At 45.9% G+C, this 576,716-nt stretch overlaps 1 protein-coding gene across 1 annotated transcript; it reads right to left on the reverse strand.

The window, feature by feature from the left end:
* Window positions 1-92,115: 92,115 nt before the first annotated feature.
* CHRNA6 (cholinergic receptor nicotinic alpha 6 subunit) lies at window positions 92,116-389,425 on the reverse strand. Its single transcript, XM_069236624.1, has 6 exons — window positions 389,034-389,425; window positions 224,841-224,980; window positions 202,594-202,638; window positions 121,834-121,943; window positions 120,694-121,672; window positions 92,116-106,134 (listed from the first exon to the last, which is right to left on the reverse strand). Exons 1-6 carry the CDS (start codon window positions 389,110-389,112, stop codon window positions 106,018-106,020), a joined length of 1,470 nt encoding a protein of 489 aa, XP_069092725.1. The 5' UTR covers window positions 389,113-389,425; the 3' UTR covers window positions 92,116-106,017.
* Window positions 389,426-576,716: the final 187,291 nt, after the last annotated feature.

Raw genomic sequence — 576,716 nt, forward strand, 5'->3', positions numbered from 1 at the left:
AAATATGCCCCTATGGCTGTGCTCAATTTGTGCTTGTTGTTTGCGGTGCAGAGCACCCGCACTTATTTTTGAGGGCTGGTGCTTATTTTTCTGCCTCAAGCATTTACTGCGAGAAAAAGACACATATGGGAAAGACAGAGGAAGAGAAAAACAAAAAAGTGCCACAGTGGGAAAAAGCAGAAATCTGCAAGAGTGAGCTGAACGGTCAGGGAGTGCCTGTAAATGGATTCATGAAGCCTGAGATGGCTTTAGGATTATGCTGCCTATGTCTTCCGTGTTCACACATTTAATTGCAGCAGCCGCGTGTTTAAGAGGAGGGCCTTTGGGCACCGGCACCTTTTTATTTACAAATTAAACACTGCCCTATAGGGCATATTTGAAAAAAGTGGCGCAGCACACAGTGCTGCACCACTTTTCTTGCTTCCTCTAGCGACCCCCCAATGCCACCATGTGTGCATCATATTTAAAATATGGCGCACCATGGCGGTAGTTAGGGGACTAGCATCAGAATTTTTTATGCTTGTCCGGCCCTAGCGTCAAAAATGTAGATGCTAATCCTGCAAAGCACCCAGAGGCCCATTGTAAGTAACCAACAGAATCCTCCTTTTAATGCCTGCTCTGAGCAGGCGTTAAAAGTGCTGGAAAAAAGTGACGCAAAGAAATCTGTCGAATTTCTTGTCGCCATTTTTTTTCCTTCCCCCCCCCCCAGTGAGGGAATGCCACCTTTGCATACATTATGCCTGGCACAGGCACAATGTCGCGCAAAGGGATACAAAGTGGCGCAATGCATGCATTGCACCACTTTGTAAATATGGGACAACGTTTTTGGCCTTCTAACGCAACATTAGCATTAAAAAATGACGCTAATGTGGTGTTAGAATAGCGCTAGGGGCTCTTACATATGACCCTATATTTTATGTGGCTAGCTGAGTGGATTAGTAAAACCAGCCTTTACAAGTGCTTTATAAAACATAAACGTATGTGAAAGGGGGACGATGGAGAGATGAGGGGGACAGTTCGCGGGTGGTAGTGAGTGAAAACGAGGAGGTCATGGGATGGGGGCACCACAAAAAACTGTTGCACAGGGCGCCACCCGTCCTAACGCCGGCCCTGTTTTTAGGATAAGTAACTGAGACATCGCAGGCAGAAATGCTGAGGCAGTAACTGGTCATTGTCTCTATCCCTAAATAGTAAGCAAAAACACAGGGCTGATGAAGACATCTTCCCTCTCAACTTGCATAGTTAGTGCTGCAGGTTGATGGATCTCTCTGCAGGATGAGAATGAAAGAGCACGAATGAGGAGGAGACCTAGTTGAGTGGGCGGTCTTTGTCTCACACTCTGCGCTGTGACCTGGTTTAGTGGGGATCTTCGTCTTATAAGCTATGGTGATGGATTCCTGTGCAGGATGCAATGTGTACAAGGTCTTTGGAGCCTGTTTGTGAAGGCATTTTAGAGTACCAGAAGTGATGTTCTTGTAGTATTTTTGTAAGTAATCTTACTTACCTTTATGAATTCACCCCAAAACATCTACTGTGTGAATAAAATGAAAAAAAAATCAAAAATACAGTTAGTAGCAATAGAATAGACTGTGCTCTATTTGCACTTTTACTAATAGGGATTTGGATGTTTCTGGACAATTCACAAAGTAAATAAGAATATGTAAAAGAGTACTCCTGTAAAACTACTTCTCACACTTATAAATGCTTTTATGGATCGACCCCCAGATTCTTCAGATATTTGGAGCTGGGTATGAAGCAAACTGGAAGGCGAGCTGAGGCCGATGAAAAATTGTATGATATTGAAAAAACATTGCAACCATATTTGTTTAAGGTATTTTTGTGTCGAGGATCCGTGCAACTGGTGATATTATTACAAATTTTAATCTGTCTGAATATTATGAACCTAGTAAATTTAGATATTTTGGTTGTAAATTGGGTTAATCTGATTTGTATATGATGTGTTCAGTGCTCAGATTCCCTCAGGGAGGTATTATGTGTTCTGTACATGTGTAAATACGAATATTGCTGGCAATATATCTGCTGATCCGTGATACAGGTTATTGTAGTGGTTGCAAGCCTTTTCCTCGGTGTGAACTTTCCTTTCTTTGGGTTTGTCAAAACAGCACTTGGTTCAAATAACCCTGAGCGCTCGCGAGCACAAACAACATCTTACTAAGAACATAAAAATAGATGCTTCTCAGCCACAATTCAATCAATATTGAATTCATACTCACTGTTCATAATATCCTTTGTTGGCGAAACGAAAACTGACTCAAAGGCAAAATGACTAAGCAGTTAAAAAGTCGGTAAAGCATTTTGCTTTTATTCAATTAATAAACATATACTTGCTTTAAAACCAATAGACCATTCACTTAGCCAGTTTTGCTTTTTTCTCCAAATAAAATCTAAGTAATTGCAATTCGATGTTTATATAAAAGTGAACCAGAGACAACAGAAAAATCCAACAATCGAGTAAATTTAAGAAGATATAAAAGAAAATAAAGCCCTCAGCTCCTGCTTAGTACTGCTCATATAGCTCATGCAGCAATATAGAGGTGGGCGTAACTCACATAACTCCATGTATCGTAATTGCCTAATATTTCAGCGCAATTACATGGAATTACACAAGAAAAGTACTTCTGAATTTACCTCTAATTTCTAGGACCAAAAATGCCCCTTTGTGGGCAAAATAAATGTGAGGATGCATTTTGCTTCAACAAATAATGCTAAATGCAACCGAATATGATTAGCAGCGCAAACAGGGGCTCACTCTTGCAAAATGTGCTCTTGCTGTAGGATTTTCCCCCAATTTATGTCATTCAGCGCTATGTTCTTAGCCCACAATGCGCCCTTGCATCCAAAAAGATGCACTAAATACAAACCAAGCAGTACAAGCAGCCGTTTGCGTGGCTAAATGTGTTGTTTCAGTGCTAATTCCTCCCACAGTTATTATTAATCATGCAAGCAGGTATAATCACGTAATTATAATTAGCAGTAATCCAACATCAAAGCGTAATGCGGAATTACCGAAATGACTTCGGCATAATTAAAATTGCTCCCAGGCCCACAGGGATACGGTGACGGATTGAAGCGGTCAGGTAAAAGTGAGTAAAGGAAGAACTGAGTGAGCGGAAAAGGAAAGAAACATATGCTGCTATAATAATCCAATTACTTTATGCCTTCCATTGAGGTAACTGGAACTTATAAGTATGTCGTTCACTGGTGCTTAGTTTAGAAGAAACTGCTTTGTACGAGCGGGGTAGGGCTGGAGTACTGACTATACCCTAAATAAATACAGCTGAAGTCCATTTTCATGTTTTCGAACTGAAGTATATATATTGCCACTCCAGTGCAGTGCGATCAGCATGTTTGTGCCTGGGAGTGGTTGGAGGGAAGGGAAGCATTAACAGCATCTGTACTCCTGGCCCAGAAATGTCGAGATCTATAAGGCTCAAAAGGCCATGCAGTCAAGCGCGCATGATGTTTTTGCAGATCAGTAACTCTTCAAGCACTGGATGTCCTTGTGAGCACCCACTTCTTTTGCTGCTTTAAACTCTACGCTGCCCGATGAGACACAATGTATTGTTCATTGTTAGTAAGGAGTACTGACTGTAGACGTTTAGGTGAAGAGTCATGAAAGCTCTGTTGTTTTCACTGTGGCAAAGACAGGGGCCGATCCATTAAAACATTTATGAGTGCAGGATTTACGTAAACGAACATGCCTTTGTGAATCAGACGGAAATGTCCTACTCCATACTAGTAAAAGTGCAATGAGGGCACAGTCCCTCCTATTTTTACTATTGGGGTTTGAATATGTCCTAAATATTCCCACTTTTACATGTTTTCGGGCCAATCTGCAAAGGCATATGAGTATGTAAAAGATTACTAAAAAACGTACTGCTTTACCACTCTAAAATGCCTTTGCCAATAGGCACCATAGTTAGGTCGAGTGTTTCCAAGGTGTTGTTATCTATTTGTGGGCTTTAATCACACCCACTTCACACCCATCACTTTCAGCGCTTGCTTTTCAATAAACCCTTGTTGTTGGTAAATGCCTTATGTATGTCCCGCCTTAAGGCTGGTTTATTACCGCCTTGGAGACTGACCCTGGAACACAGATAGTTGCACGATTGTTTTACTGTGAGTGAACTACTTTTCAGGGTCGGGCCTGAGTCGCATGTGCTTGCGCATGAGTATTGCTTGCGAGGCGCTTTAGTAGTTAGAAAAGGGCTCGGAGCCCCATCCATGTCACATCAGTGTCTTTCATTAGTTCGTGGGCTTGCCTTTTAAAATCTGCTTGCTTTAATTAGTGGAAAGCATGCATACGTCCTGCCTTTTCCAGTGGTTAGCCTTCCTCGAGCGCAGCAACCAAGTACTGAAAACATGCGTGGCTCGCTGTTTTCCGACCGGTTTGTGGACTACTTTTTATCTTTTTTCGCAGCTCAATCTCACATAGCAGAAGCATGACATCGACCCTGTTACATAGTTAATTGCACTCTTGCCGGTTACGTAGATAGTTGCACTTTTGCCGATAGGTTTCGCTATGAGTGAACTGTAGCAGCGTGATCTCGCTCTTTTTTTCCATTTAATGTGGCAAGAAAAGTCCGGTTGGGAGTTTACAACTGCTAATAGCTCTAACTCAGAGAAATGCGAGACCGGTTGCATTGCAAATACCTTTTTACTTCTTTCTCTCCCCTTTACAGCCGGGCCATGGCAGTTTCAAGTACAACACCATCTTCCCTTCGTGTCACGCTCCATGCCTGCACTGATCCTCCTATCTTTGGTTCTGTTTCAATCACAGTCGCCTCACAAGTCCAAAACCATTTTCTAATTCAGGGCGTGCAATTACATCGGAATCAAGAGCTACACACTGGGTCATCCGCAAATTGCGGCAGCTGGCATGGAAAGGGGGTAGTCGTACAATCTTTTAAAAAACCCTCCCAGAGCTGTTCTTTTATATGCAAAGCTTCCTTGACAAAATACAGTGATGGTGGCAATTATAATGCAGTCCTTTTACTACATTTACATTGCCGTTATCAGGACATAGACTCTGACACCCGCTGACTAGTGTAAAATGCCATTTATTAGGACAGGCTTGCTCATCATGATAGTATATCAACATAACTGGAACTTTAAATAAACAACTTTCCATCTTTAACCTTTGGAACTCTCTGTCTTCCATTCTCACTTCAATCCCCCACTTATCCTTCGCTCACCCAGCCTCCACTTCCATTCTCCCACACATCGCCCTTTTCCTTTTGTCTGACTCGGGCATCCCCCAGTCTGTCATCCTTCATCTGCTTCTTTTCCCCCCTGGAAGGGTGGCCAGGCCCGCATCTGACTCTCCACCCTCCCCATCTACTGCCCGCCATGAGCAACCTGCCCTAAAACTGGCCACAAAAACCCCACTCCCCCTGAAACCCCTCATACATTCTCTCCTACACGGCGCATCTGCCTTTTCCTTCATGTAGTGTCGGACGGGTGGCCGGCCAACCTCAGCGCAGCTTGACAAGCTGGCGCAGAAGAGGCGGATCCCTAATCCAGCCCCCTCATATAATCCTCCCACTAAACCCTCTTTTTATACACCCCCCCAGCCTATCCCAATCCCAGCCGTCTACATCCGGACTGAATGCTCCCGTTGAGAGACTGGACTGCGTCCTGCTCTCCACAGGGCCCTATCGGGACATAGACTCCGACACCCATTGACTAGTGTAAGAGGCCATTTATTAAGATAGGCTTGTTCATCATAAAACATCAACATAACTAGAACTTTAAATGAACAACTTTCCATCTTTAACCTTTGGAACTCCCCGTCTTCCATTCTCACTTCAATCCCCCACTTATCCTTCGTTCATCCAGCCTCCACCTCCATTCTTCCACACATCTCCCTTTTCCTTTTGTCCCCTGTCTGACTCGGGCACCCCCCAGACTGTCATACTTCACCTGCTCCTTTCCCCCCCCCCCAGAAGGGTGAACAGGCCCGCATCTGACTCTCCACCCTCCCCCATCTACTGCCACCCAGCACAAACCCTTTTGGCATTTTTCTGCCCCACCAGCGAGCCCACAACACCTCATGACCTTCCAACAGGCTCACCCCGCCAAAGTTGCTCTCCCCATAAATTGGTCTGCAAGAAACACAACTTCAACATGTTATGTGCATTCTCCATCTCTGAGAGATGCACACCGTCATCCCTGAAAAGCACCTGCCCATCTTTTCGTATCCGATAGTGTGTCAGTACTTTAATGTCATGTGCCCAGCAGAAAACGCGCATAGCCCTATTGAGTTTCCTCTGATCCCTTTCAATAGCCCCGTTTTTCAGTGCTCCTTTCCATTTCCTCCTGGGCAGAAATTCTGTCTACACCAAACAAGTCCCATGCATGTTGCGCTACAGCAATGCCAGATCCCGTTGCATGTGTTGTAGTAGGGTGAGCCCAGAGAGATTGACCAGATCATTCTCCCCCAGGTGTAGTACCAATACATCAGGACATCCCCGTGTCGGCATAATCAATGTGATAAAAGGAAGCAAATTACCCCACCTCATTCTGCTCTTTCTTCACCACAACACCTCGTGCCTGCTACTCGGAAGTCCCAGAGATCGTCCGTAGACCTGCTTCTCTGCATATTTAGCCACCCAATGAATGAAAGAGTGTCCGACCAGCCATGTGACCGTCTTATCTTTCTCTGGGCCACGCACGCAACCTGGAAGGAGAAACAAGTGTAAGCGTGCAACAATAATCCCCCCCACCCATCTCCAAAACCCCACACCTGAAAAATGAACCGTTACCCAACTTTGGCAATTACCACCTCCTTAGCACCTCAAGTCAGGCCCTTACATATCTCTCGCAACATTTGGACCGCCACCTCCCAATACGCCTGATTTGATCCTAATCCAACCCCAAACAAGCTACTTCAGTTGCTGTGCCAATTCTGAAGGACTGAGTACCAAAATTACCCGCCTGCCTCCCCAGGCGTCTCAGAACCATTCTAAAAACGGACAACAACTGGAAAGCTGTAAGCTTTGTACCATTCTCGTGACAAAAAACAGTCTCCTGTCTACTCACCCTGTGCTTGTTGAAAATGTTCCATGCTCACACCGGGCAAGCTCACAACACTCCCCCCTTATCCAACCATATCCACTTTTCCTTACCCAGTTGATCTGTCTTTGATTGCTGCAACCAGATCCGTAAGCGCTCACCCTTTTGTGCACATCACTCACCCTTACACCACAAGCTTTCCCCACACCCAGTAGTTCAGACACATGAAATGCCCCATAAAACATCCATATCATACACAAACGAAAAAGAGCCACCTCGTGGGCATTCAAACAACAAACGGGCAGGACATGCAAAACATTCAAAAGCAACTCAAACGTAATAGCTTCAAGCACCACAACACCTGACCCTGAGCGCACTCTCCCCCAACCTTTCAGCATTTATCCCAAAATGTTATTCCTCGCCAGGTCCCAGCCAAAAAACAATTTTCCATAAAAGGACACCCCTGCCAACTTGCCCTTAATCGTGGCTGGCGATAAACCCCTCTGAATCAAAAATATAACAAAACGCAGCACCCAAGCCTCAAGCATTCCTTGCTCCTGCCTCCAAAACTGCCCCCGAAAACTCCAAAATCCTGAAATTCCAACCATGCTAGGTGATAACTCCTGCGGGTTGATTCTGCTAGCGACATCTCCGCCAGTCTCATGACCATCACACCCCCCACTCCCAAATGTCTGCCGGGACCACTGTCTTGTGCTCCTCTGCGCCGGGCGCCAATTGGCGGAAACGCTGCCACTGCAAACAAAACAGGGAATCTGCAATGGAATTGTTGATCCCTGGAATATGCACAGCCTTAAATATGATATTCCATGTTAAGCAATGCAACATAAACCTCCTCAGCAACCCTAGGACTACGTGCCATTTCCCACTCCTCCTCCTTAGAACCTTCCTTCGCCCGAATATCCCTGTGAAGAAGTTTGAAAACGTCAACATACTCGTGTTTCCATATCCTTGCTTTAGTACTATCTGCTACATGTGTCCCCAAAGGCATAGCGAGTCCCATATTTGGGAGTCTCTTCTTGTGTCTTGCCCCCTCCTTGGCATCGTCCTCCTTTTCCCCGCTTGTTGCTGTATCCCCGTCCGCACCTTGCGCCAGCAGCACTTTTTCTCCCACCTGGTCCTTACTGCCTACAAGTACTGCACCTGCACTAGGCGTCATGTGTATCAAGTCTTACCCCACACCAATAGACTTGTATTGAGCCGTGCCAGCCCTGCCCCTCCGATCACCCCATGGGGCCCACCAGTCTCCCTTACCTTGGACACTGCGACCAGGAGTGCCAGCATCCAACAGTGACTTGCGCCTGCCGCCTTCCTTGTGGGAGACCTCATGCCCACGCATACTAGATGTTGAAGCCTGCAAAACAGTAACAGAAGAGGGTGTTGTGCCGCTCCTGCGCCCTTTCCCCTTCCCTTGTACCCCGCTCACCTCTTTTACTTGAATCTCCCCTTCCTCCCAGTCGTCGAGGTCCTCATCATAATCCAACTCAAACACATCCTCTTCATTCACACCCATTACTTCATCAGCACCCGCTGCATCCACCATGTCGTATTTGTCATCCAACCTGAGTCCCCTGTGGTGTAAGCCAGGAGTGTACTTCATGCGTTCCCATGGTGTAGAGAAGGACGCCAAAGACCCCTCTATGGCTTCCGACCAACGTCCTGGGGCCGCGTTGCACCCCGATGACTTCAGCACCTTTCTGCCAATCTCTGTCGCTGGCATTGACTCCCCGTGCCGCTCCTTGGCCGTGTGCGCCAAGTGCTGCCGACATGCTGACCAGCCGCACCAGCCTCCTGATCTGTCCCCTGCTCCTCATAAGGGACCCACACCCAGCTGCCCCGCCTGAACCCTGCCCTTCTTTTTGGCCCTGCTAACCCCCACTGACTTCCTCTTCGCCTTCTTGGACCTCCCCTCTGCCTCCCACCTCTCATTGCATAGCTTGGCCCACCTTTTCTCTGTCTCTGCCACTAGCTTCCTCTGCTCCTGAATCCTGCTCCTGAATCCTGGCCTCAATGTCCACTGCCGCCCAGTCAGTGGAGGGGTGCTGCTGTGTCTCTACCGCCCCCTGTCTTTGACCGCCCGCCTCCATCAGCACCCCAGCACATCTAAAGGCTGCCTCCCCATTGCTGCCAGCCATGGGTCCCCCTGGGGCCCCACAAGCAGCAGTGCTGCCTCCCTTCCCCTTGCTGCCCCAACCCCTGTCCCATGCCTTTCTCGTGTATTTGGACTGGCAAACCAGCCATAGTGAGGTCAAGGGGCTGCTCCAGTCCAATAAGCCCACAAGGCTCCTGCTTTGCTTGCTGAGCTGGCCTATCCTGTGGCAGGACCTGCTCAAAGGAGCCTTCTGGACCTCAGTCGGCCATTCCCTCATGGGCTCTGCCCCCCACCCTGCATCACTTTGGGGCACCTCCTGTGTTCCCTCAGCCATTCTATTAGAAGGGGGTGGTCGCGCTGAGTCCCCGCCCCCTTTTTGTCTTCTTACCTGCCCCCTTTGACAGGGACCGGCAGGCGGCAATCGCCGCCGCCACTCTGTGTGCCGCCACACGCAGCGCACGTGTCATCCCTACCCAGGCCTGGTCTAGGATGTCAGGCCTAAGCTGGTCACTATGGACAGCTTTGCGCGAAGCGCGGCCCGTACTGCCTCCATGTGATGGCCCACTGCCATGCTTATACTACAAAGACCCACCTGCCACTCCCTGCATGGATCGGCCAGCCTCAGCGCAACGCAACAAGCTGGCGCAGAAAAGGCCAATCCCTAATCCAGCCCCCTCAAATAACCCTCCCACTAGACCCTACCTTGAACACCCCTCAGCCTATCCCAATCACGGCTGTCTACATCGGGCCCGAATGCTCCCGTGGAGAGACTGGACTGCACCCTGCTCTCCATGGGGCCCTATTGTGCATAGTTCTTTGGTTTCCAGGACAGTTTCTCTTTCCCTACTACTCTGTAGCGATTCAAGATGACCACCACCACAGAGAAACACTCTATTTACCCTGTTTTAGTGTTTATATTATTATTGCCGACTAAAGCATTCTGCGTCTTATAGATTTGTCGTTGCAGTGACCATAGACACGAAGAGTGCCCCAGTTCTTGCTGGTAGGAATAGCGCAGCTTGTTGACCAACCCCTTCACCGGGTTGATGTTGGTCATTTCCATGTGTCTATACCTGAGGGTGGAACTTTGCTCATTGTTGTCAATGGCCGAAGCACAGTGGTCTGCCTGCCATAACTGCAAAATGTGCAGCCCACTGGAGAAGCCACAGATCATCTGCCACATCCAGAAGTCGCTTAACTATACTGTCTTGGATTGCAAGTGGCTGCCGCATAGAGCGCATTTTGTTTGTTTGGGCAACCACCACCGGGGCACCGGCGTACTACAGATCTACGAAATCCAGCTCCAAGAGGTGCAGCTAGGGTGGCCACCCGTCTGTAATTTTCACGGACTGCTTGTAATTTCGCCCTGCCGTCCGTTGTCTGTGATGAATGGCTTAACGGACAGCATTTGTCTGTAATTTTAGCCTTACACCTAAAGGACAAAATGGGCAGATCAGTTTCCCCAGCTGGATTGAAAGGCAGGGAGTCTCCTGTGCTCTGAAGCAGGGAGGGGCAGACTGATAAGAAAATGCCTTCTTGCCAGGGTGTCTCCTTTCCTAAAGAAATGCAAATGTGCACAACTGGTAAATCTGTAAATGTAAAGGGGCTTGGAAACCTGCATTGACTTTAATCAAAGGAGTCACTTGAAGCTTTCTGATGACAAAGATATTTTCTTTTAAAGAGGTACTGTAAGGAGGTTCCAAGGTGAGCTGTGGAGTGCGTGGGTTTATTGGACTTTTATAAAAAAAATTTAGTACTAGGTGTAAACTGTACATTATTAAAATCTGTATTTTAGAAGACTTGTTTTTATTTAACCAAAATGTATTTGCGCATTTTGTAGCAGCCTGTATTATGATGTGTGTAATGCATGTTTAAAATAAGGACTTACACATCTGCAGTTCTTTCAGGGACCTCGGTACCTTATAGTACTAACAAACATTGGCAAAGCCAATAGATCTCGTCTACGCAAGAGTTATTGTCTTTTCCAATGTGTTTTAGCCATGTTATACACCAGAGTGGCTGCTGTTAGTTTCATAGTGGTGTAGAGTGGAGTAGAGTGGTATTGGAGCAGTGGCATAGAGCACAGTGGTGCAAAGTAGAGTGCAGTGGGGTAGAGTGCAGTGGGGTACAGTGCGGTTGTTTAGAGGTCATTGGTTTAGAGTGCAGTGGTTTAGATTACAGTGGCATGGAGTGGCTTGAGGCAGAATAGAGTGGCATAAAGTGCAGTGGAGTAGAGGGGCATACACAAGTGGCAGAGAGTGCAGTAGAGTGGTGCAGTGGCATAGACTGCAGAGTAGACTCGCGTGGCATAGAGTGCAGTGGTGTAGAGTAGTGCAGAGTGGTATAGAATATAGTGCTACAGAGTGCAGTGGTGTAGAGTGGAGTGATGTAGAGTGGCGTAGAGTGGAGTGGCATAGAGTGTAGTGGCGTAGAATGCAGTAGTACAGAGTAAAGTGGTGTAGAGTACAGTGGTGGAGAGTGCAATCTTACAGAGTAGGGTGTCGGTGCAGTGGTGTAGAGTGGTACAGAAACCAGTGGCATGGAGTACATTGGTGCAGGGTAGAGGGCAGTGGCGTACAGTGTAGTTTAGAGTGCATTGGTGGAGAGTGCAGTGGCACAGACTAGAATGGGGCAGAGTAGAGAGGCATAGAGTGCAGTGGAGTAGGGTGTCATACAATAGAGTGCAGAGAGTGCCTTAGTGCAGAGTGATGCAGTGGCATAGAGTGCAGAATAGACTTGCATGGCATAGAGTGCAGTGGCGTAGAGTGGTGCAGAGCGGAGTAGTGTAGAGCGGTGCAGAGTAGAGTATAGTGTTATAAAGTGCAGTCTTATAGAGTTCAGTAGTACCGAGTAGAGTGGAGTAGCAGTGGTGGAGAGTGCAATATTTCACAGTAGAATGTCAGTGCAGTGGTGTAGAGTGGCGTAGAGTAGTACAGAGAGCAGTTGGGTAGAGTACAATGGTGCAGAGTAGAGGGCAGTAGTGTACAGTCCAGCTGTTTAGAGTGCATTGGCGTAGAATGCGGAGGCATAGAGTGGCATGGGGCAGAGTCGAGTGGCATAGAGTGCAGTGGAGTAGAGTGGCATACAATAGAATGGCAGAGAGTGCAGTAGTGTAGAGTGGTGCAGTGGCATAGAGTGCAGAGTAGGCTCGAGTGGCATAGAGTGCAGTCATGTAGAGTGGTTCAGAGTGGAATAGTGTAGCATGGTGCTGTGCAGATCAGGGTATAGTGCTGTGAAGTGCAGTGATGTAGAGTGGAGTTATGTAGAGTAGAGTGGTATAGAGTGTAGCGGAATAGAGTGTATTGGTGTAGAATGCAGTAGTACAGAGTAGAGTGGTGCAGATTATAGTGGTTGATCAGTGTAGTAGTAGGGAAAGATGCGGAAGACATTGTAACGCGAAGGGTTAATTAGCTTGAACAGTGTAGATGAGCGTGATGCCTGCCGAAGCCAGAACAACGTGAAAGAAATTCACGATGCTGGCTTTCAAGCTTGTTGTCTTTTGACATTCCGTAGATAAACTTATTTGCAGCTGCATGTGTGAGAAACAGGCTGTAAAGGAGAGTCAGTCTCAACCTTGAGAACGAGACCACAGTAAAAGATGGAATGAAAACAATGGCCAGGGAATGGCAAGGCAGCCAAGAGACATGTACTGATAACATAGCTAGAAAATACTGGAAGGGGGTAGAATTCAAGCTTCAGGTTATTTAAACACTGAAAGGTGGGTGAGGGAATTTTGAAGCTCGCAGATGGAGTTATGAAAGTGTCATCTTCAGACCCACAGCTGCCTCCCTGTTTTGCTGTTCCAAGACCGTGACGCTCGAGGGGGAGAGAGGTTCAAGCGGGCGGTAGAGGGCTTCCCAGCACTCGTGGACTAAGTGACTAAGTTAAGTTCGACCCAGGGATGAAAGGCTTTTCGTTTCTCTGCTTTAATATTATGATTGATTATTATATTTGCACTGTGTTTATAATCTGAGAAATTCAGCTCGTTTATAGTTTTTTCCTGCTTTACTGAACATCGTAGTGTAAGTCTGCCACAGTAATTGAAATGTGCATTTTAGTGTGCAGTAAATCAAAGCTTATCTGAAGTATTCAACTCGTTAATATTCTGCTCCCTGAACATCATAGTGTATCGCATGTTGGTATACAGTTATTCCAAGTTTATATCTGTCAATGAACTCTTTACTCAGATGTATGCATAGATGCTCTTTGTAGTGTACTTATATATAAACATTTATATAGATATTTTTTTACTATTCTTACTCTGTCAATGAACTCTTTGCTCATTCGTATACATAGATACTATCTGTAGTGTACATATATATGAATAGATGCTTTTCATTGCCATTCTTATTTCACTATTGTTAATGTGCTAAATGCCTGCATTTATCTGAAATTATAGTAAAGCTAAATTTATTCATAATTGGCGTGTGGTCCTTCATTGAGCGTCCTTATTGACTTATACCGAACAGGTGTCAACCAGCCACCTGGATAGAACATTGGTGGCCAATGCAGTGTTGCAGAATAGAGTGTCAGAGTGCAGTGGCATATAGCGCAGTTGTTTATAGTTCATTGGCATAGTGTGCATTGAAGTACAGTGCAGTGGTTTAGAGTGCAGTGGGGCAGAGTGACATAGAGTGCAGTGCCGTAGAATAGATTGTTTCAGAGTAGAGTGCAGTGGCATGGAGTGGAGAGGTGTAGGGTAGAGTGCAGTGGCATAGAATGCAGTGGCGCAGAGTCTAGTGGTATACAGTAGATTGTTTCACAGTAGAGTGAAGTGGCGTAGAGTGGAGAGGTGTAAGGTAGAGTGAAGTTGCACAGAGTGGCATTGAGTGTGATGGCATAGAGTAAAGTGGTGTAGAGTGCTGTGGCATAGAGTAGATTAGAGGGACGTACTGTGTATTGATGTGGAGTGCAGGGGCACAGAGTTTAATGTTACAGACTAAAGTGCACTAGCATAGAGTGTATTAACATAGAGTGCAGTGGCACACAGTGCAGTGTTGCAGAGTGTCAGAGTGGAGTTGTGCGGACTAGATTGGTGTTGCCTAGACTGGAATGGTATAGCATGCAGAGGCGCAGAGCGCAGTGGTGTAGAGAAGCATAAAGTGCATTGGCATAGAGTAGAGTGGCACAGAGTAGAGAGGCATAGTGTGAGGTAGCATAGAGTGCAATGCCATAGAGTGGAGTGGAGAAGAGTGCAGTGTCCCACAGTGCAGTGGCATGGAGTGGTGCAAAGTTGAGTGTTGCAGAGTAAGGTTCAGTGGTGTCGAGTGATGCAGAGCGGAGTGGAGAATGCATGGTGTGGTTACACACTGCCATTACAGACAACACGTTTTTGATTGAAATCACGATTATTTTGCACAGACATACAGTTTTTTAAATAAAACTATACAGTGGACATACGATGATGTGTGGAAATTGCATCACCATTTACAATGATTGGTTTTAATCATTTAAAGGTATTTGTTTTCAACAAAGTTCAGAATTAACAAAAATGTGCTTCATTTGTTCTCCAAATTCTGATATTTTCTGAAGTTTATTTAAATGTAGTCATGTGATAGAAAAAACTCTTTCCTAACCCCAGTATCCAGCAAGAATGTTGCATAAATCCTCTCACTTTGAAGACAGAGAAAGAAAAGCAAACACTAAGTTCCCACCTAAGACAGAGCCTGACATTTGACCTTGTTCTTTGAATGCACAGCAAATGTCATGAGATAAGAACAAGATTTACAGGCCTGTTTACAGAAAGGGAGCATTTGGAAGGATACTGTAAATAAGATTTAGGCAAGGGAAGGGACAAACTCAAGCTGCATAGCCTAAAACAAATAAAGCCAGGAAATTGAAAGCAACAAAATGTGAGATACAAACCACAAAGCCAATGGCAATTAATGGGAGCAATGCATTCCCAATGAAAAGCTCTATGAATGTACTTAAAGAGATAGCCGTGGGATACTTTATGGGGAAAGTCCAGTATTTTAGTTAAGTCCGTATCTTGCAGAGGTTTGGCCACATCAATCGCCCAGGTAGTATGATGGGAAGACCTGGCATGGTCTCAATGTTGCAGGAAAGGTCTGGACACCCATTCTATCAATTTGCCACCAGTCCCTATAGACTAGAGCTTCTGGCACACCTCATGTAGGGTTAGTGCAAGGTGGCAGACATGAAATAGAGCATTTAATGATTGTTTAAGGTGGTTGTAAGTAAGGAGTTGACCGGGGTGAAGATAGTAGTCTGCCACAAGGGTTTGGAAATTTAGTAGCTCGTCATCCCGAAACAAATCCACCAATCTTAAGACACATGCAGTATGCCACTGATGAAGTTCCTTTGGGGGGTTGGGGTGAACCAGATGTTTTTGTTCAATTTGTTTAAACTAGCATAAGATTATTACCTTAATGTTTCCCAAACTGTTTGCCAGAGGTTTTAAAATGTTCAGTAACATAATCAAAATGATTTGTTACTTTCCCTTTAAGAAAGATAGGATAGATTTGGGTAGGGGTGACACAGTGCTAAAGGACATTAATTTACTACTGAACACGGATGGAATGTGACACCGGAATGTAGCATACCAGGAGGCAATCACAAAAAGATCACAATGAACAAATGTTAAAAAAGAGTAAATAAATGCACTGATAACTTAGTGGGGTATGGCCTCTTTTGGGTGTGTCTGTAAAACTGACGTTTGTTCTTGAATTTTTGTCCTGAATTTTGGGCATTCGTTCCTGAATTTCTGTCCTGAACTTTGACCCTTTGTCCTGAGTTTATTACAGTCCTGTCCAGAATTTGCCTCAATGCCAGGTGGTCACCCTAGGTGCAGCTACTGAGAAAGGTCAGAACCATGGGCCGGGGAGGCAGGGCACTGTGTTGCATAGCTATCATCTGACCCTCTGTTAAGATGGGGACTTTATGCTTTTTTTTTATACTGCTAACCAGTGTTCTACTGGAACTCAGTTCATAAGCCCATCAGGTCCAGCAGAAGCCCCCGCTTCACCTCCTAGAGTGGGGTGGGTTATGACACCACTGACCATAAAACCAGCGCAGGCAGAATTCTACCTCTAATAAAACCACTAGTTATTACATTACAACATACATGTACATATCTTTTTTATTCAAATTTGTTCCTTGTTTAGAAATACTGCTGCCAGTGTGGGCCTCAAACTGGCCACAGGCAAACATTTTTATTCCAGTGAGCTAACTTACTTAAAAACATGTTTAGGATTGGGAGGCAGTGGTGAACTGTGCCATCTGCATTTATGCATCTAAAACTAGAGAGGCCATACCGTACACTCAACTCACCTTAGCTTTATTTTTTGATTTACCCAGCCAGCAACTCTGATGGTGGGGTGGTGAAATTGGTAGTCTATTGGAATTCTTAAAACACAAAAAGAGAGTATCGGGAGTGGTTCACCCCCACACTTGCTCCTGAATGGATTCCAGAATCATCAAAACACTAGAGGTGTGGTGGGGGGTTTATTGTGTAACTGGACTATTGTGTCCAGCACACAAAGTGCTAATTAAGCACGTCTTTATCAGATTGAGAGGGAAGTGTAGGAAGTGGCTGTGTCTTTAGGAGGAAGTTCCCTTTACGGACTAGGTGGTCTCAAACACATTATAGTGTCATGCTTCATCATTTGACCACCTAGCCCCACCCAGGTAAGATGATACTAAAAAAGCAAAAACTAGAAGTAGGTCAAGGCAGTCAAAGAGATAAAAAGGACTTATGTACATCACACAAGTATAAGACAGAAATATATATTCTCAGGGGAAATATGAGGGTGTCACATAGAGTACAGTAGGCTTAAACGTCAGAGAATTGACGGTGGTGAAATCTTGTTGCAAAAGTTGCAATTGTAACGTGACCAAAGTCAAAGGAGGCCCCCACTTGTCAGGGTGCAAGAGTTTGCAAGACTTACCACTCCAAAGATTTACCCGGTATAACCACCTGTGGTCCGTCACCCAGCCGCTCGAGTGGTGCTATGAGCGAGAGCTGGGGTACGGCTGGTGCTAATTGGCGCATCGTTAATTCTTTAATGAAGCACAGCTGAAGCCGTGTAATCACGGCTGCAGCTGAGTAGTGCGGCTCCGGATGGGGCCTCGCAAGAGCCATTCTGCAATGCGTCTCGCCGCACCTCAGGCAGCTGGGAAAAGTAGTCTCTGGCTGCCGAGGGTCGAGTGTCTGTGTGGTTGCTGAGGCAACCGAAGTTGATGCGCAGAGCCGCTGAAAGACAGCAGAGTCGCGTGCACCGTGTTCCTGAATGTGCAGGACACAGATTATATTAGACAAAAGGGGGAGGGGTCCGGAAGAGAAACGGGGGGTGAAGGGGAGGGTGAAGGGGAAAGGGGAAGAGAAAAAAAAAATTTGCATTAGAGAAAGTATACCCGTACTCAAAAGAGGATTATGTTGCCAAACCTTCCTTACTATCTGACTCCTCCTCAGGGGGGTATACGAGCTCTGATTCAGAGACAGACCCCATTCAATCCGCACGCCCGAGGCGGGGACGACGGGGCACCCCTAGGAACAGATGGTTCTCACCACACGCAGACTCCCAGGCTACCCAGGTAAATATGCCTCCCTGGGGATGGCCCTCTCACTATGGGCCTCCCAATCAATTCCAACCCCCACTCTACCCGGCACCACTGGTATCCTGGGCCTACCTTAATGTGCCTTTTTTAGGAAGAGGTCCAGGAAGGATGAGGGGAAGAGAAAGGGAGTAAGCTGGAAACCAAGAGAGGAACAATCAGACAGCGAGACACCCAGTACGAGCTAAATATAACAGTTAGACCAACTACGGTGATTAACCTAAGTCAAAAGACATTGAACTAAAAGCCCTGGAGAAGGGCCTAGGCTTTGTTCCTACACCAAAACTTGATCTCTTCAAGCTGAGAATCGAAATAGCTGAATTCTTCCAGAAGGTAAGACTTAAGACTTTTTTCCTAGACCATCCTGTATCTAATACAGAACAAGATAGGTATACAGGACTGCTACTAAAATCAAGATTTACTCCCCCAAGTCAACAAATGCCGCCGAAAGTGTTGGATTTCGAAAAATCAGTAAGCCGCAAAATAGATACCTTACGACAGAATCACACTGAGGTCTTCCACAATATCAGTACACAAGAAAAAGCAGCCCTTTTAAACCTCACTAACGACACCACGATAACTATCAAACCAGCAGACAAGGGAGGTGACATAGTAATTTTGCCAACAGCCATGTACGATAAAGTATGCCTACGCCTACTAGAGAATACCCAGCACTATAAGAAACTGCCTAGAGACCAGGCACCAGAAATCAAAGAAGAAATAGCCATCTTAGTAGGTAAGGGATTGGACAATGGATGGATCACCAAGCATGAGGCAGCTTTTTTTAATCAAGTAAATCCCAAAACACCTTACTTTTACATTCTTCAAAAATACACAAGAATAAGCACTCACCTCCAGGGAGGCCTATAGTATCCAGAATCGGATCCATCCTGGAACCTCTCTCGCAATTTTGCAATTGGTTTTTGCAACCATTTGTAGGACAAATACCAACATATCTTAAAGACACGAAAGATGTTCTTGTCTTACTAGATGGTTTCGAATTTGACAAAGAATGTGAACATCTGATAACTCTAGACGTCGAGTCCCTATATACAAAAATCCCACAGGAAGCTACCTTTGAAGTTATCAGCACACTGTTGAATAATAGTGTATGGGACTCTATAACATCTTCAGAATTTGTCCTAGATCTTGCACATACATCACTTACAAGAAACTTTTTTGAGATAAAAAAAAGCTTCTACCTCCAGGTACAAGGTACCTCGATGGGCAATACCTTTGCCCCAAGTCTAGCCTGTTAGTACGTAGATCACTTTGAGAGAGAATCCGTTCTGACTGAAGAAAAGCCATATTATGACAAGATTAAGATAATGAAGTGCTACATTGATGACATTTTCCTGATTTGGAAAGGCACAAAAGATGAAGGAACCACCTTCTTGACCTGGCTTAACGCCTTAAATCCTTTTCTGCCATAGGCAACCCAGAAATTTCCTTTCTTGACCTTCTCATCACAGAAAAAGATGGCTTCCTGAAGACAGAAGTCTATTACAAACCAACTGACAGGAATAATCTGTTACAATTCCAAAGTTTCCATCCACGCTCCCTAAAGGAGAACTTACCAGTAGGCCAATTCTTATGCCTACGACGTAACTGTACAGAAATTAGAGATTACAACAAACATGACAAAAAAGTCACCAATAAACTACGGGCGAAAGGATACCCCACACATCTTATGAGAAGAGCCGAAAAGTGAGCTTGCTCAAGTAACAAGGATACGCTGTTGCTACCCACTACAAGGACCGACAATAATGACAATATAATCTGTGTGACAACTTTCAATCCTGTATCTAACACAGTAAAAAAGATAATTAAAGGGGATTGGAAAATCCTAACCTCAGACTGCCTCCTGTTCCAGCCTCCCCTCAATGCCTTCAAGAAAGCCAAAAGCATTTGCGATATGATCATCCATACCCGACCACAGGATAAGCCCCCAAGCGGCAGACAAGGGACCTTGTGGGACCTACCACCACCGAAAAGCCATTTCCCATGCGGAAATTGTAGTGTCTGTCAATTCACAAAAAAGACCCTGAAGGTAGAACTGGGTCTGCAGACACCTTGGGAGTTGATGAACCTCACTAATTGTAACAGCAAAAATGTTATTTACATGATAAATTGCCCGTGTGGGCTCATGTACATTGGTATGACCACTAGAAGAGTAGGTACTCACATCTGCGAACACCGGAGTACTATCAGATGCAAACGGGATGCCACTCGGCTGACAGAACACTACATTACCAACAATCACAGTCCCAACGACATGGAGTGGTGTGTCATTGATACACTAAACCATCAAACCATGAACTTGAAGCAGAAACTTCTGTTTTATGAACAGAGATGGGTATGGAGGCTGCATACCGACACCATGGGATTGAACAATAATATTCAATGGTCAACCCTGGGATAATATGATGACTCCTACCATGCTTGTTACCCTCATGTTTTACCTTCACTCTCCCCCTCCCTCCATTTTGTATTTTTTCCTTTTCTCTTCTTCCTCTTACCCCTTTTTTCCCTTTCTCCTTTTTCTCTTCTTTCTATTTCTTCTTCCCCTTTTTTTCTTCTTTTTTTTCTTCTTCTTTTTACTTTTTGTTTCCCCTTCTTCCTTTTTTCTTCCTTTTTTCCTCTTCTCCTTTTCTTCTTCTTTTTCCCCTCCTCCCCACCTTTTTTCCCACTCCACACCAAAAGAACCCCCACTACCTCCCCCCCGCCTTTTCTTTCCCTTTCTTCTTCCCCCAAACTACCCCACCCCGCTGTTTCTCGCTCTCCTCTCGTTCTTTCTTTTTTTCTTTGTTCCCCTTTTTAGTTTTTTTTCTCTTTTTTTTCTTTCCCTTTCCCCTTCTCCCCCCCCCTTGTTTCTCTTCCGGACCCCTCACCCTTTTGTCTAATATAAGCCATGTCCTGCACATTCAGGAACACGGTGAGCACGACTCCGCTGTCTTTCAGCGGCTCCGCGCATCAACTTCGGTTGCCTTAGCAACCACAAAGACACTCAACCCTCGGCTGCCTGAGGTGCGGCAAGACGCGTTGCGCCATCCACAGAACGGCACTTGCTGTTGCAAGGCCCCACCCGGAGCTGCGCTACTCAGCTGCAGCTGTGATTGCACGGCTTCAGCTGCGCTCCATTAAAGAATTAACGATGCGCCAATTAGCACCAGCCGTGCCCCAGAGCTCGCTCATAGCACCACTCGAGCGGCTGGGTGACAGACCATAGGTGTTTATACCGGGTAAACCTTTGGAGTGGTAAGTCTTGCAAACTCTTTCACCCCGACCAGTGGGTGCCCCCTTTGACTTTGGTCACGTTACATCTGCAACTTTTGCAACAAGATTTCACCACTGTCAATTCTCTGATGTTGAAGCCTACTGTACTACTGTGACACCTTCATATTTCCCCTGAGAATATATATTTCTGTCTTATACTTGTGTGTTGTACATAAGTCCTTTTTATCTCTTTGACTGCCATGACCTACTTCTAGTTTTTGCTTTTTTAGTCTTTGTGCTTGTCTTCTCTAACAGAGTGTGACTATAAGGGGTACCCACGCCTCCGTTACTTCCCAGACCAGAAGCAATTCGCCTTGTCTCGCAGGGTAAGTCCACCTAATTGGGCTCCCCTACTGCTGCTTTATTGCATGAGAATGTGTGTGTGACATTCACAGCATGATTTTTCGTCACCTTTGTGTGCAGTGTTTATGTTTGATTGCAGTGGCACTTCTTACTCACCACTGTCTTTTATCTTCCCCTTAGGCCGCCCATAGAACAAAATGTTCAGGTAGGCCATCCATCTACTCACCTTATTTTTCTAGGCATGCTTCCATGCTCCTTTGCTGACAGGGATCCTTGACCCTGACGAATACCCCAGACCTTCCAGCTCAATGTGTGGGCAGAAACATGTTGGTCCCTCATTTTTAGACTCTATGAGTCATCGTTCTCAACTGAGTCCTTACCATAGTTTTTACTCTTACCTACAAACACCTTTATTAAACTACGTATACTTGAAATAGGTGATTTGTAAGGTAATTTTATTTAATTTCTTATCTGGATCCCTGTAATATCCAGTCAGATTTAATCTCAGCAGTCCTTCTGCAGTTCTTTTAACAACGAGGTTGAGACCGCCAAGGTAGTATCATCTTACCTGGGTGGGGCTAGGTGGTCAAATGATGAAGCATGACACTATAATGTATTTGAGACCACCTAGTCCGTAAAGGGAACTCCCTCCTAAAGACACAGCCACTTCCTACACTTCTCTCAATCTGATAAAGACATGCTTAATTAGTGCCTTGTGTGCTGGACACAATAGTCCAGTCCCCTCCAGTTACACAATTAAAAAAAAACACACCTCTAATGTTTCGATGAGTCTAATGGAATTAGCATTGCAGATTTAAATTAGGATGCTAAATGTCAAAATTTTCATTTTTTGCAGCAGATAGAGGAAGAAGGTAAATAGAAGTGATTTAGTTATATGCAGGACCACTGGAATTATGTGGCAGGAAGCGACCAAATTATGAGGCAGGGTTGACCACTTTATGTGGCAAAAAGTCCAATTAGGTATTTACAATGCCAATAGCTTTAACTCTCGTAAATGCAAGACCGACTACATTCCAAATGCATGTTTTTACCCGGAGGACCAGGCAATATCATTTGACTGTGCACTGTTATCTCTGTATTCATCTAAGTGAGGCATGTTTATTGACCAATATTGACTGCTGTTTTAAAATCATTGACAAATTATTCAAATGTGTTTCGTATTCATATTCACATGGGCTCATGTATGCACTGTAATAAGGCTTGACAACATACCTTGTTTGAGAATTTTGAAATTATTATCCAATTTAGTTCACAGCAGATTGCTTAACGCTGATGATCATAATTGACACATATTGAATTAGATTGCATGCAAGTTATCATCTTTGATAAGAATGTGTTACAATGGAAAAAAGACACAGATGGAAAGAGCTCTTTTGTTCTGGTGAAGTATTCAATGGAAACCGGGTTGTTCTTCAGTTGACCGGATTATTAAAAACATATATCAACTGAATAAATGGAAAATGGAAACAGTGACATTTAAATACTGAATTAATAGCACTAGGGTAAACCAAGTTCACCCAACTCAATTGTGCTCCGATATTCATCTTAGAAAACTGAAAGAAAGGATTTAAAAGTCTGATCATGTTGGCAGCAGACAGAGTAGTAGAAGGAGCACAAAGGGGTCTTGGGGGAGCAGCGGACCACCAGGAGGTCTTCCCCCAGGAGGATTGAGGCAGTGGGACAGTCTGCGCGACATTGGGTGCTGTGGGCTCCCTTTGGGCTACATAGTAGCCCTAGGGTATTTATCTGGCCATTTTAGGTCACCAGCCAACATTTTAGAAGTGTTAACAGGGCTTAGTCAGAAAAGGGGCTTAGTAATGGGCTTAGTCGGATACGTCTTCTCCTATGGCATAACGGTTAAAGTTTCAGGCTGAGGGTTCTCGTTCGGGTATATGTGTAGTCATATTCCTAAATTAGGTATATAAAGAAGTGTGACTTACCGCAGGATGGATGACAAGGTCACGATGACGGTGAGGCTGCTTCGGGAGGCCGGTCGCCTCGACCTCCTGCCAGACAAGGCGGTATTGCAGATGAGGCCCATCCAGCGAGGCTCTAAAGGGGTGGTGGTGGCAGGACTTGTCTGAGTCCGAGTTCAGTCAGCAACAGGTGCTCTAATAAGTGTGAAGGGCTGCCGCGGGCAGGGAGTGGGGTAGTGAGCACAAAATCAGACACTGCAGCCTCGGGTGCGATATGTGACACACTTCGTCCAGTTTGCAGCAGTAGGGGTTGGAGGCAGGTAGTGGTAGCGACGTCTCAGGGAAAGTCCCAGCCAAGCCATTGAGTGATCGCTGAAAACTGGAGTGCTGCTGGAGAAGGCTGTGATGAGGCGCTTGTAAATGCACGGGCAGCAGCTAGGAAGGACTAGGGGAAGGGTGCAGCCTCTCATGGACAAGGATGTAGTGGGGCATGGGGGTGGCACCTGCACACCAGACCTTTTCTTTCTTTTTCAGGATAGAGCAGCACAGGCGAGGGATGATTCGGGGGAGCTTGCACAGCTCGGAGACACCGAAGGGAAGAGAAGGCAGGGCCCGGGAAGGCTAGCAGATCACCAGTAGATGGAGGTCGCATGCACAGCAGAAGGGCAGCCATGGAAGCCCACTCAGGGTTGCAAGATGGCCAGGTTAGTACACCCGCTGACGTCACGACCGAGGTAAGGCAATGTCCTTGTGCCGAAGCAGCAGAACGCAAGAGGGAGGCAACAAGTGGTCCGTAATCCCAGGACAGAGTGTGGGTTGGTAAGGAAGGAACAGGTAGAGCTAGTGCTGGGCCAGGGGAGTTTGGGAGGCACGCATAGGAGAAGTTGGACTTTGATGAGGAGAGCATGGTAGAGGGGGAGATCAGAGAAGAAAGTGGAGTAAAGGGGCAATGGTGGGAGGAGAAGGGGTGGGGTGGTGGGGTTGACTCATCAAATTGTTCCTCAGTCGTTGCAGGTAGCAAGTGTGGCAGGGAGGCCTGTCAAACACTGGGGCGTTCCGCAGCGGAAGCAAGTGGGACGGCGGAAGGTTCCGGAACGGACATCTACCTTGCAGCCAGGTAAGCTGGAGTTGCAACACAAGGGACATATGGTGTCAGTGGCAGTGGAGGCCAAAGATCCCAGTCACTAGCGGGAAGGCCCTCTTACAAAAAGGCATTTATGTGATGGATACAGGTTTGGGGACAGAGGTTACACTGTTGCAAAGGATCGAGATGAAAGGGGTCAGCGACGGGGCTGTAGCCACAGGAAGCACAAAAGGGTTGCAGGAGAAAGAAGCAGAAAGGGTTAACAGAGTGCAACAAGGGGAGACGGGACAGAACGGACAGACTACAGACAGTGAAATGGGCAAAAAAGAGAGTAAGGAGTTAAAAATCTAAATGCTCCCCTACATGGGAACAGCATAGCTGTTAGGGTCACGCTTAATGCTGTCTACCAAAGAGAAAATATGGAAGGGGGAATACGTAGAGATGCTGAAGCTCCACCAGAGGGAACTTTGGTTGAAGTAAGGTTCAAAAGAGAAGGAGTACGAGTTGGCCAACAGTGCCAGTCGACATTGAGAATTGGGCGCCAACATTTCGAATATTTGCAAGTGTATGCTGGACATTATTAGAAAAGCACAGATTAGTTACGGTGGGTACACATGGGTATAATATGATGAGGAGTTTAGGGTGTGGATGGCGTTAGACCCAGAAGTTCAGTGGGGGGAGATAGACTCTGACCTGTGGCAACACACATTTGGGCCAGCGAAACTTGAGAAAACTATTTTCACGGCCAGTGGCCTCCCAATAGTGTACCACCCCTTTCAGGGATGTCGCACCAGGGTCGGGTTGAAGCAGCAGGGGGGATCTAGCAACCGCAAGTGGGAGTAATACAAGCCAGGCCTGAGCGTGCTGGGACTTCAATAAAGGGGTTTGCACTAGAGGGTACAGTAAGTTCTGGCACAACTGGTCCAAGTGGGGGGGAACACCCACTGGTTAACTGCTTCGGCTCTGGAAATGGAGCGGGGAGCGAAGTACAAGGGAGCACCTCACAGTCGGGTGGGGGCCAGCAGCAGGGTAACCTGCAGCCACCATTCAGAGGCAGTAGGGGAGGACACAGATCTGGGGGGAAGGGCTCCTACTCCAATTAAGCTGGCGCAATTGCGGTATCGGTTAGGACAATATGACAAGACTGATGTTGCGACAATGTTGATGGATGGGTTTACATATGGCTACCACCTGGGATACCAAATCTTAAATCGGCGGGGACACACACACACAGGTGGTGCAGGCTAAGTTGGACAAAGATGTGTGGGCCCATTTAAGGATTGACCAGTGCTGAACCTTATCATTTCCCCAATTGGAGTGGCTCCAAAGAAAGAGAGAGGACAGTTCAGGCTTATCCAACACCTCTCATGACCATAGGGGCTTTCAGCCAATGACTTTATCCCAGAAGACATGGCATTGGTGTCATATGCATTGGTAGAAGTAGCATTGGCGCTCGTTGAAGAAGACAGAGGCACTGATGGTGAAGAGTGACATCAAGTCTGCCTTTCGCTACTGCCTGTACAGCCTGTGGACTTTGGCCTTTCGGGTATTCTATTTGATGAAAAATGGTATGTGGACAAGGTGCTTCAAATGGGGTGCTCCATATCATGTGCGCTGTTCAAATCATTCAGCAGCATTCTACAGTGGGTTTTTACGAAGCACACAGGGCATATTCAGAACACAATTCATTCAGATGAATTCCTTCTAGTTGGGATGCCAGGTTCGCAGCAATGCCTAGAACTGTTACCGCGAATTTCAGGTCATCATGGAAGACTTAGGTGTGCCTTTTGCGTCTGAAAAGCCGGTTGGTCCAAGTACAGTGCTGGTGTTTTTGGGCTTTGAAATTGACTCAAAGGCAATGATGGTTTGCCTCCCACAGGACAAGAAAATTGACATGGGTTTGCTGTTGGATGACATGTAGTGTAAAAAGGTGATGCACATACTGCAACTACTGCGAGTCTTCGTTTTAGAAAGTTTGTGGAATGGCATTGCTTTTCGAACCAGGCACGTACCGGGTGTGGACAATGGCAATGCGGATGCTTTGTCTCGTTCACAGTGAGAGAGGTTCCGTGGACTGGCCATGGACATGGAGCCACACAAGAAGCAGATGCCCTGAGATCTATGGAACATAGGCGAGACAGGATGCTTCAATTGGTGCTACAGTCCTCAGCAGTTTCTACAAGGAATGCATATACAAAGGCCTGGCAGGAATTTTTGCAGTACAGGGCAAGCAGGTGGGAAGTAGAATGGGAAAGGGTGGTAGACCTGGTGCAGTATATCTTGGCATTGGTGGCCAGGGGTCAGTCGAGGATGACAATATCGGGTTAGCTAGTGGGTATTGCCTTCATGGGCAAACTATATTGGGGTTACACATCATTGGCAGGTGAGCTAGGCCGTAGGATGCTAAAAGAGTGGTCAAGGGAAGACGGTGTAGGGTCAGAGAAGAGAGAACCACTTACACTTAGTCTGGTGGAGCAGCTTCTACAGTCACTGCCAGAAATTTGCATTGGCAATCATGAAACTCTGTTGTTTAACACACTAATGTCGTGGATGATTTTGGGGCCTTTTGAGTGTCAGAGCTGCTGGGGGCAAAAGGAAAGGTGGGGGTGCAGTGGCAGGATGTACATTTTCATGAAAGGGAAGTGGGTATCTAGTTAGCAGGGTCTAAAACAGATCTGGTTAAGAAAGGGTCAGCAATATGTTTAAAAAAGTACCCAGAGTAGAGCTATGTCCCATGAGTTTGGGACGCCAATTTCGGCTTTCCAGTTATTGGCCATTTTGCGCAAAGGTTTGCGACGCTTGGGGGTGCGGGCTGACGCATTCAGCATGCACTCTTTTTGAATAGTTATGGCGACAGAGGGTGGTCCAGGGGTCGGATAATGCGGGTGGGTAGGTGGAAGTTGGAATGCAACACCCAATATGTGAGACTGGGGTGGTGGATGAGGACAGGGAAGCTCCTGATATTGTGCTTTGTTTTTTGCAGGTGTGGTATTGGGCCAGGATTTGCCAGGGATTTCTAAATGGTTGGTGGGACACTCGTTCGTATAGTGGGCCTGGAGACATCAAGCAAACAGCAGTTATGGGTTGAACCGTGGCTTGGATGAGTCTATCTACAGGTTCCGATGGGAGGGAAAAGGGGGGATGCTTTGGGGCGAATTGCTCCCAGGCTTGCATGGTTAAGGGACAGTGTCCGGATGTGTTAGTAATACACCTTGGGGAGAATGGCCTAGTGGTACAGAAGTGTCTAGAGGTTATGAAAGCCAATAAAAAGGACCTTCAAGAGATTATAAGTCAATGGCATGGTTGTCATGTTGTGTGGACGGCGTTCATTCTGTGACAGGTTTGGCAGGCGGCTCATAGGCCGGGTGCTATTGAGTGGACGGGACGGAAAGTCACCAAGGTTTTTTGTAAGAATAAGGGCATTGCCGTATTGGAACACCGGGATTTGAGATGTGAGGACAAATAATTTTTGGGGACATGGGGTGATAGAGTTCACCTGTCCTTCTTGGGCATGGAACTGTATATATTTTCCAGATAAAGGATACGCTGTAAAGTTTGTTCCATATAGATTATACTAGCTCAAACATGGGGGGGGGGGGGGGCAGAAAAGTCTCAGGTCTTTTCTGGGTGACAGAGGCATGGCAAGTTGCCGGAGTTACAGGAATTTAGGATTGGTTAGTGGCAGTCCATGTGCTTAACAAACTGTTGACAACAGGCATGGGCGAGCCACAAAGATAAATGTTTGTTAAGAATGTAGCTTAGTTACAGGTTTACTGTTGTGACATGTATAAGGCAGTAGAAAGGAAGAAACAGTTGAAACCCTATAAGAAGTACAGTATTTCAGATTCACGGATGGAGGGAGGAGGGCAGAGGAGGGGAGAACGGTGATTATCTGTATAGTGAGGCTGTTAGGTTTGTTCGGCAAAGGTCAAGGTTTTTATATGTAAGCACATCTGTTGCCAATAAAGTGGCCTTTTCACAGTAAAGCCTGTGTCTGTGGTTGGTATGTCCCTCTCTCCCCAGTGGGGACTTAGGGGGGTAGCCAAACCCGGATGGTCTCCCCACAGGGGGATTTGGGTAGTGGGACAGTCCGCGGTGACATGGCGATGTGGGCTCCCTTTGGGCTACATACTAGCCCTCGGGTATTTATATGGCCATCATAGCTCACTAGCAACCATTTTAGAGGAGGTGACACTATGGCTGGTGACGGCTTAGTCGGAAAAGTCTTCCCCTTCCTGCTCCCCTTAGATCTTAGTTCTTCAAGGTTTCACTAAAGCCGGTGTCTGTAGTCGGTATGTCCTTGTCTTCCCCAATAATCCAATATGCAATCTGTGAATGGAAAGAGAGTTATTCAAAAGGAAACCTACATTGTCTGTTAGCAGGCATCGGCAATGCAGGTGCTCAGCTGAGGGGACCCCGAGTAGCAGTGACATCATAGTCACTGAGAGAAAATGCCAAAATGAAAAACATTGATTTGTTTACACTTATCTATCTACAATTTTAGGTTGCGTGTGGTGTTTTTGTAAAGCAGAACAAAACATTTTTTTTCTGAGGCAGTCTGTGATCCTGCTGTTTCTGGACTGAGTTCAACCAGTTATGATAAACGGGCAAGCTGCTATTACTGTCATGCAGATGTCTTGTAGTTTATCTGGGGTCCAGAAGGATATAGATAAGTAAAACCTTCTTTTGAGCAAATTTGGTCGTAATTTTGGCTTTCAACTGCAGCTTTATCATGTAGAGTAATTGCGGACAATGCTAACATGATGTAATGTCGGTTATGTTTGCCTTGGGTCTGCATGTTTGTATTAAAAAGATAAAGTAATCTGAACTAAAAAGAGGTGAGTGTGCACAGAAGAAGAGAGGAAACATGTGAGTGTGCTACAAGCAGCAGGTGGCTTTGTGTGCTAATGGCACATTTTGCCAGTGCACACAGTCTTAATCTCAACATTTCATTTCTTATAGCTGACCAGGCACAAGTTTTTGGGTCCTACACAAATCTCTCGCTCCCCAGGAATGGGATCATTAAAGCTGGTTTCGAGCTCCACCTGCTTATATGGCTCCCGCTCCAGTTAGAATGTTCTGATCTTATGCCAGTCCAACAAGCAAACAGAATGCCTATTTCATTTTGCAGTTTTCAGACAAACATGTCCCATTTACTTCAATAAAGTTTAGTCCAAGCTTGACTTAAAAAGCTTGTGCATCATAAAATTGTTTGTGAGGCTAAGTTTCTTCTTTATTCATCAACAAAATGTTTATAATGCTGCATTTTATAAATGCATCCATTTGGTGCCACAATCCTATGGGGATCTGGTCCACGATTGTGAGGTCATTCACGTACAATGGAGTCCCTTTATTATGGTTTTGAACCTTAGGAAAGAAACTACAAGCCTTATTTAGGTACTGCTAAAAATCATATAAAATACAAAAAAGAGCTGGAGCAAGTACACAGCCGTGTGTAAGCCATTTAACTCAATTTAACTCAATTATCTTTATTCAGTTTAAAAGTTTAAAAATCAAACCATAAAAGAAATTAACAATCCATTGTCAATTAAATACACCATCAAGACAGCATCATGTCAAGGTGACGTAACACACTGACGATGAATACTAAAAATGACACAATTCATGAAATACACTTTAAAGTAAAATCATCAAGAAATAAAGTGCATAAAAATGATAGTGCAATGTCTGCAATAACAGTGTTACTTTAGCAGATTTGTTATAAAGTGCTATTGCAATTCTATACATTAATATGAATCCTATTGGGCACGATGTTAATATGCGCACTTCACATACAGGAGTGGCCCATTCAAATAAAATGGGAAGGAATTAGGTGAAATACAAATTTGATATAGGCAAAAGAGGGAAGAATGTATGGAAACAAATTTACCTCCATATTCTATATACCAAAAATCTCTAGTTAGGGATGCTCTGGTGATATAAAATAAAATGATTGGTCCTGAGTGTGAGTATTCTAAGGGGAAATTGATGCATATAATTTTAATGTTTCCTAATGTGAATAGCTTCCTAGATAAAAGTGACAACTCTAAAACACATATTTGAGTCCTCCAGAGAACGTAAGTATAAAAAGCTTAATTGTAATTCCTAATTTATTTAGCTAGAAATAATGTTTTTAGGTACAACTTTAGTACAGAGACTGCAGACTAACTTAAAGTGCATTGTGCCTTGGGATGATCTGTTGTAACATGGGCATTTTTCTGCCATGTTTGGCCACTGCATCATCTTTAGGAAAGTCACCAATTTGTGGGCTGTAGTAAGAAGTAGAAGTGTCCGAACATAACAATGTTGAATTTTGGATGTCCTCAAAAGATACCTCTGCAAACCCTAATTTTGGGCTGCAGACATGTCTCTTGGAACTGAGTACTTGAAATTGATTGTGGCACTTTTAGCTTCTACCTTTTAATTGAGAAGTGAGAGCTTCAGTTCTCTCTTTCTAGAGTACAGTATGCTGTCTGGTCCCTCTAACAATGAGGGACCATTGAGCTGGGCCATCTCACTGCTGATATACGAGAGCCATGGGATTCTCATCACCATGTCTCATCTCAAGCAACCCCTTAATGATTACATTAGTAAGCTTGATCTCCTCATTGGTTAATGTGGAGTGAAGAATCAGTACATCTCCATTTCTGACAAAAGCCGCCTTGTTCCCATAGAATAATCCTTTTATTTACTGGTTGCCTCATAGGTTCTTGATACCAATGTGAAAAAATGTTAGCAATAAAGTCTTACACTAATATTAACCACACAAATGCTGGGTCAGACGAGCTATCCCTCCAATAAAAGGAGTATATTACTGTACATTTCTAGAAGTTGTCCTTTATCTGTTATCAAGGTGAAAAGTGGTTTCAGACACGGAGACTACCATACTAGGTTCAAGACAGGTATTCCGTTAAGGCCAGACTTTATACCTTCATTACTTCTTTTATGTTAGGTTTTGTAACCAACTACAAAAGTTATTTATGAACAGTAATTTTCCTTAGCCACTCTTCCACTGATCCCTTAGGCAGGACAAAGAGTGAGGCTACGTAGTCCTCCTCAACACTACTCCCACCGAAAGTGTGGCATGTGGCCCCTGGGATCAAACTTGGTGGCTAAAATCTTCTCATGTCTTCTGATTTGACTACCTGGTCCATTTGGCACTGATATTCAATATTATAAAATGTTATCTTACCTGCCGTCAGTTTTCTTTATTTCCCTTTCATTTGCTTATTTTAAGAACATATTGACCACTCCTATATAACATAGGAATTGTCTGAGTATCTGTGAGAAATTGATTTTTGTTGGTTGCAGCCACAGTCCCTGTAAGGGTGAACCACAAAAAAATTAGTCACTAAATTAACCTGTGCGTAATCCTCTGGTAGCTTGGCACAAAAGTAGTCAGGCTTAAATTAGAGGCAATGAGTAAAGTATTTATGTAGCACACCAGCAGTAATAAAGTGAGAACACAGCACAAGAAAAATCCCATGCCTATAAAAGACAGAGTAACATTTAATAAATAATTTGACACAAAAACAACAAAAATCCAGTTTGTAGAACTGGAGGTACACAATTTTGTTTTGTAGAAATCAAGCGCTAAGAAGCAAAAAGAACCAGTCATGGTTATCTGGTTACAGTAGACTGGGTCCAAGTCACAAGCTCAAGCCAACCGCAATGGAGCTCAGTGGGATACAGAACTGAGTTCAGTCCACTGAAAAGTGCCTTGAGGTTTGGGTTTCGAAATGTGAAGCTGCACTGGCTGACGTCAAGGAATCATTAACAGTGAGCTGCGTTGTAAGGCCCAGGTTTGAGATGCGTCGCTCAGTGGCAGAGTTGATGACTGTTGATTAAGAGCTGCAAGGCACGGTCCTGCGTTGCTGTTGAGGTAGGCCATGGGGCATGCAGAGACTTGCGCTGCTGTGCTTTGGCGCAGGGGACGAGATGCGTTGCTCTGGGCTGGTGTCGGCATCGAGCTGCATCAGCATCAAAGAAGCTGCCAGGGCTTGTGAGGACTTATGCTGAGATGTGTCAGTGTCAAGGACGAGCTGTGCCGCGCTTGGCTGGGGTCGGTGGCAGCTGCGCCATGCTGCATCAAGATGTGTGGAGATGCATCATCATTGAAGAAACCTATTATGTCCCTGTGGCTTGAACAGGGGACCAGCCGACTGACCCTTGGATATTTCCTGGTGTTCAGGGTCTGCAGCAGTAAAGGAGTCGTGGTGCAGCAACAGCAGACCTTGGCAGCAAAGCAATACTTGGTCATAAGAGGAGTGTTTGGGTAGCAGGGCAGACTTCACAGCTGGGCAGCCGTTCTTCCTGGCAAAGCCCACATGTCCAGAAGTGATCTGAAGAGTTTAGTCTGAGGGTCTACTATTTATAACTGGTTCCCACTTTGAGGTGTGGGAAGCTTCTAGACTCCTTTGCCTCCCTCAGAGGTGTCTGGAATTTCCTGCCTCTGTGCCCTGGTCCCAGCTTGTCTGGGTTCACAAAAGACTAGTGTGAAATCCTTTGTGAGTGTGCTGAGGCAGAGTGTTTGTGATGTGCAGGTGTGGTAGGGGACAGCTCCAACCCCCCTGTCAGTTCACAGATGCCCATCCTGCCAACATCTTTTCACCATATGCCTCATTGTCTGGAAGTAATACACAAAGACCAACCACTAGGTACACCTAGTCACGCAATCCAGGATACAGGTTGCAGGCACCAAATGGCTAGCACAAGAAAATGCCAACTTTCTAAACATGGCATTTTCTGAATTGTGACTTAAAATCCAAATTTAGCATTACAAAGGGTTTTTAATTACAATGCTTTAGAGACCAAACCCTCTTACCTGCTCCCAATTGAAAGGTATCACTTATTAAATTTATCACTTACTACATGAAATAAGGTAACCCAATGTTATCATATGAATGAATTTAGTTGTTTTCCACTTTCAGAACATACAAAAAGTTAAAAGTACATGTTCCACTTTTTAAATACACAGCACACTGCCGTTTGGGCTGTTTAGGGCCTACACTCTGGGTGACTTTATGTATTAAAAAAGAAGGTTTAGACCTGCAAAGGGTTCATTTGGCCAGGTCAAAATGGCAATTTCCAACTGCATTCACAGGCTGGAATTGTAGGCCGGAGATATGTTTTAAAGGCTACTTAGGAGGGTAGTACAATGTGCGCTGCAGGTCCACTAGTAGCATTCAATTACAGGCCTTGTGTACATGTAGTACCTCTTTACTTGGGACTTACAAGTACGTCAAGTACGCTGATTGGATTTAAGACAATTTCCCCATGTTTAAAGGAGAGAGCACAAGCACTTTAGCACTGGTTAGCAAAGGGAAAGTGTGCAGAGTCCTAAGACCAACAAAAGCACATTCAGCAAAATCAAGGGGAGTAAGCAAAAGTCTAGGGGAAGACCACTCTAAGGTTGACAGGTGTAACAGCACTGTTTTCTCAGCAGCTCTTAATTATGTTAGCTTTTTGTCTTTTACTAGGCCCCTTAACTAAGAGCAAAGTTAATGTTTATATCAATATAATTCATGATTTGCATACCACATGCAGTGCATTTAAATGGTTGCTTCAATTCCCAGTGCACAATCACTGATCATTTCCATGAGATATAACACCTTACTAAATAATATTGATTTAAGCTTTATTCTGATCATAAAATGACTAGGTTGCTGTTAATTGTGGGCTTATATGGCCCTCCGTAGCATGGCCACACTTAACTTTCAGCATTGTCCTTTCTACTCCGATCTTCTGCTATCATGGAGGTACCATACTGAAACCTGTAAGACACCTCTAGAGCATTCATAGGTCATATCCTTTGAAGGAAGCTCTCAAATTGTGAGAAGACTTGTAATGCTTTCCTGTTTCCTTGGATGTTACTACGAACTTAATCCACCAAGACAGAGCAGTTAGGATGCCAAATAAACTTTCCAGTACCATTTGCATGGACCTATATAAATCACAGCACTCCAGTCATCTTTGTTCGGGCACAAGGGCTGCGTACAAAGTCTAGATTCACAAACCAGGGACCAAAGTTCATTTTATTCAGACCTTGCAATAAGAATTCCTCCTGGACCGAATCAAAAGCCTCTTCTTAATCCAGTAAAACAGAAGCCAGTGGACTATCAATCGCCTGGCACCTTGCCTGTGCTATGTATAGGCATCTAATGCAGTGTTTGTTGCTCCATCCTGTCATAAAGTAATTCTGTCTTCATCCACCAATGATTGAAAAACCTTCATTAGCCTGTTGGCCAAGACTTTGGCAAGAATCTTGGTTTCAATATTTAGGAGTAAAATAGGCATGTAGGCAGAGCAAGAAGTGTGGGGTGCATGCATATGTTGATATCACTGTAATAGTAGCCTCTCACAAGTCACTGGGTAGTCCCTCCCCTGGACAGCCCCTTTAAACATATTTAGGAGATGTGGCCACCAAGCACCAAATCATGTGAAATATTTCACTGAGAACCCATTTGATCCTGGTCCTTAATACAAGTGTAGCACCCCGGTGTGTACCAATACCTTTTCTGTGATTGCCCGCTCCAGCTCCTGATCAGCAGACGGCAGCAGCCACTTCCTTGGGAGATTCATATTTAGAGGGCATTCTTGTTTAATCTCACTAGTGGGGAAATGTACATTCACGTCTCTGTAGTACGGTGCAAATACTTCCACATTGTCTTTTGCCTCTATTACCTACCAGTCCACCACACTGCCAGGATGAACTCTGGGTCTGTTCATTAGCTGCCAGCCAGTATAGCAGCTTACCGACCATGTCATGGGAATCGTAGAACTTCACAGAAGGCCAACTAAAGACTCTTAGCTGCTTCCTAGGAAATGCTATGCCATTAATTGTGTGCATCTGGCAAGAACAAAAACCGTTTCTCCTCCCATGTCACATAAGCCAGGGGTCCTACAATCCAACAGAGGATGCCCAGTCAGCAAGTGTGGATGATCTCCATGCAGAGGGATCATCAGGGCACCGCACATCTTGGTAAGGATCCAGGATCCCCTCCAATTATGAACTTTCCCTCCACTGACTCTGACAGATGTGTAGTCAGCTCAAACAGTATGTCCTCAAGCATCAGTGGGGGAACAGAGACAAAAGTGACCACAATTGTCCATGCAGTTTGGCACTGACTAAGACATGCTGATGCAGCTTACCTGCCACAAACCTGTGGATCACAGGGAAGGATTTGTGGAGGAGAATAGCCACTTCCCCACCCACCGGAGTCCAAGTGACGGGCTTCTATTAAAGTCATGTCTGCCTAAGAATGTAGTTATTTCCCAGTAAATGTGTTTTCTTTAGCATCAAGACGTGAGAGGCATGCTCTTTAACAAAGTGCGTACCCTCGCCTGTCTTGCTACAGTTATTTAACCTGTTCAAATTCCAAGATAGGATTCTGTACCCGACTTGGTTAACTTACACCCCCTTGATATATTATAAGTAGTGCCCACTCTGCCTTTCTAATGAATATGTGTGGACAAATTGCTTGCATTTCAAACTTAAACACATGAACTTTTCCCACAACTCTTTCCACCCCACCCTTCTCCCCTAAAGTATCTGTTCACCCTCCATAAATCAGGAACTAAAGAACAAAGGAAAAAGAGAGTAATCTCAACAAAACTTACTTAAATTGTATGATTGGGACTATCTTGAGCCTAGGCAGTAACACAAATGATAAACACTCATTAATACCATATATAATTGAAGGCATAAGCATGGGTTTTGTGTAGTATACAGAGGACCCAGTCAAACATTCATCAAATCTTGCCCATGTTGTTGCTGGATACATCTCCCTTGGACAATGCAATATTGAGCTATTCGAGAACACTTCTTCAAAGTGTTGTACCTTTTCCTCCAGCTGCAGCTGTCTCCAAGTTCCTGGGACCACCCTCCTATTGGATGTATCAAACAAAAGTGTATTATCTCTGTATAGGACATTGAGGTATGTGAGGAAGAGAAGCATATATTTTAAGTGTATTAAACACATAGGGGGTCATTACAACCCTGGCGGTCGGTGTTAATGCGGCAGTAAAACAGCCGACAGGCCAGCAGAAAAAAAAATTGAATTACGACCATGGAGGAAACCGCCAACATAGACAGCCATTTTAACACTCCGACCGCCAAGGCGGTACAAACAAACACCGCGGCGGTAACCGCCAACAGACAGGCGGAGGACAATGTACTGGCCACAGAATTACAACAGTCCAATCTGCCACCTTTTCCGGGGCGGATTCACCACAAACAAAAACACGGCGGAAACAGGACTTGGAAGGGGAAACGCTGACCTCTACACATCCCACGAGGAACCAGGACGCCATGGAACCCAAGCTCCAGATTCTTCCAGCCTTTATCTTCCTGCTCCTCTACCAGAAGCATGAACGCCAGCGGCGAAGCCCACGGTGAGTACTGCACCTATGACACAGGGGGGGTAAAAAACAGTGACACACACACTCAACATGCAACACCCCCACCCTCACCGACGACAACACACACACTAATACATCATGATACATTACAGTTACTTCCCAACCCCCCCTGGAAGAATGCAAGGACAAAAGGAAATGAGTCAAATGATTGTAATATATTCAAATACAGTAATCAAAAATGTATTCATATATAAAGATATGTACACTATAAACAAATATATACACCAAGAATACAAGTCCAAGATATTCCACTATCATAGTCCATGGACCACTGGGCCCAAAAGGCATAGGCGAGGCCCACACAAGATACCCGAACAAGACAGAGAGAACACTGCTGAGGCATCAGATAGAAAAAAGGGGGAAGGGAAGGGGGGCACCTGAGCCGGATGAGTGTGTGATGCCAGATCCACCAGGGGGCTCCATGCCCACTGTTCAATCCTGGGGAGTGCAAAGCCACAGCCTCTCAAGTCTCTACAGTGGGTGGTTTGCCCACTGCTTTATCCTGGGGAGTGCAAAGCCACAGTCTCTCAAGTCTCTACAGTGGGTGGTTTGCCCACTGTTCAATCCTGGGGAGTGCAAAGCCACAGTCTCTCAAGTCTCTACAGTGGGTGGTTTGCCCACTGCTTTATCCTGGGGAGTGCAAAGCCACAGTCTATCAAGTCTCTACAGTGGGTGGTTTGCCCACTGTTCAATCCTGGGGAGTGCAAAGCCACAGTCTCCCAAGTCTCTACAGTGGGTGGTTTGCCCACTGCTTTATCCAGGGGAGTGCAAAGCCACAGTCTCTCAAGTCTCTACAGTGGGTAGTTTGCCCACTGTTCAGTCCTGGGGAGTGCAAAGCCACAGTCTCTCAAGTCTCTACAGTGGGTGGTTTGCCCACTGCTTAATCCTGGGGAGTGCAAAGCCACAGTCTCTCAAGTGGATAACATTCTCCACTGGTTCTGGAGGGGGCTTTGTGCCCAGGGTGCTTCATCCTGCCAAGGACAGAGGTAGTGGATGCCTTACTCCACTGGTTCTGGAGGGGGCTTTGTGCCCAGAGTGCTTCATCCTGCCAAGGACTGAGGTAGTGGATGCCTTTCTCCACTGGTTCTGGAGGGGGCTTTGTGCCCAGAGTGCTTCATCCTGCTTGTGGCGGACTCAGTAGCGTCGGAATCTTTGGCACTCACTGGCCTGCGGTGCTTGTTGCAGTGGTGTCCTGGGCAGCGGTGCTTGTTGCGGCGGTGTCCTGGGCAGCGGTGCTGGTGGCGGCGGTGTCCTGGGCAGCGGTGCTGGTGGCGGCAGTGTCCTGGGCAGCAGGGCTGGTGGCGGCGGTGTACTGGGCAGCGGAGCTGGTGGCGGTCTTGTCCGCCGTGCAGATTTTCCCAGACTTGCCGGTTTTACTGTGCCCCTTCCCCACCTTGAATGGTGGCGCAGCTGTCTCCACACTCCCAACTGTACCCCTGGGAGCGGTTTTGGTGGCTGATTTCTTTCCTCTCTCCCGCCGGGCACTCGCCAACTTTTTGTGCTTTACAGGTGGGGGACTGTCCGTGCTCTGGCTCCTTGCCACACTGGCTGCCCTGCTGCCTAGCGCACTCCAGAAGTTGGTTACTACTGGCACCACTGGTCCTGCAGATGTTGTGGCTGAGGTGCTGGGTTGGGACCTGGAGAGGCGGGCCCTAGGAGACTGAAGGGGTGGGGGAGGTAGGGGAAGAGGTCAAGGTTGTACAGGAAACATTTTTTGGGAACACTGGGACGGGTAGATGGAGGGGGTTTGGGGGTGGAGGAAGAGGTAGTGGTTGTAGGAGGTGTACGTTTGGTGACTTTGGGTGAAGGTGCATGGGCTGGAGGCTGTTGTGAGGTGGATGGCTGTTGGGTGGGTGTGTGGCTGCGTTTGTGTACCTTGGGAGGTGGGCTCACAGACACACTGGTAGAGGACACAGGGGATGTGTGAATGGTAGTGGGGGTGGTGACTGCACGTGAGCGGGGTGTGGTGGTGGGTGTGGTGGTGATGGACGTTGTGGCTGAGGATGTAGTGCATGCAGGTGTGAGTGGAGATGAGACAGGGAGGGAGAAGGGAGACGAGGAGGAGGGGGATACAGTGGAGGCAGTGGATGTTGGTGTGTCTGCATGTGTATGATGCTTGCGTGAGTGCCTGTGGGATGTGTGGTGCTTATGTTTGCCAGAGCTTCCCTTGTGTGTTGAGGTGTATGTATGCTGGTCTGATGGTGTGCTTGGGATAGGCTGAGGTACAGGGGTTTGGATCTGGGTGGAGGAAGTTGGAGGGGGAGGCTAGAGACAGGGACAATGGCTGCCATCAGTGCTGAGGCCAGAGTCTGAAAAGCTTGCTGATGGGCTGCCTGACCAGAATGAATGCCCTCCAGGTATGCATTGGTTTGTTGCAACTGCCTCTCTACACCCTGGATGGCATTCAAAATGGTAGACTGCCCAACAGTGAGGGACCTGAGGAGGTCAATGGCCTTCTCACTGAGGGCAGCAGAGGTGACAGGGGCTGGGGCTGAGGTGCCTGGGGTGAAAGAGATGCCCACCCTCCCGGGTGAGCGGGCACGGGACACATGCTGAGGGGCTGCTGGGAGGGTGGTGCTGGTAGGTGGGTGGCGGATGTACCTGTAGATGCGGGGGGCACAGTTGGGCCCGCCACCACAAGGGAGCTCCCATCAGAGGAGGAGTCCGTATCGCTGGTCTCAGCTCCTGTCCCCGCCGTGGAGCTCCCCTCGCCCTCCATCCCACTGGTGAATTCAGACTCCGTTGTGTCACCCTCCAGGGCCATGTGGGATGCAGCTCCCTCCTGCTCCGGTGCCACTGTTCCTCCGCCTGATGATGCTAATGCACACAAGAACAGGGAGACTACAAAAAGTGGTAAGACAGAAGAAAGAAATGTTGAGTGCATGCAATACTGCTACCGTTGGCGGACACTACAGACACAGAAGCCTCCTGCACTACGCCGTGCACTTGGAGTCCCCTAATCAATCCCAGGGACATGGGTTACAAGGCTATGCCCGATTGCTGCACACATGGATGTCACAGGAGCCTGACTAGGTGTAGTTGGCACTGTACACAGATGGGGTGGGGTGCCACTCGGCCTGCCTTAAGGAGGGACCTTGCCTACTAAACTGGCCCTGGCGTAGGGGAACCCACAGCCCACCTCCCCCACCCAGACACCTCCACTGCGCACTGAATCATCAGAATGAGAGTGTACTTACCCCCTTGTGGCTGTTGTGATGCCCTCAAGCGCCCATCCAACTTCGGGTACGCCACCACCAGGATCCTGAACATCAGGGGGGTCATGGTGAGATGGGCACCCCTCCCACGTTGGGAGGCCATCCCCAGCTGGGCCTCTGCCGTCTTCTTGCTCCAGCGGCGAATGTCCTCCCATCTTTTCCAGCAGTGGGTGCTCCGTCTGTGGTAGACCCCCAGGGTCCGGACTTCCTTGGCGATGGCACGCCAAATGACCTTCTTCTGGTGGGCGCTGACCTACAGGAATAGTACATGGGAAAAGGAGAAGATATCACCATCCGCACCGTCACAGTCATTGGCCCGCATCCCTACTCTTGCCATGACGCACATGCACTCACCCTCGCTTCATGCACGCCTCATTCTCACCCCCCCTATCTTTCATCCACACCACTCCACACAGGCATTGCCCATACAGCATGCTCACAGTGTACTTACCTGTTTGTCTGGAGGACCGTAGAGTAGCGTGTACTGGGGGAGGACCCCATCCACTTGTTTCTCCAACTCCTCCGTGCTGAAGGCAGGGACCCTTTCCCCAGACACACGAGCCATTGTCTCTTCCAGACTGAGGTCACAGCAGCATTTGCAGTGTAGATCCTCTCCTTTCAAAGATCAGGTATCAAGTGATTGAACAGAGAGAAAATGGCGGTCACGTCCGCGGCGGTTCATACCGTCACCTCCGGCGTACATCATTATTGGCTCTTGGGACCCATAGGGTCCAATGTTAACCAATGCAGGATAGCGCCGCGGTCTTCGACTGCCTACCGCGACGGTGTACAAACAGGTACCCGCCATTTCATGGGCCCACATGGCATTATTTTGAACTGCGTAACACATATCTAGGCCTTGCTTAAACACTAATACAGGCATATGTCGATTTGCTAATATTTTCCGATTAAGCTGTGTTTACGTACCTCAGAGTTGGTTGACTCTCTGGTCGATGTTCTCCTCCATAGGCACCGTCCGCTGGGGCATGTGAGGAGATGGTGGCATCCTCTGGTGTACAGACCGCTGGTGGACCTGTCGACAATGGAGGAGCGACATGTGATCAGCACCTACAGACTTGATCGTGCCACAATCCTGGAACTGTGTGCCCAGTTGGAGCCAGACCTGATGTCAGCTATCCGCCATCCCACAGGAATCCCCCCCAAGTGCAGGTGCTGTCAGTACTCCATTTCTTAGCAAGTGGGTCTTTTCAAACTACAGTGGCCATAGCATCAGGGATGTCCCAGCCTATGTTTTCCAACGTGTTGTCCAGAGTGTTGTCTGCCCTGCTGAAACACATGCGGAGCTACATCGTTTTCCCTCAGGTGGAGGATTTGCCTACAGTGAAAGGTGATTTCTATGCCCTGGGACATATCCCCAACATCATAGGTGCCATTGATAGGACACAAGTGGCCTTGGTCCCCCCCCGCAGGAGTGAACAGGTGTACAGAAACCGGAAGAGTTACCATTCGATGAATGTGCAGATGGTGTGTTTGGCAGACCAGTACATCTCCCAAGTGAATGCCAAATTTCCTGGCTCAGTGCATGATGCTTATATTCTAGCAGCATCCCTTATGTGATGGGGCAACTCCAGAGGAATCGTGTGTGGCTATTAGGTGAGGACATGGACCCAATACAGTGTGACTAGGTGTCTGGGTCTGGGGATGTCCCTATGAGTAGTGTGTGTCTAACAGTTGTCCCTCGACATTTGCAGGTGACTCTGGTTACCCCAACCTGTCATGGCTACTGACCCCAGTGAGGAATCCCAGTACAAGGGCAGAGGAACGCCACAATAAGGCCCATGGGCGAACTAGGAGGATTATAGAGTGGAACTTCGGCCTCCTGAAGGCCAGGTTCCAGTGCCTCCATATGACAGGTGGTTCCCTATGCTACTCACCAAAGAAGGTGTGACAGATCGTGGCCTGCTGTATGCTTCACTATTTGGCTTTGCGACGACAGGTGCCTTTTCTGCAGGATGGTCCAGATGGAGGTGTTGTGGCAGCTGTGGAGCCTGTGGACAGTGAAGACGAGGAAGCAGAAGAGGAGGACATAGACAACAGGAACACGGGGATCCTGCAATACTTCCAGTGAGACACGGGTAAGAAGGCAACACTGCCTGCTACATCTAATTTAATTCTACTACCTCTCATCTGTCTGTCATTTTCACCCAGTGTATGGTCACTGAGTTGTCACTTTCCCTTACGATTTCCCAGATGTGGGTCCCACTGTGTGACATCTGCTTTGTTTCTGCATGGACTAGAGCTGTGTGACATAGGTATGTTGACATTACATTTGGTATAGCATTTTGCCACTGTTATTGCTAATACACATTTTTGAAAGCACAGACAGACTCCTGATTGTTTGGTGATTTAAGGGTGTTTATTTAAGGGCTCAATAGTGGAGGGGGTTGTAAAATGGTCAGGGGTGATGGTGGAGGAATGTCCATGGCAGAGTCCAGTCTATTAGTTTCACAGGTGCATTGTCCAAAGGGGCATAGGAAGTGGAGCTAGGGCAGTTTAAGTATGGACGGGGTGACAAAGTGGGACAGAAGGATGACAATCAAGGTGGTCTCATTTCTTGGTGGGGGTCTTGGCATTGGTCTCTGTCTTTGTCCTGGATCTCAGGGACCGCTTGCGGGGTGATTCTCCATCTGTAGGGGGTGCTGGTGTGGTAGTCCTGTGGCCGTGCCTCCTGTCCACTAGCGCCGGCGGAGGTGGTGGGCAGTTCATCGTCCAGGCTAGTGTCAGGGGCCCCTTGTTGTGCCACAGTGTCCCTCCTGGTGTTCACGAGTTCCTTCAGCACCCCTACAATGGTGCCCAGGGTGGAATTGATGGATTTGGGTTCCTCCCTGAAGCCCAAATACTGTTCCTCCCTCAGCCGCTGGGTCTCCTGAAACTTGGCCAGTACCGTTGCCATCGTCTCCTGGGAATGGTGGTAGGCTCCCATGATGTTGGAGAGGGCCTCGTGGAGAGTGGGTTCCCTGGGCCTCTCCTCCCCCTGTCGCACAGCAGCCCTCCCAGTTCCCCTGTGTTCCTGTGCCCCTGTCCTCTGAACCGTGTGCCCACTACCACTGCCCCCAGGTCCCTGGTGTTGTTAGGGTGGTGGGTTAGCCTGGGGTCCCTGTAGTGGTGGACACACTGCTGCTTGACGTGTCCTGGGGACAGAGGTATAGGCCCGCTGGGTGGGTGCTGTGCTGGTGTTTCCAGAGGGGGGAAGCTCTGTAGTGGCCTGTGCCAGTGTGAGGGGAACCGACTGTCCAGAGGTCCCAGATGGGCCGGGCTGGTCGTCTAGGTCCAGTTGGACAGAGCTGCTGTCATTACTGTGGGCCTCTTCTGTGGGTGGAGTGGACATATCTGGACCCTCCTGTCTGGTGACGTTGGGTAGGGGTCCTGCAGGGGTGTAAAGGCATGATTATTGCATCTGTGTGTGCCATGGTGTGCAATGGGTGGGTGACCGTGTACCCCAGTGCTTGCATTCCTGTGTAGGACCTTGTGTGATAATGGTTTAGCGGGGTGTATGGGTATGTGCAGTGGCCATGCTTTGGTGATGGGTGTCCATGCTTTGGTGTTACATGCAGGGCTTGGGTTTGGGATGTGTGGTTTGTGATATTGGGACATACATGAGGAGTTGGAGTGATGGGTGTGAGGGCGACGGTGGGGGTATGTGATAGCATGCAGATGGGTGGGGGATGAAGTAATTAAAGGTTTGACTTACCAGAGTCCATTCCTCCTGCCACTCCTGCGAGGCCCTCAGGATGCAGTATAGCCAAGACCTGCTCCTCCCATGTAGTGAGTTCTGGGGGAGGAGGTGGAGGTCCGCCGCCAGTCTTCTGAACCGCAAGGTGGTGTCTTGAGACCACGGAACGCACCTTCCCCCGTAGGTCGTTCCACCTCTTCCTGATGTCATCCTGTGTTCTTGGGTGCTGTCCCACTGCGTTGACCCTGTCCATGATTCTTCGCCATAGCTCCATCTTCCTAGCTTTGGTGGTGTGCTGCACCTTTGATCCGAATAGTTGTGGTTCTACCCGGATGATTTCCTCCACCATGACCCTGAGCTCCTCCTCAGAGAACCTGGGGTGTCTTTGCGGGGCCATGGGGTGGTGTGGGTGATGTGTGGGGTGGTGTGTGTTGTGATGTGTGGGGTGATATTTAGAGGTGTGTTGTGTGAGGTGCTTGGATGTTTTGTGAGTGATGGTGTTGAGTGCCTGTGAATGCTAGTTTGTAGATGGTGGTGTCTCTCTCTGGCCTTCAGTCGTCATTGTTGACGTAAGGGTTTGTGGGTGATGTGGGTGTGTGTTTTATATTGTATTGGGTGTGTGGGAGTGGTGTGTGTATGTGTATCAGGTGTGTGTATTTGGAATTCTCCAATGTGGTAGTGTTTTGTAAATGTGTGTGTATTTTGAGCCAATGGAATACCGCGGTTGAAAGACCACCGCATGGATTCGTGGGTCGTGATAGTGTGGGCGTATTCCTGTTGGCGTGATGGTGGAGGTTTTGTTATCGCCAGTTTATCACTGACCTTTGGTGTGGCGGACTTGTGTGGGTGTCTGGATTTTGGCGGATTCCGAGCTGCGAGTCATAATTACTGTGGCAGAATTCCGCGGCGGTGTGTTGGCGGTCTTCTGCACGGCGGTAAGCGGCTTTTACCACCAGGGTTGTAATGACCACCATAATCTGTTTCACCTTGAGACTAGAACAACCCTGCTGCTGGACTTTGGGGGTGTAGTATGAGATGACCATGACCTCAGATGTGCCATATACCAGTTTGCCTAACTTATGGGCTGCTCACAAAATGATATCCCCATCTGCCAAATTGGGGATCTGTGCTATTGAGTAACGAAAGCCATAGATCTCTGGGCTCATTCATCTATGCAGAGAGGAAGTTCGCCCATCAGGACCTATGTTTTCATCCATGTTGTGATGAACTGAATGGGAAATGCCCCCTCTGGAATGCCTACAATTAACATATTGCTGCGCCAAAAGCACCCTTTGGTTTCTTCTGCTTGGGTTTCCAACTGATAAACTTCTTTCTGCAGGCCTACAATTTTGGGCTGAATCACTGGTATAGTTATCAGCTTCTTAGATTCACCCCTCGCTTTAGCTACCAAATCAACATTGTTCCTTAAATCTTGTCTGAGCTGCAAGAGGTCCAGGCTTAGTTCCCCTAATCCCTCTATTCCCCTGTATGATAGTCCTGACTCCTGGATGGCCTGTAAGACTAAAGTTGTTGGGTTTGTGGGCAGGCCCTAAGATGAGGGGCCCACATGCCCTACAAAACAGATCTCTGAGCTCAAATCTCCCACAACGGATGGATCTCTGCACAGTCTCAGAACTGGGGGCAGGCACCATCAGGACTCCCCAGACATTGGGGTAAAGAGGAGAACAGCCCACCACATTCAAGCAGCACAGCTGCACGACTACCAGTATCACATTTCAGCCTCTGCCCTCAAGTAGATCTCCCACCTTCTCTAACATGCAGATATGACCAGCCTCATCCCCAGACCACCACCCTACTTTGCAGGACACAACATGGGCAGTGCTTAACCCAGCTGGCTCTTCAGCCTCTTGTTGGTCACACACTAGGCCAACGGGTTGTTCTGCAGGTGCGATTTGGGTCTCTGCAGCTTCTGCGCGGCCCCACTAATTTCATGCTCCATGGGCTGCATTAGTTGTTACCAGGCCAATTCTGACACACATCTCATTTAGCTGTTCCCACCCCACTTGCTGAAGGGATCCTGCATCAACAAAGTCTGTCTCATGGCTACCCACGTCTCTCAAGCTTGCTAGGCCATGAGTTTGTGAGGCCCCAATGTACTCACTACCTGCGTCACTCTGCTAGTTGTTCTGCCTATTCTTTGTAAGAGGGAGAAGAAGACACCTGGAGTCTCCTTTGTCCTGAACAAGGGTCGGCAAGATATTATCGCCTCGGACCCTGCCAGATATAATGGAGTGTTTGGGGAGCTCAGAAAAGAGCACCCGTCATCTTTGGCCACTTGGCCTCACCCCACTTACCAGTACTTTGATAGCAAGCATTCACTTTCCCACCACTGTCAATACCTTCATACCATGTTAGTCAAACGGAATATTTCAAGAAAGTTTGTACAAGTTGAGAATTCATCTTGTTCCTTTCTAAGAATAGCAAGTGCAATTAGGGTTCCCAGCTCTTGGAAAGATGACTCCAGAAAATATGGATGGATAAAGCTAAGCAGCGAGTCACACAGAGTGGAGGCACAATAGGAGAAAAAAAGACCTCCCAGTCTAGCACAGCTAGTTCAAGGTGTAGTGAAAGGAGTCAGAAAGATAAAAACACTAGAACCTTGTAGGAAAGAATTGTATTTTAGGAAAGTTACTCCCATTTTCTGCCTGTTGTCAGTGTGTTTGACTGTGTCTACTGGGATCCTACTAACCAGGACCCCAGTAGTTTTGCTCTCTCTTGTAAATTGTACCTTTTCCTTCCTACAATTGGCATACTGGTCCCCCATGTAAGTCCCTAGTATATGGTACCTCGATACTCAGGTCATTGGGGTTCCAGGGGATTCCTGTGGACTGCAGCAGTTATCCTGCCACCCTTAGGGAGCCCATGCAAAGGGTTCTGCAGGCCTGCCATTGCAGCCTGCGTCAAACGGTGCATGCACCCATTTTCACGACAGGTCACTACACCAGGTCACTATAAGTCACATCTATGGTAGGCCCTCTCAGCCCAGAGGGCAGGGTGCAGGTACCCGTGTGTGAGGGTACCCCTGCATTAGCAGAGGTGCCCCCAAAAACTCCAGATCCATTTTCCTGGACTTTGTGAGTCACATACTGGACATAGGTCACTACCTATGTCCAGCTACATAATGGTAACTCTGAACCTGGGCACATTTGGTATCAAACATGTCGGAATCATGACCCAATAATGTTGCAAGTATCAGAAGTATGATTCCATGCACTCTGGGGGCTCCTTAGAGGACCCCCTTATTGCTACCACCAGTCTTACAGTTTTTTCCCCGGCACTCCAGCTGCTGCCACCCCCTCGGACAGGTTTCTGCCTGTCCTGCTGCTTGATCTGATCAAGCCCAGGAAGGCAGAAGAAAGCATTTCCTTTGGGAGAAGGAGGCTTGACTGGCTTGGGAGGGGTAGCCTCCCCATGCCACTGGTTTGCTTTGAAGAGCACATTTGGTGCCCTCCATGCATGAACCAGTCCACACCAGTTCAGGGACCTCCAGTCCCTGCCCTGGCACGAAACTAGGCAATAGAAAGGGGAGTGTCCACTCCCCTGCCCATCACCACCCCAGGGGTGGTGCTCAGAGCTCCTCCAGAGGGTCCCTGGGTTCTACCATCTTGTTTCCAAGGTTGGCAGGGAACTCTTGGAGCATCTGAGTGGCCAGGCAGGTGATGCCAGAGTCCCATCCAGATGGGTGCTTACCTGGTTAGGTGACCAATCCCTCTTTCAGGGCTAATTAGGGTCTCTCTCTTGGGTAGGTCCTCAGATTTGGGTTGCAAGACTCCAGCAGGATTCCTCTGCAACCTCCACTTCGACTTCTGGCCACTGGAACTGCGACTGGACCCTCCAGGAAGCGATAATGCTGCAACCCAAGAAGAAGACTCTTCTTCAACTATGTTTCCACATCTCCTGTCAGCTTAGCAACATTTCACCAGCCGTGCATCCTTAGAAGACAGCAACTCTTCAGCCTGCGCAAGAAGAAGAAGGAATCTCCCTTGGAGTGAAGGAGTCACTCCCCTGCAACCGTAAGGCACCTACAGCAATCAACGATTGGCTGCGTATATCTCCCCTCATCTTGAGCTGCGTGGATCCTGCATCACAGGTGGTCCGGAGGTAAGCCTTTGCTTTCCTACACAGGACAGTACCCCTGTGCACCGCACTTCTTGCAGCTGCCAAGGCTTGTTTGCTTCTCCTCCAGGGGATCTTCAGGAAGCGCATAGCTCCAGCCCCCAGCACTCCTTCCTGCAAAGCACAACCTCCTGCGTGGTTCACCAGCGGCGTGGGATCCTCTTTTGTAGTGCTGCATGGGCTCCTTCAGCAACTCCTGTGTCCATGTTCTGTGGGACTCCTGCGGGTGCTGCCTCTGCTCCTGTGGACTCTCTGCAGCACTGAGGGTCCCCTTTGACTCCCCCTCCTGGTTTGAGTCCTCCTAGGCCTTGCTAGTCCCTGGCAGCACTGCTTTTCCACTAACCACAAGTTTGCTTTTGCCAAGGCTTGTTGGTTGAAGTCCTACACTACACCCATCTGCAATCTTCACTCCAACATGGGACATCATCTGCATTCATCAAGAACGCTTCTCGGGCTACAGGGCTGCAGTGCTGACCTGTTGTTCAACACCATTGACCAACTCCTGCAAATACAGCTGGGTGGGTAGCAACTCCTGCTCTTCCTGGACTCCACTGTGACTCTTGGACTAGGTCCACTCTATCCATAGGTCTTCTTTCTTCAGGAATCCTCTGCTGATTTTCTTGCAGTCTTGTCTAGGTGTCTTCTTTTTCTTCTTTTCCTCCTCTGGGGTGGTTTAGAGAAATTCAAGTGATTTACTCCTGCTTTCCTGGTCACTGGAGAGGTACTGTGTTACTTACCTCTGTGTTTTTCTAGTACTCCCAGCTCCTCTCTACACATTCCACTTACCTAGGTGGGTGTCCTGGGTTCGCATTTCATTTTTTTAGTATATGGTTTGTGCTATTTGCACTGTTTTCTAACCTTTTCTATGCCTATTTCTGATTGCTAGCGTGTATATTTAGGGTATTACTTACCTCCTAGTGGAGAGTTGCCCTTGTAGTAATTTGTGGTATTGTGTTGAAAAATAAAGTGACTTTAGTTTTGTACAACGTAGTGTTTTCTTTCATGTGTTTAAGTGCTGTATGACTACAGTGGCTTTGCATGAGCTTTGCATAACTGCTAGATAAGCCTTGGCTGCTCATCCAGAGCTACCGCTAGAGAGCCTGGCTTCTAGGCACTGCCTCCAGAGGGGATACCTGGACCTGGTATAAGGTGTAAGTGCCTTGGGTACCCACTACACATCAGGCCAGCTTCCTACAAACCTCTAGGAGTATAAATGCTAAACTTATCCCGAATTCAAATTGGTATTTGGCAATAATTGCAGGGTAAATCATATAGGTAGCTTTAATTTTATTTTGTTTCCACACTGGATGTCAGTGTAAATTGGCACACATGGAAAGATGCCAAGTCAGACCGCCTGAGGCCTAGAAGTAGACAGGCTGCAATAAATTGGACTGCTGTGAGTTTACTGGGCGAATATTTAGCTTGATGTAAAAACAAGGCAGTGCCTTCTTCCACTGACGACCAAACTATAGCTGTATTAATCAGGTGGAGATCTTTTGGGTGTGCATAGAAAGAATCTTGTGCAGGCAGTAAACAATATTAAGTAAGTTGAAGACGCGTTTTTATAGATCAAATCTGTTTATTAAGTTTTCAATTTTAGAACATCGCACATGTATATGTACTACATCACAATATTGCGAACAGGCACATAGTTAGCTTATTCCATGCGAAACAATGAAAGAAAAAGAATTATACAGTTAACACAACTATGTTTCCCCACCGCTAGTTGGAAATACATTAATCAAACGATCTCCGGCTCTATTACCATGTAGTTCTAGTCCAGAATTAACATCACCTCGTATATGACCTCCCAGGCAATCAAATCAAATTCAGAACCCTCAGATAGGTTGGGCATGTCAGCTCTGAAAACTCCCCAGATAGAATACGTAGAAACGGTTGCCAGAGTTCCCTAAAGTCCCCACCCAGCAAGTGTGAAGCCAAGGGGGAGAGCTTTTCCATGGCGAGGATAAACCATAGCTTGTGCAGCCAAGAGACTGTTGACGGGATCTGCTCTGTCCCCCACACTGATAACAAAAGCTGTACGGCAGCATTCAAGGCCAAGGCCATCTGCTGACCCCTCAAAGATCTTAGGGGAAAAGTGAGCGGGTTGGGGAGACCAAGCAAAATATACGCAGGAAATCTAGGGATCTGGGTATCAAAAGCCCTGTCCACAGTGTCTATTATATCCTTCCAATACCGGTGTAGCTTGGGGCAATGCCATGATAGGTGCACAAGCGTCCCCCCCCACACCTCCTCCAGCAGCTACTAGATTTGTCATGATTCCAAGCATGGATCCTGTTAGGGGTGTAATACCAGGAGGAGGCTACTTTATAAGCTGTCTCTGTACCTGGTGAGTTATAAGCTGTGTGGTGCATCCTATAAAAAACACTCTCCCACTCATCCTCCGATAGCTCCCTCTCAAGCTCCTTCTCCCATCTCAATTGACCCTTAGTCTTGATTGAACTGGTCTCTCCCCGCAGGAGGGCATAGAGTTCTGAAACCCCACGCTTATCGTCCTTTTTCATTAGAATCCATTTTTCAAATGGGGTTAACGGCCTATCGATTAATATCCTATTGGCCGGAAGCAGTACCCAGTGTCTTATTTGGTAGTACATCATCCTATCGGCCTCAGTCAGGCCATATTGCTCCCTCAATTGGTCAAAGGGGATAACCCCCTGCTCATCAAATAAGTATCCTACCCTTTTGCCTCCCTTCTCATACCACTGAAGCAATGCCTCCGGCTGTAAGCCAGGGCCAAAATCAGGATTCACGCCCAGTGGAGTCATTGGGGACAGGAAGGTCGTCAAACCCGCCCTGCCGGCCACCCAATCCCACACTCTCATCGTAAGCTCCGTAATGGGTGATATATACAACCCCTGCGCCCTGTGGGGGCGCCTAAGCCAGGGTTCCTTCCATATGTGAGAGCCCGCCACTGCTTGGTCCATGAAACACCAATGCTTCTCCGAAGATGGCCGGCTCCATTCCAAAAAGAAGCGCAGCTGTGCTGCCTGAAAGTATCGAAGGAGGCAGAGGACCGCCAGCCCCCCTCCCTCTTAGGGCGGCACAGAACCTTCTGTGATATCCGCCCCACCTTCCCTTCCCAAATAAATCTTAAGACCACCGTTTGGAGGGACGCTATTGTTCGCGGGGGAGGTCCCAGCGGGAGCACCTGGAACAGATAAAGTATACGTGATAGGATGGTCATCTTCACCGCCGCAACCCTGCCCAGCCAGGACAGTTTAAGCCTCCCCATGACTCCAATTCGCGCTGCACCTCTCACGTTAGTTTCGAATAGTTCAACTTCACTGTACTGGCGACCGTAGTGCCCAGCTCAATCCCCAAATATGGGAGCCCCGAAGAGGTCCATGTAAAATGGAAACGGGCCTTCAGGTCCCTTTCATGCTCCGCAGTGATAAACTTGCCCAGGGCCTGCGATTTAAGCATGTTCATTCGGAACCCCGAAACCTGCCCAAATTCCTCAGTAACACCCATTAGTGCCGGTAGTGAGTTCATGGGCTCCGCCAAAGTAAAAATGATGTCGTCCGCATATAGCGAAATGAGATGCTCATCCCCCCGAACGTAATGCCCGTGATCTGAGGGTTGTCCCGGAGCCTCTGCGCCAGTGGCTCCATGTAAAGCGCAAACAGGAGGGGCGAAAGAGGACACGCCTGCCTGGTGCCTCTTTGGACGACGAATGGCAAAGACAGCGTCCCTTTAACCTGGACCGCTGCCCGAGGCTCTTGATAAATGCATTGAATCCATGTTATAAAACCTGAACCCAATCCAAAGCGTTCGAGCACCCTGAACAGGTAAGGCCAGTGAACCCTATCAAAGGCTTTCTCAGCGTCAACAGACAGGAAGAGCGCCGCCCTACGGGAACGTTCAGTTTTATCCAAGAGATGGAGCAATCGCTTGGTATTATCGCTGCACTGTCTATGAAGTATAAATCCTGACTGGTCGGGGTCCACAAGCCCCGGCATATAATAGTTGAGACGGTGTGCCAAAATGCCAGTAAACAGTTTGGCATCGATATTCAGGAGGGAGATCGGCCTATACGAGGCGCATTCCTCGGGATCCTTCCCCGGTTTCGGGATAACAACGATAGTAGCGTCTAACATACTAGGCAAAAGCACACCCGTTTGACAAAAAGAGTTAAAGAGTCGCACAAGAACGGGAACGAGTTCCACACAGAAGGATTTATAAAAAAGCGCAGAAAAAACGTTGGGCCAGGTGACTTCCCGCTCTGCAAGCGAGCAATCGCAGATATAACCTCAGCCCTTATAGGTTGGTCTAACGAGGCTGAGTCTGTCACCGACATAGGCATGATTGCTATGTCCTCTAAGAAGGATTCTGGGGCTAAGCTATGAGTATAACGTAGTTTACTCTCCATTAACATAGCAAACATAGGAATGGAAATCTTAAATTCAAATATACAACATACAATATATTTCAATTTAGATATTTATTATAGCTAATTAAACATTCAGTTCGCACATAATATAATCAACATAGAATCAACCAAAAAAATTATAATACAACCCCCTACCCTAAATGAAACATACATATATGAAAACATAAATAACATACCAGTAAATACGCAAAAATAAACAAACAACACAGAACCAATAAAATCACAAAATAATATACATACAAATTTACAACCGCCAAATACATGAGAGGATATTTAAACCGCACAATAAAGTTACTGCTTTGATGCTACAATTATGCGTTGTAGTTTGGATTGTATAAATTTCAACATAATAACAGCCAATTCTAGGTTATAATTTCCTGATTCAAATTCTCGTGTTACAGGCCTGATGGTAGCCAATCCTGGTCAGGGCTTCAAATTTGCCAATTTCAAACACTTCATGCCAATGTTCAAGACATGCCAATTTACAAGCCGACGCGCGTTTCGGTGAGTGAAGAAAAATATAAATACACCTTCAGCAGGACTTTATGATTGAGTATAATTGGCATACGTACATCTTGTAATCTGCCTATCAAAGAAACATCAAAATTATTCATTACAATTCTTTGCATAGGGGGAAGGCTCGAATCATGTCAGATTTGCAACCAGACCAACTCAAGTGACTTAATTAAGAAAAAACACCGATAAAGTGCCCAAGATCAAAATCTATAAAACCAATGCTTAATAAAGGTAAATAAATCTAAAGATCCAAGGAAAGCACCATTAGTGTCCAGCAAAATACTAGATAAAGTGCAGAAATAGAATCACCTATAGCCTAAAAGTGTTGGATTACCACTGAGAGAATCTAGTCAAGAATAGTAAAAGACTAGTTTGTTTATATTGAAATAAGATAAAATACCTTAGATATGAAAGAACTTAGATATCCCTTACAGGCTGGATTAAACACTCTCCAACTTCAAATTTGTAGTCCAAAATGAAGGACTAACACATGGATATAGCTAAATGAAGCTATGCTTTCTCACTCTAAAAGCAAACATAATGAAATCATTAGCTTGCACAGGACAGAAAAGTCCACAGGATAGAAAAGAAAAAATCTGCTCATATGTACAATCGCTAACTACAGACTTACCTACAAGTTCACATGGTTTAAAAAACGTAATCCACAGGGGAAACCCACAAGGATACCAAACTGGTAGGGAACAACTTGCTAACTGCAAGGGAACAGGGGGGAGTCATGAGCCAGATAGAAATGACACAATCCAGACGGTATAAAATAATTCAATCCACAAAGGTTCAGCAAAGCTAGCCTACCAGTATCAGCAGGATCCAGGACATATGACCAGCACGATGATCTCTCGAGGAGCAATATCCCGTACTTCCCCAGCTGCCTCCTATTTAAACCAAATCACCACAGGTGATGCGATGAACATAGAAACAGGCCAGTGGGGGCCATCTAAGGAAATGGTCAAACATGCGCCATCTTAGAACCGTCAAAACAGCATGAAATATGCCAAAATCTACAGAGAATAAGAGGTACAATCAAACTGTAGAGTCATAGCCATATAGTAGTGGCAAAAGGAAATAACCAAAAATAAAAAATATAAAAAATAATGGCCAATTCTAAATCAAACCAAAGAGTAGATATCACTTACCAGCACGCCCAAAACAGTGGGAGCCATCTTGGAACGTCAAAGTACAGGGTACTCAATGTCCCAAGGGTAGGCACAAAATGGGTTAGTAAAATACAGTACGTATCGTGTATATAAAACAAATCGATAACATAAGGTTTTATAAGAAAGAACCGAAAACAGTTTTATCGTATAAAGTGAAGAATTCACTTCAAAGTAAGAAAAAGGGCCACTACAGGAGAGCACAAAGCAACCCTGTGGTAGGCACCTGGAAAATTATTGACCCCTCAGGCAATCCTGTACATAAGTACTCAGATGGCATTGCTCCAAGGGAGATCTTCGTTCAGGCCATTCTCATATGTGTTTAAAGAAAAAATCCAAAACACTTCTTTCTTTTTCCTTTGTTTTTCAGGGTCCACATCGTTTCTTGTCAGTACTTTCTCAAGAATAATCCACCTGATATCTACCTCCTTGTGGTTTAAAGATAACCAATGAGCAACTAGGGGGGCGTTGATCTTTTGTGTCCTAATCGCAGATTTATGTTCCGATAGCCTAGTTCTAAATTCCCTGGAGGTCTCACCTATATATCCCAGGTTGCAGGGGCAAATAATCAAGTAAATTACATTTTTAGATCTACAATTAGTCATGTCCATAAATGGGATAGTCTTGTCATTGAATGTAAACTCTTTTGCAACAATGGCTGAGTCACAAGCGTGGCATTGGCCACATTTGTAATTGCCCGTAACTGGATTAGATCCTGTTAGTGACTTTTGGCCAAAAGTAGATACAAAATTGGTAGCTGATTTCACCAAATGGTTCCGTAGGTTTTTGTTCCTCCTGAAAGCGAACAATGGTTTTTCAAGTTTATCCGCTTCAGTATTGGAATTCAAAATGTGCCATTCTTTGTTAATAATACCCCTGATTTGATTATTCAGGGTAGAATGGTGAATCACACAGGCTAGCCGGTCACTGGTCTTGCATCGTTGTTTTGAAAACAGGGCCTCACAGTTGTAAAACTTGGCTCTTTTTAAGGAATCTTTGATGGTTCTAATCGGATAACCTCTCTGCTCAAATTTGCACGTAAGATCTGCGGCATGTTTCAAAAAGTCTGCCATGCTGGTGCAATTTCTCCTGAGTCTCAGGAATTGTGAAAAAGGAATAGACTGCTTCTGGTTACGGGGATGGAAACTATCAAAGTGAAGCAGCGTGTTCCTAGCCGTGGGTTTAGTGTATAGGGTCATAAGCAAGTGCCCTTGATAGTGTTTGATATACACATCCAGGAATTCAACCAAATGATGGTCGTATTTAATCGTAAATCTGAGGTTGCTGTCACACAGATTGAGCCAACTGTAAAATTCTAGTAGTTGGTCTTCACTGCCTTTCCAAATGAAGAAAACATCATCAATAAATCTACTCCAGGCCTGCACATTCTCATAGAAAGGGGCCATTTCGTTGTAAATGAACTTGTCCTCGAATGCTCCCACATATAGGTTTGCCACACTAGGTGCACAGGCAGCACCCATACTGACTCCTTTGATTTGATGATACATTTTGCCATTAAAATCAAAGTAGTTATTAAATAGTACAGTTTCCAAACATTTCAGAATGAAACTCAATGCTGGATCATCTCCCTGTCTGTTTAGATATAGTGCTACAACATCAATGGCTTCTTGCTGGGGTATATTCGTATATAAAGACTCAAGGTCCATGGTCACCAGATATTCCCCATCAGGTCTATATTGCAGGCCCTCGATCTTAGAAATGAAGTGGCCTGTGTCTCTGATGTAAGATGGTAAAAGGGCTACCATCGGTTTCAGAAAGGTATCAACGTACTTTGACAATGGCTCAATGGCCGAGCCTATGGTGGATACAATCGGACGCATAGGTGGATTACTGGCGTCCTTGTGAATCTTAGGTAGACCATAGATAATCGGGATTCTAGTACGGACTGGAGTCAAAAAATCAAATTCTTTCTTACAAATAACTCCCGCTTCTAATGCTTCTAGATTCGTAGTTTTGATTGATCTCTTCAATTTGATTTCAGGGTGGCCTGGTATAGATTTATAAAAGACCGGACACTGCAACATGTTTTCCATATTGTCCATATACAAATTGGTGTCTAGAATAGCTATACCACCCCCTTTATCACATGGTTTAACAGTGATAGTCCTGGTATTTCTAAGACTTTTTAGTGCCATGCTTTCATCTTTGCTAAGATTGTACCTGGATCTTGGGGCATGTAGAAGCATTTTCTTAATTTTACTAGTCACTGTCCTCTCAAATATAGCTATTTCGGGACCCAAAGCTTCTAACGGGGGAGTAAACGTAGATGGCAATTTGAGTCCTGATCTGCTAACAGTGGTAGTAGGGGGAGACGATGAAAAAAACCTTTTTAGTCTCACTCGTCTGAAGAATGCCTGAAGGTTTCTCATCAATTCAAATTTATTTATGTCTGAATTCGGTACAAAGGACAAGCCTTTCGATAACAAGCTGATGCAATGGTCATCCAAGGTAATTTGACTCAGATTAAAGATCGGAATCTCCTTCAGTCCCTCCAATACTGATTGCGTCTTGTTTGTAATGTGTGGTGAGATTGTTCTGAGTTCGGGGGACGATTTCCCCGATTTTGTCTGAATCTTGATCTGTGATTGAATCTGCGGTGACCTAAAAAACGGGGATTCTGTTGGTACTGTTCCGAATGATTCAGTCTATTGCCATATTCATCGAATTGATATGAACTACCCTCCCCTTCAGATTCTGAAGTATCGGAAAACGTCACCACTTTCTTAGGAACCCACTCCTGTCTTTCCTGTGGTATGGAGGATTGTTTGTAGTACTGGTCAGCAAGATAAGGATATGTCCTCTCCCGGGTGAAATACCTGATATCTTTTTTCAATTTGTCTGATTTCCTCTTTATCAAATATATATTAAATGATTCCAAATCCGTATTTATCTCCTCTAGCTTTCTTTTGGCTTCCTCCACAGATACTGCCTGCCTGAGCTTGCTTTCAAGTTCCTGAATCTCAGAAAACAGAGAAGAAGCTACTTCTCTGGCTGTTTCTATAATCAACAGCATGAGATCACGAGAGCATCTATTAGAAATAAGCGACCACTTTTCGAGGAATTGTTTGATCTCAACAAAGAGGCCTGGAATGTTTCTTATTCTTAGGCCGTTTGGGATAGTACCAGCCTTAAGATATTCTAAAAGAAATTCAGCGTGTGCTTCAGTCCTGCGGGCTTTCTTTTTTAAATTGAGTAAATTAAGCCAGTCATTGTTCAGGCTGTTGGAAAATAAGGACTCTGAACTCGAATTGGTACTGGTGCCCACTATTCTTGAAAAATCCTCCTCGGTGAACCCAAAGGTTTTAATACTCTCCATCAAAGAAAACAGATTAAACTAACTCTAAAGAACTTATTGAAAGAGAGAAAAGAATATAAAATAAAACATAAAAATTGGCCCAAAAACAATATAATCCCAAATGAAAAAAAAAAAAAGAAAGAAGGTCTGGTGCACAGAAAGACCCAAGATAAATAAAGTAATCAAATGAGCAAACCCTGACAGCAGAGCTGTAAGTAAGCAAATCCTCGTATCTAAACAGGGTCCCTGAGCTAGATACAGAGAGTAACACACAGGGAAGCAATACTATGAGTATAACGTAGTTTACTCTCCATTAACATAGCAAACATAGGAATGGAAATCTTAAATTAAAATATACAACATACAATATATTTCAATTTAGATATTTATTATAGCTAATTAAACATTCAGTTCGCACATAATATAATCAACATAGAATCAACCAAAAAAATTATAATACAACCCCCTACCCTAAATGAAACATACATATATGAAAACATAAATAACATACCAGTAAATACGCAAAAATAAACAAATAACACAGAACCAACAAAATCACAAAATAATATACATACAAATTTACAACCGCCTAATACATGAGAGGATATTTAAACCGCACAATAAAGTTACTGCTTTGATGCTACAATTATGCGTTGTAGTTTGGATTGTATAAATTTCAACATATTAACAGCCAATTCTAGGTTATAATTTCCTGATTCAAATTCTCGTGTTACAGGCCTGATGGTAGCCAATCCTGGTCAGGGCTTCAAATTTGCCAATTTCAAACACTTCATGCCAATGTTCAAGACATGCCAATTTACAAGCCGACGCGCGTTTCGGTGAGTGAAGAAAAATATAAATACACCTTCATCAGGACTTTATGATTCAGTATAATTGGCATAAGTACATCTTGTAATCTGCCTATCAAAGAAACATCAAAATTATTCATTACAATTCTTTGCATAGGGGGAAGGCTCGAATCATGTCAGATTTGCAACCAGACCAACTCAAGTGACTTAATTAAGAAAAAACACTGATAAAGTGCCCAAGATCAAAATCTATAAAACCAATGCTTAATAAAGGAAAATAAATCTAAAGATCCAAGGAAAGCACCATTAGTGTCCAGCAAAATACTAGATAAAGTGCAGAAATAGAATCACCTATAGCCCAAAAGTGTTGGATTACCACCAAGAGAATCTAGTCAAGAATAGTAAAAGACTAGTTTGTTTGTATTAAAATAAGATAAAATACCTTAGATATAAAAGAACTTAGATATCCCTTACAGGCTGGATTAAACACTCTCCAACTTCAAATTTGTAGTCCAAAATGAAGGACTAACACATGGATATAGCTAAATGAAGCTATGCTTTCTCAATCTAAAAGCAAACATAATGATGGATGGATTCTGGGGCTAAGTCACCGAGCTTCTCGGCCATATACAGAGTTCGATAGAATTCTGCAAAAGCCTGCGCTATTTGGTCGCTCGTACGTGCCTCTGCCCCAGAAGGGAATCGTACCATTTTTATCAGTGACGCTGCGCGCTGTGCTCTCAACCTATGCACCAGTAGCTTGCCGCACTTATTGCTTTCTACATAATACTTTTGTTTGAGTCGGACTACTGCATACTCTGCCCTGTCCCAGTCCAACCTTCTCAGCTGCTTCCGGACCTTCTCGAGCTCTCGCCATATTCTAGGAGCACCAGTGCGTTTATGTGAGCGCTCTAACACCCTCACTCGCTGCTCCAAGTCCCCCCAGAGTTGAATCCTCGCCTTATTATCCCTAGAAGAAAGCAACATCACCTCACCCCTCAAGACAGCCTTCAGTGCCTCCCACAGTGTTGCAATGCTTGTTGTCCCATTGTCGTTAAAGCTAAGGTAATCTATTATTGCCCTTCGCATCGCCTCTACCCTTGCGCCATTCTGAAGCATCGAGTCTCTAAATCGCCATCCCGATGGACTAACCCTCTCCATGTCCGTATGAATCTCAACTGTTACCGGAGCATGATCCGACAAGGCCCGCGGCTCGAATGCCGGGTCTCTAACTCTGGGGAGAAGCTCCTGGGATACCAGAAACAGGTCTAATCTAGCATATGTTTTGGTTGCCGGTGAGTAGAAGGAGTAGTCCCTCAATGTGGGGTGCACGCTCCTCCACACATCCACCAGACCACACTCATTAAGCCACTGCCGCCCAGAATCCGACAAGGACCCAGTCTGACCATACCGTTGACCTGAGCGATCCAGGTCCCCATCCATCACCGAATTAAAATCACCCCCCAGCAATACAGCACCATCAGGGGACTGCAGAATCGGAGTCAGAGACTGTCTCAAGAAGGCTTCCTGTTGGGAATTGGGTGCATAAAGGGAAGCAATCTTGAGTGTGAAACCCCCCAATCGGATCCGCAAGGCCAAGAGCCTCCCCGGGACCTCATGCAATTTGGATATGAATTCCCCAGGGAATGTGCGTGATAGAAGTACCGCCACCCCTGCATGCTTTGACGGCAGGGAGGACCAGAACTGCCTGGGAAACCACTTAGATCGCATACAGGAGGTATCTTTAAGGACAAGGTGTGTCTCTTGCAGGAGACATACATGACTCCCGGATCTCTCTAAAGCTGAGAGGATGGCTAGCTTCTTAGTAGGGTTATTTAGCCCCCTAACATTTAAGCTTATACATTTGATGGTCATAGCCTATACTGAAGAAAGCAAGCAGGGGAGACAAAAGCAGAACCTAGGACGACCACCCACAGTATCATCTAGACCGCCTAGTGCAAGCAGGCTTGAGGATGTCTTCTCAAAAGACCAACATTGCGGGGAAAACCAACAACAAAAAAACAAAAAGCACAACAGGTGTATATGACACAAAAGTCCTCGATCGTTCATCCTCGCGAGGTAAAATCTCCACGGGGCAGTATATTCCGCCATGTCAGTAACTCGGTCCATTGCCCCCGCCGCCCCGACCCTCTGCAATAATCAACATATTATTACGACTGTGGCCTGCAGTAATCCCGGGTGCCCCCGGGTGCCCAGACTAGGCCGAAGTGCCGGCCGCCACGCTGTTCAAATCGGCTTCTCTCTCCGATCTCAGCTCCAAGGCCGTCGGGCGTTGCAACTTCCTTTTCTTCTCTTTTCTCCGCCACCGAGGAGGGCCCCCGCCGATAGAGCCGCCCCCTCACTCGCCTCCTGGCATGTATCCTCAAGGCCCAGGATGCAGCCAGCCTCCGTAACCGATTTCACCTGCCGAAGCTGATCCTCCCAGCGGAAGACCAGGCGGAACGGATGGTCCCAAGAGTAGGACACATTGTGTGCCCTCAGGTGATCCGTGATCGGTCTAAACTCTCTCCGTCTCTGCAAAGTCCGCACAGATAGATCATGAAAGAGCTGAAGTTCATGCCCTCGAAAGAGGACAGACTGGAGGTTGCGGGCCCGCTGTAGAATCTTTTCTTTGAGGACAAAATTGTGGAGACAGGCTAAAATGTCTGGGGGGCGGTCTCCAGGGGCCCCAGCGCGCCCAGCTCGATGCACCCGGTCCAAGACTACCTCCTGTGTCTCTTCTGTGCCAAGCAGGGAGCGAAACAAATCCACCACGAAGCCCCCAATGTCCCCTTTTTCCGCGCCCACCGGGGCCCCTCGTATACGAATATTTTGTCTCCTCGAGCGATTTTCCAAGTCCTCAACCGCCATCTGAAGGAGGTCCTTTTGCTCTCGGAGGCGGACTACCTCCTGTTGCAGGCCCGCGACCTCTTCACTGCGAGGGTTCTCACTGTCCTCTATCTGCGAAACACGTTCACCCAAGGAGGTAACCTCTCCTCGTATCTCCTTCACCTCCCGTGAGATATCCCTACGCAGCTCTTGGATATCACCCCGGAGCGACTCAAACAGGGAGGTCAGAAAGCCCTTCGTCACGGAAGAACTCTCCTCTGGCTCCATCTCAAATCGACTTTCCAAGACCCTCGTCTCAGGTAAGTCCTCCATCATAGGCCCAGGTGTAGAGCGCGCCCCTGCCAACATATCCCTCACTGAGCGCTCGCGTTTGGACTTTGATGTCGCCATGGCGCACCGGCCTGATCTCACCTCACCAGCTCAGCTCCGTGAGTCCTCCAAGATCACTTTTCCAAGGCTGGTCGGCGCGCACTGCTCTTTCCGGAACCGCGCGAGGGCACAGCTCCCAGCCGCCACCAGGTACTACGGTACGCTCCTTTCGCCCATTCGCAGGACTGCAGGCCAGGCTAGTTAAAGATTCAAGTGCTAGGGTGTGCCACCATGAAGCCAGGTAACCTGATCCCCGCTATCCACCAGGGCCCTGCGCCTCACCGACCTCGCTCCAAGGCGCCCGGGCAAGGAAGCTCCGCCAGTCGCCGGCGATTTAGCAGGGCACCCAGAAGCACCATTCACTCCTCAGGCGCCTCAACCACCAGGCGCCGGGCCCCGCAGCCCCCTCCAATTATCGGGGGCCCCAGGAAGGCCCCTCGGCCCTCAATCTCTGGCGCCCTGACTGCAAGGGGCGCCAAGGGGAAGGCCCGTCCTGCGGCCCAGGCTGTGCCTCGCCGCGGCCGCACCCCGACTGCCGGGCTGAGCCCTGCTCCTCCCGCAGGAGCGGCGCAACCCGGCTCTGACCGGTGCCGCTGCGCCCGGAACACCCGGGGGGAGGCGCTCGATGCGGAGAAAGCCTCCAGGCCTCCCCAGACTGACCACAGGTCGCTTTTTAGGGCCGAGGCGGAGGAGCGCAAACAGGAACGTCCTAGCGCTCCGCCATCTTGACCACGCCCCGAAGACGCGTTTTTAAAGCTGAGTGTCATTGAAGATGATCTCTAGGATGCACATCTTGCTGCCATGGAAAGGTCCTCCGCCTGATTCCATGGGCAAACAGGCTGTGGTCCAAGTTGATAAATGAGCTCCAAAAACAAGAACCTAGTTTTGTCTGCTTTTTGGCATAAGGAATTTATGGCCGCTAGTGTAAAACTGCTAGGAAACAAGATCAAAGTGGTCCGCTGCAGCGTATCGACCTGCGGATATCTCAAGAGCATGATACCGATTCCCAAAAAATCATGACAGAAAAGTTAATAATAGCCAATCTACTCTTATCTTGATTGAAATTTGATAGTCAATATTATGGTTACAATATATTTGTGTGTAAATGTTCTGAATGTGGTATTGTGATATACAACTCCATTGGGCTGAACACATTGAACGGACTGAATACAAGCCACTAAAATGGCTACAAAATAGCATTAGATTAATTTTCCCCACGTTCAATAAAATGCTTCCTTTCTCAATTGGCAAATCATTTTCTGCCAGCGTGGTGGAATCAGGGCCGGTCAAAGCGTAACATGCATCTGGTATTTCCACGGGATGCTCGAAGGGTGGGGTCCGGTTTTGTTACTGGGGTCCGGTATTGCAGCAGTGCTACATTATCGGCCCCTAGGAACAAAGGCAGCAGGCAAGTCTTTCTAGGCTCCCGGAGCCCGGCAGTGCTTCCCCACGGGCCAGGCAGCACTTCTCCCCCACTCACTTGCTAGTGCCTAGCCCTCAAAATGTAAACATGGTTTGCAAGAGTTTATCACTGTTTCTCTAATTGGTTCGAATATTCTTCTCTCTGAAGTCTCATAGATTTATTTTTAGCGTTGGATATTTATTTTTTCCTCCATAACAAACTATTTAAGGTTTTCGCATGCTATGAGAATACTTTCCACTGTGTTTTTTCATGAACCAGCATTATTTAATTTCTTCAATTAATGTGTCAGCAAATAATTCATCCTCCTACTAAATGTAATCTCTGTCTCCGTTATTATATTGTTTGAGATTGAGATGTGTTGAATGTTCCCAAAAATAAGCACATATTTCATTATATGATACCTGTCATATGACATATTGTTAACAACGCATCTTCATGAAACAATGCAGTAATACTGTACCAGAAAGTAAGGTTAATTTACTCCTTAAGTATATTGTCGCTGTTCATGTTGTAATAATTATCTCTGCTTCCAAATGAAGTTCAACTGTGTGGATACATTTCCATTAAAAACTGACATGTTGGGCTATATTTTGAGGCCGCAATTGTGATTGGCTTCATTAATGAGCAATTAGCTACCAAGGGCCTGATTACTACTTTGGAGGAGGTGTTAATCCGTCCCAAATGTGACGGATATACCACCAGCCGTATTACGAGTTCCATAGGATATAATGGACTCGTAATACGGCTGGTGCTTTATCCGTCACTTTACCGTCACTTTTGGGACGGATTAACACCTCCTCCAAAGTTGTAATCAGGCCCTAAGTAAGTGAAACTGAATTGTAAGGCTTTTGTGGAGACTATGGGCCAAATGTATCAAAGAGTTTTACCCATTCTGTGTCAATGGGAAAATGCTTTGGTACATATGGCCCTATATCTATTGAATATAGTTTAATCTAGTTTAGTTTACTGAATCTAAAATGTATTATTTGTTTCTAAATCTGATGTGTGTACTACCTTTGTTTGAGATATATCTTCATTTAATGTATCTGTAACAAACCCTATTTCAATGAAAGATGCAGTAATTACTCATGTTCTCAATTCTGCAAAGACAACCCTTTTTTTCAGATTATATATTAATCTCACTTTATGTATATGCGTTCTTTCTTTTAACCACTTCCCTGCCAGGCCTTTTCCCCCTCCTGTGCCGAGCCTTTTTTTGGCTATTTGGGGCAGTTCGCGCTTAGGCCCTCATAACTTTTTGTTCACATAAGCTACCCACGCCAAATTTGCGTCCTTTTTTTCCAACATCCTAGGGATTCTAGAGGTACCCAGACTTTGTGGGTTCCCCAGAAGGAGGCCAAGAAATTAGCCAAAATACAGTGAAAATTTCGTTTTTTTTTTAAAAATGGGGAAAAGGGGCTGCAGAAGGCTTGTGGTTTTTTCCCTGAAAATGGCATCAACAAAGGGTTTGCAGTGCTAAAATCATCAGCTTCCCAGGGTTCAGGAACAGGCAGACTTGAATCAGAAAACCCAATTTTTCAACACAATTTTGCCATTTTACTGGGACATACCCCATTTTTATGATTTTTTGTGCTTTCAGCCTCCTTCCAGTCAGTGACAGAAATGGGCATGAAACCAATGCTGGATCCCAGAAACCGAAACATTTCTGAAAAGTAGACAAAATTCTGAATTCAGCAAGGGGTACATTGCGTAGATCCTACAAGGGTTTCCTACAGAAAATAACAACTGAAAAAAAAAAATATTGAAATTGAGGTGAAAAAATCTGAAATTTTTCTCTACGTTTTACTCTGTAACTTTTTCCTGCGATGTCAGATTTTTTAAAGCAATATACCGTTACGTCTGCTGGACTCTTCTGGTTGCGGGGATATATAGGGCTTGTAGGTTCATCAAGAACTCTAGGTACCCAGAGCCAATAAATGACCTGCACCCTGCCTTGGGTTTTCATTCTATACCGGGTATACAGCAATTCATTTGCTGAAATATAAAGAGTAAAAAATAGCTATCAAGAAAACCTTTGTATTTCCAAAATGGGCACAAGATAAGGTGTTGAGGAGCAGTGGTTATTTGCACATCTCTGAATTCTGGGGTGCGCATACTAGCATGTGAATTACAGGGCATTTCTCAAATAGATGTCTTTTTTACACACTCTCTTATATTTGGAAGGAAAAAATGTAGAGAAAGACAAGGGGCAATAACACCTGTTTTGCTATTCTATGTTCCCCCAAGTCTCCCGATAAAAATGATACCTCACTTGTGTGGGTAGGCCTAGCGCCCGCGACAGGAAATGCCCCAAAACACAACGTGGACACATCCCATTTTTTGACAGAAAACAGAGGTGTTTTTTGCAAAGTGCCTACCTGTAGATTTTGGCCTCTAGCTCAGCCGGCACCTGGGGAAACCTAGCAAACCAGCACATTTCTGAAAACTAGACACCTAGGGGAATCCAAGATGGGGTGATTTGTGGGGCTCTGACCAGGTTCTGTTACCCAGAATCCTTTGCAAACCTCAAAATTTGGCCAAAGAAACACTTTTTCCTCTCATATCGGTGACAGAAAGTTCTGGAATATGAGAGGAGCCACAAATGTCCTTGCACTCAGCGTTCCCCCAAGTCTCCCGATAAAAATGGTATCTCACTTGTGTGGGTGGGCCTAGCGCCCACGAAAGGAAATGGCCCAAAACACAACGTGGACACATCACATTTTTTCACAGCAAACAGAGGTGTTTTTTGCAAAGTGCCTACCTGTGGATTTTGGCCTCAAGCTCAGCTGGCCCCAGGGGGGGCAGAAATTGGCTAAAATAAATTTGCCCCCCCACCCCCCCGCCCCGGGGAGTGACTCTTGCCTACGGGGTCGCTCCCCTTGCATGACGGCGTTAAAAAAAAGATCCCCAGTGCCTAGTGGTTTCTGCCCCCTTGGGGGCAGATTCACCTAAAATCGGCCGATTTGCCACCAAGGGGGGCAGAAATGGTCTAAATACAATTTTCCCCTCCAGGGGAGCGACCCTTGCCTAAGGGGTCGCTCCCCATCTCTAAATAACAAACAAACAAAAAAAAAACAAAATTTTTTTTTTAGCCCTGCCGCCTAGAGGTTTCTGCCCCCGGGGGGGCAGAAATGGCCTAAAATATATGTGCCCCCCCAGGGAGCGACCCTTGCCTACGGGGTTGCTCCCCTTGCCTGACGGCGCAAAAAAAAAGATCCCTGGTGCATAGTGGTTTCTGCCCCCCTTGGGGGCAGATTGACCTAAAATCAGCCGATCTGCCCCCAAAGCAGGCAGAAATGGCCTAAATACAATTTGCCCCTCCAGGGGAGCGACCCTTGCCTAAGGGGTCGCTCCCCATCTGTAAAACAACAACAACAAAAAAAATCCCTGGTGCCTCGTAGGCTGATCTGCCCCCCTGGGGGGCAGAAATGGCCTAAAATATTTCCCCCCCAGGGGAACGACCCTTGCCTAAGGGGTCGCTCCCTTTACGTGAAATTCACGGAAAAAAAAAAACTCCCTGGTGTCTAGTGGTTTCTGCCCCCCTTGGGGGCAGACTGGCCTCATAAAAATGGCCTAAATATAATTTGTCCCCTATGGGAGCGACCCTTGCCTAAGGGGTCGCTCCCCACACCTAAAACAAAAAACTAAACAAAAACAAAACAAAACAAAAAATTATCCCTGGTGCCTAGAGGTTTCTGCCCCCCCCCCCTGGGGGCAGAAAAGGCCTTAAAAAAAATGCCCTCCCTTATGCCAATTTCCTTTGTAAAAAACACATCCCTGGTGTCTAGTGGGCGTTTTGACAGCCGGATTGCTTTCAATCCGGCTGCCAAAATGCAGAGAGAGACTTCAAAGGGAAGGAAATAAATTTCCTTCCCTTTGAAGCCTCTCTCGGCCTCCCCCACGTGATTGGAAGAGAAATGCAAAGCATTTCTCTTCCGATCGCGCTGGAAGCTGAGCTTCCAGCGCGATGGGGGAGGCTCTGTGACAATCAGTGCGCGCTGATGTCACAGAGGGGGTCTGGGGGGTTGGGGGTGGAAGGGGAAGGGCTTCCCCTTCCATCCCTGACTTGGGGGATTGGGGGTGAACCCCACAGAGGGAGCGCTAGCGCTCCCTCTGGGCTGTGTGCCCAGGACGTAATGGTTACGTCCTGGGCACAGCAGCACTGTGCCGCAGGACGTAACCATTACGTCCGCGGCACAGAAGGGGTTAAGCAACAACTCATTGCCCTAAATTTGATTCATTACTCACAAATTGGGTGCAGTTCCAGTTGCTGTCTGTGTAGATCCAGAGGGTTCACCTGGTTTGCTCTTTCAATATGTGGAAATATTACCTCAGGCTGTAATATGGCCGAGGTTCAGTTCGAGGGAATGCTACAAAAAATATGTTGACGCTGGTGTACACTCATGCAGCCAGATGCAACTACTGGCAAGAGGAAGTGGGAAAAACTACAATTAAAATATAAATGTCCACACAATGAAGGTGCTGCAGGATGGTATCAGCTCGCCCCAAGGCAACTTGATCAAGGAGTCCATGTGGGGCTGAACTTCTTCCTTACGGCCCACTACAATCTGCTTTAATGCAGCTTGGTCATGTGAGTCATTCCATTTCAGACCACTGTTGGCTGTGAAGCCCCTCCCATGACTGGCCCCTCGCCTGTGTGTGCACTCCTAGTGCACTCCATCCGTGGACAGCACCAACTCATCCAAACCGCCTTCAAAGAATGCATTGACAACAACGCACACAGCTACAAGGAGCTCTTCAACATCGTGACGGAGCACTCCAACCCGGCTCCAACATCAACGACATCCCGCAATCACAAGACCTCTGGGACTCCCTAGCAACCTTCTTCAACCGCAAGATAGCAGACATCCATGACAGCTTCAATACTCAGACCCCCACGTCAACCGTCGACACCACAAACTCACCACCCACCAGCCTCCTGCTGTACAGGACCCTCATCAACAACACAAGAAATCATGAACACCATCCACTCCAACCCCTGCCCTCACCACATCTTCAACAAAGCAAGCTCTGTCATCGCACCCCAACTCCTGAAGATCATCAACAGTTCCTTTGATTCTGCCACCTTCCTGGAGAGCTGGAAACATGTAAAGATCAACGCCCTCCTGAAAAAACCCAAGGTGGACCCAAAGGACCTCAAGAACTTTCGGCCCATCTCCATGCTCCCCTTCCCGGCTAAAGTCATAGAGAAGATTGTCAACAAACAACTGACCCGTTTCCTAGAGGAGAACAACACTTTGAACCCGTCCCAATCCGGATTCCGCAGCAACCACAGCACCGAAACCACCCTCATCGCCGCCACCGATGATATCAGGACCATACTTGACAACAGAAAAACCACGGCCCTCATCCTCCTGGACCTCTCAGCCGCATTTGACACCATCTGCCACCACACCCTACGCACACGCCTCAAAGACGCAGAGATCTGCGACTGAGCCCTGGACTGGATCACCTCCTTCACCACCGGCAGAACTCAGAGAGTCTGCCTCCCTCCATTCTGCTCTGAAGCCACCAAAATCATCTGCGGCGTACCCCAGGGATCGTCCCGCAACCCAACTGTTAGAAATGGGGTCTTTGGTTGGAAGTCAGGTTACCCCCTGTTCAAGCAAGGACCCTCACTCTAGTCAGGGTAAGTCACACTCAATCCAAATTATCCTGTGCCCACCCTCTGGTAGCTTGGCACTGAGCAGTCAGATTTAACTTAGAAGGCAATGTGTAAAGTATTTGTGCAATAAATCATACAATACCACAATATAACACCACAAAAATACACCACACAGTGTTTAGAAAAATGTATAATATTTATCTGGATAAATGCAGGTCAAAACGATAAAAGATGAAATAAGCAAATGAAGGGTTATCACAGGAAGTGACATCAAGTGTCTTTAGAGTTAAAATATTACTGTAAAAGCAATAAAAAGTGTCTTAAGTTCTCCTAGAAACAACACATGTCTCTTGCAGGGCAAAGTACCTGGTTTGTGTTGAAAATTCCTCGCAAGGGACCGCAGAGGAGGAGGTGCGTGGAAAACGGTGAGTGTGCGTTGGTTTTGCCCCTTCGCACACGGACTTGCATTGTTATTTTCCAAGTTGGGAAGACGTTGGTCGATTTACGGCGTGCGGACTTGGATCCTCTTCGGGTTGTGGGGTTTTCAGACGCCACGGGGACGATGCATGAAATCCTGGGCTTGCAGAGCAAAGTCACAGGGGCTGTGTTGATTCTGGTAGGTGATGCGTGGAATTTTCTTCCGCATGGCAGGCGCTGCGTCAATCCCTCTCAGGATGTCGGGTGGCGTCGTTCTCAGTCGGCTTGCGTCAATCAAGTCAGGCTGTGCATCGAAGTTCCAGTCGCGTCGCTGGTGCTGCATCGATCATCTGTCGCGAAGTCAGGCTGTGTCGTTCCGGTCTCGCCGTGCAGTGAATTTTTCACACCGAGCAGGCTGTGCGTCATTATTGGTAGACGGTGCGTCGAAGTTTCATCGCACTGGGATTTCAGCTGCAGGAGAGAAGTCTTTTTGGTGATGAGACTTCAGGGAACAGGAGGCAAGCTCTATTCAAGCCCTTGGAGAGCACTTCTGCAGCACAGCAAGAGAGCAGCAAGACAGCAGGGCAACAGCAAGGCAGCAGTCCTCTTCAGAAAGCAGTCAGGTGAGTCCTTTGGGCAGCCAGGCAGTTCTTCTTCTCAGGTTGCAGGTTCTGGTTCAGGTTTCTTCTCCAGGAAGTGTCTGAGGTGGTAGGGCAGAAGCCCTGTTTTTATACCCAAATGTGCCTTTGAAGTGGGGGAGAGTTCAAAGAGTGGCTTAGAAGTGCACCAGGTCCCCTTTCAGTTCAATCCTGTCTGCCAGGGTCCCAGGAGGGGGTGTAGCAGTCCTTTGTGTGAGAGAAGGCCCTCCACCCTCCCAGCCCCAGGAAGACCCATTCAAAATGCAGATGTATGCAAGTGAAGCTGAGTATCCTGTGTTTGGGGTGTGTCTGAGTGAATGCACAAGGAGCTGTTAACTAAACCCAGCCAGACTTGGATTGTAAGGCACAGAAAGATGTAAGTGCAGAGAAATGCTCACTTTCTAAAAGTGGCATTTCTAAAATTGTAATATTAAATCCAGCTTCACCAGTCAGCAGGATTTTGTATTACCATTCTGGCCATACTAAATATGACCATCCTACTCCTTTCAGATCAGCAGCTACCACTCAAACAGTGTATGAGGGCAGCCCCAATGTTAGCCTATGAAGGGAGCAGGCCTCACAGTGGTGCAAAAACGAATTTATGAGTTTTACACTACCAGGACATGTAAACTACACAGGTACAGGTCCTGCCTTTTACCTACACAGCACCCTGCCCTAGGGGTTACCTAGGGTACACCTTAGGGGTGACTTATATTTAGATAAAGTGGCGTTTTAGGCTTGGCAAGTACTTTTAAATGCCAAGTCGAATTGGCAATGAAGCTGCACACACAGGCCTTGCAATGGCAGGCCTGTTACAAGGTTAAGAAGCTACTGAAGTGGGTGGCACAATCAGTGCTGCAGGCCCACTAGTAGCTTTTAATCTACAGGCCCTGGGCACATATAGTGCACTGTACTAGGGACTTATAAGTAAATTAAATAGCCCAATTGGGTGTGATCCAATGTTACCATGTTTAAAGGGAGAGAGCATATGCACTTTAGCACTGGTTAGCAGTGGTAACGTGCGCAGAGTCTAAAAACCAGCAAAAACAGTATCTCAAAAGTGGGGGGAGCCAGGCAAAAAGTTAGGGGTGACCACCCTAAGGCTGTCAGGTCTAACACCGACCCTCTTTAACGTCTACATGGCTCCGCTCTTAAACATCACCTGATCTCACAACCTCAACATTGTCTCATACGCCGATACACCCAGCTGATCCTCTACCTTACCAAGTACCCCGCCATCGCCAAAACCAACCTCCACGAAGGAATGAAGGCCATCGCCGAATGGATGAAGAACGGCTGCCTGAGACTGAATTCTGACAAAACTGAGGTCCTCATCCTCTGCTCCATCCCCTCCGCATGGGACAACTCCTGGTGGCCTGCCACACTGGGAACCGCACGAACACCCACCGACCATGCACACAACCTGGGATTCATCCTGGACTCATTACTATCAATGACCCAGCAAGTCAACACCATCTCTTCCTCCTGCTTCAATACCCTCTGCATGCTTCAGAAGATCTACAAATGGATCCCCACTGAAACCAGAAGGACGGTCACCCAAGCCCTCATAAGCAGCAAACTGGACTACGGCAATGCCCTCTACACAGGAACCACTGCCATGCTTCAGAAGAGACTGCAACGCATACAAAACGCCTCCGCACGCCTCATCCCGGACATCCCCCACCACTGCCACATCACAACCCACCTGAGAGACCTACACTGGCTCCCCATCAACAAGAGAATCACGTTCAAACTCCTCACCCACGCTCACAAGGCACTACAAAACACTGGACCAGAATACCTCAACAGATGGCTCTCCTTCTACATTCCGACCCGACAACTTCGCTCCGCAGACCTCGCCCTCGCCACCGACCCACGCATCCACAGAACGACCGCCGGTGGGAGATCGTTCTCCCAGCTCGCCGCCAAGACGTGGAACACTCTTCCCACCCACCTGCGCAGACACTGGACCTACTTTCCTTCAGGAGACACCTCAAGACATGGCTGTTCGAGCAGTAGCAGCTCTCCCCCTCCCATCAGCGCCTTGAGGCCCTCACGGGTGAGTAGTGCGCTTTACAAATGCTCTGATTGATTGATAGTGCCCATGTAAGGCTCATCCTACTCAGCTATGCTAACTGAGGGAGAATCCTCACCCAGACTCTTGCCTGCCCTGTCAGCCAAACATCCCCCCCGCAACGTGGTACTACTGTGTTTATCTCTGACATGTCAGACCAGTGGAGTAAGGTGGCAGATAAATGTTGGAAGGTTAATATATCCAACCAGCAGCTCATCTGCTGTCCTCTGTGTGTGAACAGACTCCTAGTCTCTGGATGAGTACTGGGGCTCTCCAGAGAGGCAGAAAGTTGTAAAAGGAGAATTATTGAGCCGCTTCCCACCGCACTTCTGCCAGCAGGAAGAAGAAGCTTAACGTCATCATGGTAGTGAGTCTAGGTGTACTTGCAGTTTAGCAAAGACCTCTCCTCTGCACGTATGTGGATGGGACATTCCAGTATACAGCTAGCACAATGGGGGCGCCTTCCACCTCAAGCAGTGTGAACTCTAGAGTATCTCCGTTTGGGACATCGCAGGTAACCCTCTGGGTGGGAAACCACCCTTCTTTCAGAACCTGAGTTTGTGTGGAAAATAGGAACACGTTCTCGATAGTTACCCTGTAGAACTAACCACTCTTAAAAAGGCACAATCTGTATCTTTTTAGATTGGCTTATAGTATACATTTAGAAAGTGAGTACAAGGGGCATACTCATTAACAGGTAAAGCCCAGCCACATTTGCAACTGGTCACATTTCTCATGATTGTTCTAGAAATCAGTCAAGGTTAGTGTATTTTAAAAGTGAGGCATTGGAACATGTTCCTATGTCTGAGCCCAACGTGTTCTTTCCGCATGGTCTTGTTGTTGATTCCTTTTCTATTTTTACAAGTATACCAGTTAGAAGGGGTTTGTTTGCTTTGCTTCAAGTAACTTGCCTTTATTCCGATCGACATTATATATATGTATGTTTCTTTGTTCTGTTTGGAAAACATGGTGTGCAAGCATATGCAAAAGAACTGTGTACACTTGCCAATCTTAGTACCATGCTACTGAACAATACCCACTTTATCGAAATCAGAATAATCGAATGTTTTGTTGTTTTTTTAATTTGAACCCACATGATGTCCACACATTCGTTTCAACGGCAAACATTTGTAACTGGCTGAGCTGAAGGGAGAACTACCACAGTAGGCTACAGCGCATTATATGAGCAAGAGGACACAGCGCCTTGTCAAAACCGAAGGTGCTCGTTTGGCCCGTCTCGGCTGACAGATGTCAGGTCAGGGTAGATGATCTGTAACTAACCAGCACTGAGTAAACGCAAGCCTAAGCAGGGCTCTCCCTGAGTCAGAGGAAACAGCGGCTGCAGTGCCTTGCCGTAGGTCCTCTACAAACACCCACATTAGCTGTGAAAAATCTGAGTGTCTGGCTAGACTGCAACTTAAAGTTAGACCGTCAGATAAAAGGTGTTTCCGCGTGCCGCTTTGTTCTCTTAAGATTCCTAGAGAAAATGTTATGGGTCCGTCCAAGTTCCACCTAAAAACTATAGCCCAGGCCTTTATAGCATCTTGCCTGGACTATGGCAATGTTTTGTATCAGAGTATTACGCAGGCATCATTAAAGAGACCAATCGGTATCATTTCACGTACGAAATCTACACTGACTGCCCATGAACAAGTGTATACAGTTCAAAAAACCTCTGCTTCACAAGGGCTTTGCTAACGCTGGGCTGTGTTATCTGAAGTGCTTTGTTCAGCAAATTCTCTGTACAAGTCCTAAAAACCATCTAGCTTGAAGATTGTTCAGGATTAATGAAGCCAGCCGGGAGGTCGCGCTTTCAGATTTTTGGCACCTAAACTTTGGAACACCTACCCACTGCATCTAGGGTGACCACCTGGCATTGAGGCAAATTCTGGACAGGACTGTAAAAAATTCAGGACGAAGGGTCAAAATTCAGGACAAAAATTCAAGAACAAATGTCCGTTTTACAGACACACCCAAGAAATTGTATACCCCATTACGTTATCAGTGCATTTATTTACTGTTTTTTTAACATAGCACCATTTATTCATTGTGGTCTTTTTGTGATTGCCTACTGGTATGCTACATTCAGGTGTCACATTAGGTCCTTGTTCAGTAGTAAATTAATGCCCTTCAGCACTGTGTCAAGGCCTTCAGGTGTCACATTAGGTCCTTGTTCAGTAGTAAATTAATGCCCTTCAGCACTGTGTCAAGGCCATCACCCCTACCCAAATCTACCCAGTCTTTCTTAAAGGGAAAGTGACAACAACATTTGGATATGTTTCTGAACATTTAAAAACCTCTGGCAAACAGTTTGGAGAGCATTAAGGTAATTAGCCTTATGCTAGTTTAAGAAATTGAACAAAAACATCTGGCTCACCCCAACCGCCCATGGACTTTCAACCTAAAAAAAACTTCATGCTGCAGGGCAGATGGTTTGGACGACAGTCTCACACCTAATGTCAGGATATGAGGTACCTACAACTTGTCTATAATCTCACAGCACTAGAGTATATGTCTGGGACTCTACATTTATTTCAGAACTGGGAGCCCATACTACAAATCAAAGATAATAAAAGAGGAGGATGAAATTGAGATCAAAAGGGAGTTTGTTGCTAAGAACCAGATAAATATGGAAGAGAAGAAAAAGGTGGGACAATTCCAAAAATTAGACAAGATGGGTCCACCAAGACTATCGGAAGGTATTGGGTACCTGGGCAGTTGTCTCTGCAGACAGGAGAGAAACAGAAGAGGCACTGTCAAGTGGTTAAACAAGCAGCACCCACCCACCTTGACAAACTCTTCTGGTGCAATGGTCCGCTGTTTGTGCTTGTGAAGGGTGAGCAGGGGCCAGACCCCTTGCAAGGTTGTGCAAGGCAATTGCCTCTTTTGTCCATGTCTCAAAATGGTTTTGAAATTGAGCAAAAGCCATACTAGTGATCTAGGTTACTCCTAAGTGTCAAGTACACATAGAATCTTCTAAATATTTGGGATGTAAATTGTGCAAACAAAATGTACACATTTTAAAATGTAATTAGTGTTTCCTTAACATGTGGCACTGTTTTCCCCTTTATATACAATTAGACATCAGATTGAACTGGGAGCCAGTTACCTTTCAATACCTAGTGATTAATGTCTACCATTCTCCCACTGATTTGCAGGACGGAAATCTCAGCAGAGCATCATGGTCCTTCCGAGTCCAGTTTGCTTTTTTTCTTCTCTTCTGCTTTCTGTAGTGGGCCACGCGGCACTAGTGAAGATGGTGTGCTACCCTGATGATAGTATTATTTTGCAAACCTTCCCCTGCTCATCCTTCTTTCCTTCTTCAGACATGCCACACATCTGATTTGTTCGCTGGGGCGCCATCGGGTAGTTCTTTCTACTCTAAAGCTACCTGTGACTATAGGTGGAGTAGGCCTTCTGAACTTAGAACGCTAGTATTCAGCTGCACAGGTACAATGGGTGGTTCGCTGGCTTTCTGCCCACCCCCCTGCATAAGTTGGGGTTTATCCGTGAAGACTTTTAAGGACGGCTTACTGCACTGCTCATTGTTTCCTATTGACCATTTTACGGATCATCTTCTGGGGTTATCATGCACAGCTTTCTCTTTCCTTGCTAGAATCTGTAAACTCACTTGCACAAAGAAACCCCGTGGTCCTGCACTACCTTTTCTAAGCTTTCCCACTCGCACAGGACGGCTGTGCTCAGAGCAACACCATCAGTGGCATGCTGCAGGTGTCTTACAATTGGGGGATTTTTTTCTGGACGGCAAGCTACTAAATTTCCAAACCCATGTGAGAGACTACCATCTTCACCCAGGTCAACTCCTTACTTACAACCACCTTAAATAATCATTAAATGCCCTATTTCATGTGTGTCACCTCACACTAACCCTACAAGAGGTGTGCCAGAAGCTCTACACCATAGGGACTAGTGGCAAATTGTCTGCGATTGTTTTATGACCGCATTCACCGTCACAAAACAATCATACATTGCACTGCGACTCGCAATTAGGAAGGGAATGCCCCTTCCTAATTGCGACTCGCAAACATTTGTGGGATTCTGTCAATAGATTACCGAATCACAACATTTGGCCTGAGTGCAGAACAGGTACAGCATGATAAATCTAATCTTCTCCTCTCTTTTGTTATTAAAATGAGGACTCAAAAAAAACACATTGTATATCACTCTAATCTACTCTATGCCACAGCACTCTACACCACTTTACTCTATGCCATCACACTGTACGCCAACCTATGCAACCCCACTCTACCCTGCACCTCTCCACTCTAAGCCACTTCACTCTACTGTGAAACATTCTACTTTATGCAACTGCACTCTGCACCACTGCAATTTATGCCACTGCACTCTACCCTACACCTCTCCACTCTATGCCACTGCACTGTACTCTGAAACAATCTATTCCACGCCACTGCATTCTACGCCACTCTGCCCCACTGTACTCTAAACCACTGCACCGTACTTCAATGCACTCTACACCAATGCACTCTAAACAACTGCACTATACCTCACTGCTCTCTGACACTCTCTGCTGCAACACAGCCCTGGCTTCCACTATACTCAACACCACTCTACTCTTTACTACTGCATTCTGCACCAATATACTCTATTCCACTGCATTCTATACCATTCTACTCAGCATAACTCCACTCTACGTCACTGCACTTTACAGCACTATACTCTGCTCTGCACTGCACCATGCTACACTATTCCACTCTGCACCACTCTACGTGACTGCACTCTAGGAAACTTGAGCCCACTCTGCACTCTATGCCACGTCACCACTCTACACTACTGCACTCTATGCCACTCTATTGTATACCACTCTACTCCACTGCACTCTATGCCACTCTACTCTGCCCCACGCCATTCTATGCCACTGCACTCTACGCCAATGCACTCTAAACAACTGCACTGTACGCCACTGCCCTTTTCTCTGCATCACTGTACTCTACGCCACTGCTCTCTGTACCACTCTACACCACTGCACTGACACTCTATTCTGAAACATTGCACTTTACACCACTGTACTCTACACCACTCTACTCTGTACTACTGCATTCTATGCCAGGGCTGGCTTTAGGGCAACGTAACCGGTGCGGCCGCACCAGGTGCTGGCATGGATGGGGGGCGCTGACCTGAGGGGGGCGCTGTGTTTAGCAATAATTCACAAAACAGGCAATTTAAAAGCACCTGCTGCTGAGTTTCTTGTGCTTTCAGCCTTCAGGAAGCAATAAAAATGTCAAGGTAACTCTTGTGAGTAGTGTTCCTGCAAGAGAGAGCAATGGAGTTTTGTCTAGTGGCAGCTTTGACTCGCCATAAAGTAGCAAAGACAATTAATTTGCCTGCTGCAAAGAACAGATCTGTATTTTGATGTAGAAAGCTCAGTGGATTAGTACAACCAGCCTTCACCGGCGCTTTAAAACAAATGAAATGCACGATTGAAGGGGCTATGGAGAGATGAGTGGCACTTTTGATGGGTAGTAGTGAGGGAATCCGAGGAGGTGCTCATGGGGTCGGCGCCAAAAAAGATCGTCGCACAGGGCGCCACCAGTGCAAAAGCTGGCCCTGGCCACTGTACTCTACAGCACTATACTCTACTCTGCACTGCACCACTCTACACTACTCCAATCTGCACCACTCTATGCCACTGCACCACTCTGCACTACTTCACTCTATAGCACTTTGTTGTATGACACTGTACGCCACTGCACTCTATGCCACTCTACTCTGCCCCATGCCACTGCACTCTATGCCTATGCACTTTAAACTTCACTGTACACCACTGCCCTCTACTCTGCACTACTGTACTCCATACCACTGCTCTCAGTGCCACTCTATACCACTGAACTGACACTCTACTTTACAACATTACACTCTCCACCACTGTACTCTGCACCACTTTACTCTGTACTTCTGCATTCTACACCACTGCACTCTATGCCACTGCACTCTATTCCACGCTACTCTGCATCATTCCACTCTACGTCACATAATTCTACAGCACTATATCTACTTTGCACCACTCCACACTACTCCACTCTGTACCACTCTACGCCACTGCACTCTATGCCACGCAAGTCTACTCTGCACTCTATTCCACGGCACCACTCTACACTACTGCACTCTCTGCCACTCTAGTGTATGCCACTCTACTCCCCTGCACTCTATGTCACTCTACTCTGCCCCTCACCACTCCATGCCACTGCACTCTACACCAATGCACTCTAAATAACTGCACTGTACCCCACTGCACTGCACTCTGCACCACTATGCTCTACGCCACTTCTCCTATGGCACTTTACTCCACTTTACACCACTGTGCCACTAACTTTTACCCACGCTGAACAGCAGCCACTCTGGTGTATAACATGGCTAAAACACATTGGCAAAGCTGATAACTCTTACGTAGACAAGACCTATAGACTTTGCCAATGTTTGTTAGTACTATGAGGTACTGAGGTCCTTGAAAGAACTGTGAATGTGTAAAACCGTATTTTAAACATGCATTACATTAATATAGGCTGCTACATAATGCACAAATACATTTCAGTTAAATTAAAAAAGTCCTTCTAAAATACAGATTTGAATAATATACAGTTTATACCTAGTACTAACATTTTTTTTATAACAGTCCAATAAACCCACACACTCCACAGCTCACCTTGGAACCCTTACATTACCTCTCTAAAAGAAAATATATTTGTCATCAGAAAGCTTCAAGTGACTCCTTTGATTAAAGTAAAAGCAGGTTTCCAAGCCCCTTTACATTTACAGATTTACCAGTTGCGCACACTTGCATTTCTTTAGGGAAGGAGACACCCTGGCAAGAAGGCCTTTTCTTATCTGTCTGCCTCCTCCCTCCTTCAGAGGACAGGAGACTCCCTGCCTTTCAATCCAGCTGGAGAAACTGATCTGCCCTAATTACATTTGTCCTTTAGGTGAAAGGCTAAAATTATGGACAAATGCTGTCCATTGAGCCTTTCATCACAGACAATGGACAGCAGGGCGAAATTACGGGCAGTCCATGAAAATTATGGACGGTTGGTCACCCTAACTGCATCCATGCCAAAGAGCAAGAAAATAGATTTTCCAGAAGCAGCTTACGACCCGGCTCTTCTAACCGTGCGGTCCTGTTTGTCAATTTCTGCAGTAGACGAACTCTTGAGTGCTGGCAAACCTTGTTGGTGGAGACATGCACTTTAGAAATTCTGATAACACAACATTACATGGGAGCCAGGCAGCTGGAGGGCACAAAGTTCACAATATATAATTTTCAGGCATGACTCGCCTCTGGTGTTCCTCAAATTCAGTCCAACAGCAGCGAACAGAACCAGTGTGAGGCAAAAAGCCCCCCAAGCCTGCTGTAAGGGTGAGACTGGAGCCAGGCTGACCAATTAAGATCAGGGGTGGATCCTCTGCTATGGCAGAGGAGCATTGCCCCCCCGCCAGCAGCTGCAAAACTTTCACTATAAAATGATAATAAACTTTGTTTATTATCATTTTATAGTAAAAGGGGTGGGGCCATGGGGCTGTGACAGGGAGGATGTTTGGTTGGCCGTCTTGGGCCGGCCAAACACACATGCGCACTGGGTTCTCTCTAACTCAGCAACACAAGCACCATGTTGCTGGGATGGTGACACTATGCAGAGACTTCCACTCTGCTTTGGAGCACTCTGGCTTGGCACTCCGTCCAATCCTAATTCTGCTTTCATGTTGCCAGCAGCATGAAAGCAGCGTTAGGACTGGATGCAGGGCAGGCTTGTAGCCTCTGCCTGCAGTCCAGTCGAGGAGCGGATCCGAGCAGTGAGACTAGGCGTGGCATGGCACAAAAGGCATGTTTTTTTAATTATTAATTTATTTTTTTAATCGTGTCCCCCCACCACGCACCGCACCACCCAGCCCCTTTTCCCTCCCGCAAGCCACGATTAAGATTACAGTCCGCTTCATTTCCAAACTGCCTCATATGACGTAGAGGCCTGTCTGCCAAGTTTCCCTGTACCTGCACTTTCAATAGCCCTCTCTTCGGACCTGGCCTAGTCCAGCTCTCATCCAGTGCCAATTCTACAAGCAACCAAGAGGTAGGAAATGAGAACAGATAACTTGGCTGTGCCATAATGCACTGCAATAGTGTAATACGAAGTGTAATCAGCAAACATATATTGTGTGCATTAATATTACTAATGTTGAGTGATGAATCAAAATCATAATATTCAAGATGCATTCACAAGTAGTATTAATATAACCCATATATGCATTTATATTTATGTATTTGGATTGCAGTGTTATAATTAGGAGTTATATAATTACAGTTATTCATAATTACATCTATGAAGAGAAATGTATGTATTTTTATGTATCTCGAATGTGCATCAAATTGCTTATTAAATTAGCTTGTGTCAATGACTGAAATGTTGTTTTCCTATGCTTAACTTTCAACATGGAAATTTACTTGTGTTGTATTCTTATATTGCAGGTGTGTCTGCATGAGTCTACAGTTTATGAAAGGCATGTTGTGTATTTGAGAGAGTTGGGTACTGGAAGATATGTTGGCAAGGACAAATAGCACTAACAAACTCGGAAAAGAAAGACTACCCACTGCGCACCAGGATCTGGGTGACACTTCTGTGAGACACCCAAGGAGGTCGTCTCAATGTTTGTTTCATGGGATGAAAGACTGAAGGGAGTTGCAAATTCCAACTGATCGTGGAAGACGGAATACTAATGCTGTAGATGAAGTGGATTCTCAAAGGTTCTAGAGCAGTGGTTCCCAACCTGTGGTCAGGGACCCCCGGGGGACCGCAAAGCCTCCTCAGGGGGTCTGTGACTGCTTAGAAAATTAAATAATATTAACAGATTAGGTCACCCGCTTTCAGTAGTGATTCAGAAGGGGGTCCCCAGATTCCAATAAAGATTCAGTGGGGGTCCCCAGGCTCCAATAATGATAAAGTGGGGGTCCACTGAAGTCAAAAGGTTGGGAACCACTGTTCTACAGGGTCTAAATTGGTATTGAGTTAGTTAGATGGCAGCAGTTTCCTTTTGCCATTTGACTAGAGAAAACTCCCCTGAGACTCGGGGGGGTAAAGACCTCTCTATTCTTAATCTGTATGAGTGACTTTATGCAACGCACACCCTTCTTTCAGAAGTCCTACTGAGGTCTTTGTTATGTGGACCCTTTCTGATTATTTTCATTTTCTTCTGTATTTCCTGTGAGATAATTAGAATTTCCCCTGTAGCTTAAACAGGATATTTAGATTGAATTATCTTTCAAATGATTAGACAAGAAGAACGTGGCTTTTATACTGACCATCAGATTCTGTTCCTCATCTTTTGTATTGTTGCTACTGAGATTCTTGTATGCCTTATGCTTCTAGGATTTAATCTGTTTCAGCGCTTTACTTAACCTTTGGTGATTCTGTATTTATTTTGTCTGTTTTTGAGACTCATTTACATACGTTTGGCCTTAAATTTGTAATAGAACTTTGAAATTTTATTTCTGACTCTGAGTTTCAATGTGTGACCAAATAGGTTACACTTTTAATGCATTTACCCCTCGAGACTCCTGAAAAGATCCATCAAGAGAAGAGAAATAGGAAAGTGGAGCGAAATCTTTCTCAGACATTAAAAGAAGATGGTTGAGATCCCGAAGTAGGGGGAACTGGAACCCTCTATTCTAGATTAGTTAGTCTCCAGAGCCCAGCCTCTAATTTCCATGTCCAGTCTTTTGAGGATCAGCGGAATTTCGGAGATTCGGGAGAGAGTTGTATCAGCAATGGAGGCATGAGTATCAATAGGGTCATAAATTGCAGTGGTTCATGTTTAAGTTTGCCGTGTTTGTGAATTTTGGATGATGTTTTGTGGTGACATTTTGAATTTTGTGTGAGTGTGGTGTTAGTAAAAGAAGTTGACGTTTTTATCGGGTCCAATGTGACCTAAGATCCTGGGATAGTACTCAAAGGTGTGGAAGACACAATAATGTAATTGTCTGTACGTTTGGCGATACTTGTCGTGAGATGACATCGAGGGCACAATTGAGATAGGGATTTATCTTTGTGTGAATGTGAGGAGATTGGTATAGTGGATCTTAATGCGCAGGGTGAACCTATACTAAACTTGATGATACTCCGTGGGTTGAGGTTTCATTCAAAGTATTTAATACTCTTATGTGACTGGATACTGTGAATTATTTAGTGAAGCAGACAAAGGTTAGTGTATTGTATTTTGTTATATGTGTGTGATGTTGAGGAGAGTGCATGCGTGCAGATAGTAAAGGAGGGTGAGCCGCTGCAAAGAGCGAGATTGATGTCACAGCATGCTGCGCTGGTATTGGTTGGTGTAGTGCCAGACTGGTACTCATTGAGGACATCACAAGAGGATGCACTGTGATTAGTTGTCACTACTGATCAAGAAATTGTGAGTAAAGAGTTATTTTCTGGTCCGGAACAAATTTCCTGTTTGCGATTATTGATATTTGGTTGAAAAATGAATTGTTTTAAGGCCATACAACGTTTTTTTAGAGGAAATGTGCATATGCCTACTAGAGGGGGGAAGATACCTCCTGAAGATACCCAAGGTCATTATAGGGCAATGTATGTAGGGTTTCATAAATGTATTTGGCATGGTTAATGGCACAGGAACACTGAGAGAGAAGGTTCATTGAGGTTCCCAAGATATGGCACATTTAATTTAAGAAGAACCCAATTCTTGATTTGCACAATAGACCCACACAATATGAGGTATTGTATATCTATTTTAGACATATTTATACACGTTGTTTTAGCAAACTAGGTCTGCCATTGTGCAATTTAGCCCTGTTACATTTTATTCAGCAGTGCTTTATTTTTTCTAGTAATAGCCACATTTGCAGTGTTGTTTTATTTTCTCCATCTACTTGTTCCTTTGCCTAGGAAAGGAATATGTTGTTAGCATTGCACTCTGTGCTTTCCGCTGTGTCTGTGTCTCAGAAAAATACACATCTTTCCATGGGGACATTTTATCAGAATATCAGCTGTTTTATTATAAAAACACTTCTCTGTCCTATACACGTTAGAGGGAGATTCCAGCCAGATGACCACGACTGCATGCTGATTGCTGAACGTGTTCGCTACAGTTGCTTGCTTAGACTGCCGAACCCCTGGTCTACATGGGGACAGTGTCTCTTTAGATAACAGGCTTCTTTGCTCAGGTATGGGGGATGATGTCTTCCCGGGGGGAAACCAGAAGGGCAGATTAGACCTATCATGCTGTGCTCTAACATAGCTTAGGTAGGAAAGATATTATAACACTGCTGGTGACAGTACGGTAGGACTGTTTTTGTGCTTCACTCTCCTTGTCACAATTTTGTTTCTATTGTGTTTTATCTTCCTAGTTATTGCAATACATGCTATTTTATCTAAGATGCAGTTACTTCGATAAACCCTTATTGAACTGTACTCTGCCCTCTGTTGTCTTTGCCTGTGTGAGACAAATGTAACAGAAAAAAAGGGATGAGATCTGATCGACCACAATTCTCCTGGGGTCTTTCTTGTGATGCGCCCGGTTGCCACAATCATCCCTGCTCTTGGGCAGAGATGAGGCACTTCTAGTTAGCCGGAAAACCTGGATTAGGCCGACAGGCGGCACATGGTGTGGACTTGTAGCCAGCACCCCAAAATTCAGGTGATTCTGCCACCCAAATCCAGTAGCCTCATTAGGATAATAAGAACCTAAGGGCCATTGCACCGCCAACGCTTGGTCAGGCACCAATTTTCGGATCCTCCTAAGTATCTTTGTCTCACTAAAGGCTAAAGACACCTCAATACTATATAAAGAGACGTTCGTGGTATTAAGAATTTCCTACTAAACTAAGTAGGTTGCACTTAACTAACCCTGTAGGTTGTTCAAGCTTGAATCTTAAAGGGATTAAGCCCCACTTGGTGTCCTTATCTCTGAATAAACACCTTTATCATAACCATGGCGAACCCACAACGGGTAATAATCGCAGTAATCATGCGACCACCCCTTACTGCACATTTACTGGCGACTGGCCTGAGAGGCCAGGGTGGTCAGTAACATCTGTAGTTGAGGCTCATCCAGCCTACAGAACAGAAACTTTTTATTCTTGGGTCACCTTTCCAGCACTTGATGGGAACATAAATACATCTCATCACTACACACATGCTAACATACCAGCACAATACAGAGCATATGCATATTTAGAAATACCACTATTTTATCAAGACCATAATAATTGGCTTGATGGCGCCCTACCACATAAAATATTACGTTAGGTTAGGTCCTCCGAGTAATGATAGCCCGACCTGGCCTTTATTGTCCACATATACACCACACCCTAATGCAGCAATCATGACGGTAGTTGAGATTCCCTGCTTGTATACAGAGCTCATGGAAATATGCAGGCTGTTAGTACATTTTGTAACACAAACATTAAATACAAACCCAGCACGTGCTGCCCCAGTGCAACAACATGCAGTTATTAACCTTGCAACTGTACATTCGATTCTGGGTAAAGTACTCGCCAAACAGGAGGAAATTCTGTTTGGTTAGCTTAAGAAATTAATGCACTGGAAGCAGTCTTTCCCCATAAGGGCCCTCAGGATAAACATAGAATCTTTACTATGTGCTTGCCATTTGGGATGGTTCTTACAGTAGATAACTGTAACACTTGGGGCACGGTATTTGCCACGCTCTATACTACCGCACACAGTACACCAGCACTTGCCAATCTTCCAAAAGTGTTGGAAAAAATTCAAGACAAATACAGGGCTGCCCTGGCCCTGGATTTAGGGATGCAATTAAGGGGCAAATGTGCCACAGTATCAACAATAATATAGAGTAATCTAAAAGGGAAGGCAGTTGCACTAGCAGTGCGTATGCAGCTCCGGGATGTTCCTGTACAGGATCAAGAACGTGAGCTTCCAAACATTATCGCTGAGACCTACTCTAGTATTGCTCGCAATAGTCTGGGGGACAGAGCCATTAAGCCACAATAACAGGGTGGATCTATTAAAGATTCTACTAAGCAAGCACCTGAAGGATCTAAAAAATGCTGGATAAAAAACAAGCACCTAAAAAGAAGTAGAGAATCTCTGCATTTGGAGACACTTCAAAATCTCAGTAATTTTAGGAATAGAGCTAATATAAAATCCCTGACAGATATCAATATACTGATACACGCCAATCTCGTTCCTTTCAGGACTCACCAGAAAAACGCAGTGAGAGAGGTGGGTGGTCAGAGCAACAAGCAGAGTACGTGACCTGAGAAAGGACTCACAACGCTTGTCTGAAGTTTCAGTTAAGAAAGAAGAGAAACTTCCCCAACAAAAACCCTAGTGTAAAAAGAAAAAAAGTGGCAAGAGTTGCAATACAACATGCCACTCAGGAAGAGGGCTTTGCTGAAGAACAGGAAGTGGGCACTAGCACTGCTAGACAGTGCAGCAGAGGTCACAATAGTTTGCTGGGATCTTCAAGAGCATCTGGAGTTGAAAGCAACTGATTACTTCTTAAAAGTTGAGACTTAGGACATGCATGTCTCCATGCCTGACAGGGTGTATAAAGTAACTATACTCAGAAGGAGACATTGAACTCACAATTGACGCTATCTTTTGGGACTGCGTTGTTACCATTTATGATATCTTACTGGCCAAAAAGGATTGGCCATCAGAATTCATCCATGATCTCCACTTGGAGAAGATTTATTATTGAAAAATCCTTCTCGCCCCTCGTTCCTTGAAAGCTCATAAAAATACACGCCATTGATTGGGCAGTGGCGCAGACACCTGCGTTATATCACAACCACGTAGGGTGGGATAAAGATTCACTTTAACAGGTAATACCAATTAAATCCCAACTTCACTTTTAACCCCAATATCCAATAAGGCATGAAGCTAAAGCACTGTGAGGGAAATCCTCACACAGTTACTAGGGCGTAATTAAACCTTGTGTCTCACCAAAGAACAATCCATTGTTCCCCGCAGCTAAACCTGACCAGTAATTCAGAATAGTGTTAGACTACAGACATTTAAAAAGCAATACACGCACATTTACTATACAAAATGCGCACAGTACTGCACTTATTAACAACGTAGTGCGCAAAAAATACAAAACGACCCTGGATATTTCCAATGGGTTTATGTCTGCCAAAATATACCGCCTGAAATTAGGGACTTAAGTTTCAGCGCCAAAGGTGAAAAAATTCTGTGGACAAACATGTTCGGTCTGAGGGGGGTCTGGAGAGTCCTGCAATTTACTCCGAAACAGGGGAGTTTTGTCCTGTAGTGGAAAATGAGTCGACTTCATATTCAGACCCCAATGAAGGACCTAGTACTGTGAGAAAGCAAGTGGAAGCTGGGGAACGATGGCTCAGAAGACAAAAAAAAGGAAAGTTGAATCTCCCAAAAGAACGTGTGCCTCAGATGATTCCTGAGGATACTGAAAATTCTGATGAAGCTAAAAGTGAGAAAGAAGCATTGTCATTGAGGAGGTCAAAAAGAACAAGAGTGCCTGTTGGATGTACTCTTCACCTGAATGGACATACTTTGCTGCAGATGACAGTGAGGGAAAGCTTTGGGAGTGATGGAATAACCCTGCAGATCCACCTGACCTCCTTGAACTGAACATTGTGTTTGAATTCTATTTTGAGGTTGCTGTGCTGTTGGGTAGACTGAGACATTTCTGGATGTGAGATCAGTAAATTTGACCTGTGCGTATTTAAGAGACTCAATTCCCTAACAATGTCAATGCACAGAGTAGAATACCTAGGCCCAAGTCTGAAGAAGAAGAGAGGGTTGTTGTTCAGAAGAACACGGAGTAGGGCTAAGAAAGTCTCATGAAGACTTTGTAAATATATTTGCTATTGTTCATTACTTTGGAGTTTGTTTTTCCACTTTGCACAGGTGGAACTAACGAAGAATATGCTGCTGCTGTTGTATTTCACCTTAAAGATCAGATTTTTGAGAAATTATGGAAACTAACCAGACCCGTAGTTGTTGATACATATTAGGTGCCTTGTTGCTTGGTTCCCTTGTAGTAATAGTTATTTTATTTAGAGGTGAATTCTCTCCTACCGCTTCTGTAACAAATTAGATATTGTTGAGTGTTCCCCCGCAAACACTAAGGGCCTGATTACGACCTTGGCGGAGGGAATTACTCGTATTACAAGTTCCATTATATCCAATGGAATTTGTAATACGGCAGACAGGATATCCGTCATGTTTGTAACTAAGTAATCCCCTCCTGCCATGGTCATAATCAGGCCCTAAGTCTTAGAGACAATGGCTTATATAGATTAGATGATAAGGCATTACACATAGATGATTCTAGAGGAACATATTCTGCAAACATATTTTAAATTGCTTTATGAATACATAGATACTATTGACACAAGGGATTGCTATCTTTGTACGCAATTGGCTTCTTCCGTTTCAGAGGGCATCACTTACCATCACATTCCTGTGATATATGGAGTTTCTTTTAGTCTCCTGTTGAGTATATTTTATAGGCATGGTAGTTTTCAATATTATTTTTCAAATTAAGATTTAGGGGATCATTCCGACCCTGGCGGTCATGGACCGCCAGGGCCGGGGACCGTGGAAGCACTGCCAACAGGCTGGCGGTGCTTCCTGGCCAATTCTGACCGCGGCGGTAAAGCCGCGGTCAGAAAAGGGGAACCGGCGGTTTCCTGCCGGTTTTCCCCTGGCCAAAGGAATCCTCCATGGCGGCGCTGCATGCAGCGACGCCATGGGGATTTCGACCCCCTTCCCGCCAGCCTGTTCCTGGCGGTTTACAACGCCAGGAAGAGGCTGGCGGGAACGGGTGTCATGGGGCCCCTGGGGGCCCCTGCACTGCCCATGCCACTGGCATGGGCAGTGCAGGGGCCCCCTAACAGGGCCCCATAAAGATTTTCAGTGTCTGCTTGGCAGACACTGAAAATCGCAACGGGTGCCACTGCACCCGTCGCACCGCAGCAAATCCGCCGGCTCCATTCGGAGCAGGCTTCATCTTTAGTGGGGCTTTCCCGTTGGGCCGGCGGGCGATCTTTTGCAGATCGCCCGCTGGCCCAGCGGGAAAGTCGGAATGTCCCCCGCGGTCATCTGACCGCGGGGCGGTGTTTGGGTGGTTTCTGCCCGGCGGGCGGCGCCCGCCGCCCGCCGGGGTCGGAATGACCCCCTTAGTTCTTTCAGAAGTTCCTATGTTCACACACCAGAATAAAAATGCTTATTTTAAAGGTGCAGAAATAGCAGGAAAGTATTTTGTACCTCTCAAGCCATTAGACACTGCATATGCACACATACATAATTTAATTTGTTCAATGACCAATTTGGAGAAGAAATTTCTGAATTTAGTGAGGGACAGAAGGAGAGATTTAGGGTCAGATTTACAAGGGAGCCTATCCCCACTAAGGAGACACTATGAATCATTTTACTCAATAGTGTCCCAATTGTGTTTTTAACCTTACCAACAAACACCACTATTAAAGGTCTAAGACACACTGGTGATTTGTTAGGTAATTTTAGCTTATATTTTCACTCAACTGGATCCCCACTTTATCCAGAAAGATTTAATGTTAGCACTCCCTCAGAGTTCTTTTAATGACGAGGCTGAGTCCGCCCAGATGGTACAATCCTATCTCAGTGTCGATAGGTGGTCAAATGATGAAGCATGACACTATAATGTGTGTGAGACCACCTATTCGGTAAGGGGACCCCCTCCCAGTAGAACACCGCTACCACTACCATACCTCACTCCTAAATTAGATCACTACATCTGTGATCTGATGACCAGCTGAACAGGTCTGACCAGTCTGTTTACTAAGTTCCCCATACTCTCTGTGTTGTTGGTTAAAATTAGGCTCCCATTGATTTCAATGGGTCTCTTAACACTATACTGGATTAGCATCATTTTTTTTGCACTAATCCAGTATAGCAATACAATAACGTAAAAAAATGACGCTTTTGCCCCTAACATGCGCCATGGTGAAGATAACTTTGGTGCGTTAATCCTACTTCTTGGAGCCATCTTGAATGATTTGAAGATTAGAAAGCTCTCTACAAAAGTGAATAAATTGGCAACTAGTACAGCAAATTCTTTATTGCTTGTGAACAAAGAGATGGTAAGAATAAAATCCATGGTTTTGCAAAACAGATTTGTGTTAGACCTTCTTGTGCAAAAGAAGGCGGAGTCTGCCAGATGCTAAAAGTTCAGCAATGCTGTACCTGCATCCTGGACCTGAGATACAGGTGCTTCTCCATCACAGCAGGAATGCACCTTGTTGCACTATGACCTGTATATTTTACACAGCAGCAAGACTATTATTGCGGTAGGACCCAGTCACGCTTTCTTTCTATTGTCCATATTGAAGAAGCTTTTCCTGCCCGATTGCAGTGACAAAGGATAGGCTGTGTATTCATCCTGAACTTTTATGACCCTAGCTGCACTCTGTATTTGTTGCCAGCGGCCCCGAAGCATCTGCAACCCTGTGTGTGGAAGAGACACTGCAGCTCAATATGGTCTTATGAGTGGCCCCTGACACTTGGGCTGTGCATTCTACTGTGTTACCAATTGGTACTCATACAGTTAATTTACTTTAACATAGTTTTGTGTTGTCAGGCATATACTGTTTAGTTCAGATGATGATCCACACATTTTCTATGGATCAAAACTTTGTTGACTCTAGCATTCTGACCCCTTTCTTAGGATATATGTAATGTAATGATGGGTGCAGTACGGTTGTTTCCTTAAAAGGAAATTGTGAATATGACTGTTATGGTTTTGTCACTTTTCTTTTTCCCACATATTTGTTTTATACCTGTAGAAATGTGCCCTTGTAAGGCTATTGCCCTGAAGCCTAAAAGATTGTTTGTATAAATATATTGATGCTTCTATATAGTTGACCTAATGTTTCCTGGGTTAGATTTGTTTTCCCAGTGTATTTGATACTACTTGTTTTTTGCTTAGGAACCCTTGTTCCTTATAATAATTACATCCCAGACAATAGTAAGGGCTCGGAGAAGTATATTCAGAACATTTCTTGGTTGACTGAGGATTTGAAGGACCTAGAAGCAACAGGTGCCTGGGAGGCTTTTGGAAATGGGCTTGCCGCTGTAGGCAGATGGTTTGGAAACCTAGGAAGTGGAGTTATAGGGTTTATTTTGAAGCCGCTGTTAATTATTGCCACAATCAATTATTATGATTGTGGGGTTGAAAATCTACCAGAGAATGAAGGTTGAACAGAAGAGAAAGGAAGTGGATGTTGAGCTGGAAAAGAATCATGATATGAAGTGTCTGGAGGAATCTGGACGGAAACTGATGAAAATGACAAGGTTTATATGGTCTCATCTGAGGGATTTAGCACAATGGTTATGACTTAATTCATCATCAGGGGGAGGTTGAGAATGCGCTGCAAGACTATCATTTGAAGTGTAAACAACAACCATATATCATGTGCTTTAATATTACTAATATTGAGTGATGCATCAAAATCATGTAATTCAAGGGGCATTCACAAGTACTAAGGTAACAATTATATATATATACTTTAATAATGACTTTAATCATTTGAAATATAAACTGTAAATGCATTTATATTAATGTATTTGGATTATGGTATTATAATTTGGAGGTGTGTAATCACAGTTATTCATAATTATGTTATATCTATAAAGAGAAGTGCACATATATCAAAGTACCTTGAATGTGCATTAACTCGTTTACTAAATTAACTCAAGTGAAGGGCTGAAATGTTTTTTATCTATGCTTAACCTTCAACGTGGAGTTTGATTGTGTTGTATTGCTCTTTATTTGCAGGTGTGTATGCACGGGTCGACAGTTAATGAAAGGCAGGTTGTGTATTTTAGAGATAGTTGGGTACAGGAAGATATGTTGGCAAGGACAAAGAGCACTAACAAACTGGGAAAAGAAATACTCACCTGTGCGCACCAGGACCTGGGAGACATCCAAGGTTGTCTTGATGCTTGTTCCAAGAACTGAAAGACTGATGAGAGTTACAAATTCCAATTGAGCATGGAAGATGGAATACTACTGGTGTTAACATGGATTCTCAAGGGTTCTGCAGAGTCTAAATTGGCATCCTATTAGTTATACAACAGCAGAACCTTTTGCCCTTTGATTAAAGTGGATTCCCCTGAGATTTTGACGGGGTACAGACCTCTCTATTCTTAATCTAGTTGAGTGGATTTATGCTCCGCACACCTCTCTTTGAGAACTTCTACTGAGGTTTCTGTTATGTTGAGACTTTCCAATTATTTCCATTTTCCTCCCTATTTCCCAAGATAAAGATTAAATAAGCTTTCAAATGACTAGACAAGAAAAGCATGACTTGTATACTGACCATCAGATTCTGTTCCTCATCTTTTGTATTGCATCTGCTGAGATTCTTGTATACTTTATGATTGCACGATTTAATCTGATTCAATGCTTTACTTCACATTTGGTGACTCTGTACTTATATAGTATGTTTTTGAGACTCGTTTACACAAGCTTGACCCTAAATTTGAAATACATTTTCAAGCTTGAATTTGCTACTCTGAGATTTAGTGGAGAGGTGTGGCACAATGGCTAGAGTGGCAAACCCTGATGCAGAGATCTGGCCCGGGACCAGGTTTCAATTCCTGCCTCGGGGGGTCTTGGGCTCAATTCACTTGGACCAGATAATTCTCACCTCAGTGCCTAAGTTAATTAATGGGTCCCACTCTGTAACTGCAATAGCTTGCTTAATCTCCACAACAGCCCTGACAGCGCTTGGATGCCTGGTTTCACCCTGAGGGTCGCCCAGGAGTGGGTGCCTCACAGGGAAAAGCCAGGAGGGGTTCCACAGCGGTATGCGTACAGTGCCTTGAGACCCTAATGGGTGAGTAGTATGCTATACAAGTGCAAAATTTACATTTTTCTTTTTACATTTAATGTTTGGCCAAATAGGTTATGCTGTTAATGTATCTGAAATGTTGATTTTAACTCCCTTTACCCCTTCAGACTCCTAAAAAGGTCCATCAAGAGAAGAGAAATAGGAAAGTGGAGTGGAAGCTTTCTCAGGACTTTCTAGGTCAAAAAACACAGTAAAGCATTCTTTAGAATAATAATGGCAAAGATGAGTAGCTTATCTAGCCCAGATTGCATGTTGAGATTTGTTGTCATGTTTAACCTACTATAAAACTACTATAAAACTAAAGTAATTTTAAAATGTAACAACATGAGATTGTGGCACATTGTGGGAAAATGTCTGCCTTTGGTATCTGAACAGTTGGCCACTTTGAGTTGTTTATAGTTATAGATGTTTTATTCACGTAGCTCTGGGTAACAACTTATTTTTTCATGAATTGGGGTTGAAGTAATCATATGTATCATGATCTATTATAGATTTTATGGCAGATTGTAAAATATGAATTGTTTGTATTGCCTTTTTGGAATTCCATCATACTATTAAATAAAACTTCAAACTTCAAAACTACTATAAAACTAGGACAACAAGTGCAATTAGAATAGAGCTTTAAAAGTGTTCATGAAGGTCATGTTTGCATTATTTGTGATTTGGAACATTGGACTGCATTTGTTCTACTACTGGTAGACATTGGACTCGTTTTGAGATTATAGTTGAACAGATTTTGATTCGGTAGGGGTTTCAGAATCTGGCAACACTACTGGTGGAATCAAATGACAGACTGCTGATGTTGTTGAATGTACATGTTTTATTCAGAATTTCAGACATTTCTCATGAATGAGGAAGATATCTGTGACTCTGTACAAAAAATGCCCTGATTTTAGAATCCGAAGCCCCTTCCATAATGTCCATGAAAAACATATGAGAGAAAACTGTTTTCTCTCAAATATGGCCCATCACTCCCAACAGAGAATCAGCATATTTTCAAAGGTTAAAACCACCTTGTAACTCACTACAATTCCTAAAAATGATATGATACAACCAACAAATGATTTATATTGTGAGTAAAATCCACTGGCACCCCTTTTATTTACTATCTCAAAGCCAGGCATTTGGTGCTAAACATTTTAATGGGACAAAAATGATTGTGTCTTATCACCAAAACAATCCATCAGGCATGCAACCTTCCACCTAAATAATCCCACAGAAAACTCAGTCTGACAAACAATCTTGTGAATTTCACCTGAAATTTTAAGTGTTTGATTTACAGTAGGAATATTCTCCAAGACAGTCACAGGTAATTATTGACTGGGGTGAATAGGACGCAAGGCCTTGCATTAGCCATTTTCCTCCACTCTGGTCAATAACTACCTGTTCCCTTTGAATAGTATTGCTTAACTATCCTGCCAAGACTTGTCTGAAATCCTTGTATAGAACTGGAGCATTGGAATGCTGGGAGCTCCATTCAAGATAATAGTGTCAAAGGGTCAATAGCAATATTGGCTGATAAATCCCTTCTCCACCAACATTCCAAGGCGGTCTTTCTGTTTCTCTTTTTATAAGTTAGAACACTGTACCCTTAGTAGGTAGTAGTATAGACTTTCTACCTTGGGATATACTAGTATTTAAAGGTCTTCGTTCTCATTATTGACCCTAGCATGGGGCTCGGACCTATAGCTTAGTTAGAGGTCTGTTAACAACTAACATAGACCTCAGCACTGCTATATCAGAAGATTGGAATATTGGGAGGTCTGTTGAAGACATCAGAGTGGCTCAATGTCAGTAATTAATAGTCTGTATCATCCACAACTGCGGGCAAAGAGGAAATAATAGCACACAGAAATGTTGAAAGTTCCATTGAAGACAATAGAGTATCAGTGGGCTATAAACACTAATATAAGCCCGTTGCAGTCAACTTTTGAATGTCAAAATCTACACCTCTGACTGTCCCTCTCACCTGCTTCTCCAGCAAGCGTGGCTTGCACAGGGGAACAGAGGCAGAAGCAGTGGAAGAGAAAAAACACTGAACCTTTCCTCAAGTCCCTCCTGTTGTGGATCCTAATGCCACTAGAGCCCAGGAAGGTGGGAATTTTCCTCAGCTCCAGTGTCCCTTCAAATAGGCCAACAGTTACTTCTGTGGCCCTGTACGCTAGAGTATCTGTTATACATGCACAGCAGAAAGTCTAAAGAAAAGCCTTAGAAACTTCAGAACTGTGGACGGGGGGGGGGGGAGGGTTGAAACTTCTGTATCTCCCAAGAGACTTTTGTTTTGAATTAACCTCATTATGAATAAGGGTGGGGTATAAAATATTTAGTGGCTTTATTGTTGTTTTCTCTTTAGTCAACAATACACAGTGATGTTTTATGTCATTTTCTCAGTAAAAGGTGTTCAAGGTTGCATCTGTTTAGAAAACAGATGTTATTTCCATGTATTTTTCTTTTTTATATGACTGCAGTAAGAAGACCACAAACTTCTTTCAAAATAACAGAACCAAAGAATAAAGAAGCAAGCACTTTAAAAATAAAAACCCACATTAATTCTTTTACACTTTGTATGGATTCGACCGCAGCAACACTCACCCATCATAGAGGTTGATCTGGTGCTGTTGAGCTTTTCTTACCTTACCGAGATTAATGAACATTTAGAAAAAATAACTTAACTGAGAGACACAATTTACAAACACATCTTAAAACTCAGTAGTAGGAAAATGTAGTAGAAAACACTGGCATAATTTTATTTATGTACGATTTAGTGTTGTGTGATATATATATACATATATATAATGCAAAGTAGAGAGTTGTAAAGTTGTATATAAACGTCAACACAGTGTTTGTAAAATGAAACTAGCCATTTACTTTTGCATTCTAGATTTCATTGTCTGATCGAATTTAGTACCAGAGTACATTGTGCTACAGAAATATCCCAAATTGAAGACCTTAAAGTATTGTCAGGGTAAGTATAGTTTTAATATACTTAATTCCACATGCATGTACTCAACAAGACCATGTGTCCATAGAAAATGCAGAAGTTTTGTTTAGAGTGGTCCAATTGACTTAAGTCTTCATTTTGTGAATTGAGGATTTTCATGTGATTATTAGCATTAAGTGTCAATACGAATTTTAAGTTTTCAGCTCTGAAGAAGTGACAAAGTCACAAAACATATGTTGGCTGCATTAACAATCAATGTCTAAAAGGAATTAAATTATATCCAGTGTTTTTCGGGGTGATCCATCAAGCAGGGGCTGAGAAAAAGGGGGTGTCAACAAAAGTGTATTTCCCATGTTAATTTAGACATGACTACAGCCCAAAATGCTGGACGAAATTACATCAAATTTGGCAGAAAAGTAGCTTGTGGTCCAGAAGGCACTCTTTTTGCTATTTTGTGTAAACCAATTCAGTAGTTTTTGAGAAATTAAAGGAAATCCAAATTTGTATATCTAGGGTTGAGATGAAATCACAAATACTGCAGATCTTGTGCAGAGATCTGATTGGCACTACAACCAGGAAGTGTTGGCAGCCATTTTGGGACTTGGATTCAGCTGAGTCCCAAACAAAAACATATAAAGAAAAGAGGGCAGGGTATAAATATCTTGACCCCCTAGTCTTGGTCCTGGGGTCGCCCTGGGAATCCACCAAAGCAAAAAAGAATAAAAAAAAATGTTGACACAAATTCATGGCAGGCTTCCACGCTTGTTTCCAGAGAAAGCCTCTGGGTGGGCCAGGTCCCGAAGGCATATACAAAAATAGTAAATAAAAGGAGGGGTGCACGGGTCCCCCCCCTCCTAAGGCTCTAAAGAGCCCCAGAGACCACCACATCCCAAGGCTTAATATTAATTTTGTAGGGGGCTGTGCAGACCCTCCTACATAGGCTCTAATGACCTGCGGGAACCACCACCTTCCTGGCTTTATTAAATTAATGGAGAGGGGCGCATGGACCCCACTCCTGGGGCTGTTTTAAGCCCCAGGGATCACCACCTCCCCAGGGCTAAATGAAACGTAAGTGCAGGGGGCCACACAGACCCCCACACCTCATGGACCACCGCCTCCCAGGGGAAATAAAAAAATAAAATTGAAGAGGGAGAGGACCATGTACGGCCCTGGGGAACACCCACTCCCCAGGTCCATTCCATGCAAAGGAGCCCCCCCTCCTGAGACAATAATTCATTTCAAAGGAGCTTTATTGCGGCTACAGGAGCCAAAAAAGCACAAGCAGTAATAAATACACAAAATGATAATTACAATAATAAATATAATGATAAAAGGGAGTAAGAGATAAGAAAAGATGGAATAAAAATGGAATAAAATGCGCTCGCACAGGACGATGGGACAGTCTTAGTTGGAGTCTTTATACAGAAGGGTTTTCCCTCTAACAAGCCAGCTAGCTCAGAGGAATTTGGCGACGGTGATCACTAGCGTTGGCCTAGTGTCTGATCTGAGGATTCGCAGGGCTAGCTCAGAGCTGCGGACTCCCAGTAGTCTGCATGCCGGGGCCAGCCATTTCCTGCGAGGGGCGGTGTACGCGGGGCAGGCAAAAAGGACGTGAGGGAGATTCTCGACGGGGGCTTTGCAAGCTGGGCATACGGTTGATTCATTGTGTGACCAGCTGCTGGTGAGAAGTCTTAATGGGAGTGTTCCAATGCGGAGTTGGAAGTACAGTTTCCTTTCCCTTGGGGCCGTGATTAGGTCCCAAAAAGCTTCATACTTGCATGACTCTTTTAGGTTGGCAAAGTCACAAGATAGTGTAGTGTGGAGTGCAGCCCTTGTGTCTTCGTAATTTGCCATTTGCCAATATAGTTTCTTTAGTTCGCTTTTCAAGGGGACGACGGACGTAGTTGGTGAGTTCCAGAGATCATCGAGCCCAAGTGAGTACAGTGAACCCTTGATGCGTCGTAGCCAGGGGATTCTGTGAAGATGGTCGGCTTTTAGAATGACCTGTAGAGCTTCAGTGAAGATGTCGAGCTCAGGGGTGGTCCAGAGACGCCGCCAGTACAGCAGAGGTCGCAGGCGGGCTTTGTGTCCAATGCGTTTGATACCGAGATCCTTAAAAAGGGGGAACAGTGGGGTGCTTTGCAGAAGGGACACAAGGTTTCTCTGGAAGTTATTTTCAGCGGTGGTTAAGTCTTGGGTTTTGGTATAGCCCCAGAGTTCAGCCCCGTAAAGCGCTGAGGAGACGGCCTGGGCTTCGTATAAGTGTAATGCTGGGCAAATTGGTTTTGTGTGTGAGAGGTGAAAGTTTTTTAGTAGTACCCCTGTTGTTTGTTTTAGTTTTAGAGCTTGTTTTCCTATGTGTGGTTTTCAAGACATGTTGTCAGTGAATGTTATGCCCAGGTAGCTGAAAATGCCCACCTTCTCAAGTGTGGAGCCCTCTAAAGTAAACTTCCCTTTAAAAGATCTATGGGGATTGAGGGTCATTAGTTTTGTTTTCGAGGCGTTCATTTTGAGTCCTGTGATGAGCAGAATTTCTCGAAGCACGTAAGGGGTTTCCTTAGAGTGCTAGGGGTCTTGGATATCAGAAGAGTGTCATCGGCAAAGAGTAGGACTGGGATTTTTTGTGTGCCAAGTGAAGGTGCGTCAGCCTGCAATCTGAGGAGGGAGGGGACAATTTCATTGATATACAGGGAAAAGAGGGTCGGGGCAAGGACGCACCCTTGCCGCACACCCCTGGAAACGTGGATTCTATCAGTTAGTTGGCCCTCGATGCCCCACCTGACTCGTGCGTAGTTGTCCTCGTGGAGTCGTATCAGTATGGCAAGAATGTGCTCCGGGATTCCCATCCGAGAGAGTGTCCCATAGTTTGTTGCGAGGTACTAGGACAAAAGCAGATTTGAGGTCCATGAAAGCTACATAAAGGCTGCCTTTGCCAATGAGCACTGTTTTCCAATATAATAATAGGAATCTGAGGGCTTGATCAGTGGTGGAAATTTTCTTCCGGAAACCGGCTTGGAGGGGGCTAAGGATATCATGTTCAGTCATCCATTCTTCGATCTTTCCTAGGAGGCAGTGGAGAAGACTTTTTGGACACAGTCAATTAAGCTAATAGGTCTATAGTTGCAAGGAAGTGATCTGTCGCCCCTTTTTAAAGATTGGAATAACAATAGCCGCTTTCCAGGACTCGGGGATTTGCGCACCAGATGCTATTGCGTTTGCTATAATGGTGAGGTATCTTGACCAGGATGCTAGGGCTGTTGAGAACAGGTCTGCTGGGACGCAGTCTGATCCAGGGGCCCTGCCGCGTTTTAAGGTGCTTAGGGAAAAGGTTATTTTTGTATTTATTTTTTTCGTCCTCATTTCGTCACACACGCTTTGGTTAAAAGGGAAAAGCACAGGTCACAGCGAACAGTAAGTATGTCTCCAGGTATGCGATCCATACCTCTATTGAGCCGTCCCACCTGTTCTACTTATTGCTCTTTTCCCAATCACATGCCATTGACCAAGTATTATTGTTTTCTTCGAGACCTGGTCATAACCAAAGTAGCACCCAAAAGGGTAAGGGGAGTTCTAATCATTGGACTTAAGTTTCAAGAGGAGGAGACCAAACAAAGAAACAATAAAACACAGATTTGATAAACTATTGATAAACATTTTCCCAGTTCACCCAAAAATTGTCTCTTCTAGAAAGGGGACCTCGTTGTTCCATTTTACACATTCGATTTACAGATGTTTGCCAATCCTGAACACAGGGGGGAAGAGGTTCAACCCATTTACGACATATTTCTCGTCTAGCTAAAAGCATTAATATAAACAACAAATGCTCCTGATGTACTGACAATCTCTGGTAATTTATACCCTGTTCACAAACCCCAAACACCACCATAGAAAGATTTAATTTTAAGTATACATTAAAGATTATCTTTAGTGTGTTTCCTATATCCTCCCAATATTCCAACAACCTTGAACATTGCCAAAACATGTGAATGTCATTTGCCTTGTCTTCCCCACACCTCGGACAGTTTTTCTGAATTTTCCCGATAGCTGTTAATCTAGCCGGTGTCCAATAAACCCTGTGGAGTGTGAACAAATGGTTTTTCTTCAACTCTGCCGGATTAATAGTAAACCACAATTCTGAACAGGACCTTTGCCACAATGCTGTAACATCTAGGGTTGGAAAAATCCCCCTCCACTTCAACAGAGGAAGGGATGCACCATCCTCTGCTGTTTCCAACAAAGCATGATACCACAGAGCAACTTCTTTATTAATGACTTTCTGGTTTAATTTCCCTTCCCATAAACTCCTCCCTATTTCTCCTGTTCGTTGAGATTTCACCCAACTAGATATCTGAAAATACTTGAATTTAGAAACTGTCCCTCCAGTACCCTCCTGGAATGCAGACCAGCTTAACAATTCCGATCCTTCTATTATCTGACCCCATCTTACCATCCCACTCATTCTTAAGGGAATTGATAATTTGTCGATAAGGCATTCAGGGGTACCAGGTGAGTCCCAGATGGGAGCAGAACTACAAAAATAAGGTATCTCTAGCGCCTTCCGAAAATACATCCAAACGTTACATGCATGTCTGGGGAGCTTCAACAGTACCTTCTTAAAGTACTTTGGGTGTCCAAATTTATGTAAGAAATGGTCTGCTCCTGCCTCAAGATGTGCCGTTAAAGCTTTCCAGACCGGATCATATTCTGACTTCTTATTCAATAAAATTCTGATATTTTTTAGTTGAAAAGCCAAATAATACCTAAAAAAATCCGGAGACGCAATATCCCCCCACTCTTTCTTTCTACTCATCTTTTTCCACGAGATCCTTACTCCCTTAGAGGCCCATACAAACGAGGATAAATCCCCCTGTAGTTTTTTAAACCAACTCCTCTTAAACTCTAGTGGAATAGTATTAAATAAAAAGGTGAATTTTGGGAGAATGCACATCTTCAAAATATTAGATCTTCCGATTATGGAAAGAGGAAGAGCAGCCCACGCCTTTAGCAGTTTTTTGGTTTCCCTATACGTTATGTCAAAATTTAATTTAGCTACCTCATTAAGATCAGTTGTTAATCGGATACCCAAGTATTTAATCTCTTGTTTAACTAAGGGAGAAGCATAAGTCAAATTCCAACACATTATTTCCGTCTTTTCTGTGTTTATACTGTAACCGGAAAATCTACCAAATTGTTCCATCAGAGTGTTGACCATAGGTAGAGTAGACCTAACATCACTCGTGTATAGCATAAGATAATCCGCATATAACGCTACTTTTTTTTCCCAGCCCCCAATTTGAAATGGGGTAATATCCTTACAAGACCGAAGTAAAAATGCCAAAGGTTCAATGTATAAATTGAAAAGCAAGGGAGATAAGGGACACCCCTGTCGCGTACCCCGCCAGATCCTGAATTCCTGCGATAGTTGGCCATTAACCAGGACTCTCGCTGAGGGGCATCTATACAGTTCCCTAACCGCCCTAACAAAAGAAATTCCCAAGCCCCCTTTTTCCAACACAGCCCTGAAGAAAGACCAATTAACACGATCAAAGGCCTTTGCTGCATCAAAAGTCAAGATCGCCAATGGAGCCTTTTCTTGTTCCGCCAGGTCTACTGCAGCAAATAACTCGTGAGTTACCTCATGGAGTTGCCTCCCCTTCATAAAACCCTTTTGATCCAAGTGAATCAGATTGCCTATGGCTCTCCCCAGTCTCCTAGCTAAAATCCCTGTATAGAGTTTGTAATCCGCATTCAACAAGGAGATGGGTCTATAGGATGAACAAGACATTGAGTCCTTACCTGGCTTTAACAATAAACAAATTATCGCCTCTTTCCAGGATTTAGGTATCTGTGCCCCTTCTACCAGCATAGAGTTGAATAGTTCTAATAGAAATGGAATAAGTTCATCCCCCAAAACCTTATATAATTCATTAGGTAGGTTATCTGGACCAACTGTCTTTCCTTTTTTCAAAGCCTTTATGCCTTCAAAAAGCTCAGCCTCATTTATCTTACAATTCAATGAGAGCATTTCAGATTCCTCTAAAACTGGGAGATGCGCTTTTTCTAAGAATTCTCTGACCGACTCCTCTGAATTAACCAAGCTTTCTGAATATATTTCTTGAAAAAAGATACAAATGCCCCCTCAATCGATTCTTGCTCCACACAGATCTGGTTCGTAAGATCAGATTTAACCAATAAAATATGCCTTTTAGAAAGGTCCGACTTAACCTTCCAAGCTAATAGTTTACTACAACCTTCTCCATATTCATAGTGTGCATATCGACTACTTTCCCACTTTAACCTACTGCGATTCTCCAAAAAAGCATCTAAGTTAATCCGAACCTTTTCCTCTTGGCGTGTCAACTCCTCTAATAGATCGTTCTTCCCTTCTAATCGTGCATTATGCATTGAAACTTGAAGAGTTTTTAGTGATGATTCCATATCTCCCAGCTTTTCCCTTCCTTCACGATGCTTATATATTGCCAGGCTCACAAGCCTCCCTCAAATATAGGCCTTAAACGCATCCCAAACACACCATAGACTTGCTGTTCCTTGGTTCAAGCGGAAAAAATCTCTTGTATCTTTTTTTAACACTTCTACTATTGAGTCGTCTAGGAGTAAAGCGTGATTAATTGTACTCCTAATACCTTTATTTACGACCCTGATGTCCAAGTGTAGTTTTACAGCTGAATGATCTGAAAGGTGTGCTGGGTTGTGGGCTACCTTTCTCCCCTCTGGGCATAAACTTTTATGTATTAAAAAAAAATCTATTCTAGATCTATGCCCATATTTTTTATTGTAAAATGTGTATCTATCTCCTTCGCCCCCTCTCCAGTGCCATATATCTACCAATCCTAAATCCTGCATGGCTTGTTTCACCTGTGCCCTCATTTTAGGTGAGTTAACCATACCCCAGGGGGTTGACTTATCATGAGCAGGATCTAACAGTATATTAAAATCCCCACCTAATACCACTGGGTACCTAGCTAGAAGTAAAATATTGAATAATTCTTGAAATGGCGTCGGATCATCTAGATTTGGCCCGTAATAACCCGCCACGGTGACCCAATAACCGCATACGCACAGTTCTACCACTATCCATCTCCCCCTAGAGTCAACTTGCACCACTCCTACCCAGTGCTTAGGGAATAGGTTATGTCACTTTGGGAGAACAACAGGGGTGCTGCGGTGGTGGGTGCTAATGAGGGATTTAGGTGGGGACCCATGCAAACAGGAATGGGGCTATGATGGTCAGGGGAGTACAGGCTACTAAAGTGAACTACCCAGTCTTTCGGGGCAATATTGGTTGCGATGTCCAAACCACTGGTTTCTGGGCCTCGCGCTGCCAGGGACCAGAACAGACTATGGTTCCTCTCGCGCACAGCGTCACTGAGTGCTGTCCACCATTTATTATCTTGGTCACGCTTGGCTTTGCGTATTGCAGATTTATAGGACTTCCTAGCTACGCGGATGGCGGTGGGGTCCTTGGATGGAATGGCTTGAACTAAGCGCTTGTTTAGGGACTGACACGTTTTGTTGAACCAGCGGTGCCTACCTATGGGTCGTTTGTTCTCATGGGCTGGGGGTACTGAAAAGTGGCCTGCGATATCCCTGAAACAGGAGGTGTGGATTAAGCTTATTTCCTGGTAGGGAATTGCAGGACCTGCCTCTAGGTCCATTAGTGTGGATTTTAGGGTGTTATTAGCAGCGTTGATGAGTGCGGGTCGAGCCACGACCTTGTCCCATTTTAAGTGTTGTTTATTGTTGGCCAGGCTAATACACTCGGGTGCTACTGCTGGGGAGTTAAACGTGGATGGGAGATTACCTAGAGCTAATGTGTGGGCAGAGAGAGGGTTCTGATCGCTTTCAGTCCTTTCAACGATCGTCATGTCGATGACTAGAGGCCATAGTCTTATGTCGAATAGACAGTAGTCGATTCTGCTGGTGTGATTGGTTTTGTTGAACGTATGACTGCCATTGGTGTCTGAGTTGGTTCTGCCATTTAACGCCCTGAGCCCGAACTCCATGGTCAGTGATTTGACCTGGACAGCAACCTGCGTCCATCTCTTGATGGGTGGGATTGACAGGGCGGGGATAGACTAGGCTTGATCCTCCTCGTTAGTGGACCTGAGATCGTCCCAGTCAAGGGGTTCGAATGTGACGTTGAAGTCCCCTGCCACAATGGTTTTATGATGGCGGGGATAGTTTTGTAAGAGGGCTACAAGGGCGCAGAGGGTTTTGGAGACTTGACCCCCCCTGACCCCTCGAGTGTAGATGTTAAAGATGTTCACCACAGAGTCAGGCCCAAAGGATAGACAAAGGCCTAACAGGTCGGGAGAGTCGGTAGGTAGCTGTGATATATGGCAGCTAAGTCATGTTTTGATCCAGATGGTCAGACCCCCTGAGGGCCTGCCTCTCGTATTGGCCACAGCGGGGTTTTGGAAGTTTGAATAGGCTGTTCGGAAAAGTGGGTCGAGTGACCATGTATCTTGGAGAATACATATGTCATGTTCATCAATAAAGGAGGAGAAGGATGGAAGGGGGAGAATAGATTTCAAACCTGCCACGTTCCACGAGACAAGTCGTACCCCAATCAGTGGCTGAACTATCCTGTCTAAAAGCCTGGGGTTTGTATGGTTGGCTGTCGGAGGTTAATCTGGCAGGTGTGGTTGAGTGGGAAGAAGTGGGTCAATACCAATGTTTACCCGTGGGGCCTGAGGTGATTGGTGATATTCCTCTATTGGAACTGACCTGGTCCTGATCCGGGAGGTGCTTGCAGGCCTAGCCAGCAGCACTTGGTTTGGTGGGCAATGCGCCTGCAAGATGAAAGGTGCATCGTTGTCATGTTTGCTCAGTGGACTGGCAGTGGTCTTAGTATCATGGGTAGGGGAGAGAATACATGGACAGACAGTGGTGGGGTTTAAGGCAGACCTGGGGGTGATAGATGTTAGAAGGTGCAAGGTTTGCCAGCATAGATTTTAGGTGAGGCTGTAAGTCAATCATTTTTACCAGGAGTGGATACATTTTCTGCTGGGTGGTAACTCGGGCACTCCTCGTAGTGCGTAGGTGGCCTGGGGTATTTAAACTGGATGCGTGAGTGTGCTGGTGGGCTTGTTCTTGCATCTAGGGCCACCAAATTGTTCACCATGGTGTAGTCCTTGAGTGTCAGTTTTAGGATGTCAAAATGTGTTCCCGGGTCTGGCCGTCGTACTACATTAATTAAGTCCTCGCGTATTATGGAGCGGCAGCCTCCAACATGGCGAATCCAATGGATTGCCTTGTTTTTGATAGAGTCTGCCCCTTCCTTGTGTGTCGATGTGGTTAACTTGGGAACATTAACCATTAGAACTATATTACCTGAATGGGACCGATCAGTGGCAGGCTGTGCAAAGTATTTTGAGGCAGTGTTGCTCATGGGTTTGGGGGTTTTGTGATGGACGTCTAGTGAATTTCCTATGCCTGAATTGTGGAAGAAGGGTGTCTGGTATGAGTTTGTGGTCTTATCTCCGATAGGGAGGGGCCGACATGGCTGGAAGCTGAGAAGTTGGGCAGGTTTGTTGTGATGCCTGATAGGGTTGGGTTTTGGGCAAGGTTCGTGGTGGCCGTGTTATTTGCGTGAGTTAGCTGTTTTACTATTGCAATTAAGGAGTTAACCATAAGCTTGAGTTCTATAACTTCCTTTTTTAGATCTTGTATGCATTCAATATGCTGTGGGGTTACGTGAGGAAAATGCATGTTTGTGGCTGCTGGCCCATCTGCCAGGGTGCCTGGATTGATATCATCTTGTGATTCAGGGGTGTTGATTAAGGGATTAAAGTGGTTACTGAGCTGGATGAAATCGTTGGTGCCCAGTGGTAGGTCTTCTACTAGAGAAGGGGCGGTATGGGTGATAACATTCCTGCTCTCGCCCTGCCCTGTAGTGTCAGTGACTTGTTGTCCACGTTTCACGAAAATCTCAGCGATTTTCATAGGACCATCCTTCCTGTTGATTGGTGAGGGCTCCCCCCCAGTTTCAATAGAATTATTTCCCTGGGGGCTAGTTAATATTCCATTACATTTACCCAGGAGAGAGTCGATTCTGTCCATGACGCTGGTGCTAGCAGCATGCTTATGTCTTTTTCACTTGGCTTTTAGCACAACCCCGGCCCCAGCCTCTATTGCTTTCCTTTTGCCCATCTGGAGTGGATGTTAGTGCAAGGTTGAACTATAGGGTGTCAGATTTAGTAGAGCAGCTTACTGGGGGCACAGTGTTGGCAATAGCAAATGGGGCTAAGTCCAATGAGGCCTACTTGGGTGGTAAATGCCAGGGGGGTGGCCCAGCCCAGCCTCTGTCAGCCGCTGACGGGCACAGGATGGGCCCGCCCTTGGCCCGGGCTTTGCCTGGGCGCCGCCCGCGTAGCGGGAGCGCTACGCAGTGTTTAAAGGGCTCCTGCCCAATGAAAAGAGTCTAGCGTGTCCCGAGCGGCGGGAGCGCTACGCAGTGTTTAAAGGGCTCCTGCCCAATGAAAAGAGTCTAGCGCGTCCCGAGTGGCGGGAGCGCTACGCAGTGTTTAAAGGGCTCCTGCCCAATGAAAAGAGTCTAGCGCCACCCTCCAAGGCCGGTTCCTGCTGTGACCAGAGGTGCCCCTCTCCAGAGATAGCTGTTTGCTTTTGCTTGGCAGAAGCTGTGACAGCTCCCATCAAGCAAAAGCAAACACTAACTCTTCCGATGTCAAATTTCTCTCGCTTGCTTGAAGCAGAATTGTCATCATGTCTGCAGGCAAGGAAGGAGGTGAAAGTATTGCTTCCACACACAGGGGGCTGCATTTCCAGCAGTTCCCTGAGTGCGGGAGCAATGCTGGCTCCAGCAGGATGCTTGGAGTTGGCTGGGACTGAAGGGGCCTTGAGGCTCCCCCGTGGCCCCCAAGATGTTTTAAAATAAAAGTTACCTTTTTTGGAAAAATACGCAGATCAGGATTTATTCTGACACAATGCTCATTTCATACAAAGTAAACAGAACTCAGAGGTGTTACGTTTGGAGCCACATAGATCCACAGATCTCCTGAACCCCCAAATTAAGGTTTTTTTTTTAATTTGACCCCTAGGGTGGTCCCTCTGGGATCACCCTACAAGGCCTACGGGTCAGGGTGTCCCTACCATGCCCTCATTTATGTAATTTTTCTATACTTTTTAGGAATGATGGACCAAGTCCCCAAGTCTTAAGATAGTGGCTACAACTTTTCCTTCACCTTGGTGACACCCAATCACAGCGCATGGTTGAGTGAGCAAATTCATGAATCTATCATGGATCCGCTGCGGATCCTCCATGGTGTGAAATATACAATTGTGTTGAGCCTTAATTGCTCAAAAACTACTGAACAGATTTACACCAAATCATCAAAAGCTCTCACTCTGGACCAAGATCTAGTTTTCCAAATTCAGTGTAAATCCATTCAGCCTTTTTGGCTTGCATCTAGAGTTTCTATGGAAAAATAAATGTGGAAAAATATGTTTTGGGAGCCACGCTTTTTCTCAGCTCTCGCTTGACGGAAGTTTAGGAATGCAGATTCCCCAGGTGCAATTACATGCTAGGAGCATCCAATGGTGTGCCCAAGGCTAAAACACATCTAAAAGAACATATGTCTTGTTAGTTATTCTTGCAGAACAGTGTAAGCTAACTAAACTAATCATGTGTGTACTTTAGGAAAGTGAAAATGCTGTTGCTGTTTGTTAAACATCTGTCAAACGGTGAGCTGTTGTGAGTGGTGGAACAGGGAAGGCATCACATACTCTTCTACTCCATTAAGGGCTGTAGGAACAAACCAGTTGTTCCCAACACACAGAGGATTATGAATACCCACAGGAATACCCGGTCAATCACCATGGCCACGTACTTCCAGTCATCTTCCACCTGTCAAAGAGATGGAACAAATTGTTAGTAACATAAAAGGTACAATGTAACATTACATTATTTGCCTGTGAGATTTTCTCTTTGAATTTGCCCCACTTTCACTCCCGCCACCAAGACATCTCTGGTCAGAGTTATACGTGTAAAGTTACTAATGGGCAAGGCTCAATGTACTTGAGCTCTGCAGATAACGGTGATATCTCAGCTTGGCACTGAGCGCTCAGCATTTCTTCAGGCAAATGCAAGACATTGTGCCCAACCTTAAAGAGGTAGAGGATAGCTTAATTATTCTTGGCTGGAAGGGCCTAGTATACTTTAATTTTCTAATGTATATAAAGGCAGACTGATGGTCATATCTTTACAAAGCAAAGTGACAGTAGAATTGAGCTAAGTGCCCAGAAATTAGCACAGTTATATCAAGACATTGCAGCAATCCTTAATGTGATAGGGGATAGTTTTACATTTTTAGCTCATAATGCTTGACATACTTTCATCTTCTAATACTTATAAAGGCAAACTGTGGGTGTTAGAAATGGGGTCTCTGGTTGGCAGTCAGTTTGCATTGCACTCTGTCCAAGAAGGGCTCCTCACTCCAGTTAGGGTAATGGAGATACACACTTAGGATAACCCTTGCTCACCCCCTTGGTAGCTTGGCAAGCAGTTAGGCTTACCTCAAAGGCAATGTGTAAAGTATTTGTACCAACACACACAGTAATACAGTGAAAACACTATAAAATGGACGACACACCAGTTTAGAAAAATAACCAACATTTATCTAATTCAAACAAGACTAAAACAACAAAAATCCAACATTCACAAGTAAAGTTATGAATGTTTAAAATAATAGAATCTTACTCCATAGAAGGAAACATCGTTGTTACACAAAGTACCTAGTTTGCGTCACAAATAAAGCCGCATGGGTGAGCATGCGTTGGGAAAGTCAGCAATGCGTCGATCCCTTACTCGCATGTGAGACCGTGCGTCGTTTTGTCTCTTGTTGGGTAGGCAATGCGTTGTTTTTCTCTCCCGCAAGAGAGCGATGCGTTGATTTCTGGACAGCACCTCGGGTCCGGGCAGGTTCACTTTCATTTTGACACCCATCAAAGCTGCGTGCAAAATCACGTTTGCGTGATTTCTTCAGCCGTGATGCAGGTGATGCGTCAATTTCCCAGGCGCAATGCAGGTGGTGCGTCAAAAATCTCAGCCACAATGCAGACGGCTCGTGGTTTTTACAGCTGCGTTGCAGGTGGTGCATCAAACTTTTCCCTGCACGGCTCCTGTGCATGGATTCCCAACTTGGTTCCACCAGCTTCACCTTTCAAGGGCCCAGGGACTGGATAGTGCACCCCTTGGCAGGGTAGGAGTCTCAGCAGAAAGTCCAGTTGCTGGCAGAGAAAGTCTTTGATGACCCTGAGACTTCAAAACAGGAGGGAAGCTCAGTTCAAGCCCTTGGAGACATGTCACAAGCAAGACTATACCACAAAGCTCAGTCTTTGTCCTCTTTCAGGAAGAAGCAGCAACTGCGGGCCAACCCAGTAAAGCGCAGTCATAGGCAAAGTGGCAGTACTCCTCCTCCAGCTCTTCAGCTCTTTTCCTTGACAGAGGTTCCTCTTGAGTCCAGAAGTAATCTAAAAATCTGGGGATTTGGGTCCACTACTTATACTCCTTTCTGCCTTTGAAGTAGGAAAACTTCAAAGGAAAGGCTCACACCAGGGGGTTGGAGACTGCATTGTGTGAGAGCAGGCACAGCCCATTCAGGTGTAAGTGTCAGCTCCTCCCTCCACTCTATCCCACATGACCCATCTCAATATGCAGGCTACACCCCAGCTCCCTTTGTGTCATTGTATAGTGGAGATTCACAAACAGCCCAACTGTCAGTCTGACCCAGACAGGGAATACACAAGCAGGCAGAGTCGCATAATGGTTTAAGCAAGAAAATGCTCACTTTCTAAAAGTGTCATTTTCAAACTGAAAATGTAAAAAACAACTTCACCAAAAGATGCATTTTTAAAATGTGAGTTCAGGGACCCCAAACTCCAAATCTCTATCTGCTCCCAAAGGGAAAACGTACTTAAAAGACATTTAAAGGCAGTCCCCATGTTATCCTATTAGAAAGATAGGCCTTGCAACAGTGAAAACCGAAATAGGCAATATTTCAATGTTAGGACATGTACAACACATCCATACATGTCCCACCTTTAACATACACTGCACCCTGCCTATGGGGCTATCTAGGGCCTACATTAGAGGTGCCTTGCATGTACAAAAAGGGAATGTTTGGGCCTGACAAGTGGGTATGCTTGACAGGTCGAATTGGCAGTTTAGAAAAACTGCACACACAGACACTCCAGTGGCAGGTCTTAGCCATGTTTACAGGGCTACTCGTGTGGGTGACACAATCTGGGCTGCATGCCCACGAGGAGCATTTGATTTACAAGCCTTGGACACCTCTAGTGCACTTTACTAGGGACCTACTAGTAAATCAAATATACCAATCATTGAAAAGCCAATTACACACACAATTTACACAGGAGGTACTTGCACTTTAGCACTTTTCAGCAGTGGTAAAGTGCCCAGATAACAAAAACCAGCAAAAACAAAGTCCAGCACACAGTCAAAACATAGGAAGCAGAGGCAAAAAGACAGTGGAGACCACACCAAGGAGACCAGGTCTAACAGTGGGTCATTTCTTTGCAATGGGAAAGGTAAGCAGGATTGGGTCAAGTGTACAGGAATCAACAAAGCAAGCCTGAGAAATGGTGGCCAGCCTTAACGTAGTAAAGAGTAACATGATTTTCACTAAACTGTGCCTACAGAGCCCAGGCCAGAGTTCTTGGATGACCAAGACAGGCAAAGGTTCTGCTCTTTCAGTATCTAGCAGATACAGTAAACTCACTTTGCTGACTGAAGCCGGCATTCAGATAGGTTGAGTTAGGAGTTATTTAGGACATGAACTGACAGATCGTGGCTACTGCTAGTTAGATTGAAGGCCTCTTGCTAGAGGTCACAGCAGAGTTAATAGAGAGACGTGGTACAGTAGGAAAGGACCAGGCAGAAGAGATAGGGAGAAAAGTTAACTTGTGGATACATATATAAAGAGGTGTTTTCCACAAGGCTCAAAGATCAGGTAAGAGATGGGCTAAGACTGAACAAACTGAGAACCACCAAATCTGTGCCATGCTGCTAACTAAAACAACGGAAACAGTGTAAGTTTGCTTTTAACACATTAGATCTTTTTCAACACAAAATGCCATTCAGTACTAATAATTTAAGAAGAAATAGTATGGGAGAAAGTTCTAGTAGGCCAGGCGGATGCCTCCTCATGTAAATTTGAAAGAGAGTAGTTTCTGAAATCCAGGAAGTGTATTGGGCTCGCATGGAGGGGTTTTAAGAGAAGGGTAATTGGAAGCAAGCTGAGCCACTCTTGCACTGTCAGGGCAGCTAAGTAACAAGTGTTTCATCTTTCGTCCTCTCAAATACAAGTTTTCCAGGCTCAGCTTAGAGCCACAATTGAATTAAAGCTTGTCTACCTTTGGAAGACATCAGGAGCTTGAGAAAGAGTTGGGTCCTCTGCTCAAACCTATGGCTTCGTTTGTCCTAACAGGAGAATGTTGGCACCGCGATTCTGGGCTTTTTAAAAATGTTGTTTTTTTCTGTTCAGGGTGACAACTTTCATTCCTCCCTCATTCATGGGGTACATTTGTTCAGCAGTAGGTGGTATCCCTGTCTTTAAAATAAGAATAATGAAAAAGGCCACGGCTTCTGCTCATGACACTAATTCCCATTCTTTACTTTTCTACCCATTTCACAGCATTTGTGACTGCTACACCTCACCATATGATTTTCTGGGCCTTCTCTGCACACAGCATCCCACTACCCCTATGGTTAAGTTGATGCATGAAGTTGCCTATATATTGTAGTCCTTATTACAATAATAATTTGCATGTCTCTTGTTCACATAACCTCACCTGTTACACCGCCAGGCGATGTGTCCCCTAACATGATAACCGCACCTAGGTGGTCATCATGAATGAAACAAATACAGCTCCTACATAGACTCACAAAACAACAACCCCCTTAAGCCCACGAATCTTAGAAGATTTAGCTTGCTAACCTTGTAAATAAGGGCTTCACTGTCCACATAGGAATAGTAACCACAATGCAAATTCTACAACACATTTTTTCACTAACACTCTCTCTTTAATGATTGACCCAGGTTCCATTTTCATAAAGTGGAGACTTTCTGAATGACGGTCAGATACATACTTTTACAATTTGTTGCCATGAACAAGAGTTTTACTTTGTTGTAGTTCTAAGCAGTGATTAAGCACTGGAAGTACACGTCTGAGGCCACACTGACTGTGCAACAGTGGGAATGACTTCATGCCATGTTCTCACCTTTGGCAGATAATTTATGACCAGTTTACTTTATTAAAACCATACTGAGTCACTGCCAGACAATCATTACCTGCCAGGTCCTCAAAGAATTAAGGTCTTCAACTACACCCAGTTGACCTTTGTCTCATTTGCGGAGTCCACAAATAAGGAGGCCATTAAATATGGCCAGGCTGATCTGAGTTCCCATTATGCTATATCACTAATTCAGAAAGTACAGGTGGATGTCAACCAATTACAGACATTTTCAGCGCTAGACCAACTAGTTTGTGATGGTGTACCCTGTCTGTCAAATTCTAAATTGGACTCGAAGTATCCTAAATGCACTTCATGGGCCAATGACAACAGAAAGTTCCTCTGTCCTGGGGAAAGCATTAGCCTCTTGTTAGCTCCTGGCTCAGGTTTCACAGATTCACTGTATACTAATTCATCCTTCCAGCCAGCGTAAAGCCTTCCAACTAGGTTCTTGCTGACCTGTTCCTGGGCTTCTTTGCAAAGTCCCACAAGTGTATGGCACTCAACATATGCCTAGCTGAATTTCTCCTGGGTAGCCCCTCCAGCAGCTAACACATCCTGCAGCAGTGGTAGTGATCCACTCCCCAACACCTGGCATGCCTCATCTTGCTCTGCAGCTGGAGAGGAGACGATGGGTTTCATGACCTGTGCCTTCCCAAAATCTGCCCAATTTCACTCACCACCCCTCTCTGGTCTTTGCAAATCTGGGATGGTCCCAGTCTCCTCCTGGGAAGGATGTGTAGCATGTGCTATGGTTAACATTGCTGATGTGGTCCACACCAGTGAGGCTTCTCACTGTGGTACTAAGCCAAGGGCAAATGAACCATTGCCCAAAAGACAATGAAATCTCTGTTCCTATCGTACCATTACATCAACAATGGCCTTCTTGCCATTGATTCCTACCTCACCTCTGGTAAGCGGATACTCTGTGTCATCGCCACTGGCTATCGAACCATGCAATAATTTCTTCACGTTTGAGATGTGTCCTCTCAATCATAGTTTTGTGGGCACCTTTCTCCATCAGGGCAGGGACCCCTTTCTTTTGATACCTGCTTCCAAAACAAAAACTATGGTATTTGGATGGATATGCGTCAGGGCATCTGGGTCCCTTTCCTACATTCTTTTCCTCCCCTCTTGGGGTTGACTGCCATCCATAGTCAATACACTGCCTATGATTGGAGCCACTGATAGAGGGTCTTTCTTCTGACAGTGTCTCCTGTAATGTCCCTCTATGTAGCACCTATAACAAGTAAGCACTTGGTGGAATCTTCCTCCTACTTCTCCCTTTAATTCCTGACTAAGAGACCAATTCCCTTTGTCACTTTTGTTCAACCCTGGACCTCTGGGTATTGACCTGGCCCTTACCCTATGGTGTGAGACTAACCTGCTGAGTGTTTCTTTTGCCCTTAGGCTCTCACTTATGTCACTTTAGCCCTTTGGTAAACATATTAGCTAACCACATGTCAACCAAAACTACAAAACATGATGAATCCATGTTTCATATGGAACATGATCCACTCTCTTGTTTAAACCTCTGACGGTACTGACAACGTTTCATTACAAACTGTTTAATGAGAGATTCCTTCATTTGCTCATAGTTCATCTTTTCAGCCACAAGCATTCTGTAAATGACTGCTGTACCTTCCATAGGCACGCAGCTAATTAAATCAGTTGTCTTAGACACATCATTCAAAGCCTGAACGCTTCAAGTAGTCTCAAAGCTCACAACCCATTTCAAAATAATCTGGCCTTCTACATACATGTGCATAAGCACCTTTGGAACCTTTACAGGTAGTCTGGCAGAGTTGGAGGAGGAATTATCTTCTGCAGATGTCGCTGTCTCTGCTGCCATTCTGATTTATTTTTTTCTTTGAGGCTATCCCCTCTCTATACTTATTTCCTTTTCTTTCTCTCACATTTCTTTTTTCCTTTCCCTCTCCTTCCTCTCCCTTTTTCTTTCCTAATGGGCTTATTCTTCCTGTTTCTCCACCTCCTTTCCTCTTGTTCTTGCTGACCTAATCTCACCATCTTCCTCTCAAATGCCCAGGTGTTCTCGTCAACTTCAGCCTTAGCCTTCTGAGGCGCCATATGCAAGTTTATGGTATCGGTCAGACTTAACCCACTTCAGGGAAAGACTCCTGGATTCAGTGACAGTTGTACCCTTGAAATCGAGGTGAAGGAAAGGCTAGTGAAAACAGTGGAAATAAAATTTGGGCTGTGTCTGGGAAAATATGTGCTATGAAGCTAAGGCAGCCGGATGCTACAGCACTCCTTCCCTGGGTTCCTACTGTGGTAACCTCCTCAGTGTCATCATAGTTTCTTCTTTACCTCCATTTCCCTTTAACTGGTCCTTAACAAATCCAACAAGTAGCACCTTATCCTAGTTTACGGGAGTCCTCCACATTCACTTCAACCACAGATCTCAGAGGCTTATTTACAAGCCCCTGTATACCTCAGGAACTTCACTTTTATGATCGTCTGTCGACACACACTGCAGATCTATATCTACAATGCCACATAAAGCCACCCTGCATGGCTTTTCATGGCCTTGTAGATATGGAGTGAGACAACACAGCGCAAGTTGCTGTGTTGCATCACACTGCGATAGGGATCAAATCAAATCAAATCAAAAACATTTATAAAGCGTGCTACTCACCCGTGAGGGTCTCAAGGCGCTAGGGGGAGGGGGTTACTGCTGCTCGAAGAGCCAGGTCTTGAGTTGCCTCCGGAATGCGAGGTGGTCCTGGGTGGTCCTGAGGTTGGTGGGGAGGGAATTCCATGTCTTGGCCGCAAGGTAGGAGAAGGATTTCCCACCTGCCGTGGTGCGGCGGATGCGAGGGACGGCGGCGAGTGCGAGGTTGGCGGAGCGAAGTTGACGGGTGGGCGTGTAGAAAATGAGGCGACGGTTGAGGTATTCGGGTCCCTTGTTGCGGAGGGCTTTGTGTGCGTGGGTGAGGAGCCGGAAGGTGATCCTTGTGTTGACAGGAAGCCAGAGCAGGTGTCTCAGGTGGGCGGAGGGAGGTGTGCCATTGGTGTTATCATAGGTGTTCCCATTTGACACCCATGGCATTTGACACATTTCCAACTTTACAAGGTTTCGTAAACCTGGGATTGTGTTAAAAGCCTATGCCTCTCCAGGGGAGGCGTAAGGGAGGCACAATGAGGAGAAATAACATTATTCCTCCTCATTCTTTCCTCTTTCTATGTGTGCTTCATTCTGCAACACACATAGAAGAGGAAAAAACATCCATTGATTGTTTTTGTGCAGGAAGGTGTCCCCTCCTGTACAAAAGCAATAATCTGTACAATGCAGACACACATGCACCATGGTGCAAGGGTGCCTGAGTTGGCGCATGGCAGCCCAGTGTGTGCCAGTGCAGGGGGAAAGGACAGGAATGCGCTGTATCTCATAGATACGGTCCATTCCTGACCTTTCCTTTTGACGCAGGGCAGCACAGCAAGATTCCTTTCACCACTGCCCTGCACCAAAACCTTGTAAATGAGGCCCTTAGTGTTCAGTTAATACTATGTTTAAGGTGAACTTATTGCTTCATTCAAGACAGTTGAAACTGGAATCTGCTGATACCACCACTTGCCAACAACTGTCAGTGCATGAACCATCCTCTCAGTCTCTCAGCATGAATTTGCTTTTTATCTGCCTGTGTGAATGTGACTTAGTAGCGATGGTAAATGGTGTGCTAATACCTTTAGTGGTTGGTTTTGCAGTTCATAACATGAAGAGAAGCTGTTTGCCTCCTTTCAGCCTTATTCACTGCCAGTCACAAGCCTAGACATAAGTTGGCTTCTTCTGGGTGTTTCATGAACTGGGACCAGATATGGGCTTCTCTTCCAGGGCACTGTCTCCCCATGAATGGCAAGGCATACGTCTTCCCTCTCTGAGCAGGCAGACAGGCTTTAAGGCACTATTCTAGTTCCCAGCTTATGCAGACTTCAGATGATGTCCTTTCACACCTGGGAGACTGGCTATCATGCATATATCAGCCCAGGATCACTGCCGCTCTTCACATTCTCTACAAAGCACATCCTTGCTGCTCAAGAAAAACATGAAACTGGAATAAATAGGAATGGTTTGAATCCAAATTTTAAATTGATTTTCCAGACAAAGGGTGTTGATTCAATGTCTAAAGCCCTGCAACTGAACTGTGGTGGTTCCTTTTCAAATGTCACTTTCTGGCTGCAGTGCAGGCACAACATTTCTTCAAGCTGATGGCTCTCACAGTAATGATGTTGCTGGTTCACTTTAGGAGTATTCCAGAAAATTGGCAAAATGAGAAGTGAAGACTCTGCTGTCATCAGCCTTCCTGAATTATCTAACAGGGAAAGGCAAAAGGGCAGTCTCTAGCTAGAAGCCTTTGGAGCTTCAACAGTAGAATATGTTGAGCCCACCGTCTCTTCTACCGTCCACCAGATGACAGTGCACAGGAAGGACTAATCAGCAATCTCCTGCTAAAACGTTGAATGTTTAAGGGTAACCCTGCCTCAATTCCCCTCACTTTGTTGTCCTCTTTTCAGCTCCAGGAATGCAGACAATTCCCTTCTACTGTCCTAGGAACCTGTATCCCAACCTCCATTGTGTGCTATGTTAAACCAGGGGTTATCCAAAGTCAATCTCATCGCTCCCAGCAAGCAGACTGTCACAACACAGAGACGTTCTACCACTTCTACATACAGGCACTCAACACACACATGGGTTGTCAGTGCAAGAGTCTGCATATTACATGGAAGCTTTACATGCAAGGGAGCGGTAGACTACACTCCACCTGAGGAATAATCAGTACCATCAACAATCCACAAAAATGTTGGGCATGGTGCCTTCACAGCTTAATGCCAAAACCACCGAATATTAGTCCAATGTTAGTAAAGAAGGGGCACTTGGACCAAATTGACATGGACAGGCCTCAGTACCTATGATAGATTAACATGTCATGTCAGCTGGGCCCACAATATCAGGATACTGATTTCACACGCAGGCAGGTCACACAAGGCACAGGTACATACCCATTTACTGTAGAGGATGGACTCCTGTCCCAACAATACCCAAATTAGGAACAAATGTAGAGACGATTATCCTTTATGTGTGCTTTGCCTCATCTTGTGGTATAATCTGTAGATTAAATTACATATTTTGACCATTTCTGTTATTGTTTAGAAATGATTTCAAATCTTTCTGAGGCCAAAATCACCTACTCTTGATTTAGATCATGGTATCCTGAAGTAGTGCGTTATGATTAAATGGAAAAGAAATTCAAATTAAAAAGTGAAATCGTTTGTGCCATCGAGGTTTTACAACTGCAATGAGACCCATTTGAGCCTCCCTAATATTAAACTGTCCAAACTGCAGCTGTCAGAACGCAACAGTGTTCTTACTGCATTTTGGATACAGATGATATGTAACGCCAGCCCTTTATTCTCATCATTAGTCACCATGGGACGCCACGCCATTTTAAAATAACTGTGGCAGGTAGATTATGTCAGGGTATTTGACTGCTTTTTTAAATTGACAAATTGCTCAAATATGTCCAAAGTCTGAGAAGTGCGTTCTCATGGTCTCTAAAATCTAGCTGGTCAGACTGGGTAGAAAACCCGCTTTGAATCCTAGAATGCCAGGCATGAAAGAGCTCTCCAGTCCTCAGAGCTCTAACGTCTTCTTTTGTTTAGCTTTTTGGAATTGATTTCAAAACAGCCCACAAAAGACAAAAAAGTAATAAACAGTAACAACAAAGAGCGAAATGAAAAAAAAAGAATGAGGAGTTCACTGTAAATGTACTCTGGGTGTGGCATAGTAAACAAGGCATATAATACAGTTGTCATATTAATCCACATAGGGGAACAGACAGTGATGGACAATGGGGAACCTTTAGGGAATCACAGAGGAAATGACAGTTATTATTTAGTTCTGGTGATCTGTGTTGCGCTATCTTTACTCAAATACAAAATTGCATTTCACTTCATCTGGGCTAGACAGACTCACCTAATATACCTAACACTGCTATTTGGGCATCATGTGCATCCCATTTTTAGAATTAAATTAACATTTGCAGCGATCTAGGTAACCCAGTGGCAAACATCTGAAAACGACACTGTCGGCCAAAATTGCAGACGTTTCTTGCCTGCCTTAAAGAAAACATGTTGAGCACAATCTGAGCTTGCAGAGCTCTTCTTCATACATCACTCTGTCAGCACCCGCTGGGCCTACGAACGTTCCCAAAAACATGGAAAAACAGAAACAACTGAATTTCAAAACCACACCTTGCAAACATGCATTGTGCAAGGGCTATTGAAACTCACCATCTGTAGGTTGTTTCCCTTCTCTAAAGGCCTCCTTCAGCATTGCTGAGCCTTTGGTAGTTTATTTAAATACAACCTTCAATCTCCTTCAATCCTACCTTGCAAGATTGATTTTTTAGAATGGAATTAAAGTCCCTGAGCAGCCCAAGTCCCCACCTCTGTCCGAGTGCATGTATTCATCCGTCAGCCTCACCTGTGCAGGATGTCTGGCTAAAGTCCCACATTTGAAACAATTTGTGATTTCTGAAGTAGGTTTCTAAATCTGGAGTTGAATCCACTGGTAAAATCTCTTGCACCTTAGGTGTAGTATAGTGGAGATAATGCCACCAGTGGTCCTCTTTCGGAGTTAGCACTTCGTTTTGAAATTAGGTGATCTATACAAATTCCTCACTCTAAATCAAAACGCTTAAGTCATACTGGTGAGTTTTTTAGCTTCTCTGTTGCCTTCTTTTATAAACGGCTGTTTCTGGTATTTTTTATGGAAGTGCTTCAAGTTACATTTGATCTTTTTATTCATAATTTCCACAATTTGGGCTTTAAGGTTAATCCATGTTTAAGATATTTCTTTGAAAAAATTGTTTACATCCTTATGTTCATTATCACTTAACCATCCATATTCTGTATTTTCTGAGCTTTTTTTTTTTTAGATGGAAATTAATGAGTGTTTAACAGCCCACATGAAAACACCAGTTTTGTTTTTTCTATGCGTATGTCAATTAAAAGATAACTACAAAATATATTTATAGCCTGATGTCGAGGTGCGAGATTTTGAGTAATAATCTTATTTCTAGAGGAAGTGCTAAATTTTGAGGATGGCTCATCAATGGAATTTCCTCAACTACAGGGACCTTTTGGAATCCTCCTTTATGTAACTGAACTGATTTTTTTCTTGAGTTTCCTTGAGAAAGCTGAATACTACTGAATTTAAGCAATAATCTACTGAGTTACACCAAAGGGTAACAAATAAGTGAATAGTAATACAATTGTAAAGCTAAATTCTAAGGCTCTCATTTACAAGGATTGAAGCATTGCTGCGTTGCGGCAGTGATACATCAACATCACTTGTGCTGCATGAAAACAGCTTATGACACCAGGGATGTGCAGTATTTACAATACGGTGCACCATGGTCTAGGGTCCCATGATGTGTCAGAAATACTGACATACCTGAGGGAAGGATGCCGCAACACATCCTCCCAAAAAGTGACACATTGCTGAAGTTGGGCTTAGAACTAGCGCAACTTCAGCAATGCATCAAAAACATATTGGCAATGCACCCGTGCTGAGTGATGCAAGTAGCCTTATGTGTGGGGACCAATGCAATAATGTGTGAAATGTTGGAAAACTCACCTTTTACTCTATTTCATTGGTCCTGGATGTACAGTATGTGTGACGTATTGAGTGACACTGTCATGTGAGTGGATGCAAATATGAAGTATAATATAAAGTGGCAAATAATGCATTACCTACCTTTTATGTGTACTTATCTGTTGTGCTTTTTGAAGTATACCTGGCGAGACTTGTGGAACCATTTCTATATTGAGATGTGACAATACTGGTCTGTCCGTTCCATGGAGTACACAGCGTCTCATTGCATTGCTGCAGTGGATATCTCATGTGCCATGGTCCCAGGTTGGTCAAGGGGTCCAACAACATCATTGTTACATGTGTAGGCCTACTACTGGTTGAACGGATGTGATTTGATTTGTTATTACTGTGTTTAAAGTGTCTTCAACTGGTCAGATTCCTACTAAAATGCCATTGTGTCATTTCCTACGCCTGTGTTAAGGAGGTGTAGGAATTTTGACGCATTTCAGGCTGAAATCTCAAAGATGAGTCACACACTGGAAAACTTGTAAATATCACAACGTCAACCCTAAGTGAGTTTTTATAAAGGAACTCCTACCCTGCATAAATTATAAACTTTGTGGTGCAGCCGGTTCCAGTGAAGTAATTTTTTTATGCAGACCCAATGCGTCATTTTGTAAATATGGGGCAACATGGAGCAGAGAATGTGCCACTGATGTGTCATAAAAATGCCGCAACAGCAGCACAAGCTCCTTGTAAATATGCCCTAAATGTGTAACTCCTCACTTGGGGTGCGTGAACTTGCATTGCCTTCCAACTCTCCTTTCATGTGCTCCATTGCTTTCCAGCTAAAATGGAGCAAGATGAATCCTAACATGTGCATACATCGATCTATCAATCCATACATACATAAATATACATGCTGTTTGGGATAAAAATTAAAATCACTATTGTAAATACTGCTCTTCTGTGACTAGCAAGGCTGAGTTAACCATTAGGCAAAACAAGCACATGCTTAGGGCATCAAGGGAAGGGGGCACCACAGAAATTTAAAATTGCCAGATTTACTGTGGAATATATGGTGCAAAACTTCAAATGGTGCAGCTGAACCAGGTTCCACAAAAAGGAGCTTCCACAATAAATTAAAAAATACATACATATGCATACAATATTAAAAATAATAAAATAGTAATAATTGAGGTTAATGATATACATGAATCTTGACAATACAACAACATTAGAATCTGGCAACTGTCATACGGTGTGAACATTCTTTGCTGACCAACTGTGCACTTCACAAGATGAATTTGTAAGATATGAAGCAGCTGCAAAGGAAATGCTACCAGGTGTTGATTACAATGTAACCCAAACTTGCAAATGCATCAGAAAGAAGCTACCCAATGGCGGAGATGCTGCACCTGAAGTATACGTGAATGACAGAGATTAGTTTGATATCACCACCTTTGACACAATTGTTGACAAACTTGAAACTGAGATGAGAAGAGGAGAGATATACAAAGAAATAGCAGAGAGATTTACTTTTCTAAGTAATGTGCCACATAATGTGACTTCATTATCTAGTGAAATTGAAAGAAATTCTCAGTGTTGTTGAAAGCTGATTGATACTTTCCCAGAAGACTTGAACACTAATTTCTCAGCTGAGCTTCAGCAGTTTCACTAATATGTACGTCAGGTGTTCAGTGCAACAAAAAATGTAATACCAGGATTCAGTCATGCTGAACTTTATAAAATAATTGTAGAAGACAATATTGAGTGTGCCTTTCCAAATGTAGGCATTTGCTATCATATATTTTTAACCTTAATGGTCACAAATTGCTCAGCTGAGCATTCATTTTCTCAAATGAAGTATATTAAAAATCCCAACAGAATAACTATGTAACAAGGCAGGCTGGATGCCTCATCTCTGCTAAGTATAGAAGCAATTGTGTCAAGGAAGATTAGTTTTGAGGATCTGATCAAAGACTTTGCATTTAGAATAAGTAGGAGAAAACCTTTCAAATATAAATAAAGTTTAACTATGCAAAAATAAACATTATTTTCCATCTTAATTTAAGTTTTATTTCAATTTGAAAAATAAAATGTTATTTTACGGTTTATTATTGTTTATATTTTGAATTATCTATATATAGGGGCACCAAAATCTTTTAAGTGCTTATGGCCTTTAAAGGTCTTAATCTGGCCCTGGTGACCAGGAACTGGCAACATATCCAACATTATGCTTTGATTAATTATCTGCCTGCCAAATTCTATATTGTAATAATTTATGTAGTGGTAAAGCTAAATATGGTCAGTGGTTCCCTAAATTAGGAGGCAAGTTGCATGGAAAAGTAATTCAGCTTGCTTAGATGTGGTCATGTTTGCAGAGTCACCTGTAACAAATTGTTAATCAAATTCACAGAGCAAGAAGATATGCCATAAAAAGCCTGTCTTGACTGCTCAGGTCAGCAGATACTCTTGAACGAATGTACACACTCATGATAACACATTTTATAGGGCAAACTGAAGGACGTACTTACCTCTTTTGTTTCATTTTGGACCTTCATGTTTTCTGCAATGTATAGCACACTATCGATGACTTGAATAAATTCTGGCGAGTGCTCTGCAAGGGACGAGCTCGACAATGCACTGCAGCACTGAGGGCTTCGCCTTCTTCTCTGACTAGATCCTTGCTCTACGGGTGTGTTGCAGAGGTAACATTGCTGTTGCTCTTTGAAAACAGCCACCTCTCGACACTCTGGATACCTTTGTCTCCCAAAATAACTTTTTTTCAAACTTGAAAACCTTTGCTTGTCTGATGGTCTCCGCATCATGAGGAATTTTGGTAGGAGCTTCAGAAAAACTGCTTTTACCCATTTAGGCATGGTATGTGTTTTTGGAGTCCGGTAGTGAATGTTGATTGCAAATACAGTAACAACGATTGACAGAGTTACAAATATCATTGTAAATAATAGATATTCTCCAACAAGTGGAATAACTAGTGAGGTGGAAGGTATTGTTTCCGTTATCACAAGCAAAAAGACAGTCAAGGAGAGCAGGACAGAAATGCAAAGAGTCACCTTTTCTCCACATTCGGATGGAAGATAAAAGACTAAAACAGTAAGGAATGAAATAAACAGGCATGGAATGATAAGATTAATGGTGTAAAACATGGGAAGCCTTCGGATATAAAATGAATATGTTATATCTGTGTAGATTTCTTCACAGCAGTTGTATTTGATGTCATGCTTATAGCCAGAAGCATCCACTACTTCCCATTCATTATTTTCCCAAAAGTCCTTCATATCTACTTTTGAACTAATGATTGCTAGTTCAATTTTGGCTTTATCATAGGACCAGGAACCAAACTTCAGTGAACAGTTCTGATGATCAAAAGGGAAAAATGTAATATCCATTGGACAGGAGCTCCGGAAAATAGCTGGTGGTGTCCAGGTTATCATCCCATCATATTTAAGAAGAGCCTTTGTCTTTCCTTCAACTTGGAAGGCACCAACAGCACTGAAATCAGAGAATGAAAACAAACAGTATTCAAACTGCAAAACATAATAGCAAAAAGAAAGACATGGATATACATATTGAGTCTGTGCACAGAAAGAAACATGGTATGATTAAGGTCATAATTTAAAGACCATTCAATGCACAGGCTTATAAGTACCTACTTGTTATACAACACAATATCTGGTCTCCAAATTTTTTCTGCTGGCACACGGAAAAATTCAATTCCATCATAGTCAGGGGGATTCCATTTTAATTTGTAGTCATTCCAAATCTAAGTAACAAGAACACAGTGTCATCAAAATCCTGTATTTTGTTGGTAAAAGATACATTTGTAACAGCAATGAATCTAAAGAGTTCTATATACAGACTGCTACTTTTATAATCTCATAACGCTGTAGATCTAAGACATATAGATCTGATGGAATTCAATACCTGTCATGCCAGGGAAATGAATTTAAAAGGTGTATCCTTGGAATTCCAGGATTATAAGAAATGGATATTAAAACTTTATAAGAACAAAAAGGCCATCTGATTTTTAATGGTGGGAAAGTGGGTCTCTTAATATTAAACATACTCCTGCAGTCTGCAAAATCTAAAAGCACATACAAACCTATATACATACACTATATAATCTTCTTGGCCACAAAAATCCACCAATTTCATATGCCAACAGTACAAATAAATAGTAACAAACACAATTATTGTTTAAAATCATCCTTTCATTCTCAAGGTGTCTCCAAAGCTGTCATAATAAAAGATGTGCATTGTTATGCTCTAAATCCTTTATCAAAATTAAAAATAGAAACAGTAATAGAAATAGAAGTACCAGATAAGAAATACATCAATGGTAAGAGTAGAAGGTAACAAGCTTTATATATTAAAGCACAATGCAGAAAAATAAAAAGAAGTAAATAAAATATAAAAATACAAACTGAGCTAATACATTTGAAGAGAAGTAATACAGTACTGAAGAAATTATAATATCATTACTAGCCATTTTCAAATAACATTCAGTATTAAGTAGATACACTAATATCAGGTATATTCCACTACAGACAATGAACTGAAACTTCTGAGGTTTACAAAAAGAAAAGCTGTAATTTATCCTAGCAAAAGTGACAAAAGTCCACCAGGTGTGATCAGGCAATATTTTTGCATCTTTAAAGTTAGAGATAATATTTATTGACATGTGACACAAGAAAACTAAAACATTTTAAGTGCTATAGGTAATGAGCATGTTAAAGGTAATTACCAAATAGTTAGTTTACACAAATGGATGTCTGACAGAATATTGGAACAACAAGTATTGAGACACACAAATATTGAGTCAAAATATCAGTTACAAAAAATATTGTCTACCTATACTTACAATGGTATGTACAAAAATATCCGAACAAAAATATAGTTTAATATTAAATAAATACAAAGTATTGATTTTTGTTATATAGATACATATTAATATAATATACTATAAATATATGAAATAATATGTATTCATATATATAAATAAATATATACCCATATGTATAATGTAAGACTATTAATACAAATATACACATATATATAAACAATTAAACAATTTACATGATTATTAAAAAAAAGTAATAATTAATTAATAAATTAGAAAATGATAAGTTATTATTAAATTAATATACTATACTCCCACAAACCTAGCAGCTCACACTTAAAATATAACTAAAATAAATAAGTAGGACACAATTAATACATTTACTAATCAATTAAATAATTATAAATCTATTAATAATTGATTGCAATTAAATAATTAATAATACATTAATAATTATTATTCAATTATTACTTAATTACCTACCTGTCCTATACCTCTCCAAACCCAACAACCTGCACCTAAAATATAACTTAAAAAATACAGTAATTGTTCCTGGGAGACCGAGCTTGCTGAGGAACTGCATATCCCACTATAACCTGCACCAAGATGTGCTGACCTAGCCCTCCCACCTCCTGTTGAAGCGCTACTAAGCACGCCTTGAACCCGCTGCATCAGACATTGTGATCGTACCTGGGGCACCAGGCTTGCTGGGGGAATGGCATATCCCACGATAAACCTGCGGCAGGAGGCATTGACGTAGTCCTCCAACTAAAGAGCTAATAAGCATGCCTTAAACCCTCCGTGAGGAAACACCTGGTGGACCCGGCTTGCTGGAGGGACTGCAAATGCTGCTATAACCTGTGCCAAAAGGTGCCAACGTAGCCCTTCCACCTCCCACTGAAGTGCTAATAAGTGCTCTTGAGCCGGCTGTGTAGGACACCATGATTGTGCCTTGGGGACTGGGCTTGCTGGAGAGACTGCATATCCCACTATAACCTATGCCTGCAAGCACCAACATATCCATCCCACCTCCCACTGAAGTGTTATTAAGAATGCCTTGAACCCGCTATGCGGGACATGCACAGCCTGGGCAAAGCCTGGGCTAAGATCAGACCCATCCTTGAGCGTCACCCCCCTCTCCTTCAGTTTCTCACTGGACATCCTTTCCTATGCCGGTAAGCCTCTGCTGTTGCTTGTAAACTTCCTTGTGGCTCTTAGTCTTCTTGTTTTCCCACATTTGCTTTTGCATGGATTTTGTTCTGTAAAAGTATATAACCTACATAATTAAGAGTCGATTGGTAAAGTGGTAACCCAGAACACTAACTCTACCTTTGTATTACATATGATTGACCCCTATTGAAGTAATTATAGTCATCTATGACTAGCACCCCTGTTAACGCTTGGTCACCTAATTTAGCTTGCCATTTCTATATCTGGTTAATTTAGGGTGACAAGTTTTAAACAATATGCTGCTTTCCTTTGTTAGTTATAAGAACTCCGCAAAGAGGTCCCCTAATAAAACAGTTTCACTAGTTACTAGGGTGAAACGAAAACCCAACGATAAGTCAGCTGACACAGGGAAAGCAAAAAAAAACAACCAAGAGAAGCAGCTGAGAACTGTACCCTAGATGAAATAAATGTATTATTAGAAAAGGTTGAGGGCCTTTTAGCTACCAAGGCCAGTAAGGCAAAAGGGAAACAACTGGAGAATGGCTCAAAAGGTGACATCAAATCATTCTTTAAAAAAACAGGAAGTAATGAAACACTGGCCCACAACGTTGTAGATAATAACACTAGCACCCCTCTAATGCTTCCAGTTGGGCAGCATAGCCCAATAAAAACCCAGCCGCCTCATTCATTTACTGTAACACTTATAATAACAATTGAATGTAGAAACCGTTTCAAAGCTTTAGGGACTATGGAAGAACCAAACAGAAATAACACACAGACATAATAAGTCATAATATTACTTCTCCTGCTGGGAGAGACGTTTTAAATTCATAGTTAATTTAAATACAGAAAGAGATAACTACGCTATGACATTATATGGGAAGGCGGTCTACGGCCCTTAATGATACGGTGGACAAACTGACGGCCCTGGTATTGAAAGATGGCCCCACTCGTCCTAGTCATGATACTACTTTGGGAAGCACTTTGATAAATGGCCCCAAAACATGCCTAACAAACTGGCATCACATAACAAAAACCCTGGGTACTACTAGAGTGACTGGAGGGATGTCAATGCTCCTTCCAATCCAAGGATGTAATTCTATTACACCTTAGGGTTGTGATCTGAGGCCTATGGAAGTCCGTACTGGTAATGATACAACTGGATGCCATGGCATGAGGAAGGCTCCATTATCACCAAACTCCAAAAGATATAGAAAGACCTGCAAGAGCCAACACCGAGTGATGTGACATATTTATGATCACTGTCCCAAAAATCCTTCCAGGCACCAGAGAAACCCAAGATTCAATAAACAATAAAGGCATTCATTGGCTCCGAAACGTGAAAGGCTGTAGATCTGTCACAAGAGAGTATTTAAAAAATGCCACTAGGTTCAGCAGCGTTCACCAAACTTTTGATTATATTGGTTTGAAGCTAATAATCCACAAGCTGGTTGAAGGACTGATAGCGATAGAGCATATTTCGAGACCTCCTTTAGGGTCAAGTATTAGACTCAAGGTGAATGCCCCATACCTAGCATCGACCCCAAGCAATGCTTGTAATTTAAATTTACTGGCCACCAGTCACCACCCCTCCCAGCTGCCCACTTGGGCAACCTGTCTGAAATGGAGTATACAGCTAAGTCACACACTACCTTCGACAGAACCCTCATCTAAACCTTATAGGGGAACATGTACTAACGAACACCCTTAATCCTGTAGCAACAGTTGAGAGGGAGAGCACTAATATGCTATCCCAATATGCTGCTGCAAACCCACGCCAGTTTGACACCAAATAATTCTTGTCCTGGAACGTAGTGGGGTTAGAGCTCAGAAAGTGAATCCTGAATGGCTTGCCTTTATAGACCAAAACCAATTCATATTACTGCAGGAAACATGGGCGTTAGAGATGGTGTTTAGATTGGGGTACATTATGTTTGCTACTAACGCAGTACCATCACCTGCGGGGAGACTTTCTGGTGGCTTGTTGATTTGGCACAGCGTGGACCTGGTCCCTAAAACAAAAAGAATTCCACTAAAGGGTAGAGATCTACTGGGCTCTGTTCTGGGAGACATACATATTTTGCTGTCATAAATGTTTACATTTGCTCTCTTCCAGTAGACCTTCACTCGGGGCGATGACCCAACTAGCACATATGATTGATTCCATATTTCACATTCACTTCAAAATCATTGCAGTAGACTGTAACACAAAATTGCCAACTGGATCAGGTAGAACAAATGCAAAAGTGTAGGATAATGTCTGATAGTGACACTGAACAGGTGGTTAAGGACTTTAGGACCTTCGGTCAATTTGTTGACTTGATTGTGACTCATGGTTGTGAATGGCTCTACTAAGTATGACCTCCTAGCTTGCCCAACCTTTAAGAGTGGCTTGTGTGTGAGTAATATAGTCTATGGGCCTGATTATGAGTTTGGCGGGCCGACTGTTCAGCCCGCCAAACCCGTGGGGAGGAGACTTCTGCAGAGCTGGCAGTCTCCCCCCAGTTCAATTACGATGTTTCCAGTGGGCTGACCGGCGGAAACCTCTGTATTAGGAGGTTTCCGCCTGTCAGCCCATGGAAACAGTGCGGCAGCATTGACCTTGGCTCCTCAGGGAGCCAAGGCCAATGCTGTTGCACAGAGGGTGCCCTCAGCATCCTTGGAATGAGCACTGTCTCCCATAACAGACAGTGCGCATTCTAAGGGCATTGGGCAGGAGGGCTCCTGCACTGTCCATGACATGGTCGTGGGCAGTGCAGGGGCCCCCCCTGTGGCCCACAGCACCGCCATGAAAAGTCTGGCGGAAAGGGAAGTTGTGATCAGCATGGCGGCGCTGAACTCAGTGCTGCCGTGGCTGACCACAAATTCGACCACCACCAACCTATCAGGATCCACCAGGGTCATAATCTGCCAGTCGGACCTCCAGGACTTCGGAGGTCCGACCGCCAAACCTGTATTTAGGCCCTATATTGTTCTGAACAGATCACTACGGCCATACTTAGTTAATATGGATGTAGTCTCCAGAAATGATAAAGATCACAAAGCAGTAAGCACCCATTTTTTTGATAGAACCTTCCAGAACTTAAGTAAATCGGGTAACATCATCATAAGCAGGGTTGAACCCTGCAATAACAGAAGGAATGTGAAATGGGCAGCAATAGCAGATCACGCCACAGTACAAATGCAAATTTACAGTCTCTTTGTGGAGAGAAGGGCTCCTCTTGAATCAGTTGATCTAGCCACGATAAACTTTGTACATAATCATTGTGAACTTATGGGGCTACTGAGACATCTTTTTACCAAAGAGAGGCAGAGGGGGTCAATGGTCAATCAGTCTCCTGGCTGGTATTCATGTGACTGGAGACATGCCAAACATTACTAATTGAAGCTGTAAAAAAAGGTGACCGTAGGGAGATCACTGACACTAGAACAGCTTATTAGGCACTCCTGATTGCAGCAAAAAAATGGTGGGAGGCAGAACAATGGGAAGAACTTACTGAATTCCTTCACATTAGGAATATCAAGGTCTTTTGCAAACTCATAGCGTCTGGGACCTACACCATAAAAAATCATCTTGACGCAGTGGTCCAACCCGCGATAATGGTAGACCATTATAGTGAGCTATTCAGGGTGTGGACTAAGGACAAAGTCCCACGTATTGAAGATGGCAAGGTGGTAAGGAGAAGGCAGGGGAGAAGTACAGGAGGACAAGGTGAAAAAAGCAAGAGGAAGGTAAAATATGGGAGAAGGAGGGGAGGGTCCACAAGAGTAGGGTAGAGAAGTTGGGGCATGGAGAAAATGAGAGGCGATGGAGAGGAGGAAGCAGGAGGGGGCTCGGTTAAAGCTTGGGGGGACAGGGGCGAGGAAGAAAGTGAGTTAGAGGAAGTATAGAAAAAGGTAAACAGAAGGTGGTGGGGTTGAGATGTGGTCTAGGTTGAAGAGGTGAGGGCAGAGTGGTAGGTGATGGGAGGAGGAGATGGGTGAGAAAGGAAGGCTAGGCAAAGTTCATTGAAGAGGATGACTTTTTTGCAGCAATTCAGGTAACAATTAAAGAGGAAGGTTTTTCTTTATGTTTTCAATTTGATTTCCTGTGCAATATGTGGTATGAAGCTGTTCACTCTCGTAACTTATGGATCAGCGGAAGGTAAGGTGTATAGAGAAAGAGTAGGGAGGTCTGAGACCTGCTCATATAGACTGTGTCACAGTAACGCTTTGTGTAAATTGCCATTATTAAATGCCAAGTAAGGAGATTTGGCAAGTCACTGTATTATAACCCTCCTTTTGCCAATTATAGTGTAATTATTGTTGGGGCTCAGAGTATTTGACTAGTTGAGGACAGCAGGGCGGATTATGTTAGAGTCCTCCGAGAACCAGCATTTTGTAGAAGATCTCCTTTGTCTTGACAGGCTTGTGTGGTTAGTATTGAGTGGTTTGGTAGGTGGATTGGTATAACCCGTACCTATGCCCTTCAGTTGTCAACAGGGTTCCACATAAACCTTCATACAATACATGCCTGTCCTCTTCAAGAGTATGAGATCAGGTAGCAAACTGTCTATAATTTCATATGGTGAGCCTGATTATATCAGAATGAAACTGGAGGCTGTCAGAGAGAGTACAGTTATTGTCTTCCCTCTTGTGGTTAGAGGTAAGAGGTAGGGGAGACATTGTTTACTGTCTCCGTGATGTGTAGGGCTGTGGTTAGAGTCCTACATTTCATTAGGCACAGTGTGGGTCTTCAACTGCTTAGTGGTAGCAATAACTTTAATATTATGTTGAGATACATATCCTATGGTTGGAATTGTGTTTTTTCATATAAATATATATATCTCCTGGAAGAGCACTTACTACAGACAGGAAAGGGTTTGCCAAAAAGGAGATTGTGTGCAATACAATTGCTCCTTTATGTGGATGATGTAGTTTTAATTTCCAGAACAGCCAGTGATTTCGATTCCTTCAGAATGCTTTTAATATGTGTTTAATGTGTTTATGGGAAGTCTGGATTTTCACACAAGTCTTTGTAATTCTTTTGGCATGGAAATTGGCCCAACAAACTCTATGTCTAGGAAATTTCAATTAGGAGGGGGTAGAGATTTTAAATGTTTTACATTTTTCAGACTTGGGTTTCCCTTTAGTCACCAACTTAAATTGGAACTTTCTCTATTCCATAGCAATACACTACCAGAGTATTGCAGAGTAATTTCTTCCTTTGCACGTAGACTGTGACACAAACCAGTGAAGGAGATTTTGACTATCTATTATAGTAAGTGTGTCTCTGTGGTGGTCTACAGAGCAGGGGTATGGCACTATAAATGTGCAAACCAAATACGAAAGATAGAAAATTAATTTTTGAGCAAGTTGTTGGCTCTTCCTTATGCCTCACTCCTTTTTATGTGCCATTGAGCAGTACGGCCAGATCCAGCTGAAGATAGGATCAAATTAGGTCCCCTACTTCTCTGGCTCTGGGAAAATCATGATGCTGATTTCTCAAGAGAAATTTTGTTTGGTTGAGTTTCCCTGGAAAATGCTGTGACATTCTCATAGATAAATTATTTAAAAAACTGCTTTGTTGATACGGGTCTGCCAGAGCTCAGGTTAGAGAATTATTCCTGCAGAATCAAGCTAGAATTCACTTGGAGCCCCTTCAGATAGCAAGTTTCATGTTTTTTACTACAGTTTAATTAAACAGCCAGTTAGATGAGTTTTGTCTCTTGAATATTTTATGTTGTAAGTATAGATTTTATCTTACAAGATTTGTTTTAATATAACACATTTTCAGACGCATTCGCTTGTCAAGGCATCTTTACAGCTATTGTTCAGCATTGTCCTTGTGACAAGATTTCAATTTAATATACATTGCACTTTATGTTCTTTTTTAAGCTTTATTCATGGGCATGAAATTCTTTTTTAGTTTCAGTGGTGTGGGAAACAAGGATTAGACTGTACAAGATTGCTGTTCTTTTTCTGCAACAGTTAAGTAGTATGTGTTGCATCCTCCCCAGAGCCGTGATACCCAACAACGGCTCTGCCACACATGGAGGTGAATATTACACGTCTTTATTCTTCTGTGTGAAACTGCAAACTTAACATTCTAAACCAAGCTTTCATTGCATTCTGCTCTAGCAACTACATTACACTTCTACAGTGTCCGTTCGGAGCCAAAAGGGTTCCTTCATAAAACTCACGAGACACTACAGTATTGCAGTAATTCATTTTACCCCCTGTGGTTATTAGATTATAAGGTATGGAATGGAATAAAGAGCCCTTACTCTGCTTTTGATTATGAAGTACATGTGGATATTACGTACATATGGATGCTCTAAGGAATGGAAATAGATTGTTTTATTTGATTTTGTATGTAAGTGAATTGTTTTATTTATCTATGTAAACTTTTAAGGCTTTCTAGCCAAACAAAGTTTTCATGATGACGACTGAGCTAACTTTAAGATTATAAATACTATTCATTATTGGAAATGGAATCTATGAAGAAGGATTCCTAATAGCATGATAGCCAGTTAAGAACCAGCAAGGTTGATGAGCAGCTCAGAGAGAAGGGACAAACAGGACTTACAACATAAATAAATTGCATTAATAAAGAAGGCTAGCCTCAGATAATTCAATTATAGAAGGTCATCATCTTGAAAGTCCATTGACAAATGATTTTAATGATACAGATGCAACTTAAAAGGTGAAAAGAAGGCTTTAGTGATGTCTGCTTTCCAAATTATATTAACAGATAGGTCAAAAAGACCATAGGCCTAATTCCCAAAGGTAAACTCAATTTTTTTGTGTAAGTTTATGTTTTTTTGGAATTCACAAACTACGTGTTTTCTGGCCCGACTTAGAAGTCTCCACAGTCTTAAAATTACTATTAAATCATACTTTGTGAATGCCCAAAAACACAGTAAACTTGCACACAATTGTAAGTTTAACTATGGCAAGCAGGCCCCATATTTGTAGTCATTTTCTTTCACTCTGACTCTGAGGGCTGCACATTCTCTGCATACAGAAACCCTTTTTGAAAAATATTGTTGAATATGGATTTTGTTACCATCCACTATCAAAGATGGCATCTCTCTGGTACTTTTCTTATCATGCCCAGGTGATGGTGGCATACAGCTTTTGTATATGACTACCTAAGTTTGGACTGATTTTCAGGTTTAATGTGTGAACAAACTGAGGGGGCCATTACAACCCTGGCAGACGGTGTTAAAGGTGCGGTAATACCACAAACAGGCCGGCGGACAAAAAAAGGGAATTATGACCCTGGCGGAAACCGCCAACACAGACAGCCACTTTAACACTCCGCCCGCCACGGCGGTACAGACAAGCAGCACGGCGGACACCGGCAACAGACAGGCGGAAGCCAATGTACCGCCCACAGTATTACAACCTACCAATCCGCCACCTTTTCCGGGGCGGATTCACCGTGGATACTGCAATGGGAAAACGCTCACCTCAACACATCCCACGAGGAACGAGGACTCCATGGAGCCCGAATTACACATTCTACAGGCCCTTGTATTCCTACTCATCTACGAAGAATAACGCCGGCGTGGGCGAAGACAACGGTGAGTACTGCACCTACGACATAGGGGAGGGGGGAGGGAAAAGTTAGGGGGACACACACGAAACACCCCCACCCTCGCATATTTCAACACACACACCAATGCATTTACAAAAATCACAGTAACAACCCACAATCCCCCCGGAAGAATGCAAAGCCAAACAAAATCAGTTCAAACATTGTAATGTATCAATACACATGTTTAAAAAATATACAGATATATTATAAAATCAGCCAGAAATATATACATTACGAGAAGTAGTGCAGATATGCACATATCAATGTCCGTGCACCACTAGTCCAAAAATGCATGGGCGAGGCCCACAGGAGATACCTGTCCACAATCGGAGAGAACACTGCTGGGGCATCAGATAGAAATACTACAGGCACCTCAGGGGGAAGGGAAGGGGGGGCACCTTAGCCGGATGACTGCAAAGCCAGATCCACGATGGGGCTCCATGCCCATTGATGTATCCTGGGGAGTGCAAAGCCACAGTCTCTCAAGTCTCTACAGTGGGTGGTTTGCCCACTGTACCATCCTGGGGAGTGCAAAGCCACAGTCTCTCAAGTCTCTACAGTGGGTGGGTTGCCCACTATACCATCCAGGGGAGTGCAAAGCCACAGTCTCTCAAGTCTCTATAGTGGGTGGCTTGCCCACTGTACCATCCTGGGGAGTGCAAAGCCACAGTTTCGCAAGTAGATAACAGCCTCCACTGGCTCTGGAGGGGGACTGGTGCCCAGACTGGATTAGTCTCCCCGTGAAAGTTCCTGTCCCGTCACTGTCCCAGCTGCACATGGGCTAACAATGCTTGATGTGGCGGTCTTTTCATTCTTCCCCGGTGCATGCCCTGTTCAGCGGTGCTTTGCCATGGCGGTTCTAGACTGTTCAGCGGTGCTTTGCCATGGCGGTTCTGGACTGTTCAGCGGTGCTTTGCCATGGCGGTCTCTGGACTGTTCAGCGGTGCTTTGCCATGGCGGTTCTGGACTGTTCAGCGGTGCTTTGCCATGGCGGTCTCTGGACTGTTCAGCGGTGCTTTGCCATGGCGGTCTCTAGACTGTCCAGCGGTGCTTTGCCATGGCGGTTCTGGACTGTTCAGCTGTGCTTTGCCATGGCGGTTCTGGACTGTTCAGCAGTGCTTTGCCATGGCGATCTCTGGACTGTTCAGCGGTGCTTTGCCATGGCGGTTCTGGACTGTTCAACGGTGCTTTGCCATGGCGGTTCTGGACTGTTCAGCGGTGCTTTGCCATGGCGGTTCTGGACTGTTCAGCAGTGCTTTGCCATGGCGGTCTCTAGACTGTTCAGCGGTGCTTTGCCATGGCGGTTCTGGACTGTTCAGCGGTGCTTTGCCATGGCGGTTTCTGGACTGTTCAGCGGTACTTTGCCATGGCGGTTCTGGACTGTTCAGCGGTGCTTTGCCATGGCGGTTCTGGACTGTTCAGCGGTGCTTTGCCATGGCGGTCTCTAGACTGTTCAGCGGTGCTTTGCCATGGCGGTTCTGGACTGTTCAGCGGTGCTTTGCCATGGCGGTTCTGGACTGTTCAGCGGTGCTTTGCCATGGCGGTCTCTAGACTGTTCAGCGGTGCTTTGCCATGGCGGTTCTGGACTGTTCAGCGGTGCTTTGCCATGGCGGTCTCTGGACTGTTCAGCGGTACTTTGCCATGGCGGTTCTGGACTGTTCAGCGGTGCTTTGCCATGGCGGTTCTGGACTGTTCAGCGGTGCTTTGCCATGGCGGTCGCTAGACTGTTCAGCGGTGCTTTGCCATGGCGGTTCTGGACTGTTCAGCGGTGCTTTGCCATGGCGGTTCTGGAACGGGCATTGGTGTGTGGCATGACGTTCCCTGGACTGGGCACTGGTGTGTGGCATAACTTTCCCTGGACTGGGCATTGGTGTGTGGCATGACGTTCCCTGGACTGGGCATTGGTGTATGGCATGACGTTCCCTCATAGCTCAGCGGGGCTGTGGCAGCCGGGGCCCTCATGGGCAATGACCCCGGTGGTGGCGGTGGTCTCCTGACCAGTGACGAAACCTGGGCCCTCCTGGGCACTGACTCTGGCGGTGGTCTCCTGACCAGTGACGATACCTGGGCCCTCCTGGGCACTGACTCCGGCGGTGGTCTCCTGACCAGTGACGATACCTGGGCCCTCCTGGGCACTGACTCCGGCGGTGGTCTCCTGACCAGTGACGATACCTTGGCCCTCCTGGGCACTGACTCCGGCGGTGGTCTCCTGACCAGTGACGATACCTGGGCCCTCCTGGGCAATGACTCTGGCGGTGGTCACCTGCCCAGTGACGATACTTGGGCCCTCCTGGGCAATGACTCTGGCGGTGGTCTCCTGACCAGTGACGATACCTGGGCCCTCCTGGGCACTGACTCCGGCGGTGGCGGTGGTCTCCTGACCAGTGACGATACCTGGGCCCTCCTGGGCACTGACTCCGGCAGTGGCGGTGGTCTCCTGACCAGTGACGATACTTGGGCCCTCCTGGGCAATGACTCTGGCGGTGGTCTCCTGACCAGTGACGATACTTGGGCCCTCCTGGGCAATGACTCTGGCGGTGGTCACCTGACCAGTGATGATACTTGGGCCCTCCTGGGCAATGACTCCGGCGGTGGTCTCCTGACCAGTGACGATACCTGGGCCCTCCTGGGCACTGACTCCGGCGGTGGCGGTGGTCTCCTGAGCAGTGACGATACCTGGGCCCTCCTGGGCACTGACTCCGGTGGTGGTGGTGGTCTCCTGACCAGTGACGATACTTGGGCCCTCCTGGGCAATTACCCTGGCGGTGGTCTCCTGACCAGTGACGATACTTGGGCCCTCCTGGGCAATGACTCTGGCGGTGGTCACCTGACCAGTGACAATACTTGGGCCCTCCTGGGCAATGACTCTGGCGGTGGTCTCCTGACCAGTGACGATACTTGGGCCCTCCTGGGCAATGACTCTGGCGGTGGTCTCAGGACGTGTGATGACGGTGCTGGCGGTGGCGTCTCGACCGCCGGGAAGGATGCCGCCCTTCTCTGCCGTGATGCTCACAACAGGCTGTGCAGACTTCCTCTGGCCCTTCCCCACCTTTGGAGGAGTCACAGCTGACTCTGCAATCCCCTTGGGACCCCTGTGAGTTGTTTTGCCTCCAGGAGTCTTCACAGGGTCACGTCGGCCACTTTCCAATTTTAGAGTCTTTACAGTTGGTGGGCTGCCAGTGCCTTGGCTATGGGTCATACTGCCTGCTCTGGTGGCCGGTGCACTCCACACTCCTTGAACAGGCACCACTGGTATTGGAGGCTTTTTGGCTGAGGCGCTACGACGGGACTGATGAATTGGAGGGGGGGGGGGCAAAAAGGTAAACTTTACAGAGGGACAGTTTCTGACGAACACTGGGATGGATAGTTGGAGGGGGCCTGGGAGTGGAGGAAGAGGAGGTGGTTGTAGGAGGTGTCACTTTAGGTGTTTTGGGTGCAGGTACTGGAGGCTGTAGTGAGGTAGATGGATGTTGGGTGTGTGGGTGCTCGCGTTTGTGTACTTTTGTAGGGGGCGTCACAGACACACTGGGAGAGGACACAGGGAACGTGTAAATGGTAGTGGAGGTGGTGAGTGCAGGTGAGCTGGGTGTGGTGCTGGGTGTTCTGTTGCGAGTCCTGGTTCTTGTAGATGTAGTGCATGCAGGTGAGAGTGTAGATGACACTGGGAGGGAGGAGGGAGAAGAGGAGGAGGGGGACACAGTGGAGGCAGTGGATGTTGCTGTGTCTGTATGTGGGTGATGCTTGCGTGAGTGCCTGTGGGTTGTGTGGTACCTATGTTTGCTTGAGCTTCCCTTGTGTGTGTTGACGTGTGCATGCTGGTCTGTAGGTGTGCTTGGGATGGGCTGGGGTACAGGGGATTGGGTCTGGGTGGAGGAGGTTGTAGGGGGGAGGCTAGACACAGGGACAATGGCTGCCATCAGTGCTGAGGCCAGAGATTGCAGGGTTCGCTGAAGGGCAGCCTGACCAGAATGAATGCCCTCCAGGAATGCATTACTGTGTTGCAACTCTCTTTCTACACCCTGGATGGCATTCACAATGGTAGACTGCCCAACAGTGAGTGACCTGAGGAGGTCAATGGCCTCCTCACTGAGGGCAGCAGGAGTGACTGGGGCAGGGCCTGAGGTGCCTGGGGCGAAGGTGATGCCCATCCTCCTGGGTGAGCGGGTACGGGGCGAACACTGAGGGGCTGCTGGGAGGGCGGTGCTGGTAGGGGAGGTGGCGGCTGTACCTGTAGAAGTGGGGTGCACAGATGGTGCCGCCACCACAAGGGAGCTCCCATCGGCGGACAAGTCTGTGTCGCTGCTTGGTGATCCGGTGGCCGACGTGAAGCTCCCTTCGCCCTCCGTCCCACTGGTGCATTCTGAGTCTGTGGTGTGCCCCTCCATGGCCATGTGGGATGCAGCTCCCTCGTGCTCCGGTGCCACTGTACCTCCGCCTGACGATGCTGATGCACAAAAGAACAGGGAGAGCACAAAAAGGGGGGGGGGGACGACAGAAGAAAGACAGGTTGAGTGCATGGCTTACCGCTACCGTTGGCGGACAACACAGACACAGCAGGCCCCTGCACTACGCCTTGCTCCTGGCCTCTGCAGATGCAATTCCTGGGATATGGCCTACATGGCTATGGTGGACATCTGCTCACATGGATGACACGGGGCATATATACCTGTACTTGGCACTCTACTGCGGTGGTATTGAGTGCCACATGGGCTGCATTACAGAGGGGCCTAGTCTACGTATTTCTGGCTGGCCTACGTACACCCACAGGCCTCCTCCCCCACCCAGACCCCTCCACTGCGCGCAAAGTCCGCAGAATGAGGTTGTACTCACCCCCTTGTGTCTGCTGTGATGCCCTCAAGCGCCCATCCAACTCAGGGTAGGCCACCGCCAGGATCCGGAACAATTCATGGGGGTCATGGTGCGACGGGCACCCCTCCCACGTTGGGAGGCCATCCCCAGCTGAGCCTCCGCCGTCTTCTTGCTGCAGCGGCGAATGTCCTCCCATCTTTTCCGGCAGTGGGTGCCCCGTCTCTGGTGGGCCCCCAGGGTCCGGAAGTCCTTGGCGATGGCACGCCATGTATCCCTCTTTTGATGGGCACTGACCTACATGACATGCACATGGGAAGACGAAAAGTCATTACCAACTGCACCGTCGATGTGAGTGGCCCCCCTCCCTACTCTAGCCATGTGGCCCATTCATTCACATGCATTAATGTTCCCTGAATTCTGCCCCCTTCCCTCTTACAACCAGCCCTCTCCACCCAGGCCTAGCCCATACAACGTGCTCCCTGTGTACTAACCTGTTGGTCTGGAGGACCGTAGAGTAGCGTGTACTGGGGGAGGACCCCGTCTACCAGTTTCTCCAACTCCTGAGCAGTGAAGGCAGGGGCCCTTTCCCCAGACGCAGCAGCCATTCTCTCTTCCAGACCGAGGTCACAGCAGCACTTGCAGTGTAGGTCCTCTCCTGTCGAAGATCAGGTATCTAGTGATTGAACAGATAGAAAATGGCGGTGACGTCCGCGGCGGTGCGTATCATCACCGCCGGCGCACCTGTTCATTGGCTCCTGGGACCCATAGGGTCCTATGTCAACCACTGCAGCATTGCGCCGCGGTCTACGACCGCCTACCGCGACGGTGTGCCATGCCAACACAGTTACCCCACAATCCCATTGTCCCAGTTTTGAGGTCAGGCAGCCGTCATTTCAGGGGCCCACATGGCTTCATTTACTTCTGCGTCACACATAGCTAAGCCTACACTCAACACACATACAGGAAGGGTTTTGTGTTTGGTGTCGTCTTCTGTGTAACTGTGGGTACATACCTGGAAAAAAATTAACATGATCGTCGCTGTTGTCCTTCCTAGGCGCCGTCAGCTGGGACAGTTGAGAAGATGGCGGAATCCTCCGGTGTACCGACCGCTGGTGGACCTGTTGACAATGGAGGAGCGACATGTAATCGTCACCTACAGGTTTGACCGTGCCACAATCCAGGAAATATGTACCCAGTTGGAGCCAGACCTGATGTCACCAATCCGCCATCCCACTGGAATCTCCCCTGACGTGCAGGTGCTGTCAGTGCTCCATTTCCTTGCTAGTGGGTCTTTTCAGACAACAGTGGCCATGGCATCAGGGATGTCCCAGCCTATGTTTTCCAACGTGCTGTCCAGAGTGTTGTCTGCCCTGATGAAACACGTAAGGAGATACATCATTTTCCCTGAGGTGGAAGATTTGGCTACAGTTAAAGGTGACTTCTATGCCCTTGGACATATCCCCAACGTCATAGGTGCCATTGATGGGACCCATGTAGCTCTGGTCCCCCCCCACAGGAGTGAACAGGTGTACAGGAACAGGAAGAGTTATCATTCCATGAATGTACAGATGGTCTGTTTGGCAGACCAGTACATCTCCCAGGTTAATGCTATGTTCCCTGGCTCAGTGCATGACGCTTACATCCTGCGAAATAGCAGCATCCCTGATATGATGGGTCAACTCCAGAGGCATCGTGTGTGGCTATTAGGGGACTCTGGTTACCCCAACCTGTCCTGGCTATTGGCCCCAGTGAGGAATCCCAGGACCAGGGCAGAGGAACGGTACAATGAGGCCCATGGGCGGACTAGGAGGGTGATTGAACGCACCTTCGGCCTCCTTAAGGCCAGGTTCAGGTGCCTCCATATGACAGGTGGTTCCCTATTCTACTCACCGAAGAAGGTGTGCCAGATCATCATCGACTGCTCGATGCTTCACAATCTGCAGGAGGATGGTCCAGATGACGGTGTTGTGGCAGCTGTGGAGCCTGTGGACAGTGATGAGGAGGAAGCTGAGGAAGAAGACAACGACATCAGGGAGTCAGTCATACAGCAATATTTCCAGTGACACACAGGTGAGAACATTTTCATTTTTACCATTACATTCACTGTCACACGTCCTCTATCCTGTGTGTTATTTCATAGGATTATTTGGTAATTGAGTTGTTTCTTTCCATTACGGTTTCACAGGTGTGGTTACCAACGTGTGTCATCTACTTGCATCCTTCAAGGACTTGTGATGTGTGACATTGGTATGTTGCCTTTACATCTCACAACGCATTTTGACACTGTCAAAAATATTAAATTTTACCAAATCATAGACTGACTCCCGATTTTTTTGTGTTTCAAGGGTGTTTATTGAAGTGCTCAAAAATGGAAGGGGGTTGTAAAATGGTGCTGGGTGATGGCAGAGGAATGTCCATGGCAGAGTCCAGTCTATTAGTCTCACAGGTGCACTGCCCATATGGGCATAGGAAGTGGCGCTGGGGCAGTTCCAGTATGGACAGGGTAACAAAGTGGGACAGTGGGGGGACAATCAGGGTGGTCTCATTTCCTGGCAGGGGTCTTGCCATCTTGCTCTGTCCTGTTCCTGGCTCTCAGGGACCGCTTGCGTTGTGGTTGTCCGTCTGCAGGGGGTGGGGTGCTGGTGTGGTGGTCCTGTGGCGGGGCGTCCTGTCCACTAGCGCCGGCAGAGGTGGTGGGTAGTTCATCGTCCATGCTAGTGTCAGGGGCCCCTTGGAGTGCCACGGTGTCCCTCAGGGTCTGCTGTATGTCCTTCAGCACCCCTACGATGGTGCCCAAGGCGGAGCTGATGGTCCTGAGCTCCTCCCTGAACCCCAAATACTGGTCCTCCTGCAGGCGCTGGGTCTCCTGAAACTTGACCAGGACTGTCGCCATCGTCTCCTGGGAGTGGTGGTATGCTCCCATGATGGAGGATAGGGCCTCGTGGAGAGTGGGTTCCCTTGGCCTGTCCGCCCCCTGTCGCACAGCAGCCCTCCCAGTTCCCCTGTGTTCCTGTGCCTCCGTCCCCTGGACCGTGTGCCCACTACCACAGCCCTCAGGTCCCTGTTGTTGTTGGGGTGGTGGGTTACCCTGGGTTCCCTGTAGTGGTGGACACACCGCTGATTGACCTGTCCTGGGTACGGAGGTTTGGGCCTGCTGGGTGGGTGCTGTGCTGGTGTTACCAAAGGGTGGAAGGTCAGTGTTGGGCTGTGCCTGTGCAAGGGGAACCGACTGTCCAGAGGCCCACGATGGTCCGGGCTGGTCATCAGGCTCCAGTAGGGCAGAGCTGCTATCGTCACTGTGGGCCTCTTCTGTGGGTGGAGTGGAGTTGTCTGGACCCTCCGGTGTGGTGATGGTCCTTCGTGATCCTGCAGGGGCATAAGAGCATGATTATTGCATGTGTGTGTGTGATGGTGTGCAATGGGTGGGTGTTTGTGTACCCCAGTGCAAGCATTTCTGTGTGGGAGCTTGTGTGATGATGGTTAGGGGGTTGTTCCGGGTATGTGCAGTGGGCATGCTTAGGTGATGGGTGTCCATGCTTAGTTGTGTCATGCAGGGCTTGGTGTTGGGATGGGTGGTTTGTGTTATTAGTACATTAGTGAGGAGTTGGAGTGATAGGTGAGGGGGTGAGGGTGGGGGGGTGTGATAGCATGCAGGTAGGGTGGGGGATATGATAGTTAAGATTTGACTTTCCAGTGTCCATTCCTCCACCGACTCCTTCGAGGCCCTCAGGATGCATGATGGTCAAGACTTGCTCCTCCCATGTTGTTAGTTGTGGGGGAGGAGGTGGGGGTCCGCCGCCAGTCCGCTGAACCGCAATGTTGTGCCTGGAGACCGTTGAACGCACCTTCCCCCGTGGGTCGTTCCACCTCTTCCTGATGTCCTCCCGATTTCTTGGGTGCTGTCCCACAGCGTTGACACTGTCCACTATTCTTCGCCATAGCTCCATCTTCCTGGCTATGGATGTGTGCTGCACCTGTGAGCCAAATAGCTGTGGCTCTACCCGGACAATTTCCTCCACCATGACCCGGAGCTCCTCCTCGGAAAAGCGGGGGTGTCTTTGGCGTGCCATGGGGTGGTGTGTGTGATGTGTGGGGCGGTGTGAGTGTTGATGTGTGTGGTGATGTGTAGTGGTGTGTGGTGTTTTGTGCGTGGATGTTGTGTGGGTGATGGTGTTGTGTGCCTCTGTATGGTGGGGTTGTCTTTGCTGTGCTGTCTCTCTGGCCTTCGTTCGTGAATTCTGGTCGTAGGGGTTTGTGGGTGATGTGGGTGTGTGTTTTTAAATGTATTGGGTGTGTGGGAGTGGTGTTTGTATGTGTATCAGGTGTGTGTATTTGTAATTGTCCAATGTGGTGGTTTTTTGGAGATGTGTGTGTTTTTTGAGCGCGGCGGTGTGTACCGCCAATGGAATACCGCGGTTGAAAGACCGCCGCATGGATTCGTGGGTCATAATAGCATGGGCGTGTTTCTGTTGGCGTGGAGGTGGAGGTGGAGGTTTTGTTTTCGCCAGTTTAACACTGACCTTTGGTGTGGCGGAGTTGTGTGGGTGTCTGAGTTTCGGCGGATTCCGAGATGTGTGACATAATAGCTGTGGCGGAATTCCGCGGCCGCAGCGGTGTATTGGCGGTCTTCTGCACGGCGGTAAGTTGCTTTTACCGCCAATGTTGTAATGACCCCCTTAATGTTCTTCATCAGTTTCAAATTTCTTCAGGAATTTTCAGTTGAGCGTATTGGTGACATGTACCTCAAATATTCCTCTAAAAGACACTGCAATCTTGCCCTCGATACTTTACAGCAGATTTAAAATACGTAAAGTGTATTGCTTGTTCTGATTTTATAAATCTAATAAAAAAAATGTAATGGCATGAACCTAGTCCACAATGGGGGTGATGTGGTCTTTCATGGTTTTACTGTCTTAATTTAATAGCGTTTTACAGTGAAAATACACTGTAAAGGAGGCCTGTTCATTTAAGAAAGATTAGCAAGATTACCATAAATACAACTTTCCTCCTCTAAATCAGTCACATTTGAGTAAACAGAGGTTAGGATAAGAAACAACATTTAGGCCCATATTTATGGAAGCTTAGCGTCACCTTGGCGCCATTTTATAAAGTGGCGCTAACTTAACTCCATATTAATATTTTGGTGCTAGACCTGTCTAGCTCCAAAATATTGGAGCTAGCGCAATTTTTAGGATGCGCCAACCCACTTTGAGTCAGTGAGATGCAAGGTAGGCATTCCCTTCTTAAAATTGACGCTAGCCCCCCAGCGCCATATTTAACTTCAGATGCAGAAACAATGCACAACTGGGAGGCGGGCATATATAATGGCGCTAAGCCGGTTTAACGCCTGGTCAGTATAGGAGTTAAAGTGCAGGTAGTCCCATTTCCATGGGTAAACACCATGGAATGGGCACAAAGATGCCCACCCAACCCACAGCAACACCACCACCCACACCACAGGGACACTACAGGAGGCGGGAGACCATCCCAGGTAAGTAGCAGGTAAGTGTTTGTGTGTGGTGTGCCATTGGAGGCCCCTTACATGCGGCCCTCTGCCTGGCACTGGATATATAGGGCTTGCCCAGGGGACATTGGTCCCCTGTGGTGGGCACTGGACTAAGGGTAATGACTCCTGTCCAAACTTAGACAGGAGTCATGTTTTGGCTGTTTGTGCATCAAGAAATGACACTAGGCTGACTAGCTGCAGATATTTTGCCGCTAACCAGCCTAACATCATTTCTGACTCACTGGCGCCATTTCCCCTAACACCACCCCTTACAGGCTAGCGCCTTTTTTTGACACGCTAGACATTCCTTATCACCATCGTCTGTCATTTTATATCTATGGCGTTAGAGAAAGGCGTTAAAAAAATGGCACACAACTGCGTTAGTGCAGTTGTGCGCCATTTTTCATAAATATGGGCCTTAGTTTGTTATAGAGGCTACCCGTCCTGCAAGGAGCAGCGTCAAACCACTGATGCAGTGGAAATGGTGGCTACTAGGGCTTTAAACGAACAAGCCTTTCCAGAATAAGCACCACAGAAGTACTGGAGGCACAAAGGTCAGCCTTGCAAATTCAAAAAAAGCCCTAAATTCAGCATTAAAATGCCATCTGATGGTGGGTAAACTGAAGCTCACTGCATAGTGTCCATCCTGGTGTGCGTGATAATTGAAATTCCCCAAAACATACACTATATTATTTGTCATTTAAATTTATATTTCAGCAATTATAAACTAGGCACACCTAGCAGCACACACATAAATACTGCAAGTAGTTAGTAAGTGTGGACGGGATTGTTAAGATTTTTAAATATATTTTACAGCTGTGTATCAGCATTCAAATCAGTTTCTCATAGCTACTTACAGTTTGAATATGTATTTCTCAAAATGCAATCATAAAGCTCTACAAATCTTAGGAGGAAATCAATGATGGGGTAGATTTCCCACCTTGTGAAAAATCTTTGTCTATTGGCCTTAGGCGTGTAGTATGTTAGAGGCAGTACAAATCAGTGCCAGTGGCTGGAAAACAAATTAATACAAGAGAGTTAGTTGAATGTTGAGGAAAAGGTATTGCTTACTGAATGAAGTAATGGAAGGTACATCTTATGTTGAATGAAAGATTGCTGAAAGAGGCTTCTCTCAAGGAGGTAAGGAAAATATTAATGATTGTAGTATTTATCACACTGTGCCTCAATGCTGGTTGCATGGGTCTTTCCAAGGCATTGAGTCTTTAACTACTATGGGACTCATTATGAGATTAGTGATCCGACCGTCAAACCTCCAAATCTGCGGGGGTGAAGCTGCTGTCATACCAGCATCCTCACCTCCACCGTATTATGATGTTTCCACTGGGCTGACCGGCAGAAACATTGTATTACAACGTTTCTGCTGGTCAGTCCGGCGGAAACAGTAACGCCGTCGCACAACAGCACCCTCAGAATGCGCACTGTCTTCAGAGCAGGCAGTGCGCATTCTGAGGGCGCTGGTATGGGGGCCCCTGCACTGCCTTTGCCATTGACATGGGTAGTGCAGGGGCCTCCCTCTGGCCCCCAACACTGGCTTTCCATGATGGTGAAACTACTATGGAAAGACTGGCGGAAAGTGGACTTGTGATTTGCTTGGCAGTCCTGCCATGGACACCACTGTGGCTGACCACGTCTCCGACTGCCACCATTCCGTTAGGATCAGTGATCCTGACGGTGGCGGCGGTCTCCTGGTAGTCCGCCCGCCGGGGTTGTAATCTGGCGGTTGTACTGCCAGGAGTGCGGCAATCCAACCGCCACCGGGGGTTTGGTGGTCTTAAGACTGCTAAGGCCCTATATCCAATTCAAATGCAATAGCCATCCCCACAAAACAAATGGGGGGTCTAAGATGGCAAACTACACACATTTTCAAGATTAATTTTGATTATTTGCTAAACAAGACTTATTTGAGTAACCTATGGGTTAATTGAAAGTCTGTGCTAGCAGCCAGTCTACATTTTCAGAATGTAAGGGTGCACTCAAGGGTTTCTTTTTATATTGGAAAGGAATTATGACACTTAATAAACAAGAAAAGTGGGATATATAGCTGATCTGGGATGCACAAAGCCTATAATTCTTTTTCTTTGTTCTTATATTGCCTCTCTTCCTGTGCATGCACAATCAAGAAACAAATGCCTAGTAAGACATTGTAGCAAAGAGGGACAAGCCTTTAGGGACATCAAGTAATTCATTTGAGTGATGCATGGCACACTTTATTTTTTTTTGTGTTTGAGACTTTTTTATGGATAAAAATGGTAGTATGTAATGCCACATCAGCTGTTGTTAACAATATATTTGCATATATAGTGAATATAACTCTATTCCTAAAATGCCATTATATACTATATGAAAAGAAAGATATAACAAGCATTTGCAATGCAATAGGTCTCGCATTTGCTTGAGATAGAGCTATTGGCATTATAAATGCAAAACTCGACTTTTCTTGCCACATAAATTGATCAACCCTGTTGCTTATTTTGGTACTCTTAGCCACATGAGTCCAGTGGCCCTGCATATTGGATGTAAAATTATAAGGAAATGATTCATGCAAAATAAACATCAACATTGCAAAGCAATGTGGCACACTAACTAAATGTCCCCGTTGTAGTGAAAGAATCACTAGGTGCCCACATTGCAGTGACACACACTAAAATAAGTTCTCATTGTAGTGGTCTATTAAATAAAAGTCCCCATTGCAGTGACAGACACACTAAATAAATGTTCCCATTGCAGTGACATCGAACACAGTAAATGCAGGTCCCTATTGTAATGAAATGTGGCATGATAAATGCATGTATTTAAATATTATATTTATAGACTACTGCATTCACCCGAAGTCATCCTGGTGCTAGTCACAAAAGTTAAACAAGCTACACATAGTAGCAGCAAGATCATTAACCCACCAATCTATCTAAGCAACTATTTTGAATATCACAATTGATGAAACGATATTTCCCTGGGTCTAGGTTACACAAAATAAAGAATTTAAAAAAAACATGCTTCAAACAGTGGGCAACGTTTGTTCAGGCGGCAAAAGTTCAAAAATAAAGCTGAGGGATGCCTTTCTTTTTTCTTTTCTTTTGTGTGTTTATATTACACCTGGAGCATGTGAAGGACAATGCTAGGGACTCCATTTGCGAAGGGGTGAGGGGAACCTACGAAGAGTGACAGCAGATGCGAGAGGGATGCTGCTGAGAGGAGTCTAGTTTGGCCAAAGGAGCTGCATGGGTGTGAAGAAGCAGACATTTGTTAACGCTGATTTGCTCGCAACCGCACCATTAAACAAACCAATTTTACATTCCAGCAAATCAACGAAAATGACATGTCAACAAACAAGAGGCTGCTTCCGTTTGTGACAATGGTTAGGACGTGGTCATTTCCAAATCATTGTGTAACTGTATTTTTTTTTGTATTAAATTTAAGAATTCTGTTTCCTCGTCTGCACTGCAGTCAATATGCAAGTACGCTGCAAATGAAACCGTCTTCTGCAGTGAAATGCAGAGCCACTGCAGCAGAGAAGAAACGCAGGAGCAGGAGAATTAAAGGGCGATCAGTGGTGGTGGGAGAAAGCGGAAAACATGGCAGAAAAGAGGCAGATGGGGGACAGAAAGAGGCAGTCATTGAAAAAGAAAACATCCAGTTGATTTAAAAGCAAGCAGGGTGTGGCAGCCTTAAAGGGACTATGGACTATGGGAAGACATAAACATATGGAGCAGGAAAAGAAGGAAAGTTACTGGGTGGAAAACATAGAAAACGTGTGAAGAACATAAGGCAAACGAGTTAGAGCTATTAGCAGTTGTAAACTCCCAACCGGATTTTTCTTGCCACATTAAATGGAAAAAAAAGCGTGATTGCGCTGCTACAGTTCACTCGTAGTGAAACCTATCGGCAAAAGTGCAATTATCTACGTAATCGGCAAAAGAGCAATTAACTATGTAACAGGGTCGATGTCATTCAAAGCACTCGACTTCTGCCAAGCGAGATTGCGCTGCGAAAAAAGATAAAAAGTAGTCCAAAAACCAGATGGAAAGCAGCGAGCCTCGTATGTTTTCAGTACTTTGTCACTACACTCGAGGAGGACTAACCACCGGAAAAGGCATGATGTATGCATGCCTTTCACTGATGAAAGCAAGTAGATTTTAAAAGGCAAGCCCATGAGCCAATGAAAGACACTGACGTGACATGGACGGGACTCCGAGCCCTTTCCTAACTACTAAAGCGTCACGCAAGCGATAAGCATGCGCAAGCGCATGCGACGCAGGCTTGACCCTATAAAACTAAACAATGAAAGATAATTGAGGGAAGGAACGGAAAAGTAAAGAAAAGGTGTCAAAGCTAGAACAAAGTTATAGTAACTAAGGCAGAACTCAATCAAATTAAGACAAGTTGGAACAATGTAATGAAAAACATTATAAAAATGTCATGTAAGAAAATGGGATACATTAACAGCAAAAGAACAATCTTACCATCAATAACTAATCTGTCAAAGTGGACGATAAGGATCCACTTTAAATGGACCTTTGAACAAAGGATCAATTAATATTATGCACTTTATGACTAATACATACTCTGTTCCACCAAGAAATGTATGGTAATTTGGAATTATTCTTCCAGTTTAAATAAATTTATTGAAATCCTATTGCAGTAAAGATTTCCACTAATTTACCTTTTGAGGGGAAATCTTTCAAGTCTCAAATTGGCAGCCAAGTAAGTAAGTGTGTGTCATTAGTATTAAAAATAGAATATAACTTTTCCAATTTTTCCTAAAGGATTCAAAACACAAGTAATCAAAAATCATAGGTTTTAAATTTGCAGGTTACGATATATACGAAACTCTGAATGCATGACTAGATATGTCAACTTTTAAAGAGTACTTATAAATCAGATTAATGAATCCGTACATTTGCAACAGTACAGTTCTTGGTCTCTTGGAGCAAGTCTATAAGTGGGTTTCTTAAAACAGGTGGACTCTCAGTGATTAATGTCTTATGAAAAGTAAAAACTGGGTTCTGAAACAAGAAGATCCTACCAAGACCTACCAAGATCCTACCACATCTGAATTTCAGCTTTAAAGGGGAAAAGACATTAACCTCTCAACATGAATTCTTAGGTTCCAAGGTGGACAACAGAGGGAAGAGCTGTTAGCTAGGTAGAGATGGTCCAGTTTGTAAAGGTACTTAAGTATCCGACATCCAAGTCCTGAAAGGATTGAATCCTTCACAGGGAGACAATACATGGATCTTCTGGCCTGATTGACATTACGGCTCTTGTTGAGACCTGATATGAAATTAACTGAGCTATTGTAAACCGTTTTGAGCTACATCACATGAGAATCCGGGAGTCATACATGAAGACTCGCACGTGCACACACATTGCTGCATGGGGACTAGATGTTAGGTGTCTTTCATGGACATTGTAGCATCCTCCACAGCCTGGGAGCATTGAAAGGATCACACCACACATGGAGCTCTGTAGCAGACTTCTTCATTCCTCAGCACACACTCCCCTCTGATCGCATCATAATTGTTAATAACCAAACCCTAACACATCCCAGCAAGTTACACAATTCCTTTATTGAACTTGTCTAGAACCGCAAGGATCCTAGAGTACATAGGCTCACAAAATTACCTATCACCCCTTGTTAAATAAAAAGTATAAACAACAGTTACATGATATTTCTTCACTAAGTCGCCGAGGCGCACACATTGGTCAGCCAGATTGAGTGGTATGAGGTAGTTGAGAGGCACTCTGGTTGGGGACTGATGGCACCGGTTCTGATGCTTGATTTGGACCGTTAGGCGGGATGATTTAGTTCATGATTGTAGGAGCTGACGAACACAGAGGTAGGTACCTAAAATGTGACAGGTCCCGAGTGATGCACTGCCTGGGACTATGTACCATCACTATGTGTCTTTCACACGTCATCACCCTCAGAGGTTCGACAGCAAACAGGGTCTCTGTTTTCCACTTTCTTTTCTGTTTGACCAGGCCCCAGTCACCTTAATTGAAAACTATTCCTGAGCTCATCAGCACTAGTCGGCATATGTTTTCCTCTGGCACTTTCCAGAAGTGTCTGTGATATGAACCTTGTCAGCATGCAAAGGTCGGTCCACTGTGGAATTCCAATGGCTCTCCCAACTAGCAAGGTGGTAGGACTCTCACCAGTTGTGGAGTGAGGAGTTGAGCAATACACACGGATGGCTTGACAAAAGACCTGGTGTATCTTGATTCCCTCCATCAACACTCATTGAATTACCCTCTTGAGGGGACCCATGAATCATTCAACAACACCGTTGCCTTGTGGCCACAGAGGTGTTCGCTTTTGATGCTTGACATTTAGGGCCAGATTACGAATCTGATGCAGTGTCAGTCGGACTGCCACAGCTGTGGCGGTCAGACCGCCACATCACGAGGTTGGCTGGCAGACCTGCCAACCTACCGCCATTCCCAGCTGGATCGTAGATCCCGACGGGGTGATGGCGGTGCAGATTGTAATCAGCCAGGGCGGGGGGTTGGGAGCACACTGCCTCACATCCTAGCACAGTTCACCCATTTGCATCCTGGTAAATGCATTTCCCAGTTAGCCCTTACTTCAAAATTATCCATAGTATTTCACCAAAGTTGGTGTAGTCATTGCTGTATACCTCTAGATATGTGTTTCTGGGTTTAGCCCTTCATCAATAGAGAGTAGATAACAAAGAAATTCATCTGGGTTTGCTGGAAATGCTGCCAAAGTCATCTCAGGTCAAGTACTACTCACAGGCACACAGGTGCATCTCCAGAGCTCGTCAGCTCACTGGCTCAAGGGAGCTCAGAGCCGTCCTCCTGATTACAACCTTGTTCTCTGCCAGACCGCAATGAAAAGGCTGGCGAAGAACAAGTACAGGGGGCCACACGGGGCCCCTGCCTAGCACCCTTGAAATCCGCACTGTCTGCACCCCCATTTCTAGGGTGCCGGTGCCCCTGTGGATGGCAGCATTGCCACTGGCTCTATTTTGAGCCAGCGGCAATGCTGCTGCACCTTTCCCACTGGGCTGACCAGCAGAATCCTTGGTTTCTGCAGGTCAGCTCAGTGGGAAAGTTGTAATGGGGCCAGCAGTGAGGCAACCAGCACCATCCACCAACTCTTAATCTACCTCTTAATCTGAATAGAAACTCCTTGAATTCTTTGGTACTGAATGGCAGACCATTGTCAGATTTGAGAATGGCCGGGATACCCTATGCTGCAAAGATGTCATCCAGCCGCTCAATGACCTTGTCATACGTTGCTGATACTAGCTCATGTACTAAAGAAAAGTGTGAATACTCATCAATGACTACCATAAAATGATGTCTGTTCCCTACAGGTCCATACAATTCAATTGTAACACTTTCCCAAACCTGTACAGGAAGGTCAGACATTGTCACTGGATGCTGTATCACATGTGGGCAAAGGTGTTTGCAAAGATGGAACTCTTTTAGTTTAGTTTAGTTTAACTGGTGGCTATAATGCCATGATGTCCTTCAAGGACTAGTTCAATGACTTTCTGTCTGAGGCATGTTTTTATTGCCATTAGTATCAGCAATAATCTGTTTAACGGATAGGGCCGCAGGTGTACTGGACATCACAATGAAGTTAATGTACTCCTCAGCCATTTTGGAGGTTGCGCTGTGACACTGTAGTGGTACTTGTGAAAAGTAATCAGCAGGGTGCTGATCCTTTCCTGGCTTGTGTACAATTGCATAGTCATACTCTTGCATTTGCAACCCCCACCTCTCAATTTGAGGGGGTATATTGGCTTACCGAAAATACTGAGCAGCGCTTGGTGGTCTAATGATTGTGAAATGTTTTCTGTATAGAAACACATGAAAATGTTTGCGGCCCACAGTACAGCTGGACTCTCTTTTTCCGGCTGAGAATACACATTTTCTGTGTTAGACAGGCTCCAACACAATGGGGGTCATTCTGACCCTGGCGGTAAATACCGCCAGGGTGGTTGTTGGCGGTAGCACCGCCAACAGCCTGGCGGTGCTCCGCCGGGCATTCTGACCGCGGCGGTACAGCCGCGGCCAGAAGCGGAAAGCCGGCGGTGTACCGCCGACTTTCCGCTGCCCATGGGAATCCGCCATGGCGGCGCAGCTTGCTGCGCCGCCATGGGGATTCTGACACCCCATCCCGCCATCCTGTTCCTGGCGGGTCGCCCGCCAGGAACAGGATGGCGGTATGGGGTGTCGTGGGGCCCCCGTAAGAGGGCCCCACAAAGAATTTCAGTGTCTGCTTTGCAGACAATGAAATTCGCGACGGGTGCAAATGCACCCGTCGCACCTTCCCACTCCGCCGGCTCCATTCGGAGCCGGCTTCCTCGTGGGAAGGGTGTTTCCCACTGGGCTGGCGGGCGGACTTTTGGCGGTCGCCCGCCAGCCCAGTGGGAAACCCAGAATGACCGCCGCGGTCTTTTGACCGCGGAACGGTCTTCTGGCGGTTCCCACTTGGCGGGCGGCTCCCGCAGCCCGCCAAGCTTAGAATCAGGCCCAATGTGTCTCTGAGCATTCTGATGACCATTATGTTGAGCAAGGATTGCCCCTAGCCCCACCTGGCTCGTGTCTACAGTGATCTCTGTATGCAGCTTGGGTCAAAATGGGCTATCTCGGTTGCCTTCTCAATCGCATGTTTTATGCTTTTGAAGCTTTGATCACATTCAGCAGGCCACTGGAAAGGCACGTTTCATCTTGTCAAGTCTCTCAATGGCGCACTTACTGTGACAAAGTCACAAATGTACCTTGAGCAATAACTGGCCATGCACAAGATAGATTGTAGCATGGTGACATCTTTTGAGGGGCAAGTAGCTGACAGTGCTTGCACTTTATTTGGGTTGGGAGTCATTCCCCCATCAGAGAATATGTGCCTAAAGAATTTTAGTTTGGTTTCATGAAAATCACACTTTGCTGCATTCAGAGTGAGACCTGCATCAGCTAGTAACCGGCACACTGGCATAAGAACCTTGCCATGCTCTTATTGCTTTGCTCCAAAATACCAGTATTTCATCACTGTAATTAAAGCACGCGTGACAGGTTCTATTATTCACCGTATAACATCCTGAAATATTTCAGTAGCAGACAACACTCCAAAACTCAACCTTATGCACCTGAACAAACCAACATGAGTCGAAAAAGTAGTGATGTACCTGCAGTTCTCTTCCAACTCAAGTTGATGGGATCCCGTGTTCAGGTCAAGATGGGAGAAAACTTTTACACAGTTTAGTTGCATGATCATGTCTGCTATGTGTGGGCCATGATGTCGTTCTCTCTCAATTGCTTTGTTGGCCTGGCGCATAGCAACACAGATGTGCACTGCAAATCCACAGTTCTTTTTTGGCACCACTGCTATGGGTGAAACACATGGTGTAGGACTGGTGGTGCTCTCAATGATGTCATGCTTCAATAGTGTTTCTATTTCGTTCTCAACAGCTTTTTGCAAGTGAAAATTGACTCGACATTGCCGCTGAACAACAGGTCGAATGTTCTCATTAATGTGAAGTTGCAGTTTCATTGTCTTGAGCCTTCCTAGGCCATGAAACAACAATGGAAACTGTCTTACAATTTCAGATTGAGTGTGAAGGCTGTAATTGAGAGATATAAGTCCCTTGTCAGCAGCAGTGGCAAAACTGAGTAGGCATGCAGTAGATTAAGTTCCTTGAACAATGTGAATTGGCACTTGCACTGATACTGCTTTATGTTGCATTGTCGCTATGAATGACTCTGCAACAGTTTGGAGGCAGCACGTATGTATACCTTTGTGTTTGACGGTTGAGGCTTGGCACAGGAGACAGACTATTAAACTTCATGACTGGCATGATGTTAATTGAAGCACCACTGCCTCTGATAAAGGTTATGGGGCAACCATTGACTTTTATTTTAATCTTGGGGTGCTGTCCAAACGAATTCAGTTGTTTCATTTGATGGTTTGTCTTTTGTTCTCCTTGCACTCAACCAAACTAACACGTGCCTGCTGTTCTTTGGCTGACATCATGGCACATCCATATTCTTCACTGGTGCTTGATAATGATGTTGAAGAGCCTGTGTAGGATGAGTTTGACAATGATCGACTTTGTCAGGTTTCTACTTGTCGCAACTGGTGCTGTGGGCATAGGAGTGACCAGAATGCTTCTGGAACCTTCTGGCGTCCATTTTCTCTTCTCACTGTGACATACATTGTTTCTCTTTCGCTTTGCAAACAGCTATGAAGTGGTTTTCTTTCCTGCAACCTAGGCATGTCTGTCCCATGGCTGGACATTTACCTTCATGGGGAAAAGAAAAAACGCATCAAAATTACAACTTTGCTTTCTTTAAAGACATCAACTTTCTTGCATCTATCTTGTACTTGTGCTTGCTTTTCATGACCTACCCTGATTCATTTTTCATCATTACAGCTTCCATACCAGCAGCGTGTCGATCTGCTCTTTCATCGGCTCTTACAGCCATTAGTATTTTCTCTAATCTGACTGTCTCTCTCAACATGTGCCTTTTGAAAGATTCTGAAAGACAGCCATTGATGACTCTGAGGCACAAGGCTTCTTCGTCACTAAATTCACTAAACTGGTAGTGCTTGATATGCACATCAAGTCTTTCAACAAACTCATCTATCGTACCACCAGCTTGCTGTCTTGCTTGATTGAAAATGTACCTTTCATGGTCGAAATTGGATTGAGCTTAAAACCTAATGCTTCTTTGACGGTTCAATATTGCGTCAGGTTGTGAGACTTCCTTCAGCACTTCTGTACACCAGCATCGGCATGGTTCTTTAAGTTCTTAATGATTTTCTTGTCATCTGTTTTTTTCTAAGACATCTATGAAGTCATTGAAAGTCAGGCAGCCCATCCAGTGTAGGAAAGTACCATCTTGCCTGGCATGTTACCCCCATATTTCACTGTATATATATGTTGTTTTAGTTGTATGTGTCACTGGGACCCTGCCAGCCAGGGCCCCAGTGCTCATAAGTGTGCCCTGTATGTGTTACCTGTGTTATGACTAACTGTCTCACTGAGGCTCTGCTAATCAGAACCTCAGTGGTTATGCTCTCTCATTTCTTTCAAATTGTCACTAACAGGCTAGTGACCAATTTTTCCAATTTACATTGGCATACTCGAACACCCTTATAATTCCCTAGTATATGGTACTGAGGTACCCAGGGTATTGGGGTTCCAGGAGATCCCTATGGGCTGCAGCATTTCTTTTGCCACCCATAGGGAGCTCTGACAATTCTTACACAGGCCTGCCACTGCAGCCTGAGTGAAATAACGTCCACATTATTTCACAGCCATTTTACACTGCACTTAAGTAACTTATAAGTCACCTATATGTCTAACCTTTACCTGGTAAAGGTTGGGTGCTAAGTTACTTAGTGTGTGGGCACCCTGGCACTAGCCAAGGTACCCCCACATTGTTCAGGGCCAATTCCCCGGACTTTGTGAGTGCGGGGACACCATTACACGCGTGCACTACATATAGTTCACTACCTATGTGTAGCTTCACAATGGTAACTCCGAATATGGCCATGTAACATGTCTAAGATCATGGAATTGCCCCCTCTATGACATCCTGGCATTGTTGGCACAATCCCATGATCCCACGAGTCTCTAGCACAGACCCGGGTTCTGCCAAACTGCCTTTTCAGGGGTTCCACTGCAGCTGCTGCTGCTGCCAACCCCTCAGACAGGTTTCTGCCCTCCTGGGGTCCAGCCAGGCTTGGCCCAGGAAGGCAGAACAAAGGACTTCCTCAGAGAGAGGGTGTTACACCCTCTCCCTTTGGAAAATGGTGTTAAGGCAGGGGAGGAGTAGCCTCCCCCAGCCTCTGGAAATGCTTTCATGGGCACACATGGTGCCCATTTCTGCATAAGCCAGTCTACACCGGTTCAGGGATCCCCCAGCCCTGCTCTGGCGCGAAACTGGACAAAGGGAAGGGGAGTGACCACTCCCCTGACCTGCACCTCCCCTGGGAGGTGCCCAGAGCTCCTCCAGTGTGCTCCAGACCTCTGCCATCTTGGAAACAGAGGTGCTGCTGGCACACTGGACTGCTCTGAGTGGCCAGGGCCAGCAGGTGACGTCAGAGACTCCTTCTGATAGGCTCCTTCAGGTGTTGCTAGCCTATCTTCTCTCCTAAGTAGCCAAACCCCGCTTTTCTGGCTATTTAGGGTCTCTGCTCTGGGGAATTCTTCAGATAATGAATGTAAGAGCTCATCCGAGTTCCTCTGCATCTCTCTCTTCACCTTCTGCCAAGGAATCGACTGCTGACCGCGCTGGAAGCCTGCAAAACTGCAACAAAGTAGCGAAGACGACTACTGCAACTCTGTAACGCTGATCCTGCCGCCTTCTCGACTGCTTTCCTGGTGGTGCATGCTGTGGGGGTAGTCTGCCTCCTCTCTGCACTAAAAGCTCCGAAGAAATCTCCCGTGGGTCGTTCCCCTGCAACCGCAGGCACAAAAGAACTGCATCACTGGTCCCCTGGGTCTCCTCTCAGCATGACGAGCGAGGTCCCTTGAATCCAGCAACTCTGTCCAAGTGACTCCCACAGTCCAGTGACTCTTCAGTCCAAGTTTGGTGGAGGTAAGTCCTTGCCTCCCCACGCCAGACTGCATTGCTGGGAACCGCGTCTTTTGCAGCTACTCCGGCTCCTGTGCACTTTCCGAGGGAATCCTTTGTGCACAGCCAAGCTTGGGTCCACGGCACTCTAACCTGCATTGCACGACCTCCTGAGTTGTCCTCCGGCGGCGTGGGACTCCTTTGTGCAACTTCGGGTGAGCACTGTTTCACTCCACTTCGTAGTGCCTGTTCCAGCACTTCTGTGGGTGCTGCCTGCTTCTGAGAGGGCTCCTTATCTTGCTGGGCGCCCCCTCTGTCCCCTGACGCAATTGGCGACATCCTGATCCCTCCTGGGCCACAGCAGCATCCAAAAACCCTAACCGCATGACTTGCAGCTAGCAAGGCTTGATTGCGGTCTTTCTTCAGGAAAACACTTCTGCACGACTCTTCACGATGTGGGACATCCATCTTCCAAAGGGGAAGTTTCTAGCCCTTGTCATTCCTGCAGAATCCTCAGCTTCTACTTCCTAGTAGCAGCTTCTTTGCACTCACAGCTGGCATTTCCTGGGCATCTGCCCACTCTCGACTTGATCGTGACTTTTGGACTTGGTCCCCTTGTTCCACAGGTACTCCAGTCTGGAAATCCATCGTTGTTGCATTGCTGGTGTTGTTCTTTCCTGCAGAAATCCCCTATCACGACTTCTGTGCTCTTTGGGGAACTTTAGTGCACTTTGCACTCACTTTTCAGGGTCTTGGGGTGGGCTTTTTTTCTAACCCTCACTGTTTTCTTACAGTCCCAGCGACCCTCTACAAGGTCACATAGGTTTGGGGTCCATTCGTGGTTCGCATTCCACTTTTGGAGTATATGGTTTGTGTTGCCCCTATCCCTATGTGTCCCCATTGCATCCTATTGTAACTATACATTGTTTGCACTGTTTTCTAATACTATACTGCATATTTTTGGTATTGTGTACATATATTTTGTGTATATTTGCTATCCTCATACTGAGGGTACTCACTGAGATACTTTTGGCATATTGTCATAAAAATAAAGTACCTTTATTTTTAGTATATCTGTGTATTGTGTTTTCTTATGATATTGTGCATATGACATTAGTGGTACTGTAGGAGCTTCACTCGTCTCCTAGTTCAGCCTAAGCTGCTCTGCTAAGCTACCATTATCTATCAGTCTAAGCTGCTAGACACCCTATACACTAATAAGGGATACCTGGGCCTGGTGCAAGGTGTAAGTACCCCTTGGTACTCACTACAAGCCAGTCCAGCCTCCTACATTGGTTGTGCAGCGGTGGTATAAGTACTTTGTAACTACTTACCACTTTTGTCATTGTACTTTTCATAAGAGAAAAATATACAAAACAAGTTCAGTGTATGTACACCTAACCAAAAAGTTTTGCATTTCTTTTCTCACTTCTTTTCTAAAGTGCTGAAAAGTACCTCTAAACTTTCTAAAAAGTTCTTAAAAAGTTTTAAAAGTTTTTTTTCTGTCTTTCCAAAAGTTCTGAAAAACTTTTTTCTCACTTTTTCTATCCCTTAAACACTTTCTAAAATGTCTGGCACAATCCAAACTGTTGATCTGTCCAAACTTGCTTATGATCACCTTAGCTGGAAAGGAGCAAGGAGTTTCTGCATAGAAAGAGGTTTAAGTGTAAGGAAGAATCCCTCTAGAGAACTGTTGGTTAACATGCTTGTTGAACAAGATAAAGCCAGAGGTGGCACTTCTGGTGAGAAATTAGCTGATGGTTCCCAGTCTGATTCTGGGGCACCTCTAGCAAAAGATGTGGGAGGGAAGCTTTCCAGCCTGCCCCCTAGCAAGCCACCTAGCATAGCTGGTACTGATGTAGAGTCACACCATACTGATAGTGTTGTCTCACATCACAGTAAGAGTATTCCTTCTCATCATAGTAGAAGTGCTGTTTCTGTTAGCCAAGCTGTTAGAGTGCCATCTGTTAGGGACAGGTCTCCTTCTGTTCATTCTCACCTTACTTCTGTTTCAAGGAATGACCCACCCACCCACCCTGATGACAGAGTGTTAGAAAGGGAGCTCAATAGATTGAGAGTGGAACAAACCAGGCTGAAGCTCAAGAAGCAACAGCTGGATTGGGATAGGCAGTCCTTAGAAGTGGAAAGAGAAAGACAGAAATTGGGTTTAGAAACCCATGGTGGCAGCAGCAGTATTCCCCATAGTCATCCTGCAAAAGAGCATGATTCTAGTAATCTGCACAAGATAGTTCCCCCTTATAATGAGGGGGATGACATTAACAAGTGGTTTGCTGCACTTGAGAGGGCTTGTGTTGTACAGGATGTCCCTCAAAGGCAGTGGGCTGCTATCCTATGGCTATCATTTAGTGGAAAGGGTAGGGATAGGCTCCTTACTGTGAAAGAAAGTGAAGCCAATGATTTCAAAGTTCTTAAGAATGCACTCCTAGATGGTAATGGCTTAACCACTGAACAGTACAGATGAAGTTCAGAGAAACCAAAAAGGAGTCTTCACAAGACTGGGTAGACTTTGTTGACCATTCAGTGAAGGCTTTGGAGGGGTGGTTACATGGCAGTAAAGTTACTGATTATGAAAGCCTGTATAACTTAAGCCTGAGAGAGCATATTCTTAATAATTGTGTGTCTGATTTGTTGCACCAGTACCTGGTAGACTCTGATCTGACCTCTCCCCAAGAATTGGGAAAGAAGGCAGACAAATGGGTCAGAACAAGGGTGAACAGAAAAGTTCATACAGAGGGTGACAAAGATGGCAAGAAGAAGGATGGTAAGTCTTCTGACAAGGGTGGGGACAAATCTAAAAATGAGTCTTCATCAGGCCCACAAAAACACTCTAGTGGGGGTGGTGGGTCCAAATCCTCTTCAAATCAAAACAAAGAAAAGAAACCATGGTGCTATTTATGTAAAATAAAAGGCCATTGGACAACAGATCCCAGTTGTCCAAAGAAAAGCACCAAGCCTCCTACCACTACAACCCCTGCTGCTACACCTAGTGCCCCTAGTAATAGCAGTGGTGGTGGGAGCAAACCTACTAATAGCCAATCCAAGGGAGTAGCTGGGCTCACTTTTGGTAACTTAGTTGGGGTTGGTCTTGTTAGGGAGACCACAGAGGCTGTGTTAGTCTCTGAGGGGGCTATTGATTTAGCCACCTTAGTTGCTTGTCCCCTTAACATGGATTAGTTGCTTGTCCCCTTAACATGGATAAGTACAAGCAACTACCCCTAATAAATGGTGTTGAGGTTCATGCCTACAGGGACACAGGTGCCAGTGTTACAATGGCAATAGAGAAACTGGTCCACCCTGAACAACACCTACTTGGTCACCAATACCAAGTAACCGATGCTCACAACAACACACTTAGCAACCCCATGGCTGTTGTAAATCTCAACTGGGGGGAGGTTACTGGTCCAAAGAAAGTTGTGGTTGCCTCAGATTTACCTGTAGACTGTCTACTAGGGAATGATTTAGAGACATCAGCTTGGTCAGATGTGGAGTTGGAGGCCCATGCAGCAATGCTGGGCATTCCAGGGCATATTTTTGCTTTAACCAGGGCTCAGGCCAAAAAGCAAAAAGGACAGGGTGACTTGGATCCTGGAAGAATGGACCAAGTGCTCCCTAAAGCTAGGGCTAGTAGAAGTAAAGCACTACCTACTATCCCTCCCTCTACAGTGGATTCTACTTCTGAGGAAGAAGAATTTCCACCCTGTGCAGAACCTACACCAGAGGAGCTGGAAGCAGACACTGCTGAGCTTTTGGGTGAAGGGGGCCCTGCCAGGGAAGAGCTGAGTGTGGCACAGCATACCTGTCCCACACTAGAGGGTCTAAGGCAGCAAGCTGTCAAACAAGCAAATGGGGATGTCAGTGACTCTCACACAGTTTACTGGGAGGACAACCTCTTGTACACTGAAGCAAGGGAACCAAAACCTGGAACTGCCAGGAGATTGGAGATTCCTCAGGAGTACAGAAAGTTCCTCCTAACTCTAGCCCACGACATTCCCTTAGCTGGACATTTGGGGCAAATGAAAACTTGGGACAGGCTTGTTCCCTTGTTTCATTGGCCTAGAATGTCAGAGGACACAAAGGAATTTTGTAAGTCCTGTGAAACCTGTCAAGCCAGTGGCAAGACAGGTGGCACCCCAAAGGCACCCCTTATCCCACTACCTGTGGTTGGGGTTCCCTTTGAAAGGGTAGGGGTTGACATAGTTGGCCCCCTTGACCCTCCTACTGCTTCAGGCAATAGGTTTATCTTGGTGGTAGTGGACCATGCCACCAGATATCCTGAAGCAATTCCTCTAAGGACCACTACAGCTCCTGCAGTGGCAAAGGCCCTCCTGGGAATCTTTTTCAGGGTGGGCTTCCCAAAAGAGGTGGTATCAGACAGGGGAAGCAATTTCATGTCTGCTTACTTAAAGGCCATGTGGAAAGAGTGTGGTGTTACATACAAGTTCACCACACCCTATCATCCACAAACAAATGGACTGGTGGAGAGATTTAACAAAACTCTCAAAGGCATGATTATGGGACTCCCTGAAAAACTCCGCAGGAGATGGGATATCCTGTTACCTTGCCTTCTTTTTGCTTACAGGGAGGTACCCCAAAAAGGAGTGGGCTTCAGCCCCTTTGAACTCCTATTTGGACACCCTGTGAGAGGTCCTCTAACACTTGTTAAGGAGGGTTGGGAACAACCTTTAAAAGCTCCAAAGCAAGACATAGTGGACTATGTACTTGGCCTCAGATCTAGGATGGCTGAGTACATGAAAAAGGCCAGTAAAAACCTTCAGGCCAGCCAAGAGCTCCAAAAGCAATGGCATGACCAGAAGGCTGTTTTGGTTCATTACCAACCAGGGCAGAAAGTGTGGGTCTTGGAGTCTGTGGCCCCAAGAGCACTCCAAGATAAATGGAGTGGACCCCACATAATTGTTGAGAAGAAGGGTGAAGTCACCTACTTAGTTGACTTAGGCACTGCCAGGAGTCCTCTTAGGGTGCTCCATGTCAATCGCCTGAAACCCTACTATGACAGGGCTGATCTCACCCTGCTCATGGCAACAGATGAGGGACAGGAAGAAGAGAGTGACCCTCTCCCTGATCTCTTCTCTTCCACAGAACAAGATGCTCTAGTGGAAGGTGTAGTTTTGGCAGATTGTCTTACTGCTGAGCAGAAAGACCACTGCATAAATCTCCTTGGTCAGTTTTCTGAACTCTTCTCTACTGTGCCAGGCACCACTTCTTGGTGTGAGCACACTATAGATACTGGACACAGCTTGCCTGTCAAAAGTAAGATCTATAGGCAGCCTGACCATGTCAGAGACTGCATAAAGCAAGAAGTGCAGAAAATGCTTGAACTGGGAGTGGTTGAGCACTCTGAAAGTCCATGGGCCTCTCCTGTGGTACTTGTACCAAAACCTCATTCCAAGGATGGAAAGAAAGAAATGCGGTTTTGTGTAGACTATAGAGGTCTCAACCAAGTAACCAAAACTGATGCTCACCCTATACCCAGGGCAGATGAGCTCATAGATACACTGGCATTTGCCAAGTATCTAAGCACTTTTGATTTGACTGCAGAGTATTGGCAGATCAAATTATCAGAAGATGCAAAAGCAAAAACTGCATTTTCAACCATTGGAGGCCATTACCAATTCACAGTAATGCCTTTTGGATTGAAAAATGCACCTGCCACTTTTCAAAGGTTGGTGAATACAGTCCTGCAAGGGCTGGAAGCTTTTAGTGCAGCATATCTAGATGATATAGCTGTCTTTAGCTCCAGCTGGGATGATCACCTGGTCCACCTATGGAAAGTTTTAGAGGCCCTGCAAAAGGCAGGCCTCACTATCAAGGCTTCAAAGTGCCAGATAGGGCAGGGGAAGGTGGTTTATCTGGGACACCTGGTAGGTGGAGAACAGATTGCACCACTTCAGGGGAAAATCCAAACTATTATAGATTGGGTTCCCCCTACAACTCAGACCCAGGTGATAGCCTTCTTAGGCCTCACTGGGTATTACAGGAGGTTCATGAAGAACTATGGCTCCATTGCAGCCCCTCTTAATGACCTCACCTCTAAGAAAATGCCTAAAAAGGTATTGTGGACAGCTAGCTGTCAGAAAGCTTTTGAGGAGCTGAAGCAGGCCATGTGCTCTGCACCTGTCCTGAAAAGCCCCTGTTACTCCAAAAGATTAATTGTCCAAACTGATGCATCTGAATTAGGGGTAGGGGCAGTCTTATCACAACTTAATTCTGAGGGCCAGGATCAACCTGTTGCTTTTATCAGCAGGAGGTTGACCCCTAGAGAAAAGCGTTGGTCTGCCATAGAGAGGGAGGCATTTGCTGTGGTCTGGGCACTGAAGAAGTTGAGGCCATACCTGTTTGGCACTCACTTCATTGTTCAGACAGACCACAAACCTCTACTTTGGCTAAAACAAATGAAAGGTGAAAACCCTAAATTATTGAGGTGGTCCATATCCCTACAGGGAATGGATTATACAGTGGAACATAGACCTGGGAGTACCCACTCCAATGCAGATGGACTCTCCAGATATTTCCACTTAGACAATGAAGACTCATCAGGTCATGGCTAGTCTTATTGTCCTTCGTTTGGGGGGGGGGAAGGGGGGTTGTGCAGGAAAGTACCATCATGCCTGGCATGTTACCCCCATATTTCACTGTATATATGTTGTTTTAGTTGTATGTGTCACTGGGACCCTGCCAGCCAGGGCCCCAGTGCTCATAAGTGTGCCCTGTATGTGTTACCTGTGTTATGACTAACCGTCTCACTGAGGCTCTGCTAATCAGAACCTCAGTGGTTATGCTCTCTCATTTCTTTCAAATTGTCACTAACAGGCTAGTGACCAATTTTTCCAATTTACATTGGCATACTGGAACACCCTTATAATTCCCTAGTATATGGTACTGAGGTACCCAGGGTATTGGGGTTCCAGGAGATCCCTATGGGCTGCAGCATTTCTTTTGCCACCCATAGGGAGCTCTGACAATTCTTACACAGGCCTGCCACTGCAGCCTGAGTGAAATAACGTCCACGTTATTTCACAGCCATTTTACACTGCACTTAAGTAACTTATAAGTCACCTATATGTCTAACCTTTACCTGGTAAAGGTTAGGTGCAAAGTTACTTAGTGTGAGGGCACCCTGGCACTAGCCAAGGTGCCCCCACATTGTTCAGGGCCAATTCCCCGGACTTTGTGAGTGCGGGGACACCATTACACGCGTGCACTACATATAGGTCACTACCTATATGTAGCTTCACAATGGTAACTCCGAATATGGCCATGTAACATGTCTAAGATCATGGAATTGCCCCCTCTATGACATCCTGGCATTGTTGGCACAATCCCATGATCCCACGGGTCTCTAGCACAGACCCGGGTACTGCCAAACTGCCTTTTCAGGGGTTCCACTGCAGCTGCTGCTGCTGCCAACCCCTCAGACAGGTTTCTGCCCTCCTGGGGTCCAGCCAGGCTTGGCCCAGGAAGGCAGAAGAAAGGACTTCCTCAGAGAGAGGGTGTTACACCCTCTCCCTTTGGAAAATGGTGTTAAGGCAGGGGAGGAGTAGCCTCCACCAGCCTCTGGAAATGCTTTCATGGGCACACATGGTGCACATTTCTGCATAAGCCAGTCTACACCGGTTCAGGGATCCCCAAGCCCTGCTCTGGCGCGAAACTGGACAAAGGGAAGGGGAGTGACCACTCCCCTGACCTGCACCTCCCCTGGGAGGTGACCAGAGCTCCTCCAGTGTGCTCCAGACCTCTGCCATCTTGGAAACAGAGGTGCTGCTGGCACACTGGACTGCTCTGAGTGGCCAGGGCCAGCAGGTGACGTCAGAGACTCCTTCTGATAGGCTCCTTCAGGTGTTGCTAGCCTATCTTCTCTCCTAAGTAGCCAAACCATCTTTTCTGGCTATTTAGGGTCTCTGCTCTGGGGAATTCTTCAGATAATGAATGCAAGAGCTCATCCGAGTTCCTCTGCATCTCTCTCTTCACCTTCTGCCAAGGAATCGACTGCTGACCGCGCTGGAAGCCTGCAAAACTGCAACAAAGTAGCGAAGACGACTACTGCAACTCTGTAACGCTGATCCTGCCGCCTTCTCGACTGCTTTCCTGGTGGTGCATGCTGTGGGGGTAGTCTGCCTCCTCTCTGCACTAGAAGCTCCGAAGAAATCTCCCGTGGGTCGACGGAATCGTCCCCCTGCAACCGCAGGCACCAAAGAACTGCATCACCGGTCCCCTGGGTCTCCTCTCAGCACGACGAGTGAGGTCCCTTGAATCCAGCAACTCTGTCCAAGTGACTCCAACAGTCCAGTGACTCTTCAGTCCAAGTTTGGTGGAGGTAAGTCCTTGCCTCTCCACGCCAGACTGCATTGCTGGGAACCGCATCTTTTGCAGATACTCCGGCTCCTGTGCACTTTCCGAGGGAATCCTTTGTGCACAGCCAAGCTTGGGTCCACGGCACTCTAACCTGCATTGCACGACCTCCTGAGTTGTCCTCCGGCGGCGTGGGACTCCTTTGTGCAACTTCGGATGAGCACCGTTTCACTCCACTTCGTAGTGCCTGTTCCGGCAGTTCTGCGGGTGCTGCCTCCTTCTGAGAGGGCTCCTTGTCTTGCTGGGCGCCCCCTCTGTCACCTGACGCAATTGGCGACATCCTGATCCCTCCTGGGCCACAGCAGCATCCAAAAACCCTAACCGCACGACTTGCAGCTAGCAAGGCTTGTTTGCGGTCTTTCTTCAGGAAAACACTTCTGCACGACTCTTCACGACGTGAGACATCCATCCTCCAAAGGGGAAGTTTCTAGCCCTTGTCGTTCCTGCAGAATCCTCAGCTTCTACTTCCTAGTAGCAGCTTCTTTGCACCCACAGCTGGCATTTCCTGGGCATCTGCCCACTCTCGACTTGATCGTGACTTTTGGACTTGGTCCCCTTGTTCCACAGGTACTCCAGTCTGGAAATCCATCGTTGTTGCATTGCTGGTGTTGGTCTTTCCTGCAGAAATCCCCTATCACAACTTCTGTGCTCTTTGGGGAACTTTAGTGCACTTTGCACTCACTTTTCAGGGTCTTGGGGTGGGCTATTTTTCTAACCCTCACTGTTTTCTTACAGTCCCAGCGACCCTCTACAAGGTCACATAGGTTTGGGGTCCATTCGTGGTTCGCATTCCACTTTTGGAGTATATGGTTTGTGTTGCCCCTATCCCTATGTGTCCCCATTGCATCCTATTGTAATTATACATTGTTTGCACTGTTTTCTAATACTATACTGCATATTTTTGGTATTGTGTACATATATCTTGTGTATATTTGCTATCCTCATACTGAGGGTACTCACTGAGATACTTTTGGCATATTGTCATAAAAATAAATTACCTTTATTTTTAGTATATCTGTGGATTGTGTTTTCTTATTATATGGTGAATATGACACTAGTGGTACTGTAGGATCTTCACTCGTCTCCTAGTTCAGCCTAAGCTGCTCTGCTAAGCTACCATTATCTATCAGCCTAAGCTGCTAGACACCCTATACACTAATAAGAGATACCTGGGCCTGGTGCAATGGGTGTAATTACCCCTTGGTACTCACTACAAGCCAGTCCAGCCTCCTACATCCAGCACCAGTATTTTGCTTTTTGGCGGTGTCGAATGGTGGCGGTGGTTTCAGAAACACAGCTGCATCGTACTTCGTGCTCTTTTCTACCACAGTCAAGAGCACATGCTATTCAGATGGCTACCACTGTTCACTTGGACCTGTACCTTCTGTAAGCACCAGTTGTGTATTCTCACTTGGGTCATCACGCTTGAATTGAAATCATGTATTGTTGTCTTCTTTATCGGCGGTGGGTAGCTGTTCTGTTTCTCATACTTGATCATAATTGCATTTAGCTTTTTGTATTATACCTGATTGTAACTGTTGATGATGGCTCTGTTTTATGGCGTGGCACAGTATTTTTTCTTTCAGCCTCACTAACGGAATCTGGTGGGCTGTTCGAGTGCTCTCCTCCACAGCACTTTCCAATTCTTTGAGGGCCATAAGTAGGCTGCTGCGGGGCTTTGACTCTACAGATGCCAACTTCAAATTGCTTCTCATCGATTTGGGTGCATGCAGCATGCACAAGTAGTTTGCTGTGTCACTGCAATCGCCTACTCGCCACCAGCATTGTAGCGTCTTCCCATCCTGGGAGCATGAAAAGGACCACGTCACACACTGACCTCTGTAATAGACGTCTTTATTTCTGAGCATGCGATTGCACTTTCCCCTCGGATCACATTATAACTTTTAATAACCCCACCCTAACACCTCCCAACAAGTTACACTATTCCTTTATTGATTCTGCCTAGAACAGCAAGGGTCCTAGCGCACATAGGCTCACAACACTACACACATTACAGGTAAGCACATTAGTTGTAGGAAAAACACAAGCTTCTCCCACAAATACAGCTGCAAACACTTCCCTCAGACATACATAAATGGTATAACACCAGAAGCAGTGCAAGCTTTCCTACACAGAACTAATGCACCATATTCAGTAGAAGGGCAACTTTCACGTAGATACATAGGTCCTCGTTACCAGATCCCAGTTAAATCTTCAGAGAGATACTGAGATGGGAATTAGCAATTTCATCAAACAACAACAAATAGGAGGGGCACCTGCGGGAGGTTCGGAGAACAAACTTCTGGTCCTGTGTATATAACTCCCAATAGTAATCAAATCAAAAAGGTATACACAGTTCCAAAAAGGTATTTCTCTCAAAATTCTATTCAGGTTGCTGGAAAACCAATTAGTTTGAAGCAAAAGCCCTCACTCACCTTCCGGTGACATGCTTCATCATAGGGCTTTGCTCCTCGTGAGGCCGGCACTGCAATGCCTGACGGGCCCCACAAGGGGGGCTCTTTGCCGGAGATCTTTTGCAAATGATGAACAGCCGGTCAAAAAACACTAAGCTAGGATTGGTATAGAGGCAGTTAAAAATGACTAGAGGTAGAACGCAATTTATTAGGATCTTAGACCTCTGACATGATTAAAAACAACACAGGGGAGACAATAAAACGATGTCTAAACTCCCCAGCAAAGCAAAAATTTTAAATAGTAATCACTAAGGGCCTGATTACAACTTTGGAGGAGGTTTTAATCCGTCCCAAATGTGACGGATATACCACCAGCCGTATTACGAGTTCCATAGGATATAATGGACACGTAAAACAGCTGGTGATATATCCGTCACTTTTGGGACGGATTAACACCTTCCTCCAAAATTGTAATCAGGCCCATAGTCTCTCAATTGGGAGTATAGTGTAAGTAGACACAGGATCCCCTGTGTTACTTCAAATGATAGGTCAACATGTTTCTCGCTGATTAGTCAAAAATGATCTGGTGCGATTCATCAGGACCATGACACCTACCTAATCCTGGATGTTTGATACAAAAAATTCCTTTGATGACTGTTTCTTTCTCCTATATTTCAGGTTCCTGTCAATCAGATATTCCCTACTACGGGTCTCTAATTGCTTAAGGATCAAAGGGATCCTGTGTCTACTTACACTATACTCCCAATTGAGAGACTTAGTGATTACTATTTACAATTTTTGCTTTGCTGGGGAGTTTAGACATCGTTTTATTGTCTCCCCACGTGTTGTTTTTAATCATGTCAGAGGTCTAACATCCTAATAAATTGCGTTCTACCTCTAGTCATTTTTAACTGCCTCTATACTAATCCTAGATTAGTGTTTTTTGACCGGCTGTTCATCATTAGCAAAAGATCTCTGGCAAAGAGCCCCCTCGTGGGGCCCGTCAGGCATTGCAGTGAAGGCCTGACGAGGAGCATAGCCCTATGATGAAGCATGTCACCGGAACGTGAATTAGCAATTTCAGCCAGTGTCCCTTTATGAGTTAATGAGGATTATGAGTTTTTCCCAGGAACAGGGAATACCATGGTGACGCAGAAATACAGTTTCCAGTTCAGCATATAATTTACAAACATTTACCACCTACTTAAAGTAGATGGTAAATGGTTTGGGGCTGTTTTCTTGGCCATGTGGGACTGAGGAGAGGCTGAGGATGATGGGAGGGTAGAATACTTCTTACCTCAGCTGGGTTGAGACTTTCTCTGCCCCCCCGGGCTGCTGCATGTATTTGGATGGGGACAGGGCATAGTAACTGCCCACAGTTTCCTCAGTTATGCATTAGACACTAAGGCCCTCATTACGAGTTTGGCGGTCGTTTTGGAAGACCGCTGCAGTGGCTGCCACCAAAGGACTGCGAGTGTTGGTGGTATCCTGACCGCCGTATTACGAGTCACATACTGAAGACCGCCCAAAAACAGCCACAAATCTGTCATCGCCAGGCCGGCCGTGGGTAGGAGAGAGGCGGCCCCACCACCAGCACCGGCTCGCAGACAACATTCCTCCCACCAAATTATGACCCACAAATCAGCACAGCGGTTGTTCCACGTGGTAAACCACTGGTGGTGCAACCCGCTGCACTCAAAAATACACTTCCAAAAGAACCCATAGCCACATTGGACAGTACGAATACCCCACACCCGAGACACATACACACATCAGCCACACCCACACACACCACTATAAAACACACTCCCACACATCCCCCAATCCACTGCAAAAGGAACGATTCACACAGATCCGGAGATACTGCCATACCCAATATTTAGCACATATACACCATTGGCACACTCACACGCCACACCTAGCAGAACTGCACACAAACACCACAACCGAACACCACACCACCCGAACCACCACACACTCCATCAAGCACCAAACACGCCACCCATGCACACAACACCCCCCAAACCACTTCACCACCGCCATGTCCCCACAAAAGCACCCACGATTTGCAGACGAAGAGTTGAGGGTCATAATCGATTAAATCATCAGGGTAGTGCCACAACTGTTTGGAGCACAGGTCCAGCAAACATTCATATCCAGGAAAATGGAGTTATGGGGGAGGATCGTCAACAGGGTCAATGCAGTGGGAAACCATCCACATACAAGGGAGGATATCAGTAAGAGGTGCATTCCATGGCACACAACACAAGACTGGCAGTGGATCCCCACTTTCTCCGCCAGAGTTCACATTGTGGGAGGAGAAGGTCTTGGACATCCTGCATCCTGAGGGCCAGACTGGAATAATCGGAGGACTAGGTGACGGTAAGTCACTTACAACCCCTGCCACCAATGACCCCTGTACAGCATGCGTCCCCACCACACTATCACTCCCTAATTCAACACACCCAATCACTCAATGCCCCTCCCCTGCATGCCACACCACCCAACTGCCACCATCCCCACACAGTCCACCCCTATAGCCCAGATAGCACTCACAATGGCAAGCACTACAACACCCACAATGAATGACTCCCCACACATGAAAAGCCGCCAGCCCTACTTCAGAGCGGAACACCTTAAACCATTACACCAGCTACAATAACTGGATGCTTCGACTGCGTAACACTACATGGCAATGAGAGCAATGCTATCCACAATCCACCACCTTCCATGGAACATGGAACCAATTTCACAATCCGTCACCTACCAACAATGTGTGCATTGCTGCATCTGTCATTGCCATCAGGGGGAAACAAGTCAAGCCACTGTATGCATCAGACAATGATATGAACAAGTATGCCTACACAATGTAACTCTCTCCCTCTCCCTTCACAGGTACCCCTGCCACTGCCACCCTGCAGAGGAAGCCAGAGACAGACAGCCCTCTCCAGGATGAAGACCCCAGTGAGGATTACAGTTCTGGATGTCTGGACATTGATGACTTACATGTCCCATCTGGAACATCTGGTCACTCCCCCACACCAGCCTCACCCTGCCCACATCTGAGACCCCCACCCCTGTGGTAGCAACAATACAGGCAATACCTCGTCCCCAAACCTGTGTCCCAACGACTGTTCAATCAGAAGTGTGCCCCACAGTACAGGGACCTGAGTCTACCCCTCACACCCAAGACGAATGTCCTGGTGTACGTGGGCGTGGGCACACCGTGCCAGGGGCACAGGCACAGGGGGCCAGGGCCAGTGGGAGGGCACCTGTGGGCCAAGGGATGGGGCACCCTAGGGAAAGGACTGGCCAGGAGGCCATCTCCCAAGTCCTGGGAGCATATCAGCAATCCCAGGACAAGATGGGCCAGATACTCTTCACCGTGCAGGAGAACTAGAGGCTGCAGAGGTATTACCACCAGGAGGCCATGCAGCAGTGGCAGGCACACAATGCTGCCATGTCCTCCATTGCAGGGGTGCTAAAGGAACTCACATCCATCCTGCGTGCGTCCTCCTCCCACCACAAGCCCCTTTCACTAGCCACATACCATCTGTGCCATCTACTTCCGCCTCAGCTAGTGGAATGGAGGCCCTGCCAGAGGACCCACAGGCCACTAGCACCCCCCCCTCTGTAGCTGAGGAGTCCCCCGCAAGTGAGGCCGTCCATCCAGTCATCCTGAAGGAGCTGATGCCAAGACCACTGGCAGGAAGTGAGACTCTCCTGAACATTCCCTCTTGGGTGCCACTGAGACACCCTGTTGACTGTTCACTGTCACCTCTCCATTTTCCCATAGACCTTGAATATTGGACCTGTACTACCTACAGCTGGGCCAACTGCTCTGATGATTTAATCTGCCATGACCCCACTCATCACCCATAGAACATGTAAATCACAATAAACGCCATTGCGCACAGCTACTGCTTAGGTGTCTTTATTGTAACATTTATGAATTATCTGTTGTACAATATGTAAGCTTACTTAAACCATTGACCAGCAGCAAAAATCTGTAAGATGGACAGAAGGGGGAGACACGTGCAGCAAGTTTGGTAGTAGAACAGACTCTTCCTCAAATCCTGTGTCAAGGGAGCCAGCAATTAAGGCAGAAACCAAAGTAGGACCACCCAATTTACCTGTAAATACACCAAGACAGAGACAACCATCATGATAGGAGTCATTGTTGCCCAGTCAACACACATGCAGTACACTGTCATCCTCCCTAGAATGAATACCCAAGTGGCATCTGAACACAAAATACAATAGCAGATCCACATTTCCAAGACATCCATTCCCAAACGTCCATCCCTCACAGCTCACAGTACCCAATTAAGGGCAAGTTTGACTGTCAATATGAGTTAGCTACCATATCTGTCCATTTTGTACAGTGAGGATAAGTTTCTATACTGTTGACACAACCTTAGTTGCCATTCCTTTTGCAGTTGACCATGGATTATTGAGACCATACAACATGGCCAATCCCTTGCAGATGTGATGTCACCCAACTGCACACTAAACATAGTACTGACATATGAACAGTAACACCTCCACCGATGGGCACATTATAACTGCCACAAGCTCACACAGAAGGACAGCTACATTTAACACCTCCACTGATGGCACACACCTGGGTGATCTATGTCACAAGGCAGACAGGAGTACAGCTCACATACAAGACACTTTGCACATACCTGTAGATCATTGGAAGTATTGTTGGATCAGCTCTGTCCTAAAGTCAGCTACATCCTCATAATCTGCCTCCTCATCAGTGTCTATGTCTCCTTCATCAGCCACAGGTCCAACTGCCATCTCCTCAACATCCAGTAATGGTATGTGACGTCTCAGAGCCAGATTGTGTAGCATGCAGCAGGCAACTATAATCTGGCAGACCTTCATTAGTGTGTAGAGCAGCGCACCTCCTGGCCGTCACTTGTGAGATGTACTGGTCAGCGAGTCATACCAGCTGGATACTGATGGAGTAAAAGTCCTTTCTGTTCCTGTACACTTGTTCATTGACCCTGGGAGGAACCAAAGCAATGTGGGTGCCTTCTATGGCCCCTATCACATGAGGGACATGTGCCATGGCATAGAAGTCAGATTTGAAGGTGGCCAAATCTGCATGAGGGGGGAACCTGATGTAGCTGTCCAAGTGTCTCAGTAAGGCCCATAGTACTTTGTGCAACACTCTGTTGAACATAGGCTGTGACATCCCTGCTGCCAAGCCCACTGTCATCTTGAACGAGCCTGAGGCAAGTGAGTGTAGCACAGATAACACCTGTACTGTGGGAGGGATGGCATAGGGATTACGGATGGCTGGCAAGAGATCAGGTTCCAACTGGGTATACAGTTCCATGATGGTCTGACGGGTCAGACGATACGTCTGAATTATGTGTCTTTTTTCAAGGGTAGCAAGGTCGACTAGGGGCTGGTACACGGGTGCATGTCTCATTCTCCCCGTTGCACGGTATTTAGAAATGAGAGAGAGGAAAAGCCACACGTTGATGTTGACAGTTCACATGCCACCTAACACTATACATGCAGGTTGGTAACACACACATGTGGTTAGGCCGTCTACTAGGCAGCAAGTGACTACACAAGTTGTGTCATAGTTATCAGTACACTCACTTGACTATCCATGAATGTCACATGTGTGAACCTTGCTATGATGTGTGAACATGGTTAATCTATGCACAGGTCATACATGATGCACTTATCATTCACCTACAATACACTAACTACAAGCACAGAACAGATGGAAGTGACCTAATTCTGTTGGCGTTAGTTATCATGGCGATAGACGGTTGCAGCTGCTGTGCAACTTCCTATTGGATAACATTGTTGCCTGTGGGAGACTGGGGCCAATGATGATCACCGCCAAAGGTAGCAGTCACGTACGCGGCGGCGGTGACCGCCAGTTTGTGTTGCACAGCTCACTTGACTGCTGACACTAGTGGAAGCAACACCTCCACTGCGTGAGCTGCTGTATTCTGTCTCTGGGAGCCATTATGCCAAGTCCTGCAGGATAGAGGGCCCCTGCCTTCATCCAGGAGGAACTGGAAAAGCTTGTGGATGGGGTCCTACCCCTGTATGGACAGTTGTATGGGGCACCAGAGCAGCAGGTGAGTCCAATGTTCCTGTCCTGTCTGATGGTGATGTGTGTGGGGTTGAAAGGTGTGAGACGATGCACACGGAGTGGATGCATGCAGATGCCAAAGGAGTAGGTGTGGAAGCGCCATAAAGACACGTTTGTGTGGTCATGAGATGTGCCTGATGTGTGAAGTTCACTGCTGTTGGTGTGATGCCACTCTACATGACTTTCTCCTTCTGTCTATGTCACCCATGCAGGTCAGTGCCCATCAGAAGAAGGGGATTTGGCGTGCCATTGCGAAGCAAGTGCGGACCCTGGGGGTCCATGCCCGGTGGAACTCCGACTGCAGAAAGCAGTGGGAGGACCTGAGACACTGCACCCGGAAGACCACGGAGGCCCAGCTGGGGACGTCCTTCCAGCAAGGGAGGGGTGCCCGTCGGACCCTGGCCCCCTAATGGCTCGCATTTTGGCGATGGGCTACCCTGAGGTGGATGGGCGCTTGAGGGCAGCACAGCAGCCACAATGGGGTTAGTACAGACTCACACCTCCATAATGGTAGGCATGTATGGCTTTGGCTAGACTACTATTGTGTATATGTTGTGTAGATCATTAGCAGTTGCACATCGGCTACGGGTATGCGCCACCCTGGAAGGAATTGTATCGGTTATGTGTGCCAGTACCAGGCAGACAGTGACTCATGAGGGTAGGAAAATTATTTTTGGATATTGTCTCCTGACATTTGTCATCTTTTGGGTGAGCATCTCCTTCCATCAGCATCAGTACACCTGAGGTGTCAGGACATTGCCATCACTAATAGTCTGCCATTATGAGAGGTAATTGGTGTGATCTAAATCAGCTGCCTCAGACTTTAGGTGTAGATGGCTGCAGGGGACAAAATATTACTGGCCATATTGTTTATGGATTTGATGACATGCTACCTTGCCAGGCAGGAATCAGTAGAATAAGGAGAGCAGGGTAGGGCTATGTTTACAGCAATGGGAGTGTACCAAGTACTGTGCTACTGTGCACTGTAAGACCCTTCATGTAATCAAAAGTTCCAGTGTTCCCACATTATTTGTATTAGAGTGCATAGCTCCTGTTTCCCCTCTGATTTCCCAAAGTTGAGCATTTCAATGTATCGGCATGCAATGGCATGGCATATCAGCAGATAATTTTTGGTTGTCAGTCTGTGTGAATGATATGCAGGTATTGACCCATTGAACCCTTTCTTTCTGCCCCACCCTCTCTTCCTCTGTCTTTGTGTGCATCAGCATCATCAGGCAAAGGAGAAGGGGCACCGCAGAGTGGGGAAGCAGCAGCCCACGGGACCCAGGAGGCTGATACCAGTAGAGCTGAGGGGACCAGTGTGACGGAGGGCAAGGGGTCTGCCAGGGGGATGACCGGTTCTAAAACATCCTTTTCTGATTCCTCCTCCGATGGAAGCTCCCTGGCGGTGGCAGACCCATCTGGGCAAGCCCAGCACAATCCTTGTCCTCCACCCCCCTTACCAGCACCGCCCACCCTGTAGCTTGCCACCCAGTTGCCCGTGCCCGCTCACCCAGGAGAGTGGGCGTCTCCTTTGCCGCAGGCACCTCTGCCCCTACCCCAGTCAGCCCTGCTGCCCTCAATGAGGAGGCTACTGACCTGTACCCAATCTCATACCCCTCTCCCCACACCCATCCAAAGCACACAGTCAGACCGCCATTCATCTACCTCAACAGACACGGTTCACAAAGACAAAAACAGGCTCCACATATCCTACCACTGCCATGCACACAGACAACAGACACATGCAGACACAACATCCACTCCCTACACAGACTCCACCTCCTCCCTCACAGACCCTACAACACTTGGACCTGCTTTCACCACATCAACACTCCCAGATCCATCCACAAGTCCCCTCATGCCCACCGTCACCAGAATAGCAGACCCGCATACATCCACCCCATTCAGAACACGCACACACACCACTACTACCGAAACCCCCAAATGCAGCACATCCACCTTACCTGTAGGCACCACCCCAACAGGCACTCACACATCCACCCTGTCATCTCCCTGCATCTCTTCTGTTCCTCCTCCCAGGATACCCAAACACCCGCACTCACCCACCCAACTGACACCCAGAACACACATATCTTCCACCCACTCACCTGCACCCAAGGCACCTACCAAGACAGACCTCTCAACCACTCCCTCTCCCTCCACTCCCACCCATTTTTCCCATGACCATCCTTATGTCCCTAAAAAAAGATTTCTATACAAGTTTGCCCTGTTCACTCCCACTGACCCTGTCCCTGTTTCCCCCAAGTGCCCTCATGCCCCCCCCAAACCCAGTCCTTCCACTTCCCAGTCCTTCCATGGCCCCCCTAGTAATGCCTCTTCCTCTCCCTCTCCCCCAGCAAAGACTACCACCCCCACAAAAGGCAAGGGACGTCCTCCAAAGGGCCATACGAAGCAGAAAGCCACCCCCTCTCCAAGTCAAAATCTGGTGACCCCCCCTTCCAAAGCCAAACCTCCACCTCAGTGCCCCCAATCACCCGAGGTGCCTGCATGGCCCATTGATTCCCCTGCCATGTGGAGGCCACTTTGCAGTTAGGAGTCAAATTGGGGCCAGATACTCTGCCCAGTGTGCCTGAGGCAATGGACACTTTTGGACTGGCCAGTTGGCCTGTGTTGATTTTAATGACGGGACCTTTATTTTAATACATCTGCACTGGTCACCTGTTGGTGTCGAGGTTAACAACCTTGTCCTGCCTTTCCTTCCACATGTATGTGTTGTATATGTTCGATTTGGTGTATGTCTACTGTGTATGTGATGTGTTTGTGTAGCAGTATGATTTGTGTGGGTGAGTTGTGCCATGGACTTGTTATGAAATGTTGTGTTATTGTGTCGCATTGTGCGGCAGTGGTGTGTATGTTGTGAAGCATCTGTGATGTTCTTTGTGTGTTGGGTGGACGTGGCCGGTGGTGTGACACGTTGTTTGGCAGTCTTATTGTTTGTATTGGTTGTGTGCTGCTGTTACATGTTGCTGGCCGTATGTGTTTACCTGTGGAGGTGTACATTGTGCCTCTCTGAAATTGCGTTTGTGTGGTTACAATGGTGTTGTGATTGTGTGACTCAGTGGTGTTCTGGTTGTGTGACTGGATGTGTCTAACAGTGGCGGTGGTGTGTGTGTGCGGTGTGGTGCTTTGTGTATGACACGTGTATGTTGCATATGGTGTGTCTTGTGTATGTGAGTGTGTATGTAGATGTGTTTGTGTGTTGGTATGGGTGTATGTTTGCGTGTGGGCGTGGCTATCCGCGCCGGGGTTGTGTTTTGCGTGTGGGTGTGTACTAATGGCCTTCTCTCTAGTGTGTGCTAGGTGTGTGTATTTATTACAGGTGTTGTCTTCATCTCCGTCGCTGGTTCTGGAGTTGTATGGCCACAAGGAGCTGTGAGAAGACTTCCAGTTCAGATTTCATGGTGGCTGCGGACCTGTCTGTGTTCCTGAAAGTGAGTGTCTCCTTTTATATTGCTCATTTCCACCAGGATTTTCGTGGCAGTGAGACCACCCCCGAAATCGTGGCAATGTGCTGGGTCCGTAATATGGTCAGCAGGAACATAGTCTCCGCTGGCCTGGAGATGCCTACCGCTGGCCGGGGTGGTCCACCTGCACTGGCGGTACTGGCAGTGTTTTGGCTGTGTTCTGTTAGGAACACTGCCATGGTCATAATATGGTGGTCTTCTCTGCCGGCCCACCAAACTCGTAATGAGGGTCTAAGTCAGTCTGTAATTACTGGGTCAGAAGTCTGGAAACCTGATAATTCTAGATCCAGAGAAACCGGAAAGCTGGTAGTTGCCTGGAGATGTATTACTAACTTCACTGGGATACTGCTCTAGGATATTCATAATGAGGGCCCTAAGTACAGCAGAGCCATTGGAATTTTCCCTCCCAAAGATAGCAGGTATGACCTGTGTTTCAACTACAGATTTAAATCTTTGTCATGACTAACTCTGCCTTTAATTCTTCTGAGGACAGGTAGAGTACCAAAGATTTGAATAAAATATGTAATTTATTGCAACCGTTCACATTATTGTATGTCTTAGGGAAATTTGCATTATAATTAACATCAATCTATGCGTTCCACCACAGATATAGACTGACAACGATATATTATGTGTTAGTCAGACAATCAGGTACAATAAATTTAATCTTCCAAAAGAGATGATGAAACATGTTAGGTAAAAGTGTGCATATTGATGCCTGAGTTATGCATTAAGGCGATATATACTATTTTTAAAAATATATATTTTATTAACCTTTTATTTCTTTACATTTACATGTTTGCTCGAGTTAACAACTTGCATTTGTTGTATGTGAACATTAAACAGTCTGCATTTGTGACGCACATTATACATGATTCGTTGCTTATTATTTTGGTATTGTTAACATTTTCTATGCATTCGTTAATACTTGGTGTTAATCTACACATCCCTTTGGCAAACCGTGCTATGCACTTCTCAATCCTATGATTGATATGCCTTTTGCCTCAAGAGCCGGGGTTGGTGGGTGTGGGTTGAGCCTCTCAGGAATCAACTCTGTATCAGTAGGTCCATCAGAAATCGTCGGACTGGGTTCCGCTAAGCCAGTCCCGGGAATTGATCCCTGGGCTATTGCTAGTCATACTGGGTTAGGCCGAATAGAATCGGCATGTCTGGACTGATTGCTAGTTGCATTGTTGCGTGAATAATCGGAAATTTGTGGTTGGCCTTCCATCTCCGGTACTGTCTCTAAGGTGATTGACCCCCTTCTTTGTTCCATAAGATGGAGAGTTCGGTCATTAAACAGAACAAGGTTTTCTACCAGGGATCTATTGTGGAACTCAATTGAAATTACGTCGTATGTTGATCCTAAGGGACACCACCGCTTAGTGTTACAAATATCTGAACGTATAACTGATAGACAGTTTCTTTGGTGTCGTAGCCAGTGGATTACTTTGTTAACCCTAGACTCATGGTCCTCGCTGAGTCCAGGAAGCAGTTTCGGGACTTGTTTCAAAAAGAGAGTATTAGTTCCAGGCTTAAGGCATTGGGGTTTTGACAATGAACCTGGGTCGTGAGGAGTCCTCTGAAGGGAAGGGGTATTAGAACAACCGGGAGCATGTTTGGGAGCAAATGGGCCACTGTCATTAGGAATGACATGGGACCTCCTGAGTGGGGGATTGTCAGTCTGTTTGCGGCTCTTTGATGGCAGGTAATTTGAGGGCCCTGAGGGGAATTTATTAATGGCACTATAGTTTCCCATGGTATCCCCCTCATCTAACGGTCTTTTGCAATATTGGCTCGCCTGTGTGGTGTTGGATTCTGGGCGTATTACGTTCCCAACTGAGCCAACCCGATATGTCTTCTCCTTTTGGTGATCAGCGACCTGGCCCCCCTGTGCAAGCTGGGTTGTTAGTATTGGATCAGGCATTGTATGGCCTATATCCGCCTCTTCATCCCTATGATTGCACTTGCATCCACACTCTAAGCTCTCCCGGAAGCATTTGGCCAATTGTAAAACCAGGGAACTATTCTCTGAAGTATAAGGGCATTGCTAGGCTCAGTGGCAGGGTGCATTGAAAGGGATACAGGGACTAGTCTCAATCCTATACTATCGGTTTAATTCACGTTTGCGATCAGTCAACTTAAACCCTTTCTATGTTGTACTTTGAATGGGAGAATGAGAGGGAAGCAAAGTAGGAAGAAGAAGAAAAAAGAAAAAAAAAAGGGGGGGGGGGGAAAGGTAAACAAAATAGGAGAACAACTTTACGGCGTTATGTGGGTGGGATTTGCAGTTAACAATGGTTGAGGAATTAAAGCATGTCAGTATGCAGGGGGAGGCCAGGCGTGCCAGCTTACGAGGAGGACAATAGGCCGTTTGCTTCATCCCCGTATCTAATGGTGATATAGCATTTGGTGGCTCGTTGGTTTCTGTTTCGCGTTCCTCATTGTGGGCTCTACAAGTGTTCAGTTACCCCAGGGGATTCCTTGGGGGTCCCACCCCATGGATCAATCCCATAAGATGTGCTAAGCATCTCCTACTACTCCTTGTGGGGCTGCTGCTCTCTTAAGTAGTCCATCCCAGTTCGCCACTAAGTCCTCCCAGGCCGGGGCAATAGGAACCTGTCGGATGCCCCTGGCCTCCTCAGCCTTCAGGACCTGTAGTTCAGCTCTAGACCATTTCATAATATCTCTTTTCCAATCAGCCAGGGAGGGATGGTCTGAGGATTTCCAGCCCTTTGAGATCAGTCTTTTGTAAAGGGCCAGGGTTAGGTCCAGGAAACGCCCTCTTACTTTCCCGTTTAGCGCTGCTGGTCTGAGACCCAGTAAGCACAGTTCCGGGGTAGGGAGTAACTCCGTACCGAATAGCTGGGACAGTATAGACAATATCTCCTTCCAACCAATCTGAAGTACTGGGAACACCCACACCATGTGGTCAAAGTCTGCCTCACCCCCCCCGACATCTCGGGCACACCCTGGGGGGCCCCCGTATATACGGAATAGTCAGTGCGGTGTTAGGTACGTTCTGTGCAGGTAATTATATTGGATGTATTTTAACCGCGCATTCCGTGTGATCGTCCGGGGGTAGGCCAGCGTTTTGTTCCACTCTGAGTCAGACAAGTCCCGCCCAATCGTGCTTCCCCATCGCTCCCTCCCCATCGCTCCCTCAATGATTGCAAGGGATCTAGTATGGATTGTAACTGGGCTCGGTATATTTTAGTTATCAAGTGGGGCTCTTCCCCCGATGTTAGTAGGAGGTGCAACACTCCGTGGAAAGTGGGTTCAGCGTTTATCGTGCACCAGTGGTCCTTCAGTGTGTGCACTAACTTCCCGAAAAGTAGGAACTGACCCCGGGGAACACCCACACCCGTCAGATCAGCAAAGCCCCTCAGTACCCCCCCCCTCAAATAGTCCACCCACTGTCTCAATCCCAGCGCCCGTCCAGGGACCAAGTCCCAGGCTTCTCGGTCCTTTCCCCCCAGACTCCATAGCCAGCGCCGAGAGCGGCAAGGCCGGAGAGTATGGCGGGCCCACCCCAACCCTCCTCGCGCACCTCTTCCAGTATGCCATTGTGACTTTTAACATTATGTTGTTTCCAGGCAGGACTATTTTCCTGCCTGTCATGTGTGTCGCAATCCATGACGTATCCATTACCCCCTGGGTAGTCCACAGGTCCAGGTGTCCTTTGCCCGCCAGCCAGCCGGACACCCACTGTAGTTGGGATGCCAAATAATAGGCCTCAAAGTCGGGGGCACCCAGCCCTCCCATGTGAGTCGGCCTACAGGTGGTCGTGAGTGCAGTGCGTCTATGTCCATCGTCCCAGATTAGCTCTCTGAGCAATACATTCAGGTCACGGAACCATGCTGGAGGGATCAGCAATGGGAAATTGACAAAGTAGTAGAGGAGTCTGGGAAGCATGATAATTTTAGATAGTGCCACTCTGGCCATTATTGATAACCTCAGGGAGCCCCAGAACTCGACCGAGGACCTCAAAGATCGAATCGCTTTGCCAAGGTTACCCTCCCTGAGATCTCCCAACTCGTGGAATATTTGAATACCCAAGTACCTGAAGGACCGTCGGGCCCAGTTCACGTCTGTCGGGCATGTTGATGGGCGCTCGCAGCCTGCAGTTAAAGAGAACACGTACGTTTTGCCACGGTTTAGGCGCAGTCCCGAAACCTCCCCGAAGTCCTCCAATGCCCCAAGTGCCCAAGGGATACCACTGGGACCATCCCTAAGATAAATTAGTATATCGTCAGCGTAAAGGGAGACAATGTGTTCAGTTGGCCCCCATTCGACCCCCCTGCCCACACCCCCCTCCCGCAGCCGAGTCACCAGGGGCTCAATTGCCAGGGCAAACAGTAGTGGGGAAAGGGGGCACCCCTGTCTAGTGCCACGGAACACCGGATACGCTCTGGAGATTGTTCTACCCGTCCTCACTCTTGCCAGTGGGGACGAGTACAACAGGTCCACCCATCTAACCCAGTTTTCTCCCAGGCCTATTTTTAACATCACCGACCTCAGGTAGTCCCACCGAATCGAGTCAAATGCCTTCTCGAAATCCACCGCCAACAGGGTCCCCGCCGGCGGCTTCAGTTCTTCGGGCATGTGTAAGATAGAGAAGAATCGCCTAAGGTTTAGAGAGGTGCTGCGACCGGGAATAAAGCCATTTTGGTCAGTATGTATCAGTGTGGACATGTGGGGAAGCAGTCAGCCGGCTAAGATCCTGCTGAGGATCTTAAAGTCACTATTTAGCATAGATAGCGCGCGGAAGTCGGACACCGAAGCTTCCCTGTTGGTTGTCTTGGGGAGTGGGACTACCAGCGCCTCACGCAGCGTACATGGCAGCTCCCCCTTTTGTATTGCCTCCGCATACATTTCCGCCAAGCAGGGAGTCAGTAAGGATTTATATTTTTTGTAAAAATCCATTGGAAGGCAGTCTGTGCCAGGGGTCTTCCCAGGGGCCAGCTGCGTTATGGCATCATTTATCTCTTCCATGGTCACTGGCCCTCCTAGTTTGTCCCTATCCTCGAGACCCATTACCGGTAGGGGGATCTGCAACAAGTAGTTGTCAAATGTCGCCGCCTCCAGGTCGTTAGGTCTTCTATACAGGTGTGCGTAATAATCCCTGAATGCGTCATTGATGGGGCCTGGGCATAGCCTGCGGTTTCCCCCACTATCAAGCACACTTGTGATGGGTTCGCTATCTCCGTTCAGGCGCACCAACCATGCCAACAATTTACCCGACCTCCCCTCCTCTGATTGTATGGATGCTAGGTATTTTTGCATGTTATGGCATCTTAGCCTTTCTTCAGCCTGTGAGTGTTCTCTGCGTGCTTGATTATATACTTCATCTCCTTGCACTGCAGGGCCCTGTCTTAGTTCCCCCTCGTGTATGACCTCCTCCAGGGCGGTTAGCTCCCTCTCTAGTGTGCGCCTCACTCCCGCTGACTGCCCAAGACAGAAACCCCTCGTCGCCACTTTGAGCGTCTCCCACTCCACGGCCCTGGAGGGGGTGGATCCCTTGTTAGTTTCAATGTGTTCTGTCAGGTGGTTGCGCAGTGCCTCTCTATATGCCTGATCCTCGAGTGTTGCGGGGGCCAGTCTCCATGACGGGATGGGTGGTCTGTCCCGTGATACCCTCATCGTTAGTAGTAGAGGGTTATGATCCGATATCGTGCGAGCAAGGTATTCGGACTGGGTCATATCACGAGCCAGCCTTGGAGTGCAGACCACCCTATCGATTCTGGTGTGCACCCGGTGAAGGCCCGAATAAAATGAATAGTCCCTGGCGGTCGGGTGCTGCACCCGCCAGATGTCCACTAACCCCCAAGTACTCAACCACTCAGTTAGATTTTGTGCTATTTTGATTGATGTTGCCCCTTGGAGCGGCGGGGTAGACCTGTCCATGTTTATATCTAGTACTGCGTTGAAGTACCCTCCTATTAGTACTTCCCCTGTGCTCTGGCGGGTGAGGTGCCTTGATAAGCCCGTCATAAATGAGATCTGATCTTGGTTGGGGGCATAAATGCAACTCAGGACTAACGGAGTCCCATGTAGTTTCCCCTCCAGTATCACAAACCTTCCCTCTTTGTCAATGTTAGAAGACTCAACTGTCAGTGGGACCCCCGCTCTAATCCAGATCAGTGCGCCTCTCGCGTAAGCTGAATATTCGGTGGCAAACACCCGCCCCCTCCACCTCCGTCTTAGTTTCTCTCCCTCGCCCGGTGCCAAGTGGGTCTCCTGCAGCATTGCTATCTGCACCCCCCTTCTCTTTAGGAATGATAAAATTCTATGTCTTTTGGCCGGAGTGCCCATCCCCCTGACATTCCAGGTTATAAGATTGTAGTCTGCCATCCAGTGCTTGGGACCTGCTCGCGGCAGGACTGGCGCGTCCACGATTTTAATAGCCCCCCCCGCATGCCCATTCCTCTACTGTAGTCAGATTTCTCCACCCATTTAGCCGATTTAACTTGTAACTGTAAACCCCAACTCCCAAACCCCAGGGCGCCTCCGGAACTGTAGGTTGCCCAATAAACTGTGCTATAACGCAACTTTTTCAAACACATAACTGCAGTACTCGCCAGCCAAGTCGGACAGGCAAGAGTCGAGTCAGGGGGGGAGCCAGGTCCGGAGGGGCCATTCGCTCAAACAGTGTGCCATGACTCTGGGCGGCGCTATACGTCCGGGCTATACAATCTCGTCGGCTGTCTGTGGGGTCACACTTGGCGCTCGTGACAAGCCCTCCGAGTCTTCAACAGAGGACACCATTGTATCGTCGGACTCTTCTTCGGACCCTCCTCGGGGGGGGGCACCTCCCCACCCACTCGGGCCGCTGCCTCCAGGGCCGCCCTCCTGTCCGTTTCTCTCTGCATTTGCGTTGGTGCCAACCGAGGGTGGTCACTGGATCTCTTCCCCCTCGGGGCTCGGCGGGCTCTTCTCGTTCCAGGGTTTTCACTTGCAGGTCACACAGTTTGGGATCCATGTCTCTCGAGCCATTCCCATGCCTCCTCCGGTGATTGGAAGAATGTGGTCTTTCCCTCCGCCATCACTCTTAGCCTGGCCGGGTATAACAGCGAGTACTGGATCCCTTCGTCTCGCAGGGCTCTTTTGACCACTAAGAATGAGGCTTGCCTGTTCTGGACCTCCAGCGTGAAGTCCGGGAACAGTGTAACTTCCCCGTTCCCTACTTTGAACGGGCCCGTCTCTCTGGCTTTCTGTAGGAAGATATCCCTGTCTCTGTAGTGTAGAAGTTTAGCGATTACAGCATGGGGGTCTGCCAGGGGCTAGAGGTCTCGATGGCACGCGATGGGCCCGTTCCAGGGTGTAGAAGGGGGTCAGGCACCCTGGCGCAACCACCTCGCTCAACCATTTCTCCAGAACGCCCACCATGTTTGATCCTTCGGTCCCTTCAGGGAGGCCTACCACGCGCACATTGTTTCTCCTGTTTCTTCCTTCCACGTCTTCGGCACGTTGTTCGAGTCTTGCCACTCTGTTGGTCAGTGAGGTTACCTCCGCTGCTATGTCTTTCTGCCTTGGTGCGATGTCCGCTAATGTGGTTTCTGCTTCTTTGACCCTGTCAACCAACTTGTGATGATCAGCCCTCAGGAGCCCCACCTCAATCGCAACTTGGTTGATGTCACGTTGCAATGTTGATTTTGTATCCTCTATGGCCCCCAGTATTTTGTCTAGGGTGTCCTGCACTTTAATTTGTGATTGGTTTAGTGAGTCCGCTTCGCTCACCCCAGGCGGCAACTCGGGGTCTATGGCTCTATTCTTGTGTCGGCCCTTGGGGGGCATCAGTCCGGCAAGCGGGCGCGCCTCGGAGGCCCCGGCAGACGGTGCGAGTGTGTTCGTGCGAACCACAATTAGGATTGTCCCTTCTTTTCGGACTGTGGAGCTCTAACTTCTACTCTCTGTCCTTTTTGGCTGATATCCTAGAGCTCCGCTGGTCGTGTCCAACGTCTGGTTCCCAGGATGGGGGGCACTCATGCAGTCGATCGCAGTCAATTACCACCTATTTCAGCCCCGGTTCTTTTGTTCTGCCTTCCCGTCAGGCCCCTCCCCGCTAGTCAGATCCAGGCGCCCGCCGCAGCCAGGCCCAGTCATTAATCCAATGGGGCACTCACCCACTTTCCAGTCCTCTTTCCGTGCTCGTGGGTGCCCACCTGCTCGTGCTCATTATCTTCTCACAGGGGTCGGTTGTGCTCCCAGGTGTCCGGTGGCTCCGTGATCCCCTCGCGCTGGGCAGTTGGCCAGGAGCCGTCCGTCATGCGCACCTCCCTCAGGGCGCGACACATGGGGCCCCACGTACCATCACAGGGCCTCCACAGGTGACACACTCTGTCAGGCAGCTCACCACGTCGCCATTACCGTGCCCAGGTGCTCCAGTTGGGCCAGATACAATGCCCTCAGATCGGCTCCGGTAATTATGGGTCCCTTACGCCCGCTCCGTCGGCTCCATGGAGGGCACACACCTGGGAGGGGCCCCTCCTGGGCCCCCAATTTACTCCAATCACGTCGGGGCCCCAGGATCTGCAAACTGGTCTTGCGCCGCAAATGCAAGCACTGTCGCACCTAGACCGCCCGCCTCGTTCCTGCCGTGGCCGGCTGCTCTTCACTAGGCCGCGGCTTCCAGCGAGGGGAGGGGCAGCTGGTCCTCCCCCGCTACAGTTGAATTGGCCTCCGACGCGAGCGCCGACAAGCTCAGGTCGCCCGCCTCGTTCCCGCCGCAGCCGACTGCACCACGCCAGGCCGCGGCTTCCAGCGAGGGGAGGGGCCGCACACCTCCCTTCGCTACAGGGCAGATAGCATGGCCTGCTGCACGCCCAAGGACCGAGTTGGAGGCCCAATCGCGCCTCCCGCCGATCCGCCGCAGGGTACCCACACTCCGTGGGCAGGCGGCCCGGACCAGCGCGCTGTGAAGGATTGTTTCGGCAGGCCCCTCCGGAGCTAGGAAATCAGGCGTCCGCTATGTTCCGGACCCTGGCCACGCCCCCCAAGGCGATATATACTATTCTAGAGGATTTCCCAAAAGGGAACTCTAACAGGAGAGTACCTAACTAGTGGAAATGGCCCTCTCTGCAGGGTCACTCCCAAATGTTTTCCCTTTTACCCTCCACTTTCTGCTGAATTAGTTTTTGTTGGCTGTGCACTTTACCACAACTAACCAGTGCTAAGGTGGTCGTGCTTTTTCCCTAAACCTGGTACAATTGGCATAAACCTAATTGGCATATTTCATTTACTTGTAAGTCCCTTGTAGAGTGGGATATCATAAACCCAGGACCTGTAAATTAAATGCTACCAGTGGACCTACAGCACTAATTGTGCCACCCACTTACATACTCCTCCTAAACATGTCCCACGCTTGCCATTCCAGCCTGAATGCAGTGTCAAACTGTCATGTTGACTTGACAAGTAAACCCTCCTGCCAAGCTTTAAACTCCCCTTTTATTACATATATGTCACCCCTGAGGTAAGCCCTAGATAGCCCAGAGGGAAAGGTGCTGTGTAATTAAAAGGTTGGACATGTACTTCTAAGTTTTACATGTCCTGGTAGTGAAAAACTCCCAAATTAGTTTTTCACTAAGGTGAGGCCTACACCTTGCATAGAATATCATTAAGGTTCCTTATTACATTTAGTAACCTGCAATTTCCAAATGAGAGGAAATTGATATATCATATTTGGTACCCATGGAACTCACTGATAAACACTCTTTAATGGTAAAGTCAGATTCATCATTACAATTTTGAAAATGCCACTTTGAGAAATTTTGCATTTTCCTGCCTTTAGCCCTTTGTGCCTGCAGCCTGTCTTGGGTCACAATGCTGGCTGAATAGTATGTGCCCTGCCTCCTCACAATAGGCCTAACAACCCTTTATTGTCACTGCAGCAAAATTGGAGCCAGTGGAGCCAGGAAATTTCAAGAGCTTCAAAGAACCTTTACAGAAAATTCTTCCACCTTCTAAGAACAGGGCACCAGGATGTAAAAATAAGGCTCTTAGACCAACTCTTCAGGACCTGCGAAAGGACTCTCAGAAGGCTGCCTGCTGCTGTCACCTGCTGTGCACTCTGCCAGACTGCTGCTGTTCTTGGAAGGACTGCTTTGCTGCCTGCAGCCTGTCTTGAACCCTCAGAGACCAGTTCTGCTGTTGAGCCCTGCTTCTACACCTGCACCTAGGACTACCAGAAATGACTCCAGTTGTTAGTTTTCTACACTACTGAGCCACAGGGACATAACAGGCTCCCACCATCTTTGCTTCACACCTGGACCAAGCCACCAAGAGGACTCCATCCACTAATGGACACTTGGTTGTGGTGCGGAAGGTGACCAGATGTCTGTGGTTGAAGCATTTATCTTTTAGGTGCTATTTTGAACCTTAAACGTTAAAAATTCATAATTCTGGTTCTACTGATTAGATTTTTGTTGTTTTGGTGTCAAATAATTTATTGGATCTTACTCTATGTTTCCAAATTGGTTTGGGATTTTTCATGAGTTGTGTTTTCACCTCATTACTGTTTGTGTGCTACATAATTACTTTGAACACTGTCTCAAAGTAAAGCCTGATTGATTTTTTCCCCACTGCCCAAGGTTAAGGCCAGGTTAATTTAGTGACTTTTTTGTATTCCCAGCAACGGATTGTGGCTGTTGCTTGACCAATGCTCACACACCAGTCAACCAATAACCCAATGTCTCACAATAATGTTAGTGTTGCAGATGCAGTGGCACCAAAGGCCGTGGGTCAATGCCCCCCTGCACCACATTTATAGCTGCATTTTACCACTGTATTATAGAGTAAAAGGGAGGGGATTTTCTTCACTTTTTAGGGCCCATGCCACCCTTGCTAAACTAGGGTGCAGGGGATCTGGAAAAATTTAATTTTGCTCCTGCTACAAACATACAGACCTTGCAGAGGGCAATCCCTCTCAGGATTAGAAAGTTCTGTTTTCGTGCACAGTGTGCTAGTAAGGAGGGAGGATGAAATAGATGAGAAGGGAAAATGCAGTACTAGCTACCAAGAGAAGAGCAATAGTGAGTGGTGTTATGGAATAAGTCTGAAGTGAATTAAAGAAAAGAGGAACAGAGAGCAAAAAGAGGGGAGCGAAAGATAGGAAACGCGCAAAGAAAAGAAAGAGGGGAAAAGGCATGGAAGAGAAGGTGAAAATAATTAGAACAAATCTTTCATGGATGCAGTGGGATTCGACTCCCAATGACCAGAATGTTAATGCTGTACCTTAGACTGCTCTGTTACTCTACATGTGTAGTTGCAGATGTAAATACACTATACATAAAAAGCAGTGCTTAATTTGTAAAAACAGCCAAGTGCAGGTTCCCAAAATGTTTCTTAGGAGTCCAGTGCCCACTTCTACCACTAAGTCTGGTGACTTACACCATTGACACTTTTAGTGCACAATTTGTAACAAGTAATAAGTGCAAGGATGCAAAGTTTTACTTGGGAGTTTGCAGAGGTGTCTGAATTCTAAGTCAGTTTCCTCTTGATCATAGCTCATGCCTCGTTGTTCCCCCACTCTACTGTCACTGTTTTCTAGCTATTCCTCCTTCTTTTACTGTTTCCTCCTCTCATTCACTTGCTCTAGATTAGTCTTACAATGAAAAATAATGGCCTGATTTAAGAAAAGTGGTGCTGCACCTAGTGCAGCACCACTTTACTTGCACACCTTAGCGCCTCCCTAACACCACCATCTGTGCGCCGTATCTCAGATACGGCGCACCATAGAAGTAGTTAGAGAACTATCATCAACATTTTTCATTTTGCATATAAAAATGTTGACGCTAATCCTGCAAATCCCATTGAGGCCCATTATGAATAATGGTGTGTCTCCTTTTAATGCCTGCTCTGAGCAGGCGTTAAAAGTGCCAAAAAATGATGCAAGGAAACCTCTTTGAAGGGCACATTTGGTGCCCTCCTTGCATAAACCAGTCTATACTGGTTCAGGGACCCCTATTCCTGCTCTGTCATTAAACTGGACTAAGGAAAGGGAAGTGACCACTCCCCTGTCCATCACCACCCCACTGGTGGTGCTAAGAGCTCCTCCAAAGGGTCCCTCAGTTTTGCCATCTTTAATCCAAGGTTGGCAGGGAACTCTGGGAGCATCTGAGTGGCCAGTGCAGGCAGGTGACGTCAGAGCCCCTCCCTGATAGGTGGTCACCCAGCTAGGTGACCAATCCACCTTTCAGGGCTATTTATGGTCTCTCTCTTGGGTGGTTCCTCAGATTCGGCTTGTAAGACTTCAGCAGGATTCCTCTGCATCCTACACTTTGACTTCTGACTGAAGAAACTGCATCTGGATGCTCCAGGATCTGACAAGCTGCAACAAAGAAGCAAATCTCTGCCTGCAACATTGTACCCACGGCTCTTTCCTCCAGCAACTGCAACATTTCTCCAGTCAAGCATCCTCTGAGGACAGCCCGTCTTTAGCCTGCACAAGAAAGAAGAAGGAATCTCCCTTGCAGTCACTCCCCTGCATCTGCAGGAACCAACTGCAACGACAACTGGCTGCGTGGATCCCCTCTCCTGCTGAGCCGCGTGGATCCTGCAACGCAGGTGGTAGACTGAAGTGGTCCAGATAGTCCTTTCTTCCAGCTGTCCAACTTGGATGGAGGTAAGACCTTGCCTTCCCATGCTGGACTGTACCCCCCTGTGCCTCGTCATTTGCAGCTGCCAAGGCTTGTTGACATCCTCTCCAAAGGATCTTCAGGCATCGTGAATCTCCAGCCCCAAGCACTCAATCCTGTGACGCACAGCTCTCTGAGTGGTTCTCTGGCGGAGCGGGACTCCTTTTCATAGTGCTGCATGGCCTCCTTCTTCAACTTCTGTGTCCCCATCCTGTGGGACTCCTGTGGGTGCTGCCTGTGCTTCTATGGCCTCTCTGTGTTGCTGAGGGCCCCCTCTGCCCCCCCGGGTAGAGTCCACCTGGTCCTTCCTGGTCCCCGCAACACCACTTTCAGCCAACCGTGAGTTTTGTGAGTGCCAAGGCTTGTTAGTGGAATCCAAAGACGCAAACACGACTACAATCCTCCTTCCGGCATGGGACATCACCTGCATCCTTCAGGAACTCAACTCCATCTGCGGCAGTGCTGACTCTCCTTCCTCACAGTCGACTCATCCCTTGCACCTTCAGTCTGGTGGGTAGGGGCTCCTGCCCTTCCTGGACTCTGCTGTGCTTGCAGGACTTTGTCCCCTTCTTCCACAGGTCCTCTTGTCCAGGAATCCACTGTTGGTGTCTTGCAGTCTCTTCTGGGCCTTGCATTATTATTATTATCTTCTAAGTGGGTGTTCTGGGGAATTTACAGTGATTTACTCCTGCTTTCCTGGTCACTCAGGGGTGTTGTGGTACTTACCTTTGAGCTCCACTAGTACCCCCTCTACACACTCCACTTACCTAGGTGGGGGACCGACTCTTGCATTCCATTTTCTTATTATATGGTTTGTGCTCCCCCTAGGGCCATTATTCCCTATTGTGATGTTCACTATATTGCGCTGTTTTCTAACTGTTTTTATGCCTATTTATGCATACTAGTGTATATACCTTGATTATTACTTACCTCCCAAGGGTGTATAGTCTCTATGGTATTTTTGGTATTCGTGTCACCAAAATAAAGTACCTTTATTTTTGTAACACTGAGTGTTTTCTTTCATGTGTGTAAGTACTGTGTGTGGCTACAGTGGTATTGCATGAGCTTTGCATTTCTCCTAGATAAGTCTTGGCTCCTCATCCACAGCTACCTCTAGAGAGCCTGGCTCCTAGACACTGATTACACTACACCAATAAGGGATACCTGGACTTGGTATAAGGTGTAAGTACCTTGTGTACCCACCACACTCCAGGTCAGCCTCCTACACTGGTGGTGCAGTGGTGGGATAAGCACTTGCAATTGCCTTATCACTCTGTCACCCGGTACTTTTCACAGGAAAGACCACTCCTTACCTAGAGATATGCATAGTACCTAGTGTAGAAATCTAGTCTCTAAAGTGTAGGTAAGCTAGGGTCTAGGCATAGTCCTTGCTCTAAACTTCTTTCCGAGAGAGTAGGAGTTAGGTAGGTTAGATACACCCTACACTATCCTAACGCACACCATGTCTGCAGTTGGACCCACCTCTGAGGTCATGGACTCTCCCTATGAGAACCTGACATTCAAGGAATAGAAAGGGTTGTGTGCAGAGAGAAAGTTAGACATGGGAAGGAACCCTAATAAGAGTCTGCTCTTGGGCCTTCTCCTCCAGGATGCTCAAGACCATAATGGTGGCCAGGAGGAGGAGGAAGAAGAAGTAGACCCTAACCCCTCTGAGGTAGAACATGACATTCTAGATCTGGGGGGTACCTCAAAGGGTCCTAATGTCCTAGCAGACCCACTAGAATAGCTGGAAGTGAGAAGGGAAGCCATACTGGTAGGGCCCCTTTTACACCCAGAGGATGAGTAGAAAGGGTTACTAAGCCTAGGAATAGATCCACCTCGGCTCATTCTCATATCAGTTCAGTGTCTGAGGGATCACACTGCACAGCTCAACAAGATGACTCTATAGATAGAGAGATCAGGAAACTGAGACTGTAGAGGCCAGGGTGAGATTGCAGCAGCAACAGCTAGCCCTAGATACGAGGCCTTGGCAGTGGAGACAGAGAGGCAGGGGTTGGGGCTAACACCCCATGGTAGCAGCAGCTCAGACTTCAGGGATCACAGGGGCAGGGAGGGCTCCTTTGATTTCCCTAAACCTGCACACAATTGTTCCCTCATAAAAGGTGGGGGATGACATCTACAAGTGGTTTGGTGCACTTGAGAGGGCCTGTAAAGTTCAGAGGGTCCCTTAAAGGCAGTGGCCTGCTATCATCTGGTTGCCCTTCTCTGACAAGGGGAGGGATATACTTCTCACTGTCATAGAAGAGGGTGCAGACAATTACACCATTCTCAAAACTGCTCTCTTAGATGGGTTTGGTCTCACCACTGAGCAATATAGAATAAAGTTCAGGGAGACCAGAAAAGAGTCCTCACAGGATTGGATAGACTTTGTGGACTGTTCTGTGAAAGCTTTGGAAGGCTGGTTACATGGCAGCAAAGTGTCTGACTATGAGGGCTTGTACAATTTACTATTGAGCGAGTATACTTTGAATAATTGTGTGTCTGGTTTGTTGCACCAATACTTGGTAGACTCAGATCTGACCTCTCCCCAAGAATTGGGAAAGAAGGCAGACAATTGGGTCAGAACAGAGCTGAGCAGAAAGGCTCACACTGGGGTGACAAAGATAAGAAAAAGGAGACAGGTAAGTCTCAGGACAAGGGTGGGGACAAAGATAAAAGTAAAGCCTCCTCATCAGGTCCACAAAACTCCTCTGTGGGTAGGAATACTACATCTTCTTTCTCCTATGCACACAGTAAAACACCTTGGTGCTATGTGTGAAAACATAAAGGCCATAGGACAGGAGACAAATCCGGTCCTGGTAAAGGCCCTGAGCCTTCCACCACTACTAACTCGACCTCCACATCTAGTGCCCCTAGTAGCAGTAGTAATAGTGGTGGGACTACTGGCAGTAATCAGCCCAAAGGCATAGATGTGTTCAGATTTGGGTCTTTAGAAGAAACTGGGTTAGGTATAGAAACCCCCAAGACAGTTTCTGTCTCACAGGCTGGCACTGGCCTTGCCACCCTAGCTGCTTGTCCCCTTAATATGGATAAGTAAAAGCAGCATATGCAGATAAGTTGTGTTGAGGGCCAGGCCTACAGGGACACAGGTGCCAGTGTCTCCTTAGTTACTGAAAACTTTGTGTCACCTGTACAGCACCTACTTGGTCACCTGTACCAAGTCACTGAAGTCAACAACTTCACTCAGCGCCTCCCCTTAGCTGTAGTACACCTTAGCTGGGGTGAAGTTATGGCCCTAAACAGGTGGTAGGCTCACCTAGCTTACTTGTGGAATGTTGCTTAGGGAATGACCTAGAGACCTCAGATTGGGCTGAGGTAGAGTTCCTTACCCATGCATCCATGCTGGGTATCCCCAAACAATTGCATCCTTTATTCTCAAAAGAGACTAAAAAGCAAAGTAGGGAAGGAGCCCTGGAGTCTGACATAATGGTCCAGGACACTCCTAATAACAAAGGAATGTAGGATACCAAATTACCCCCTGCCCACCCTCCCACTAAAGATCCCATCCCACTGAGGGAGGATACCACCCCCAGGGTGGAACCTGTGCCACAGGATCCAAAAGCTACCACAGCTGGGCTCCCAGGGGTACAAATACCCCTTGTGAGGAACTTAAGACAGAACAGCAAACCTGCCCTGTCTTACAAAACTTGGAGCAACCCTCCAGCCCTCCCAGAGAAACTTTAGTGCAGCATCCCTGCACCAACCTTAACACCTTAGGACAGCAAACCTGTCCTTATGTAGAGCACTTGGGACAGCCATCCTACATTGCTCTACCCCAAATAGGATAGCAACCCTGTCCTCCTTTAGAGTCTTTGGGACACCCTTTTCATCCTGCTCCAGCCCTGCTCAGACAGCACCCCTGTCTAGCGTTACAACCCTTAGGACAGCAACCCTGTCCTAACATAGGGACCCAGGGTCAGTCATCCTGCCTCACTCTAAAACGTTTACCACACCTTAAAAATAGGGAATCACAAGGTCAACAGTTTAAATGTAATTCAGGTAGAAATAACCAAACAGGGTGGTTCACCGAACCACATAGTGGATGATAAAGGGAGTAACCACTCTACTGCAGAGCTACTCTCTACTTATCACCACTTAGACAATAGAGTCTCAACTGGCCAAGGTTAGCCTTATTGTCCTTCATTTGGGAGGGGCGTTGTGTAGGAAATTAGCCTCTTTCTAGCTTGGTTGCCCCACGTTTTTGGCCTGTTTGTCAGTGCGTTGGACTGTGTTCACTGGGATCCTGCTAACCAGGACCCCATTGATTATGCTCTCTCCTTTAAATTCGGTTACTGGGAACATTTCATCCCACAATTTGCACACTGGTGCCCCACTGTAAGTGACTAGTATATAGTACCTAGGTACACAGGGCATTGGGGTTCCAGGAGATCCCTAAGGGCTGCAGCATATATTTTGCCACCCATAGGGAGCCCAAGAAAAGAGTCCTGCAGGACTGCCACTGCAGCCTACGTGAAAAGATGCAAGCACCCTTTCACTGCCACTTTCCACTGCACCAGGTCACTTACAAGTCAACCCTATGGCAGGTTTTCTAGCCCAGAGGGCAGGGTGCAAAGTACCTGTGTGTGAGGGCACCCCTGCACTAGCAGAGGTGCCCCCTCGAACTCCAGGCCCATTTTTCCAGACTTCTTGAGTGCGGGGACACAATTTTACGCATGTACTGGACATAGGTCAATACCTATGTCCAGCTACGGAATGGTAACTCCGAACATAGGTAAGTTTGGTAACAAACATGTTGTAATCATACCCAATGCTTTTGCAAGCATTGGTTGTATGGTTCCATGCACTTTGGCAGCTCCTTAGAGGACCCCCAGCATTGCTCCTACAGCCTTCTACAGTTTTCTAGGCAGCCCAAACTGCTGCTACCTCACAGTCAGGTTTCTGCCCTCCTTTTGCTTGAGCGGCTCAAGCCCAGGAAGGTAGAACAAAGGATTTCCTTTGGGAGAGGGATGTTACACCCTCTCCCTTTGGAAATAGGTATTACAGACTTGGGGGGGGGGGGGTTGCCTCCCCAGGCCACTGGTAATGCGTTGAAGTGCACATTTGGTGTCCTCCTTGCATAAAGCTGTTAACACCGGTTCAGGGACCACCAGTCCCTGCTCTGGCGCGGAACTGGACAAAGAAAAGGGGAGTGACCACTCCCTTGTCCATCACCACCCCATGGGTGGTGATCAGAGCTCCTCCAGGGGGTCCCTGGGTTTTGCCATCGTGGATTCAAGGTTGGCAGGGAACTCTGGGAGCATCTGAGAGGCCAGTGCAGGCTGGTGACGTCAGAGCCCCCTTCTGATAGGTGGTCACCCAGTTAGGTGGCCAATCCCCCTTTCACCTCTATTTAGGGTCTCTCTCTTGGGTGTTATCTCAGATTCGGCTTTCAAGACTCCAGCACGATTCTTCTGCAACCTCCACTTTAAATGATGACTGAAGAAACTGCGTCTGGACGCTCCAGGACCCGACAAGCTGCAAGAAAGAAGCAAACCTCTGCCTGCAACATTGTATCCACGGCTCCTTCCAGCAACTGCAACATTTCCCCGGTCGTGCATCCTCTGAGGACAGCCCGTCTTCAGCCTGCACAAGAAAGAAGACGGAATCTCCCTTGGAGGGAAGGAGTCACTCCTCTGCATTTGCAGGCACCAACTGCAACAACGACTGGCTGCGTGGATCCCCTCTCCTGCTGAGCCTTGTGAATCCTGCAACACGGGTGGTGGACTGAAGTGGTCCTGACGGTCCTCTTTTCCAGCTGTCCAATGTGGGTGGAGGTAAGCCCTTGCCTTCCCATGCAGGACAGTACCACCATGCACCTCGTCAGTTGCATCTGTCAAGGCTTGTTGGCATCCCCTCTAAGGGATCTTGAGGCATCGTGAAGCTCCAGCTCCCAGCACTCCATCCTGTGACGCACAGCTCCCTGAGTAGTTCTCTGGCGGCGTGGGACTCCTTTTTGTAGTGCTGCGTGGGCTCCTTCTTCGACTTCTGTGTCCCCGTCCTGTGGGACTCCTGTGGGTGCTGCCTGTGCTTCTGTGGACTCTCTGTGTTGCTGAGGGCCCCCTCTGCCTCCCCTCCTGGGTAGAGTCCACCTGGTTCTTCCTGGTGCCCGGCAGCACCACTTTCTGCCAAACGCGTGTTTTGCGTGTGCCAAGGCTTATTGATAGAATCCGAAGACGCAAACCCGACTGCAATCCTCCTTCCGGGGTGTGACATCAACTGCATCTTCCAGGAACTCAACTCCATCTTCTAGGGGATAGTGCTGACTCTCCTTCCTCACTGTCGACTCATCTCTTGCCCCTTCAGTCTGGTGGGTAGGGGCTCATGCCCTTCCAGGACTCTGCTGTGCTTGCTGGACTTGGTCCCCTTCTTCCACATGTCCACTTGTCCAGGAATCCACTGTTGTTTTCTTGCAGTCTCTTCTGGGCTTTGCATTATTATTATTCTCTTGTAAGTGGGTGGAATTTACAGTGATTTACTTCTACTTTCCTGGTCGCTAGGCGGTGTTGTGGTAATTAACTTTGGGCTTTCCTAGTACTCCCAGCTCCTCTCTACACACTCCACTTACCTAGGTGGGGGACCGACTCTCGCATTCCATTTTTTAGTATACAGCTTGTGCTCCCCCTAGGGCCATTATTCCCTATTGTGATTTTCACTATATTGCACTGTTTTCTAACTGTTCTTATGCCTATTTCTGCATACTAGTGTATATATCTTGTGTATTACTTAGCTCCTAAGGGAGTATAACCTCTATGGTATTTTTGGTATTTGTGTCACTAAAATAAAGTACCTTCATTTTTGTAAAACTGAGTGTTTTCTTTCATGTGTGTACGTACTGTGTGTGACTACAGTGGTATTGCATGAGCTTTGCATGTCTCCTAGGTACGCCTTGGCTGCTCATCCACAGCTACCTCTGGAGAGCCTGGCTTCTAGAAAACGACTACACTACACTAATAAGGGATACCTGGACCTGGTGTAAGAAGTAAATACCATGGGTACCCACCACACACCAGGCCAGCCTCCTACAGTCCCTAAAAATAATTGGCAGTACTCTTCACCTGCAACCACTGGCACAGAATAAGCAATACCAGAGTGTCTTGAATTTTATGAAAGCTTTAAGATAGCCAATGAACAAAGGAGTGTTCATGAGGAACATGATCTCACTTCTTGTAGATGCTTCAGACAGATAGCAATGGACTTATTTGAGACATGACTGACTCAAAGGATCTACCTCCTACTAGTTTGTGATATTCAATTGATTTGCAGCATATACACCCCAAACCAGATGTCCCTAGTCTAATACTGAGCTCCCTCTTTGCTCCTATTGGGTTTAGTCACCTTTCCACTGATCAGTCAATTTTACATTAACAATAAAATATTTATGGCTGCTGTTTATCTCTGAAAGCAGGTGATGTCAATCTTTTAAAGTAGTCAGACAAGTCATTGATTCAAATCCCTCAGCCTTTGGTCATTCTTTAAGAGGAGGCAGACTTAACCTTTTATCCGTCTGAGGTTGATACCATGCAAAAGCTGCACCAAAATATCTAAAAGGCAATTATTATTATTAACAGAATGACTAGCAATATTAATATGATTGTTCCCATTCACTTGGCAGGGGGAATCCCTGTTTGGGTGTAACAGGAAGAGGCTTGCAGATGCATTGTGTGGAGGGAGGGGAACAGAGCATTCACTAAGGACTTAGCCTCCATGTAAGTGCCCAATTACAGTGCAAACCAATAAAGTTGTGTTCCTGGTTCACAACGCAACCGAGAAAGCAGTGTAACAAAACTTGAGCCCCCCCCCTGCAAACCACTTGGATGAAGCACCCTGGCCCACCACCTACCACTTTTGCTGAGGGGGGACCCCTAGAGCTCAGGGGTCCACCTAGAGCTCAGGGGTCCCCCTCACCAGAGGGCTGCGAGGGCTTATGTTATGCCACTGCGAAAATGACAAATTTAAGACAGGACTGAACTGGCTGTCTGGGCCTTGGGTGTTTTGCCAGTGGGCTGTAATGTTGGAAGCTGGTTTTATTGCTGCTGGGGGCTGGTTTTGTTGCTGGAGGCTGAGCCTTCCTTAAGCGCTTCAGAGCTATACAAACAATGCATTACAAAAGGTTTTAAAGTGTGTTCAGTGAAACTACGCTTGCCTCAAAACCATTTGCTCTTTGCATTTGGCTGGTTCCAGTCCAGGATCGTCAGGAGATGGACTAACCTTCCAGGGATTCAAGGGCAAGGAGATAAAGATTTTGCAAACTTCAAAACAGTGTTTTTCTGTAAAATGTGACCATCCCTACACATTTCAGTTTGGTATATTAAATCATAACATTGAAACAATAATGCCCCTTCACCACTGCCGAGACTATGCTATTAGTGAACCAAGAGGAAAGTCAGTTGTCTTTTGCCCCCATGTGTGGTCTAGGTCAGATGTTACTGTTGATGGAAATTACCATTAGTCTTACGTTTTTATGCAACTGATGACTTTAATGTAGGCCTGGGTGAAACTCGCGGAGTTTCACTCCTGCAGAATTCCCTGGAGTTAAATAAAAAGACTGCAAGATTTCACAGAGTTCCGCAAGCAGGAAGAATGTGGGCATGTCACACTGATTGCACTGATTTTTAGCTCTGGGAGGGAGCTTGTTCCAAGTTGTAAAATCAGCGCCAACTGAACCATATGGTGTACCAGAAGGTGCTGTTTCTTTCTGCCACTTTAGTAGATTTGCTACTAGAGTGGCAGCTTTCTCAACGCAATGGTTGTAGGAGGCTGGACTGGCTTGTAGTGAGTACCAAGGGGTACTTGCACCTTGCACCAGGCCCAGTTATCCCTTATTAGTGTATAGGGTGTCTAGCAGCTTAGGCTGATAGATAATGGTAGCTTAGCAGAGCAGCTTAGGCTGAACTAGGAGACATGTGAAGCTACTACAGTACCACTTAGTGTCATATGCACAATATCATAAGAAAACACAATACACAGTTATACTAAAAATAAAGGTACTTTATTTTTATGACAATATGCCAAAGTATCTTAGAGTGTACCCTCAGTGAGAGGATAGGAAATATACACAAGATATATATACACAATAGCAAAAATATGCAGTATAGTCTTAGAAAACAGTGCAAACAATGTATAGTTACAATAGGATGCAATGGGGAAACATAGGGATAGGGGCAACACAAACCATATACTCCAGAAGTGGAATGCGAACCACGAATGGACCCCAAACCTATGTGACCTTGTAGAGGGTCGCTGGGACTATCAGAAAATAGTGAGAGTTAGCAAAATAACCCTCCCCAAGACCCTGAAAAGTGAGTGCAAAGTGCACTAAAGTTCCCCTAAGGACAAAAGAGTCGTGTTAGAGGAATAATGCAGGAAAGACACAAACCAGCAATGCAACAACTGTGGATTTCCAATCTGGGGTACCTGTGGAACAAGGGGACCAAGTCCAAAAGTCACAAGCAAGTCGGAGATGGGCAGATGCCCAGGAAATGCCAGCTGCGGGTGCAAAGAAGCTTCGACTGGACAGAAGAAGCTGAGGTTTCTGCAGGAACGAAAAGGGCTAGAGACTTCCCCTTTGGTGGACGGATCCCTCTCGCCTTGGAGAATCGTGCAGAAGTGTTTTCCCGCCGGAAGGACGCCAACAAGCCTTGCTACACGCAAATCGTGCGTTTGGCGTTTTTGGACGCTGCTGGGGCCCAGGAGGGACCAGGAGGTCGCAAATTGGACCTGCAGAGAGAGGGGACGTCGAGCAAGACAAAGAGCCCTCACTGAAGCAGGTAGCACCCGGAGAAGTGCCAGAAACAGGCACTACGAGGATGCGTGAAACGGTGCTCGCCGAAGTTGCACAAAGGAGTCCCACGTCGCCGGAGACCAACTTAGAAAGTCGTGCAATGCAGGTTAGAGTGCCGTGGACCCAGGCTTGGCTGTGCACGAAGGATTTCCGCCGGAAGTGCACAGGGGCCGGAGTAGCTGCAAAGTCGCGGTTCCCAGCAATGCAGCCCAGCGAGGTGAGGCAAGGACTTACCTCCACCAAACTTGGGCTGAAGAGTCACTGGACTGTGGGGGTCACTTGGACAGCGTCGCTGGATTCGAGGGACCTCGCTCGTCGTGCTGAGAGGAGACCCAAGGGACCGGTAATGCAGCTTTTTGGTGCCTGCGGTTGCAGGGGGAAGATTCCGTCGACCCACGGGAGATTTCCTCGGAGCTTCTGGTGCAGAGAGGAGGCAGACTACCCCCACAGCATGCACAAGCAGGAAAACAGTCGAGAAGGCGGCAGGATCAGCGTTACAGAGTTGCAGTAGTCGTCTTTGCTACTATGTTGCAGGTTTGCAGGCTTCCAGCGCGGTCAGCGGTCGATTCCTTATCAGAAGGTGAAGAGGGAGATGCAGAGGAACTCGGCTGAGCTCATGCATTCGTTATCTAAAGTTTCCCCAGAGACAGAGACCCTAAATAGCCAGAAAAGAGGGTTTGGCTACCTAGGAGAGAGGAAAGGCTACTAACACCTGAAGGAGCCTATCAGCAGGAGTCTCTGACGTCACCTGGTGGCACTGGCCACTCAGAGCAGTCCAGTGTGCCAGCAGCACCTCTGTTTCCAAGATGGCAGAGGTCTGGAGCACACTGGAGGAGCTCTGGACACCTCCCAGGGGAGGTGCAGGTCAGGGGAGTGGTCACTCCCCTTTCCTTTGTCCAGTTTCGCGCCAGAGCAGGGGCTAAGGGGTCCCTGAACCGGTGTAGACTGGCTTATGCAGAATTGGGCACATCTGTGCCCAACAAAGCATTTCCAGAGGCTGGGGGAGGCTACTCCTCCCCTGCCTTCACACCATTTTCCAAAGGGAGAAGGTGTCACACCCTCTCTCAGAGGAAGTTCTTTGTTCTGCCATCCTGGGCCAGGCCTGGCTGGACCCCAGGAGGGCAGCTGCCTGTCTGAGGGGTTGGCAGCAGCAGCAGCTGCAGAGAAACCCCAGGAAGGGCAGTTTGGCAGTACCAGGGTCAGTGCTACAGACCACTGGGATCATGGAATTGTACCAACAATGCCAGGATGGCATAGAGGGGCAATTCCATGATCATAGACATGTTACATGGCCATATTCGGAGTTACCATGGTGAAGCTACATATAGGTAGTGACCTATATGTAGTGCACGCGTGTAATGGTGTCCCCGCCCTCACAAAGTTCAGTGAATTGGCTCTGAACAATGTGGGGGCACCTTGGCTAGTGCCAGGGTGCCCTCACACTAAGTAACTTTGCACCTAACCTTTACCAGGTAAAGGTTAGACATATAGGTGACTTATAAGTTACTTAAGTGCAGTGTAAAATGGCTGTGAAATAACGTGGACGTTATTTCACTCAGGCTGCAGTGGCAGGCCTGTGTAAGAATTGTCAGAGCTCCCTATGGGTGGCAAAAGAAATGCTGCAGCCCATAGGGATCTCCTGGGACCCCAATACCCTGGGTACCTCAGTACCATATACTAGGGAATTATAAGGGTGTTCCAGTAAGCCAATGTAAATTGGTAAAAATGGTCACTAGCCTGTCAGTGACAATTTGGAAAGAAATGAGAGAGCATAACCACTGAGGTTCTGATTAGCAGAGCCTCAGTGAGACAGTTAGTCACTACACAGGTAACACATTCAGGCACACTTATGAGCACTGGGGCCCTGGGTTACCAGGGTCCCAGTGACACATACAACTAAAACAACATATATACAGTGAAAAATGGGGGTAACATGCCAGGCAAGATGGTACTTTCCTACAATGGTCCAGACCTGCTCTGATCACCTGCATTGAAAATTATCGTCAGGAGGTGTTCTAGTGCCCAAAATCACACTAAGTGACATACAGTTTCGCTTGCGCTCTCCTACTTAATGTTAGTGAGCTGCACACAAGAAAAAACTCTACTACGTGGCGGAGTTTTGCTGGAACTCTACGCTCCCAGCAGAGTGTGGAGTGGGTAAACTGCTGCCCACCCCTAATTTAAAGGCACTCTCATGTGATGATGATGAAGAAAAAGCAGGCACTACGGAAACAAATTATTACCTAAGATCACAGAATGTGTTCAAATGGAAGCCATGACTGATGCAAGATTTCCCATTTCACTTTGTGAAGTTCAGTCACTACATGGATATCTCTTTCTCCCATTTTAGATCAAAGAGTACTGCTTTGGCCCAGATTAAGTAAAGTTGCTGAGCTGCATTGTGTGAACAGGAGAAAGCAAACAGTGCCATATTTACAAAGATGTAGCATCTATCTGTTCTCTTCATGCGTTGGTGCTATTTTGGCTGCCATGCACCAACACAGACACACTTGACAAAATTGAAAACATTCGAACCCTACGTTCAAATTTCTACCTCCTCAGTGCTAGAACAATATTTAACTTGGTTTTCGAGCACCTCATCATATTCTCTCCTTGTTTTATTTAGATTAAGATTAAATTTTATACATTTTAGATTGGCTTTTCCAAAGAAACGTACTTGTCATAAGATGCTCCCAAACTGCCCTTGTGACAATCTCTCAAAGCAAAGCACGTGCCACTTTTTCTTATTCTGTCTGCTTTACTCTGCACCTAGACAAATTTTTATCTTGCCAATTTTACATAAATTGCAAACTACATCCTATCAGGAGGCACTGATTAATATTCAAAAACTCTCCTCAAAACAATTATGCCATCCTGTTTTAAGCTTTATTAAATCGGCTATGGCCATAAGGAAACAATATGAATTGATTGAAGTAAACACATATTAGTATAATCCGGCATCGTATGATTTTACTTTGATACTGGGCTCTTACCTTTGTATTGCACACATTTGTATTTTATAGGGTTGTCGGGTTGACTGACAATGGCAATGTATAGAATTTTGTGATACTGTTGATTGAAGATGTTTGTGTGTAGTTCTGCTTTTAATATTTGCACTGTATTTTAATTATTTAAATCTTTAGTTTGAAATGCATTGTACTTTTATGGCATTTGCCGAATAAAGATTCTTTGACTGACTGACACCCTTGATTCATAGCGCAAGGGTGTCTGCGTTATGTGAAGCATAGTTTTCATAGGGAAAGGGACCCTTTCCAGTACAAAAAACTAGGTTTTGAGGTGTTTCCAACTTTGTGTGTTTGCTGTGGAACAAAGTACATATGCAGAAAGGGAAAAAACAAGGAGAAATGAAAACATTTATCTTGGTTATGCCTGGCTCTATAAGGTGTGGGATTCTGGAGCAAATACATTTCAGCAATTCTTTGTAGACAGGGAAATCTTAATCTGAGGACTTGGGCCTCTAAACTCATCTACTGGGACGTGGGCATACTGATCAGCACCTTGCATCTCATTCACCACTGGCTCCGGGAAGGGATAAGGACATCAGCTGGGGACACAGACCTGGCAGATTCACCTGCCACTCTGCATCTGCGTTCAGTGTGGTCTCTTGGAACTGGCGCACACATGTATGCAGGTGCTCAACACAGTCATCGGTGCAAGGGGAAGCTAAACTGTCGGTCCCAGTGCCCCTTCTGTGTCACAGGATCAATAAGTGCCACTGGCAGGGAAAGTATAATTTCTCTTAACTAATGCAGGATTATATAACCGGGTGTCATGAATACACAAAGGTGTGCTGAGCCATAACAGAGAGGAGACATTCCAATGGTGTAATGACTAAGGGCCACATGTACGAACTTCAGGTTTTGCAACTCGCAAATTGCGAGTCACTAAACCTGATGCACAACAGTGTCAATGACACTGTTTGCGATTCCCAATGGGGTCGCAAATGACCTACCTCATGAATATTCATGAGGTAGGTTGCAATTTGCAAACCCATTGGGAACGGCCGCCCTCACAGGTATGGTGGCCTGCTGGAGACAGCAGATCACCACGTCTGTGACTGCTTTTAAATAAAGCATTTTTTTTTTTTTTTAAATGCAGCCCGTTTTCCTTAAAGGAAATCGAGATGCATTTCAAAAACAAAAAATTAAAAGTTTTCTTTTCATTTTTTCAGAACATTTTTTCAGAAGTTTTCTTTTCATTTTTTTTCTGCCATTCACAAAGGGGAAGGGGTCCCTTGGGCACCCCTTCCCGTTTGAGAATGGGTTAGCACCAGTTTGAAACTGGTGCTTACTGCGATTGTTTTGCGACCGCATTCACGGTCACAAAACAATCATACATGGGACTGTGACTTGCAATTAGGGAGGGAACACCCCTTCCTAGCTGTGACTCGCAAACCATTTTTGCGATTCGGTAAACAGATTACTGAATCGCAAAAATGGGTCTGTACATCCCAAATAGCATTTTCCACGTCGCAAACAGCCCAATTTGCAGTTTGCAACATGGAAAATGCTTTGTACATGTGGCCCAAAGCTCCTTATGTCATACACTAATAAGGTGCACCTTTTAGGGCATCTTCTCTCTATACTGACATGCGTTTTACAGGACCCACAACCAAAACGTAACAAGCTGTGGCAAAGCCAATAGGTCTGGCACTGGCTGCCAGCCTTTTAGTGTTGTCAATGATTGTTGGTGAAACTGCTGGGCCTTCCCTAAACTAAATATGGCTAAAAAATATTTTTTGTTTTCAAAAAGTACACATTGTCATTTATAGTGGTCCTTGGCACTTAGTGGATCTACTTTTTTAGGAATGTGCTTTATATGAAAGGGCAGAATGCCATCACTCACAATGAAGTTAGCCAATGGCTTGAGTGGCCTGAAGCTTTGCTCCATGGCGTATGTAGGAGACGGAAGTAAAATCTGAATGACACAAAAAACCAATGGATGCAGATGGTTGGCTGAAAGCCCTTATAAGTAAGTATATTGTACATGTAATTTTATAACTTTTTCTGCCAATTGATTCATCAGATTATCACAAGAAAAAGATATCCTACTTACATGACGCAACCAGAGGTTCGTTTCCAAAATCTGATTAACTTCATCCTTAAAAAAAGAAGATAGGCTTTAGTTTTAGTTTATATTCATGAATTAAGCATCCATAATGTACTAAATGTGTTACAGCACTTTAATCACAGTAGTCATGAAAGTGCCTTATATTCGAGTGCTATTTCCTTCTGGTATACACATGAATTTCTCAAAAGGCCTTTTTGCGTTTTCGAATTTATATCTTATATTTTCTTTAAATTACTTTAAACAATTGTTTGTGTCTGCAGCATCCATCATTTATGTCTTCATTGTTTCTCGTGAAAATCCTTCAGAATATGTAAATAGAATATAAATCATCAAATTTACAGCTATACTTTAATTATGTCGATTATATCTTCGGCAGAAACATCAGCTCCGGCAAATACTAAGGTGAATATTTACAAGAAAGTGGTGCATCACAGATAATGTGCCACTTTTCTTGTGCCCCCCACAGCACCAAACAACACCATGGTTGTGCCGTGTTTACAATACAGTGCACCATGGCAGTCGTTAGCACAACAGCGTCAACATTTTTGCCGCTATTGTGATGTTTTGGTACACTAACGTCAAATATTTTTACGCTAGTGCAGCAAAGGACAGGGAGACCCGTTGAATATAATGGGTGTGTCATTTTAATACCTGCTTTCAGCAGGCATTAAAAATGACAGAAACAAATGGAACAGTAAAATGATGTAAATTTCACTGCACCACTTTTTTGGGCCACCCTGTGCTGGAAACACTCCCTTGCATACATTGCCTGACGCAGAGATAATATGGCGCAAGGGTTTAAAAAGTGGTGCAAGGATTGCACCACTTTGTAAATATGGCGAGCAGAAAAGTCACCTTAGCATTAAAAAAAATTTGCTATGCTTGCGCTAAGGTGGGGCAAGGATATTATAAATACGCCCCTCATTACTTAATGTAGGTTACCCAAGCCAGAAGCCCACACATTTCTCCAACATTAGGGTTTTTGGCAAGACTTGTAAAAGGAAGGGAACACCTCATAGTTCATAGGTGAACTACTGAAGGGGTTTCTCCATAGGAAAACGTTTTTTTTCAGTGACAAAAAAGTAACACATTTACTACGTATATGCACATTTTCACCATACTGACAAACCCCAGGGTTACACCTGGATGCACAAGAAAATGTTTAAAAATCTTCAACTTGCCTAGATGTCCTTACATACTAAAGGTTTCCGTATGTTGCAAGTATATTTGTTTTTGGCAGAAACAACAGCTGTTTCTGACAATTAAAAAAAACAACGTAAACAACGTTACCCAGGTATGAGACCACTTGCTATAAAGTAATATGGCCCATCATTGGGACCAATGAAGCAGATTCAGCAAAGGTTTTGTGCATGTAAATATATTAGAAAATCATCTGCAACTCAAATTTCCATGCGTAATTTTCAATGTGCAAAGTGCATTTGAGATGGCAGAAAATGCAATGTAGATTGGATTTTGAGATTATCGGTTGATAGTTCCTGTGTCTATTCCCAGAGTTATCAATGCTAAACTCACTGGTAATTTCAGGCGTGAGGCGCAATTGCTCATTACAAGTATCTGGGTAAAAACAAGAGGGAGTCAGTGTATCTGCGCAGGGTCAGAGTGATTATAGGGTAATCCGGCATTGCCCGATGGGCTGGTCTGGCCTTTTTTCGCAGTTTGTGGGCTTTTTGCAGTTTCTGGGCCTGCGGTTTTTACTGTTGATTTCATGGATATTAAAACAAAAACTGCCTGCAGAAAACACAAATGCATGCAGTGTCCCATACGTTGCAAAACACTGGTGCCTTTGCAAATTCAAAATTAAACTGATTTACAAAGGTGGGACACTTTTTTAGCTATCTGGCTCACTAACGTGTACTAGTGTTATTTCTGTGCTCGGGTCTATTTTTCGTCCCCGTGTCAGATTTACGTTCGCCACCTGGCATTTGTCCCAGAGCTGTCAGCTGCTTTTAGCAATTGAAGTCCCCGGTGAAACTTGTACTCCTACTGAGCCAGTTACATTACTCACCACATGGAAATTACTAGCACGAGGGCCACATACGTGTATCCTAGAATGATTTCAATTCGTGGTTTTGGGATCTTGGTTGTCGCAGTGGGCGAAAAGGATTATTTGTCAGGAGTACTGTAGTGATAAAGTTCCTATAATACTCAATTTTGCGCTGCAGGAATTCAACAAAGCAAAGGCAAGTCTGGTATGAGGCCTCTGACTAGTCTACGACTTTGCATCTTTGGGGTACAAGGTTTTCATCATCTTAGTTTTATGCTAATACTTCTAAATTCTAGAAAATATTCAAAGATTTGACTCCATGATGTACATAATATAGAGCGATAGCTTTGCTGAATGCTGACAAATATACTCTAAAGTTATTCCAAACTGTATTAGTCTATTGTTTGCAATACTAGTCTCTAATGAACAACATGGGCTTACCCCTGGTTCAGGCACCGCTAACCACATATATGTGGTTTCAAGGCTTTCAGACGAATCGGAACAAGAACATATTCCATTGGTGACATTTTTGGGGTTTAGAAAAGGCATCTCTTCTCATGCAGTAGTCATTTTTGAGCCATGTTCTTGAAAAGATACTATTTCAGCAGTAGTAATTTGACTCAGAGCAGACTCTTCGCAGTTTGGCAACTGGCTCCATGCGTGTAAATTGGGAAGCTGTTTGGTCTGTTCAGAGTTCCAAAGAGAGACCACCTAGGAATGCCCATTATCTACAACAATACGCTCTGATTAGAGCTATATTTAAAATATTTCTGTTTGGTACTTGGACGATGGTCTAACTGTATCATGTTATGTATTTTCAAATGGTTAATGCTACCTACGGTTATACAATTAGCTGAGCAGTTCGAGCATATCTTTGGTTATTTATTTTATGTTACTAAAACAAAATGATTGATAGCAGGATTGTCACCTTTTCATTCTTCTTACATAGTTTAAACTCTGACATTTCTGGATGGTGAGGATAATGATTTACCATATGGTGTGGTAGTGTGACCTCACCGCGCAGTAAAGGGCACAATTCCCATCAGATCCAAACAGGTTCGTTTGTGAAACGTTAGCTCAGTACTGGGTATCTGTGGCTCAAAGCAGTCAGGCTTTATCAAAGGAAAGTGTAAAGCATTAAGAATTACCTAAACAGTTGAATAGAAGAAAATGCAGCACTATAAAACTCTAACATCAATTAATAAAAAATAGGTTGTATTCTTGTTTTAAATAGATACCTCATTGACCAAAATCCACACGAGGATTCTGAAGATATACATTTTTAAAGCAACAGTAATCGCAGCTTATCACTAAATGCAATAATGCAATAATCTATAGCGACTCACAGGTTAGGCTGAGCCACAACAAGTAACTTGAATGTGGCTGTAAGGGCACTCTGATGAAGTCCACCTGTGATAGGGAGCCAGTTACAGGGACTGGCCAGGTCCAGTTGAACAGTTACCTATTTGTTTAAGCAATGTCCAGCTGCAAGTCTTATGGATGAAACGCCATTGAAGTCAATTGAGAGGTCCTGATGCAAAGGATGCAAGATGCTGAAGAGGTTCATGGATGCGGAGGATGCTGAGCTGATGTTGTGGTCTTCCTGTGGTCATCCCTTGCTTCATGAACTTGGCCTCAGGAGTTGATGTACCCACAAAATCCAGCACACAATACTATTATACAAATGGTGAAGGAAATTGGCGCTCACTGCCATGCAAGTTTTGTGCTATACTACACTATGTAATCAGTTGCTAGACAGTGCAGTTCACAGGGAACACACCCAAAACCCCTGACATCAACAATCATTGATTGTTGAAAAACAACAGTACATATTAAGGCACACTTCCTCGAAGGTCCAGCAATGTGTTGCAATCTTCACAGTTTTATTTCCATGTTCATCTTCCAATCAAACTCCAGCCTTCACAATTTTATTTCCCTGTACATCTTCAGATCAAACTCCAACCAACACGTGTTTCGTCTGCGATATAACCCAACTGGTTCAGCAGACTCAGTGCATTTACTAAGGGTTGGGACTCTGTCTCCCAGGCTGCACCTCGGCATTCAGCAGCAAACAGGCTTATTGGTGCTGGGCTCTCAAAGGAGCATGATTTTCAGGTTTGATAGATGTGTGATAGTGAGCTATCTGACTTTTGGAGTCACCATCTCTGTCTGGGGCTTGGGAATAACTTTTTCATGAGTGGGACACCACAGGCACAGTCTTTTCTTTGCTAGCCTGGGATGCTGCCAGTACAGTCTACCCCTTGATGCAGCCTCTCTCTGCTCCAGTCCAGTAGGGCACTCCTTGTTCTGTTCTCCCTCCAGTACAACTGTAATTTGAGGTCTAAGTGCCAGGGATGCCACTTTAATGCCCACTGCAAGCTTAGTGGGATGTGGCGACTGACTAGCCAATGAGCTACCAAGTCCCTTCCTTCCTAGTGATGACGTCCTAAGAAGTGTGGCATTTAGCTAACTTAAATGCATTTGTCTGCACACTCTCAACATGGCAGAATCCTCTCTTGGTATGTGGAACTCCTTAGCCCAACCCAGAGGTGTGGCTAACTTGGGGCTACACCCCCTGTGAAAAACAGGTTTGACAACAGCTTCTACCACTCTGCCTGAGATGCCATTCTGTCTGCTAAAAAAAACATTAGCCCCTTCCAAGTGTGAATACCATTTGCCTCTTAAATGTGGCTTACCTTTGAAGCTCGCCTTGTGGGCTCACATCCACTCTAGTCATCCTGCCAGGAGGAAGTTACATCTCTTCACTCTGCAAGTCCTTTGTTTATTTCCTGAGAGTTATTCTTAACTCTTCGCAGGAGGGTAGAAGGCTGTCTCAAGGACAGCAGCTTGTGTGCAACTGTAAATGATTTCTGGAAACTTTGGACAACAAAGTGGCAAATTTCTAAAGTTACCATGTATGCAAAAGTTACATTAAGTTGGACCTGGACAACAAGTCTAATTAATGATATGATGTGTTTGATACTTTCAAGTATCATTGAAGATTTAGTAGTCCTATTTGAGTTGTCAGAGTGTAACGCCATACTCACCAATGGGCTACTAGCCATCCCACAGTAAAAAAGACAATGCAATGTATTTACTGTCAAGACATGTAAAATTAAGAAATCAAATAAGCTTCATTATACTATAATGCACCCTGCCTTTAGGGCTCAGTAGGCCTGCCATAAAGGAGACTTATAGATATAAAAAAGGAAGATTTGGGCCTTGCTAATGGTTGTAATGGCAAAGTCCAGTTAGCAGATTAAAAACTACTCTGCCAGTTGGCAATGGCAGGCGAAAGTCATTCTATACTTTGTCACACTTGTGGTGGCACAATAAGTGCAACAGTCCACACAGGACACTTACAGGTCTTTGGTCATCCCGTTACCATATACTAGGAAGTTATAAGTAAGTTAACTTATGCCAGTTGTGGTCGAGTCAGTTAGGCATATACTTTTTTAAGGGTCAAAGTACTGGCACTGAGGCCTGTTTGCCAGGCCTCGGGGCACTTTCAGAGTCGAAACACCAGCAGTATTGGTCCCAAAACTTGGAAATGGTCATGCAAAAAGAGTTATTTCTTTACAAGGATACTAGAGTTCGTTCTAAATCATGTAAACTAATTTCTCTTAGTTACTTGCCTTTGCTTGCCAACACCACAGAAGGGCTGAAAACATTGGCTAATCTACCTCTTACATTTATTGAGTGGGTCAACATATTTTAAATCCATAACGTGTTATAATTTTATAACTTGTAAGAGAAGTTCATTATTTTGTGTTGCATTCCTTAGAAAATTAAAATCTATAGTCATATCTTTCATTTGGGGTAAAAGGGTATCACATCAGGTGCTTACTTGCCCGCAATCTAATTTATTACACATTTTAACAGTTTACAAACCCTTCAATTTAGTAGTAGTACAACAGTACTACTAAAGTACGTAGGGCCAGAAGTACTAAAATTAGTAATAGTCATTTTTTGTGAATCACTATTTGGTAATTGCTATAACTAATGTACAAAAGTTAAATCTGGTCCTCAATTCTTAATTAGCGATACATAGTGGGTCGCAAATAGACCTACCTCATGAATATTATTAAGGTAGCTTGCAATTTGTGACCCATTAGGATTTGCTGACATCATAGGAATGGTGGTCTGCTGGGTAAGCAGACCACCAAGTCTGTGACTGCTTTTAAATAAAACAATCTTTAAAAAAAAAAATGAAACATTTATTTTTTACTTTTTAAGAGTAGACAGTGGTCTGTGGGACCCTTGTCTGCTCTTAAAAATATATTTTAACCATTCTCAAAGGAAAAGGAATCCCAAGGGGACCATTTCCCATCTACAAATGGGTTACTACCAACTTTGAACTTTTGATAAATTATGAATGTTTTGCAACCACATTTCTGTTGCAAAACATTAGTACATAACATTCAGATTCCCTGTTTGAAAAGAATGATCTGAACACATCCCTTCCAAATAGTGATTCTGCTTTTGGTTGTAAATCCAACCTATGATTCACTATACTCTCAGTTTGGTGTTTGTACATTGGAAAACTCATTTCTTTCAGTCATAAAAGGCACGATTCTGCGTACTGGGTCATTTGCAACCAAACAAATGCATTATACATCCAACGCTAATTTCTTTATTTGTTTAAAAAAATAATCTTAAAAGAGCAATAGAAATAATTCAGTTAGAAGAAAACATCAGTTGTATGAGTAAAAACAGATATGAGCCATTACAATAAAAACAATAGAGTTTTGATGAGACACTGCTGATTTCAAAAAGTCCCCACTGCATAACATGCCAGTGGATTACAAAGGTACCGTAAGAAATACTGTATAGGTTTACATTTAGCAATCTAAACTCATTAAACAGGCTTTAAGAAAGGCTGTCCTCAATCACAAGACAGACAATTTAGTACAATCTTGTGGTTTTGGGAGGCTTTAGCATTACACCATACCAACAACCAGATCAACACGGGAGCCAGCATAATGTTGTCAGCTACATATTCCAGTCCTAATTTCTCATGCATGAAACAACTGGGGCTGTCTGGTGGTAACCCTTATAATTACATGCAAAAACAGTTCTCCTCCCACTGTAATGTGTGTGGATCTGCAATAACCCTATAGCCGTGCCCCATACATTAGAACTGGAATAACTGTGCATTGGCAGGTTTCTAATAAGGGCTTGACAGGTTTGTTTCCTATATCACATGCAAAAAAAGAGTACTTGGGTGAACTTCAGATGCCTAGCTGATAGACACGGGTACCTGGACCCTAAAGAATCAGATAATACACTCAAACATGAAAAGTGGCTGACCCTGTCTATTCTTTTTACTTTGGTGCTAAAGACTATAGTTTCACTGTTTTTGGGGCCACACACCAACTAAAACGATTTAGCTAAGTTGTAGTGCAGGTGAAAGTTGTCCATAAACTTAGTAAATTTGTCAATGAGGATTTCAAGGTCGTTAAGTGTCCTAGACATTAATGCCCCATTATCGGCATATAAAAGAGTTGAAAGGGAAGTTGCATTAACCATCGACATATCTTGACCAAGAGAAATTCAAAAGGAGTTGAGGCTCATAATATATCATTAAAATTCAAAAGGAGCAGTAGCACAATCCTGTCTCACCACTTTGTTCACAGGGAAGAGCCAAATACTTTCCCACCCCTCTGTGAATCTTACAGAAGCTGAAGTGCTAAAGTGTGAAGCATAAAAGATCCAAACAAGTGAGGATTCAATGCCCATGTTTAAGAGCAGCTCCCATAGTTTAGCTCTATTCACCTGAACGTTCTACAAAATGCTATTCACACACCTCCTATCTTCTTCTGTGTGGAGATCTCTGCCCCGACTGCACAGCCTTTGCACACATAAGTATACTTTAAGTATAAATGTGTGTGGGACATAGGAGAGTAGCTGGAAATATGAATGCTTGCTTCAAAATGGGAGGAACTAAGGGAGAAAGAAAAAGGGGTTTACGGAGTGACATGCAAGTACCCACCAAAGAAAGAACCCATTTCTATTCACAAATTGCACTTCTAAAGTTTCTAAAGCCAAAAAGGACTCAAAAGAGTTGTAATTGTACTTAAACTCAGACCTATAGTGAGGCCAGCACTGTACCTGGCCAACCTCCGGTACAAAAACACCCTCTCATAAAAAATACTAAATGTAGGGGCTTAAAATAAAACCTGTAAAAAATAATGTTAATTTAAAATAAATTATTTAAAACAGTTAACAAAAATAAATAAATGTATTTTAATGTTTAAAAAAATGTAAAAATGAAATATATTTTTTTTAGCACGGTTTAAAATGCAACATTTATTTTTATTAAAATATAATAACATTCCTTCCAATGAATTCCCTATATCACTTTCAGTCATTTTTAATACATAATAACACTTTTTTTTTTTACTTTGGGTGAAACTTGTTTTATAATTTAAATGTAAAAAAAATATATATAAATTTGGCTCCACCCCTTGTTTCAGGGTTGTAGAGAAATGTAAGTCTGTGCTTTCAAATAAGTTTACACTCATGAATGATGAATAGTCAAAATAACTACTGTTACCCAAAAGTGTAAGAGCAAATGTACATGTGTAGATCTACCCATTTGTAAGTTTACCTTTGAGGATAGGTCTCATTTACTACTGTTTTGGGTCATATTTGGCTATAATAACTTTACAACTGACGTTTGTGAACAGGAATTAGCCTATTCTTCTGTGGGTGGTACATGTCCCTCCCTAATCCCCTCCTTAGCCCTCACTTAACCCCTCTTTACTTCTCTCTGAAGCCCTCCAGCTTAGTAGTAAGTGTTCACCAATTCCTAGTTACTCCCGCTGTCCCTCCCACATTTACTATTAAAACCTAGGTGTACATGTGTAGATACCTTCATAGTTGAAGTGGCGATCTCTGCATAGAAAAGGGAGGAGAGGCAGTGGTGGAGACCTCCACACGTAGGTTGGTGAAACGTATTTTGTAGACTGTGAATAGTACTATTGTAGTACTACTAAAACTACCACAAAATGCAGTTTGTTAATCGGCCCCATTGTATTAATGTGTAACAACATGACCAGCTGGAAAATACACTTTTTATTTGCGTTAACATGTGTCACTGTGGTAGAAAAATGTGCATTTACCCGCTAAGAAGTCTAATGGCTCTTTTTTCTGTATTGTGTTTTTTAATTAAACACTTATGATGATAACTGTATTTTAATCATTTACATGCCCAGCTTTGTAATATGAATTCAGTGACTACTGCAGTGATGCTACATGTGAGGGCTTCTGTTGCGCTGTACTTGCCATATATAGCTGCTTAACAGGCAAACTGAAAAAGAGGGTGGATTTCATCAGGCTTATATTCTTACAAACCATTTTGCCCGCCTAGACTTCTGGCCATCATCTGTCCTGCTAATACCATATTCCTATGTAATTTGATATTCCACAGTTTTAATAAAGAGATTGCTAGTAGCCTGTATAAAAATCCATGGTATGTGTTATGTAGATTGTCTTCCTCCATGGATTGCGTGTATTTGTCTTGGTTGGCCTCATGATATGACTTAATTTGTGTTCTTAAGCCCATTGCCATCTCAAATGGTATCGTAATTGGAGTTGTAGAATGTGTGATATATTTAATTAAACCATTTACTGTGGTTCAATTATATATAATCACAGACACATAGGCAAGGATATTCCTTATTTGTTGAGGGTAGCTGCAGTAAGTGGCAACAATAGCAGAATATGTGCATGTCCTAAGGTGTGTTTATACATGCTGTGCTGATGGTGGATGGAAGACCCCTGCATTTTAGTGAGAATGCAGCAATGTCACAAAGCCAAAATACAGTTTTTTCGCTGCATTTCATATTTCCAGTTTTGTGGTAGTACAGCATGCCAGAGGGAAGTGTCATCATTGTGATGTAATACCAAATATGGTTGTATCTGTTGGAGCGAAGGTTTTTAATAATGCTTTTGTGGCACAGAAGTCAGCATTAGGTGACTTTAAATTTGCATTGAAAGCTTAACCTTGATGCACTAATATGTATTTTAAAGTGTACACGTTTTGTTTGATGGTACATTGTGCCTACCGTTGGTGACATCGTGCCTACCATGGCAGAAGCTGTGCCCAACTATGTTTAATAAAAAGCTAACCTGATTTATAACAATGTTAGAGAATTATTAATCATTGGAATAAATTATGATGAGTAGAAGATAATTATGGTTCACGTTGATATATATGAGTTATTAGTTTAAAGTTATATGTGTGCAGAAAAATAAATGCACATTTCAGTCATATCTAATGTAATGCATTAACAAAGATTGCAATAAACATTGAAATGCTTTGCATATTTTGTGATATATTAATAATGAGCTAAATTTATGAGTTTGCATATTGTGCGTGTTTTATTAATGGCAATATTACTTCATTGAATTTCTTGTGTTAGAATAACTAGGCCTGAAGTTTCATTTTTGTAGTAGTAATGAAAAAGCTGAATAATTTCTTTCCCTTTAACTTGAATTTCTCCATTAGGTTGTTTCACGTTTAGCAAAGAGTTCTATTGTATTATGCGTAAGCTTTCAACCTTAGAATTCGTACATTGAGAGCTGGAAATTTTAATATTAAGACAGACCCCATTGTTTAATCATTTGGTCCTATGTGAAATGAAAACATTGTAGTTAGCCATTGGAAGATTTCGGAATGTATCTAGTAATGTACAGAGTTGCTAGTTATTGCCGGTGTCACACGGAGGGAGAGATGACTTCACATCTAACCTGAGAGAATCTGGAGATGTTGCAACCTAATAGGCGTTTAATTTTTCATTGGATATTGTTCTTTCTACGAGATATGGTCCTACTCAGTCAGCCAATCAAATTGTTTTGGACATTCCTAGTTAGGCAGAGACTCTTGCAACTTCTAGTCAGTCTTCACTTTGCCTTCTTTTGGCCCTCACCCCGTTAAGTCCCCACTTGATGCTTCTATTGTTAAGTCCCCTCTTGAAATGTGTTTGTTAATCTGTCCCATGCAAGTTCCTGATGTGCAGCTTGTGTTCTGCACTTTCACCTGATGATGTTTCTGATGAACTCCGCTGGCTCTGAAGTGCTCTGCTGACAAACCTAAATTGTATGTTGATCTCAGGAGAAGTATCATTAAATGCAATATTATTTGCCCCCTTGCCTTTTTTTAATTAGTTGAGTATGCTGACACCTGTTTATTTTGTTTTTGCCCACATGTGTTGGTCCGTTCCCACACATGCATGTCCTAATTCGCAATAGCAGCAATCTTGCGCACTATTTACATGACATTGTGGTTATAATAAAGCTTTTAAACTTTTCATTGATTGGAGTTTTGTTTCCATGGCCACATTGGTTATGGTGTTCAAATTTGTTGTAATGATTGAGATTTGAATGATTGTATTTGGTTAACCACACTTTTCACTTGGTTCAAAGATCCCATCGACCTCGGTGGAAGCGTTTTCGAATCCTGGTCAGGAGGGGAAAGCACATTCGCATATCTTGGGTATAGTGTGCTGTGCATGTGTTATTCACGGGAGTATGCTGGTGAGTCTGTATTCCAACCATAGTGGGATTTACTTTATTTTGAATGCCTGTGACATGCTGCCTCCATTTGCTTGATCACATATTCTCTGTATCTCCAAATGGCCAGTTAGAGATCTTAGTGTTGGCCTTTTCCAGTGTGCCTCATTTTCAGAATAAATATTAGTTTGCACGAAAATGTATGATGATCATCACCATTGAGTTCCTCTGATTGATATATGTCCAAATAGGAAATATGATTAGATGCAAAGGTTAAAGTAACACTAACAGTTACACGGTCAAGAGCTATTTAATGGACTGTGAAAACATTCATTCAGAGATCAAGATTTGTTTTGTGATCGGCGTTTCTCTCCTGCTGGCTACTGACGTTTAATATGCAAATTTCACAAATCATATATTTCTGAGAATCCAGAAACATCATATTGGTGATATGTACAGATATCACATATGATACACTCCATCCCTAAACTATTTTTATGGCAGCCCTGTTTCTGGGAATAATTTAAGGTATTGTGCTCAATATAAGGGCAGAGATGTGGCCTAATAGCCTGAGCTGGTGCTTTTGGAACTTGGGAACTAGGTTATTTCCCCGCTGTCGACTCAATATGTTGTGTTTCTGGACAAATCTGTTAGGGCCTTATTACGAGTGTGGCAGTCCAAGGACTGCCCCATTTGCGGTGACAGTCAGAACGCCGCAACATTGGCAGCCCGACTGCCACATTACAACCCTGGCAGTGAGACCACCGTTCCCACGGAAACATGGTTCCCGATGGTATGACAACAGTATGAGTTGTACTCAGTGACGGCGGTGCTGAACTCAATGCCACCTGGCTGATTACAACTCCCCTTACCTCCAGCCTTTCCATGGCGGTTTTATCGCCATGGAATAGCTGGCAGTAAGGGTGTGCTGGGGGGCCCCTTGCCAAGCACCCTGCTTTGCAGACAGTGTGCATTTCGAGGGTGCTGGTCAGCCCCCTCTGTGCTATGGTATAGGACTCGGCTCCCTTAAGGAATCTTAGTCCTATATCGTAGCACTGTTTCTGCCAAACTGACCGGAGGGAACGCACTATTACAATATTCCTGCTGATCAGCCTGGCGGGATCATTGTAATAGGGCGCGGGGACGCCACTGATATGATGGTGGCATCCTCCCTGCTGCAGCTGACAGCCAATCTTATAGTGAGGCCCTCAATCTCCCTGTGCCACAACAAAAGTCTGATCTTGTATAATGTAATCTGGTGCTCATGTAAATTTCTCTGGTGCATTTGGGCCAAGTTAGCTCTACATGAAATATGTATTTGCCAGCATCTTTATTTTTTATTTCTGTAAATATCAATAAAATAATCATTTGCCCTCTTGTTTGTGTTTTTTTACAAGTATAAATCATTGACTTTACATAGATGGTTACAGTTTCTGTGCATTTGCTCTTTCAAAAAACAATGTAGAAACTCATTAAAACACTGTATTCTTTTACAAAATAGGTTCAAACATTGTTTAAATATTTTCTGTGGACAATCTGACTTATTTGTTAAAAAGGTTAGGTTTCTATAACCATAAGCACTGATTAGGAGGTGAACCATTGACTCACATGGATTCTAGACAATGGTGGCTGATACCTTGAAAGTGACATCCTATAATAAAACCATGTGGTGTTGCTGTCACCATTTAGAGCCGTTGGCAAAATCTTTAGAGGTCTAAACATGCAAGGATTGTACAAAGTGGACATTATAGACTTAGGGCTAGCATTTAATGTGTAGGCTCGGAAGCTCTTTTTGGAGAAAGTATATACCTGGATACAAAGAACACCCCCAGAGGCTCTGGTCTACAGTATATATTAAATATGAGTCGACTAAATGGGCAATAGATGATGTGTAGCCTTTGAAGCAGCAGTTAATAAAACCACAAAAATGGCTTTCATTAATGTTTAATCATTGATAAAAACATACACATTCCCTTTTGAATCTGCATCCATCCACATTTTTCATAGATGGGGCATTTCTTCATCACATATTGTTTTTTCTCTAACATTAAATACTATTGATTAAAATGTCCTGCTTTTACAGCCTCTATTGCTTTCCTTGGATTTCCTGGATTGGTACAAAATACAAACATAAAATATTTACTGAAATAACATATTCTGTTAATTTAATGTAATAAACATACAATATTATCCACTACTGTTTCTTATTCCAGGGTGGTCTACAAGTAAACTTACTTGCTTATGAACATTTGACAAATATTCATCAACCTTACTCCATATCTTTTTTCATTTGTCAGTGCATACAATGATTTGTGTTTCCTCATTTTTACCATCTCATTCAATGGCTGGGAGTATTCTAGTGGTTGTGAGGACTTCCACATCTGAGTGATCAGCGATTGGGCTACGGAATTAAATAAATTATAATTTCCATTGCCTTTTAATAATACTTTCCAAGCTTTTAGTCCCAGAGAAGGATTTGAGGATCTTGATTTATTTCTGATTTGATGCATAAGCTGATAAATATATATAAGTCCAGCTATTTAAAAAATGTGGGCATGATCAGCTTATGTGACATTTACTCATTTTGGCGTCTTGCCCATTTGTCTGAGATAAGTCTAGTAAATTTATAAAGAACTGCTGGTTTGTAAAACAACCTCAACATCATGAACAATTGCAACCATAAAGAATTCCAAGAATTTTGGAAGCTCTTCAAATGTATATTCAATGCTTCCTTTGAACAGCATTAAACCCAATGCAGATGAGATATGAAAGGGACTTAATTAAGGGAACAATTGTGCTATACAGAGAATAATATACACCTCACATACATTCAGTAAGGTTAATAGATTGTTGAAAGACATTTTCTTTTAGAGATCCAAGAACAACTAATGGTCAAATTTAGAGTTTGGCTGACAGGGTGACAGAGTTCCCTGTCTGCTGAAATCTTGGCCACCTACCTCATTTAGTCAGGCAGACTGTCAGCTTTCCCTCTGTGGAGCCTCACGATGACCCAGTCATTGGAATACTTCCTTCGATGGCCAAATGGGGTAGAGGCTATTGGAAGAGCACTACACCACCCACCCATTTTACCTTTTTTTCTGACTAATAATGGCTCCCACACCCTTGGGCAAAACTCCCTGGGTATGGGGAGTATTAGTTACTTGTTTTTCCATATGTTTTTGAAAAACAAATTATAACATTTGGTAAGCAACCATCAAAACTGAAGGTTGCTGACCATACTTTTTGTATCTTGACAGGAACTGCCAAGACAGCAGTTGCTATCAAGGTACAAAGGTCACTGCTGCCCCACGGGTGATCTCAAAATTCGGTGGATGATAGTCAGTGTGGCTGACATAATGTTTTCCTCTTCCCTGGCAGATTATACTACATCCACCAAGCTTTATATCTGGCACTAAGTCCTAGATGAGTTCAGTTATATTAAACACTTCCTAGTACAGAACGAATTGATCACCTCGAACCAGATTCAAGAAAGGATGAAAGGACAGGAACAATGGTACCTGTATTCATATAGACAAATCACGAGTGCACCTTTAACCTTACATAGAGTATAATCAATATCGGCAGATATAACATACAAAATATTCTCAAAAAACAAGAAGATTCAAAAGTATCTGTCAATATTAAAAAATATTTAGTGAACTTGAAGCACATTTCACAAGTAGGCATACTAGAGAAATGACATAGAGTAACTTTCTTAACAATTTTCATGAGTGATCAGAAAATTGCAAGTCCAGGTTCATGAGTCTAAATGTCCAGTCTATTTTTTAATATTACATAGCCTAAACTGAAAGAATATGAATTGCAATAAGTGTTGCATTTGCATCCACTCTAGACAGGTGAGATGAAACCATCATATGGTGAGAGGAATGCAAATGGTGGCTGTATATTAGCTGATTGCTCAAAAACTCACAATTGTAATAGTAATGTCTTGTTTCTTCTCCCATCTCCAATCAATATGACCTTGCTATTCCACCAGGAATAAGTACATTAATACTTTGCAACCTAACTCTGCATCTTTGGTGGGCAGTTGTCTGAGATCTTCAATGCCATACATTAAAGTTATGCAGTAAGCCTGAGCCAAAGCATGCATTTCTTCATCCAGCATGGGGTGACCACAACCCCCAGCATCCACCAGCTAGCCCAGGAGAAGGGACAGATTCATCCAGGTGCTCTTAAGTGTGACCAGCCATCACGGTGTGGGGATACCGAAGTCTGCATTTCTGCAGCCAGTGCGGGGGAACCTCAACCCCCAGCATCCACCAGCTAGCCCAGGAGGAGGGGCTGATTCATCCAAGTGCTCTTAAGCACAAACAGCCACTGTGACACGGGCTTCATGTGGGCATGTGCCAGGGTGACTACCGAGCCAAGAGGGGGCCCATCTTTGCATGTCATCGACCCGAGGAGGCCGGGCTGGGCCTGGCCCTCCCTTTGTGGCTTCAGCTTCCAGGCTTAGTGTATCAGCCATCTTTGCCGATTCTTCATCGAAGGCTTAAGATGTGACTCACTCCAAGGTATCTCTATATTTCTGACTGTCTCAGTCTGTTTACTCTGGGCCTTAAGTGTATTTGCCGCTCCTAGGGCTCAACTCAAGATTTGTCTTGAGAGGCTTAGTGACAAGTTTGTGGTGAAAGCCAGTGGTTTTAGGGCCAATATGTGTCCGCACAAGTCGGGGACATCTAACTGTGCCAAAAGCCAAAAATTCAACACTGGATGGGTTTATTGAGCAAGTGTTGGAGGTAACTGATAAAGAGATTCAGCCTGCTGAGTGGTAGTTGTCCCTTGCTGCCGATAGTCTTTAATTGCCTCCATCTACCATCTTTGCTGAATCATCTGTGCCCAATGGAGGGCCTCAAAGTAGTCAGTACAATGGCACTGTGTCTAACTGCCATTCAGTTTTAGGTTTCTCTCTACCCTCAATGTCAATTTTACTCACCTGGTCTGCTGTTCTCTTGCGAAGTGCATGAAACACAGCAAACAACCTAGATCAACGGTTACTATGGCAGACACCCCGGCCTTGCACACCAGTGACTGTTCCTGCACCCCTAAACCTTCTTCCCAGGGCCTGACTTGGACCTTAATGCCATTTTTACTCAGATGTCAGATATTCTCAATACAGTTTGAGCCTTCAGCCTCTCTCCTGTGCTTGTTGTCAATAGAAAGGAAATTGATCAAGATTGTGGGGTTTGCAACATTGATGAACTCAATTCTTCTACTTTGTTAACTTTAGACAGCTGTGGCACTGAAAGCAATGCATCTGTTAGGGAGTCCACAGCGTCATCTGCTAACAACCCAGATTTGGAGAATACTCATAGTCATTTCATCAGATCAACTCCTGACCCTTCCTGTCCTGATAGCAAGGCATAATTGCTGCACTGGAACATCTCTAGACTTACGGCTAAAGTCAAAATGAAGAACTGAGTTGTTTTTTTATCAGCATATGATATTGTTAATTTACAGGATACCTGGGCTCCCGGAGATTTGGTCTGTTATGGTTTCACCTGTTTGTCTATCCCTGCTACTCCATCAGTGATGGTTGGGCCTAGGGCCGGGTTAGCCATTTGGTTTATGACCACTGTTGACTATATTATTTCACCCAGTCCTACAAACAGTAGGCTTTTTCAGGTGTTTACCATTAAGTGGACCAGTTTTTTAAATTAATCCCAACTTGAATCCCTTTTCGATTTTAATGATGAGTTGCAAGTCAACCCCGCCAACTCAGACACTAGTCAGAATATTTTTTGGCCAGACATTTTATTGCCAATCTTGTCACTGAGGTAGAAGGAACAGCCAGTTTAGACCTTCAGACTTCTAACTATCATTCACTAGCTGCCTCTGCCGGCCCAGGGGACCGTAGAGGTTTGATGTTGCTTCCCTATGTGCTTAAGCATGACCTCTGAAACAGGTTCAAATAGGCTGTGCAGGGTGTGTCACGAATCACACTTTTGCTTGAGGGGCAGGCTTGTCTACTATTGATTACATCTTTGCCAGCAGGAATTTGTCAGACCACATTAAGGATGGGGCGGTTATCCCTAGTAATCATATCCACTCTCTATTATGTTGGAATGCCCAGAGCACTGTCCCCAGGCAATCACTGTGGGAGGTCCTAATTTACTCCAGAGAAATGATGGACTAAGGCTAGTGTGGAGGTCCATCAACCCGAATCAAGTACAGTGTAGGCTTTATGGCAACAATCTGACCTTACATTTTGATTGCCTTAGACCCACTGGTGAACTTAAATGCAGCATGGATATATTTGTCACCCTAGGCAATAACATTAGATCCTATTTCCTTAAACAGATAGCTTTCAACAAGAACTCTACACATTCCTGGTTATGCAGGGAGCCCAGGACATGCCTTTATAGAGCTCTTAGGGCAACCCGAGGGATAGGGTGACCATTGCCCACAATAGGAGGTGTTACAAATTGTCTATTACAAAAGACGAAGGCTGAATTGAAGGATGAAGCTTGGACCACTTTGGTCAGTTTCTGCAGGGCAAAAGATGCAGGTTAGTTCTGGAACACAGTCAAACAACAAAATCCAGAAAAACTATTCTAACCTGGTCTGTACTAATATCAATGCAGAAACTTGAGTTGAACATTTTAGCCAAGTGTGCCACTCAGCCAATATTGATTGTGGGGCACTTGATTTGAATTGGTCTTCGTATCTATTGGATATTGAATTTACCGTAGAAGAAGTTGCTGAGGCCATCTGCAAAAGTCCTAAGTATAATGCTCCGGGTACCAATGGGGTCCCTATGGACCTTTATAAATTGGAGGTGGACCAGCGGGCACCTGTTATTACCAATTTTGTCCACGCTGCATGCAAGAGTGGCCATTCGGAGTCATGGCGCTCAGTCATAATTGTGCCCATCTTCAAAAAAAGGTTACAGGGCCGCCCCTTGTTGCTATAGACCTATCTCCCTCATTGACTCTGCGGTAAAAGTTATTGGCAGTGTAGTTCTTAACAGAATTATGTCTGGTCTACTGCTAACCATATTATCTCTGACGTTCAATACGTCTTTCGAGCAGGAGTGGGCACACAAGAGCGGTGCCTTAATCTGCATCTCCTAATTAAAAAATATAACCTAGCAAAAGTGGTCATGTTTATTTAGCATTTATGGATCTGGCATGCGCTTTTGACAGTGTGGTCAGGGCCAAACTCTGGGACGAACTACATATCGAAGCGGTTGGATTCTGACTTGGTGTCCTTTTTAAGAGCCTTCTACATAGATTTGAATGCCACTGTGAGATATGGGCTAAATGGCCAATGTAGCAAGAGTTTTGGTCTGGGCTGAGGCATCCGGCAAGGCGTGTTTTAGCCTAATTTGGTTCCTATTGTGCGATAATGACCTTTATTCTATTTTAGTTAATAAGGGAAAGCATAAGCTAACTGTGAGTGGGTGGAGCATCCCTGTCCTCCTGTACGCAGATGATGTTGTCCTACTATCAAGGACACTTCCTGGCCTCCAGCTACAATAAGACATCTTGGTAAGTTTTATTGATAGTCTAGGCCTGGTTACAAACTTGTCCAAAACGTTTGTCGTGACTTGTAGCCCCAAAAATCTAAAACTGCAAAGCACGTGTTGTGGGGCGTTCCTATTATAAGAACATATTCATTTTCTTATTTGGGGGTCACATTTAACTCCCAGGGGTCTTGGGACCTATGCCTGAAACAAAGGAGACTTAAGTTCTGCAATTCAATTGGTTCCTATTTTAGCCTAGTCTCAAAAATAGGCAATACGCCCATTGCACCCATGGTCGAGATTTCCAAAAGAAATTGCCTACCTGTCCTAACTTATGGCTCTGGCTTGTGGTCTTGGCAACCAAGTTCTTACATGATGAGGAGAACAGAGTATGCAGATGTATCCTTGGTGTTTCGCCAGGGTTCCTATGAATGCTGTTCATGAGGAACTGAGCTTATTGTATGTAGCTGATGTAATCAAACCGTCACCGTTAATGTTATGTTGTTTCTTTTGGTGTAACCCTGAAGCTTCTTTGAATAAGAGGTTTATATTTGATTGCCTATCATGGGAGATGATTACTGGCATCCCGTGGTTAACATACGTTAAGGATACCTGTAACAAGTTAAGCAGATCCAATATTTATCGTGACCCAGAAAACATTTCCACTTAGGACAAAAACTGGGTTAAATCCAGGTTCAGGGACTCAAAAGGGGGGAAGAGAACTGCTGGAGCTGAAGAAGCCGGCCAACAGGGAGTACCTTCTTCAAACCACAGTAGGGCTGGAATTATATTTGAAATTGATGCCCAAAACTTGGTGTAGGGCTTTACTGACAAGATTAAATGGGATCAGATCAGCTGTCATCTCTCGTTTCCTCTAGGCCAGTATGATCACAATTTTATTTTGGTTTGCCTTTGTGAAGAGCACTCCTTGCAAACTTTGGCTCATTTTGTATTTTTGTGTAGTTGTTACCCCTGTTCCACCAGGTTTTTAATTCCTTTCCTTAAAGGTGCCTCAGTTAGGAGACATATTACAGCCCTTCTATTTTTACAGAAGTATGCCTAGGCATGTTTTCTTTTATGAAGTATGTCCTTCGCCGAAGAGACAAACACTATGACGGGAGCTTTTATTCTTCTTCAAATGACTTCCAATATCCGTTCAAAATTCTAACCATAATCATTAATTCACAATCCATACGTCAAAACGTGTTTCGTCTGGGGACTACCCCTTGACTTCATCAGGACTTCCCATATCATAACAACTTGTGCCTCAAACCATCCTTGTAGCTCAATTGTCGCCAAATAACTTGTCTAACTGTTCGTATCAGAACTCCTTGTCTCCTATCAATACGTGCTATGATGCCTGTGAATCGGCGTATCCTTAATATACGTTACATGTTCTATTTGCGAGTGTGTCGGAAGAACTGTCACATTCTTTGACACGGAGTTCTGATACGAACAGTTAGACGAGTTATTTAGTGACAACTGAGCTACAAGGAGGGTTTGAGGCACAAGTTGTTATGATATGGGAAGTCCTGATGAAGTCAAGGGGTAGTCCCCAGACGAAACACGTGTTGACATATGGATTGTGAATTAATGATTATGGTTAGAATTTTGAACGGATATTGGAAGTCATTTGAAGAAGAATAAAAGACGATTGGATGCAACCTTTGGAGTCAGTTGGAGGAGGACTGTCTTTATTATTGGCAAGGATTTGAACTATGAAGTAGCGTGTGCCATTGCAGTATGTTTATTGAGTGACAATTTCTATTGTCAATTGGGACCTTAGTGAGGGTGAGGTCCTAGCTATTGGCACCGCTAGATTTATGAGAAGAGGTAAATATTGAGGTAGAGCGCCAATTGCTCTTATATTCACCCCTAGGAAGTCGATAGTCACTATGGCAGGAGCTGTCTTGATTTTTTTTTGCGATTTCCATGGGTTTCTGGTCGATTGCTGTGCCATCTGCAAAGTGTCCCATGAAAACTTGGTGCTAAGTGGGTTGTTTTCGCTAATGATAGGTGCCTTTTATATTTTCTTGTTTGTACGCTGCGCTTCAGCTAATGATATTTGCTTTTAGGCTTTGAATTTGTTTGGAGTACAATGTTTTTCTGTGTCTGTATTTTTAAACTTTTTTCTTTTGTTTTGAGTAATTTTTAAATGTTTTAATGAGTAAGTGCTTTATGGTTTGCATTAATGAACCGAATAAAAGATTACATTAAAATTATCTAACAATCCTCACTGTCAACAGCCAGTCTCCTTTTGAGAGCACAAGAAGAAGATGTCCTCTGGCTTTGCTTCTCTTTGCCGTTCCTTCTATTACTCCAGTTTTGGGCTCCAGCTGCTGTCGGAGTGGAACTGTGGAGCCTGCACTGCGACGTGGGAAAGTTAGAGAGAGAGAGGGAAAAACCTGAATGAAAAACATGTATGGCTTCTGAAGATATTTTCTCAAAGTTGACAGAGTCCTGGAGATTAACCGTGGGGGTTCAACCTGCCATGTTCAATTGGCTATTATCTTCTCCAGCCTCATGTCATTTACACTCTCAGCATACTCTCCTCATGACACTGTTTGTTAGCATCTGCTTGTCATTTCTCTATTTCCGTATCATTCAGGGATTCCAAAAGAATATAAATAGCTCCTGATAAAACAACATATGCTGTCATAGTATAAACTGGATTGCATAGAATACATCACTCCCAATGAATCCCATGCCATTTTTCATTGAGATATACAACCCTTAAAATGTCCTGTAGTAAAATATTTAATTTGAAGGGATCACTTTTTTAAATAGTATTGCATTATCAAATTCTATAGACTGTTCCTAATTATCCGTGCTGTTCGTGACACTATAATACAAGATGCAGTCGAGAAATGTAAGAAAAGTGACAAAGTAGCATCTCCGTTCATGCAGATGGGTACAAGACACATACTGGCACATGAAGTGGAGCACCTTAAATGTCTCGAGTGAACAGAAAGTGCTGATATTTCACGCTCAATTTAGCAGCGACACTTATTAGCAAGAGCAAGTTTTTGGGCCCCTGTACCAGTGAAACTACTATAGATCCATAAATAATGTGTTGATGAATAAATAATGTTTTACATTTACATTTTAATTGCATATTAATCTCAAACAAAATAATGAAAACCCTCATTTTCTTCCCCGACCTTCCACCATATGTGATTGATGCCTTGGTGCTACTTCAAATTTATGAGTTATTACAACGTTTCTTACCACATTTACAAGCTGAGTGAGCGCCACTTCAAAATGCACTTTAACAGGGTCGGAAACATTTTCAACAGGCCTTATATATTGGTTGTAATGTCCAAACAACTTCTTAAAAAGACGCTCTTCTGTCTCACAAAAGGAGCACCCTGTGAGGCAAAACACAGACAAATAGCATGATAAAGTTTAAACGCCACACTAAATAATGTTTAGTTTTATGACACATCAGCATTTGGTAATAAATTGCACACTTGTAATCACTTTTGTATCACACACAAATAATCACTCCAACTACAAACATTCCATCAATTCCTGTGCACAGAGATGACCTATTGTTATGATGCAGATTCACAGGGAACATCAACTGCAATTACCAATGACATTATCACCATCAATGACATATTCAATGACTACTGTACATAACTGTATGAACCATTGTAACGCGAGGCAAGGTATGTGCATGGAAGCAGAAAAAATGATTAAAAAACATTCTGTATATGTCTATGAAAGGCCAAAAAAAATAACTTTTCTGTACAATTTATACCGGGAGAAGGGCTGACAATTTAGACTATCCTCGGAGAGCAAACTACTTGTATACAATATACTATGAACCGACAGAGTCTGAATACTCACGATAGAGAGTAATGGCCAAATCAACTTGAAGTTTTGGGTACTTAAGGGCTGAAGGTGTAAGACCTTGAAATGTCATTGTACTGTTTTATAAAATGTTCACTTGCAGAGATGTACTGTGTGCACATAGATACAAGGAGATTGTTAAACATCATTAGCATATGGTTGAACTTCATATATTTTATACAACAAGTAAAGCACAGTTTCAGTTAAATCTGTTTCTTTTTTCACCTGTTAAGCCAGATGTAGTGTTTCCTGGTAGAGATAAACTAATCATAAACTTCAGAAAACGTTACAGACTAAATATAATACACAGTTGAAGCTAGGAAATACCACAAGTGGTGAAACCTGCAAAGGACATAGAAACTATGAAGTATAAACTGTAGGTGAAGATGATGCCTACATGATGTTCAAAGGCCTCAAATCATTGGAACATATATGTGTGTGTATCAAGAAATTAGGTTGAAGATAAGGTAGGACTAGCAGAGATGTGAGTGAAGAAAAGCTCTTAAACTGTGCCTTCACAAGGGTCCACTAAAGTTATGTCATCAGTGATGTAATTGGCGGTGTGATATATGATTTCAGCAGCAATGTAATCAATGATGTAAATTTGCGATGTCACTAGCGATGTTGATGATGTCATTTGAGATGTGATCAACGTTGTCAAAGATTAGTTCATGAGCTGTGCTTGGCCAGGGCATGTGTTATAGTTTGTGTACGTAATTTTATATGAAATGGAATTGCGCAGTCATAGCCTCATAATTAGAACCTTGTTAGCCATTTGGAAAATATTATATTTTATTACAGGACAAATATGCATTTGGTTACGGTTTACAATATACACAATGTAATATTTGGATATTTATATTTAGTATGTATTATAGTATTATGCCATAGTGCCCAAATAAATTCAATTCAGGAAAAAGGTATTTAACTGGAAAGAGATGGTTTCCCTTCTTTAACAAAATGTAATGGTCAATCATTATGAAGGCTAAAGAGAAGTCATAAAGTATCAAAGAGTCAACGAGTGTTAAAGAGTTCCATCAGCACCCTCTTATGGCCTAGAGGTGACTGAATTGATATGAATGTGATGGGACCCGTAGTGCTTGCTTCTCTCACTTGGAGCTGGGAGAAAGCTGCAGGGAGTAGAACTACGGATGTACGCTGGTACATTGCAACAGATCTAGGTGATCTCCAGCATGTTAAAATTTGGATAACCACTCTTTAAGGGAAGTGGGACGGGAATGGTGTGGATTTCAGATACAGGGCATTGGCAGATATCACCCATGTTTTAAATTATTCTGCATCCAGGACAGTGGCAAACGTGCAGGAAAAAATACTTTTATTGCTCAATTGCATGAACAATGAAGCCATATTGAGCCTAAGTGGATTGGTCCAGACAGAGACAAGACTGCTCCATTTGTGTCCCAGATAGCCATATTTTCCTTCCTCTGTGTGTATATAAACTTTCCACCAGACACTATTGCCTGATTCCTCACCTAGTTTGGATGTCTGCAAGTTCTTTAGTTCTGGTGCCCTGTAACGTTTTCTTGGCATGAAGGGGGCCATTTGTGGTGCACTCTGCACGATACCTTTGAACTGATCTACTATATCGATACTGTGCACTGTCTGGTGTCCAACCCAAATCTGTTAGGCAGCTTCTTGTCATGGACAAATGATAAAAGGTGAGCAAGGATCAACCACCTGCCAGAATGCCGGAAGTTACTTTGGGGCCAATCATGAAGGATCTCATTGGTCATGGACTGTCTGTTGGATCAGCAGAGGAAAGCACAGTGAGGTGGGTGGTTGAAGTTATTTCAATCAGAAATTACATTACATTGTTTATTTCAGAATAGCTCATGGCAGACTGGTATCTGTAGAAGAAAAACTAGTTTAATTGCAGGGCTGAGAGCAGAATTACTGGAATCTTCATAAAAAAGCCACTGACATGGATAAAAGAAATCGAAAAGACAAGGTCCACTTTTTGGGAATTACCGAGAAGGTGGAAAAGGATAACACCACAGTTTTCCTCACTCATGTCATCCCACGGCTTACAAAACCAATTTTTGATTTGCTCTTAGGAGAATATTTATTTGAAACCACATCAAACAAAAAAAGCAAAAAATTGGTTTGTGGCCCTTGCACCTGTTTGGGAGTAGGACATTCAATTTGTAATACTTTAACTGGCTTTATTGTTGGTAAAATTGATGGAAAAACAGAGAATCTGAGCATCCTAATCACTGGAGAAACTGTTGGACTCAGTGGACGACTTGTTTGATGACACCTCAATGAGAACAGTCCCTCTCATTTGAAAATCTGACTCTGGAATGATCAACCTCGACCTTTCAGCTGGAAGAGAGAGAGAGGCTGGTAAACATTATACAGCACTGGTCATCAAGAGAAAGGAACATATATAGACAACAGTTGGGACATGGGTATAAAACAAAGTCACACCTCACAGACTTCTGAGAGTGACTTTGGGCAAACCTCTCACCCGATGCAGGTGACATAGGTTCTGCTGTGTAACATGATTTGCATATTGTAAGGTTTGAGTATTCAAGCTGTGGTCAAAACTATGGTGGTTGCTGCTGTATTAGATAGCTGTCTCAGTATTGCACAACTGCATATTGTACCAGGATGTTGCCCTGCTTTTATAGATGATACTGTCTTGATTTCTTTGAGATTTAGTGCCATAGATCTCCTTCTTCTGACCCCTGTCCAACAACTCAGTGACACTACAGTTCAATGACTATTTTTGAAATATTGTGGGTTATTGTGGTTTTGTTATCTGGGTCACAATATGGGCTTGCACCATTGATAATTGTTGATATGAAACTTGCCACCAAAAGTATGTTTTGGTCTGCTCACTGCTTTGAGCTGTAGTTTGACTCACCTTTAGTACTGAATTTCTTTGCATTTCCCCATACTCATTCACTTCACCTTCAATTCCCTGCAACTGCATAAACATAAATACCTATATCTTCCACCTGCTTTTTTCTGCCTTTGTTTTGCGCCTTCCTACATCTTGTATTAAACCATAATAACACTCACCAAGTGCTCTTCATGACTAGTATATTTCTGATACCCTCATTTATTGTGGAGAAGTTAGTTTGCCATGATCTATAACACCAGCCTGTTGTAACTTTGCCCTTTCTGCAGGATCATCCTAGAGTTCAGCCTTCTGCTGCTGGACTTGTTTTTTTGTTGGTCGTAGGACTCTGTGCCCTTCACTCATTCTAAACAGTGTTAAAGTGTGTGTGTGCAGTTCTGTTTAAACAAAGCCAAATTGGCATATAAATAATTGGTACATTTAGTTCACGTATAGGTCCATAGTATATGGTACTACCTGTACCAAGAGCCTGTAACTTAAAGGCTACTAGTGGGCTGCAGCACTCACTGTGCCACCTACTGGAGTAGCTCCTTAAAACATGTGTCAGGCCTGCCATTGCCACTGCAGCTTGTAGGGCAGTTTTAAACTGCTGTTTTGACCTGACAAAATAAACCTTATGCTAGGCCTAAATGTTCCTTTTAATCAACCCTAAAGTACACCCTAACTGCTCACAGGGCAGGATAGATGGTATTTAAAAAGTATGACATGTATATTTAATGTTTTACATGTCCTGGCAGTGAAAAATCTTCAAACTCATTTTTCACTGTGACAAGACTGGCCTCCCGTAGACTAACACTGGTTTACCTTGTTACATTTTATAAGTGATAAATTCAGTTGGAAGGAGCTAGAAACATATCTCTCCCACTCATTTTAATTATAGTTTAAAGCCTCTTTGATAGTAAGGTTGGACTTTAAATTATTATTTTGGAAAGCCACTTTTAGAAAGTTGACATTTCCCTGCCTGAAGTTGCTGGGACCTTCCAGTGAATTGCCAGTTGCCTTGGGCTGGTTGCTAGCTCCCGCGCTTGGAGATGTGTATTGGAGCAAGGTAGTACACAAACAGCCTTGGTGTAGAGGAGAGTGGGTCTTCCTGACAGGATGGCTGGGGAGGAGCAGTTGCAGCTGGGTCCTACCCTGATTACACTTCAAAGGGGTCTGCCTCAACACACACTAAGGCACCTGCCACCCACCCTTTCCCTACCTTTTGTTTCACTAGCCACACTGGAGCCAAACCCAAGGAAGAGGGAAACACGGACCAACACTCGTGTAGGGGCTATAAAAAGGGTTTGTCTCATTCCCACAGGCTGGCACTGGCTATAAAAGTGGCATCCTCAGCACCTGAAATAATCAGAACACTTCTGTACCTGAGAGGATTCGGTAGAAAGACTGCCCTGCTGCCTGAAGAAGGAAGACTCAACCTCCCTTGCCTTGAATCCAGGACCCCAAAATTGACTCTAAAGGTCAGTTGGATGACCTAGTGTTTGAACTACGGGGATACAGCAAATTTCCAGAAGCCTTTGTGACTTTCCCGCTGACTACACCAAGTGAACCTGACCTTGTTCCTCTCTGCTGGCCTCTGTGTGAGTGAGTCCAGACACCCAAGTGTTGTCCTGAAGGTTCTGGACCCTTGGCTGCTTTCAGAGTACAATTCTCCAAACTATATGAAAGCTTAACGGGACTTAATCCCAAGCGACATCTGATCAACAGCTTTGCCGAAGCTGAGAGGTACCCGATCAGTGGCTCTACTGGCTCCGACACCAAGCAGAATCAAACAGAACCCACTCAATGGCTTCACTGGCTCTGACTCTGACTGGCACTTAATCGATGGCTTCACCTAGTCTGACCCTGAGAGGCACTCAATGACCAGCTTCCCCAGATTTGACACCAAACTCTTCTGAGTAGCCTCTGAGTGACTGTGAGACCTCATGATGATGCTCTCTGTCATTGCCAAGCTGCTCTTCAGACCCAACCTGCTGTCTGGCTCCACTGGAGACCCTTGACCTCCACCCCTTCCACAAAGACCAACCTGGTCCCTGTATTCGACCCACAGCTCCATCACTTTCCGCCTGAACGTTTGAGATTGACCCGGTATAGTGTGGTTGGTGTTTAGCCCTTTTTAGTGCTACTTTTAGTTAAAACTTAAAAAACTCATATCTCCAGTTCTACTTATTGGATTTTTTTTCATCTTGGTGCAATTTTATTTAATAAAATAGTTGCTGTTTTTCTAAATTGCGACTGTTCTTGTGGTGGGATTTCAAGTTATTATTGTTCAAATGATGCATGAGCATTTTACGCATTGCCTCTAAGTTAAGCCTGAGTCTTTCAGTGCCAAGTTACCAGAGGGTTAAGCCCAAGTTTATTCAGTGACTTTGATTCATCCCGACAAAGATTGTGATTATTACTTGAAGTGGTTTCTCACCTCCTTAACCAATAATTTCAATTCTTACATAGCCATAGTGTTCTAGGACTGCTACAACCAGCATACATTGTGACTACTCAAAAAGTGTTTTGAGGATCTTGTCACATCACAGTATTATATTCTGACATACCCTGGGAATGACAAGCACTGTATATAAATCCCTCTCAGTTTGTTTGTTAACTATGAATGGTCTCACTCATTTTGTGAAATGAAAAAATGGGCTCATCTGCCTTAGCTCCAAACACCCGAATATAGCCCTACTACAAATCTTTCACCCAAGTTTTTTTAAATCTGTTTTTATTAGTTTACATTAACAACCAAAGGTGAAGCCAAATATGTGATACATTACACATTGTTGGAGCGGTTCCATACATAAGCATGATTATCACCACCACAAAATGTGATACTATTGATAACATAATTGTGAAAAAGGTTGTGGTATTAAAAACACAGTTCCATACGGGGAAAGGTAAAGGGGTAGCTAATGATGTGCGGGTGGTGTTCAGCCATCAGTAGGTGGCAGTGGAGACAATGATCTGGATGCAAGAGTGTAGGCGTGGGTTACCCGTGCCCCCTTCATGTATGATTACTGTCAAGTGTTAGGTAGGCATGAGCCATTCACACCCATCCATGTCTGGCGGGCATTTGCAAGACTCAGCTACCTGTTTCAGGGAGGGCATGTTATTCTTGGCTTCAACTTTTGTAATGCATACATCCCAAATCCCACCTCCTACCCCAGCCCCACCTGTCGCATGCAGAGAGTGCAGTATGCTCATCTCCGCTCAAGTCCATTGTAGTAGCTTGTTCAACCATTTGCTAATGTCCAGGACCGTCAGGGCTATCCATTACATCGCAATCTGTCATTTGAGGAGGACAAATGCTAATTCAATAAAGAGGTGCAAGTCTTTATCACCCTTGGTTCAAGGGCAGAAGCTCAGAAGGCAGGACTCAGGGGCAGGGACCATTCTGGAAAAAATCACCCATTGAATCAAACCCGCAATCAGGTCATGTTGATCAGCTATGCCCCGTATACCTGGTATATGTGTCAAAAGGATTAAGGGCGAATAATGGATGGTGGGTGTCCACCATGGATGAAAGGCCTCCTGCAAGCCTACGCTGCTACCATCAAGTTCGAACCCATCGGGACGGGCAGGTGTGTTCCGATAGCCTAGTGTAAACGCTCACTGTGCCAAAACATGAGAGGATAGCAGAGCACTCAGCTATAGGGTAATCATCCATCAAATGCAGAGGTGGGCTTCTTCATAATATCGTTCGAAATTATGGGTGCCCATTCCACCTACAATGAGTGGGCATTGCACTATAGATAGGGCCATCCGTCGGTGTCCTGCACCCCATATTAAGTGTGACGGTAGGCCATTCAACTCCCGGAAACAGCTCTTGGGGAGTATTATCGACAAGGCAGCAAAAAAATGCAATAGATGGGAGAGAACTAACACTTTGCCAATCGCCATTTGTCCCATCGGGGACGAGGGGAGTGAGCACCAAAAGGGAAGGGAGCACTGTATCGATCTCACATTACCATCTTCCAATGCCCAGTTGGTATGATAAATCAGGACACCAAGATATTTGGACGTGTCATAACACTACTGTAAGCGATGTTCGAGAGAGGCATCCTCGTAAAATTCCAGCATGGGCACCAGAGGGAATCAACAAGATTTGAGCCAGTTGATCCATTTGGGTAAAACCATTATCAATGCCTCACGCTGTCAGTCCAGCAGTCAGCCATGAAAATGGGCCTCATTTAACACCCTTAAGAGGCGCTGAGTCAAATGTGCAGAGAATGTAGCGTAGTATTCAATGGGCAAATCATCAGTGCCTAGGATCTTGTTCCTGGCCAGTTGGGTGATAGCCATCCCGATTTACGCAGGCTGAAGGGGTTCATCCAGATCCTTCTTTTGCAGTGGGGACAAACATGGCAGCATTATATTGGACAGAAATCACTGTCGTAAAAGGGGGGAGTAAACTTCCCGTAGACTGTGCAGTAAAAGTCACAAAACACATAATTTATATGTGCCTGTGATGTGGCCAGTGAGCCATTGTCGCATCTGAAAGCATTGATCAGGCTATGCTGTTGAGTTTTCTTGAGTAGTCACACTAGCAGTCTACCTTCTGCATGTTGTCTAGTAAGCTGGTATTTGTAATCATGCCTACCCTATCTCATCCCTGATTCTCTGTGTTGTGCACGTAAGTGCTGAAGATGCTCAATCCCAATGCCCAGTGAAACTACCTCCCTCTCTAAGCTGTCCCATGGCAAACTCACATGCAGTGGTCCGAAGTCATACAGGCCAGATATTCCAACATAGTAACCATCGGCCATAGTGAGTCGGTGCAGAGGATTAGGTCAAGTCTAGTGTGGAGATCATGGATCAGTGAATAAAAGGAGCATTCATGTTCCAATGGGTAGTCTAATCACTACACATTATGAAGGCATCATTGCATTAACCATTTGCTAAAATACTGTGTAACTCTGGTCCCCTCTGTATTCCGTACTGGGGCCATAGATCGGTCCATATCAACATCAGGCATACATTTAAAAGTCTCCACTCCATAGACTCGGAGCTCCCGGACTATGGAATAGTGTAGGTGTAAGCTTGTGAAAGAAATGTGTTTGATCAGTATTAGGTGCATAGAGTCCTACAAGTGTTAACACCTTCCTATCCAGGCAGCCCTCCAAGATCACATACCTCCCTTCAACATCAGCGTCATGACACTTTGCTACATATGGTACCCCTGGTGTGATCCAAATAAGCACTCCTCGGTCATATGCCGAAGCTGCCGTACCATACACCTGCCCTGTTCATTTAGCACTGACCTTCTGTAGTTCCACTGCACTTAAGTGTGTCTCTTGTAAGACGGCTATGTGTATGTGCTGGTGCCTGAGGTAGGCTTAGATATGGCGTTGCCATGCTTTGGACATCCCACGTTACCACGTTTTAATGTGGAGGGAGCATTTCAATGTGTGTACCTATGGTGATGTGCACTCAAAGATGTATTCCTTAACTGATTGAGGTGTATATATCAGACATGATCTGCATGCACGATGATTCAAAAATACAAACCTCCCCACCCCCTTCCCCATGTCTTCTCCTATAAATCTCTGCACATAAGCATTGGTTTCATTAAACAAATGTAAAACCACATGACATAACAAAATAAACGTATTCCCCAAGGTCAGATGATGTGAAAGTCCCCGGCCAAATGCCCCGTAAATACAATCAAGAAGAAATCAGAAAATAACACAAGCAAACAGGTTCATCTTAGAGTCTCCTTGTAGGGCATAGAAGTGTCAATGTTCGCTTATTTCAATCCTGCAGTGTGGCCCATGTCAGAGGCTGCAGAATCCAGACCCCTGAACAGTGCGGCTTACCTTCCGGATGAGTCTAGCCCAATAGTAGACAAACCTTTCCCGGCTACCTCCCCATGGCCAGGAGAGCCCACCTTACATGTCATCCACTGACCCAGGGGTGATTTTTGGACCCTTCAGGACCCCATTCGTTGAGGAGTGCAAGCCATTCGAGTCCATCCTGACTTCGATGGGTGCTCACTTCGCAGAAGGGTGGAGAAATTTGTGCTGTAAAGTGAGGCCTCAGATACTGCCTGGACCTGTTGCGCCGCCACTTGATCTTTGGTGGGTTTCATTTTAATTGATCTGCGTTTACGACACCTGGTCTTAGGCACCAGCCAACCTCCATCTCTCAGTCAGACGGGTACGCACAAGTCTCTTACATTGGATCCAGGTCCACACATCTTCCGGTGATAGAAATATGTGGGTCAGTTTGCCATCAATCACTCTAAGTTTCACAGGGAATAATACAGAATATTTGATTCCCATTTTGCAGAGTCGTTGCTTGACTCTGGAGTAGGAGCCCTGGGGATGGTGTACCTCCATTATGTAGTCGTGGTATGCCGTGATCGTTGTGTTTTGGCATTGCCAAGGGCCCTTGGCATAGAACCATTCCAACAGCAGGACTCAATACCAATAATTAAAGAGGTGGGCTATGATGGGGTGAGGTGGGGCACCCTGCGGGGGGGCTGTCTGCTGTTCCATGCACACATTCTCCTTGAGAAACAGTTCCACACCAGGCCCTTCCAGGCGCTCCAGGAAGCCCAAAAGGCAGATATTATTGCACCTAGATCGGCCCTCTGCATCCTCAGCTATCTTTCACCCAAGTTGTGTTAAAAGTTAAAATGCAACTGGGAAGGACGAGTGTTCTATCAAAGAAAGATCAGTTGTGGTGCACTGACCTCCACTACCACTTGGTCTAATGAAAGGGTAGAGTTACTTGTGAGAATAGTTCAGACATATAAGGAATCCTGGAGGTATTTTGTATTTATTACACTGAGGCTACAGGATTTGTTACTAGAGTTTGGCTCAGTTTAAGCTCCTGCAAGCGAAAAGGACGACTTAATCTCTACTGTATCTGAAACCTTACATGCACTAGTGTTAGACCTGACAGCCTTAGGGTGGTCACCCCTAACTGTTTGCCTTCCTCCCTCCATTTTTTGGACACTGTTTTGGCTGGTTTTAGGACTCTGCGCACTTTACCACTGCTAACCAGTCCTAAAGTGCATATGCTCTCTCCCTTAAAACATGGTGACACTGGTTCATACCCAATTGGCTTATTTAATCTACTTGTAAGACCCCAGTAAAGTGTGATACATGTGCCCACGGCCTGTAGATTAAATGCTACTAGTGGGCCTGTAGCACTGATTGTGGCACCCACATAAGCACCCCCTTAACCAATGCCACAGGCATGCCATTGCTAGGCCTGTGTGTGCAGTTTCACTGCCACTGCGACTTGGCGTTTAAAAGTACTTGCCAAGCCTTACACTCCCCTTTTTCTACATATAAGTCACCTCTAAGGTATGCCCTATGTAACCCATAGGGCAGGGTGCTATGTAGGTAAAAGGCAGGACATGTACCTGTATAGATTATATAGTGTAAAACTCCTAAATTCGTTTTTCCACTACTGTAAGGCCTGCTCCTTTCATAGGCTAACATGAGGACTACCCTCATATACTGTTTGAGTGATAGATTCTGATCTGAAAGGAGTAACAAGTTCATATTTAGTATGGCCAGAATGGTAATATAAATCCTGCTGACTGGTGAAGTTGGATTTAATATTATTATTTTAGAAATGCCCCTTTTAGAAGGTGGGCATTTCTCTGCTCTTAAATCCTTCTGTGCCTTACAATCCACGTCTGGCTGGGTTAGTTGACAGCTCCCTTGTGCATTTCACTCAGACAACCCCAAACACAGGATGCTCAGTCACACCTGCACACACCTACATACTAAATGGGTCTTCCTGGGCTGGGAGGGTGGAGGGCTTGACACTTACATGTCAAAGGACAGTGGCTTGCCCTCACACAATGGACTGCCACACCCCCTACTGGGACCCTGGCAGACAGGATGGAACTGAAAGGGGACGTTGTGCACTTCTAAGCCACTCTTTGATTTCTCTCCCATTTCAAAGGCACATTTGGGTATTTAAACAGGGCCTCTGACCCTACCAAATCAGATGCTTCTGGACAAGATACCTTCTTGGGAAGAACCTCTGAACCAGACAATGCAACCTGCCAAGAGGAACTGCCTGGCTGCCCAAAGGACTCACCTGGACTGCTTTTCTGAGAAGGACTGCTGCCTTGCTGTTGCCTGCTCCCATGCTGCCCTCTGGCTCTGCTGAGAAGTGCTCTTCAAGGGCTTAGATTGAGCTTGCCTCCTGTTTCCTGAAGTCTCAGGGCCAAAAAGGCTTCATCTCTGCAAAGAACAAAGCCTGCCAGAATTGACGCACAGCCTGCACCGCAGTGAGAAAATAACTTTATTTCTCCTCGTTCTGCAGCACAAATAGAAAAAGGAAAACACATTTTAGGATTTTTTTTTGTACAGGAAGGTGCCCTTCCTGCACAAAAACAATCCTGCTGACAACACATGCACCCTTGCACCACAGTGCAAGGGTACCTATGATGGTGTTAGGCTGCCAAAAGGGCACCAGAATAGGGGGAACTACAAGAATGCACCGTATTGTATAAATATGGTGCATTCCTGCCCTTTCACTTTGACATAGGCAGCACAGCAAGGTGACTTGGACTTGCTGCTCTGCCCTACGCCAAATCCCCGTAGGGGAGGACCTATATATTTACCTTCTGAGTGCACAGAACTTGTTCCTGCATTAGTCTTTTTGTGAATGGTGGCTATACTTTTACTCATCACTTTTGACACCTCAATCATTCTGAGAGCGTGTCTACTCGTGATATGATCGATTTACAGATACTGTTTGTTCCTAACAACATTTTTATGGGCTTGCTGACAACAGCACAAACATTATGGGCAGTGGGGAAGTTCTATGTGAGAAGAGAATTGATGAGAAAAGCCACCATTGATAAATCAGAGAGAAGAGTGGGATAGCCAGATAACATCAGATTATAATGACTCCTTGAGAGGTAATCACTGATCAGGACAAGTTACGATCTTAACTCTACGTACACCATCAGGACAAAATGTGCATTGACAAGCATCAAACAGAAACATTAGGAACATGGTGATAAAGCAGGCAGACTATTTGCAATTTAGTTGAGGTGAACAGAATCTAAACACAAGTTTCCCACTATTAATTGTAATCAGGGCGATAACTTGCATATTGTGCCACTACAAACATCTTGACAATGTTGTGGAAGAGGTATCGTAGTTGTCTAACCTAGACCTGCTGTTGCTCTCGGAGGAACAGAGGAGTGTGAGAATGTGTTATATATCTGAGGAAGAATTTGGTAATCCACAGAAATGTCCACTGAGAAGGACCCTGGGGATGATGGGTTTCCCGTAGGATAATACAAAAGATGAAGCAAGTCCTTCTAACAAGGCAGTTGCCAATGGTTGTTTGGCACTGGAGTAAACTAGGAGAAAGATATACCTGATCGTGAAACAAGAGAATAATCCTTAGAGTTTTGCTGGAGTTTGCCAGCCATAGATCCATTGTATTGTTAAATATTGAGATGAAGAACTTGGTGAAAGTACTGGCAAACAGATGTGGCAGGTATGGGATGAATACGATGAGACGAGTGTCATAGTGTTTGAAGACGAGAAGTCATTTCATTTTATAGAACACAACATTTGTTTGACATACTGGAGGGGTTAGGGCTTAGGTAGCCGTTATTCAGAGGCTGAAGTGGCTGTACAAGGAAACGTTGGCTGCGGTGAACCATGGAAGCTTCATGTTTCAAAGTGATGAAGTCTACGAGACAGGGGTGACCACTTTCCACAATGCTGTCTCTGTTAGCTATAGAACCTATTGTTGCCTTCATCTGCCAAAATATGGTAATATGTTAGATTGATAGTGTAGTTCTGTAGGCTGATGCCATCATTGCAACTGTATAACAATTAAACACATCAATGCTAGCACTCATATAACATATTTCTTCTTTGCCTGGTTCTTGTGTCGCAAGATACATTCAGAGAAGTTTGGGACTCTGCCTATGACTAAATCTACCACTAAAACATTTCTAAGGACGTTTTAAATGGAGCTCATGTCTCAAATATCTGGGTATGCCGGTGATTAGAAGGTTAGAAAACATGATAAAGGATGACTTGATTTTATTGCTTGGTCCTTTCTATGTTGGGAGGAGTTCCAATAATGAAAATGAATGTAGCATCCTAATTTAATTATGTTTGCAATTTTCTCCCTGGAAGTTCTGACAGATCTGTTGGGATCCCTGGAAGGAAAACTTAAAACATTTGTGTGTTGCGGCACAGATGTAGACTCAGGGCTTCGAAAACTCATGTGTCTACAATACCGGGAGGTCTACAATGATCTCACATGCACATCTACTGGCTTGAACACTGTCAGTATGGGGGTTATTAATTTTTGAGAGGAGAGCAACCCCATACAACTTAAAATGTTCACTTGGGTGAGGTCAATACACATCTTTAAAAAAACTTTTTATTGAGGGTTTATTGATAACACAAACCAAGCCTGGCACATAAGCACTCATTACACTATACTGAAGCCGCTGCGGACACAATACAAATTTGCACAATGTGTTATACAGATACATTTTAGAACAAGCATTAAGCACTTCCCCTGGGTTTCAGTGTTGTGTGGCCTCAAACGGGCGTACCTCACTGTCCATGGACCATGTCCTGGACAGACATGGTTCAATATGTACCTTCAGTATCCAGCTTAGTCCTTCCGAATTTTGTGGTGGTTTTGAGGCAGCCCCTGACCTGGTGCACCGAGCGCTCCAGGCTCATACAGTAGTCTATGCCCTTTGTCCTGGGAGGGGGCCTAAGCGCACTTTCAAGCTTCTTTGCATTATTCCATTTTGCTATCAGGAGGCCCGGCCAAAGCAGCATCCCTTTATGTCTGTTAACCCCCACATCATCCGCAATGTGCAGTAAAGTCAATCTCAGCTCCCTAGGGATACTCCAACCTATCACAGCCAGCATAGTTTCCAACACCCCCTCTCGAAATTTTGACAGGACCTCACAGTTCCAGCAGGAATGTACTAAATCCCCTGTGGCACAGCTGCATCGCAGGCAGCGTCCAGAGCCATTCTAAACAGCTATGTTCTTGTGAGGTATGAACAGTGTAATAAGTTGTATAAAGTGGATAGGCCACCACTGCATTTCTGGGAGTGTCCACAAATTCTCTTCAGTCCTAGTCCTCATGTGGTCCAGGTCACTAGACCACACTTACCTCAGTTTTGCCAATGGACCTGGCTGGTAACTAGAGCAATTTCTGGTAGAGAATAGCCAGTTTATGGGCTTTAATGTGTGTGATTAAGATTTCCGCCTCCAGGGGTGAGTATATCGAGATTTCAGCATCCAATGGTAAGTACAGTGTAAGCGTGTGCCAAAGCTGAAAGTACCTAAAAATTTGAGAATGCATCTGTTAGTCTTCCTGCAGCTCCGTAAAGGACATGATGGACCGGTTTGTAATCACTTCACCCAGTGTCAATATGCCTATGGTATCCCATTTGACGAAGCCACAGAGTGCAGACACCTAAAGGAGTCTGGTCCCCTTCCATAGTGGCATCTCTAGCGTGAGCCGTTTTGTCCATCCAACAGCTTTCGAAAATACACTCCAAGTGGTCAACACCACTCGCGTTGAGGGAGGTAAAGATTGCTGTAAGTCACGCCCATATAGCAAATATGAGAGGTAATCTTGATCCAGCCCTCTGCTGCAAAAGCTGGGACCCCAAAGCCCTCAAACCACCAGTCACTGTGCACCAATAGATATGCTTCTCTATAATATGATGTCAGATCAAGTGTGGCCATGTCACCCTCAAAGGTAGGTTTACAGCACTTTTTGAGGGCAGTTCGTGTATTCCTCTGTTCCACAGGAGGTCTCTTAATAGTGCCTTAGCCCTGGAAAAGGCGCATCCCCCTACTAGGAAGGAGGAAATTTGAAGTTGTATAAAAGTCTCAGGAGGGAGACCATTTTTAAGATGGTTGAGCGGCCAAGCAGGGACAATAGTAGGGAGGTCCAAAACCTAATGTACCTGGTCAATCCCACCAAGTGAGAGTTAAAGTTTGCCTTGAGTGCTAAGGCTCTGTTTTTGGCTATATGCACTCCCAAATATTTTAATCTGATCGGGAAAATCTGTAGCTGTAGGACCCATGGAATGACGGTGGGGCATTGGGCAATGAGGTGGCTAGAGGACTTAGCCTTATTCAAACAAAGGGCTGAGTAAACCCCAAACGTTTTAAGTATTTGCAGAGCTTGAGGGCCCGATTCAGCAGGATTATCTAGGAAACTCAGGCCATTTTCCCTCTACAGGAAGATCCTTTACCAACTGTTGGGGACCACGGAAAGCTTGAAAACAGTGCATCAACCCGCACCCAGGCTGCCAAAATCTCTATCCCCAAGGCAAAAATTAAAGGTGAGAGCAGGCAGCCCTGCCAGGTATCCCTGCCTATCACGAACCACTGGGACACAGCATTACCGACCCATACACTTGCTTGGAGGTGAGTGTCTAACAGTTTGATATAGCTAATGAATTTTGGCCCAAAGCGCAAGCGTGTTAGCAGTGTGAATAGATAGTCCCTGTCCACGAGTCAAATGCCTTTTGAAAATGCACCATTATCAAATCTTGCTGACCCGGTAGACTAGCACTCAGTTTTATGGCATTGTTGGCCCTTCTGATATTATGTAGAGTGGCCTGCTGGGGCATAAACCCAGACTGGTTGTGATAAACTAGTTTTCCAATCATCCCCAGCAGTCTGTTGGCCAACACTTTAGCCTACACCTTAACCTCTATATTCAGCAGCAATATTGATCTGTACTTCTAAGATTGAGTTTCCGGCAGACCCAGCTTCAGGATCATCACTATGGCCCTCATTTTTACCCTGGCGGTCTTTTGACTGCCAGGGTAAATGTGGCGGTCCCACACATTCACCACAACACTCACTCGCATACACACATGCATACAAACTTACATGCAGGACACGCACTCACTTCTACAATTAGACACCCATACAACCACACATACACACATTCATGCACACACGCAGACACCACACACAACATCCCCCACCCTCCTAGCCCCTCCCCTGTCAGACAAACAACTTACCTGGTCCGGGGAGAAGGTTGTCCGTCAGGGAGCTTAATTGGGTGCTTCCACCGTCGGCAGCACCCCACCAGCAGGACACCACCAGGCCGTATTATTGCCCATAATACGGCTGGTGGAGTCCTACTGATGGGGTGGGGCTGGTGGTGAAGCCGCTCAAGCGCCTCCGCCTGCCAGCACCACTACTGCTGGATTTCCACCCAAAGTGTGGCGGAAATCCGGCAGTACCCCTGATATGGCGGTCTTCTGGCGCCCACGTCTTTGGCGATCTTTTGTGAAAACCACCAAAGTCGTAATGAGGGCCTATGTCAGGAGACCTGGAGGACTGAGTCCTCTGCCATAGCTATAAATTGGCGTTCAAGCTCGATTATGCATTATTCTAAGTCAGATATCTTTTCTTGAGTCTGGTCTTTATTGTAGCTAATAACCTTTCCTCTTAAGGTGGCCTTCAAAGCCTCTCATAGTTCACCCGGGAAATCCACGACCCGCAATTTTCCTCCAAATATCTCTTACCTGTTTTCTGGCAGGCCATAAGAAACTCCTCATCGTTCAGACACCTCAGACTCATGAGCCGTCCTGTGGCAGGTTAATCAGACCCCTAAGTGAGGCCAAGCAACACTGGCGAGTGATCAGACAATCCCCTCACCAACATTTTGGAGGGTTAATACCCTGAGTTTCTCTTGTTTTAGGGAGAAGAAAATAGTTAAAACAGGAGAAAGCTTTATACATGTTAAAAAAAAAGTTGTAACAGCGCTCCACAGGGTCGTGCACTCACCACACATCCATTAGGGACATATTATGCAAAAAGATGGCTAGAATTGTTGGGTATGCCCTACCTGTGGCCATAGGTGAGGAGCTGTTGAACCCAAGATCATTAACCCAAATAAGATCTTCACCCAGGATACCTGGGGCCACCAGAAGCTCTAAAAGGAGATGGCTTAAGCTTACTACGAATTCCAATACACACAGATTAGGGATAGAGGAGACCTTAGCAAGGTTCCAGTCACCGTCACGTAGTGCCCCAGCTGGTCATGCCACAACCTAAGGGGACATGTTTCTGGACTAGAATGGTGACTCCCCTCCATCCACAATGAAACCACAGGTGGAACACCCTTGGGAACCTTCCTGCACACCAGGAAGGGACAGTAGTTGTCAATTAAGTGTGTCTCCTGCATTAGGAGTATGTCTGGGTTGGTTTTATGTGCCGCCTTAAGTACCACCCCTTGATTAATTTTGTCTACAAGACTGGTAACATTCCATGAACGAACATTAAGCCTCCCTATGAAGGTGGGTTGTGGTGTATCAGCCATTTGTCCAGGGGAGTGAGCAAGATCAACAATGTCCATGATCTTCATGCGCGCTTCACTCGTGATAGCAAGTTAAGTGATAGTAAGTGTACCAGCACTAGGTCATAACAAAGAAATTCCCTTCCCCAACTCCCACCCCATACTTTGCCAACTGGAAGTACCTGTTGTGATGCAACTAGAGACAGTGGCCAACTAGGCTAGCCTGTTATGTACATTTCTCCTACCGTGCAACCCCCCTCCCAAACATGAGCAACCCTCCCAATGAACCTCAAAATACAGATAGTCATAATTAAAACAGCCCAGGGCTTGGATTACCAGCCATCCCCGGTCACCACCATGCCATCTCTTAAGTAGTAGATGGACAGTTCACAGTACTCAATAGGACATATCAAGCCATAGGCTCCTGAGAGGACGACAGCGGGCTGGATGCTGCAGTATCAGGTATGAGATATGTCTCTGTTGTGGAAGCCAACCACCTCCCTGGAGAGCACAGAACCATCTGTGTCAAGCGAGGAAGCTCTGGGTTTCCTTTGTTGATTCCTGCATCACAGAACTGTGTTCCACTCTCCCGGAGGTCGTCCAACCCCACCACCCCGCTTGCCTTCCCCCCCTCAACCCATGAAATGACCCACGACCTCGCAGATTAGGTCTCTCCTCTGCCAAATCCCAGGCTGCTTCTGAACTGTCAAAGAACTGGGTCACATCTTGGAGGTGATATTTAGACGAGCAGGAAAGAGGAGCATATATTGGAAGCTCATGGCTCTCAATTTTTGTTTTACCTCTTGGAAGGATCTTCTTTGCTGCTCAACTTTCATAGTATAATCTGGGAAAATCATCACTGGGGAGGACTGGAAGGTGAAAGCCCCAAACCTGCATGTACCCGGCAGGTGACATCCCGATCACTGTAGTAAAAAACTTTGGCAATGAAGGGACATGGCAAGGAACCCACTAGAGGCTTCGTAATGAGGGCCCTGTGCATCCTTTCTATGAAAAAGCAGAGTGATACCTCAGTGCCAGGCACCCGGCTCTTCAGACAGTCAGAGGTGAATGTGGTTGGCATGGCACTCTCTGCCCCCTCTGGAATGCCCATGATGCATAGGTTGATACATCTTGCCCTTTCCTCAACGTCTTCCGCTCTGGCTTCCAGTTAACAAACCATTCTTTGCAAAGAGGCAATTTGGGATTCCTGTGATTTGACTGTTTCGGAAACTCTACTCTCCACTTTGGTAACTCTATCCACTGTATTATGCAAGTCTTACTGAATCAAATATAAGCCCACTTTCAGTTCACTCATTTTTCCTTCCATAGTTTTCTTTAGGTCCTGAATGGCCTGAGGTCGAGGCTGTCAAGTACTTCTGCTAATTTTATCGATATTACTGTCCCCTATGTGAGTCCGAGGAGGGGGGATCTTGGGCGGATGGGGCCGCCTTCCCCGCCGTATAGTTGCAGCTCCTCAATGCACCCTTTCAATCCTGGGAAGTAGAGGGGCCCATGTTATTGGTCAGGACCTGCAGCAAGGGGGCAGCCGAGTCAGGACACATAGCCAGGCCCCACTCCAGTATGGCACTCCACCAGGAGGAGGGAGTCAACAGTCACACACGCCACCTTAATACAACAGTGTGGCTTGCTTCATGGGTGCCTGACACACACAAGGGCCAGGTTCCAGCACCACGCAACTTGATTTTGCCACCAACCAAGAGCGCTCTTCTAGGAGCAACAAGGCGTCTGACAGGACAGGCTGCCCAGGTATGACAGGGGGTAGTGAATCTCAATAGCGCCTTCACAGTGCCTTCATAGGCAGTACGGTAGTTGAAGTTTTTGTCCAAATGGAGTTTCAACCCTTCCCAGCAATAAGGGGACTTCCCATCAGGATGTTGCATTAATTTGTAGAAATCTTGTTCAAGTTTTTTGTATCAGTCTTCCAGTAGATTACAATCAGCTCAGGGAGTTGTGTCCCACACACAATAGAAGAGTCTTTCATGCCCCTCGATGTGTCACAAGTTGCCCCTCATGTCTCATCTCAGTCCCTGGAGGGTGTAAAGATAATCCTTTGGGCAACCTGGGCAGTAGCAGAAGTTCCCAGTTTCCCTGCTGCCTGTGGTGTGGTGCTGACTATGCCTGTGTCTGGAGCAATGTCAGCAGTCATTGGGCAAGTAGGTTATGAAGCGCTCAGCAGGCCAGGTTCTACCCTTAGCCCGTGGCAACCACAGCAGACTAGCAATGTTGATCGGGTATTGTCCGGCCCTCCAGTAGTCCTATCGGGACAGAAGAGCCCCACCCAATAATTGGCACCCGAAGGTGAGTTCAGGCACCATTACCCTGGTCGCAATCTCCAGCAGGTCAAACTGGCACCTTAACACAGGGCGACTCTAGAGAGATGTTTGGAGGTGCTCCCCCGGCTCCACTGCTCATGGGGAGGAGCCCTCTGGGGTATGCCACTGATCTCCCCCAGCCAGCTGCTCTTTTGCACGGCAGCCATCCAGCACCGCACCCGTCTCTTGCTCCACAGACGTCTGTCATCAAGGCTTCCAATGAGTATCTTGATGTCCCGTCCATGGAATCGACCCGGGCTGGGTAATCCCCAGGGATCTGCAGCATAAGATGGATCATTGGCATAGTGGAGCTGAGCTCTCTTAAAGAGTGGCTACCATAGTTGGCTTCCAAGCCACGCCTCAATGCAAATTTTTGAGAGCATCTCTGTTCAACCCCCGGTACCTATGGCATAGAAGTAGACAATACCAAGATGTGTGTGTTTCGTTCAAGTAGTACCAACAGTTTTAAAGTAAAGAACACAACACAATAAGTTTTCCAAACCAATTTAGATAAAGAGAGAAAAATGGAAGAGCAAAATATACCAAAATTATTAAAATAGATTAAAATAGATTTTAGGGAGCAAGAGATATGATTTTTGTAAAGTTTTAAGACAAATGGCCAAGAAAGAAAACTCAAAATCTTCCAGAGGGGCCAGGTCCAAGGATGTGGAAACTGTTGGTTTTGACATCAAAAGGTAAGAGTGGGAAAAACCTGGTTTTCATAGCTCGCTTTGCAGGTAGCATAAATTTGCTGCATGGCCCTAGTGAAAGGTTATACCTTAAGACTTAGGGACAGATATATAATTTGACAGATTTTACTCTGTCTGGATGGTAGAGGACATTACCTCTGCCATCCAGAGGGTCCTCCCCCCACCAAATTTAGAGATGGCTGACAGCACCATGGAGATCTCTTTACATTGACAGGAACCGCTGTCATGGCCACTCAACAGGCGATACTGTCAGCCATGATGTACAGTTGGCCATTAAACATTTCAAAGCGTTTTGTTTTTCCAAAAGAAATTCCCAAGCAACTGCAATTGTGGCTCAGATTACATAAAGAACATTTTGCATTTTTACAAAGTTAATTTATCACTTAAGTTATCAAAAATCTGACTTGACCGTTAGATTAATTCATAGATGGAGATGGGAAATAAAGATTTCAATTCCATCTATCGCTATTCAGGTGAAAGTCTAGCAAAAACTTCACAGTTTTTTTCCACATGTTCACTTTCAGGCTTTATTTCACAGTAACAGTACACTTACTCAAATATATAGTGTGCCCTATGCTAAAATATTATCACTCTACCCTGAAGGTTTATCTGCCCTTCCATAGGGGTGACTTAAGAAAATTGGCTCTGCTTAGATGGCAAAGGTGTTTTTTCCCTGCCATGTGTCAGTGCAGTGCATTTAAACTGCAGCTCATCACAGCACAGTGGTGCTTCTGGCAGATGTACATATTTGTCATATATACAGGTGGTGGGAATATACACTGTAATCAAATATGACATCTAACTTGGCGTAGGTGTATTTAAGACACTGTCAACAATGATGTTACAGGATAATTAGTAAAACCAATTGGGTTCAAACGATTTTACAAATTCCATTCTAGGGCCTGAGAACACACGAACTGCAGCACTGAATAGCAGTGCCAATGCTGAGTAAGCGGACGCTTAGCCAGGATCACACCTCAAGTCCTAAAATTTACTGGTCACTTCAGTTTTGGAGGAGTGAGGGAACCAGTGTAGTAGGCAGTGAGCTGGTGTTACAGGAACCTCTCTGTCTATCAGTATCGCTATTTTCCGGGTAACTCCTGACCAATGGGATGTTAGGTGAGTACATGTCCAGATCATGTGGAAGAAGTTGGCAGCCACCTCTTTACATCTAGAGCAAGAGGCGTCTGACGCACCAAAATGTCTTTTAATTCTATCTGGGGAGAGATAGACTTTATGTAAGGTACAGAAACTGATCAACTTTAATTGTGCATTCCTGGACACCTTGGAGACACGCTCCAGAATGGTTTCCCAAGCCTTTTTGGGAATAGGAGTCCCTAAGTCTGTCTCACAGTGGGTTCGAAGTACTTCTAGGGGATGTAAAGAATTGGCTTGCAACAAGCGGTATAAGCTTGTAACAGCTTTATAAGTGCTTGTGGATAACATCACATAGTGACAACAAAGGTGCTCTTTGGGTTCTGAGCCTCCCGACCTCCAATGTCCATGGAAGGTCACTGTGATCGACCCGTGTAATAGAAAGTTACCATTTGGCAAGTCAAAAACCTTCTAGAAGTCGTCAAACGAGAGTAGGATTGAGTCTCTGAGTAGGTATCCCGCCCTGGTATCTTCTGCCGCCATCCAGGTCTGTAATCCCATCCAGTTTTCACATTTGGGAGCAGCACCAACATTTTAAGCAGTAGGTCCGAGGAGCAAAGGACTCTACTATGCGTCTTATATAGGCATCGGTCCCAACATTTCTGAATAGTCATACTCCTGTGCATCCACAGTGGTCAGACGATTCACTTTGAGGAGTGTTGTTACCAAGGCCTTGTAGGTTGGGGCAAAGTGGCCCACAGTCCCCCCGAGGACTGTCTGCCGACAGTCCACTGTGTGAACCATTGGAGCTGGGCTGTGAAGTAGTATGATTCAAAGTCCAGGACTGCCATTCTCCGCTGGGACGAAAGGCACTGCAGAGTGGACAGAGACACATAGGCACAGAAAGTGGGGTAGCACTACAGTCGTGAGGATGGCTATGTGGCCCACCCCAATCTCAGCGGAGTTTTCCAGAAGTTAATGTGGGATTTCAGATTTCGGACTAGTCCAAGATTCCCATCAAAAATATCAGAGTGAGTATGGTAAACTTTCACTCCTAAGTTGAAAAGATATCTAGGTTACCACTGGAGCTCGACCGCAAGGTCCAGAGCCACTGTGTATCTCAAGGTAGGAAATAAGCCTGTTTTTTGCCAATTCACCCTCAGTCCTGATAGTGCACCAAAGGTCTCCAAGAGGGTTATGGCACCCATAAGATCACCCCATGGGCTACTAAGAATCAGTAGGAGATCATCAGCATATAAGACTATCTGTTGGGTGGTACCCCCACTCGAATGCCACTCAAGTGAGAACCCAAGTGGGCCAGCATCGCCAGGGGTTCCATTGTGATGGCAAATAGCAAGGGTTAGAGAGGGCAAACCTGTGCCCCGCCCAAAGTCATAACTATTGGAGATGGTATAAGTAGTCCCATTCCAGACTGTCAAAGTGGCCAATATCTTGCTCACAATTTTATAATCTACATTTAGCATGGAAAGAGGCAGGTAATCATTAACATCGTTCACAAGTTTCCCAGGTTTTATTTAGCAAGGGGACCACTTGTGCCTTTCAGGAAGTCTGAGGCAGTCCTCTGGCACCTCTCAGTATAATAGAGCTGCACTGATTTAGAGGCCAGTTCTGTATCAAAAGTTGCAAAGAACTCTGCTGCCAGTCCCTCAGAGCCCGGGGTTTTACTACTCTCTAATTCCTTGATTGCCCAAAGGGTAATATCAGCACCCAAGCCCTCTGCTTCCTCCTCTGTAATGCATGGGACAGCAGGTGCAGATAGTAGCACAGTCCAAGCTGTGTCATCAAACAGAGGTGTTCATTACAACCCTGGTGGACGGTGTTAAAGCGGCGGTAAGACCGCCAACAGGCCGGCGGTAAAAAATTTGGAATTATGACCGTGGCGGAAACCGCCAACAAAGACAGACACTTTAACACTCGGACCACCACGGCGGTACAAACAAACAGCGCGGCGGTCACCGCCAACAGACAGGTGGAGGACAATGTACCGCCCACAGTATCACAACCTACCAATCCGCCACCTTTTCCAGGGCGGATTCACCGCGGATAAAAACATGGTGGAAAGAGGAATTTCGAAGGGAAAACGCTCACCTCTACACAATCCACGAGGAAGGAGGGCACCATGGAGCCGGAACTCCATATTCTCCCTGCGATAGTCTTCGTGCTCCTATACGAGGATCATCAATGCCGGCGGCGAAGACCACGGTGAGTACTGCACCTACGACATAGGGGAAGGGGGAGGCAAAAACACAGGGAAACACACAACCAACATCCCAAAACTTACACCGACCCTCACCCACAACAACACACACACCTATGCATATCTATACATTACAATAACACCCCCAACCCCCCGTAAGAATGCAAAGACAAAAGGAAATTAGTGGAACCATTGTAATATATTAAAATCAAGTAGGCAAAAATATACATATACACCATAAACAAAATATACACCACGATTAGTAGTGCAGGTATTGAACCATTCAAATTCCGTGGACCACTGGGCCCAAAATGCATGGGCGAGGCCCACACAAGATACCCGATCAAAACGGAGAGAACACTGCTGGGGCATCAGATAGAAATACAACAGGCACCTCAGGGGGAAAGGAAGGGGGGGCACCTCAGCCGGATGAGTGCACAACGCCAGATCCATGAGGGGGCTCCATGCCCATTTAAGTATCCTGGGGCGTGCAGAGCCACAGTCTCTCAAGTCTCTGCAGCGGGTGGTTTGCCCACTGTACCATCCTGGGGAGTGCAAAGCCACAGTCTCTCAAGTCTCTGCAGTGGGTGGTTTGCCCACTGTACCATCCCCGGGAGTGCAAAGCCACAGTCTTTCACGTCTCTGCAGTGGGTGGTTTGCCCACTGTACCATCCTGGGGAGTGCAAAGCCACAGTCTCTCAAGTCTCTGCAGTGGTTGGTTTGCCCACTGTACCATCCTGGGGAGTGCAAAGCCACAGTCTCTCAAGTGGATAACAGTCTCCACTGGTTCTGGATGGGGCTTTGTGCCCAGAGTGCTTCATCCTGCCAAGGACTGAGGTAGTGGATGTATCTCTCCACTGGTTCTGGAGGGGGCTTTGTGCCCAGAGTGATTCATCCTGCCAAGGACTGAGGTAGTGGATGAGATACTCCACTGGTTCTGGAGGGGGACTGGTGCCCACAGTGGAGCACACACCCCGTGACGGTCCCAGTAGCGTCACTGCCCCTGCCGCAAATGGGCTAGCGGTGCATTCCATGGCGGTCTTTGCCCTTTTCAGCGGTCCCTGCCCTGTTCAGCGGTCTTTGCCCCGTTCGGCGGCCCCTGGCCTGTTCAGCGGTGCTTGAGTTGCCAGTGTCAGACCTGTTTATCAGTGCATTCCATGGCGGTCTTTGCCCTGTTCAGCGGTCCCTGCCCTGTTCAGCAGTGCTTGAGTTGCCAGTGTCAGACCTGTTCAGCGGTGCATTCCATGGCGGTCTTTGCCCTGTTCAGTGGTCCCTGCTGTGTTCAGCGGTGCTTGAGTTGCCAGTGTCAGACCTGTTCAGCGGTGCATTCCACGCGGTCTTTGCCCTGTTAAGCGGTCCCTGCCCTGTTCAGCGGTCCTTGCAAAGGCTGTCCTTCATTGCCCAGCAGGGCTGTGGCTGGCAGTCCTTCATGGGTCAGCTGGGCTGTGGCTTGCGGGGCCCCCCTGGCCAGCTGGGCTGTGGCTGGCCTCCTGGCCAGTGACGATGGGGCTGGCGGTGGCCTCCTGGGCAGTGGGGATGATGGCGGTCTTCTCCGCCGTGCTGATCCTCCCAGACTTTGGAGATTTATTCTGCCCCTTTCCCACCTTGGGAGGAGTCACCACTCCCCCCGGGACCCTTGTGAGCGGCTTTGTTGGCTGGAGTCTTCCTCCTCTCCCGCCAGGCACTGTCCAACTTCTGGTGCTTCACAGGGGGGGGGGACTGGCTGTGCTGTGGCTCCGTGTCACACTGGCTGACCTGGTGGCCCGTGCACTCCACATACCTGTAACAACAGGCACCACTGGTCCCGGAGATTTTTTGGCTGAGGTGCTAGTACGGGACCTATGAGTTTGAAGGGGGGGGGGTGGTGGGAAATAGGTTAAGGGGGGACAGGAAAAGTTGTTTGGAGACACTGGGATGGGTAGCTGGAGGGGGTTTGGGAGTGAAGGAAGAGGTGGTGGTTGTAGGAGGTGTAACTTTTGTGGATTTGGGTGCAGGTGCATGCGCTGGAGGCTGTCGTAAAGTGGATGGCTGTTGGGTGGGTGTGTGCCTGCGTTTGTGTATCTTGGGAGGGGCATCACAGACACGCTGGGAGAGGACACAGGGGACGTGTAAATGGTAGTGGGGGTGGTGAGTGCACGTGAGCGGGGTGTGCTGGTGGGTGTGCTGGTGCAGGACGTAGTGGCTGTAGTGGTAGTGCATGCAGGTGTGAGTGTAGACGAGACTGGGAAGGAGGAGGGAGACGAGGAGGAGGGGGACACAGTGGAGGCAGTGGATGTTGGTGTGTCTCTATGTGTGTGGTGCTTGCGTGAGTGCCTGTGGGATGTGTGGTGCTTATGTTTGCCTGAGCTTCCCTTGTGTGGTGAGGTGTGTGCAGGCTGGTCTGATGGTGTGCTTGGGATAGGCTGGGGTACAGGGGATTGGGTCTGGATGGAGGAAGTTGGAAGGGGGAGGCTAGATACAGGGACAATGGCTGCCATCAGTGCTGAGGCCAGAGTTTGAAGGGTTCGATGAAGGGCAGTCTGACCAGAATGAATGCCCTCCAGGAATGCATTTGTGTGTTGCAATTCCCTTTCTACACCCTGGATGGCATTCAAAATGGTAGACTGCCCAACAGTGAGGGACCTGAGGAGGTCAATGGCCTCCTCACTGAGGACAGCAGAGGTGACAGGGGCAGGGGCTGAGGTGCCTGGGGCGAAGGTGATGCCCACCCTCCTGGGTGAGCAGGCACGGGGCACACACTGAGGGGCTGCTGGGAGGGTGGTGCTGGTAGGGGGGTGGTGGCTGTACCTGTAGAAGTGGGGGGCACAGATTTTGCTGCCACCACAAGGGAGCTCCCTTCGGAGGACGAGTCCGTGTCGCTGGTTGCAGATCCTGTGACCGCCGTGGTGCTCCCCTCACCCTCCGTCCCACTGGTGTATTCTGAGTCCGTGGTGTGGCCCTCCATGGCCATGTGGGATGCAGCTCCCTCGTGCTCCGGTGCCACTGTGTGGAGAAGTGTGGCTCAATGGTTAGAGCGGCAGACCCTGAAGCAGAGATCTGGCTCAAGACCAGGGTTCAAGTCCCGCTTCGGCAGGTCTTGGGCTCAATTCCCCTTGACCAGATAATTCTCGCCTCGGTGCCTAATCTAATTCATGGGTCCCACTCTGCAACTCTGGGCAATAGCTTGCTTAATCTCCACAACGGTCCCAACAGTGCTTGGATGCCTGGCTTCACCCTGGGGGTGCTCAGGAGTGGGCACCTCACAGGGAAAAGCCAGGAGGGGTTCCATAGCGGTATGAGTACAGTGCCTTGAGACCCTAACGGGTGAGTAGTGCGCTATACAAGTGCTAATTTACTTTTTTTTTTTACATTTACTGTACCTCCGTCTGATGATGCTGATGCACACAAGAACAGGGAGACCACAAAAAGGGGGGGGACGACAGAAGAAAGACAGGTTGAGTGCATGGCTTACCGCTACTGTTGGCGCACAATACAGACACAGCAGCCCCCTGCACTACGTCGCGCTGTTGGCCTCTACAGATGCAATTCCTGGGATATGGCCTACATGGCTATGGACGACATCTGCACACATAGATGACACAGGGGCATGAATACCTGTACTTGGCACTCTACAGAGTTGGGGTGGGGTGCCACATGGCCTGCATTACGGAGGGGCCTAGCCTACGGAACTCGCCCTGGCCTAGGGAAACCCACAGCCCTCCTCCCCCACCCAGACACCTTCACTGTGCGCAAAGTACGCTGAATGATAGTGTACTCACCCCCTTGTGTCTGCTGTGATGCCCTCAAGTGCCCATCCAGCTCAGGGTAGGCCACCGCCAGGATCCGGAACATCAGGGGGGTCATGTTTCGACGGGCACCCCTCCCACGTTGGGAGGCCATCCCCAGCTGAGCCTCCGCCGTCTTCTTGCTCCAGCGGCGAATGTCCTCCCATCTTTTCCGGCAGTGGGTGGTCCGTCTGTGGTGGACCCCCAGGGTCCAGACGTCCTTGGCGATGGCACGCCAAATATCCTTCTTCTGGTGGGCGCTGACCTACATGACATGTACAGGGGAAGAAGAGAAGTCATTACCAACTGCACCGTCTAAGTGAGTGGCCCCCATCCCTACCCTTGCCATGTGGCACATGCATTCACAGTCCTTCATGCACGCAGAACTGTGCCCCCTTCATTCTTACAACCAGCCCTCTCCACACAGGCATAGCCCATACAACGTGCTCCCTGTTTACTTAACTGTTGGTCTGGAGGACCGTAGAGTAGCGTGTACTGGGGAGGACCCCGTCGACGAGCTTCTCCAACTCCTCTGCAGTGAAGGCAGGGGCCCTTTCCCCCAGATGCACGAGTCATTGTCTCTTCCAGACCGAGGTCACAGCAGCACTTGCAGTGTAGGTCCTCTCCTGTCGAAGATCAGGTATTGAGTGATTCAACAGATAGAAAATGGCGGTCACGTCCGCGGCGGTGCGTACCATCACCGCCGGCGTACATCGTCATTGGCTCCTGGGACCCATAGGCTCCAATGTTAGCCAATGCAGCATTGCGCCGCAGTCTTCGACCGCCTACTGCGACGGTGTACAACGCCAGCGCAGTTACCTCACATCGCATTGTCCCACTTTAGAGGTCAGGCAGCCGCCATTTCAGGGGCCTACATGGCCTAATTACCAACTGCGTCACACATACCTAGGCCTTGTCTCACAACACAAATACAGGCCACATTTTGTGTATGAATGGTGTTCTGTGTAGACTGTGGGTACATACCTCTGAGTTGTTTCACTCAGTGGTCGCTGTTGTCCTTCCTAGGCACCGTCCGCTGGGACATGTGAGGAGATGGCGGAATCCTCTGGTGTACCGACTGCTGGTTTGATCATCAACTACAGGTTTGACCGTGCCACAATCCAGGAACTGTGTGCCCAGTTGGAGCCAGACCTGATGTCAGCAATCCGCCATCCCACAAGAATCCCCCCTCAAGTGCAGGTGCTATCAGTGCTCCATTTCCTGGCAAGTGGGTCATTTCAAACAACAGTGGCCATGGCATCAGGGATGTCCCAGCCTATGTTTTCCAACGTGTTGTCCAGAGTGTTGTCTGCCCTTCTGAAACACATGCGGAGCTATATCGTTTTCCCTCAGGTGGAGGATTTGCCTACAGTGAAAGGTGACTTCTATGCCCTTGGACATATCCCCAACATCATAGGTGCCATTGATGGGATCCATGTAGCTCTGGTCCCCCCCCTTGCAGGACCACAGGAGTGAACAGGTGTACAGGAACCGGAAGAGTTATCATTCGATGAATGTACAGATGGTATGTTTGGCAGACCAGTACATCTCCCAGGTAAATGCTATGTTCCCTGGCTCTGTGCATGATGCCTATATCCTGCGGAATAGCAGCATCCCTTATGTGATGGGTCAACTCCAGAGGCACTGTGTGTGGCTATTAGGGGACTCTGGCTACCCCAACCTGTCATGGCTACTGACCCCAGTGAGGAATCCCAGGACCAGGGCAGAGGAACGCTACAATGAGGCCCATGGGCGGACTAGGAGGGTGATCGAACGCACCTTCGGCCTCCTGAAGGCCGGGTTCAGGTGCCTCCATATGACAGGTGGATCCCTATTCTACTCACCAAAGAAGGTGTGCCATATCATCGTGGCCTGCTGTATGCTTCGGTTGGCTTTGCGACGACAGGCGCCTTTTCTGCAGGAGGATGGTCCAGAAGACGGTGTTGTGGCAGCTGTGGAGCCTGTGGACAGTGATGAGGAGGAAGCAGAGGAAGAAGACATTGACAACAGGGACTCAGTTATCCAGCAATATTTCCAGTAACACACAGGTGAGAATACATTCCTGCCTACTACAAGTACTGTAACACTTCTACCTCTATCCTGTCTGTCGATTTCAACCAGTATATGGTCACTGAGTTGTACATTTCCCTTACGGTTTCACAGGTGTGGTTTCCAACGTGTGTCATCTGCTTAGATTCCTTATGGACTTGAGATGTGTGACATAGGTATGTTGACATTACATTTGAAAACGCATTTTGTCACTGTCATTGCTAATACACATTTTCGAAAGCACAGACTGACTCCAGATTGTTTTGTGCTTCAATGGTGTTTATTGAAGTGCTCAATATTGGAGGGGGTTGTAAAATGGTGAGGGGTGATGGTGGAGGAATGTCCATGGCAGAGTCCAGTCTATTAGTCTCACAGGTGCATTGCCCATATGGGCATAGGAAGTGGAGCTGGGGCAGTTCCAATATGGACAGGGTTACAAAGAAGGACAGTAGGATGACAATCAGGGTGGTCTCATTTCTTGGCGGGGTCTAGGCATTGTGCTCTGTCTTGTTCCTGGATCTCAGGGACCGCTTGCGGGGTGGTTCTCCATCTGCAGGGGGTGGGGTGCTGGTGTGGTGGTCCTGTGGCGGTGCCTCCTGTCCACTACCGCCAGCGGAGGTGGTGGGCAGTTCATCGTCCATGCTAGTGTCAGGGGCCCCTTGGAGTGCCACAGTGTCCCTCCTGGTGTTAAGTATTTCCTTCAGCACCCCTACGATGGTGCCCAGGACGGAGCTGAGGGTTCTGAGTTCCTACCTGAAGCCTAAATACTGTTCCTCCTGCATGCGCTGGGTCTCCTGAAACTTGGCCAGGACCGTTGCCATCGTCTCCTGGGAATGGTGGTATGCTCCCATGAAGGAGGAAAGGGCCTCTTGGAGAGTGGGTTCCCTTGACCTGTCTGCCCCCTGTCGCACGGCAGCCCTCACAGTTCCCCTGTGTTCCTGTGCCTCCGTCCCCTGGACCGTGTGCCCACTGCCACTGCCCCCAGGTCCCTGTAGTTGTTGTGGTGGTGGGTTATGCTGGGTTCCCTGTAGTGGTGGACACACAGCTGATTGACGTGTCCTGGGGACGGAGGTATGGGCCCGCTTGTTGGGTGCTGTGCTGGTGTTACCAAAGGGTGGAAGGTCTGTGGTGGGCTGTGCCTGTGTGAGAGGAACCGACTGTCCCGAGGCCCACAATGGTTCGGGCTGGTCATCTGGATCCAGTTGGACAGAGCTGCTGTCATCACTGTGGGCCTCTTCTGTGGGTGGGGTGGAGATGTCTGGACCCTCCTGTCTGGTGACATTGGGTAGTGGTCCTGCAGGGGTGTAAAAGCATGATTATTGCATCTGTGTGTGTCATGGTGTGCAATGGGTGGGTGACCGTGTACCCCAGTGCTAGCATTCCTGTGTGGGACCTTGTGTGATGATGGTTGAGGGGGTTGTATGGGTATGTGAAGTGGGCATGCTTTAGTGATGAGTGTCCATGCTTTGTTGTGTCATGCAGGGCTTGGTGTTGGGATGTGTGGTTTGTGATGTTGGGACATTTGTGAGGAGTTGGGGTGCTGGGGGTGAGGGTGGGGGTATGTGATAGCATGCAGGTAGGGTGGGGGATATGATAATTAAGATTTGACTTACCAGAGTCCATTCCTCCACCGACTCCTGCGAGGCCCTCAGGATGCAGAATCGCAAAGACCTGCTCCTCCCATGTTGTTAGTTGTGGGGGAGGAGGTGGGAGTCCGCCACCAGTCCGATGTACCGCCAGGTGGTGTCTGGAGACCACGGAGCGCACCTTCCCCCGTAGGTCGTTCCACCTCTTCCTGATGTCGTCCCGATTTCTTGGGTGCTGTCCCACTGCGTTGACCCTGTCGACTATTCTTCGCCATAGCGCCATCTTCCTAGCTATGGAGGTGTGCTGCACCTGTGCTCCAAATAGCGGTGGCTCTACCCATACGATTTCCTCCACCATGACCCTAAGCTCCTCCTCTGAGAACCTGGGGTGTCTTTGCCGTGCCATGGGGTGGTGTGGGTGATGTGTGGGTTGGTGTGTGTTGTGCTGTGTGGGGTGATATTTAGTGGTGTGTTGTGTGAGGTGCGTGGTGCGTGGATGTTATGTGGGTTAAGGTATTGTGTGCCTGTGGATGGTAGTTTGTGGATGGTGGTGTCTCTCTCTGGCCTGCTCTCTGTAATAGTGGTCGTAGGGGTTTGTGGGTGCTATGGGTGTGTGTTTTATATTGTACTGGGTGTGTGGGAGTGGTGTGTGTATGTGTATCAGGTGTGTGTATTTCAAATTGTCCAATGTGGTGGTGTTTTGGAGATGTGTGTGTATTTTGAGCGCAGCAGTGTGTACCGCCAATGGAATACCGCGGTTGAAAGACCGCCACGTGGATTCATGGGTCGTGATAGCATGGGCGTATTTCTGTTGGCGTGATGGTGGAGGTTTTGTTTAAGCCAGTTTATCACTGACCTTTGGTGTGGCGGACTTGTGTGGGTGTCTGGATTTTGGCGGATTTCGAGATGTGGGTCGTAATACCTGTGGCGGATTTCCGCTGCAGTGTGTTGGCGGTCTTCTGCACGGCGGTAAGCAGGCCTCCAAAATAGCGGGTCCTCTAATTCAGGCTTTAAACTAGGTGGGAATCTGTGAGGACCCAGTTTTCCTGCCAGTCCTTGAATGCTCAAGTCAGCCACTGCACAAGGGAGTCAAGTAGTAGGGTGTGGGAGCGGTCCAGTTCAGGGTCTGCAATGCAATTAAAATCACCCCCAATAATAACATTGTTGGTTAAGAAAGAAGACAGTTGTGCCCACCGTCTCATCAGGAATGCACTTTGGTCAGTGCTTAGGTCATAAAGATTTATGATGGTGATGTCCCTCCCATTTAGTCTAACAGCCACTGCTACATATCTACCTTCCGGATCAACTACTCATTTCATGTGTTGGAAGGGGAGCCCCAAAGGTAGAGTAAGATGTATAGTAAACTTGACCCCTCCATCGATGCTGATGGGCAGTGCCCTCTTTGGCTGTAAGGTGCATTTCTTGCAGCAGGGCTATATTCTCCGATCTTCTATTAAAATAAGAGAATATCTTGCTGCGCTTACTCATGGTATAAATGTTACACATGTTCCAGGATATTAGCTTGCAATCAGCTGTGTATACCATGGTGGTAAGATTGGAAGACCTTAGGGGTAGCCTCTCCAAGGGGGGACCTCAGAATCCCAGGGTCGCTGTGTATGCGCAATGTGAGTAGAAATGTCAACATTTTCTGACTCAGAGGGGATCCCCCTATGCCCCCAACAGCAGTTAACAGAAACATTTCCCAACTCCCACACTACAGGACTAGGAGTATAAGCTCACCAATCCAAATGTTATGTTAACTCTGAATGCTTGAAAATGTTTCTGGGGAAGGTAGTCTAGCTGTTGCTAAGGCTGGTCACCCAGGCACACATCCAACCAACAAGGGTAAATCAAAAATCAAAAGTAGTAGAAACTACCGGGTATCGCATGTAGTAGCCTAAGACAATTATGAAGAGCAAGTCAAATTCTCCCACTGATATGCCCCCAGCCAGAGGGCAGGGTTTAGATGAGTTAAAATGTTCTTATGGGAGTAACTTCAGGCAAGATGATGCTTGAGAGGTCAGAGTCAGATGAATTGTGTTTGGAGTCTGAACCCTCTCCCCTCCATTTCCTAGGGTGGACCAGATCCAGAACCGTTGAGGGATGCCACGATCTCCACCACTTTTTGCTGCTCCTGTTGCACCTCCACCTCAGTGGGAACATGGAGCTGCCCAGATTCCTCCGTTGGTGGGATCGCGGACAGAGCCTCCTCTGCGTTTCTGGGGATATCCCATTTGGTCCAGCCCAGGCTGCTGCTCTATCCACATCCACGTTTCCTGAGGCGTATGGAAGAACTGAGCCCCTCCAGGTGTCACCACACACAAACGGGCTGGGAACTTCATTGAATAGGTAATGCCAAGGTCTCTGAGTTTCTTCTTCACGTCAGTGAAGGCAGTGCGTTGGCAGTGGCCCTCACAAGAGAAATCCGGGAATATCATTTACTCTGTTGTTTTCTATAGTGAGATGGCCTCTCTGCCTAGCCTGCTGCAGGATATGTTCCCGGTCCTTAAAATAAAGTAAGGGCGCCACCATAGGCCTCTGGGGAGCCACCAGAGGGAGAGCTCAGGACGGTACTCTATGTGGGGCCTCCAACAAAAAAAAGGTGGATAAGCCCTCCGGAGCAACCTCAATGCAGAGCCATTTCTCCAAATGCATCACCATATCAGAGCCTTCAATCTTTCAAGAAGTCCCAATATTCTGCTATAATTATGATGTGACCTATTTTCTGCATCCTCAGCCATGGCCTCTAGAGTTTTTAAGCAGGATTCCATGGTGGTAAGTCGACCATTGATGGTGGCGATGGTAAGAGCTGCTGCCAAAACGTCCCTTTCAACAGTGGTGACTCGCTCAGCAAGCTGTCTGTGATCATCTCATAAGAGGCCCAAGTCATTGCCCATGGTATCAATTGTGGCTTCAAAGGCCTCCTGTGAGGCTGTAATTGCGTGTAAGACATCCTGTAACATAGGAGTTAAGGATGAGATCCTGACATCTGGATGGATAATGTCCTCAAGCTGGTCATGTCCCGCTACTGGGTGATCCCCCGCATCTGTGTCCTGTTTCTGTGAACTCTTATCCATGGCGAGCAGGGCTGCAGTATAGGAAGCATGGCAGTGATCCGCAAGCAGTTGCTGCAATGGGGAGCAGGATATTGGTTTTGGTGTGAGAGTGGGCAGAGTCAGGGAGAGGTCTCCAATCCTCAGAAGAGACACTTAGAGAGGTCTATGAGCAGCATTTGATAGCCAGAACATTCCCTATACGGGTCATAAGCCTGGGCAATGAGGCCTCTTGAGTCTTTAAGAGATGGAGTGAGGTGTAGGACCACTACCCACCTCCACTGGTCAGTGGGCAGGTGTCGTCTCTATCCTAGTTCCTGTGGCAGGCCTCAAGACAAGCCAATTCACTTCCAAAGCCCAGTGAAGTGCTCCCCTCGGGAAGCACAGGGCAGAAGTGCTGACTATCCTGGGGTCCCTTGGAGAATCATTGAAAGGGAGCATTAGTAACAGCCAATCAACAGTGCTCCAGAAGGGGAGCAACGATGTACATTGGTTACCAAGGTGGCACAACAAAAGCCGCTGCGGCAGGGACTCGCCTCCTCACAGAGCTCACCACCTAGGCTTGCAAAATTATCTGAGAGGGCCCCCCTTGCCTATTATGGCTCCCAGGTCACCTAATCACTTCGGTGAGACCCCTCACTCAAAAGTCGCAATAGGGGGCAGAGTTTATTACTCATGTGGCTTCAGCAGCCACCATAAAGCCCTAGGTCTCCAGCCCCTGCAGATCACCCCTTGGTAGGTGCTCTACAGCAAAACACTGCCTGTGGGCCCAACTCCCAGTCATCGGGCCACTCTCAAAGAAATGGTCCTAGCGGTGTAGATGCTACTCCCTACTGCCGGTTGCAGCTCGTGAGCCCACCATCACCTCCTACCACTCCATCAGGTAGGTCTCAGGCAGCAGCATCACTCCCCCCTCACCGCCTCCTCACCTCTCGTTTCTGGTTCCAGAAGGGTGCAGGTAGCAGTAACCACCATCGCAAGCCTTTAGCTGCAGATCACGGGCCACAGTTAGATTAATAGCGCACCATCTAAACAGCAGCCGGGAGAGCGGTTAAGACGAAGCCTCCTGGCTCGGAAGGCCTCCCGGCCACCAGTGCCACAACAGGCAGAGCAGAGGGATTCAGAGTAAGGGATCATCCTAGCAAGCCCCCGTTTTCAGGGGATAGGCGCTCACCTGAGGATCAGGGCTGTGTCAGATGAGGCTGCCTGTCCCAGGCCTCAGATCTCCTCTGCCATCAGCAGTTTGGGCTGCCTCGGCCATCTGCTGCATCCCCAGTCCAGCGTGGCTAGATTCAGTACTCCCACGTGGCCCAAGATTCGGGGTTGCTCCACTGGGGCAATGTTGCTCAGCATGGCCAGAGTGTCTCTCCCGCGGTCCCTGAGGGGGGCAACCCCACTTTCAATGCTCAGCCACAGATAACAGGCAGACGGGTCTGCCAGTAGTAGTCCCGGGAGCAGCTTCATGGGGCGGGCACCATTTTAAGTGTGTGCAGGCAGCGGGCCTGCAGGCATTAAGGATAGATACTCATTCCTCACAGTGGCGGCAATCACAGAGCAGCCTATATGTGTGCCTGGGGTGCAGGGTATCGGCCCCTGTCCTCATTCATGAAATTCTCCACGAATATGGGGCTGGATGGGGCCTGGTGAGGTGGAGCTCTTAAGATTCAGTCTCACTCAATTTACTGCTAGCCACGGCCCCTTTCTTGTATAATTGTTCATTAGAGAGAACGCCTAGCACTTTTGCAAAATGAAGAAGTAAGAAAGTCAATGTCTAACCTTAAGATCAACAATGACCGAGAACAAAAAGGCTTCATAGGTGAATTCTATATAACTTTTAAGTATGAGCTTTCAAGATCCCGACCTCCACCTTTAACCTGTCCCTTCTTCCACATTAGATTATGGAGTGTTTGTCATAAACTGATAATTTATGTTTTCAATATCAATGCAAGATTACGGATTAGCAGTTTTAAATAAAAGATTTGAGTATGGTATGCAGCCCGCTAGCCTGCCAGGTCAATAGAAGTTAAGACCTCCACTCCCCTGTAGTGTTTGAGACTCTGTGCACTAGGACCCTCGCGGCTCTAGGCAGACTCAATAGAGGAATTAGAAAACTTGCTCGGAGGTGTTAATGTGTGGTTACTAGAATGACATAATCATGACATAATCAAGAATGCAGTGTGTGATCGTATCCTGAGGAATAAAGACATCTGCTACAGAGCTCCATGTTTGGCGTGGTTCATTGTATGATCCTGGGGTGGGAAGGACAGAGCAACTGGCAACAAGTAGGGGATCTGTGCCCTGAAGAAACAAGAGTGCTCTGTCTGATGGTTTGCAACAATGCAGCAAACTGCTCATGCATTCCTCATGTGCCCAATCGAGAAGAAGTAATTCGAAGTTAGAGTGTCTGGAGTCAACACTCTGCTCCAGCCCATGTACGGCCAACAAAGAAGAAGGCCCTGCGAAGGAGAGTATTCAGAAAGCCCACCAGGATCCATTGGGAAGGCCATAACACAGAGCCATCATCCATGCAAAGCAAACTCTAAAAGTAGTGATAACCAGATACGAAAGTAGAAATGTACTTACAAGCAAGAGTGAAGGAAGTACCCCAAGACCTCGAATCGGGTGTGACGAATCAAGCCCAGATAAGAAGCCGATGCTTTCACAGCAGCAGGTGGCATCCAGCGCACTGAACGCCATTGAAATAGAGAATGTTTTCAATGGCTGCAGAAAAGAGCGTGAAGATCGATTCAGCTGTGTTTGTGAAACCACCACCGTCATTCAACACTGCCAAAAATAAAATATTGGCACTAGATGGACCACATGCATTGAGACATTCAATGAGTTCATAGATGCCCTAGAAGAAGTAGATGACAAGAAGGTCATCAAGTATTTAAAGAATCTGGCCTGCGATGGAGTAAAAGAAGTGCTAAAAGAACATCTCACAGACTGATGCAGTATCTTAAAGTCAGATCAAAGAAGCATTAGGCTCCAAGTTCAAACTGATGCAGAATGTTGACTACAAAGGTACATTCTCATTCAAGCGAGACAGCAAGCTAGTGAAACAATGGAAGAGTTTGTTGAAAGACTTGAGGTGCTCATCAAACACTGCAAATTTAGTAACTTTAATGATGAAGAAGCCATACGCCTCAGAGTCATTTATGGCTGTCTTTCAGACTCTTTTAGAAGACACAAGTTGAGGGAGACACTCTGTCTAGAGAAAATAATAATGGTTGCAAGAGCCGACAAAAGAGCAGATTGTCAAGCTGATGATGTGGAAGCTGGGATAGTGAAAATTAAATCAGCGTTGGTCATGCAAAGCAAGCACAAGTACAAGGTAGATCCATGCCATTTAATGTCTTCAAAGAAAAAAAAGTTATGTATTTAATGTGGGTTTTCATTTCCCCATGAAGGTAAATGTCCAGCCACAGGACAGATGTGCAAATGTTGCGAGAAAGAAAACCACTTCATAACTGTTTGCAAAGCGAAAAAGAAACCAAATCTGTCATAGGGAGAAGAGAAAATGGATGGCAGACAGTTCCAGAAGCATTCTTGCCACACCCAAAAGCCAAAAGGTAACACCATTTATGATAAGTAGCAACCAGACAAAGTTGAGTGTTGTCAAGCTCATCCTATAAAGGCTCTTCAACATCATTCTCAAGCACCAATGAAGAAGATGTGCGATGATGATGTCAACCAAGGAACAACAGGGGCATGTTGTTTCGGCTGCTTGCAAGGAAGACCCAAAGACAAACCGTGAAACGAAACAATTTAATTAATTTGGACACTGCCCCAAAATTAGAATAAAAGTCAACGGTTGCCCCATGACCTTTATCATAGACAGTGGTGTGTCTATTAACATCATGCAAGTTGAGAAGTTCAATAGCTTATCTCCAGTGCCAGGCCTCCACCCATCAAACACAAATGTATACATGTGTGTTCCTTCTAAACCATTGCAGGGTCAAGGGTCTTTCATAGTGATATTGTGACATAAAACAGTACCAGTGCAAAAGCCAATTCACGTTCTTCAAGAAACTTCGTCCAGTGCATGCCTACTCAGTTCTGCCACCAGTGCTGTCATGGGACTGATAACTCTCAATTACAACCTTCACACTCAATCTGAAATTGTAAGTCAGTTTCTGTCGTTTTTTCATGGCTTAGGAAGGTTTAAAGCAATGAAAGTGCGATTTCACATTAATGAGGACATTCACCTCATTTCCCAACTACACCACAGAGTCACTTTTGTAAGAAGCCATTTAGAAGGAACTAAAAACACTGTTGAAGCATGACATCATTGAATGCTCCACCAGCTCTATACCATGGGTTTCTCCCATAGTGGTGGTGTCAAAAAAGGACAGTGGAGGTGCAGTGTGCATCTGTGTTAATATGCGCCAGGCCAACAAGACAATTGAGAGAGAAAAACATCCTGGTCCACACACAGCAGACATGATCATGCAACTGAACGGTGCCAAAGTCTTTTCCCATTTTGACCTGAATAATGGATATCATCAACTTGAGTTGGAAGAGAACTGCAGGTACATCACTACTTTTTTTGACTCATGTTGGTTTGTTCAGATACAAAAGGTTGAGTTTTGGAGTGTTGTCAGCTACAGAAATATTTCAGGATGTCATACGTTGAATAATTCAACCTGTCAAGTATGATGACATACTGGTATTTGGAGCAACTCAAGAGGAGCATAACAAGGCTCTTACACAAGTGTGCCAGTTACTTGCAGATGCAGGTCTCACTCTGAATGGGACAAAGTGTCAGTTTCACAAGACCAAACTTAAGTTCATTGGGCACATATTCTCTAATGGGGGAATGACTCCTGACCCACTTAAGGGGCAGGCACTCTCAGCTACTTGTCCCCCACAAGATGTTGCCATGCTGCAATCCTTCTCAGACATGGCCAGTGATTGCTCAAGATACTACAGTGAGTGACACATTAAGAAGCTTGACAAAACAAAACGTCCCTTTCCAGTGGTCTGCTGAATGTGATCAAAGCTTAAAAAGAAAAAAACATGCATTTGAGAATGCAACCGAGATGGCCTATTTTGACCCCCAAGTTACATACTGAGATCAAGTAGATGAAAGCAAGGTGGGTCTGGAGGCAATTTTTTTCTCAACATAATGGGCATCCGAATGCTCAGAGACATATTGGGGGTCATTCTGACTCCCGCCGGCGGCGGTAACTGCACGCCCGGCGGGAGCCGCCGAATGACCGCACCGCGGTCAAATGACCGCGGCGGTCATTCTGAGTTTCCCGCTGGGCTGGCGGGCGACCGCCAGAAGGCCGCCCGCCAGCCCAGCGGGAAACCCCCTTCCACAAGGATGCCGGCTCCGAATGGAGCTGGTGGAGTGGAAGGGGTGCGACGGGTGCAGTTGCACCCGTCGCGATTTTCAGTGTCTGCCACGCATACACTGAAAATCTATGTGGGGCCCTGTTAGGGGGCCCCTGCAGTGCCCATGCCAGTGGCATGGGCACTGCAGGGGCCCCCAGGGGCCCCACGACACCCGTTCCCGCCAATCAGGTTCTGGCGGTGAAAACCGCCAGAACCAGGCTGGCGGGAAGGGGGTCGGAATCCCCATGGCGGCGCTGCTTGCAGCGCCGCCATGGAGGATTCCCTGGGGCAGCGGGAAACCGGCGGGACACCGCCGGTTTCCCGTTTCTGACCGCGGCTGTACCGCCACGGTCAGAATGCCCATGGAAGCACAGTGCTTCCGCGGTCGTTGGCCCTGGCGGTCCATTACCGCCAGGGTCAGAATGACCCCCATTGTGTCCTATGCCAGTCACAGCCTGTCTTACACAGAACGTGGCTATTCTCAGCCAGAGAAGGATAGTTTGGCTGTAGTGTGTGCCTGCAAACATTTTCATGTGTTCTTATACAGAAAACATACATGAACACCATCCACTCCGGTGCCCCCTCGGACCCCTGCCCCCACTTAATCTTCAACAAAGCCGACGACATCATCACCCCTCATCTCTAGACCATCATCAACAGCTCGTTTGGTTCTGCCACCTTCCCCGAGAGCTGGAAACATGCGGAAGTCAACGCCCTCCTGAAGAAACCTACGGCGGACCCCAGCGACCTAAAGAACCTCCGCCCCATCTCGCTCCTCCCCTTCCCTGCCAAAGTCATTGAGAAGACCGTCAACAAGCAACTGACCAATTTCCTTGAAGACAACAACCTAATCGACCCCTCCCAGTCCGGATTCCGAGCCAACCACAGCACAGAAACCGCCCTCATCGCAGTCACAGATGACATCAGAACTCTGATGGACAACGGAGAAACAGTCGCCCTCATCCTCCTCGACCTCTCGGCTGCCTTCGACACCGTCTGCCACCGAACCCTAATACCCCGCCTCCGCTCCACCGGTATCCAAGGACAGGCCCTGGACTGGATCACTTCTATCCTCTCTAACTGCTCCCAAAGAGTCTACCTCCCTCCGTTCCGCTCAAACCCCACCAAGATCATCTGCGGCGTCCCACAAGGCTCCTCGCTCAGCCCGACTCTCTTCAATGTCTACATGAGCCCCCTGACCGACATCGTACGCAAACACAACATCAACATCACCTCCTACGCCGACGACACTCAGCTGATACTTTCCCTCACCAAGGACCCCACCAGCGCCAAGACCAACCTGCAAGATGGAATGAAAGATGTCGCAGAATGGATGAAACTCAGCCGTCTGAAACTGAACTCAGACAAAACGGAGGTCCTCATCCTCGGAAACACCCCGTCCGCCTGGGACAACTCTTGGTGGCCCATGGCCCTTGGCACCGCACCAACCCCCTCAGACCACGCACGCAACCTCTGATTCATCCTGGACCCACTTCTCACCATGACCAAACAAGTCAACGCCGTATCATCTTCCTGCTTCCTCACTCTCCGCATGCTCCAAAAGATCTTCCGCTGGATCCCCGCCGACACCAGAAAAACTGTGACCCACACCCTCGTCACAAGCTGCCTAGACTACGGAAACACCCTATACGCAGGAACCACCACAAAACTCCAAAAACGTCTTCAGCGAATACAAAACGCCTCCGCCCCCCTCATCCTCGACATACCGCGCAACAGCCACATCTCTGCCCACCTGAGACACCTGCACTGGCTTCCCGTCAACAAAAGGATCACCTTCCGGCTCCTCACCCACGCACACAAAGCCCTCCACAACAAGGGACCTGAATACCTCAACTGTCGCCTCGGTTTCTACACACCCACCCGTCAACTTCGCTCCGCCAACCTCGCACTCGCCGCCGTCCCTCGCATCCGCTGCACTACGGCAGGTGGGAAATCCTTCTCCTACCTGGTGGCCAAGACATGGAACTCCCTCCCCGCCAACCTCAGGACCACCCAGGACCACCTCGCATTCCGGAGGCAGCTCAAAACCTGGCTCTTCGAGCAGCAGTAACCCCCCCTCCCCTAGCGCCTTGAGACCCTTACGGGTGAGTAGTGCGCTTTATAAATGTTTTTGATTGATTGATTGAAAACATTTCACTATCATTCCCACCAAGCACTTCTCACTATTTTTGGTAACCCAAAAGCCAAGATTCCCCCTCGCATTGAGAGGTGGGGGCTGCAACAGCAAGAGTATGACTATCTAATTGTACACAAACTGAGTAAGAATCAGAACCCTGCTGATTCTTTTTCACGAGTACCACTACATCTTCACAGTGAGACATACAAAACGGCTGAGGAGTACATTAACTTAATTGTGAGGTCCAGCACGCCAGCAGCCATGTCCCTTGAACAGATTATTGCTGCTACTAATACAGATAAAACATGCTTGCCCTCAAAGACATAATTTCAACTCAATCGTGGAAAATGAGCACTCAGCCTATAACTGACGATGTTGAATTTCAAAAATTCAAAAATGTACAGTCTGAACTGTCCGTGACCAAGGAAGGTGTTGTATTGAGAGACTCTAGAATCATCATACCTGAGAGCCTAAGACAGTAAGTCATTGAACTAGCCCATGAAGGACATCGTGGCATTGTAGCCACCAAAAGCGTCCTAAGATACCAAGGGCCAGATGTATCAAAGCTTTTTGCATTTGCAAACGGTGCGAATGCCCGTTTGCGAATACAAAAAGCTATTTCAGAATGTACCAAAGGCATTCTGAATGCAATGTTAATGAATCGCTAAAATAGCGATTCCTTAAAATTGCGACCCTGTTTAGAAAGTTGCAAATTGCGACTCTCTAAATAAGAAATCGCAAATAAGGAACCTTATTTGCGATTTCTAAAGCACATGTTAGAAGCAATTCCTTAATGCGAATTGGGCATTAAGGAATCGCTATTACCACCAAGTTGAACTTAGTGGTAACCATGTGCAAATTAAAAAAATGCATTTAAAATGCATTTTTAAAATTTACATGTAAAGCACACATGCCCTTTTGGCAGGTGTGCACCTTACATGTTGTAAAAAAATGTTTTGGGGTGCAGCAGAGGGGGCCTTAGGCCCCCAGCACCCTGGACTTTGCACTTCCCAAAATTGCGAATTCCAGTTAGGAATTCGCAATTTGGGACATGCAAAATATTCGCAAATATGGGCCGACAGGCCCATTGATGTGAATGGGGGCTGTATCGCAATTTGCGATTCGGTAATAGCATTTGCGATTTTTAAGAAATCGTTATTACCGAATCGCAAATGTGATACATTGCATTTTGCGAATCAGAAATAGCGATTTCTTAAAAATCATTATTTCCGATTCGCAAAATGCATTCTTGATACATCTGGACTCTTGTGCGGTTCCTGAGCTTAGACGAGCGAGTTGAGAGGGAACTTTGCAACTGCCTTTCCCCAAAAATGATGCAGCATCCATTGACAATGTCTAAGCTTCTTTCACAAGTTTGGGACAGAGTTGCAGTTGATTACTTTTGGCCCTTAGGAAACACAGATCATCTCATGGTAGTCATTGATAAGTATTCACACTTTCCTTTAGCAAGGTAATCAAGTGTTTGGGCAACATCTTTTCAGCGTGGGGTATCCCCGCCATTATCAAATCTGACAGTGGTCTGCTGTTCAACAGCAAAGAATTCAAGGAGTTTCTGGTCAGACTAAATGTCAAGCATCAAAAGAGTATACCTCTGTAGGTTCAAGCCAATGGTGTTGTGGAACGATTCATGGGTACTGTCTAAAGGGTCCTTCAATGAGCATTGCTGGAGGGAATCAAGTTAAACCAAGCCCTGTAACAAGCCGTTCAAGCCTATTGTTCAGCTCCTCACTGCACAACTTGGAGAGCCTTTCCACCTTAATATATGGTAGAGCCATTGGAAACTAAACTGCCACAGTGGACAGAGGGCCAACCTTTGAATGCTGGTAAGGTTCATGTCACAGACAATTCTCAAAAGTGAAAAATGAAAATATATGCTGACCATCATTGATGAGCTCAGAAAAAATGTTTTTGATAAAGGTAATTGGGTCCTAGTCAAACAGAAACTAAAGTGGAAAACACTCGGTTTGCTGTCGATCCTCTGAGGGTGGTGACGTGCAAAGAACACATTGTGAAGCCACATTGTCCTGGACAGTCCATCACACAGGACTCATCACATTTTAAACACCTACATTGATGTTCATCAGCTCCTGCAATTATGGATGAGGCAACCCCGCCTAACAGTCCAGATCAAGCATCAGAACCGGTGCCCTTGGTGCACAGAGTGCATCTCAACTACCTCATACCACTTTATCTGGCCGACTTGTGCAAGAGCTTCGACAACTCATTGAAGAAATTTAATGTAACTGTTTGTAATTTTTATTTAACAAAGAGGAAGATGTATTGTTGGGAGACTATGGCCCTCATTCTGACCCTGGCGGTCTTTGACCGCCAGGGCGGAGGACCGCGGGAGCACCGCCGACAAGCCGGCGGTGCTCCAATGGGGATTCCGACCGCGGCGGTAAAGCCGCGGTCGGACCGGCACCACTGGCGGGGTCCCGCCAGTGTACCGCGGCCCCATTGAATCCTCCGCGGCGGCGCAGCTTGCTGCACCGCCGCGGGGATTCCGACCCCCCCTACCGCCATCCAGATCCCGGCGGTCGGACCGCCGAGATCCGGATGGCGGTAGGGGGGGTCGCGGGGCCCCTGGGGGCCCCTGCAGTGCCCATGCCACTGGCATGGGCATTGCAGGGGCCCCCGTAAGAGGGCCCCTACATGTATTTCACTGTCTGCTGCGCAGACAGTGAAATACGCGACGGGTGCAACTGCACCCGTCGCACAGCTTCCACTCCGCCGGCTCGATTCCGAGCCGGCTTCATCGTGGAAGCCTCTTTCCCGCTGGGCTGGCTGGCGGTCTGAAGGAGACCGCCCGCCAGCCCAGCGGGAAAGTCAGAATTACCGCCGCGGTCTTTCGACCGCGGAACGGTAACCTGACGGCGGGACTTTGGCGGGCGGCCTCCGCCGCCCGCCAAGGTCAGAATGAGGGCCTATGTGTGCTAGGACCAACGCAGTTCTAGGCACACCCAATACTCAAAAATTCACCAAAACGTGCGTTGGCACGCTTTGACCCGGATACAGACACTACTTATTTGGACACACTTGAGACAATGCATGCTATTCCTTCTTTTTGCCATCCTGTTGCCAATAAGGAAGACCAGACTGTAATAATTCTTCCAGTACATTATTTAGTGAATCGAGACTGCTAAGACATCATCAATATACATTGTATGGATATCCTTACATTGTTAATGGGAATTTCCAGAGTGATTATAACATTGGATAGTATGTTTCATTGGGGAGAGGTTTGTAATTAAGTGATATATATAGGGATGGTACTCCTTGTCCTTGTTGTGTATTAGTTGTCTGGGCTATTCTTTTTAACTTGTTTGACTGTTTGGTGTGATTGTACATTGTTTTTTATGGGTTTTTCCCAGGATATATATAAGTTTCATATTATCTTTATAGATTAAGGCCCTCATTCTGACCTTGGCGGGCGGCGGAGGCCGCCCGCCAAAGTCCCGCCGTCAAGTTACCGTTCCGCGGTCGAAAGACCGCGGCGGTAATTCTGACTTTCCCGCTGGGCTGGCGGGCGGTCGCCTTCAGACCGCCAGCCAGCCCAGCGGGAAAGAGGCTTCCACGATGAAGCCGGCTCGGAATCGAGCCGGCGGAGTGGAAGCTGTGCGACGGGTGCAGTTGCACCCGTCGCGTATTTCACTGTCTGCGCAGCAGACAGTGAAATACATGTAGGGGCCCTCTTACGGGGGCCCCTGCAATGCCCATGCCAGTGGCATGGGCACTGCAGGGGCCCCCAGGGGCCCCGCGACCCCCCCTACCGCCATCCGGATCTCGGCGGTCCGACCGCCGGGATCTGGATGGCGGTAGGGGGGGTCGGAATCCCCGCGGCGGTGCAGCAAGCTGCGCCGCCGCGGAGGATTCAATGGGGCCGCGGTACACTGGCGGGACCCCGCCAGTGGTGCCGGTCCGACCGCGGCTTTACCGCCGCGGTCGGAATCCCCATTGGAGCACCGCCGGCCTGTCGGCGGTGCTCCCGCGGTCCTCCGCCCTGGCGGTCAAAGACCGCCAGGGTCAGAATGAGGGCCTAAATGTTGATACACATGAAGGAATTTTGAAATAAATATCTAATTGTTCTCTCCTTCTTTGGTCTTTGGTCTTTGCTCTGTTTTGTTTTCATTCTTTCTTTTTCTTACTTTGTTAATTTATGGGATTCCTTATTTTAGGAACCTTTTTCTGAAGGAGGATTTTTTCCAGTACTTTCTGGTTTGTATCCCTGATCCCACTTCAGTATCTTGCAGTTGGGGAGCCCGTGTTATTTTTGGATACTTGCCTATTAAGAGGACATAACATCTATGAGTAACAGGCACTTATGAATATTCTACATACATTAAAACAATCAAATAGAATGCCCGTTCCAGTTTAAATATGTTTTTTTGACAAATAGTCTATAAGCATTTTATACAAACACTTACATTTAAGAAAAGTTATACCCGAAAATATTTTCAGATTATAAATATCGAACCAATCCAAATGCCAGATGTCAAATCAGTGCTGCTTGATGAGACATTGATCCATTCTTTACAAACAAAGGAGTTAAGATCATACATCACATGAATAATTAAATACATTAGATTATCCAATAAGATATGTATAATGGACATTTTACTTTCAAATCGACTATACATCTCCCTTCATTAGCTTTTATCATTGAAGTAAACATTGAGCCTGCAAACAAAAGATTAGAATCAAGTCTCATTTTCATTATTACATTTCTTATACAATGATCAACTAAACTCTTTATATAAGGAAGTGTTGACATGGCCCAAGCAATCTCTTGTGTGGGCAATTGAAGTCATTAATACAGATCCCTTTCTTCTGAAAATAAATTGTCCTGTCTCCAGTGCAGGTCTGCACTAGAGACAGCACAGCCTTAAAAGGCCAAGTTGCAGTTTGAAATGTTTCTATGCGAAGTGAACAGCCTTCTTTCGGAGAGGGTGTGAGGATTTCCCTCCCTCCAGTTGGATGTAGTGTGTCTCTACATCCAAATGTGAGGGAATACCTGGGTGTCCCGGGTGTCAGTACATGTACTTTTCATAAGGGATGCTATCAGGGTGCGCACTGACTGTGTGGGACTGCATAGGTGACAAACTTATTAAACACCTCCCAATGGACTCTTTGCCTTTACACCTGCATTTGTAGTTTGGAGCCAGTATATGTGAGAAGATATTTCCTTATTTCAAATGGGCTACACACCATGCAAATGAGGGAACATCCTCTTGGGATTGAACAGCACAAAATATGCACAGACGACATCTATAGTACATAAGTGACCACTCAAGTGTCCCTGGGACATAAAATGGTCAGACACCTGTCGCATGCCTGGAAACCCTCTGCAATAAATCTCAAACTGCATCTTCCAGAAATGCCTACTAAGGAGAGTGAGCTTGCAGTTTGTACAATCTTGTAACTTTACAATCTTATATGTTAACAAGCAATGATAACACCAATAGCTGCCACCAGACATCTTGGAAGTTTGTTTCTATAATTCCAAGATGGTCACCAAGTTTAGTCTAGACTTACGAAGATGACTGACTAACGTCATTGGGTTTGTCAAAACTAGTGCTATTGACAAACATTGGGCAAGTAAATAGTGGCAAACAATGAATACAGATAGCCAGAGAGATACCAAGTAGCAGTGCTCAGTGTCTGAGAAGCCAATACCGAAGGACTGGAGCTGGGTTTAAAGGATGGAATCGTCGAGGATGACTACTGAAACAGGGTGGAGAGAGAGAGCGATGGTGAGTTGAGAGTTGAAAAATAAGAAAGCATGTGTGAAATCCAATGAGCAACAAACAGAGAGAGAGAGAACAAAGAGGAGGATAGGCACTCCCACAGAGTCTAAATCTTAAATGGCACAGAACAAATGGTAGAAGAAAAATAGTCCCCTGACATCAGCTCTAAAACGATACAATCAACTAATTAAAAAGCTGAGTGAAACCTAAGTGTTCCAGGGACAGGGCAAACATAATTGTAGGGAGGAAAACCATTGAATCAGAAGTGTAATGAGCACCTCAGCTCCAGTCTAGTTGAACACTCATCACTTTTCCCTGGATGCACACCTACTACATCCCCTTGACAGGCGTAGCCAGATAATATAAATAAATGGGCGAAGATCGCATGTGGTCTTCCACCCACAACGCAACTGTGGGTGCATGTCCTTATTTTTTGTGCTGTTGGTGTGCTGATATTTGTGCTCACTACCAGTGACCCTGCTCCCTGGTGGGCCACCATATTGGAGACAAGGGTCCTCTGCCCACACGCCTCATCTCTGCAGAGACCACAGTACTGACCACCTACCACGCCAGCCAGGAGGTAGACTGTGCATCTGGATAGTGACACCTGCTGCCACACAGTGCACAGAGACTGCTGTTGACCCGTGGGTTGCAAGCTGGGTTCAACTGTTGTGCTGGCCTGCTTCTTTCTGTTTGGCTTTCCTGCTTTCCATGGCTAACAGGCCGCTGTGATGCCTGGAGCTTCTCTCTGTGTTCCCCACAAGCTGGGAGCCTGACTCCACGATCAGGAGTGCGGCCCGCCCTCCACAGACTACTGGGGATTCCGCGTGTGTAGCGTATGCACGTAGGCCTGGCCCCTGCCTTCCACATTCATCCTGCTGTGCCGAGTAGAGCACTTGCTGAAATCTACTGCTGCATTGCACCTATCAAAAGGAGAACCTTACAGTGTCACATGCATCATTACACAAGTGAGTGCCCTGGCTGTGCCCCAGGCTCATGCAACTGCTTACTTTGCCACGCCCGATGCACATCCTCACCTGAGTGCTCCCTGGCTGCCTACAGTTGCAGTGAGCACCTACCAGGACTGCTACAGCAAAGAGCACCATTGGATGCTCTTGGTGCCATCCTGCCTCTGCCCCAACAAGTCCCTGCAGTACCACAGAGGGGTGGATGAGTGTCTGGTGAGGTGAAGCGGATACCTCAAGGATGTGGAAGGAAAAGGGGAGTGCCTAAGAAGGTGCATACAGCTTGCCTCAACAGCAGAAAGTGAACACCCTGGTGTACCTGGGCCCATTGCTGATCGGCCCCATGAGTGTCCCACGCCCCATCCAACATGGCAAATGATCAACCAGTAGCAGCACCCCTTATGCATTTTCCACAGCAGCATGCCATGGTAGGAGTGTTATTACCATTCAGTGAACTAGCTGAACCCACAACGGCCACACAGCGATGGAAGATTTGGCTAGGGAGGATAGAAAACTACTTCATTGCCACTCGAGAACAGGATGAGGCCGTAAAGAGGCCACTCCTCTTTTACTTTGGAGAAGAAATATACAAACTTTTAAGGCACCTTCCTAACACCCATGCAGTAAACAACTACGACACAGCCATAAAAGTGCTCAACGCTCACTTTGACCCACAATTAATCCCAGATTTTGAGCGGTTCAAAACTAAGCACGCCAAGGAGAAGGAGAGTCAATAGACCAGTTCTCTGCCTGGCTTAGAGAACTAGCCAGCACGTGCACAGCAGATAACCAGCCCAAGGAAATAAGGGCACACATCATTCAGTGGTGTCGAAACAAGAGACTCAGAGGCCTCATCTTGAGGTAGCCGAACATTAGCCTGGATGACCTCCTCATAATGGCAAGGTCACATGATCTGTCGACAACACAAGTACCAGAGAAAAGCCCTATCCTAAAGGCGTAACGTGATGACGCAGTCCAAACACAGTATGCCAAAGGAAGACCCTAGACATATCCCCCAGCTAGACAGTTGCCACGCTGAATGTACTGTGGGCGAGAGGAACATGCCCCTAAAGAATGAGTGGCACAAGGAAGACTGTGCTCAAACTGTGGCAAAATGATGAATTTTGTGACCCTCTGCTGAGGAGGCACCAGAGGAAGAGGAGCGAGAGCAAGGTGCGCAATCACCAGCACAGTAAAACAGCTATCATTGGATGACCCCAAGCCATCAGGAGGCTTTGAGGTGGCAACACACCCTGAGGGCTCATTGCCTGAAGCAGAAGAGTTCTTCCTCATTTCCTTCACGGATGACTTGAAACGACATTGAAGTCTGCAACCGTCCTACGTAATCGAGATTGCGGGCTCCCAGGTGAAAGCGCTCATTAACACCGGCATCTCAGTCAATGTCATGGGCATCCAGCAATATCGCCCCCTCCAATCGCACCCTACACTAGTGCCATCCAGCACAAGAATCTTTACATATGAGAGCCACAAGCCTCTGCAGCTGAAAGGACGCATGACGGTGAATGGTAAATCCAACGACAAAGAAATACGAACCACCTTTCACACTGTTGATAAGGAAGCGGATACCCTTCTTGGCAGCCATTCATCTGGGGACTTGGGGCTGGTGTAATTCGCAAAAAGTGTGAGGGCATTTCAAATTGGCGACATGCTAAGACAATTCCCTGAATTGTTCACCGGTCTAGGATGCCTGAAAGCCTCACCCATCAAGCTGCACATTGACAAGTCGGTGAAGCCCACTGCCCTGCGACAATGGCGCATCCCTTTTTATCTCTGCCCACTGGTGGAGCAGGAACTGGACATACTGGGTAGGCAAGGAGTGCTAGAAAAGGTATCTGGACCAACACTCTGGTTGTCCACCATAATATTTGTGGGGAAGCCAAAGCAGCTGGAGAAAATATGGATAATTATTGATATGCGTCTCCCCAAACAGGCTATAAAGTGGGAGAGGCGCATAACGCTAAACATATTCAACATAATTGCTGATCTGAATGGCTCAAGATGGTTTTACAAATTAGACGTGAAAGCTGGGCATCATCAGCTTTGCCCGTCTGAGGACAGTAAATACATCACTACCTTCTCACCACACATGGGGCTATGGCGATACGAGTAACTGAGTTTCGGCATCTCCTCCGCAGCAGAGGTGTTCCGGGATACCATTTGGGGAAAATCTCTTAGGACTGAAAGGTGTCATGAATGTTAGTGATGACATGCTCATTCATTCAACAACTGCTGAGAAACATCACTGGCATCCTTAAGCCACTCTCAAGGGGGCTTGTGGATATTTACACCTCTACCTTTGCGGAAGGCCACTCAGAGTGGTCACCGACTACAAACAGCTTGTTCCCTTGTTCAAGAGCGTCTCACTACATTCCCCACCATACATAGAACGATGGGCCATTCAACTTCAACATGGAGGTAATCTACCGCCCGGGTGCCAAGAACCCAGCAGATTTCACAGCCCACCACCCGCCATACCAAGCGGAGAATAACACGTCCACTGACAAAGCAGCGGAAAGATAAGTGTTAGTCTACTGTGCCTGCCTCAGGACACTTGACCTGAAAGAAATCTCTGATGTGACAGCCGACGATGCAGTGCTAACGAAGGTGAGAAATGCCCTGGCTGCAGAGTTCTGGGAAGTTTTCTCAAGGATGCCAAAGACTGGTCAGGCACTGAGAAGGAAAGACTAATTAAGCTCTGGAGAATCTGAAATAAGCTTAGCCCAACCCAAGATGGTCTCATACTAAGAGGCCACCGGATGGTAATTTTGGCCAGCCTGCAAGAATGGGTGACCATGCTAGCCAATGGAGGATACTAAGGCACAGTGAAAATGAAGTAGTGCATGTGTGACAAAGTATGGTTTCCCCACCTCAAAACCATGGTCGATGACTTTGTGAAACAATGCCCTACCTGCCAACTGACAAGTACACTGGAAGCACCAGCGCCAATTATAACAGAGGGTATGTGTGCTAAGCCCTGGTCAAAAGTTAGTCTGGACTTCAGGAGTTTTCCAAATGGTAGGATCACCATGGTTTTGGTGGATGGATACTCAAGACACCTGATTGTAGAAGTAATTGACTCCACTGCTTTTACCAATGTGGCACCTGTCTCAGAAAAGATATTTGCAATGTCTGGATGCCATGAGGAAACTGACAATGAGCTGCAGTTTCAAGAAACAGAGTTCAAAGATCTACTAGAACTAGGGATAAAGCATTGACGCATCACCCTTTCCTGGCCGCAGGCAAATGGTGAAGTTGAGCGTTTCATGCACGCTTTGAACAAGGCCCTTTGAATTGCTATGCTGAAGGCTGCTGACCTTGAGCTGAACTTACAACAGTTCTTGAGAGAATACTAAGGAATGCCACACTGCAACAGCCCCTTTGGTCGCTTATGTTGACCGGAGTAAGGCGTGACACCATACTAACTTGCCCCGGGTGGTTGCTGCTGTCCTACAACCCTGAAGAGACTCAGGCAAGAAAAACAACGCACAGGCTAGTAGGAGGTGGCATGCAGCCACACAACACTTGGATCTAGGGGACCATGTGATCATCAGGGATAGGAGACTGGGATGGAAATTCCAGACACCTTTTGAACCTGGAGTGTGGACAGTTCTCTCCATGGCTGCACCATGATCACCGCCAAACAATGAGTTGAGCAAGTGTCCCGGAACATATCAGGGTTCCACAAGATTACATTCCCTGGTCTCTAGAAGGCAGCATGGGATTTTAGGACACACCCTGTGACCTACCACCTGAGGAGCAAGAATTAAATGTCCCCACAACACGTGATTTAGCACTTGAGGAGGACAGTGAATACAGAGAACTGACAACGGTCAGGAAGCCCAGGAAGACAGCTAGCACTCTCACCACTGGCGGTACGGTCTCAGGCTAAATCCAGAGCCAAGCTAAAGGCTCAGAGACTTTGTATGTCACATGACTAGATGACCATTAAAAACTAAGTTGGGGAGTGATGTAATGAGCCACCCGGCTCTGGTCTATAAGACCACTCGTCACTTTCTTCTGGATGCACATCTAGTACATCCTCTGGCCAGGTGTGTCCAGAGGCTATAAATAAAAGAGCATAGATCGCATGTGCTCTACCACCCACAACGTAATTACGAGTGCATGTCTTCTTATTTCTTGTGCTGCTGGCGTGCCGATATTTGTGCTTACTGCCCATGGCCCTGCTCCCTGGTGGGCCACCACAAGAAACAATTCATTGAAGTATACAAAGCATTCAATCGTGAACAAGGGGCAGAGCCAAAGTCCACTTTAAGTATATGTTAAAGTATTAAGTACAATGATGTCTGCAGCAGGCAGCCAAAGCTATTTGTACCAAAACAACAAAAAACATAGATAGAGCCCTAAGCATACACAAACTAACTGAAGCATTGGTGTAACAGATATAATCACAGACCTCCACCCTACTATCCCGCATTTCCTAACATACAGCATAAAAAGGGCACAGTAGGGGCTGTAATCATGATCATCTTTGCTGGTGCAGCACAGAACCAAGCACCCATGTATGCGCCTGTAACGCATGTAGTAAATTTATTTAACAGGATATCTCATTGTGTTAGTGCTTTATTTTCAGACAATAAATCTCAGAAACAGAAAGGAGGAAAGGTTACTCACTGTTTTCAAGTTGCGTTACCTGAAAGTAAAGCACTAAAACAGAGAAGTATTATGTTAAGTTAATGCATTTTACGTACTGTGCTGTGCCAGCAAAACCCATTGTGTTAGGGGCCCACATGACACTATTTATGGTACAACAAAGCACTCCAATGTAATCTGTAATAGAATAGAATGCAAGGAATTTGAGATCTACAGCTTTTACTATTATTGATTCTTCTTGACCGTATGTGATGTAATGAAGTCTCAACACAAGTTTAATCCACTCAGACAGAAAACTAATAGAAAGCATTAAATACTTTCAGCCTTATAACTGTGTGCTGAGTGAGAAACTGAATATTTTCACATCTGTCCTCATTTGGCTAAACATTGCATCCAGTGTCATAACGAAACTTGAGGGCCCCCTGTGCAAAAATACATGAAGGGGGTCTCCCACACCGGGCCGGCTTTAGCGCTAGTGATGCCTTGTGGGTCAGTCTTTTTTGGTGCCCCCCCATGACCTCCTTCTCCTTGAATTCCCTCTCTACCACTCTCCAACAGTGTCCCTCACTTCTCTACAGCCCGTCTCTGACACACATTTCTTTTTAGAAGTGATACTCATAGTTCATTCACAGTTTTGTGATCTGCATGGTAGACGTACAGCAGCAGGCACATTATCCCTCTGCGCTTCTTTATGATGAGTAAAAACTGCCACTAGGCAGAATTCGGATCTCTCACCAGCAGTAACATTAATCACCAGAGTTATATTAAAATTGTTATTGTTGCCTGAAAACTGCCAGATGCACAAGCAAGTTTACAGGCTTCTAAACCCATAAATTATTTTTAAACAGCACTTGCACCATAGTCAGTGGACTGGTCGCACTGTCCTACAGCCAGCCCTTTCCCCACGCTCCAGACCCAGTCAGGAGCCCTCAGGCCAGGCACCCGTGCACAGTCACTAGGGGGTCCGATGGAGCTCGGGAACCCCTTGCACCGCAGAGGCTGAGGGGGCTGTTGTTACCCCACTGATTGCATTGTCCAAGCTCGCAGGAGGGGTGGCAGGACTTGCCAACATGTTCTGGCACTCATGTCTGCATCGGCCCCACATGGCCCAATCTCGTGCACCTCCATCTTGTTGTCAGCTATAGAGGGCCAGATTACCTTCGCCATCTCACGAAACACTCCCTCAGGCGAGCACTAAATTGCAATTTAATTCTTGACACTTCTGTTCGCTTTAACTCTACTGCACCTCGAAGCAATATACTGCAAACATATAAAAATGTTTTTATTGTGAAATTTGATATTTGTCTCAAAAATATTTCACCTATTTTGATTGTATGCAAATGTAGGAAGCTCGGGAACAATAAGAGCTAGGGTATCAAAGTTCACACATTTTCAAAAGTGCAACAGTCTCAGGGCCGGACTGAACACCCAAAGCAGACCTGGCCATATTTGTCAGACCAGCATCCATAGAGTACATAGCAAGCAAGCCTGAAAACTACGATGGGACAAGGAGGCGGTGGGGTCCCCTCCTCCTCCAAGTATATTAGGAAAAAATGTCAAAAACTGTGCTTTCTGTAACACATTTTTCATTAAACATTCAATTGTATTAGCTTTTAAGCATAGTCAATGATGACCTTATAGAGCAGCAAGACACAGCAATCCTTATTGGGGGCTATTCAATGGTTCCTTCACCATCACACTCTAACAGTGCCTCTCATCTCTCCAAAGCCCCTCTCTCACATGTATAATAGGATGTTGAAGCTTTTGACATCACACACACATACAGAGACAGTAAATCATACGTCTAAATCAGTGTATGGAAAATGTTATAAAAGGTGAAGGGGACTGCAAAGTGTAGGGTTCACATGTCAACCATAGTGGTAGGCTTTTTTTTAAGAGTGCTTGGTGTGGGGAAGCATAAACTCAGGATTCAGAGCTTAACACAGTCGTTAGGGTTGACTTTACTAATAGTGTATTTCTACCCCAACAAATCCCTTTTAGCAAAATTAGAATAATCAGAAACTGGGAACAAATATTAATTTTTAACCTGTAATATTGAGTTTGCATGCAACTCTTTGATGGCAGTTTGTAGCTCACTGTGATTGATTTGAGTGTAACTTATGCACTGCACAGCACAGAAGGATCTCTGTGACAAAAGCACTAATCCACTGAGCTATGCACATAAAATACTGTTCTGTAATCTGCGTAGTGCACGTTCTTTGCAGCGGCATATTAACCCTGGAAGCTACCTTGGATAAGTGGAAACCGCTACTAGACAATATTCCGATCTCGATCCAGCAGGTACATTAATCTTATCACTTTTTTGTTGCCTGAAAACTGTTGGATATACAAGGAACTCTGTAATGCTTTTAAAACTGCTGCACAGCTACAAGACCAGCCCCACAAGTAACAAAAGCGACCCCACCCTTTCAGTCTTCCGGGAAACGCCCAGTGGCAGGTAGGTCAGTCCGGGCTTGAAGAGGCCCCTCTGACCTCATAGATTGCTCATGGAGATCAACAGTTCTGGCTACAAAGTGACCATAGCATATTTATTTTCAAAATGACTGGCTTTGTGTTTTTTGCAAAATTCATAAAAGTAAGTATTTTATTAATTCTTCAAGGAGGTTAATTTATAAAGGTAAAAATCATCAACGTGATATCATCACCAGTACTCATTATATATGTCTATGGAAATAAATTACAAATTATCAACACAAGTTTATAGGGACGGGAGGGGCGAGAGGACTTTTGATGACACTTCGATTCGCTCACTGGGTTATACCTAGAAGGAGCACGAATTTAATATTTATTGCTACATTGTAATTACATTGCAAATCAGTAGAAGACAAGAAGACGATTAATGCCTGGTACATAGACTCCATTTCCTGGTTCAGAAAACAGCACTTAAGAACAACGCATATTTCGTATAATTTATGGTGAAGCAAGACTATAAAGTATTCTCAGCGGGGCCTTCTACCCCTCGTCATTTTATCTAATCCTCACAGGCCTCCCTCCACAGTTGGTCTATAGTTAAGAAAAGACAGTGTGAATGAAGCAACAGAGCTGCCTTCCAAATAAGTTAATATAGTCTGATCAAAATATACATTGCCATGCACATTTTAGTCAAACATTGTTTTGCATTTCCAGGCTGCCACATATACTTTTAGCCTCTTTGAAATTGGTTAGTGATGTGAAATTAACTGATTTTCCAGCATGTGGCAAATATGCACCATTGCTGAAATTATCATTGGAAGAATCAACACCAGAGCTGTAATTCTGGGAGCAGTAATTCCATTCACAATAATGACACCAATGGCAGATTTATTCCATCTGCAGGGAACAGAACGTTTAACACCAGCAATCTCTAAAACTTGGTTTATGAAAACTTCGTTATGGGACGCTAAATTGCCCAGCTACTGGTGTGGTATGGGAAGCAGCTCCACCATACTGTCGGAAGAGGGACAGCTACATTTGAAGAACACCACTGCTTGGGTAGGACTTTTTTTCTGTGGCAGCTCCGCCAGTTTGGTAGGAGCCACCTCAGGAGTAAAGGTGCAGACAAACCACCGTGCTTGTCTGGCACAGTGGAATTAATTGTTGTACCAATGGAGGTACTCCCATTTCTAGTACCGACAGAAGTGACAGCAGTTCCACCATGGAGGACAGGCATGGTGGAGGTACAGTGAGTATGATTTTACCCCTATTGGAGCGCCTGCCATAGTAGTAGAAGTCACCTTTGAAGGAAAAGGAGATGCATTTCCAGTACTCAGGTCCTGACCTGCTAGGAGTCTTCTTCCAGTGTGTCATGGACACTTTAGGTCTGAATCTTCAAAACATGTTATCTCTCTCATACAATGATGATGATGCATTACAGTTTCATTTTGGCCATCAAGAGTTCTCCAGATGGGATACTGTTTTTAAGTTTTGGGGGGTGCTGACTACCTGCGTGCAGGATACAGGGTACAATTACTATTCTTGTAGTTGTCTCTTTTCTAAAAAGGCTAATGGTCATAGTATTCTTAATAACTTGTACTCTAACATGTAGAAAATCAATGGTATCCTCGCTGATATTATGAGTGGAGGATATATATATATATATATATATATATATATATTAAGTGATATGTATGCAATTTTGCAATGTGTTCAACAATTTCAGACGAACCGTATTAGATGATTGAGTTTAGAGTGCGTTCCTTAACCATTTATGAAAAGATGAAACTAGGCAGACTTTACCAATAAATGGGCAATTTCATATATTGCATTTTTAAAGATTTATATAACCTTAATGTCTCACAAAATGTACCTCCTTAGTATAAATAGTTTGCAAATTCCTGAATGTATGTTTTAGAAAAGAGTTTGCATACCACTTCAAAATGCTTTTCTTTTCCACACCTTCCACATTTTTACTGTAGGGTGGGGCTAGCCCTGTGATGGTGATACACCACTCCATACCTGGAGCAGACTGTTTATTGTTGGAATAACTTGTCTCTTCTGAATCGCTTTCTTGTACTCTTCCTATGACCTTCAACCCTTGTCATAATTTTTGCTTTCTCACTTTGCACTGTTGAAGTCTGAACATTCGGTTTCTATTTTGCACTTTGCTCGTCTAATTTTCTTCGCTTCGCTTGGTGACCAATGCAGGACATTGCAAGGATTTCTTCTATGGCATAACATTTTATCGTCAATCGTTAATGCACAATATGTGACTGACACTGTTCTATGGACCTTCGTGCAAAGGCTTCCTCATCAGACAATTTGTCAGATTTGAAGTGCTGCATTAGTCTATTCAGTCTTGTGGCAGACAAATCCACGGGCTTGCCTCTTTCATACTTGTCTTACATCAGAAGAGAAGATGATGCAAACACCTCTTTTATGATACAGGTCAAAGACTATTTTATAGATTAGGTTAGCATTTTTAATAATGCACTTATTAAACCTTGGTCTGGAAGGCCTGTGTTATTTTCCATAGAGTAAAGGTTCCTCAGAATGTCAATGTTTGTAGGGTACCCTCCTCTTTACAGTTTCTCATTTTCCATGGTTTTCCAAGGTTTTTAAGTATGTCTACTTTGAACTCGTTTCCATGAGGTACTGACGGAGGGCTCAAGGCCATGCCATCTATCTTTTGAAAAGAGGGAAAAGGGCATTAGTAATTCCCTATTTCTGACAGGACTGCTTCCCCTCAACCCCCAATAAAAACCTGGGTCCATACCGCATTCATAATACCAACTTGCTGAGGAAAAGAGCGTCAGTAGTGAAATATCATTGAACAGGACTACTCACCAACTCCTGGGAAGAACAGTATACCTCATACAGGACTTGTCAAGCAGATCCCACCCTCTGATACCTCTCCATGACGTCTGTAGGTCTAATTCGGGAGCGCCGTCCAGAGAGTAGGTCCATAGCGAAGGACCATTGACAAATTTGTTAATGTGAGTCCTTAGAACATGTGTCCCAAGGAGCCCGGTCTCAATTTGTGGATGGGCGACCTGACTTTACCAGTTGACTTCAATGTAAGTGACGGTTTTCAATCCTAAGTGAGGGTTTTCACATTTTTGTTATTATATTTTTGGAGAAGAGGTGATTAAATCTTATGGTTTTGGTCCTGATGAAGCGTCAAAGGATCCAGCTGGGCCGCAAAATCGCGAAACATGTTGACCCTGGTTTAGTGGCACTATATCAATTATAGTCCCCGTAGGTTCGTTGTTTTTTAACGTTATTGAGCATCGTACTCTAGTGTTATTTTCATTCATTTTTTTAATCTTGGTCTTCATCCTCCTTGTACTGATTAAAATTATGATGTGTTTGTTTGATGAATAACCAATTTTATACATATCTTTCTGTTCTCTCCAACCTATGCTGGTGCCTGTATGTAGGCATCCATGCTTGGATAGTCGAACTCACCAGTCACTATCAGAACAGTACAGCTTAGAGCCCCCTTCGGGGAGCCCGTCAGGCGTTGCAGCGCCAGCCTGGCGAGGAGCATTTCCCGATGATGCTAGTCATCCATTGTGATGCTTGAGGGCTCTTGCTCCTGAGACTTCAGGTCTCCTAGGATGTCAGAATAGTTTGGAACAGTGTACTCTAATTTATATGTCTGTAGGTTAGGTACGGAGATAGCGCTGCACCTGGCCCCAAACCTTTTAAAAGAGGAATCCAACTTCTTCCTTCCTTGGGAAGTTGAAAAATCTAGTGTTTATTTACTGGAATGGGACTCTCTTTGAGGAACCAGTGTGAAAGTTACTAGACAGCTTTCTATTCAGCATATAGCCACCGCCAACCCTGCTGCTTGAAACAGTTTCCAACCACACAGTGGTGAAGAATAATGGGCTGATAACTTTTCCTAGTGTGCAAGACCAGTGGTCTTTAACCTGTTGTCCGGTGGCCCCTCAGGGTCTGCAATGCCTTCTCAGGCGATCCAAAACTGCTTCCAAAATCAAATAATAGTAAATGATTAATAAAGTGCAGATCAATAAAGAAGCAAAAAGTAAAAGTGGAAATGTTAAAAGATTTTAAGTGAAGAGATTTGCAATTGGAGGCTTGAATTCAAGTTGGTGTCTTCAGATCGATTTGTGGGAATTTGCAAATGCATCAAACAGAATACCATCTGGGCGATGAGTTGCCCTAGTTGAATTTAGAAAAAGCCCTAACCTTCCCATTGAGATGAACATTTATATTGTTTACATTTTTGTGACTTAAATAAAGAATTTCCTCACTTGTGTATTTGTCTGATGAATGCTTATTTCTGTATTGTTTTGAGATTCACATCAGCAAAATTGCTTAAGCCGAGGTTCCCAGCTTCCAGTAGTGACTCAGTGCTGGTCCCTGGATTCCAATAATGATTCAGTGGTGGTCCCCAGATTCCAATAATGATTATGTGGGGGACCACATGTGTAAAAAGTTAAGAACCATTGTACTAGTGGAATGTCCTGCTATGCTTAAACTGTTGGACAGTTCTTATTGTACTATCCCATTTGTAAGACGGTGCTTCAGATTAAAGAATGGAGTTGATGGAAAAGCCACCACAGGGGACAGGAACCCCACCTCAGTGGGGATTCCCGGTTCAAACTGGGACCAGGAAGGCAACTCTTTGTTTAATTTTTTTTTATTGTTTTGCAATAATAAAACCAGGCAACTGGTACACATAATCTACATTATTGTTGAGGAGAATTGTAGGATTTAAAATGACATACTGCTGTGGTTTTCAGGACCCTCTAGCTGGGAGTTACCTCTCCACCCAGGTTGTACCCTTTTCTTCCTTGGCAGCCTTATAGTACCGCTATAATGTGCAAGGTAAGAGGATGAACTCCACTTCCACCTGTAGGGGCGTGGCCACTAGTGTGAGGTGTGCTTTGTGCATCTCTGTGTGTCTGTAATATTCCTTTATACTTTCTTTACTAAAGACATGTTACAGACACCTGCAGAGAAGCAGCTGTAAGTGCATGCAGATTCATGGTTCCTGACACATCATGAGCGTCTGTTGAAAAATCTCTCAAGCCCCTGTAATTACTGTGAAATTGCAAAACCTTGGCAGCCATCTTGCCCAGCTAGTTAGTTATACCTGTTCTTGAAGCTTTCAATTGATAAATCTGGTGGGCGCAGGCATAGTGGAGGCAACAATACTGCTGACAGCTGACAGTGAGAAGCTTTGATATCTTCAAAAAAGTACATCCCTTTTTGGCCATTTTACTTCTTTGTTTCATTTGAGGAGCATCATAAAATTATAAAGTTTGGGCATGATATTAAGTTCAGTAGACTTGTGATATTTGAGTGGCTTGTGTTAATAGTGTTGCATTGTAATAAATGTATGTAGCCACATCATGCTTAATAGTCTTGCATTTCAACCATTCCATATGTGCACATCAAAGTTGTGACTAAAACACTGGGCCCGATTCACAAAGGTAAACTTAGACGTTTGGTCTAAATTTAGACCGAATGTCTAAGCTTACCTTTGTGATTCGGCCCGACGTTTCTAATACAATTTGATAAATAGGTGCCAGTGTTTAGAAGTAAAGGTTGGTGCTCAGTGTGGGCAGACACTGATACAAATTAAATCCTGGGCTAAGTGCCTTTCACTGGACTCCTGGGAATCGCCTATTTCAAATGTGAAGACTGTTTATTTGAACATAAGTTGTGTATTAAATATGGTGTATGCTGCTATGCATGGTTCTACTACAAGAGGTTTCACAAGAGGTTTATGATTGTTTTTGCATTGAGGATCGCCATTTAAAATCATATTATGCCCCTTAGAGAAATTAAGATGGCATTTTACAGCCATGTGACAGGTAAAAAGGACCAGTGAGTCGGGAAGATGCCCTCTTACTTTGAGAACTCTGACATTGCAAGCCCATAGTATTGTATGACACTCAAAAAAGTACATCACTTTTTGGCCATTTCACTTCTTTGGGTTTGAGTGTTCTTTGTTATTTTCTGCCTGTTACTTTGGTAGGTTGTTTGTACTTGTCCCCCTTCTCCTGGCCCCCCGACTTACCTCTGTGTCCTCCTCCTAAACAATCAAATTCAGCTGATCACTGGAGCTTGTGGGTCAATACTGCCTCCTGGACTGCAAGGAGAGGAGAATGGTGTTTCATACGCTTTCATTTTATCTTATGCAGACAGTTTTCGATAGTTCTTCGATGTAAGACTATCCCTTGGATGTCTTTGCTCTCCAGTTTCTTCATTGTGAGCTACATTTTGTTTCCATCATTTTCTCTCTTGCTAGGAAGTCATAAAACTAATCTAACCAGTCCTTTCCAGAGTCAGACTTCTGCACAGTATAATAAACAACCACTAGCAAGGTGAGTAGGTCTCACCTTTGTGACCTTAGGCTTTGCAAATACTTTTTAGGTCGAGTGCGCAAGCGCTCTCACGTGTTGTAATCTCTGTGGGCTTTTAACCACGCCCACCACATGTTCATCACTATCACTCGTTCATGGGCTTGCCTTTCAAAAATCCCCTTCTTCACGCTTATGCTCATGGTGGCTCTGGCACTTTGAATCAGCTCGGTAATGTCATTTGTTTTACTTTTCATTTTCAATTTATGTGGCAATAAAAGTCTAGTTAGGAATTTACAACGCTATTAGCTGTAACTTGAGCAAACAAGAGACCCATTGCATTGCAAACGCTTGTTTGGTGATGTACTATAGAATTTGTAAAAAGCGAAATTATTTTCCTGATGCTGCCCATCATAAGCTAAGAAAAAGAAAAATTGCATGATGGTGTGGCATGCGCATAGTGCAGAAGTGTGATGAATCAACTGATTCCATCATTATGTAGGCAAGAGCATGCATCTTGTGCCTGCATGCGTTTCCTCACATTTGTACACCTACTGATTGGGGTGGGTGTCATGTTTTTATTTCCTTATTTACAGATCCAAGATAGCGGATAACATTTAGGGCATCTTTACAACCCTGGTGGTCTTGAGACCTCTAGGGTTGCAGTGGCAGTCGGACCGCCGCCAATGTGGCAGTTTGGTAGCCATATAAAGACAGTGGCGGTCGCGCCACGGTCAGACCACCAGCACCACCAGATTACAACTGTACGTTGGTCTGGAGGTGCTGTTGGTCCTAATCTGCCAGGGGATTATGAGTCCTTTCTCCATCGGTGTTTACATGGTCGTAGCCCGCTATCTAAAGGCTGGAGGAGACTGGGTGCAGGGGGTCCCATGGGAGCCCCTGCACTGCCCATGCACTTGGCATGGCAGTGCAGGGGCCCCGATGGCCAGCCCCATCGTGCTTTTCACTGTCTCCTTTGCAGACAGTGAAAAGCGCGACAGGTGCTGGTGGACCCTACACACCGCAGAATTGCCGCCGGCTCAATTATGAGCCAGCGTCAATGTTGTGGATTGTTTCCCGCTGGGCCAGTGGGCAGAAACTCTTTTCCATCCTCCAAACTCACAATGACCCCCATAGAGATGTAAATTTAAAAAAATCTGTCAAAGTACTTTTTTATAAAATAGATCAGCCCGGAAGCAAATGGCAGCTGTCGGGAAGAATAATTGAATGCCTTAATAATTGAAGTAATAGTTGGGGTGGAGAGGGGAAAGAGCAACATAGAACACATGGGAGTAAGGTGAGGAGTATGGGACAAAACACACATGAGAGAGAGAGTAAGGGGGAGAAGGGAGGAAATGGAGAGCTTGGGGAGGGGTGTGTGTGAGAATTTGGTGGGGAGAAGCAGCACACGGATGTGGGATCCTAAATAAAACACCTCAACGCTCAAAGAAAAAGAAGAAGTAGTTCCCTAAATATGAGCAGAGGAAGTATACAAGTCAGCTAATCAATAGGATGGCAAAGACGCTATGCTCCAGGGTAGGGACAATTACAAGAAGATGAAGGCAATCAATTGAAAAAAAGCAAGCAAATGAAAGCAACAATAAAGGCAACCAATGGTAAGCAGTGGGTGGCTATAAGTCTTTGGTATGGTCCTACGGACAGCTAAAAGCTATCTGGAGTTGTATTAAAGATAGTTCGCTCTTTTCCTGTTTGTGCTACGGCGCACCTTTAAATAGCTACGCCATGCGCAAACAGGAAAAGTACTCCCTACTATGAAGATTGCGCTGCCCTCTGTGCAGCCGCAAACTCATGCTGCCACAAGGGCAGCACATTCAATTGCAAATACCGAGCGGCTGCTTCAAAGTCACTCTGTGTTTTACTGCCTGCACCTTTAAGAGGGATTAGAGTTCCTCTTGCAGGTGGGTGCAGTAAGTTACTGCACCCACCTGCAAGGCGATGTCTGGTGGGGTCCATAGGACCACCTTGCCTGCCTCCAGAGGGCTGCCATCAGGGGGTGCACTGACAGTGCACCTCCTGACAACTTATTTGCCTTTGCACCCATGTCCATAACACAGCTCAGGTAAAGAGGCAAAGAGATTCCCTCATTTGCATGGGGCCAAACCTTCATGGAAATAGGGGAATAACTACTTGGGAAAGCGCTGGTGCTACATGTGCACCAGTGCTATTTGTAATACAGAAGGGGCTGCATACGCGTTTGTGGCCCCTCCTGTAATACCAAAGTGTCCTGGGGGTACTCAAAGTGGCCACACATGCCCTTTGTGCCCCCAGGACACTTTCTATAATACGGTCGAGACATGAATATGGTTCTGGTGCAAGCAGAGAGGCTGCCAAGCCTCTGCTCTTCTTGGTTTAGGTGGTTGTCATTTCCTGCCACTTCATTTTTTTAATTTATATTCACACTAACTTGTGAAAGTCTAGTTTTGTTCTTTCCTTTTCTTTTGAATTTCTTTGCACTCCTATATGTTATGTTTTTCTTGGAGTTCTGTAATTTATGCTGTATTTATTATTCATTAACAAAATATGGGGTTTAAGAGACTGTTCAAGTTTTGAAAAAGTTAATTCTTTATTAAAATTAGTACAGCTCATAAAAAGATGTTTTTATGAGTTATACTAATGTCAGTAAATGAATCAACATTTCCACAAATTGCACAGTGTCTTAAACCCTCATTTTGTTAATTACTTAAATGATACTAGATTGGGACACCTAGTCATCGAGGGTTTCTTTGTGGATTGTGGAGTGAAATGAATTGCTTTGGTGTGATACATTTTCTTTATGATTGCTTGCATGTACTTTATCAAAGTAAGGAATAGATTTCCTTTTGTTAATGCTTCCTTCTCATTTATTAGGTCTCCATACTTATGCATGCTGTCATTTTTTTAGTTTCAGAAGTTCAGGCTCCTTCCTGGGCCTGACCTTAAAACTGAGCTTTGTATGGCTTGTACTTGGAAAGTCTGACTTCAAAATGATGATCACAACTTCTCGTATGTCCTTTTTGCTTTTGAGGCCTCATCCGCATTAGAAATGCCCTCTCTGCAGGGTCACCCACAAACATTTTGCCTTTTTCCCTCCACTTGCTGAATTTGTTTTTGTTGTCCCTAGGACTCTGGGCACTTTACTACTCCTTACTAGTGTTAAAGTGAATGTGCTCCCTGCTTAAAACATGGTAACATTGGCTTATCCACAATTGACATATTTTATTTACTTATAAGTCCCTAGTAAAGTGTACTGTATGTGCCCAGGGCCTGTAAATTAAATGCTACCATTGGGACTGTAGCACTTATTGTGCTCCCCACTTACATAGCCCTTCAACATGTCTCACGCCTGCCATTGCAGAGTCTGTGTGTATAGTTTTAAACTGCCATGTCGACTTAACAAGTTAACCCTCATGCCAGGTCCAAGACTTACTTTTTAATACATAAGGTAGACCCTGGACAGCAAAAGGGCAGGGTTCAGTGTATTTAAAAAAATAAAACGTACTTTTAAGTGTTACATGTTGTAATAACAAAAAACTCTGAAATCTGTTTTTCACTTGGGAAGGGAGGGGATCCCCAAGTTTTGTGTCTCTGAAATCACTATTTAAAATCACAACTTATAGTGAAGTCAAATTTTAAATTGTAATTCTGAAAATGCCACTTTTAGAAAGTTGGTATTTTCTTACTTTAAAGCAAAAACAACAAATGATGGACGGAATGCTGAACATTGTCAAACATTCACCCCCAGTACAGTGATCTGGGCCTAAATCCATTGTTTTTTTGCTGCCCATGCCATTCCAGTTTGGACCCAGCTATATGCAAATCAGTCTTGACCCTGTTCCCCATGGATGCTTGTTTCCAGTCCAGTGAGGACCTGGCCTGGCAGTTCGGGCTGGACTGTTCCCATGAGGAACAGGGTCAAGACTGATTTGCATATGGCTGGGTCCAAACTGGGGTGGCATGGTGAGCACAAGAACGATGGATTAAACACAGATCTGTGACTGGGGGTGAGTTTTTGCATTGTCAGCACTCCGTTCATCATTCTTTTGTGTTGCTAAATGTTCTTACTTTAGCCATTTGAGGCCTTCTTTCTGTTTATGAGTACATGTTTTGGGTGGGTGACAACCGTGCTTTGTGCAGTCCCTGTAGACAACCACACACAAAGGAAGCTTAGGTGTGACTGATGGCCATCCACATCCTGATGGTTCATCTTGAGGAGGATGGGAGGAAGGAGCTGACACTACACCTGAATAGGCTGTGTCCTGTCCCTACACAAAGAGCTGCATACCCCCCTGTAGTGAGTCTGGAGCTAGGGCAGGAAGGGCAGTGACAGGTTGTCCTTCAAAGCCCTTTCTTAACACATCACCTCTTATGTTAAGCCTGACTACTCTGTGCCAAGCTACCCGGTGGGTTAGCACAAATTAATTGAGGGTATGCTGGTGACTTCCCTCACTACGATTGTGGTTCTTGCTTGGACAGGATGCATACCTCTACCAACCAGAAACCCAGTTTCTAACAGTCAGGTTTTGTGAAATCATGACAACACACACAAATGACTTTTAATAATGATGTGGTGTTTTAGGCATTTCAGAGGTACAACTGGCTATAGGTTCTAGACCTCAGACATCACCAACGCAGTACACTTCTGGACCTGTGAATACTCTGCCAGTAAGAGAGACTACTGTGCTGAAAGGACTGCCACTCTGCTGGACTGCTACTCTGCTGGACTCCTGCTCTGCTGACCTGCCACCTGCTGTCTTCTTTGCCTGGGAGTGAAAAGGCAATGACCTGCATCTCTCCAACCCAGAACAAAAGTGACTCCAAGAGCTCGCTGGCTTGCCTCCTGATTGAAATCTCAGGGACATAAAAGACTTCCAACTCACCTGCTACAGCACCTGGACTCTGCCAACTGTGAGGTTTGCCCTGCCAAGTGGAGCCAATCCAGTCCTGGGCCCTTGGAAGTGGGTATAAAGTACTGCTCCACTCAAGATCAACACGTCAATGCCATTGTGCGGCTCAGAATCAGTGCATCCCCCATCGATGCGGAGGCATCGCTGCTACTGCCAGGATTGGGGGCTTCACATCTCAAATGACACAGTGCATTGCTTCCATTTGGGATGCATCTCTGACTTAGTACGGCTTGGAAATCGACGCATCGCCTACATCCTAAGTATCGATGACGAAGCACTGCCTCCCCTGCTCCTCGTAGTTTCCACAACATTGTTGCAAACAAGGTACTTTTGCAGCAAGCCAAGGCTGGACCCTTTATCTGACCCGCGCTTCATCGCGGTCAGCCTGGACTTTCAGATTTGATCCAGTTTAGTGTGACCAGATAGCAACAGTTGGCACTTTATGCCTTTAAGCATTACATTTCAGTTTATTCTTTATACATTCATATATCAAGTTCTACTTATTGGATTTTATTGTTTTGGTCTTCTTTTACTCTTTAAGGTAAACTATGTTTTTCTAATCAGGTGTGGTATCTTTATGTGTGGTGTTTTCACTATTTCACTGTTTGAAGTAATGCACCGATACTTAATACATTGCCTCTTATGTTAGCCTGGCTGCTCTGTGCCAAGCTACCAGGAGGTGAACACAGGTTAGTTGAGGGTGTGTTGGTGACTTTCCTGACTAAGATTGTGGTTCCTGCTTGGACAGGGTGCATACCTCTGTCAACCAGACACCCAATTTCTAACAGTCAGGTTTTGTGAATTATGACAACACACGCACACACATGACCTTTTAATAATGATGTGTCGCTGTAGGCCACTTGTAAACCTTTTTCTTGTATCCATTTCTGACCCTATTGTAATCCACATACTTTGAGTGCTAGGTCTGGCTTATGCTGCTTCCAAGAGTATTGTGCTTCATACACACACACACACTTTTTGAATTTGGGGGTAGGAGGGGTTAGTCACCAGAGACTGTGAATGGTTCAGCACGGAGGAAATATGTGGGTGGGAGTGCACAGTGGCAGAGCTGAGGATTCTGCAACACAGTGGCACACCATTGGGCTGCATTCCTGAAGTGGGTTAGAAAGGTCAGTATTGTATGAAGATAGGTAAGTGGATTACTGCTTTTGACACTGAGGATATTTTGTTACTTCCAGTTCATAAGTTGAAATTCTTCTAATATAGCACAGTGATCTATTTACCAGCTTCAAGGAGCTGCATGCAAACTGTCATGGTTTTAGATCCTTATTGTTTTCTCTCAATCTGTTGTTATTCTAAGATTGCCAGGAAATATTTCTTTGGGCAGTATCTAAGACCTGTTAGTACAGATAACCACAATCACTGTGTTACAATTTATATCCTGACTTTGAGTTTCCCCTGACCATACACTCTCAACATATAGGGCCTTATTACGACCTTGACGGAGGGTTTTCCTCCATCACAAATGTGGCGGATATCCCATCTGCCGTATTATGATCTCATTATATTCAATGAGGGTTGTAATACGATGGATGGGATATCTGTTACATTTGTGATGGAGGAAACTCCTCCGTCAAGGTCGTAATAAGGCACATAGGCCCTCATTCCGAGCCTGGCGGGCGGCGGAGGCCGCCCGCCAGGCTTCCCCCCTCCGAAATACCGCTCCGCGGTCGTAAGACCGCGGAGGGTATTCCGAGTTTTCCCCTGGGCTGGCGGGCGGTCTTCACAAGACCGCCCGCCAGCCCAGGGGAAAACTCCCTTCCCACGATGACGCCGGCTCGTAATAGAGCCGGCGGAGTGGGAAGGTGCGACGGGTGCAGTTGCACCCGTCGCGTATTTCAGTGTCTGCTTTGCAGACACTGAAATACTTTTAGGGGCCCTCTTACGGGGGCCCCTGCCGTGCCCATGCCATAGGCATGGGCACGGCAGGGGCCCCCAGGGGCCCCGCGACTCCCCCTCCCGCCATCCGGTTCCCGGCGGGAGAACCGCCAGGAACTGGATGGCGGGAGGGGGAGTCGGAATCCCCATGCCGGCGCAGCATGCTGCGCCGGCTTGGAGGATTCCTTTGGGGCAGCGGGAAACCGGCGGGAGACCGCCGGTTTCCCTTCTCTGACCGCGGCTGAGCCGCCGCGGTCAGAATGCCCCGCGGGGCACCGCCGGCCTGTCGGCGGTGCCACCGCGTCCCACGGCCCTGGCGGACTTGTTCCGCCAGGGTCGTAATGACCCCCATAATGTCTACAGGTATGGATTATATGTGATTCCTATCCCATATAACCCTCCTTGTCTTTTATAACATTTCCTGTATTGAGTTACACACTTGTTTGGTGTAGTGTGTCACGGTTTGTGATGAAGCGCTCTGACACCCTACACTGGAATGAGTAATGGTGTAAAAAATAAAACAAAAGAGTAAATGCCATTTAAATCATTATTTGTGTAATTATTCACACACAAATAAATCTTGCATTCTTATGTAGGGAGTTGAACAAAGACAAAAATCACCCTCCAAGTTTTTGTTTCTCTAAAATACTTGTGAAGAGATACACTTTGTTCTTTTGTTTCCTTCCATTGCAATGGTGTCTAAGTGTTATGCTGCAGATGGCTCCCAGCCAACATGTTACTTGAACAAAAAAAGGCTGGTGGCCCTTTAAATCAGCCCTTTGTTTTGGGCCTGGGTTGAAGTGAAAATAAGAAAGTACCCTCGCTGCCTGCACATTGCTGCGCCAAACGGAATGCAGACCACGTGTGGGCTCTGCTGAAAAATGCCTCAGTTTTAGAAAATGACACCATGACAAATTCAGCATGTTTCCCGGATTCTGCAGTGTTGACGACCCTCACTCCATATCAGTTTGAGCAATACAGTGCGGCTCTAAAAAAAAAAACTCCTAGGAAGTACTATTGGGAGTGCCATGAGACAATAGAGAAGTCTGGTGAGAACCAGCATTTTGGAGATCGAAACGTGACCTAACAGAGATAGGGGCAATGATCACCAGAAAGATAAAGACCGGCAGATAGATCCTAGAGCCTTGTCTACAGTGCCGTCTCCGATGACCTTCTACAAATGGCAGATTTGAACTCCCACATATTTAAAAGTACCATAGCACTGCTAAAGACAAGCCCCAAGGGATCAGCCCTATGCAGAGCGTGGTGCAGCACCAGAAGGAGCGCACAGCAGTTAGACCAGTTCACTCGCAGGCCTGAGGTGTCCCCAAAATCATTCAACAAACGGATGAGGCCTGGGAGAGTGATCTGTACATCGCACAGGTGAACCAGGGAAACATCTGCTTATAACAAGATGACGTGATGCACATCCAGCTCTGGAATACCCCAACTGTGCACCACTTGCCAAGATGGCAAGCCAGCGGCTCCATGACAGGGGCAAAGATAAGTGAGTCCTGGAAGAGTGCTAAAGTAAGGGTGTCCAGGAATCTCAACTGATTAGTTTTGCGGGCATAAACGGCCATCCGTGTTAGAAAAGCCCCATCAAGGTGACCATCCAAGATCACAAAGTGCTCCTCTGTATCCACCCTGTGAGCACCCAAAACAAATGGAACCCCTAGAGCGATCCAGATGACCACCTCTTGGGTGTAAGCTGATATGGATATGCCATACACTTGCCCCCTCCATTTCGTACAGACTTTTTGCAGCTCTGCCAAGGTGAGGTGAGTTTCCTGGAGCATGGCAATGTGCATGTGAGTGTTTAAGATATGGATAGACGCTGTATCTTTCAGTGGGAGTGGTCATATAGTGCGCATTCCATGTGAGGATGTGATATTGGGGGGGTGAGCATCAGCTGTGGTCCCCATTGTGTGAACTGGTAATGGGATTCATGGTGAAGGACATTGTGCCCCTCTGTGTCCCCAGTTGGTAGCGACCCACAACCGAAGAAGCCACCCACAGCCAGATAGGGTGCCCCCTGAGAACACATGTGTAAGCAGCAGACCCTTTAGCGGTCTCCAACAAAACAACAATTCAGCCCTGAACAGCAGAGAGTTGAAACAGCTGCATCCTCCCAGGACAGTGAACTTGTGCGTCTCTGTCCAAAGGTCCCGAACTGTTAAACAAAAACAAAATGAAGAAAAACAATCCAACAAGTCCCCATTGGAGCACAGCTGAGACGTGGTGAAGCAACTGGGGCTGTTTTCCGTCAGCTGGGCTATCACAAAGGTCGCAGCCTCCAACCTGCCAACATCAACAGGATTCCCCATGATACAGGGAAGCTGGGATATGCTAACTGCACATGGAGATGAGGGACCTGGTTGTGAAAGGTAGGTCACAGTAGGTCATCAGACAATGGGGTGTGATTTTAAGATAAGGTGTGCTGCACCTGGTGGAAGTCTCGGAGGTGCCCATGTCTGATCAAGAGTCCAAGACCGGCGTGGAGTGCAGAACTGTGAAGGGGTTTGTGCTGTGCAGTGAGGCCATCTCCACCATTCGAGCCTGCTTCGCAGCCACCTGGTCCTGGATAGTCCACATCATTGCTGCCCTATGCCACCTGTACTTAGGTCACAAAATCCCTCAGACTTCCTCTGGCTGATCATTCTTGGTTGTATCCGCAAGGCTTGTCGCATGGATCCAGGTCCAGACATCCTCAGTGTAGAGAAAATGTGAAAAAATTCACCATCCATCACCTTAAGCTTTACAGCAAACAGAAGTGCATAGCGAAGGTGCAGCGCCTGCTGACACTGTTTCACTTTCGTATAGGAGCCCTGGGGGTGCTGCATCTCACTCGGAAAGTCCACATATCCTGATATTTCTGTGAGCACCAGGGACCCAATGCTGCAATATAAAGTCTCAATCACAATAGTTAAGTAAATGAGCAATGAGTAGATTGGGAGGAGGGGAGGGGTCTAGAAGGAGGTAGAAGACCCGTGATGCGATGCGTCTGCACCACAGAGAACAACTTGGGGACCTTGTTCTTTAGTACAGTGGCCCTCGACCAATCCTCTAGGAAGAGCTCAGTGCTGGGATGCTAAGACCACTCCGGAAACTTCAGAAAACAAATGCTGTTGAGCCACAAGTGCACCTCGCAATCCATCGCCTGGTGACACGGAGGCCACTTCTTCCTTCATGGAGTGCAGGGTGGTCTGTAGTTCATGCATAGTGGGGTCCATAGAGGTCAGTGCGGATTCCGCATTGTCCACACGGTCCACCAGTTTGCAATGATCCACCCTCAGCAAAACCATGTCCAGTGATACAGCATCAATTTTCGCTTCCAGCGACATTTTAGTGTTCAGAATGGTATGGAAAACCTTCTCAAATTGCACTGAGTGCTTGTCAAGGATAGATTCTAGATGGTGCCCTGAGCTAGGGCACCCATGGTTTGGTCGGCAGACGTTTAAGGCAGCGCCAGGGTGCCGGGTTCAGAGATCAGAGTCCTGGTAGCTTTGGTTTTCCCCATCATGTTACAGTGGAGGTGGGAAGCAATAAGCAGGTCCTGTAAGATGTGTGGGCTAGGGCCTCGCCGTCACTCCAACCCTCGAAATGTAAGCAGTCAGCAACAGGGAGGGAGTGCTAATATTTTGGCCCTCAAAGGGAGCCCCAGCATGGAAGTAGAAGCCTGGTAGGTAGGCAGGCAATCAGGATCCCTGGGCCCTCCCCAAAAAGAGCTTACCTCAGTTGGGGCACTCCAGGGGTTGCCCTCGTCATTGGCATGGATAGAAAGGAGAACCTGGTCAGGGGCCACTGACAGCAGATCAGGTGAACGTCACTACAGAAGAGTGCACAGTGCTCAGGATTGGGGATGCCCCTTTAGTCCAGTGATTCTGTCTCAAAGGTCTCCTTGCAGGTGAGACCTTCACCGATTCACGGGCTGCCAGTGCAAGTCCAAGGTGTGAACTCAAGGCGCAGTACACAAGATGAGAGTCAAAGTGCATAGCCCTCCAGGAGCCACTAGATCATGCGTGACACCGGCTCCAGGACCTGGCAGGGAAAACAGGCCACAGCAAACCACAGCGGCCCTCAGGTTCCGGACACCTCCTAGCCCCTAGTTGTTTGCGGGTCACTTAGTCACAAGCGCCCCCTAGAGTGGGGAGCACACTCCCATAAAGGGGTCATCCCCACTATAATCACAGAGTACAGCCTCAACCGCTGAAGCTCAAGTGATGGCTGAGTCAAAACCCAGAAGGGCCCCAGAGTTGCAGAAGTTCAGTGCTCCAAGGGTATTGCAAAGGCACGTGAGGGGTCCACCTCGGGCCTTTTCCAGGTGGATGGTGGACAGTTGGGTGCTCAGAGGTTGCAGGCACTCAGGAGGCACACAGGAAGGGGAGGGCATGCTGCCACACTCCCTTGGCAAATACCTTGTCAGCCGGCAGCTGGTGGCAACGCAGTGTGGCCCAACGCAGCTGGCGAGGCACCTGGTGTCTGGATCAGGTGTGCTCAACCATGTGGTTCTGCCAAAACGACGATCTTCGCCTCTCACTTCAGGGGAAGCAGCCATGCTGCTCAAGTGAATGTGCGGTCCAGGAGCACCGCAGCCTCAGCGGTCCAATGTAGATTTTCCTAGTAATTTATGAAGGAAAGTCTTAATTTTATTAAAGACACGGAGGCGAGTATTATGCATTTCTTTTCTTGTTTTATTAAACAGCAGATGCAGTCAAGAACAACAACTCCCATGAGACAACAGAAAAGGTGGCCAATGGGAAACAAGCTGTAGTCCAAGTAACACACCAATCACCAATAGTATAACTCTATAATACATATCTTGACTGAGAACAGCCCGCTTTTCGTATGCGAGCTTAAGAGGTAAACAGTGGTATAACTGAACAACAAATACATAGTGCCATGAACACCGACAAATGTTCTTGAACTACAATCAAAAGACCAGATATGGAACGAGGAAGATGTTGGATCCTTGGATCTTGAAACCTGGAAATGAACGCCGTCGGAGAGGCGTAACCAGGAGCGTGGTGAACCTTGAAGTCCTTAAGAGGAGGATTGTGGAGTCGTTGAAGATGTTGTTGGGAGGGAACAAAAATAATAAGCATTAGAATTTGTAGAGGCGGAATAATACTCGCCTCCGTGTCTTTAATAAAATTAAAACTTTCCTTCATAAATTACTAGGAAAATCTACATTTTATGACAAGACCGGAGGCTCCTATTATGCTATTTTAAAGCAAATCAATAACATCTAGAGAAGCATGGTGAATAGGCTTGCAGTAAAACATCCTAAACACATTATCATTAGACCAGTCAGCTGATCTGAGAATGTCCTCTAGTCGAGAACCAGCCCAAAAGGCTTTGAAAGCCATAGCTCCCCTAGCGGAATGAGCTCCGAAAGAAGACGCATCAATACCTGCCAGGTTCATAATCCATCTGACCCAACGAGCTAGAGTAGGAGAGGAAACAGGTTTGTAAGGTTTCCTGAAAGAAATCAGGAGTTGTGACGTGGAAGAACTCCTAAAATCGGCTGTCTGATGTTCATAAATCTTTAAACACTGGCCAACACATAATTTGGGTTGTTCTGGAAAATAAGGATAAAACACTGAGGAAAGACCAGTTCTTGTCCATCTGTGAACATTGAAAAGAACACCTGTTGCGGAGTAAAATATTGTGCTGTGATGTCTAGAGCTCTAACATCGGAAACACGTTTAAAGGAAACACAATAACATGGCTAACTTGGCCGATAACTTTTTTTAGAGGTAGGGACTCATTGTCCGACCAAGACAAAAACAAATTAAAGACAACATTTACATCCCATAAAGAACTGTATTTAGGTTTAGGAGGATTAGCAAATTTTACTCCCTTTAACAGGCGACACACCAAAGGATGTTCTCCGATTGGTTTTCCATTGCTGAAGACGTGTGAAGCAGATATAGCAGACCTATATGAGTTAATAGTACGATTAGTCTTACCTTTGCTAGCCTCTGCTGCGAGAAAATTGACTACAAAAGTTACATCTGCTGTAAAGGGATCAATATGTCTTCCCAGACACCAGCTATGCCAGAGAGACAAAGCTGATTTGTACACCTTTTTTGTTTCAGGAGCCCAGGAAAGTCTGATGAGGTTTGAAGCCTCTGCCGAAATAGAAGGGAAAGAGTGGGATTCCCTGAGATTTTCCATACTGAAAGAGTTAGGAGAATGTCTAGGATAAGGGGATGAGGAAGACCGAGGGGACTGGAAAGAAGATCTGGGAAGGAAGGGATAAGAAACGGGGGTTCGATTGATAGCTCCAGAAGAGTGGGAAACCATACTTGAGACTGCCAAAAGGGAGCGACTAGTACGAACGTAGATTGTTGATGACGCACGTGCGCTAGCAGACGCTCAATAAACATGAAAGGAGGGAAAGCATAATTGAGGGAAGTCGACCAATCCTGAGAAAAAGCATCGAAGGTTAACGCTTCGGGATCCGGGCGCCAGCTGAAGGACTGCGAAAATTGCGCGTTGAGGCGGGACGCAAAAAGATCTACGCAAAAAGGTCCCCAATTGCGGAAGATGGATTGGAAAACTCCATGGTGAAGCTTCCAGTCGCTTGAGTCTCGAAAATGACAAGTATGCCAATCTGCCACCATATTGAGATTGCCTGGTAAATATTCTGCTTGGACTGATATTTAGTTTTGAAGACAAAAATCCCAAAACACTTTCGCTAATTCCGCTAAAGGTTTGGACTTTGTTCCTCCTAAATGGTTTATGTAACGAACTGCTGATATATTGTCCATCCTGAGCAGAATTGAACAACATACCCTGTCTTTTGCAAGTCTTTTTATCGCAAAGGACCCGGCAAGCATCTCTAAACAATTTATGTGTAATTTGGACGTCTCTAGAGACCATGTGCCTCCAGTCGAGATTGGACCACACCGGGCTCCCCAACCCAGCAGACTTGCATCTGATTCTAATACAAGATCTGGGGCTGACGCAAAGATAGTCCTGCCATTCCAAGCGTCTAAATGGTCTATCCACCATTGCAGTTCTATGCGCGAGTCTTGATCCAGGATAACGGGATCCGAATAAGCCAACCCTTTTTGAAGATGACGAATCTTTAGCCTTTGGAGAGCTCGATAATGTAATGGGCCAGGGAAAATGGCCTGAATTGAGGAAGACAAAAGGCCTACAATTCTTGCTAGAGACCTGATGGAGAGACGAGAACTGCGTAAAGTCTGAAGAATTTCTGATTTGATAGACTTTATCTTTGCCGAAGGAAGAAGAAGAATTGCGGACACGGAATCCACTAGGAAGCCTATAAACTTGATTCTTTGGACTGGAGTCAGGGAAGATTTCTCGTCGTTTATAATAAAACCTAGATCGGAAAGAAGCAAAGAGGTTAAATGAACGTGATGAAGAAGAGTTGAGTGATTCTGGTTCATAAGAAGTATGTCGTCTAGGTAGATAATTAGTCTGACTCCCTGAGCTCTGAGAGAGGCTACAACAGGTTTCATAAGTTTTGTGAAACACCAGGGAGTGGAAGACAGTCCGAACAGAAGGGACAAAAAAATGATACATTTGACCGTGCCATTGGAACTGCAAGAACTTCCTTGAAGTTGGATGCATGGGCACTGTGAGATAAGCATCCTGGAGATCCAAACGAACCATCTAGTCGCCTTGAAGAAGCGAGTCCCTGAGATGAAGGATGGTCTCCATCTTGAAGTGTCTGTAAATTACAAATTGGTTGAATGATTTGAGATTGCTCACCGGCCGCATCTTCTTGTTTTTCGTCTGAACTAGAATGACTGAACTGACAAACCCCGAAGGATCGAGGGAACAAGGGACGATAGCCCGTTTTTGGAGAAGGGATTGAACTTCCATAGAAATCATGTTTTCTATTTCCGACGAAAATTGGGGCGGATGAGGGAAGACTGCTTGAAAAGGCTTTGAATAAAACTCTATAGTATAGCCCTGAACTGTATTCAAAACCCAAGGATCTGCTATGAGAGACTGCCATTTTGGAAGGAAAAAAGCAAGGCGACCTCCCACCGGAATAGTAAAGAGATGACTTACCGGGTTGGTAAGAGAAACAGGAGCCTCGGCTGCCCCTGCTCCTGAATCCTTGGTTCTTCTGAGGGTAAAGCTGAGGCTTGAATTCCTGGTAAGTGGTGGCATAGGCACCCCGGGAACCTTGGTTGCTGTATGATCGGCCGGCAAAGCGGTTCCTGCCTCTGCCGGCCCTGGAGAAAACCCGACTGGAAAACACCTTTTTCAAGGATTGCTGGGATTTGTCTAGGGAAGCGAACGTGGCCACGTATTTACTAAGTTCTTTGATGAACGATTCACCAAATAAACAACCTTCTGCTTTGACTCCCGGGTCCGAAGTTGCCAAAGTGACCAGCTTAGGATCTAACTTGAGTAGCAATCCCTTCCTGCGCTCGTGGCTTATGGCGCAGTTAGCGTTCCCTAATAGGCAAACAGCTTGTTGTACCCACAATGACAACTCAACGGGATCCAGAGTAGCGTCTTCTAAACGGGTTGCCTCCGCCATATAAAAAATACAGGCTAAGGGGCCCACCACATCCAAGAGCTTATCCTGGCAGGTAGACCAGGCCTTGTCTACCCCCTTTCGAGGGTCTTTCCCAAATTTAGAAAAGAAGGTTATGAGGGAAGTGTCAATGACCGGAGTAGTTGTAATCGTTGAAGGCAGGGAGGGACGTGGACACTCCAACCTGAGCTTCGACCTGACCTGTTTGTCCAGGGGAGAGCGTAATTTAGAAGTAAGATATTCTGCCACATGATCCGCAGGCAACCACTCGGTAGAGAGTGGGTGCTGAATTTCATTAGGATCAAACATAAGCTCACCCTCCGAGTGATAAATATCATGCACATTATCATCATCAGAATCCAAGATTTTGGAAATTACAATGGGTGTAATGTGTTTAGTTTTTGCTGCGTATTTTTTTGACGATTTTTTTTTAAAAGTGTCCCCTCCCTCAAGGGAGGCCTTTGAGGAACCACGTCCTCCGCCTTCTGTGAGGAATCCTCACTGTTCAAAAGCGTTGTTTTCTTTTTTTTAATTCCTCGATGCTCTCTTCTTTCCACCCGCAGAGTGGGCCAACATCATCTTGGACATTAATTGTACCACTGAGTTCTCTAAAGTCTTCGATAATTTGTCCATAGAAGCAGAAACTGCTTGTTGTACTGAAGACTGGATAAAAACATTAAGATTTTCCTTAATCATTTCCTCCTCCTCTGTTGCAGCATGGGAGAATGGAGAGCTATCCATGGTAAAAGGATTTATAGGATTTAAAAGGAGAAAGTTTGGCTGGAAAAAGAACTGGTGTGGAAGGGGTTAATATTCTCCTCAGGTGGACAAATGTACCCAAACTCCACCTCTGGGCGGGGAAAGAACAAGGAACCAGGAAGTGTGTCGATGACAAAGACAGCCCTTCAGCAGCCGTCGGAAGGACTCCGAGCAGAAAAAATGGAACCGGCAAACCAACTGAAGTCGGGGAAGCACTCGGAACAGGTGAGTCAAAGTAAACAACAGCTGACAGTTCAGCGCGATCGCCGAGCAAACTGGCGGTCGCGCTGAAGCAACAACGGTCTAAACGAACAATAAACAGTGCGCGCTGGGGGAAACAATACGATGCGGCTACAAGCCGACTGGTCACGATATGGAGCGCTATAAAACAACGCGCATATTTTTAACGCCCGCTAAGCGAGGAAACCACAAATAGAGCCTAACATATACCAAATACTGTATAGATAATAAAGAAACAAATACTTATCTTGACTGCGAGCTGCAAGAAAAGAGGGCTGTTCTCAGTCAAGATATGTATTATAGGGTTATACTATCGGTGATTGGTGTGTTACTTGGACTACAGCTTGTTTCCCATTGGCCACCTTTTCCGTTGCCTCATGGGAGTTGTTGTTCTTGACTGCAGCTGCTGTTTAATAAAATAAGAAAAGAAATGCATAATAGGAGCCTCCGGTCTTGTCATAAAATTCTATCTGCGAGCACACACAGAGAGGATTAACAGCAGTCCATGACCCAAATCTGTGGTAGCATAGGGATGTGACTGCATGGGTAATAGAACCTCACTCTTGGCAGCAGAACACAGTGACACAGTAGGGCTCACTGCAGGTGGTGGAGTCTGTTGTTGTGTCTCGAGGAGCAGATTCAATGCGATGCACTGTTTGTCACCGACTCGGCCCCAGTTTGCTCGCTTCCCCTTGAAGCCGGCCTCAGCACTGCTAAAGGGCCTATGCGGTTTGGGATTGCTGCAGGTCTCTCTACCCGGTGCCACCTTCAGCCAGTTTGTGACGACCCCCAGTCTCTTTTTCAGCAGCCCTATTACGAGGCACATCAGCAGGTGGGATGCTGTAGATTCAATAGGATTCAGATTGAGCCCAGCACAGAGCTCTTTCAAAAAGCATTCAATGCGACCGCCATCTTAGCCATGTCCCCAAATAAGTAGTGTACATAGTACTGCCATGCAGGTAAGTATAGAAAACAAGTCACTTACAACAAGAAAAGGAGAAAAAGGTAGATGGAGCTTTCACTCTTAGCTTTAGTGGGGGCAGGATTTGAGAGTAGCAAGAAGAGTGCACTGCATGATTCCAACTACAGAACTTCAGGGTCAGAAAGCTAGGGGGCATAGTTATACCCCATTTGCGCTGAATTTACGTCATTTTTGTAACGCAAATTTGGTACAAAACTAACTCAATATTTATATTTTGAAGTTAGACCCGTCTAACGTCAAAATATTGGAGTTTGCACCATTTTTTAGATGCGTGAACCTACCCTGCGTCAATGAGATGCAAGGTCGGCGTTCCCATCTAAAAAATGGTGCTAACCCCATAGCCCCATATTTATCTCCCAGTGCTAAAATGATGCACAGGTGGGAGGAGGGGCTAAATAATGGTGCAAAGCTTGCTTTGCACCATTATTTAATGTCTGGGTCAGACCAGGCGTTGAGGGACCTGTGGACCCATTTTCATTGTTAAACACCATGGAATGGGTCCACAGGTGTTTTCCTCAAGCCCCAGGAATACCCCCACCCACACCAGAGGGACAGCGGAGGATGGGGGACCCCATTCCAGGTGAGTAGGGTAAGTATAGGTAAGTAATTTTTCATTTTTAATTAAAGTGCCATTGGGGCCCCAACTTGGGGCCTCTTCATGACACAGGGTGCAAAGGCCATGCCCAGGGAACACTGGCACCCTGTGCTGGCCATTGCGGTGGTGGGCATGACTCCCGCCTTTTCTAAGACAGGAGTCATGTGGTATGGATGGTTTTGCGTCTGAAATTGCGCTAGGCTGGATAGAGTCATCTTTTTTCACTCTAACCAGCCTAACGTCATTTGTTGGTGCAAAAACCCCTTCTCCCATACCACCAGCCCCACCCGGCTAATGTCCTTTTTTTTTTTTTAAGCGAGCCCACCCTTTGCACCGGCTTGCACCATTCCACAAATATGGTTTCCGGCTGGTGCTCAGGAATGGCGCAAGCCAGTGCTAAACGTTTTGGTGCAAAACTGTGTTAGTACAGTTTTGCACCAAAAAGTATAAATATGCCCCTTAGTAATATCCCAGCACCACAGCTAGAAAATCAGTGAGAGGTAGTGGAAGGAATTCCACAAGAAGCTAGAAACACCGGGAATGCAGACAAAGCCAGCCTGCTGGATTTCCCTCATCTGTGAGCTGTTGATGCAGACCAAACAAACACACAGCTTCTATGGGGTACCCAGGATGCCACAGACCCCAAGACCAACCAGTAAAAATTCTCTTATATTCCTGGGTACTTAGTAAAAGACAGCCATAATTGAAATGTAATGGGTCCCATGTACTCCTGCTCCCCAGTACCACTGTAGCTTCTGCCAATTGACCAGACGGACCCTTAAAATCCTACCTCTCGGGACAGACTCTGTAACCATTTTCCATAAGTCTATCTGTCACATTAATGTGTCCTACTTTAGCAGCATTTGAGATCCAAGTGTCTTTACGTCAGAAATACACATAAAATTAGGTGACAACACACCTAATATCTAGCAAATCTCTACGTATTTAGCATATCTTTACTGCATGTGTATATTCGCGTTTTGTATTTTTTAGACGCCACCCAATACTGAAGGCTATGAGCTGTTGAGAACCAAGGTGGATGGTTACTTTTCTCTTCTCAGCAGATGTAGCTGTGTGGTCTCGGCCACTGGAATTATGCACCATGGGAAGGCTAAATTATGTGGCAGGGTTGAGTAAATTATGCAGCAAGAAATGGCAAGTAATGCAGCATAATGCGACACATTTCCTGATAGTATTAATTCATTATTTTGACATTTTTACACTTGTTAGCAATGTCTGAGCAAGAGTTGCACATCATTGCTATCAGTTTAGCACCCAAATATAGCAATAAGCAAGAGTACTGTGACCAGTCTACCTTTCAAGGCGTGGTAACGCTTGTGGGTGTGATTTTAGTAACTTTGTCACCGTTTGAGCTAGAAACTATTTATTTTGTGAAAAACTGCATATGATGCAGCAGATGATGGATTATGTGGCACATGCAGCAGATCCCTAATTCTGCGAAAAATGCCATTGTCGCACAATCGCATAATTCCAGTGAACCTGTCTATGACCCCGGTTTTTGTGATCTGAAACTGCTTCCATACCTCTTTTCTCTAAATGAAAACAATGGCAAACAGGAAAGATTCAAGCCCCCAGTGAATTAATATGTGTGCGTGCATTTATAGTCTGCTGATGACAGTAAGAGAATGGGGGGAGGGGGCGGGAACAAGGGAGATCAGTCATCTACCTTCCCTTTTGAACTTCATATTAGCCTGATATGCATGGCAGATCTACGAAAAGCATGTAGTGTCTAAGATTTTTTTTTTTTTTAAAGACCACAAAAAGTTCCCCTACTGAGATAGCTTGCATCATTATGGGATTTTCGCTCCTCACCCCAGAAAGAGGTCTTGTAAGGGGTGGGCTCTCTTCTGTCAGGAGTTCTTTTATGAGTTTTTCTGTGTTTCAGCCACGCTAGTTATATAGTGGTTACAGTGTTTAATTTGTAAATAAAAACGTGCAGGTGCCCAAAGCCCTGCTCTTAAACATGGGCTGCTGCAATTAAATGTGCGAACACGGAATACTGAGGCATCGTAATCCTGACGCCATCTCGGGCCTCTTTAATCCATTTAAAGACCCCTCCCCCTTCAGGTCACTCTTGCAGTTTTCTGCTTTCTGCCGCTGTGACGATTTTTCGTTTTTCTCTTCCTCCGTCTTTCACATATGTGTCTTTTGCTCGCAGTAAATGCTTGAGGCAGAAAAATAAGTGCCGGCCCTCAAAAATAAGAACCAACCAGCTCAAATTAAGCACCGAGGGGTTAGTTTACCAAAATGTAGTGAGTTAAAATTGCCCGAAGTAGAAAAGTCACTAAGTTACTTTCATTGGTGTCTTCCTTGCTTCCCTTCTTCCTTGCCTCGTGAGTGACCTACGTGACTCAGGGTCATTCTTCAGGACAAGAGGATAACTACCAGCTGCACCTACTCTAATAATCTTGTCTCGGGAAGTGTCAGAGTTGATGTAAATGGAAAGCAATTAGTGATAACAGCAAATTGTACTTATCATGAGAGGCTATTCAAGACGCACTCCGTCTCTAGTCCACTGTTGCTTCCTCCCAGGAGGCAGCGACTGTCAGCCTAGGTAATTTTCCGTTTCCTGCTTAAATGCGAATCACATACAGGTCTGAGCAGTTCCCTTGAATGTCTCATGAGGCAGCATCTAACCTAAACCAGGCATTAGACCCATTTCGGTGAGTAAAGTCTTTCGTGAAGCATATACAATGTATTGTTAGCAATTATCGCTTTCCACAAACTGCACCTGATCTTCAATCTAAGGTAATGGTGTTTTGATACAGGGACTCTTCTATACACTAATTAGTTGTTTCTGTTACTCAACTGCCAAAAAACATTGTGTTTTATCCATAGGGGTTCGTACCCCAAAAATGTATTTGACATCCTGAGGATGCCCCTAAGCAAATAACCATTTATAGTGGAAATATAGACCTACTATACCTTTTGGACCAGCGGTTCTTAACCTTTTGACTTTTATGAACCCCTAACAAATCACACACACTCCAGTAAAAGCAATTTCTATAATCCGAACCTCAAAAAATTACAGAACTACAGCAAAAATTATACATCAAATAGATCCACAAGCTACAAAATATTTTAATTGACAATAAAAATCATTTATATAGTTTTGAGCTTTTTTTAAAAACAACTTTATTTAGCATTTTTAAGGAAATAACATGACACACAGTACATTTTTAGATGGAGCAGTGTGAAAAGTACAATATGCAGTGCTTGAAATGGAAAAATAGAAGTGCAGGTACTCTGAACCAGAGTACCTGCTTATTTCTGAGAAGTGCAGGTACTCTCCAATTAAAAGTATTAACGTTTTTCTTGAAAAGTGCAGGTACTCGCCCTCTCAAAATAAAAAAGTGCCAGTACTCCGTGCCCATTTAAGCACTGACAATATGAGGGACGCAACACTTACACTTAAGTCAAAAGAAATAGTTACATTCTTAATATAACCCTGTTCAATCAGTATGCATGAAAACCTCTAGACCTCTCCAGGGGGCCCCAGTGAGCAATATCGATCAAGTCGGGTGTTTGTTTCCCGATGAGCTACCCTCAGCGTCTGAGGAGGTCATAATATAGATTCCAGATGCCGTCAAGGTCCTTGACATCACCATGTGGAGCACTCCAACACTTTGTAAATGCAGTCTGTAAGTAGTGAAAGGGCACCATGTTACATCAAATTTGGCCACTCGATCATGAACAATTACAATTAGTTTTTCCAAGGCGTATAGGGACCAGATCTTTATCCACCACATGTTCAAGGAAGGGAGTTGCGGTTGTTTCCACATCTGGGCCACACACAATCATGCTGCTAAAAAGTGGGAAAACAAGAACCCTGTGGAATCATGGGGGGGGGGGGAGAGTCTATCTGCCCCTGGGTCTCCTGGGAGTATCGTGAGTGGATCAAGTGTCAGCAAGACATTCGTAATGGTTTTTATTGAGTGGAGGACTTTGATCCAGAATGCGTGAATGACCGAACAGGACTACCAAGTGTGTAGGAATGTGCCTCTCGCACTACACCCCTTCCAACACAAAGAGGAATCCACAAACATATTTGCAAGGCTTACTGGTGTGAGGTACCAATGTGTTAGTATTTTATAGCCATTCTCTTTGTAGTGAATACAAATACATATGCAAGATTTAGCAGCTCTCTGCCATATGGCACCCTACGTGTTGCTGGAAATCTCGGTGTCCAATTCCATCTCCCATTGCTGTACATAGGTTTGTATTTTGGGGGGAGTAAGATTTAGGATATATTAGTACAACAATGATATGCCTCTGCTGTGGTTGTTATTGATGTAGAGGGGCTCAATGGGGGCACTGCCTCGCGAGAGGGCTAGGCGTATTGAGGGTCTACCAACCGAGAGGAGTGCCAGACAAAATCTATAGGTGCCCCATCTGGCTAGTGCAAATTTAATGACCAAATCCTCATGTGACTGCATGTCCCCATCGTCATAAAAGTTTTGTAAGACAGGCGAACGCGAACAGCCTTGCACCCAATGAAAGGAGCCAGAATTGATCATGCCTGGGAGAAAATAAGAGTTCTGTGTCAAGGAGATAAGTGGGAAGGGATAAGTCAAGAATGTCCAGCGCTGCCACATTTCCCTCCAGTTTGTCAAAAGTGTAGATATCAATGATAGTGTTTGGGGGCCACTGTCCAGGCATAGAACCCCTGACAAAGGAATTGAAGAGAAAGCTTGCTCCACATGAACGCAAACCTTAACTTCAGGGTCATGGTTCCAATTGAGGGAGGGGATGAGTTGTGTAGCTAAGATATAGGTGAGAACATCTGGAAAACCCAAGCCTCCCTACACTACAGATCTCCACAGTGATGCTTTTGCTACTCTCTGGGACCTGCCTTGCAGCACAAAGTCAAGCATTATGGCACAAATTTGTACATTAGTCTCTTTGGGGATGGCTACAGTGAGGGTTTGGGGAACACGTAAGCGCTGATGCATGAAGTTTATTTTCAGGCTAAGCCTACCCAGCAGGAGATCTCAAGCCTACCCCAACAATAGAGGTTGTAGGAAAGGGAAGTAAGAAGAGGATGGATATTTCTGATTCATATGTCACTCATGCGTGGTAGAAGTCGGATCTCCAGATAGGTAATTGCTGATGTCTCCAACTGGAAGCCACCTCCCTAGATGGGATACCTAAGACTATTTAGGGGGTCTGCCACTCCCATGCTCTGTGATTTTGAAAAATTGAATTAAAAACCTGATGCTTGAGAGAAGGAATCTAACTCCCTCATCAGTCCTGGGATAGTGTTGTCCCAGTTTATGGTATTAATTTTTTTAACATATCTGTCTGTATTTATTCATATTTATTTTTGGGTATCTTTTTGGTATTTATCCTTATTTATTTTGTATTTGGAGAATAAATTGAGTCATAAAATAGTATATTTCCACAATTATTTAACTGATTAACATGCTCTAATACTTTGATGCCTGTCATGTTTTAGCAAATAAAGCAGCCAAATGTAACAAAACACTACACTTATAGGTAAATATTCACATTATATACAAATATAGGGTAACATATGCCTGCATTTGGGAAAATCTCACCCTATTTTTCAGCTCCCCATGTTGTTTAGCTGCTCATCTGTTGGACTGGAATTCATGAAGAACAGCATGGAGAGTTGCTCACAAGCAGCACAATTTTCAGTACTTTTCCATTTAAAAAAAGAAAAACAATACAGACAGAAAGCACTCTGTGCCAAATTCACAAAGGTAAACTTAGACTTTTGGTCTAAGTTTAGACCAAAAGTCTAAGTTTATGACTTTTCGGTATTCAGAAAGGTAAGTTAGGAGTAGTATCTTTAAGTCAGCACTTGGGGCAGAATCTCTGCACTCGGGGTGGAATCTCCGCCTGAGTGCGGAGATTTCACTCCGCTACCAGAGTGTAATCTCTGTATCCGGAGTATACTCTCCGTACCCAGAGTGGAATTTCCACACTTGGGGCTGATATCAGCCCTGACTGCTGAGATTCTACCCTGAGTGCGGATGTAAAGATACTACTCATGACTTACATTTGTGAATCCTGAAAAGTCATAAACTTAGACGTTTGGTCTAAATTTAGACCAAAAGTCCACGTTTACCTTTGTGAATAGGGCCCACAGTTATTTGTCTGTATGTATCTCTAAAAATCAGTAAACACGAAAAACTGGGAGCCTTAAGCATAATATGTGGGGAGAAGGAGGAATTGATTTTGAGTTTGGCAATCCGCTTCCGGAAATTGCCATGAATGAAGGTTTCTTCTTGGGCCCTAAGTCGATCTTATCAAGAACCTTGGAAAAGTATGCCCAGTGGACCCTGTCAAACGCATTCTTAGCATTGAGGGAGAGGAGATACATTGGTTGCCTCTGCTGTTCGGCTTCCTCCATAAGCACCACCGCTAGTCAGGTGTTGTTGTTTGCTTGTTGATTGCAGATGAAGGCAGACTGGGTTGGCGCAATATCAGAAGGCCAGATGTGGTGTAGACAGGCCACTAGGACTGAAGCAAACATTTCACAATTTAGTAGTGCCTGCGGTCTATGAAAGAATCATTGCGCAGTAGGTTTACCCAAATTTAGGAGGAGTGTAATATGGGATTTCAGCATGGTATCAGTGTCCACTTCAGATACAAAAAAATAATTGATCAGCTTTACCAGGGGTTCTATCAAGAGGGAGGCGTAAGCTTTATAAAATGTGCCTAAGTACCCGTCTGGGCCTGGCACTTTTCACGAGGGAAAGTTACTAATCGCTGCCCAGACCTCGACCAGGGTGATGTCTTCTTCAAGGAGGCACAACTCCTCTGCTCTATCCAAGGGGGGGATATGTAAGAAGGTAATCATCTTGATGTTGGGCATTAAGATGTTGGGCCTGATAAAGAGTGGGATAGTAGTGATGAAAGACTCTAATTATATCATTCGTCTCCTCTTGAAGACGACCCTCAACTTCTTCGATCTCCCTGATGTGATTACATGTGGAAGGGATGAGTAATGTGTGGGCTGAGAGCCTATCTGCCTCATCCCCACTTGTAGTAGTTTTGAATAATGTAGAGCAGCTTCTTAGCTGCTTCTTTCAGCAAAATATGTTAAAGTTCACCCCTTAGTTGATGCAAATTTCACAGAGTTCTGTTGAAGCCTCCCTCCCTGTGTCTCGCCTCCATTTGTCATATCTGTGTTTCCAATTCCTGTTTTTGAAGTTTGGCTGCTCATTAAAATGTGGTCATATGGAAAATAAGTTCCCCCGGAAGCCCGCTTTCGCAGCTTCCCATGAGGTCACCTGAAACACCTTGCTGGTATCGTCTTTGGGAAAGTAGCATTTAATAAGATCTTTGATGGTGTCACAAAAGGCTGGGTCCTGAAGCACAACTTCATTGATGACCCATGGCCTAGGAAAGGGTCTCTGTAGGACAACTGGGCTTAAAGTTAACCATACCAGGGCACAGTCAGATTAGACACGAACATCTAATTTAGTGTCAACCAGCCTGAGGAGTAGGGGCTGAGAAACCCAAAAATAATCTAGTGAATATGTTTTGTAGACCTTGGAATAAAGCGTGTAGTCACACTCCTAAGGGTGATGATGTCACCAGGTGTCTTTAAGGGTCAGATACTGAATCCCCTAGGTTAAGGCTGTGGGTGTGCAAAGTTCATGCTGTTGGGGGTGAGGGTGATCAAGTCTTGAGTCCAGTGGAATATTAATGTCTCGTCCCATTATTACCTAACCCTATGCATAGTGATAGAGCTTCGGAAAAAGATCAGCATAGAACTCCTCTCTATCCCCATTGGGGCCATATATTGAAGCTATAGTTGTTTGGGTAAAACCATGCATGCTATTTAACTCCACCTGTCCTCCCTCCCGATATCTATACCTACTGTCCAATTTAAAGGAGAGGTCTTGTCGAAGGTGAATACGCCCTCCCCCTGGGATTTACAAGTGTAAGATGGGTGGAATTGCGTAGGGTACTAATAGGAACAAAGACGTTTTGCTTCTAGCTCATCGATCTTGACATGGAGCACAGATTGCCTCCGTTCCAACTTCTCTAGGTGAGATGTTCAATCTATGTTATTACCAGCATGGTCTGCCACTGTTGCTTCCACTGTTGCGAGGCGAGTGTTCATTTTGACATAAAGACTGGTCAAGGTCAGTTAAGGCCCTGGTGAAATATTGTTGGAGCGAATTAAGATCGTTGCAGAATTTGCCGAGCAGAAGCTGGATGTCTTTAGTTACAGGAGCATGGGAGTCTGAGCTTGCCCCCAGGTGAGAAGGCTGTGGCAGGGGGTCCCCCTTCACTGGACGAGAGGGGGCAGATTTCTGCAGCATGCCCTAAATCAAAGAAGAGCAGGGGGCTTTGATCAGATCGTCGTCATTGTTGTGGTTGGGGCAAGAAAAGATCAGGCCTCACAGGTCACACAGTGAGGAAAGCTGGGCCATAGTAAGTTCAGTATGGGCTCAGGCTGGTGATCACGGCTTAACGATATATATCTGGGGCTACCTTGCAATGGCCTCGAGCTTGGTACTCTCTTAGGGGCTAAGAGAAGTCAACTATAACTGCTCCATACTACAGTAAAGACAAATGCTTCCCTGAGGTGACAAGAGTCAGTGATCCTGCTGATTGGGGCAGTGAGAATAAATTTGATTGTGGCTCAAAGTGCGAGAATTGCCTTGTGTATTCAGCTGCTTACACAAGCTCACTGCATAAGAGACACTATGAAGATGAACATCATGCTTCACTGGGGGCTCATCAACCATGGCTTTCAAAATGGGGGACCTCTCTGGCCAGCCCCCATAGACCAATGCTCAGAAGCATGGTGCCTCTCTAGCACGCCAGCTCCCTCAATGGGGCCTGCTGATGTTCCTCCTTCCACTGCCCGTCAATGGGTGGCCATGCCACACTCACTACTGCACCATGGGAACACCAAAACAGCTAAAATTCTTGCTGGCTCGCTAGGGCAGGAATCGGACATCCATAAAGGGCCTCTGCACCGCCGATCAAACTCCTGCTACTTAAGGCTAGGCTCCAGCCTGGGTTGTTCTCATGGCACAGCCTCAAGATGGTCACCACAACTCCGTCGCTCATCCAGAGTAGGCAATTTTCCACAAGAAATAGCTATGGAGCGGTTCAGTGGGGGTCCCCAGCTCTCTCCATCACTGTCAAGGCTGGGGGGGTCACAGATGGTCATCTCTCCTGCCGTGATGTGCCTTTTATGGGGGCTTTGGGGGTCTCCTTCCTGGCCACACCCCTCAGATTTAAAATATGGTTTTATTTTTAGGAGACATGGCAACATGCTAGGTTACAGCATGTGACTTTGCCTTTGTTTGCTCCTAATGCAACCTCTGTTTTTGTCGGTGCATATTAGTACTTCAATGGAGGCATATATTTGTCTATTCCAGTGGTTCTTTACCTGTGCTCCAAGGACCTCTGGCCGGCCACAATGCCTACTCAGTGGGGTCTGTGACTGCTTAGTAAATTAAATAATGGCATAAAATTCACGAAGTATATGTAAAGACGCAAAATTTAAAACTGGAAATTTTAAAGTGAAAATAAATGCAAAGGACTGTGTTTGGAGGCTAAAAATGAAGGTCCAGAGGGACGATCCCCTGTTATATGAGGTATCGTTTCCAAAGATTTCGGTGGTGTATAGGCAGGATTTGGACAAGCCTATAGGTGTTGATGAAATCGGAGCCACTATATCTGAGTTAGCTGCGGGTATGACTCCAGGCCCTGACGGGTTCCCGGCTGAACTCTATAGCAAGTTTCAGGATGTGCTTGCACCTCACTTACTAGACATGTTTGGGGGGTAGAAAAAACGGGGGTTCCCACTGGGACTCAACCAGGCAACTATTGTAGTAATTCCCAAGACAAAGCCTACATCGCGGAGCTGCTTGGAGTATCGTCCCATCTTACTCCTTAACACGGAGATTAAGATTTTTTTCACAGTTCTGGCTGCCAGACTGAGAAAAGTGTTGACCTCACTAATACACTCGGACCAGTGTGGTTTTATGCCGAATAGGAGTACTAGGCATTGTATCAGACGGCTGCATGTGGCTCTGGCTAACTAGGCTCTCTTGGCCCCTCCGCTGGCACTCCTTCTCGTGGATTTCGAGAAGGCATTCGATATGGTGGATTGGTCCTATCTCCGGGGGGTGCTGGAGAGGGCCGGGTTTGGTCCGCGATTTAGGGCGTTTGTGAAGCTCCTCTACTCTAACCCCATGGCCCGAGTGTAGCCTGATAAGGGAAGATCTTTGGATTGATGGGTGGCCCTGGTCCACTGGGCATGAAGACCGCATTGCGCTATACGCAGACGACATACTGGTGTTCTTGGCCAATCCAGCTAGCAGTGGGCCTCGGGTGTTGCAGCTCTTAGGCCTGTTCGCAAAGGCGTCAGGTCTGGTAGTAAGCCCCTGTAAGTCTCTCCTGGTCCCAATGAGCCCAGCCAGGGATAGCTATGATTGGCAGCATAATATCCCCATCCGCCGTAATAGTTTCCGGTACATTGGGGTACATGTAGCACTCTTGCCTGAGTTGGCTTGTTCCCTTAATGTGGCACCCTTAACTCGGAGAGTCAAGCAGGACCTCCAGCGCTGGCGGTCACTACCCTTCAACATACTGGGTCGAATTGCACTATATAAAATGATGGTGCTTCCTCAGCTCCTCTATATGCTTCAAAACATTCCGTATCATATTCCTAGCTTATTTAATGAGATGGAGGCGGTGGTGCACCGGTTCCTCTGACATGGTTTGCGCCCCTGGCTAGCACTCCCTACCTGTCAGGGAGATGTCTACGAAGGGGGATTGGGGATGTCCAACCTCCACCTTTACTACTTAGCAATGCATTTACTGGTCATCCACTACTGGTTGGGAGGGGGCTGGTCAGATCATGCGTATCAGTTAGAACTCTTGACGATGGGCTTTTCTGGTTTGCTGGGGATGCTGTACGGTGACCGCCTGCCATGTAATGTTCCGGAAGTGGCGTGGGTGGTGTTGCGGGGTGGAGGGCCGCTCAGCGGATGACGGGGTGGTGGCTCCATCTCACCCAGCGGACACTGCTGTGGCAGGGACTGTGGCTGAGGGAGGTCTCAGCACTTTAGGGATTCCACAAATGGGACCTCAGAGGTATCTCCCAGCAGGGTGATGTTTGGACTGGCTCCCACGTGAGATCATTTCAGGAGCTTCAGGAGCAATTTGAGCTTAATAAGTCCCAATTTCACAAATATCTGCAGCTCAGGCACGCATTACAGGCGCATATTCGGGTGACGACGGAACTCCCAGAGTTCAGCCCCATAGAGGCCAAAATTATGATGGGCGCTCTGGGTAAATGAGGGGTGTCACGCATCTATCGCTCATTAGTTACTAACACAACCCAAACGCTTGATAAGCTCCGAGAGCGATGGGAGCGGTGGGTGGGCCCAACAGACGGTGGAGACTGGAGGGAGGCGTTGATGGCCACGCAGTCTCTAACCATGACCTCCCGGCTCTGAGTGGTGCAGACATACTTTCTTCATGCAGCGTACCTCACACCTGACAAGTTGCATAGAAAAGGGCCTACGCCCTCGTTGTGCAAGCCCCAGTGCAGACTTCTTTCACATGGTGTGGACTTGTCCCTATAAAACCAGTTACTGGAGGGCGGTGCTCAGAGAGATCTCAGGAGTTATACAGGTGGAAGTTGAGGTTGCTCCGCTGCTAGTTCTCCTAAGCGTGCTTGAAGGGGTGGGTTACAGCAGAGCACATCGGACATTCGTGGGGGCGGCCTGCTTGGTGGCCAAGGGAGACATTGCAGAGAACTGGAAGGTCGGGACCGCCCCTGCGATTGCAAGGTGGCGTCATGGGATGGACTGGTGTGCTCAGCAGGAGAAACTGGTCTATGAAGCACAGGGTGTCCAGACAAATATACAAAGGTGTGGGGAAGCTGGGACGGGGCAAGGAGCCTAGTTTTATCATGGGGGGGGGTGTGTGCAGTCCAACGAGTGGGTTGGATGGTTCTAGTGTGTGAATCAGTTTGTCACGCGTTGGATTTACATGGTGCAATATTTTAACTGTGCCGATTGTACCAGTGACCGATTGGGTTTTTATGGGGTATTATATAAAACTAATAAAAATGATTTATCCCAAAAAAAATGAAGGTCCAGATTTACTAATGGCTTGCATGGCCTTTGCATCATGCATGGTGACACAAGCCCTTAAGTCAGATTTACTAAGCCATGCAAAGCCACCTTGCGTGGCTCTGCATGGCATAGCAAACCCGGAGTAACATAAGGCAGCGCAAGCCACTGCCTAGTGTTCCTCTGCACTGGGAAGGCATTCCACCAGTGGAGCATGGGTGCTCCCACGCATTCATCCATGGTTTTTAGTGCATTCCCAGATTTACTAACACGAGTAAGTCTGGGAATTAGTCTAAGTGCTATGCCTTCCCATGTGAGGCTTAACTAGAAGAAACATGTTTATATCTCCTTATTTTCTACTCTTTCAACGTGTGCTGCGTTCTGAGCACACACAAAAAGAGGAAATTGCCTCAGAGGATTATTTTTGTGCAGGAAGGGGCACCTTCCTGCTCAAAAACAATTCTGCCTGTAAAGTAGGTACCCTTGCACCATGGCATAAGGGGCCCTGCATTGGTGCTTAGCAGCCACAAGAGTGCCAGTACACAGAGAGAGAGAGCAGGGATGTGCCATATATAAGTGAATATGGTGCATTTCTGCCCTCTTCATTGATGCAACTCAGCAAGTTGTCTTGCTGCTTTGAGTTGCACCAAATATTAGTAAATCTGGCCCTTAGTTGGTGTTCTCAGATTGTTTTGTGAGAGGAGTGCAAATGCATCAAACAGAATATAGTATTGATGATGATGGGTGGCCTCAGTTGAATTTAGAAAAGCCCTAAACTTCCCATTAAAATGAACATTTGATTTTTTTTCTATTTGTTTGTGAATAAATAAAATATTTAATAATTGTCACATTTGTTTCATGATTGCTTGTTTCTGTATTTGTGTGTATTATTTTGGGGTTCCACTATCCAAATCATTTAAGCCAGTGTCCCTGGCTTCCAATAATGACTCACTAGGGTTTCAGAATAACAATAATTGTTCAATGGAGGTCCCCAGAATCCAATAGTAATTTAGGGGGGGTCAAAGAAGTCAAAAGATTAAGTACAACTGGTCTATATTAGTGTTTGCTGTACTTGAACTGTTCCCACAAGCAAGCTAAGATACCAGCTTAATGTTTAGCCTCGAATTTCAAATTGTTTCACATTTGCAGAGTGGTTTAACATTTTCAATTTTACCTTTTTATGTGTATATTCTTTGTCAATCTGCTAATAATATTTAATTTTCTAAACAGTCATTGACCCATGAGTAGGCGTTGTGGGCCACTAGGGGTCTGCAGACCACAAGTTGAGAAATGCTGCCTTGGGCTGTTGTTCCGTTTCCTTGGGGGACATTTAGAGACTTAAAATGACAAATGAATTGCTTGGGTTTCTTGCTTCAATACTGTGTCACAGTTATCAACGGATTACTTTGTATGTGCATATTATCTTTCAACAGCTTGTTTTTACACATTTGCACTTTTTGAGTACTGCACTGCTTCACTATCTCTTGTTCATTGGTACCACATGAACATTCTCCAAAATAAACCTGAACAAATCATTGTTCTGTATGTCTATACTACCCAGATTACCCAACTTGTTTTCAACTGAGCCATCAACATCAGCCTCAGCTAGTAGAATGGAGGCCCTGCCAGAGGAACCGCAGGCCACTGGCACCCCACCCTCTGCAGCTGAGGACCCCACCCCAGAAACGTAGTCGTCCATCCAGACATCCTTCAAGAGCAGACTTTAAGTCTAAACCCAAAGCCAGGAAGTGACCCTCTTGTGCGCCACTGAGACACCCTATTGGCTGTTCAATATTATTTATCCATTTTTACATGGCTCTTGGATATAGCACCTGTACTGCCTACAGGTCGGCCACCTACTCTGATGATTATTCCATCCACGACCCCACTCATCAACTCTTCCACACTTTGTGCACAATGAACACCATAGAACACAGGAACGGTCTTCGTGTCTTTATTATCAAATGTACGAATGTAAATCCTACCGAAATGTAATGTGTGTTAATTCCCCTTCACTAAAAGTATGTCACATGGACAGCAGAGGGAGGCATTCCCTGCAGGTGACACCCTACACCAGACAGGGTCCAAATTCCAGTTGCAAGGGAGGCAGTAGCCCAGCCATACACAGGAGTAGATCCACAAATCCAAACAGACCAAGACAGGGACTCACATCAGGATAGTAGGCATGGTGGGAGCCACAACACATATGCTGCACATTGTTGTCGTGCACAGTGTGGATTGACAACAACACAGGGGACAACAGAAGACAATGTCACACCCACAAGGTCAGGAATCACATGACTATTACGCAGTAGAAATGGGTAGATAACTACACCCTACTGTTAGGAAAGGACAATGTCCATGAATGCCATAGCCAACAGTTTTGATAGGGAGTTAGACACACTATACAATCTTTAGTTGGGAAAACATCTGCACGGGAAATTGCAGGACAAATGACACACCACATGTAAACCTACCAATTTGCAATGACCACACATGTCAGTGAGATGACACCAGTAACACAGCTTCTCATAGACTATCTGTTACCCACCACAAGTCACACCGAGGAATAGGTACACTGAACATCTCCAGTTATGTACCTGACCAGGAGGAGTACTGTCATAAGACAATTTGAAAATAAAACACCTGACAATACAGACACAACATACCTGTATATTACTGGAAATAATGACTGATCAGCTCAATCCTAAATTCAGCTGCACCTTCCTCATCAGCCTCCTCACCACTTTCCATGTCCCTATCATCAGCCACTGGTCCAGCTGCCTCCTCCTCATTAGCCAGTAAAGGAGTCTGACGTCTCAGGGACAGATTGTGTAGCATGCAGCAGGCTGCTATGGGCTGGCAAACCTTTTGGGGAGTGTAGAGGAGGGCACCTCCAGATATGTGGAGGCACCTGAATCTGGCCCTTAGGAGACCAAAAGTTCTTTCTATAACACACCTCGTTGTGCTGTGGGCCTCACTAAAATGGTGATCCCCATCCGTGGTAGGGTACCTCACTGGTGCCAGCAGCCAGGGAAGGTTAGGATAGCCAGAGTCACCTGTGTGTAAGGACCTGTCACAATACCGGTAGAGGCACAGGGCTGAATGGGATGACAGTTGATATTACAGTGACACACATCCTATTGCAAACATACAAATGAGTCAAGCTCTCTCTCTCTCTGTAGTTGTGCCTTCACGTGTGGGAGATTGCTGTTCCTCAGAATTAAGGAGTCATGCATAGATCCTGGATACTTAGCCGTCACTTGGGAGATGTACTGGTCTGCAAGACACACCACCTGTCACTGATGGAGTAGTAGCTTCTCCTGTTCCTATAGACTTGTTCATTGGCCCTGGGAGGGACCAAAGCAGTCTGGGTGCCATCTATGGCCCCTATCACATGAGAGATGCATCCAATATGATAGAAGTCAGCCTTAACAGTAGGCAAATCCACACATTGGGGAAACCTAATGTAGCTGTCCATGTGTTTCAGTAAAGCAGACAGTACATCTGTCAACACAAGACTGAACATGGGCTGTGACATCCCTGCTGCCAAACCAAATGTAATCTGAAAAGAGCCAGAGGCAAGGAAGTGTAGCACAGACAAGACCTGTACTGCGGAAGGGATGGCATAGGAATTACGTATAGCAGGCAATAGATCTGGCTCCAACTGGGTACATAGTGTCATTTTGGTGTGACGATTCAGACAATAGGTCTGGATGATGTGCCGCTCCTCCAGGGTTGAAAGGTCCACTAGGAGGCGGTAAACTGGTGCATGTCTCATTCTCCCCAATACCGGGTATCTAGGATAGAGAGGAGAGAATGTACAACTTGATGACCACCCAACACATGCTAGCTAACAAGATCCTTAATGCACACAACAAAAACTGTAGACAGGCCCCAACATTTGCCACATAACATTATGGACATGTAGAGGGCCCATGTAAAACAACCTAGCTGCCCCTTACAGGCCCTGAACAACAGCATGTCACACACATGTCTAATGTTCCATGTAAAAGCTGCATATATGCCCGGCACGTCCCACGTATGTACAAATGCCATTGCCTAATATGGTTACACCGCCTATGAGGTACCCATCGCTGGACATGCACTGTAATTGACATCTGCCTATCATACACCACAGTGGCATGATTATCACATTTATGGGCCCATCCATGATGGCAGAACATAGACCTACACAGCATTCGGTACATTTGTCTAGCATGACGCACGTATTTTTTCCTTTACAAACCATTAAATGTGCCTAAAATGGCAGCCACCTGTCTGGCACGCAGTGGACAGATGGAACAGACCTAATTCTGTTGGCGTATGTCGTGATAGTAGAATGCGGTCTCAACAGCCGTGCAACTCCTCATTGGATAACACTGTTTCCAATGGAAGACTGGGGCCAATGGTGATCATCGCTGGCGTTGACGGCAATGTACGCGGCAGCAGTGACCGCCATTTTCTGCCGCATAGCTCACTTGACTGCTGACACTTGTGCAAGCAAGACCTTCACTATGTGAGCTGCCATCATGCCACGTCCTGCAGGTGATAGAGCCCCCGCCTTCACTCATGAGGAGTTAGAGAAACCTGTGGACGGGGTCCTACCCTTGTATGGACAACTCTATGGGGCACCAGGGGAGCAGGTGAGCCCAATTCCATTTTCCTGTGTGATAGGGTTGTGTGAGGCTGTAAGGTGTTGCAAAAGATTCCTTACCTTAGATTTCTATGGCATCAGCTTCGAATCTGGAATTTGTCTGCTGAGCAGTACCCTGCGTGTGCCATCTGGTGGCGTCGTTCGGATCCGCGTGCGTCGTCCGGCTCCGCGTGGCGTCGTCAGTGTTGTCGGAGCCATCTGTGACGTCACGGTCTTCTATATAGGCACCACCCCGGCGCACATACGCCAGTTCTTTCCCACGCCAGAAGCGCAGAGTCACTGAAGAACCAACAATTATTTACTTTTCTTTCGATTGTTTTGAGTAAAAAGACATGCCCTTGAGAAAGGGAAAAAATATGAAAAACATAATGTATATATCCGCAGAGCGGGGAGGCCTGGGTGGGTGTAAGGAATCTGCAGCTAGATAGAGCCTCTACCAGATAATTCATTACCGAAGGTAAGTAACTTGTTCATCTGATAGAGAATTCTAGCTGCAGATACCCAACCTATAACTCCTGGTGGTGGGCTGCGACAATATACGTTACAACAGGAAGTCCTGTAGGAACGAGTGAGCAAAATGCCCCTCTCTCCTCACCTGCCTATCCAGGCAGGAGTGTCTTGCAAACGTGTGCAAGGAAGCCCACGTTGCCGTTTGGCAAACATCAAGTACCGGCATGCCTCGAGCTAACGCAGTGGTAGCAGCTTTGCCTCTGGTAGAGTGAGGCCTCAAGCCCTCAAGAGGCTGCTTCTTAGCCAAAGCGTAGCAAATTTTTATGCAGAGAAGGACCCAGTGCGAAATGGTTTGTTTCTGGACTGCCCGACCCTTCTTTGCACCAACGTACCCCACAAAGAGTTGGTCGTCCACCCGGAACTCTTTTGTGCAGTCAAGGTAGAACGATAACGCCCCTTTGGGGTCCAGCCAATGGAGACGCTCCTCTTCTTTAGAGGGAGGTGGTGAAGCAAAGAAGGTGGGCAGGGTGATATTTTGACCCTGATGGAAAGGGGTCACCACATTGGGGAGGAAAAAGGCACGAGTTCTGTGGACTACTTTATCAGGAAATATCATGAGATATGGCGGTTTTGATGATAAAGCCTGCATCTCACTCACTGTCCTGCAGATGTGATCGCCACTATGAAGGCTGTTTTGATAGTGAGCAGCCGGAGAGGACAGTTATGTAAAGGCTTACAAGGAGCACACATTGGAAAAGTGAGTACTAGATTAAGGTCCCACTGAGGCATAACAAAAGGTGTAGGTGGAAACATATGTACAAGCCCTTTTAAGAATCTCTGTACAATGGGAGACTTAAATAAAGATGGTTGTTTGGGCAAGCGCAGAAAAGCCGAAAAGGTAGAAAGAGACCCCTTAAAAGTCCCTAAGGAGGAACCCTGTTGGGCGAGTGATAGAATAAACAGAAGGATATTAAAAAGAGAAGAAGAAAGAGGATCAATAGACCTCTCTGTACAATATGATACAAAACGTTTCCACGGCAGGCGTAAATCGACTTGGTAGAGGGACGCCTGGCTGCCAGAATGACATCACAGACCTCGGGAGGGAGGTCATAAACCATCAACTGTCGCCGCTCAATCTCCACACATGAAGCCGCAGAGTTGACAGGTTCGGGTGGAGAATCTTCCCCTGCTGCTGCGACAGAAGATCCTCCCGAAGAGGCAACCTGCTCATTTTGAGAAGCTCTCAATACCAGACTCTTCGTGCCCAATCCGGAGCCTCTAGGATTACCTGGGCCTGGTCGTTCTTGATTTTCTTGAGAACTTTGAGCAGAAGTGGTATGGGCAGAAAGACGTACATGCGCAATACTGCTGACATTGTGCGTTCTCTGCAGAGGTGAACAGATCTAACCAAAGCTCTCCCCACTGCTGAAAGAGTCCCTGTGCCACCTCCGGATGGAGATACCACTTGTGTTCTGCTAAGCATCACCGGCTGAGTTTGTCTGCCCTGGCGTTCATAGAACCTGCCAGGTGTTGAACCACCAGGGTTATGCCCTGATGTTCTAGCCATGTCCAGAGACATAGAGCCTCTTGACAAAGAGTCCACGACCCCACACCGCCATGCTTGTTGCAGTACCACATCGCGGTAGTGTTGTCCGTGAACACCTGCACTACCTTCCCTTTCATGACAGGAAGAAATGCCTTTAATACTAGTCGGATTGCCCGAAGCTCCAACAAGTTGATAAGGAGTCTGGATTACGCCGGAGACCAGAGACCCCTGATCTCCACCTCTCCCAGATGGCCGCACCATCTCAGAAGTGACGCATCTGTCACTACTGGGAGATCTGGTTGAGGAAGGGAGAGGAGTCTCCCTTTGACCCAATCGCAGTTCACTAACCACCACTGCAGATCCTTTCCAGTTCCCTCCGAGATCTGAACCACGTCGGTAAGATTTCCCTGATACTGTGGCCATTGGAACTTCAGGTCCCACTGGAGTGCCCTCATATGCCATCCGGCATGCTTGACCAATAGGATGCAGGAAGCCATGAGACCAAACAGCCTCAGAGTCTGTCTCACTGAAATCCATTGGTATCAAAACCTGAATATCCTGGACTCGCTGATCGGGAGGATACACCCGATACTGCACTGTGTCCAGAACAGCTCCGATGAAAGTGAGCTTCTGGGGAGGGGGTCAGGTGTGACTTCGGCACATTTAAAGTGCTCCAAGCTCTCTGGGGCGGGCTGTTGGGTGAGGAAACTAGGGTCATTTGGGGCAGGTCTATGGCGGCGGCCGACTGTCCTATTCACAGGAGCCCCTGTGCTGGGTTTGGACCATGTTCCCAGAAGGACGTCCGTTAGGGCTTCATTGAAGGGCAACATCGGCTCTGATGTAGTCACCCCCGGCTGAAGCACCTCAGTGAGGAGATTCGTCCTGACTGGCACCGTGGGCAAGTCTAGGTCCAAGACCTCAGCTGCCCTACGCACCACCATGGCATAAGAAGCTCCTTCCTCCTAGCCACATTGGGAGAAGAGAGTATGCCAGTATCTGGAGAAGTATCCAGTCCAGTGGCTTCCCCTAGATCCTCATACCAGTCCTGTTCTTGCTCCAGTTCACACTCTAAAGGGTCTTCAGACCCCTCCCACTCCTCTCCTGTGCCTGGCCATTCAAAATAAGGCTCAGGCAATGATCTGGGCCTAATCTGCGCCGTTGAAGTCGGAATCCGCGCTGTACGACGTTGTTCCGGCTCCGGATCATCCAGAATGAGTATGGGGCTACCACCAGTGGGCGCTGGTGGTAAAGGAAGCATTGACATCGGACCTGGCGCCGGAAGAGGTCAACTGTGAGAGCCCGACGGGGATCCAGATCAGCTATCGGATCCTGGGGTCCCCAACAGCACCCAGGCCGAAGCCGCCGATGAATCCGTTGGGGCCCCTGCTGACCCCACGGGGCCCAAAGCCCCACCCGAGGGTGCAGCCCGCTCTAAAACAAGGCGCATAGCCTCGTAAAATTATTTATTTGAGCAGGGGTCGCTCTGGTCCCCGGAAAAGGGGGAAGATGCGGAGTCAGCCCTGGCGACGGCTCAGCGGAACCGTGCTTGGAACAAGGACGTTCCCTAGATGCCTCGTCGGGCGACAGGCATGGCAAAGTCGAAGTCCGCTTGAACTTCTTCTTTTTGTGCCTCTTACCTGAGTGCCCCCATGACCTCGAATGTGAGGAAGAGGACTTGGGGTTCGGGAGAACGGAGTCACGCTGACCAAAGACTGCTGTTGGGCTGCCAGAAGTTTGAGGGATCTCTCCCTCAAGGCCTTCGGAGCCATGGGCCAATAGTCGTAACACAATGTCGAATCGTAGTCCTTCTCAAAACACCAGAGACACACTCTGTGTGGATCCGTGACCGACATGGTGCGATGACATGCACCACACGGCTTGAATCCTGTCTTTCTCAAAGACATCTACAACAATCAAGAGAAAAACCTTCACAATCCTCGAAGAAAAAGGGTAGCTCTTCCCGGATCTGCGCTCAACTGGCGCGGAAGGAAAAGAACTGACGTATGTGTGCCGGCGTGGTGCCTATTTAGAAGACCATGACGTCACAGACGGCTTCAACGATGCTGAGGAGGCCACGCGGAGCCGGACGACACACGCGGATCCGAACGACGCCACCTGACGGCGCACGCAGGGTACTGCTCAGCAGAAAAATTCCAGCTTGGAAGCTGATGCCAGGGAATTCTAAGGTAAGGAATCTGCAGCTAGAAGTCTCTATCAGATTACAGTATAGTTGGAACGCTGTCTGAAGGGACTGGAATGTCTTGAAGTCTATGCCCTGCATCACGTCTCCCAAAGTGGAGATGTCAATAAGGTTCCACTTCAGGAATCCCTCTAGTGCAGCTACCTCAGGGAGCAATCAGTCCCGCCACAAGGGAGTTTGTTCTGTCAGTCTTCCACACCACTTCACACGATGGCTGGAGGAACGCCACAGGACAAACATCACACTAGTGGCTGGGAAAAGAGTTTCCCATTCGCCTCCACCATCTAAAAACGTCTCAAGTGGAGTACCCCTCATCACCCACTGTAGGGAATCCTATTTAGTTTTATTGGGATCCAAGAGATCGCTTAGTCTTTGGCTTGCAGGCCTGTGTCCCCATCACCTAGTGACTTTTAACCTACTTAGCCTGCTCTGTTTTAGCACATTTATTTAATTATTCCTTCTAAGATGGCTGCTAAGTTTATAGTTAGGAAGATGTTTTAATTTCACGTTATCAGTGCCACTCTGTGAAGGCGTCACTATCAGCGTCAAAGACAAGTGATATACATAGGTATTCACATCATGTTCCTTTCCCACTTACGTGTGACAGGAACTTAATTTACTTTTCAGGGAATTGTTTATATATTTGCCGCCCCATGCACGCCTTCTTATCTATTGTTTGGGAGCATACCTGCGTCAGGGGTCCTACAAGATCTGTATAAATACATCTGATGCAGACAAGGTTATCAGAGGGATTCCTACCAGATGCCATTAGCGCTAAATATGCTACACATCGCCTTGATGCAGACCCAGCCTTTTGTGTCCCCACGGAGTCTGATCTAGAGACCTCATTCCAAGGTAACAAGGGTTGGGGTACTCTTCTCATGAATATGGTACTGGCAGATTAGGTTTAACACATCTACCTCTCTTTAGGTTAGAGATTAGCTTCTCCATGCTAGGGTACTAGGGCCTATTTTACATCTCATATTGTTGTAAGATGGTGGGGGTCTTTACATTCATGCCTATCATTTTTACAGTTCTGCTTCTTGCCTTGTTCATTATCCTAAGCATGGCAGCCCATGCATTTTACAGTAGATTGCAATCTTGTTAATAAAAACCTATTGAAAACTTTAGTGCATCTCCTTTATTGCCTGTGTATGAATGAAACTTGTTGCTCATGTGAGAAAAGGGTAATTTCCATTCAACCACGACTCCCCAGAGACATCGCACTGTAGAGTCCATGCGTAAAGAATGCCACAAATCACCTTTTACTATTTAGGTTTTTCGTGAAGTACTGCTTGTGAGCCGGGAGGGTTGGGCCGACAGATGCGACTTGTTGTAGGATTGGCTTAGTCGCCTACAAACAAAAGTGCTGTCATCCCTAAACCAGCAGTCTTGCCTAGAGCAAGAGTCCAACTATGGCACCATCTCTCGACGGCATATGCCGGGTCTCCTCACACACCACACCACTGTTCATTGATAAGAATAAAGTGAGCTGCATAGTAAAAAGATTCAACATCAGCTGCTGCAATACCTCCACAATATGTGGACTGAAAAGACTTGCTAAGGGACATTAGGGGAGCCTCCTCCACCCGCCACCTCCCTCCCACCACAGAAAGGCATTTAGGATTGAGTTTAGCCTGCGGGACAACTGCTGTAGAATATCAAAAGGAAAATTTGACCGTTGGTAGAGGAGCCTGGGGAGAGAGATCATCTTAAATATGGCAGAACGTCCAGTCAAGGACAGTGGGAGAGGGTCAACATTTTTATACCCTCACAGATGCGAGTGAGCACCAGCTCCACATTAGCCATCTATGGCACCGTCTCGTCTGGGGATTTATACACACCCAGGTACTGGAGGCTGCGAGTGGTGACCTTCAGTCTGGATGCCCAATCAAGTGCCCGAGGGCCAGCATCTGGCAAGTACAATGAGGTATTTGGAAATGTTAATGTAGAGACCCACCGTCTCCCAGATGATGTCCATGACTAGTAGTAACTTATGTCCCGTAAATGCGGGTGTAGTGAGAAAGAAAAGAACATCATCCGTATAGAGGGCAATCCTGTCAGAGAGACCACCCCCCCCACTCAAGACCCCACACTTGGATGTCCATTCTTACTTATACAGCCAGCGGCTCCCTGGCAAGGGTGAAGAGAAGGGAGGACAGGGAAGACCCCTGTCGAGTCCCATGCTAAAGGAAGAAAGTGTATGATTTAGCACCAGCCATCCACCCTGACACCGTAAAGCTTGTAGGTAGGAGAGGAAGAGCAGACCAAAATTCAGGTGCTAAAGAAGGATGAATATATACTCCCAGCTGACTGAATCAAACGCTCTCTTGATGTCCACTAGGAGGATGGTGCTTGGTTTGTTGACCCTAACAGCCAATGCCAGTGCGTTGTAGACTCGGATAGTGTGACGGGTCGTCTGACAGGGCATAAAGGTAGCCTTGTCTGGATGTTCCAGGAATGTATCTTTTCAACCTATTTGCTAGGGCCTCAGCAAAGATTTTTACCTCCAGGTTGAGCAGAGAGATTTGGCGATAATGCAGATGTTCAGCCTCCGGGCAACCCAGCTTTGGGAACACAACAATCTCAGCATGACGCCAGTCCAGGGGCAGAAGGCAGCGTCCTTCTCCGAATGGATTAACCCCAGCAAGCAGTCATGGAACGTCAGCATAAAAGATTTAAACAACTTTCCCAGGAAACCATTAACCCCGGGAGCCTTGCCTATGGATATCCCTGCCAATGTCACAGAGAGGTCATCAGCAGTGAGATCAGCATCCAAGGATGTACGGTCGGTTGTGGAGAGTGTCTTAAGAGGTAGTGCCTGTACAAATTCCTCTATCTGTGTTCTAGTCAGTGCCTCCTTTCTAGTGTAAACATCCTCAAAATAGGAAGCAAAGCTGTTCGGAGTCCCGTCTAGGTCCTTAAGCAGTACACCAGAGCTGAACCTAATGGACAGGAAGGTGGGAGAGCGGTGCCAGCCCTGACATATTCTATGGAGCATTTGACTTAACTTATCGCCCCATTGGTAGATGTGGTGCTGGGATGCCTGCCAGGCAAGTCTGGTCTCATCCAATAAGAGCTGCCAGTATTGTTGCTGGCCAAGCCCAGTTGTCTGCATGGCACATGACCGCCTTCCCTGTGACCCCTCTCCTTCAAGCCTCGGATCTGGGCCTCAAGATCAGCTAAATCTTGCTGTTGCTCCCCCATGCAGAAACTAGTGCTCACCCCCCGCAATGTGGGCTTCAATGCCTCCCACAAGGTCACTAGGGACTGCGCCAAATCCACGTTATTAGTGGAATAATCATCAATAAAGCACTCCATACACTCACTGTTTTTTGAGGTCAGGAAAGTCCATGGCGAAAAACGCCAATGGAAAGCCTGCTGCCTGGACCCCACCCGGAGTCCGAGTGTCACAGGTAAGTGGTCCGACAGTCCCCTAGGCAATACCTGTATGTTGTACATCCTATGCATATATGAATGCAGTAGCAGATCGTAATCTAGACAAGAGTAATTGTCATGTGCGGTAGATAAGAATGTATAGCCCCCCTCAACAGCATGGTGGGAATGCCAGACATCGGCCAAACCCAGATCTGCAATGAAGGAGGACAAATGGGTAGGTCTGGTGTCTATGGACCTCCCCAGTTGCTGCCACAAATCTATCACTAGTGACACCACTCCATTCCAGTACCCCAAACTCTGTGAAGCCCCAGGAAGGTCCCCCAAAGCCGTATTATGTGGTCTATATAGGATTGTCTAAGAGGGGGAGTGGCATGTACACACAGGAATGTAAGGCGCTCACCATAGAGTGTGCTGTAATTGCAATCTATTGACCATATTTATCTGACCATGTCTTGGTGTGGTGGAAAGGGACTGTGTCTTTGACCAATATGCCAGTTCCCAGGGATTCCCTCACAAATCCCGAATGGCAGACCTGCATATATCCCATATCTAGCTAGACAATGGAGCTTATTTCCAATAAGATGGGTCTCCTGTAACAAAAGAAAGACAGCTCCTATTCGCTTGCACGGATTGAGAACTGCTCACCTCTTGATTTTATCTAACAATCCATCAACATTCCATGACACCATCCAGAGGGTGCCCTCGGGACGAGGCTGTGAATGGGCATTCATGTGGCATTGGAGGGGAAACGAGTCACTGAGGGACCAGTGTTGAGGCTGATAGCAGGTAAGGCAGTATAACCCAGAACCTAATATAGAACCTGCAAACTCATGATACATGAATAAACATCACCTTTATGACTGACCAAGGGAACAGCAAAACCCTCCCCCCCCCCAGTTCGGAAACTAGAAGGACCTGTAATGGGGCAGCCTGAGACTGGGCGCAAATGGACTATACCAATAGATCCCCTTACCCAACACGGAAACCGAGAACTACTCCAATGTTTTTTGCCACCTATGTAAAGATATGTCTTGCGACCACCAAGGTGCCATCTTGTGTTGAGATCACTACTGTTGTAAATGGGATAATTCCACATCAGACATCTGGGAGCCGTGGCCCTTCCTCCACCTCATGTTTGTCTGGGTGTCAATTGAAGCCCTGCCAGTTGGAATGGGTTTGTTGAGGCACGACACTAGGGTTTTGTGGGCCACGCCTTTGTGGTCCCTTGCGGGGGGAGGAAGCGAGAGTCCATACTTGAAGGAGTATGAGGTCAGACCTGAATCAGTTCATCTGTCCACTGAAATACCTCTTCCGGGGAATCAAGAAGGGCCTGATGACAAGTTTGGTAGTCCGTGGACTGCCATGGCGTCGGATTTGGTGGTTGGACCACCGTATTGCGATGCATGCAGTTTCACAGACTAAAAATCGCTGTAGTATCACCGCCAGGCAGCACAGACCACCAGGGTTGTGAGACAGGCCAATGAGACTGTCAGCGCTAGTGTTTCCACCGGACAGAGTGTTATGTTGACTTCCACAAACAAGACTGTGGTCCAACCACCACATCCCAGCTGGCAGAGATGAAGATATTAAAGGAAGGAACTCACTTGCAGGCAGTGTCACACATCCTGGGCTGCCATGGAGATGATCACACACTTCCTGCTGCTCATAGATAAAGCCCAAAATCCACGCCAACAGATCGACATGCTGCCATCCACCTGGTATGTGGGTTACATGACATGGACCAAGTACACTTTTTTGTGTCCCCGGTTGATGTCGTTCACAACAAATGACCCATAAACAGACACATGACGCCCCCTTTGGGCAGCTCACTGACACGGCACTGCCACACTCCACAAAAACACATGTCTGCTAATCCCAGTTTGACAGTGAAGTGTATAGAAAATTGTGTCACACAACAACAACACCACATCAACATCACACATAATTAAAATGACACCCTCACATTGCTCACATGTGATGGACTGTTGTGATATTGAAGACATATGTATGGATGTGTCATTTAACTCAAACACACCTTCCATGAAACATCCCTGTGATGGACCCACACATATCACCCACATTGCAACACAATGGAAAGTCAATGGGTGAGACCCAAAGCTCACAATGTGAACGATATCTGCACAATAGGGATGGAGGAATCAGGGGCACCCCATGAAGGATACTGCCCTAAGACACATTTCACTTTGCACATGTTCCTAAAACATAATTTGCACATGAACTGGGCCTTTGTGTATCTCAGGGGCAACCAATAGAAGAGCCAAGTGACATGTCAACCTGCAAAATGCATAAGTGCAGGTCAAGAAAGCAAATACTGCTCTGGAGGTCATTAGCCTCCTCACTCAGGGCAGAAGGGGTTACAGGGGCAGGGGGTGAGGTGCCGGGGGCGAAGGAGACATCCGCCTTCTTGCGTGAGTGGCCACGACCAACTGGATGGGGTGCAACACAGAGGGTGGAGATGGAACAGGGGGTGGCAGACAAGGATGGAACAGGAGCAGGAGCAGGTCCTGATGGGCCGACCACCACTAGGAAATGGCCACTGGAGGATGAATCTGAAGATGATGATATCGATTCTGTGTCCTCCATGGCACTCCCATCACCCTCCGGGCCACTGGGTCCCTTTGTGCCGGTTGTCTCATGACTGGCGGTATCGTGGCCAGCTGCTTCCCCACTTGATTACGCCCGGTCTCCTCCACTTGCCTGGGATGATGCTGAAATTACAAAGACAATTAGGGTCACTACATGTTCCTGATCACACTTGAACAACAGCTGTGATTAGCAAACATTAACAAGACTACAGTAGCCCTCAGCCACAAGCTCCAGGAAAGTGGCTCCAACATTTGCAACACCATATGCATGCACGCTACATGAACTGTTGTCCACAGTTGCCCACAGGAAATTGTGAATCACAGACAATTCCAATTGCATGGGTGAAGTTGTGCAATCACTTTACCCACTGAACAATTAGGAGACCTTATTCCTTTCAATGATTTGCCCCAGTTACCAATAGTAGGGCAATGGCAAGTTTATTTACACAGATCCCAAACAAGGTCATTGTTGAAAAATGGCCCTCTCTGAAGGGTCACTTTTTGCCTTCCTCCCCCTCTTTTTCTGACCTCATTTTTGCTGGTTTTAGGACTCTATGCACCTTACCACTGCTGACCAGTGCTTAAGTGTTTGTGCTCTCTTCCCTAAACATGGTAACATTGGCCCACACCCAACTGCCATATTTAGTTTACCTATAAGTCTCTAATAAAATGCCCTAGAGGTGTCCAGGGCCTGTAAATTAAACGCTACTAGTGGGCTTGCAGCACTGATTATGCCACCCACAAAAGTAGTCCCCTAACCACATAAGGTTTGCCATTGCTAGGCATGTGTGTGCTGTTACACTGGCATTCGACTTGGCATTAAAAAGTACTTGCCAAGCCTAAAATTCTCTTACACATGTCACCCCTAAGGTAGGCCCTAGAGAACCCATAGGGCAGGGTGATTTGTAGGTAAAAGGCAGGACATGCACTTATACGTTTTACCTGTCCTGGCTGTGAAAAACTCCCAAGGTTGTTTTTCACTACCGTGAAGTCTGCTCCTCTCACAGCAGCATTGGAAATTCCCTTATATACTTTAAGTGGTAAATTCTGATCTGAGTGGAGTAGACTTGTCACATTTGGTATGATGGGAATGGTAGTAAGAAATCCTACTTATTGGTGAATTTGGATTTTATATTACTAGTTCAGAAATGTCACTTTTAGAAAGTAGACATTTCCCCGCACTTACTGCCATCTGTGCCTTTTAGCCTGTCTCCAATCCATGTCTGGTCTGTGCTGGTTGACAGCTCCCCTCGTACATTCCACCCAGACAGCCATAAACACAGGACACTCAGCAGCATCTGCATACAGATGGGTTTCCATGGGCAGGTAGGGTAGAGGGGCTCTTTCTTACACTTCAAGGGCCAATGGCCAGCACTCACACATAGGTCTGAGAACACCCCACAGGGCTCCTGGCAGACAGGGCTGGGTTAAAAGGGGAACTTGTGCACTTCAAAACCACTCTTTGAACTTTCCTCCACTTCAAAGGCACTTTTAGGTATATATACTGGATCTTTGACCGCACCAAATCAGACACTTCTGGATCTACAACCGGACTCTGTCAAAGGGACTGCCTGGCTGCCCAAAGGGCTCATCTGGACCGCTTTGATGGAAGGACTGCTGCCCTGCTTGTTGCCCTGATGCCTGCTGGCCACTGACTCTGCCAGAAGGACTCTGCCTTCCCCACAAGTGCTCTTGAAGCTTGGATTGAGCATGCCTCCTGTTCTGAAGTCTCAGGGCCACAAAGTCTTCAACAAAGGGAAGAAGCCCCCCGTGTGTCAAAAAATCGATGCAGTACCTGCAGAGATTGACGCAACACCTGCCTTGCGACTGAAAAGTTGCTGCATCGCCTATCGAACTGACACAGCGTCTGCTCCTTCTTACCAGCCCATTAAGGATTTTCAACACATCATCCCAGGGCATCAAAATATCCCCGCACTGCAGTGAGGATCCAAGGCTGCACTCCTGGAAATCGATGCATCACCTTGCAGCATGGAAAGAAACAACATATCGTCTGTGCCTGTTGGAAAATCCGACACAGCACCTTATTTTTCAACCCATCTCCTTCTCTGCAGCCCCGCGCATCATTTTTGTTGACACATCCCAGGTACTGTGTTACAAGGATACAACCACTGATTCTTAAGGATTGAGACTCACTTAAGCCTTTAAAAAGTAATATCTTGAGTTGTGCATTTTGGCTTTTTGTCATTTTCAGATATTCAGATAAATATTATCTATTTTCTTAAACTGGTGTACAGTACTTTTTTGGGTGTTTTCACTGTGCTACTGTATGAGTTCTTGCCTAAATACTTTACACTTTGCCTTCTAAATTAAGCTTGCCTACTCAATGCCAAGCTACCAGACGGTGAGCACAGGATAATTTAGGTTGTGCAATGACTTACCCTGACTAGGACTGTGGTCCCTACTTGGACAAGGGTATATACCTCTTCCAAATATAGACCCAATGTCTAGCAGTCATGCATCCAACTAATCTTCATATTTCCGATGCCATATTATGAAGAAGTGATGGCCAAATAATCTAGTCATGTTGCTAACAGAAGTACAGTAGCAGGAAGAACGTGACATGGAAACACCCATGTCAAACTGGAAACAAATCAACTATGGTCTCTTCACTATTTGTACATTGTCTAAATGGACTCCTGGAGGCTGTACTAATGTTGCTCAGATCGATAACACATCTTGCACAGAAATGTACAATGGAGACATGGGCATTCATTTTCTTCTATTATGACCCACTGGAGACAAGTTGGGCAAAATTTCAGGGAGATTTGTCTACAAAATTCACACAACAATGAATCAGCTAGCCCTAGGGCACCTATCTTGATTTGTACTCCTGACAGTACCATACTCTGATTGCATCAGTAGAAGCCAATAGTCCTTTGATTGTTGTAGAGGCCCAGGGATTTTCTAGTACTTATTGAAGGCACTCAACATGTTGCTTAATGGGAAGCCATATCACTGTCTCTTTTTGTCATGCAAACACAAATTCCCTTGGATGAATGGTTGTACACAACCACATATGATTTCCACATTACTGCAAGTCACTCCCTGATGCATGTCAACACTTAGGTAACAAGCCTGCCCCATTTACCATGCGAAAAGCACTTTGCTAAATGATTTTACATACATGGCATGGAAATGCACATTGTGGGTAAAAACTGTAGTAAAAACTGTAGTCCTACCTGTGATGTCCTTCATTGCTACTGCAGTTGTACGCACCAAATTACATGCAATGGTGAGTGAGGGCATGTGTGAGTCATCAGTCAATGGTGACACACTCCATTCTGTGACACCACATGAAATATAGCCCCATAACAAAAGTCCAATTCCAAACACATGTTGCCATACACACAGATGTGAGGGAATTCAGACATCATCCCTTGAAGACAGGTAGATTTTTCATGAAAGAGTAGTGAAAATAATATGGCAAAAGTGAAAGGTACACTTGCTAACAGGTAGGCACAAGGAATTATGGCAACAGTGGTGTCACCAAAAACATGTCAATGGGGATTCACCACTTATCATGGGAAGGTATTGTTCTGTGACTGTACTCAAAGAGCAATCTATTCTGTGTAACATGCATGATAACCACCTTTACATGAGAAACAGTAGTGAGGCACCAGAACCCGTGACACACTGAAGACAAGTGTTCTCTAGGGGACAGATGTCAATATACTAATTTGAGCAGACACACTGCTATGGAAGAGTGATCTATTATTTCATGTTGTTTGGGCTGTGACACTGAAGAGTAGTGGACTTTTGTGTACAAATTACATCCACAACAACAAACAACATGGCCTGATTAATTTCTGTACTGAGCAGTGTGTTGGCCCTGAAAAGTTAATTGGTTGTGGACTGTACTCGGTTGTGTCCTAGGTCAGTGGGTAAATAGGCAAGGCACATCAGCATGCACCAACGTTCATAACTACACAAACACTTACTCATCTTGTGTGTCACACATGGCCCATCCACAATCTTTTTGGGGAGATGGCAGAATGTAACTCAACAACTTGGCAAGGTAACAGGCAGGAATATGCCCTGGACTCACCTCATTGTATCTGCTGTGCTCCCCTCAAATGCCCCTCAAGCTCGGGGTACGCCACCACCAGACTGCAGGCCATTAAAGAGGGGGGGGTCAGGGTCCGACATGCTTTCTGCCCACATTGGGAGAACAGCTCCAGCTGAACCTCTGTGATCTTCCAGGCCCAACATCTCAGGTCCTCCCTCCTCCTTCGACTGTGGGTGCTCTGCCAGCTATGGACCCCCATGGTCAACACTTTCTGGGTGATGGCTCTCCAAATCCCATTCTTCTGATGGGCATTGACCTGTACGAATGCAAGAGACAAATCAAAAGGTTAAAAACACAATTTTTTGCAGAAATGGTCCTGTCACACACATTTCAGAAACACCAAGCACAACAATTTAAACTTGTCAACCCACCACAAGTGTAAAGCACACATGTTGATAAGTATAGGGACATGACTACTTACTTTCAGTGTCATCTGCCAACTAAACCCACTACCCTGCTTATGTCCTACACTGACTAAGAAAGCCTACTGACATCAGGTAGCCCAGGTTCAACAACATGAACTGTGATGTGAGTCACAATGAAACACAACACACCATTGTGACAGACTCCACCGTAAGACTTGAGTGACAATGAAGGGGCTGCCATGGTGGGCAAGGAAAGCCTCGTCCCTGCGCATGTGTGGACATGTGGCCAGCCCAATGTGACTCATGCCACTTGAGGGTGAGTTTGTGTGGTATGTACTTGTAGCACAGAACACACTTTTGACCATGTGTGCCAAACCTACAGAGATGGCATCCAACATACAAAGGTATGTTTGGTCTCATTTTTTCCATTTAACCAAGCTACTGAGTCACATGTCATGCCCTACCCAGAATCTACCAACTATCTGTACTGTAGGTTTGTCACATGTGCAAAATGCTTGTACTGGACACATATGACTTATGTAAAAGTGACACCAGAGCTGTGGGAGTAAGGGCCTGTCATAAGTCAATGACACACATTGACAATGATGTAAAATGCACATGTGTACTAGTTCAGGGATTTACCTCAGTACCCATTCCTAATCTAGTCAATGGACTAAGGCATCCAGGACAAGTCTTACCACTGGAGCCTCATTTTGGCCACATGCCAGGATCTGCAGGTCTACAGGGAGTGAGCACGGTGCCACAGCTGCATAGCTACAGTATCTCTACCCCAGCCTGGACTATGGGGGTTATTCTAACTTTGGAGGAGGTGTTAATCCGTCCCAAAAGTGACGGAAAAGTGATGGATTTACCACCAGCCGTATTACGAGTCCATTATATCCTATGGAACTCGTAATACGGCTGGTGGTATATCCGTCACTTTACCGTCACTTTTGGGACGGATTAACACTCCTCCAAAGTTAGAATAACCCCCTATGTCCCATACTGGGAGATACATTTGAAAGGCCATGGTCTCTGTAGGCTAAGCATACAGAACCTACATTACACTCACATTTCCATCACTTCCATGCATGACAGCACATCATGTAGCCAACATCATTGTGGCTTGTGTGGCACTCTGAAGGGCACAGTTAGTTATTATATGTTTCACATACAACGGTTTGGCAAGGCCAGATGTGGGCTGAATGATCTGTGGCACTATACACATTGTTTAAAAGATCCTCAAATGACTCAAACAGTATACATTCACAGGTCATGCTGTCATGCACATATATGTGATTTGACAATTACAACCATCATATCCAAAGATCTGTCATTGTATGGCTGTAAAGTCTCCTTGACAACATATATGAATGCAACATAAGGACGATCTAGGCCTTAACACACATTACACAACACAATGTTAATGTGTAATACATAAAGTACTTTTCTCCACTACCTGCACCATGTACATCCTAATTATGCCACCCAAAATGTGACCGCAGGCACACAAAATGTCTAACTGCACAGAGAGGCACACTGTAGCCTGTGAGAAGAGGAAGGATGGTGTTGAACAGAGTCAAATATACCTGTGAAGTTCTTACCTGCTCCTCAGGTGAACCACAGAGCTGACCATAAAGGGGAGGGACCTCTTCCACAAGCTTCTCCAGCTCCTCTGGAGAGAGGGCAGGGGCCCTTTCACCTGCTTGGTGTGGCTTGATTGCTCCCAGAGGCGACACACAGCACCTGAAGTGGTGGAGGTCTTGATGGCAGCTATGTCAGGAGTCAAGTGAGTGAATTTCCAAAACGTGGCATACACGTATGCCACGTATGCAGACATCACTGCTGATGGGCACAGCCATTGGCATGACTGCAACAGGCAACAACGTTAGCATATGGCTGTGTCCGGCACGGTTAAAACCACCCAACACGCGGTCAACTTCCGCCAGTGACCATGGGCAGTTCCTAATGTCCAGTGAAGTAGGCCAGGCATATGACATTTTGGCGGTTGGAAATACAGTTCTGGGCCCTGATAAATGCATTACAACACAAATATATGTGTATGGTCATCACCAGCATCCTAAAGCAGCCTTGTTGTGTTGGTTTCTACTACACAATCAACAGTGTATTGTGTTGCTGGTCAGAGAAGGCATAAAACAGCAATTTCCAGTTTATCGCCGGTGATGTTCGGAACGAACTGTCAAATTTCGGGGGCATATGAGGAGCAGATAGTTGGGTGATGCCTAAATCCATGTTGTTGAGACATGTGTAGACAGCAATGGAGCATCATTTGGCACTTGAGTTGCGGACAGCTTTGAGGTGTAATGGGTGTTATGTTTTTCTAGTCATTCCTGCTTTGTCACATGGATTTTGGTCCTATACATTATGTATGTTAGTGTGTACACATTTACTAATTCAACTCATTTGATGTCACAAATAGGTGCACTGAGAAAGGAAGGAGGCGACAACCTCCAGTGTACCGTCCATTGCCAGACCTTCAAACCATGGAAGAATGTCACGTTATCAAACAGTACCGTCTGAATAGGTAAACAATTGTGGATTCATGTTGTCAGTTGAAGCCAGATCTGATGCCTGAAAACACTAATCCAAAATGCATATCAGCCATTGTTGAACTCATGGCAGTATTACACATCCTGGCCACATGGTCCTTCCAATAGACAGTGGCCCTATCTGGTGGTATGTCTCAAGCTATGTTCAGTGCTGTGTTAAGAAATGTCCTATCAGCAATGATGAAACACATTGGCAGATATATCAGGTTCCCCAGGCATGAGGATTTAGCCAATTGTAAAGGCTGACTTCTATGGTTTTACGTGCCTTCCACACATGGTGGTAGCCATTGATGTCATACAGGTTGCCTTGGTGCCACCGCAGGCCAGTGAAAAAGTCTACCACAACAGGAAACACTTCAATTCTATCAATGTGCAAGTTGTCTGCTTGTCGGATCTCTACATCTCAAACATCTGTGCCCAGTTTCCAGGGTCCACCCATGATTCCTTTGTAATACGTAACAGCACCATAGCGCAGCTGATGTCACAACTGCAACCAGAGAGGGCCTGGCTGGTTGGTAAGTCACATCTGTCCTGATTTTGTGTGTGCAATGTCAGGTGCTACAATCATGAAGTGAGTGACTCATCGTTGCACCAATGTCTCATTCCTAAATAGGAGACTCAGCATATCCAAACTGTTCTTGGTTATTGACACCGCTGAGAAATCCAACTACGCCAGGGGAAGTCTGCTTCAATGAGGCCCATGGAAGAAAATTGCAGGCAGTGAAGCAGGCTTTTGGGCCCCCGAAGGTCAAATTTCACTGTCTGGACAGAACTGGGGGGAGTCCTCCTCTACTCACCTGGGAAAGTGTGTCAGATCACTCTGGCATGCTGCATACTCCATAACATTGCACTGTGGAGGAATATGCCTTATATCCCAGAGAAGGGGGATTCTGCGGTGCCATTGGGTGAGAATTCTATAATGCCAAATGAAGATGATAGTGGTGAAGAGGAAGGTGCTGACTTGTAACAAGATATCATCAACAGCTTCTTCTCATGAGTATAAGTATGTCATGAGATGCCATGAATTTGACTGTACAATGAAATGTAACTGCAATAATGTGTGGAATTAATACTTGGTAATAGTTAGGGAGCTGATACACAGGCAAAATCTGCCAAAGGGTTTTTGATAAGGTAGCTTTTTACACATCCACATCTTGATGATGTTACTTTGCTTGTGTTAGATTTATTGTTGTGTACTTTGTTCTCCAGAAGCTTGCTTTATGATTTGTGTCAATTGCATGGTTTCATACCTATACTATTTGTTTTGTTCTCTGTCCAGGTACCTTCACCATGACATCTTTATGTAGGCATTTCAGAGTTGTGACATTGGCAGGTATGTGATGGTGGGCATGCAAAGAAGATATGGATTGTTCCTGGGAATGTAGGTAACAGACCTTGGATGTAGAAGACCTGTGCCAAGACAGCTTGCACCATGATAAGATTGAAGTACAGAAAACTCCTTGTCGTGTGGTAGCCCTGATGCATCATGTGGTCAGACAATATGTAGTCCTAGCTCAAATTCATGTTAGTTTCCCTTCACATTGGCTATATACTCTTTTTGGATGAACTATATGCAGCAGTTGATGTGCTTCATCATTGTAGGCCAAAGTGCATGTGGCACATCACTGACATTTGTTTGTTTCATACCACCAGATGCTGAAGCTCTGGATTGTAATAACCCTGTGATCAAAAACTGTTGTACTGCTATCTGTCTGAGTCTTGCAGTATATGATGTTGGATTACTTGTGTGTGGTAGGCTATATGGCTCAGCTAATGACATCAACCACTTTAATGTTTGCCTATTCTACAGGGCAATGTCTGATACATCCCTTCTTTTCATGGTCTGGAGGTCTGTACCCGTAAATATGATCATTTACCCAGTACAATTCAATCATGCTTGATTTGCTATGTTTCAGGCATATTGACAGCCTATGCGCTGAACAATGTAATAATATTTCTTCTTTAACAAGACACTTGTATGTATGTGTTTGTGTGGAACAGTTGTAATTCTGAGCTGGACCCCGTGTACATGCAACATATCCCTGCTTGCACAAGCACCTTGGATCATCATCATATGGTTCACATGGTCTGACATATCTACATGGCTAATTGTGATATTTAACACAGCAGACAATGAGTTTGTGACAGTCAAATTTATTGCAATGCTACTACATACAAAAATATTTGTGACAGAAAGAAACAAAAATGTAAAATGAAGGGGTTAGTCATGGTGAATAAAATAACTGAAGTTGATGCCACACCATTGGAAGTCCAAAGTCCAGAGCATTCCTCCTATTGGAAATGGAATGTGGTTCAGGATCAGTCCACTGAGTCTATGTGTGACACACAAAAGAGGACATGAAGTAATAGGTTTATTGCTGGCAGTGGTGGGTGTCTTGCCATCCGCACCTCCTCGAATCTTTGCTGGATGTCAACGCTTGTGAGTGGGGGTGGGGGGATCATCTGCTGCAGAGGCAGGTGTGCCTGTGGGCGTTTGTGCCTCTGGCAGGGCCTCCTTTCCTGTGGCTGCTGCAGATGTACTTGGGCATGATATCATTGCCATACAGGAAGGGGTAGATGGTGGGACGAAAGCCCTGCCTAGGATAAAGTATAGGTTTTCCGAACCCCCCCCTTAAGGTGCCCATGTTGTCGTTATGGACAACCGTTTTGTCTATTATGACCCTCTGAAACTGCTTAATTTCCCAGTTCAGTCAACACCTGGCCCATAACACCTTGGGACTCATTTTAGACCCCAATATGTGGCTGATGGTGTCCTGGTCGACAGCAGCCCCAGTGGCCTCACTCCGCTGGCCAACTTCATCCTTCCCATGCACCCTACCCCCATGAGGTTGGGGGGCACATCATTGGCTGGAATGTTGCTTCATCAGGGCTGGGAGGTGATGTTGTGGCCACAGTGAGACTCACTGTTACCATCTGACCAGGTTGCCAGGATGGGCAGGAGCATCCTCCATGCCCACAAATCCAGGAGTGTCGTCATCAGTGAGGGCTAAATCTAGGGAGGTAGTGGGAGTCTGTTCGGTGGAATCCGTTTGCCCAGTGGCAGTCTGACCTGTTGATGAGGGAAGTACATTATTACAGGTTGAAGTGTGACATCTACCTCCAAAGGTTTTGTGTTACAGCAGCAGAGACTTTGGACATTCTTAAGTTGTAGGTTAGCCTATTGTTCCATGTTACCATGGTGTTGGAGTTATTGCTGTGTGAAGCCTGCCTAAAGTATTTGACTCAAGAAGCTCTTGAGATGTGCAGATCAGTTGCACTTTGGATGATGGAATGAAAATGACATCTTACCAACAGTGAAGCCAACACAGTGGAGAGGTAACATATGCCTTAGTCTATTTGGAGGCCCAGTTGAGTGAGATACAGGCAAATCCAGAACTTTGTTGTATATGTATCTGCAGTCATCATGTGTGGAGTGATGTGTCAATGTGTTTGCTGCCGCTACCAATCTGGTGATGCAGTTTAAGGCCTTAGGAATACTTGGTGTACACACTTGGTAAGGTGTCAACCCTGTCCTCAAAAGTTTAATCTTTGGGTATCAGGTCAAGATGGAGCTAAGTAGACAGGCACATCTCTGCGTTGAGCAAGATCTGTATATTGCTTACTCACAGGTGAGTACACTTCAATTGAGAGTTAACAAACAGGGGTATGTGGGCAAGTGAATACTGGGCTGGTGGTTGGAGTTACTGAAACAGGTTCTCCTGGGAGTTTGTATTGCTTTCACTTAAACTAAGAGGACAAAATGCCAAAATAATTCAGCACTCTTAGTTTGAATAATTAATTTATTAAGGCACTTCCCGAATATCAAGCGGTCAAGACTTAGAAAGAAACGTGCAATGCATCAACACAGCATGTATACGTGGACTAAATAATCAAGATTTGAAATACTTCACAGATTGAGTCAAAGTCATCAGCCTCGCCAGCACGACTGGAGGAGCCCTCAGATCAGTCAGGCAGGAGACCTGATCGGGATCACAAGTAGATCTTGGGCAATGCGTCCATTCCACAGGCAAGCTCCTGTCTGAGCTCCAAGTCTCCCCATCGTTTATACCTTTACAAACCTCAAGGGAGAGAGTTCTACAACCCCCTCCCCTCTGTTATGAATCTAAACACTGGCTGTACTTCATCTGTGTTGAAAACGCCCACAGAAGCTGGCCAGACTCCCATGTTTGTTCTGAGACAGATTTGTATATTATTCTAGTAAAAAAAAGTCTCAGCCTTGTGAGCTCTTTTCGAGTTCGCATCCCACATACGATGTTTCAGCATTGTCCAACTTTGCAATTATGAGGAGAAAAACAACTTCAGTGAGGAAAAACACCTGCAACTGCAGCAGGGCACAAAATGGAGTCACTGAAACAAGATGGAATTGATGGTCAAATGACGGTCAAATCTGCATAGCATCACATAATTGCAGTCAGGTCACTACCTCTACTTCCCACACTTGATAAATGGTATCCTCCCAGGTGAGTACACTTCAATTGAGAGTTAACAAACGGGCATATATGAGAAAGTGAACACTGGACTGGTGGTTGGAGATATTGAAACAGGGCCCCCTGGGAACTGCAGTCAGGTCACCCCCCCTCCACTTCCAACACTTGACAAATGCTATCCTCCCAGGTGAGTACATTTCAATTGAGATTTAATAAACAGGGGTATATGGTTAAGTGAACACTGGGCTGGAGGCTGGAGTTACTGAAACAGAGTCTTCTGGGAGTTGCAGTCAGGTCGCTCCCTCTACTTTCCACACTTGACAAATGGTATCCTCGCAGGTGAGTACACTTCAGTTGAGAGTTAATAAACAGAGGTATATGGTTAAGTGAACACTGGGCTGGTGGGTAGAGTTACTGGAACAGGGCCTCCTGGGAGTTGCAATCAGGTCACTCCCTGTACTTCACACACTTGACAAATATTGGGTATTACATATCTGTAGGCAGACTGCACTTAGGTTTGAGCGTACACTTACATGTAGAAACATACCACAAGATCTGTGATATTTTTTTGACATTGAAAGACGTACAGGTACCATTTCGACTTATGGCATGTGATGGGCCTTTGTAGCTGTGATGTTGGATCCACTGACGGTGTTCCATTTCAGATAGTCTGGGTATTGAATGTTGGTAAAGTAGATGAACGAACAGCACAGTGGCAAAGCTGAGCTGTGAGCATGCAGGACATTGCAGTTTTGCGACAGTGTTTGTGTGGTAACTTACCAGACTCCACTACCCCAGGTATTCCTGCCAAGCCCTCAGGATGCAGGATGGCCAAGACCTTCTCCTCCCAGGGAAAGAATCATAACGGGGCACTGGGAGGTCCCCTGCCGGTCTTGTTGACATCCATTGCCTGTAGTCCAGGAACGCACCTCGCCCCTCTGGTTGTTCCACCTCTTCCTGATGGCCTCCTTTGTGCGCAGGGTGGTATCTACAGCCTTCACTCTGTTGACAATCCTTTGCCATAGTTCCAATTTCCTACAAACAGGAGTATGCTGGACTTGGGCTCCAACCAATTGTGGGTCTACTCTTATGATTTCATCTACCATGACTCTCAACTCATCTTCAGAGAAATGGGGATTGTTGGCATGTGACATGGTGGACAACTAAAGTGGGTGACAGGGACATAATTAACAGGGAAAGTGCAATAGGGAGTGAATGGACAAAACTGTGTGCAAGGCGTTAAATGGGATGATGAAAAGAGAGGTGCCTAATCTATGGAGAAAAGAAAATGGTGGTCTGCGTTCTTTGTCTTCCAAAGGAGATGCAAAGGATTGTGGACTGTGAAGCGGTGTGTTTGATAGTGTGATTTGCAGGTGTGTCCACTGGACCAATGTGTTTCAGCTGTGTTGTTTTTTAATTCATTCAATGCACATTTGTCGGTTACTTTGGTGAATGCAGATCATGGTGGTCGACCACCATTGTGTACCCACCGCAGGGGGACCACCAAAGTGACTGTGTGTTTGTAATAGGCTCAGTGCTTGGCACGTTGCTGATGCGCTGGAGGTCAATCTGCCTAGATACCAGACCGCTGCGCTACTGGCAGGTCTGCCTTTTTGCTTGGCAGACAGCGGTTCTGCCTGTTTCCACTGTAATACAGCGGGCTAGGGCCCACTGGCATAGCGGTCTTTTTAGGACAGCCAGCATGGCGGTCTGGCAGTTCGACTACCAAACTCATAATCTGGCCCTTAGACTGGTATATTATTTTCAGTTTTGCTGAAAAAATAAGCGTATATTGCATGTTCAGTTCATTCAGTCATTGTTTGGCCGCTTGAAAGGATTGACACTGTTGTTGCACCAGTCGGGTGTAGTCTGGAAAGCTCATTATTGTATGGGATTGCTACTGGAGTTTGCCCTGGAGCCGAGTATGTTTAAGGATGGTGTTGCGGTCTAAATAATTCAGGAGTTCCGCAAAGATTGCGTAGGGTATGGCCCTTTGGGGAAGACGCCTCATCAAGGCCCGGTGCACCTGCTCGAGCAACAACATGATTAGAGGGGCCCCAGGGCATAATCTCATGGATTCACGTGGTAAGGCAATGTACGACAGAGAAACCCTCAACCCCTCAGGAAAACTGATAAAGCAGAAATTGTTGTAGCGTGCCCTGCCTTCCACATCCTTGATTGCACCACCAACTCCTTGGTCACCGGGGTGAGCTAGGACATCGTTTATTTTAGGGTCCCTACTGAGTCTTCAACGCCTGAAACCCGGGTCACCGTCTCCGTGATACGGTCTACTGCACTGCATAAATCTTAGGAGAGCAAAGTGACCTCAGATTCCACCACTCAGATCTTGGCCTCCAGGGCGTTCTGTGACTGTGTGGGTGATAGCTGCCAAGAGAGCGGCATTGTCAGTGAGCAGCAGTGGCGGACCTTCCCCCCTGCCGATGACGTACATCCCCCACACTGGGCATATTTGTCCGGGGTGCTTTGTTTCGGGCCTTAGGGCGGTTTATCTTTGGCCATCATGCGCTGTGTGAGTGTGACCCCCTCACAGCAGTCAAATGTCTCCTTCACCAGGTGACCCGCCAGACCCCACCGCAATCTCAATCAGGCGACAGAAGCAGTCAGACTTCCAGGTGGCTGGCCACACACAGGGGGGTGGTTCATCCCAGTTCCTCCCCAGATGACATTGTCCCATAAATTCCATTCCCGGGACCCAGGGTCACAAGTCCTTGCACCTCTTTATCTGCAATTGGCCCCAAGCAAACAGTGAGGCTGAATCACCATGATGGGATCCAATAGGGTGTGCTTTAATCAGTCCGGTGCCCCCGCTCAGGCACACCGTGCTAGGGGAACCATGGAGCTCAGGGCCCAACACTCAGAGCAGGCTCCTGGCCCCGCCACCAATTGGACCAACCCCCTTCATCACAGTAACCATGGGGCTGGGGGCCCCACACTTGGAGAATGAGCAGGGCCCAGGGGCACAAGTAACCATTTCAGCACCCCCCTTTTACACAGGCCACTACCTCCTTGCCTCAGTGGCCTTACACAGTCCTGTGAGGGGACCCCATCTGCCTGTGGGCCCTCCCTTCACAACTGCCTCAAGTGCGACTGGACGCCCTTCCTCGTCCCCCACTTCGTGATCCAGGTCATCTGGGAGTAGCAAGACCTGGATGGTCGTCCCTCCTGAGAATACGCAGAGATCAACAGCAGCCAGGTGAGGTGGATCAACTCCACCCCGACCTGCCATGCCTCAAAATGCTGGAGGATCGCGTCCTCCTATGCCACCTCTCTCATCTCACTTGTGGTCACCGGAAAACCTTGTGGCTGCGCTCTGCTTCAGCAGCAGGCCACCTCCTTTTACTGGCACTCTCCTGAGCCCCGCACTTCAGGGGCACGCTCCCACACCACTCTGGGTAGTCCAGCAATGGGAGACAGGTGACCCTGGGGGCCTGATAATTCTAAATCAGGATTCGGCAGATTAGAAAGTGGCAGGAATGAGCTGCTTCAGGAAGCACCGCCATTATCGATGTTCAAGCCACACCCTTACATAAGCTGAATCTTGATTTACAGTCAAATGCTAGACCTATCAAGAACCTAATTCTGATTTGGAACATGTGCTTTTTTCTTTTCCAGATGTGGCTAATTATTGGAATAGCGTCTAGTCTCAAATAAACAGTGTTTTTTATTCTTATGGTCTGAAATGTATTGCATTTTTAATTCTAATGTACCTTTTAACTTCATGAATATTTTTTAAAGGAAGTGTATTTGAAGGTTAGAATCGTTGGTCTTGTAAGATCAATATTTAGATATCCTATTGGTGGTAGCATTTCAACAAATCACAAAGAATTGGATTAACGTTCAGGTGTGGTTGTAAGGAGTATGCTATTATTACAGACTGGATTGAGCATATGTTTTGCCTTCTCACTTGTAAAAAAAGAAGAACGTTTATTGTCTTCAGTTACCTCTTTTTTCAACAGAGTATTCTGTAGACTCTTTTACACATCTTCCAGCAGCATAAGAAATTTCAAAGCCACATAATGTTTAAAATGTAGTACCTTTTTGGCTCTTAGCTCCTAATGTTATTTCTTCTCATCCTAAACTTACGCTCATTAAGGAACTTATACTTTTTTACCAATTTAACTTGTTTATATTGTAAAGGATTTGTTATTTATGTCCTTCAAATAAATTTATAATTTGCAATATTACATTATTTTCTGTATTGTTAGACTTAACTTTTCCTTTCATCCTCTGCCCCTCCTTACTGTCTATTCTCTTTGCCAAGGTTGTTCATTACTGTATTATGAATTGTTATATGTTTGGTCATTTGTTTTTCTCTAAGCTGCAGTTCTGATTGTTAGGGATGTTTTGCCTCTTATTTCCGGTATTTACTTCAGGTTATTCTTAAAGGCTATGAGCCTGACTACGAGTCTGGTGCTGCACTCCTGGCGATCCGACTGCCACATTATGACTTTGGCAGTCAGACTGCCAGGCCATTGCCGCCACCGTCAGGAACATGGTTCTGGATGGGGTGGCAGCGGTCAGAGTCGTGGTGGCGCTGAGTTTAGCGCCGCTGAACTGATCACGAGTCCCCTTTCTGCCATCCTTTTCATGGTGGGGTCCCCACCATGAAAAGGCTGGTGGAAAGGAAGTGCTGGGGGCCACAGAGGGGCCCCTGCAATACCCATGACCATGTTGTGGGCAGTGCAGGGCCCCCCTGCCCAGCACCCTCGGAATGCGCACTGTCTGCAATGTCAGAAAGTGCGCATTCCGAGGGTGCTGGGGGCACCCTCTGTGCGATGGCATTCGCCTTGGCTCCATGAAGAGCCGAGGCCAAGGCTGCTGCACGCTTTCCACTGGGCTGACTGGCGAAGACCTCAGATTTCTAAGGTGTCTGCCAGTCAGCCCAGTGGAAACCTTGTACTAGGGCCTGGGGAGCCCACCAGCCTCACGTAGGTCTCCTCTCCTAGGTCTGGCAGTCTGGGTTTACAGTGTAAAGTTAAACTCTGTATTAACAATGGAATAAACTACTTAGAATCAAGAGCAAAAACCCTATCATAAAATACCACACTATATACACACTAATCAATAAATCTTAAAATAGGTGCACACCAGCATAACAATTTTTTAACTAAATAATAAACAAATTATTTTTATACATCAGTCAAAACATCATACAAATAAAATATAAAAAAAACTGATATAAAAAAATAAAATGTTTAAATATTAATTAAAAATTAGCAAAGCCCCAGCCACATAGAACCACATCCCAAATATCAAATAGCACATTACAATTACATCAAATACACATACATAATTAAATGTAACATTTTTCAACCACAACTAATTACATAGATAAAACTTACTATTCTGTGGTTGTATATCTTAGTTGATATACATGCTGTCAAAATATAACCCACCAAAAAAGAAAAAAATGAATAAAACCTCAGAAAAATGCAAAAATGAAACAGGTCCAAAATTAATCCAACAAGGCAATCCAATGTCATAAAGAACCATACAAAACAGCAATTGTAAATAGAGAAGCACTCTGGAAAACTGAAAAAAATCATAGGAAATCGAAAATAACAATATTGGGTTGTTAGAAATCAAAATAATTTGCTTTGAAAAAGAATGCAGAATCTACATACGATGACTTTGGATCTGTATACCTGTAAAAAACATACAATACCCACTCACAGAAAAAACCTTTTCAAACATATATAAACGTTACTTAAAAAATGTATTCAAAACACATACCGTAACATCATATAAAATAATGATACACTACTACCAAACACAGAGCACTGGTAAACAAAATAACACAAAGTACGAATAAAAAAACGATAACTACTACCATTAATTAGTTATATCTGCATCCCCTCTAATCTCAAAATCCTATGGAATACATAAAAAAGTCTTCCCTCGTGTGCCGAACAGCAGCACTTCACCACAACTCACTCCCAGGAAAAACTTTGAAAAATAACATATAGATTATAGAAGTAGTTAGCAGTAAAAAGGAACGGCTGCTACATGCAAACAAAAATAACTATTTCCCAAAAGAAAACAATGGGGCTTTACAAACAAAACTGTTTATAAATCTGTAAAAATTTAATACAAATGTAAAATGTCAATAAATATTGGACAAAAATATAAAGTAGTTATATATAGAATGAAATAAATAACATTATGAAAAAATATATAGTATTTTTACAGTATACTTGAAGACCTATATAAAGCTGTAGATAAAAAAAACTATGATGTACACATGTATATAGTTGAAAAATATAAATGTATCATACTTAAAAAAAATAATGTAAAATGAAAACTGTCAAAAAATGTTGGGAATGAATTTGAAAAGTATGTAAAAATTTGCTAGAATAAAAATATACGTTTTTTCTTTTGTTAAAATAGGTTTAAAAAATGTAAACAGATACATTCAATTCATTTTGAAAAAAGAAAAAAGCAATACTTAAAGTGTTACATCTAATACATACATTTAATAAAAAAAGTTACAATAAACATGTTATACAGCAAAAGCATTAAATTACCTTTTTCTTCTTCTATTGAAACCATTTTAGAGACTATTTTGTTCACTAACGAGAACAAACTATTTGCACTTGAATCTAACCCATTTAACCGGAGGTGTTTTTACACTAAAGGGATGGAGAAACGTCCAGAACAACGAGTTCGGAACAATGCATACATTAACAACCCATGCATAACCACACTTGCATGAACAACGACTCCCTTTCTCCCTGCTTTAGCCACGCATGTCCTGAACAACGCATATGCATGGTTAAGGCAGAGAAAAAGGGAGAGTGCATCAGGAGAGGACGCGGTCAGGTAAGTCGGGCTGGGGCAGGGGTGGGGGTAGTTTTTAGGGGTGGTGGGGGTCAAGATAGTTTGGTTTTTAGGGGCGGGTTGGGGGTAGTTTGCTTTTTGGGGTGGGTGGTTGGGGAGGTAAGTGGGGCTGGGGCAGGGTTGTGGGTCGTTTTTAGGGGTGAGGGGTCGGGGTAGTTTGCTTTTTAGGGGTGGGCATCGGGTAGTTTGGTTTTTAGGGGCAGGGTTGGGAGGGCGATGTAGTTTTATTTTTAGGAGCGGGGTGGGCCGGTCGGGGTAGTTTTGATTTTAGGGGTGGGGGGTTGGGGTAGGTAAGTGTGCCTGGGGCAGGGTTGGGGGGTAGTTTTGAGGGGTGGTGGGGGTCAAGATAGTTTGGTTGTTAGGGGCGGGTTGGGGGAAGTTTGGTTTTTGGGGTGGGTGGTTGGGGAGGTAAGTGGGGCTGGGGCAGGGTTGGGGGTAGTTTTTAGGGGTGGTGGGGGTCAAGATAGTTTGGTTTTTAGGGGCGGGTTGGGGGTAGTTTAGTTTTTGGGGTGGGTGGTTGTGGAGGTAAGTGGGGCTGGGGCAGGGTTGGGGTAGTTTTTAGGGGTGGGGGTCGGGGTAGTTTGCTTTTTAGGGGTGGGGATGGGGGTCAGGTAGTTTGATTTTTGCGGGTGGGGGGATTGGGTTAGTTTTATTTTTACGGGCAGGGTGGGGAGGTCTGGGGTAGTTCTGATTTTAGTGGTGGGGGTTGGGGTTCATGGTAGGTAAGTGGTGCTGGGGCAGGGTTGGGGGGGTCTGGTAGTTTGGTTTTTATAGGCGGAGGTCAGGGTAATTTTGTTTTTAGGGGTGGGGTGGGGGATCGGAGTAGTTTTGTTTTTAGGGGTGGGGTCAGGGTAGTTTGGTTTTTAGGGAGGGGTAAGGTCGTTTTGTTTTGAGGGGCAGGGGTGGGAAAGTCAGGTAGTTTTGTTTTTAGGGTTGGGAGGTCAGGCTAGTTTTGATTTTGGGGGGTTGGGGTAGTTTTGATTTTAGGACGGGTGGGGGTCAGTTGTTCTTAGGGCAAGTGGGGGGTCGGGAATGTTTGTTTTAGGGGTGGGGGAATCAAGGTAGTTTTGATTTTAGGGGAGTCGAGGTAGATTGGATTTTAGGGTGGGGTTTGGTTGCTTTTAGTGCGGGTGGGGGGGTCGGGGAAGGTTTTAGGGCTCAGGGTGGTTGGGGGGTGTTGGGGATAGTTTGGTTTTTAGGGGTGGGGGGTCAGGGTAGCAGTGTTTTTAGGGCAGCAGTGAGGGTCAGGGTAGTAGTGTTTTTAGGGCGAGTGGAGTCGGGTAGTTATGTTTTTAGGAGGGGTGGTGGGGTGGCATGCTAGAACCACGCATGCCATTCCCGCACATGCCTTTACTAAGCATGCTATTACAACAAAAAATTGTTCAAAAGGCATGCGTAGATACAACGTGGTCGTTGTTTGGACCACGTTGTTCAGGCATGCATGGTTGGCACATGCGTTGTTCCATCATACAATCAAAGGGATGTAACTTACTAACCACACTCTAATCTAAGCCATTCAAAGAATGGAGGTGAACACTAAACATATAACACTATTACCACTCCAGTCTAAGCCATGTAGGAGAAGGCGCTGGACTCTATGTCTATATTTAAAGGAATGTATTGGGCATTAAAGGGGTAACATTTATTGTGCATACTCCAATCTGAACCATGTATGGGAAGGGGTTTGATACTAAAAAGGTAACATGCATTATTCCCACTCCAACCTAAACCATTTAGGGAAAGGTGTTTGACACTAAACATGTAACATTCACTATTCTTAGTCCAATCCAAGGGCCCGATTACAAGTTTGACGGTCTGACCTCCATTCCGCCGCAGTGGCGGTCCCAAGATGACTGCTGCGCAGGATGGTCTCTCACACACAGTATTAGGATGTATGAAGGTTGCACCGCAGACCGGGTCGACATAATGTCGCCCGCCAGCAGCGCAGCGGGCTGCAGTGTTGGTGTGTGTACTCCGTTGCTGTCATGGCTGCGGCCAACAGCCAAGCTTATTACAAAAACACAGTTGACATGGTGCCCCCCTTGTGGCGGTTAGCTGACGGTGGTACGCTCTCAGCAAAGCACCAGAAAAGTGCCAAATGGATAAATTCAAAAACAACACAGCTGACATCCATTGGCACAACAGTCCATACCAGACCATGATCCTTTGTCTGTCCACTGCAGCACAGTAAGGCTGTATTTTTTTGTGTGATAAGGCAGCCCTTTTCCCCATCCTATTTAACACTGTTCATTCACTTCTCTTTTTTTTCACCAATACCACTTGTCTTATTTTTTAAGTCTTTGTCACCCACTTTAATTTCCAGTCACGTCATGTTCTAAAAATCCACGTTTTTCTGAGGTTGAGTTGACAGTCATGGTGGATGAAATCATAAGAATAGAGCCACAATTGTTTGGAGTCCAAGTCCAACAAACGTATCAGTAGGAAAATGGAAATGTGGCAAGTTGTAGTCGACAGAGTGGGTGCTGTAGGCACCACCTTGTGCACAGAGGAGGATATTAGGAAGAGGTGGAAAGACCTGAGATGGAAGGTGCATTCCCTGGCCTCGAGGTAACACATGGAGTTCCAGAAAACTGGTGGTGGTCCTCCCAGCACCCCATTACAACTCTTTCCCTGGGAGTGGAAGGTATTGGCCATCCTACATCCTAAGGGCTTGACAGGAATAGCTGAGAAAACAGAGTCTGGTAAGTTACACCACAAACATTGTCACAAAACCTGTCCTGTATGCTCACATCTCAGGTTTTGCCATTATATTTTTAATCTACTTTCCTGACATTCAATACCCAAAGTTTGAGAGAGGGTATGATTATCAATGTCTACTGTCGTACATAGCATCATATATATCAATCTCCATTACATGCCACATGTTGAAATGGGGTCTGTAAGTCTTTTAATATCAAGAGATCATCCCAGGACCAATGGTATGTGTCAACATGTAAATGTACAGTCCAACCTAATTACAGGGATGTAAGACTAAACATTTGTCTACTGTTGGAAAATAGAGAGAGTGACACGATTACAACTACAATGATGCCCTGTTACTATAACTCAAAACAAGAGGCCTTTGTGCTCTTGCCCAAATAAACATGTCTGCCATGTCACAACTAATCTTCACTTATCATGGAGTTTACCATGTGTCTACTGTTGGGAGGTAGAAAGTGGCATGACTAAAAGAAACTATTGATGCCATGAATGACACCTTGCCAAGTGTGTACATGAAGTATTTGTAAGGCATTAGGCTGCTTCAGCTGATTGGAAGTGGCAGGTAACCCATTAACTCTGCACTGCTCACATGAGGTCTACTGCTACATATACAACCAATATGCTTGTTCGCCTGTATTTTACACAACTTGTAATGGTCAAATACACATGTTACTTCTCTACTGTGTTGGCTTAACTGTTTGTTAGATGTCATGTTCATTCCTTCATCCAAAATGCACCTTATCAGCCCATCTTATGAGTTGCTCAATCCTAATATTGTCTGCAACCTCCACAAATGTATTGTCAACAACTTCAGTACCATGGGAAACCCTGCCTATTAAGATTTTCCTAGGTCCCTACTTACTGTGACACAGAATATTTGGATGTAGATTCCACACTTCAACCAATAACATTGTACTCTAATTCTCAACAGGTCAAACTGGCACAGCACATGGGCAAACAATGTCCGCCAAACAGACTAACCAACCCACCCCACCCCAGATGAAGCCCTCAGGGATGACAACACTCCTGGACATGTGGACGTGGTTGACGGACTTGGCAAATCTGGTCAAACGGCAACAGTGAGTCTCACTGTGCCCTCCCCAGCTGCTACAACATCTTAGCCATCAACATAACCCCAACCTGTGAACCTAGGTCAGTTAGTACAGTCTTGTTCCCCCAGTCCTGGATCCTGAAGTGCAAATCACCAGCCCTGACACAGAGGGACCCAGTTGGATAGGGCACCCTGGCACAGGCTCATGGGGGTAGGGTCTGTGGGAGGGATGCTGTGGGCCAGCAGACTGAGGCCACTGTGGCCACTCATGACAGGACACTATCAGCCAAGTCTTGGAGGTCTATCAGGAGTCGCAAGGCATGATGGGCCAGGTAGCCACTGAACTCCAGGAAATTAAGAAGCTACAGAGGGATATGCACCAACAGAAGGAGGCCCATAAATCCACCATAGGCACCCTAAAAGAGGTGCTGATTGACATCCATAGAACCATAAGCAGGGCTTTTCCACCACAATCTACCCCTAACTCTGCTGCAACTACATCAAGCCCATCTACATATGCAGCAGCCACAGGAAGGGAGGCCATGCCAGAGGAACAAACACTATCAGGCACCCCTGCAGCAGCTGAGCCCCCCGGGGTATGTCCATGGTAGTACCTAGGAGGTTTGGATGCCAAGACAGCCACCACTGCCAGCAAGAAACCCTTAACCTTAATGTCCTCCTTTGTGTGTCACACATTCACTCTGTGAACTAATTCTGGACACTTTTCCATTTCCAATGGGAGGAGTAATCTGGTCTTTGGAATTCAGATGATTTGGAATCTGCATCTATGGTTTCATTCACTATGACTGACTACCTCACTTTTCATGTATGTTTGTTTTTGCACCAAGTAAGTCTTTACCTTTACTGCTTTAATAAATTCACAAGTCACCAACTCATTGTCTGCTGTAGTAAATTTCACATTTAGTAATGTAAATATGTAAGACCATGTGAACTGTACAATTACAAAACAAGCTACTTGGGTAAGCATGGATATGTTGCATTTACACAATGTTTAGCTCAGGATCATAACCATGCCACACCAACACATTCATGCAAGTGTCTGGTCTAAGAATATTTTTATTACATTGTTCAAATCATAGACTGTCAAGATGTCAGAAACATAGAAAATCATACATTTGAATCATAATGTGTAACTGATCATATTTACAGGTACAGACCTTCAGTACATGGAAGAAAGGAATATATCACACACTGTTCTGTAGAATAGGCAAAAAAAGAATGTGGTTGATTTCATCAGCTGGAGCCATGTCGCTTACCTCACAAAAGGAATCCAAAATCACATAATGCAAGATTCAGACAGACAACAGTAGAACAGTTCCTGATCGCATGGTCATTATAATCCAACTTCTGCATCTGGTGGTATGACACAAACAAATGTCAGTGATGTGCCACGGGAACTTTGGCCAACAATGATGAAACACATCAGCTACATATAGTTCATATAAAAAGAGTGTTTAGCAAAGGTGAAGGGAAAGGGAAATTAACACGAATTCAGGCTAGAACTACATATTTTCTGACCACATGATGACACACATCATGCTTCATAGCCACAACACAACAAGGAACAAGTCCAATGGGGTCTCCTTAACAACCATCCTATCACTGTGCAAGCTGTTTTGGCACAGGTCTCGTACACCCAAAGTCTGTGACATTCCCAGGAACAATCCATATCCACTTCGTACATACCAACAGCATCACATACCTGTCAATTTCACAACTTTGAAATGTCCAAATGAAGATGCCATGGAGAAGGTACCTAAACAAACTCAAAATGAAAGAATATAGTTCAGAAACCATACATATGACACAATTCACATAGCAAACGTCTGGAGAATGCAGTGCATGACAAACACCTAACATAAACAAAGCAGCATTAACAAAATGTGAATGTGTCAAAAGCTTTGTCACCAAACACCCTTTTCCAGAGCTTCAGCTTCCTAACATTTTTATACTCATCTCATCATCACAACAAGAGTTAATTATACACTCAAAGTCATGACATCTCATGACATACTTAAACTCCGAGATGAAGCTGTTGATGAGATCTTGTGACTAGTCAGCTTCTGTGGTGACTTGTCTGGGCACATGGGTTAGCTTAGCTTTTAGCCTGCAAGCCTGGTGCCCTTTTTACCTAGTCGCCTTTGACCTATTTAACATGCTCTGTTTTATTCTATTCAATTATTTATTTCCTCTTAGCACGGCTTGCAGATGTGTGTGTGTTAGAGAAATGTTTTCATTTTCCTTATCAGTGCCATTCTGAGAAAGTGTAATTATCAGTGATGTACGTGGGTTATGTCATCATGCTACTTTTGTTTTACGTTGACAAGAAAAGAATTTGAACATGTCCGGTATTTGTTATGTAATTGCTGACACGTTTGAGGACACAATCTGATGTTTAGATACATACTCGCGTCAGGATTCCTGCACAAACAATAACATGTGCCCTATGAAAACACCTCACAAGACAAAGGTCGCTAGAGGGGGTTCCGCCAGGATACACCATCCAGACTCTACTCAGCTTTGCAGCGAATCTCAGCCTTATGCCTTGTGTCTCTATGATTCCTGATCCGAAGACTTAGGGGACAATCTCATTCCAAGGTAACAGGTTGGGGACATTTCTAATGGACACTGTACTGCCAGATTAGACTTATCATGCCCCACTTTAGGATAGGGTTTAGGCCTTATTACTAGGCATTGCAGATTTCATGTTATTGCAATATGTTGAGGGATTTCATAATTACCACTTTTATCCTCACCATTCTGCTTCTGTTATTTCTCAATGCCATACTCATTGCAGCACATGCATTTTATCGTACACTGCAGTCTTTTCAATAAATATATTGAAAACTGTCCTGCATCTTCTTCCTTTTCGTGGCGACCACCGCGTCTGGAGTTTGGAGGATGGGTGTTTCTGTCCGCCGACTCTTAATCAGCCCCTTATTTCTAACAAGAGAAAAGGGGTAAGATTTGTTACACTGTGCCTTCCCTGAGAGGTCTCCAGAGTCCATGCGGTAGGCTGCCAGAAATCACCTTTACTAAGTAGGGTTTGGGTAAGGTACTGCTAGGGAGCTGGCAGGTTTTGGCTGACAGCTTCTAACTGGCATAGGAGTGACTCAGTCACCTACAAACAAAAGGGTTGCCACCACTAACCCAGCAGTCTCAATGAGAGGCGAGCCATTCACAACACTCCTTCCTCTTCCCCACTATCATCAACATTTGGCATTTCAGAATTCTCACCCGGTGAAACCTTAGGCTCTCTCTCCTCTGCGATGTAAGGGATGTTCCTTCGCATGTTATGTAGCATCCAACAGGCCACTGTGTTTTGACACACCTTCCTGGGTGAGTAGAGGAGGGCTCCCTCAGTCTTGTGCAGACAGCAAAATCTGGCCTTCAGGAACCCAAAAGCCTGCTCCACTGGCTGCTGTGTTTTTCCATGGGCCTCAATGAAGCAGACTTCCCCTGGCACAGTTGGATTCCTGAGCGATGTTAACAACCAAGGACCATTGGGATATGCTGAGTCTCCTGTTTTGTGATGAGACATAAATGCTACAATGAGTCACACACTTCGTGATTATAGTACCTGACATTGCACACACATAGTTAGGACAGATGTTACTTACCAACAAGCCAGGCCCTCTCTGGTTGCAGTTATGACATCAGCTGTGGTATGGTGCTGTTTCGCATTACAAAGGAATCGTGGGCTGAACCTGGGAGCAGGTGTTTGAAATGTACAAATCTGGCAAGCAGACAACTTGCACGTTGATAGAATTGAGTGTTTCCTGTTTTGATAGACTTGTTCACTGGCATGCAGTGGCACTAATGCAAAATGGATACCATCAATGGCTCCCACCACATGGGGGAGGCGACCAAATCCTTAGAAGTCAACCTTCACATTAGCTAAATCATCACGTCTGAGCTGTCAATGTGTTTCACAATTGGTGATAGCAAATCTTTTAAAACACCCCTGAACATAGGTTGTGACATACCAACAGATATAGCCACTGTATGTTAAAAGGACCCTGTGGCCAGAAAGTTTAATGCTGCCATGAGTCTCACAGTGGGTGATATAAATCTTGGATTAGTGTTTTGAGGCATAAGATCCTGCTCCAAATGACAACATAAATCTTGTATACTTTGCCTGTTCAGGCAAAACTTTTTATTTACAGCCCTTTCTTCCACGGTGTGAAGGTCTGGAAATGGACGGTAGAAATAAATAGGAGCATTAGTCACAGTGTCCAGAGCAACATTTATGATGAGGAAGACAAAAGTCATATGACAAAACATTACTGGCTGAAACACCATTACACACATTTCACATTACAATTGTTTACTACCAAAGATCCAGCTATAATTCCCATTGTTGTCTACATGTGTCTACAACATATATGTGCACATTATTTATCTATATGGTCCTCATGTGCACCTTCATATTGAAAAGTATGTTTTGTCCTCCAAAATTACTGTAGTTAGCGGTGTACAGTGCACCGCAGTTATATGGCATTTATGACCAGTAACGCACTACACTGATGATTGTGTAGAAGAAATTACAATGGAGTATTACATATGTTTACATGTTACAACATATTTGTAGTGGTGGTGATGCATTTAGCAGTCACCACTATTGTAGTTTCAACTGCTAAAATGGTGGATGCCTGACCTCATATATTGGACTTTTGGAAGCTGCTGTCGCTGGTAGAAGTCAACCACTCAGTAGGCAGTTTCATCCATGGCGGACGCTCCCAATGGCTAACGTTGTTGACTGTGACGGTCGTGGCCCAAAGACGTGCCTGCACGCTAATGACTGCCTAGGTGGGGTACATGTACTCTCCAATTTGAAAAATAACTCACTTGGCTCCTGACACTGCTGCCATCAACACCTACCCCACTATAGCTGCTGTCTGTCGCCTCTGGGAGCAATCATGCCAGGCCAAGCAGGTGCAAGGGCCCCGGCTTCTCTACCGAAGTACCTCATATACATATTTGACTCTGCCAAACACTATCCTTTCCTTTCTATTCTCACAGGCTACAACATGCCTCTGAGTTCCAGAGAGTTTTTTTGGATGACTGTAGTTACATTTTGTGATACATACATAGGATGTACATGTTATGGAATGCGGAGCTCTGTACTTTGTGTATTTCAAATAACCATTGTGTTGTGTTATGTGTGATAAACCCTAGATCCTCCTTCTGGTGCATTCACATATCTATGCAAGTAAACCTTTCAGGGTATCAATGATATATTTGATGATCAGATGATGGTAAATGACAAAAATATCACTCAGCCCAGAACAGGTCTTGGCAAACTGTAGACTGACAGCTAGTTAAACCTCACTGACCCCTTCAGAGTGTCACATAACCTTGGGCTCACATATAGGATGGCCTGGCCACAAGATGTACTGTTATGCATTGAAGTGATGGAAATGTGATGTACATGTTTGTTCCGTATGCCCAGCTTGCAGATAGCAAGGCCTGTCAAATGTTTTTCTTATTATGAGTCGGAGCCCAGGCTCAGGCAGAGCTACTGCGGCAATGCAACTGATGCACAAGGTAAACTCCCAGTAGACCTGCAGATCCTTGGATGCTCCCCAAAATTAGTCTTCTGAACCAATAGTAGGCCTGAATGCTTTTATATCGACTACATTTGGAATGGCGACTGAGGTAACCCCCTGACCTGGTGCATCTTTCCACTGATCCACATTGTCACTTGTGACATTTACCACCTACAGGCCCCATAGGTCTGTTGTCACTTTTCCATAAGTCATGTTTTCACATCGGTTGGCCCTGGGCTACATGATGTTTGCGGGCTGGCTTCTTTAAGTGTAGGCCATGACCAGGGTAGGGATAGTCAGCAGATGACTACAAAAGTGTGTACTTATGTCCCTGAACTTATCAGCATGGGAGATTTACACATGTATTGTGTTAACAGTCCAAAAAATGTTTATGCTAGATGTCTACAAAATGTGTTTAACCAAACAGATAACCTGTCAGACTTTGCCGTAATCATACCTCTAAACATAGTATCTCTCCTACCAAACGTTCTTGCCACACACTTTGTTCTATTAAAAAACATTCTCCTCTTTATTCATGTGGAAAAATGCATTTGTGTAATAAGAGTGCTCGGTGGTGGTTAAACTGCTCAAATCCACGATGTCTATGTTGATGGAACTACAATTCCCAGCATCCTGGAGTAAGGGTGTAGTTCTTTCTGGAATTTTCATGATTGAGGGCGTGGTTCTGCTATAAAAACCGACCACTCCCATTTCCCTGTGCTTACTATTTTGGACTTTGCCTGGATTGGATTTGGTTTGGTGATTCCCATCTGGATTTGCCCTTTTGGTCCCCTGCCGTGCAGTGGATGGTCTCTGGAGTTCCAAGAAGCAAGTGGACGGACTTGCTGTCATAAGAGTGTTTACTTTTCAGGAACATTTCTTTTTTGAAAGACTGCACCGAAGGAATGTTTCATGTTTAATAACATTGACAGAATCAAAGCTGAGAGTTTCATGTTTAGTAACATTGTTTATTTAGGACAGGAAACTGAAGTAATTGCTTGTTTAATCTTCAGTATCTTTGTTTAGTTAAAAATCTGAAAAGCGAAGCCCAGTGTTTGACCTTTAACAACATTGCTTTAGGAATATCCAAGCTTTGTGTTATTTTAGTTTAAATATGCCCTGGGGATTAGTTACAATTCTAGTGCAACATATTTTTGTTTAAAAGGATTCTTTTAAGTAAAACTAAGCATGGTCATTTGCAGGCTTTATAAATGGTTCCAGCTGAATTGAATTATGTTATTCTTAAATGTTTAAACAGATGACACATTTACACGTGCGCACTCATGTTTTAAAAAGACTTCTTATTTAAATGTTTTGTTTATTTGAAGAAAGAATCAATATAAGAGCGCATTCTATTGTGAAAGGTTAAACATTAGAATTCTCTGTGTTTCTTGAGAAGAAAGATTCACAGGTATTTTTACTAAGTTGAAAAGTTACAGTTTTAGAATTCATTGTGCAATTTTGGACAAAAAGATGTAAACTAAAAGACATTGTAGATTTCATATTATATTTTAATTATTAGATAAACATATTTGAAGGTTATTAATATTTCTTCTGAGATAGTATTTTTGTGAATATATTATTAAATATTTGCGTATTACTTGCCTTATAATAAATATTGGATAAATGTTTAAATATCATTGTAATTGGCTTCTATGCATGTCTAAGAAACTTTTCTTTTTAGATTGCCTTTCATGCTGATCTTCTTTTTCCCTTTTGAGTATGATATTTGAAGTGATAATTGCCAACAATAAATCATAACAGAACAAAGACACAAATCCCGAGGAATCCGACTTTGACAGAATAGTAAGCCCACAAAATGTATTTTCCTCTTGGTTTGTGTTACTGTTTCAAAAATGGCCACTTTGGATACTGTTATGCAAGCTTTGAACCAATTACAAAAAGAATTGCAAGAATCAAAAAATACCACAGCAGCTCTCGTCACAAAGGTGACACAATTACAAGCCAAGGTAGATGGCGCAACAACAATGCAACAAGGAGCCACTGCCCAATCACATGTTTCTCCTTCACCCAGTAACATTTCAGTACATGTTACCACTCAAATTCCTCTTGCTGCTCCAGAAAGATTCTCAGGAGATTCCTCCAAAGTACAAATTTTCCTCACGCAAGTGGAGTTACATTTTACATGCCGTCCAGCTGCTTTTCCGGATCCACAGTCGAGAATAGCCTTCCTCATTTCATATTTAACTGGAGATGCTGCTACATGGGCAGTACTATTAGTACGTCAAGATAGTAGGCTATTATACAATTGGCGCATGTTTATACAAGAGTTTGAAAAAGTTTTGGATTGACGATCTGTTACCTTATCAGCTGATAAAGAACTTTTAGAGTTACGACAAGGAAATAAAGATCTTATCACCTATCTCTCTCACTTTAATCGTCTGGTTATGGAAACATCTTGTCCTGAGGAGAAAAGAGCCGCAATTTTCTATCAGGGACTTAAAGACGAATTAAAAGATATTCTAGCACAAATTGATCCTCAACCTAAAACTTGCAATGATTTGATAGATCTCACTTTAAGATTAGATCATAGACTTACAGAAAGAAGAGGAGACAGAAAACGTCCTGAACGGAGTTTCTGGCGTTATGCACAAAATCGAAATACATTTACATCCACTTCATCATCAGATAATACTGGCGAACACATGGAAATAGGAACAATTCGTCAACCCCTAACTAAGGAAGAAAAAGAACTTTGTCGCCGCAAGGGGCAATGTCTTTATTGTGGTAAGAAAGGACACTTTGTGAGAGATTGTCTATCAAAACCAAAGAATAAATCGGATTTAAATTTTAATTCAAAGAAACAAATAGCTATGCTTGAAAATTCAGAGGAAAACTAGTGGGCCCAAGAATCAAGGAAGGGGATCTCTTGGGTGCAAAAATTATCCCTTCCGTACATTCCAAAACTAGTCATCATATTTGTCATTTACGACTTTCTATACAAATTATAGTTCAAGGAAAATGGCAGACAGTTCAAGCACTAATAGATTCAGGTGCCACTGGAAATTTTGTAGATTCTCAAACTGTTAAATCACTGAAACTCACATGTACAAAAAAACAAATACCAGAGATTGTACAAGCTGTGGACAGAACTGAATTATCTGGAGGCCCTGTTACCATGTGTACTGTACCTATTCACAAAATTTGTAAAAACATTAATGGTCAAGAACATCAAGAAAGCGTTTCTTTCAATATCATCCAAGCACCCCAGTATGGGTTCATATTTGGAATGCCATGGCTAGTATTACACAATCCACATATCGACTGGAAACAACAAACAGTTAACTTTCTTTCAGAATTCTGTCAAAAGAATGGTTTTCATAATGATCAGAAAATTGTTTCACAATGTATCGCTACTGCAGCAGAAAAAGATACTAGGTTACCTCATATTTATAAAGAATATGAAGATGTTTTTAGTGAACAAGCTGCAAGTACCTTACCTCCACATAGAACGTACGATTGTCAAATAGATCTCATGCCAGGATCTATCATACCTAATTGTAGAATCTATGCTTTATCTGAAAAGGAGAATCTTGTTTTACGCAACTATCTTGATCAATGTTTAGAAAATAATTTGATTCGTCCTTCACGTTCACCAGCTGCCTCTCCACTATTTTTTGTACCAAAGTCAAATGGTGAATTATGACCATGCATAGACTATAGAGCCATGAATAAGATCACAGTAAAGAATAAATATCCATTACCATTAATCCCAGTACTATTAGATCAAGTTAAGAATGCAATAATTTATACTAAACTTGATTTACAAGGTGCTTATCATTTGGTTCGTATTCGTGAAGGTGATGAATGGAAAACAGCTTTTAAAACTCGTTATGGCCTGTTTGAATATCTGGTAATGCCTTTTGGTTTGTGTAATGCTCCTGCTGCTTTTCAATATTTTCTTAATGATGTGCTAAGAGAATATCTTGATATTTTTGTAATTGTATATATTGATGATATTCTGATCTATTCTACCTCAGTACAATTACATAAGGAACATGTAAAAAAGGTTTTACATACGTTAAGAATTCATTATTTATTTTGTAAGCTTAGTAAATGTGAATTTCACGTAACCACAGTGGAGTTTTTGGGAGTTATTTTAACACCTAAAGGAATGCAGATGACCGAAAGAAAAATCCAAGCCGTAATGGAATGGCCTACGCCTAAATCTGTACGTGATGTACAATGTTTTTTAGGTTTTGCAAATTTTTACAGACGGTTTATAGATCATTTCTCCCATAAGGTGGCACCCATCACTAGACTGTTACGTACAAATTTTCCTTTTTGTTGGTCTGAAGAAGCTAATGCAGCATTCATCATGTTAAAACAGGCATTTACTACTGCACCTATTTTAGCTCACCCGAGAGTCACGGACCCTTTTATTGTGGAAGCTGATGCTTCAGATGTGGCTATAGGAGCCATTTTATCACAACGTCATCCATACACTGGAGAACTCCATCCAGTTGCATTCATGTCCAGAAAATTGAATGTCGCTGAACAAAACTATACTATTGCGGAGAAAGAACTTTTAGCAATAAAAGACGCTTTCAAAGAATGGAGACACTATCTATCAGGATCTAAGCATAAAATCACAGTATACTCTGATCATCGAAATCTCAAGTTTATGAGTTCTGCTCGGATATTGACTCCCAGACAATTAAGATGGATGTTGTTCTTCGCAGAATTCGATTTTATTGTAACCTTCCGTCCTGGCACTGAAAATAGAAAAGCAGATGCTCTCACAAGACAGGACTCTTCTCTCTCTCATGAAAAACAACAACCACAGTCTATTATAGATCCTACCAAAGTGCTCTGTTTAATAGCCGCTGATGATTTTTTAGATCTTATTCGCTCTCACTTTCATATCACAGATGGGCAGAATTGGTTACAGCAAAGCAATAAACATACCATTCAACAAGGCTTACCATTATTTGAGTCTTGAGTATATTTACCAACTAAAGATTTAAGACAAACAGCCTTCCAATGGCTACATACTCATCCTTTGGCAGGCCACCCAGGACCTCAAAAAACCATGGAACTTTTGAAAAGGTATTTTTGGTGGGCCACGTTTTCTGAGGATGTTAAAAAATTTGTACAATCCTGTGGGATTTGTGCTCGCTGCAAGAGTACACATAGTAAACCAAAAGGATTATTAATTCCCTTACCGACTCCAAACTATCCTTGGGAACACATCACAATGGATTTCATCACTGGACTCCCAGCAGTAAATCATACAAACACAATTTTGGTAGTTGTAGACAGTGTCACAAAATACGCTCATTTCATAGCATGCAAGGGGCTTCCAACATCCAGCACTCTAGCCAATCTTATACTTCAAAATATTGTCCGTCTTCATGGACTTCAAAGGTAATCCTTTCAGATAGAGGCACGCAATTTTCAGCTCGCTTTTGGCAAACTTGGTGTCAAGCTTTACAAATAGACTCTGCTCTATCTACTAGTTACCATCCACAAACTGATGGTCAAACCGAAAGATTGAATCAGACACTGAAACAGTATTTACGTTGTTATGCCTCTGACACCCCTACAATATGGCCAGATCTTTTATGGCCTGCTGAACTAGCATATAACAATTCTTATCATTCGTCTATAAAAGAAACCCCGTTTTATGGTCTGTATGGTCGACATCCACAAATACTGCCTGTCACTTTACCAGTTATATCCCATAAAATGCCTGCGGTTCAAGACATTTTATATCATATGCAAAAGGTACATACACGATTACAAGCTAATTTACGTCAAGCCAAATACAATTATAAGTTACAATATGACAAGAAACATCAACCTGGCCTCATTTACAAAATACATGACAAAGTTTGGCTATCCACCAAGAATTTTACATTCAAAGATCACAATACATTTAATCCTAAATTCATAGGTCCTTATGAAGTCCTTCGTCAAGTTAATCCAGTAATTTATAAATTGAAATTGCCTCCCTCTCTGAAAATACATCCAGTATTTCATACGTCTTTATTAAAGCCTGCCACTTCATCAAGCACATCTCGGCCAGCTCCATTATTGGTCCAAGGACACTGGGAGTATGAAGTACACGCCATTTTAGATTCTCGATTCCGTGGTTCCTCTTTATGGTATTTAATAGCATGGAAAGGTTATGGACCAGAAGGAAATTCCTGGGAACCCGCTACGCAGGTTCATGCTCCTCGTTTGGTAACCAAGTTTCATCATCTTCATCCAAATAAACCTGGTCCTCAACCACCCCCGGGAGGGGGGTGTATTGTCAGACTTTGCCGTAATCATACCTCTAAACATAGTATCTCTCCTACCAAATGTTCTTGCCACACACTTTGTTCTATTAAAAAACATTCTCCTCTTTATTCATGTGGAAAAATGCATTTGTGTAATAAGAGTGCTTGGTGGTGGTTAAACTGTTCAAATCCACGATGTCTATGTTGATGGAACTACAATTCCCAGCATCCTGGAGTACACATGAATAAGGGTGTAGGTCTTTCTGGAATTTTCATGATTGAGGGCGTGGTTCTGCTATAAAAACCAACCACTCCCATTTCCCTGTGCTTACTATTTTGGACTTTGCCTGGATTGGATTTGGTTTGGTGATTCCCATCTGGATTTGCCCTTTTGGTCCCCTGCCGTGCAGTGGATGGTCTCTGGAGTTCCAAGAAGCAAGTGGACGGACTTGCTGTCGTAAGAGTGTTTACTTTTCAGGAACATTTCTTTTTTGAAAGACTGCACCGAAGGAATGTTTAATGTTTAATAACATTGACAGAATCAAAGCTGAGAGTTTCATGTTTAGTAACATTGTTTATTTAGGACAGGAAACTGAAGTAATTGCTTGTTTAATCTTCAGTATCTTTGTTTAGTTAAAAATCTGAAAAGCAAGCCAAGTGTTTGACCTTTAACAACATTGCTTTAGGAATATCCAAGCTTTGTGTTATTTTAGTTTAAATATGCCCTGGGGATTAGTTACAATTCTAGTGCAAGATATTTTTGTTTAAAAGGATTCTTTTAAGTAAAACTAAGCATGGTCATTTGCAGACTTTATAAATGGTTCCAGCTGAATTGAATTATGTTATTCTTAAATGTTTAAACAGATGACACATTTACACGGGCGCACTCATGTTTTAAAAAGACTTCTTATTTAAATGTTTTGTTTATTTGAAGAAAGAATCAATATAAGAGCGCATTCTATTGTGAAAGGTTAAACATTAGAATTCTCTGTGTTTCTTGAGAAGAAAGATTCATAGGTATTTTTACAAAGTTGAAAAGTTACAGTTTTAGAATTCATTGTGCAATTTTGGACAAAAAGATGTAAACTAAAAGACATTGTAGATTTCATATTATATTTTAATTAGTAGATAAACATATTTGAAGGATGTTAATATTTCTTCTGAGATAGTATTTTTGTGAATATATTATTAAATATTTGCGTATTACTTGCCTTATAATAAATATTGGATAAATGTTTAAATATCCTTGTAATTGGCTTCTATGCATGTCTAAGAAACTTTTCTTTTTAGATTGCCTTTCATACTGATCTTCTTTTTCCCTTTTGAGTATGATATTTGAAGTGATAATTGCCAACAATAAATCATAACAGAACAAAGACACAAATCCCGAGGAATCCGACTTTGACATAACCTAAATTAAGCAATTATGATTTCTTAATTCGTCTATGGCATCCATAAAGGTCAACACTCATGCCGGAAGGTGTGGACCCTGGAGGTCTATAGCTGGTGCAGCATCCATTGTCAGAAAAGGTGGAAGAACATGAGATGCTGGGCCCGGAAGATCAGCTGGGGCTGTTCTCCCAACATGGATGGGGTGCGCGCCAGACCCTGATCCCCTAATTGCCGCATTCAGGCAGTGGCTTACCCGGAGCTTGATGGGCACCTGAGGGAATCACAGCAGCTACAATAGGGTGAGTGTTGGGCGGATTCATACGTTACATTGTCAACTTTATGTGTTGGAGGCAGCTATCTTCCCATGAATATTGGAGGTGGCCCACGTGCGGCGCACAAAAAGAGTTATTGTTTGTGTAGGTCTGGTAGTAGGTGCCTGCTGATGTGCCTTTTCTCTTGTCCTAATGATCAGGAACACAGCAGAGTACAGTCCACTACCAATATACTCTCTTAAGCAGACACATGGCTGAGTACAGTGCTCAATCAGCTCATGTTGTTTGATGTTGTGAGTGGCATCTGTCCACAACAGCCCACTTGTCTTCAGTATGTCACCCACAACATCAAACAACATGAGCTGATTGATCACTGTACTCAGCCATGTGTCTGCTCAAGAGAGTATATTGGTATTTGTTCTCAACAGTCCACTTGTCTTCAGTGTGTTAAGAGTGCTGGTACCTCACTACTGTGTCTCATGTGATGGTGGCCCTCATACATGTAACATAGCATATAGTGCACTTTGGGTACAGTCACTGGGCAATACTTTCCCTTGGTAAGTGGGGAATGTAAAGCTACATGAGTAGACTAACATTACTGTTGCCATCAATATTTGTGTCTACATGTTGACATTGGTACCTTTCACTTTTTTAGTATCTTTTACACTACTGTGTCACATATGTCAACCTGTCTTCATAGGATGATGTCTGATTCCAACACATATGTGTCAGTCCAAAAATGTATTGGAAAATAGTTAAATGTGATGGGCATAGAGTTCATGTGTTGCCATAAACATCAACATTGGTCGGTGGGTCACACATACCCTAATCCATTATCCATTGCCATTGGTTATGTTTAATTCCTGAAGCAATGAAGGATATGACAGGTAGACTTACAATAATTACTCACAATGTGCCTATCCATACCATTGATATGGAATTATTAAACTAAGTGATTTGCACATGTTTATTGGTGAAGGTTCTTTAACTGACTGTTGACAAACATCAGGGAGCGACATGCAGAAAGGTGGGAATCATATGTGAGTGTGTACGCTCAGTAATACAATGAAATTTGTGTTTGTATGGAAAAAAAAGGTACAGTGGTGTGCCTTCAAATTGAGAAACAGTTTACACCACCTGTTTGGGTAATGGAGATTCCCTGAGCCTCAACAATATTCAATATACTATAGACTTTTAGCTATGCAATGTTAGAATGGTGTTCTTACCAGTCCCAATCGAGACTGATGATTTCCCTAGGCCTAGCTGGTTCGTTGTGCTGTGGATATGTGTAGACATATCTCACAGCCATTTTGACCAGTTTGTCTCCAGTGTATTTTTCTGTACAATATGTGTTATACAATGAAGCTACATTAGTACAACTTTCATGAGACTATTTTGACAATGGACATATTATGAAGTTACCATTAGGAAGTTTCTACCGTGTGACATTAGTTTTTCCATGTCACCTTCTTCTGGCTACTGTACATCTTGCAGCAGAATAGCTATATTAGTTAACCATCATTTCATCATGATGTAGTATTAGGTGTATGAACTTTTGCTGATTGCAGGGCCTTGTGTGGAATCTGTAGGAATACATTTGGCATTACCATACTATTTCATGACAATAGGTTACTGAGGTATTTTACAAGAGCCAAACCATTGAAGGTGGCAAAGTCTCCTACTTGATACATGGGCAATGTGATTGCACAACTTCACTTATGCAGTGAAGATGTCTGTGACTCTGACTTTACTGTGGGCAACTGTTTACAGGTCATGCAGCATGCATACATGTTTCCTTGCAAATGTTGGAGCCACCTTGGTGTACCTTGTTGCTGGGGTCAACTGTAAATTATAGTATTGTTCTGTGATCCAAGCTGTTGAACAAGTGTGTTCTTGCACATTCAATGATCCGATTTGCATTTGTCATTTCAGCATCATCCCAGGGAAGTGGAGGAGACAGAGCCGACATCTGTGGGGGAACAGCTGGCCACAGTACCTCCAATCGTGACACTACAGACACGGAGGGACCCAGTGGACCATAGGGTGAGGGGAGTGCCATGGAGACACAGACTCTACATCATCATCATCCAAGTCCAGCTTCAGAGGACACTATCAAGTAGTGGTGGGACATACAGGACTAGTTCCTACATGAACCTTGTCCACCGCCCCACTACCATCTGCACCCTCTCTGTTGCTCCCCACCGAGTTGGCTGGGCCTGCTCACCCAAGAGGGGAGCAGTGTCCTTCTCTCCAGGCACCTCACCCCCTGCCCCTTTTCCCCCAGCTGCTCTGAGTGAGGAGGCTATTGACCTCCTGAGAAACATCTCTATGGGTCAGACGGCACAAATGAATGCCATCCAGGTTCAGGGAAGCCATCTGCAACAGATGGTGGCCTACCTGGAAGGCATCCACAGTTCTACATCTGCCCTACAGAGATCTTTTCAGGCTCTGGCCTTCTCCCTCGCGGCAGCCTTCCACCCATCCCATACTTCAACCCCACCACATGCCTCTTCCCCATCCAATTTTCCTATTTCGATACCTGTCCCAAGCACACTCACACATACATACCCGCACACCTCATCAGCCCCAAGCAGCACACATAAACAGAAACACCCCAAAACACACAAGCACGCAACCACTCACCAGAAACTTACCCCACTCACAACCACCACCACCCCCAGCCCCAAAATACCCCCAGACCCAACACCCACAAACCCATCCACCACCCCACCATCCACATCACACACCACAAAACAATGGAAACGCCCACACTCACCCACAAAATAGACAACTTTAAAACACAAACATCATACTTCACACACAGATAGCAGCACTCACAGCACACACACACACACACCTGACACTTCTACTTCCTCAACCTCCCAAACCCTAATCCCTTCTGGACACCCTACCCATCATCCAAAAGAAAGTTTCACATTTGCCCTTTCTCTTACTCCTGTAAAACACACCTCCTCCCAAAGCCAAAGGGGCGTCATCCACACCCCAACCCAACCCATCCCTTTCAAATCCAGGTTCTCCCCTGTGATACCTGATTCCCCCCCCACCCCCACTGAACCCAGCCATACCCCAAAGAAACTAAAAAACGACACCCCTCCCAAAGTTAGGCCCACCGCTCCCTAAACCAAACCTACTCATCCAAAAACCGACCCCACCGCTCCCAAAGGACATCATTGAGGTGCCTAGAGTGCCCACTAGATGCGCCTTCCTGGGGAGGTTCCCACAGCAGTGTTCTGTGAGGGACGTTTAGTGGCACAGCAGTATGCTGAACCACATCCGGACAACTTGACTGGCCAATGGCCTTGACTACATCTCTTCATATTTTTCTAATAAACATCAGTTGCTAGTTCTCATACACATTGGTCCTGTCATTACTTTTCTACCATTTTGATGTTCATGGATACTTTGGGTTGCTTGACTAAGTTGTGTTTGTTTCACTCTGATTAATGATCAATTTGATCTGGTTGGTATGATCTGACCTTGGAACCAGTGCTGGAGTCAACCAGGACAAGGGCAAATGTTCACTGGATGGATATTTGGGATGTAATCCAATTGGGGCTGACATTGCATTGGGTAGTGTTTCATATGGTAAGTATTTCATCTTGGCTTAGCCAATGTCAACATATATTGGGTTACCTTTCTCCCTATGATGCAGGTTGGACATTTGTTTAATGTGCGCAAGCAAGAGATTTGTTTCTCCACACATTTAGGGTGTTCAATTATCATATCTTTATATACATTTTAATAGACATGGATCCATTTTCATGTGTGTGCCTTACACCTACTTTATGTAAATGTGTGACCCATGCTTTTACTGCTGCATTTGCTTTCATGACTTGGACTTACATATTTCCCACATATGCATGGTACTTGGTTATACTATTGGTTGTCCCTGATATACATCAAGCCACTGTTCCTGTGCAAATAGTGGTTTTGAGGCAAAGTGCGAGTGGAATGTGGGCCAGGGTACCAGCCTTCCTGGGGCCCCCCTGTAGAGGCATACCTGTTCTGCATAGATTCCTTACAATGAGACCTTTGAATGTTTCTCCCACTAATTCTTTTACATCCCATTTACCTTACATTATCTTGAAATGTGGGTGATATGTGGAAGTCCATTACAGTGATCTAGCAGAGAAGGTGTGTTTCAGTTCAATGTCACATTCATACAGATATATCTTTTATATCACAACAGGCCATGGCACGTGAGCAATGTGAGGGTGTCACTGAGATTTGTAGATGTGATATTTATATGGAGTTGCCGTGGTGTGACACAATATTATAGAAACATCACTATCCCTGATTATGGGATGTGTACACAAAGCAACTTTTGTAGAGTGTGGCTATGCAGTGTCAGTGACCTGGCCAAAGAGGGCATCATAGGGATGTGACTGGGTCATACATTGAGTACGACTCCGAACAGGGGCACGCAAACTAAGTTTGGCCCATTGACCATAGACCCCATGGCAAGTCCATGATGTGGCATCAATTTGCTGTGGAGTTGATGGAAACAGATAAGTGTTTAACCTACTGTCGGTTGCGTCCACGACAGTGTCGGTTTTGCAGAGGCAGCAGAAGTGCGGGTACGATTGGCTCCATAGTGGCACAGGCTGAGTGAAGCTGAGTACAGGTGAGTTTCAGCATTATATCCCTCCCGTTTCGCCAGCTCAGATGTGGTTGTTGGAACACCACAGTCACATTGGCGGAAAGTCGCCTTGTAATTGGTCCAGTGGTTACACTGGCGATTTACCCTCCGACAAATGCATTGGCCTAGCTCACCAACATTGTGTTCTACATTTGCTGGTGGTATTAGTGAGACCACGGCAGTCTTTCATCTACGCAACCGCTTGTATTTGTATTTGAAATTTCTAGAGCACGTTAAACCAAAAAGTTGTCAAAGCGCTGGGAGGAGGCCTCTGAAAATGGGCAGGAGTGACAAACTAAAATTCCAGCAAAGTGAGGGTCCATACCTTTCTGTTACACAGATGAGAAAAGTCATGTTTTAACCTGTTTACAAAACAGCAGGAGAGACCTCAAATACCTAATATGAATAGGGAGGGAGTTTGACAGCCTGGCTGCCGCAACTGTGAAAGCCTGTGCGCCCCATCTGACTTTCCTGTGCCGCGGTACAACCACCTTGAACTGACCTGTGGATCTCAACATTCTCATAGGTACATACCAATTCTGGGTAGTCCTTAAGTAGCGTGATCCCTGCTCATAGAGAGCTTTGCAGGACAAGCCGAGTGCCTTAAAAAGCACCCTCTTTTTAACAGGTAGCCAATGCAAGGATCTCAGCTCCTCTCTAAACTCACATTATCTAGGTAGACCACGTACTAAGTGGGTAGCCATGTTCGGGGACATTTGGAGCTTATTAAGGGAAAATTGGTTCATTGAGATACAGGGCATTGCAGTAAGCTAAACAAGAATTAATTACAGCAATGGTCTGAGATCTTTAAGAAGAAAGTCAAAAACTTTCTTCAAGATGCCAACCAACCAAAGGCATGAACTCACATTTCTATTGAGCTGAGTATCAAATGATAAGGTTTTGTCAAACAATACCCCAGGTTTTTGGCTGCTTTAACCGGGACAAGAAATGCACCACAATTTTCTGACCACCAGTGATCATTTCAAATAGAGCTGTCCAATCCGAACAGCATGATATCCATTTTCTCCCTGTTCATTTTTAGCAAGTTCTTTCTCATCCCACAATTGATCCCCACCATACACATCCTTGCCACTTAGCAGGGTCTTGATCTTATTGGCTGGCATCAGGGGGAATCTATCTAGGCACATAAGGCCATGTCGAGCTGACAGCCCACCTTCATCTCCCTCCGGCGGTATCATCTCAGCCTCCTCCACACCCTCAATGGAAGCCTCAAACTCTGCATGGATCTTCAAAATCTTCTCTTTAAAAAACTGGGACACTTTTTCACAGAATAATTGTGACTTCTCTGTTCCCTGTGATAACGGAAGAGCACTAAGAGTGCACACCGTATTAAATAATTCTCTCTGGCATTTATGGCAGACTTTATCTTTAGGACAAAGTAGTTAGATGTTGCTGTTCTAACGGTGCTTTTATAAGTAACTGTAAGCTCGCTCAATTTAGCTTCCTTGTCATGATTAGGGTCCAGCCTCCACCTACGCTCCTCCCTTCTGCGTTGCCTTTGGAGCTCTTTGAGCTCAGCAGAGGACCATCGTGCAGAGGGTTTTGACCTACCCTTCAAGTTGAAGCTACTGAAGGGGGCAACCTCCTCAACCACCTGACTAAACCAATTATTGAAGTTCCCAGCTAAGGTTTCTTGCTTCAGAAGGGCTTTCTCCTTATTAAATTCCAGAGTATGAAAAAATTCCCTCACATCGATTTTGTCCAATGGCAAAATCTGGGACACTGTCTTCTTTGGCCCAGGCCTCTGTCACAAATAAACAATCTAATTGAGCTGTTTCAATTGCCTCGCTATTCTCCTTACTGTGTTTTATGAAAGACCGTGCATTCACCAGAGCACATTTAAGATCCTTCTCCCCACTCAAGTGAACTCATATAATACTATCCCTGGTAAGACCAGGGTTGTCAGAGTAGATGGCTATTGCATCTCACCTCACCAGATTCTCTCTAGTCCAATTACATGACCTGTGCTGCCATCACTCCAGCTCTTCGAGGTGAAGAGTCTCCCCACCCTTACAACTCACCTTGCATTCTAAATCTAGTTGGGCCTGCCTAGAGTAGCTTATATGGTATAGTTCTGCACCAAAACTGGCAGCCTCCCTGGCCCCATCAGGTGCAGAAGGGTGCAGAGGGGCTTGCCTTAGGTACGTCTTCGACATGTTAGTGAGTATCCGTGCAACAGCACGTTTAAATACCAGGGGCATCACTAGTGCAACAGCATCAAAAACTAGAATGCTTCCCTGCAAAGCAAAAGCGGCGTGATTTCACAACTAAAATGGCTGCCTGCTGAAAGAAAACAGAAAGCTCTAACAGGCTCTTCGCCTGTCCTTCCCAAACATCAAGCTAAGCCTTAAAAATCTGCCAAATGTGAACCCAGGATATGTAAATAAACACAACTTGCAGCAATTGGAGATGCAATAAAAACTGAAAGCAAATCACATAATAAAGTGGCACATAAATCAGAGGTCCACCATTGTAATACGGCGGGCGGACTGCCAACACTGCAGCAGGGGGACTGTTGCCTCTGACATGGCAGTCCCAAGACCGCCAAACTTCTAATTGGGCCCTAAGTCATTTGGGGGAAAGTGATGAACATTAAAGGGGTAACACTTATTATTTCTACTCCAGTGTGAGTTTTTTAGGGAAGGTTGTTTGGCACTAAAAAGGTTACATTTACTAGCCCTACTCCAATGTAAGCCATGTAGGGGAACATAAAAATTAAAAAATAAGTAATACATTTCTCACAGATTTTAAAATACTGTTGCTTTTAACAAAATAATAATAAATGATATATATACTGCATAACATAACACATTAAAATAAAACTAATAAAATGAATAACATACATGAATATGTATTTATATTTTTAAACAATGATTATTTTATTTATAATACTTATATAATATATAATCATTCTAGATTATACACAACAATATTTTAAACTAATTAAAAAATTACATAAATAAACATAATGCAAAAAAAACTTTTATCAATTATATAAATATGTATTTAAATTTACAAACAAAAATAAATATTATATCAAAAACTATAATGGTATGAATTATTTAATGTTAATGAAAAATAAGTTTACTTTTCTAAAACATAACTAAATACAAAATCAATCAAGTGAAAATATAAGAAAATTTAAAGTAAATTGTATAAAATTTATGCTCATAAAATAATAAATATGTAAGTGATGTAAATTATTAATATAACAGGAACATATTTTATTTTTCTGCAACAAAAGCATACATCTAAATATATTTCTCATTTCAAAATTAAGATTTTATCAACAATTAAAAATATGAAAAAACTGTAACAAATTATAAATTAAATTATACATTAGTTCAATTATAAATTGATAAACGCATTACACTTAAAGTTTTACTTGTAAAAAATAAAGACATAAAATTCATTTAAAAATGTACAAAATAAAACATAATGTAAAATTATATAAAATAGGTAAAATACAAAATTAAAAAACAAAAATAATAAATATTGAATTTAATATAAATATTTATCACAATTCTAGCATCTATTAATTATATACTACAATTTAATAAAAAAGGATATAACATATGAAAATATTATTTCTAATAATGTTGTTTTTAAAATGCAAATCATTTTTCATATGCATTTCAATTGACAAACTTGTAATGTAATAAACATATATTTACAAACAAATTATTATTCACATAGTCTAAAAATAACTCCTTCATTTTCCCCTAAAATCCCAAAGGCCCACTCCTATAACATAATACAATATAAACTTTATAATAATTTACTATAAATAGTAATCAAAAGGTTATTTACAATTTTTCTAGGAACAAAAATAAGTTTTCTAAGTTTCAAAAATAAAATAAAACTACCTACTAACACTAAAATTAACATACAGCACCAATAAAAAGCTACAAAAACAATAAATAACATTTAAGCACTGCAATATATACAATATTTAACAAAACAATATTTTTTACAATGATATTGAAAACAACACTTAAAACAATATTCCTAACTTTCATACTGCTGCCCACGATAGTTTTGAAATCACAATGTTCTTGACTCAATATTTATGTATCTGTTTTTTAATTCGATATTTGGACCACACACCAATTTTGTATCAAGCTCACTTTAAGCTTATCATTGGCTGTTATTGATTGTTCTGCTGAATTTGCCAAAGTCTACATTTTGTGTATATACATTTGTGTCTATATACTTATGTGCATATTTTTCCTTACATTTGTTTGACGATCACAATTAAGACTAAAACATCAAAGATGATTTTGGTGCACAAAATATTCTGGTGTTTCTTAGCAACGGTACATTTTGTGCACCACTGTAATCAGGAGCAGAAAGAGGCAAAGATTAAATTACTTTACAGAATGAATGTAAATTGATCCAAGGGCATAACCTTTATTTGAAAATAATTGTTTAAATTCTTCCTATCCGTTTCTATTCTATTGGAATATGAGATCAGACACTCACAAGGATTGCCTCTTACTTGAATGACAGGTCCGGATCTTTATGAACCTCTCTGTTCTCCCCCTGGTGCAAGCCCAGACTGTAAGGTGCCCCTTCAAGCCTCTGGACTCGGTCCTGTATTATTTTTTCTCTAACATACTCCAATGCCAACGCTGATATGCTCTTTTAGTTTTATGTCCTTGACCGATGCAGAAGATATACAGATTCTGGATGCTATCAATGGAGTTGTGATGGTATCTCGATCCATTCTTATCTCTTGCCTCTTTGCAGTGGCAGGCAACAATTTGAAAATCAATACAGACAAAATTTAAATTTCGATTGTTAGTAACTCTCAAGAAATTAGTACTTCTGAATGGTGACCTGCAATTTTCACTCATGACCCTCCTCCAGTGAGAAATGTGGGTTTTATTTTTGAAAACTGTTTCGCCACAAGTCAATTATCTTTCTTCAGCCAGTTTCCACCTGGTTCAGGTCGAAAGACAGTTGTCCAGGCAGTGACCCTCTTTTGCCTCAACTATTGCTATTACTTATATTTTGGCCTTCCTGCGACCCTACTTGCTTTCCTCTCTTGCATTCAAAATGCAGTGGTTCGGGTCATTTTCCATCTACACTGTAGGCACCATCTCTGTGCTCACCTTGCCTTCTTGCATTTCTCCACATTCCATTGCGTATTAAGTTTAAGACCCTCTGTACAGCCCACCCCTTCCACCGTACAGGTTCTCTCTATTTTGTTCAACAACAAAAAAATTATGCTGCCACTCTTTCTCTCTTCTTTAGATCTTCTCCGCAACAGCGCATTGTGATTTCCATAGTATGCTGTATGTACCTAGGTCGGTTTTCCTTTTCCTTTATGGCAGCCAAACCTTGGAATAGCTTGCCTTTTCATTCATGCTTTATGGCAACCATCTTGCCTTCCGAAACATGTTGAAAAATGCATTTCTCCACCCTATCTTTTTGGTCATAATTCTCTACCTATAGATTCCCACCAACAGTTGGTTATTTCCTTTCACTACAGCCCCACAACATCCTTATATGGATAGCAGTGTGCACTATAAATTCACTGAAATAAGGTACTTCCTCCCTCTATGAATGTGGAATCTCTTACTTGACTGGCCTTTCTTTGTCAATTCAAAATCTCAATGCAAATCTCATCTATTCTGTTGTTCTACCCTAGTCACACACATTCCCCACTAAATGTTTCCATCATTGTAATTCACTCTGTAAAACATATGGTCCTTTCATGTCCAATCACATCGTCATCCAGAAGACCATCCCCCAACACGTGCAATCTACCAGTCTATAACCAAACACACATTTTCTCCACCTGCCACATCTTATTACATACTCTTCATGAAACGATCAGTCCATGGCAATCTCTTCTATTTTTCTTGATTACCTCTCTGAATGCTTTTTCAGGGACACTCCATTTAATGCATCCTACCACCACTGTTCCACCAACCCATCTACTTCTTGCTCCTATTATTAGATGTCTGAGCTTTCTTCTGGATAAGGACTTATTTGCAGTCCCCTGTAAGGAATGAAAACTCAGTCAGTATTTCCTTGATGAGTGTAAACTGTGTCTGTGGTCTTACACTGAGAGAACATCAAGGGCCTGCGCAATTACTCCATCTCTGCCAACTGGGGCACTTTATTAACTGAATCCCCGTCTGCATTCAGGGCCACTTACCACCCACTGAATGCTCCCCTGCATTACTACAACCCACCTCTCTGCCTGCCTAATGCATTATGGGGTCAGTGCAGTTGCCCACCCCCCCTTTTAACCACAGGATAATAATTTCTGTGATAGATTGCTTTGTTTTATTTTTCTTACATTGGGTACAAGTGCAGGCTGTTTTTCATGTTTGTTGTTCTGAATATTTATATATTTGTGTTGCACACATAATATTATGCTGTTTTAAGGGTTGCCACTGTTATGAAGGAATAACAATTTTCATCTACCATATGACTGACTGCTCTGTTTGATCTTTTATCCCAAACTGTGATGTAAGCAGTAACTGTATCTCCAGATTAGTACGATTACTAACCGCAATTTATTCTGCAAACAGTCATTATTTAATATACAAAACGGTCCAAAAAATATTTTTAAACTAAGTGTAATCTATGTCTTTCTGACATCTCTCCTTCTCTCAACCTTGCTACACCTGAGTTTTATATCACTCATCACCTCCGTACTCACCATCCCTCCACAGTTGTTACAGTAAGTTTTAAATCTTTAGCAGATTTCAGACTTAGCCTCTAAATGGACAACTCCTTTTTGTAACCCCCACGCATTCCACTGCTACGCACACCATCAAAAGTATAAACTTGTTTATTCCAGCTTCCATGACGTTCCAGTTCTTCCACCTTGAGACCAATGTGAACCTATCTTTCAGGTTAAGATCAGGCTTAACCCTACTAGATGAGACAGAAAACCCTTACAGGCATAAGCATTTGCAATGCAATGGGTCTTGCGTTTGCTCGAGTTAGAGCTATTATCATTGTAAATTCCTAACTGGACTTTTTCTTGCCACATAAATTGAAAATAAAAAGTAAAACAGCTGACAGAAGCAAGTCAATTCAAAGCGCCACCTCCACCATGAGCGTAAGCGCAAGAGTTATTGGCTCCCTGCGTGAATGTCTATAAAGGATCGCAGCTGGGATGAAAGGCAAGCCGAAACCGGAGGAGGGGCATCACATGCTGTACCAGGAGGAAGCGTGATGTAATGTGATGGTCAAAAAAATGTTCACTTAGTCAAATCGCCTAGGAGGGAATTCCGCACACAAAGGAGGAACATTTCACAAATTGCACCAATAAAAATGAAGCATTAAAGACAAGCCGAACAAAGAATGAATAGCAAGAGTGGGTGTGGTTAAAAGCCCACAGAAAGATTACAACACGCCAAAGCGCTTGCGCTCGACCCTAAAAATGGTCAAGACATGAAAAGTTACTGTCTTCCTTTTGCTGATTTCTGTGATTTTTATATGTATTTGCAGTATAATTTACACAGATCTCTGGAGCTGCATTTCTGTAAAGGCGCCGTAGGCCTTCATTTTTCTTTCAAAGTTTAATAAACATTATTAAAGGAACAAACCATATAGTATGAAATATTTCATGCAACAAGTTTTAATGGAGTTCTGTTTTCTTGGTATCACTGAATAAACATAAAATACATATTTGCTGTTTAGCCCAAATCTTTGTGCTGTAAACTCCAGTCACAGCTAGGGACTTCAAAAAGTGACGGGCGGGGGCAGGGGGAAATAGAATAAAATATATATATATATATATTTTTTTTTTTTTTTAACTTTCCTGGACGCTGCACCGCTCTCCAACGCTCTCTGCTGCACTGTAGGCTCCCAGCCTGCTCTGCGGCCAATCATGACGCTGCTCAAAGCAGCATTACGATTGGCTGGAGGGCCCTGGCTGGGCGCTCCAACACAGACTGGGAGCCTGGGCTGGCTCTTTCCAACTCTGCAACACAGTGCCGAGTTGGAGAGAGCCTTTGTGCGCATGTGTGTTTGGCCGGCCTGAGACGGCCGGCCAAACATGCATGCACACTGAGGGGAGTACTCTGTGCACTCCCCTCACGCACATCATCCCCATGGCCCCGCCCCCTTTAAAAATAAAACAATAATAAAAGTGGTTTATTATTGTTTTATTTTCAAAGGTTTTGCAGTTCCTGCTGCTGGCGGGCGGCGATGCTCCTCCGCCCTAAGGGAGGAGCCACCCCTGGTAGACTCTCTGGTAGTCACTTTTCTGATGGGGAAACTTGTCAACTTTCTTAAATCAGTTCTTTTTATCTTCCAGACACATATACAAACATGGCTTAGTAAGTCTGATTTATGTCAAGATTCTAAAAACAGCAATAAAGGGTTAGACTGCAGGAATAACATTTCAAAGAGGGTATAACACAAGGAAATCTACTGTTTCTTTATTCAAATTATACCGCAGAAGGTCACAAGCGAATCTGTTATGACGTCAAACAAATAAAAATCATATTTGTAGGTTGTAGCACAAAAGAATACGTCTGTTTAACAAATGTACACTTCGGACGCAATAAAAAGCCACTATCCTAAAAGCTACATCCATATAGGTTTGCTGGGTGGGTCAAATCTTTTAATGGTTAACATTTTTTAAAAGCTCTGATGTCGCAGAGTGAAAGACTAATAATGTACTATTTCTAGTCCGGCTGCACGACCATTTTTTTAGATTTACATATGTTATTGCAGTCAGTTTTCGACCAGTCGTATTCCTCGAGAAAGAAAGAACAATGTTAAGGTTGGACCAGAATAGAATTTTAGCACAAACATGGCCTTGCCTGGAAATATTATATGTTCATGAATTATTTACACCATTCAAGGCAATTAGCGATAAGGTTAACATTATTGTATTTTCTTTATTTCCGCCTTTGAAAAAGAGGGAGAGAGTTATGGTTTTGCAAAGTTAATTATGTTTTGGATTTTACACTGGGAGACATTGTTTCTTTTCGTGTACATTTTGGTATTAAGAAAACTGTCTTTGTTAAATGGCGATTGCACAGGCACATACCGACCCAGCTTAGTAGTGCTCTTGAGTCAGCACCTTTCAATACCTCTATACCCCATTTGGGAACTAGCTGCTCACTATTGTTGTTCCCTAGTTTGTGCTTTGAGCACAAATCAAGCACGCCCTCTCTCTCTGATCCATACCATACTTCCTTCCCAGCAGTTTTTTCTCTGCACAGTGTTTCCTCACTCTGTCTGCTCCATTGCATGACAACTCTGTCCACCACGTGTTTTAAAAAGAAACATATAGTGAATTGAGGTTAGCCGCCAAACCTCACTACACCTTTTCTTTATATCTTTTGTTCTTGTTATAGGGCACAGTGGATTCCCTACAATAAGATGCTCAATTCACTGGATCGTCCCTCTTGCCATGACACAAGCTTGACTTCTTAGAATCTGACTTTTAAGGAAAACTGGCTATGCTAGAAGAGCTGTCCTGACAAAGCACTGTGTGGGGCATTTTTTAGCTATTTGTGGTCCTGTTTCGTGGTCTTGTGGGAAGGTTTTTACCATTGATCTAACTGATATTACAAACGCCATTGTCTGCAGCGACTATAAATGCATGCACTCTCCCATACCTTGCAAAACACCCATACAGTTTTTCTTAACAAGTTTAAAACTGCCACAATTTGCAAATTTGGCCCACCTTTTTGGCTATCTGATTCGCTAATGAGAGTCCCTTTTATTTTGGTGCACTGGACTATTTACTGCCACAGTCCTACCCTGTGCCTTTTCCTCTAGAACTTAAAGCACATTTTGATAGCAATAGCTCATAACACAAAAAAGTATTGCATTTTATGAAAAAATCGCAGTCCTGAGTGTGGTGCAGCACTATGTTTTTATGTTGTGTTTATGTGTGCACGACGTTATGTACACTTACAGAAGAAACAGCTGAAAATACTACTGGAGATTGAGACCATTTTAGCAGCTCCTCTGTCAGAAAACATGTAACTGGGAGGGGGGATGCAGGGTCAGAAATTGAGTTCATGTGGTTTCCATGTCAAAAATTGAAGAGAAAATTCAAATTTAGGGGACAAAACAGAAATCTCAGGGGAAAAGCACATTAATAATCCATTTAAAGAACGTTTTTTGAAAAGAAGATGTAGAAACAATGTACGGAACTGCAATGCATTTTGAAATCAGGTAAATTGAGCAAAGTTAGTTCAAAAGCAATAGTTTGCAGTGAAATAAACACAGAGAACCGATAACATTTTTATATTCTTCTATTTACTTGCTACACAATAGCATGGTGAGAATCTGAGTGTTTTTATAGCAACCCTTTCGTAGACATTAGGCAAATGTAAAGGTGGAACAACTGAATAGCTACTTCTTCCAATTTAAATTTGAGTCAAGGTGACCCAAGTGTCTACTGCGTTCCCTCGGCTCATTCAAGGAGGCTGATCTCGACCATTTTATTCATCCTTGACTATTTAGGTTGACTGAAGCCGGATAAGAGCTTTGGTTAAAATCACTACAATTGGGCATAATCAATTCTTAAAGTTTTCGACTAAAACAAGGTAATTTCATGTCAGGAAACCTTAGAAGAAACATTTGGCATTTTAAGTGAGCGTCTCATTGCACAAAACCGTCCATGCACATTTGTGAACCCTAATTTGGCCCATAAGTCAGAGGGATCAGTTTCGGAGCCCATGGGTCATGATTCACAATCTGTACATGTAGGCAATGAATGGTCTTTGCAGTAAGTACATACACTGTGCTTGCATTTCTGTCATAGTCCTCCATGCATAAAATAAGAGCAGATGTGAAACCCCTACTGCATTACGCATTGGATCCATTGAGCCGTATGGGCATGATGATGGGGCAGTCTGACACCAGAAGGGGTTCATCACCATTTCTGTAGCACCCATACAAGTAGTACTGACAGGAATGTACCATAAAAGGTCAATAAGAGTCACTGCATATATGTAGGTTTCCACATCTAAATGCAAGGTGAAAATCTAAGGGCCAATTTTCAAAACGCAGGGGTGCGCCGTATTTACTAGGATACGGCGCACCCACCAAAAGTGCAAGGATGGCTGCGTTGAGAGGGAGATGGTTTTTGTGCAGGAAGGAACACCTTCCTGCACAAAATACATCCTACAATGGCGATTTGCTCTTTCTATGTGTGTTGCAGGATGCAGCACATATAGAAAGAGCAAAAAAACGAGGAGAACTGAAAGCATTTCTCCTTGTTGCGCCATGCTAATGCCACCCCTGGGGTGGCGTTAGATTTTGGCGCTGCCACAGGTTTACGAAAACTCGTAAATCTGAGGCAGCGGCAAAATGCAATGGGTGTTGCTGTGGCACGCCCACAGCAACACCCACTGCACGCCCCTTCCACGCAAAGTGCGGCGTGTGAACGGGCCTTATTTACAAGGTGGCGTTCAGTCACAAAAAGTGGCTTAACTCCACCCTATTAATACGGTGCAGCGCATTGCGCCACCAGGGCGTTACGAAAAGTGACACTCCAGTGGCGCTAGGGGCTCTTAAATATGCTCCTAAATCTATCATCTACCTCTTGTGCATTTCAAGAGCTGTGGAAGATTGGTCTGTCCTCAGGTTGCATTGCATTTTCTCGTGCAATAGAGTTGTGCTTGCCCAGACCTGCCATAAACGAAAGGGAGGTGCACTGTTACCAAATTCAGTGCATCTCGAAAGGGAGGTGCACCAGTTACCAAATTCAGTGTATCTCTTTGTGACTCGCCTATCACTCCCCTGGCCTGTCCTAAGCGTAAAATGTTTACAGGGGTAAGATGTGTGTGTGTGCAACCCAGTTGGTGGTCACTCGTCTCACTGAGTGTGTTCGCATCTTTTCTATGTGGATGCATGCATATGCAAAATGAACCTTTTCTCCTGTCTAGATTTTGTAAATCAGGCCCAAATTATACATACTTAGGCCCATATTTATACTTTTTTTGCGCCGCATTTGCGTAATTTTTTTACACAAAAGTGACGCAAACCTACAAAATATAATTGTATTTTTTTAAGGTTGCGCAGCTTTTGCGTAAAAAAATTACGCAAATGCGGCGCAAAAAAAGTATAAATATGGGCCTTACTGTAAAGCAACAGATAACATCTCTATACAGAAATTGTACGTTGTCGTTTCGATTCAGATGTCAGTGGATTATGTTACAGTTTGAGTCGAAGTTGAATGTGATTGGAGTGCATTCGTACCTACGCTATATTCTCATGAAGAAGTGTTGCCAGGGAGCGAAATCTTGAAGAGTAGTTTAGGGGTGCATATTAGGGATGATGCACTATAACTTGCTTAAAACTACTCCAGAGGTGTTTGCTTCCACATTGGCATACTTTTTCACATTTTAGTAATTCATAAAACGTTCCCAGATTACCCCCGGACAGCTACGCAAGTCGCAGCTTTCTAGGCATGTTCCTTCGGTTTTAGGTCCTTCTATCCACCCTCCATCCAAAAAAATATGGCCCAGATTTTTAAGAGGGCATAAAGCCATCTAAAAACACATTAGGGTCATTTTTTTATGCTAAAGTGGCATTAGATGGCCAAAAACGGAGAGCCATATTTACAAAGTGGCACAATGCATGCATTGCACCACTTTGTAACCCCTTGTGCCACAATATGCCTGAGCCAGGCATAATGTATGCAAGGGGGCGTTCCCACGTTAGGGGGGTGAACAAAATGGAGCAAAGAAATCTGAAAGATTTCTTTGAGTCGTTTTTTCTGGCATTTTTAACGCCTGCTCAGAGCAGGCGTTAAAAGGGGGGTGCACCATTGGTTACAATGGGCCACTGTGTACTGTTCAGGGTTAGCGCAAAAGTTTTGGCGCTAACCCTGAACAGTGCATCAATAGAGTCAACAATTTTGACTCTGTTGACACCTCCCCTGCGTCATGGTGCGCCGTTTTTTAAATACGCAACACACATGGTGGCGGTAGGGGTGCACTACGGGGCGCAAGAAAAGTGCCACTGCACTGGGTGCAGCGCCACTTTTCTTAAATATACCCCTATATGTTTGATTTTTTTAAGATTGATCCTGAGCCAAGCCGCCCCCGGTGATTCTGATTGAGTATCATGTGGCTATTTTGTCCACCTGCGGTAGTAGTTTTGGATAATTCCTCCTGAGTAATTGGTATGGACGCATTTTTCTTCAGTACAACCAGGGTAGGTCTCCTCATATGATCTAGATGGAGTTTGTGATTTTGGTTCCTACTGTTCCATCCTTGGGGTCTTAATGCATTTGTTGTTCTTCCACTCGAGGAGTCTTTCTAATCTTTTGACGCTCTGTGGATTATTCTCCTGTGCTTATATTAGCCTCTCCCTTGTTGTGGAGGTAAGTATCACTACTCCCCCGACTGGAGAGGTCCATATGTGTAAAGCATGATATTTATATATCACCATGCAACACTAGTTGATTACTAAGCATGTGGTGACGGTCTCTTCTATGTCTTCCTTCACACAGTACACTGTCTGTCCCACGTTGGGGTTCTTTTATGGCCTAGCTGTGGTTTGGATCCCCTCTCTCATTGGAGCAATTTGAGGCATGTATATAGATTGTTAATTGCTGCTGTTTGTTTCTTCTTTTTTGAGGTAAGTTTTCCTTTATTTATTAGATCAGCGATGGATCTCAGCCATTTCAGATATTTTCTTACTTCATACTTTTGTGCCCTGAAGAAGGTGGTCTCTGCTGAAACACGTGACGGTACAATCTAGCGATGGAAGAGTCACTATTGTCATAATCACAGCAGAATGTTTGATATATCTTGATACAAGACTGTAAATTTGATATGTTATGATCTTTTGTGTTACAATGACTTAAATGGATTGTTGTTATTCGAGTCTGTATTGTGTTTCACAAACTCAATTTGAGGGCCGTAGTGGCATCTCACACTTGCTAAGTGACCTTACTATACCCCTGTTATTTTTAGAATGTTTAATGAATGGCATGACATTTGTGTCAGAGGTGTGTTGTGTGAATGTGAATATTGGGTCTTTTTTTAGAAGGAGTGATGTCTGTGACCCAGCTATATACACACGACTTGTGTTTTGGTTAAAAACAAAATGACTTTATGTTACACATATATGTATTTGTGTATATTGATTAATGTTGAATTGGATTTATCTCTTATTAAAAAATCTTATATACTCTATATTGGTCTCCTTTGTATTTACATTGCTTCGCTGAGTTTGTATTATAAATTAATATACGAAAGACTCTTCATTTTTTTACTATTAGGCAGCCTTTTTGCAGCTCTGTACATTCTGAAGCTGAAGTCAAGGCTACCACAACACGGTTCGAATATGAGTAAAGCAATAGTCCCTAAATATGTACTTCAGATTTTCAAATAATTTTTAATATCTCCTAACTATGAACCTTTGAGTTATAAAGGTGGCTTCAAGTTTGAAAACTGCTGGCTTACTCACATCTCTCATTCAATTGTCAAATCAGTTAAGTGGAAATACTCTTATTATTGACATGATTTTATGCCTTGAGAAAGCTTTAAGTTGGAACTTATGAAGTAATGGGACCTATGTCGACAAATTAGCTTTTAGTAAGATTAAGTAACACTTTCAACGCTAGCCATGCCTTTGATACTCCCAATCTGCTCCCCTTCTGTGTATTTACTCCAGCATACTATTATCTGATAACATGTTAATATTATGCAGAAGTATAAGGATTTATGGCTCTAAGGTCATTTGTTGTGGATTAACACCACCTACCAAATGGTACGCATCTTGTTGGTCTTAAATAAATAGAATCCTATCTCTCTCTGACAGTGGTTAATCCAAGGCAATGACTATGAACTAAGAAAATGAGGGAGGTTTTCAGGATCAAGTCAAATCAAGCGATAACGCTTGTTCTACACAAATAAATTCAGTCATCCATAACAGCAAAGCAAACTAATTCAACTAAAATTTCAAAAAAGGAATTGCGTGATGCAAACTGATAATTAAATAGCGTTACCAATGGTGGGCTAGACTGGAGGGGTCGAAGTGCTCATTTTTTTTAGTTGAACAAAAATAGTTCTCCTGCATTTTTCTTAACGTGCAACCATTTCGGAAGGGTTAAAATGGCTCTGCTGAAAGAGAGGGGAGGTTCTTGTGCTGTAGAGCCATGTAAGGGACAGAGAACTAAAGAGGAAACAAGTATTTTTGCCGGGGTGCTTGTTAAATCAAAGAAATGAAAATGTGTATGTAGAATAATCTGCATATATACAGGGTCCTTGGAAGCCAGTATTGACTTTAATTGATGGAATCAATTGAAGTTTCCTAATAACAAAGATGTTTTCTTTTTGTGAAGTAATGTAATGTAAGGGTCTAGCAGCTGACTTCTGGAGTATGTGTTTTTAATGGACACTTATGAAAAATGTTGCACTGGCTACAGTTTGATTGCTATTTACTAAACTCTATATTTTTAGAGCATTTTTTATCTTACATTTAAATCTTTTTCAGCACTTTGTGGCAGCCTATCTTAATCTGTGTGTAATACATGTTTGAAATCATGACTGACATACTCACAGGGCTTGCTGACACAGACTGGGACCTCGTAGCACCAACTAGGATTCAATTGTGTGGTCTCTGTTTACACACACTGACATCTCCGACAATCACATTAACCAACAGATGTTTCATAACATAAAATAGTGCATTTCCCACAGATTAGTTTAACTTGTGTTTATATTTCATTTAAGTCATGTGTATTTTTTTCTATGCAGTTACATGAAGTGAAAGCCGATAAAATAGTTACAGAATATTTTAGCAATTCCTTTGACCCCAGTCCCACACTTACTTACCCCACCCCATTACAGTCTGGATCACCGTTCCCATACTTCTTTAATGCACTTAGACTACTGGCTATGCTGAGTGACGTTGTTCAAGTTTGGGCTGTTAGCAATAGGGGCTAGATATGTAGAAACTAAGCTCTTAGTAAGATGGATATGTTTCCATGCAAGAAAGCAGGCTATTAAAATTAAAACTGTCATGAACGTTTTACTTCATGTTTAGTAGAAAGGTTAATCAGGTGACTTTGAAGAAGGAGCCATATGAAATTGCACAGCCTAGAAGTGTAAAACAATCTTCCCGTTGTACTCGTTTATGCATTTGTACATATCTTTATGAATTGGCCCCAAAACATCTTACATAGGAATAACATTGAACTATATAAGGAATATTCATAAACAAATATTACATATATAAAGGACTGTACCTTCTTTTCAGTTTTAGTAATAGGGATTAGAATGGTTCAGGGGCGAGTCACAAAGGCGTGCAAGAGTTCATGAAGGAATACTCCTGTCCTATTGTACTTTTTCTGTAGTCATAAATCATTGTGGGTTCTATATGCCGATATATTATTGAAGTTAGTTGCACAGATATAAATGTCCATACACAAGTGGAATTGGTGCTCCAAAGTGTAAATATTATGCTCTCTTATTTTGTTAAAGTTACTAAATCTAAAACACTCGGAAGCATCTTAACTTATGAATTTCACAAGGTTCACAATATATCATTTCTTGAAGTTGGAGCAGAATAGAGACCTGTCCTCAAGAGCAAAAGACTGATCACAAAATCTGCGAATGTGACCCCTTTGAAGACAGCGCCCTTGAAAGGTATTTCAACAGAAAAACAGGGTTCTGCATTGGAACATATATTTGATGTGATGTAACTATGAACACCCACCCTCATCAGTGTCACCTGGAAGACTTCCCACGCCTGTGTTGAAAAACCAGCAACCTAAGTCTGAAGTAAAATACCACGATGCACGTATACCTGAAACATACAAGTTAAAATCGTACAGGCTATTAAAGGTGACTGGAAAGAACGTAAATGCACGTGCCTTAACCTGAAGAGCTACTTGCCTTTCATGAGGGCTAGTAGGAGGCATGTTCTCGTCAGCAACCCACGGCACAGCAATCCAAAAGGGTCCCGAGTGAACATTTTCCGGAGAAGTCCCTTCCTTTCGTTAAGAGAAAACAAACGCGAGCCAGCTGCACGAGCGAGTACTAAAGTAGAAAACTAAATAATTAATGGCCCCACTTGAAGGTGCTCGCTCGTGCGATTAAATCCTGTTTATTGTTCCTGAGGCAATGACTGCAAATGTTTTGTTAAATCGAAGGACCACAGATGGCGGGAAGACGGAAGGATCTCCTGTCTGGAAAACATAAATGAATATTTGTGCTAGATCTGCGTGCAGCCTCGGTTCGGAAGGCTCGAGGGGGCGGAGGCCACTTGCAGGGCTGCCAGCGGTCTGGTATCCTCGTCAGCCGCTCACTCCAGCCTCTCGGCCAGTGGCTGCGGCGTCTGCAGCACCGCACGTTAGCTCATGTGAATCACGCACGCTCAAGTTAGAGCACGCCATTCATTATACCACAGGCCTTTCTACTGGACAACCGTCGTAGCCTCTTGCAGCTACCACTGGAGATCACCGTGTTTCGTAAATAAATTATATATTTTTTTATGTAATGGAAAAGCAAATGGGCTTCATAAACCCCGCAGCCCATGCGATTCCTCCGATATTGGGATAAGCCTGCCAGAGACAACTTTTTCGGGTTATCCCAACAAACCTGAGGCTTGATTATCATTCTCAATATAGCTGGGTGGGATGAGCATTCTTTGCAGCGGACCGGCAACGCGCGAGCCTGTTTGGACTTTAACCGAGTTGTTAGTTCTACCCAGTTTGATTTCTCGCGACAGAAAGAATATCATTATTACACTGACCCACCAGAGTCTTATTGTTAATTGAAGCATTTCTACAATTCATTCAGATATATACATGTTATAGATGTTTCCAGATTCTATTAGTCTTTTAGAAGGAAAAGAAAATAATTTAAAAGACGAGCCATTCTTCTGCTTCATTATCCAGGACGTTTGGCATGTCTTTTTCTCACACTTCAAAGAAAAAATAAATTGCTTTGCAAATTTCTTCATGATATCAAAGTGAGAAAAAGACACACTTAACAGTATAAATTAACTGTAAGTGAGACGATGCCATCTGAAACCTATTATAATATTAATTGGGTCAGCCTTTTTGGCACTTCCATCCCAGATAAATCGCCGTGCTCTGACAATAGTGTTTCCCTGTCCCCCTGACCAGGGCCGGTTTTAGCCCTGGTCAGGGGGGCAGTCGAATTTGCACCGCCCCACTTAGTGCTTATTTCGTAAATAAAAATGAGCCGCTGCCCAAAGCTGACCTCTGAAACGCGGCTGCTGCATTTAAATGAGCGAGCACTGAATACTGAGACATCTAATCCTAAAACCACCTCGGTCCTCTTTAATCTATTTACAGCCAATGTCTGTTCCTTCAGCTCACTATTGCAGCTTTCTGCTTTTTCCCTTTGTGACACTTTTTCGTTTTCTCCTCCTCCGTCTTTTCCATATGTGTTTTTTGCTCGCAGTAAATGCCTGATGCAGAAAAATAAGTGCCGGCTTTCAAAAATAAGTGCCGGTGACCTGCAGTAGGATATCACTTGCTCAAATTAGGCACTGCCACCCCCTCCTCAGATTCCCTAACTACCACCCAGAAAATGTGCCCCTCATCTCTACATAGCCCCCCTTTCACATACATTCATTTGTTTTAAAGAGCTTGTAAAGGATGTCCTTATTAATCCACTCAGCTTTCCACATAAAATATAGTTCTGTTCTTTGCAGCAGGCATATTAACACTCTACACTACTTTATGGGGAGTCAAAGCTGCTGCTAAACAAAACTCCTATCTCTCTCCCTAGCAGGAACATTAATCACAAGAGTTATCTTGAGATTTTAATTGCTTCTTGAAGGCTGGATGCACAAGGAACTTTTCAGCAGGTGCTTTTAAATTGCAAGTTTTTAAGTTATTGGTAAACACAGCATCCCCCTGAGGTCAGCGCCCCCCAATCCAGGTCAGCACCCAGTGTGGCCGCACCACTCGCACCACCCTTAAGCCAGCCCTGCCCCTCACACATTATAGCATGGCATGTCAACCACTGTGTGCCTGGTTCCGTATCTGGAGGGATTCATGCAATCTCGATTATGTGCTAAAAATATAAAACAAAGGGCCTTCTGTCAAAGCTATTTTGCAGTCATAAAGGATCAGTTTCTCAAAATCGGAGCCTTTGCAACAGCAAAATAGCTTTTAGATATGTTTAAAAACCCACATTTCTCTCCTGTAACTTCGTTACTGAATCAAAAAATAGGTTTACAAATACATAACGAATTGCAAATTGAAAGAGGCATGCTTTTCAGAAAGAACCTCAAGACATGGTTGTTCGAACAGTGACCCTCCTTGTCCCCCCCCCCCCGACCTCCGTCCAAGTGCCTTGAGACCCTCACGGGTGAGTAGCGCGCTCTATACATTTTTTTGATTGATTGATTGATTAATTGCTTAGAGCATCCCTTCCAATTTGCTATTTCTTATGGCATGGATCAAACGGTTTGTGACTTGAATTTAGGTTGCAAATGATTGATAACCAACATGTTAGAACATACGTTGGTTCGCAAAAGCCCAGTGCATTTGGTAAAAGTCTGTGCACAAACTGTGACTACGTTTACCAAGTGCATTGTACCAAATGCAGTGTACCAACACAAGGCTCTTAAATGTTTGAATTGTGTATTATGTTTATTAAAAGAGTTGGTTGTAGCTATAGTCTATCGTGACTACATCGAATCAACAATATAATGAGGATTGCATACTGTGTGTACTTGAGCCACAGCATGACTTGGACCCATGCACACGATACTATTATAAATAATGCACTGCAAGTTTGTCTACTGGCACCAACCTTCTCAAATAAATAATGAAACTGATGTAACTTAATAGTTTGTTTGTCAACATGTGCTTAGTTTTACTACTGGGGTTCACTGGCCTTCAGACTTTTAATTTCAGCCAAATTTAATGACACAGGTAATGTGGTTACACCACTTTCACTGCAGCCTCATTACAAAGTGAGTGGCAGAAGAGCAGAACCACATCACAGCTGAACTGGGAAGTAGGGATGAGAGAAGAGACCCATTTGTTAGCGTTCGTGACCCTTAAATTCACAATAGTGAATGCCTTTCCATCCACAGTAATGTTGTCTACTGATGGGTTTCAAAAAGAAGGGCAGAAGAACTGCCACAGCTGAACTGGGGAATAGGGATGATTTAAGAGACCCATTGTTAGTGTGGCCAATGCTTATGTTTACAACAGCGAATGACTCCCCATACACAACAGCGATGTTGTATACAGGCGACTTTAAATGGATTGTCACACATGAAGGAAAACACTCAGTGTTACAAAAATAAAGGTACTTTATTTTAGTGATACAATTAATGAGAACGAGGCAACCCTCCAATAGGAGGTAAATAACACACTAGATATGTACACTAGTAATCAGAAATAGGCATACAGTAGAACACAGTGCAAATGTAATAGATAACAGTTACCCTAGGGGAAGCCCAAACCATATACTAAGAAAATGGAATATGAATGCAGGCCCCCCACCTAGGTAAGTGGGATGTGTAGAGGATAGCTGAAGGAACTAGAGAACCCCAAAGGTAAATACCACAGTGCCCCTCAGTGACCAGGAAGAAAGGAGTAAGCAACTGGATTTTCCCCAAACCACCCAAAAGGACTAAAAAGAAGATAATGCACACCCAGACAAGACTACAAGAAACCAGTGGTAGATTCCTAAAGAGGAAGACCTGTGGAAGAAGGGGGCCAAGTCCAGAAGTGAGGGACCCTCAGCAAGGCAGAGAGTCCACAGGAGAAAAGGCAGATTCCACAGGAGACCCACTGGAAGAGGAACCAGGAGTTGCAGAGGAGCCCATGCAGCACAACTGGAGAAGGGTCCCAAGCAGCAGCAAAAGCATGAAGAGGGCTCTGCGTCACAGGAAGGAGTGCTGGGGCTACACGGAACCTGAAGATCCCTTGGAGGAGATGCCAACAAGCCTTGATAGTTGCAAGAGATTGCGTTGCACTGGAGTATTGTCCTGCATGGGAAGGCAAGGACTTATCTCTGCTAAAGTTGGGCAGCTGGCAGAAAGGACCAAGAGGACTACTCCTGACCAACACCGTGATGCAGGATCCATGCAGCTCAGTATGAGAGGAGATCCACGCAGCCAGTCATTGCAGTTGGTGCCTGCAGATGCACGATAGTGACTCCTTCACTCCAAGGGAGATTCCTTCTTCCTTCTCATGCAGACTGAAGACTTGCCGCCATCAGAGGATGCACAGCCGGGAAAATGTTGCAGAAGCTGGAAGGAGTCGAGGAAACAATGTTGCAAGCAGAGTCTTTGTCATGGATGCAGATTGTCGGTTCCTGGAGGGTCCAGTAGCAGTTCCAGCGGCTAGAAGTCGAAGTAGAGTTTGCAGAGGAGTCCTGCTGGAATCTTGCAAGCTGAATCTGAGGACCCACGCAAAAGGGGATTGGTCACCTAGCCAGGTGACTACCTATCAGGAGGGGCCTCTGACGTCACTTGCCTGACCTGGCCTCTCAGATGCCCCTTGAGGCCTCTGCCCATCTTGGATTCAAGCTGGCAGAATCAAGGGACCCGCTGGAGGAGCTCTGGGCACCACCCCTGGGGTCCAGTTTCACACCAGAGCAGGGACTGGAGGTCCCTTAACTTGTGTAGACTGGTTTATGCATGGAGGGCACCAAATGTGCTCTTCAAAGCATATCAGTGGCTTGGGGAGGCTACACCTCCCAAGCCATGTAACACATATTTCCAAATGGAGAGGGTGTTACCCCCTCTCTCAAAGGAAATCCTTGGTTCTGCCTTCTTGGGCTTGGGCTGATCAAGCAGCAGGAGGGCAGAAGCCTGTCTGAGGGGTGGAAGCAGCTTGGGCTGCCCAGACAACCCCAGAAAGCTAGTAGGAGCAATGCTGGGGGTCCTCTAAGGTGCCCCCAGAGTGCATGGAATCATACTTCCATTACAGGCAACAGTATTGGCTTATGATTCCAACATGTTTGATACCAAACATGCCTTTGTTCGGAGTTACCATTATGTAGCTGGACATAGGTAGTGAGTGACCTATGTCCAGTACACGCAGAAAATGGCATCCCCTCACTCACAAAGTCCAGGAAAATGGAACTGGAGTTTAAGGGGGCACCTCTGCTAATGCAGGGGTGCCCTCACACACAGGTAGATACACCCTGCCCTCTGGGCTAGGAGGGCATACCATAAGAGTGACTTACAGCGACCTGGTGCAGTGACCTGTAGTGAAAAGATGCATGTACCTTTTCATGCAGGCTGAAACGGCAAGCCTGCAGTCACGTTTTACATGGGCTCCTTATGGGTGGCATAATACATGCTGCAGCCCATGGGGATCCCATGGTACCCCAATGCCCTGGGTACCATATACTAAGGACTTACAAGGGGGTACCAGTATGCCAAATGTGAGGTGTGTGTTGTTCAAGCAACCACATTTAAAGGGAGAGAGCATAATCACTGGGGTCCTGGTTAGCAGGATCCCAGTGAACACAGTGAAACACACTGACAACTGGCAGAAAATGTGGGTAACCATGCCAAGAAAGAGGGTACTTTCCTACACTTTCCTTCTATTGTTCCTTTCTACCTGATATCCTTTACACTCATTTATTGATAGCAATATATCTTGTGCTGCGCCACTTTGTCATGTTGGGCATACTTTCTCATCCTTCCCTCTAAGTAAAACTAAAATTCAGCTTTAGTATACACTCTCTCTTTGAGAGAAACAGCTGTCTAATTGAGACTTTTAAATGTGTAGCCAACTGAAGTTGGGCTGGGAACAACAGTAGCTCAGCTTCTTTGGGCTGCTGTCTTCTGTGTTGCTCCCCATCTCTACTCCAACTACAGAAAACCAGGGAGCAATAGGGCAGAGCAAAATAGAATATCAGCTCCACTGAATCTTTGCATGTTGTGCTTTCCACTCCCTTCAAAGAGAGCAAGGAAGAAGGAAGGACAAACATGGCAGCCTCTTGTCCATGCCTAACCACTATTTGCATGCACCTGCTTACTTGCTCCTCAGCGTACCATGGAGATTAAGAAAGAGAGGAGCAATGGTGGGAAGCAGGCACATGCAGTGACTTCATTTGTCTCTGAAGGAAACTGGAAAGCCATTGCTCATTTCAGCTCCTCTCCGAGGCCCTCCTCTACCACCACCTAGTTTTGGCTGAACCTCTTGGCAGAAAATGTAGAGGTAGACAAACTCAACAGGGCAATTCACGGGGATCCAGATACCTCTGATGGATATTCAGAAGACATGCTGCCACCTCAGCGTCTCCTTTCTCGCCAGATATTTTGGATGTAGTTGGATTTTGTTTGGCAAAATGGCAAGGGATGTCAGTCATGAGTGAAAAGGGGCATGAGTGGTGCTCATTGACTAGGCATGACGGGTTACATTAACCACCAGTGGCAATAGCATAGTAAAGTGTAAGTAAGTATCACTATGGTGCTCCATACTCTTTCATGAACAACATTAATTTTATTTTTCATGATTCTTATTATTTTATACACACAGGATTCTGACAGCTTCTATTTTAGAGATTGTAATTTCTATTGCAGATATGTTCTGGATATCATTATAATTTAAATTAAAGTCTTAACAATTATAATCTCCTCCCACTTATTGATTGGTTTTGTAATGCATATTGTACCAACTGTGGAGGTTAAACCATTTGTGGGAGAGATGTTAGCAAAGAAGTGTAAATCTGGGGGGGTGGAGCCAAGATGACGACCAGTACAGTTGCACAAGATGGAGCTCAGTGAGTGCCCCGGGTTTTTTATCCTGACATAAGCAGTGAACCAGAGCCGGTTATGCTCCACACCGTCGACCTGAGGGTGAAGCACCTTGGGCTGGAGGCGATGGTACAGTGATTGCGTCTAAAGCAGCTGGGCCCCAAAAGAACAGTGCGGCCTAGGGGCGGCGTGGACAGTGGCAGATGTGTGGCTGCGAAACTGAGGCACAGGGGCTCCGGAGACACGGCGGACTGCCGAAGCAAGGAAGGTTGGCTCGCTCTCAGAGCCTCGACCGCTGGACGAGAGGGCGACCTGGAGGTGAGGAGTGGAGGGCCTGCTGGGAGGTTGGTGTGCCCACCCTCTGCGACCGAGATGACTGGTGAAGGCCTGACCGCCCCTGCTAGCCAAGAGAGTGGAGCCACCGGCTGGGACTGTGGTGGGGCTGCAGGCTTGGTGGAGCTTTTGAGCAACAGGAAGCAAGACTGGTGCCATGTTAGTGAGGGGGACGTGCTGACGAGGAATGCCCCCGCCTTCTCCAGTGAGAATGCTGTTTGCTGGGGAAAGGAGCTGAGGCAAGGAACCCCAAAACAGGTCTCCTGCCCTCCCCCAGCTCCTGCTGCCGTGACGTGCTAAAACCTCGCTGTCTGTTCTCACATTGGCCTCTCCAGCGGAACAGGACAGAGAAAGGGAGAGGGCTCACCACCTCTTCCCAGTTACCTACCCTTGAGGCCTGACGGGAGTGTCTAGTGGAGGTCTGGGAAGCCGCAGTGGAGTGGTGTTTGGCTCCTTCCCTGACTGTGACCTGCGGTGGCACTGCGGACGAGAGCACGGCCTGTGGCGAGGGAAGCTCCCTGTGCTGTTTATTACTCACAGGGCTGCAGATCTGTGCTGTTGATAGTGGACAGCTCCACTCTACGACCAAGAGGTAGGGCCCCACATTCACTGAGGGGCTCCATTTGAGACTGGCCCTAGCTGGACGATGCCCTTGTCTTGGGCTACATCCCCTTGGAAAGCAGCTGGACCTGGAGGCAGGGGAGTTGCTGGGGAGAAATTTCTTGCGACCCAGGATGGTCGGCTATCCTGCCTGTAGACACCAGTTTTCACAGACTGATCCCCACCCCCCACAGAAGACCACACATATCAGCTGATACCAACATTTGAACTTTGACCCTTTAAAAAGGGGCTCTCATGTTCCTGTGTCTGGCGGGGGCGGATGCAGCTGGGAGCCAAACTTGCCTGGCGTGGGGTGTAGCCTACCTTCCTTTGTGGTGCCATGATGGGAAAGCCCAACGTGAACAAGACTCCGCTACAGGGTTTGGGACTGCTTGCCCCCTTGACTTTACGACAGAGGTCTTCACTGGAAACTATGCGTAGGGCGCATTCAGTTCAGTTTAATAAGGTTCTCCAAGCTGTCCTGGACACGAAGACCTCCCTGAAGTCTAGAATTGATGCAATATCCATAGACGTAAATTTGCTTAGGGTAGACCATCATAATTTGGCGGAGCGGGTTGGGGGGGCAGAGGCTTTTGCACCTGGAAGATCTCTACTAAGATGGCTTATTGTGCTCTTTCCAGGATCTTGTGGAAACACATGGGTTGGGCCCAGGACAGTTTCTCTCTCACACTGCTATGAGTACAATGATTGGGGAAATCTGGCAATCGGGCCCATCTGAACCCCCACCGCAGGGGATTACGCTGTATACTGACACACGGTCTTGGCAGGAAGGCAGTTTCAGCTCTCTATAAATCGTTGCGAGAGACCCTTGGCGTCCTGCATCCACGCAGCAAAGCCAGATGGGGAGAAATGCCTGGGCATTAACTTAACAAACAAGCAGTGGGTGATGGCACTGGAATGGATGAAATATATCTCACGCAATGCCAGGCTGCAATACTCGCAGTTCAGCTACATTCACCAAACATACCTAACACCACAACGCCTCAACAGAATATTCCCGGGAGCTTCCTCCCTGTGCCTGAGGTGTGGTCAAGATGATGTTACTTTTTTTACAAATGACATGGGAGTGTCAGTTGATTCGCACATATGGTCCGGAGTCCTACAGCATGTTTCAGAGACCATGGACATACCGCTCACACTGGACCCACTCCTTTGCCTCTTAGGGGTCATAAGGAGATCCAAACAGACCAAACACTACTTGAAATTTGTAGATCTGGTGCTAATATTGTTGAAACAACTCATTGCTATGTCCTAGAAGGCGGCACAGCCCCCCACGATTGATGAACTGGTTACATGTGACCTCACAATGGGCCACTGCTGAGGCTAGTGCACTGGCGCAAGACCACAGACCACGGGGAGGGAGTGTGGTAGTCAGGCTGTGAGACACCTGTTTGTTGAAATTATTAGAGAAACTGACTTCCCAAGTGGCTAATGATGCAAGAACTGATAACCCAACCCCTGTGACTAAAGTGCTGCCTCCAATCTAAACACTGCCACTATTACACCAAGAGCCTTGCAATATATTCTCTTTACCCAGCTGAGGCTAAAACCCCTGTATAACCAGCAGCACACATAAAACGCACTTCAGACCCCGCCACCACTTTCCTTACCTCCAAGTTGGTACCGCTCTAGACGAAGGTCCACTCATGGAGCACATGGTATCTCACCCATTTACCTTTGAACCAACCTAGACACTTTAAATGTTAATTACCCCCTTTAGTTAACTTCCCCCTCCCCCTGAATGTTTGACAGGGGCTTTCCAGCAAGTTCTATAACATGGAGATGTTATAATGGTACTTGTAGCAGGAAGAAGGGAATTTACTTGGTACCATTACTCTGAGTTCATTAGTCCTCCTTCCAGTCTTTACTGCCATGAGATGAGTTCTCTCCCCGCAACAGCCACTCCATTTCCCTAGTCTGACTAGAAAAAACTTCTAGTTCCTTCATTGCCTCTCAGTAGGTGTATATTAGACCCATCTTCCAAGAAGACAACCTGTACCTTCTCCAAGCCTTGTTGTCATCCCAACTGAACAACCATGTGGGAGATAAAGTGGGTTGTACTGATTAGATAAAAAAAGAATGGACTCAGAGTAATTGAATACCAGAAAGTAATTAAAGCATTACATCCACATGCACTTCCTTCTTTCAAAAACCCAAGTCAACATTGAGGTGAGTCATGCCATAATTAACAGAGCTACACTGACACCAAAATGATGCTGCACCTCTGCAGGCGTTATTACAGAACCCCTTTGTGTAATCATAGCATGGTAAACCTAAGTACCAAAAACAGCAGCAACCACCTACATGCATTGAAGATATTAGTGTCTGAGAAATGTGTAAGGAACGACCCAGTCAGCAGCCCTACAACCCACCGCCGAGAAAGCTCTCTGAACCTTGCCCCAGGGAGCTGACACACTTGAAGTAGATTAACTCTGGATCCTGACAAGACAGGACAAGGAACATTTTGAACCTCATTAGCAACAATAATGAGGAACTTCATCCAGCAAGCCAAAGCAGTGTTGTAGGGATGTAAGCCTGGCCTAGCTAGTCTAAGCTTCATGAAGAAGGAATCTGTCTACGGAAGGAAACCATGCTTACTAAATACACCAACACCACCTGACACGCCCAAATTGTGGAACAAAACAAACTCCTCAGAAACCAATTGAAAGAAGAGGCCACTTTACAGATGGTAATAAAGGAATAACACAGCAAAAACCTAGGAAAGCTGATGAAAATAAGAAATGCAAGACAATGCCCACAGCTCCTCCAACCTCCTGATGGAAGCAATGTCTAGCTTGAAAAACACGCCCTGTTTTAGGAACCTAACTGCCACAGAGTTCAAACACTCAAAATTAGCTTTCTGCAATTTCTCCAACACAAGCAGCAGATGCAAACCTGGACCCAGATATCTAGGAGGGTGGTGAGAGACTGCAAAATCTTTCAAGAGAGTTGGCATGTTAGAAATGGGGTCTCTATTTGGCAGTCGGTTTGCACCCTGTCCAAGTAGGGGCCTTCACTCTAGTCAGGATAAGGGACATACCTGCTCAGATAACCCCTTTTCGTCCCCTTGGTAGCTTGGCACGAGCAGTCAGGCCTATCTCAGAAGCAATGTGTAAAGCATTTGCACATCACACACAGTAATACAGTGAAAACACTATAAAAGGACAGTACACCAGTTTTAGAAAAATGGCCAATAAGTATCTATATAAAACAAGACCAAAACGAGAAAAAGCCAACATGTAATAATAAAGATATTAATTTTGCAAGAATTATCTTAAAAATACAGTACCTTGAAGTCAATATCTCCACCTGGGGCTATCACGGCGTTGTGATCAACAAAACCAATAGTTCAGGCCGCCAGCAGAGGCGCCGGCCAATTATGGTGTTGGGAAGACCCGCAAACAGTACCTTGGAATTGCAGGGCGTCGTGATCCACACAATGAGCTCTAGAGAGTGGTGTTGCGGTGTCAGTTGCAGAGTCAATGCAGGGGGTCGTCGGGCCCTTGAAGTCACACCTGTTGCAGATCGAACTCCAGGCGGATGACGTCAAGGCTGCGGTGCGAAGCAGGACGGTGCGACCTGTGGTGCCCACAGGTCAGGGTACAGGCAGCGGCTCGGTGACGGCGTCCAGTGGCGTCGGTGAGACCAGGGCTGCAGTGTTAAGTGGGGCGGTGCAACATGCGGTGTCACCAGGTCACGGTGCAGGCAGCGACGTCCTGGGACCGCCAGACTCGCGGTGGCAGTCAGACCGTCACCAATGCAGCGGTCTGTCCTCCACATTATGACCATGACGAACACACCATGGTCGGACCACTGGCATTGCCACTTTTTTGCCGGCTGATGACCTGACGGCACCAGAGTTCCTACACTGCCAGGGCAGCGCTGCAAGCAGTGCTGCCCTGGGGATTATGACTCCCGTCTCTGCCGGCTTTTACATGGAGGTTGCACCACTATATAAAAGCTGGCAGAGACGGGGTGCCGGGGGCCCCTGCACTGCCCATGCACTGCCCATGCACTTGGTATGGGCAGTGCATGGGCCCTCAAGGACAGCCCTGGCGCACTTTTCACTGTCTGCTTCGCAGATAGTGAAAAGCGCGGCAGGTGCTGCTGCATCTGATGCACTGCAACATTGCTGCCGGCTCAATTACAAGCCGGCATCTATGTTGTGGGCTGTTTCCCTCTGGCCCAGCAGGAAACTTGTAATAGGGGCTGTAGGATAGCTGCCGCATAGGTTGTAACCCGACAGCAGGAGTTTGGCGGGCAGGCTTTTATGCCCGTCAAACTCATAATCAGGGCCCGAGTCTTGGTTTCAGACCCCAATACGCCCTGGACATTCCAGTGTTAAACTCACGTTTTAAGTCCAGCAAAAGCGATGCGTATCCCATGATACACCTCAGCCAAATAAATGCCTGGATTGGAATTAGTTGCACACTTCCAAGAAGGCGAAAGGGGCTTTGGGACAGAGGGAAATAGGGTTGCAACAGCTCCCACGTCTCTCTATTTCCTACTAGACCCCGCAGTGTACTTTCTTCAAGTAATATTGACATTCCGTACTTTCTCATTTAATTACTGGCATGGGAAGGAAACAAACGAGTCCACAGAGGCATTTCTACTTATCTAGCATATATCTTTCACAACCATTAAAATGTAGATAGACATATGGGGGCATATTTACAAGAAAGTGGTGCATCAGCTGTGATGTACCACTTTTCTTGCGTCGCTCTGTGCCCCCTAACATCACCATGGTAGCGCTGTATTTACTATATAATGCACCATGGCGCACATTAGCACAACAGCTTCATAATTTATGATGCTATTGTGGTGCTTTGCTTGATTAGCACCATAAATTATGGTGCTAGTCCAGCAAAGCACAGGGAGGCCCAAAGGGTATTATGGGAGCATCAGTTTAATGCCTGCTCTGAGCAGGTGTTAAAAATGAGGGAAAAATGACGCAGTAAAATCTTGTAAATTTCACTGTGCCATTTATTTAGGCCTCCCTGCTTGGGAACTCCTCCTTGCATACATTATACCTGGCACAGGTGTAATGTGGCACAAGGGGTTACGAAGTGGCACAATGCATTAATTGTGTCACTTTGTAAATATGGCACATGGTGGGGCCCTCCTTAGCGTAAAAAAAATGACTATAGGGCTGCGCACGGAGGTGCAAGGGGCGTGTAAATATGCCCCATAGTCTTAGCCAACAAAATACCCACCAGTGCAGAATCGTTTTTATATACTCCTACTTCGTAGAACACCAACATACCAGAATTAGATCAAAACCGTCCGACAGCCTTTCGTTTAATACTAAATATAGACTTGTTTCATCTCTCTTTTTTTATTCTTCTTAATCAATAGCCTGTTCAATCACACACTTGTAAAAAGTTCTTGAAACGTCATTAGTAGTTGTTTTCTACACAATTTGTGTGGCTCCTTCAGAGTTATATAACTTTCAAATACAGGATATTGTTGCTTTGAACTTTACATGGGTTAAGGATTTCGGTACTTTCTCAATTAAAGATGTCCTGTTTTTTAAATTGTTCTCCCTGAAAGATTTATGGTTCCAGCTCTGTCCTCCACTCTAGAAATACAATACGAAAAGTACCTCCTGAGAATGGTGAATTCAATCCTACATCAAGCTATATTGTGAAGGGCGATCTTTAGTAAGGCTTCCGATAGCGCGTCGGTCCTTGATAAGTAAACTTACAAGGTGACGCGTATAGGTCAATGAACCTTATGATTCGCATGGAGTATCCTAGCTATGATTTGACCAATGTTCTCAGTAATGAATGCACACAATTTATTAATCATTAGACAAACATTAATCAATAATCAATAAGAGTAATAACCATCACACCATGACTTTTCAGCCATGAATAACCACACCTCAATATAAGTTTTAGTGATTTTATTTCCCTTTTTGTTACAATACTAAGTCATGAGATAAATTCAAACTAAATTCAATTCAAATAAAACAGCATTAATTAGTTAGACAACACCAAAAACATAATCTAATCAAAGCTTGCATCAGAGTACATTCTAAAGCATTAGCACAAGTCAATGAAAGAATCAAAGGCAATAGATCATTTCTAGTTGTAGAGTTCAGCAAAACAGTCCATCAACCATTTGTCTCTGTAACCTGTCAATCGTCATGTAAGGAACCCTCATCTAGTCCAGATTAGCATCAGCACGTGGGACTTCATGCAAAACAATTTAGAAACAAGAATATAGAAAACATCTAGCTAAGAATACAATTTAGTCAGTGCAGTTGGTACCTAGAAAGGAAAGGCACAAAATACAATTCAGTCATTTTGTCATATCTACCTATCCACGGTATGGGTCAGCAACAGAGTCAGTCTTTTCCCTCAGGTCATCAGTTGATCAGCATCACATCAGGCTCTCATTCAGAGAGTATGAGCCCAATGACAGAATCTCTAATGTCTTCTTCCCAATTTCGCATCAATTTCGGAATAAGGTCTGAAGTCTTTTCCCTCTGTCACGTTGTTATATCAAAGTCACCAAGACTATCCCCCAATTTTCAACTGGCCAACTAATCATACGTTACGACTCTACCCAATAATGTCTATGTACCAAATCTATGAATTCTAATATTTCACAGTTCACATGTCGTTGATTGGTTCACTTTACCATGTTCTTATCATCCGGTTCGTCAGGTATAAAAAATGTTGCATCTTCTTCTCCAGTCTGTGTCTTCATTTTTCGAGTCCTGGGAAAGTACATCTAGAACATACTACACACTTTTCGATACATTACAAGAGACATCATCTCCTGTCTGTTGGTTCTCATAGAAAGCTTCGACTAGGCATTTTTCTAAAACAATTAACAGTTCATGGTTAGTTTATTTTGTCAGCAATTTCCATTGAACGTTAAGAAATACAGCTTCTGCATGAGGCCTGGCAAGACTAGGCCAAGACACTCACTAAGTTAAGGCCTACAATTAATAAGCAATAACATAATTCATAACTCTTAATATGACATATTACTACATTAATTCTAAGATATTCTCAATATTTCATTACGTTAATCACTCATTTAGTACATTTCGTGAACAATGGTGGCCATTCTCCGAGGGCACAATTTCAAACGTGCACATTCTTTTTCTACGTTATTCATTTTCTGCCAAATTCATTATTCAAAATACATAAACATTTATTAATTATTTCTAATTAAAACATTTGTGTTAACACTTCCCTGTTAAAAAAAAACAAACATCCATTTGACTTGCATCTTCTTCTCACACTGAACGCATTATCACTCTTGAAACAATCTGGTTACTAACCTCTAATTGTTCCGTTCACATGTTACGAGGTTGAACTAACAGTAGCTCTTTTGCTTTATAGGTCACAATATGATAAGGATGTGGATACTTCGAAGTCTAGATTCCAAGTCCTGCAAAGAAGGTAAGTGGTTCTTCTGGAGATGGATATAAGGAAGAACTCAGAAAACACATCCTGTCTCCTCAGAGTTTTCTAAAACTGATATCCGCATCTAGTTGGCTCTAAACTTGTTATGCTGCCGCACCTTAGACGGGCTCGGCACCAAGTGATCTTGGGAACTCCGTTGAGAACTCCAGTTCTCACATTACTTCTCTATATCTTCAGCATTGACCACTGTCACCTTCTTTCTTCAAGGCATGAAAGTGAAGTGACACATCAAAATTCTCTTGCAGCACTTCCGAAGCTGGTGGGCCCATTTGGAGTGGGGAACACTGAACATCAGGCACCCTAGAAGAAAACTCTAACTTGGAGGCTAGATGGGGGCATGACATCCACTTCACCTCAGAAGTTGGTAACATTGATGTTTCTGTCCTGAAGAAAGTCTCATTGGATTTGACTCCTTCCAGGAGTTACATTGAAAGTGGTTGTGATATGATGACTTGGATGCATGGTATGACTGTTTGTCTGACTTCCACTCACCAATGTGGGATGATACGGAGTCTTTGCCCTTGTAGGGGAAAGCTAGCTTCCTAGTCCTAAAAACCGTAGTGACCATTTGCTCCAACTGGTTCCAAAAGAGACTTAAAAAACTAAAAATAATTTTTTGAAAGGGCAGCCTTCTCAGCTTCATCCATTTTCCAAACTTGCCTCCACATCTGTCCACTAGCAGCCAATGAAGCACAAAGCAGTGAGGCGTGTTCTCACAGGCCATCACAGACGATATCCAATAGTAATCTTTTTTACTGCTTTATATGTTTCAGCAATATCAGTCATCTCCCTCCTGCATGGCCCCTGCCAAAAGTTGAAAGTCCTTAACCAAGGACTGGCAGTGTATACTATGTGAGTGCCAGATAACAAGGCCAAGTTATCTGCAGCATAGGTTTTCTTAATCACATGCTCAATACACTGATGGGGTGAAGAAAAACAAGATCTGTGCTCCCAGAACATGCACGAGCTGCATAAACCAGGCACCATCAGATTATTGAAAACATGCAGTTTTCTTAGGATCAGTGCCTTATTCTTGTCATGCAGGTGAAAAGCAAGGGCAGAAAGCTTCACCCGCTGAGAAAAAGGTGACTGGGAAGGGTCCCGCACAGGCTTCTGCAGTGGTTACAATAGTTGCTCCAAGACAGGTTCCACCTAATCATAGTAGATATACTAGCGCAAGTTGGAAGGGCCAGCCTAAACTGGGCCATGGAAGCTGGTAGAAGGGGAGTATTACTCCCTAACCCCTCTCCTGTGATAACATATTTGTTTGCTGTGCATACCCTCAGTAGCCTTCACCTTGGCCACTGATTCCTCCACCAAAAACTGGATATTAATGTCTTTACTTAACAGGTAGTACAGCACACAGCTGATACTAAGGCAGTAGAAGAGGGCACCTAGATTTGCCCCTGTTGCAAATCATCTTCCTCATCATAGAGTAATCAGGGTCACATGCTTTCTTTAGAAAACCTCTTCCCCTCAGTTACTGCAGTGACATGTCCACCATGATAAAAGACCTTAAATACCTCCTGAGCCCTGGACAGAACAAGGCAATCCTGGAGCAATAGAAAGGCACCAAACAAGCACTGTCTAGAATATCCCTTAGCATGCATTAGCTCACCTAAAAACCAGAAAAAAGTTCTCTTTTTTTAACACGCCATATCAAGCACCTGCAAAAGACTTCTGCTAACCCCATAAACTTCCAGGTAGCGTACCCCCACATTCGCACAGTGGGCAGAAGCACCACATATCCTGTCCCACGCCTTCACCATTACAGAGAATCATTCTAACCTGATGTTCCCAACGCCTGCCATTAGCATCCTCTGGATCCTGGCAATCAAGTCACAAAGAAGCAAAAAGACTTTAGGACAACGAGGAACTGCTCCTACCCTTGCCTCAAACAGGCTCCACAGGCTCCACAATCCTGTCCTACAGAGACAACTCACATCTATCCTACCCCACAGGATCCACAGCAGACACCGGGCACACTTGGATGAAGTGGCAACTGATAATTCCATTTTCTATGATCATCCAGTCCCTGCCATTAAGCCCTACCTCCAGGCTACCAGCAGACTTGGTTCAATGCTTGCTAGGGCCTCAGGACCTACAGACATCATGAAGCGACCCATGCCCCATAATAGGTTGAAAGAAAGCAAAGACCAAAGGGAAAAGTAAAAGACAACTTTGACAACAGTACTCTAGCTGCTGGCCCAGAATGCAGACACAATAGGATGCCTTATAGGTTAGTGGTCCTAATGTGAGGCACGAAGTGTCAAAACGTTTTTTTTCTAGAGAAAGTACGGCCTGTCTGGGGAAGCAGACTTACCTCATGGCAATAATGACTAGAACATTGGAAGTGGACAAGAATGTAATAAAAAGTGAACAGGTTGACGGGTACATGAAATGGGAGGTAAAGCAGTTCATATTACTTGTGAAAACTTAAATGTCCTAAGGGTCGCACATGGCTCACATGGAGTGAGAATTAGTGTGCATTCTCACAACCATTATTAAAGATCCACCATGCCTATCATGGAATAGGGATGGCAATAGTTGGCTAATAATATTTAGTAAAAGAATAGCAGAGCATCTGAAAAACTGAGAAATGTGCATACATGATTGTCTGTATTCGGTTTAAAGTAGGTTTTTCCATGTTGTGGTTTGGTCCAGCAAGATAAAGTATGCCACCTACACTGCCATTCACAGGGACCTTCTCTGATGACATATGTACCTTTAATAAACAAACATTTGACTACATAGTAACCCCACATTTTTCTTTATGAGTCCTCAACAGAATTAAAATTCCTGTCTGAACACTTTTTTGCACGAAGCTCCTGATCTACAGTTTGGCGGATGGGATACTCTGTCAAAGATCTGGTGAAGGCCCTATTCACCAAAATGATGATTCCCTCTCACTATTTAGAGTTTAAGGAAGCACTGTGCTTCCATCCCTGGAGCCTATGCTGCCATCGCCATGGGAAACGTTTGACACAGAGGTTGTTGAACAATGGGCCAATGTAATCTCATAATCCTGACATTTGTGTACAGTTCTTCACACCATTATTTGTGGTTAGATTGGTTATGCTGGACAACACAAAGTTAGTCTGATGAGTGTGGACATTTAAAGCCCTAGTATTGCAGGGTGTCTGATGGTACAGGCAATTACTGATCTCTAGGAAGATGCATTCAAGCATATTTTGGTAGTTCATGCATACAATGACAGGACCTGATTTATAGATTATATGTAAAGGTTATGCAAGGTGTATAGTGTGAGTCATACATTCCCAGAGGTAAATGTGTACTGGACTGAAGCAGTTGTATTTTAAGAAAATTGATTGTTGGTTGAAGGGGTGAGAGCACACGTCAAATGATCACCAACATCCTTGTCAGGTTTAACCACAAGAGTCACTAAATAAACCTGTGTTTAACCCTATTGTAGCTTGTCACAAAAGCAGTCAGGCTTAAATTAGAGGCAATGAAGTACTCAAACAGTAATAAGGTGAAAACAAGACACTAGAAAAATTCCAAACCTATTTAGAAAATTAGAGTAAATTTCAATAACAAAAATGACACCAAAACTACAAAATTCTAATCAATAGATAGTTGAAAGCAAAAATAGCACCAAATAGAGCGAAGTGTCAACTACGGGCATCTGGTCGTGCAGATCAGGAAATGGCACAAGTTAAGGCTATTTGTGATGGGGCACTGGCCTGGTAGCGGATCAGGTTCAGTTGCTAGGAGTAAGACCTTCTGTCCTTGGTGCGGGGCTGTGCAGTGCTGTTCTCTGCTGTTTGTGTCAAATCTGGTGAAGCCACTGATGAGTAGCTATGTGGTGTTGCAATGTGAGACTCAGTGTCAGATCCAGTGAAGCAGCTGTATTCTGCTCACAAAGAAACACCCGTTGTGTTGTCATTTATTTGAGCCTATAGTTGCAGGTGATGGTATTTAAGTTGTATTGTTTCTGTACCAGCATACTGCTGCTGAAAATGGAAAATCTTATTGTCTCTTCCATCTTGTCTGTTTCATGATGGCGGGATGATATTTGGTCTCAGTTGCTAGTGATGAGTGTGTTTGTACCACAAATGAATGAATGAATGTTTATTTTATTAGTTAATTAAAACCATAAAAGTAATCCTTCAACATAAAATTTGACAGAACCATGTTAGTACACTGAAACATATAAATAACATAAATTTATCAAACTGGGAAGAGCTAAGTACATTCTACAAATCTGAAATACTCCTACTTGACTCCGGTTACTGGTGCAAGACTCCATAGCAGTCTAGCTGTGTGGCGATGTTACCAAATTACCTTTCTTTCTTTGATGTGTTTACTCAGAGTAAATGGATTATGTCACCATTTATGCCCTCCCTATCATATGCTTGTTTCAGCAGATGTTATTTTACTGGAATAGATTTCCAAGAATTGAACCAATCTAATATTAAATATGGTGTTTTGTGGATTGAATGCTTCAATTAGTGCTTGTTTGCAGGATGTAATCCCTGAGCCATTTAGTTCTTTTTTCAGTAAGCGTTTTCTTTCTACAGCCAGTGCCGGGCAAATGCAGACCACATGCACCAAGTTTTCTACTGCCAGATGACAAAGGGGGCACTCATGTATGCCCACTCGTGGCCCCTTCTTCCAATTTGGCAGGAGGTCTGGCGTTGGAACATCACCCAGCCTGAGCCTTAGAAAGCGTTGCTTAATTTTCTCTGAGTGGGGGCAGCCATAAGTGGAGATTCTTTAAGAGTTTTATACGATTTGAGAGTCAGGCGGCCATGCAACCGTTTGGTCAGAGCCTCTCTGTCTTTTAACCAGCTATGTAGTTTACTTGACTTATTGACTGCTTTGTTAAAAGCTGTCGTGGGAAGCGACTGATCGCATATGTAGGAGGCTGGACTGGCTTGTAGTGAGTACCTAGGGTACTTACACCTTGCACCAGGCCCAGTTATCCCTCATTAGTGTATAGGGTGTCTAGCAGCATAGGCTGATAGATAATGGTAGCTTAGCAGAGCAGCTTAGGCTGAACTAGGAGACGAGTGAAGCTCCTACAGTACCACTAGTGTCATATGCACAATATCATAAGAAAACACAATACACAGATATACTAAAAATAAAGGTACTTTATTTTTATGACAATATGCCAAAGTATCTCAGTGTACCCTCAGTATGAGGATAGCAAATATACACAAGATATATGTACACAATACCAAAATATGCAGTAATAGTATTAGAAAACAGTGCAAACAATGTATAGTTACAATAGGATGCAATGGGGACACATAGGGATAGGGGCAACACAAACCATATACTCCAAAAGTGGAATGCGAACCACGAATGGACCCCAAACCTATGTGAGCTTGTAGAGGGTCGCTGGGACTATAAGAAAATAGTAAAGGTTAGAAAAATAGCCCACCCCAAGACCCTGAAAAGTGAGTGCAAAGTGCACTAAAGTTCCCCAAAGGACATAGAAGTCGTGATAGGGGAATTCTGCAGGGAAGACACAAACCAGCAATGCAACAACGATGGATTTCCAGTCGAGGGTACCTGTGGAACAAGGGGACCAAGTCCAAAAAGTCACAAGCAAGTCGGAGATGGGCAGATGCCCAGGAAATGCCAGCTGTGGGTGCAAAGAAGCTGCTACTGGGCAGTAGAAGCTTAGGTTTCTGCAGGAACAACAAGGGCTAGAGACTTCCCCTTTGGAGGACGGATCCCTCACGCTGTGGAGAGTCGTGCAGAAGTGTTTCCCTGCCGAAAGACCGCCAACAAGCCTTGCTAGCTGCAAATTGTGCGGTTAGTGTTTTTGGATGCTGCTGTGGCCCAGGAGGGACCAGGATGTCGCCAATTGCGTCAGGGGACAGAGGGGGCGTCGAGCAAGAAAAGGAGCCCTCTCAGCAGCAAGCAGCACCCAGAGAAGTGCCAGAAACAGGCACTACGAGGATGCGTGAAACGGTGCTCACCCAAAGTCGCAAAAAGGAGTCCCACGTCGCCGGAGAACAACTTAGGAGGTCGTGCAATGCAGGTTAGAGTGCCGTGGACCCAGGCTGGACTGTGCACAAAGGATTTCCGCCGGAAGTGCACGGAGGCCGGAGTAGCTGCAAAAGTCACGGTTCCCAGCAATGCAGTCTGGCGTGGGGAGGCAAGGACTTACCTCCACCAAACTTGGACTGAAGAGTCACTGGACTGTGGGAGTCACTTGGACAGAGTTGCTGGATTCAAGGGACCTCGTTCGTCGTGCTGAGAGGAGACCCAGGGGACCGGTGATGCAGTTCTTTGGTGCCTGCGGTTGCAGGGGGACGATTCCGTCGACCCACGGGAGATTTCTTCGGAGCTTCTAGTGCAGAGAGGAGGCAGACTACCCCCACAGCATGCACCACCAGGAAAACAGTTGAGAAGGCGGCAGGATCAGCGTTACAGAGTTGCAGTAGTCGTCTTTGCTACTATGTTGCAGTTTTGCAGGCTTCCAGCGCTGTCAGCAGTCGATTCCTTGGCAGAAGGTGAAGAGAGAGATGCAGAGGAACTCGGATGAGCTCTTGCATTCGTTATCTAAGGAATCCCAAGAGACAGAGACCCTAAATAGCCAGAAAAGAGGGTTTAGCTACCTAGGAGAGAGGATAGGCTAGCAACACCTGAAGGAGCCTATCAGAAGGAGTCTCTGACGTCACCTGATGGCACTGGCCACTCAGAGCAGTCCAGTGTGCCAGCAGCACCTCTGTTTCCAAGATGGCAGAGGTGAGGTCTGGAGCACACTGGAGGAGCTCTGGGCACCTCCCAGGGGAGGTACAGGTCAGGGGAGTGGTCACTCCCCTTTCCTTTGTCCAGTTTCGCGCCAGAGCAGGGCTAAGGGGTCCCTGAACCGGCGTAGACTGGCTTATGCAGAAATGGGCACCATGTGTGCCCATGAAAGCATTTGCAGAGGCTGGGGGAGGCTACTCCTCCCCTGCCTTCACACCATTTTCCAAAGGGAGAGGGTGTAACACCCTCTCTCAGAGGAAGTCCTTTGTTCTGCCATCCTGGGCCAGGCCTGGCTGGACCCCAGGAGGGCAGAAGCCTGTCTGAGGGGTTGGCAGCAGCAGCAGCTGCAGTGAAACCCCAGGAAAGGCAGTTTGGCAGTACCAGGGTCTGTGCTACAGACCACTGGGATCACGGGATTGTGCCAACTATGCCAGGATGGCATAGAGGGGGCAATTCCATGATCATAGACATGTTACATGGCCATATTCGGAGTTACCATTGTGAAGCTACATATAGGTAGTGACCTATATGTAGTGCACGCGTGTAATAGTGTCCCCGCACTCCCAAAGTCCGGGGAATTGGCCCTGAACAATGTGGGGGTACCTTGGCTAGTGCCAGGGTGCCCTCACACTAAGTAACTTTGCACCTAACCTTTACCAGGTAAAGGTTAGACATATAGGTGACTTATAAGTTACTTAAGTGCAGTGTAAAATGGCTGTGAAATAACGTGGACGTTATTTCAGTCAGGCTGCAGTGGCAGGCTTGTGTAAGAATTGTCAGAGCTCCCAATGGGTGGCAAAAGAAATGCTGCAGCCCATAGGGATCTCCTGGAACCCCAATACCCTGGGTACCTCAGTACCATATACTAGGGAATTATAAGGGTGTTCCAGTAAGCCAATGTAAATTGGTAAAATTGGTCACTGGCCTGTTAGTGACAATTTGAAAGAAATGAGAGAGCATAACCACTGAGGTTCTGATTAGCAGAGCCTCAGTGAGACAGTTAGTCACTACACAGGTAACACATTCAGGCACACTTATGAGCACTGGGGCCCTGGCTGACAGGGTCCTAGTGACACATACAACTAAAACAACATATATACAGTGAAAAAATGGGGGTAACATGCCAGGCAAGATGGTACTTTCCTACACAACCCCCGCCCCCAAACGAAGGACAATAAGACTAGCCATGACCTGATGAGTCTTCATTGTCTAAGTGGAAATATCTGGAGAGTCCATCTGCATTGGAGTGGCTACTCCCAGGTCTATGTTCCATGTATAGTCCATTCCCTGTAGGGATATGGACCACCTCAATAATTTAGGATTTTCACCTTTCATTTGTTTTAGCCAAAGTAGAGGTTTGTGGTCTGTCTGAACAATGAAGTGAGTGCCAAACAGGTATGGCCTCAACTTCTTCAGTGCCCAGACCACAGCAAAGGCCTCCCTCTCAATGGCAGACCAACGCTTTTCTCTAGGGGTCAACCTCCTACTAATAAAAGCAACAGGTTGATCCTGGCCCTCAGAATTAAGTTGTGATAGGACTGCCCCTACTCCTAATTCAGATGCATCAGTCTGGACATAGAATTTTTTAGAGTAACAAGGGCTTTTCAGGACAGGTGCAGAGCACATGGCCTGCTTCAGCCCCTCAAAAGCTTTCTGACAGTTTGCTGTCCATAATACCTTTTTAGACATTTTCTTGGATGTGAGGTCATTAAGAGGGGCTGCAATGGAGCCATAGTTCTTAATGAACCTCCTGTAATACCCAGTGAGGCCTAGGAAGGCTCTCACCTGAGTCTGAGTAGTAGGGGGAACCCAATCTATAATAGTTTGGATTTTCCCCTGAAGTGGTGCAATCTGTTCCCCACCAACAAGGTGTCCCAGATAAACCACCTTTCCCTGCCCTATCTGGCACTTTGAAGCCTTGATAGTAAGGCCCGCCTTTTGCAGGGCCTCCAAAACTTTCCATAGGTGGACCAGGTGATCATCCCAGCTGGAGCTAAAGACAGCTATATCGTCCAAATATGCTGCACTAAAAGCTTCCAGCCCTTGCAGGACTTTTTCACCAACCTCTGAAAAGTGGCAGGTGCATTTTTCAATCCAAAAGGCATTACTGTGAACTGGTAATGGCCTACAATGGTTGAAAATGCAGTTTTAGGTTTAGCATCTTCTGATAATTTGATCTGCCAATACCCTGCAGTCAAATCAAAAGTGCTTAGATACTTGGCAGATGCCAGTGTATCTATGAGCTCATCTGCCCTGGGTATAGGGTGAGCATCAGTTTTGGTTACCTGGTTGAGACCTCTGTAATCTACACAAAACCGCATTTCCTTCTTTCCATCCTTGGAATGAGGTTTTGGTACAAGTGCCACAGGAGAAGGCCATGGACTTTCAGAGTGCTCAACCACTCCCAGTTTTAACATTTTCTGCACCTCTTGCTTTATGCAGTCCCTGACATGGTCAGGCTGCCTATAGATCGTACTTTTGACAGGCAAGCTGTCTCCAGTATCTATAGTGTGCTCACACCAAGAAGTGGTACCTGGCACAGTAGAGAAGAGTTCAGAAAACTGACCCTGGAGATTTATGCAATGGTCTTTCTGCTCAGCAGTAAGACAATCAGCCAAAACTACCCCTTCCACAAGAGCATCTTGTTCTGTGGAAGAGAAGAGATCAGGTAGAGGATCACTGTCTTCTTCCTGTCCCTCATCAGTTGCCATGAGCAGGGTGAGATCAGCCCTGTCATAGTAGGGTTTAAGGCGATTGACATGGAGCACCCTAAGGGGACTCCTGGCAGTGCCTAAGTCAACTAAGTAGGTGACTTCACCCTTTTTCTCAACAATTGTGTGGGGTCCACTCCATTTATCTTGGAGTGCTATTGGGGCCACAGGCTCCAAGAGCCACACTTTCTGCCCTGGTTTGTACTGAACCAAAACAGCCTTCTGGTCATGCCATTGCTTTTGGAGCTCTTGGCTGGCCTGAAGGTTTTTACTGGCCTTTTTCATATACTCAGCCATCCTTGATCTGAGGCCAAGCACATAATCCACAATATCTTGCTTTGGAGCTTTTAAAGGTTGTTCCCAACCCTCCTTGACAAGTGTTAGTGGACCCCTAACAGGGTGTCCAAAGAGGAGTTCAAAGGGGCTGAAGCCCACTCCTTTCTGGGGTACCTCCCTGTAGGCAAAAAGGAGGCATGGTAACAGGATATCCCATCTCCTGCGGAGTTTTTCAGGGAGACCCATAATCATGCCTTTGAGAGTTTCGTTAAATCTCTCCACCAGTCCATTTGTTTGTGGATGATAGGGTGTAGTGAACTTGTAAGTCACACCACACTCCTTCCACATGGCTTTTAAGTAAGCAGACATGAAATTGCTTCCTCTGTCTGATACTACTTCCTTTGGGAAGCCCACCCTAGAAAATATTCCCAGGAGGGCCTTTGCCACTGCAGGTGCTGTAGTGGTCCTTAAAGGAATTGCTTCAGGATATCTTGTGGCATGGTCCACTACCACCAAGATAAACCTATTGCCTGAAGCAGTAGGAGGGTCAAGGGGGCCAACTATGTCAACCCCTACCCTTTCAAAGGGAACCCCAACCACAGGCAGTGGAATAAGGGGTGCCTTTGGAGTGCCACCTGTCTTGCCACTGGCTTGACAGGTTTCACAGGACTTACAAAATTCCTTTGTGTCCTCAGACATTCTAGGCCAATGAAACAAGGGAACAAGCCTGTCCCAAGTTTTTATTTGTCCCAGATGTCCAGCTAGGGGAATGTCGTGGGCTAGAGTTAGGAGGAACTTTCTGTACTCCTGAGGAATCACTAACCTCCTGGCAGTTCCAGGTTTAGGATCCCTTGCTTCAGTGTACAAGAGGTTGTCCTCCCAGTAAACTCTGTGAGAGTCACTGACATCCCCATTAGCCTGTTTGACAGCTTGCTGTCTTAGACCCTCTAGTGTGGGACAGGTTTGCTGTGCCACACTCAGCTCCTCCCTGGCAGGCCCCCCTTCACCCAAAAGCTCAGCAGTGTCTGCTTCCAGCTCCTCTGGTGTAGGTTCTGCACAGGGTGGAAATTCTTCTTCCTCGGAAGTAGAATCCACTGTAGAGGGAGGGATAGTAGGAAGTGCTTTACTTCTACTAGCCCTAGCTTTAGGGAGCAGTTGGTCCATTGTTCCAGGATCCAAGTTTCCCTGTCCTTTTTGCTTTTTGGCCTGAGCCCTGGTTAAAGCAAAAATATGCCCTGGGATGCCCAGCATTGCTGCATGGGCCTCCAACTCCACATCTGACCAAGCTGATGTCTCCAAATCATTTCCTAGTAGACAGTCTACAGGTAAATCTGTGGCTACCACAACTTTCTTTGGACCAGTAACCCCCCCCCCAGTTGAGATTTACAACAGCCATGGGGTGGCTAAGTGTGTTGTTGTGAGCATCGGTTACTTGGTATTGGTGACCAAGTAGGTGTTGTTCAGGGTGGACCAGTTTCTCTATCACCATTGTGACACTGGCACCTGTGTCCCTGTAGGCCTGAACCTCAACACCATTTATTAGGGGTAGTTGCTTGAACTTATCCATGTTAAGGGGACAAGCAACCAAGGTGGCTAAATCAATAGCCCCCTCAGAGACTAACACAGCCTCTGTGGTCTCCCTAATCAGACCAACCCCAACTAAGTTACCAAAAGTGAGCCCAGCTAGTCCCTTGGATTGGCTATTAGTAGGTTTGCTCCCACCACCACTGCTATTAGTAGGGACACTAGGTTTAGCAGTAGGGGTTGTAGTGGTAGGAGGCTTGGTGCTTTTCTTTGGACAACTGGGATCTGTTGTCCAATGGCCTTTTATTTTACATAAATAGCACCATGGTTTCTTTTCTTTGTTTTGATTAGAAGAGGATTTGGGCCCACCACCCCCACCAGAGTGTTTTTGTGGGCCTGATGAAGACTCATTTTTAGATTTGTCCCCACCCTTGTCAGAAGACTTACCATCCTTCTTCTTGTTGCCATCTTTGTCACCCCCTGTATGAACTTTTCTGTTCACCCTTGTTATGACTCATTTGTCTGCCTTCTTTCCCAATTCTTGGGGAGAGGTCAGATCAGAGTCCACCAAGTACTGGTGCAACAAATCAGACACACAATTATTAAGAATATGCTCTCTCAGGATCAAGTTATACAGGCTGTCATAATCAGTAACTTTACTGCCATGTAACCACCCCTCCAAGGCCTTCACTGAATGGTCAATGAAATCAACCAAGTCTTGTGAAGACTCCTTTTTGGTCTCTCTGAACTTTATCCTGTATTGTTCAGTGGTTAAGCCATAACCATCCAGGAGTGCATTCTTAAGAACTTTGTAATCATTGGCTTCACTTTCTTTCACAGTAAGGAGACTATCCCTACCTTTTCCACTAAATGATAGCCATAGGATAGCAGCCCACTGCCTTTGAGGGACATCCTGTACAGCACAGGCCCTCTCAAGTGCAGCAAACCAATTGTTAATGTCATCCCCCTCCTTATAAGGGGGAACTATCTTGTGCAGATTCCTGGAATCATGCTCTTTTGCAGGATGACTATGGGGAATACTGCTGCTGCCACCATGGGTTTCTAAACCCAACTTCTGTCTCTCCTTCTCTACTTCTAAGGTCTGTCTATCCAAATCCAGCTGTTGCTTCTTGAGCTTCAGTCTGGTTTGTTCCACTCTCAATCTATTGAGCTCCCTTTCTAACAATCTGTCATCAGGGTGGGTGGGAGGGACATGACTTCAAACAGAAGTATGGTGAGAATGGACAGAAGGAGACCTGTCCCTTACAGAAGGCACCCTAACAGCTTGGTTAACAGAAACATCACTTCTACTGTGGTGAGAATGAATGCTCTTGCTATGATGTGAGACAACACTATCTGTATGGTGTGACTCTACATCAGTACCAACTATGCTAGACTGTCTAGTAATGGGCAGGCTCTGAAGTTTATTTCCTGAATCTTTTCCTAGGGGTGTCCCTGGATCAGATTGGGAACCATTAGCTACTTTTTCAACAGATGGGGCCCTTTTGGCCTTATCTTGTTCTCTAAGCATGTTAAGCAATAATTCCAAGGAAGGATTCTTCCCTACACTCAAACCTCTTTCTATACAAAGACTCCTTGCTCCTTTCCAGCTAAGGTGGCCATATGCAAGTTTGGACAGATCAACATTTTGGCCTGTGCCAGACATTTTTAGAAAGAGTTTAAGTGACAGAAAAAGTTTTTCAGAACTTTTAGAAAGACAGAAAAAAAACGTTAAAAACTTTTTAGAACTTTGTAGAAAGTTTAGAAGTACTTTTCAGCACTTAGAAAAGAGTGAAAAGAGGAAATGCAAAACTTTTTGGTTAGGTGTACATACACTGAACTTGTTTTGTATATTTTTCTCTTATGAAAAGTACAATGACAAGAGTGGTAAGTAGTTTCAAAGCACTGATCCCACCGCTGCACAACCAATGTAGGAGGCTGGACTGGCTTGTAGTGAGTACCTAGGGTACTTACACCTTGCACCAGGCCCAGTTATCCCTTATTAGTGTATAGGGTGTCTAGCAGCATATGCTGATAGATAATGGTAGCTTAGCAGAGCAGCTTAGGCTGAACTAGGAGACGAGTGAAGCTCCTACAGTACCACTAGTGTCATATGCACAATATCATAAGAAAACACAATACACAGATATACTAAAAATAAAGGTACTTTATTTTTATGACAATATGCCAAAGTATCTCAGTGTACCCTCAGTATGAGGATAGCAAATATACACAAGATATATGTACACAATACCAAAATATGCAGTAATAGTATTAGAAAACAGTGCAAACAATGTATAGTTACAATAGGATGCAATGGGGACACATAGGGATAGGGGCAACACAAACCATATACTCCAAAAGTGGAATGCGAACCACGAATGGACCCCAAACCTATGTGACCTTGTAGAGGGTCGCTGGGACTATTAGAAAATAGTAAAGGTTAGAAAAATAGCCCACCCCAAGACCCTGAAAAGTGAGTGCAAAGTGCACTAAAGTTCCCCAAAGGACATAGAAGTCGTGATAGGGGAATTCTGCAGGGAAGACACAAACCAGCAATGCAACAACGATGGATTTCCAGTCGAGGGTACCTGTGGAACAAGGGGACCAAGTCCAAAAAGTCACAAGCAAGTCGGAGATGGGCAGATGCTCAGGAAATGCCAGCTGTGGGTGCAAAGAAGCTGCTACTGGGCAGTAGAAGCTTAGGTTTCTGCAGGAACGACAAGGGCTAGAGACTTCCCCTTTGGAGGACGGATCCCTCACGCCGTGGAGAGTCGTGCAGAAGTGTTTTCCCGCCGAAAGACCGCCAACAAGCCTTGCTAGCTGCAAATTTTGTGGTTAGTGTTTTTGGATGCTGTTGTGGCCCAGGAGGGACCAGGATGTCGCAAATTGCGTCAGGGGACAGAGGGGGCGTCGAGCAAGACAAGGAGCCCTCTCAGCAGCAAGCAGCACCCGGAGAAGTGCCAGAAACAGGCACCACAAGGATGCGTGAAACGGTGCTCACCCGAAGTCGCACAAAGGAGTCCCACGTCGCCGGAGAACAACTTAGGAGGTCGTGCAATGCAGGTTAGAGTGCCGTGGACCCAGGCTGGACTGTGCACAAAGGATTTCCGCCGGAAGTGCACGGAGGCCAGAGTAGCTGCAAAAGTCGCAGTTCCCAGCAATGCAGTCTGGCGTGGGGAGGCAAGGACTTACCTCCACCAAACTTGGACTGAAGAGTCACTGGACTGTGGGAGTCACTTGGACAGAGTTGCTGGATTCAAGGGACCTCGCTCGTCGTGCTGAGAGGAGACCCAGGGGACCGGTGATGCAGTTCTTTGGTGCCTGCGGTTGCAGGGGGACGATTCCGTCGACCCACAGGAGATTTCTTCGGAGCTTCTAGTGCAGAGAGGAGGCAGACTACCCCTACAGCATGCACCACCAGGAAAACAGTCGAGAAGGCGGCAGGATCAGCGTTACAGAGTTGCAGTAGTCGTCTTTGCTACTATGTTGCAGTTTTGCAGGCTTCCAGCGCGGTCAGCAGTCGATTCCTTGGCAGAAGGTGAAGAGAGAGATGCAGAGGAACTCGGATGAGCTCTTGCATTCGTTATCTAAGGAATCCCAAGAGACAGAGACCCTAAATAGCCAGAAAAGAGGGTTTGGCTACCTAGGAGAGAGGATAGGCTAGCAACACCTGAAGGAGCCTATCAGAAGGAGACTCTGACTTCACCTGATGGCACTGGCCACTCAGAGCAGTCCAGTGTGCCAGCAGCACCTCTGTTTCCAAGATGGCAGAGGTCTGGAGCACACTGGAGGAGCTCTGGGCACCTCCCAGGGGAGGTACAGGTCAGGGGAGTGGTCACTCCCCTTTCCTTTGTCCAGTTTCACGCCAGAGCAGGGCTAAGGGGTCCCTGAACCGGTGTAGACTGGCTTATGCAGAAATGGGCACCATGTGTGCCCATGAAAGCATTTGCAGAGGCTGGGAGAGGCTACTCCTCCCCTGCCTTCACACCATTTTCCAAAGGGAGAGGGTGTAACACCCTCTCTCAGAAGAAGTCCTTTGTTCTGCCATCCTGGGCCAGGCCTGGCTGGACCCCAGGAGGGCAGAAGCCTGTCTGAGGGGTTGGCAGCAGCAGCAGCTGCAGTGAAACCCCAGGAAAGGCAGTTTGGCAGTACCAGGGTCTGTGCTACAGACCACTGGGATCATGGGATTGTGCCAACTATGCCAGGATGGCATAGAGGGGGCAATTCCATGATCATAGACATGTTACATGGCCATATTCGGAGTTACCATTGTGAAGCCACATATAGGTAGTGACCTATATGTAGTGCACGCGTGTAATGGTGTCCCCGCACTCCCAAAGTCCGGGGAATTGGCCCTGAACAATGTGGGGGCACCTTGGCTAGTGCCAGGGTGCCCTCACACTAAGTAACTTTGCACCTAACCTTTACCAGGTAAAGGTTAGACATATAGGTGACTTATAAGTTACTTAAGTGCAGTGTAAAATAGCTGTGAAATAACGTGGACGTTATTTCAGTCAGGCTGCAGTGGCAGGCCTGTGTAAGAATTGTCAGAGCTTCCTATGGGTGGCAAAAGAAATGCTGCAGCCCATAGGGATCTCCTGGAACCCCAATACCCTGGGTACCTCAGCACCATATACTAGGGAATTATAAGGGTGTTCCAGTAAGCCAATGTAAATTGGTAAAATTGGTCACTAGCCTGTTAGTGACAATTTGAAAGAAATGAGAGAGCATAACCACTGAGGTTCTGATTAGCAGAGCCTCAGTGAGACAGTTAGTCACTACACAGGTAACACATTCAGGCACACTTATGAGCACTGGGGCCCTGGCTGACAGGGTCCCAGTGACACATACAACTAAAACAACATATATACAGTGAAAAAATGGGGGTAACATGCCAGGCAAGATGGTACTTCCCTACACCATACCCCACCTAGATTCAAGAGGCTTATACTCTTTTCCAGATACCTTTTGTAGTTTCAATTCCCACTTTCTAGGGTGATTCTCTGCCAGACTAGGTTGGCTAAAGACCCTTTTTGGGCACGACTCAGTTTGTAGCAACAGTTGGTGAAAGCTGCCGGGCGAGCCAGCGACTGCTTAACCAACATGAATTCTAGACTGACCTGGGCTGCGGAGGCATGCCTTGGTAACCGAAAGACACGCTTGTACGTCTTTATCAAAAGCTTCTCCAAAAGAGCTGCCTTCATACCCCTCATTATTTCAGCCCCATATGAGAGGGTTGGCAATAATTGTGCTCTCATTATGGCTGTCAAGGGGTTCAAGGCATGGCCACTGATTGAATTAGAGAGCTTGCAAAAGGCATAAGCAAGTGTCTGCGCCTTGTTTTTTATTGCTTCTTTTTGTGGCGCAAAGTTACACCTGGCGTCGACCACGACTCCTAGGTATCTGTAGGAGCTTACTTCCTCCAAAGTCTTTTCATTTAGGTACCATTTGCGCTGGCCGGTGGGTCTGCGATTTATGGTAATCATTTTGGATTTGTTGTGGTTGATTTCTAATTCATTTATCCCTGCAGACTCTTCTAATTTGTTTAGCAGTTTCTGCATGCCTATTCTGGTGTTGCTAATTAGTAATAGGTCATCTGCATATAACATATTAGATAGTTTCTGGCCACCCAGTGAGGGGGAATGGGATGATTCCATGTTTAACTTTGCAGACAGATCCGCTATATACAGGTTAAAGAGTGTTGGGACCAATACACAGCCTTGTTTAACGCCAACTGTTGTTTTAACCACCCTGGATATATGTGAACCGCCACCTAGTTTTACCTTCACCCAAGTATCAGAATAAATCATTTTGATGGCTTTTAAAATAGTAGCTGGTAGCCCCCAAAGCTGCAGTTTAGCCCACAGTTTACTACCGGGGACACAATCAAAGGCAGCTTTAAAGTCAACAAAACCACAAATGTTTTTCGGCTAATATCATCCTGGTGGGTAACAGAGTGGTACTGACCTGTTGTCTCTACCAGATTCATGTAGTCAGAAGTCATCAACATCCTCCTGAATTCACTTCCATTTATTGCCTTAGGTGTAGCAGAGTATTTAGCAACAGGAAGCAATGAAGGGCATTCAAAAAGAGTTCTTATCTTTCATTTTTAGGTTGAGCACATGACCTCTTGTATACTTTAGTATACTTCTTTGTGGGCTTAAAGTCAACCCCCTGCTTTTCATTTGTTTGTTTCAGTGTCCTTTACAAATCCTTTCTTGCTAGTGCTCAGTCCTTCCTCTTTGTCCCTCCTCGTTCCTCCAACAGAGCAGGGACCAAACACTGATTCATTCCACTTTGTCTGTTTATCTGGTCTTTGGGGGACTATTTTGTTTATGGTTTCCAGGCCCTGTTACTGTTTGCCTATGTTTGGCTTCAACACTGCATAGCCCATGTGACCCGTGAACCGAGGCTTGCCTGTGCACTTACTGGATCGACATTGCCGCAGTCCACTCCCTTGCAGCAGATCACACCATGAGAGTTTAATTTTATGGCAAGACCGAAGGCTCCTATTATGCTTAGTCTTTTCTTTATTTCAAACAGCAGCTGCAGTCAAGAATAAAACTACCAATCCCATAAGGCGAACAAAAGTAACCAATGGGAAACAAAAGGTAGTTCAAAGTAATGCACCAATCACTGTCAAGCAGTCGTAATAATACCTATCTTGATTGAGAACAGTCCTCTTTTCTTGCTGCTCGCAGTCAAGATAAGTATTATTTTTTCTGCATTTATGTCATACTGCTAGTGTAATGTGCAACGTGTTTCTCGCACCGCTGTATTTCACACGTTTATGCCTGCTTTCTTCAGCGTTCACGTTTATCATAGTCGGCTTGTAGCTGCATTTTACACTTGAGCCTCGCGTCGTGCGCTAAATTGATAACTGCCGGTTTTTCTCCCCTCAGCGCACGGTCGCCATATTTTTACCGGTCGCTGAGGGGAAAACACTTATTGATTCTATTTACCGGATTTGCTGCGTTTCTTCGCTCGTCTGCTGCCTTTCTTCAGCATCGGGCTCACTGTTTTATTCACGGAGCTCCTCGCTTTCCTTTTCTGGGTATTTTTCCCCGCCCATAGGCAGAGCCTGGCCTCTTTCCTCACTCCTGTGAGGAATTTAACCCTTTCCTTCCCCTTTTTTGTTTCTAGTCTAACCACACTTTATTTTACTGCCACCATGGACAGCTCCCCTGTTTCTCACCTAATTCAGGAGGAGGAGGAAGAAGTCCTTAAAGATAACTTAAATTATTTTATCCAATTGTCTGTTGAACAAGCTGTTTCAGCTTCTTGGGAAAAACTGTCGAAAAATTTAGAAAATTCATTGTCAAGTTGGTCTCAAAAACCACAGAGGACGTGGTTCCTCAAAGGCCTCCTTCAACGGAGGGGTTATTATCTAGACCTAAAAAATGCATGGTTAAATCAAAACATATATCTTCCCCTATTATTATTTCTAAAATATTGGACACGGATGACGACGAGGCGCGTGACCGTCACTCGGATTCGGATAATTCCGACAAGGACTTTGGAGATATTTTCTCCCCTCCTCCTCACAAAAAAGCCAAATCTGGAACTCAAGAATTCTCAGGGTCATGGAAAATAGTGGATGCACAAGGGGTTCCAATGTTTGACCCGAACGACATCCAACATCCGTACTCTACCGAGTAGTTTCCCGCTGACCATGTGGCGGATTATGTAACGTCCAGGTTACGTACTCCTTTGGACAAACAGGTACGGGCGAAACTTAAATCTGAATGTCCCCGCCCTGCCCTACCTTCAAAGATCACTACAACACCTGTCATTGACTCGTCCCTAATTACTTTCTTTACCAAATTCGGCAACGACCCTCGCAAAGGAGTTGACAAAGCTTGGTCTACTTGCCAAGACAAACTTTTAGACATTGTGGGACCCTTAACCGGCATTTTCGACATGGCCGAATCAGCCCGGCTAGAACATTCTACCGTTGATCCTATGGAGCTATCTTTGTGGCCTCAGCGTGCCTTATGTCTACTTGGGAATGCAAAATCGTCCATTACCCTAGCTGGCTCAGACCCTGGTGTTAAGGCTGAAGGCTTACTTTTTGGTGACTCTTTCATTAAAGAGCTGAGTAAATACGTCGCAACGTTTGCCTCTCTCGACAAGGCACAACAGTCTCTGAAAAAGATGTTTTCAGCTCGGGTTTTCGCCAGGGCCGGCAGAGGCAGGAACCGCTTTGCCGGATGTTCCTATCCCAACTAAGGTTCCTGCGGTTTCTACAGCAACAACTCATACCAGGAGTACAGACCGCAATTCTATCCCCAAAGGAACAGGGGCTTCAGAAGCAAAGGAAATCGCAATTCCAGATTCTCTGTACAACCCGGAAAGTCAACATTCTTATCTTCCTGTTGTGGGGGGTCGTATTTCTCTGTGCCTTCCAAAATGGCGAGACCTCACAACAGATCCCTGGGTTTTAAGTACAGTTCAGGGTTATGCTATCGAGCTCTTCTCAGAGCCTTTTCAGTCAAGTTTCCCTCATCCTCCTCAGTTTTCTGCCCAAATGACAAAATTAGTTGCATTAGAAATTCAATCTCTTCTGCAGAAACAGGCAATTGCCCCTTGCTCTCTAGACCCTTCAGGTTTTCTCAGCTCAGTCTTTCTAGTTCAGAAAAAGAACAAAAAGATGCGTCCAGTTATCAGTCTAAAACAATTCAATCAATTTGTAGTATATAGCCACTTCAAGATGGAAACTGTTCTTCATCTCAGGGATTCATTGCTTCAGGGAGACTGGATGGTGCGGCTAGACCTACAAGATGCGTACCTCACAGTTCCCCTGCACCCGGATTCACAGAAATTTTTCCAATTCCAATGGTCCAATCAGACTTTCCATTTCACATCTCCACCTTTCGGCCTGTCATCCGTTCCATGGTGCTTCACAAAACTAATGAAACCTGTAGTGTCCTTAGTCAGAGCTCGAGGCATCAGATTGATCATTTACTTGGACGATATCCTAATCATGAATCAGAACCGTACATCCCTTCTGTCTCATGTTCATCTTACTTGCACTCTTCTTTCATACCTCGGTTTTATTGTCAATTACGAAAAATCTTTCTTAGTTCCGGCTCAAAGGATCGAGTTCCTAGGTTTTCTAGTGGATTCCGTTTCACCCACTCTTCTCCTTCTGTCATCAAAGATAAAATCCATAAAATCAGAAATGCTTCTGATCTTACACAGTTCTTGTCTATCCCTCAGATCTCTGGCAAGAATTGTAGGCCTACTCACGTCTTCAATTCAGGCCATTTTTCCAGGTCAGTTACATTATCGGGCACTGCAGAGACTAAAAATTTGTCATCTCCAAAAAAGTCTAGCTTATTCAGATTCCATCGTACTAGATCAAGATTCTCGTTCGGAGCTTCAATGGTGAATAGACCATTTAGATGCCTGGAACGGCAGGACTATATTCACATCAGCCCCAGATCTTGTATTAGAATCAGGTGCAAGCCTGCTGGGTTGGGGAGACCGTTGTGGTCCAATCTCGACTGAAGGCACATGGTCTCTAGAGGAGTCAAAGTTGCACATCAACTGCTTAGAGATGCTTGCCGGCTCCTTTGCAATCAAGAGCCTGGCAAGAGACAGAGTTTGTTGTTCGGTACTCCTCAGAATGGACAACATTTCCACGGTTCGTTACATCAACCATCTGGGAGGCACAAAATCCAAACCTTTAGCGGAATTAGCAAAAGGGTTTTGGGAGTTTTGTCTTCACAACAGAATCTCAGTCCAAGCAGAGTATTTACCGGGCAACCTCAATTTGGTAGCAGATTAGCATTCTTGCCACTTCCGGGACTCCAGCGATTGGAAGCTCGACGCACAAATATTCAACACCATACTCCGCAAATGGGGTCCTTTCCACATAGATCTTTTTGAGTCCCGTCTCAATGCACACCTTCCACAGTTCTTCAGCTGGCGCCCGGATCCACTAGCTCTTGCCTTCGATGCGTTTTCTCAGGATTGGTCATCCTCCCTCAATTATGCCTTCCCTCCTTTTATCATGATTTCCAGAGTACTGGCGCAGGTCAGACGTCAACAAGCCACTTTAGTTCTCATAACTCCATTCTGGCATTCCCAGGTGTGGTTCCCTACTCTCCTGGAATTGTCAATCGACTCTCCATTCTTAATTCCCTCGTTCCAAAATCTCTTGACCAACCCCATCGGCCTCCGCCACAGTCTGATACTTCAGAATGTCCTTTCCCTTTCGGCTTGGAAAATATCGGGGAATCCCAATCTCTCCTACCTATTTCAGCAGAAGCTTCAAACTTCATCGACCTGGCACAAGCTCCAGGAACAAAGAAAGCATATAGATCAGCTTGGTCTCTCTGGCATAGCTGTTGTGTGGGAAAACACGTTGATCCCTTTACAACCAATGTAACTCTTAACTGTCAATTTCCTGGCCGCAGAGGCCAGTAAAGGTAGTCCTTTCGTACTATCAACCTGTACAGATCCGCAATCTCATCTTCTCACTCTTACATCCAGGGAAAACCAGTTGGAGAGCATCCGTTGGTTTGCCATCTTTTAAAAGGAGTAACATTTTCCAATTCTCCGAAACCTAAATACAGTTCATTGTGGGATGTTAATGCTGTATTGAACCTTTTTGTTTCCTGGCCGGACAATTCAATGTTATCTTTAAAACAACTATCTGCTAAACTCACCATGCTTTTATGCCTTGTTTCTTTCAAGCGTTTATCTGATGTTAGAGCTTTAGATATCACAGCTCGTCAATTACACCATCAGGTGTTCTTTTTAATGTGTATAGATGTACTAAGACTAATCTTTCATCAGTTTTCTATCCCTTTTTTCCTGATCACCCTAAGTTATGGGTAGGCCAATGTTTGAAAGTCTACGAACAACAGACAGCCAGTTGGAGAAACTCCTCTGCATCCCAACTCCTCATTTCTTTCAGAAAACCTTTTAAACCCGTGTCCTCTCCCACTTTGGCTCGTTGGGTCCGTTGGATTATGTCCCTTGCTGGTATAGATACCTCTGCCTTCGGTGCCCATTCAGCTAGAGAAGCTAGGCGTCCAAAGCTTTCTGGGCTGGTTCTCGCCTTGAGGATATTCTCAGATCGGCTGACTGGTCTAACGATAATGTCTTAGAGTTTTTTACTGTAAACCAATAATACATGCCTCTTTAAATGTTATTGATGCGCTTTAAAATAGCATAATAGGAGCCTCCGGTCTTGCCATAAAATGTAGATTTTCCTAGTAGATTATGAAGGAAAGTCTTCATTTTATTAAAGACACGGAGACAAGTATTATCCCGCCTCTACAAATGCTGACGCTCTTGTTTTATTTCCCTCCCTTCCAGCATCTTCAACGACTCAACAGACCTCTTCCTAGAGATCCTTTCTTCAATCCTCCACCTACAAGGATTCCGACCTCTCCTGCTCTCGGGAACATTCAGCTTTCAGATCCACAGAGACTTCCGGACTTTGTTTCTGGACTTTTGTTCATTCTACAAGAGATTTTGTCGATTTGCATGGCAATTTGTATTTGTTGTTCCATTATCCCGTTATTTGTTACTTATTAATCTCGCACAAGAAAAGAGGGCTGTTCTCAGTCAAGATAGGTATTATTAGGACTGCTTTACAGTGATTGGTGCATTACTTTGAACTACCTTTTGTTTCCCATTGGCTACTTTTGTTCGCCTTATGGGATCAGTAGTTTTATTCTTGACTGCAGCTGCGGTTTGAAATAAAGAAAAGACGAAGCATAATACTCGCCTCCATGTCTTTAGGGACTAGGAAAACTACATTTTATGTCGAGACCGGAGGCTCCTATTATGCCAGTTTAAAGCATATTTATTACATTCAATGAGACATTATCAACCGGTTTACAATAAAAAGCTTTGAAAACATTGTCGTTAGACCAATCTTCAGATTTAAGAATATTCTCTAAACGGGAGCCTGCCCCAAAAACTTTGGAAGCCATAGTCCCTCTGGAAGAGTGAGCTCCAAACATAGAAGTGTCTATACCCGTTAAAGACATAAGCCATTTAACCCACCAAGCCAGAGTAGCGGTGGAAACAGGATTATGGGGTTTTCTAAAAGAAATTAGAAGTTGGGAACTGGAAGGAGTTCCTAAATCTGCAGTATTCAGTTCATACACTTTTAAACATTGTCCAACACATAGGCCCTGATTCTAATTGAGGCGGGCGGCGGTAGCCGCCCGCCTCGCGGGAACCGCCATATGGCCGCTCCGCGGTCGAAAGACCGCGGAGGCCATTCAGGCTTTCCCGCTGGGCTGGCGGGTGACCGCCAGAAGGCCGCCCGCCAGCCCAGCGGGAAACCCCTCCCCACGAGGAAGCCGGCTCTGAATGGAGCCGGCGGAGTGGGTATGTGCGATGGGTGCAGTGGCACCCGTCGCGTATTTCAGTGTCTGCATAGCAGACACTGAAATACATAGTGGGGCCCTCTTACGGGGGCCCCTGCAGTGCCCATGCCATTGGCATGGGCACTGCAGGGGCCCCCAGGGGCCCTGCCGCACCCCCTACCGCCATCCTGTTCCTGGCGGGAGACCCGACAGGAACAGGATGGCGGTAGGGGGTGTCAGGGGCAGCGGAAGGGCAGCGAAAGGGCAGCGGAAAACCGGCGGGAGACCGCCGGTTTTCCGCATCTGACCGCGGCCGAACCGCCGCGGTCAGAATGCCCTGCGGGGCACCGCCGGCCTGTCGCCGGTGCTCCCGCCGACCCTGGATAGTTTTGGATGATCAGGAAAGTATGGATAGAAAACTGAGGATAAATTAGTTTTGGTTCAACGAACCACAGTAAACAAAACCCCAGAAGGTGTAAATTGACGATTGGAAAGGCACAATAACATTGTTAATTTTGCAGATAACATTTTTAGAGAAAGCATGATGTTATCAGGCCATGACAAAAGAAATTTCAAGACAATGTTAACATCCCATAAATAAGTATACTTAGGCATTGGAGGATTAGAAAACTTTACTCACTTTTGTAAGCGGCAAATTAGAGGATGTTCACCAGCTGGTTTTCCATTAATGAAACAACGGTTGGAAGAAATGGCTGACCTGTATAAATTGATGGTACGAAAAGACTTACTTTTGCTGGCTTCAGCTGCTAAAAAATTAACAATAAAAGTCACATCCGCTGAAAAGGAATCAATGTGTTTTCCCAAACACCAGTTGTGCCAAATAGACCAGGAAGGGGCCCAAGACTGTGAGATGTATTGTGAAGCTTCTGCCGAAATGCTAGGGAAAGATTGGGATTGCCCGAGATTTTCCATGCAGAAAGAGTTCGTAAATTGTCCAAAATGAGGGGATGAGGCCGGCATAGAGGGTCTAGCAGCAGATTCGGGAAGGAAGGGATCAGAATAGGGAAATCTATTGACAGTTCTAATAGAGTTGGGAACCAGGTTTGTGATTGCCAAAAGGGAGTTATGAGTCTTAAAGAGGCTTGTTGACGTCTGAGATGGGCCAATACTCTGCTGATCATGAGGAAAGGGGGAAATGTGTAATTGAGGGAAAGAGACCAGTCCTGTATGAAGGCATCGGATGCTAAGGCCAATGGATCTGGACGCCAACTGTGGAATTGGGGGAGCTGTGAATTGAGGCGTGATGCAAAAAGGTCAATCACCAGAGGGCCCTGTTTGCTCTGTATGTTTTGAAAGATTGAAGTGTGGAGTTTCCAATCGCTTGAATCTCGAAGATGACGAGAATGCCAATCTGCCACCGAATTTAGAGACCCTGGAAGATACTCTACATGAACCGAAATGTGGTTTAAAAGGCAAAATTCCCAAAAGTCCTTGGCTAGTTCCGCCAGGGGTTTGGATTTTGTGCCCCTGAGAAGATTGATATAGCGAACCGCAGAGATGTTGTCCATTCTGAGGAGGATGGCACAGCGAACTCTGTTTTTTGCAAGGCTTCTGATCACAAAGGAGCCGGCAAGCATCTCTAAACAGTTGATAAGCATTTTGGACTCCTCTGACGACCATGTGCCTCCACTCGAGATTGATCCACATCGGGCCCCCCAGCCAGACCGGCTTGCATCTGATTCTAATACTAGATCTGGGGCTGACGCAAAGATAGTCCTTCCGTTCCAAGCATCTAAATGGTCTATCCACCATTGAAGTCCTGTGCGTGAATCGATGTCTAACGGGATGATGTCTGAGTACGAGAGGCCTTTCCTTAAGTGACAAATTTTTAACCTCTGAAGCACTCTGTAGTTAAGGGGTGCTGCTGTGGCCCAGGAGGGACAAGGATTTCGCCAGTTGGAGGAGGAGACAGAGGGGGTGCCCAGCAAGTCAGGGAGCCCTCACAGAAGCAGGCAGCACCCGCAGAAGTACCTGAACAGGCACTTGGAAGGAAAGTGAACCGGAGTCCACCCGAAGTCACAAACGGGAGTCCCACGACGCCGGAGGACAACTCAGAAGGTTGTGCACTGCAGGATAGAGTGTCGGGGACCCAGGCTTGGCTGTGCATGAAGGAAATCCTGGAAGAGTGCACAGGAGCCAGAGCAGCTGCAAATCATGCGGTACCCAGCAATGCAGTCTAGCTTGGGGATGCAAGGACTTACCTCCACCAAACTTGGACTGAAGAGTCGCTGGACTGTGGGAGTCACTTGGACAGAGTTTCTGAGTTCCAGGGACCACGCTTGTCGTGCTAAGAGGGGACCCAGAGGACCAGTGATGCAGTCTTTTGGTGCCTGTGGTTGCAGGGGGAAGATTCCGTCGACCCACAGGAGATTTCTTCAGAGCTCCTGGTGCAGAGAGGAGGCAGGCTACCCCCAGAGCATGCACCACCTGGAAACAGTCGAGAAAGCCGTCAGGATGAAGCGATACAAGGTTGCTAGTAGTCGTCTTGATACTTTGTTGCGGTTTTGCAGGCGACCTGAGCAGTCAGCGGTCGATCATTTGGCAGAAGGTGAAGAGGGAGATGCAGAGGAACTCTGATGAGCTCTTGCATTCGTTATCTGGTGAGATGCCCAAAGCAGAGACCCTAAATAGCCAGAAAAGGAGGTTTGGTTACCTAGGAAGGAGGATTGGCTGCCAAGAGAGGTAAGAGCCTATCAACAGGAGCCTCTGACGTCACCTGCTGGCACTGGCCACTCAGAGCAGTCCAGTGTGCCATAAACACCTCTGTTTCCAAGATGGCAGAGGTCTGGGACACACTGGAGGAGCTCTGGGCACCTCCCCTGGGAGGTGCAGGTCAGGGGAGTGGTCAGCCCCCTTTCCTTTGTCCAGTTTCACGCCAGAGCAGGGCTGGGGGATCCCTGAACCGGTGTAGACTGGCTTATGCAGAGATGGGCACCATCTATGCCCATCAAGGCATTTCCAGAGGCTGGGGGAGGCTACTCCTCCCCAGCCCTCACACCTATTTCCAAAGGGAGAGGGTGTTACACCCTCTCTCAGAGGAAGTCCTTTGTTCTGCCTTCCTGGGCCAGGGCTGCCTGGACCCCAGGAGGGCAGAAACCTGTCTGAGGGGTTGGCAGCAGCAGCAGCTGCAGTGGAGACCCCGGAAAGGCAGTTTGGCAGTACCCGGGTTCTGTGCTAGAGACCCGGGGGATCATGGAATTGTCCCACCAATGCCAGAATGGCATTGGGGGGACAATTCCATGATCTTAGACATGTTACATGGCCATGTTCGGAGTTACCATTGTGACGCTGTACATAGGTAGTGACTCTGCGCACTCACAAAGTCAGGGGAATTTGCCCTGAACGATGTGGGGGCACCTTGGCTAGTGCCAGGGTGCCCACACACTAAGCAACTTTGCACCCAACCTTCACTAGGTGAAAGTTAGACATATAGGTGACTTATAAGTTACTTAAGTGCAGTGGTGAATGGCTGTGAAATAACGTGGACGTTATTTCACTCAGGCTGCACTGGCAGGCCTGTGTAAGAATTGTCAGAGCTCCCAATGGGTGGCAAAAGAAATGCTGCAGCCCATACGGATCTCCTGGAACCCCAATACCCTGGGTGCCTCAGTACCATATACTAGGGAATTATATGGGGTACCAGTGTGCCAATGTGAATTGGTAAATTTAGTCACTAGCCTGTTAGTGACAAATTTGGAAAGCAGAGAGAGCATAACCACTGAGGTTCTGGTTAGCAGAGCCTCCGTGAGACAGTTCGGCATCACACAGGGAACACATACAGGGCACATACTTATGAGCACTGGGGCCCTGCCTGGCAGGGTCCCAGTGACACATAGACTAAAACAACATATGTACAGTGAAATATGGGGGTAACATGCCAGGCAAGATGGTACTTTCCTACAAGAACTGTGTAGGATTTGTAGAATTTTCAACTTAATGGTCTTGATCTTTGCAGAAGGAAGCATTAGAGTGACTGAAATTTAATTTATTTGGAAACCTAAGAATTCTATGGTTTGAGAAGGAATTAGAATGGATTTTTCCCTGTTTATGATGAAACCCAGACTTGACAGAAGGGAACAAGTGAGGGATAGATGAGACAAAAGAGATTGTGGAGATTGGCTCATTATTAGAATGTCGCCGGGGTAAATGATGAGTCTGACACCTTGAGCCCTGAGAAAAGCCACTACAGGTTTCATGAGTTTGGTGAAACACCATGGAGCCGATGATAGACCGAAGGGTAGAGAGGTAAAATGAAAATACTGGTTTGACCACTGAAATTGGAGGAACTTTCTGAAATGAGGGTGGATTGGGACGACTAGAAATACTTCTTGAAGATCCAATCGCATCATCCAATCCTGTTGAAGAAGTGTATCTCTGAGGTGGAGGATGGTTTCCATCTTGAAATGATGATAGACTACAAAATGATTGAAACCCTTGAGATTTATCACAAGGCGCATCTTTTTGTTTTTCTTCTGAACCAAGAAAATGGAGCTGGTAAAACCTGATGGATCGGTAAAGGTAGGAGCGATGGCTTGTTTTTGCAAGAGGGATTGCGCTTCTGAAGAAATAAGGAGTGCCATGTCTGTGGAAAAACGTGGAAGAGGGGGTAACTGTGTTTGAACAGGAATTGAATAGAGTTCTATGGAGTAACCTTTAACAGTGTTGAGAATCCAAGGGTCTGCCGTGATTTCCAACCATTTTGCTAGGAAAAACGGAGACGCCCTCCTATGGGTATGGAAGGAAATATAAGACTTACTTGGTTGAGAAGAGAATCTTGAGTTCCTGAAGCCTCAGTAGCGGAAACCTCTGCTTCTCTGAGAAAAGAATTGCGGCCTATACTCCTGGTAGGACACCCTGTGGTATCCTCTGGAACCTTGGTTGTGGTATGAACGGCCGACAAAGCGGTTCCTTCCTCTGCCAGCCCTTGCAAAAACACGTTGGTAAAAACATTTTTTTCAGCTATTGCTGAGCCTTATCCAACGATGTAAAAGTTGCCACGTATTTGCTTAAGTCTTTGATAAAAGACTCCCCAAACAGTGCCCCATCAGTCTGAGCGTTAGGTGGTACAGTCGCCAAGTTGACCAACTTAGGATCAAGCTTCAAGAGTAAACCCTTTCGTCTCTCATGAGTGAGCGCGGAATTCGCATTCCCTAGAAGGCAAAAGGTACCCTGGACCCATAGGGTAAATTCTTCTGGGTCGATGAAGGAGCCGTCAATCCTGGCTGCCTCGGCGATGCCAAAAATACGGGTTAGAGGACCCAGAACGTCAAGCAATTTGTCTTGACAACAGGCCCACGCCTTATCCACTCCTTTGCGTGGATCCTTGCCCATTTTCGTAAAAATTTTTAACAGAGGTTGATCTATAGAGGGAGTAACAGAGAGATTACAGGAGAGGGAGGGGCGGGGACATTCTGATTTTAATTTAGCCCTGGTTTGTTTGTCCAAGGGGCAGTTAATTTTGGCAGAGACATATTGGGCAACATGGTCCGCAGGGACCCACTCAGTAGAATTGGGGTGAAGGATGTTAGAAGGGTCAAACATCGGGAAACCCTCAGGGTCTAGAAGGGAAATAGGGTTGGAAACTTGGAGGGAAGATAACCTGGATTTCTTTGGGGGAAGGGGGGAGAATGTACTATTGTCCTCATTGTCCGAAACATTGGAATCAGAGTTGAAATCAGGTACATCGTCGCCCGTATCAGGGATGGACGAAATGATCAAGGGGTAAATAATATTTTTTTATTTAGTTTTGTGTTTTAAACTTGGTTTCCCAATGTCCAAATTTTTATACTCCTTGATTTTTATACGCCTTTTGAGGAACCGCGTCCTCTGCCACATGTGAGGAAACCTCACTTCTCTTTTGCACCAGTTTTTTTAATTTTGGGGGATTTTTATTGGGAGAGAGGCGCTGACTGCATTCCCCAACAGCCTGGGCCGACATAGACCTAGAAATCATGTCCGAAAACGAAAGTTCTAGGTTTTTGGAAATTTTTTGTATAGAGGAAGATACTGCTTGCTGAACAGAGGATTTAATGAAGGCAGAGAGCTCCTGACTAATATCCTCAACATCAAGCGGGGAAGGGGAATTATCTGTGTCCATAGTGAAGAAAGAACAGAAGGAACTGGTTACTAAGGGGTTAAATGAAGAGGGAGCTGAGAAAACAGGTGAAGCCCCGCCTATGGGCGTCGCCTGAAATATCAGGAAGCTGTATGGCACACAGTCGGAGGAGGAAGGGAGCAATGGAGCAACGTAAAGAAACACAGCAGGTAAAAGGAGCGTTATTTTTTACAGAAAATGGCAAGCGCGATAAGCAGCAAAGCGGTAAGGTGGCAGAAAGTCAAACGAACCCAGTGTTTCCTCAGGCGGAGCGAAAGCAACTGCCGCGTGAGGAAAAGTTGGGCAGTTGGAAACTGAAGCGCGGCACGCTGAGGATATACGGCAACCTGCCGACTGGGAAATACAAAACCTGTAAGGAACGCGCAAAGGCAGTGTGGCTGTTATTGCAAAGAGGAAATAACAAATAAGAAGTAAACAGAGTAAATTACAATATAAAGTGTGTACACAAGTATAAAGTGTACTTGACTGCGAGCAGCAAGAAAAGAGGGCTGTTCGCAGTCAAGTGATGTCATAATACCCTCGTGTGCATTGTGATTGGTGTTTACTGTTCTGACTACGTTTTTATTCCCATTGGCTCTTGTTCTCGTGCCTTCTGGGAATTGTAGTACGTTTTCTTGACTGCTGCTATTTATTAAAGTAAGAAAAGAAACGCATTATAGGAGGCTCTGGTCTTGACATAAAATTAAGACTTTCCTTCATAATCTATTAGGAAAAACTAGTTTGTTCTCTACTTTCACTTTTTTAAGTAGGGTATCCTCACTTGCTGTGGCTTCACCTCTGTAGTCCCTTTTCTGTTTCCACTGGCTGTACCGCCCGTAGCTCTTTTCTTGAGTGGAATGCCCCCATGCTTCGCCGGTCTGCAGGAAATGTGCTAAGGGTACATGGAGTTAAAACACACTACACACACCTCCCGACATCCTGGGCTCTGCCTGGCTGTGGTATGTGTGTGTTTTGTTTCCACTGTTGTCTGGGCCTCCCTACGCTCCTCACAGCATGTGTGATACGGTTTTGTTGCTTGTGTTTGGGGAGCGGTTTGAACGTTTTTTTCACCCGCTCGTGCTCCATTGGCTCTTGCCCTACCTTCCCCTCCAATGACAACTCCCTCTCCCAGGGGCACTTTATATTTTTCTGCTTCTTTTCCCGGTAGAGCTATGCTCTGTGTATTACCCCTCTGCTTAATCTCAGGGAGTCAACTGCTCATTTCCATTATCGCCTTTAAAAACACATAAAAACAAACAAACGTGTTGTAACTCTTAAAATGTCAGCGATTCGATTTGCCGATAACACTTCTCCTTGCACACACCCCTTTACTATCACTGTTCAGTTTTAGCATCCCGGTTCATTTCCTGCTTTAAAAACACACTGTTAAATATTACCAATTAAAATGGTGGTGCCTACACTTCGTTAAAACTTTCTGGGGGTGTGAGTTATTTTAATGCCAAAGGTAAGCAAACATGAAAAACCTCTGAAAGCTCCCTGCCGTACAGCCAAGTCAGGATAATGAGGATCTGGCGAGGGACGGGGGGGGGGGCGGTTAATGCAAACTTTATTGATAGGCTATCTTCTGGTATAAAGCGAGATGTTTGAGACCTCTGGAAATGTAGATTATTGATTGCCATGTAGCACGCAGAAGGATCCTTAAACATGTTTACTTACCCACGAGAAGCACAAGGGGCCGTTCATTACCGTGTTTGGCTACACATTTCCTGGAAGGGATCTTGTTTATATGGTTTTTATTTTCACACTGATAGAATACAGATAGGAAGTTCTTGCTCCTGCAGGTTATTAATGAAACAGCTTTTTAATTTCTACATGGAGTGTTGTGCGGGTGGATGGCTGTTCAGATGTATCCGTAGATGACCTTGAAAGCCTGTGATTTTATTGCATCTTTTGTAAGCCCTTCATAATAGGAAATCTGCGATGAGCTGTTTATGTCATAACATATTTAAAACTAGATAACAGAAAGGGGAGGGTCCTTTTTTGCACGCCCCGATTGACCAGGAGCAATCTTATGGAAGCATTATTATTTATTTTGTCCGATTGGCATGTAGTTGCACTGTTTTTTATTATTTTTCAATGCACAAACATAGCTTCCCTTACAATAGCCACTGCCTGTCTTGGTGTATGGTATTTGTTCTCTCAAGAGTTGGTAGTTTTTTTAGGTCGAACTTTGAAGACCTGTTTTCAACAGATAGGAGCATGTACAGGTTTCTTAGTCAGTGTGCAACCTAGGTATGATGATCTCTGATCATTCACTCAAAAATCAAGTCCCCCAGATTGGCAAACCCTGCTACTGGTAACTAAAATCGTTTAAAGACATTGCCAAAGCCAGTATCTCTAGCTAAACACTTTTAAAGTCCCAAAAGTGAGACCTATTGGCTATGCCAATGCTTGTTATGTATGGATTTGCTGTAAGTTAGCATAAATGGTTGTGTACTGTTTGCTAAATACAATTTTACTCAAACAAGTGGATTGTGCCAGTGTGCTCTCAAACAATTGTCTTTGCACCCTTGAGTCAGACTGGCAATGAAGGAAGTCATGAGGAGAAGTCGATTAGTTAGTAAATCAATGCGGCTGGGTAACACTTTTTTCACTTCCTTGAGGTAAGTTCTGTACTTGAGGCTTGAACTAAAACTATCCAATCTGCTGCTCTCTATTGTTGTGGCTACCTGATGTTTGGAGTCTAGAACTCTGCATCATGCACTCCCGTTTAGCACTTTGGATCACTTGAGGTGCTCTAACCGCTCCCTCTCATCAAGATGAGATCACACAGTAAAAACTTTCCTGTCCCTTGTTAAATTTTATGGAAGGATTTAGATCCAGTCACAACTTTGCATGCAGTACCGTTTGTGTATTTTCAGAGGATTGGCTGATCATTGGGTTGAGTCAAGTCCTAGTGCATCAGCCTGGGTCCAAAGGTTGTAGCTGATTACTTTTCTTCAGCTGTGGTTTAGGGAAGCCTTGGAAAGGCAATTGTTGAGGCTGTTCATGGTATTGATGCAAGCAATGCTTGACATGCTTCTGCCTGGAGGGGCAGAAAAGGTTCCCAATAACCTGTCACTGGAATGGGAGACTGCGAAGAGAAAAACAAAAAAGGATCTTTGCAGATAGTGGTTAAAGATAAGCAGGATCTCTGTCTTATCTCTTCCGGCTACAAAAATGTCATACCCATCTACCCTTCCAGTCCAGAACATAAATCATTCAATCTTTAAAACTACTGATAGAATGTTGGGGTTTTTCTTATGAAAAAATTGGTATTTGGGTGTCATCTGCATAGTACACTTTTCTCAGTCCAAAAGATTGAATCACAAACGCCAATGTAAGTACATAAAGAATTAAAAGAGTTTGACTAGGAGATGAGCCCTGTGAAACCCCATTTGTACGTGAGTTGTGGATTGAGCAGAAAAGGGCCAAGCAAATTTCTTGAGAGCAATTAGGGAAAAAAGATTTTATCCAGACCAGGGTCGTATCTTGGGTCACTGCTTCCTAGAGGTGTGTATGCAGCAGGTCACCAAAGCTGTTGTTAAATGGGGCAGACAGGTCCAGTAAAACAAGGGCAGATACCTTGTCCTGGTCCTCCAGCATTTTTAGGTTATTTAGGATTCAGACCAAAGTGGTCTCAGTGCTGTCGCCTAGTCTAAAACCTGATTGTACTGTATCCAGAATGTGCCTGGATTTTAGGTAACTAAGAGGTTTGTTGACCAAGAGTTTGTTTCCAAGATCTCTATAGGTTATCATTCACAAGAGATAGGACTGAAGTTACTCATAATTGAGGGATCTGCAGGTGGCTTTTCTAGCAGGAATATGTCCTTGCTTTCTTCTGGATTATAGGGACGGTGACAGATGCAATGGAGTTGTTAAAGAAGTTCTAAAGAGGCTGTTTGATTGTTGGAGTGGTGGACTGATAGACTGTGGGTGGGCAAGGGTCAAATGGGGAACTAAAGGAGACATCCAAAAAATTATGTTGGAGATAAAAGGTGGTATTCATAAATGCTTACGGAGCCCGTAGTGTTAAATGGTACCAAAGGCAGGAAGCAGTTATCCTGCTCAGGAAAGGAGGCACAGACGGAACAGATGTTGTCATTAAAAACATTGGAAAGTTTGTCACATCAGTATTGGGATGGCCCCGACATGGAGGATAAATACTGAGGAGTGCATACAGAATAACAGACATTGAGCATTTCCCTAGCAGGTTTATGCAAATTTAGAATCCTACTGTAAAATTTTTGTTTCAAGGATCATAGGTTTATAATCATAAAGTGTCTCCCTAACTATTTGCCTCTAGCTAGTTGGATGTCTAACATTTTACAGTGGAGTTTGGACCGATGAAGATCAGCATTATTTCACTGGGCAAAAATAATATGCCCACTGAGACTAAGACAATAAATGGAGTAACACCTTATCCCGTGCTCTGCTAATCCATGTTTTAAATTTACACTGTGTGTTACAGTAGAGGAATTCAAAGAAGGGCGACTTTCTCATAGAGGGCTATGGAAAAAAGCTGACTGATGAGTTAAGCTCAGACCTTTTTAACTATGTTCTAGCAGTTCAGGTGATGCAGATTTTGAGTATTGTTCTGAATGAGAAACTCAAACACTATTAGTGGTGATCCGTCCATGCTAATGGCTCTGGAGGACTATACTTGAGGAGGTTCTGAAAAGGAAAGATAAGATCAATGCTGTATGAGTGCGCCGGAAGCACTGGACTAAATTGGACCTGGATGCCTTTTGTATCAAGCGATTTAGTTCTCAAGAACCCTAAAGAAAGTGTGACTAAGCTAAAGTGTAGCAGAAAGTCAAAAGTGTAAGAAACTGGAGGAGAGGGTGTGGCTCAGCCAGCAAAGATGGTGGATGCAACCTGCTTATGCTTTGTCTGGTGGCTGGTATATTGTTTTTCGTTCCGGCAAGGGGCCCTGCAGCGAGAACCTGGGGGGCTAAAATAGCCTCCTGGATTTCATGACTTGTCGTCCTCTGACCCTGAGCACCCTTGGTTGCTCCTGCATGCCTTGTGGGTGAGCCTGACGGCAGCAGGGCCTCATCGGTGCTGGACCATGTGGAGCCCCCAGAGCATCACCTGTCACCCCAGGAGACAACCAGTAGGTGCCTCCGCCTCTGTGTCACTATCGGGGTATGCAGGGAGAGCTCCAAGATTACTGTCATCAGTGGGGGGCAGCAGGCCTCTACAACACAGGGCGTCCCCCTTGTAGTCCAGCAGGGCACCCCCAACACCAGCAATCCACAGTCACCGCAGGAGATACCCTCATATCCTTATGCCGGAAACGCAGTGCACACCATGATGCCCCTGCAGGCAGCCGGAGGCTTCGCAGATTAAGTTGAGAGACTTGTGTCTTGTGACTGGTGGGGCTTGCTGAGCTGGTGCCGTGGCATTCGCTGTCCTGCCCAAATACTCCACAGCTTTGACACACACATCCAGGCATGCAGTGGGACTGCCATTCATAAACTCGCACCTGTCGCTTTCTACATTTTGACCTTGGCTTGAGGGGCCTCCTCTGCTGCATCCATTGCCTACAAGCACCCCAACCCACAACACTAGGTGCTTGGTGACACTGACACTGCACCATTGGGAGAACTGAGGTTGGTGGACAGGACCCACCTCTGGGACTCCAAGCAACATACAGAGACTACAACAAGGGAAGTCTTCCTCTACCTTATTGCAACTGACCCACTTCCTTGCCTCAGCACCATGCCTCAGGCCATGTGAAAAGCAGTTAATAGTGTCAAACCTATTTGGTGGCGCACCCTGCAGTTGAAACCACAGCTCAAGCGACCTTGAGGATTATCTCTTTGCCTGCAACTGCTGGCAACACTCACATGGCCCATCGCGCTGTACTCCAGGGACTACAAAAGCCCCCCATCATGGTTAGGCTCCCTTCAGCCACTCCAGGTTCATCTTCAGCGACTGCAGTCCCACCTTCAGCCAACCCAGACACACCTTTAGCATTGCCTACCTCATCAATATCCACATTGGGCCAGCTAGACCAAGTGCTGGCTGCCATTGAACACTCACAGATCTCTATTGAGACACACCTCAGTACCCTGGCTACTGAACTCAGTTTCCTCCACGATGATCACTGTAAGCTCTCAGACAAAGTTACAGACAAAGAGAGAACTATAACCATCCTGCAGTTTTCCACAACAGGCAGTCCAGGTGCCATCTGGGACTTACAGGAACTTTTGCACCACTTAGAGGACAGAGCGAAGTACATTGAAGGTCACTCACAGAGAAGCACCTTACGAACCTTGGGCCTGACAAAAAGGGTGGACGGCCAGGATGCAATCACGTCCCTAGAAGTCTGATTTAAGTCCTTTACCCCCACATCAGAACTCACCCCCTTCTTTACCTTGGAACAAGTACACCATGTACCATCCCACCTGTATACCCTCCCACACCCAATGTTGGCAAAGCTTCTGCATTTCAAAGACTGAGATGTTTTCCTCCATGCGGCTTGACGTGCTGGACCAATACGACTGGAGGAAAGTAGTCATGCTGTTCACGGACTACACCAGAATTTTACAGCAGCAGTGTGCCTCTTTCCTAGAGATCAAATGCTATGTACATCAGCTAGGAGTCCAGTTCTCATTACTGTTCCCAGCATTCCTAAAAATTATATTTGAGGGAACCACACTGTTCTTCACAGACCCAAAGGATGCCTGGTACTGGGCAGATCAACACTGCAACATGGCAACATCAAATCACCCCAGACATCCTCAGCCTCCTTCCAGACCATGCCGGAAGTGACGGAATATACCTCGAGCAGAAGCTGCACCATGACCACCTTCAAGGACAGCCCCAAATCTTGAGCAGATCATAGAAAACAAACGATGGGCCCTGCAGGCAGCAGCCAACCTAGCGACCTACACTTCCACTACTGATGATGAAAAGGGTCCGCACTTCTTCACTACTGATGATGACACCCTCCCCTCCGATGACTTGCAACAAGAATCCCAGACTCCTCTGAGTGTGACTCCGCAAACAGCAGACACACTATATATGATAACATTCTTCCAGCGCTTCCACAGATAGAGCACTCAGTTTGAATGTAATATGTTGATTGACTTGACTTAATCCCATAATGTTCTCAGCATTACCACCCATCTCCCACAACACTATGCACTTTGACAATACCCTCACCCTCTCTCCGTACCTTCCCAGTAGATGTGAGGTGCAGCGTTCCTGTGCACCCCCAGTATTGGTCTAGACCCCAGTGCTTCACTCCCAATCAGACATATTTCATCTGGTGGTCCCCTGCAGGCCCCCTGAGCTTTCTCCTTGACACAGTAGGACCCATGAGATGTAGAGCTATACCCTAGACCTTGGTCACCCGCACAACACACTAAGCTCTTGATTCTTAAACATTGTTTGGGCATAGTGTCAGTCGCAGAATGCTCCCCCTGTTATACCCTCTTAGTTACATACAGTTCTAGGCCCTTTGATATCCCCCCGTCCCCACAGGCCAGATACATCAGCCATAGATACACAATCCATGCACAAAGGGCTGGATGGATTGATAGGATGATACACCTGGTGAGAGCCTCCCTTCTCCCCATGCTTACTGCCAACACTAAACACAATGCTACCTGCAAACACTGACATTCACCTCCTGACACTGACTGTGCATGGTGTGCACACCGCATACAAGCGATACATGGTGTATTCTTACATAAAGCATCAGCAAGCACAGATAGTTTTCTTACAAGAGACACACACAACGAGAGAGGAACTGGAGCGCTTGCATAAACACTGGAGCGGTACTCCGCATGCAACCACTTACTTAGCATACATGTGCAGTGCCTTAATGTGGATCAGACCTGGCCTCCCCTTTCAGGTGGTAGATATCATTGTGGACAAGGATGGCCGCTACCTGCTCCTGGGCGGTAGACTGGACGGCCGACCTTAACTCCTCAGGAGCATTTATGCTCCCAACTCCAATCAGGGAAGTTTCTTGGATACCCTCTCCACCATACTGGTCCATAAAACTACACTCCCCTGGATACAAGGCAGAGACTACAATTGCGTCCTAGACTTTGACAGAACACATCCCCCCTTCCGGGCTCTCCCCCAATGCACAGGTAGCGCGTCTCCGGTGCTGGACACAACACTGGTCCTTGCTTGATACTTTGAATGCCACAATCCTAACGGCAAGTTCTTCTCATTTTACTCGCACCCCACGGACTCCATGTATGCCTCAAACGTTTCTTTTGTTCAGCCTCCTTGGCTCCCATGATACATTACTCAGGCTATTTAGGCCGTATTATCTCAGATCATGGAACACACATTATTGACCTACAAAGGCCGGCCCCTAGCCCACCAATGCGTACATGGCGTCTCCAACGTGACTTCCTAGAAGACCTGGTTAGAATGGGACACTTTCAAGATAGTGATGTGGAGCAACTGCATCCAACATATAGTAAGCATCTGCAAAACCTAGATAGAGAAATCACAGAAGCCGAAAAATAAATTGCGATGCTAGGGAAAGCGACAGACCACAATCCCACACTGGTCACACAATTCACGAACACAAAAACATCTTACAGTACACTCCTGGAGCATCTCTGGTGCTTTAACTTTGCAGCTCACGCGACAAAGGTTTGTAGGGAGGAAGATAAATCCGGTTGCCTTCTAGCTTGACTGATCAGACAGGACCACGCAAAAGCCCCCATCACTGAGCTGGTGGTTCTCATTGAAGTTACTGTTGGCACGCAGGAGGAGGAAATACTACAATCCATCTATATTTATAACTCCTCAGTGTACCGAGCCCTGCCTGACTCCTCAGAGGAACACTCTTGCAAGTCCCTGGATGGGGTTGAGCTAACCTGCATCCCCACCCCCACCAGCCTTGCCCTCATCACTAAAATAATCACTGAGGATGTAGCCCAGGCGATTCGAGATCCAGCCCGCAACAAAACACCAGGACTAGACGGTTTGCCCCTTGAATACTACAGCATCTTTTCTACACTCCCAGCACCCCATCTTGCTGAAATGTACGAGGCAGCACTAGCTGCTAGGAAACTCCCCTCATCATTGTGAGAATCTCTCCTAGTTTCCATTCTCAAACTGTGCAGAAACCTCTTGCAAGTATTGTCATACTGCCCCATAGCAATACCAGGAGCAGACTACACAATTCTCAGGAAAATCCAGGCAGACCGGTATGCCCATCCTGTTCTAGAACTCATCCATATAGACCAAAATGCATTTGTCCCAGGGAGCAGTACTTCCTAAAATATTTGTTGCCACTTCCACATACAAGACCGAGTTCAGAGGCAATTCCCATGGGCAGCCCGTCTAACAATAGACTTGAAACATGCATTTAACACACTGACATGGTACTACATTTCCTGGTGCTTGCTTGGATGGACATCGGGTCATGACTCCTAAACTATACCAGATTACTTTACACTAGGCCAACCTTTAGAATATGCCTGGGTTGCCTCATCTCAGCCTTCATCCCGGTACACCAAGCAAGGGTGTCCTCTATTGCCATTGCTTTTTGCGCTTACGATGGAACCCCTGGCCATACGTCTGAGGAAATAGGGTTGTGAATGGGGATACCTCTAGAAGACAGGATGTATGCAGTGGCCCTGTACGCCGATCACTTACTGATATAATTACGTGATATCACATTAGATCTGTCCCCATTACGAAACACACTGGCTGAATTCACTGCAGACACTGGGGTACACATGAACTGGGATAAAGTCTTATACTCACTCAGCCCTGACCTGCCACCACGACCGGTATATCTCAGTGAGATCCTCCTCCACCGGCAGGGAGCGGCAATCCACTATTTGGGAATTCACCTATATTACATCCCGTTGGATATATACAAGGGAAACCTCTGGGCAGCGTTACCAGGCATAAGAGCACAAATCCACCTTTGGCAGTCACTACCCTTTCCCCGATTGGAAAGATAGCCCTGCCAAATATGGCCCTTTTACCCCACCTTCTTTACTACTTTGCCAACCTCCTCATTATGTCACTGCTCCCATTTTACAAAGAATTAGACTCTTTATTAGGTACTCTCATCTGGGCACCAGGGGATGCCATGTAGCCCTTTGGAAGCTGCAGCCTGCCCGTTGACTGAGGCAGACTGAGTGCTCCGTCTTTCAAGCCATGCTAACTGGTGGCCTAGCTGCAACGGCTATGGCAATGGACTGCTGGACGATACGTGGGTCAGACCTGCAACAATAGGGGTACTCTATCAATACCAATGATCCAAGACCTTCAACTCCCAAAGATCTTACATGCCTCCCCACAGTCCTTAATTGTGGCTGTGGCCCAGGCATGTGTGTTCTTGGTACATCGCTTGCCACAGGAAATGCCAATATATGGTCCAGCACTACTGTTAGTTGGTCTCCCGCGATTCCCAGGTTTCTACACAACTGGACATGGCAAGTGGGAGGATGAGTACAGATGACTATTACATGACAAGAAATGGGCGCAAATGGGTTTTCTCAGCAGGTATCTCATAACTGTTGCTTTAAGAACATACAACTCTGTGTATTGCACAGAGCATACCTTACCCTAGCTCAGATAAACCGATACTTCCCTAATGCACATGCGAGCTGTCCGCATTGCCATACCCTGGACTGAGACCTAACACACATGCTTTGGTCTTGTCCCACCTTCCATTATTACTGGAAAACGATACATGACACCCTGCAAGAAGTCACAGAACTACCTGACATTCACACCTGAGAAGCATGCTCACTAGGAATTTTCAAGTGGTGCAAACAGCAGTAATCAATCAAAATTGATAAAGCACGGCAAATCATCCATGAGTGTCTCAAGGCGCTAAAGAGGTTGGTTGCAGCGTAGTGGTTTGATGATTCAAACAACCAGATCTTTAGTTCCTTCCTGAATTGCTGGAGTGATGGTGTGGTCCTTAGGTGCAGTGGGAGGTTGTTCCATGCTTTGGCTGCCAGGTCCGGGCCAAGTTCTGCAGGCTGCCATGTGCCATTCCATGGTGAAGTGTTGTTCCCACAGATGAGGACTTCCGTCTTGTCTGCGTTGAGCTTGAGACAGTTGTCCTTCATCCAGTCCACGACGTTCACCATGCATCTGTGGAAGTTGGCTTTGGTGGTGGAGGGGACTTCGGACGAGTTGGGTGAAGGTGTAGGAGATGATGTTGAGTTTGTGTGATCTGACGGTGTCAGCCAGGGGGTTCATGTATGTGTTGAAGAGGGTGGGGGCTGACGAACGATCCATAGGGGACTCCGCAGATTACCTTCTTGAGTTCCGAGGTGAATGGTGGGAGTCGGATCTATTGGGTTCTACCAGTGAGGTATGAGGCTATCCATTTAGGGCATCGCCCTGGACCCTGATGTGGTGGAGTCTGTTGATCAAGATGTGATGAGAGGCGGTGTCAAATGTGGCAGACAGGTCCAGGAGGATGAGGGCTGCCATTTCTCCGGGGTCTAGGAGGGCTCTGATGTCATCAGTGGCTGGAGTCAGAGCTGTCTTAGTGCTGTGGGTGGCTCAAAATAATCTGGATTGGGAGGGATCCATGAGGTTTTGGTATTGTTGGTGTTGAGTGAGTTGCTGGTTGATTGTTTTCTCAAGTACCTTTGCTGGATAGGAGAGCAGAGAGATGGGCACTAGTTCTTTTGTACGGCTGAGTTGATGGATGGTTTTCTCAGGAGGAACCTCACTTCAGCGTGTTTCCAGTCATCAGGGAAGGAGCCTGCAGTGATGGAGGTGTTCAGGACCTTCCTGAGCTCATCACCGATTGTTTAGCTTCCAAGGTTGAAGACTTGGTGGGGGGGGCCCAGGGTCCCTTGTCGCTCCCAAATACACAGAGTTCATGATGGAGATAGTGTCTTGCGTGGTGATGAGTTTCTCGTGGGTGAGCAGGTGTTCAGGGTTTGTGTTCATGGGTGTGAGCTGGTTAATGCATAAGGTATGCACTTATTTTGCCTCTCCGGTGCTCCTCGCCAAACATGCACTCACCCTACACTGGCACTCCCCTGCGGCCTCACCACTGGCAGCCTGGCATGGTTCAGTATGTAAGGGGACAAAGGCCACGCACATTACAAGGAATTGCGACACCTGTGCAAACAACCCATTTCCTCCCACTGGGCTACCCTCTTATCACAGTTCTTACAGATCAGAGACTATGGGGGTCATTCTGACCCTGGCGGTCACCGACCGCCAGGGCCAACGACCGCGGAAGCACCGCCAACAAGCTGGCGGTGCTTCCTCTGCCATTCTGACCGCGGCGGTAAAGCCGCGGTCAGAAAAGGGGAACCAGCGGTTTCCCGCCGGTTTTCCACTGGCCCAGGGAATCCTCCATGGCGGCGCTGCTTGCAGCGCCGCGATGGGGATTCCGACCCCCTTCCCGCCATCCCGTTCCTGGCGGTTTTTACCGCCAGGAAAAGGATGGCGGGAACGGGTGTCGTGGGGCCCCTGGGGGCCCCTGCACTGCCCATGCCATTGGCCATTCGGAGCTGGCTTCATCACTGCTGGGTCTTTCCCGCTGGGCCGGCGGGCAGCCTTTTGGCGGTCGCCCGCCGGCCCAGTGGGAAAGCCAGAATGGCCGCCGCGGTCAAGACCGCGGTGCGGTAATTCGGCGGTTCCCGCCAGGCGGGCGGCTACCGCCGCCCGCTGCGGTTGGAATGACCGCCTATAACCTTTCCCTATGACACACACACGCCGATTTAGCGACCTATCGTTGTAGAAGGCTGGCCTGGCTTATAGTGGGTACCTTGTGGTACTTACTCCTTGTGCCAGGTCCAGTTATCCCTTAGTAGTAGAATAGAGGTGTTCTAGCAGCTTAGGCTGATAGAGGTAGCTATAGCAGAGCATCTTAAGCTGAACTAGGAGACATGCAAAGCTCCTACTATACCACCTCTGGGTGGAAGAAGCCGAAGATTCTGCAACAACGGAAGATGCCAGGAACTTCTCCTTTGGTCAGAAGATGTCCCACAGCGTGCTGTAGGATGCAGAGTTGTTTCCACGCAGAAAGACCGCAAACAAGCCTTGCTAGCTGCAAGAGTCATGGTTGAGGATTTTGGGTGCTGCTGGGGCCCAGGAAGGACCAGGAGGTCGCCCCTTGGAGGAGGAGACAGAGGGGGCGCTCACAAACTCAGAGAGCCCCCACAGAAGAAGGCAGCACCCGCAGAAGTACCAGAACAGGCACTTAGAAGATCTGAGGACAGCGGTCGACTCAGAGTCACAAAGGTGGGTCCCACGACGTCGGAGTCCACCTCAGCAAGTTGGGCAATGCAGGATGGAGTGCTGGGGGCCTGGGCTAGGCTGTGCACAAAGGAAGTCTTGCAAAAGTGCACAGAAGCCCGAGCAGCTGCAGTTCACGCAGTACACAGGATTACTGTCTGGCGTGGGGAGGCAAGGACTTACCTCCACCAAATGTGGACAGAAGGGCCACTGGACTGTCAAAGACACTTGGACCCAGCTCCTATGTTCCAGGGACCACGCTCGTCAGGATGAGAGGGGACCCAGAGGCTTGGTGCCTGCGTTAGCAGGGGGAAGATTCTGTCGACCCACAGGATATTTCTTCTTGGCTTCCAGTGCAGGGTGAAGGCAGACAGCCCTCAGAGCATGCACCACCAGGAAACAGTTGAGAAAGCCGGCAGGATGAGGCGCTACAATGTTGCTGGTAGTCTTCTTGCTACTTTGTTGCGGTTATGCAGGCATCCTGGAGCAGTCAGCGTTCGATCCTTGGCAGAAGTCGAAGAGGGAAGTGCAGAGGAACTCTGATGAGCTCTTGCATTCGTTTTCTGGTGAGATGCCCACAGGAGAGACCCTAAATAGCCCTCAGAGGAGGATTGGCTACTGAGAAAGGTAAGAACCTATCAGGAGGGGTCTCTGACGTCACCCGCTGGCACTGGCCACTCAGAGCTGCCCATTGTGCCCTCACACCTCTGCATTCAAGATGGCAGAGGTCTGGGACACACTGGAGGAGGTCTGGGCACCTCCCGTGGGAGGTGCTGGTCAGGGGAGTGGTCACTCCCCTTTCCTTTGTCCAGTTTCGAGCCAGAGCAGGGCTGGGGGATCCCTGAACTGGTGTAGACTGGCTTATGTAGAGAGGGCACCATCTGTGCCAATCAAAGCATTTCCAGAGGGTGGGGGAGGCTACTCCTCCCCAGCCCTTCACACCTATTTCCAAAGGGAGAGGGCGTAACACCCTCTCTCAGAGGAAGTCCTTTGTTCTGCCTTCCTGGGACCAGGCTGCCCAGGCCCCAGGGGGCCAGAAACCTGTCTGAGGGCTTGGCAGCAGCAGTAGCTGCAGTGGAGACCCCGGAAAGTTAGTTTGGCAGTACCCGGGCTCTGTGCTGGAGGCCAGGGGATGCATGGAATTGTCTCCCCAATGCCAGAATGGTATTGGGGTGACAATTCCATGATCCTAGACATGTTACATGGCCATGTTCGGAGTTACCATGGTGACGCTACATATAGGTATTGACCTATATCTAGTGCACACGTGTAATGGTGTCCCCGCACTCGCAAAGTCTGGGGAATTTGCCCCGAACAATGTGGGGGCACCTTGGCTAGTGCCAGGGTGCCCACACACTAAGTAACTTTGCACCTAACCTTCATCAAGTGAGGATTAGACATATAGGTGACTTATAAGTTACTTAAGTGCAGTGAAAAATGGCTGTGAAATAACGTGGGCGTTATTTCACTCAAGCTGCAGTGGCAGTCCTGTGTAAGAATTGTCTGAGCTCCCTATGGGTGGCAAAAGAAATGCTGCAGTCCAAAGGGATCTCCTGGAACCCCAATACCCTGGGTACCTATGTACCATATACAAGGGAATTATAAGGGTGTTCCAGTGTGCCAATGAGAATTGGTAAAATTAGTCACTAGCCTGTTAGTAACAATTTTAAAAGCAGAAAGAGCATAAACACTGAGGTTCTGGTTAGCAGCGCCTCAGTGATACAGTTAGGCACCACACAGGGAACACATACAGGGCATACTTTATGAGCACTGGGGTTCTGGCTAGCAGGATTCCAGTGGCACATAGGAAAAAACAAACATACATACAGTAAAAATGGGGGTAACATGCTAGGCAAGATGGTATTTTCCTACAATCGCTACTGTAGGATAGGCCTCTGTAGGAGGCTGGCCTGGCTTGTAGTGGGTACCAAAGGTACTTACACCTTATGCCAGGTCCAGTTATCCCTTATTAGTAGAATAGAGCTGTTTCTAGCAGCTTAGGCTGATAGAAGGTAGCTATGGCAAAGCAGCTTAGGCTGAAGTAGAAGACATGCAAAGCTCCTACTATACCACTTATATCATATGCACAATATCATAAGAAAACACAAAACACATAGTTACTAAAAATAAAGGTACTTTACTTTTATGACAATATGCCACAAGTTTCTCAGTGAGTACCCTCAGTAGGAAGGTAATTAATAAACACAAGTTATATTTACACAAACCCAAAACAGGTAAGTAAGAGTCAGAAAAGTAATGCAAGCAGTGTAGAATTACAATAGATTGCAATAGGCAGACATAGGTCTAGGGGCAACACAAACCATATACTCCAAAAGTGGAATGCGAATCACGAATGGACCCCAGACCTATGGGAGCTTGTAGAGGGTCACTGGGACTGTAAGAAAACAGTCAGGGTGTCCAAGATACCCCACCCCAAGTCCCTGGAAAGTAGGAGTAAAGTACACCTACTACCCCAAGAAAGCACAATAGTCGTGATAGGGGGATTCTGCAAGAACAACAAACACCAGCAGTGCAGTGGATTTCCGGACCTGAGGACCTGCAAGGCAAGGGGACCAAGTCCAATAGTCGCAGTGTCCAGGGGGGTCAGGAGCCCAGGAAACCCTAGATGAAAGTGCAAGGAAGCTGCCTCCGGATGGAAGAAGCTTGGATTTCTGCAAGAACGAAGAGGACTAGGAACTTCTCCTTTGGAAGACAGATGTCCCACACCGCGATGAAGGTTGCAGAAGTGTTCCCACGCAGAAATACCACAAACAAGCCTTGCTAGCTGCAAGGGTCGCGGTAGAAGTTTTTGGGTGCTGCTGAGGACCAGGAAGGACCAGGATGTCGCCCCTTGGAGGAGGAGACAGAGGGGGCGCTCTGCAACTCAGAGAGCCCTCACAGAAGCAGGCAGCACCCGCAGAAGTACCTGAACAGGCACTTGGAAGATTTGTAAACCGGGGTCCACGCAGAGTTACAAAAGAGGGTCCCACGACGTCGGAGGCCAACTCAGTGGGTTGAGCACTGCAGGACAGAGTGCTGGGGACCCAGGCTAGGCTGTGCACAAAGGAAATCCTAGAAGAGTGCACAGAAGCCGGAGCAGCTGCAAATCACGCAGTACACAGGTTTGCAGTCTAGCGTGGGGAGGCAAAGACTTACCTCCACCAAACATGGACTGAAGGGCCACTGGACTGTGGGAGTCACTTGGGTAGAGTTCCTGTGTTCCAGGGACCACGCTCGTCAGGATGAGAGGGGACCATGAGGACCAGTGATGCAGTCTTTTGGTGCCTGCGTTAGCAGGGGGAAGATTCCGTCGACCCACTGGAGATTTCTTCTGTGCTTCTGGTGCAGGGTGAAGGCAGGCGACTCCCAGAGCATGCACCACCAGGAAACAGTCGAGAAAGCTGGCAGGATTAGGTGCTACAATGTTGCTGGTAGTCGTCTTGCTACTTTGTTGCAGTTTTGCAGGCGTCCTGGAGCAGTCAGTGGTCGATCCTTGGTAGAAGTCAAAGCGGGAGACGCAGAGGAACTCTGGTGAGTTCTTGCATTCGTTATCTGAAGAATGCCCCAAAGCAGAGACCCTAAATAGCCAGAAAAGGAGGTTTGGCTACCAAGAAAGGAGGATTGGCTACCAAGAGAGGTAAGAGCCTATCAGAAGGAGCCTCTGACGTCACCTGCTGGCACTGGCCACTCAGAGCAGTCCAGTGTGCCCCCCACACCTCTGTTTCCAAGATGGCAGAGGTCTGGGACACACTGGAGGAGCTCTGGGCACCTTCCCTGGGAGGTACTGGTCAGGGGAGTGGTCACTTCCCTTTCCTTTGTCCAGTTTCGTGCCAGGGCAGGGCTGGGGGATCCCTGAACCGGTGTAGACTGGCTTATGCACAGATGGGCTCTATCGGTGCCCATCAAAGCATTTCCAGAGGCTGGGGGGAGGCTACTCCTTCCCAGCCCTTCACACCTATTTCCAAAGGGAGAGGGTGTAACACCCTCTCTCAGAGGAAATCCTTTGTTCTGCCTTCCTGGGCCAGGGCTGCCTGGACCCCAGGAGGGCAGAAACCTGTCTGAGGGGTTGGCAGCAGCAGCAGCTGCAGTGGAAACCCCGGAGAGGCAGTTTGGCAGGTACCCAGGTTCTGTGCTAGAGACCCGAGGGATCATGGAATTGTCCCCCCAATACCAGTTCCATGATCTTAGACATATTACATGGCCATGTTCGAAGTTACCACTGTGATGCTATACATAGGTAGTGTCCGATGTATAGTGCACGCGTGTAATGGTGTCCCTGCACTCACAAAGTCCGGGGAAATTGCCCTGAATGATGTGGAGACACCTTGGCTAGTGCCAGGGTGCCCACACACTAAGGGGGTCATTATGACCTCGGCAGTCTTTTCGCAAGACCGACGAGGTGCCGCTGTGCTGAAGACCGCCAGTGGTGGTGGGCTTCCGCGCCGCGTATCATGACCGCTGGCAGGCCGCCGTCCTTTTTCGTACGGAAAGCTGCCAGCAGCCATACTGGCGGACGGCGGGAAAGTGGAGGTTGCTCAACCTCCACCGCCACGTCAACAGAACACCGCCCACTGAATCACGCCCCATGATTCGGTGTGGCGGTGTTCTGGTGACGGTGTTCTGGTGGCGGAGCTGCCCCCATGGATCCCGTCCCCTCCCGGAGGATCAACGGACAAGGTAAGTTGATCGTCTGTTAGGGAAGGGGGTGGGGGGTGTTGTGTGCGTGCATGGGGGTGTGCGTGTGAGAGTGTAGAGGGGGTGAGTGAGTGAGTGTATGCGTGCAGGGGGGTGCTGTGTGTATGGGAAATGTGTGCGGGTCGGACAGTGTGCATGTTTGTTTGTATGTGTGCGGGTATGTGTTGTCCGGGTGTATGTGTGCGTGTAGGGGTGTGTATATGTGCATGTTCGGGGTCGGGGTGGGGAGGGGGGTTGTGCCACCTTTGGGGGGGTGGCAGGGGGGTGGGGGGAGTATTTGTGGGGGGTAGCGGGGGTGTGGGAGACCCCTATCAGTGCCAGGGAAGGAATTCCCTGCCACTGATAGTGCCTACCGCCATGGATCTCATGGCGGTTCCCAACCACCCGAGATCCATGGCGGTATGCAGGGTCTAGTGACGACCGCCAGGCTGGAGACCGTAATCTCCAGCCCAGCGGTCTTCACCGCCATGGCGGTCGGAATGGTTAAGTGGCGGATGACCGCGGCTGTAACCACTGTGGTCATAATTCCATTTTTTCTTCTGCCGGCCTGTTTGCAGTCTTACCGCCGCTTTAACACCGACCGCCAGGGTCGTAATGACCCCCTAAGTAACATGCCACCCCACCTTCACTAAGTGAAGGTTTAGACATATAGGTGACTTATAAGTTACTTGTGTGCAGTGGTAAATTGCTGTGAAATAACGTGGACGTTATTTCACGCAGGCTGCAGTGGCAGGCCTGTGTAAGAATTGTCTGAGCTCCCTATGGGTGGCAAAAGAAATGCTGCAACCCATAGGGATCTCCTGGAACCCCAATACCCTGGGTACCTCCGTACCATATACAAGGGAATTATATGGGTGTACCAGTGTGCCAATGAGAATTGGTAATTTTAGTTACTAGCCTGCAGTGACAACTTTAGAAAGCAGAGAGAGCATAAACACTGAGGTTCTGGTTAGCAGAGCCTCAGTGATACAGTTAGGCACCACACAGGGAACACATATAGGCCACAAACTTATGAACACTGGGGTCCTGGCTAGCAGGATCCCAGTGACACATAACAAACATACTGACAACATAGGGTTTTCACTATGAGCACTGGGTCCTGGCCAGCAGGATCCCAGTGAGACATTGAAAACACCCTGACATATACTCACAAACAAGCCAAAAGTGGGGGTAACAAGGCTAGAAAGAGGCTACCTTCCTACATCCTCCATATTCCCATCTCGCTGGAAATATGCACTGCCACATTCCCCCTCACCGGGGCCTCGGTCATCACTCCACTTCCACCTTCACATCTCATCACTTTGCTGACCCGACCTGCTGCCCTCTCCCCTCATTCATTCCCACTTAGTTAGACCCCAGGTCACGATCCAATTCCCGGTTTTTCTTTCACCATAGATGCAGTGCACTGCTACTTCCTCCACAACTGCAGCAACACATCTGTGTCTGCAATGCAACTTTACATTCTATACATAAAGAAGTTTGTTTGTGAATGCATGACCCTTCCACTGTAAATTACTGTGTTTGACACCCTTGCTGAGAACTGCTAAATGAAAATATTAATGTTTCTGTAAAACACAATAGAAATATTTTTTAAATAGAGTGTGCCAAACTGAGAGCGACATGAAGTGAGTTGATAACAAAGGATCCGAGAGATGGTCCCTGATGTCGATATTGATTCTAAGAGATCCACATGCAACAATTGATCAAGGGAAAGTTGCTAGATAAGTAATATACTTTTAAGTAGAATGGCTAGTCTCCCGGGCTTCTTAGGGTAAAAGAAATTAAAGTCCTTTAACGAAGGGGACAAGCCTGCTGAAAATCAGGACTACACTATTCTCATGTCCATGACTCAGTGACAAATAACACTTCTGAATTCCCATCAGTTCATGCCAAATTAATTTCACTGGGATATTATGGTAATGAAAGCACCTTAATTAAAGAACCTTTTGGGAAAGCAAATGAAGGTCAGGCTAAAGTTGACTCGGGATATAACTGGAAGACAGAAAGGATGAATCCATTTGATTGCTATTTTTACAGGTACAACATCTTAGATCAGGCCAATTTATTTGCAAGTATAATCCCAACCTTCCTCCTTCACAAATCAGGGGTAAGCCTTCCTAGTAGCTGGGTTTAGAAACCAGTTTGGTCTGGGTTCTTTTCGTAGTTTATTTCCTCTGCTGCATAGACAAGGTTTTTGTGCAAATTGATGACTTGTCACAATATGTAGTGATGATGCCAGTTCGAAGCAGGAGTACACACAATATAATGAATGTGTACATCTGCACTTGGGTCTCTCCAGATTTCCAAGGTGGGCCACTCAAAGGAAAACCAAAACCCTGGCACTTCTCCTATACTTCTCTTTCGTTAACTATTGGTTCTGCCGAGGCTGCGTTGTCCAGCCATTAACCTAATTGCAGTGCTCAGGAAGAACTAATCAGCAGCCCTGTGATAAAAAGGTCACATAGAATTTCTAAAGGTAATCCTGTATCGACCTCTTCGCACTTCTGTATCTAGGGTTACATCTCCCTCTTCAGGCATGCATGCAGTGCACTTCCAGTCCCTGAGTCCTATTCACAACCTCCACCTTGTGCCATATCAGACTAGGTGTAATGCAAAACCAATTCCAATATAACTGCATACATACAAATAATATGCAGTCCTGCTAACATTAGCCATTAATACTTATCCACTTGACAGTCACACAAGGATGTCAATGCAGGGTCTGGTCAGGACATTCGAGCAGGACTTTACTCATGCATGCCTGTTGGTACCAAGCACATAAACCTGAACAGGTGAAAAGTCCTGTTCAGTTGCTGATCACTAAAAACTCAGTATTCTGACACCACCACCTGTACACAGCAAGGGACACAAGTGGTAGTCTTTTATCCAGTCAAGAGTACGCATTTGGTGTCCCTTCATGACCTCAGGTGCAAGCTATGGGCCTAACTATCAATTACAGGCCCAGGCCTGCAGAGTGCACTCAGGATTTTATGTGTGCTAGGGTGAAAATAAAGTGGAATACCAGATTCATCAGCAGTTGGGTCACTGAAGGCATGGATACACATCCTCTACAATGCATGGGGCCACTCCTGTCTGATCAGGGGCTGGCAACTTTCTTCCGATGGGTTCTCAAAACCCCTCACTGCAGGTTTTCCATTTCTATCTCTTGGTCCAGGAATCAAGCAATAAAGGTTAACAAAAACAATAACACTGAGAAGGGTCTCCTTGGAACCCCCACCAACTACCGCAGGAGTTAGAGGATGGTCCCACAACCCTCTTATGTTTCCTTCATTTTGTTTGAAGGCATAGGAACTGAGGGATGTGTGTTGTAATGCCAGACACAACATATTTGCACCTCGTCAATCAGAATCTGTGGGTCGCTGGACCAGAAATGGACGACAGAGGAAACGCTCTGTCAATCAATCATTGGTCTTTATTTTTAAATTTGAGTTCACAAAGAGTTTGTGAGCCCGGATTGCAGGAATTTAGGTGGTCAAAATATACAAAAGTGTTAGCCAGTTCACGCCTGCTGTTGGAAGGTGGGTCATTAGTTGTGTGGCCTGCACAAGTAACGAGTCTGCACACGACCGCCATTGGGAACCAAACACCCCATTGTAGCGATTACTCTCATAGGGTAGCTTTGCAGAGCAGTCCAAAGCTTACTCAAGGGAGGTGCCGAGGGCTAGTAATCCCCATTCACGAGCACACAAGCATGACTCTCAATAAATGATTGTCCAGTCTGTTCTTTTTCTTTTGATAAAGTAAAAGTACATTTATTATTCACACACTTTTCTCAATACTATGCAACAATCTACAAATATATACAAAGTGATGGAATCACTCTGGGAAAACATTGTGTAATCTCTCATGTCTCCTCAAGGGAGAACATAATCCAACAATCCACATGGCAAAACAATCCCCGGTGTCCCCCTTGCGACATTTGAACATTTGACAGTATTGAACATTTGACAGTAAGGTGAAATGCATACACCTACATGTGCAATTAAATACTTCCATCTTGCCAAGAGGTGGATGTCAGTGCCATTATTCGAACTGGCATAATCAGGGAACATATAGGACCATATTCAAGCAATATAACCATTAGGATTACTTTTAGATTACTTTTGGATTACTTCTAATTGACCATAGAATACCAGTTCAATACATTGGGTAATACCAGCTACACCTCTAGTAGGCACCATCCCACAAGCCGGAACAAAAGTTCACATAAGCTTGTGCTCCAAACTCAGATCGAACCCTTAGGGGGGTTATCATTCATTTGTACCACCCTACCTAGGGTGGGGACACCAAACGATGTTGGGGGGAGGCTGTGCTGCTCCTGCAGCTCCCCCTGTCTCTGGGCATGTACTTGGTAGTGGCCCCATTTCCCTGGGACCACCACACGCGGGTTTGTGTGTTCAAACTGAGGCCCCTGCCCCGCAAAGCATGCTTGGGCAGCCGCATAGGGGATGAGCATCTCTCCGGCTGCGCTGGGGAGAGCCACTGTGCCGGCAGGGCTGCCATTTCCTCCAGGGGGGTGCCCGGTCCCACCCGGACACCCCCTCACCATCAAGTGCTCCCTCGTTGGAGGGCGGCACAGGGAGCTCACCCCTGGCCGCCCCCGCCGGCTCCCCGCACAGCCAGCACCTCCGGGTGCTGCCGCGGGAGCCGGCCTGCTCTGTGAGGTCTGCCCGCTCCAGCGGGCAGACGCAGGAAGGCTTGCGGCCTCTTCCGGGCCCCTTCCTCTTCTGAGAGGGGGAATGCAACAGCACTCCCCTTGCTCCTCTTTCTCCTGGGGCAGACCCCGGGCCCTGGCCCACCCCGGGGGCACAGTCTCGAGCAGCTGCCCAGCTCCATGCGCTTCGTAGCTGCTTTTCCAAAGGTCGCCATCCTTTTTCCGGTGATATCTCAGGCCCCCAAGGGACGATTTTCATAATTCTTGTGTCATTTCGCTCCTGGTGACAAGCCCTTGCCACTAGGAGCACTCTCCTTAGGCCTCCTGGCCTCGAAGGGTCCCAGACCATAGGGAGGCAGTCCCACTGACTCCCTGCGCCAACCTTTCCTCTGGGTTCCCTCTTTTCCTTTAGGGCAGCGCGCTCTCTTTGCGCTTGCCCAGTCCTTCCCCCAACTAGTCCTCTGGGGGGGTAAAGGGCCAGCTTGCCTGGCCCTGGCATTGCCTCGCTGGCCTGGAATCCTTAAGGGGCAGAGTCCCTGTCCCAAGGGCAGTCAGGAGGTTTTTCCTTCCAGTTATCCATAACGCCCGTCTGCAGTCCCAGTGTCCAGCAGTGAAGCACAGCCAAGAGAGAGAGCTCTCCCCTGTGCAGGACCTTTTAAGTGGGGGTGGAAGTGTCCAGCAGGTCTGCACCTCTGGCCAATCCAGATGTGCCACATCACTTCGTTGTCCCGTCCCCTCCTTCTTGCACAGTCTTCTGGGATAGCTCAAAATGGCATCCTCCAGGAGTTAGTGGCCACATGTGCTCTGAAAGTCTCAGCCCCTCCTCACTGACATTCCTTGCAGGGCCTCTCCAGCCTGCTCCTGGGACGGAATGACAGCTGGATGATTGATGCAAGGCCCTGCTCAAGCAACTGGACAGAGCAGTAATTGGCCGTAATCCTGAGCTGAGTCAGAGGAAGATGACATCCATGGATGACCCTTAAGTTGTGCAACTATGCTCTTGTAACCTACTGCATCATTCTTTTCTTACAGGTTACAGTGTGCTTTGGTGTGACTCTGATCTCAGTGGACCCCAGAGAACTGGAGTTGCAACCTAGGCCCTCCTCTCCCATTGACATTTAATGGTGTAGCCCTACAATGCAAGTACCTTAAGCACATTGACATTGGCATTGAACTGAGTGTCTCTGCAGTGAAAAGACAGTAAGCACACTGACTCTCCCTCCCATGTGTACACCCCTCTCATGAGACCTACTCCAAGACACCACCCACTCTGCATAGTTCCTCCTGCACCAGGATTACCTAAGCTCAGTTCTTGGGCTGCGCACACCAGGAATCTTCCACCCACAGCCCTCACATGGGTGCACATCCAGGCGCACCCATGATCACATGTAACCTGCCCGGGGCCTCCTGCCCTTGCTGCGCCACAGCAGCCTTTCCTTAGCACGGCAGCACTGGCGGTAAACACGCGCAGTCCATTTTACCATGTGTTTACTGTGCGTGAGTCACCTCATAGGAGGCTTCCTCACAGTAAAAAGTCAAAAACCAGGTGGCAAAAATCGAAAAATCAGGGCAGACCTGATGGTCAGAACCGTCCTCTAACACCCGCCCATCACCTTTTTGTAATGGAAATATCTCAAAAACAACTGATTGGATATGCATCAAACCATAAAAAGCACACTTTCTGAGTAAAATTCTACTTTCATGTAAAGTTAGGAGTACATTTGTTCTGCAGATGTTTCTATTGTTGTGAGCAAACCTTCTTATGAGTTTCAATAGGAAAACATACTTTTTTCATCCTCCTTATTTTCTCCCCAGAACAGAAATACAAGACAATTGGTATGCTCGAACTTCACTGCATAATCTGAGTGCCAAGTCTGGTACAGATCGGTTCATGAGTTCCAATTTTATAGGCAAATCAAAAAATGTATTTTCAGTAGAAAGTGCATCTCTACCATGACTATAGTGGTGACTGCTACTGTGTAAGGTATAGTATGTAGCCAGTTGCTTGCAGTGTGAAATTCTATTTATTACCATTGCTTATTCTGAAGCGAGATCATGACTAAGGGAGGCAAAGCCTTAAGTACATCATGCTTCCATGCAATTCCTTCTGTAATGGTATTAAATAGTATAGTACATGCCATGTATTTTCGTGCATGTATATTGTACTTCTATAGCACAAACTAAGCCAAAAGGCAGCAGAGCGTTGTACGGGGTCAAAACATAAAGTCAACAAGTGAAAAAGGTAGCCGAGTTGTGGACAGTTAATGAATGGTGATGTAAAGTTCTTTAAAGAGGTGAGTATCCAACTTTTTTCTAAAGTGGAGCAGCATTGCAACAACCCTGATGAATACGGAGATGTCGCTCCTGTTCGTGGTTGCATAGCTGGAAAAGGACTGCTTCCTTGTTATTTCTTTTTACACTTCTTAGTCTGCAATCTGATGGTGTTCTAGCTGTGCCAAGAACCACCAAAGATGACATTTTCTGCAAGATAAGTGGAGGTGCTGGTTGTGATGGCTGTGTAAATGAAGCAGCTGGTTTTGAAGATGGTGCGGGCTGGCACGGGGAGCCAATGAAGCTCCTTCAGGATGCAGGTGATGTGATCATATTTTGTCAGGCCCTTGATGAGACATTCTACAGCCTATGCAGTTTAGAGTCTGGTAGGCAATGGAGAAGATGTTACCAGCATCCAGATAGGAGACCATGAGGGCTTGAACAGAAGTTCTGAAGTCACTTTCTGAAAGAAGTGGTTTCACTTTGTTTAGTAGAGTGAGCTGGAACTAGGCTGCTTTTATGTTTTCTCAATGTACTTCATAAGGGCTAGGTTGGTGTCAAGGGTGCATCCAAGTGACATACTATTTGATTAAAATTCGGGTCTGAAGCCCTCAAGGTTCATGTTATTGAGCCAGGTTTATGCTGTTTCTTGTTTGTTGCTCTTGGGAAATAACCGGAATTCTGCCTTGGCTGGGTTGAGATTCATGTTGGCGCTGGACATCCAGGTTTGGATGATATGTAGGTAGTTTTGGAGGTGTTGTATGTCTGAAGCAGACGAGACTTTCAAGTAGACTTGTGTATCATTAGCATAATGATGAACTTTGATGCCGTCATCTGTGAATAGAGCACAAAGTTGCTTCAAATAAAGGTTGAAGATGGCAGGAGAGAGTATGGAACACTGGGGGACTCCACATGTGATTGGAATATTTTGTGACCAGGAAGTGCCCCTGGGAACAAACTGGTGTTGGTTGAAAACCCTATATATGTGTCTGCATATACACCACAGAAGTATTTCACATGTATTTGTTTTTAAAAAAGCATTTAACTAAACTAGAATGCAGATGCTTACATTTGTGTAATGAGGTAAAATCACTTTGAGGGGGCTTTTACTCATTGTAATATGCAAGTTGTGGGCAGTAAACAGTGTTTTTGTAAGTCGGTTTCATAGTACATTGTTAGTAATTGGGAGTTTCCTTTGACCTTTGTACTTTCGTAGTGAATGTGGGTATATGTGTTTAATAGTATTGTTGTCCTAGATAATGTGTGGTTTGTTTCTGGGCCAAATTTACTTTCACTGTCATGACATACATATATTACACAGTGGCGGTCACTATTGTGTAGTTATCGTTCAGCCGATCTTTCGGTTGGCTGTATTTTCAACTTTTGTATTTTGTTTTTTTTTTGCTTTTTTTAAATATAACTTTCCTTGTAATGGGCAACTATCAAACCTTTTTTTTCTTTTATTTGCTGATAGAACTTTTAAAAAATGTCTTCCATCTTCTTATTTCCTTTACAATTATTTTGTTCTCCACAGCACATGTGCACATTGCATTCAATGTGAAGACTTTCAGGTGCAGATGCACACTGTCCTGCTTTTTGTGCAAGATTTCTCCCGGCATACTTGCCAAGGGCTCTGAGTCCTGTGTTTTTGCATGCTCTCTCTATCACTGGCACAACCACTACTCTTTCTCATGCTTTGACTTCATGGTGGGTTTCCCGAAGGAGTAGTCGCCAGATGTCCATAGACTCATCTTTTGATCACCATTTTACATGTGCCTTTTTAAGCATTCATTTTCATTTCACGCAATGGACGGATACATTATTCTTTCTTCGCCTGTCTTTGTCTTTGGCCTACCCAAGAGATTCTACATGTGTTTTGTCTCCAGACAGATATATAATCTACAGGCTCTTTCATTAACTGTTTTTTCTGTTTATTGTTTTGTGCTGAGGGATTCATCGAGGTGACCTTTCCATGACTTGGGGCTTGGATAATAATTGACCTGCCCCCTTCTGCTGTTTTTGATAATGAGGGGATTAAGTTCTACGTGCTGAAATGGAGTCCAGCTAAAGTAATGTTACTCTGCTGGCCGGCTAATCAGATTGTCGGAGACGGATGACTTGGATTTCTGTCTGCGGACTTGAACTGGTTGATGGGAGCGAGAAGCTCCTCTTGACCAACAGGAGTCTATTATTTAATTTAATTTTAGCTTTCAGACTTATACGGCCCAAGTCCTCAAACCTCTGTGGAATACAACAGCAAAGATATTATTTTTTTTTAATCTTCCTGGCATCTATTAGAATCACTCATCTCTATATATTTACTGGATGGATTTAAACAAAAATAACTAAAGCACGCTCTCTGAGTAAAGTTCTACTTTCATGCAAGGTTTTATGCCAAATCAGTTCAATGGTTAAGGTTTAAATGTGAGCAAAACTTTCTATGGAAGTTAACACCCCTCCATTTCATGAAACGTGGCATGTCAAACCTTTGGAATACAAGGGTCTGTGCTGGCTCCTGCAAGAATCCCATGGGACCACAAGGGAGGAAGGTAAGCACACTGGCTCCCTCAAGACTCTAGTGTGAGCTGTCTAAAACTCCTGCGAGGGCACAGTTGGACATGCAAACAATTTTAAAAAAAGTACTGTGGCCATAAAGGGTGCCCCTGAGACCCTCCCACAATGGCCAGAGGGCAGGGTTCTTATGTCCTGTAATGGCAGGCACAACATCTTTCTGCTTATTGCGGCCCACCAATCACATTGTGGGACCGAGATGGGTGACAGAAAAAAGGCCCTCTTTGTCAATCAGAACACTTTATTTCAAATTCCCGGTCCGCTTCATTCCCAGTGGACCAACCATCCAGATAAGTCTATTTTTTCTCAAAAACAGCTGAATAGCATTATACCAAATCAAAAAGCTCACTTTCTGAGAAAAGGTATACATCTCTGCCAAATTTGATGTAATTGTGTTAACCACGAACAGGAGCAACATCTCCGTATTTTTGTACCATTGTCATTGTCTAACATGAACATTTGCATTTAGAAAGTATTTTTGGGACTCCACTTTTCCTTTTTATCAGCCCTTGCTTGGCAAATCCCCCTGAAGCTTTCCAGGAAGGAGGATGAACTGTTTTGGGGAAAGTGTTCTAAAGATTCATCAAACGGTGCCAAAGTTATTTGCAAAACAAAAAACACTCTTCCAGTGTAAACTTTGACGTACGTATAATTACACACACACATATATATAAGTATGTAGTCTGCTGCCTATTGATATGGTAGAAGTTCATGACTTTGTTCTCTGTCATACCATACAGAAGTTATCAGATAGTGTGACAGTCCCACCTATTTCTCCTTGCAAACCAGCATTTCAACATAATTATGGAGTAAGGTGACCAGATTTTGAGAAGCCAAAACCGGCAAGACCTAGAAGTAGGACTAAAGGCTGATAAAACTGGCCTGTCCGTTTTGAAGTAGCCTTGTGTATATATGTATTTACATATATGTATGTGTGTGTATGTATATATACACACACACCCATATATTTTATATGTATATGTGTATGTATATATATATATATATATATACACATATGTATATCATCCCAAAATCAAGCATCAGAAATGGAAGGTAACACTTTCATTTCTGTTGCTTGATTATTTATATATATATATATATATATATATATATATATATATAAGTACGATGGCATGTGTAGTTGCAGATACACATGCTATGCATAGCTTTTGCTATCTAGTGTTGGGCTCGGAGTGTTACAAGTTGTTTTTCTTTGAAGTCTTTTTTTGAGGCACAGGATTGAGAGACTCTTCCTCTCAGTCATAGTGCGCATGGGCATCGACTCCTTTGTTATATTGTTTTATTTCTGCTGTCGGGTTCAGACATGTTTCCTCTCGCTCCAAGATTTTTGAATCGGAAACTTTAGATATATTTGTATAACTTTATTTGACCGTCAGTATTGTTTCGATCTATAGTCGAACTGATAGTACTGTTGAAAACCAAATTACGCCCTTTTGGGCATGCGCACCCAACTCGGGCCTGTTCAGGCATACCACGCCGAAGCCTGATGGATCGAACTCCATTCTGATTCTGTCCTCGATACCACGTGAAATTTCCATACACAGATCAACACGTGGTATGCAATCTCTGTCTCTCCTCCGACCATCGAGAAGAAGACTGTGAAGCCTGTCGGTCGTTCCGATTGAAAAAGACACTGCGTGACTGGAGAGCCAGAAGACTTGAGATGGCGTCGAAAAATACAGAGTACGTCAACACCATGGAGGAAAAACAGGCCCAGATGGCAGTTTCCATCCGGGACACCGACTCTGAGAAGACTCTGAGAATGATAGCCAACCCATCACTGTGGTTCAGCATGTGAGTACAACTGCCCCTAAGCCCACTATTAGAAGACCATCTAAGGCCTTGGGTGCACCACTGCCAGAGACCCATGGTTCTACCCGAAAGAAAATAATCGGCGACCGACCTTTGGGTTCGGCACTGAAAAAGGCCACACCAGCTTCGATACCAGAGTTGAGCAAACCTATCTAAAGCTCCACATCCAAGCCGAGCTGGCGTTCACACTCTTTGGAGTCGAAAACTCGCCACCCAGTTTCAGAGCCAAAACAACAGACTGTATCTTCGGGACCGAAAAAATTGTCAACTTCGGAGCTGAAAAAATAATCATATACAGAGGAACAAGGACTTTCGAGCCGATTAAAGCAGAGCTCAAAGACATTCGATGAACAGTCCTCTAAATCACTAAAGACATCAAAATATATTTCTGAAGATTCTGATATTCAGCCTATACTTTAGATCATGGAGGAGAAACAATCAAGGATTCATATCCACAAAGAGACTGAGGATCATTGCTGCACCTCCTCTACAAACAAAAAGAAAGTTGGCTTTTCAAGAACATCTTGATACTGCTCCACCACCAGCAAAGATTTTTAAAAGGAAGGAAGAGCCATTACCTTTGCAAAATTCTCAACCACATTCACTACAACTTTCTTTCTCACCACCACCCGTTAGCCCACCACCATTGCCTTCACGACACACTCCCACGCTTATTCGCATGGTGATACAATTGATCCCTGGGATCTGTATGATCCAGATCCCATACCATTAAATAACCCAGACCTTTATCCTTCCAAACCTTCGCCACCAGAGGATACAACAGCATACACACAGGTCATTTCAACGGCAGCTGCGTACCATGGCGTACTTAAGCATAGTGAGCCTTTAGAAGAGGATTTCCTTTTTAATACACTATCCTCCATGCATTCACGTTACCAGTGCCTACCAATGCTGCCTTGCATGATCAGGCAGGCAGACAAAATATTTAAAGAACCTGTTAAGGCTAGGATCTTAACACCACGTATAGACAAAAAATACAAGCCTGCTCTGTTAGGGTTTGTGCACAGCAAAGAGCATGTCCCCTCTCACTGCACTAGTGAGTTCTGTAATAGCTCCCTTTTAAACTTACTATTGAAAGCCTTTCTTGTTATCTCACCTTCTTCCCCCCCCCCCCCCAGGCTTCTGTGTATGTTGTTTAATGTGCTGTTTTGTTTACACATTGGGCCTTGCTTTTACCAAGGCTTCTTTAAAACACTCCTCTCTAGGCCATGTGTTAATTTAACTCATTTGCATAATAACTGAAACTCTGCACACCTTTCAAGAACATGTGCAGCATGTGAGGACCACACCCAGCTCTTCAAACCACACCCAGCTCTGCACACCTTTCAAGAACATGTGCAGCATGTGAGGACCACACCCAGCCCTGTCTATAAAAGGCAGCCCCCGAGCCTCACCCAGTGCTTGTGCTCGTCTACCTCCCGCTTACCTGAGGACAGATCCCTCGGCGCTGGCACTCCTGCTCTCTACAGACTTTCATTGGCTTCAATGGGCGCAGCTGCTGGCTCTTCCTTCTTCCGGTTTCCGGTTCCTCCTTGCCTTAGCCTCTCTCCTACAAGCAACCTGCAAAAGAGAAAGAAGACAAGGTTAGACTGATCAGTATCTCTTGCCAGCAACAAGTAAGTGCAAAACTTTTATTACCTGAAAGAACTTTGACAACAATTTCTGGATTCGTGTATAGACAATTTGAAACAAGATACCTTCCACGAACATTGTGATTCAAACTCTTTGTTACAAGAATACTTTGCGGAACTTTGTGAAGCAAACATTATTATTTTTTTTTTTTATGGAACTTTTAAGAATCGAACCGTGGAAACCATTAACAGCAAGGCAAACAGTAAATCAAGGACTTGCACAAATTACATGCTGTATTTTTGACGTAAAAGTACAGTATTTGTTTTATAAAAGATTCTGGAAATATGGGAAAAGTGAGTCTGCTATTGGGAATTTAGGCTTTAGTTATTTTAAGGTGAATGTTTGATATTGGTAATTCTGATAACGGTATTTGTTTAATGTTTTAGAAGCTTTAGAGTAATAGAAAGCACATCCCAGAGCAGTAACACATTCCAAACCTGGAAACTAGAGACCAGGATCCAAGAGGTACTTTTAGAAGAACATTTCTAATAAATAAAGGGATAGTCAGGAACCCAGTTAGGAATAGGTTGTACTTATCTGTTCTTTGTTTATGTTTCATTAGGCACCAGTTTCTACAAAAGTCAGAGAGGGCCGCAGATTTGTGCAGCACTTCAACAGTGGAAAAGCAAGAACGGTGTTGTCTCTTTATTTTATTTTATCCACTTCCCCCCTTCCCTTGAGCTTCTGTTCTTAGTGCACTGTTTTAAAAACTAGTGTGCTGGAACAAGCAGTTTCAGGGTGGGGTCGGATTGTCTTCAACCTCCATCAGAACTGAACAAGGACTCAGGTGAGCTGGGCTTTGACATGCTCCTACAGATCGAGCTTACATCACACATCAGGTACCACCAGACTCTGTTGTCATCAGTGCTGCCAGAAAAGGGCCAATAGCCAATCGTCAGGGGATACCCTTCCCCCAGACAAAGAAAGCAGGAAGTTTGATGCTGCTGGCAAGATGGTAGCCACACAGGCAGCGAACCAATGGCGCATTGCCAATTCACAAACTTTGCTAGCAAGATATGATAGGGCACACTGGAACGAAATGCAGGAATTATTACAACACCTGCCTAAAGAACATCAAAAAAGGGCTCAATAAATTGTTGAAGAAGGTCAGGCAATAAGTAACAACCAGATAAGGTCTGCTCTTGAATCTTCAGATACAGCAGCTAGGAGCGTAAATACTGCTATAACCATACGTAGACATGCATGGTTAAGATCTTCTGGCTTCAAACCAGAAATACAACAAGCAGTACTAAGTATGATAAAAACAGACAATATGACAATCATGTACTATCTGAAGAAACAAGGGGGGGACACATTAATCTCAACTGTCCCTTCTAGCCCAAACAATTTGGAAATTGGCGATTCACAATCATATTTACTTATTTGAACTAATCCAAAATTCTTGCCAACGGTAGTATCGCCTTTTCATATTACCCAAACAGTGGAATTGCCAGTCTTCTCCCCACAGCCAGATTCAACTGATGAAAGAGCCCTTCACACTCTTGACCTTAAAAGAGCTCTAATGTATTATGTGGATAGATCAAAAGAGTTTAGAAAAACTAAACAGCTTTTCATTGCTTTTCAACAACCACATAAAGGTAATCCTATCTCTAAACAAGGATTAGCTAGATGAATTGTTAAATGTATTCAAACATGTTACATTAAGGCAAAACAACAACTTTTGACACCTAAAGCTCATTCCACTAGGAAAAAGGTGCTTCTATGGCATTTTTAGGAATCATACCAATGGCAGACATATGCAAAGCTGACACATGGTCTACACCACATACATTTACAAAGCATAACTGTGTGGATGTATTTTCAAAGCAACAGGACAATGTTGGAGGAGCTGTACTAAAAACATTATTTCAAATAACTTCAACTCCTACAGGCTAGCCACCGCTTCTTTTGGGGAGAGCAACTGCTTTTTAGTCTATGCACAGCATGTGTATCTGCAGCTACACATGCCATTGAACGGAAAATGTAGCTTACCCAGTGTACATCTGTTTGTGGCATGTAGTGCTACAGATTCCTCCCCGGAAGCCTGTAGTCGTTGTAGGTTTCTTATTTGTACATATGTATATACATTGACATTTGCATGGACATCCTATTTACTTATTACAATTTATAGCACGTTTATGTTCTTTCACTCTTTCACTCTATCACTCCTTCCTACACCCTTTTGCGGGAAAACAACCTAACAGAGCAGTTGATGCCGATGCGCACTTTGACCGAGAGGAGGAGTCACTCGATCCTGTTACTCGAAAAAAGACTTCTTCGAAGAAAAACAACTTGTAACACTCTGAGCCCTACACTAGATGGCGGAAGCTATGCATAGCATGTGAATATGCAGCACTACATGCCATGAACAGATGTACTCTGGGGAAGTGACATTTGTAATCCAAGAACGGTGAAGACCTGCTCACCTAACGACTGCACAAAGTTACATAAGGATCCAACGTCAGGCTGAGAGAAACAGGATTCCAAAGATATCATTCATCCACTCTTTTATTTTTCTCAACAGTGATTAAGATAACGCTGTCCCAACCAAATGTCTAAGTGTTTTGGTTAATGCCTTCCACTGGGCACTGGCAAACAACTTAAACACACCTATAAATACAAAAATAACCCCTCTTTTGTTTTGGTGACACACTATGCGTGACCAAACGGCGGACATCTTTAAACATAGAAGCATCTATATGTAACCATTTAGGGAAAACTCCATCGGACTGGTTATGTTAGTGCTATTAGTTACCAAAAATTATTCTTGACTGAATTAAACACTGAATAATAAAGTGCAAGGTGGCCAGATAACTTATATAAATACAAATACAATTATTTCAATTATTTAGCCCTAACCATAGCACAGAGATCTATTTTATATTCATATATTCAATTAGAAATAGCTAAAATACATAGCACATATTGACAAAGACGCACTGGTGTAGACAAACTACGATCATAAATATAAAATACAAAAATGAAAAAAATCCAACCATAATTGATATATATCAAATATAAAAACGATCAAAAAGATTGGCAATACCAGTGTATCCATCACTATATATGCAGTCCAATAATAGTTTATATCCATTAAATAACAGGTATAATCAACCTAATGTGTATAAAGATGTAAAAAAAATGGCAATTCTAATCAAGTGCCTTGTGCAGAAGTGCAACCGTACCTAAACATGTAATATCATGAAACAGTGTGTAAAAGACAAAAATATTCAAATGTAAGTCTGACTGTTGTGTTTCCAGCACCCTTGTACACAAGATACCAAGTTTAAGAAGATCATCAGTGATCATGACAAAGAAAAATATATAAAAAGATAAATACATAGCCAAACCCTAAGAGATCATTATTTCTATACATGCCAAAGATCAACTGCATCATGAGGGGTATCACAGATGGACATATAATTCGGCATCTAAATTGTGTCCCCATGGGCTCTCTGAACCAAGCAATAATATAATTTTGGATTCCATCTGTCTTATCTCTGCTGTTCTATCTCCTCCCCGCAAATTTATTTGAATGGTTTTGATTCCATAAATTATCAACGAACTACAGTCACCTACATGAACTTCCCAGAAGTGTTTGGCTAAAGGATAGGATCTGTCATGTTTTTTTATCACTCTGAGATGTAGTAAGAATCTAACCTTAAGTTTGTGAATGGTGCTGCCTATATATTTTTTTGGGCAGCCGCATTCAATCACATAAATAACATACTCTGCATCACATGTTATGCGATCAATGATTTCACAATTTTTGCCCTTAAATGTGCTGTAATTGTGTGTATTCCAAGCAAACTTGCATGATTTACATCAACCACATTTCCAAAAGCCTAAGCTTTTCTTAGATAACCACGATATATTTTCTTTAGATGAAAAAAAGCTCCTGGTTAGATGTTCTCCTAAGGAGTATGTCTTCCGATAAGTGATTTGTGGGTGTTGTCCAATGCTATCTTTAATATGGGGATCTTGTTGTAAAACATGCCAATTGTTTTGTATGATATTTCTAAGTTCTGTATGTTGTTGGTTAAATTAAAAAAATAATCTTGGTGGGGATCTGTTTATTTTGAAATGTCCTCCCTGACTGCGGTTTTAAAGAGTAGTTCTTCTCAAGATATATTGATCGCTCTATTCTGAGCATCAATCAAGATCTTCAAAGGATACCCGCTTTTTGCCAAATCTCCATAAACACTTTACACAAAAGTGCTCTTCTGTGCCTAGTTTGTGCATGAAAAGGTACGGGGTGAGCTGTCAAGCATGGGCCCAGAACTAAGGGGTGTCTCAAAATGCCAAATCCCCACTAATTTTCCAAAGACTTCTTTAAGATGTGCTACCACAAATAGTGCTGAAAGGAAATGCAAAAAATGTGTCAGGATCCAAGATATTGGTACACAGATTCTGCTTTTTGTGATTTGTATGCATCCGTCTAGTAGTTTTTGAGAAATTAAGGAATTAATACATTTGTATATCTTAACCGTTGGGTTTGTGAGAGGCTCGCAAGAATCTCACTGGAGTGGCAGTTTAAAAATTAAACGTTCTGATTGGCCCATGGAGTTTTTTTTGTCTTGGGCCAATTTAGAGTCTGAATCCCGCTGGAGCGAGCACTCTGATCGGCTGCCAACAACATCAGAAAAATGCGGCTGGCAGCCACTGCAGGATTAGGAAACTTAGGGCCAGATTTAGAACTTGGCGGACGGAAATACTCCTTCACAAATGTGACAGATATCCTGTCTGCCATATTATGATCCTATTATTTCCAATGGAAATTACAATACAACGGACGGGATATCCGTCACATTTGTGACATATTATTTGATCCGCCAACTTCTAAATCAGGTCCTTAGTCCTCTGTCCTAACTTGAAAAAAAAGTGATAAAAGGGGGCAGAGTAGGGATATCCTGGTCCCAAGGCCGCATGGGGGGACCCAGAAGGTCCCTTCTCCGGGGCAAAAATTGAAAAATGAATTCACAATTTTCTCTGATCCCACAGGACTCCAGTGGGACACAAAAAAAAACCAGCGGCCCAGGCCACATTTTTAAATTGAGGGAGGGGGCGGGAGGCCCCCTTCCCTGAATCATTATAGACCCGGGGACCCCACCCTGGGGCCACAATCTTTAAAAGGAGGGGGTGTGCGGACCCCTCTTTGAGCCATTATTGGCCATGGGGACCCATCCCCTGGGACCAATAAACTTTTTAAAAGGAAGAGGGCCGCACACCCCCCTCCCTCAGACTTTAATGGACCCAGGGGACCCCATGCCAAGCTGCCTCACTTGCTGTGTCCTGGGGAGTCCACCTCAGGAGACAGTACTTTTTCTACCACACCAAACAGGAGAAAACAAAGCATGCTTCCAGTGGATGGAAGCTTAAAAAATGCTCCCTCCAGCTGAGAGCAGACTTGCATTCTGTTCCCTTTCCACACTAATGTGGGCAGGGAAACAAGTCAAAAGATGCGGCCCCCTCTTGCCTTTAAATTAGATATGGCCCTGGGGAATGTGTGTGTGTATATATATATATGTGTGTGTTTGTGTGTTAAGGCGTGGCGCGATAGGGCTTGGATAATAGCGATGCAAGGATTTGAGATAGATATATATATTTATATATCTATCTCAGAACCTGACATTGCTATTATCCCAGCCCTATCGCGGCAGGCCTTGGCAGGGTTGCGATTCCCCATATAACATTTCCAAAGTTTCCTTTTTCTTATGAAGAGAAAAGGATCATTTATTAATATGGCAACACCCAACACGTTTTGGAAAACTCTGTTCCCTTGATCACAGGTAAACAAAATACAATTCATTAACCCTATTTAAAACACCAACAGGAGGAATCTGTGGAGCAGGAGACATGCAGTAGGTGTTCTCAGGAAAGACTGATATCACTTTTCATTCCACCCAGTATGATCTTCTATGCCACTTCCTATCTGAGTTCCATGGCAACACGGTCCTACAAGCGGCAATAAACCAGCTCTAGTCCAAATAGGTCTCTAAACTGACTTACATTGGGCTACTGTTCCAGCTAACCTCATGGAACCAAATTGAAATTAATTGTTACATTGTTATATGAAGGCAAATGCCATTCCTAAGTATGATTGCTACCTCTTTATCTGATTAGTCTCAAAGTCAAACCTAGTACACCTTGTGTTGTCACCTAGGTAGGTATACTAAAAGTTATAATTGCCTAGTGGCATATCTCGACTTTGACCGGTCTATTTTTAGGGCTATCTGAGTCATGATATGTTATGTGAAAGAACCACCGAGACACCTAGGTACTGATGCCACACTTGCTTCAAGAACATACATGGTATAAAACCACAAGAGTTTTCAGAAAAAGCCTCTTGGTCCAGGATATGGGATTTAACTACAGCTATACATGAAAATCTTCCTCAACATTGAGACCGTTAGGGGTCTTCGATTTGAGGTTATCTGAGTTTCCTTTCCCAGGCACCACCTCTAATGTAGGGGGAATAGCATCATTTATGAAGTATTTAAGCTGTTCTAAATTGCTCTGATGTTTCTCTTAGAAATGCCTAACAACTGGATAGACACTGTCTCTTTGCTTAATGGCCTGCAACTGCTGTAAAATCCTCATGTGCACTGGATGCATTGTGCTACCCATGTACATCAACTTGCATGGGCATTCTAAAACATAAAAAGTAAAGTCAGTTTTGCAATGAAAACTACCATAAATTTGTTTTCTCTTTTTGGCGAAAGGTGTTTTATACATTTTGGTATTTACTCCATGCCGGAACGCCTTACATCTCCCACACTTTTTTAACCCCTTCTGGCTATTCAGCCAAGTCATCTTTGGGGGTTCTTTTGTTTCAGGGCTCCTGACTAGATCCTGCTGTATTGATCTTGCCTTCCTAAATGTTACCCCTGGTCTATGGGGTGCGACCTTCCTCAAAACAGGGTCATGCTTAATCATATACCAGTACTTCTGCAAGATAGATCGTATTGCCCCTTCTTGTCTGCTGTAAGTAGTGATTAATGTGAAGTGTGAATCAATTGTTCTATTCCTCATTCCTTTCAGATGTCGAAACAATACCTCTTCCCTAGACTCAATCTTAGTTTTCCTTTTTGCTGCCTCAATATTAGTTAAAGAATATCCTCTATTGAGAAATCTCTCTGTTACCTCTTCAAGAGCGTTATCCTCTTCCACACCTTCACTGCAATTTCTTTTAGCTCTCAAGCTTTCCCCTTATGGAATGCTATAAATTAGATCATGGGGATGAAAACTAGAAGCATGCAGCAAAGTGTTACCAGCAGCTGGTTTCCTAAATATCTTTGACTCCAATGTCTTGTTTTTTACATAATTTGTGAGATCTAACAAAATCACCCCAGAACAGCAGATAGTATATTTGAACTTTAAATTCAGGTCATTATTGACAATTGTTTCTAAGAGTATTCTTGCACTGTTTTAGTGCCTTTCCATAAAAGAAATAGGTTGTCAATATAATGGCTGCAATGCACTACATGCTCTACCCATTCTGTGTAGTACTGTGTCTGGATCTCCTATTACTCCCATCAGCCCATATGCAAGTTCGCATAGCTGTGGGCGAAGCAGGTGGCCATCACAATACCATGTTTTTGATGAAACAGTTTATTGTTAAACAAAAAGAAATTGCACTCCAGACATCTCTGTGTCATAACTAGCAGCATTTGGGTATGCTTTCAAAGTGAAATAGGCCTCGTGCCCAAAAAGTGTCTTACGGCTCTGAGACCGTCCACGTGTTGTATACTAGTATACAGTATTGTTGTATCTATAGTAATCATAATGAAATCTTCCTCCCAGGATGTATCATAGATCTTTCTGAGCAAATCTCCTATGTCCTGAATATGTCCTGAATAAAGGTAACTTTTTCACAAGATGACTCAGGAAGAAGTCTACATACTTGGACGTATTCACAAAGGCGCCTCCAATAGAAGAAATTATTGGGCTCCCGGGCAGAATCACCTTGACCTTATGAATCTTTGGAATCAGGTATAGTTCTGGGATGCTCGACTTTGAGAAACTGATATTTTTCATGACTAATCAATCCTGAGTCACGACAGTCTGCAAAATGAGATTTTTATTCTTTTTGTATACTTCTCATCAGACTTGATGATACTCTGCTGTAGTATTCCTCATCTTTCAATTGCCTGTCTGTTCCTTCCATATATTTATCTTTTGGCCAAAGTACCTAATAACCTCCTTTGTCTGATTTCCTTATGATGCATTCAGTATGTGCTCTCAGCTTTTTGATCAAATCACAATAATATCTTTGTTGTCTGTATTTTTCTTCTCGTTAACACTAGCATATAGCTTCTTAAGTTCTTCAATTACGAGTCCCTGAATGTATTCAATGCATCCCTCAGCATTGATGGGACAAAATTAGATTTTATCCAAAGGTTGATGTTGCTTCTCTGTATAAATCTATATTTTAATTGACACTGATTGTGTCTGCAGTGATTATTTCATTGAGGTGCAGATTTTCATTCTCAAGTTCCTGCAGGGACATCATCAAATCCATATTGACAACTTGCAAACTACATTGTTCATCTCGTGTGGATTGCAATTTGTTCTTTTTCTGTGACTGAAGTAGAAAACACTTTTTTAGTTTCATTGCTCTAGTGAATTTGTACAAGTCTACTTTTGTTTTTGCATATTCCATGTCCTGAGGGGGGGCAGTATGACAACTTTTTTGGGGCATTTTGTATCACTAAGAACATATGCAATGTATTTGTAATTTCATTAATGCATTGGTGCAGTGTTAATCTGTTTTGACTTGTTTTGATGATGTCACAATTGGTACCTTGCTATCTGTGAGCAAGGCTGTCGGACAGCTGAAACGCGTTATATGGTGATTTTCGGTGGCCCAATAAACTATGTCCTGAGTTGCAAAAAAAAAGAAAATGGGGCAGGGTACGTTTACCCGAACCCCCAGCCTTGATGCAGGGGTCCTCCTGCCCCCCTCCCCCCAAGCAAAAAAGCATTTTTAAAAAATTCACTATGAAATTAACAAATATTCATGAATGTCTCTGTTAAATTTTTTTTAAAAGCAAGCACGGTCTCCCGCACTTGCTTTAAATTTTGCCCCTGTGTGACCCAACTCTCAGGGACATGCTTAATTAAAAATATTGAGATGGGGAGCATGGGGGGGCCTCCTAGTGCTTTCAAAATCCCCAGGGACCACCACCTCCCTTGGGTGACATGCAAAAAAAACGCAGGGGGCCATGCGGACCACCCCTGGGACCACCACCTCACCGGGACAAGAACAAACATAAATGCGGACAACTGCCATCTCCCCAGGGCTAGAAAATACAATTATTAGGGGGGTCCTGCAGACCCCCTCCGGGTCTCAGGGAACACCACTTCCCTAGGGCTATATACAAATAGTATGCAGGGGGCACACGGCACCCCACGCCCAAGGGACCACCACCTCCCTAGGGCACAAATTAAGAATTAGGGGGTCCTGGGACTGCCACCCCCCCCAGGGCTACAAAATGATTAAAGGACTGCTGGCCACAGGGACCACCACGTCCCCCAGGGCAAATAGGATAGAAGGAGAGGGGGGTGCGCTTCCCCCTCTTGGAGCCACACATGGCCCTTGGGACCGACACCCCCCAGGGCTGGCTCCTGCTATCTTCCGAGGTGCCCATCCTTGGGAGGTAGCAGTTTGCTTTTGCTTGGCGGGAGCTGACAGCTCCCACCAAGCAAAAGCAAGCACTCAGCTTTCAGCAAGCAGGAGTGAATGTCCAGCTTGCTGAAAACTGAATTTTCATATCTCTCCGGGCAGGGAAAGAGATGGAAACATTGCTTCCGCATGCAAGGAGCTGCCATTTGCAGCAGCTCCCTGCCTACAGGAGTAATACCTGCTTCTGCAGGAGATGGGAAGTGGCTGGAACTGCAGAGGCCATAAGGCTCCCCCCAAGATCCCCGTAGCGCTTAATTCTATAGAGTACAAATCATCCAACTATGTTTTCTCTGCAGATCCACCTTGAATAGATATCTGATGAAGACGCTTAAGGAACAATCAGAATGGCAAAGTTACAGACACACAAGGTCACTGAAGACATTTCCTCAGTTTTTCTTGCACAGCTGTAGTGTAGGAGATGCACTATACATTTACCCTGGGGGGTAGCACTCACTAATTAGCCAGAAGAAAGTATTCCAGTTGGGTGGACATTTTGCACAAAATGGTAGCTCTTCTTGGATAAATATGCAAGGCAGGATTCATTCTGGCACAATGCTCATTTCCAAGAATTAAAGCTCAAATGGAAGTTCTTACAGATATAAAAAAGCAGGTGCTCATGTTGAAGCTCCACTTCTGTAAAGTACTAATCATCCGAATTTCTTGTGTTGAAACGAAAACAGCTCAGGTCAGCTCAGAAACCGAAGACCAGCCTGTTCTTGAGTTTAGAGATAAAGTAATTTATTGCATGCACACGGAGACTGAACAGCCGGGGAGATCAAGCCTGAACAGTCTAAATAAGGGAGTGATACATGATCTTTTATGCTGTCAAACCACAAAGAGGTTTGTACATTTCATTGGTTCTTGACATTGACGTATGTTCATTTCTTCAACATTGTTGAAGGTGTTACTGTTAATTCTTCATAACACACCATATATAGTAAATTAAAGCATAGACAAGGAAATTATAAAATATGTCCTATGTGTCTAATATTGCGAGATCCATTTTTCTACAGAACTGAGAACAGCACGTACACAGGATGGTACATTTCTAAAGAAAGATTGCTTCAGCTAGCATGCAATGATATTTAGTGGTGGCTGTTCTAATAGCAAGCCTTGCAACATAATGCATTCCGAGCAACAGTAAAAGATATCAGTAACCATAGTTCATATAGGTCATGAGTTGTTCAACAGAAACAGGCCTAGTTGTCGTTGGGTATCACAGGGCCCAACAGGCCCAAAATGGGTCCCAGGAAAATGCGATTCTACATTTGCGCATGGTGAAGTCAAAGCAGGTGTTTTTTCTCTGCATTTCAACCTTGAAAAGTTATCTGTAAACCTTGATGGAGGTTTTTCCATCCTTGTTTGTTTTGTGCAAAATATCTCATGTAGTGACTGTGACGTAGGACGTGTGTGTCACGGGGTTTGGTGGGGATACTGATGGGTCGGTAGAGGGGAGCGGTGAGAATATCAGAGACCTGTGCTTATGGGACAGAAACATACAGTCAGCTTTGGTGGGCAGTATTTAATTTGCCTGGGCAGGAATTTTTCTCCTTGTTCGAGGAGGGAGCCTTTTGGCTGTCAAATGTGGAGGAGGCTGTATAGCCCTCTAAAGCATGGGGTACGTTGCTTGGACCATATGTAGAAGGCTATTCTGGAAATCTTGCAGTGACCCCAAGAGACACTACCCAGCAAAAAATCAGTGCCCAACCTACAATACCAAATTGGCATTTTGCACCACCATTGTAGAGGTATAGACATATGCAAAGGCATACCACTTTATAAGTCCCTCCTCACCCCCCTGTGTCTTTTCCCCAGTCCAGTGGGCCTAGTGACAATGACAGGGATGAGAATTTCGATCAGCAGGGAATTTCCACAAGTGTGAAAGTCCTACTTGTCATCTCGTTGATTTGAATGATGAAGTCGTTTCACTATCACTAGCTAACTACCTAGAAAGTATATGTGTGTAATGAGGGCCCTACAGTCTCTAATCAATAGTTTCTATAATCTGGTCAGGGAGCTTGCTGCTAAAAATATTTTGAGCTGGTGTCAATTATCGGTTTGAGTGATGACAGTCAATGATGTACATAATACACTTAGAAATGATGTATTTTTGTTACCAGCTTTGTTCATTTTATAATAAGGGTTTTCTGTTTCATGACAACTTACTTCGAATTCTGCAATGTTTTGGCATACTGGTTGCTTAATTTATGCCATTATCTTTCCAGTACGAAATTATGAACTATTTATTGGTAACATGTATGTTCACCCAAAACTAAATGATATCATCCCATGATTCAATTTAATGGTTCAATACTAGGCACAAAGAAACGGGGAAGATAGGGATTACCCAGGGGAACAATGGCTACTGTGTGACCCCCATGCTGAACTCATCCTCTTTGTATCTGGTCCAAACTTGAGGTGCAGGGAATACAACAAACCTCGACTCTGTTTACCTTTTATAATAAGCAAGTTATTTTACCTTGTATTATTTGGTTTGGCCATTGAGACACCATTAGCTGTTTCACCAGACTACTGTTTTCCATCATAATCATAAATAATATACATACATTGAGGGACTTTTCATCGGCAGGCTTTATCCATTGGTCTGTTGAATTGTTATTCACATTTTGCTTCTACAAGCATTCAGCAATGGGTAGTGGGTCAGCTTAGTTTACCCACTGGCTCTCTTCACTCTGAGTGACTGTACAAAGCTAGCACACATTGTTCACATCTGCTTAAAAATAACCCCCCTTTTTCTTAAGAGACAAATGGTTTCAGAGTGTGATTTATATGGATCAAATCTGTTTATTGGTATGTAATATATAAGAACCAAATACAAAGCTCTGTGCCTACAAGCGCATTGACAAAAAAAAAGGACCAGTAACCCCTACCATACATACCAAAGGACGGACTGAGAGAGAGTGCTGATTGACAAAGGTAAATATAAGCTGTTGTCCCATTCAACCCCAGCCCCCCGGAGCTGGCGCCCGCGTCACCTGTGGCCAGGGAACCGGTCCATGATGGAACTGGAAATCACAGAAAAAACAAATAAACACAACAGTGCTCCCCCATTCAACATTCAACAATGCCTCTCTGTCTCGCCCCCCCCCTCAACGCCGCACCCCCCCACAAGAGGCCCCCGAACCCCATCACCCTCCAGCGCTGCCAGCCGGCCTCCCACCCTCAGGCATCTCCAATAGCCCCCAAATCCTTAAATATGCAGGGCGAGTCAGTTCGCTGAATTCCGTGGAAAGAATCTGAATGAAGGGTCTCCATAGACTGGAGGCATCCTCTGCCCTCTGCCTAGAAACCAGTGTTAGTTTCTCCATTGCTAGGATGAACCAAAGCTTATGGAGCCAGGAGGTATAAGTCGGGCCCTCTCCGAGCCCCACAGAGCTAATATCGTCTCATGCGCTGCATTGAGAGCAAGGGCTATCTGCCAGCCTCTCAACGAACAAAGAGGGAAGGTGCAAGGGTAAACCCAGTATAACATATGACGGTAGTCTAGGTATCTCTGTATGGAATACTCTGTCTATATCGTCAAGGATGCACTTCCAATATCTATTTAGCTTGGGACAGTGCCACAGCAGGTGTATGAGTGTGCCCGTGTTGCCACATCCCCTCCAGCAGAGCCATAATTTAGAGGGATCCCACGCATGCACCCTTGCCGGTGTATAATACCAGTATGTTGGCAACTTATAAGCTGTCTCTGCCCCTGACGTGTTGTGAGCTGTGTGGTGTGCTCTATAGTGGACACTCTCCCACTCCTCCTCCGTCAGCTCCCTCCCCAACTCTTCCTCACATCTCCTCTGCCCTTTGGTTTTTGAAGGAAGCACTACCTCCCTGCAAAAATCTATACAGTTCCGATATCACCCGCTTGTCATCCTTCTTTACCAGGAGCCATTTCTCAAAAGGCGTAAGCATTCTATCTACCAAGGGCCTGACCACCGACTGGAGAGCCCAATGTCGAACCTGATAGTACGTCAGCCTGTCTGCCTCCGTGAGTCCCTCTCATCTGATCAAAAGGGATTACTCCATCCGCATCAAATAAACTCCCCACTCTTCTGCAACCACCCCCCGGACCAGCGTTGAAAGTTCTCTGACTGCAGGCCTGGGGTGAAGTCAGGGTACTCACAAATCGGTGACATGGGAGAGGGAAAGGTCATCAAACCGTGTCTGAGCGTCGCACCTGTGATCAGGGAGGAATAAAGCCCCTGTGATCTATGCCTACGTCGGAGCCAGGGCTCCTTCCATATGTGGGACCCAGCAACCGCCTGGTCCATAAAGCACCAGTGCTTTTCCGTAAGCGGGCGACTCCACTCCAGCAGAAAGCACAGCTGTGCAGCTTGATAATACCTCAACAGGCAGGGGACCGCTAGTCCCCCCTCCTCCTTAGGACAGTACAATGTGCGGCGCGGTATCCGCGCTGGCCTCCCATCCCATATGAACTTCAAAATCGGCGCCTGAAGCGTTGCTGTGGTATGCGGTGGTGGAGTCAGAGGGAGCATCTGAAACACATAGAATATGCGTCATCTTAACCGCAGACAGCCTACCGAACCAGGAGAGCTTTTGTTTCCCCCTTTGTCCCAAGTCTTTCAAAATCTCCAGAGAGAGGGAGGCGTAGTTCTGGCTAGCCGTCTTCGTTGCTGACGTTGCCAAAGCTATGCCTAAGTACGGGACATGCGACGCTGTCCATATAAAGGGGTATCTAGAATAGAGGACCTCCTCATGCTCTGGGAGGTCTGACAAATTTAGGACTTGAGACTTCTGTGTGTTCACTTTAAACCCAGAGACCCTGCTAAAAGTACTGAGGGCATCTATGAGCGCAGGTAACGAGACCATGTGTTCTGCCAAAGTAAGAATCACATCATCCGCATGTAAACTAATGAGGTAATGATCTCCCCCAAATTTAACACCGGAAACGTGGGGGTCGTCGCGGAGGCGCTGAGCTAGGGGTTCCATATGAAGAGCGAACAAAAGTGGGGAGAGGGCACCCCTGCCTCGTTCCCCGCCTTATCGGAAACGGCAGTGACAGAGTTGTTTCGTTCGTCAGCTTTATTTCGGTAAAAGTAAATACCATAAAAGCACACCACAATTCACAGTTTTACAAAGCAGCAAGTTATAAACAGAAGATTTCGAACATAAGAAGTTGAACTACATAAAAATATGTTAATCATGGGAGTTTTCCTTCTGGAAGTTCGAGCCATATTATAAAATCATGTGATGGTGCAAAGGTTTGCATGTTGGGCATCAAGATTCAAATACAAGCCTAACCGAACATGTCACAAAAGGAAACATTTCTATTTAAGAATATAAGAATATCCATACATTAAAAATGTTTTTAAATATTAAAAGTGTATATATTAACCATCAAAATCCTTCCTTTAAAAATGTCAAACCATATTAAAAGATCATGTAGGAATACAAAAATTTTGCATGATAAATATCGAAAATCAGATACAGGCTTGGCCGGTCATATTAAATATAATAAGACATTTCTGCTTAAAAGAAAAAAAAATATATATAAAAAAAAAGTCTAGGCATAAAAATACTTTAAGCAGTAAAAGGTAATAGGTGCCTGCATTAAAATTCACTAATGAGTTCATCAACAACCGCTCCCCACATCTATGGTCGAGTTTACCTCTATTTTTTTAAGCATGTTCAATCTACAGTGCCAGATGGAATCTAAGTATTTTGCCAGGCAACAAACCACTAGAACGGATGGATCAGATTTAAAAATTCTCAAGGCCAGTGGACAGTTCTTAAAACCCATTTTCCTACACAAGGGGATAATCCAACGAGCTCTCTGGTTTTGGTATGCAGGACATTGAAAGAGAATGTGGGTAAAAGATTCTTCCCTGGCACAACCCATTGGGCACATCTTCGAAGTGCAGCTAGTGTTGGCCCATTTATGTGTTAGGATGCGCAAAGGGAGAGAACCTACCCTAAATCTAATGTACAATGCACGTGCACGTGGAGAGAGAACTATGTCCATATATTGCGCAGATTCATAATGGCATTTTATTTGTAAGAAACTGCCCGTCATGGATGATGGTGAGACAGCAGACAGTTGTGAAAGATGCACATGGAGCCAAAACGCATCCTTCAGTGTCTGTGTTACGTTTTTTGGAATGGATAGCGGATCCTTCCAGTAAGACCCCAAGCCAAGTAGTGTGAAAATCCCTTCTACATACACACACCACTTGATTTTTGGACTAGTATTATTGGCCATTAGGTTGACTAGCCCACATCTATAGGGAATAAGAGAGTCTAATGACCATAGACGGATCCAATACAACAAAGGCTTAAGCGCAGCAATCTGGCAAATGGGAGGCAAGTTTAGGTCCATTCGAATGGGGAGCATTGGGGTGCTAGAAGGAACTCTTAGCAGGGACCTTAAAAAAGAGTTTTCCACTTTTATCAGATCATCTAGATTACAGTGGCCCCACAGCTCGGCTCCATAAAGGGCTCCCCCCTTGCTTGTGATTTGTAAATTTCAATTGCGGGTGTCACGGCAAAGCTGGTAGATCTAGCTGCAAATCTTATGATACCGCTCGTCCGTTGTTTCAAGCGGACATTTGCTTTCTGAAGATGAGAATGCCATTTGTGCGAATCTTCTAGTTTCAGGCCTAGATATTCAAAATCGCCAACTCTTTCCAATGCGGCGCCCTCTAAATAAATGGGGCGCCGCATCCTACCTTTTTTATCCCCAAACACCATACACTTCGTTTTTGATCGGTTGATTTCCAAGCCGTGGTCATTACAAAAGGTCATAAATCTTGAAAGGAGGATTGTGAGACCTGTGGCTGTTTGGGATATCAACAAGGTGTCATCAGCAAATAGGAGGCAGGGGATCTTCTGCCCTCCTATTTTGGGGGCGTCATTGGAGCACTCCATAAGATACGGAATGCATGCGTTTATGAAAAGGAGGAATAAGGTAGGGGCGAGTACACAACCTTGCCTCACACCACGAACAGTGGGAAATTTTTCAGTTAGTTCGCCATGCTGGCCCCATCTGATTCTACCATAATTTCCAGTATAGAGATCTCTAATGATATTTAAAATAGGGCAAGGGACTCCCATTTTAGACAAGACCTCCCATAGTTTATTATATATATGATATATACATTTAATCCAGGTCACGAGCGCCGGTCCAACCCCGAAGCGCTCCAGCACCCGGAAGAGATAGGGCCAATGCACCTCATCGAACGCTTTCTCCGCGTCTATGGAGAGGAAGAGCGCCTCTCTATGGGATCTGTTTGTTTTGTCTACTAAATGTAGGAGCCGCTTCGTGTTGTCTCAGCACTGCTGATGCGGTATAAAGCCTGCCTGCTCCGGGTCAATAAGTCCAGGCATAAAGGGGTTAAGGCGCTGCGCCAGAATGCCAGTGAATAGCTTGGCATCTATATTTAGGAGCGAGATGGGTCGGTATGAACCACAGCCCTCTGGATTCTTCCCAGGTTTGTGGATGACCGTGATGGTGGTCTCCAGCATGCTGGGTGTGAGGGCCCCCGTTACTAGGAAGGAATTAAGTAGCTGAGTTAGGATTGGGGCCAGCTCTAGACAGAAGGTCTTGTAGAAGAGCGCAGTGAAGCCATCCGGGCCAGGCAACTTCCCGACCGTAATACGGGAAACAGCTGAGATTACATCCTCTATCCGGATGGGTTGGTCAAGGCAGGCCGCATCCTGCTCCCGGAGCGTCACAATCCGGCAATCCACGAGATACGAGGAAGGGTCTGAGCCAAGCTCCAAATCCGCCGCATATAGCTCTCTGTAAAAATCAGCAAAAACCGCAGCCATTTGCATATCTGTCCGCGCCTCACCCCGGTCGGGGGAGCGCACCATCTTTATGGCATTGGCAGATCGCTGAGCCCTCAATTTATGAGCCAAAAGTTTCCCACAACGGTTACCCCCTACATAGAATTTGTGTTTGAGCCGGGTTACAGCATACTCCACCCGATCCCAATCCAGTCTTTTCAACTGATGACGCGCCTTCTCCAATTCCCTCCATACTCTAGGGGCGCCAGTATGTTTGTGGGAGCGTTCTAGTGCCGACAATTTCTGCTCTAACACCGCTCTCTGCTCTCTCCTAGCTTTATTTTCTTTGGCAGAGAGTGAGATCACCTCCCCGCGTATGACTACTTTCAGCACCTCCCAAAGTGTCTTTAGACTAGTCCTCCCATTATCACTGTAACTAAGATAATCCAGGATCACTCGTCGCATAGTCTCTTCTGCCGTCCGGGACTGTGGTATTGTGACCCGGAAACGCCATCCCAGAACCCGTGCTCGACCCACCTCAAGGCGGGCCACCGCGGTTATAGGGGCGTGGTCTGTCAGAGCCCTAGGCTCAATCGAGGTCTCCCTGACTTGGGAACTAAACTCTGAGGAGGCCAGGAAAAAGACTATGCACGTGTAAGTCTTGGAAGACGCTGTAGGAGACTGGCCTGGCTTGTAGTGGGTACCAGAGGTACTTACACCTTGTGCCAGGTTCAGTTATCCCTTATTAGTGTAGAAGAGGTGTTTCTAGCAGCTTAGGCTGATAGAAGGTAGCTATGGCAAAGCAGCTTAGGCTGAACTAGGACACATGTAAAGCTCCTACTATACCACTGCTGTCATATGCACAATATCATAAGAAAACACAATACACAGAGTTACTAAAAATAAAGGTACTTTATTTTTATGACAATATGCCCAAAGTATCTCAGTGAGTACCTTCAGTATGAGGATAAGTTATATACACAAGATATATGTACACAAACCAAAATTGGGTAAGTAATAGCAAGAAAAGTAATGCAAGCAGTGTAGAATTACAATAGATTGCAATAGGAACACATAGGTATAGGGGCAACACAAACCATATACTCCAAAAGTGGAATGCGAACCACGAATGGACCCCAGACCTATGTGAGCTTGTAGAGGGTCACTGGGACTGTAAGAAAACAGTGAGGGTTAGAAAAATAGCCCACCCCAATACCCTGTAAGGTAGGTGTAAAGTGCACCTACTACCCCCAGAGAGCACAGAAGTCGTGATAGGGGGATTCTGCAGGAAGAACACACACCAGCAATGCAACAACAGTGGATTTCTGGACCTGAGTACCTGTAAGACAAGGGGACCAAGTCCAATAGTCACGACAGTGTCGAGAGTGGGCAGGAGCCCAGGAAATGCCAGCTGAGGGTGCAAGGAAGCTGCCACCGGGTGGAAGGAGCTGGGAGTTATGCAAGAAGGAAACGGGCTAGGGACTTCTCCTTCGGAAGACAGATGTCCCACGTCGTGATGAAGCTTGCAGAGGTGTTCCCACGCAGAAAGACTGCAAACAAGCCTTGCTAGCTGCAAGGGTCACAGTAGAGGTTTTTGGGTGCTGCTGTGGCCCAGGAGGGACCAGGATGTCGCCACTTGGAGGAGGAGACAGAGGGGGGGCCAAGCAACTCAGGGAGCCCTCACAAAAGCAGGCAGCACCCGCAGAAGTACCCTTAAAGGCACTTGGAAGAAGAGTGAACCGGAGTCCACGCGAAGTCACAAAAGGGAGTCCCACGACGCCAGAGGACAACTCAGAAGGTTGTGCACTGCATGAAGGAGCTTCGGGGACCCAGGCTTGGCTGTGCACAAAGGAAATCCTGGAAGAGTGCACAGGAGCCGGAGCAGCTGCAAACCACGTGGTACACAGCAATGCAGTCTAGCGTGTGGAGGCAAGGACTTAACTCCACCAAACTTGGACTGAAGAGTCACTGGACTGTGGAGTCACTTGGACAGAGTTGCTGTGTTCCAGGGACTACGCTCGTCAGGATGAGAGGGGACCCAGAGGACCAGTGTTGCAGTCTTTTGGTGCCTGCGTTAGCAGGGGGAAGATTCAGTCAACCCACGGGAGATTTCTTCAGAGCTTCTGGTGCAGGGTGAAGGCAGGTTACCCCCAGAGCATGTCCCACCTGGAAACAGTCGAGAAAGCCGGCAGGATGAGGCGCTACAGTGTTGCTGGTAGTCGTCTGGCTACTTTGTTGCGGTTTTGCAGGCGTCCTGAGCAGTCAGCTGTCGATCCTTTGGTAGAAGGTGAAGAGGGAGATGCAGAGGAACTCTGATGAGCTCTTGCATTCGTTATCTAAAGAATTCCCCAAAGCAGAGACCCTAAATAGCCAGAAAAGGAGGTTTGGCTGTCAAGGAAGGAGGATTGGCTACCAGGAGAGGTAAGAGCCTATCAGAAGGAGCCTCTGACGTCACCTGCTGGCACTGGCCACTCAGAGCAGTCCAGTGTGCCCCCAACACCTCTGTTTCCAAGATGGCAGAGGTCTGGGACACACTGGAGGAGCTTTGGGCACCTCCCCTGGGAGGTACTGGTCAGGGGAGTGGTCACTCCCCTTCCCTTTGTCCAGTTTCGTGCCAGAGCAGGGCTGGGGGGGATCCCTGAACCGGTGTAGACTGGCTTATGCAGAGATGGGCACCATCTGTGCCCATCAAAGCATTTCCAGAGGCTGGGGGAGGCTATTCCTCCCCAGCCCTTCACATCTATTTCCAAAGGGAGAGGGTGTAACACCCTCTCTCAGAGGAAATCCTTTGTTCTGCCTTCCTGGGCCAGGGCTGCCTGGACCCCAGAAGGGCAGAAACCTGTCTGAGGGGTTGGAAGCAGCAGCAGCTGCAGTGGACACCCAGGAAAGGCAGTTTGGCAGTACCCGGGTTCTGTGCTAGAGACCCGGGGGATCATGGAATTGTGCCCCCAATACCAGAATGGCATTGGGGTGACAATTCCATGATCTTAGACATGTTACATGGCCATGATCGGAGTTACCATTGTGACGCTATACATAGGTAGTGACCTATGTATAGTGCACGTGTGTAATGGTGTCCCCGCACTCACAAAGTCCGGGGAATTTGTCCTGAACGATGTGGGGGCACCTTGGCTAGTGCCAGGGTGCCCACACACTAAGTAACTTTGCACCCACCCTTCACCAGGTGAAGGTTAGACATATAGGTGACTTATAAGTTACTTAAGTGCAGTGGTAAATGGCTGTGAAATAACGTGGACGTTATTTCACGCAAGCTGCACTGGCAGGCCTGTGTAAGAATTGTCAGAGCTCCCTATGGGTGGCAAAATAAATGCTGCAGCCCATAGGGATCTCTTGGAACCCCAATACCCCGGGTACCTCAGTACCATATACTCTGGAATTATATGGGTGTACCAGTATGCCAATGTGAATTGGTAAATTTAGTCACTAGCTTATTAGTGACAAATTTGGAAAGCAGAGCGAGCATAACCACTGAGGTTCTGGTTAGCAGAGCCTCAGTGAGACAATTAGGCATCACACAGGGAACACATACAGGCCACAAACATATGAGCACTGGGGTCCTGGCTAGCAGGGTCCCAGTGACACATAACAAACATACTGACAACATAGGGTTTTCACTATGAGCACTGGGCCCTGGCTAGCAGGATCCCAGTGAGACAGTGAAAACACCCTGACATATACTTACAAACAGGCCAGAAGTGGGGGTAACAAGGCTAGAAAGAGGCTACTTTCTCACAGACGCCGAATAGAACGAGTAGTCCCGGAGAGTCGGATGCGCCCTCCGCCAGACGTCATCAAGGTCACAATCAGCCAGCCACTGCCGCCCCGCGGGAGTCAGCGCCCCTGTCTGCCCGTAGCGGTGTCCAGATCGGTCTAGGTCGTTATCCATGACCAAATTGAAGTCCCCACCCACAAGTATAGCCCTGTCCGGGGTAGTGAGCATCGGGGATATAGCCTGCCTCATGAATGTTTCCTGCCTGGCATTACGGGCATATAACGTGGCGATTGTGAATTGGAATGAATCTACGCGCAATCTAAGGGCCAAGAACCTACCCCGAACCTCATGTATCTTGGCGACTACCTCCCCGGGAAAAGCTTTCGATATCAAGATCGCCGCCCCGCATGCTTCGTAGGGGCAGAAGACCAAAACTGCTGGGGGAACCATCTGGAACGCATACGATATGTGTCTGTGGCTAACAAATGCGTCTCCTGTAGCAAGCAGATGTGGCTCTCAGATCTCTCCAGGGCAGAGAGGATCGCCAACCTCTTTGCAGGACTATTAAGGCCCCTGACGTTAAGGCTTAGACATTTTAAAGACATGAGTAGTTGCGTGGGTGGAACGCCCTAGTCGACAACTCCCACCGTGGGGCAGCAGCCGGGGACGGCCCATGAAGAAGCAAGCGCACTGGAAAAAGGAGAGTCATGATAATATCACATAAGACCTCGAGGGGGAGCATAAAATAACTAGACCAAGGGGCACAACAGGTGCACATCAAACTCAGACAAGTCCTCTGTCAAAAGTCCAAGAAGAGGCTACGTCCCAGACAGGGGTCGACAACACCTCTCAGAGTTATCTTGCGGCGTCCAGAGACTCTGCCGCCCAGGCTCAGCTCCAGCATCTTCACTACTTGCTCTGAAAATGGCCCGAACCATTTCAACTTCTTCCGGGGACAATCCGCATCTAGCAACTGGTCCCCGCCGGAAGACTGTTCAATACAGATTTTCTCTCCAGCGCTCGTTCGGACGATGCCGGTCCCGGCTACTTCCGCTTCTTATCTTTCCGTCGCCATCTAAGGTGGTTCTCAGCAGGGGCCTCCTCCTGATGCCCGGAGCTCCACTCCATCTCCTCTAGATTTAGGATCCGTCGAGCCTCCTGTAGTGATTTCACCTGCCTCGTCTGGTCCCCCCATCAGAACACAAGGCAAAATGGGTGACCTCAGGTGTAAGGCGTAGAATTTGCCTGGAGGTGCTCAGTGATGGGCTTAAGTTCTCTTTGCCTCTGCAATGTCTGCAGCGAGAGGTCCTGGAGTAGCTGCAGCGTGTGCCCTCTAAACTGGACCTGGGGGAGATTGCACGATCTCAGCAAGATACTTTCTTTAGTCGGAAAATTATGCACACACGCTAAAATGTCCGAAAGGGCGTGCACCGGACCCCCCCCAACTGGCCTGCTCTGTGGACCCAGTCCAATGTTATCTCTTGTGTGCTGCCCAGGTCCAGGATGAAGCGGAACAGTGCTGTGACAAACTCTCTAATATCCTCTCCTTCTGCCCCGGACGGAGCGCCTCTGATACATATATAATGCCTCCTAGAGCGATTTTCCAGGTCCTCCGTCGCGATCTGTAGTTGCTCCTGTTGCTCACGAAGACGCAGAACTTCCTGTTACAGCTGTTCGACCTCTTCTCCCCGAGAGATCTCGTTATCCTCCATACTCGACACCCTTTCCCCTAACGAGGTGACGTCCGCACGCAAATCCCGCATCTCCTGGGAAAGGTCTTTCCGAAATTCCTGCAGATCCATCCTCAGAGAGTCGAACAGGGAGGTAAGAAAACCCTTAGTCACTGGAGCCCCGCCATCATCCTCCACCTGTTCTGCTTTCCTACTTATCTCATGTCAGAGCTTACAGAACCTCTCTGGAATGCACTTCTGAGTTCAAAGAAGACCTTTATTGTTGTTAATTCTTCCCCACCCACAAGTTCTTGAGAGACTAATTAATAGATTTCAAGCACAAAAGTAGTCGCAGCAAGAAAACAAAATATATCACAGTACTTCTCAGTTGCAATGTACACAGCATACATATATACCTTTATATGATTATGGTAGCAAAGCATAAAAATTAAAATTCATCACCGTATGAGCAAGTAGGACCTATCTTCAGCTTCATCTTTCTGGGGTCTGAAAGTTGATGACTCCGGTCAACTGCGAGAATGAGATTATCTACCCACACGGGAGACTGGCAACTGGCGCCTAGTTCCAGTCTGAAGTCAAGCAGATTCGAATCTAAATCACTGTAGCCCAGAGTCATCCTTACAAAAGCGTGTCCCCTCCTCTCAGACTCGGGAAAACTACGCAAGCCTTTGGAGACTGGCCAGATCTCCTAGACTTCTCCTCTTCCCAAGCCTGAGCAGAAAGGAAAACACCAAATGTACTCTCTCTTATCAGGTCTAGTCTGGTGTGAAGAAAACAGCTTGGTTCATCGGAAACCCCCAACAGAGACCGACACTTTAACACACCGCCTGCCACGGCGGGACAAACAAACAGCGCAGCGGTCACCGCCAACAGACAGATGGGAGACAATGTACCGCCCACCCTATCACAACCCACCAATCAGCCACCTTTTCCGGGGCGGTAGCCCCGCCAATAAAAACACGGCGGAAACAGACATTTCAAACGGAAAACGCTCACCTCCATACACCCCACGAGGAATCTGGACAGCATGGAACCTGACCTACACATCCTACCAGCCATTGTCTTCCTGCTCCTCTACCAGGAGCACGAACGCCGGCGCAGAAGACAACGGTGAGTACTGCACCTACGACACAGGGGAGGGGGAGGCAAAAAATTACGGGGACACACATATGCGACACACCCACCCTCACCCTCAATCACTACAACACACACATCAATGCATAGCAACACATCACAGTTACACCCCCAAACCCCCTGGAAGAATGCAAAGGCAAAAGGAAATGATTATAAATATAGAATTATATTGTAAGACTGAGTATAAAATATATCACACATCTATAACTTTATATACATAAATTGTCCAGTCCGATATGTCTATCAGCCATTGTTCGTGGGCCACTGGGCCAAAACACATGGGCAAAGCCCACACAGGATACCTGCCTCCAACGGAGAGAACACTGCAGGGGCATCAGATAGGAAAACTACAGGCACCTCAGGGGAAAGGGAAGGGGGGGCACCTCAGCCAGATGAGTCCACAATGCCAGATCCACGAGGGGCCTCCATGGCCACTGTGCCATCCTGGGGAGTGCAAAGCCACAGTCTCACAAGTCTCTACAGTGGGTGGGTTGCCCACTGTGCCATCCTGGGGAGTGGAAAGCCACAGTCTCTCAAGTCTCTACAGTGGGTGGGGTGCCCACTGTGCCATCCTGGGGAGTGCAAAGCCACAGTCTCTCAAGTGGATGACAGTGGGTGGCTTGCCCACTGTGCCATCCTGGGGAGTGCAAAGCCACAGTCTCTCAAGTCTCTACAGTGGGTGGGGTGCCCACTGTGCCATCCTGGGGAGTGCAAAGCCACAGTCTCTCAAGTGGTTAACAGTCTCCACTGGTACTGGAGGGGGACTAGTGCCCAGAGTGCTTCGTGCAGGCCTGCCCGACACAGATGCGGGCCTGCCCCTTCCGCCAATGGGCCAGCGGTGCTTGAGATGAAGGGCCCAGTTCAACGGTTCTTGAGACGGCGGTGCCCAGCGGAGCGGTGCTTGAGATGAAGGGCCCAGTTCAGCAGTGCTTGAGATGAAGGACCCAGTTCAGCGGTGCTTGAGATGAAGGGCCCAGTTCAGCGGTTCTTGAGACGGCGGTGCCCAGCGGAGCGGTGCTTGAGATGAAGGGCCCAGTTCAGCGGTGCTTGAGATGAAGGGCCCAGTTCAGCAGTTCTTGAGACGGCTGTGCCCAGCGGAGCGGTGCTTGAGATGAAGGGCCCAGTTCAACGGTTCTTGAGACGGCGGTGCCCAGCGGAGCGGTGCTTGAGATGAAGGGCCCAGTTCAGCGGTGCTTGAGACGGCGGTGCCCAGCGGAGCGGTGCTTGAGATGAAGGGCCCAGTTCAGCGGTTCTTGAGACGGCGGTGCCCAGCGGAGCGGTGCTTGAGATGAAGGGCCCAGTTCAGCGGTTCTTGAGACCGCGGTGCCCAGCGGAGCGGTGCTTGAGATGAAGGGCCCAGTTCAGCGGTGCTTGAGACGGCGGTGCCCAGCGGAGCGGTGCTTGAGATGAAGGGCACAGTTCAGCGGTGCTTGAGATGAAGGGCCCAGTTCAGCGGTGCTTGAGATGAAGGGCCCAGTTCAGCGGTGCTTGAGACGGCGGTGCCCAGCAGAGCGGTGCTTGAGATGAAGGGCCCAGTTCAGCGGTGCTTGAGATGAAGGGCCCAGTTCAGCGGTGCTTGAGATGAAGGGCCCAGTTTAGCGGTGCTTGAGATGAAGGGCCCAGTTCAGCGGTGCTTGAGATGAAGGGCCCAGTTCAACGGTTCTTGAGACGGCGGTGCCCAGCGGAGCGGTGCTTGAGATGAAGGGCCCAGTTCAGCAGTGCTTGAGATGAAGGGCCCAGTTCAGCGGTGCTTGAGACGGCGGTGCCCAGCAGAGCGGTGCTTGAGATGAAGGGCCCAGTTCAGCGGTGCTTGAGATGAAGGGCCCAGTTCAGCGGTGCTTCAGATGAAGGGCCCAGTTCAGCGGTTCTTGAGACGGCGGTGCCCAGCGGAGCGGTGCTTGAGATGAAGGGCCCAGTTCAGCGGTGCTTGAGATGAAGGGCCCAGTTCAGCGGTGCTTGAGATGAAGGGCCCAGTTCAGCGGTGCTTGAGATGAGTGTCCAGGTCAGCGGATCCGGCCCAGGCATGGATGTCACTCGCCACCTGACTTGTGGCTGGCGGGGCCTTCCAGCCCATCTGTCTGGTGGCTTGCAGGGCCCTCCTGGGCTGCAGTTCTCGGCCTGTGGGTGTCCTCCTGCCCACCTGGGACGTGGCTTGCGGGGCCCTCCTGGGCTGCAGTACCGGGCCTGTGTGTGTCCTCCTGCACACCTGGGATGGGGCTGGTGGGGCCCTCCTGGCCAGCTGGCCTGCAGCCGGACTTGTCGGGCGTGCTGCCCTTCCCACCCTTCCCTGCACGCTTGTGGCCCTTTCCCACCTTTGGCGGTGTGCCAGGTGGCACCTCACTTCCTGACGGAGCCAATGTAGGGATTTTGGTCCCTGGGGTCTTTGGTCGCTCGCGCCGGGGGCTGGCAATCTTAGGATGTTTTTCCGGTGGTGGGCTGGTCGTGCCTTTGCTCCTAGCTGAACTGGATGCCCTTGAGGGTGGGGGACTCCACAGTCCATGGACAACAGTCTTCACAGGTCCCGGTTTTGTGGTGGCTGAGGTGCTGATTGGAGTCTTATGAGATGGAGGGGGTGGGGGAGTTGTTGGAAAGAGGTTAAGGTTGGCAAGGAAAAGCAATTTGGAAAGAGAGGGACGGGTAGGTGTAGTGGGTATGGGAGTGGAGGAAGAGGATGTGGTTGTAGGAGTGTGAAGTCTGGTGTCTTTGGGTGCAGGTGCTTGGGCTGGAGGCTGTCGTGAGGTGGATGGCTGTTGGGTGGGTGGCTGCCTGCGTTTGTGTAGTTTGGAGGAGGGGGTGACAGACACACTTGGAGAGGACACAGGGGACGTGTAAATGGTAGTGGGGGTGGTGACTGCACGTGTGCGGAGTGTTCTGGTGGGTGTGCTGGTGATGGACGTAGTGGCTGAAGATGTTGTGCATGCAAGTGTGAGTGGAGACGTCACAGGGAGGGAGGAGGGAGACGAGGAGGAGGGGGACACAGTGGAGGCAGTGGCTGTTGGTATGTCTGCATGTGGATGTTGCTTGTGTGAATGCTTGTGTGATGTGTGGTGCTTATGTCTGGATGAGCTTCCCTTGGGTGTTGAGGTGTGTGCAGGCTGGTCTGTAGGTGTGTCTGGGATAGGCAGAGGTACAGGGGATTGGGTCTGGGTGGAGGAAGTTGGAGGGGGGAGGCTAGAGACAGGGACAATTGCTGCCGTCAGTGCTGAGGCCAGAGCGTTGAACGATCGCTGATGGGCAGCCTGACCCGAATGGTGCACTCTGGTGCACCTCTCTTTGTACACCCTGGATGGCATTCAAAAGGGTAGACTGCCCAACAATGATGGTCCTTAGGAGGTCAATGACCTCCTCACTGAGGGCAGCAGGGGTGACAGGGGCAGGGCCTGAGGTGCCTGGGGCGAAGGAGATGCCCACATTCCTGGGTGAGCGGGCACGGGGCAAAGGCTGAGGGGCTGCTGGGAGGGTGGTGCTGGTGCGCTGGGTGGCGGCTGTACCTGTTGTTGCGGGGGGCACGGATGTTGCCGCCACCACAAGGGAGCTCCCTTCAGAGGACGAGTCGCTGTCACTGACATCAGCACCAGTCCCCGCTGTGGAGCTCCCCTCGCCCTCCGTCTCACTGGTGAAATCCGAGTCAGTTGCATGGCCCGCCATGGCCATGTGAGATGCAGCTCCCTCGTGCTCCGATGCCACTTCTCCTCCGCCTGATGATGCTAATGCACACATGAACAGGAAGACCACAAAAAAGGGGGGGAGGAGAAATAAAGACATGTTGAGTGCATGGATTACCGCTACCGTTGGCGGACAAGACAGACACAGAAGCCCCCTGCACTACGCCGCGCACTTGGGGTCCACTACGCAATCCGTGGTACATGGCCTACAAGCCTATAGACGACAACTGCACACATAGATGACACAGGGCCATGGATACCTGTACTTGGCACCCTACAGAGGTGGGGGGCGGGGGCACAGGGCCATGCCTTACGGAGGGGCCTAGCCTACAGAAATTGCCCTGGCCTAGGGATACCCACAGCCCTCCTCCCCCACCCAGACACCTCCACTGCGCGCAAAGTCACCAGAATGTATTTGTACTCACCCCCTTGTGTCTGCTGTGATGTCCTCACGCGCCCATCCAAATCAGGGTAGGCCACCGGCAGGATCCGGGACATCAGGGGGGTCAATTGACGACTGGAACCCCTCCTACGTTGGGAGGCCATCCCCAGCAGAGCCTCCGCCGTCTTCCTGCTCCCGCGTCGGATGTCCTCCCACCTCTTCCGGCAGTGGGTGCCCCGTCTGTTGTGGACCCCCAGGGTCCGGACGTCCTTGGCGATGGCACGCCAAATCGCGACTTTCTGGTGGGCGCTGACCTATGTGACATGTACAGGGAGAGAAAAATTGTCATCATCTTCTGCATGCTCGATGTGAGAGGCCCCCCATCCCCACCCTTGCCATGTGGCACATGCTCTCATCTGTCGTTTGATGCATGCCTCAATCGCTCCCCTCCCCACCATCTTTCATCCACCCGACTCAACCCAGGCATTGCCCACTAAGCATGGTCCCAGTGTACTTACCTGTTGGTCTGGAGGACCGTAGAGTAGCGCATACTGGGGGAGGACCCCATCCATAAGTTTCTTCAACTCCTCCGCAGTGAAGGCAGGGGCCCTTTCCCCAGTCGCATGAGCCATTGTCTCTTCCAGACCGAGGTCACAGCAGCACTTGCAGTGTAGGTCCTCTCCTGTCGAAGATCAGGTATCGAGTGATTAAGCAGATAGAAAATGTCGGTCACGCCCGCGGTGGTGCGTACCGCGGCGCTGCGTACCGCGACCGCCGGCGCACATCGTCATTGGCTCCTGAAACCCATAGGGTTCAATGTTAACCAATGCAGCTTAGCGCCGCGGTCTTCGACCGCCTACCGCCGCGGTGTGCCACGCCAGCGCATTGACCTCACATCCCACTGTCGCACTTCACAGGTCAGGCAGCCGCCATTTCAAGGGCCCACATGGCCTAATTACCAACTGCGTCACACATACCTAGGCCATGCACCAACACTCATACAAGCCATTCAATGCATTGGGAATCGTGCTATGTGCCAGCTGTGGTTACGTACCTGTGGGTTGCTTGACTCTGTGCTCGCTGTTGTCCTTCATAGGCACCGTCCGCTGGGACATTCGAGGAGATGGAGGAATCTTTCCGTGTACAGACCGCTGGTGGACCTGTCGACAATGGAGGAACGACATGTCATACTGACATACAGGCTTGACCGAGCCACTATACAGGAACTGTGTGCCCAGCTGGAGCCAGACCTGATGTCACCCATCCGCCAACCCACAGGGATCCCCCCTCTAGTGCAGGTGCTGTCAGTACTCCATTTCTTAGCAAGTGGGTCATTTCAAACAACAGTGGCCATATCATCAGGGATGTCCCAGCCTATGTTTTCCAAGGTGTTGTCCAGAGTGTTGTCTGCCCTGCTGAAACACATGCGGAGCTACATCGTTTTCCCTGAGGTGGGGGATTTGCCTACAGTGAAGGGTGATTTCTATGCCCTTGGACATATCCCCAACATCATAGGTGCCATTGATGGGACACATGTTGCTTTGTTCCCCCCCAGCAGGAGTGAACAGGTGTACAGGAACTGGAAGAGTTATCATTCGATGAATGTACAGATGTTGTGTTTGGCTGACCAGTACATCTCCCATGTTAATGCCAAGTTCCCTGGGTCAGTGCATGACGCCTACATCCTGCGGAATAGCAGCATCCCGTATGTGATGGGTCAACTCCAGAGGCACCGGGTGTGGCTATTAGGGGACTCTGGTTACCCCAACCTGTCCTGGCTACTGACCCCAGTGAGGAATCCCAGGACAAGGGCAGAAGAACGGTACAATGAGGCCCATGGGCGGACTAGGAGGGTGATCGAGCGAACCTTTGGCCTCCTGAAGGCCAGGTTCAGGTGCCTCCATATGACAGGTGGATCCCTAATGTACTCACCAAAGAAGGTGTGCCAGATCATCGTGGCCTGCTGTATGCTTCACAACCTGGCTTTGCGCCGCCAGGTGCCTTTTCTGCAGGAGGATGGTCCAGATGGTGGTGTTGTAGCAGCTGTGAAGCCTGTGGAGAGTGAAGAGGAGGATGCCGAAGAGGACGACATAGAGAACAGGAACACAGTAATACAGCAGTATTTTCAGTGACACACAGGTAAGAGTAGACACCGGCATATTACATTTACTTAAAGACTCCTACCTCTCTACTGTCTGACTTTTTCCCCCAGTGTATGCTAACTGTGTGGTGACTTTCCCTTCCGTTGTCAGAGCTGTGGGCCCCACTGCGTGACATCTGCTTTGTTTCCCCATGGACTACAGCTGTGTGACAGCGGTTTGTTACCATCACAATGTGAATGAACATTTTGGCACGGTCATGTCTAATACATTTGTTCTAAATCACAGCCAGACTCCAGATTGTTTTGTGCAATAAGTGTTTTTATTCAAGTGCTTGGATGGGTGGTTGCAAATCGGTGAGGGGTGATGGTGGAGGATTGTCCATGGCAGAGTCCAGACTATCAGTTTCACAGGTGCATTGTCCAAATGCCTGTGGGAAGTGGAGCAGGGGCAGTTTAAGGTTGGACAGGGTGACAATGTGGGACAGTGGGTTGACAATCAGGGCGGTATCCTTTGCTGGCGGGGGTCTTGACATCTTACTCTGTCTTCTTCCTGGATCTCAGGGCCCGCTTGCGGGGTGGTTCTCCTTCTGCAGGGGGTGGGGTTCTGGTGGCCTGTTGGTCTTGTGTCGGGGCCTCCTGCCCACTAGCGCCGGCGGAGGTGGTAGGCAGTTCTTGGTGCATGCTAGTGTCAGGGGCCCTTTGAGGTGCCACAGTGTCCCGCAATGTCGTGACTACCTTATTCAGGGCCACTACGATGGTACCCATGGCGGAACTGATGTTTCTTAGTTCCTCCCTGAACCCCATATACTGTTCCTCCTGCAGAAGCTGGATCTCCTGAAACCTGGCCAGGACCGTCGCCATCGTCTCCTGGGAGCGGTGGTATGCTCCCATGATGGAGAAGAGGGCCTCGTGGAGAGTGGGTTCCCTGGGCCTGTCTCCCCCCTGTCGCACAGCAGCCCTCCCAGTTCCCCTGTTTCCCTGGGCCTCTGTCCCCTGGACCGTGTGCCCACTACCACTGCCCCCAGGTCCCTGTTGTTGTTGGGGTGTTGGGTTAGCCTGGGTTCCCTGTAGTGGTGGACACACCGCTGATTGATGTGTCCTGGGGACAGAGGTATGGGCCCGCTGGGTGGGTGCTGTGCTGGTGTTCCCAGAGGGGGGAAGGTCTACTGTGGCCTGTGGCTGTGTGAGGGGAACCGACTGTCCCGAGGTCCCCGATGGACCGGGCTGGTCATCTAGATCCAGGGAGACAGAGCTGCTGTCCTCACTGTGGGCCTCTTCTGGGGGTGGAGGGGACATTTGTGGACCCTCCTGCGCGGTGACGTGTCGTTCGGGTCCTGCAGGGGTATAAAAGCATGGTTATTGCTTCTGTGTGTGTCATAGCGTGCAATGGGTGGATGCCCGTGTACCCCAGTGCTGGCATTCCTTTGTGGGGGCTGTTGTGACGGTGGTTGGGGGGGGTTTGTATGTGTATGTGCAGTGGGCATGCTTTGGTGATGGGTGTCCATGCTTTGTGGACGCATGCAGGGCTAGGTGTTGGGATGGGTGGGTTGTGATGGTGAGACAGTTGCAAGGAGTAGGATGTGATGGGGGTGAGGGTGAGGGTGGGAGTATGAGTTGGCATGCAGGTGGGGTGGGGGGGAGAAGTAGTTAAGATTTGCCTTACCAGAGTCCATTCCTCCGCCTACTCCTGCGAGGCCCTCAGGATGCAGGATGTTCAAGACTTGCTCCTCCCATGTTGTAAATTCTGGGGGAGGAGGTGGGGGTCCGCCGGCAGTCTTCTGCACCGCGATGTTGTGCCTGGATACCATGGAATGCACCTTCCCCCGTAGGTCGTTCCACCTCTTCCTGATGTCGTCCCGATTTCTTGGGTGCTGTCCCACAGCGTTGACCCTGTCGACTATTCTGCTCCATAGCTCCATCTTCCTGGCAATGGTGGTGTGCTGCACCTGTGCCCCGAACAGCTGTGGCTCTACTCGTACAATTTCCTCCACCATGACCCTGAGTTCATCATCAGAGAACCTGGGGTGTCTTTGCGGTGCCATGGGGTGGTGTGGGTGATGTGTAGGGTGGATTGTGTGGTGCTAAGTGTGGTGATGTGTATTGTTGTGTTGTGTGAAGTGCGTGCAAATATTGCTGGGTGACAGTGAATTGGGAGTCTGGGTGCTCGGATGTCTTTTCTCAGTGCGTGTTCACGAATCTCTAGGAGTGGAGGTTTGTGGGTGATGTGGGTGTGTGTTTTATATTTAATTGGGTGTGTGGGAGTGGTGTGTGTATGTGTCTCAGGTGTGTGTATTTTGAATTGTCCAATGTGGTTGTATTTTGTAAGTGTGTGTGTATTTTGAGCGCGGCGGTGTGTACCGCCAATGGAATACTGCGGTTGAAAGACCGCCGCGTGGATTCGTGTGTCGTGATAGTGTGGGCGTATTTCTGTTGGCGTGACGGTGGAGGTTTGGTCATCGCCAGTTTCTCGCTGCCCTTTGGTGTGGCGGACTTTTGTGGATGTCTGTATTTTGGCGGTTTGCCTGTTGTGGGTCAGAATGACCGTGGCGGTTTACCGCGGCCGCGTCGGTGTTATGGCGGTCTTCTGAACGGCGGTAAGCGCCTTTTACCGCCGAGGTTGGAATGACCCCCATAATGTGCTACTGGTGAACATTGAGCAACTAATATGCGCAGTGGTGAAACACAAAGTCATTGGTCAAACACAATTAATAGCATTACATTCCACCCTATGACCAATGAATTTTTGTTTCACATATCTCTTATTTCAAACAAAAACAAAAAAAAAGCAGCACAAAAAAAAAACATTATCAGCAAATCAGATTTGAATGATAAAAGCAATCACTGTAAAGCAATGGAAGTGGATTAACATATTGATCTCATAACCTTTCACATCAGATACATCTACACAGAAAAGACTGAAACTTTTATACTCTGAATGAGATTATAGTGTCTCTAAAATAGCAATTTGATGTAGCATGAGTTCTACTCATGTAAAGGTGCACGGTCCACCTGAAAGGTTTGCTGGAAGGTAAGTGAAAGTCAGAGTTCCACACGAAAAAACACAGACAGTTAACTGTTAAGGTTGCTTAGTTCCAGTGGAAGAATGTAATCAAACAAGTTGAACTTGAACTGAAGGCGCCATTTGCGCAAAATGGATCCATGGTGCTTGCACTTTACTCAGTCAGGTTCAGGTTGGGGGTTCAGTCCCTTCCCCGACCCCACACGCACACACCCGAAGGGAGACCACACAGCACACTCAGGGACAGTGGCGAAACGTGGGAGGATCTGCAAAAGAAAAAAGTATGACCTTTCTTGCAAATAGCATTTGTCATTTGAAATGTGCCCTTTCTCTTTCTTTCCCTGTTTTATAATCAGCAGGACGTATTTGGGGCCCTTTGTTATATTTTCTGCAGGTTCTGGAGGGTCATCTGGGTCTTCAACCCACACATCAGCACTGAGGTTTGTATCTGCTGCACCACAGCTTCCCTTTTCTTGCACTGTCAGAAGGGCTGGGGCAGACTCATTCTTTACCAAACCTCCATTCACTACACTTTTGACAAGTTGGGCCATTCTGTCTCTAATTGGTATGAATGAATCAGATTATTTTCTAGTTATCAGCATAATTTTGATTTCTCCTTGGTAATCTGCAGCAATCACTCCCCCTAAAACCTGATCAATTTGCCATATCTGTTCTGGTAACTTTCCTCTCCCCAACTGCTCTGTGACTGCTTGTGGGACAGATTGCTCTTGTGCGTGCTGCACAGTTTTGATCAAATCTAGGGGAATGTGCATCTCTTTCATCTCTGCCCACCTGCAAGTGGCTTTTTCTCCCAGCTGTTCACATTTCTGGTGCACCCACTTAGCCATCCCCACTAAGTCAGAATTCTGGGTGGACACTTCAGACTCTGAATTTTTCTCTTTAACATCTGCAAGGGAATTGAACCAGTTATGTACAAGCCATGTGGAAAACCAAACGGCTAAACCATTGGCAATGAACCAAGAATCAGCGTAAAAATGACACATCTCACGCAGCTCTTGCTTTAAAATCTGACACACATTGTACAACACTGTTCCTTCTCCTGTGCCATAAAACAACATTTCAGTCAATAAATCATTAGTCAAACAAACATGCTTTTTATCCTCAGTGGACACGAATTCAAATGGTGCACTCAATTTCACTGGTGACTCTTTTACCTGTGGTACTCCCTGCACCCTCTCCACATCCTGAAAAGGGGCTTGTGGCACCTGTTCATTCTTCCCCTGTTCCTGATTTACATGTAAATAAGTGTTTCCCTCTTGCACTGCGCAGAAACCTAAAGTCTGCATTATTTCATTTGCCAAATCACAAGCGCGCAGCTGCATATAATTTTTCCTAGTGACCATATACCAAGGTGTTAGGATTTCACTCAGATGAGGGCTATTCTGTTTCCAAAAATCAAACAAGCTAATGAAACTCGGTGTCTCTTGCTTAGTGCAAACAGTAAGAAACTCTAAAATCTTTCGTTTTACTTGTGCATTTTGCGATGGTAACTCGTAAATCAATCACATTCTGAGCTCTGTTCTCCCTGTTATCAGTTAAGGAATGCACTTCGACTGCCAAAAAACCTGGCTCACACGGAGGCTCAGACTGGCTCACAGCTGTCTTAACCCCATCATTACTGGAATGGGAAAAGACAGATTCTTCTAAAACAGCAGTTTTATAACTTTCAGCATTATCTTGCATTAATGTATTCTGGCTAATTTGCTCACGTAAATTCTTATTTTCATGTTCCAACTGCCTACATTTTTCCTGCATTTTTCTGTAAGCAGATAAAAGTATCCAAACCCTTCTGTCAAAAACAAAAGGAACATCATTGCTTCCAAAAGGCACATTTTCTAAATATGCTTCATCACAACAAGAAAACATGTTTCTCACAGCACCATCAGGCAGTTTAACTACACATGCATTTTCAAACATGGTCTGCCGTGCTTCTGTAATTCTCCAAACAACAAAAAACAATTACACTTTTAAATTGTGCATGTAGAAATCTATAATTCGGCCCCACTTCTGGTACCAAAATGTTCTGCTTTCCTACTTATCTCATATCAGAGCTTACAGAACCTCTCTGGAATGCACTTCTGAGTTCAAAGAAGACCTTTATTGTTGTTAATTCTTCCCCACCCACAAGTTCTTGAGAGATGAATTAATAGATTTCAAGCACAAAAGTAGTCGCAGCAAGAAAACAAAATATATCACAGTACTTCTCAGTTGCAATGTACACAGCATATATATATACCTTTATATGATTATGGTAGCAAAGCATAAAAATTCAAATTCATCACCGTATGAGCAAGTAGGACCTATCTTCAGCTTCATCTTTCTGGGGTCTGCAAGTTGATGACTCCGGTCAACTGCGAGAAAGAGATTATCTACCCACACGGGAGACTGGCAACTGGCACCTAGTTCCAGCCTGAAGTCAAGCAGATTTGAATCTAAATCACTGTAGCCCAGAGTCATCCTTACAAAAGCGTGCCCCCTCCTCTCAGACTTGGGAAAACTACGCAAGCCTTTGGAGACTGGCCAGATCTCCTAGACTTCTCCTCTTCCCAAGCCTGAGCAGAAAGGAAAACACCAAATGTACTCTCTCTTATCAGGTCTAGTCTGGTGTGAAGAAAACAGCTTGGTTCATCTTGTGGAAAAACACAGCTTGGAAGAATACAGACATCTGCGATGTTTCAACTGCAATGTCTAACTCCACGTTAAAGCCAATAGGCAGCTAACCTAAATATCAAATGTAATGTCTAATGTCATGTCAAAGCCAATAGGCAGCTAAACTGAATACAGCATGTCAAAGCCAATAGGCAGAATACAGAATGTAATGGCTAATGCCATGTCAAAGCCAATAGGCGGCTAAACTGAATACAGAAAGTAATGGCTAATGCCATGTCAAAGCCAATAGGCGGCTAAACTGAACAAAACATATAATGTGCTACTGGTGAACATTGAGCAACTAATATGCGTAGTGGTGAAACACAAAGTCATTGGTCAAACACAATTAATAGCATCACACCACCTCACCCCCATCGTCAGGCCCTCTCGCTTGGGCAGCCCCATCGGCAGGCTTGCTCTGTGAGGGGTGAGATCTTGTCAGCATCTCCCTTACCGATTGGTCCCTCTTCGGCTTGGAGGACGCCATCTGTACTGTGCACACCAGCCGCTGCAAGAGTGTGAACAGCGCCCGTCGCCTCCCTCATTGCCTAACTGCAGTCTGTCTCACCCAGCTGGGCCTCCACCTTACACGAGGGCCACTCGCTCCTGCCCTGGGCACTCGATCCAGCTCAGAGGAAAGCAGCCGGCCCCTCCACCTCTGCTCTCTCAGGGTCAGCCCATCATGCCACTTCTATGTCACAAGGCCCTCCAGAGGCCCCAATCCAGTGCCTAATGTCTTGCCGGGCCGCTGTTCACCCGATCGCGCCGCGGGCCGAAATGCCCCGCTGAGCCCCGTACCTGAGCTCTCCTCCGCACACCTCGGGGCCCTCCGCTCTTCCAGCGCCGAGGGGGCTGGGGGCTCTAGCCTCTCCCCCACCAAGTCTTCACAGCTCCAACCGGGCCTCTCCTTAACCTGGAAGGCCCTCACAGGGCCCGGGAGCCCGTGGCCATGTGTCGCCGCTTCCTACTGTGGCCCCTCCCCTGGCCCCGTACCTCCGCGTCCCGGCAGCCGCCACCGAACCCTCCGCGCCCACCGCTCTGCACATCGTTGCCGCCAGGCCAGGAGTGCAGCAACCGCTCCCCAGGCCACTCCACCAGGCCGCGGCCCCATAATTTTGCCCTCTCCTGCCGCATAATTCTAGTTGCCCTGCCTATAGTCTCAAAAGAAAGCTTAGAGGCAAGAAATGGTGGGAAAAGGACAATATTGCCAACAGTTCAAATTCTACATTACTCTCTTTGAAAAAGAAGCCCTGACTAGCCTGCTTTCTTCCTGGAGTAGCAGAGATTGCTGATGCAAGTGTGTGGAAAACAAATACAGTAGTTACTTCAACCCTGTATTTGATTTTTTGCAGAAGTAGAAAAATCATGCCAAATAACTTTCGTTTATGTTTCTCAAATATTGATTCAGTTATTAGGGTTTCTGTGTTAAATTTGCTGCTACTTATTTTAATTTCTCCCAAAAGGGGAAAACTCCATGCGCACTCCCAGTCCTTATGTCCAAAAAAGGTCCCTTTTTACTCACTTGCTAACAGTGTGTGGTGCTGTTGATCCTCAGGAAATACTAACATCAGCAGTTTGTTCTCAGAGCCACCCCTTTTGGTCTACCCAAAAAGGGAGATACCACATTTGTCTCCCATCCTGTAGTGATAAGGATTTAGCCACCTATAACCCCCCCAAGCCTACATTCTGCAATACTCACTTTGATCATCATAAAGTGCTTTGCACCCTTCATTAAGGCAATCCGTATCTGTTCACTTATTTTTCTGAGGATGACAATTGCAAGATGGAGGATTCCTGCTGCTCAGACAGGACATGCCCACCCCACACTTCTTCCTCTTTGCTGCTGTTTGCTTTCCTAGGCTCTCTGGATGACTTACACAAACGGTTGCTCCAGAGCAGTACTGTGAAAGGTGTAACTGCCCATCTGAACTTAGTCAGCGACCACTACATTGAATTCTGGGGAGAGGGTCTTCTCAAATCCCCCCCCCCCCACCTGTGCCCAGGCCAGATTGACTTTATCCTTTGAACCATTCTTGCATATTCACTGTCTGGTTGCTAGAAAAAGAAGCTTTGCCTACTATACATTTGTTTCTGGGTTTATTTAGGGCGCAGAGACTGCTCCAAACTGTATTTTAGTGTTAGATGTGGGGGGAGGACACTAGGATTAAGAAAGTATACTCCCCACACACACACTCACAGCATTCAGATCCCAGGTTTATTGGTACTGAAGACTTTTACCATCTTGAAAATGTCTGAAGTGGGTAGAGTTGGCCACCAAGTTGGTTAGGGCATACCCAGTAGTGATTCTCAGCCACTAGCCTGTGCCAGGCGTAAATGAAGCACTTCCAGGCACCCACTTCAGAACACTCCTGGATCGAAGGAACAGCAGAAGAGGACTGGACCTGCAGTCTGTGACCTGAGAAGAGCCCTAAAGGACTGGACCTGCTGTCTTTTGTACCAAGGTCAAAGAAGTGGACTCCAAGGGTCATAAGGCTGACTACCTGTTAAGGAGTGCAGCAACGGCTCCCCAGGCCAATCCACCAGGCTGCGCCCCCAGGCCGCCACACCCACCGATTGCGAGCGCAGCCAAGGCCCCTCCGGCCGCCCAGCCCGGCAACCCCTGCTGGCCCGCTAGGCTCTCGTCCGCCCGCTCAGCGCGACCCCCAGGTCTTCACGGCACCCCCCCGGAACTCAGGGACGCCCCAACTGATCGGGCCCCGGACCGCAGTGCCACTGAAGAGGCCCGGGCGGCGAAGCTCATAGAAACACTTCTGCTCACGCCCCCATCTTCGCCATGCCCCGAGTGTGATTTTTAAATGCATTTGTTGATTGTTATCTTGAAAAAATGGCTATTCAATTTGCTTTCATTTCAGGTGCCCAGTTATATTGTGATTTATTTTATATCTTCTCTTTAAAGTTACTTTCATGAAGGGGTTAAGTGAAATTGTGGCATTGTAGCTTCCAGAAATGTTAGTGCTTGGTTGGGGATGAGCTCCTCCTCACCTTCTAAAAAGCATAAGGGTACAATACATGCAGCGACGCAGAATCATAATTGTTCGTTTGCATTTAATGACACACTAATGTATAATATGAATAATCATTTTTTACATATCCGCACATTGGATTTTGTATTTAGATTGACTATAACAAGTGATTTGTACATTACTGATTAGCCACAGTTAAAGTGAGTTCACACTAACTTTCCCGGAGTCATTGTAGACCTCAGTTGAAAGACTCCCTATTAACTGAGATGATGTATTTCTGCTTGCTGTGCATGATCTATTTCTCGTTCCAGACACAAAGAGTTACTGAGTTTTTGTTAACTGTATTGTTATTGTTAGAGTTGGGGTAAAGTTTGTGTCTGTAACATTTTAATGATTCAGGCACTGAATAGCAGCACCTGCGTGGGAAGGGAGCCAATGAAGAAGAATCCTCCATTGTGCAAAATCTATGAAACCATGGTGATGGACAAATCTGTATTGAATTACTCATGAGAAGCAGTCTGACACCGACTGTGACATGAAAGGTTAGTTTTGATTGGGTCCTTCTCTGTGTCTTTATGTTGAATGTCATTACTTAATTGTGCATTCTAGTGTTAGACAGCTAGACTATCTTCTGTCCACCCTTGTAGGCAGACATCCCTTTCCCACTCTTGTGATCTTATGCTTTTTTATTTCTGCTCAAAGAGATAGCTTCTTGATCAAGAAGTTTTCGTCTTGTCTTGATTGGAGCCTTCATTTGGTCCTTTTTGAGATACTATATTTGCTGACACCTGCTGCTTATGAATTTCCTCGACTTTGGCCACAGCTTTAGTTTAGCATTAGGGAGTTTCTATTCAGGAACAGAATCTATAATAATTTACCTAGTCGACATTTAAATATCTTGACTTCACATTTGCTGTTTGACTTGCCTGGATTATATTTACATACACTGAATTCAGTTGATTATTGATTTATGACCAAAATGATTTGATTTGCAAATGTAACTTTACTAATCTGTTAATAAACATTTATGGTTTGCAACTCTAGTCCTCTCTGTCCTTACTGTGGTGCAAATTATGCTTCACTGTCATTGATATTTATTAGGAATAGGTGGAGAGCTTTACATAGAGCCTGAGGTCATGTACCTACGTGCTTTTTAGAGATGACTGGAAGATGTTTATAATAGTAAAAAGTACATCACCTTTATTTGGCCTTCAATAACATTATATCAATAAAATTATTGACGATTCAGAATATAGCAGTAGCCTATGAGAATCTAAACTTCGGGTGACCCATGCGTCATATATTCCACCCAGATAGATTATTTGCTTATGTGGCAGTTCGGGATGTAGACGATGGAAGAAAAAAGAAGAATCAGTGAGCAGCTAGTTTCAGAAGTGCAATTTCTCCAGAGGGTGATTGCCAAGGAGGAAAATGCTTGATTCCTGCCCTTTTATGCCTTTGCCTGCTTGTAAAATGACACCTCCATTAGGGAGGGGGTCCTGCTGAACAAAAGGCATTGAAGATCAGGCACCGTAAGGAAGCCATGGGTAAATCCCACAGGCTTTAGACCAGAGCATTATTCGACAGAAAAAAGCAAATGCACACAACAGGTGAAATACGGTGAACAAGAGTGCAAAGTTAGTTAAATGCCTGGGTATATGGTACAGCAGCACCCTTAAGGACAAATTTAAGAATAGTTCAGATGTTTATCAGACAAACTCTTGACTTTCCCTTAGAAATGACCTCCTCTACATCTCTCCTGGTGGGGTCGCTTTGACACTCACAAAAGTATGCTTCTTCCTATTATCAACTTCTTACTCGTAATGCTTCCTGTCAAGTTACCCAAATCTTTTTTTGGGCTTAACAGATAAGATCCTGTCTAAATTTCAATGGCAAGGTAAACCTTCTAAAATTTCTGTCTCAAATTAAAACTTCCCAAATCCCTGGGCCTAGTTAACTTTCCAGATTTTCATAACTACCATAAGGCTTTTGGCATTAAGCAAACACAGCTCTACCTGTCTATGCCGACCTCAGAGGTTATAATTTCCTATATGGCATGCTTTGCTTTCATCCTTTTCTCACAAGCATATTCTATTTTTTAGGTCCTACCCCAGAAATTGTGGTTACCCAGCACTGCCTCTCATGCCTCATACCACCATGTCACCATCCCTCATACATCTCACCCCCATCTATCAATTCCTTAACATTCCCATTTGGCATAAAAAATTACTTAAGAGGCAGGGCAGGGCCTTATGTTGCAAGGCATGGATGAACAAAGTTCCCTTCTTATCTCATAACTATACCATTCAGATTCCCTCATTCCATTTTCTGAACTTTCGTCAACGTACAATCTTCTACTTCACTTGAACCTACTGTATCACAAGCTTTGTACCAGGGTCCATAATACTCTTAAACAGCATTTCTCTTCTGATACCGCAGATCCTACAATCTCTCCACACCTGATTGCATTTTCCATTCACCCTAAAGAAACCTGCATATACAAACATTTAAGGATGTCTAAACCAACTAGGGTCAAAGCACCTACTGAGACAATGTGGGAACTGGATTTTGGTGTTGTATGGCCAACCACTATATGGGATAGACTTTGGAGTAAAATACATTCCCTCGCCCGCACAGCCAGTCTCACTCAAAGTTTATATATTTTTAATAATAGACTTTTAACACTCCTGCTCGTTTTTTTAAACTCAAACTTATGCATCAAGATCCTTGCTGCTGTTGCCATACCCAACAGGGCACAGTTTCACATGTTCTTTTCATGTCCAGCTCTGTCCACTTTCTGGGCTTCGATGTGGACTCGCATTGGAGCCATTACCTAGATTTTCCTACGTCTTTCACATGATCTACTCTTTTGGGTAGTCGACATGAAATCTGGAGTTCACGCAGAATGCTTGGGAAACTGGTGGATCTCTTGCTTTCTATGGTGATTTCTGTTATTACTTCTAAGTGGAAATTTAAGGAAAATGTCACTCTTGTAAATTGGCGGAATCTAGTCTGTTACCATCATGGACTGGACAATTATAAACCTGGCTCGATGCAACTTTCCATCAAGCATCATAAACTATGGATGCCACTCAGTAACTATCTGTCACACACTACAAAGGAAATGGATTTCTCCCCTTCCACCTATCTCTATAAATGTACTATTATTTTTTCGTTAATCCATTTCTTCACAATTTCATTACCCTTATTATTGAACATGTTATATTTTGATATTATGTCTGCTGTATTTCTTGCTTTTCATTCTCCATACCCCTAAGGCTATAACTCGATTTGACTCTTTATAGCTTATCTCTTTCTCTCCTTTTAATATCTCTCTTTTCTTTCTTCCTCTTTTTCTCTTATTCAAAACTCGTGGTTTGCTCTCACATTGTCATCTTTGCTCAAACTTATGTATCTTTCCATTGTGAAGCATGAATAATGTAGTACTTTAACTGTTCGAGTTCACAATTCTCATATGTGCACCAGCTATGTGTTCTAATGTATTCTGCCATGTGCTCATAAAATATCTTTAAAAAAAGTACAAAGTTACTCTCAAATCTTACCGAGGCAAGTATCTTTCCATGCCTCCTCAGGGGTAGTAAACGCTATATAAATGCAGTTAAATAAAAATCTTTGGCAGAACAAGATAATTTAAAATTAGAAACAAACCCTCTAAAAATACAGTCAATCATGGGACAAACTATTTGGTTAAAAAAAAAAAGCATTTTGGAAACCAAAATAGACAATTTTCTGCATGACTGAAATTGTATGTGCATGTGTGTCGGTGTGTGTGTCTGCCCTGGAAGCCTGCTCAACAGCCCGGCATTAATTCAAAGTGACTAAGTGCTGTTCTAAAAGATGCTGCATTTACTTGCTCATATGCTCAGTTCTACATGGGATGCCATTTCCGTGCAGCACTGGAGGCCGTAATTGACTAATGGGACATCAAAAGTCCCTATCTGCACCACGGTGCATTAGAACAAATTACTAATTGCAGACACATGACTCCTTTTGTTTGCTCTTAACCACTAAGCCGCAGGTCGATATAACTAACAGAAATAATAATTCATTTTTTCATTAAATAATAACATTACCTTAATTAAAAAATAAATATACATAATAAAATTCTTATTTAGTTTAATAAAACTGACGCACAGTTTCGGTTCTAGAAAACTGGTCTGCTGCCAGTGCTTACAAATGGAAGGGCATTATTGCAGCTCTTGTAGCTATCACTTAGCTGAGATCTACATTTGCTGGGGCCTTTTAAATATTTCACACAAATCCTTGCAAAAGGCTTGCAACAAGTTTTGTAACATAATGGGCCTGATTTAGAATTAGATGGCATGTGAAAATCCTTTGGTTTGTGGAGAAAGAAGAATACACAAGCGAAATGTTATTCACTCCTCAGATAGTGCTGTGGAGGAAATTCTATCAGAGGAATTCTACACCGCATTTTACTGACCAGTTTTTAATCAGGCCTATATTCAGGGCCACTGGAATTATGCGATTGTGCGGCTTGGGCGATTTTCGCATAATAATAAATTTGAGGCATTTGTCACGCAATCCATCTGCCGCATAATCTGCAGATTTTAACAAAAAACTAATTTTGTTCCTAGCTCAAACGGTTCAAAAGTTACTCAGAATGCAGCAACACGTATTACTGCGTGGTGAAGGGCCCTTTGCAAACCTGGATTTGTCACCTTGCTTATTGCAATATTTGGGTATTAAACTGATACTAATAAGGTGTAACCAACGCCAAGATAGGGTTACCAAGTTTAAATTTGATGAAATAATGAAGTAACACTATTACAAAATGTGCCGCATTATGCCATACAATTTGCCATTTCTTGCATAATTTACTCAACCCTGCCACATAATTTGGCCCTCTCCTGACGCATAATTCTAGTCGCCCTGCCTATAGTCTCATAAGAAAGCTTAGAGGCAAGAAATGGTGGGAAAAGGACCATATTGCCAACAGTTCAAATTCTACATTACTCTCTTTGAAAAAGAAGCCCTGACTAGCTTGCTTTCTTCCTGGAGCAGCAGAGATTGCAGACGCAAGTGTGTGGAAAACAAATACAGTAGTTACTTCACGCCTGAACGTAATGCTCTGATTTATGAGAATGTGTTTATTTGTCTGGGCCTACAACCTGGAGGCTAGATTCTACGCCCTATACTAGGGAAGGTGGGTCCTGATTGCCGAAAAGAAATATGCAACTCCAGTGCAGGTTCCGAACATCTGAACTAGGGCTACACAAAGAAGCTGGGGTTATGGTACAGACATTTTGTACAGGTGCGTAATACCAGCTCGTGTTCATTTGCACCCCTTTTCTTTCTTTTTGGGTCACATAGAATGAATCAAACTTTATTTGCATCATGGTAAAAATGACTCAAACTGGCGTCACTTTATTTCTACAGGGCTTGCTTAATACAAAGTGAAAAATCACATGCGCCTCACTTTGAACATTTGGAAGATGAAATATTTCAGGTAATTTCATTTTATATGATTTTTTGCATAAGTAGAAAAATCATGCCAAATAACTTTTGTTTATATTTCTAAAAATATTGATTCAGTTATTAGGGTTTCTGTGTTAAATTTGATGCTACTTATTTTAATTCCTTCCAAAAGGGGAAAACTCCATGCGCACTCCCAGTCATTATGTCCAAAAAAGGTCCCTTTTTACTTACTTGCTAACAGTGTGTGGTGCTGTTGATCCTCAGGAAATACTAACATCGGCAGTTTGTTCTCAGAGCCACCCCTTTTGGTCTACCCTAAAAGGGGAGATACCACATTTGTCTCCCATCCTGTAGTGATAAGGATTTAGCCACCTATAACCCCCCAAGCCTACATTCTGCAATACTCACTTTGATCATCATAAAGTGCTTTGCACCCTTCATTAAGGCAATCCGTATCTGTTCACTTATTTTTCTGAGAATGACAATTGTAAGATGGAGGATTCCTGCTGCTCAGACAGGACATGCCCACCCCACAATTCTTCCTCTTTGCTGTTGTTTGCTTTCCTGGGCTCTCTGGATGACTTACACAAATGTTTGCACCAGAGCAGTACTGTGAAAGGTGTAACTGCCCATCTGAACATAGTCAGCGACCACTACTTTTGAATTCTGGGGAGAGGGCTTTCTCAAATCCACCCCCGTGCCCAGGCCAGATTGACTTTATCCTTTGAACCATTCTTGCATATTCACTGTCTGGTTGCTAGAAAAATAAGCTTTGCCTACCGTACATTTGTCTCTGGGTTTATTTAGGGTGCAGAGACTGCTCTAAACTGTATTTTAGTGTTAGATGTGGGGGGGACACTAGGATTAACAAAATATACTCCCCACACACACACACACTCACAGCATTCAGATCCCGGGTTTAGTGGTCCTGAAGACTTTTACCATCTTGAAAATGTCTGAAGTGGGTAGGGTTGGCCACCAATTTGGATGGGCATGCCCAGTAGTGATTCTCAGCCACTAGCCTGTGCCAGGCGTAAATGAAGCACTTCCAGGCACCCACTTCAGAACACTCCTGGATCGAAGGAAGAGCAGAAGAGGACTGGACCTTCAGTCTGTGACCTGAGAAGAGCCCTAAAGGACTGGTCCTGCTGTCTTTTGTACCAAGGTCAAAGAAGTGGACTCCAAGGGTCATAAGGCTGACTACCTGTTCCAGCTACAGGTATACAACAGCTACAAGAGACCTTTCCTGCAACTGCCCTGCTGATCTGTACCACTTCATGCTTCGTGGTGTTATTTCTACTTAAAACATTTCAAAATTCATATCTCCGGTTCCCCTAATTGGACGTTTGCCACTTTGTCAATTTTTCTAATTCAGTCTAGGATTTTATTGATTTGCATTTCAACTTTATTACTCTTTTGGTACTGCATAAATACTTTACATTTTGCTCTAAGGTAAATCCTCTTTGCTCTGTGCCATAGCTAGGAGGAGGTTGAGCTCAAGTTAATTTAGTGACTTTGAAGGTTCACACTGACAAGGATTGTGATTATTCCTTGAGGTGGGTAGTCATCCACTCCAAATAATTCAGTTTCGTACAATTACCTTTTGGACCTGTACTTGCCTGTATTCTGCTGCTGTTGGTGCTTCCAGAATGTGGATCAGAGATTTTCCTGTTTGCTCTTAGCTCTTAATAAACCTAACACTCCTGAAGCTATGCTGACATGCCTTGCTGCTGACTTTTCCATGTGTTGAAGCACCCAACCAGCCCAAGAGGTCCAGATGTAGATAGAGCCTGTGAAGCCCACTATACCTGTCACTAGAGACGATAGGAGGACTGCCAAAGAAATCTACAGTTTTGATTGCAGGTGAGCTGATTGGGGTACGGCTTGGATCATAACAGAGTAGCCATTTTTGTGGGAGGATTATGGATCCTTCATTTTAGAGTGCACTAATGGAGGTCAGCTACTGACTGTGGTTATCTATTGTTTAAATTAATGGTTACAGTAACCTATGATTTGGAAACTGCATTATTTGTGGTATTGTGTTTTTTGTTGCAGATTCGATCCAAGGTTCACATTAATTTAGTGATTGTGAATATCATATAGTGAGAATAGGTGAGGGACCAGGTTTTACTACTATATTATTTTACATGATAGCACCATTGTATGTTGTGAGTTAGACCTTGTGTCCGCCTCCACATCTACCTGGAGATGCAAGGATGATGAGTGAGATTAACTTTCCATCATAGACTTAGTACTCAGAGCCATGATCTCTAGCAATCTGCTCTAATTTTGCATTGGTGCAAAATATTTCTGTAATATAGAGTGCATCACAGTATTGTTGACTCAGTCTTTATTTCACTAGCAACAAACATGATGCAAATGAATGTACATTGCTTTTTTGAGCCTGTGCAAAGTTCTATAACAAGGCACAAGGAATTTCAGTGGCACTCATTCATTTTATCATAGGAATCAGACTGTCCTTTATAGTTCCGACTTTCCCGCACCTTTGAAATACTGGCAAACAACTATCTGTGTCAAGTCAGTTACTTAGCTTGAGTGACTACAGACTTGATGATCTTCTATGTTATAAGTGATAACACATATTTTAAGCATATGATGTTAGGGCAAGAGTGGCGAAAAATATTAACTTTCACATCTGCAAACATTTCGGGGGTGATTCTCACCCTGGCGGGTGGCGGAGGCCGCCCGCCAGAGTTCCCCCCTCCAAAATACCACTCCGCGGTCGAAAGACCGCTGAGGGTATTTTGGCTTTTGCACTGGGCTGGCGGGCGACCGCCAAAAGGCCGCCCGCCAGCCCAGTGCAAACCACCCTTCCCACGAGGACGCCGGCTCAGAATTGAGCCGGCGGAGTGGGAAGGTGCGACGGGTGCAGTGGCACCCGTCGCGTATTTCAGTGTCTGCAAAGCAGACACTGAAATACAAAGTGGGGCCCTCTTACGGGGGCCCCTGCAGTGCCCATGCCATTGGCATGGGCACTGTAGGGGCCCCCAGGGGCCCCACGACACCCTATACAGCCATCCTGTTCCTGGCGGGAGAACCGCCAGGAACATGATGGCGGTATGGGCTGTCAGAACGCCGCCATGGAGGATTCTAATGGGCAGCGGAAACCGCCGCGGTCAGAATGCCCTGCGGGGCACCGCCAGCCTGTTGGCGGTGCTCCCGCCAACCCTGGCCCCGGGCAGAATGACCCCCTTCATTTTTTATCATATTTCAGTCTAGCTTATGCCAGTAACGGCCTGTTTACACATTGCACACAAAGAAGAATATGGCGTCACTTCAGCAAGTGTAATTTACATATTTCTGACTAGGAGCCTCTGCACTTTTTTGAAGGGGTGGGACACTATTTAAGTGACGTCTTGGAACATATCCATTCAAACATTTTGCCAGAACATTGGCGAACGCTCATTTTTCAAATCCTCTCGCCATAGGGATAATTCTCTGTGTCATTCTCCTAGCCATGTAAAATCTGTACGCCTCCCAGACATCTTCATCATCACGCAAAGCAAGACCAGGCAGCGAAGCCTCATGATTAGGCGGTCTTGCTTTCATCCAGGGAAGAGTAATACATCTAATAGTCAGCGTGGCAGACCGCTCTCTTGTTATCAGCATCTTTGGCCTCTTCGTTAATAGTGCCAAATGGGGGGGGGGGCGTGCTACAGAACTGATGATCACCTTATCTTAAAACTCTTCTGCTTCCAAAAAGGTACAAATAAGTGCCCTTTGGACTACCTTCAGGATATGTCCGATGTTCTTATTGTAAGGAATTTATAACGAATCATCTGAAACCTGACATAAGGAGACACTCTGTCCCTTTTCACATTTTCATCAGCTATTGACCTAATACTGCTTCAGCAATATCAGTGTCCCATTTGGCCGTGGATAGAATGTGAGCCATTTCCATATTAAAAAGTGTTGTTTATTGCCCAGATTCAAACATTATAGAGCATACTGAAGTTGGACCATCACAAAATAGCCAGCCAAGTCTGGCACTGTGAGTCCACATTTGTCACGGTCTCTGATAAACGTCTCCATAATAATCATTGGAGTAGCTTTGGCCCAGATGTACAAAGTATTTTTGAGGTCATAAGAAGCAAGCATTTGTGACCTCAAACATGTTTTTTGAATGTACAAACCTCAAATTGTGGTTCAGTAACAAGTTACCAAATCGCAATTTGGGTTTGCTACCCAATACCAACTCGATGTTTGAAAGGGATGTGTTTAAGGAGTACCTTCCAAATACTGAATGGTAGTGCTGTGTATTACTGTTTTGCAACCGAATTCCGGTTGCCAAACATTAATTTTTTACCGCTTCTTCAAAGGAGGTGGTAACCCATTTACAATGGGAAGATATCCCATAGGACCTCTTACCCTTTGAGAATGCTACAAAAGATACTATTAAGAGCATGCAGTGGTCCTAGAAACCACTGCATACCTATAAAAAATGAACATTAAGGGGGTCATTACTACATTGTCGGTAAAAGGCGCTTACCGCCGCGCAGAAGACCACCAATACACCGCCGCGGGCGCGGAATTCCGCCACAGCTATTATGAAACACATCTCGGAATCCGCCGAAATTCAGACACCCACACAAGTCCGCCACACCAAAGGTCAGTGTTAAACTGGCGAAAACAAAACCTCCACCTCCACGCCAACAGAAACACGCCCATGCTATTATGACCCACGAATCCACGCAGCGGTCTTTCAACCGCGGTATTCGATTGGCGGTACACACCGCTGCGCTCAAAATACACACACATCTCCAAAACACCGCCACATTGGACGATTTACACACACCTGATACACATACACACACCACCCCCACACACCCAACACAATATAAAACACACACCCACATCACCCACAAACCCCTACGGCCAAAACTGATTGACAAAGGCCAGAGAGAGAGCACAGAATAGACAATCCCACCACATAGAGGCACACAACACCATCACCCACACAACATCCACGCACAAAACACCACACACCAATACACATCACCACACACATCAACACTGACAATGCCCCACACATCACACACACCACCCCATGTCACACCAAAGACACCCCCGCTTTTCCGAGGATGAGCTCCGGGTCATGGTGGAGGAAATCCTATGGATAAAGCCACAGCTATTTGGCTCACAGGTGCAGCACACATCCATAGCCAGGAAGATGGAGCTATGGCGCAGAATAGTGGACAGGGTCAACGCTGTGGGACAGTATCCAAGAAATCGGGAGGACATCAGGAAGAGGTGGAACGACCTACGGGGGAAGGTGCGTTCAGCGGTCTCCAGGCACAACATCCCGGTTCAGCGGACTGGCGGCGGACCCCCACCTCCTCCCCCCAACTAACAACATGGGAGGAGTAAGTCTTGACCATCATGCATCCAGAGGGCCTCGGAGGAGTCGGTGGAGGAATGGACACTGGTAAGTCAATTCTTAACTTTCATATCCCCCACCCTACCTGCATGCTCTCACACACCCCCACCCTCACACCCTCCCCTATCACTCCAACTTCTCACTAATATACTAATAACACTAACCACACATCCCAACACCAAGCCCTCCATGACACAACTAAGCATGGTCACCCCTCACTAAAGCATGCTCACTGCACATACCCATAAGGCCCCCCCAACCATCATCACACAAGCCCCCACACAGAAATGCTTGCACTGGTGTACACGGTGAGCCACCCATTGCACACCATGACACACACATGCAATAATCATGCTCTTATGCCCATGCAGGATCACGAAGGACCGTCACCACACCGGAGGGTCCAGACATCTCCACTCCACCCACAGAAGAGGCCCACAGTGACGATAGCAGCTCTGCCCTACTGGATCCTGATGACCAGCCCGGACCATCGTGGGCCTCGGGACAGTCGGTTCCCCTTGCACAGGCACAGCCCAACACTGACCTTCCACCCTCTGGTAACACCAGCACACCACCCACCCAGCGGCCCCAAACCTCCGTACCCAGGACAGGTCAATCAGCTGTGTGTCAACCACTACATGGAACCAAGGGTAACCCACCACCCCAACAACAACAGGGACCTGGGGGCAGTGGTAGTGGGCACACGGTCCAGGGGACGGAGGCACAGGAACACAGGGGACCTGGGAGGGCTGCTGTGTGACAGGGGGCGGACAGGCCAAGGGAACCCACTCTCCACGAGGCCCTCTCCTCCATCATGGGAGCATACCACCACTCCCAGGCGACGGTCCTGGTCAAGTTTCAGGAGACCCAGCGCCTGCAAGAGGACCAGTATTTGGGGTTCAGGGAGGAGCTCAGGACCATCAGCTCCGCCTTGGGCACCATCGTAGGGGTGCTGAAGGACATACAGCAGACCTTGAGGGACACCGTGGCACTCCAAGGGGCCCCTGACACTAGCATGGACGATGAACTGCCCACCACCTCCGCTGGCGCTAGTGGACAGGACGCCCCGCCACAGGACCACCACACCAGCACCCCACCCCCTGCAGACAGACAACCACCACGCAAGCGGTCCCTGAGATCCAGGAACAGGACAGAGCAAGATGACAAGACCCCCGCCAGGAAATGAGACCACCCTGATTGTCCTCCCACTGTCCCACTTTGTTACCCTGTCCACACTTAAACTGCCCCAGCTCCACTTCCTATGCCCATATGGGCAGTGCAACTGTGAGACTAATAGACTGGATTCTGCCACGGACATTCCTCCACCATCACCCATCTCCATTTTACAACCCCCCTCCATTTTTGAGCACTTAAATAAACACCCTTGAACCACAAAACAATCTGGAGTCAGTCTATGATTTGGTAAAATGTATTATCAATGACAGTGTCAAAATGCGTTTCTAGGTATAAAGGCAACATACCTATGTCACACATCACAAGTCCTTGAAGGATGCATGCAGATGACACACGTTGGTAACCACACCTATGAAACCGTAATGGAAAGGTACAACTCAGTTACCAAATAATCCCATGAAATTACAGACAGGATGGAGGAAGACGTGTGACAGTGAATGTAATGGTAAAAATGAAAATGCTCTCACCTGTGTGTCGCTGGAAGTATTGCTGTATGACTGACTCCCTGTTGTCGTTGTCTTCTTCCTCAGCTTCCTCCTCATCACTGTCCACAGGCTCCACAGGCTCCACAGCTGCCACAACACCGTCATCTGGACCATCCTCCTGCAGAAAAGGCACCTGGCGTCGCAAAGCAAGATTGTGAAGCATTGAGCAGGCGATGATGATCTGGCACACCTTCTTCGGTGAGTAGAATAGGGAACCACCTGTCATATGGAGGCACCTGAACCTGGCCTTCAGGAGGCCGAAGGTGCGTTCGATCACCCTCCTAGTCGGCCCATGGGCCTCATTGTACCGTTCCTCTGCCCTGGTCCTGGGATTCCTCACTGGGGTCAATAGCCAGGACAGGTTGGGGTAACCAGAGTCTCCTAATAGCTACACACGGTGCTTCTGGAACTGACCCATCATATCAGGGATGCTGCTATTCCGCAGGATGTAGGCGTCATGCACTGAGCCAGGAAACATAGCATTTACCTGAGAGATGTACTGGTCTGCCAAACATACCATCTGTACATTCATCGAATGATAACTCTTCCGGTTCCTGTACACCTGTTCACTCCTGTGGGGGGGGACCAGAGCTACATGGGTGCCATCAATAGCACCTATGATGTTGGGGATATGTCCAAGGGCATAGAAGTCACCTTTCACTGTAGCCAAATCTTCCACCTCAGGGAAAATGATGTATCTCCTTACGTGTTTCAGCAGGGCAGACAACACTCTGGACAGCACGTTGGAAAACATAGGCTGGGACATCCCTGATGCCATGGCCACTGTTGTCTGAAAAGACCCACTTGCAAGGAAATGGAGCACTGACAGCACCTGCACGTCAGGGGGGATTCCAGTTGGATGGCGGATTGGTGACATCAGGTCTGGCTCCAACTGGGTACATAGTTCCTGGATAGTGGCACGGTCAAACCTGTAGGTGACGATTAAATGTCGTCCTCCATTGTCAACAGGTCCACCAGCGGTCGGTACACCGGAGGATTCCGCCATCTTTTCAATTGTCCCAAATGACGTTGCCTAGGAAGGACAACAACAGCGACCACAGAGTCAACTTTTTTCCAGGTATGTACCCACAGTTACACAGAACACGACACCAAACACAAAACCCTTCCTGTATGTGTGTTGAGTGTAGGCCTAGCTATGTGTGACGCAGAAGTAAATGAAGCCATGTGGGCCCCTGAAATGGTGGCTGCCTGACCTCTAAACTGGGATAATGGGATTGTGGGGTAACTGCGTTGCCGTTGCACACCGTCGCGGTAGGCGGTCATAGACCGCGGCGCAATGCTGCATTGGTTAACATTGGACCCTATGGGTCCCAGGAGCCAATGAACAAGTGCGCCGCCTGTGATGATATGCACCGCCGCGGACGTCACCGCCATTTTCTATCTGTTCAATCACCAGATACCTGATCTTCGACAGGAGAGGACCTACACTGCAAGTGCTGCTGTGACCTCGGTCTGGAAGCGACGATGGCTGCTGCGTCTGGGGAAAGGGCCCCTGCCTTCACTGCTCTGGAGTTGGAGAAACTAGTAGACGGGGTCCTCCCCCAGTACACGCTACTCTACGGTCCTCCAGACCAACAGGTTAGTACACAGGTAGCACGTTGTATGGGCTAGGCCTGGGTGGAGAGGGCTGGTTGTAAGAGGGAAGGGGGCAGAGTTCAGGGAACATAAATGCATGTGAATGAATGTGCCACATGGCTAGGGTAGGGAGGGGGGCCACTCACATCGACGGTGCTGTTGATAATGACTTCTCTTCTTCCCTTGTCCATGTCATGTAGGTCAGCGCCCACCAGAAGAAGGACATTTGGCGTGCCATCGCCAAGGACGTACGGACCCTGGGGGTCCACCAGAGATGGGGCACCCACTGCTGGAAAAGATGGGAGGACATTCGCCGCTGGAGCAAGAAGACGGCGGAGGCTCAGCTGGGGATGGCCTCCCAACGTGGGAGGGGTGCCCGTCGCCCCATGATCCCCCTGATGTTCCGGATCCTGGCAGTGGCCTACCCGGAGTTGGATGGGCGCTTGAGGGCATCACAGCAGACACAAGGGGGTGAGTACAACCTCATTCTGGGGACTTGGCGCGCAGTGGAGCGGCTGGCTGAGGGAGGAGAGCTGTGGGTGTACCTAGGCCAGGCAGAAATACGTAGGCTAGGACCCTCCGTAATGCAGGCCATGTGGCACTCTACCCCACCGCAGTAGAGTGGCAAGTACAGGTATACATGCCCCTGTGGCATCCATGTGTGCCGATGTCCACCATAGCCATGTAGGCCAGATCCCAGAAATTGCATCTGTAGAGGCCAGGAGCACGGCATAGTGCAGGGGGCTGCTGTGTCTGTATTGTCCGCCAACGGTAGTGGTATGCCATGCACTCAACCTGTCTTTCTTCTGTCTTTCCCCCACCCCTTTTTGTGCTCTCCCTGTTCTTTTGTGCATCAGCATCATCTGGCGGAGGTACAGTGGCACCGGAGCACGAGGGAGGTGCATCCCACATGGCCATGGAGGGCCACACCACAGACTCAGAATGCACCAGTGGGACGGAGGGCGAGGGGAGCTTCACGTCGGCCACCGGATCACCAACCAACGACACAGACTCGTCCGCCGATGGGAGCTCCCTTGTGGTTGCGGCACCATCTGTGCACCCCACTTCTACAGGTACAGCCGCCACCTCCCCTACCAGCACCGCCCTCCCAGCAGTCCCTCAGCGTTCGCCCCGTGCCCGCTCACCCAGGAGGGTGGGCATCACCTTCGCCCCAGGCACCTCAGGCCCTGCCCCAGTCACCCCTGCTGCCCTCAGTGAGGAGGCCATTGACCTCCTCAGGTCACTCACTGTTGGGCAGTCTACCATTGTGAATGCCATCCAGGGTGTAGAAAGGGAGTTGCAACACGGTAATGCATTCCTAGAGGGCATTCATTCTGGTCAGGCTGTTCTTCAGCGAACCCTGCAATCTCTGGCCTCAGCACTGATGGCAGCCATTGTCCCTGTCTCTAGCCTCCCCCCTCCAACTTCCTCCACCCAGACCCAGTCCCCTGTACCCCAGCCTATCTGAAGTACACCATCAGACCAGCATGCACACACCTCAACACACAAAAGTAGCTCAGGCAAACATAAGCACCACACAATCCACAAGCACACACACAAGCATCACCCACATGCAAACACAGCAACATCCACTGCCTCCACTGTGTCCCCCTCCTCGTCGTCTGCCTCCTCCCTCCCAGTGTCGTCTACACTCTCACCTGCATGCCCTACATCTACAGGCACCAGGACTCGCACCAGAACACCAAGCACCACACCCCTCTCACCTGCACTCACCACCCCCACTACCATTTACACGCCCCCTGTGTCCTCTCCCAGTGTGTCTGTGACGCCCCCTCCCAAAGTACACAAACGCGGGCACCCACACACCCAACATCCATCCACCTCACGCCAGCCTCCAGTACCTGCACCTGCATCCAAAACACCTAAAGTGACACCTCCTACAACCACCTCCTCTTCCTCCACTCCCAGACCCCCTCCAGCTACCCATCCCAGTGTTCGTCAGAAACTGTCCCTCTGCAAAGTTGACCTTTTTGCCCCCACCCCCACCCCTCCAATTCATCAGTCCCGTCGTAGCGCCTCAGCCAAAAAGCCTCCAGTACCAGTGGTGCGTGTTACAGGTGTGTGGAGTGCACCGGCCACCAGGGTAGGCAGTTTGACACGGAGCCAAGGCACTGCCGGTCCACCCCCTGTAAAGGCTCTGAAGTTGGAAAGTGGCCGACGGGACCGTGTGAAGACTCCTGGAGGCAAAACAACTCACAGGGGTCCCAGGGGGATTGCAGAGTCAGCTGTGACTCCACCAAAGGTGGGGAAGGGCCAGAAGAAGTTTGCACAGCCTGGTGTGAGCATCACGGCGGAGAAGGGCGGCATCCTTCCCGGCGGCCGGGACGCCACCACCAGCACCGTCGTCACTGGTCAGGAGACCACCGCCGGAGTCATAGCCCAGGAGGGCCCAAGTATCGTCACTGGTCAGGAGACCACCGCTGGAGTCATTGCCCAGGAGGGCCCAAGTATCGTCACTGGTCAGGAGACCACCGCCGGAGTCATAGCCCAGGAGGGCCCAAGTATCGTCACTGGTCAGGAGACCACCGCCGGAGTCATAGCCCAGGAGGGCCCAAGTATCGTCACTGGTCAGGAGACCACCGCCGGAGTCATAGCCCAGGAGGGCCTCGGTAGCCACAGCCCCGCTGGGCAATGAGGGACCGTCATGCCACACACCAATGGCCAGTCCAGAGAACATCATGCCACACACCAATGCCCAGTCCAGAGAACGTCATGCCACACACCAATGCCCAGTCCAGAGAGCGTCATGCCACACACCAATGCCCAGTCCAGAACCGCCATGGCAAAGCACCGCTGAACAGTCCAGAACCGCCATGGAACAGCACCGCTGAACAGTCCAGAACCGCCATAGAAATGCACTGCTGAACAGTCCAGAGACCGCCATGGAACAGCACCGCTGAACAGTCCAGAGACCGCCATGGCAAATCACCGCTGAACAGTCCAGAGACCGCCATGGCAAAGCACCGCTGAACAGGGCAAGCACCGCTGAACAGGGCAAGCACCGCTGAAGAAGGAAAAGACCGCCACATCAAGCATCGTTATCCCATGTGCAGCTGGGACAGTGACGGGACAGGAACTGTCACGGGGAGACTAATCCAGTCTGGGCACCATTCCCCCTCCAGAACCAGTGGAGAGATCCATCCACTCTGTCTGTCCTTCACAGGATGAAGCACTCTGGGCAACAGTCCCCCTCCAGAACCAGTGGAGAGATCCATCCACTCTGTCTGTCCTTCACAGGATGAAGCACTCTGGGCACCAGTCCCCCTCCAGAACCAGTGGAGGCTGTTATCTACTTGAGAGACTGTGGCTTTGCACTCCCCAGGATTGAACAGTGGGCAAACCACCCACTGTAGAGACTTGAGAGACTGTGGCTTTGCACTCCCCAGGATACATCAATGGGCATGGAGCCCCGTCGTGGATCTGGCTTTGCACTCATCCGGCTGAGGTGCCCCCCGTTCCCTTCCCCCTGAGGTGCCTGTTGTATTTCTCTCTGATGCCCCGGCAGTGTTCTCTCCGTTTGTGGACAGGTATCTTGTGTGGGCCTCGCCCATGCATTTTTGGACTAGTGGTGCACGGACATTGATATGTGCATATCTGCATCTACTTCTCGTAATGTATATATTTTTGAATGATTTTATGATATATCTGTATATATTTGAGACATGTATATTGATACATTACAATGTTTGAACTGATTTTGTTTTGTCTTTGCATTCTTCCGGGGGGGGGGGTTGTGGGTTGTTACTGTGATGTTTGTAAAAGCATTGGTGTGTGTGTGTTGTAATATGCAATGGTGGGGGTGGTGGTGGGGGTGTTTCGTGTGTGTCCCCCTGACTTTTGCCTCCCCCCTCCCCTATGTCGTAGGTGCAGTACTCACCGTTGTCTTCGCCGGCGCCGGCGTTGGTCTTCGTAGATGAGTAGGAATACAAGGGCCGGTAGGATTTGTAATTCCAGCTCCATGGTGTCCTCCTTCCTCGTGGGATGTGTTCAGGTGAGCGTTTTTCCCATTGCAGAAACTGTTTCCGCCGTGTTTTTATCAACGGTGTATCCGCCCCGGAAAAGGTGGCGGATTGGCAGGTTGTGATACTATGGGCGGTACATTGTCTTCCGCCTGTCTGTTGGCGGTGACCGCCGCGCTGCTTGTCTGTACCGCCGTGGCGGGCGGTGTGTTAAAGTGGCTGTCTTTGTTGGCGGTTTCCGCCAGGGTCATGATTCCCTTTTTTTGTCCGCCGGCCTGTTTGCGGTATTACCGCCGCTTTAACACCGTCCGCCAGGGTTGTAATGACCCCCTTAATATTTCATTTCTTGTATTAGGAAACACGTCCTTTTTTCCTTAAAGAAAGCGACCTGAATAAAAAAAAAAAAAAAAGACTGCTTTATTTTAAAGCAGTCACAGACATGTTGTGGCTTTCATTCCTAGTAGGTTGCAAACTGTGACCGACCTCATTAATACTCATGAGGTAGGTTTATTTGCGACCCATTGGGAATTGACAATTACAATGAAAATGTTTCATATATCAAGAATAGCTATTTCCTAATTGCGATCACAGAAAATGCAAATTTGGAAATCGCTATCCCCAAATATTGTACATCTGGCCTGGACCAGATATACAGTATTTTGGGATATCGATCTCAAAATTGCGTTCCGGGATGTCTGGTCATGCTAAGTTTAATCACTTCCAGCCTTTTCCTATGGAAAATGTATCCAAACCTACATAGTGGAAATAGCTTTTAGGACGTCAGTCATCGTGAATGCACCTGTTTCCAACATACATTGTGCTACATCTTTATATATTAGCCACCATGCTCTGTGGGCTTAAAAGACACACTTTACTGGTGACCTAATAATATATACAAATGGGTTTTCTAACATGGTCAAGGCACTGCTCCTTGCCCTGTGTTACTGTGGTGCATTTAAACTGCAGCCCAGCCAGATGGCAATGATGACGCTGACAGTCATAGATTTATTAATATGTATGGGTGTTGTAAGTACACAGTGCATCAGATATATAGCATTTAACTTCAAAGCCACTGACACAATTTTGGAGCCATCTGCTATTTTCCAATTCAAAAGTTAAAAAGACCAATTGTGTGGCACCAGTGTTAGCAATATCATTTTAGTGCCAGACCTCGTACTATGGCATTAGAAAGCAGAGTCACAGGGCCTAAAGCCAGTGTAAAATAGGGTAAAGAAAAAAGCAATAAATCAGGGTTGATCATCTTTCCACTTTCTGCTCCAAGTGTGTCTCCACTCCAAGGCTCTTCACATCTGTCCCTCTTGACTTAAAACTCCCATGACAAATCTGCTAAACTAGAATCTATATATATATATATATATATATATATATATATATATATATATATATATATATATATGTTTATATATATATCACATACATCTATAGATAGGTTATATTAACTTAAATTTACATATGCACAGTATATTTCTAATTTTGTCTCTTACAGCCTTCATAGGGCAAGGTGACAGTTTGGAAGTAGGCTTAACATTTTGGGGCTCGTATTCGCCATTCTCATCATCATCAGTCATCTTATAATGCCATCCACGTTGCTTGGGAGAATACAAGTGATATTCCTAGCCTTACCGACCTTAGATAATATGACACCATATACACACGTGGAACATGCAATTTATTGATGCATTTTAAGGTTTTTTTTGTCCCAAAAGCTATGACCCTCAGTTGTTGCTTAAAAAGGGAATTAAGACAGACTGATGGGCAAATGCATTTTTCTTATTTCTCTTTGTTCCTGCATTGCAACTGCTAGTTTCACCTGATGTGAGGGTTTGCTGTCTGTAGTGTTGTGAGACCCTTGCAGTTCTGGGCAGACCTAGGATGAATATTTTGTAATCTGCTGGGAGGTGTTAAGGTGTGGTTCTTGACAGATAGGACATAATCAGTGATTTTGTGTGTGATTGTATGCTGAAGAATAAAGATGTCTACGCAAGAGCTCCATATGTGGCATTGTCTTTGTATGCTCCTGGGGTGGGGAGAAACCTACACTGTCTATGTACTAAGTACACCAATGAAAGTAACTCCAAAGGTTTACAGACCCATAACATGAGTTTCACCTTCTAAATAATGAAAATGCCAAAAAATGTGTTTTAAAAACCCAACAAACAAAAACAAACACCCAGTAATCAGTTCACAATGAAAAATAGAGAGAAATGAAGCATGTACGCAGAGCATACAACGAAATGCAGTTTAAGGCATGAGTGAACATTGAAAATTAGGTCACAAAGAATTCAGTAGAACAGTGCTGAGATTCTCACTCTCTCCCTCTCTCACACAGACAGACACACACAGACACCCTTTCAAGAATTCATCTTTTGATGCACAAATACAAGTATCACCACCTCCCACTGAAACACTCCTGCAATGCGAAATACAATACATCAGATTTGTAAAGTGTGTAGCTATCCCAAACAGAGGCATATTTGCAAAATAATGAGAGAACATGGAGCTGCAAACCAGCTTCCAGGACCAAGCTGCTTCATTAGGAGAGTGCGGGGATGCATCTTATTTACAGCAATACTGTACAGCTTCCCTGTACTTTCCTCAGAGCTGGTGCACAAATAGCAGCCTAGTGCCAATGCAGGCACTCTTGCACCATGGCGCAAAGATGCATGTGTTGCAGGAATGATTGTTTATGTGAAGGAAGGGACACCTTCATGTACATAAACAATAATTATTTGGCATTTTTCTCCTTTTATATGTGCTGCAGAATGCAGCACACATAGAAAGAGGAAAAACAGGAGAAATAAAGATATTTCTCCACGTTGCGTCACTTTTACGCCACCCTTGAAGAATCTAACGTGTTCCCAGCCATTGTAAATCTGGGAATGCATCAGATTCAATGGGTGTTGCATGGGTACAACCACAGCAACACCCATGGAGCGCCCCTTTCATACAGAGTAATGCGTGAAAGGAGGCCATATTTACAAGGCCATGAAAAGTTTGGCCTTGTAAATATGTACCAGAACACTGCGCCACCGGGGCCTGTAAATATGCCCCAGGATCTCTCATGGCATCCTTCCAGTTCACAGGGATCCTCTTCCACCAACCACATAAAACAGAGTTAAAACCAAATTTTCATATGTTTTTGAAAATATATTCATACAAGCTCTGTCTCAGATATGCCAGGAGACTGATACACAGTTTCAGAGCCAAATATCTGAAAGATTGATCACCATTCCTGGCCTTCTTGGAACGGTAGCCAACTGAAGGTTGGAAAGCCGAAGAGATCCAGAACGGATGGAGGGAGTAATTAAATGCAGCAAGATGCAAAGACACTATGGGGGGGCGGTCATAATGACCCTGGCGATCTTAAGACCGCCAGGGCCACAGTGGCGGTCCGACCGCCACATTGCGACCGTGGCAGTAGCACCACGGTCGGACTACCAGCACCGCCAGATTACGAGTTTTTGTCGTTCTGGCCATGCACTTAGCATGGGCAGTGCAGGGGCCTCCTTGGCCAGCCCCGGCACGATGTTCACTGTCTGATTTGCAGACAGTGAACATCGCAACGGGTGGTGGTGCACCCTATGCATTACAGCATTGCAGTCGGCTCTATTATGAGTCGGAGACAATGCTCTAGGCCTTTTCCGGCTGGGCCAGTAGGCGAAGGGCTGACCCAGTGGAAAACTCATAATGGGGCCAGGAGGAAGGCTGCCGCACTGGAGGCAACCTGCCCGTCGGGACTTCGACGGATGGGCTTTTCCATCCGCTGAGTTCAGAATGACCCCCCGTATTTCAAAATGCCCAATATGTGTTGGTAAAAAAAAAGGGCCTTGATTTGGATTCATGTGGCAACTGGTAACCAGCACGTACCTTTGAGATGCATACATACAGGACAGTGCCTTGAAATGTGGAGGTCAGATGGGCCGCCACATATTGAATAATTTGGAGACGCCTCACATGAGTCTAAGACATTACATAGTCCAGACAACATGTAACAGTACTGGGGACAACAGTTTTCTGTGCTAAAGGGGAAGAAATTGTAGTACTTTTTGTAGGCACCTCCAAAGTCCAAACAGTGCACTGAGACCAGCTTGACAAGATCTTTCACAACCAACATTGGAGAGAGGAAAGGTCCTAGGGAGTCCATCCACCAAATAGTGGCCCAGATATTAGTTGTTTCCAATCACCTTGACTTAAGTTTTACTGCTAATCTTTACTGCACAGCTGAGAGGGGTTAGTACTCGAGTCTTGAGATAGTGTGAAGGCAAGTTGTATCCTGTCATTATAAGTCATTAAATCAAAGCCAAGTGACTCAGTAATCTCAGACAGAGGATGCAAGTAAATGTTTAATAGTGTCAGACTCCAGACAAGTACTGAGGCACACTGCAGGAGATTGGGAGTCTAGCAGAGCAACATAGGTTAATGAAGACAATGAAAATTGAAAAGAACGATCTCTCTGGAGAGGAAGAAACCATTTCAAAGCATTCTCTCAGCTCCCACAATTGTATAGTCTCTGCAATAAAGAGTTGTGCAAGACAGTATTGAAGACTGCGCTGGGATCAAGCAAAATGAACGCAGCACATCCACCTTGATCTATGGTGTAATGTAAGATCCCCATCACTGCAGGGAGGGCAGAATTGTTACTGCTTAGGAGATCAAAACCAGACTGTGCAGAATAAATCAGCTAGTGAATTTCAAGGTAACTGGAGAGCTGGTGGTTGATATACTTTTCCAGTCACCTACTTTAAAATTAGAAAATGTAGGAGCATAAGGAGATATGACTTCCAGTAAATTGGTGAAAAATGTGTACTCTGGCCCTGCATGGCGATACAAGAGGGCACCTGAGAAGTAGAAGTTATTTGTTAATTTTAGCTTCCAGAAATGAGAGGTCTTTTATTGTGCAATTAAGATGTGACTTAAACATGATGGCTAGGCTAGCACCCTTTTTCATGGGGTGATCTTGCCTAAGCATGGTGTAGCCATCGGGAAGGGCTTGCTCAACATCTGGCATAGAGGCTTCATGAAGCCGGGTTTCAGTTAGGAACAGTGTGTCAGGACACCGACTAAAAAAAAAAAAGATGATTACCTTTGACAGTGGCTTGGATTACCCTATTCTTAGGGGTAGTTGTGCTACGCTGATACATTCGGTGAGGGCAGTTGACCAAACTGTTAAAGGGGTTCAATCCATGACGACAAGCAAGCTGGTAAGGCGAACAAAGGACAATGAGTACTAAGGTTTAATACTTAATAGAGGAGGTCTTAAAAAGACCAATATTCCTGGTTAACGACCTCTCATTATCACGAAAGGACTTTTCCCTCTACTGTCGCTATGAGTTGTTCTATATGCCCAAATCATTTTGTTTACTTCCATTTCCCAATTCAAGTCAATTTATGACACGGTTAAACCGTTTTACTAAACCATTACCTTCGAGATGATAAGCTGAAGTTGATTTATGAAAAATGCTTTTCTTGTCCAAAAATGTTTTGAATGCCTCCGCCATGAAATGTGGACCATTGTCAGATATTATACTTTTAGGTAAACCTTCCTTCATGAATACTTTATCTATGCCATTTAGTAAAATGGTCCATTACCACAATGATGTATTTGTTTCTCAAAGTTAACATTCTCAATTGGTCCCATAATATCAATACCAATTTTCTCCCGCCCCATATTGGGACATGACACAGGACATAATGGTGGTTTATATGTACTTTGTGTTTTGTCAGATCTATTGCAATCCATACAGTCGCAAATCGATCTCTCAATGTCACTATCTAATCCAGGCCACCAATAAATAGTCTTTAATCTTATTTTTGTTTTTGAAATTCCAAAATGTCCCTCATGACATAATTTAATGATTTTACCTCATAACGACATTGGTGGAACAAATCTTCCCCATCTCAATAACAAACCCTGTTCTTGACTTAGTTCATTGCGTATTTCCCCAAAACTTCGATCTGTTTGATTTGATTTCTTTTTTCTGGCCAACCATTATTTACATATGCCAATATGTTTTGTAATTCTTTATCCCCTTTTATTGCTTCTCTCCATTCATGTTCATTAATTCCAATCATTCCTTCATCAGATATTCCAGCCACACACTCTTCATCCATGCCAGTCTCTTCTGCTTTATCTGAAGGTAATGGCATGCGACTCATAACATCCGCCACTTTATTCCTGATACCTGGTACATATTGTACCACATAATTAAAATCCAATAGTTTTCTAGACATCCAGACTAATCTGTGTGATGCCATTTGTAGCCCTGCGGTGTTAAGTACCTTGGTTAATGGTTTATGATCCGTCCTCACAGTTATCTTGTACCGCCACACATATTGGCGGAAATGGTTTAAATCCCATATACATGCAAGTGTTTCTCTTTCTATGACAGAATATTTTTCTACTGCCTTCGATAATGCTTGTGACGCAAAACCAATAATCCATTAATTGTTGTTATCGTCATATTGGGATAATACTGCACCTACACCTTTTGTACTTGTGTCTATAGTAATGTATATTTTGCACACTAGATCAAATCCCTTTAAAAATGGTGCACTGCTTATTTCTTTTTTAAGTTTTACAGATTCCTCTTGACCTTCTGCCAACCACAAGAATCTCACTTTGTTTTTAAGTAGTTGTCTAATAGTGTGTTTTTTTAGAAACATTTTCCACAAATTTTGCATAGAACTCTACCAATCCGAAAAATACTCTAACCTTATCTTTGTTCTGTGGAGGTGGAGCACCCTGAATAGCTTTTACTAATTCCTGTTTTGGTTTTATTCCTTCTCCACAAATGTTGTGCCCTAGATCATTTACCTTTCACATAGCTACCCTAAAATTCCCTTATTCCACAGTAAGTCCTTGCTTTTAAAAAATGTCTAACACTTGTTTTAATTTCATATTGTGTTCTTCTTTTGTTTTCCCCATAATCAACAGATCATCTTGGAAAAACATTACACCCTTAATGTTTTCCAATAAATTACTCATTATCCTTTGAAACGTCGCCGCCGCTGAAGCTATTCCAAAAGGCACTCACAAGAATTGGAAGCACCCAAAGGGTGTGATAAATGTTATTAGTTTTCTACTGCCGGGATGTAACATCACCTGGTGGTATGCATATTTTCAATCTAATGTAGAAAAACAACTTATTTCTCTTTTATTTGTGAACATCACATTAATTTTTGGTATGGGAAATTGATCAAACATTGTTTTTGTTCAGTCCTCTCAGGTCAACACATAACCTCACTTTCCTGTTTGCTCGTCTCACAACCACCAACGGAGAAACCCATTCGGCTGATTCAACCTGTTCAATTATACCATCTTGCATTAATCTTTTCAATTCAATGGATACCTTGTCTCTAATGGAAAATGGTACATAACGTACTTTATGAACGCACGGCTTGGCATTCACCTTAAGTTCTATTTTGTGACAAAAATCATTCAAACAACCAACCTTACCTGAAAATACCTTTAGATACATCTCTAACATTTGCATCAGGTCATCAGTGATGTGTTCACTATCAGTAGATACAACAGGAGTTTCACTATTGGAATTAAGAATTACTCCTAACTTCCCTTGGTCATGCCATTCCAACACAGATGGGCCTTTTTCTGCTATATATACTTTACACATTGCTTTCCTTCCTTTGAATTCAAACTCTGTGGTTAACTCAATTCTTTTACCTGTGTAACTCTTTCATTTTACATCTGTTTTTTTCTGATTGACCACCCAATTCTTTCAAGATTTTGTTATTCCATGCATTCTTATTAACAATAGTACATGGTGAACCTGAATCCACAATTACATTTACTATAACTCCTCCCATAGTTAGTTCACACAAGTGTTTTTTCCTTGTCCCTTGATCAATATCTAAAATGTCATATTCAATGCAAAATACACCACTTGTATCAAAATCTTCATTTTGTAGATCCAAACTCGACTGAGACCGATCTTCCTCTTGAATATACTTAACTTTGCTATTAGTATTGTTTTTACATACTCTGCATAAAGTCCAATCCGATTACACATTGAACATTTTTGATTCTTTGCCAGGCATTTCCTATTGTCAGCTAAATGCTCTGAACTTCCACATCCATAGCATTTCTTATGTTCATTGTGCTCATTTTTTCTAACTGTTTTATTGCTTTTGCATTTTGCTTTATTGGAATAATTTTTATAAGATTTATTTTCTCCTTTAATGATGTTCAGTTGTTTAAAATCCTGTACTTCCTCTTCCACAGCCTTTGTGCATTGCCCCGTACGTTCGGCTTTCTTTACCAGCGCAATAACTTCCTTTAATGGGGCTTCACCTTTTACCCATAACTTGTCTTGTATATTCGGATTGCTTGAGTGCATTATTATCTGATCCTGAATAAGTTTGTCTTCCAAAACCCCAAATCTACAAGTTTTAGCCAGATGTTTAAGCGCAGACACATACTCATCCATCATTTATGATTTTCCTTGTGTGATGATATTTGTGTTTTGACGACTGACTCCATGTTGCGCTTAGCCTAGCAGCACATCGTCACATTAGTGACGACCAGCTTCATTATGCCTATTGACTTTATTTTAGCATTAGCCGCCACCACGTAAAAAAGCTGCAAGTATTTTATCATGATACAATGTGCTTCTTGCTCATGTTTTTATTCTGCATGTTTGCGTGTTCTTTCTCACCAAGGGCTTAGGCTGATATGAATGTACGAGGACGGCAGGGAACGGTTTTGTTTTGATAGCCGGCACCTTGGGATTTTGGCCAATTCCCGATGTGTTCTTTCCAAAGATAACCTAAAGTAACCAGCATTTTTTAAAAATTAAACTTATGGAGTGGGAGGGAGTTTCTAGAATTCTCCTCTCTTGTTTGTTAAAAGTATATGAGACCCAGGTCGACGGTGGGGAGATTTGGAGACCTCAATCAGGATTGAGATGTCGAATACCTGATATATTTCCAGTGAGGGTATATCTCTCTTTCTCGTAGCAGTCGAACTGGGGTCAACGACTTGCTGGCAGGCAAAGGATGAAGGAGCAACTGTGGCCCATGGTGATCAATTTTGACTAATTATTTGCTTTGCATTTTATATGAATATATATATCCAAATATAGGTATTTGTATCTTTGCATGTACATATTTGATGTTTATAGATTCAAGATTCTTTGTACATGTTCTCACTTTACTGTGGCATACATTTTAAAGGTGCACTTTCAATTCAACTGGACTCCCTTTACGAACCTTGCAAAGTGATTTAATAAATGTCTTCTTTAGACTAAGAAGCGCATTCCAGAGTTTTTTGTCAGTGCATGAGTTTTTCGTCTCGGTCATTAGTGAAGCAAAACACCTTATTAGCACTGGAAGAATTTATATCGGTCCACAGCAACACATACTATCTGAGAGAAGTGAGAATCTAAATTGATTAAATAAATCACCTCCTTCTCCTTCATGTCTAATTCCTTCATCTATTTCATTATAATTTGTCAAATCACCTGGACCAATACAGTGTAACAATATCTTCTTTTTATTTTCTGGTGAAAAATCATCTTCATCAAAATGTCTGTATATAATTACAAAAGTATTCTTTCCATTCTTGCCATCTCATAGATGCTTCCTGTGGTGTAGATAGTGTGATTGCTAATGTATCCTGTGTAATCCAAGGGTGTTCACAAACACACAAATCTTTACTAATGCGATGTATGTTTTTTGATTCCTTCCTCAGTTTGACAATATTCTATGCTAGTATGCTGAAAGACAGAAATGTTACCTTTAAAGCAATAATGCGATTAGACATTTCTGTTTTCCTTTTTTTTAAATAGGATCTTTATTTCGATGTTCTTCACTGTTTATAGTTGAATCCCAAGATTGCAGCACACACGTTTACAATGTCACATCAGTGACGTTTGCGTTATTGCTAGTCGCATTAGCGTGATACGTCTCCAAGCATCAATGAGAATTCTAGAACTTCTATATTGCACGCTTTATTTGCTGTTTTCACTTTTTGCCAATTCTGTAAGAACAATATCTCGCTGAATGTTGGTTATAATTCATTTATTTAACAGCCCCTCACACCATAAACAAGTGATACTCCAGCATCAGCTGTCAGCTCATGGTTCTATTACATCATCTGTACAATTACATACCTTGGAGTGTACTCATGTTCACCTTTAAAGGGTCCCATTACCATAATCACACTTCCTGCACAAAAACAATCACAAGAGACATTTTCCTCCCTCTATGCGTACTACAGAATGCAGCACACGTGGAAAGAGTAAAATACAAGGAGAAATGTAAACATTTATCCTCGTTACACCCCCGGATTTTTGCTATGTTGTAAATCTGGGGCAATGTCAAAAACCATGGGTTTTGTGTGGGAACATTCACAGCAAAGCCCATGGAACACCCGTGGCACACCTCCATGACGCAGGGTGAGGCAATGCAGTGACTTACATTGCTTTGCCTTACAACATATCTACATGCCTATGTAAAGTCACAAAGGGTGGCTTTGCCTGGCCTTCTAGATATGGGTCTGCACTGTGCACTACAGGAGCGTCAAAAAAGAGGCGCTCCGGTGGTGTGCAGGGGCTTGTAAATAATCCCCAAGGTGTAATGAGTGTGGAAAATACAGCACTAGCTCTGTACAAGCTGGATATTCCAAATCATACATTTAGGACACTATACAAGCTTAACTTATTGTTATTGTTTAATTCTTAATGTATTTAGCACAGAATGCAGTTAAAAACATACATTCTGGCTTTTAGTATTTACACAGTAGACAGGTTTGTGCATTTTTGAGTATACATAAAAAGTACCTAGTTGAGAATTTTTTGTACATTTCTACCTGCCAAACAACATTCATTTGACATTTTTCACCTCTGCTAATTTATTTTGTTTAGAGAATTGCTTGCTACGAAGTGTTTATTTCATGTCTTTTTCCAATACGAAGTCATGCTGTATCACTTATAACGAACAATACAATTCAAGTCATACTATGTTATATATTTCTGTTTTTATGTTTAGAAGTAGTATTTGCAGGAAGCTTTGATACTATGGTATTTATTTAATTATTTGTTCTTTTCTATAATGCGAACCAACTCGATGAGAGACAGACTTCGAATAATGAGAAACATGTATGGAAATTTACATGTAATCCCCACTTTCGAAGCACTCGGGAACTCCAACGTGTGTTAGTGGAATCATGGAAGTGTAACCCTATTGTTTATACTGGAGACCATAGAGTCCCCTTGCCGTGACCGTCTGACAATTAATAAAAACAAATCAGCTAGCATCTGCTGCTGGTTAACTCTGAAGGGTGACAGTCCAGTGCTTCCTTTGTTGTGTCGCAATGCTGACTACATGCAGTGGCCTTATGTGCACTCGCTTTATTTTTCTTGGAATTCATGTATGCTCAGAGCTGCCAGGTTTTCAGTTTGCATATGTGTGACATTTCTGCATTTGAGCTGTGCTTATGTGTGACATTTTCAAGATGTGTGACATGTCAATTGGCATTTTATCTCTTGGCAGTTAAATGGCCCTAACTGTTTTTGCAGACATCTCACGTGTATCTAAGAACAATTAATACATCACTGTACCTTACACACTTCATATTCATCAAGATCCCTCATAGTGACCGCTTTAAGAGTCTGTTGTTGTAGATTGCCCTTTTTAAGGGATTTCCCTGATGTTTTTTGCTTTTCCCTCCCTGTCTTTCGCCGACTCTCTTTGCCTAGTCTTAGGTCTCTGGCCACTGTTCCACCATACTGCAGTGGGAAAGTGTGCATTCCCTGCCAACACATGCTAGGAAGGGGCGCTTACTTGATTGGTCCAGGTGCTGTACCCTGGAGTGCCCTAAAAAAAGGTACACAACATATCCAGGGCGGGTACAGCCCTGGCTACTAGTTGGATGTTGAACTGAGTGTGCCACCCACTAGAAAAGCCTGTGAAACATGTAGAGGGCCTGCCAATTCAGGCCTGTGGCAGTGCAGTGGCGCTTGGGTTTAGGTTGGCACTCCTAACATCGTAGCCAATCCTCAGGGGACCCTCTGCTACCCTTCGAGCACTCCCCTGAAGGGCGGGGCAGGTGGTAGGCAGGAGGCTGGGCAGGTACACGTGGGTGTCCCATGCCCGATAGGAAAGAACCCCCACGTAGGTACTCCCTACCTAGGGAGGTCAGTTCTTCCCATAGATTTTTTCAGATTCCCTAGCTGGTGTCCTTAGAGCTGTGGGCCCTTCCCCCTGTCAATACAGTGTGAAAGTGGGCATACCTTCCTACATATATGAGGAAGAGGCGCTGGCAAGCGTGTGCGCACTTGCCCACTGGTGCGTCAAACATGTGCTGGCCTATCATGGCAGACCTGGGTGCGTACTTGCTACTATGGCGTGTTTAAATATGTATCCAGCCTGTCATAACAGGCCTAGCTGTGTGCACTAGCCCCTATGGTGCTTTAAACCTGCATCCAGCCTTTCGTAGCAGGCCTGTGTGTGCACTCCAGTACCTAGGGGGTCTTAATATGTATCCTGCCTGTCATAGCTAGCCTAGGAGTGCGCACTACCACCTATGGTGCTTTAAACATGTAACTCGCCTGACTTAGCAGTCCTGTGTGTGCACTTGCTCCTTTGGTGCATTTAAACATGCGTCAAGCCTGCCAATGCAGACTTGTATGTGTGCAAGGGCACGTATGCCCAGAGAGTGAAGAATACCCATGTGTGTTTTCACTGCAATGTTAACATGGGACATGTTACGATTATATCTAGCTGCAACAGTGGATCGCAGCATAGCAGGCTCATGTTGTTTACTATCATTGGATTTGTCTAGACAAACTCCTTTCTGTGATAAAGGTGGTTTTGCCAATAATCATCGAAAAATGCCACTTCCAGAAAGTGGACATTTCTCTGCCCTAAAACACTCTGTGTGCCTTTTAATTTGACTTGAGTCCACACTGGGTGATGGAGGAGCACATCTGTGCATTCCCCAGTGACAGCTATAAAACTTGTGCACACAGCTGGAATGAAGACCTCTGCCATTTGTGGGCCTGGCTGGATGGATTGGTGGGACTCGTTCTGACACTTGGCTTCTGTGAGCCAGATCATAGCCCCACTAAAGATTAAAATCTGAGTTCCACAGCCCTAAGGCAGACAGGACTGAAATTTAGGGGAGACATCTGTGGTTCAAAGGGGAACTCTCAGGACTTCCCCAAACTTCAAAGGCATACTACAGTATAACTACTGGTGCCCCCACTGCAGCAAAGTAGAGATACACTTGCAGGAACGTGGTGCACACTGCCAGAAGAATCTGTTGTGTACAAGGAGTAAGTATTGCCCTAGGAATGGACTATGCACCCTTCCTGCATCGTGGCTGGCCTGGGCAAACTGATTTCTGCTCTGTGGGACTCTGGAGTTTTCTTTCCAAGGACTTGTTGGCCTGCCCACTCTTTTTTTTGTGGAGGTCTCAGGGACTCAAAAACCTCCCAAAAAGGATCTACACCTTCTGATTGTGTCATCTGGAGAGCAGTGCCCTCTTAAGTGCCTACATCGTCTTCTGGACCTCACCTGGCAGCAGCAACAAGGGCATGGGACTAAATATTGTGCCTGGAGACCGTATTTGCCTGGTACAAAACCTTCCAAGTACTGCCCACATTCAAAGAGTGTGGCCCTTCATCATGGGCCCATTACACATATAAGCATATGGTTGGTAGTGAGCGGATTCACTGGTAGCAGGATCCCACATGGCCCACCTTTGTTGAGCATGCCACATTTCTCTTGTGCAACCCCCAACTAAATGCTAAATGCTAATCCACTGTTCGTGACCCTCAGAGATGTACCCTGAGCAGTGTTGCATTCTACCTTGTGCAGCAACACTGAACTCAAGTTTCTGCGTGTGTGACTGGATTTGTCTGGTGCAACTCAAGTCATCATTGTGAACCAGATGTTGTGTCTCATTACAGAGAGGTACAGTATTGGTAACTTTCTGTGTGTGATTGGATTTGTCTAGTGCAACTCAAGTCATCGCGCACCAGACATTGTGCCTCATTCCCGGGAGGTACGACGTTGGTAACTTTGCATGTTTACCATGATGCATTGGGGCTATTTTGTGCTGGAGTGTGAGGGCGTGTGCTCCCTTTTTTTTGTGTGTCTAATTGACGGCTCCCGTGAGCCTACGAGCTGACGAGCTCTGGTGAGGCACCTGTTCGCCTACTGAGTGGTACAAAAACCTGTGAAGACGTTGGGCGGCATTTCAAGCAACCCCATCAGATATATTTTCTCTCTGCTGATGACGGCCGAAAGCCAGAAACACGTGTCCAGAGATACGGCACTTGCTGCACCTACGTAAGGTGAAAGACTTTTTGAAAAATGTCTCTATCTTTAAATCAAATGACTGCATTTACCATGATGCATTGGGGCTAGTTTATCCTGGAGTGTGAGGCAGTGTGCCCCCTCTTTTTGTGTGTCTAATTGACGGCTCCCATGAGCTTACGAGCTGACGAGCTCTGGTGAGGCACCTGTTCGCCTACTGAGTGGTACAAAAACCTGTGAAGACGTTGGGCGGCACTTCAAGCAACCCCTTCAGATATATTTTCTCTCTGCTGATGACGGCCGAAAGCCAGAAACACGTGTCCAGAGATACAGCACTAGCTGCACCTACGTAAGGTGAAAGACTTTTTGAAAAATGTCTCTATCTTTAAATCAAATGACTGAATTTACCATGATGCATTGGGGCTATTTTATGCTGGAGTGTGAGGCAGTGTGCTCCCTCTTTTTGTGTGTCTAATTGACGGCTCCCATGAGCTTACGAGCTGACGAGCTCTGGTGAGGCACCTGTTCGCCTACTGAGTGGTACAAAAGCTTGTGAAGACGTTGGGCGGCATTTCCAGCAACCCCTTCAGATATATTTTCTCTCTGCTGATGACAGCCAAAAGCCAGAAACACGTGTCCAGAGATATGGCACTTGCTGCCCCTACGTAAGGTGAAAGACGTTTTGAAAAATGTTATCTTTAAATCAAATGACTGCATTTACCATGATGCATTGGGGCTATTTTATGCTGGAGTGTGAGGCAGTGTGCTCCCTTTTTTTGTGTGTCAACTTTGCATGTGTGATAAGATTTGTCTGGTGAGACTCAGTCTGTCGTGCACCAGACATTGTGCCTCATTCTAGAAAGATACAGCACTGCTAACTTCTCATGCCTGTCCGGGATTGTCTGGTGCAACACAACTCATCACACACTAAACGTTGTGGCTCATTCCAAGGAGGTACGGCATTGGTAACTTTTCCTGAGTGTCCAGAACTGTCTGGTTGTACTCAGGTCATCACGCATCAGACGCTGTGCCTCATTCCAGGGAGGTGTGAACGTGGTAATTCTTTGTGTGCAACGTGGAGTGTCTGGGGCGACTCACGTCATTGCACCCCAGATGTTGTGCCTCCTACCAGGGAGGTGCGGATTTGGAAACTATCTCTATATTGGAGCTAGACTTGGCACTACTGTAAACAGTGTGTGTCCCAGAGTGACCCTCCCCCATGTTTGGCAGACCAGGGCCTACATCAGAAGTCACAGTGCTAAGATCCCTGAGTGAACTCCCGAGTGGTGGCCAGGTCTCCCTGTTTCAACTATTGCCTGATCAGCCGTTATCTCTTTGCTTCCCCTCACTTTTGCCCCAGGATCCTGAATAAGTATTATTCCGGCCTTCCGGCCAAGAGTGGCCTAGTATTTGGGAAAAGGATGCTATCATCTCCAGCTCTTGAGGGGGTGGGGTAGTAGGAACTGGTTGGAGGATAGAGGAAGGTTTGGACCCAAGGAGGGGGGGGCTCGAGTGCAGTGACCTCTAGCCTGCTGGATATCAGTGCACCGCATTAGGGTACTTGGAGCAAGTGCATGTTAAATGAGCCCGCCTAATATCTGTGGCACCACTTAGCAGTGTGGAACAAGTGCGTGGGACTGATCGTCTGTGATTGACTACAAAACACAGCGGTCTGGCGTACATGTTTTTTCTTGGTCTGAGGACTATCACAGTTGACATTGGGTTTTACCTGTGCAGCCTAGGCCACAGAACTATCCAAAAGTGCTGCTGTTCTCTGTATGTACACATTGCTGCTATTGTTGTGAACCGGGTGCATCCTAGAATCGTGTGACTTTGAATTGGGGAAATCACTAGGATGGGTCTCGTGCTGACAGCATGTTGGCCCCGCATGACGGTGCTGGGAAGGGAAGTATTATTTTTCTCACATGTGCATACTGCTAATATAGTTTTAACACAGTTGGGCCTAGTACTGCTAGTGATATTTCTAAACGTGATTTATGCCCAGATTTACTTGATGTTCATGTTGTGTTAACTAATGTATGTCTTGGATACAAACTTTATTTACATACACCTTGTGTGAAGTCTCTTTTGTGACACTCAGTGTACTTATTATTTGGTAGTGCTGTGCCAATGCTTTATACATTGCCCCTGTGATAATCCTGACTACTCTGTGCCAAGCTACCCAAGGGTGAGTGTAGGTTGTCCAGTGAGTGTAATCACCCATCCTTGACGGGAGTGACAGGCTCTGCCTGGCTAGGGCCTCACCCCAGCCAACCAGAACTTGCCACCTCCAACATCTATATTCAAAAAACGTTACAGCCTCGAGTGCCAATAGCCCCCTTGACATCCAGTTTTTACAGTAGAGCCCTCATTACTCTCAGTACTGTATTGCAGAGACCCCCATCGCCCCCAGCACCCAATCAAGTTACTGGAGTGCTCGTCACAACACCAGCACCCAGAAAATGACATCTTGCTGTAGAGCTCCATGTGGGGTTCCTGGCTCTTTAAACATAGGGTCTGCTGGCTTCCTATCGTCTGCTAAACAACCTGTAAACAATTTACCTTACCTCTCTTAGCCCGAGTCTTCAGTCATAGCTAGGGTTTCCACCTGGCCAGTTTTCTACCAACACCACCGGTATTTTACTATCCCAGCCAGTGCAAGATGATGCAGAATCACCTAAAACCAGTATTTTAGCTCTTATATGTACATAGTTCAAACAGTAAACAGACTATACTTATAAATGTTTTCTATCGCTATTTTAACGTCCCCTGCCTAATAATTAAAGTACACACAGACAGGAAAGTTATGTTATAAATGAATACATTCGATTTTGTTTATAGTCCCATTTTGTATCATGTCCTGGCCTCTGTTTATCTTAAAAGTATAACAAATGGCCGGTATTTTACTTTTGGAAAGGGGGAGACCCAAGGCATAGTACAGCCAGGCTTCCTAGCCTTAGCAGATAGTTGCCAAATTAACCTGTGCTATTTGTGAAACTTGTGGCCAGCCCTGGCTCTTACAGTGCTGACTTCTAGGTCTTGCATGCAAGGAGAGGACAGACAGGGCTGCTATACAAAGAAAGATCGTTTTTTCATTAAGGGGTCTGAACTGGGAAAACTTGCTTGCTGTTAATTCGGCTAATTTATGTGAGCATACTGACACTACACAGTGATGGGGTGAGTGTGTTCATCTCACCTATGATTATTTGATCAGGCTGACAACAGAAGATCCTACAGGCCCAATCCAGATGCCATGGGCCTGCTGTGCCCAGGGGTATGGAGGTCTCAGACAGGGAAAAACATCCTGCCAGCGCGAACGTTTCCACATAGCAGCACTGTGAGAGGTCAAGAATGTGGGGCACGAGGCGCCATTTACCTGTGCAGCTCAGCTGAAAAATCACCAGCTGCCTTGGGTCAGTCAGAGAATGCTGCTGACTGTGGTGTGGTCACCGGGGGTGATGCCTTGCCGGAAAACAACAGGCATTATCCTGTTGTGTTTGATGTTTGCTCCAGGCCACGCTGCGAGGAACCATGTGGCACACTTCGGCTGGGTGGGCAGGGTGCTTAGCTTGATTAAGCCCAGAGGGCCCGCTTTAAGTTTGGTACATATACACTTAAAGCCACCAATACTTGATGTAGTGCAATGTAATGTTATTAAGAAGAGGTTGGCCACTGCATCGGGAAGTCAATTAAACTCGCTGTTTAAATGCAGACGAGTTCACCTTGCCTCTGGTGGTTCTGAGGTGCTATAAGGGGCGCTATAATGGGTGACACAGTGCTTCATTCACAATTAACTTTCCTGAATTCAGTGCGTCCCTTTATAAAGACCCTAATTCATATTTAAGACCGAATTGGGCCTATAATAAAAGGATGCATAGTGAATCTGTAGCTGAAAGGATTTTGCCATCTCTAAATAAACTGTTAAGTTCAGACATGACTCATTCATCTTTTTGTCCATCAAATAACAAAGGTGAGTTCCCATAAATTCATACTCTTGGTTAGGGCATCAATGACCCATAGATATAATCCAGTAAGCAAGGAAACGTTATGTTCTGGTTGGTATGTGTTTAATTCACCATATATGTCTGAAATCAACATAGCACGTTGAAGAAGTGCAGTAAACAGCCAACACGTTTCGCCCTCATAAGTGTATCCACTAGGGCTTTTTCAAGGCTGTGAAGAATAAGTGAAAAAATTGATTTTAGAAGTAATGGATGATAAACCTTGCGTGAGACAGAGAGTGCACCCACGTGTGAATTACGGGGAAAATAAGAAAGGGGGGTGTGAGGCAAAGAGGGGGTCTTACTCTACTGATAGCCCCAGGATTCAAGCAATATAGTAGAGAAGGAAGTCCCGTTCCAGGAGTGCTGTTAGACAAACGAAAATCTGCGTAGAATATGCAAAAAAATAAATAGACTAAAAAACTAAAAAGACAAAAAAGACAATAATTAAGCCAAAGAGAAATATGCCATCAATACGGGTGTGGATGCAGCTTAACATACTCAAAGTGGCCTCAAAAAGGTGAAAAAAATTCCAATTAACATACGCAAACGAGGAAGAATCCAGACAGGTGTGTTAGGTGCTGGCATGCTATATGGTGGAGGTGGTCTGTAAAGTAAAGAGAGTATCCAAGAAGTGAGCTTAATACTGCATGCACATATGACATCAGAAAAATAAGAAGGAAACATACCATTCAAAATTGTAGAAACATCATGGATATAAAATACAAAATCCAATATTAGACAGTCTGCAGACAAGGAAAATATAATGACAAGATTTCAGGATGTGGCACCCTAGCAAGCTCGGTTAAAATACTAGCAAACTTGTGAGTCAAATACCACAGGTATTGAAAGAAAAATATATATAAGGTCTTGGAAAGAAAAGCCTGTTTAGTGGTTACCGATGGCACTAAACGTGCCGAAAAAACAGAAAAAGGAAAGTTAGTCATCAAACTCACATCGGGATGGAAATGCCAGAGCATAGGGTTGACCCAGTCTCCAGACACGAGACGGGCTAGAGAATAATAGAAGATATTAATAAAATATAGGGTATGTAAAGATGAAACTGTTTAGGTTGGATGCAACTTACCCGATTGAAAAGGAGAAAGCAGTCAAAAATAGGAATAAAGGGTTCAGTCCCTCGCGTCCTCGGCCGCCGCCATTGAGGAACACGTATAAAACAAAAGATCCTTCTTTTATGTTGTTAAGGCTGATACGGGTAGTAACAGCAAAAAAAGGCTATCAGAAGGCTAGAGTTGCGCTTAATAGTGAGCGCCATCTTGGAAAAGTACAAAAAAAGCGGTTACGGACCAATAAGGTCTGTGTATATAAGATGTAAGAACTCCGGGAAAGTAGTGTGAATGCATATGGAGATATGCATAGAAAAGTGCACGGTACTCGATAGAATAGCTAGAGTACCTATGTGTAAATAGATATGTAAGTCAGAAGTGTATGAGGAAATGCATAGAGATGAGCGCCATCTTAGGTGTGGGCGCATGTATTGGTCTGGGTAACCACTGACGAAATGGGGGAAAACGAGCAATAAGGCTCAGACTAGAAAAAAACAGGAGATGTTGTGCTAGCTAGTAAGAGAAGTTTAAATCCACAGTGAGGAAGAGCAGACATAGAGGAGGTAAAAAGTTAGAAGAAAGGGAGAAGTTAAAAGATAAAATACATAGATGAAGAGAATACAGGGGGGAAAAGATTTGTTTGTATCCCATTTAAAAAGCATGGTTGAAGAAAAATACATGTTTGAGAAGACAATAGGTAAAGACTGAGATACAATAGTATTATCAGTTCAAAGTAGCCAATAATGCAATTCTGCGTCTTTATTAAGACCTCGGCGAACAGTGTCATACAGAATAATGAGACAGCTTTCCTCCAGGTGTAATTTCAGTTCCGGATTACCACCTCTCGGGTGTTGAGTAAGTCGTCGAAGGCCACAAAAAGAAAAGTTGCGTTCCTCAGGATGATATGTAGTGAAATGTTCCACAAGGGGTGCCTTTAAGTCCTGTTTTTGAATATAACGAGAGTGTTCTTGAATCCTGGTTTTCAGGGTGCAGGTAGTGCTCCTAAATAGACTTGATTACATGGTCATTGATCTTGATTGAGTTGGTTTTCGATAAGCCTAATTTACAGATGGAGCACTTGGTGCAGGTAAAGAACCATTTTGGTTTTGGTGGAAAGTTAATATGAGGAGGTAGTGATTTTAAAAAAGGAAGGACAGAGTTTGTCACAAAGATTGGGGGCTCTTCTATAGCCGATTTGAGGAAAATTGGAGATATATTGGCTTATAGATGAATTGTTTTGTAAGAGGTACCAATGTTTTTTGAGAAGTTTCCGAATCTGCTGATGGCCATTATGATATTCAGTAATGAAGCGAATTGTGGTATTCCTGTTAGTGTGTTTTGGTTTGAAAAGTATCATATGGCGATCCATATTATCCAGTTTATCTTTTGCCTTTTTCAGGGTGGTGGCATGATATCCCCTGGCTGATAATCTTTCGAACATTTGTGAGGAGACCATATTGTAATCAGAATTGCTGGTACAGTTGAGTTTGGCCCTCCTAAGTTCACCTTTTGGAATATTTCGGATGGTGCTGGAAGGGTGGCAGCTCAAAGCATCAAGGATAGAGTTGGCTGCTGTGTGTTTCTGAAAAAAGCGGGTATGTAACTTATTGTTCATGATGAAAATATGGAGATCAAGATAGTGTTGGAAATTTGATAGGTGATATTGATGTTCCAGCAATTGGGTGTGTGAGAGAATCGAGAAAGGTACCAAGGAGGTGTTCTTGACCCTGCCAGATCAGCAGGATGTCGTCTATGTAGCGACCCCAAAAGATAATGTGTTGGGAGAGATGTTCATTTTTGTCACTCCACAGCCAGTCACGTTCTATGGCACCCATCAGGATGCAGGCGTACGGCGGTGTGAATTTGGCCCCCATCGCTGTCCCCTGGAGTTGTAGAAAGAATTGCCCATTGCATATGAAAAAATTGTTTTCCAGACAAAAACTGAGCATTTCCAGGATCATGTCATTTCGCTCCATGTAGTGAGCAGATTTTGTGGAGAGGCATTTGCTAACAGCTTCAATTCCGTCATCATGCTTAATAGACGTGCAGAGACTCACTACATCTATTGTTGCTAGGAGATAGTCATCTTGCCACTCAATATCCTGAAGTTTTTGGAGAATGTCTTTAGTGTCTTTAATGAACGATGGTAGATTGCTCATAAAGGGCTGCAGTTCTTGATCAATCAGGGTGCCTAGGTTGGAGCATATTGAATTGATTTCGGAGATAATAGGTCTGCCTTTGGGGGGATGTCCTCCTTTGTGTATTTTAGGGAGTAAATAAAGTGTAGGAGTGATAGGATGAGGTAAGTAAAGAGCAGCTTTTCTTTAGATGAAATTAACAGACGAAAATGCCAGTGTTCCAGTAGCTTAAGTAATTTCCCTTGTATATTGGATGTAGGGTTGGAGGGCAAAAGTTTGTAGCAAGTAGTGTCATTAAGTTGGCGGTATGCCTCCTGAAGATAGTCATGTTGATTCAATAAGACTATATTACCACCCTTGTCAGCCTCTTTGATAACCAGTGACTCGTTAGTTAGTAATTCTTGAAGTGCTAGTTTTTGTTGCTGGTTGACATTTTAAGGTAAAATGTACGTTTTGTGCAATATTTTAGGTACTCTTTTTGTCCATGGTCAGAAGCTTGTAAATAGAAAGGCTTTTCTTTAATTAAAAAAGAACCCTGCAGACATCAAGAAGTGGTGCTGAAACTAAATGTGGTGGTGAAAAATTAGCTTCACATTTTAATATATATAGATTAGATTTAGCAACAGTAGCAAACAAACATTCACTGGACGTATTGTGTAGTTCAGGCATAGAATATCAATTCATGCACATAAGAGAAAATTGCCCCAGATATCCACGCGCACACAGACCGATGAAGCTGCAAACAACTATGCACAGTCACCCCAGGCTGTAATGAGCCACAGAAGACCCCGGCATTAATGAGCCTCAATGACCTTTGAAGTCCCCAGGCACTAATGATCTTCAGTGGCTGAGGCAGTAATGAGCCTCCATGGCCATTGATAGTAATTCACTTCAGTGGTACCAGGCAGTAACAAACCTAAATGGCCCCTGGATACACAGGCATATAGGGTAGGGTGACCAGATTTTGAGGAGGAAAAACCAGGACAGGTCAGACAGAAAAGGACTAAAGACTTTACACTCACTTTTATATCTGGCCTGTCCAATTTTTTGCTTAGCTTTGTGACTGTGTGCCTATCCATATGTGTGTTTACACACACACATATATATATATATATATATATATATATATATATATATATATACACACACACACACACACATTTACAAGACTAAACATATAAAATTAGCTATGGCTTGACCTCCCACCCTGCAACCCAACCCGCCCCCACCCACCTCTCTGCTCCCCGCTCCATCTCTCTGCTGGGAGCAGACAGGGGACTCTGTTGCCTGACAATATCAGAAAAATTACTTTAATTATTGCATACTTTGTAGGCGTCTGTTAAAGGAGAGCATACCTTTAATTTATGCTTCCCTAGATAATCTGACCTTTGTCCCAAAAACCGGGACATTTATGTAATGATCTCACCTTTGTCCCAAAAACCGGGACATTTGTTTAAAATTAAGAGGTGCGTCGGGACACCGGTACAGTCATCTGAAAACCAGGACTGTCTGGGGAAATCTGAGACGTTTGGTCACCCTAAGTTAGGGATTAACGACCATCAAGATTGGCCCAGAAAAGCAATGCAGGTAGGCAGTAACAAACTGTTTTTTTGCCGTTTAATAAAGCGGTAACTTGACCCGTTATTTTGAGCACTGTACTTAAGCACCAGTTACATTATACAACAACACATTATCTTTTGTATTTTCAGGCATGAGGAGAGTAATTGATTCGCCCACGATGTTGAACCGTCGCTGAAACCTGAACCTGGTTCCCCAGTTCTAAAGTCAGCGGCTCTGAACGTTATGCCAAACCTTTACCTCCAGTCTCTCTGCCCTAATCAATAATGAGCACTATGGAGGATCCCCCGGAGAGCAGACACAGTCTAGCCTCTCTACGGGAGCTTTCGGGAAGGGGAAGTGACAGGAGGCGGGCAGGATTGGTTGGGGTTACGTAGGGGTGGGACGAAGGGAGGGGTCTTATGTGGCTGTAGTTGGAGGGAACGGCCTCTTCCGCACTAGGTCATCGCGTTGCAAAGAAGTTGGCCGGTCGTTGGGGGCAGAGTATAGCGGTACGGCAAGGGCTGTCGGGAGTCAGCAGGTAGGGAGAGTCAAGGACACCATGGCAACAGCCCATGACGCGGAGGCCGTTAGGGGCGCACTTCACGTTTTGGGTGAAGCTGGCCGAGCCGATCTCCTCAGGCCTGGTGTATTAGACCAGGCCCGGGCTGGCATGACGTGCCCGACACGGGTTACGGAGGGGGTTATAGCAGCGGCGATTGCAGCTTGTGGGTCCAGAGAGGCCAAAAAGAGGAAATCAGCAGAGGGGCCAGGATCAAAGAACAGAGGTGAATGGTAGCAGAAACGGAGGAGAGGTGGGCCCAGCTATGTAAAGACAAGGAGGGGTAATTGGGGAAAGAGAGGCAGCTGAAGAGACTATCTGAGGCTGGGGGCCTGGAGGGCCCATCAGACCCTGCAGTCGGGCAAGGCAGATGGGTTTGGGTTCTGCATGCGGAGAAAGGGAAGGGTCAGGATGCTTGTGCAGCTGGGGGGTCTGGCAGCGTGATGAGCATGAGTGGGGCACACGGCCATGAAAGGCGCGGAGAGGCACTGCCAGTGGCGGAGACTGGCAGAAGGAAGGTGATGCCAACGGGGTGCAATACAGCCTTGGGATGTTGGTCTGAAGCACTAGAGTGGTCTTCGGCAGCCTTCTCTACTACACAGGGCCATCACAGTGATGGCTCACGCCATGGGGGACAGGTGCCGGAGGTGTGGAGTAATGTGATGGAGGTCAGTGGAGATGATGGCAAGTAGGAGATGGATGATGATGATGTGGTGGAGCTCGATTATGAGGATGAGATGGTTGAGTGGGAGGACGGGGAAATACATGAAAATGAGGTGAGCAGGGGCAAACGGAGGGGGAGGGGGGAAAGGGCACAAGAGCGGCGCAACGCCCTCTTCGTTTTCTGTATTTCAGGAGAGCAAGGCCGATGGGGAGACACAGGAGGCGGTCCGCGGAGTGGTGCGTGGTCTCGGGAGAGCGAGAGGAACGCGGCCACTGGTTTCCCGTGGCAAAGGTAAGAGAGAATGGTGGTCAGTGTGGGGTGACGGAACAGGTGATGTGGGGACTAAGACACACAAGTCTATAGGGGTGGGAGATTATTCGGTGCATGAGACACCTGGGGCAAGGGGACAGTACGCAGCTGAAGGACCCAAGTACTACTACGGTTGGTGAGGCGAGGGACAAGGTGCCCAGGGATGGGATGAGGATGGAAGACAAGTAAGGGGGGGCATAAGAAGTGGTGCCCCTACATCGGTCTGTTGTTTTCAAAGTCAGGCCATCCTGATGCCCAGGCAGGTGCAGGTGAGGTAGAAGTGGGGGAGGGGAGGACCAGTGCAGCAGGGATTGAGCAGGGCCCGAGGGGACTGAAGTTGCAGTAGAAGAGATGGGGGAACACAGCACGAGGATACAGGAGGAGGCGGGCCTAGTACTGGCTTCTCGCCATTGGACCTCTCAGTGCCTAAGGGCGGGGGCAGCATTGGTAAGGCAAGTGGGGCACCTGGGAAAAAGTAGGGCACGGGACCCATGTAGGGGAACCCATAAGAACAGTTTCCCCTACATGGGTCTGGTGATGCCTTTGGGCTCCCATGTGGCAGATAAGATGAAGGCGAGGATCTGGCGGCACAAGTGTGTGGATGTTTTTAAGCTTCTGCATAGAGATATTGAGGCTAAAGAGGGTTCCAAGGAAGAGGAGTTAGCTCGCCAGCCACGGGTACCGATAACAATGGATAATTGGACCTCGGTGTTTCCGATATTCGCAAGTATTTACTGTGAGAAATTTTCCGACAGGGCCATCGCACTGTTCAAATACATGGGCATTATACGTTAGGCTCAAATACATTTTGGAGGCTTTGCATGGTTGAGCTATGATGAGGAGTTTAGGGTGAGTGTGAATCCGGACAAGCCATGGGGGGATGTGGGTTCAGAATTGCGGATGCAGTGGATGGCGTCATCACAGTCCACGGCATCTACGCACACCGTGAGTGGCTTGCCGGTTGTATACAAGCTGTTTCAGTCACGTCCCGCCCAGGGAGGGGTGGGTGTTGGGCAGCAGCCCCAGGCATCGACTTCAGGAGCCTGCTGGAACTTGAATAAGGGTTTCTGTTCCAAACACCCATGTAAATTCAAACATGAGTGTTCCAATGAGGGGGTTGCCATTCGGTCATGCAATGTTTCTCGCTCTCCAGTCCAGCTGAACAGTGGAGAACGACCAAGGGTAGGGGTATGCAGGGCACTCCTGTACCGAAGGGCTCCTACGCCATTAGGCCGAGACTTTATTGCCCTGGCTGCACATGTACCTGGACTGGGCCGTGTAAATTGGTGGTGGAGATGAGAGAAGACATCAGAGTGTGGGAAACCTTTTTGACACAGTTTAATGGGGTTTCCATGTTTTTCCAGTAGGAGGACACAACATGGCAAGTTCAGATATTTTCAGACGCAGCTGGGGCTGCTGGTTTCGGGCTCTTTTGGGATGGGAGGTGGTGTGCAGAGACATGGCCGGAAAACTGGCTCCAGCAGGGCAGGAGTATTGCCTTCTTGGAATTTTTTCCTCTGCTAGTGGCGCTGACAGTGTGGGGGGATGAGCTGGCAAACAGGACTGTATTTTTCCATGTGGACAACATGACAGTGGTAGAACTGGTGAACAGAGGGCAAAAGATCTTAGAGTGCTGTGTTTGTTGCGGCATTCTATGCTTCAATGTCTATTCTTGAATGTTATTTTCAAAGCTGCACAAATACCTTGGGTGTACAACGCGATTGTAGATTCCCTGTCTCATTCACAGTGGCAACAGTTTCACAATTTGGCACCAGGAGCAGAACAGAACAAGACAGTGGTCCCAGCAGAAATTTGGGAGTGGGGCAGTGATGATCACTGGGCTGGTGGAGATGTCATTAGCGGAATCCACTCGGAGGGGCTACTGACTGGCATTGTTGGAGTTTCAGAGTTTTGAAAGTTTTGGGGGGGATTTCTGGTTACATGACAACAGAGCGCTTGAGTTACGCATGTTACATTTTGTACTTTTCTTGATACGGAAGGGTTTGTCGCCAGCCAAGATTGGGGGAAAAGCTGGCAGGGGTGTCCTTTTATGAGAAGTTGTTTTTTGATTGCGATCTGGCTAGGGATGACCTGTTGGGAAAAATGCTGAAGGTTGGGGAAGGGTCAGATCAGGGACAGTTAAGGTGGTGAGGGAACCGATTACGTTTGAGTTTTTATTGGAGTTATTGCTTGTTTTACCGGTATGTTGTGCAGATGCATATGAGCTGGCTTTGTTTCGTTTATGCATGGTTTGAATGTTTTTTGGGGCATTTTGGGTGTCTGAGCTTTTGGGCATAGGTAAATCAGTGGGTGTGAAAGTGGAAGAAGTTTATATGCATGGGGATCGCTTGCGCATATGGCTCAGACGGTCTAAAACCGATGAGCTAGGGAAAGGAAAATGGGTGTGGTTGGAAAAGGGGGGAAACGCAGTGGCTTGCCCTGTTTCGGAGTAGTTGGATTTTCAAGCGCAGAGGACGGCAGTTGGGGGGGTGGTATTTAGCCACTCAAATGGTAAAAAGCTCACAGTCTTCCAGTTGTTACAGGTATTATGGATGGCTTTGCGGCTAACAGGCAGGCAGGTGTAAGGTTATGGCACTTATTCTTTCAGAATAGGGGCGGCTACATCTGCGGCACATTTAGGATGGGACTGGGCACAGAATAAGAGGATTGGGAGGTGGAGATCTAGATGCTGTGAGCGCTATGTGAGGGCTTGAAGTTTGGTCAGCATGGAAGGAGGGTAGGGCTAGTAGCAGGGTTTTGCATACTAGATTTGGGGATTTGTCAAAGGTGATTGTAACCGGGTGATCACCGCCACGGTTAAGAGCCACACCCCTGAGCCGGTGGAAAAGTGCCCCCGGGGTACCTTCTGGAGAACCGCACGCCCGGAAGTGCTTCCCGACACGGATATCCGGGTTAAAGACGCAGAGACAGTAGAAGACTGGGAGCCGGAGAGGAAAGGGTCGCTCAAGCCGGAGGACGAAAAAGGGACAGAGCCGGAGGACAAAAAAAAGGACGGAGCCGGAGGAAGGAAAAGGAGCGGAGCCGGAGGAGAAAGGCCGCAAGGAATCGGAAGAAAGAAGACGGAATCCAGCCACACTGAGAAGCCTCGAAGGAGACCTAGAGACGCCCACGGAGACTGACGGGAGACACGACTGGCGCCGCCACGACCCTGGAGGGGCGTGGCTAGCACAGGTACGATTGTGCCTCCGGGTAAATTTCTTACCCAGGTGGATTCGGGGCGGGAACGAGAGGGGAACGCAGAGGAGGGATCGGGAGGAAGAGATTGGGAAAAGGAATGTTTGACAGCATGCTTACTTACCCTTAATTTCACGAGGAGGGAGCGGTGAAAATAACCACCCTCCAACAAAAGAAAGAGAAGTTCCCTGTATTAGAGATTAAGCTCACTGGGGAGATTGCGGTACACCTAAAAACCTGACCCTCTCACCCCCTGCACCACCCCTACCCTCGCACACCCGCCTACTAACCCTAATATAATAAGTAGTCCCCAAAGACCCACACTCACCTGTTCTTTTCATTTTTGTTGAGGTCCAGTGTCACCCCCAAGGCCACCACATCTTGATCACGACAACTAGACGAGAAAGACCTGAAAGAAGAAGACCACATAATATTCCCTGTGGCAAAGATCAAGGAGACCCCAGGACATTACCTAAGGAGACAAACAGTATCTAAAAATGTATCTATACGTTAACCCTTATCAAGAAGCAAATAAAGAGCACGTACGAACAGCACCTGGTGTATTAGGAGTCATTGATAACCATAACCCCAAGTCGTAACGGGAACCCACTACAGTGATATTACAGTTTGTTTTCTTTGCAGGTTGCGTGTCTGGTCCCAGGAGCGGGAAAATGGTCACATTGCTGGTGGGGCATTCGTTTATCCACTGGGCTGCAAAATGTGCTGAGAGGCAGATTTATGGACATGCCTTAGGACTGCCTAGTAGCCAGCATGACGTTTTTTGGTGGGGAAAGAGTGATATGAGGTGGGGGAATTTGCTTCTTTTTCTAACTTCTATCATGCCGAATTGGAGTTGTCCTGATCTTCTGTTAATACACCTTGGAGAGAATGATCTGGTGCGGCTGTCAAGGCTCACCCTACTGCAACATATATGCAACAGGACTTGCTTCGTCAAAAATTGCACAGCACTTGCTTGGTCTGGACGGAGATTATGCCTAGACGGACGTGGAGAGGGGCACATTATCTTTTGTATTTTTAGGCATGAGGAGAGTAATTGATTTGCCCACGATGTTGAACTGTCACTGAAACCTGAGCCTGGTTCCCCAGTTCTAAACTCGGCAGCTCTGACTGTTATGCCAAACCTTTTCCTCCGGTCTCTCTGCCCTAATCAGTAATGAGCACTATTGAGGGTCCCGCGGAGAGCAGACACAGTCTAGTCTCTCTGCGGGAGCTTTCGGGAAGGGGAAGTGACGGGAGGCGAGCAATATTGGTTGGGGTTAGTAGTGGTGGGACAAAGGGAGTGGGTTTCTAGGGCTGTAGTGGGAGGGACTGGCCTCTTCCGCGCTAGCTCATCACGTGGCGAAGAAGTTGGCTGTCCACCCACCCTACAGGATAAAGCAGGATGGTAAGGGTAAGGATGCAGGGGTTTTGTTGAGAAGTGAGTGAGTGTGTGTGGGGGAGAGCACCAGTTAGGGCAGGTTGAGAACAGAAGTTTTTGGAGGCAGTAGATGGGGGAAGATGGAGAGTCAGATGCGGGCCTGGCCACCCTTCCAGGGGGGAAAAGAGCAGGTGAAGGATAAGAGTGTGGGGAATGCCCGAAGCAGGTAGGGCATGAAAGGAAAAGGGGGATGTGTGGGGGAATGGAAGTGAAAAGTGAAGGAATGAGTGAAAAATGTGACTGAGGAGAAGCTAAAAGGGTTGGGGTTTCTAAAGTTGGAATTTGTTTGATAACGTTAAATGTTATGTATAAGATACAATCCTGTTCTAAATAAATGGCCTTTTACACCATGTACACTGCGTCACTGACTGTGTCTCGAAAAGCTAGTCACCTTCACTGCACTTTTTACCGCTTCTGGTGACAGCCCAATTATAAATGTCCAGGACACTATCACGTCCCGCCAGACCTGCCTAGTCACTGGCTTCAGGCTGCTGTACTTAGACCCTTTTCAAGGTCGTGGGGCGAGTCGTGTTGGTGAGACCTGCATTTGGATGATGCAGCACAGTGGGGTATGCCGAAGCTCAGCTGCCTGCAGCCTGGTAAAGGCCATGGTTTGGCTCAGCAAGTGTGCTCATAGTGCTGCGGCCTTTGGGTCAAAGCGCTTGTCTGTCTGTTAGCCCTGCCCCACTGTGATGTCTCCCTGCTCTGCTGGCTACTGTTGTGCTTATCAGGACCCGATCCCCACCAGTGAGCAGTATTTTGTCTGTCACTGGTGGCAGCTGTACAAGCCATGATTTTGTCATGGACAGCTATTTAAGCAGTTGTTTATTCTCCAGAGCACTGCCAGAAGGAAAACTTCTCCCCATCAGCCTGGCAAATTTGCATGCCGTAAGGACAGACGTGGTGAAGAATGAGTCATTGTGAGACAATAATACCTAAGTGCTAGTGTGTGTGAATGAATAATGAATATTGGACAGTTTTATAGTAGAATTCTATGCAGGAGTGTACAAAGTTGCAAAGATTGCCAGTACCCAAAATGTTTCTAAGAAAGCTACCACCTACTTCCTCTACTGGCGTGGTCCACCTTTACCATGAGCGAAATGCCACTTTTACCACTAGGGTTGGTCATATCTATTTTATTTGTCCTCTCTTACATGTATCCCATTTATAAGGATGCAGCTCTGTTCTGCTCCTTTCTATAACGCTCTCCTTTCTACCCATTCTCCCCTTACACGATTCGCCTTAACATTGTTTTGCTCTCTCAACTCTTCAACCCACTCATGTTTATTCTTATTTTACTCTCTCCTTTCTCGCTTCCAAGCACAGGAAGGACCCGAGAACTGCCATTGTTTGAGGCACCAGCCCTACACATTTTATGGAATGACAAATAATTAACAAGTCCCTTGTTAGCAGGCCTAGGACAAATGACCTCTTGATCCACTCTCTAGGGGCCTATCTCCACCCCCCAGCTCTGTTCTCTTCAATATCTCCTCTATCCCGACCTAATACTCATTTTATCACATTCATACAAATGAATGGCTGTTTCAGTTCGGCGGAGTCTCAAGCTAATAATGGGCAACTACCTTTCCCTCACACCAGTAATCCCGCTGCCCTACTTCTTATGCCTCTTCACTATCCCTCTTGCCCTTCTTCTTGTCAATGCACGAACCCTTTATTCCTGATACACCTCTCTTTCCTACCCTCCCTTTCTCCTCCCACTTCCTTTTTTGTCTCCCTCTATACTAGCTCTCTCAAACACTATTGTCCTCTGCTACCGCTCCTTCATTTCTTCTGCCTTCTCTCTCCCCTCTCACTATCTTTTTTTATAACCACATTTTTATTTGTTTTATTAACACAAGGCATCATCCACCAATATTCCAATAATAACATCACATTCGTGTTAGAACAAAGCATTGAACAATCTCAGACATGGATAGCAACATCCTCATCCTCAAGGTAGGCCATGGTACACCCACTATCTCCCCAATACCTTATCATGCTTTTCGGGGCAGTCTCACGCCTCATAAATGGTTTTTTCTTGACTGGTAGACCATTTAGCACCCCTCCTCCAGGCCACCAGAGAAGGGGAGCTGGGTGCTTCCAAGTTCAGGCAATGTCTCTCTTTGCCACTAAGGAGGCCACTCCTATGAAGAGACTCTCTGCTCTTGGCCCCCAGCTTCCTCCAGCAGGGCCACTTGGGCACCCAAGTCTGTGGCAGCCCAGTACCTCAAATATCTCATGTTCCACCTGACTCCAGAAAGATGACAGGGCCTGACAGGACCAGACCACATGAAGAAGTCAGCAGCAGGGAAGAAACATTTTGCACATGTGGCCTGTGTCACATGGCCTATCCACTACAGCCGCTAGGGGATCAGATACGCTGCATGGAGATAATTATTTTGGATCATCCGAGGGCCCGATGAAATCAACAATTGTCTCGGGCCAAGCATGCATCCCTCCAGTCATCATCATCCAACTTGTCCACCCAGTCTTCCTACTTACATCATAGAAGTAGGCAGTGATCTGGCACCTTGATCAACAGGGAGCAATAGATCACCGATATGGCTCCTTTGCTCAACCTACCCAAAATTTACTTGGCCTTGATAGAGCTGTGTTCGGGATCTGTACATCTATTGGGATATGGACCAACAATATTTTGATACAGTCCAAAAGACTGTTCACATTTCAGGAGACGACTCTTTCCATCTGGAAAGGTGACTAGGAAACAGATGGTCAACCCATGGTCCTTGGGAGGCGGGGGTAGGTCAGTGCGCAATGCTATGGAGCCTAACACATAGTGAGAAGCAACTGTAATGGAGAACCCTCATGATATATGCCTAGAATAAAAACATCACAAAACAGCAATCCAACTCAAAACAACATACACCCCACTCCCCCTTACCCAATACTTCCACCCCTGAAGCATCTGCCACCCATAATAAATAACATAATACAACAAAATCAGGGGGTAAAACTAAGTTGAGGTCCCAATCGCCCATAGAAGGATAACAGTGCCTGACAACAGCATCTGATATTTGGAACACCAAACCTAGTACTCTGCAACTGCAGGAAGATTGTCCCAACACCTCTCCATCTCCTCCAACACTCTAACTGTGGGAAATGCATCACCTTTCCTGGGAGGCACACTAAGTCCGGAGCACATCTGTGCAGGAGTCACACAACATGACGTTTAAAGGCCAGAAGGGCTCAGGTCAATGAGTCAGGTATGCCTTCAGAGTCTGAAAGAGAGCCGGGGTGTCAGAGAGCAAGGCCCACTACACCCAGAGTCCACCCCAAAGGAGACAGGTTCGCTGGTGCCTGGTTTCTATGCTGGCCCAATTGACCCTTGTGGGAGTGGGCACGTTTCCCCTAGGGTCCTCGGGTGGGGAGGGGCAAAGGATGTCTCATCGCCCCTGGCTCGACTGGACCTGCAGAGCCGTCAGTCTCAGTGATTGCTGCCCTGTCGCCCTCTCCCAGGCCTGTTCAGGAGTGTTCAGGAGTCACCTTGAGGTGGGCAGGGAAATTAAGCATGTACTGGATCCTGAGTGCCCAGAGTTTCTGTTTAATGTCCTCAAACATGCACCAGTGCTGCTGGACTCATCTGGTGTAGTCTGAGAAGATTAGAATTTTGGCATTGAGGTATCACATATCCTGTTGAGTCCTGGCCTCCCGGAGGATAGCGTTGCAGTCCCGATGTTGAGGATATATGCTATAAGTGTTCAAGAGGGGCCCCTAGTGGAGGACAGTTTATCCATTGGGACCCAGGGTCAGAACCACTCATCTAGGAGGCTGTCCATCCCAGAGACTTCCTCCCACTCCAGGGAGCTCGAAAGGCACAGGTTTTTCCTTCTGGAGGGGTTTTCGACATCCTCCACCCTTTCCTCCAGAGCAGCCCCCATTGACAGCAGTTTGGAAACCTGGCGCTTGAGGGTCGCCACATGATCTTCAGTTGTGTAAATCAGGGCCTCAGCTTCGGTCACTGTTTCGTCCACTTTGCATGTGTCCCGATTCATGAGGGAGTGGTCAATGCAGACGCTATCTACTTTGGATTCCACCAGCTCTCTGGACTCCTGAATTGCTGTAGAGATGGCTGCCAAGTCTGTAGGGGGCTGACAAAGCATGGCAGGGGGAGCTCCCCCATAGTTCCTTTATTATCTGGGGCAGAGGTGGTATACTGGTCCATTTTAGTCTGAGCCGACTTCGGCACGGGGGTTTGTTGCACCCCAACTCCAGTTGCAGAGTAAGGATTGAAGTTGGAGGCGAACACTCATTTTTGCCAGTCCGCTTACCTCGGAGCAGCATGAGCAGCTGGCTCCACCCAATGTGGAAATGTTCTGAGGAGGCGCCACTACAGTACACAATGTAATGTTAAAACAAGGGAGGCTTGTGAGTAAGGCCTTCCAAGGAGGCTTGTGGTCACTGACCGGGTTGTCCTAGGGCAGCACGAGCAGTCCGCAGAAGCCAGCTCGAGTCTCCTCAAGAAAGGGACCACCCCCACCTGCGAGTGCAGGACGGCAAGTGCAGTCAGCGGAACATTCAGGTGTCAGACAGGATACCTCCGAGCACACCACCAGTCTCCCACTGATATCCACAGGAAGCAGCAGTCGTCCAATCAAGGTTTTCCAGAAAGCACACAGTCCGAGCCACATGGGGGCACCCTAACGGGCAGGTCAGAGCCACAGCCGTCACCACTTCCAGTGCATGGGAGATACCCTCAGGGATCAGAGCGGTGAGTCAGCAGGGTGGCACCACCTTATCAATGCACAGTCAGCACCTCTCTCGGTGTGCCACCTCCAAGGGTGTGAGGCCTCCGGCAAGGAGTCACCAGCCTCTCCACACCATGCACAGTGTCTCTTCCCCAACCGCTGGGCCCAAGGCCACATCCTAGCAGGGCTTGCTGCCACCAGGGCCCTGCGCAGCCCCTCCCCCTCCGTGTTCACTGCCATCACAAGAATGGCACAGCAACCCCCAGAAGCAGTCTGCTGGCAGCCTACTTTCCAGTCCCCAATGCTCCAGCCAGCCCGATGTGCCTGCAACCACCACAGCAGGTGGGGAAGGTCTACCGTTTCTCACTCAGCCCCTAGCTTCTAAACAATAGGGGACAAGGGGGCCAGCTTGGCTATCCCTTCCCCCTGGGGAGATTACTCGCTGCATCGCCCACTGCTGATGCAAGGAGCAGGCGGGTCGTGCCCCGGTCTCGTCTCCAGACTGGGGCCAACCCTCTCCCACTCGATCCCACATCGGGGTCCGTCCCCCAAGCACACCAGACACTGCCAGCCACAAAACGTGGCACTGACAGGCCCCCTCTCCGCACAGACGCAGCTCCTAAGGCCACTCACAGACCGCTGAGGAGAAACAATACAGTCACCATTTTGACCGCAACCTGCTGACTATTCAAGCCCGGATCAAGGACCCTGCAGCCCACCATTACCCCAAGAAAGTGAAGAGGGTGGTGAAGGCTTCACAGGTGACTGGGGGGTGAAGAGGGACCATTGCATCTGCTGTCAGGGAGGATGAGGGCTGATTAGGAAATGGATGATGGGAGCTCTGCTAAGGCTCGACCACCATCTTGGCATCCGTCCCTCTCTCACCATCTTATATTAGAGTCAACCCTCCCCCTCTTTGCATCTCCCTCACTCTCCCTTTCTCTCTGCTGAACCACACACCTTCATCTTGCACTTGCTCCTATACCTTCCCCTAATCTCTACTTACTCCATGACTGGCAGTGGGCTGTCCTTAAGACTGAGGGTCCTTGCCCTCCACCTTTTGGCCAACATAAAGAGTATCTGTCAGGCTGAGCAAAGGTCAGCCTGACAGACTCTATATGTTTAAGTCAGGCAGTCAAGAGCTAGATATGTGCTAATTGCTCAGACACCTGGCTGCCTGAGCTGAACATTGCCGGGCTGAAGATCCCACAGCCCTGTGGGCGCAGCAAATCATCTTGCGGCCCTCCCACTTTTGATGAAGGGGAGCATCACTGATAGCCACGGACCTGATTGCTTTAGTTTTAAGTCCTAGAGTGCCCAGGGTAGATTGTCTATGATTGACGCCTCATTACAGAGTGGAGTGGGGTTTGCTGCTTTACTGACCCCATCCCACTATAAGGAGGTATGGACTGTTGCCTCCTTTCTTTGGGTGACCTAAGGTCAGCCACTGAGGGAAGGTGGCAGTCCCAATCCTTCTGAAACCACCAAGGCTTTCATTCCCGAGATGCTGCAGAAGGTAAATGTTATGGTTTTTAGTGTTTGGTGCAGGCATGGATGTTTGTACGTATGAATGTATGTGTATTTGTGAGTATGTGCTGTGAATGGGTGTGTGCATGCTTGAGAATGCCTGGAGGTGTAAGTGTGCATGTAGATGGGTGAGTGTTTGTGTGTGCATGTATGACCCACCGCCCACTTGATTTACCAGCAGCCACTGCTCACTATAGTGCAGTTTTGCCATAATATTTAGGATATGTTACACTTTCCATTGGGAATTCAAATTCCTTTTTGACTAAACTATTGAAGCCCTTGACTAAAGTTCGTCATATTATAAGTAACCTTGTAGGGTGCACGTGTAGTAACACATGTAATGTGAACATTGATCAAGGAATTCATAGTTTAAGTATATAACGTTTTTGCATAGCGATATAATGTACTCCTGAAATTTGTTCTTTTTAGGTGTTAAACTCCCATTTAAATCTTTGTTTTTTTTCATGAAATACACTTGTGTTTTATGTAGCTCTTACTATAGCACATTTTATTTTGTAGCACTGTTAGTGCAAAGTGTCCCAATTAGGCAGCAGCTCTGTGGACCCCATTTTATCAGTCTCATACAGTTGAAATAGAGAGATGTCCCAGCTGGGATTGAAAACATTGTCCTGCCAGTTACACTGCAGAAGAAAATATGCTCATACTTCAGTATCTACATACACATGAAAGTCTTGTGAATTAAGTAAACCGAGCCAAATTTTTCTTCGTTTAACCCAAGTCAGGATGCAGTATTTCATTACTTCACTTTTTGTTTAGTTTCATTTTTCATACAGCACCACAACAGGAGTAAAATAAAGCAGGTCCATTTACATACTTTTCTTGCTAAATGCAAACAACGTTTTTCCAGATTGTTTCCTTTATTTTACTGTTGTAATATAGGAGTTTGAAGTGTCAATGATTTGCTGCAGGAGGGGTGTCAAAGGGCACTCTACTTTTGCTTTGTGGATGGGGAGGGATTTGAGAACATAATTTTCTGTCTCTATTAGCTTCACATCTATCCACACAGACACTTTAAACAGTTCAACTCATTGCTGGTTACTATGCAGTTTAGGTAGAAATAGTAGAGCCCACATTCCGACTTGAAGCATTAAAAAACACAATCAAACAGAAACTTTTCCTATTGCGAATGCCTCTTGGAGTTACAGCACCATGACAAGTGCCCCAACACTATTTAACTTGTTTTTGTCTGATCTTACCCCAACTCTAAATGCTGTGAACTCTCATCTACCTAAAATGGGGGGCTTTCATCTGTCAAACCTGCTGTACACAGATGACTTGGTCTTGATCAGCAGAACCAAGGTTGGCTTACAGTGTCCTTTAGACATTTCCTCAGCCTACTCTGCCAAAAACAGGCTAACAATCAGCGAGAAGAAGACCAAGATCCCCGTAATTTATCACCTCAAACTAAACAACCTTTGTGGGTTTTAGACCAAGAAAGAGTAGGGGTAATCAAAAACTTTAAGTACCTTGAAGTCCTCTTCAGTAGGAATGAGAGATTTGGGGATCAAATAGAGGAAATTAGGAAAAAAGGTCTTGCCTTGGCATTTGGGTTGTGTTCCCGACACACAAAAGTGAAAGGGCCCATGATCACGCCTATTCTGCAGGTAGTTCAAGCAAAGATTCTACCAACCCTAGCTTATGTAAGTGAGGCCCTAAGAGGCTGCAATAGCATCATCCTCAATAAAATGTTACTTAAAATTTACAGACACATATTCCAGATTATTGCTAACTCATCCCCAACACAAATCAGGCTGGAGTTTGGCATTGTCAAGCAGTCAATCGCCCGAATGGGGGCTTTTGCAATATATTGCCACAAACTGAAACTGGCAAAGGAAGGTTCGCTGGGCCTCTCTTCGGTCTGAATTGGAAACAAATACCCTCTCTCCAGACAAAGCTTACTTGCTCCAGGCCCACAATACTCTTGGCCTAACCAATACTTGGGATATTCCTTTAAACCATCAGCAGTTCACAAATCTGACAAAAGCTCTCAACTGCTCGCACTGGTAGCTGACAAGTACTCTCTGTCCCGATGATGCCACAGCTGGATGATGCTCCAAAGCTACACAAGATTGAAACTGCAGAGGTACCTATTTGACACTTTCAACGACTGGACCAAGTCCCAGTTCATGGAATATAGGTTGGGTCTAATGTGATCTTAAACCACCTGCCTGCATGGAAAAGATCAGGGGCGCCTGAGCCCTGTCAGTTATGCCTTCAGAGTCAGGAAGATATAGTTCACATACTCCACGTGCGCCACTCCCTAATGGGGGTTCAGAGTTAGCTTCTTCAGCGACCCTGGAACACATACGGCATCATGTCCTGCAGGGAGGCAGTGATGCCCTGTTTTGAGCCATCAGGCACAAGGCTGATTAGCACTCTAGTCAAATTTGTTTCAAGATTAAAAAAAAATTAAGACAGGCTTACGAGGCAGAATGGGCCTGGGATGAAAATGCAGCGTGAGTGCTCTGTTCATTGTTCCCTACTGCTTTTCTCCTCCCACTTTGTATCTGTTGCACCAACAATCAGCTAACGTTTTCAGATGCCCAGCCTGTGACACTGGCATTCTCATGACATTAACTCATAGTTTTTAGGGTCGAGCACAAAGCACTCCGTCCCTGGTGTAATCTCTTTGTGGGTTTTTAACCAAGCCCATCCGTTTGGTTGGTTTGTCGGCTTGCCTTTTAAAATTAGCTTGATTTCATTAGTGAAAGGCATGCTTATGCCATGCCTCTTCCGGTGTTTAGCCGGCCTCGAGCGCACTGGACAACTACTGAAATTATACGAGGCACCATGTTTTCCGTATGGTTTCTGCACTATTTTTTCTCTTTTTTTTATAGGCAGTGCGATCTCGCTGGACAGAAATTGAGCTCTTTGCATGACATCGACCCTGTTACATGGATATTTGCACTTTTGCCGGTTACATGGATAATTGCACTTTTGCCGATAAATTTCACTGCAAGAGGACTTCTGTTCCCTTTTGTGTGTTTGCTTTGCGCTCATGGTGGCCGTGGGCTCCCTTATGTGAAACTGTTTTACTTTTCAGTTTATATGGCAAGAAAAGTCCAGTTAGGAGTTTACAAGCTAATAGCTTTAACTCGAGTAAACGCGAGACCCATTGCATTGTAAATACTTGTGAAATAGATTCTATCCGAGTCTCATTGTTTTATAAGGCCCTAGTCTCTTGAGTAAAAACTACGGAAACACCCCGGAAACAGCACCCACTTTTGGCGACAAGTCTGGGGAGATAATGAGAAAAACAAGGAGGAGTCACCCTCTCAGCCAGGTCCACCCCTAAGGTGACCAGAGCTGAAGTGACCCTCTCCTTAGAAAATCATCCATCTTGGTTTGGAGGATTTAGCCCAATAGGGATAGGGATGTGTCCCTGTGGTTGGCCGAGTTCAAGGACGACACGAATCTCTATGTTTGGTTTCGAATGTGCTTTATTGTATAATAATGTGGAGTGAATAATGTAACTTCTTTGTCTTTCTGGTACTGTTTCTTTTATAGGTTCTCGGTCTTTTTCCCTGGATTTTCACTTCTTCTGTGGTCTTTCTTCTCTTTCAGGGCTCCAAAGAAGTGCATGTGTGGGGAAGAACCAGAGAAATATCGGTAAGTTCCTTTTTTTTTCTTTGTGTCCCTTTTCCTTTTTTTTTCTACACCTTCTTTTTCCTTCCTTCTCTATCGTATTGTATGTCTTTCTTTCTCTCTCTCTCTGTTCCTGTTTTACACGTTAACTCCTTCTTTCTCACTTCCTGATGTCTCTTCTCTCTATACTCTACATCTTCTCTTTCCCATCGGAGGCTCTGCTGCTATGCTATCCTTTTCTTAGACCTCTTAGCCGCCACTGTCTCTTTACTGGACTTCTCTTTCTTTATTATTGTTTTCTTCGTATAGCACCTTCTCCTTCTGCTCCTTTCTATGCTGTTGCCTATGTTATTCTCCCCTGAATATGTTCCATTAAATGGTGACTCTACTGGGGTGCTCCTTTCTGTCACCTTCTCGTATTCCTGGGTTTCCCCTCTGTTGGGATCTTTGTCGAGTGTAAGAATGACTTATTGGTTTTATTCCCTTCTGTTTTCCCAACCACCCACTCCCCCTTACTCCTTATTCCCTTCTCCGCCCGTCCTCCCAACCCTCTGGTGCCCCTTAGGTGGTTAGATGAACACACCTGAGTGTGTCACGCTTCTCCAGAAGCGTGGCTGGGGTTCCTCGTTACGCCTCCCGGGCCGCCGACATGTCCGTTCCGCTGCCTGCCTCCGCCTCATCTTCTTGCTGCATTCGGGGTTTTTCCTTCTGTCTGTCAGTGCCGCTCTCCTCCGCCTCACTGTTGCGTGCCTTACGTCCCTTGGACGCTGGCTTTTCTGTCCCTCGGAGTTCTGTGTTTCCACTTCCTGGTTCCTCCGTCAGCGTCTAAGGGAGCAGCTGATTGGTTCCTGCCCCAGGAAGGTCCAATGCACCAGGGGCAGAGACAACACCAGTCGTTTTTGTGTACGGGCTGCCTCGAGTCGGCCCATCACAGTCCCCCTCCCCAAAGCGAGGAGGCACAAGGAGGGTGTAGCCACCCTCAGGGACAGTAGCCATTGGCTACTGCCCTTTAGCCCTAACACACCCCTAATTGTAGTATTTAGGGGCGACCCTGAACCCAGGAAATCAGATTCCTGATGACCTAACAAGAAGAAGGACTGCTGACCTGAAAACCACGCAGAGAACCTGCAACAGCAACGCATCCAGCGGGCCCAGCGACCTCTGTCGACTCAGAGGACTGCCCTGCAAACCCAAAGCAACAAACAAGAAACCATCTTTAAAGGGACTCACACCTCACTCCTGAAGCATGAGTCCCCAACACTCTGCACCCGACGCCCTTGCCCAGTGTCCAGAGAAACCAACACCGCGGTTAGGACCCCCAGCCAACTCCAACGATGTATCCACCCTCAGACGACCTCCCTGCATCCCCACGACGATGCCTGCAGAGAGAATCCAGAGGATCCCCCTGACCGTGACTGCCCGGTAACAAAGAACCCGACGCCTGGAAGAAGCACTGCACCCGCAGCCCCCAGGCCCGAGAGTAACCAACTACCAGTGCAGGAGTGTCCAGTAGGCAACCCTCATCTTTGCCCAGTCGGAGGCTGGCCCGAGAAGCCCCCCTGTGCCCTGACTGCCTCGCCAGAGTGACCCCCAGGTTCCTCCATTGGTTTCAGTCACAAACACGACACCTTGTTTGCACACTGCACCCGGCCGCCCCTGTGCCGCTGAGGGTGTATTTTGTGTGCCTGTTTGGACCCCCCAGTGCTCTACAAAACACCCGTGGTCTACTCCCCGAGGACTCAGGTACTTACCTGCTAGCAGACTGAAACCGGAGCACCCCTAGTCTCCATAGGTGCCTATGTTATTTGGGCCCCTCTTTGACTTCTGCACCTGACCGGCCCTGTGTTGCTGGTGCTAGGTGTTTGGGGTTAACTTGATCCCCCAACGGTGGGCTGCCTATGCCCTGGAGACTGAACTTCTAAGTGCTTTACTTACCTGACAAACTAACCTTTATCTACCTCCCCACAGGAACTGTTGAATTTGCAGTATCCACTTTTAAAATAGCTTATTGCCATTTTATGCTAAACTATGTACATTACAGTTTTGATTCAAACTTCAATATTTACCTGTGCCAAGTACCTTACAAGTTATGTACTTACTTGAAATCTGAATCTTGTGGTTCTAAAATAAATTAAGAAAAGATTTGTTTTCTAAATAAAAACGTATTGGCCTGGAGTTAAGTCTTTGAGTGTGTGTTCCCATTTATTGCCTGTGTGTACAACAAATGCTTAACACTACCCTCTGATAAGCCGAACTGTTCAACCACATTACCACAAATAGAGCATTAGTATTATCTATTATTGCCACTATCAACCTCTCAGGGGAACCCCTAGGGTCTGTGCACATTTTCTCTCTCTTTGAGATAGTATGCATAGAGCCAGCTTCCTACAAGCGTTATTCACATGCAAATTCAATTAACAAATATCAGACGGAGGACTCAGGATGAAGGGTTGTATGTCTGCACCTAAAATACAACGGAATTCATATACTACATTGAAATGAGCCCCTCTGAGATTACCACTGCAAGGAGTACCACTCCTGAGGTTACCACTACTGTGATTACTACTTCTGATATTACTAGTGCAAAGATTACTTCTGCTGAGATTACCACCTTTGAAATTATCACTGCAGTGATTACCACTGCTGAGATGACACTACTGTGATTACTATCTCTGAGATTACCATTGCAGGGATTACCACTGAATTACCACTGTTATGATTACTACCTCTGAGATTAACCCTGCAGGGATTACCACTGCAGAGATTACCTGTACTGTGGTTACTACCTCTGAGATTACCAGTGCAGGGGTTACCACTGCTGAAATTACCACTGCTGTGATCACTACCTCTGAGATTACCCCTGCAGGGATTACCACTGCAGAGATTACCTCTGCTGTGATTACTACCTCTGAGAGTACCACTGCAGGGATTACCACTGCTGAGATTACCACTACTGTGATTACTAACTCTGAGATTAACACTGCTGATATTACCACTACTGTGATAACTACCTCTGAGTTTATCCCTGCAGGGGTTACCACTGCTGAGGTAACCACTACTGTGATTACTACCTCTGAGATTACCAGTGCAGGGATTACCCCTGATGAGATGACCACCGTTAAAATTATCACTGCAAGGGTTACCACTGCTGAGATTACCACTACTGGGATTACTGGCTCTGAGATTACCACTGCAGGCATTACCACTACTGTGATTACTACGTCTGAGATTACTACTGCAGGGATTACCACTGCTGAGATCACCACTACTGTGATTACTGCCGCTGAGACTACCACTGCAGTGACTACCACTTCTGAATTACCACTACTGTGATTACTACCTCTGAGAGTACCACTGCAGGGATTACTACTGCTGAGATTACCATTACTGTGATTACTAACTCTGAGATTACTGCTGCTGATATTACCACTACTGTGATTACTACCTCTGAGTATACCTCCGCAGGCGTTACCACTGCTGAGGTTACCACTACTGTGATTACTACCTCCGAGATTACCAGTGCAGGGATTACCTCTGCTGAGATTACCAGTACTGGGATTGCTACCTCTGAGATTACGACTGCAGGAATTACCACTGCTGAGACTACCACTGATGTGATTACTACCACTAAGATTACCACGACTGATATTACCACTACTGTGATTACTACCTCTGAGATTACCACTGCAGGGATTACCACTACTGTTACTACTACAGCTGAGATTACCAATGCAGGGATTACCACTGGTGAATTATCACTACTGTGATTACTACCTCTCAGAGTAGCACTGCGGGGATTACCACTGCTGAGATTACCACTACTGTGATTACTAACTCTGAGATTACCACTGCTGATATTACCACTACTGTGTTTACTGCCTCAGAGATTAACCCTGCAGGGGTTACCACTGCTGAGGTTAGCACTACTGTGATCACTACCTCCGAGATTACCAGTGCAGGGATTACCTCTGCTGAGATTACCACAGTTGAAATAATCACTGCAGGGATTACCACTGCCGAGATTACCACTGATGTTATTACTACTACTGAGATTACCACTACTGATATTACCACTACTGTGATTACTACCTCTGAGATTACCACTGCAGGGATTACCACTGCTGACATTACCACTTCTGAGATTGCCACTACATTGAGTAAAATAGATTCAAGAGTAAGGCCCTCATTACAACATTGGCGGTAAAAGCCGCTTACTGCCGTGCAGAAGACCGCCACGCGGCAGCGGAATTCCGCCACGGTCATTATGGCCCAGAGCTCGGAATCCGCCAAAATCCAGACACCCACACAAGTCCGCCACACCAAAAGTCAGTGATAAACTGGTGATAACAAAACCTCCACCGTCATGCCAACAGAAATAAGCCCACACTATCACGACCCATGAATCCACGCGGCGTTCTTTCAACCACGGTATTCCATTGGCTGTACACACCGCTGCGCTTAAAATACACACACATTTACAAAACATTACCACATTGGACAGTTCAAAATACACACACCTGATACACATACACACACCACTCCCACACACCCAATACAATATAAAACACACACCCACATCACCCACAAACCCCTACGACCACAATTGCGACAGAAGGCCAGAGAGAGACACTACAATCTACAACCAAGCATCCACAGGCACACAATACCATCACCCACATAACATCCACGCACCTCACACAACACACCAATAAATATCACCCCGCATATCACAACACACACCACCCCACACATCACCCACACTACCCCATGGCACGACAAAGACACCCCAGGTTCTCTGAGGAGGAGCTCCGGGTCATGGTGGAGGAAATCATCCGGGTAGAGCCACAGCTATTCGGATCACAGGTGCAGCACACTTCCATAGCTAGGAAGATGGAGCTATGGTGAAGAATAGTGGAGAGGGTCAACGCAGTGGGACAGCACCCAAGAAATAGGGGTGACATCAGGAAGAGGTGGAACGATCTACGGGAGAAGGTGTGTTCCGTGGTCTCAAGACACCACCTTGCGGTTCAGAGGACTGGCGGCAGACCCCCACCTCCTCCCCCACAACTAACAACATGGGAGGAGCAAGTCTTGGCTATTCTGCATCCTGAGAGCCTCGAAGGAGTAGCTGGAGGAATGGACTCTGGTAAATCAAACCTTAACTACTATATCCACCCTACCTGCATGCCATCACATACCCCCACCCTCGCCCTCACCTCCATGACTCCTACTCCTCACAAATGTCCCAATATCACAAACCACACATCCCATTACCAAGCCCTGCATGCAACAACAAAGCATGGATACCCATCACCAATGCATGGCCACTGCACATCCCCATACACCCCCCTAAACCATCATCACACAAGGTCCCACACAGGAATGCAAGCACTGGGGTACACGGTCACCCACCCATTGCACACCATGGTACACCCAGATGCAATAATCATGCTTTTACACCCCTGAAGGACCCCTACCCAACGTCACCGCACAGGAGGGTGCACACATATCCACACCACCAACAGAAGAGGCCCACAGTGATGACAGCAGCTCTGTCCAACTGGATCTAGACGACCAGCCCGGCCCATCTGGGACCTCGGGACAGTCGGTTCCCCTCACACTGGCACAGGCCACTACAGAGCTTGCCCCCTCTGGAAACACCAGCACAGCACCCACCCAGCGGGCCCATACCTCTGTCCCCAGGACACGTCAATCAGCAGTGTGTCCACCACCACATGGAACCCAGGCTAACCCACCACCCCAACAACAACAGGGACCTGGGGGCAGTGGCAGTGGGCACACCGTTCAGGGGACAGAGGCCCAGGAAAACAGGGGAACTGGGAGGGCTGCTGTGTGACAGGGGGAGGACATGCCCAGGTAACCCACTCTCCACGAGGCCCTCTACAACATCATGGGAGCGTACCATCATTCCCAGGAGACAATGGCAACGGTACTGGCCAAGTTTCAGGAGACCCAGCGGCTGCAGGAGGAACAGTATTTGGGCTTCAGGGAGGAACGCAGATCCATCAATTCCACCGTGGGCACCATCGTAGGGGTGCTTAAGGAATTCCTCAACACCAGGAGGGACACTGTGGCACCACAAGGGGCCCCTGACAACAGCCTGGACGATGAACTGCCCACCACCTCCGCCGGTGCTAGTGGACAGCAGGCACCACCACACCAGCACCCCACCCCCTGCAGAGGAAGAACCATCCCGCAAACTGTACCTGAGATCCAGGACAAAGACAGAGAACGATGCCAAGACCCCTGCCAAGAAATGAGACCGCCCTGAATGTCATCCTTTTGTCCCACCTTGTCACCCTGTCCATCCTCAAACTGCTCCAGCTCCACTTCCTATGCCCCTTTGGACAATGCACCTGTGAGACTAATAGACTGGACTCTGCCATGGACATTCCTCCACCATCACACCTCACCATTTTACAACCCCCTCCAATATTGAGCACTTAAATAAACACCCTTAAAGCACAAAACAATCTGGAGTCTGTCTGTGATTTCAAAATAGTGTATTAGCGATTACAGTGACAAAATGCTCTTGCAATTGTAATGTCAACATACCTATGTCACACAGCTCTAGTCCATGAGGAAACAAAGCAGATGTCACACAGTGGGACCCACATCTGTGAAATCGTAAGGGAAAGTGACAACTCAGTGACCATACACTGGGTGAAAAGGACAGACAGTAGAGAGGTAGTAGTGTTAAAGTACATGTAGGAGGCAGGTTTGTCTTCTTACCTGTGTCTCACTGGAAGTATTGCAAGATCACAGATTTCCTGTTGTCGATGTCCTCTTCGTCTGCTTCCTCGTCTTCGCTGTCCACAGGCTCCACAGCTGCCACAACACCTCCATCTGGACCATCCTCCTGCAGAAAAGGCACCTGTCGTCGCAAAGCTAAGTTGTGAAGCATACAGCAGGCCACGATGATCTGGCACACCTTCTTTGGTGAAGTAGAATAGGGAACCACCTGTCATATGGAGGCACCGGAACCTGGCTTTCAGGAGGCCGAAGGTCCGATCTATAATCCTCCTACTTCGCCCATGTGCCTCATTGTAGCGTTCCTCTGCCCTTGTCCTGGGATTCCTCACTGGGGTCAGTAGCCATGAGAGGTTGGGGTAGCCAGAGTCACCTGCAAATGGCGAGGGACAAAAGTTAGACACACACTAACCTGTAGGGGTATCCCCAGACCCAGACAACTATTCCCACTGATTTGGTTCCAGGTGCTCACCTAATAGCCACACACTGTGCCTCTGGAGTTGCCCCAACACATAAGGGATGCTGCTATTCCGCAGGATGTAAGCTTCATGCACTGAGCCAGGGAATTCGGCATTAACATGGGAGATGTACTGGTCTGCCAAACACACCATCCGCACATTCATCGAATGGTAACTCTTCCGGTTTCTTTACACCTGTTCACTCCTGCCGGGGGGGGGACCAAGGCCACATGTGTCCCATCAGTGGCACCTATGATGTTGGGGATATGTTCCAGGGCATAGAAGTCACCTTTCACTGTAGGCAAATCCTCCACCTGAGGGAAAACGATGTAGCTCTGCATGTGTTTCAACAGGGAAGACAACACTCTGAACAACACGTTGGAAAACATAGGCTGGGACATCCCTGATGCTATGGCCACTGTAGTTTGAAAAGACCCACTTGCAAGGAAATGGAGTACTGACAGCACCTGCACTTGAGGGGGGATTCCTATGGGATGGCGGATAGCTGACATCAGGTCTGGCTCCAACTGGGCACACAGTTCCAGGATTGTGGCACGATAAAACCTGTAGGTGATGATTACATGTCTTTCCTCCATTGTCGACAGGTCCACCAGCGGTCAGTTCGCCGGAGGATGCCGCCATCTCCTCACATGTCCCAGAGGACGGTGCCTATGAAGGACAACAGTGAGCACAGAGTCAACCAACTCAAAGGTATGTAAACACAGCTTACTCAGAAAACCATTCATAACCCTATTTTTGCCTGTATGAGTGTTGAGGCAAGGCCTAGGTATGTGTGACGCAGTTAAAAATAAAGCCATGTGGGCCCCTGAAATGGCAGCTGCCTGACCTGTAAAGTAGAACAATGGGATGTGAGGAAACTGCGCTGGCGTTGTACACAGTCGCGGTAGGCGGTCGAAGACCGCGGCGCAATTCTGCATTGGTTAACATTGGACCCTATGGGTCCCAGGAGCCAATGCCGATGTACGCCGGCGGTGACGGTACGCACCGCCGCGGACGTGACCGCCATTTTCTATCTGTTCAATCACTCGATACCTGATCTTCGACAGGAGGGGACCTACACTGCAAGTGCTGCTGTGACCTCAGTCTGGAAGAGACAATGGCTCGTTCGTCTATGGAAAGGGCCCCTGCCTTCAGCACGGAGGAGTTGGAGAAACTCGTGGATGGGGTCCTCCCCCAGTACACGCTACTCTACGGTCCTCCAGACAAACAGGTAAGGATAGGGATGCGGGCCAATGACTGTGACGGTGCAGTTGGTACTAACTTCTCTTTTTCCCCTGTACAATTCATGTACGTCAGCGCCCACCAGAAGAAGGATATTTGGCGTGCCATCGCCAAGGACGTCCGGACCCTGGGGGTCTATCACAGAAGGAGCACCCACTGCCATAAGAGATGGGAGGACATTCGCCGCTGGAGCAAGAAGACAGCGGAGGCCCAGCTGGGGATGGCCTCCCAACGTGGGAGGGGTGCCCGTCGCACCATGACCCCCCTGATGTTCAGGATCCTGGCGGTGGTGTACCCGGAGTTGGATGGGCTCTTGAGGGCATCACAGCAGCAACAAGGGGGTGAGTACACTCTCATTCTGCTGATTCAGTGCGCAGTGGAGGTGTCTGGGTGGGGGAGGTGGGCTGTGGGTTTCCCTAGTCCAGGGCGAGTGTGCTAGTTAAGTCCCCTTTTTTCAGGCAGACCCTGTGGCACCCCACCCCACCTGGGTACAGTGCCAACTACACCTAGTCAGGCTCCTGTGACATCCATGTGTGCAGATATCGGCCATAGCCTTGTAGGCCATGTCCCAGGGATTGAATAGTGGACCCCAAGCAGGAGGGAGCTGCATCCCACATGGCCCTGGAGGGCGACTCTACGGAGTCTGATTTCACCAGTGGGACAGAGGGCGAGGGCAGATCCACAGCGGGGACAGGAGCTGACACCAGTGATACGGACTCGTCCTCTGATGGGAGCTCCCTTGTGGTGGTGGCCCCATCTGTGCCCCCCGCATCTACAGGTACAGCCGCCACCCCCCCTCCAGCACCGCCCTCCCAGCAGCCCCTCAGCCTTTTCCCCGTGCCCGCTCACCCAGGAGGGTGGGCATCTCCTTTGCCCCAGGCACCTCAGCCCCTGCCCCAGTCACCCCTGCTGCCCTCAGTGAGGAGGCCATTGACCTCCTCAGGTCCCTCACTGATGGGCAGTCTACCATTTTGAATGCCATCCAAGGTGTAGAGAGACAGTTGCAGCAAACCAATGCATTCCTGGAAGGCATTCATTCTGGTCAGGCAGCCCTTCAGCGAGCTTTTCAGACTCTGGCTTCAGCACTGATGGCAGCCATTGTCCCTATCTCTAGCCTCCCCCCTCCAACTTCCTCCACCCAGACCCAATCCCTGTACCTCAGCCTACCCCAAGTACACCATCAGACCAGCATGCACACACCTCAACACACAAAAGAAGCTCAGGCAAACATAAGCACCACCCATCCCACAGGCACTCACGCAAGCATCACACACATGCAGACAAAGCAATATCCACTGCCTCCACTGTGTCCCCCTCCTCCTTGTCTCCCTCCTCCCTCCCAGTCTCGTCTCCACTCACACCTACATGCACTACATCTACAGCCACTACTTCCATCACCAGCACACCCACCCCACACCCCGCTCATGTGCAGTCACCACCCCCACTACCATTCACACATCCCCTGTGTCCTCTCCCAGTGTGTCTGTGACACCACCCTGCAAGGTACACAAACGCAGGCACACACCCACCCAATAGCCATCCACCTCACGACAGTCACCAAACGTACACCTCCTACAACCACAACCTCTTCCTCCACTCCCAAACCCCCTCCAGCTACCCGTCCCATTGTTTCTAAGAAACTTTTCCTGTCCACCCTTGACCTCTTTCCCTCACCTCCCCCACCCCGTCAGTCTCCTAGGGCCTGACTCTCCAGGTTCCAACCTAGCACCTCAGCCACAACATTGGCGGGACCAGTGGTGCCAGTAGTCACCGGATTCTGGAGTGTACCAGGCAGCAGGGCAGCCAGTGTGGCAAGGAGCCACAGCACGGACAGTCCCCCACCTGTCAAGCATCAAAAGTTAGCCAGTGCCCGACAGGAGAGGGGGAAAACAACAGCCACCAAAGCCGCTCCCAGGGGTACAGTGTGGAGTCAGCTGCGACACCTTCCAAGGTGGGGAAGGGGCACAAGAAACCCGGCAAGTCTGGGAAGATCAGCACGGCGGAGAAGACCGCCATCAGCCCCGCTGCCCAGGAGCTGGCCAGCAGCAGCCCCGCTGCCCCAGACAGGAACGCCAGCGGCAGCCCCGATGGCCCAGGCAGGACCGCCAGCATCAGCGCCGCTGCCCAGGAGGCGACCGCCAGCAGCCCCGCTGCCCCAGACAGGAGGCCACCATCCTCGTGAGTGCCTAGACCCGCTATGGGGTCGCAAACTGCGACCCACCTCATAAATATTTATTGCGACCCCATAGCGAGTCACAGAAGGTGTCTGAGACACCTTTCTGCATACCAATTTGCGAGTTGCAAATTGGTTTCTACCTACATCTGGCCCATACATCCACTACCTCTGTCCTTGGCAGGATGAAGCACTCTGGGCACCAAGCCCCCTCCAGAACCAGTGGAGACTGTTATCCACTTGAGAGACTGTGGCTTTGCACTCCCCAGGATATAGCAATGGGCAACCCACCAACTGTAGAGACTTGTGAGACTGTGGCTTTGCACTCCCCAAGATTGAACAGTGGGCAAACCACCCACTGTAGAGACTTGAGAGACTGTCGCTTTGCACTTCCCAGGATTGAACAGTGGGCAACCCACCCACTGCAGAGACTTGTGAGACTGTGGCTTTGCACTCCCCAGGATTGAACAGTGGGCAAACCACCCACTGTAGAGACTTGAGAGACTGTGGCTTTGCACTCCCCAGGATTGAACAGTGGGCATGGGGCCCCCTCGTGGACTTTGCGTCGTGCAGTCAACCGGCTGAGGTGCCCACCCTTTCCCTTCCCCCTGAGGTGCCTGTTTTATTTCTATCTGATGCCCCTGCAGTGTTCTCTCCGTCATTTTCGGGTATCTTGTGTGGGCCTCGCCCATGCAGTGTGTGCCCAGTGGTCCACGGACCTTAAGGGTGGAATACCTTGGACTAATATTCTTGGTGTATATATAGTAAATAATGTATGTATATTATTTGACTACTGAATTTTAATATATTACAATCGTTCACCTCATTTCCTTTTGTCTTTGCATTCTTCCTGGGATATTAGGGGGTGTAACTGTAATGTATCATGCTGTATTAGTGTGTGTGTTGTCGTGGGTGAGGGTAGGGGTGTTGCGTGTTGCGTGTGTGTGTCACTGTTTTTTCCCTCCCCTGTGTCGTAGGTGCAGTACTCACCGTGGTCTTCGCCGCCGGCGTTTGTGCTCCTGGTAGAGGAGCAAGAAGATAATGGCTGGTAAAATGTGGAGCTCTGGTTCCATGGCATCCTGGTTCCTCGTGGGGTGTGCAGAGGTGAGCGTTTTCCCTTCGAAGTCCTGTTTCCGCCATGTTTTTGTTTGCGGTGAATCCGCCCCGGAAAAGGTGGCTGATTGGTAGGTTGTGATACAGTGGGCGGTACATTGTCTCCCGCCTGTCTGTTGGCGGTGCCCGCCGCGCTGTTTGTTTGTACCGCCGTGGCGGTCGGAGTGTTAAAGTGGCTGTCTTTGTTGGCGGTTTCCGCCACAGTCGTAATTCTATTTTTTTACAGCCGGCATGTTGGCGGTCTTACCGCCGCTTTAACACCGACCCCCAGGGTAGTAATGACCACCTAAGTGTACTGACCCTATGATAACCTACACCTTAAAATGAAACCTTACTTTATAACTACCCGCCACCCTATCTTTATGGCCATACAGTGCCCTCTCCTTATCACAGTGGTTACATTGCGCCGGGGGGTGCCAGTGGGCCCACCAGTACCTATTTTGGAGAACCAGAACTATTCCACTCTGTCCCATGGTGGTCCTAGTGGTCTTTCCAATGCATGGGCCTACCCTGTCCATTAGTCCCGCCCAGGCATAGACTTGACTGTAGCATTCTCAAGTGGCAGGGACACCAAGCGCTTCATTTTCCTGCACCCATTCTTATGTCAAACCATTCTGTGCCTAGGCAAAGACACACTTTCATTTTCATAAAATAATATTTTGTACCCTGTAACAAGTCCAGCATTTCAGGATTTTTATTGAGTATTTCCCTGTTCTTTGTCCATATACACAGGCATGCTATCAGTTTTAGGTGGGCCAGCCCCTTTGATAATTTAGTAGGTGCTGCTTTGTTTCGCTCTTTGCCTTTTTTTTGGTAGAAAACTAAAAATGTGTTCCCATGACATCGACCCTGTTACATGGATATTTGCACTTTTGCCGGTTACATGGATAATTGCACTTTTGAAGTTACATAGGTAATTGTACTTTTGCCGATAAGTTTCACTGGGAGCAGACTTCTATTTCCTTTTGTGTGTTTGCTTTGCGCTCATGGTGGCCGTCCACTTGCTTATGAGAAACTGTTTTACTTTTCAGTTTATGTGTCAAAAAAAGTCCAGTCAGGTGTTTACAACACTAATAGCTTTAACTCGAGTAAACGCAAGACCCATTGCATTGCAGATGGTTTTTTATTTTATATTGCATTTCTTGTACTAATATTACTGCAGTTTATCACATTGTTTTTCGAACGCAGACTTAGGTGGTCATTCTAAGTTTGGCGGGCGGCAGTCGCCGCCCGCCAAACTTACGCCGCCAATTGGCCCAGCGGGAAAGGCCCTGCAACACAGAAGCCAGCTCCGAATTGAGCCGGCGGTGTTGCAGGGGTGCGACGGGTGCAGTTGCACCCGTCGCGATTTTCACTGTCTGCTAAGCAGACAGTGAAAATCATGCTGGGGCCCTGTTAGGGGGCCCCTGCACTGCCCATGCCAGTGGCATGGGCAGTGCAGGGGCCCCACAACACCCGTTCCCGCCATCCTGTTCCTGGCAGTAAAAACCGCCAGAAACAGGCTGGCGGGAAGGGGGTCGGAATCCCCATGGCGGCGCTGCTTGCAGCGCCGCCATGGAGGTTCAGCCCAGCCAGGGGAAATCCGGCGGGAAACCGCCGGATCCCCTTTTCTGACCGCGGCTTTACCGCCGCGGTCAGAATGGGCAGGAAAGCACCGCCAGCCTGTTGGCGGTGCTTTCCGTCGTTCACGGCCCTGGCGGGTTTTACCGCCAGGGTCGGAATGACCCCCTTAATCTGTATTTTTTTACCTAAATGAATTTTAAACTTGATACTTTTACCATCCACTTATTGACTTCAATTCAATTGGACGCCACCCCAGACACTCGCATCATCCATATTGGGCCTGACCATGCTGCGCTACAACCCAGGACCTACGTACGCTTTGCACAATCGTGTCTCCTTCTATTTTTTCCTTTCTTCCCTTTTCTAGTATTTTATTGGGTATTGTATTGCTTTGCAATGGTTTTTATAAATCACACAATAAAGATTAGCTTATTTTATCCTATTACGAATGGGCTGTGGGTGGGCCCTGGATGTACCTGTTCCTCTTGCCCCCTCCTTAGAACAGGTATGCACTGTGGAGGAGTAGGAGTGCACATGGACATCTACTGCTTGCATATTTCTTTATGTCTGCTAGTAGTATTTTTGTAAGCCTCCACAATGTTGCAAATTTACTCAATCCCTAAAAGTATCCAATAAATAGATTTACCGCTTATAAAACTGTTTGCAAATCTGCCCCTAAATAAATGTGGCAATCCATTCAAACATAGCAACTACAAAGCCAAAAATTAAATCATTTCAATAAAGAAACAGAAAGCTGTGGAATTACTCTGTATCTATTCCCAAAGCAAAGTATTAGTAACGCCTACAGAATATTCATTGAAATTCTGATGATCTTTCAGGGAATTTACGTGCTGAGCTGTATGTGCAGCTCGTTCATCCTCCTTCCCTTAGCTGCAGAATATCTGCCTCCTCATGTTTCTCATACTACAGAAACCACGCTTTTCTACAACCACTCTGGTAGCAGGAACAAAAAAAATGGGAAGATTCGTCCAACTCAACACTGACAGATTATGGTTTATGATATTACAAACCCATACACAAAGTTCATATGCAGCGAGTGCACGTGAAATAAAAAATGCTCATTATTTGTGAATGGAGGGGAGGAACATGCACGTTTTAGGACTAGCATAACCACATCAAATGGAAGAAACACAAAGGAAAGTTAAGTTATTTCCATCGCTGCTAAACTCATGCATGTTTTTGTACTTGTGCAGTTCTGCACTTGTAAATGCAGTTATATATTTGCTGATGCTAAACACTGCGGCACAAATGCCTAAATGGATCGGACTTTATATGTGTGCTTTCTTGTACTTCGATTTTCGCAGAATCAAAGGATGTATTGAACAGAAAGGCGATGGAATGAGTAATGTTGCTTTGGTTTCTGGATTGTGATCTATGACACTTTTGCCAGGTCAAAAAAAGATGAAACTTTAGCAAAAGACTATAAAGAGGATTTGACATCATTACACAGGGTTACACACCACTTGCAAATTGCTAATATTAACGTTTCACATTGAATAGCCTAAAAAAAAAACTTTGCTTGTTTACAGAAGACAACTATCGTTGTATGTTTCATAACTATGGTATTCAAGTGCTTTCAGATATCATATGGCGCGCCACGTACCACACTATATCAGCGGCTGTGCACATTATATAGGCTTGTAAAAAGATTATGTATAATGTTATAATATACTTGTTGGTACTTCCAAAACGTGTACTTAACCAATTGTATAACAATAAGGAGACTGGTTTAAACAAGCGTAGAAATGCCTGTATATTTTGTGGATGACGTCCTATAAATATGCTCGCATGCATACAAATATAAAATTAGGATTTATTACCCACTTGTATGTAGTTTCTCTAACCCTGTTTAAGCAACGGGTTACATCTAAGTGATGAAACAGGTTGGCTGGTATCTAACACCTTTCACTAGAATGTAGGTTGAAATAAAAAGATCTGTAAGAAGGACTTTGCAGAAATCATTTTAAGGTCTATAAAGGCTTACAGTGATGCACGATCACGACCCTGTATTATGTTATGGAACTGCTCTTGCGATTTGGAGAACAAAGGTGTAGCTATTCTCCCTCCTTGCTAAGCACCTGCAAAAGTTTCTACAGATTGACATAACTATCTTGTGTATTGTACTAGGTTTTTGTTGCACTCCACAGGTCCTCTGGCTACCCAAATGTATGAATATGATTTGGAATCAACTTAATGTACAGCCACTGTCAATCAATACATTGCAATCCTGAATGTGAGTCACAATAAAACCAACCCACAGTAGAATAAAACATTTTCTTTGTGAAGCTGGGCTGAATATAAAAAAGGATTTCTCTTTCTTTCTGTAAATCAGAATTAACAATGATATGTATTTGTGAGGCAGAAACAGTTTGCAACATCCTAACGAAACCCATGGTGCCTACACTTTAAAAGGGGTGACCCAGGCATTCACACTTAAGTGGTAACCCCATAACATGCAGGATTTATGTTATGTAATAGTCGGTTCCATGATCTCAGCAAGCCCAAATTAACAGACCAAGTAATTCAGGGTTA

This window comes from Pleurodeles waltl, chromosome 1_2, assembly GCF_031143425.1.
Source record: "Pleurodeles waltl isolate 20211129_DDA chromosome 1_2, aPleWal1.hap1.20221129, whole genome shotgun sequence".
In the NCBI taxonomy this organism is placed as follows: domain Eukaryota; kingdom Metazoa; phylum Chordata; class Amphibia; order Caudata; family Salamandridae; genus Pleurodeles; species Pleurodeles waltl.

What these genes read in the sequence shown, in the direction of transcription:
- CHRNA6 (XM_069236624.1), bottom strand. Translation starts at nt 389,112, where the DNA reads ATGTTCACTCGGGACCCTTTTGGATTGCTGTGCCGTGGGTTGCTGACG. An exon ending in CCTACTAGCCCTCATGAAAG is followed by an intron (nt 224,981 to 389,033) that starts GCAAGTAGCTCT and finishes TTTGCCTCACAG; the next exon opens with GGTGCTCCTTTTGTGAGACA. An exon ending in TCCAAAATGAAACAAAAGAG is followed by an intron (nt 106,135 to 120,693) that starts GTAAGTACGTCC and finishes TCTCTTTGACAG; the next exon opens with GTGGAAGATGACTGGAAGTA.